This window comes from Agelaius phoeniceus, chromosome 1 (genome assembly GCF_051311805.1).
Source record: "Agelaius phoeniceus isolate bAgePho1 chromosome 1, bAgePho1.hap1, whole genome shotgun sequence".
Lineage (NCBI taxonomy): Eukaryota > Metazoa > Chordata > Aves > Passeriformes > Icteridae > Agelaius > Agelaius phoeniceus.
This window is the reverse complement of record NC_135265.1, coordinates 19,460,208-19,895,561: the sequence shown is the minus strand read 5'-3', so window position 1 is coordinate 19,895,561 and position 435,354 is coordinate 19,460,208. Positions and strand designations below refer to the sequence as shown.

Below are 435,354 nucleotides of genomic sequence, written 5' to 3'. Positions count from 1 at the left end.
GAGTGGTCATGAATCATAGATTTGAATATTGGCTCAGCATGTGATTCATCTATGTGACACACTAGTATATGCACTTATTTTTAAAAAATATTTTTAATATTAACCATGATCGTTATATCTGACCAAATTTCCCTCTGGTCAGCTCCACAGTTCTGTAGTTCTGACCACAGTGCTCCTGATAAATTTAGCTTAGTGGTTGACAGAGAGTGGAAACTGGCATGTTCAGGAAACCATATTTCTGCTGAATAGGTTGGCCTCCCACACAGCTAAAACTTATGTCAGCCCATGCCTCCATGAGAAAGATATTGGGGAAGAATTCTGGAGCGCCTTGTGATTTCGATTGTCATCCTCTGTGGTACCAGCCATAGCTCATAACAGTGTTTACACTTTAAATAACCTGACAAAATGTCATCTTCCATAATACCCACTTGCATTACATGATCATCATTTTTAGCTTGAAGGCTTAAGTGTTCCTGCTGTGCTTGTGTTTTCTCCCTTACTGTATTTCTACAGCCTGCTTAATTTTAAACCCATTGGCAAGTCTGAAAGTTACTAAACTCCTACAAATTGCATAAAAACAGACATCTGCACTGTAGATGGTATCTCTGCTAATACCTTTACTCAGGGAAAGCAGAATTGCTGGACATTTATTAGACTTTTGGGACTCCAGACAGAAAAGCATACTGATGCCTGCCTTCATTCCATTATACACAGGGCTTCTTGGTGTGGGTTTGGTGTTTTGTCTTTCTTTCACTTTTTCTTTGTAGAATAACCATAACCAATATCTTTCTATATATCTATATATCTTTCTATATTTCTCTGTATCTTCCTACCTATCTTTCTACCTGGCAACACAGAACTATTTTTTTTTTTCTGACTGGCATGTTGTTTCATGGTTAGTAGGAATAGCAAGCTGTGATGTTTGCCCCTCATTCTCCCCATACCTTTCCAGCAATATGCTCTTAAGTGCCTCTCTGCTGCATTCATACACACACTTGCCTTAATGCCATTTAGTTAAAAGTTACCAAATGTTATTCATTAAGGTTTGAAATAAGAAAAGGTGCGCACACATGCTGGTTTCTTTCTGAAACAAGTTTAGTGTGACTGAAACATATTTTTTATTAAACTTGTACCTGTTAGGTTGAGACACAGAGAACACATTTGATACTGGAAAGTGCCAAGCGTCTCCATCTCCTGAACTCTGATATTTTGATAAACCTGTGTGAGATGATTGATCTCCATGTTACAAAAAGACATTGAACATCCTTACATGGTCAAGCCCATGTACTCAAATTCTCTATTTATTCTGTAATAAACTAGCAGTACTTGCACAATTCCACTTAACAATAAAATTCTGGTTATGCTATAGTTCTTAAATCTCCATTCATTGTGTCATGCTATGTGTATCTGTAAAAAATTACAGTAATTAAAAGGATAACATTAACAATGGATGAATTTTATCACATTCTCCCTTATCAAAAGAAAACCATTTATTTTACTGTTTATGGTATTCATCTTTCAATGTCCCAAATATAAGTATATGATTATAAAGAACTGTTGTAAAATAACTCAGAGAACATCATATTACTCATCAGTACTGATAAGTTATCTTCTGAGAGAACTGTGACTCTTCTGGATAATCTCTGAAAGAAGGTAGCCCTTTTATCAAAATAATTTTCAATTTTTATTAATGACAGAATGCTTAGAAAGTGCTGAAATTCAAACTTTTAATCTTCCTTAACTTCAATAATTTTTTTCTCTTCTTATTTCATGAAAAATAAGAGATTTAATTATAGTCAATATATGGTTATTTTTTCAGCCTCAGACTGAAATGTTTAAGACAAAAAATTAATTAATTAAATTTTTATTCAATTTTCTGAAATGTTTCAATACTGTGAACCAAATTCATAGAATTCATATTCTCAGTCATCCTTTCCACAGTTCCAATTTCAAAATCTATAGAAAAAATCTAAAGGCAATATATAGGATATAAATATAAAGGATAACATATTGCTAAATGTTTTTACATAGATTTATTCTTCCTATTTATAATATCCCCTGACTAAATGCACTCTATAACCTTTCAGAGACAATATTATTAGACAATATGCTGATATTGTAATAAACTTTATGTAATAAAAATTGTTTCCAAGTGATCTGTTTTCTAGGAATAAATTAGAAGATGGATACTCTATACAGACAATGAATACTATGCTTAGTCTAATTTAAACATGTTTATACATGAATGATCCAAGGTAACAGCAGAAATAAATTACAAGACAAAGTTGTGTAACTAAAAAAACCCAATACCACTTTCAGCATGGTGTATTTGGTCTTCTCACAGCTGTTTTGCTTCTGAGGTCTCACAATCATAGAGAATACAAGCATCCATGTCTCTTAGATTTGGCTAATCTTTATTTCAAACCAAGATTTATTTATGGTACATATCAACAATCATGTTTCATACACAGATGGCCAGGTCTTGTCCCAGAAAGGATCGCTGTATTTGCAGCTTGTTCCAATACTTGCCTCGACATCTGCCATTGGCTGCTGCTTTGCAGCTTTGGAAGAGGTGTTGAAGGGGAGCAGGATCTTCTGTTTGCAAAACCTGAAGTACAACATGTGGCTGTGAATCTTTCTCCTTGCCAACACTGAGGGACTCAAGCCTTGTTCAGAGCTCCCCTTTGGGTTTGCTGGCTGCACTGGGGCAGCTGTACCTGTGTTTTGCACAGTTGCCCCATGCCTCCATGTTTTCCTACATCTGCTGGTCATTACAGTGCAGATGCCCATGGGTGTAGTCCAGGTGTTTGCTGATGGTGACTTTCTCTCATCCTTTCTCTGTTTCACCTACAGCAGCCTCATGATTGTGTGATGATAAAACTGATCAACCACACAATCTAATTTTGAAGGTACTATGGTTTTTAATCTAGAGGATAGGTTAGGTGGTGTCCAGAATTCCTTTCTGACCTAAATCTACTTGTAGTCCTACTTTTCCATGGTGTTGGTGGCACCTAGCTCCTCTTGACATCTTTACCCTCATTAAGCTGTCTCCAGCCTGTGCCATGCATAAGTCTGCCTGAGATCATTCTGAAACCAAAGGTGTCCTCAGCTCCCCCTTACGGTTCCTGCATTATTTGCTCAGCTGTCTCAGGGGCAGCCTTTGTCTTTCCATTACCTATTTCTGCATCTTACACAGCCAGAGATAGGCTCTTGGATTACTTAGAGCTTTGATCTGATCCACTGCATTTTGATCAGACATGCTGCTATATATAAACACTGAAGCTACAGAAACATCCACTTTTTGTGGCTGTCAAGTTGGCAGGGGTTAAATTAATCTTGTTCTCAGGTAGATTCTAGCAGCTCATAATTTAATTCTTCCTGTTGCCTGTAAAGACATCTAGACATTATGCCTGCAATGGAGATGTCCAGATTTAATAATATGAATCCCACTGTTTTAATTAACACCAAATTTCATTAATGTATGTATGTAATAGGAAGATTTTTCACTGGATAATTTTCTTTACAAGTGTGCCCAGAAATGCTATCTAATACGCAATCATTTTCCAGATCTCTCTGTTTGTATAAATTAGACAGAAAGAGCTTAATAAATACATATAACTTGCAGTAAAGCATCTGTCAAAACCCGACATCTTCTGTTTTTCATTTTCAGTTTGTGTGTGGGAAGTGAGGGAGAAGGGGTGGGAAGAATTCATATGAGAACAAAAATGGAAATTCCTAAGCATCTAAGCAGAAAAATCTACTGTGGGCTGTATTGCTTCACGTAGATTAGAGCATGTGAGAACTCTGGCACCTGACATGGAACAGTATTCCTCCTCTGCTGGGAACTTAAAGACAGAAATTTATTCTCCAAGGTACCAGTCAGTTACTAAGACTGGTGAACAGGAAATTGCTCTCCGCTTGTGTGAGGATGAAGTACAAAGTGCAGCAAAGGAAGGAAACACAATACTAAGAACATAGTAACATCATTCTAAACTGTTCCTAGAGTGTTACCACTTCATCAGCTGTAGCTCTCATACTGTAGCCCCTTTTTATTTGAAAGCAGGGATGCAGCTGACCAGAAGGGTGGTCATAATGTGCATGCTCCTGCAGCAGCCACCCATAGACCATCACAAATGTCAGGTTAAGTTAATATTCATATCTGGATTTTAATTTACCATCTGCAGCTATAATCATTCTTAGGGATATATTTCATGCTCAAAAAAAAGGCTTAAAAAGAAGAGGTGCACTTTTCTACAGGATAGTTGTAAGTGACTACTAAGATATGATAAACTGTAGAGCTTTGGTGGGCTTGGATTTTATTTTTATTACAATACACAGGGTGCATCTTAAAGGGGGAGAGGGGAATAGATCAGAACATAATCTTAAACACACCAGGAATTTACAATGTATTTACTGTTTTATTTAAAACCACATTTTTGCCCTCATCTTAATGCAGCCAAAAAGCAATATAGTGTTCAGCCTAGATACAGGAACATAAAACTTGACTTAGTGTTCAGGTGGTGAAAATTGGGGGTAGAAGGTAAACTAGAGTAACTTGTGATGTGACAATGAATTTCCTTCAGTCCTCTGGACCTCCAAGGACCACAAGCTAAAATACATCTCCCAGCATTGATTCCAACTACTAGAAGGTATTTTCCATCCTGATAACTCAATGAATTTTTAAAGATTTACCTCTTCTTTCACCATGTCATCATAAAAGGAGTTAATTTTTACTTTTGTAATTTATTTATGAACAATGCCAAATTGTTCATGGAAATGTTTAGGCAACAAGATAAGCCAGAAAAAGTTATCAGCTGCTGGGGAGGGTGAATATTCTACTTTTCTGATGAAAATGTGAGTCTCTGAAGCAAGTCAGCAAGGCACGCTCAACTGGGTTAAATGGGTTTAACAGGGAGAAATAAGCACAAATTATTCATGGGAATTCTTTAATCTTCTGTGTAATTATGTGATCATTCTCAGAACAAAGACTTTGGTTGCTCATAGCAGGAGGAAAAAGTCAGTTCACCCTCAGCCCAATGATTAGCATAGAGCTGTGGAGAACAAAAAACCCCTGATAATCTAGTGCTTTAATTTTTTCTGCATATTTTGAAAGTTTGGGATGTTAAGCCTAAATAATTTAGAGAAAATAATAAGTAACTTTTTTTCTTAAAATAAAGCTACTTTCATTTTGTTCTTTATCTTAGTCTTTAATTTTGAGTCCTACTTCTTCAAGTGACTAATTTTTCTTTTCTCAACCACTTTATTCCGATTATAAAACAGTATAACTCCGTGACAAGTATTTTACAATACATATGGTATATGAATTTGTAAAGTTTTAGTTGATATTATTATGGTTTTGATTTCCAAGGCTTAGAATACAATTGAGCACCAACATACAGCTACGTAGAAACGTGCTATGTCTAGAGCTTTAGCATTAGTAATCTATTTGATATTCACTTGGACATGTTGGAAAGAAGTGGACATTATATTACTATATTATACTTTACATTATATCACCATATTACAATTGGTCTCAAATGCAATTGTGTATTACAGCTACTTTATTAGTTAAAGTATTCAATGTGATTCATGTGAAGTGTTGTCATGGAATTAATAATGATTTACATCTTTTTGTAAAAAGGGTCTGCATTCATTGTAACAATGTGATTATTCAAGTAACAAATTGAAGAGGTAAGTAGGACTCTCTGGGTTATGTGCTGCCTTGAGCTTATATGCAAAATTCCTACTGACACAAAGCCAAACAAAAGGATAAATGAATATACTCCTAGATACATACTCCTATACCAATTTAGGATATCCAGAAGATAAGGATTAAATTACTTTGCAGTTCCTGTTTATCTGTCTTAGCCTGCAGGAGGTTTCTCTGGACACCCTTGAGAAAATGCAGGGGCCAAAGGATGGATGCTCAGGCTGAAATTTCCAGTAACACATGTAACTTCCTGTGCATATGTTAACCAATCAAGGCAATCCTTAGAAGTGTTGTTTCTGCAGTTTAGCAACCCATTAAATGCTACTTTAAATTACTCTCGAATCTGCCTAATTTACTAGCTGTGTGAACTTTCTCTTGAAGATCAGTTTCTCATAGTCAAAATATTTGAAAGGAACCATTGAAAAGAACATTTGGATTCAGTCTCAGTTTATTTTCCTGTTTGTACGACTATGTTTAACTTTTCTACTAAGTAGATACAAGAGAATCCTATCCAGTTCAATTCAACAAAACTGTTTTCAATTATGTATGGAGTAGAATGATGAGAATCAAGGGAGAGAATTAACATTAGTTAATATTCAACATATTAGGAATCTAGGAATAGAAATATTTCTATTCTATTAATGACCCATTTCCTACTTACAGATACAAATCAAAGAGTAAGCTAACATAGTCCTCTAAGTTCACTTCAAATAATCCTAAGAATATTCTTCAGGCATTTACCTGAAAAAAAATACTGACCAAAACTTTTGTTTTACAACACCAGCGGGAATTCTAGAAAAAAATCACCAAAAGGAAGTAATTTCACAAAATATTACCTATAAGTAGACACATGGGCTGACTCCTTATATTTAGCTTGTCATCCTCCTATAGACCGCAATTAAACTCACTATCTCATGCACTCCTGAAAAGCTCTCTGGAAATGAAAGTAAAATGTCAGTGCATACCCAGTGCATACCATACACAGATCTCACGTTGTTGTGAAGTTTTTTATCTCAAATGAAAAGAGATAAAAATCATAGAATCACAGAATGGTTTGGTTTGATGGGGACCTTTAAAGATCATCTATTCCAACCCCACTGCAAGGAGCAGGGACAATTAAATCACGTTGCTCAGAGCTCCATCCAACCTGGCCTTGAATGTTTTCAGGGTTGGGGTATTGCCCATCCCCCTGGACAACCAAAAAACTTTCTTCTTTTCTTCCTTTCCAACAAAAAAATTTCTTCCTTATGTCCAATCTAACTCTATCCTCTTTTCATTTTAAACCATTATCCCTTGTCCTATTGCTACAGAGGTCACTAAAAGGTTTGTCCCCATCTTTTTATAAGTCCCTTTACATACTAAACAGCTCAAAAGGTGTCCACAAGAGCCTGCTCTTCTCTAGGTTGAACAACCCCAACTCTTTCAGCTTTTCTCATAGGAGAGGCACAACATCACTCTGTTCATTTTTGTGGCACTCCTCTGGACTGTCTCCAGCAAGTCCACATCTTTCCTCTGCTGAGCACTCTACAATATGGTTATTTAGAGTCTTACAAGAGAAAATATAAAATCTCTCACTGAAAAGGTTGCATGGATAGCTTTGATTTCTTTTAGCATAGAACTGATTAGTCAAGTTGCATATATTTGTTATTTAAAACTAAATTAAGCTTGCATTATATAATTTAACCTGACACAAATTAATCATACATCCATATGCAAACACACACAGTATCTGCCAAAAGGAAAGGCGAGCAAAACATGTAACCCCTGCATCTTCAGACAATGGTCTTTGCTTTTGGCTGAACTTTTCTATTCTTGTGCCAATGGGTTCTTTATTTCAGCTTTCAATGTTGACATCTTTTTCAGTTTTTCAATCTTTATATATGCTTTTTTATCTTCTGTCTTATATTCTCTCACTTGTCATTCAACCCTTCACTTATTCACTTTTCTACAGGAAAGGGAAATTCAGTTTTGATCAAATAGGAAACTTGTTTCAATCATGCTGGTTAAGTTACACTTACCTTCTATACTGTCATTATCTTATATATTGCATTGCAAATTCCTCAAGGCTTTCTTGGTCCTCAGCTACTACTACATAGATTATCATGAATAATGTGACCAGATTTTCAAGAGTTTCAATTGCCTATAAATCTTTTGAGGTCAATGGGAATTGTAGTCCTGGGACCTCAAGAAATTCCAGGCACACTCAGGAACTTATTTAACAGCCAAAATATCAATTGAAACTCTTAACTTTGGGGATATTAATTTCAGCGTTTTAAGTAATTAGCTTTATCTTTGTTTCATTGTCATTTCTCATGGAACTTTCTTGCATCATTAGATCAAATAATTTTCAGATGGTTCCAAACTGTGGTGAAAGATCTACACCTAAATCAAACTTTCAGAGACATTTGAAGCTTTGCTGTTTTCCTCCATCATCCTATGCTATCTGCTGTGGTAAGTGCTGTGCCCTGCCTGTTGCTTGAGTAAATACTCCCCCAGGATGGAACACAAGGCACATGGTGGAGAGGGGCAGTTCATTGCAGGCAATTAATGCTCCTCCATTTGATACACAAAAAAGTAACCATATAACAATAAGATAGACAAGTTTGGTGTTGAATTTTTGCTGTTTCAGTATGAATTTGCAATAAGAGCTATATCCTTACTTTTCTAAGTGGCATGGTTCTGGAGCTCATCTATCACTTTGATTGTCAGCTGGTTACCCTAGAATTTTATAACAGCACAGAGACTGCCCCAGTTGCCAGTAAAACAGACATGCTTAGATAACAGGATTAGACATTACTTTTAATTCTTCTAGTCAGAAAATCTTAGGCTTCAAAGTCACTGTTGTGGTTTGACACTGGCCAAACACCAGGCACCCATGAAAGCGACTCGCTCACCCTCCCCTGCCACAGATGGGCAGAGGTGGGAGAAAAATTTAATGAAGATTTCATGAGCTAAGAACTGGGAGAAAACACTGCAAGGGCAAAACAGGCTCATCTTAAAGGTACAAAGTGAATTTATTACTCACAGAATCAGAGGAGGATAATGAGAAGTAAAATAAGCCCTTAAAACACCTTTTCTTCCCCCAACCCCTCCCTCCTTCCCACCAACAGTGTAGGGAGACTGGGCATGGGGGTTTTGGTCAGTTCATCACCCAGGGTTTTCCTCTGCTACTCAGGGAGAAGAATGCTTCCCCTGTGAGGCCATGGGCTCCCTCCCATGGGAGACAGTTCCCTGTGAACTTCTCCAGGGGTGGTTCCAATCTCACGAGCAGCAGTTCTCCCAAAACTGCTGCAGTGTGAGTACTTCCCATGGGCACACAGTCCTCCCAAAACTGCTGTGGCATGGGTCACTCTTTCCACAGGGTGCAGTGGACAAGACAGGGTTCTCCAGCCTGGAAGAAAGGGCCTCTCTCTCCACCAGGTCTCCCACTGGAACACATCCTCCTCCAGGCATCCATGTGCTCCAGCATGGGCACCTCCTCCCATGGGTGGATCTCTGCATCCCCCGTGGACCCCCATGGGCTGCAGGGGCACAGCTGCTTCACCATGGTCACACCAGGGCCTGCAGAGGAATCTTGGCTCCAGTACCTGAAGCACCTCCTCCCCCTCCTTCTCCACTGCTCTTGGTGTCTCCATGTTTCCCTCACATGTTCTCACCTCCTCCTCTTCTCTGGCTAGGAAAAAACTGTGCCTCCTTTGTTTTGATTTTCTTTTTAAATATTTTATCACAGAGGCATTATCAACATCTCTAAATGACCCAGCCTTGGCCAGCAGTCTTCAGAGCCATCAGGGATTGGCTCTGCTAGGCATGGTGGAAGCTTCCAGCAACTTCTCACAGAAGCCACCTCTGTGGCCCCCTGCTACCAAAAACCAGGCCATGCAAAACCAACACAGTCACCTCAATGAAGCTTAAAGACTTTGAGTTCCATTGAAAGACCCTTGGTAGCACCAGCAGTGTGGGCTGTTCACTTAGGAGTTGGACTCAATGAACCTTGTGGGTCCCTTTCAACTTCAAACATCCTCTGTGGTCTGTGAATCTGTGTGAGAATTTGGAGAATGGGGAAAAAAACAGGTTTGGAAGCTGGATGCATACTTGGTGTGCAGGTACCAGAATTATTGAGTATAGAACTTCTGTTTCACCAATGGCAAGAACCTAACAGAATTAAATATTTATAATTCTGAATAATTTTCACAGACATGTTAATAGTATATCAATATGGCTTATGAAAGTGGTATCTTCTTCAGAATGACAAAATATGTGGAATTTTGTTTGTCTGTTTGCTTGGGTTTTTTTAACTGGGTACACTCAAATTCCCTGTAAGTTTTAATTTAGAAAGAATAGTTGTACCCTGTCTGAAATGGAATTCTTGTTAGCAGATTCTTCTTTCCTGAATAAAAAGAGCATAGTTCACATGACGGAAAATTACTCTGTATTTTGTGGTTTACTCATCATAAATGCCCCAATTCACTCTTTTTTGGGTGTACACCTCAAATGGGGTTGCCATTAGAAAGGCCCAGGTGACTGGGTGGACAAATGCAGGCAGTAAAATAAAAGATTGATTGGTTGCTTCTTACTTTTGGGAGAAACATGGTTTGCAGACACAGGAATGGGGACAGATGGTTCTGGTTTTGGCTTCAATCTATTAAATGGCCTAATCTGTTTGAAACTATGCCCAAAGGACCAACAGTATTCCAGAGACTGACAATACCATGCAATGTAAAAATTTGCTTAATGAGTGCTTTAAGTAGTGAATTAAAATTCCTCAAGAAACATTTGAGGGAAGAAAAGGAATAGCCCACTAAGGAGAAATTCTTTTTCATTTAACCATTTTTCTTTACATAGCTTCAAGTTTCATGACACATCCTGTTCTTAATAATATGTGAATAGTGAGTACATATTGCTATGACTTCTTTATTTTAGGAAATTATTAACTACAGATTTAAAGTGCACTGCAAAAGTACTTCATGCCACATTTCCATTTATATTATGATAAAAAAAGTAAATATGTTAAGGAGGACCCAAGAACAGACTTACAGGAGGAGCCTGTTAAACAGAAGCTATTTTGTACTTCTCTGACACCCACATGACACATTTAATACACTGCCAGCAATATAAATCACACAGACAGTCTTTTCAAGATAACAGAGAAGTATTACTATTCTCTTAAAGCTGTACTTTTTTGAGGGGATAGCACTTGCTACTTTATGCAGCAGTCAACAGAACCCTGGATCAAAATAGATTATTGTGTAAGCAGAAAGCAAACATGCAAGTTTTCAATTGCAAAATTGCTTCAGCTGCAGTACAGATACAACAATACTTGCTTTCAATAGCTAAGGGGGAAAAAAAAAGATTAAAAGACATACCAGTCAAATTGCTGTAACTTCCAATCCAATAGAACAATGGCAAACTGCCGAAAGGAAATGCCCAAAATATTTGATCTGAGACATCTTGAAGGACAGTGTGTTGCACATTGGGAACTCTTGACCTTAACAATAATGAATAAGTTTAAAAAGAATTAGAAAGCCATCACTACTGCTAAAGATATCTTGTCTAGAAGAAAAATTTAGGCACTGGGGTTTTTTTAGGATATATTTAACAACTACCTGTGAAATTAATTGTTTTAACAATATCCTCACAATCTAAATTGTAAATAAATTTTAATTTTTATATGTGCATGATATATCACTATCTTCTATTCTTGTTTATATATTTTATGCATTATATATAAATGCTATGTAAAATATTATATTGTTATATAATATTTATATTGTATTTTGGGGTGTGTGTTAAATTGAATTCTAAGAGTAGCCTAATTTTAAAAAATCAGTTTCACTAGTAGTTCTTTAATGTAATCTTTAAATAAAATTAATCATTTTTAATGACATACATTTTTTACATTATTTTTCAATGGAAAGTAAAGTTGTGCATTGTTGCTGTTAAACATTAATAGCAATCCTTAAAAAGCAGTTTAAAAGGGCCTTGAAGTTATGTGAGACATATAATTACACATTCAGTAGCCCAGTTTCTAGTGTACTTCTGTACAACATGTTTGTGATTGATTAAAAAAAAGCAGGTATACTGGTTCTAAAGCTAACACAAGGATGCCAGTGAAATGCCTTAGCAGGCCTTCCTCTGATCACATTACAGCAAAATATATAAATTTTGCTTCATTTTAGTCATGTCTGTCATACCAGTGCAGTTTAACCAAAATCAAGATTATACAAACCATGTAACACAAGCCATAGCCACAGTTGCTTGGTTATTTTTTGTGTGATTAGTGACAACACAAATATCAGAAAATGCATCATGTACTAATTGGTGATTAAAGAATGTGAATGATCATAGATACTCTTAGGTGGGATTAATTTCGCATCAAAAGATGTTATAGAATAAGACTACTAAAATATTAATATGCTTTCTCAGAAACACAAAATTCTGTTCTTATATGAAACTAGTTTTTCCTAAGCAGTAATAGATATTAGCTGGTCTTACTAAATCCCCTAAAAGCTGGAAGGCCTACCAGGTTCTCTTTAATTGCCATGAAATAGTGAGAAGCACAAGTTAAGTTTTACATATGAAGCTAGAAATGGAACTACAGTAAATGACACTGTAGTGTCATTTGAGACTGGTTCTGTTCAAGGGGAAAATGCAGTGATGTTTATAAGCACACATATAACTTTTAAGCATCTGCTGAAGGTATTTGCTTGAGCTTTACTGGAATACATCTTTAAATTTCATTGCTGTGATTTACTTCCTAAGTGCCTTAAGCACTAAAGGGCTGAGCGGGTAAAGCAGCTGTTCTTAACTGTTTAGTGACTGAACAGTTTTTTTCCTTTGTCACAACAGTTACCCTCACCTTCATCCAGCTCACACCCCTAAACCTCTTCATTTGAACCAGCAGTCCCCATCACTTGGTGTGCACCTCATGTGCACCCTGCATGTGGGAGTCAGAATGGACTACCTTGGTTGTTGTGTCCTTGCATGCCTTGTGGAACCTAACAACACAAATGCTGCTTCCAGCTTCTCCAAAGGACTCCTCTTGCCCAGTCACTGGTCTCAAAAACCCCCTTCCTTTCCCTCTTTTCCGTCCCCATAACCACCTCTAGCCCCTGTGCACACAAATCTCTTGCCTTAACATAGCTCCAAAGCTGCACCTGCAAACCCCTGAGTCTCTGCTCCCACCGGAGGAAGGAGCAGGGCACTTACAAGGGGCTACTGCTCACAGCAAGACCAGCACAGAGAGGGAACAGAGCAAGGGAAATGCGAGCAGCTACAGCCCCAGCAGGATCCATTATTTCCTTCTTTTCCCCTCCCTAAAAGAAAATGTGATACTATTCAACTAGCAAGAAAGAGAAATGCCCAGCTACAAAAGAAGCTAAATCTTCTTCAGTTTTGAAAACAATACTACTTTTGTGCTATGCCTTTTTTTAGTTTTATAGGTGGAAATAATAATTCCTGGAACTGACAGATATCCATATAAATATTCTCCCTGGGTAACATACTGTGATCTCTGCACTCTGTCAGGGAGTTTGGTGAAAAAATTAGATATTCTATCTTAATTTTTAGGTTTTTCATAATGATTTAAAGAACGTAAAGGCTTCTAACATTAGGATATCCTTATTAGATGGTTGATCCATAATGAAACTATTGGGTGGGCAATCAGTAGTTGAGGTACAATTTAAATGTGAGCTGAGGCAGAGTAAAAGTCAGGATTTCCCTCCTTTCTCCAGCTGTAAGGATTTAGTTTCATGCGGTGCAACATAATTCAGACCACTTCATCCAAGTATGTAAAGCCAAATATCCTGCCTGAGACCTGTGAAAACTTCAGTCTCCCTGCACCCATCTGGTGACCAGCTCATGCTGAACTTCCCTTCATAGAAGGATGAAACGTTGCCAACATGTGTGTTCACAAATATGGGCAGGAAAATTACCTGCTGGTTCATGCATTTGTCTCAGAATGGTGAGATGTGGATTCCTAGACTACTTCCTATTCCTTCTGGTGGGAAGGAGTGAGAGGTAAAACAAAACAGCTGTTAACCCTGTATCTACACATTTTCCAGAAAAGTGTAGAGGCAAGGGCAAACTATATGCACTCTCCACAAATTCTCTTGAAAACACATATTTTTAGAGTAAATGTGAGGTACCCTGCCAGACAAGAGGCAAGAGATTGCTGCATAGGAATGTCAATTTCTGGGTCTTATCCATCATTTAAATTTCATTACTAACCCCTTGAAATAAAATGCCTTCTTCATCACCTGAAGAAATGTCTTTCAGGAGCAAGAATCAGACATCAAGACACAGTCCCCATCAGAGATTTGGAGGAAGTTATTTCATTATCCAAAATCAGCTCTAGGAAGGGACTTCTGTGCTATGAACTCAAAGTGAACAATTTGGCTAGGGCTAGAAGGCTCTGGGAAGGCAGATACTCCTTTCCCCTCAGTACTTCTCACCACAAGGCTTGCTTGCTTCTCCTGAGTGTGCTGCCTGGTTAAAAGCATCTTCCTGGACCTAGCTTACTTGATTTACTTTATAGGGAGACTTGGTTGGTGACTTCCCCCACACCTCCCCAGAGCAGTGCTTCACTCATTGCATGTCCTGCTCCACTGGGACACTGCCTGTGAGTCCACAGGGATTTGCTCCAGCCCACTGCTGCCAGGTTTGGGATTAATAAGCTTTGCCTCCCATTTTCAAGTGGTTGCAGGTCCTGATGGAGCTGACCATGTGCTGAGGACCAAACATGCCACAGGATGAGCCGTGAACACAGTGCTTTGCTTTGGCTCCTTTGAGTCCAGTGCCTGCTGAAGACCACAAACCAGTAAGAGACCATTTCCCCTAGGTTCTCATGGTTAATCAAACTGATGTCCTCAGTTAACGCCATCATCAGTAGGTGCAGCTGAATAAAGATCTAGCTTAGTAGCAATAAATGACAAAGAATTTACTTTTCCTCCCAAAGCTTTGAAACTTAGAGATGCAAGTGTTGCTTGAGTAAATAACAAGTAGCCTGTGAGAGCATGCTGCCATCTGGAAATAAGAACCCAGACAATGCAAGGTATACTTGTCTGTGCCTTTCCCATTATCAGAGACTGGATATGCAGAGTGCCCCACAATGCAGGATTAATTGAACCTATTGTAGAAAATCCACCATATTCTGGAGTGTTTATTTGTGTATGAAGAGATTCAAGATTTGTCTATCCTTACAGCAGACAAAACTGTATTTGGCATCTAGATATATATATTAAAAATTCAATTTAAGATACATTTTCAGCAGTATTTCTAATAAATTATTTTATTGAAGTATTTAAAAGTTGACTTTATTTACTTTCAGTCCTGAGTATTCAGACTTTTATTTTTATTATTATTGTGCTGCACATTATTTAATAAAGGGAAAGGAGAGAATTGGAATATAGTTACATGTTATTTTATGAGAAACAATGCTCAGCACAGGTTTTCTACTGCATAGGTCCCCTCAAATGTTATATTTTGGGTCCTGAATGTACCCAGAATAAAGATGGTTTGTTAATTGAAATGTATTTTCTTCTTGTTCTATTTCTAAACTTGGAATACAGACACATAAGAACTAATACAGATAATCACAAATTTGGACATGCTTTATACATCTTAAAATGCAATTACTTCCCTGACAGCTTTTTTAATACATGATCAATGCACAGCCAAGATCTGAGGAAATTGTTTGGTTTTTCATAACCACAGCAATCAATCAAAAAGTAGAATGAGATCTTTTAGCACTGATATTTCTGAGCAATACTAAAAAAAAGAAAATATACTTCAGGTTTTCATAACAGATATCTTTACCACACCATCCTCTCCAAACCTCAAACACACTTCTTTGTGAGCTGCAAATGTAGGAAGATTTGATTTCAAGAAATGACTGCTGAGATGAGTACCAATGCAGGTGAACCACATCATGCCATTTTAAACTCTCTGTTCCTGCTAACTTTACAATTTTGGGCACAGGCTGATCTTCATGCAGAATATAAAGGAGCTGATAAAACTTTTCAGACAGCTTCTATCTGACAATTAGCAATTTCTTTCCCCCAGCCACACCAGCTGGAACTACCAAAGACTGTGATGAAGCATTTACACTTCACAGTGCAGCAGTGAACACGTTAATAACACCTGTCCACTCCTCCTGCTTTTTCCTCTACCAAGCAGCTAATGAAGGGCAGATGCTATAAAAACCAAAAACCAACTTGTGCAAAGGTGATGGATGTTGATATCTCAGCTGCCTCTAGAGCTGCTGAAGCAGCTAGATGTGGAGACTGCCCAGGGCAAAAGGCATTGGCAGGCTAACACATCTTACAGCCTGCAAGAGAGGCTGAACTGGGGTCTGGATTTCCCTGCAAAAGGAGGAATATTGGCTCTGAGATGAAGGGATTGATAAAGCAGGACTAATCTATGCCTGGTTTTAAGTTATTTAGAGGTGGGTGATACATGCTGTGTGTAGGAGTTGCTGTGCAGATACTATAGGACATGTCTTAGGCATAGATGTTGGCTTTTGGTACTCTATCCTGAGATTTTAAGAACATGTGTGATTAGATTGAAATGGGGCTTTAAATGATATTAATTTAAGAATAAATTTTTCAATTAATTTCTTCTTCTATTTCATCTCAGAACTCTCTCCTCAACTCCTCCTTTTCCAAGAGAAAGCTTGTTCTGCAGTGTCACACTGCACTGGTCCCCAGAGCTAGGCCAAGTCCTGCCATCAGTGGTAGCAATAAAGCAATTAGGGAACCACAGCCCTAGGGAGGAATCATCTGAAATAAAAAGAAGAGAATCTTGCCTTCTGTGTCTGTGGTGATATTTAGCTTTACTTGACTAGCTTTTATGGCAGGGTTTACTTTTTTTTTTTTTGTTGTTGGCTGATGTATAATACACTTTTACTGTGGTGGGTTTAATTTTCAAAGCTTTAAAAAAATCAATTTGTTCCTTTGCACTCAGTATATTGGAGCTGATAACCATAATGTGCTGTTACTTTGGGGTCACTGCTTAACTTCTGTTGACCCTCTTGCCCATGAATATTTCCTGGAGTTTATTGCTACAATCTATTTCTTAGACTATTTATACATAAACTTACTTTTCTTGTTCTTTTCTTCCAAGTCTTTAAAAACAATGATTAATTTTAGGGAAAAAGCAATTTGCTAAATGCAGAAACACAAAATCCATGAAAAAAACTGTTATGAATTTCTGGGTTCTTCACTTTGTACTAAAGAGATATTGAGAGGGTTGTGACTGATGTGGATGTTTCAGACTCCACAATGTTCAACAGGGAAAGAAAGAAAATGCATAGAGCATAGAGTGCACAGAGCTATTAGGACGAATTGACTAATGTTATTCTGTCCTTTGGGCCAATTGAGTTAAACACTTTCTATTGTATTTCACAGTTTCTTTAACCAGGAGAAGGAAGACAAAGATGGTACCAAAATCCTTTTTAGGCTTTTGGCAAAGTCTTTGAAAAATTACTAGATTGATTTTTTTGTTTGATTGATTGTTTGTTTGTTTGTTTTAATGGGGATGTTTTTACGAGCTACTTAAAGTACTATGAGTCCATTTGTGTTGTAACTGTTCAGGAAATGGCTGACCAGTGGAATTACACCTTTACAGCCAGGAATCAGCAGAGCTGAGGTCAGCCCATTACCCTGAATATCTCTGTTGTTAAATGCTGGTATCTACATTCTTTGACAGAGGTACATATTATTATAGTGTCTGCAAGACAACCAAGTAATAAGGTTTCTGTTTGAGTATGTCTATATTAATCAAATTAATCTCTTATGCTAAAAACATGTAACTCCTCATGGACAAGAAGCTGTTTTGTATAAAGACTTCTAATACCCCACTCCAGCTAGAAAAATCAATTTTTTGTATCAATGCAATATATGTAATGGATTAGATGCCAGTGTTTCCTTCACTGTTGTTAACCACTTTGGACGCTCTGTAGCAGTATTTCTTATGATCCTGGTATCTCTGTGTTTTACAGGTTATAGCAATATAATGGTGCAACATTAGTCACACCAACAACTCTCACTCTACTTATCAAAGCAGCCTTTAGATAACTTCAGATGAGACACGACAGTGGGTAATCCATTATCCTCTTTGCTGGTTCTTTTGTCTTCTGAACAAAGGATTTGATACAAATAGTTAAGCTGATTCTGACACGTAGCATTTAGGACTAGCATTTTGAAAATGTATTTTCCATACTTGAATGGAATGAATGAGCTTCTACTTGCTTTAGGGAGAGGGGGGAAACAGATGAATAATGACCTGATTTAGTAGAGGAGAACTGCTGTAGGGAGAGATAATAGTAGGTAACAAATAAAAACCCCAAAGCAAGGAAGCTGAATACTACTAGAGGAAAGTGAGGGGAAATGTTTTAATAATCTTGTTTTTTTGGGAGAATATCATAGAAGAAAAAAAAAAAATAAAGTCAAGACTTTCTCAGCACATGATTTGTAGATGAAAGACCACAAACACCCTGATTCTGAAGTGTGGGAATAGCACCATCTATTGCAGGGCTGTCCTTGCCTTGTATCAGACCTCACAGCTACCACTGCCCGGCACTCACAGCAGCTTGGTAAGGCAAGGACAGGTATTTTCTTGAATTAGAAGGGAGCAATCTGCTTTCCTAGTGACTTGGGAAAAACCAATGATAAGGCAGGAACGGAGGCCAGTTCTTCTGAATGACAAGCTCATGCTATACCTGCTGGCTCTGTTTCCTCCCCTACTATGAAGTGTCAGCTGCTTGAGAACCTTGATAAATCAGGCTAATGAGACCACCTATAACTACATCTCTTTTTTTTTTAATCCTAGGCAATGTATTTACCCTTGCCTTCCCATTTTTTGAGCTCTGCTCTCTTTCAACTACAATTGCATCACATTTTGCAGGCATTAGAAAAACTGTGAATGTTTGTATTAGGAAAACATGTTTTCTAGAGATGCATGTAGAAAGCAAGACAAAGCAAATTTATATGGAGTAGTGGAAAGGAAGGGAAGGTATATAGACTAAAATTTAATGAAATTCAAATGTAAAGCTTGAAAAATAGCTGCCATTCTAGAAGGGAATATAAAATGTCAACATTTTTTTCCTATTTTCTCATAATATGATAAATTCAAGCACTTTTCATGTGTTGAAAATGCAGTTCAGCAGATGATAAAAGCAGGGAAAGGCAGCATGTTAGAACATCTTCCTCTTTGAAAACCAGTACCTGTCCACAAACCACAGCTGTCAAAAACTAGGAAAGGGACTTAGAAACATCACATCCATGCATTCGTGTGTCATTTATATGGACTGCTTTTCATTTTCTTGCCTTTTGTTATGTGACTGCCAAAATAAAAGTGGGATTTGAATGGGTGTGTCCAGATAGACAGTACACACAACCCAAGAGGGTGCTAATTAAAACTTGGACCAAGTTCAAATGAGAAAAACTTAGCTCACAACTCCCTTGCTACCAGAGAAGCCTGGTCTCACATTTTCCAGCAGGCAGAGGTGTGTGTACATGACACACACACACCTTGTAAGCCCCTACCCTCCCTTTCCCCTCACAAATCAGTTTTGTAAAACCCTCCAAGTAACGCCAGCTGATTTAATTATTTTTCATTTGATTGTTTTCAACAAAAGTAGTGTAACATGTTAGACTGTGCTCATTTTCATGAAAATAGGAATGACAGGTTTTTAAAGATTGGATATTATTAAGAAAACAGCTATTACTACTACTACTACTACTACTACTATTATTATTATTATTATTATTATTATTATTATTATTATTATTATTATTATTATTACAGCTATCATATTATTATTATTAACAGCTATTATTCCCTGCATAACCATTTCACCTGCTGAAAGACTCCAGGCAAGTCTGTAACTCTCAGAGGGGTGTTCTGGAGAAGGGCTTGAAATCCAGCCCTGTGCTGCCACTGTATTCCTGATCCTCAAATGTTTTGAACAAACATAACTCTCTTGGACAGCCCAGTATTTCAGTTCACAAAATCTAAAGACTGTGCTCAGATATCTTAACTAGATAAAACTGCTTTGTCTGGTATCAGGGTGTACTTCTAAAATTGATTTCCAGGAGGAATTTTTTCTTCAATCATACAAGCTAAAATATTCTACAATTGTTGTAGTGAACTAGTATAGGCAATTAAAAATCAGGAGGCCCAAGTCAGTTGCATATGTTTGGGGTTTTTTTTCTGCTTAGACTGCAACTTGCCCTTATTTTATACACCCTGGCTTAGTTTTCTAATTTTGTGGCAAAATTACTTAGCAGTGTTGAACCCAGAGTATAATGTGACTGACTAGCCAAGGTCCTCTCCTTGTAATCCTGCATATTTAACTCCCATTCAGACCAATTTAACTGAACTTACAAGGAATGCAGATAAAATGGGAAGGTAAGACTTTCTATTGGTGTTTCAATGACTGAAAGAAACAGTATTAAGCTACATACATTGGAATGAGTCACAGTTAGTGTTGGACAAAATTCTGAATTTAGAAAAATATGCTGTTCTGTTGTTATCTTTCCAAAGCAAAATAAACAAATTAAAAAAATGCAGATGTATCCAGAATCTCAAATTATAATTAAAAAGAAAAAAAAGAAAAAGAAAAAAGCAGATGGTCTTTTTATCCTGGTTTTGTCTGGGACAGAGTTAATTTTCTTTTTAGTATCTGGTACAAGGCAGTGCTTTTTTGAATTCTGTATGAGAACAATGTAGATAACAAACTAATGTTTTAGCTGTTTTTAAGTAGTGCTTACCCTAAATCAAGGACTTTTCAGTGTCTCATGTATGGTAGCTGGGAGGGGCACAAAAATCTGTGAGGGAGCACTGCCATGACAGCTGCCCTGGACTCACCAAAGGGATATTCCACACCACAAATATCATGCCAATTGTCTGGGAGGAGCTGGTCACTGTTCAGGGATGAGCTGGGTATAGGTGAGCAAGTGTATTGTGCTTCACTTGTTTCTCCTGGATTCTATTATTCTATTATTCTCTCTTCCTCTCCTTATCATTATTATTATTATTATTGTTGTTGTTGAGGTTATTATTATTGCCACTGTTGTTATTATTATTACTATGATCTTCATTATTATCATTACTGTTTCAATTATTAAAGTATATCAACCCACGAGGTTCACCTTTTCTTTCTGATTCTTCTCCCCTTCAGGAATGTGTTAGGGGCAGTCAATAAGTGGCTGTGTGGTACTTAATTGCCAGCTGGGATTAAAACACAACACCTTGAAAAATATTTGGACAAAACAATTACTATTACTGTCAAACCTCAAAAAACAATTCACTTGAATGATAAAGAAAGTGTAAGTCCCTGAAGTATATTTGACATAAACTTATTTACACAGCCTACAGTTTATAACTTTCTTGCTTCAAAGCACCATTCTTCATGAGCACAAAGAAAAAGAAACAAGGGAAATGAAAAAAAAAGCAAAAAGAAATGGATGATGGATTATAAAAAAAAATAAGTTTATTTTTCAACACATATTTTGACTTGTGACACTGATTGAACTGCATCTTTTAGATACATTCCACTACATGTGGAAATTTATAGCTGCAAAAATACCTAATAAGATTACCATAAAACCCTGAGACTGTGTGCAAAGGTATTAGCTTTATAGACTGATTATTTTAATATTGAAAGGAACATAAGGGAATTGTTTCTTTTGCATCACCTGCTTATTTGATATTGCTAAAGAGCTACTTGTTGCCAGCACAGCAGCATGGTTTGAGGAGAAACTGAGTTATGACTTCATGAGTTAAACAGATTTCAGTTAACTTTATCATGTGTCATCTGTCCTTAAAAGTTCACTGAGTTCTTCCAAATTTAAAATTTATCCTCTTTATTTCCTTTTGTTTCCTAGGATTCAAACATTGCCAGCTTTAGATGCTCTTTTAATTTTAAAAAAACTTTGGTCTACAATCTTCATATACACAATATATCTTCTTTATGTAGGATTCATTTTGCATATAATGCCTACACCAATAATATATATAAAATATATTATTGGTGTTAGCAGAGCAACTTTGACAGCTGCAGTTGGGAAACTCAGATCAGGCTTCATGGTGAAGCATAAAACTGAAATCTCAGAAAAATCTTTTATTTACTGAATAGATAGATAGATAGATCTAAGTTGTATGGTTTTACTACCTACTTATTTTTGAAATCCAGTCTGAACTGGTGACACAACCATACTGGAAATATCTTTGCAAACTTATTTCTTCATTATTATGTAAATGAAATAGACGCAACAAACTTAAATTGTAACCAAGCCTTAAAATACAGCCATAAAATTATCCTCAAAAGTAAGAACTCCTGTTGATTTGATGACATTTCACTTAGTAGCATCTTAGAAACACTACTGCAAAACTGATTTTTCAGATCACAGGAAATAAGACTGTTCAAAATCAATGTTAGAAGACAGGGAGTTTGACAAAGTCGTCCACAAAACTTTCCTGAATCAAGCTTAAAATCACAGTTTGACAATAATAACCTCAGCTTTCCACATGAGCAGGTATTCTGGCCTGGACAATTGACTACAAGAACAAAGAAGAATACCATGGTATGGGTTTTTCTGAAGATATCAACAGTGTGCCATTGACAAAGGTTTATTATATTTACAATTTATATTTACTTTAACCTTTGTTAAAATTTTTGTATTGAACTAGATAAATTTTCTGAGATTCATTAACTTTTCTGAGTTCTTTAGCATCCAAAGAGTTTGTTCTGGGATTCTGTGTTGGCAATAGCATCTTGTTAGGCTTCCTAGAGAGAAAAAGTACTTCTGATTTATCAGAAGCACCTGAGATAATTTTAAACTCCACAACAGATTAATAAGAAAATCAGAAGTTTTACTCAACCAAAAGGAAAAGTTTTAGGTTCCTAATTACAAAACTGGAAAGCACCTAATACACTTCTGAATCACATGACCAGAAATTTTTTCCATACCTGCTTCAGTGACATGGTTGATGAGAGGCAGCCTTGGCACATAAACATCTCCAGTTTCCATGGCTGGCTTTGAGGATGCTGACTAAGGTGAAATCTCCTTCCCTTCTCTTTTCAGATCTCTTCTCCTAAGTCTATTGTCTTGTAAGACTAAGATAGCTCTTCATTCATTATGATTATGATAACTCAGTTTTCTCATCCCCTGTTCAATACATGGTATGAAGTAAATCAGCGATGTTGGACATTTCTCAGCCTTGTTTCTGGGATTTAAAGTGTTCTTCAATGAGCATTAATTAAATAGGCTTTCTCTAAGTGTTAACATTTTCAAGACTCTTAAATTATAAGTATTAGCTGCAAATGCATGTTATCAAACTCCTTAATCTCTAGGTCAATGCTAAAGTCTATACAAGGACCATATGTGACCTAGTACATCTGTTAGATTTATTACTGTTAAGGAAAGCAGGTTTTTATCCTGACCACCTTATCATCCTGCATCTTTCAAAAGTATTAGATACTTGCAGTGCCATGAAACAAAGCAGTGTAAATAGGTTCGTCCTGAAGTAAACATGGTAAGCGTGCTGAATTGTTGCAGTTGAGTTTAAAAGAGGATGTAATCATCTCTTTCCACTGTCTAGACATTTGAAAGGGTTGTCAGGACTACAGCTACAGCTTACCAAGCATCTGCTTTTGCTCTGCAGGGAGAGCTAAATCTTTGAGATCAAAGTCTCACAATAAACACTTATCTGGGGTGGATTTCTGACATGAAAAATCATCAAATAAGTGCTACCCTTCACCGGACAGTTGCTTACCACTTCTCATTAGGCACACAGCCAAGCTCCACGGTGCATGTGGAACCCAGGAAAAATCATATCTTAATGTTTATATAGAGGTTAAGGTGTTCAAGGGTAGTTTGGAGCAACATACAGGGACAAATTACGGGGAAGTCTTACTGGAGAGAAGGGTGGCAGCTCTTAGAGAGCAAAACTTACTGAGTGGGGGAAGCCTGTTGGCTGGCAGATGGGTATGCCTGTCTTTGACTAAATAATTCTTGTGTTTCTTGCAGACAGGAATCACTACAGAAACCTTTTCAACCTATGATAACTAAGAAAGAACCACTTCAAAACAAGATAAAAGGAGACATTTATCTGCTTTAGCATCAACCTGCTCCTGGAGAGTTCTTCCCTTCTTAAAGAGTGCCCTGGCAAAGGAAGTATTGCCACAGTGGCTGAATTGAAGTAAACTTGCTAGGTTATACTTTTCTTTGAAGATATATCCATTCCTTAAGCCTGCAATCAGTACAAGTAACAGTGGCATTTTGCATATCAGTTGTGCATTCCTACACACTGAATGTTGACAGTGACTTTTAAGATCCATCACAACACACAGGAAATACGCTAAGGTGAACCTAAGACAGCACAGCTTCTAAGTAATTGTATTTCTTATTTCTTCATAGCCAGATCAGCTCTGTACTGAATGTGATTCAGCTCAGTTCAATGGAACCACTGTTAAAAGGAATGTTTCTGACACACTCCATTCCCTGCCTGCACAGGCTGTGGCCTCTGTGGTCAGTTTTATTGGCCAGTTCCCTGCTTGCCCCCCCTCAGGGTAGTGAATCTCTGGAATCTCTGTGCTGGGGATGCTGGCACTCCTCTGAAGCAGGTCTCAGGGTTTGATCATCAGATTCGACAGCTGTGCCTAGAGACATCAGCCCCTATAGCAGGGAGGAAGCCAAAGTTCTGTGCTCCTTAGTCCTCACATTTAAGGGAGACAGTATTTCTTTCAAGAGTTGAATTGAAGAAAAAGAATCATATCTGAGCTGCATTTTAGACATATTGCACAGTCTTGAGGCCCATAAAGGACCCAGCTGGAGCAATCCTAGCAACAGAGGTCTTCCTGAGCACAAACTGCTAGAGAAATCTGTGGTATGGCTTCATGTGCAAGCAAGTCTGGAAAGACAAACAGGCAGCAAGCTGCTGGATGTGCAGCAGATTGTTATGCTGCTGGGACCACTGCACAAAAATGTGGTAGATGTTTTCAATACTTAACTCCCAAACTTTGGCTACTTGTTGCAGCTGTCCCTTTCCCCCACCCCCACAACCATCATTAACATCAGGCATTGACCCTCTACAGGTCAGTGTCACAGCTACTCCTGGGTCAGCTGTCTCAGCTAAGCACTTGTTAAGATCATTCTAGCTTTAAAGTTTGCCTAGGCTTCCTGACCTAAAACCTAATCCCAAGCCAATTACTTTTTCTAACACCAGTCCTAAACCCAGTCTGCCTTCCCCTGCTGTGCTCAGCAGCAGATTTCTTTCTTTGGTCTCAAATGATTAAAAACGTTAACTCTACTCACAACTGCATGGGCCACAGTAATTGCTCAGGCCCTCCTACCAACTCCAGATCAGAAGTAAGAAAGGGCTTAGTGAAGAATAGCTTGGCATGCTTCTGCAGATTCTAATAAAGATTGCTTTCTTGGAAAATGTGGCCACTGAAAAAGTATGTTTGAGGTTGATTTGGTTTTAATTGCAGCTGAAAATTTTTGTTCTTAGTTTTATTGACTACTGCAGTGACTACTAGTACCAGCATGCCCACCAAGAAATATATCCATTCTGAATATAATCCTGTGCTGAGCCCCACTACCTTGGCTAAATGAGAACTAATTATTTGCTCTGCCACCATTCCCACTTTCCCTGTAGCAATCCATGAAAAAAGGCTTGGGTCCTGTGCATGTAAGGTTCATCACACAAAAGTCTGCATCCATATATAAATAAGGTTTTCATCACAGCAATAACATCACTGACAAAACTGTTTTTTTCTTCTCTCACTTTCATTTCCATGCTTGCTTTTCTCTTCTGTGTCACCCTTTAGCCTCTTTCAGTTCTCTTGGGGGTTTACTGTGGCTTGCTGACCAGTGCTATACTGAAATATTAACTTCTCTGTTAAACTTGGCCATGCCAGAAGTGTTCAGGAAACCTTCTGGTTCCTGTAGTCCTGGGTCCATAGTTTGGAACTGGAACTGTACCGGACATAAGTCGAGTAAGGGCCACGAGCACAGCCTTTTCCTGGGTTGCAGAGATGGGGTGTGTGACTGGGAACTCCTAGGCCCTGTTTTGGGGTTTGCTGCCTTGTGGCTTTCAAAGTTGAGTAACATCCTCATAGTTCCTGATCACAAGCAGGCGAAGGCATTGCTTGGTGCAGCATTTGCCTGTGTCAGTGTTGTTGCAAAGGCAGACTCATTGAAAGAATAACATTTAAGCATTTTGAGTTCAAGTAATTGATCTTTAGCTGGAAGTTTTTGGTTTCTCATTCTGGAAGTATGTTCCATTTCAAAACTGATTCCATTCTTTTAAAATTGTTTCAGAGTTCAAATAAATATCAAAACTGTTTTGAACTAAACTTTTTGTTTTACCTCAAACTCTATTATTTTTTCATGCTGCCTTGCTTGCTGAAATGTTCCTCTTTAATTTTTCCCCTCCTCAAATTTCCAGTGAACCACTTTATCAGAGTGTGAGATAATGAGACAGAGTTCTGCTTTCCACATCACAAAGTGTCTACCACTCCATGAATCTGAACTCTCTTTACCCCAAAAAGAAACTCTCCCTAACCATGCATCGTGGCACAGGCCAAAGGCAGTGCATGTGGGAGGTTTGCAGTCCTGCTGTCCTAGAGATAAGCAGAAAGCTCTGCTGAACAAAGCTGAACTGGCATCAACCACACAGCTCTTAGAGCCACACTATGGACAGATTCTAATTAGGCACAATTATGCAAACTCATGTATTTGCATACAGCACCTCGCAGAGAGTTACAGGGGATCTAGCAGAAGCCTACTGGATGTGACTTAACCAGAAAGGGAACCTCGGGGCTTTTCCCAGAAAATAAAGCTGAGTGATGAGACTTGAGGCTCTTCAAGCCAGAGGAAAAGGGAAAGAAGCAAAGGCTTGTTTAAAAGTGCAGTTTCTCTGAAAAGTTGCTGTATTTCCCTGTTTAACAAGGAAACTGCCTCTCTGCCTCATGCTTAACATCTGAGTTTTGCAGTGCCCTTTAGTGATTCAACTAAAATGCTGTGCTTCTCCTTTGAACTGGCAAAATCAAAGGCGGCTGCCAGCTGGGCAGCACTCGAAGTTCACAGCTCTAACACCTCCTTTTGACAATACTAAGCCTAATGCCTCAGCCAAATTCCCAATAGCTACACAAATCACCTTCTTGAGCCCTAACCAGCACAGAGCTCCAAAGGGAGGAGGTGAATCTCAGTGGCAAACTGCCCCCCGGGATTAAAGGCCATGTGCAGCTTCAATGTGTGATACTTATAACATCAACCTGTGGACTATCTGCTCCATAAGGGTCCCATAATCCATTTTGTCCCTGTGGGGACTTCTCCTGGCAGATCAGGAGTATTTATGGCTCCAAAATTAATTACCTAGATCTTTTTCTCTCTGCAGTTGGGAAAGTAGGTTATTTGATAGATATCACTCAGTTACAGCAGAAAATACCGGTGGTTGTAGTCTGTCTCTTAATATGCAGACACAATCCCCTGCAGAATAACAGCAAATGCAAGTTCACCAAACAGGAAAAATCTTTTTTTTCTTCTTGGAAGAGAATACAGATATATTCTCCTCTCTCTCAGGAATGCTGCAACTATTTCTACCAGTTTCTTTTTCCCGAATTAAGGAGAGATATCCTCCCCTGACTCCTCAAATGCAAAAGCAGTTATTGATCCAGGCTAGCACTGGAGTGCAGTTGAGAAGTGCCTCTCTTATATCTATCAAAGCAGAATAGCTGGGAACATGTTAAAATAGACAAAGAAATGTTAAAAACTCTGTTTTTTCAGAATCAGTAATGCAATAAGGATGTAAGTGAGAGCAGGCACTTGCAAGCAGTATGACAGTAGAACACAATGAACAGAGAGAATGTTCCCATCCTTTTTTCCTGAGTGATTGATCTTATAAATAGGGATGGGTTACACAGGAAGAAAAATTATAACACCATATTCTTGACTGGTGAAAGTGGAAATGTTCTCATTGATTTCTATGGAACCACTGCACAGTTCATGCCACTGTAAGATATATACCTCAGAGAGGTGAGATAATGTGCAACCAAGGTGATGGTAAAAGCACATAAGAGTAATGAATACTTATCACAGGCACTGTGTTCCAAGTAAAAACAGCTCATCACCTGAGATACCTTCAAGAAGTTGTTCTTTCAGTTTTACTTATGCTTTATAAGTAACAACAAATGCATAAACTTTTGTGTTATGAATGCCTTTCTAGCAATGACATGTTGTCATTAATCACTATAAGATTGATTATTAACTTTCATCTCAGGCTTTTTCTCAGTGCAATAAAAAGGCTTGCCTGTACTTTTACACAAAATTATACCAAGGTAAGCTATGTTCTTATTCTGTTTTGTAGCACAAGAAGCACAATGGATACAGCCTTCTTTGGAGGATGCAGTTTGTTTTTTTCTGTGGAGAAAAAGAGGTATTGAATACTGTGATTCTGTGCTAACCTTGCAGCAGGCACATTGCAAAACTGTCCCACAACTACACAGAACACAGAAAATTAGGACTGTGGGACCTAGTATGTTGCTGACACTTTTATCTGCAACTGCACACTTCAGCTGTCTCTTGCTAATCCTTCCCTTTCTTCAGCATGCAGTTTTTGTAGTGTATCTATGAAGAATTTAAATCTGAAACTATAGGAATAAGAAGGAAATAACAAAATAAAAAAAAATTTTGTCTTCATTTAGACTTTTCTATATTATACATAAGGGGCTTGACAAATTATTACTTATTTAGCAACATGTAAACTTTTTTCTCAAATCATTCAAATCTTTTGTATTTTAAGATTTACTATAACTTTACAATAATCTCATCTTTATTATTATTTTTAAAAAAGGATAAAAGAAGATGAGAACAGACTTTATTGTTCTTATTCTCAGCTAATAGTTTTGCTGAAAAACAGCAGAAAGAGTGGTCAGCCCTTCTTTAAGACTATCTCCCTACCCTTTCTAGTAAAGGCCAAAAGCTTAACAATCCGCTCAGCAACTTCAGCAATACTTTGGGTGATCTGAGCAACCTGATCAACTGTCAAGGAAAATGTATTCCAATAGCATGAAGAAACCTCTATCTTACATTTTAAGAAGCAGCAATAGCTTTAATACTAACTTGACCCAATCTGCACAAACAGTCTGTGGCATAATCCAGATCACCTGGTAAACAAGGTAGTATACACTACCTGAATCCCTACAGATTTCAGCAAGGCTAGGATTTAATTCCTGATGCATAAAATCTCCAGTATTTTCTCTTATACAGATAATATAGAATATATTTTCTGCAGTTATTATTAGCAATACTTGGATGGTTTTTGTTTTATTTAAGGGTATGTGCAAGAAGCTTGAAACTAGAAAGGCCCACTATAAACTCAAATATAAACCTTATTGATAATACCCTCCAGTATCATATTTTAATATACATTGAAAACATTGAGAAAATTTCTGCTTATACTTCAAATATACTTCTTAAACCCACGGATATTATGCTTTGATTTACACGTAAACATATCAATGATTAAAGAGCAAGACACTTACAATGGACCTGATGAATTCTTAATCTCAGGAGCAGCAGTAAATTAAAGAAAAACACGGTCTTGTTACTGGTTGTTCTTTTGTGATTAACTATTAGTTATCTGCTATGTTTGACATTCCATAGACCTATTTATTTGATTAATTTAATTGTCGCCCTAATTAATTTAATTATTTGGTAGCAAGTGCTGAGAGGCTGGTGCATTCACGGTTCTCTACATGTTGCTCAGCTGATTACCAGCTCCACAGTTTGCTGAACTGGTAAAAAGCCGCCGCCCGGTCCCGGGTGTCCCTTTCGCTTGTCTGGGTTTGATTGATGTGCCCTCTGCTCGCTTCTGTCTCCGAGCCGTCGTTCACAGATTAATGGAGGGGATGGGATTATTCACGGTGCGTTTAATCAAGCATGAAGATAAATTTTTTTGGAAGGGGAGAACCCTCCCAGTCATTGCACTTATGAAGTGATGAGTGTACTTAAACAACTCCTTGGTTTGCGAAAATAAATAGAAAATAAAAGGGAGGGGGTGGAGGGGTGTGGGTGTGTGTGAAGGGAGGCTGCTTTACCCGAAAACACAGGGAAATTCTGGGGGAGAGCGGGGAACGGGATTCAGGGGGGTTGGGCGTTATTGCAGTTGTCATCCGCGAAACTGACGCACGTTTACACGGCAACTTTCGAACAAGCGGGAGGCGTTGGGCCGGGCTCGCCCCGTCCCGCGGAGCGCGGGGCTCCGGCCGGGCCCGGGGGTCTCCGCGCCGCCCGCCGTCCTCCCCCGCCCTCGCCGAGCAGCGCAGGCTGCCTCAGTCCGGGCAGCCACCCGCTCCGCTCGGAGCCGTGCCGGGGCCAGGTGCCCGGCCCGGCAGCGCCTCCCGGGACCGCCGTGCGGAGCGCGGCCCCGCCGGCAGCGGCGGGAGAGCCGGGGAAGCCCCGGCGCCTGCGCCCCACCGCGCTCTGCGGAGGGGGCGGGGGGCAGAGCGAGGCGGCGGCCGGGACCGGCCTCAGGCGAGCCCCCTGCCCGCACTTGCGCGGCGGGGGCGGCGGCAGCGCTGCGGGCCGGGGGAGCGCCCGCCCCACGCCGCTGCCCTCGGCCCCGCACCAGCGCCGCCGGCCTCGGAAACCGCCCCGAAAAAGAGAGAGAGAGAGAGAACTTGTTCGTCCGTCCCCGCCTGCCTCCCCGCCGCCCGCGCATCCTCTCCCGCGGCGCATCCGCCCGCCCTCCGGGTCCTGCTCCCCCCGTACTCGGGGCCGGTCCGCTGGCTCCGGCTGGAACGTTTCCCCGCTGGTTCCCTCGGAGGGGTTTAGTCGGTAGCGGTACACCGAGGAGAGGCTCCCTCCCTCAGGCATCCTGTCTCACCCTGCGGGGGAAGGGAGCTGGGTGGGGGCAAGCCAGGAAGGGAGGATCTCAGTGGCTCTCCTAAAATCTATCTGCAGACTGCGAGGAGGGAAGAGTTTGGCACTTCGCAGCGAGGCTGGGCTTGTTTTCCCTAGCGGTGATGCCGCTGGACTGAGAGCGGCGCGGCCGCGCGAGTTCGGGGGACGGAGCCCCCCCCGCCTCCTTCCAGCGCCCCTCAGACCCGGTGCAGCGCCCTCAGCCCCGCGGCTCGTCCCTGCCGCCCCACTGTATGAGCGCTGCTCCGAGCACAGGGCGGCTCGGCGCCTGCTAGGGCTGCTCTCCGCCGCCCCCCGGACTTCCCCAGCACCGACGAGGAGCGGCGCGCACCCCGCACCCGGAGAGTTGTCTCGGCAGGCTCCGTGCTATGGCGAGGCTGCGGAGGAGCAAACTAGCCGCCGGATTTCTATTACTTTTCCAGTGCCTGAGCGAGCGCTGCCAGCTCGCCGGCGGAGAGACGCCGAGGCAGAGCCGCGGTAAGCGAGGCCGGTACCTGCCGGGCGGGGCCGGCCCGGGTTCTCCGCCGAGCCCGGGGCAGCGCGGCCGGGGCGGGGTCGGGCCGGGGTCGGGGGCCGGGCCGGCTCCGCAGCCCCCGCGGTGTGGGCTCTGCCGGCCGCTCCACGGGCCCGTACCCGGGGAGGGCGAACGCCGTTCGGGGCTGGCTCCCCCTCCTCCCGAGAGAGGCCCGGGGTCCCGGCGTCTCATCCTTCCCTACCCTGGTTTCTCCGGAAAGAGCTCTCTATGACTTCATTTCTTATTTTAACGAGAATTCGGGACTTTCCTCTTTCAATGAATCTGCCCCGCGATCACTGGGAGCCGGTGCTGTTCCCCTCCCCAGCCCCTCCGCGGGGTCCCCGGAGTCTCCTTCCCAGCCGCGTACGAGACGTGAGGGGCTCACCTCGAGAACCGGGAAGGGAGGGACGGAGCCCCCCGAGTCCCCGGGAGAGGCGCCCCGACAGCCTCCCCCGCCCGTCCTCCCTCCCTCCCTCCCGCGCCGGGGGCCCCCAGCTCTCCCGGCAGCGAGCCGTGGAGGGATAGCAAAGTTTCCCTGCAGATCCTGCCTGGGAGAGCTAGCGGGCACTCTCCTCCCCCGCGGAAGTCAGTAGCTTGCAGCCTTCCCTGGAAACTGGGCGTTGAGAGAAGGAGAAAGATAAAGGAAGAAGCCCCAGGCGCTGTGGGACCTGTTCCTTAGGAGCGAGAGGCTCTGTTGACTAACTTTGCTTGTCAAGTGTCAGGGTCCCCCTGTCAGTCCTTCTCGGAGACACCTGTTAATGCGTGACACACAGCACCTGTAGTGCTTGCTCTTGGGCCACTGTTTCCCACAGCATGGGGTTCCCTTTGGATCACTAAAGCCTTCTGTATCCTGCATTCCTGTGCTGTGGAGGGGAAAGCTGTTAAAGGAAATCTTGGCACATTTGCGGATAGTGAGAAAGGTCGTGGGGTTTGTGTGTCAGGGGACCTTTCTGCAGCAGATTCTGGCTTACAGGTATTTTCAAAAGCTGTGCCTGTGTAGTAGAAATACCATCTAGATTATTAATAGATGGAACACGCCTACCAGCTTCCCTGGTGCACCAGAACTGCCCCTTCCTCCTTTCCTTAAAGGTTTGATACAAGTGTGAAAAGTTTTGTGTAACTGACCCGAACAAGAGAGACTGGGTCGTTTTTTTGAATGTCCAGCGAGATTATGCGCTAGACAGAGCAGGAGTTTCCCGGGCAGGGGCCCACCACTGAGTTTTGGAATTGCTAAACGACGGGGTAGCTCAGCAGGTTGCTGGGGCTCACATGTCACTTGGGGCCAAAGGGAAAAGCCGGGAGGAGAGTTTTCGTGTACTGCTGCAAACCCCATGTTGCTACACTCAGGGCTGAAGGCAACAGATGTTGGTGTTTGTTAATGTTAGTTATAAGGGGGGAAAAAGTGTAGTGGTGATATCAGAAAAAGAGAATAGCAATCTTGTGTGGTAGTGGACTGAACTCACCAAGTTTATTATCTTCCAGCCAATGTATGCAGCCAATAAAATATTAGTGCTGACTAAATGAAGTATAATATATCAGTGGGCAAATAAACACCACACAACCCTGATTTAGGCTATTAAGTTGTAGTAGTCATCAGTTTCTGTACCAGGAGGTGCTAAATAGAAGGTTTACCAGTGGATTGCTTATTCATAAATCATTTGATAATGTCTTGTGTTTTCCTGAATGTGTTATGAAGTAGGAAGGAGTTTATGATCAGGCAAATATTTTGATATTTAATACATTCTGAAGAAAATATAGCAAGTAGTTGTTTTCTTCAAGTAGCAAGATGGGCAATCTGAAGTCAGTTTTGACATCTAGATATTTATAACTTTGGCATCTTTTCCATAGTTCTTGATTTAAGAAAAAACTATGTTATTACAATAATAATGAAAGGTTGTTTTCAAAATCTGAGTTTTATTTCAATAATAATGAAAGGTTGTTTTCAAAATCTGAGTTTTATTTCCTTGTTTGTTTGTTTGCTTGTAATGCTGTAGCTATTTGTGGAAAGGAAAAAACCGGCAATGATAGAGTGTGTCCAATCAGTGAGAAGAGAAAAAAACCATGTAAAGCCAGAAATTCAACTTCAGGTTTTGTGAGTCAAAATGAAACAAGTGAAGTTTCAATGTTTTACTTTATTTAGCACTTATTGTATCCCTTTGGATCAGCTCAGATAAAACCTTTAAAGAATTAAAGAATAAATATTTAAGGTAGCTGCAAATTCTTAAGGGGATGCTGCTTTTACCTTTTTGTCAAATACTCAGTAACAAACCCTCTTATTGAAATGAATGGAATAAGTGTCAAGAAATGGAAACATATAGTAAGCCCGGGCAGAGCTGGATTCAGGGAGGATTTCTGAGGATGCTACCAAAGGGATACACTCTGATTTCAGCAGACGTGGGAAAAAAAAATGCAAAGGCATTTTTTTGCCAGCTCATTAGAATTATCTTACCGCAGAAAATCAAGTCGGACCAATCCAAGTGAAATAATTTTCTAGGCATGCCGGAACTTACCTGGCTGCCCCTGGGGGTTTCCAAGCGCGGACTTTGTGCCCGGCTGAGGCTGCGCTGGCCGGAGCGGGGCTGTGCCCGCCAGAGGGCGCAGCGGCGGCCGCGCACGGCCCGGCTCCCTTCCAGCATCATCCATCCATCCATCCATCCATCCATCCATCCATCCATCCATCCATCCATCCATCCATCCATCCATCCATCCATCCATCCATCCATCCATCCGCTCCTGGGCCTGTGCAAAACTTCCCTTTTGATGAGAAAAATGCTAAAATCCAGGATGGATGTTCTTAAACGCGAGGTTTGTATCTATGTGTGTTTTACAGTACCCAAACTGAGTATGACATTAATTAAGTAAAGTGAAACAGACAGTCTCTTGAAAGCTCACAAAACAATTAAGGCGTCCAGTTGTGTAAGTGAGGGCTCACTGCTGAAGTGCTGCCACAAAGTCTTGAAAGTGTTACAGTCTTTTGCAAATGTCATCAGGGAGAATTGGGAGGCTGTTATTGTAATTTTTATTACAATATGTCAAAGTATGTTCCAGAATCCTGATATAATTTATAATCATTGGACTTCTGCTGTCTCCAGACATCAGCATTCAGAGGAGGGGTAAAATTATTTTTATAGGATAAATTGCTATTAAGGAGTGTTTATCTATCATTTATCTAGTGCTGAAATAGTAGCATTTTGATATTGCCTGAATTTTACTCTATTTAAAAAAAAATCTATAATTGAGACCAAACTTTCATCATTAAACTTTAGGACCTTTAGCTTTTATCTTAGAAGTAGCAAAATAAATACAAGAGTAAACAACATGTATATCAGGTATATTTTCTCTGCTTGCATTTAAGTTGTTGGGGTTTTTTTGTACTTGATATGTAAACAAGGACTATTGGGTTAGAGATTTCTAGTGACATTTGAGAGCAAATCCTATTTCCACATCATATATATTTCACTAAGATTTATCTCTAAAGCTGTAATCTCTTTTTTTCAATTTTCATACTGCTTCTTCCTCTTTTTTTTGTGGTTTTTGTCTTTGTCATTTCCTCTGAAAAAGTGGTTTGAAATACTGCTTGTAAAAAGTGGATAAATTAAGACTATAGTGAGGTTGACTTCGGTCTTAAATTCAGCTTTTCAGAAACTCATTTCCACAGTAAGATCAATACTCATAGTTCATTGAAAGTTTAAAAATCCCTTGGGAAAAAGTGTTTTTGTTTGGCTCTGAATATTCCTGTTCAGAGTTTATATCCTCATACAGGTACCTAAACTCCAGCAAATGCTTTACTCAGATGTTAGCTTTTGTCTGACATGTAACTTGGAGCTGATGATAAATAACAGGGGAACTATCTCTCTACACTGTAAACAAATGTAGTTGAATGAAGAGAAGGTCTTTATAATTTAGAATAGTTATTTGTCTGGTGAAAAAATTATTAGCAGCACATACGGGCCATTTAGAGCAAAATCTTTTGACATATATTGCCTTACTGAATACCAGGTTCCTCAAAAAATGAAGTTTAGGAGGGCTGTTTCCTTTCAAGGAAGAGACTCCTGAGACCATGAAGGAGGTAGATGAAGAAATGCCTAATGTCAGGTGATGAGAGACTTCCTGAGCAGAATAGTCACAGACCTCAGTATTTTTCATTAAGGACTTTTTGGCAAATTTTGGTGGAGCAGTGCTGCAGGTCTCCACACATGCACAGACCTCAGGAGATGGAGCTTTGGACCTGAAACTTGTGTTTCCTGCAGGACTGCTATGCAGTGGTGCCTGGAAAGTTGCTTTGCTTTGAAGTACACCAAATACAGCTATCACATGCTCTGTTGAATCCTACTGGTTTTTCTTCACAAAGGAGATAAAAAAATTTCATATTAAGATAAATAAAAATAAAAGCATCATTTGACCCTGCTTTTTATAAAAGTCACTGTGGTTTCATTGGACTGTGTGAATTACTGCACAGTTCTGCTGCTTGGAACTCCAAAAGCCCTGGAAAAAAGAAATCTCTGTAACATCTCCAGTTTCAAAACTTACCAAGGCTGCAGTCTGTTAGTCTGAGAACACAGCTGGAGTCACTGGTATTTTACATTCCCAGTGTGGTTCATGCTTCCTAAGAAAAACGGATACCAATGGAATTTAAGGCGGCCTTGGTTAAAGTGATCTCTCCTAAGGACTCTCTACAGAGGGAACAAAGGTAATTTGATGAAAGCATTTATGATCCAGTACAATGAAATGCTGCAAGCTTGCCAGCAGTGTGGAATTATATCCAACTTTTAGGTTTGATGAGGGCTGAGCTGGGAGTGTTAATGCGGTGCAATTGGCAAATGCTGTATTTACTAAACTGGAGCATTGCATAATCACAGCAGGAACAAGAAGAACCTATGAGTTTGCTCTCTATGGAGAAGTTTGCAGAGAGGCCATGCAAAGTACACATGAGGATTGTTTTTGGTTGTGGCTTCTCACAAATGAGCATAAAACATTGCCCTAAAGTAACATCTATGAGTGCTGGGTGCTGTGTCTCATCATGGAACACTTCCTCCACTTTGTCCTCTTCTCTTTCATCCAACCAATAAACTTAACTTCAGTTAGCACTCCTTGCTCTCAACATTGAGCAATCAGTTGTGCTAAGTGTTTGGGTTTGAAAGAGCTTGTGTAACCTGTTCATGTCCCTCAACCAAAGGGCAGTGTGTTAGAGTGTGTTTCTGGGCCGGATTTGACCCAACCTTCTGAAACAGGCAAATGGAGCAGGTTCTGAGGCCAGATCCAGGGTCAGGCGTGGTGCTTGAGTTGAACACAGTTTCAAAAGTAGCATCTAGATGGGATGATCCATCAAGAGAAATGTAAGGATTGATATGAAGGTAGGTACAAGACATCACAAGAATGACACCTGCGCTCTACTCAGCAATGATAAGATCCCAAGAGTTATATTTTCTTCAGTTTCAAGCACTGCACTTTCAGAAACATATGGACTAATTGAGGACTGTCATGTGAAGAAAAAAGGAAAGAACACTGCTCTAGAGAATAAAACTAAGAGATGACATGGTAACAATCTTAAGTTGTGTAAAAGGCTTCCACAGAGAAGGAACTTGTCTTCAGCAGCAACTAATGACTGAAATTGAAGTAAAGCAGATTCCCATATGATAAGGCTAGAGGAACAGATTATCTATGAGTATTCTTCATCACTGAAACAGGTTAGATAAACATATGTCCAAAATGTCATTCCATCAAAAAAGACAGCTGTTCCTGCCTTGGAGCAAATAGCTGGACAGTGTGACCTTTCTAGATGTCACCCAGCTATCTGGAATCATTCTGTGTGGATAGCTTTAAGTGCACAGGGGCTCGCCTTGAACTCTGCAGCTAGATAAAATACAAGCAGGAATTCTAGTGCTCCCTTAGCTCGAGGCCTGTCTCTCATTTCCTATGATATACGTGGGTTCAATGTGATTTTAACATACACTTTCTGTGGCTGTAGATGAGTTAAGGACATTTAAAATTCTGCTGTAGTTAGTGTTCTTATGTCATGAAATAAAGCTTGTAAAATCAGATTTTGTTCTTACTTTTTTAGAACTTTTACTTTTTAATATGAAACACTGTCTAGGTTCCATTATAAGCAGATAATTTTTTTTTAAGATATTCTCATGGTGACATTTTTGGTCTTTAGGCAGAATCACTTATCTCATGCCATTTTGTTCAGTGAACAATCCTTGACATGAATAGGAAGAGTTCCACAAAGGGAATATATAAACCTTTCCATTTAACCTTTCTCTGGCAGTGTTTCAAATATATGTTGTGTCAGAGTTGATGCTAGGATCTCCATTCCTTTGCTTTACAGATGTAATTGAACTGTGTCAAAGGGCTGCTTATGTTTCAGGGATGCAATGCCATTTATAGTATTTACTGCAGCTTTGCTTAACTGCTGTCATAGGGCACATTCTCTTGGAAGTTTCAGCTGCATTTAGTAGCAGAATAGGATGCAGTGGTTACCCAGTAATAAGCACTTGGAGTTGTATTTAATTTTTTCTTCTATTCATGCATTACCCTTTTTTTCCCCCTTTAGTCGTAATTTACGAACTGCATCTCTGCTGAATAATTACATCTTTTCTTCTTTTTCTTCTTTTCAGCAACAGGAGTTGCTGCTAGGCTAGACTAGGCTAGTTGTAAAAGGCAAGTATCATCCACTGTAAATTCAGTGTTTTCTGAAGGGTTAAGGTTTGTTCATCACTATGCAGATTATTCTTTTTTTATGAAGAATCATAAAAGCTGAACCAAAAATCCATTGGAAAACGTAGTCTTGGCCTCCATAGAGCCCTGGGAGCTGGCATGAGTCTTTCTTGTGGTAGTTCCTCCATGATATTCTCCAGCTGCATGTTTCTGCTTTCCTATGTGGGTTAAAAGGGCTCTCCATTCAAATTTGCAAGCAAAACAACGTGCATCTGCAATTCAACCTCAGCCCCCCGGGCTAGAAACCCAAGGCCCTCTGTAAGGAACTTCTTTGTGGCAAAACAGGTGTCAGAGTTCCTGGCTCCATCCTCTTTTGCCCCATCCTGCATCTCCTCCTTGCCCTTCCTGCTTGTTTCAGAGATTGCTTCCTTCTCACCTGCACTGTTTCAGCAGCTGATGCGGCCAGGCTCTAGGTCAGATGGATCAGACCTGCTCTTGTTAGTCAAGAGGGATTTAAAAAAGAGAGAGAGAAACAGAAAAGACTACATTTCAGAAGAGGTAGTGGAGGTGAAAATAAAATTATAAGGAGGATGAACGTAGTATTTTGAAACCTGTGAGCATTATAAATCCTCTTAGAACAATATAAAAACTCTGGAAAAGTAGAATAGCTGAATTCTGTTCAATAGTCCCAGGTGTTATGTAGGTTTAGTCAAAAAATGCTCAAAGAAAAAACTAGTTGAAATTGGAAAATTATGTTAAAGTTGACGTGCTCTTGTCAAGTATTTCACTAGTAAGTGACAAAACAAGTAGTTGTGAGATTGTTGTTTTGATGATGATAAAATATCTCATTTCACATTTTGCATTTGGACCTTTAACTTAGAATTTTTGTATTATATATAAACACAATTAAAAAGCACTTTGATTCAAAGTTTATGTGTGTGTATTTACATGTTTTAATTTAATTTCCTACAGCAAGCATTGACTATTCACTTTTAATCTGAATAAGATCTAAATTTGGATGAGGGTGGGAAATTAACTTTTTAGTCATCTCTAATTGAGACTTATTGCTGTTGAGAATTTGTCTATGTAAGCCCTGTAAGACCAGGCCATTTTATCTTGTAAAAAAACTTACTTTTATTTGATGACAGGAAAGGTGAGAGTGGCTGAAAAGGAGAGTTGTCTTGATCATCCAGCTGGGGTTTGGGGGTTTTGGTTTTTTTAACTTTATTGTATATTTCTCATTCAGGTTGCTTCTTGGTTAATAAGATATACATGAGGCAACAAAATTAAATGAGCATATTTTTCAGATTGCAGCTGCTGTAAAGATAATAGATTTATGTTTTACTTGCAGTGAAGGTATTTATGGACTACAAGTTTAGCATTTGGTGTATTGCAGAAACCTGACCTCAATATCAACACAATTTATTACTGAATCCTATTTAAAGTTATATATACACTGATCTAAACTATAGTCTCAAATAAAACGGTTAACATGAATCACCATTATAGATTGTCATCAATTCTGGTTTCCATTTACTTTTTATTACGTCTGTTATTCATGTTCTTTTTAAAAAAGTTTTTATGGATTAAGAATGTGTAATACAATGCTTTTTAGTTTATTATGCAAGTTCTACAAGACTTAATAACTGAAATGTACAGTTGTACACTGTAGAAGTACACAGCTTTTCATGTTTACATTCAGCCACAGAAACCCAAAGGTTCGTTCCCTATCATATATCACACTAAGTAATAACATAATTGCTTTCAGTTTTGCTAATGTTAATGAATTTATCCTTCCCAAACCTTTCCTGTAAGCTGTTTGAGACATTTCTATCTTTCCAGTGCACAAATGATACAATAACAGTAGTAAGTTGTCCTAAAAAATTCTCACCTAGGACAGCATAGCTAAGAAGGGATCACTTAGGTCAGCAAGTATTTCCTTGAGAGGAGAAGCAGTTGTGTTGTGAGAGTCTGTTCCACATGCCCCCATGCACCACAGGCCATCAGTAATGTGCTTCACTTTAACAACCTTTGGGCATGTGGTAAAATTGCAGCAGACCCAAGTATAATGTGCCACAGCATGTAATGAGGTCATTGAGTTTGAGTTACTACAGTAGCAAAAAAAACCCCAAAAAATCTAGCATGCTTTGTTTGAAGGCTTGTTGGTCTTTATCTGGTTTTGCTTAGCCTGTTTTTTTTTTCATTTATTTTTTGACTTAATATACTTGGCACTTTCAGCCCCTGGTTTTTTCATGCACAATTACATGGACAATGATTGCAGAGTTGGTAACACTGGTTTTGATTCAATTCAGAGCCATTTTCTAGAATAACATTAAAGACCTGCAAAATTACTCTTCTTAAAGAAAACTCATCAATTTGAATGGAGGAAAGAAACTCTTTTGTCAGCCTCTTGAGCTCACCCCATACACCCCAAAGCACCCTGAAAAAGTGTTCAAAAGGAGGAGAGATTATGCTGCACCTCAGCTGAGATGCCTGAGGATTGGAAGGTCTGCCTTTTCATATTGTGCTGTACTGCAAGCTTGGATCCAACTTGTGTTCTTGATTTTGTTTAGGTGCTCTGATATTGAACCCCTGACTTTTGATTCCCATCACTTGTCAGCAAGCAGTTTGTATGCTCTACTTCTCCACTGCTGTTTTCAGACCATACTTGTCTTACAGCTTGCTTGATTGTTCCCAGTATCATAGATTTGTGTTTTATATTCATAGTTTTCTTATTCTTGGAAGACCTTGTAAAAGTCAGGTAATATCCTAGTTTTGTGAGTAAGAAGGTGGCTTTAAAAAGTGACAGCTTTGCCAGAATTAAAGATTCCTTGTTTGTGTATCAAAGTATGAGCTGAATTTTTCTGCAACAGCAGATCTTTTGAGTTTCCCCTTGTTTCTTCAAATTCAGGGGTGTAGTTTCTCTCTGCATTCTTATCCTTCAGTTCCCTAATCTCAGGTTTTAAATCCCAGTCAGACCTCTGATCAAGTAACCTGTCTGTCTGGAAAAAATCCAGATTAGAGTTGACCGAAGGTTCTGATTAGTGCAAGCTTAGTCTTGGACTGCTGCTGATTTTGCCATTTCTGATACTCCTTCTTCACTCAGGTTTGCATCAGGAGAGGGGGTTTTCTCTCAGCTGTTTATATAACATATCCCAAACTGCAGCATTTTATAGTCTAGTGTGATAAGTTCTTTTCCCAAACACAAGCATGTCTGAAGGATAGACAAATAGAGAAATACTGGGTCAGATTTCTGCCTGTTGGCACTTTGACAGCTTGAAAAGACTGTGTCCAAATATTTTTGGTTTTGTCATTGAGTTCTTGGAGAGAAGAGAACGATGGTCTTCCACAAACTGTAAAATTATTTTTCCTGTAATTAAACTTTAAAAATAAGAATCCAGATTCAGAAATTGCTAGTCAGAAGAAAGAATTCCAAAGCATTTGGGTTAAAACCCTGCTGACCAGAATGCTTTGATTGCTCAAAAAGTTTATCATCTTAAAAAAGCAATCATTGCAAGATGTAAATTATTATTTTGCCTGATAAATATGATAGCAGCCTTTACTGGGACTGTAACTTCATGACCTTTTAAGGAAAAAGATTATTGGCAAATGATCTATAACACATGTATGTATACACCATCCGTGTATAATGCTGTGCCTCTGATGCTATAAATCATGCTGAAGTTTCCTGTAGAGTGAGTGTCTTGCTGAAAACAGAACTGATAGATCAGCAGACTGGTGCTTTTCAGCATGTGCTGTTTTATCACTGATGGTGGGTTTTGTTTGTTCTGCAGGAATAGCGATAAGTTAAAAAAGCTGTGCTTTAAAAAGCTGTTATTCTTATTTTGCAAAGTATTTGTGTTTCTCTCCTCCCACCTAAGTTTGGAAAGAAATTTACATCATTTAGGTAATAGATCTAATAGAGCCATCAATTGGGGGGAAAACCCCAACAAAACAAAAGAAAGCAACAAGAACAATAAAACCAAAAAGGGGGGGGAAGGGGTAGTGGGGGAGAGCAGGAATGAGGGGAGGAAGGGGGAGGAGGAGCAACCCACCAGAAAAATAACAAACCAAACCTCAAACAGATTGCACACTTTGGAGCATTTGGAGTTGCATACCTAGGCTTCAGTTATGGAAAACTTCCCTTATTTAGAGCTGTGCTTATATGCTTGCTCAACAGTATCATTCTATACAAATGGTGTCCTACAGATAAGTGGACTGAAAAAGATGTAGATGTTTAAGATTTTCATCTGGTCTCAGACTTTGGAATGTAGCTGACCCAGAAGTCCCAGTACATTTGCAACAGAGGCAATAATTTTTGCAGCCTTGTTGAAGATCCTGAAATGGTTTGAGGGGAAAAGGGTCTTTCAGCAGGCAGAAAAGACTGACCTCCCTGTATAGTTGTAGTGGATAACAGCACTGAGTAATCTCTTCTAATGCATGTTGCATTGTTCTTTAAGAGCTGGACAAAGGGATTTATTTTTTTTTTTTCCTCATGTGATGTGGAAGACACATTTAGGAGATGCACAAACTAAATATTCACTTAGATTTTATGATCTCTCTCCAAGGGACTGAAATGTGGCCTGAGCTTGAGAAGCAATAAGCACACATGGCTCACATCAAATTTAAGTGCAAACACTTATTCCATGCTGCTTCTTGAATGCAAATTTATGTTTTATTGTCCTGCTTTTTTACACAAAAACATTGCTGTTAGCTTCAAGTGATGACCCAGAGATGTTAGTGAATCACATTTTTATCCCTAAGCTTGTATAGATAATAAATTGAAGGTGAAGTCTTCAGGATAGGAAGTTATATCCAGCTTTGTCTTCAGAAGTTTGCTCTAGTTAGAGCACGTTGTAAAATAAAATTATTCCTTTCAGCTTTAGCTTTGACCCTCCCATGCCTGTATTTGAATTTTATTATTTTATCCTATTTTGCTGTTTTATGGCACAGCCTAGTGGGGGTGCATACCAAGCCAGGATTCCTAGTGAAACTTAAAAACTCTGTGGCCAGAGAGATTGTCCAGTGTTTGGTTATATTTTCTGCTGTCATAATTATTTTTATTGATCATCATAAATCCACTGTAGTTTTAACTTCATCTCTCTCCCTGAGAGTCTGAGACAGATGCTAGTACAGTTGTAGAGCCAGCCAGTTGTCCCTCTCTTTCCAATAATCTTTTGTTTGGAGATCTAAGGAAATTTTTAAGTAGAATTCAAATACGTTTTGAGGTTGGCCATAAAGCAGGAGAACACAAAGAGAAAAAAGATTTAAAAGATTTAAATTCAATATAAAAAGCAAAATAGTTGCTACCCTTGCAAGCCTCAATTTGGCACAGAACCTGAAAACGTGACTGAAGCGTGTGCTTGAAGAGAAGTGCATATGTAAAGCCTTCACCAAATGACTTGTGCTAGAACATGCTGGTAGGTGTTGCTAAAATGTCTATAGGGCCTTTTATATGTAGAATTTAATTTAGGGAAAAAGAAAGAGGTTATATTCTACCCTTACATGCTTCAACACAGCCACAGTTTACTCCTAAAAGAGCAGCTTGAGCCAATTGGAAATGAGTCTTCAGCCCACAAAGCCTTGCTTCTAATTCTGTAGTGTGCTCAGCAGTGCTCAGTGCATGGGAAGTGTTGCAATGTGGGATTTTGGTCACAGGACAGCTTGATGCCACTTTCCCACAGGCAGCAAGCATGGCTTGTGTGCTCCCAGGAAGAATGAATGAATGAATGGGGGGATTTTTTACCTCGTTACTGAAAAGCTACTCTATACCTCAAAGTTGTTCATTATACTCTTTGAAGGCATTTGGGATTTGGAGGCTGAAAGGTTCTGGATGCCTGTTTCTTTGTTGATGCTTTTATTTGTATTATTTATTTATAATACACGATCATTTAGTTTGCTTATATCTAGGGGTAAAGGAAGTGCATTTGGTTTTAGAGTGCTTTAGACTCTTGAAATGGGAAAAAGAGAAGCAAGAAGAGGAGTCCATGAGTTGACTGTGAGAGCTATAAGACTATTTGCTGGGCAGGAATGAAAGACCTGATTCAATTCTCTCTATACATTTTAGCAGCTGTATTAATTCTGTGGGGCTATTCAGCCTGGAAGTCTAGGGAGAGAGATCAAAACATCCATGTGAATTAAAAAAATAGGTTACTTTGAGGACAAATATTCTGCTTCTGTAATTTAAATCTGTAGGGAGCCAGAGAGGGAAGATAGGAAAAGATATATTCAGAAGCTCTGTAGAACTCTATAGAGAAGCTGTGTCCATTTAGAGGAAAACGCTGCATTTGCTATTCTAATTTGGTTTCTTTTTCAGTATCAAAAAGTAATTATTAAAAAAATAAAATTTTTTAAAAAAGTACCTTCTCTGATTCTGTTCTCCTGAAAATCACAGAAAGGAAGAAGGAAGTGTCTGTTGCACAGTTTTAGGAATGTTACTAACTTCTAAATTATATAGGACAGGTAAACTAGGAAGGAAAGCTTCCCAACTTTTATCTCCCTGCCAGGTGACTGCTATTATCAATGGCTGCCTTGTAAAAAAATATATATGAGGAATGAAAGGACTTTTTGTCTGGGTTTGCTGGGCTATGCTTCTAGGCATTCAGGAGCTTCCTTTTTCATCACAGAACACCTGTTTCAGCCAGGCATCACAGGATGGGGGGAGCAAAGGCCAGGAAGGCAAAGTGGGACCCTTCTGGTCTGTGGCATTTCTTCAAAGCTCCAGTTGTTTCCATGTTCTGTAAACATGTTTTCTGATGGGAAATGAGGGAAAAAATTGAATAATAGTGATAAAGAAAACTACAGGCTGTTTGCTTGGCCCTATGGTAATTTCCTGTATCCTTCCAGCTGTACTGTGGCGATAGTGGTTTAGCTTGTAACTTGACAGAGTAGCCTCTGACCATCCTTGAGGCAGTAAATCCCAGCAGAAAGCACTAAGTTATAACACAAAATAATGCTTCATTAAACATGGCATGCTGAATTTAAAACATGCTCTGCTCTCCTTGCACATCCCTCTGCAGTTGTGGGTTGTATTTCCTTAATTTGTTAACTGACATGGTAGATCACTTACCTTTGTTTGCTGAGGCAATTGCTCCAGTCTTCAACATTCCCAGGAATCCTAAAACATGCTTCTGATCAGAGATGCCCATCTCCCTCAAGTTGCTCTTTTTATCAGTAACGAGGCATCTCTGCTCTTACTCCCTTTGGGATTTTGATATCCACCTGCCAAGGTATTAGTGGGAAGTTCATTGACCTATACCTATTCCTTCTGTTTATATTCAGCCAGCCAGCTGGCATCTGATGGCCATCCATTCTACATGCTCAATGAAAACTTCTATGTACATTTCATGATTTAAAATCATGTCATGTGCTTTTTCTCCCTCCCATCTCTCTTGGTATTTATGCTGTAATATATTTTACTTATTATTTGTGGATTTAGAGCAGATGGATTTGAATTTTGATATAACTGTTTATAATGTTTTCCATAGGTTTCATCACCACCATTTTTTTAAAAGACTGATGAATTTAGCAATAAAACTGCCACATCTAATATCTGTTATTATTTCTTTTCATTTTACCAAAGGATCACCTGAGTATTGAATGAGTTGCCAAGATGACACACAACAAATTTTGTGTAGAAATAAGAAAAAAAATCCCACAGTTTTAATTTGTGTTATCATATTTAACCTTCAAAGCAGACACCATCACTTTGTAGTGATGGAACTATGAACTTAAAATGGAATATAGAAGAGCTACTCACTAAAACACAAGCCAATAGCATCTTTACAATTTCTGTCAGAACTCCACCATCCACCAAGAGCTTTTGAACTTCCATTTAAATATTTGGCACTCCAAGACTGGTTTTTTACTCTCCCTGTTTCTGCAAGATGGCATTCAAGCTTACTGCTGAGTTGAGCTGCAGTCTCTTAAATTAAGGAATCTGTTTTGCTTCCATGAGAATTCTAAGATATGCTTTAAAGGAAAAAAAACCCCAAACAAATCAACTAAAAAATCAAAAACAACACCAAAAAAATATCCACAAAAACAATTTCACCAAAACAAAAGCCTTCCACTCTGGCTGAAGCTATTAGTTTAGTTATGGATTGTATTTACTTGCCATTTTAGATTTTTAAACACTTTTCTGCAATTCTCTTCTCCTTTTTCTCCTCTTTTGACTTTTTAATTTTTCAATGCTGTGAGCAAGAAGTAGAAATGGAAGTTATATGAGGCCAAAGGAGCAGGCAGAGACCCCGACTGTCCTGGAGTAAAGGTTTGGCAGGGAAGTGGAGGCCTGGAAGGGTCTAGGTTTACATTCAGCATCATTTACATCGTTGTGAAGAATATAATGAGGGTCAAATCTTAGAAGAAAAGAAATCTGGAGAAATGCCATAGCCCAGGGACAGTTACATATACCAAGACCTTTTTTCAAATGCTGCCTTCAGATATTTCTGTTCAGTAAGAGCATGAGGTCCTTTGCCTCAGTGTGCAAAGGGAAAATAAAAATCATGTGACTCCCTAAAATTCCTTCTGGCCTACATATAAAACATACCTGGTCTTTCCCTAAATTACACTACATAGTCACAGGAAGCAAGAGTAACTTAATATTGTAACTGAGCTTGGTTTTGGGACCTACCAGAAGCAGAGGTACTCCAAAATTTAAGCTCTGGTGTTAGAAGAGTCACATATTCTTTAGGATGTGGAATCCAGCACAACGATTTTTGAGATTCTTTCCTTGATGGAAAGATTTTAGAGGGTGTAGTTTAGAAATAGAATCACAGAATCCTTCATCACCTCATTTTACCTTGAAAAAGATATGCCAAGTCACCAAAGAGCTGTTCCCAAATAAATAATGGCCAAGAAAAGGCAGCCAAATGTGACCTATTAATTTTCTTCTGCAATAAATGCATCTGAGCATTTAATCTAATATAAAGACCTCTTGTGATATAAAATTAATGACCTGCATGATTTATTTTTTAAGGTCTGCTGTAAATTAGATGCATCAGTTGGATGTTTTGGGTTTTTTTCTAAAGAACCATTATCTGGTTTGGGAGTTTAATAAAGTCATTGAGTTTAATTATTGTCTCATTTCTGAAAGAGATACAATTGCACTAATATTTAGAGCAGATTTCTAGGAAAAAAATATGTTAAAAGTTTTCTAATCCTTTACTTAATAACTTCCATGATACATGTGCTCCATTTAGCTTGGAATGTCTGGTTTTACAACAACCACAATACATTTGGAATGTTCTCCACAAAAATGAAAATATGAAACTTTAATGAATAAGATTAATATAGCTCACAGTTGTGCCATGCAATTCTGCAACTGTTACTGTACAGTTCCCTAAGTGCTTAATCTTGGGCATTTACCACTGACGTCAGTGGGAACTAAGTGCCCAAAATCTCCTTAAGCACTTCTAGATGTGTGGTATGCAAGGTTATATTTTACATTTAGTTTATTTTTGCATGCATTTATTTTCTATTCAATTTCAAAATAATGTCAGGTAAGGTGGGAGTTTTTGCAGCTTAGCAAGCAATTCACTTGAGAGCAAATTTAATTTCAGCCATTTAGTCTTTGAAATCAAAATAGTAAAGATAATAGTTAGTCTTGGGACCAATAGTTTCTGATCAGCAGTCTACTGTACTCAACAGGACTTTTGAATATGTGTTTCTTGAAGAACATTTCCCATTGGTTCCTGAAGAGCTCAGCTCTGCTGGTCTGGGAAGCACAGAGCTCTATGTACAAGAGGTTGCCAGGTCTTATGGTGCCCTTCAGCTGCTAAATAATGTTTAAAGAAATGTAAACTGTCCCAACTGTGTAGGAAGGATGTAAAATAAATTAGAAATATTTAGAAGGAGCTGTGGGACATTGTGAATTTACATATTGAAAATACTTGTGAACCCATTTTAACATTTAGTATGTAACTTCTTATAAAAATGGAAAATAGGAGGGTGTTGTAGGTACTTGTATCACAGAATCACAGAATATTCTGAGTTGCAAGGGGCCCACAAGGACCGCAAAGTCCAGCTCTTAAGTCAACAGTCCATACAGGGGTTGAATCCACAGCCTTGGCATTTTTAGCAGAAGGCTCTGACCAACTGAGCTGTATATGCATATGTGAAAATATTGTCATATTTAAAGATAAGGCTGCGCATCAGTTATACAATAAATTTTGTTTGTTTTCATTCCTTATTTGCGTATCCCTACACTGATTTTCACAGCCTTATAATAAGGATATTACTTTGAATATTTGGTGTGCTTACTTCCCAGAGGTACCATTCCTTTTACTCTTCTCAGAGCATATTCCATTCCTAGTTTTGCTTTCATTTATTGATGGAATGTCATGTATTAAGGAAATACAATCTTCTTTATCCTAGTTTAATTACCGTTTTCAGTATTTTGTCATCTTTTTAATACTCAGTACTAATCAAAATCATAATTCAATAAACTGCAAAGAGCATCTAGTAATTATCTTTTCTCAATATTTATTGTTACTTTTCCACTTTTGACTTCTATTAGTAACTCATACAGTTTCTAATAGTACCTCATAGTGCATTCAAATAAAGTGACTACCTAGAGACATCAGGGTTCTTCTGACTGTTTTTTGCTAGTCTTTATACAAGAAACTGTGCACAGCTATATCTATGGATGTTAGTCTAAATTTGCTTTCCTTACTCTGGCAAAAATCCTAGTGGCTTCAGTAGTAATTTGCCTGTTAAGGTTTCACCTGTCCCTGATGGAGAAGCCTGGAGTCCCAGGGGAAGAAGGCAGGTGAAGCTCACAGAACTCTCCAGAATGAGAGGACGATGAGTCTGCTCACCCAGTGTGTGACACAGCTCTTGGAGGATGGGTGACCTTCTCCCTGAGTCTGTGGCACAATGAAGTGGGGCCTTCCAAGGCTGTTAAACCTGGGGGCTAAAACTCATGTTGAAACAAAAGCCAAATCATGTGGTTTCAATACTGTAGTAGGTATTTACTGCTTCAAAACTCTCCACAGGCTGCAGGATCAAGTTTCAAGGGGGAAAATCCCCTACTTGCTTATACATCTAATTAGTTTCTCTGTAGCAGGTGGATACTTTTTTTTTGTTTAGCATGAGTTATATGCTTATCATATAAAAGAAAATAGAGGAATAAGCTTAAATTGAAACAAGATGATTGGGGTTTACTACTCTTAAAATACTGTTCTTTTATTTGGGGAAGCAGGAACTGAAGAGATTGGGAAAGCCTGATGACTTTTCATATATAGACCTCATTGGCAGATATGCCTATGTAATTTCCTGCTCTTGAGAGTTTTATGACCTCTTCAGCCCTGAGTTGCTGTCTTTTACTGCAGCCCTCCATCTGCTGAAGAGAATGAATCTTGCAAGAAGTAGTTATAAGAAGAGAAGGAGCTTTGTTCCTCTCCCTTAGCAAACTATTACCAGCTTCCTCAGGATTCTTCATTAGGACACCTGAAGTGATACATTTTTAAGAGGGTTTAATTATAGGTCTAGTGAAATGTGAATAAAGAATGAACTCAGCAGGCCAACAGATGTTGAAGCAAATTATACGAAGTGTTGTTGAAAGAGGAGCCTTTGGAAACATACATACTCAAAGATCTATTATAATTTATCCAACAGTTAGAGCAAAGAAATTCCCTATTGTTTTTACTTCATAATGATAATAGGAATCAAAAACATTCTCAACTGAATATCAGTCCAGGCTCAATCTGTATTTTAATAGGTGGGTTGCTTGTTTTGCAGATGGTTTTGTAAGAAACATGTTTTGTTGGTTTTTGTTTCATTTTTAAAGATGACTGAATCATGAAAATATATTCCTTCTGGGGAAGAAAAAGAAGCTTTTACCTTTTCATCCTTTGATTGTCAGTGTTTCTTCCTAGCAAAAAAAAAAAAAAATCTGTTTTCTTAATTTGATAGTATGTGACATTTTGCCATATATTTAATTTGTCAAAATGAGAAAAACAGTGATGCAGGCAATTATACCCACTCTTTAGACATTTTGAAACAATTATTTTAAAATTTCAGTTACATACTGACAGTGATTTTTCCTTTTTTTTAATATCTAGGTGACTTTAAAAAGGGAAGATTATTTCTTTACTGTTTAGTGAAAAGGGATGGTGGTAGATCTTCTTTTACTTTTCTTCCCAAAGGCATTTGTTATGTATCCCATAGAAATTGTTAGTTCAAATAGGGAAAATGGTTACTAACAGAAGAACTGTAGTGGGCATGGCAAGGCTCTGTGAAGAAGAAAGGAGAAGCAGCTTCTCTCCAAGCAAACAGAGATTCTCCTAAACTGGTTTTGGCAACTGGTCTTCTTTAGTATTTCCATAATAAAATTGTCATTAAAATGGGAGTATGCTAGTAAATTCTGCTCTTGTGCTGATGATTCTTTTTAATCTGTGTCAGAGGAGGACTAGTAATTCCTGTAAAAACATAATAAGGAGATGGCAAAGTATGAAAAAGGCATGAAATATAACACGGTCAAAATTCTCACATTTGTTGATCGAAACTGAAAAATAAAAACGCCTATCATCTGCCTCCTTAATGGGAAAAAGACTGGACCATAAAAATGCATGACAGATGTGGAAAAAGTGGTTGTCCTACTAAAAGACATGAGAACCTGAATCTTTTTCAGCAGTGGGAAAGTACACTGATATAACTGAGCATAAAATATTTCATATAGTTCTGATCATTCATTTGCTATAAAAACTCATTCAAATTGCAAAAGGTGCAGAGGAAGCCTATTTGGGACAAACAGGTCAAATAATTTTCTGTGAGGTAGGATAAATTTCTTTAGTCTCACAAAATAAAGTCTGGAAGAAGTTGTAGTACCTTTCTGTAAATATATTTCAGGAGAAAAAAACAGAGAAGAGAAGATATTTGAGGGAAAGATCAAATAGATATATATTGGCCATGAATAAATTTATGCAAATACAAAGATCAATAACCAGCAGAGAAGGGGTGTTATGAATGTGATTCCCTTTCAAAGTCAAAGAGATTTCTAATGAGTCCACACCTAAATTTTATGGAATATTATGTAGGGGATACACATCTGCAGGGTACTGCTGTCCTAAATCTGGTGTTACTGCTGCATAACTTCACCTGCTCCTTTTGAGTCCTGTAGTGCAGTGCTGCAGAGGAAAGTGTTTTGTCCATCTTGGGAGGCAATAAATTAGTCCTTCAACACTGCTCAGTCAATCTTCCACAGATAAACACCTTCAGAAGCAGTACAAGGGAAGGGTGTTGCCCAAAGTCTGTGATTGGAGATGTAAGAGAAGTAGACATGCTCACAGGCAATCCACTTTTTTTACATGTTCTGGCCTTGCCTTTCCTTTTTACTGTAACCTGAAAAAGCATTTAAATAGTGTGTGCTAGGCTCTAAAACAAGTGCCACAGTTCTGCTGCCTGGAGAGCATCCCAGTGGGCCTTTGTCCAGGAGACTTGGCTTGCAGTTTCACCGACAGTGCTGTCTGTGGTCATGGGTTATATCATAACTTTGCTGTTTCTGCTCCAGATCTCCCAGAGAGAGTGGTTTCTTAGCATCACAGTTGTGTGTCTAACCTGCTGGCTTCTGCTCAGCCTTTGTGGCACGATTGTTTATCTACAGATTTCACTCAAGGTTTTCCCATAATGTTATTATGATAGGTGCTTATATAACCCTCCTGTACTGTTTTGCAGTCCGTCCAAACCTTGCAGCATGAATATCAAGAGGATGACTGGTCATTGGGTTTTAAAACCACTGTGGCCCCTGTGTAGTGAAGGATTGAAAATGAAGCATTGTAGTGCTGTGTTTGAGTCCTTCAAGCATTCCCCTGAAGGGATATAGGTATGCCACACACATCAGAAAACCTATTCCCTAATCCTGTAATTAGTTTGTGCTCAAGTACCATGTTTAGATTGTGTTGGCTCTTCGAGATGATGTAATTTCAGTTATGAGACCAATGCAAAGTGTCATGGCAAAGTTGCTGTGCTAACAAATAGTAAAAATTTATCACTATTTATTAGTCTTTTAACTAGAAAAAGCAGCTTAAAGCTAATCTGGGGCGGACAGGACAGGGACATCACATCTGTGTGTCCCAGCACCCACTGACAGGAGAAGAAGAACCACCTTTGAAAGGACAAATGAGCAGTGCTCTGCCATCTGAACTTGGGAAACATAGTGAGAGGTTTCCAGCTCCTTACTCTGTGCCATTCCTCCCTTTTCTGAAATGTCATTTAAGCAAAAGAAAGCAGAAAGACTCCAAATGAGGTTCAGTAGCAAAAAGAATCTTGAAAAAGTGGTGGAATTGGTGGCCCAAGTTGCTGCTTCAGAGAGACCAGGAAAGTAAGCTGGTCAGTCTGACAAAGTAACTGTAACTGGAGATGCTGGGAGGCTGCTTTCTTGGAGCTTATTTCAGTTTTATGAAATCTTTTTACAGAGGACAAAGAGCACTAAACACCTCTTCCATAGTCCAGTGTCTTAATGTATTTATAGTATCCAAGGGATAACACAGCTGTACAGGCTAATTTAAAAACTGGAAGACAGATTTAGGAATATATGTATGGCATCATCAAACTAACTCAAGTGTCTGTGGAGGGCAGCTAAGTAAAAGAGTGTCCACTCCTAAGGTTCACTGGGAGTTTGCAACTTCAGTGTTCTATTGTTAAAACCCGAGTATATCTGTATCTTACAAAAAATCTGACTTAAAGACTTCAAGTAATGAAGACTACAGCATATAATTTCATCCTGCAGTTTTAAGATAGTGGCCAAACCAGTTTTCAGGACTTTCACTTTCAATCCTAGTTCTTTCTAGTATTGTCTTTGTAAAAGAACCTAACAAAAAAATAAATTTGTGTGCTTGGTCTCCAACAGATTTTAGAACAGTGTTTCTTTCTTTATGGCTCTTGTCTTCGAGGGTGGTAACAATTTTTAATACATTTGCATGAATTCTATAGCAAGGAAACCTCCAGCCTGCTTTGAATCACAGGGGGAGTGAAATCACAGTTGTGTAGTTTGAGCAACAGGATTCAGGGAAACTGTAATTTATGTTGCCTGTGTTTCTCCTCACACAAATAAAGACATATGTCCAAAGAGTTTAGCAAGAAAGAGAAGGATGGCTAAGGGAGCTTTTTACCCTGACTCATCAGTACCAATTGCACACATTTCTGCATCATGCAAAGAGAAACTGTAAGAGCTTCTCTGCCCTCAGCACTCCCAGAAAAGGCAAGGTTGCAGCAGTTGTTTTAAATGCAATTGTGGTTTAGGAATTGATTTTTGGTAGTGTCTCATTAGTATAAATAAAATTTCTTTACTATATCAAAAAATGTCAGGTAATGGGAACACCTGAGAGAGAACCAAAATTTCCATTCTGTGTAATTTGCTATGGAATTCTTTTTTTTGCTTCTGACTTTTTCATTGGTTCACTGAAGCACTGATTAGATGTACAGTATCATATCCCATGTAACTATTAGCATCCAAGCACTGATTATAGGGCAGCAGATGTCACAAAAAACCATTATGGTAATAAGGATATGGATTTAGCAGCCAAATTTTGCTATGGCTGGAAACTTCCTCTTTGTGAGGAGCAAGTGCTGCAGTGTTTTGCCTGGCATTATTTTAATGTACTCTTCAAAGTAATTTTTATCAGTAATTGTAGAAAATAGGAATGTAAACTTTTAGATTTTCTTTGGTGATGTTGGAATTTATATCTCTTACTCCAGTGTAAAGATTGAGTAAGCAATAAATTCAATCTGGTACAGTGTTCAGGCTTTTTCAGTATAGCTGACAACAGCCTTGTATCCCTGCCTTCGTGAACCAAGCTTTACCTTCATGAACCAAGCTTTACCATGCAACTGACTCCAAAGTTAAATGCCATGAGGCTCAAGAAATCATGGGATTTGTTAAGAAATAATAATACTGGCACTCTTTATTTGCTTATATAATTTCTAAGTTGTCCAGACTAATTTCTTTTCTCCCTGAGAAGCCACAGTAAAAGCCACAATCTTTATTCAGTGGCAGGAGTTCTGTAATTGGTCTTTTAAAAAATGAAGTATGTGGGAACTAATGGCACTTATCTGTGAGTGCCCAGTAGTATATTAAACCTATTTAATTTCTTGCCATTGTTTGGCCTCCTTTGCTCTCTGGGTCTTACGTACTTTGAATGGTTAGTATTGCTTCCCTGTTTTAAGGTCCCTCCACAGACTTGTTAGCTCATAAATTAGATTGTGCCAGTTTATGTGCTATACCCTAGGCTGATAATCCTTTCTCTAACCCTTCCTTGCTGGTGCTTCACCTTGCTGCAGAGGGAGCTGGTTTTGTATCCTGTATGATGTATGGTGTGCATTCTGTAGAGCTTGGAACTGAAAAAAGGCTGAAATTTCTTTCCCTTAGGAAAAAAAATTGCATCAGCCCTCTGGCTGCAGGACTTAGATGATGGAATTTTCACAGGGTTGTCATTCAGCTTTGGTAGGTACAGTGGTTATATGTAGCACTAACAAGTGCTGGAAACACAGCTCTGTCCCTGCTGTCCTCTGACCACAACTTCAGAGCAGTGGTGACTAAATTCTTTGGTGGTGGGGGAACTTCAAAGGCAAATAATAAGGTTAGCACTCATTATTTGGTGCCATCTGGGAGAGGAGCACAGAGTGGGATCTGGTCCTCATATAAGGAGTATGAGACTCTTCTAATAATTTGATTTATCGCTGGATGTCCTTGAGAAATGGCTGCATGGCTGAGAAGATTATAGATTTAATTTCAGTACTGGCCTAGGAAGAAAACAATTGTTCTGTTTTCTTCTCTCTCCAGTTCTGTGGTATTGCAGGATTTATGAAGTGAACTTTTAAATCAATTAGATCTGTTTTTTCCCCTCTATAATTTCCATAAAAATATTTCTTGCTTTTAGAGAGATCATTGCAATGTGTGAATTGTCAGACTGGGACCTGCTTTGTTAGAGTGGCTTCCATTTAAATCTCCATCATTTTACACCAGAGACCGGGGCTCTTCACACAGGATTGCTGTGACATGTATGGCCTTCCTACATGTCAAGTCCATCTTTTTCAGTGTTCCTTTTAGTAAATCTGCTTGAGTGTGATCTTGAAACCTGTGCTTGAGTTCTGAAAAATGTGGCTATTGAAAGGCTCTTAAAACACTGCTAAGGTATGTGAAATTTCTGGACAGTACTTTCAGAAGGGAACTAGGATATTGTAAAATGTTATTTTTTTCAGGTACATGGTTTATATAGCAAAGTTCAATTTACATGTGTACATATGCAAATACTCACCCATAATTTTCCCCAAAGATTTTTTTAGGCCTTTTATTTTCTTTGTCTTTATTTACATCTCACTGACTGTAACCTTTATGTTGCTGCATTGGATGTTCTTGTCTGATGATTTTTTTAAGGTAACCTGGGGATGAGTGTTCAAGAAAATCACTGCTATGATTCTAGGGCTTCAATTATCTCCTGGGGCTCTGCTTTGGGAAGCATACTTTCACAGTTTCTGCCTTCATGAGAATCTTCTGATTGAATAATAGCCTTGAATTCCATTAGGAACTGTGTGGTTTTTTCTGAGCAAAATCAGGAGAAGGTGGTTATTTTCCCATAAGCAACAGGTTTAATTTTCTTGTGGTCTATCTGCACGTTACACATGTGCTGTTCCTGTTGTCATTCATTAATTTTCCTTTTGAGATCCTTGTTCAGTCATTATTTTCTGCCAAGTCCTGAAGAATGTATTTATATGGGATCTTTTTCAACTCCTCCTTCTTTCTCTGAATTAATTATAAATTGAATCATTTACTATCTGCTTGTCTGTGTTCCAAGCAAATGATAGTTGTGTGTGCATTTGATTGCCTTGGTTATTATTTTATGTATTTCAATTTCTGAAGTAATCACAGTTTGACAAGTGCTGTCCATTCTTCTGCATGTCAAATACTCCATGCTGAAAGGGAAATTACAGAGAAAGCATGTTCCACAGATGGAAGTGCTACGTGATTATCCATTTAAGGAGCCAGTATGGCTTCTTTCCTTGGCATGCAGCTATAACTGAGTTTTAGTTAAACTAAAACAAGTCTCTAGAAATAAAGTAGATATTTCCCTGATACAGATTAGGCAAAGTGATAATTATGACTCAATGTAATGTATTGGTTGTTTTGCAACTGTGATTAGACTATAACTACTTTTGCAGGGCATTTGTAGTATAGGAAGCATTTTCTTTTATGTTACAGAGAGTCTTTAATACTTATGGTTGACAGCCATATCAGAGAAGCATAAATTCAGATGGTTACAAAAGAGTCTGAGCTATGGTACAGTATGCTATGGTGTTTCTCTCTAGTCTGCCAGGTTGCCATGTGGGATTTGCCTTCTGCACCTCTGTTCTGTCACTGGCCTCTTCGCTAAGGCTCACAGCAAACAGAGTAATAGGGAGCTAGAGGGTGGTTTTGCCTCATATCTTTGAAGATATTTAAGCATGTTACAGCATCCATGGGATTTTGGTATTTAATAACTTTGGTATCTAAACACCATTCAGGATCTAGGTCTTTCTCTTTTTTCTTTTTTTCCCTCAATACATGTTTATACAGAGAAGTTCATCAAGAGAGATTTAGTGCTGATCACTTTGGTCCCAGTCCAACATAACCTTCAAACTTGTAGTCAATTGTCAAGCTCCCGGGTAATCCCATTGAAATACCTGTGTGAGTCCTTGGCTGGAACAGAATAGACTTGGCATCCTCTGGCCTGCCCAGTAGAGAACCACTTGTCTAGCCAGAAATTGCTCATCACAAGCACAACAAAAAAGGGACTGTGATTGCCAACTCTTCTTGTGTCCTCTGAGTCACTGAATAGTTACTGAACAGTAATGATATTTTACATCTGATGACCCAGAATCCAGGGGTTATGTCACCATTACTAAACAATTTCTCTAGTGGGGGAGCATTGAGTGCTCACCACTGCGTGCTGATTCTCTTTTTGGGTCAATGGTTTTGGGTAAGTTCTGTCAGATTCATTGAAATGTTGGCAGTTTAGTCTCTTTTATATAAAACAGTTTTGTGCTGCTCCTCCAAATGAACAATTGGGAGGCCATTGATTTCACAGCCTGTTCATTTTAGTGAACCTGAGGTGGATGAACAGAAGGAATGCACTAGGTAAACTTTTTTATCCAAGGTCTCAGTAAGCATTTCACATAGCTTTGTGAACAGCAGACATTGTGCTCTGCCCAGTCTGGACATGTTGCCTGTTTGGGCATTATAGGTGTCAGAGCTTTGGCATCTTTTCACTCTTGAACAGATTACTTTAGTTGTAAAGCTGTGTTATATTTTATTGTGTTTCAATTATCTTGTGCCACACTGCTGGGATTTTTCTCTTCTCAATCTTGAGCTACAGAATAGAAGTGGAGACAGAACTCTGTTTTCTGGTATGCTTGGTGTTGCCTGGAAAAGGATGTTTATTGTTGCACATAAATAAATAACGGGGGGAATGTTTTAACTGCCTACATTGTCAAGAATATAAAATGAAGATGCTGTATTCTGTGGCAAGTATTTTTGGGTTGAGTGCACTCATAATCGCAGGAATGTGTTAATTATTTCCTGTTTTGAATTCCCCCATTTATGGAAAAAAAGCAGTATGTTTGCCTTCTGATGCTAATGGGCTTTTTGCATGGCACCCAGAGGAAGCACTGGTTCAGTTTTCATGTCTGGTTTTGTAGATGTCTTCCATGTTGTTGGGGAAAAGAAGGGACAGATAAGAGAAAATGCCAGTAGATGTCTGCAAATTGTGACCCAAATTCTGAGATTATAAAGGCCAAGCGAGGTGTGGCAGTGTGAGACAAGAGATACTTTGTGGCAAAAAGCTTAAGAAAGCAATGGACAATGTGTTTACCTGGGACCCAGTTAGAAAAATTATACGTAATTCCAAATAACCATAGTTGGGTTGTGTTTGCTTCTTGCTGTTTTTCCCTTTTAAATGGGTTCAATTAATGGTTTTATTATTCACTTTCAGATTGTGGCCATGCACCATGAAAGTAACTGGGCTTTTTTTCCAGTGACTTAAATGTGACCTGCTCTACAATTAGCTTTAAATTAGCAGCTCAAATAAGGCAATGAAACCAGCACTGGTGACTGAAGTTATGCTGCCTTCAAGAGAGATCTAAAGGTTTTTGTTAAGGGATGATTTGTACCCCACAAACCAGCCACCCAACTCTTTTATCTTTCAAGGTGCAGATGGATGCTGAAATGGATCCAGATAAACCAGATAACAATTTACAGATTCATCTCTATTCAGCCTCCTGTTCTTATCATCACATAAGCATTTGGTCCAATTTGTATGAGAGCATTTTTAAGGAAAGTAAACTCAGTAAACTCTTCAACAATCTCTCTTTATATCTATAGGTGATACTTCATACACAGTAATTGCTTTGAAACTACTAAATTAGTATTACCCAAGACTGGAAATGTTTATCAGGCCTCTTAGAGCCTTAGCTGCAGTAGTTATAAGGAAAAAAAAAAACCTACTTGGAGGTGAAGGCAAGTTGAATATTTGATTTCTTCCTGTGTTACTCCAAGTCATCCTGATTATTAGAAAAGGATAACGTGATTTGATTGTGTGCTATGTATTGAAGTGGTAGGGGACAGGATAATGACTTTTTTTGCAATAATGTTTAATTGGGCAATTATCAGGCTTATTCAGTCTCTGGGATGCTGGGATGATGTAGTGCCACATTCATGCTCTATTCTGGATCCTTTTTCCCCTCTAAATCTGTACAGAATTCCTGTATGCATTTCGTTTATAGAATTTAATTTGCCACTAAGATAGTCAATAAAGAGAGAAAAGAAATTCAAACTTTGCATTTGAGGGTTTGAGGGGCACAAAGCAATGAATAAGAAGTTGATTTTTTTGTAATTAGTGTGACTTGAAATTGGTCATAGATTTTAAAAGTTTGGCAAGAGAACATGTTAATGTAGAATATTCTGATAAGTTATAGAGATTTTTGTGTTTACCATGAGAATGGTCAAAGACTGGAATAGGATTTATAGAGAGGTTGTGGTACCTCTGTCCTTGGAGGGACTCAGGATTCACTTGGACATGGGCTTGAGCAGCCTGTTCTAAACAGACCTGTTTTGAGCCAGGGTTTGGACCAAATGTTCCTGAAAGTCCCAAATGATTTCAGTTGCTGCAGTTCTGTGATTCCATTCACCATTTTGAAGAAACTGACTGGTAACCATGCTTTCCATGAAAAGAAGATCTTTCCCTCTTCCCTTTCCCACAATGTGGTGAGATTACACAGGTTTCTAGTAGAAGCAGTGTTAGTGCACATTTATGAAGAGCTACTGTCTCTATAAAATCTGAGAAATTACATCCTTCTTACTGAATAATTAAAAAGGTTATTCAGAAATTTATCTAAAACAGTAAAAGAAGAAGAAAAATATTTTTTAAGGCTTTATGAAAAAAATATGAAGTGAGACCATCTTTTTGTAAATTCTGTGCAGTCAATCAAAAAGAGTTGTAAGTAACATTGCAACCCTAGTGATTGTCACTAAACAACTATTATATCGCGAGTCAAATTGATCGAATGCTTCAGAATTTTGTTTGCAAAATGTGTTTTCCTGGGCAGTCAGTTAACATGGAAAGATGGAATAAAAAAGACACTTTTTCTTTTTCTTCTTTTTTTTTTTGGTGGAAAAAAGGACAACAGAAATAACAGCTGCAGTTACAGCTGGTAAATGCTGTAGGTAGCCATAATATTTTCCAAAATGAATGCGCAATTCAGGACAGAATGGGGCAGGTGCAAATCAGGATAAAATGAAATCAAGTCAGAGGAGACCCTTCAGCCTCATAAATTTGGTGATTATTTCTGTGATGCATCCTGTTCAAGGATACTAATCCTCCAGATCTAGTCATATGTTCACAGATTAATGGCTGGGTCATGATAGTGCACTTAAACAGTATTTGGGAGCAAGACCAAGGATAAATGGAATCACCTTTGCAGTCACTCTTTGGTCTGCTGTTGGCCATATGCATGCCTAAATAATCTCTGTAACATTGGTGATCAAATACAATGAAGCAATTACAGGGTGCAGTCCCAGGTACAAATTACTTTCTATAGACCACTTGTGTTAAGTTCCTCTGAAAATGGCCTAATTGCTTGGTCCTGCTCCAGCTGGCCTGGCTCAGGACTATTCAGCATTCTGGTTTTCACTTGTATCTCACTTGCAGCATCCTTTGGAAATGAGTAGCAGATGCCCAGTTTGATGGTGCAGGTCCTCTGATCATTGAGCACATATGCTCCTTTGTCATTCTGTCTCAATAATTGAAAGTACTGTCAGATGAGGAAGCAAAACAAAACCCTGCTAAGATCCTAAGGAAAAATTGTTTCTGCCTAATCTGCTGGATGATTTTTCAGTTTACAAACAGTTCCTCTGCACATTTATCATCTTCTGTCTAGGGGAAGTCTGTCAGTACTGGTAGCTCTTAGAATTGCTCCCTGAGTGCCTCAGCCCACTCACCATTTTTTCCTTTGCTATTGTATTGTATTTCATGTAGAGAGTTTTTCAGTTAGTAATCTAACTTCTTGGTAATGAAGAATGTTTTCCTCACCTCCTTGATGTTATGGTGACATTCATGACATTCATATATATAGTTATTTTCTGGCCATTTAGTTCTGTACTATTGATTGAGGAAAATGGTGTTAGTGGAATAAGAAAGTTTTTTTGCAGCTCTCTTTACCAAAATTTATGGTTGGCATCTTTGTCAATTGCTGACCATGTATTTACACTTGGATGCAAAGAAATGGAAACTCAAGTTCTATAATTATGTATATTTATATAGAGATATTTTTTTACCTCAGTATAAAGATCTATTTAATTTAAGATTATTTCAGCTTTATCTTTCAAAAGCACCAGAATGAAGTCCTCAACCCATTCAGATGTGTGCAATCAAGAAAAAAAGCAAGTTATTAAAAGGTTGCTTATATCTGCTTTCATCATACAGCATGAAAAATTTCTTGCAGCATCTATCAAAAAAATATTTCACAGCTGGTTTTTCATGGCATGTCATACCATGTTGTTAGAGGAATATCTTGTGCATTGTGTCACTCTTAGGCAGCATAGGATGTAAAGGAATGGTTTTTACAGAGAAAACAGAAACTTTCTAAAGTCATTTAACATGTTAGGAACCGAGACAGCAGTTTCTGTTCCTGATTCAGCGGCAGATAATGCAGAGCACAGTGAAACATGGATTAATAAATGCTAATTTTCAAAGTTTTGACTTGGGGGATTTAACTCTTCTATCAAAGAGATTTGGAGAAGTTACTAGTTAATGAGAAACGATGGGACTTGAAGTGGTGTTTGAAAGAGCTGTGGGAACAAAGAGACACAAACTCCAGTTGCAGAGTTGATAGCAGTTTGGGGAGATGAGTTATGGGAATGCGAAAGGCTTGATGTTTGAGGATATGAGATGAATATTTTTCTGGTAAAATTAATTGGCTCTGAAATATTAGATAAATGAGACTATTAGAGCTTTCTTAAATCTGAAGAGAGCTGTTATCTACATGGAAAAATGTATGGTGATGATGGCTATTAGAAATGCTATTTTTACAGTTAATTTTTTAAAAAATAGTGTAACAAAAAGAAGAAAACTGTGTGCTCATAACTTTTTGTCCTGAATTATACATCCTTTTGTGATATTTAAATGTAATTGATAGGCTTGAAAGCATCCCTGTTCCTTTTTTTAAGCACATTCTGATCAATTCTGGGTTGGATGTAGGAAGACACTTATTTTCAACTTCAAAAATAGATGTAGAGAAAAGGCAAGGACCATATCAGCTGGGATCTCTTCTTATTTTACCTCTACTGATTCAACTCTCCTCAGGCTTTTAAGAGATTTATAACTAGACACTTGAGAAATGCTATCAAAATATGCAGTGAAACAAGAATAATAATTACCATGAGAGCAACAGTGAAAAGGCTTGTTGCCAGTTCCACAGACATCAACTAATCAGAGTAATTTAAGTCTTGGACACATTTCAGAAAGGTCATTTATATAATGACTCCAAGTGAACTGTCTAGCTTAGGAGCTCTTCCCTCTGTTGCTAATTTATCAGCTTTCATTCTGAGAAAAACAGAAGATGCTGCTAATAGTTTTGAAGAATTCTGTAGGAAAGGCCACAGATGAAATGTAGAGCTTTTATTAGCCAGAGCTGTGATTTTCTAACTAATGGAGGGATAGTTTTGGTGGTTTTTTTCTCACCTATGTGTCTTACTTGACAGTAATAATAGCTGTGTTCCACATTCCTCTGGCTCAGAAAGTCCTTTCTGCAAAGTTCAGTGAATGGGCTCAAACAGCAGAGATGGTGTTGATATGAAAAACACCCTTTCAATCATTCTGAGACATTCCCTAATTACATGCCTTATTTCACAGAACCTCCCATCTGAAATGTCTTTAGGCCCTCTCCAGACTTCAATTAAGAGTATTCACACCAGAGTAGGATATGTTAATGAAATTACTGACCCATCCCTCAGGCCTTTGCTACAAGAAAGATCATTTGAAGCAATCAGTTTTGTTTGCATGAAGGTTGGGTCCCACAAACATGGTGATACTAGGCAGTGCAGCTGAACAGACTAGGGACTTTGAGCAAGAAACATGCATAGCTTTGCCCTAAAAATATGTCATGACTAGTTTTGTGTTATGCCTGTGTTAACTTCATGAGCAAACAAATAATTTTTTTTTAAAATCTGTTGTGTAACTCCTAAAAACAGCTGCATTGATATCAAGTGGATTAACTGCAACAAGGAACAGCTACAATGCTGTGCTTATACAACATTAGAAACATTTTAGGCTTTTAGAGGCAAATATTACCTTCAGTTACACAATAACAAAGGTAGTAGAGGCAAACTGTCATAATATTCCTTCAGCAATGAGAGGTTTAGCACTCATTGTATCACACAATTATAAAAACCAGGAACATTACTCGGGTGACAGTATGTCTGGTGGGAGGGGGAGTGTTCAGGATAAAATGGAAGGGAAATAGGTATATTTTGTTCCAGAGCTATGGATTCTATAACACCGAAAAGAAACTAATAGAAAAGAGCAATTCCATGATATCAGCTGAGAAATACTGAATTTACAGATGAAGAAAAGGTGAGAGGCTTAAAAGTACAGTGGAGTGTTGTATTTGGTATGATCATGACAAATGAGAGCGGCATTCTGAAAGAAATAGAAGCCAATTCTATGTGAAACTTTGTGAGAGTGTCTTTCTCAGAATAGTGACTGAAGCATTACAGGAGTGAGAAAGATGGGTGAGGGAGAGGATTCATATTTGAAATTGTAAAGGCTAAAATGGATGTTAAGAAGAGGAAAAAAAAAAAGAAGATAAGGCTGTCTATTCTCTTCTGAGCTCACATATTCTCAACAGGAATCATGCATCCAGGCTTGCACACTGTATCCTTCAGGAAGGACATAAGCCATCTAAGCAGACCAAAGGAGAAAGCAAATATGTAGCAAATGGGATCTTACATGTCTGGAAAGTGGCGAGAAATGTGAAAGGGGCTTGGTTACTAAAATGGTATCAGGCTGAAGTGGACCACAAAATTATTTTTCAGGTGTTTAAAATACATTTGCAAAGGGAAAGGCAGTAGTTTTCTCTTCCTGCCCATTGTGGATTGGATAAGCATTGCAGGACTCAGATGGCAATAAGGTAAATCAGACTAGAGGGTTAGGGAAACCCTTGTGGCTGAGTGAGCAGTTTAAGCTCTACAGTAAATTACTTAATGACATGGAAAGTCTCCACTGGTAGAGATATTTGAGAATGTATTAAACAAATATCTGGCAAGAATATCTGAGGTTTAATTGAATCTTCTTTCATGCAGAAGGATGTCATATATCTCTGCTTCCTCAATTTTCTAAACATTCTGTGAAATATATGAAAAGATACTCACTTTTAGGTTTCTCGAATCATTTTAGTTTGATGCATTTTGGTTGACTTTAGTGCTGAATAAATACTGTTGGCCAAATCTTGACTGTTGTTGCTTAAATGGACCTTGTGACCAAGGCAGAGTAATCCATGACATCATCTCAATAGACCCAGAGCAAAGATTAGTTGGAACAGTTGCATTTGAGTTGATATCCCAACAGCTGGGCAACATTTTTTATGTGTTTGTCTTTCCACTTTAAAATGTCAGCTATGACAGTCTGAGTCCATATGGGGCCTTAGGGTGAAGTTAGGTTTCCCCCGAGACAAGAAACCTTGCTAATATCTCGCAGGAGGTCAAGGCTTTGTCTCCAGTCTTTATCTCCTTGTATAATAGTGAGACCTTTCTTCATTTGTATTCTTGCCTACAGTGCTGTAGATGGAAATCCAGGGACTTTATAAAATCTAAGACTCATGGGAATTTTTCTTAAAAATAAAAGCATATTAATCAGAACTGGAGCAGTGTTATATGAATGGGCTCCTGAGAGCTGGCTAGGCTAGTGGCAAATGCTTTGTGCTTATTTGTGATACAATCTGACTCTGGAACTCAGATGTTCAAAGGTGCCAGACATGTTCATGCCTTTTCCTCAGAATTGTAAATAATGGATATGTTTGTGAGTGTCCTTCAGATGGTCTGAATTCCAGGTTGTGTAACCACTCCGAGTTTCAAATTTGAGAATTAGAGCACATATTGCAATTACTCTTCTGGGATAACTGTTGTTTTGTTGAACCAGAATATTGTTGCTTTTGTTGCTCAGCCAATCCTGAAGTACTAATTCTTTAAATAACAAATAAAATAATTGAATTCATGTTTTATTTAGCAAATGTGGTACCTTGTATAACCCAAAAGAGTTTTGGTTGGACTTACACATTCTGTGCTGTATTATTCAGTACCACTCTGGCTCTGAATTCAGACAGCTGCCCTGGTTCCCAACTTTTATCTGGCAAACATCCTCCCCCAGAAAGCCAGTGGAGGCTGGAAAGAGTACCTGCAAGTTATTACATAATATATATTCTAGACCTGTTGTATTTGATTACACGAGAATTTAAGAAAAGCCTAATCTCCCATGAATTTGTAGAAAGTAAACAAATTTGTAAAATTTGTTTATTATTGAGGGTCTGACTGTTTCAGCATTTGATAGGTCTATCCCAAAGCTGAGAGAGAGATGGAGCAAACATCTTTCTTTACAGATGCATTTAACTTATTTTCTTAATTACTATTTTTTCTACAAATAGTTATAGTGCAGGGTTTATTTTTTTTGTTTGCACTTTGATGGTACTAAACAACCTTAAGTTAAATCTTTTCCAAGTCCTTTCTAAATGAATTATTTTATTTTTTTTCATCTTTAATCATCCCTTGAACTCTTTCTATTCTCTATGATTTATTGAGGCCTTCTCAAGACAAAGGAAATCAAATCAAACAAAAAACCAAAACAAGCTCATTTTTCCTCTCTCAGAGATTGGTGGTTAATTATGTAAGCATGCTCATCTTTCTAAAATGAATCTGAATTTGAAACCTCCTCAAGAAAAACGATAAGATTTTTTTTTCCTCTATACTGTTGAAGCCATCAGGAGTAATGCATAGAGTATGCACTACGGTTATATTTGGCAATGTAGTGTAAAGCATCCAGGGAGTGTCTTGTATAGTAGTTAGTGGGACAATAATGAAGATATTACTTGTCTTTGGGAGAGAACTTGGAATAAACTCTTTTTTGAAGGGGCTTGAATGGTACATGGCTTCTGAAAGCCTGATGTGGTAAACCTACCCCCACCATGCCTGGCTGTACTTCATCTTCACTCTTCAATGTCTTCTCCTTTCCATTATGCTATTCTTTAAAATAATTTCTTCAGACCAGACAGGGAGCATGTACTGAGGTGTATTGCATTAATAGAGGTGTTTGGTTTTTTTTTACTTACTGACCAGTATTAATGGTTTGATATATCAAAAATCTGCCTGTAGCTTCTTAGGCCTTTCCAACACATGGGTGATTTCAACCAAAAGCATATGATTATTTTACCCTTTTTGATTATTTTCTAATGGCGTTATGAATTTTTTCTAGATTTTTGGAAGGCATTTTGTGGTTTTGGGAGTAGTCTTGACGATAATGTCTATCTAAACCAAGCAGACCTAAAAAAAGCCTATTTGCATCCCCTATGGTATATGGTAGTTTAATGAAAAATCTATATAAAACTGTGCTGTAATTTGCCAGGCCAAATTGCTCCATTGTTTTCAGTCAGGAAAGGTGGCAATCTGGGAGCATCCTTTCAGATTTCAGTTTTGCCAAGTATATGATTATGAGGAGGTATGTTGCTTCTGGGTGGAGAAAAATCAGTTTTCCACCAGAACTGTATTTAAATATAGTATTTAGATATCAAATCATTCAGTCCTCTCAGAATCACCTTTGAAAGGAAGATGCCTCCTAGTAATAGAAACCAAGCTTTGCATGCATACACACTTTATCTACTTTGTGCATGGAAAGGGAAGTCTGTATGAAAGCTGAAGTCTAAAATTCCCCTCTGTTTGTATCTTGCTCTTCCTAGAATATTTAATATATACTCAGAAATTATATGGTATAAATTGGGAAAAAAACATAAATTTTTGCATATAGAAACGAACAAGTGTTTCACAAATTTTCATTTACTGAAAAATCTTCAAAAAAGGCCTTTTTGAGGTTTGGAGAGGAAGGAAGAGTTATTTTATTTTACTCTTTCATCACCATTTCTGTGCAATTGATAAATGATGGTCATTCTTTGCTACTTCCCATGAATTATTACTTCTGCCCACAAGAGTGGATATAACACAAAAAAAAGAAAAAATAATTTTCTTACCTGTAATTTTGCTTTTTCTCAGTATTGATTTAGTACTTAGCAAAGGCTTTTTTATAGTAAAATGGTAATCTGTCTTTCACTTCATTCAGCATAGAATTCCATGGAGTTTTTGTATTTGCCTGAGTGAAAACAAGAGTGAGGATCCCATAAGGTTAAACTTTCACATATTGGCAGCCTGTTGTGTTTCTTTTGTTTGGTTCAAAGCTGCTATTTGTGCCCAAGTTTTGTTGTGTCTTCTGCTGTGGAATTCTGCTTCTAGGCAAGATCCAATTGTCAATCAGAGTATTGAAACTCAAAAACCAGGTTTTGAAAAAGAGATAGGAGAATTGCACAGCCCACCCTCTCATCTAGGTCATTATTATAATGCTGGAATATTCAAGCAGCAAAACCATCACAAGAGAAAACAAAAGATCAAAAAAAGAGAGAACCAATTTAGATTTTTCCAATATGAATATGCTATGAAGAAAATTATGCATCTCAACATTAGACATCTGAAGGATTTAGCTAGTATTAATGCCAACTTCATTATAAGCCAAACTTGATACCATTTCAATTTCATTGTTTGAAAGCAATCTTCATAGGGAGAATAAAATTAAAGCTCATAGCAGTGAGATTGTAGACAGTAAAATAAAAGAATGCAGTCAAATAATCTTATATTTTCACTGAAAATCTTTCTGCCATTCTATTTGGATTTCATTTAATCAATGCTTTTTTTCACATGTGGGCTTTGGATACTAATGAAGTTTTGAACCATGTTGAATAGCTGATGCCTGTACCAGCTGCTAAGTCTTCCTGTTTAACCTGTATTGCTATTTGGTTTTGTTTATTTGAACCTATGAAAGCTTCTAATCTGCTACCTGTTTCAGGCATAGAGAACATTTTAGAGCGTGGAAGATTCTCCCTGGTTGCCCATAAAGTGGCAGGAAAAGCTCTAGCTAAAATTGTTTAAACTGATGAATAGCTCCATCCATATAAATGTTAAATTTTGATGTTGAATAGCTTCTGAGGGAAAAAATGGGAGGAAAAAAAGGAATTTTTGGGTTTTGGGCTTTTTTTCCTTGCCTTTCCATTCATTGTCTTAGGGGAAAACTTAAATTATTTATTTTGAAGGCTCTTGCTTCATCCCCCATTAGATGTTTGTTCTAAAGTTGTATTGACATAAACATTTGCATGAATCCCAGTTCAAAAGAATACTTAATTGGAGGAGTTAGAGAAACAGCTGCCAGGTGACATCCTGTCACTGCAAGGCTGGAGAGGCTGGCACACACCTAACATTTTTTCCTTTCTGCCTGTTTTGTACAGACAGAGATTTGGCCAGAAATTGCACTTCGTGTAGTAGAGAATGAAAGACTGGGCCAGATATTCTAGTCAGCATGTGTGTTACTGACTCCTCATTAATTTAGCATGATTTTGCTCACTCACTGTGATCATTCTTCATCCAAAAAAATCAGGAAGCTGTACAAATCTTGCTCATGCATAGAAGCACCATAACATCCCTTTGCATATAAGCAAAGAGAGGGGGAAAATAAAGTTAATACAGTAACTTTCCAATGTTAGTGCAGGTTCTGTGTTATCAAAGTCTATTACTAAGCATAGTCAGAAGTATACTGATCGCTGATATTTTGTTTCATCTTCAATTAAAAGAGTTAAATTAAATTTGCTTTTTATTTTTTAAGGAACAGCATTTAATTTCAATTGTTGCTTCATGTCTCCTTACTCTCAATTTCAAAAAGTTTGTGAGGGGATACCAGAGGAGCTATAGGTTTTTGGGGGGTAAAAAAATAGGGAATTTTCCCCCCTTCTCAATTGAAAAAGATTAAGAAGCAGTATGTTTGGATTTTGTGCATATATTCTAGGGCCAGGAGAACATTCTGTTTTCACTGATGTAATAGTGGGACCTGTCAGGGATAGACGTCAGGCATTTCTTCTCTATACACTGGTTCAATCCAGGAATATGATGGAACAAAAAACACCGCACTTCTTTCATTAGGTTTCACATTTTATAATATATTATTGCTGTGTTCTGCAGGCAATGCCATCTTTGCCTAATACATGGAGCAAAGAGAAAGAATTTAGTATAGACCCAGATGATAATTGCCCAATAAAAATTTCATTTGCAACTAAGGCAGTGATTAATGCTTGACAGATGAAACAGTAGAAACAAAAGAAAGAGTGTCCATCAATGCCTTTTAAAGGATAACAAGCCAATATGTTTGTTTTTTCAATTTTCAATGCTCAGGATGATGGGAGGAGATACACAGCTGCTAAGTAGTAATGTATTTGTGGGTTATGTATGTGTTTGTCATGAATTACATTGTAAAAACCATATATTAAATCTTTGGATGTACTTTTGATGAAAAAATGATAAAGCATGTATCATTCTGTCAAGATTATTTATACTTGTCCATTCATTCAAGGTAGGGTAAAAGATCTGGTTCTTAAATGCATAGTTAAGCATCTAAATTCATACCACACTTTTGGTTTGCTTTTTTAGCTTTACAAATCATGTTACATGTCTGAATTTGACAATGTAAGGACAATGTGAGAGATAGCTATAGGATATATATGTTTTACAGGCAATGTGCTTGAAAACTAGAAAATTATCTTTTAAAAATGTACACTAGCTAAAGTAGGGATTAGTCTGATAATGTTTGATAATGAAATGTTGTAATATCGCTACATCAAAGCCTTCACAGTGGTCTTAGCCCACTGAATTAGGTGATGACTTCTTAGTTGTTTTAAAGCAAAGTAATGACCAACAAAATGCTGAGCATTGCCATCTTTTGACACAGTAAGAACACTTGCTGACAAAATCATCCAGGTTCCATTTGGGATTACACTTTCATCACTCCAGACCTTTCTCAGAGCTGTCCCCTCTAGATATCACTTCTCTAACAGCTATACTTCCACAATGGTGGCATGATGCAGAGCTTGGAAGGAACCTTGTCAGTAAAATGACAGCAATGTTCCGAGGCAAGGGAAAGAGTCATTATCTAGGAAAAAACCACTGTGATGTCAATTACTCTCAATGAAGCAGGCTTTCTCCAAATGCAAGCTCAACAGAGTCTTGCTGTGCTTGATATCCCTTAGGCCAATAAGAGACTTGAGTCAAGGTTTTGGTTCCCACCTTCCATCTCTCACAATGAAAGAAACAGCCCTGATGTGCATTGCTGGGCACCATTCACTTCCCAGGGGTAGGCAGTTTAGGACTTTTTCAGTCTCCTATTTATTTATTCAATTATTTATTTATTTAATTATTTATTTATTTAGCATATTACTTAGACTAGAATGGTGCCAGGTAGAAGGGACTGTCAATGATTACCTAGTCCAACTGCCTGACCAGTTCAGGACTGGGCAAGTATATTATTAAGGGCAATATTCAAATGCCTCTTAAATGTTGACAGGCATGGGACATTGGCCACCTCTCTAATAATTCTGTTTCAGTGTTCAACCACCTTCTCACTAAAGAAATGTTTCTTAATATATAGTTTCACTCAAATCAAAAATAAAAGCTTTATGCCAGTCATCTAAACCAAGCAATATTCTAGTAGTAATTACTTGCCAGCAAGGACTCTCTTTGTCTCAGATACAAGAAGGTATTTAACAACTGAAGCAACATTAAGTTATGCTACCATTTTCCTTAGAAATTGTTCTAGATTTTGGCACTATATAAAAAAGATAAGAATATATAGAGAAAGATAAAAAATAAAATAGAATAACTTATACAAAAAAGTTTTAAATGGGTCAGAAAAATATTGTAAGGGTGGTAAAGACTTAATTTTTCAGAAATTTCATCTGGGAGCTCTGAGATATTTGTGCTGAGAGGATTGTTTGGAGCAGCAGGCATTAGCAAGAGCTAATGAAAGGGAAAGGCAAAAGGAGCTGACAAGGAAAAGAAATTATTCGTCTTGAAGTGTCCCTTGATTTTCATTAGAAGAAAATAATTAGAAATGAGGCTAGTAGAAATGATGGGAGTAAGCAGGCCAGATAATTACGTGTTCAGGTAAGGATTTTTGAGGCTCACTGACTAGAGTACCTTCTTTAGTGAATACTGCCTTGGTGAAATCTAGGGAATATAAATTCACCAACTCTTAGTGGTTATTCACAACTCCAAAAGAGAAGGTGTGGGTATTATTTTTGCTCTTAAAGACTTTGACACTTTGCCTTAATTTAGCAAATCCTAGTTAGAATCCTTTCTATTTTATGAACCATCTATCAGTTTTCCTTAGTTTGAGTACTCCACCACACAGAATTTTTTATTGTCTTATTTCTTAGTGGTAGGTGTTTGGTGCTGTCCTTACCTGACCTTTGATATGATGGGGACAAAAACAGGGGGTTCTGAGTTATTTGGAGTGTCCATAATAATCAGTTGCACATCTGTGCAAAACTCATAACCCTTTTATCTGGAATATGATACCTCTGTAGGTCCAGCTCATGGAGAGATTTGTCTGCCTAAAACTATAGTCATTCAAAATGCCAATCTGTTTGGCATTAACATCTTGAATTCTCTGAAGCTATGATGAGGTTTGTCCAGGAAAAAAGGCAGAATCAAACTGGAGAGTCACCTTCTGTCCTTGACTTTTGTTGTTGAGTACCTTTTCACATTAATGATGGTGTCAACTGGGGCCATCGCAGAGAATCCCAAGCTGTGAAAAAATAGCAAGTACTCTACTCAACTAAAATTTAATTATGTTTTCCTATTGAAGTAGGTAAGGAGATGATCAATATGCATTGGAGAGTATATAACAGTACAATATTACTTTCTGAAAGGTCAATGTTTTATATTTCTGCCATCTTTTCAAGTTCTTCACAAACCAACATAACTGTTGATAGTCAGACCTGATCATCAAAAAAATTCTAGTGCAGAGGAAAAAAAAATTAAGTGATCTCATTAGAGGCATGAGAATTTTTTTCTGAAAAAAAGGAAACTGATGAGAAAATATCTATTTTTTCCCCTTTTTTATGTATGCACTGGGTAATTGTTACTTTACTAAAAGCTTTTTTCTTTCAACTAGAAAGTTTTTAGAAATCACATTTCACATAAGACATGGCAGTTGCTCTGGCATAGCTTGGAATGCCCTTTGGGTATTTTCTAGTTCCGGCATTGTGCCTTAAGCTTACAGTCAACCTTGTTTTTCAAAAGGATTGATGGTTGGGAACTGATGGGAAATTGCTTCTTCTTTATCTGTATAAGGTACAGAATCATCTGTTGTTTAGAATAATTTCTCATAAAGTACCTTTGGAAATCTAGATGAATAATGGGGAGGGAAGAGAAGTGAGGATTTTACATTGTGCATATATCAATGTTTTTTCTGTCTTAATATAATCATAAATATATTGGGTCATTTCCATAGCACGTGAACTTGAGACCTGACTGCTAGGTCTCTTTGTACATCTCAGTCAAAGACTTTGTACTCTTCAGGATCTTAATTTTATCATGTGTCACTTACAGTAATAAATGCCATTAATAAGACCCATTCAGATTATAAAGAAAGGATTTTTTAAAACTTCAGAAGAAGGAGTAATTGTTCCTATTAGTGTATTCAGAGGAGCCAGCCACAGAGCAGCAGTAAAATGGCATTCTGTAGCTTTTCAGCCTAAGCTATAAAGCTCCTCTCTTGTACCTGGGGAGCCTGAACACTGTGCTACAAATCTAATTAGGTTTTTGGTTCTTTATATTTTTAAGTAACATAATGCCTTCTGGGAGGTCCAGGTATTATTTAAATCTTGGCCCAGTTTCCACAAAGTTCTATGCAGGGAACTTTCTCCCCCCTTTTGTGGGATTCTCTTCACACGGGTGCCAGCATCAGCAAATACCCCGAGGCTTCCCTCTCTGCCTGAGCTCTTGGAGCAGGGCAAGCCTGTCTGTAGTTCATGTCTGTGCTTTTTAGAAAATGGGATGTAAGCCATTTAGAAAATGGTGTTCTCTACTCTTCTGTTTTTAGATATTTTGGTAGAGAAAAAGCAAAACTGAATCTAGACTGCTGAGAAGCCTTTGCTATAGGGAGCATTGTTGGTTAGTGTAATGAAAGGGAGGTTTGGTTGGTACTATTAATTATTTAACTCAGATATGCCTTTAACTGAGAAAGTAAGCAGTTTATTATTATTTGGCTAATAAGGCAAATACATTCCTGTGCTAAACTGATGGGTAGGAGTATATTTAGACTGAATGGTAAGGCTATTTTGATAATGTGAGAAACTCATGAGGTTAGTCTGTTCTAACACCAATGATTTTGATTGATATTTCTGTAGCTACTCTGGTATGATTTATGTGGAAGTAATGTAAAGGACATTCTACTTCTCTTTGACAATAGAGTCGCAAGTACACTGTAGAGAAGGCAAAGACTTTTAAATTATATGAAAATAAGTGTAAAGAATTGTTTAGGAATGTCCTTCAACGTGCTATCTGTTAGCTCAATTTGCCAAGCCAAAGAATTTCTGGATATGAAGAGGATAAATAAGGACTTCTAGCAAATATTTTATTTTATAATAAAGTAAAAAGATGAGCTTTTTTTATATTTGCTGGGAAAGCAAAAACCACATTGTTTCATAAACATGTTAGTGACTGGTCAGAGACAGAATTGTCATCTGCACCTTGATTAAAGAAAAATTTGGCCATCAGTAGTAGATAAACAACTGAGTTGTAGAAGGTTGTGTTCATTCCAACTGGTAAATGACAAGCTTTGGTAGACCTGTGGTACAGCATTATAGAAAAAAGCATATACACTGAGAAAGGTATAAATGCATAGTTCATGTGTTTCCAAGGCAACAAATAATTCTTATTGCTGCATTTGGGCTTACAGCTAGTTAAAAAGGCAGGAATTGTAAACACAAGCTAAATAAGTCAGCATTTCTGCCAAGTTTAGTTATTCAGTGGGATGATAAATCTACCAAGGGGAAGATGAAACAAAAGATAATTTCTTTAGGGTTTTTATATATGCATTTTCCACTTCTATATGTGGTATGGAAAGTGTCACAAAAGGTAGAATTTGTTGCTGTCATTGATTTCTTGATCAACGGCTGCCAGCATGTGGCAGCTAAGAAAGAGTGAAATTTGAAGGACAGTCATATCTTGCCCACAGGTTTCTTCCCAGCAGTGAGGCAGAGTTCTCAAAACAAGATTAAAAGTACAAATATCTAGATGCTGTGGAAAATAATAGAAATGTCAACTGTTGCATCAGATAGATTCCCAATACCTTCATTTTTTAAAATTTCAATTTCACTGAACTCACCTCACCTATATTACAAAAAAAAACCCCTAAAAACCCAACCACTGAAAAAAATGAATTCTACCAATAAGACTTGAAAATATATATCCTGTCACATTTATGGGACTGTTGGGATGTTTAGAAGAAAAAATTCACAATCTTCTGTTGCAAAGGATTTGAGAAAGGAGAGGTGCTATATTGCACTTTTCTTTTGAAGAGTAATTTTGACTAGAATCTGATTCCTAGTTTATTTGGTTTAGGTGAAGTCCTGACAAGTTTGGAGAGAGATGGAGAAGAAGGATAAATACTTGTAAATTTTTTTTCTCAGACCAACAGGTTGAACAAGTTGTGAGTGTGGAAGAGTCCGGAAGGATGTGCTGTCTGAACAGACTGCCCCGTTTCATGGAAAGCCAAAATGGTTCCCTCAGGCATTCTTGGTTGCACAGTGCAGCAGTAAGCAAAAGTTCTTCTGAAATAATAACAGGGCACCATGAAAGCAGTTTATAAGTCTGGCTAACTTCTGCCTCCAGTGCTTTCCACTGAGAGCAGTGGTTGGAACCACCAGTTCAGAGGTTGCCCCTCTTAGGTGAGTTCTGACATCACCACGAGCAATAACACTGCTTGCAGTTGCACTTGTGCCCAGCCAGGGAGCTTCTAGGTCTCTCTGACCTCTGCTCTGCTGCACAGGGGTCACAGGCTCTCTGAGAGACTTATAGAAGTTTTAAGAGGAAGAACATGGAGTACAGTTAAAAACAAGAATAGGAAACTGCAGGGAGCAGGTGTGAACCTTCTAAATAACAAAATGGTTGCTAGCCTTTCTTTTTCTCTGAATAAACTTGCTCACAAACACATATATGCCTTGTGGGAATGCAGCTAACTCCATCACTTCAAAATTATTACCTGAAAAATTTTTACACAAAGATACTTGCTTTGTTTGTTCTATAATTTGTGAGGAAAAATCTGGTACTGTAGTACAAGACACCACAAAATTGGCCCTTGCTATAGGAAGTGGACTGGAAGAATCCAGGCTTTCTAAAGTTGATGACTAAATATTGAAGACAGAGCATATTTAGAGCCACAGAAGTCTATCTTGAAAAAATCTGTTGTCATCCTTGAGTATGTACTTCTTCTCTTCCAACCTCAGTAGATCTTGAAAGAAGATGAAAAAATGTAGCCACATTATTGTGTGGGGAATAGTAGAAGGCTTTAAGTTTGGAAAACCCTGAAATAATTGTAGATGAACTGTGCAAGCAATGCTGCAAATGGAATTAAGGTGGTGAGAGGTCTCAAGAAAGTGCATTTTTTGATGCTTTTGGAAGGAACGTGGAAAATGCACAAGAAACAGTGTTATGTTTGGGTTTTTGCAACTGTGATTTGCAATTTAAAGTGTTTGGCCACTTCTTGGCCAAACTAAATAGTGGAAAAGAAATTAAATGAGCACAGTGAAAACAATCAATAAATTCAGTAACTGCAGAGAGGGAGACACATAATTAGTGCATATCCACCATGTGAACTTGACTCTGCATGGACAGCTGAAGCTGACACAAGAGATTTTGGGGACTACTCTGGCGTCAGGCATCCTGTTAATACCCTTAGATTAATTTTTTCACCTTCTGTACCTTCATTGACCATATCATTTGCTCCATCTGGCAAAGTCTTCACTGCTGATTGTAGAGACTCTGAGCATGCTTTTGTTTTGCTTTTTCCTTTGTACTTCACAGTTTAATGGCTTACTGCCAAATGCTACACCTAGAGGCAGAAAAATATGGATATTAACATGGCATAGACTATGAAAATGAAAATCCATGACTGCTGTGTGGAATCTACATTAATATATTCAGAAGAATATGATAAATGTTCTATGATTTTGTGAAATTATTGGTTTTTTCCATTTACGTTTCTGTGTGTACTTTGTTCTCATTGACATGAATAGTAATTATTCCTGTGGATCTGGCAAAGACTATACCAGAACTTTACTGGCTAAATTATGCAACTGATCATCTTGTTGAAGACATCTTATTTCAAACTTAACACTCCTCATCCATCCTGAGTTGTAGACCAAGACATATGTGTCCATGAATGAAAGTTTAATGTTGAAAGAGCTTTACAGAAATGTCATTTCTCGATCCCAATGTTAGATTTATTTCAGATTGCTTCTGGCCCTAGATGCCCAAGGAAACCTTTATGTGGCCACAAGTTGCACAGCATTTGATTCAGAAAGGCAAGAGGAGGATAAAGCCGATGCCCAAAGGCATCAAGCAGTTTGGTGGCTGATGCTCCATCATGGTGTGCCGGGGCCTTGGCTGGTTTGGGGGAGCTGCTGTGCTTTGTGTAACCCTGCAAACCTGGTCTCAGCAGCACTCCCTTGATATTCTCAGTTGGTTTTGTGACTGATTGCTTATATTGCCAACCATACACCAGGAAGGTACCTGTTTTGTAATCAGCACCAGAGAGCTCTGGTTTGGAAGCCACAAGTCAACTGTCTTTGTTGAGTGCTCTGTTAAAGCACTTCTTGAAATAGCAGTGAGTAATAGGATTGAAGCATTGCAGTATTAATTCTTATTTCCAGTATTGCAAAATGCAAAAGGACATAGTTATTTTAATGCCATGGCATATCTTGGTTTTGTGACTCATTTCTTGTTATTGTGTAGAATAAAATGAAAAAAATGTTTATTTTTAAATATATTGTCACATTTTGCAATCAATGTGAAAAGGACATAAAATTTTGTTTTATTATTGTGTAATTTACCACAGTGTTTGGTAGAAATTGCTAAATTTTTCAGGGAGTGTTGTCCACCTACAGCTTAACCAAGTCATGGATATTTCTTGCACAACACAGCCCAAAATATCATCAAGGAAACACCTGACCTAAAACTAAGGCTTAACTTTCCTGCTTCAGGCCTATGTCACTATTTTTGAAAGCAGAGAATAGGCCAGACTTCTTTTGATTTTTTTTTAGGTACTCATTTGAAGCAGAATCTTTCTCTGTCATTAGTTGTTGTGAGCATCTTAGTAGACCCATTGTTCTCATTAGGCTTTCTTATCTGAATAGCAATTATTTCTGTGAATAAGCATTTGTGGTAGTGAGCTCTTAATCAGCTGGGCATTTGCAAAATGTTAATAATGCACAGAATGTTCTGCATGCAGGAGCACTGACATTTGCCCTCAGTGTCACTGTGAAACTCCTCCACTACAAGTGGGAGAGACAAAGCCCTGGCTGCTGTAATTTCATTTACCCATTTTATATTTCAGAGATTTCTAAAGTGATTTGCAATCAAAACAAACATTTGTAGAAGCCCTCCCTATACTGAAAGGATTGCTTTGAGATATTAATCAATGAAAAAAGCAAAACTGGCCTTTGGATTTCTCCAACATCATGTAGGAGTCATGTTACTGCATCCATTTTTTTCCTATCAATTCTCTGATTGCCTTGGCTGGATGGAAGCTTTGAATGAGTGTAATCCATGTAAAATAACAAGTCCAGATGCAAATTGAAAGTTTCTGGTTTGCACTCATGTCTGGCCTGCTGTCTGCTCAGCTTCTTCTTTCAATATTGCTCTCTGTGGAATTGTGTTGCTCACAGTTCATTGGTAAATATATGGGATGATCAATGGTCTTGTTGCTTTTATAATTACATGACAACTCATTTAGGAGTACAGATAGTTCAGATCTCTCAAACTGATGTATTTGAGCTATGAGAATACTACCAGTCAGTGATAAATTAAAGGCATTAGGAGAATATTTAATTAAAGAATCAAGTAACTCTGAACTTTCAGATTATAATTAAGAATATCCAATATGTGATTGTTCACAGTATGAAATTTTATTGCTCCAGTTGTGATAAGTACAGGGAAATCTGACCTATTAAAAAAAGAAGATTATGTTTCTGTCTGCTGTAGAAGACAGGAGTGCTTGTTTCCTTCATTCTAACTCCAGGACTCTCTATGTACTTACATTGTCAGCAGTCTGACATGGCTCTGATTTACCCCAAAAAGAAATTGCTACAATTTAATAATCTTGCTTTGATTTTACCCCCTCTGTATTTGTAACAGTGTTAATTTTTATGGTTTTTATTTGAAGAGGAGTCAAATTTTCAGAAGGTGGTGAGAGGAAAGGTGAGCAAAAATGCTGCTATGTGGATGTCCTCAAGTTCTTGCATGAGATTCTCCTGTGCATTGTAGCAAATACCAAAAGTTGGTCATATTGCAGTGAGGCAGTGAGGGGGATATCAGCATGTCTTCAAAAGCAATGCTGTAAAGGGGTGAATTGGATTTCTCTCCTTTGTTTTGTTTGTTTGGTTTGGGGTTTTTTTAAATAATTCTACTAATCTACCTGATGCACTAGACAATGAAGGCTCAGTAAAGTGGAGATTTTTAACACTGTAAATTTATGGGCTATGATGTTTTTTCTAATGGCTGCTGACTGATTGTGCAACTGATCTTATTTTACTAGTTTTCTTTTTTAATTACCTATTGAGAGCCACTTGGATGAAGTTCATAGAGCTTCAGACCCACAAACCACAAACTAAATTCCTTTAATTAGCTGAGCCAGAACTACCATAAAGTATCTACATGGAGCTGGATTCTCAATATTTTTTTATGAGAAATAGAAAAAAGCCTGGTGCCAAATTCATAACATAATAGTAAATTTTATATTTTCTCTGGAATATTTTAAAAACACCTAAGAATGTGTTTTTCTATCCAGTCTACCTCTATTTGTGTAGTTATCTTAGCAGACTAATCAGCATTCTCATATTCTTAGAGAGTCAGCCTTTATTACAAGGTGAAATGACACAAATCTCAAATATTTTATTGCAGTGGTTTGGGTCTAAAGACAAACATTTGATCTGTTGAGAAGTCAAAATCTAGCAAAATCTAGCATAAAGATGCCATATTCTCTTAACATACTGGTAATCTCTCAGGGTTTCAAAAATGCAAAGTTTATATTTTCAGTCTGAGCTGCCATTGTCTTACAGTGAGGAGAAAACTCCTTTTGCTGCTAATATTTAGTGTGGCAGGAGGCGTTCAGCTGTGCTTTTCATTTGGGATTGCTGAGTTAGCAGCATTATACATGACTTAAAGATTAAAATCTCACCCTAATGTCTGTCAAGTTCTGTCTTTTAAATAAAAAAGAGGCATCTAATAAGTACCATTAAAAAGAAATTGCTAAAAAATTGCTGAAGAAATTAATGTAGGTAAGGATGAGCACTTCTGCAATAGACTTGATGGCAGGATTCCTATCCTTTTTGTGTATGTGAGTGCAGCTTGGTTCATAGCAGGTATCACTAATTGTTTACTGAGGAGCACGTGCTTTTTTTTGTCTTCTGCCTAAGATGAACAATGAGTTTATGCCAAAGCATTTAAAGTTTGGAGCAGGACCCTTCTCTGTTTTATGCTGTTTATAGGCTCCTCATAGTGAGGGTACAGTTCAGGGACTGTCATAGAGCAGCACAAATGGATCTTATCACTTTAACCAAAATGTATAATCTGTGATAAAATGTATATGAAATACCAGTTAGTACTGAGAAAGAAGTGGTTAAGAGGGATAAAATGGTGAAGGTCATTGTATCTTTCATACTAAAGAAAGAAAACCTAAGCAGTTTGTTACACCAGGGCCTGCTTTGGTCACAGACTGCACCAGGGCAGCTAAATGGCAGCAGCATCCAAAAAAGCATGGCTGTGCTCTCTTCTTGGCCATCCCACAGGCAAGGAGGACCTGGAGACCTGCTGCACCACACAATAGGCAGTGGGGGGACAAAGCCCAGCTCCCTCTGGTTGTTGCCCTTTCTCCCAGTCATCCAAGCTGAGCACTTAGACTCCAGCAACAGGATTTTTATTGCTGATATGGCAAAACTGAGTTTTGGTTACTTGAACACCTCTTAAAATAATGTATGACTTTATGACATTTTACCTTTCCCTTGTTTCTATAAATTACATACTGAGCTTTAAGGTAGGGAAGAATGGGTGGCTTTGAATGTACCTGGGAGTCACAGCACCTCTGGAGATGTGCTTTGTCACGTGTGCAGGCAAACATGTGTCACCTGGGTGGAAGGGAGAGGTTTCTCCTTCTTTAGCCAGGGTTGTGGTTGTGGCAGTTCTGTGGCTCTCACACATTCTTGTCCTTCATTCTCTGCCTAAAGCATAGGCTGTACAGGATTCTGGCAAACAGAATGCACTTCTTGTGCACGCACCCTTTTACTAGAGATCCATAGTAGACAGGATTATATATGGTCTGCTAATTTTATATGCAAGACAATCTCGCCAGTCAAAACAGGAATTGGGGGTTTCTTCTTGGGTGGATTCTTTTTAATTTTTTGAGGTTTTTTGGTGTTTTGTTGGGATTTTTTTAATGTGCAGAGAGTAGTAATGACATTCTGTATGTCCAGTGTATCAGACTGTGCTTTTGAGAAATTCTGATGTCTAGATTTTTACCTGATTCTAAAATCTTGCAGTGATAGGTTCTGTATTACAGGCTGAAGCTAATCAACAAAAGGGATATGTGACCAGAAGAAAGAGAGAAGAGTGGCCCTGGTGACAGTGACCTGAAAATTCTGTTCAGTGGTATTGTCAGGTCAGGCTCTGGGCCATGGAAATACCTGTTTCCTGAGGCTCTGCCTGTCACCTAGCTCTGGAAACTGCATAGGAGAGGTCCTGTATTAAATAATGTATGAGCTCTGTGCACTCATTAAGATGAGTTGTCTCTCATAAGTAGTTTAACTATGTATTCAGAAATAAAGCATACTCAAGAATTAGGTAAGTTTGCTTTGGCTTTTTCTAGCTTTCAAGAGCCATTCTTTGTGAAGGTTTATTGATAAAGAGCTTATTTTGGAAGAAAAAGAAGGAAAAGGTGAAAGGAGGATGATGGGAGTGGGATTGTTGAATTCTAAGAAAAAAGGACAAGGGAGGACCTCACATCTGTCTGCAGCTAAAAATAAAAGGTGATAGGACAAGTAGAAATGGACACAAGTCGCAACCAAAGAAATCTAGTTAGACTTTAGGGAAAAGAGGAATCACAAGATCAGTCATGGTCTGACCTATGGATTAGACCACAAGACCCTCAGAGGTAACTAATATCTGAATAACAATTCTAGGGGGTTTTTGATATGTTATGTCTTGTACTGATGACATACTGATGATATCTCTGTGAAAAATCACACTGGCTCCTATTTTTTTTTGCTTGTAAGATATAATTCTTTTTAGTCTCTTACTCTTTCTGCTGCTTTTGCTGATTAATATTTGTCCTTTTAAAATAAAGGGAAAAAAATAAAGTTTGGTTTATCCTGCTGTACCAATCCCATAATTGTGTCTTCTCACACTATAAACAAATCATGATTAGGCACAGATAAATTCTTCAGTACAGCAAGTCCACCAACTTCAATGTTACGTAATATTCATCTGCCAGGATTATTAGATTGCACACATGTGGCTCACTGAGTTATGGTTGTTGATGGAGTTTGTCTGACAAATGTCCTGGCCACTATCCACATTCCTCCTGTTCTGAAAAACAGAGGACATGAGTCTGCAAGTCTGGTGAGCCAAGTGCTTTCATAACCTTTACATTTATTTTCATGTCTTTATTTTGGAAAGATATCTTCAAACTGAACTTTGTGGTTTTGCTGACAGACTTATTTATGCTAAAATCCAAATATAAAATATTTAATACTTCCTTCCTTCCCCCCCCCCATATTACTTGGAAAAAATATGACAAAAATTTTGGAGGAATTAAACAAAATTGAATTTGAGAGCTCAAATGGTTAAATTACTATTCTCAATACCAGCCTGAAAACTCAGCTGTGTTAAATCTTTGTCTCAAATGTGATTTTAATTTAAAAAGGAAGAACGGAAAACATGGAGAGAGGAAAACAAATTTTTGGCAGGAACATGACATGACTGGGGTAGAAAAAAATGGGAGTTCACTGTCTCTAAAGTATGTCATGATCTCACAAATGTCTAATACTAATACTAATTTCCTCACTGTGAAGTTTTCTCTGCACGGAGGTTAGAGCTGCTCTGGAAGACTCCCCATAATGAATAACCTGTTTGAAGAAGTGTGTGTGTGGGCTACAAAAATGGGTAAAAAGGTTCAGGTTCATGTGCTTTTCCTGACAGTTGCTTTGTTGGGAACTAAGTTCTGTCTTGGAGCCTGCACAGACATTCTTCCTGCTATTCAGAGACAAGAGATGGTTTTGATACCTCACAAACCCTGTTTGCTTTTGCTGTCACGAGCTCCCTGTGTTGTCTGAGTGTGGAGGAAGGTCTTACACTGCCTCTATCAGAAGTAAATGCTGAAAACCAGGAGATAGCCTCATACAGTAAAATCTGTGGCATTGAATCAGTCCAGTGTTCAGTTTTTCTAGTTTTTTACTCTTTTGGTGTTTTGTAGCAACTTCTTCAGATGTGCAGCCTGTTATGATGCACCTTACAGACCTGTTTTTTTCTTATTTTAAAATTTGTTGAGGTTGGTTGGTTTGGATTTTTTCCCCCTAGATCACATCTCCTTCATTACTTTTTAAGTCTTTAGTGCCTGTTTTAATAGGTGGTTTTAATGCCTGAAATACCCACTCTCTGCTTGAAAAAATGAAGAATGAAGAAATAAAACCTACAGATCTACGTTTGTTTTTTATATGTTATGTGTATGTTTTGTTCTGTCGGATAATAAAAGTGGAAGTGTACCTTGCTGATTAGTAGCTGTTCTGAAATAATAATTTTTACAATATGTACTTGCCTGTTTCTGCGAAAAGAAATATACTTTAGGATACAACATAGGATCCTAAAAATAAGTTAATACACAAATTAAAATGTGAAAGGTAGTGTTTCAAGATCCCACTGTGACAGGTTGTTCTAAACTCTGTAGGATTTTTTTTGGTGTTTGTTTTTAAACTCTCATCTGTGAAGTCCTTTGCTGTAAGATTCCTGTATTGATCTGTCCTTTCTTTTACTAAAATGTATTCCCCTGTTCACTTTGCTGCTACCTATAGGTTAGACTTCATCACTGAGTCTTTGTGAGACCTGGATTTTTTTATGGCAGGAAATTATTGGAAAAACTGTAAAAATGAGATATAATTATAACTGCCCCTTATAGTTTAGTTTACCTTATCATGTCTTTGTTTATGTCCTTCATCAAAGTTCCATATTTATCCATTTTGCATGCCTATCTGAGAGATGCAGAGAATCTGTCTCTTCCAATAGGGTTTTACAATTACCTGCAGTCCTAATTAAAATAATTTTTCATGTTGGCACCCTTTTTAGGCTATATAAACTATTCTGGAGGCTAAATTATTATTTATTTTCATGCTAAATAAAGCTTTCCTATCTTTGCCCTTTATTTCCTGCCTCTTAGCCATCATCACACTTTTTGGAAGGCAGCTTCCATGAGCAGCAAATGTGTTAACAGGAATTGAAAGGATTTATACGAGGGTGCAAGAACAAAATACTTTGAATTGCCTTTTGCTAGGAAAGAAAAAGAGGTAGCTTTTTATAACCACACTTAGACAGCTCTAACAGGGCATATGTCATTTTGAAATAGAGTTAAAGCTGAAACTGCTATAGGCATAAAACAAACAAGGCATTTGGGGGTCTAACATTATTTCAGCTGAGCCTATGCTCTTTCATGTCTAATTGCTTAATTACAGTTTACTGTACATTTTAATGACATAGACTCTGAATCACTCAAGCTAAAGCAATGTATGATGCTGTGGTGCTCTGCATTTTTCCAGTCTAAGTGGAATTCATTAATGTGCCTAGTCAAGCAAATGAAACGATCTTTTGTGCCATTTGCTCTTGTTCCTTCCTGGTTTTCTCAACTCACTAGCATCTTTGTGGGGGTTAACAGCTTTGCAAGGGAAGGGATAACAAGTGAATAATGAGTTACTTTTTTTCTGTGGTATTGAAAACAAGAATAATATTGATTCACAATTCAGATTATTTCAGCATTTAGCAGAAAACAGCAGATTTCCATTTTTCAAATACAGATCCCTGATTTGTTGATTTATCTTGGTCACTGGAGCGTGTTATAGTCTTAACTCACTATTGAACGTCCAGATAGTCCTTCAGGGCAGCGTTAAAACCTTGTTGATGTTCAACAAATTATTTCACCATTCATTAAACTGTAAATTGGTAAGTCAGTTCCTACCATATTTTACTTTATTTCATTTTCTTTTTTTTTTCTTTTTCCTTTTCATTTTTCCTCTTTACTTTTCCCCTCTTTCATAAAGAGAACACAAATGCTACACAGCTGCTTTGAAATTTGCATGCTTTTGTTTGTAGTGAACCCATGATTTCAATATAGATTATTTATTACTACAACTAAGTAGCTACATGAGTGGTAAGGAAGTATTTTTGTAGCCTGCCAATGAACTCACCAGTTTTTGGTATACTGTGATAAATTATGATGGCTCGTGGCATATTACAAATGAGAGTTACAAACAGGTTTCTCTTTTTCTGGGTTCTAGTGATTTTTAAGTGCTTTGTTTGAGGTCATGATAGACAGAGTTCAAATTAAAGCTTGGCTGTAGTCAGAATGATAAATATTTTGTTGACATTCATTAAAAGTATCAGCAGCTATTTTGGATGATACACTTCAAAGAGAAACAGTAGCAGATTCTTTCTTCCTCATTAGTCCATCAGGTGTACCCTAGCCAAGGGAGGAAGGGAGCATTAAAAAAAAAACAACCTCATTGAAATCAGGCATGGAAGTAAAATGTTTCAAACAATCAGTAATAAAACTATATTTGACATCTACAGGACCCATACCTATAAAAGCAAAATTCCCTTCCTGAGTTTTCTTGAGAGACAATGGATCGTTTGTTGCAGTGGAGCCAGTTCCAGAGATCATGTTCCTTGCTCTTCCCTGGGAATTGCCCAAGACTTGTATGCAACAGCTGTGTGCATTGGCTGCTTCCTCCTCCAAACCAGTAGCTGGAGGACTGGGACTCTGCTCCAGTCCCAGAGTAAAGTAGAAGGGTGGAGCCTGAAGAACAGAGCAGTAAGTGGGGCAAGGCTGGCACATGAACCTGGGCCTAGCCATGGGAGCAATGTGGCATCACAGTGCTTCTAGTAATGGAAATGGTTAGGTTAGGTTTTGTGCACATTGCTATTTGCACTTGCATGCAGCTTTTCTGTGCTCCACAGACTCTTATCCCATTGCTATCAGGCCATGGGAAACAGAATATGGGTTTGCACAGTGCAAAACTCATCTATCCTTATCCCCTCATCTTCTTCCAAGGGATGGTGAGGGAAAGTACCCACGTGACTGCAGTGCACTGCCTTGTTTTCACAGGGATGTTTGCCATGGAGATTTCATGGTGATAATGTCCTGCCTCACTACACAGATTATACAGCCCTGTGAGGAAAAGGGGAAAAGCAACAGAGAAATGGCCTGTGCATGGAGAGGTTAGGCAGGAGGTGGTGGTCATTGTCATGATCACTCATGCTGCTTGCAGAAGGTTTCTCACCTGGAGACCACATCTACTCTTACAGTAGAGATGCTTTATCTTTGCTGTGCCAGTGTGTGACGTGCAGTCTTGTGACACTGAGCCTGCTTCTTGCCTGTTTATTTTATTTCCTTAGGAGCAGGACATAGGTTATGAAAAGGAGATACAGAAAATGGAGGCTTAAGTTGGTGCCACAGGTGCAAATGAGAATCTTTGCCTGGTGCCAATCTTAAATTGTTGGGAGAAATCAGTTGCTGTTAGATCAATTTGTAAAAAGATATTTTCTGCCTTACCTAGACAAATCTTTATATTTGCAGCTTCATCACCACAAGACTCATTTTCTAATGCTGTCCCTATTTTTCTCCAGTCCAATTTTCAAGTGCCAAAATGAACAATTTTTCACTTTGAAAAGTATGCAAACTTTAGGAACTGGAGATGAAAATGAGTGCCTCTGATCCCTGGCATTTCCTTGCATCCCCCTGTCACTGGCTTTGCCAGAGGAACCCAGGTTTGTGCTTTCCTTTGCTTGTGATGTACTCCCAGGTGCAGCCTAGGGTGTGCCTATCCAGGCCTCTCCATTTCTTATAAACAGAAATAACTCTTATATAACATCATAAGTCAGGACTTTTCATTTCTATTTAAACTTTCAGACACTCAGACAAGCAAAAGTGAAACAGGATAATCATTCTCAATTTCCATTTTTAGGTATAATGGTCATGTACCTTGTAGATCAGTGAAAGAGAGTCGGATTTCCAGCATGCAGTACAAACAAAACTTAAAAGCCTAAGTCCCATTAGTGCAATTGGTGTGACTGGCTTTCTCCCCAATGAAAATAGATCTATTGCATGCATCTCAGATCCACTTAATTGCTGCTTACAATTGAATTTTTCTCATGGGTCAAACTCTAGTTCTGCCCACCACAGTGCAATGCTGGCTGTTACAAGACATCAGCAAGAGCAAGATTCCTTCAAAATGAAGGTTCACTTCCAGGAAATCCAAGCTTCTGCTTAGATATATTAAAGCAATTTTACTGGCAGCTGTAAGATACTCTGGTTTTAAATCCCAGTATAAAATTCTCTGCTGTTAAAATCATTCAATAAGTGAATGTGAAGTCTCTTTATATGTTCTTTGTGTAGTTTTGAATTTACACATGCTCTGTTTTTTTCAATCATGAAAGACACCTCTCAGCAGCTAAGAGGAAGTAATGATATTGCAAATTTCTATTTTTTAATGCCAGTGTGGCCAAAGGGCCCCTTGGCTTTGTCTGTGTCTCGTGTCAGAATTGTTCTGTGTAGTTGTTTTGAAGATGCTGCTCTGGTTTATCTTCTGCCCTAAGGAACTGGTCTTTAACTTCTTCTCTATGGAAAATCCTGTTTTTGGTGTGACTGACAAATGCAATCATATCTTGCTAGTCACACTGATACAGGCTTTCAAGGGGTTTGGCAGGGAGGATTGATTTAGCACAGTGTCTGTGGAAGTGTTTTTTGCAACAAGTATAGATTTTTGCTGGAGCCCAGGTGCTCCTGTAGCTTAAAATTAGGGATGAATTCCCGCTCGTCCTTATCCTTACACTGTTCTATCTACAGGAGGATTATGTGCTCCTTCAAGGGCAGGCACACATTAAAAGAAAGTGTTTGATCTTGAATAGACCTTCTGCAATGGAAACCAAAATAATCATCATGGCTCTGCTGCCAAAGCCCAGCTAAACTTTCCGAGGCCTTATGGTAGCAGTGTACTGGAACCACTTTCTTAGGGAAAGCTTGTTTTGGCCAAAGAGAGCATGCATGGCAGCAAGTAAAATAGCAGCCTGTGTCATTTAATTCTCCTGTATGACTTTGTTTTGGATTTCACTATGTCTTTATTGACTCATCTGGATAGCAATTATGTCATGTGCCAAATTGGTATTGTGTACATAAGAATCATTCTCAAATACAATTCCAAGCCCACAGACTTGTTCCAAAGATCTGAGCATGTTACTGAATACATTAATGCAATCAAATTGCAGAATGCATTAACAAATCTATAGTTTCTTTTAACTTTAAGCCCTCTAGGACTGTGAAAATCTGTAACAGTGAAATAGTTGTGACAGCATTCCCATCCACATGTTAGCAAAGTCTCAGTAACAGCTTAACCCGAAAGAAGCAGTGCTTACACTAATGTACCATAACTATTAAAAAGAGAAAGGGAAAAGTAACAATAATTGAGAGGCCAGAGAGAGAAAATTCATTAGTCAGAGCAGAATAAATGTTCAGTTAATATCAGTCTGCCAGGATAGGAAAAGCTCTAAACCTAAATCCACATAATTCTCTCGGATCTCATCTACAAATTCACATTAGTCATGAATACCTAATACACTGATTAAAAAAGTACATATCTAAGCTAAGTAGGCTAAAATATTTAAAAAACAGTAGAAAGACCATCTACATTACATGGTTTCTGTACCAAAAACTAAAACAAAACAGGTAAAAGAAGTGAAAACTGCAGAAATTGTGTCTTGTGTACAGCCTCCTAATTGCTAGCAGGCATTTTTTTTACATGGTTCTTTAGAGAACAGATGGCATCCCGATGGCATCCCTATTATTTGTAAATTGGTTGCAGTACTGCAGAAATTAATATAACTCTGCAAGTTATTACCTTTTAAGCTGTGCTCTTCCTTAGCGTCAGATTTGTGCATTGTAACATCCATAGCCAGACATTTTCTGATTTTATTTATTTTTAATGGATTATTTTGTTTTCTGGTTTTTTGGGGGGGTTTTAATGGTTTGGGGGTTTTTTTGGGTTTTTTTTTTTTTTTCCTAAGGTAGGGAAAGCTTGTTCAAAAAGATCAATGTCCTTCCAGAACTGGTGATATATAATGACAGTGAGATCCAGATTGATCTTTATTCTTCTGTATTTTTTTTCCAGCAATATTCAGAAATTCCACTTCATACTTATATTGAAAACAAAAAGGGAATATTTTTAGAAGCATTTAAAAAAAATTACATGGTCAGAGTTACAGACTATATTATATTATTTTAAAAGAGGGATAATGTTCTAATACATACCAGTACATAAAGGAAACTATAATGGCACTTCCTGGAAATTCAGAAATTATTTCTGCCTATAAGTCTTTCTTTTCTTTTTTTTATAAGGTTGAAAATATTGACAAGGTGATGCTTCTTGCAGTGAGAAACTTGATCCGCTTACCTTATTAATGAAAAAGCAAAAAGGTGACATTTTGTATTTCAGGGAAATCCAGGTGAAAGTATTTATTCTAGAAGAGAGCCACCTAATTTAGCAGTAAGACATAAAGGGTCCTAATGACTGAAGGCTTCAATCTTATATATTTAGACTTGAAATGAGACTTGATTTTAAAATCATTAGAACAGAAGAGAACAAGATAATATCTTGCACAGGTATTTGGCAGATTCTCCTTCATGCAGAATATCTAGAGTGGTTAGCCTGTCTTTCTGAATGCTATAGGCATTCAGCTGACTGGAGGTTGTAGGCTTGATCCAGAGATGGAGATGTGTGTCTGCACAGTGAGCTATCCCTGGTCCTCTGCCACTTCTCCCAGCATCCAGAACATCCATTCCTGGACCTGCACAACTTTTGTACTTTGAAATCTTATGGAGAATTTAGGGTCAGGTCAAGTCAAGGACTCAAAGTTCTCTGTTTTAAGGACAGCATGAAGGTAAACCATGCTGAAATTTGGTGACAGACACAAACTAGCTACTGAAAAACAGTCCAGAGCAGCTTTTTAACTTGTGTGGCCAGTTCTGGATCTATGTAAGTGTGAATCTGAGCAGGTTATATTTGGCCAAAAAAATTGGGAGAGTGCACCTGCATGGTGAGTGATCCCTGAGGGGTGATATATGGATCCTCACCTCTTGTTGCTGCCTTCCAGAACAAGTGCCCCCAGCACTGCCTTTGGGGAGCTCTGAGGGCTTTAGCTCCATGTGGAAACCACAGGTGCATGGTCCTGTCCCATGCACACACCTGCAGGGCTGTGCAGTGTCCTGTCCCAGGGCCAGGCGGGGAATGCCATTGCAGGTGACGGGTGGCTGAGGCTCTCCCAGACTGCTGAACAGGGCAGGAGGACCCGGCTCACACAGCACCTGAGCAGGTATTTGTTTGTGTAACCCCCTCCTTTGCTTTTTTGTTCTTTTGCCCATCCGCACCAAAGCTGCACTTTACCTGAGAAGGTGATTTGTGGCACTTTTTATTCTCTTTTGCATCATAAAATACTGTAAAGGAATACATATACTAATTGTTAGAGAATATCAGTGAATGAATGAATGAATGAATGAATGAATGAATGAATGAATGAATGAAAGACAGTGTTGTTATCATTTTAATTGCATTTTGTTCAAGGCATCAAATGATGTTTTGTTCCTCATTCACCCATAAGGGGTATTTTGGTGTTGTCTGTGTGCAGGGCACTCGATTGTAAGTGTTGCTGTAGAAACTTGCATGAAACATGGAGGGAAGGGAGGGCTGGCTGTGGAGAGAGAGAAGCTTGGAAATGCATGCATTTGTCTTGAAAGCACATTGTAAATGCAACTCTTAAGGTGAATTTCTGCCTTAATAAGGAGCTAGGTTGGGGTTTCTTTCTTCAGTAGAGGTTTTCCTTGTACCTTTCCAGCACTAATTGCAGGAAACATTCCCCCTCCTGGAATCATAAGTGATGTCAAAAATCACTCTGGTCTGTAACTCTTTGAAGTAATGGCAGGTAATTTTGAGCTATTTAGTTGTTTCCTTTGTTAATAAAAGGAGTGGTGGGATAACTGCACCTAGATATTACCAAGCACTTAAAATGCCAAGAAGTTCTTAGAATGAATGAAATGTGACAGTGACCCAAACCAGTTTGATCTTACATTTCACTCAAGTACATGGCAACTGCCAACTGCAATGGTCCTGGACAGTTGCCATTATAAACCAAGGTACAGTACCTGTTACTTGAATGTGTAAATCTGCATATTCACTGGCTGTCACAGCAACATGCAGCTAAATTGACCTTAAAATTATCATCTTCATACATGGCCTGGGAGGATCTCTGTAAACCATTTTATACTGTCCATTCTCTTCCTGTGCAGTGAGCTGGGAGGGAATGCCATTCTCTGAGGCTGCTAATTCTACACCAGACATGAATGCAGAGATGTTTTTGAGTTAAAAGTTAGTGTCAACATCAAAATTTTTATTCTGGAGTCACAGTGGAAGCAATAGGGAGGAGAGTCTCAAAGAAATCAGTAATTGAATTATTAAAACTATTATAAGAGGAAAGAATTATGTATCTTGGTTCTGATTGATTTTCACCACATCCCTTTCAGTCACAAAAAAATGTAATATTCCAGTTTGTTCTGCAAATATTGTCAAGATCACGAATTTCTCGCTTTTAACTTATTACAAGGCTATCATGCAGTGGATTTTTAATTAAAAAATAAAAGGCCAGACAGCTTTTTTTCAATTGGACCACTCAGTTTGCATTTCAATCTTTTTTATGGATTCCTTGTTGAGCCCTTGGTTGTACGTCTCTTACATCCTCTGCATCTACCCTTTGGCGTGGTTTGAAATGAGAGAGTAGAATTGTCTCATTCAAATTCAGCAGACTTTTCTATCTAAAAATTCCCACACACCTTTTTTTGCAATCCAGTTATACAGGAGCAGAGAAACAATGCTTGCAACAACAGAGGGAGCATTCATGAAAAAATGAAACTAGGCACCGATTGCCGGAGATAGAGCCCCCAACAAGCCACTTTAAGTTATATGGTTCTCACTGATTTAACTCCCAAAAGAAGAAAGAACTCACAATTAAACTGCATGAAAATTGGAGGTTCTGTGTCGTATGTGGTCTCAGAGTTATGTGGCAACATTTACCTCCCTGCTGAGTTTTCACTTTCAAGCAGTTTAGCTGTACGTGTGTGTCTAGTTTATTGCTTATTTTATTTTTTTCTTGCCTTGTTTTTCTTTCACCAACCCTATTCCCCAGGATGTTATTTCTGGTAGCGGGATGCAGGGTTTGTATGAATGACTCCACAGGGGTTCTCCTGCTCTGTATTCTGCAGGGGTTCTCCTTGAAACCCCTTAAAGCCTGCTGGCAGCAAGCAGACACAGCTGACATGTGACCTCACAACAGCTTTCCTCCGGCGCTGCACAACACCCTCTGGAATATTGTTACTAATTCTTGTGTGTTAAACCCTGACACTGTGCCAGACAGAAATACCAAGCCAGTTCTGGTTTCAGAGATCCGAAATCGGGAGAGATATAGAAGGGTAAATGCATGGGGAGGCTGAAGCAAAGAAATTCATATGTAGGTGGGATGTGTATGGTGACTGCATAAAACGCTGTCAGAGTCCCCTGACCACAAAATCAAACTTCCAAACAGATTTATAGCAGGTGACTTGCAGTAGGTTTAGCAGCAGTGCATTTGTACCTGAATAAGAATATTAATAATCCAGAGGAAGGTGCTGGATGAGAAGGAGCTTAACAGCAATAAGACCACACTTTGATGAGCTGGCAAGTGCTCTCCTAATAAGTTCAAATCAACTGACTACAACAGGACAGTTTTCATCTTGTTTAAATGGTGGTGAACTACCTGTGTCTGCTGGGGCTACTTTGATTTACATGACACCAAAAGCTGACGTCTTGGGATTTTTCAAATCTTTCATTTTGAATTTTAATAAGCCGGTATTCCCTTATTTCCTTTCAGAAATGACTGTGAACTCTATAAACCTGCAATATATATTTATTACTTTCCATGCAAACTATGTACAGGTACCTATGTAATGAGCACTATTAATCCTTTATAAAAATAGAAATGTTTGCCACATTTTCTTGTAAATAAGTTAACTTGTCCAGTTGTCTACTCACTTTATATCTGCTCTGTTTATATGCTTCCTACTCCCATTATCAGGGAGTTTCTCACTGCCTTACAGAAATGTGGTAAGTATCTTGACAAATGTTTGTCATATGCAGTTCATTCTTTTTCTCCCTTCTCTAGGTGGTTGATTGTTTATCCAACAGTGTTGTACTTTCAAGATGATTTTGTAAATCATGTGTGCACCACATATATGCTATAAAATACTGTGTTAACAAAATCAAGGAGTGTCTACAGCACTTAGAAAAAAAAAAGACAGGGAGGCTTTTTAGCTCCCACTGAAGATTGTTCTGGTCTGAAAATTTTCTTCTGCACCGCTGAGCATCATTCAGTTGTGATAAACTCTTCTTCTGTCTGTAGCTATAGTAGCCTTGTTATAGAAGGAGATCATTAGATTTCTTGGCTGAAAGAAATAGCACAGGGAAGCTGAGATGGCATTTTAAAGTTTGTCACTGTAGAAGCAAAGATCTCTATCACTCTTGGCTTAGAGCTCCTTGCCAGTTGATTGCTTCAATTGCTCCATCATAGGCCAGCTGGCAAGAAACAAAGTCGGTCATCATTTGGGAAGGAAAGAAGACATCAATTCATGTGGCTTTTTTATCTATCCCTAATCATGGCAAATACCTAAACATGATTCATTCATTGTTTATTACTTTGTAGTTCTATATGTCCTTAGGAGATTATTATTTGTGTATCACTTCTATTTTTTTAATACTGAGAATATTTGTTTGATGTATATAAGATTGTAGCTTTACGTCCCATTCTTTGTGGGACATAAAAAACATCTTTAGGAAAGCTGCAAAATTCCAATTCTATAGTATCAAAATTTCTGTCACTTTTCTCATGCTCTTGGTAAACTATATGTGATTTTTTTCCTGTGCTACAAGTGCTTATTTTAATCATTATACCATTTTTCCCCATGTTTGTTCATTATGAATGCATTCAAGACCCTCTGAAGTAAAAGAAAGAAGAAAAGTCAGTTTACATTAACAAGCAGAAGAGAATTTATGTTAACTCGCTTCTACATTAGAATTTTTTCAGTAATTTTTACATTTGTTTGAGATTACCTTTTAATCTGTAGGGCAGGAACCACAGTAAGTCTGTTACACTTGATGCCAGTAGTTCATGCAGAATGAATAGACTGTGATAGATTGCTTCCTTTAAACAATTGAAGTAAACAGATGGAAATTTTTACCTTGAGACCTAATAAGAAATGATGAATGAGAACTTCTGTGGAAATGGAAGTAAGGTGTACTTTCCTAGGGCATAGCAAAGTGCTGAGAGATCCCTGGGAATATGATGAAAAGCAGGCAAGCAGCACGATGGGAAATACACATTTTGCAAGTAGAGAAAGTGAGGCACTCAGTGAAGCATGACTTCACATAGAATCCTAAAATATCCTTAGTTGGAAGGAACCCACAAGGATCATCGAGTGCATTCATCTAAAAAGTGATGACAACTGGGCTAAAAGAAATTTCTCTTTAATCCCAGTTTTTTCTATTTTATTCTCTTTTTATAAGATTAAAAAGAAAGCAGCTCTTTCAAATCTCAAACTTAATTTAGATAGAAAGATGTGGTGGCATTCTTAGGCTTTAAGACACTTTCTCTTCTGTGAGGAAATTATTATCTAAAATGCAGTTTCAGTCATTGAATTTCTTCTAGTTCCAAGCTGGGACTCCATGACATTTTAATTTTAGGCTCTGATAACCCATATGTTCCAGTTCTCATATCCGTTGAATTATTTGTTAGATTTGGGGTATGGCCTAGGTTTGACAAATTGTTTCCAATTACAGTGTCACCACCACAAAACAAGATGACCAACATGGTCAGGCCTGCTCCTTGCTAAGGGCACCTGACCATCTTTTGCTGCTTATTAGAACTGAGTATTCTATCCCTGTGCTGGAAGCCTGTTAATGGAGGTTACAAGAATTTGCACACATTCAATACTCCCACTACAGATGCTGTTAAATTAACTTAAATAAACACTTGTTAATGACAGCTAAAGGTAAAACACAGAGAAATTCACCAAATTGCTTGGAGTGCTATAAAAGGCTTAGTGCATTCCTACGATGTCCCAGTATAGATGGAATTCACTCAGTTAAATCAATAGCCTGCAGTCTATGTTTACAAAAATGGCAATCTCCATTTAATGAATCAAATTGTCTTTGTTTTACTCAGCAATAGTCAGACACACTGTGCACAATTAAATTACTTCTTTAGAGTTGTCTCTGTCTTTTTTCCTTCCTTCTACTCCTGCCACTTTTTCTTATTTTCCTGTAAATTCAATGAAAGGAATTCTGACTCCTTGCAGCATATGCTCAGTATTAATGGTGATGCTCTCAGTCCCTCTTGGAATGCACTGCACAAACTGCAGAAGACAACTTTCACTTCTCCCCTTGGTTATGTTTGATTGCCTGTTCTTTACCCCAAAACACAGTAAAAAACACTGCTGATGGATAGACTGCAGTCATTTTACATATGACATTTGTAACAGCATTTTAAGCAGATGTATACAGCATGAAGCTCCTTCAATTAATGTATCTGAAATCACCAGTTTTACTGCAGCATTCAGAATATTTATTTATTTAAAAATGTAATAACTTGATGATATAGCTCTAACTGCATGAGTGGTTTAGGGATGTACACATGCCTGCCTCCAGAAGGTCAAACCTGGGACACTTTCAGCTGTTCATAGTGATCTGTCCTGCATTTTTTTCTCTATTGTTGAATCCAAGGGTGCTGGATTTTATTTAATAAGTGTTTTTACAACCAGTTTTAAGCCTGTAGAGTTAATGAAAATGGGATTTGTTTGAACTGTTTTGATGAATAAAAAGAGGTAGATGGGAGAGATGGGTAGGAAGAAGGCTTGCTATTTAAAATCATCTGTGCTTCATCTCAGGATGCACAGCTGACTGTCTTGCTGCTATGGTGGATCTCTAGCAAGGTAGTTTTTGTACAGGTTTAACCAAAGTCAAAAATCAAAAGAGACTGTTATGATGGATCAGGAGCACAGATGCGGATTTCCTCAATCCTTCCAGTAACAAGGAATAATATTGATAGGAACAGCCAGCCAGATCAATGCATGCTCTGAGGCAGGTGTAATCAGAGAAAATTTAGAGTTTTGACCATGGGATGATCTACTCAACACCTGATCTACTGACACCTGACAGGATGCACCAATATCAGAGGGGAAAAAGAGCTCTAGTACAGGAGCTGGCACTGACAGAGGTTTAAATCAGCCTGGAAGGGGGAAGGGGACAAAGCCAGGCTGGCCAGTGATGAGTGATGGGAGGGGGTGTCAGTACTTGAGGAAAGGAGCACCAACAGGATCCCTCAATCTGCCTCAGGAGGTGTTGGCTACAATGCACCACCCCTGAAATGTGTCCCCACTAAAGCACCCAGCAAGAGGGACAAACAAGGGAATCCAGGCTTTGGCCCAGTCCTGGAGATTCGACATCTCTGGCAGAAGTGAAACCTGGTGGGATGGATCCTGTGCCTGGAGTGCCCTGTTGGATGGTTCCAGGCTCTTCAGGAGGGACAGGCAGGGCAGGAGAGGTGCAGGGGTGGCACTCTATGGAATTGAAGGGGCAGAATGTATGGAGCTCACAGCTGCCAATGGCACAGCTGAGAGCCTCTGGGTAAGAATCCAGGGACAAACAAATAATGCAGATGCCATCGTGGGAGTCCACTACAGACCTTCTGGAGAGGACAAGGATGAATTATTCTTTGAGGAACTGAGGGACTCTCCCAAGTCAACTGCTCTTGTCTCTATGGGAGACTTCAAGTTGCCAGAAATTAACTGGGAACATCACACAGCTGGTACAACCCAGGCCAGAAGATTCCTAAAAACCTGAATGAAAACTTTATGGAACAAGTCCTAAGGGAGCCATCTTGGAAAGATGTTCTCCTTGATCTGCTTGTCAACAGAGTGGATCTTGTGAACAAGTGGAGATTGGAAGCCATTTTGGCCACAGTGACCACAAAGAGATCTAGTTTAAAATCTCTGTTAACAGAAGGAAAAATACAAAAACCTTGACTCTGGACCTGAGGACAGCAGACCTCAGACTGCTCAGGGAATTAGTGAGTAAGATCCCCTGGGAAAATGTTTTGTGCAGTTGCTGGGGTCTGTCAGTGCTGGTCTCTTTTTAATCACCTCCTGAGGGCACAAGAACAGGCAATTCCCAAATGTTAGAAGTCAAGCAGGTGATAAGGCATCTTGGCAGAACAGGAATATTATCTTAAAGATAAGGAGGAAAAGGAAGATGTATGCCCAGTGGACAGGTGACATGGGAAAAACACAGAGCCACTGCTGGCCACTGTAGGGAGAAAATTCATGTGGCCAAAACTCAGCAGAACAGAGCTGTGGAGGACAATAAAAAGAGTTTTTTCAAATATATTAATATTAGGCAGTGTAAAAACAACATGGTCCCATTATAGGATGAAGATGGTCTCCTCACAAATAGGGACAGAGACAAGGAAGAGGTGTTTAACACATTCTTTGCCTCTGTCTTCAGCATGGATGATGGACCAAGGGTGCCCTGAGCTGGAGAACCATGACTGGGAGAATAATTAATTCCCACCTGATCCTGAAATTATTTGGGATCTGCTGCTCCTTCTGGATCCCAATGGGACCTAATGAGATTCATACAGGAATTGTCAAAGAGTTGGACAATGTTATTGCAAAACTTCTCTCAATGATTTTTGAGCAGTCTTGGGAATCCAGAGAGGTCCCAACTGACTGTAAGCTGACAAATATTATTGAAATTTTCCAAAAAGGCAAGAAGGAGGACCTCATAAACTACAGGCTTGTCAGTCTCACTTCTGTGCCTGGTAAAGTTATGGAGAAGTTTATTCTGGCAGGTATTGAAAAACACCTTAAAGACAGCACAGTCACTGGTCACAGCCAGCACAACTTCATGAGAGGAAAGTCCTGCTTATCCAACCTGATTTCCTTTTGTGACAAGGTAACCCATGGGGTTGATCAGGGGGAACCAGTTGATGTAATTAGATTTTTGGATTTCAGTAAAGCTTTCAATGCTGTCTCTCACAGAGCCCTTCTGCACAAGGTGTCCAGATAAACACATCCTGTGATGGGTGAGTAACTGGCTCACCCAGAGCATGGAGTGACATCAGACTGGTGACCTGTCACTAGGGGGGTGCCACAGGGCTCCATCCTCGGCCCTGTGCTCTTCAAAAGCTTCATCAGTGACTTGGACCAGGACTGGAAGGGACACTAAGCAAGTTCACAGACAATACAAAACGGGCAGGAGCTGTTCACTCCTTCAAAGGCAGAAAGGCCCTGCAGAGACCTCAACAAATCAGAGGGCTGGGCAATCACCAACCATTGAAGCTCAACAAGGGAAAGTGCTGGATTCTGCACCTGGGATGGGGTAACGCTGGATGTACAGACAGACTGGGGAATGAGAGGCTGGAGAGCAGAGCCATGGAAAGGGACCTGGGCGTCCTGGTCCATGGCAAGTTGAGCCTGAGCCAGCAGTGCCCTGGCAGCCAGGAGGGCCAACCTTGTCCTGGGGGGCATCAGGGACAGCATGGCCAGCAGGGCAAGGGAGGGATTGTCCTGCTCTGCTCTGAGCTGGGGCGGCCTCACCCCAATGGCTGGGGACTTTTTTGGGTGCCACAATGTAAGAAAAATATTAAACTCTTAGAAAGTGTCCAAAGGAGGGTCACAAGGATGGTGAAGAGCCTCTAGGGGAAGCCAAGTGAGAAGTGGCTGAGGTCACTTGGTCTGTTCAGCCTGGAGGAGACTGAGGGGAGACCTCATGGCAATCTACAACAAGAAGAGGAGGGTCAGGCGCTGATCACTTCTCTGTGGTGACCAGTGACAGGACCTGAGGGAATGGCCTGAGGTTGTGTCAGGGGAGGTTTAGGTTGGGTATTAGGAAAAGGTTCTTCCCCCAGAGGGTGGTTGAGCACTGGAACAGCTCCCCAGGGAAGTGGTCACAGCACCAAGCATAACGGAATTCCAGAAGCATTTGGACAATGCTGTCAGATACACGATGTGATTGATTGTTGAGGCTGTCACCTGTGCAGGAGTAAGAGCTGGACTCTTTGAGGTTTGTGGTTCACTTCCAACTCAGCATATTCTGTGAAAGTAATACTGGATCTTGTGCTAAGTGAGATTACAGAACCTTGATTTATGTGACATGTAGGTGAAGATGGTTGATAGTAATAACATAATCTTATTTTCTGAACATCTCTGCATATCTTCAAAGGATGTTTTTATCCTGTTTTTACTTTTATTCTGGCTATAGACATATGTCACATTTTTACTACATAAACAAAGGAGAACCTGATTTCAGGTGTCAAAAGTGCTTTCATTAATAATAAAGAAAAAAGAAAGGAGAAAAAGGTGGAGTTAACCTTCCTGAGTGGTGCCAATTTGTTATTTCACTACTTTCCACTTTGATAGTCAGGTAAGCAGCTGTTCTTCTACTGAATAAACGCCTTGTAGTCGTGTGAAAATAAGGAGGCAGCTCCATATACCTGATTTAAAAATGTGTGCAACTCCAAGGGGAAGGATGATCCATTGAGTGAAATAGTAGATGAGGGCTTGGCTTAACTGTGTCATTTGCTCTTTTCCTTTTTCACTGTCAGATGTTTTCCAGACTATTATAGTCAAAATAAGAAAATCTATATAACTTAAGTGCATACATTTTTTGCGAGGTATGAGTCTGACTTACTTTTGGGGAATCATGAACTGTAGCTGCCTATGGAGCTGAGTTAGCCTGAGTCTAATTGGTTAATTACCTAGGATGTCCTTGTAACTAGTGGAGAGATTTGAGTCAGTCCAGTCTAAAGAAGGTGTGTGAAATTCTGGAACAAATGAACTTCTGGATCTGCTGGGGTGTTGTCTTTCAATGTTGTAGGAACTGAAGCGTCTAATTTGGACTATGAATAACTACTAACTTTGAGTTACAGAAGTTAAGTGAGGTAAATCCATCTGATTTCATTCTTCTCTGTGGTCAGGACAGTAGATGGATACTGTGAAAATAAAAGCACTAGGAACTGTTCAGTGCTTATATCAATGACCGAGACTTACTACTGGTTTTGTCATTCACACTGCTGTGAAGTCTGAACTGCTGTATGTCTTTTTAACCAAATGTGATTCATACAATTCAGTAAGCCTGATTTTCAAGAACATATTTTAAAACCATTTTTATTTTGGTGTGGTTTTGTTTTGTTTTGTTTTGTCATCTTGTTTTTGTGGTTTTAGGGGGGTTTTGTGTGTCTGTGTTTGGGTTTGGTCTGGGGTTTTTTTGTATTAGGTAATTCTAAGATATCCTATAGGGAAATGCTTGATAAGTCCCTCAGGCTGTATGTCATTCTCTGAAACCAGGGAATGTTTTGGGAGGCTAAATCAAAGAAAATCCAGTAATTATATTTCTCTTCAAATTTTACTCTTTTTTTTTTATTCATACCCTCTAATTAATTTAATTTGCTTTGAGAGGAGTATTACAGCATAAAGAATTTTCCTTCATGGTTGTCTGTCACTGTTATGACATCTTAAGTTTTGGGTGCTTTCTTGTCTTTAGACTTTTGTTTGGTGCAGGAGGCTGGCAGAGTAGATCAACTGTACAAGAGTGAGGTCTTCTAGTATGTACACTATTTATTATTAGATGCTTCATTTAAAATTACAATGGTAATTCTGGCTTTAGGATAAAATATTCCCATAGTATAATTCTGGCTTTAGTATAAAATATTCCCATCACAGTTACGTTATGTTACTTAGATCTAAATTGCAATATGTTCCATTGCTCTTAGAATCCTAGAATGTCTTGGTTGGAAGACACCTTAAATGCAATTCTACCCTCCTGTCATGGGCAGGGATGCCTTCCACTAGACCCAGTTGCTCAGAGCCCCATCCAATCTGGCCTTGAACACTTCCAGGGATATCCACAATTTGCTTGGACAATCTGTTCCAGAGCCTCACCATCCTCACAGTAAAGAATTTCTTCCTAGTATCCAATCTAAACCTACCCTCTTTCAGTTCAAAGCCATTACCCTCGTCCTGTCACTACATGCCCTTGTAAACTCATATTTAAGCCATGGCTTGATTTTTCTTTTTGCTTTTATTTCTATCTTCTTTGAAAGGGTTGGATCCAGTGAAACACTGCCACTTTTAAGCCCAGTGTTGCTGGCTGTGATTGTTGATGCTCAGAGCATGACTGATGATGCTTCGCACCACGCAGAATCAGCTCCCCTGCAGGTGCTAAATCTCCTCATGGACTATTTAATCTGCAAACAGAGCTGTTATCTTTCAGCAGGAGTTTTTTCTAGGTTCCATTTCTAAAAGCAACTGCAAGAACAGATAAGAAATGATATCAGAGTGGAATAAGAAATGGAAAAAGAAAAAAATGAGAATAGAAAATGGGATATGTTAAAGAACAGATAAATATTTGAAAGAGAACAGTCATAAAATATTTTAAATTACATTCTTATTCTTCTAAGTCTTACAATCACAAGAAATCTTTTACATTTCTGTTATTTTAATACATCAGTTAATACATGCAGGGGCTTCAAATGAGCGGACAATCTTGCTTCTGCAGTAAGTGTGCAAGCATGTGAGATGTGGTATTTTTGTTGAAGAGCATAAAAGCTAGACAATTAACCCATCAGAGAAAGTAGTATTTCAAAAATACTACCAGTTTGTTCTGGTGAATTTTATTTTTTTTTACTTTAAATGGAATGACAATTACTATTTCCATGTGTGGGTTTCCTTTTTTTTTAATTGTCAGTATCCCTGATGTTATACCTTTGTGGTTTTTTGAGTTGGAAAGATCAGAAACAAGAGGTTTAATACTAAATAATGTCTCATGGAAGATCAGCATAGGTCTTTCACATCCTTGGTTGGTGCTTTCATTCTCATCTTCGTATCAGTCTTGACTAAGAGCCAAGAATCTGTAACCTTGAATCTAAATGCAGATTGCCTGCAGCTCCATTTCACTGGCCTGTGTTACTAAGGTGTGAATTAACATGCCACTCATCAAACCAGTTTCTATTTTGTTTTGTTTTGTTTATATTTTAAACTGTTTTACACTGAAAAAATTCTTTTTCTGCACAAGGAAAAGTTACCCATGTGAGGCTCTTAGGAATGATGAGATGGCTCATCTTTTTCACAGAATATTCTGAGTACAAGGATTATCAAGTCCAACTCTTAAGTGTCCATGCTTTCCTGATTTCCCACCTGATGTTGTGATTCCTCCCTTTAGGATGCAAGGACAGGGTGAATTGGTACACTAACTTGATGTCATAAAATTTGGTCATGATCATTCCTAAGGAGCTTTTACTAAAGTCAATGTGGAAGAAAACCTCACACTGATTTTGCCTTTTAATTTTAGAGAAAAATATTACTCCTAGGAGTATAAACAATATTTTCGGAATCAGGGAATTAAAATGCTTCCATATTTGCACATCTTATGGAGTAGGTCAGTTTGGCACTACAGAATTACTGAAGAGTTGTATTAATTTCAGTGGAACAAGACTGAAGTGCTAAAGAGCAGATATTCCAATTGGCAAATTGCTACCAAGAGAAGCATTTTTGAACACTGAAATGACACTGAACAGATTTACTGATTTATTGATTTACATTTCTTTAGTTCTGGACTCTCCTTACTTCCAAGACAAGATACATGATTTAGAAAGTACTCTACTATACTTAATCTTCTCTTGATCCTGGCTTTGAAGGAATCATGCAAGCCACTAAAAATAAATTTGGTAAGGTATAGCCCTACTTCAGCATCAGATCTGCTCCATGTCGTAATGGGTGAATAATGGGAAAGATCAAGGCAGCATTTAAAATATTTATGCAGACAGCAAAGACACTTGGCAAAATTAATCTGCAGGGGAAAAAATGGAAAGTACATGAGAAGACTTTGGAAGAGGAAATTAGTATAAGTACAAAAATGTACAATATTTCTGCCCTTTAAAGAACTACTTAAATGTTTATATGGTTCTTGTATGTGAATGTCAATTTTATAGAGATGTGTCTCTGTGTTTCCTTCATAACACAGAATAAAATTCAAAATATCCAAAATTTTACCTGATTTAAAGCATTTTTACTTAGGTAAAATGCTCTTATGAGAGCCAAGGTCTTATGCTTTAGCTTTTTTAGAATGGTTGATTGTGAACACAAATCTGTTGCCTTCTCTTTTGCGAAGTTCAATGCTGGAGGCAGAGGGATATCTAGCGGGAGATGCTGCTGTTCTTATGTCAGTCCTGTCTGTTGCATAAATTAAACCAATACTTCATTGTGAGCAGATGCTTGTTGGAGGGAATGAGAACTCCTGAATCAAGCTGCCATTGCTCAGCCTGATGAGGAGCCTATTGCAAAAGGGACAATGCCCAAATTAAGGAATTGAACAATCTGCTCAGAACAAGTTTCCTGACACTTCCCAATCTTGGGGAAAAAGATGATGTCTTATTTTATTGCCAGCCTTGTATATCTGCAGTGCCATCCTGAGGTGGAGACATAATAGGAGAATTGTTTACTTTCTTGATGAAAGCTTAATGCTTCAGATCATGAAGTAAAGATGCAAGCTTTGTATTGTTTTATTAGAAAAAATAGTTTTTGATTGTTTCTATTCCTTTTTATTTCTTTATTTTTATATATAATCTGTGGCTTTATGTAAAGTGTTGGAGAACACAAAGTAGCTGTGTTTTTAAGTCTTTATGTAGTGTTTGTTGTTTGCAATATTCCATAGTTTTTGCTACCACTTACTTTGCATTGTAAGCAAAAATCTATTCTTCATAAAACTGCATCCTATTTAGATATTTTGATAGATGATGCTTTGCATCATGGCAGAAGACGCAAAGCGGCTGACCCGCTGGGCATTGTTCTCAGCACTTTGTCAACACAGTCCCTCATAATGTGCATGTTCTGCTCAGGATCTGTCTTCTGATTTAATAATAGAAGAATTTTGTTAATATGTACTCTATTCCCTGAGGAAGTGAACTATACAATGATTAATAGCCTCAAACATCTATAAATGTTTCTTCTGAGTATTTTGCATTGCTTTGCAAATAGTAAGTTACACAATATTCTTCTAGCATACTTTAAGTATTTTCTACTTATCTTTTGTATTTGAATACTTCCTGCTATGTTTACATGTGGCTAAAATGAATCACCTAACATTATGTGCCACTGAAACCCCCAGAACTAGGCTTTGAATATGTCCACAGAAAAGAAGATGGTGACAGCCTTTGCATGGGCGTGCACAATTTCAATTTAATCTCATTAGCTCCCATGCCAGCAGAAGTGCAAGTGCAGCAAATGCTCTGTGATCCAAGAATGCATTGATCCCAAGCACACCTCTGGAGCTTGTCTTTGGCAACCTGTCTGGCTTAGATTAAATCTATCACATTCCACAACTGTGGACAAAATCTTTCATGCTCAGAATTTATTTTTTGGGTAGACATTTTGCCTACCGTGTCAGTCCACATGAACCATGAACCCATACAAAGGAAAAGTCCTTCAGACATTAATATTTTCCTAACTTTACTATTACTGTTACTAGTTTTTTTACAAAAAAACTCCAACCAACTTTGTGGTGGTTTTAATACACCTATCTCAGAAGCCTTTTTGAGCATCAAGTAGGTTTTCATCCTTAATGCCATTTATATAACAGTGTAAAATATTCGAATCAGTGCCAGAAACACAGATTTTAGTCTTTTTGAGGATAGACCTAAAAATGAAGGCTGTTGCCCAGAATCTTGAACAAAATACTTTTGAACAGATGTGGAAGTGAAACCAGAGGTTATCCACCAGCAACAAAATGGTGATTCTACATTTTAAATTCAAGTTTAGTGAAATTTGGACCTTAAAAATAAAAAAAACCCCTTGGCTGGGTTTTTTTTTAAACACCTTGGACCATGCTATTACGTGGCATATCTCAAAGTAATATTCCTGAAAATAGATTTTTTGTAGTACACAATCTGAAAAACATTAGCTTGCGAGAAAAAGGAGCACGGGTGGCACATCTATATAAACATTACCTTTGTATCATAAAATTCTATGCTGAGATGTGTGTGGCAGATAATTTATTTGTATGTTAACTTTGGTAGTGCCCAGGAATGCTTAATGAGTATATTAACAGTTCAGAAACTTTCTCTTACCTTACACTATGATTTTTTTTGTTTGTTTGTCGATTTGTTAGTGTCAAACACAGAAGTTTTATTTTTGTGTTTGTGTTTCAAACTGGGAAGAAGTGTGGCTCCAAGACAGGGAAATAGATACTCTAGATGTTTAATGCTTGTGTCCTGTATATGCCATGAAGATCAGACCTTTAGGTGTTCATAATGCTGGATCAGAGCAACTGTAAATCTTAAAAAAAAAGGAAAAGGCCTGGCAATGTTCATTATCTTAGCTAATCTTAGGTACTTAGAAATTCAATACAGTTAATTGTAAAGTAGTGCTTATGGGGAAAAACAAAAAACTAACTACATAAATGGCCCTTGACATGCTGAAAGTTTACAGTGGATAGTCCTGTGAAAGATTCAGTTAAATCTAAGAAGTAGTCCTGTAGAATTAGAAATTTAGGGCTTCTTAGGAAAGTAATAGAAAACTAAACACAACACATGACTCTGTGATTGCAACGTTCCAAAAGGCTCTTGTACACTGAGTACTGTGTGCTCTCCTGGTCTCCTTCTCAAAGAAACACTAGTAGAACTACAGAGAAAGGCACCAAGGACAATCCAAGGATGTTAAGGTTGTTAATTTATTTTAATTATCTAATGTTACCATGGTGTCTACAATAGGATAATAGATCAAAAATGGACTACCTCAGAGCTAGGAAGAAGGTTATTTTCTAACTGGCATTGTGACACATAAATTTTATTATAGGAATCCCTTTTCATGTGTTGCCTAGATGGGGCCAATAAACGTCTTCTGCAGTAGTTCCTCAACTGAAATATTTGCAATTTCAAGTACTGTGCATCAACTTCTTTATCCTAAACATGTTACCACAGCCCCATCCTGATCACACAAGATGCTTCTTTTCATCTTTTTCAGAAAGAAAGATACACTCCTCTTTTTAAGATGTTTGTTTATGAGTAGAAGACCTCTAAGAATACTGCATATTTCACCAATAAAGCTTCATTTTATTAACTGGGCTTACAAAAAGGGTTTCCTATGAGACTCTGAGTTTCTAAATGTTTTGCACAATTTAAGAGGCAGAGTGGTCTCAGCTGAGTAGTGGTGGTAGTGGTGGTGTGTGCTTTTAATAAGTCTGGTTTTACTTTTAGCTGTAAATTGCTGTGAAAAGAAAAAGCATCCAAAGAGCACATTGTTAGCAGAATGCCTCAGGGGCAGGGAAGATGTAATTTTCTACTTAATAGGAGAACCAGCAGGCCAAATTCTCCATCTCTTTTTATTTTGGGGTTTTTTTTCTGTTGTTTGTTTATTCGTTTTTTCTATTCCTATATTTTCATCAGACATAAGAAATTTAATAAGCAATAACTAAAAAACACTACTAAAATTGTCTACGATAATGTTTTGAAATAAAGTGAAAGATATGCTTTATATATTTTCTTTCTTTCTTTGAGGAGACTTCAAGAAATCTACGTAATTTTTGTTATTTTTATTTATCTTTCCTACTTTTGTCCACAAGAAATGTACAAATTTAAATAAATATGTGTTATAGTGAAAGTTGCAAAATGTTTATTTTAACTCTGACTTATATTCTCATAATGACAAACCATAAAATTATAATGATCTGATATGGTCCTGTGCACAAGCACTTTCTGAATATTCATTTTGCTGAGAGCCAAGTCCCAGCAGAAAAGGAAAAAAAAAACCAAAACCAACACTAAAGCCATATTTAGACATACTGTGTTTGAAGTTGATGTTTTTTAGAAAGATGTCTGGGTGAACCACTGGAAATTTTTGGCCAGTTGAAACCTGACCACCTGAAACATAGGTTTGCTGAAGTGTAGAATCAGCTTCTGACAGAAATATCCTAGTCATCACAGGATGCATTTTTTTCAGTTTATTCATTAAGTTCTATTCTGTGATTTGTTCCCTAAAAGTTAAGAAATGGTCTGAAATTATAAAAGCCTGAAAGTTGGCCATATTTTTCATTTTCAGTCTTTGGCTAAAATGCAAGAGAAGTACTGTTTATTAGTTTAAAATTTTAAAGACTGGGCTGACCAAAATCAATGTATTTAAATTACAAAATCGACCCAATTGCATTTGCAATAATTTTCTTTATTTAATACTGTAAATTTAGATAGATTTTTTTAAATATCTCTAATGCACTCAGGTGTTTAGATTAAATAATATGAGTAAGAATCTACATAACATTAGTTGTTGAATTGTAAGCAAAAAGTTGTTCTTCCCTTTTCAGTCAGAGGGAGAAGATAGCCATTACAGATGGCAAATCATTTCATCATTAGAATAAGGAATCACATGCTGAAGTTGCCTCTTACCCCTGCTGACTGCAAACCAAGCCTAGGTTACCTGCTGGGATGAGGTGCTTAACTTTTAGATGGGTGAAGTCAAGCGAGATTGCTCCCTGACTAAATTGGTTTAATACTTCCTTTTTCTGTTTAGCTTTAACTGAGATAAAATTTTCCATCTTTATGTATAGACACAAATCATGAATAACCATTATGTAATTAGTAAGAAATACTCCATTTACTATTTTCACACTTAATCCAAGGTAAAAATTAGGAATTTGAATAACTTTTATAAAGTAACAAGGCTTTGTTAGTCACTATTTGTGGGTATCTTTGGCATAATGTTTCCTAGTAATTGCAGGAAGAGAGAAAATATTATACTACCTATGAAGACTCAACTTTTCATTAAAGAAAAATACCCCTAAAAATTGAAAACAAGATTAAACTTGAAGATCTAAGTAATGCTCTTCTGCTGACTCATTTAACTCCTGATTAAATTTGGTAATTCCGATCATTTTGATTTAAGTCTGTGCACTCTTACATACAATGAATTGTGCCATTAATTTTAATGAGTCTGTTTTATGTGCTAAACAAAGCACCTGCTTATGTCTTTACAGAAGGTAAACCTTGGAGCATAAGGTTTCCATTTTAATTGTTAGCTAGTCTTGATTTTGCTATTAATTTATAGTTTTGTATTTTCTTTAAAAAAGATAGCATATATATTAACCACTTAATCTACAAGTTTTATGTCAGTAGTGGGTTTGTTGAAGACTTCATTCTCTAAGTGACTGAAGTGAGTCACAGGAATATTTTGCCATGTTCCTTCAACAGATGGTCTGTGAAACAGGCAGAACTTAAGGAAAGATAAGAGGAAAGTAGAGTATCTGTGGTTTTATAAAACCACTTTTTTGACTTCAAAGCCTGTTAAGAGAGAGAGATTTTTTTTAACTTTTGTTCAGTACAGAAAGTGCCAGTAAAAATTGGCTGTGGAAATTTAAGTTTATGCTAGGACTGGAAGCCAGATTAATTGACAGGTTATTTGTATTGTATTTCTGAATCAAATACAGTAATATAGTGCATTTTGCAAGATTTTCCAGCAGAAAAGGTCAAAGGACTAAATGGATGACAGCTGACAGAATTACTCATATTGTCATATTGTCAATGTGCTTGCTAGTACTCCTAGCAAACCTGCTAAACTTGGCAGTTAAAATTAATCTGCTGATAATGTCAACTTTTTAAGGATGCCTTCAACAAATGCATTCACTTGTGGCATTGTCCTGAAATATTTAAAGTTAGCCTTTTCATGCTGGCAGTGAATAGTCTAACACACTAATTTAATGTTCCTCTGAAAATAGCAGCTATGCAGGAGTAGCAGAGAGAAGAGATGGCTTTAGCAGAGGTCCAGACATCCGGTAGGCAAATGTGTAATAGTATTCCCAAAACCTCATGTTCAAAAAGTAGGTCAGGAAAGGAGAAATAAGAATTCAGAAGAAAAGCCATCGGTGGTTTACTGCACATGAAAAAAGTAAATGAAAAGCATCAGCTAAGGCTCGATAGGCTTCCATGATTAGGCTCAGAAAAACTGCAGGATGTGTGCATTCAGTACATCAGCATGACTTTATCTTGAAAAAGCAAAAGCACCTTTATCTCTTAAACTGACACAAAAGGAATGTTTTATACTAAAGACAAACAGGACTTTGCAAACTTGCTGATATCTTGGTGTGGCACCTGGCATTCTAAAACTTAGAAAAAGTAGCTTGACCTGTCAGGACTTTGAAGAGAATTCTTTTTTTAATGTAGTGGAGATTTGATCTGATTTATGAAACTGCCATTTTTTTCTGATGCATGATGAGCAGCCATTCTGAAAACAGCTTTAAGAGAAGTACATAATGTTTCATTTTCAGCCCACGCATGTGAATGAATAGGTCTTACTCAGCTCTTGGTTCCAAAGGCAGCAGCAGCAGCTGAGGCAAGGAGCTATATTTTTGACATCGAGCTCTGGTTTGTGTTTGCTGCAGGAAGCAGTTATTCCCCTGCCTTGCCATGCCTTGTGGAGTTCCGGTCATGCAGCAGTGTTCTGCCCTTCTTATCTTTTCTTAGTGACAGCACTTCAAATGATTGAAAGAAAGAGGGGAGGAAAATGGTCCTCTTATTTATTTTCATATAAATACCTGTCAGTAAAAACAGTGTGATGTTTAGATGACATGTGCTGTTGAAGTGTGGGAGTAACTTTAATTACTAATGCTGTGGAGTAAAACACAAAGCATCCTGCTAAAGCACTTCTGCACAGGAGGAGCAACATCCCTGCTCCTGTGTGTTAGTAATGGTTGTGATTTCATGAGACAGTTCTGTTCATCTTTATGCCTATTTTGCAACCTTCTAAGCCTTGTTAAAGAACATAAGAATTTCCTGCTAGTTAATCTCCAGCAGTTACAATCTGAGTGTGTGTTATGTATTTGTGTACGTGCCTTTGAATTGCAAATCTATTCTGTGGTTTTTAGAGTCATGGGGTTACTTTATGTGACCAGCATTTAATCACTGTCATGCTGGAGCCTCACTGAAGTTGGCAGCATTACAGATGTTATTTTATGTGACCTGCATTTAATCACAGATGATCTGTGACTCTTGTTAAACCTGGTAGGATCACAGAGATCCTATTTTAACATTCTCTAATGTAGTTACAAGAAAGCTTTTTGCCAGTGGGATGTGCACTTATGTTTCCTCATTTCCTTCATCTAACTAATTAGTTTATCCTGGAAATTTTGAGGAAATTTCAAGGATTCCCTGTCAAACTCCTCCTATTTCAAAAATAATATGAAAAAATTTTTCATACTTATTTTTGAAGTGAACTTTCAGAACTGATCTAGATGAAAACATTCTCTCCCTGCCTTTCTATGTCTCCCTTTCCCTTTCCCCTTCTCCCTATATCTTCTTCTCCACTCATATATGGCTGATACCTAAAAATATTCTGTCACAGAAAATGTTTCTTACATCTGACATTTCTAAAAAAACCCCATTTTTGAGCCCTTCAGAAAATGCATAAGTATTTTATTTTAGCTAATGATAGCAGAAAAAACAGCATTTCCTCTTAAAACAAGCCTTGTTACCACCCTGTTCTTAAGTGATCTGAGGGTGCCAATTGAATTTCATTATATTTATGTATTACGCTGTACTGCTGAAGCTGTCTGTGGTTGACACATCACTATTTTTTTTTATGATTCTCTGTCACAAGTTGAGTTCAGTATTATCTCCTTAATTATCATTCTCCAAAGGTTTACACCAAGGCTATACTCCATGGACAAAGTCATTAAATCATTTACTAAGTTCAGCAGATCCTGGGGCCATGCTTACACTTGAGGAGAAGCCTGAACTCTTGGTGGTAGTCACAATTAGGTGTGTGGAGCAGGACCTTTGACACGGTGGGCTCCTAAGTACCTAATTTAGCAGTGGTGAGCATGTGTCAGCAACAAGTTTCAATGAAGTTAACCCATCTTTCTCAGCTCAATAATCAGTTGCCTTGTTGCTTGCTCCTCAAGCCAGATGTTTTTAGAGTTATTACATGATGTGGATCAACAACACCATTCTGCAAAATCAGAAAGTGTTGCTTATCTGTACTTGCTATCTGCATAGTACTTAATCGGGTCTGTGTCATGGTTTATACTTCTTGTGAAACAAGATTGGGACACTTAATATTTCTGTTCCAAGTATGCACTGTATAAATATTTTATTGACCATATACTGCAAAGGTTTAAACATCACTGCTCTGCATTTTTAGCACAAAGAAAGCACACTAGAATTTCTGAATATATTTCACATTCCTTCACTTTACACATTTTTAAGTCTGATAAGAAAAAAAAAAAGATTGTTTTTTAAGGGCATAATTATGACCACAGCTTTAATCTCTGGCCATGGAGTGGTCTCTGCTGACAGTATATGTCTTCTTTTTCCCCACAGACATTTTTTTCGCTCTTGGGGGACACCAGGGGAGGGAATGAGATCAAGGTTTTCTGTTTCCAGAACCTGTTGTAATAATTAATTGCATTTATTCTTTTCAATATTTTTCTCCATGTTCATTATTTGACTTTACACACTTTACAGGCAATAAAATCTTGTTTAGAAAAGCTTCACCTAAGGTGTGTGCAGGGTACATTCTCACGTGGTGTTGTTGAGAGTGGGAGTGTTCATCACCTCTCCACAGCCTGAGGTTCTCTGCAGTGTCTGTGCAGGGGAGCGTGTCTGCTGCATACCCAATATCTGACAATCATATGGACCCCTCCTAAAATGAGAACAAGTGTTGAAATTAGGAGAGGTCTTTTCTTTTAAGAAATCTCTTGTCTCTATTAAGATATAAACTCCTTCAGAGTGGATAAGAGCCTGGAGATAAAGTTGCTTAGTTCCTATGTAGTCCTGTTTCACATTGCTCCATTGCCTCGTTTTGTCTTAGTTGCATTATAATTGTCAGAACTTACACCTGTGCTCTCCTTTTGTAGTGACTTTTTATTCCAGCTGGACACAAAAAGCATTCTTGGTTTTGTGGAAAATTTAGAGAAGAAACAAGGCCAGTACTTCTTTGAGCTTCTTGGCTACTTTTCCATGAGGAACACTCAGGTTTAAGTTCCAAAAAAGTTTTCAAGGGTCCAGGAAGCATTTTTGCTACTTAATGGGTAGTATGAAGGAGAGGAATACAAACACTAAAAAAAATAATTGTGAGAAGGAGTGACAAGGTTAGGCAAGGAGTAAAGGAGAAGAAACAGAAAATAAAGATTAGGCTGCAAAAGAGGGAGAAAGGTGATGAAAGGAAAACATGGCAGGAGTTGTAAGTAAATGGTGAGGATTGGCATCTGTCTATCCATCTGCCTCAGAGGCTTCACTGGAGCATGAGACTAGCTGAGATGTTAACATTTGAGGATGAATGAATTCAAATCATACTGAAACCAACTTTCTCATAGAGAGGAAAGGCTGACTACCTTTGTCCTTTGTGCACATCTGTGTTTCCATGATTCAATCAGATGGATGTACGTATGTCCTGGATCTACAGTTTGATGTAATAACACAGAATGGTTATTTTTAATGATGATTATTATTAAACTAAATTTATCCAAAAGAAATATTCAAAAATTGGTTATACTTCTGTGTAGCAATTCAGCAATGGAATAATTAGTATAGACATGTAGACTCTAAGTAAATGAAGTGGCAGAAGACAGTGACATCAATCCTGCCAAAAATACAAAGTAATTGTTCTTATCTTAATTTTATATCAAAATGGGGACTCTACTTTTAATGCATTCTTCTGGTTTTTATATTTGGTACACTGCCATCTTTCTCATCTGTACTCTCACAGAAGACAGTGTTCACCTTTTCTTTAAGCTTTACTTTAACGTGAATTAAATAAAATGTATACTTTCTTTTCTGTTGTAGTATCAGTGCTAGTTAGTGTTACTTTATCAGCTCAATATTATTCAGTGGGAAAAGTTGGAGCTGCAGAAAAAGCTGTTAGGAAGAAAACAGGAAAGACATAGAACAGTTTCAAAGATGAAATGTCTCCAATAGAAATGTGAGGCCCTGTGAGAGTAGAGGGAATGCTAATAATGGGGAAATGTCAACCTCAGTCCAGGTGGGCTAACAAGATCATAAGGTTTAGGACCAAAAGACAGAGAAGCTTAAAAGTGTTTTAAAAATAGCCCAGGAGAAAAGAGCATCAGCCAAAACTTCTGGAAATGTTTTTCTGATTAATTGCTAAGAGCTGTTGCAGCAGGGTTATAATTCTTTGACTCTGACTTTACATCAGCTTCAATTGCAATGAAAGGACAATATTTAAATATGAGTTTACAGTCTGAATTATTAAATGCATTCTTTGTTTCAGTGGGAGTTATTGATGCTAAGTACTGATACTGAATATTCTAAATATTTCTGAAGTTCTGGATCAAGCGGTATAGGCCAATTACTATTTTAATCCTCATTAACTAATACGTTATTTTGTTGAAACACTTTCAGTATCATTAAAAATATTTGTGTTCTGGAGAGAAGAGGATTTTTTTCCAAATAGAGTAGCTGAGGGATTTTCTTTTCAGGAGTACTGTACAGGAATTTTTCCCAACCCAAGCCAAGAAGGACTAGATCATAATGGATCTTGCCTCAGGTTGAGGTGGAAGAGTCCAAGCCTGTCAGGTCATAGAAAGAGAGTGAAGGGACCTAAATGAAAATAGTCACATATTGAACAAGGGGTATTTTAATTTACAGTGAGTAAACTGTGGAAGGACCCTACTGATCATCTCTTGAGAGACATGGACAGCATTTATAGAGAGGGGTCATGTCTTGAGACAGAGGTGACAAAAATGGCAACATTTACTAGAACTCATCACCGGAGTACTCTTGACTTCAGTTGTTCAACATGTAGCCAGTCTGTTCATGAATATTGAAAATCTTCTGTGTCCCAAATGGTTTTTAGTTTAAAAGCTTAAGCATGGTGTTCAGCAGCCATCACAGAATCAGAGCCCTGCACTTTGTTCAGGAAATATTAGGTAAGACAAACCTGTTAGCTTGGTTAGTCCTGCTTGTCTAATTGTGCTTTTGAACACTGGAAGCACAATTTGTGTTTGCTTTGCTTTGGCTTAGTTCCAGTCATCTGAGAAATGTAGTACTGTGCTCTTTTAAGTGTATTAAACTATCCTTGTAGAGTGAATTATGCTGATAGCTTGTTTCATTGGAGGAGAAGACAGCAATAAAAATGATTTGTGACATTTTTTTAAAAAGATGGACTTCAGACATCCAAGAAATCACGATTTGTCCAACATGAGGCCCTTTCACTTGCTCAAGTAAACTATTAGCTCTTACCACTGGGTTTTTTTTGTTTGTTTTGACATACATTGTCCCCCTTTTACAGCCATTCTGAACGTGGTGGTTTAAAAAAAAAAAGTCTTAAAAATATCATAGAGACTGAATCTCTTCATATTCTTATAAACTGATCTTTGGGACTGGTGAGAAGGAGAGAAAAGCTGATATGTAGAATTAATTCTGATGAATTATTTAACATGCAGGAATTTAGTGTACAATCCCTTTGAATAATCCTCCCATCTTAAAGTCTTCAGTTCTTTTGGGATTTAACAATGCTGGCTGATATTACTAAGGGTTGTAATACATTCTGATATGTCCTGTCTCATTTCAGTGCAGGTAAATTAAAAGCAAATTTAATTCTAATTAGTCAGATGGATTGCTCAAAGGACTAGGTCTGTGAGGTAATGTTCAAGCTTTTAATTTCTTGTGATCTGAAATTGAGGTTATATGTGATTGATTATTTGAATATCTGAGAAATGGGGAAAGTTTTAAGCAAATGAAAAGGACAGTCTGAGAAGTAGTGGTTGCTTCCATCCAGAGCCTTTTTAAGACAGTTCTTCACTGTCTTACAGGATATTATGGCATTTAAACAAAGATGTGGTGTTTCTTATCCCTTCTGAGCAAAAAGTCAGTAAGTAGCAGAGCTTTTCAAGCCTGATATATGGGTTCCTTGGAAAAATCTATGATGTATTTTACCTCATTTGTTTGACTTTTTTTTTTAATTTCACTTGACTTGAAAACCTGGCAAATGCCATCTCAGTAGGATGCAAAGTCCAGTTTGTTTCTGAATAATCCAGAAAGCTCAGAACAGAAACACAGTAGGATATATTAGGTTTTGGCTTCACTTAATCTGTCACCATTCTTGAAGAAAATTTCAGCAGTGTCACAGCAATAAATATGCTCCAATGGTGCTGTGACCATAAAGTGCATTAATTGATACACTTCTGGTGAATGAAAACTCATTATGTTGTGCAGAGAATAGGTAAGGCTTTATTTTTTTCCTACAGGCTGCATTTGGTCTTCTATCTTCTGGAGGGAACTGGAATAGGCACTGAAGGAGGAGAAAAATAAAATTAAGAGATGTCGTAAAAATGCTAAGAGGCCTTGGCTTGTTTAGCCTTTTAAAATGGAGGCTGAGTTGTTTGATTTTCATGCATGATTAGGTGGGTAAATAACAGAAGAGAAGATCTATTTAAGGTATAGAGTTATACTGGCTCAAGAGCAAATACATGTATTTAACTTATGAATGCATCTAAGTCAGAGTTTAGAAGAAATATATAAAACATTCTTGGATAGCTTTCTGCTAGGTTAGTAAGACCGAACTACTGTTTGACTACCAATATTATCAATTTATGAAGGAGCCTGTGATTTATGGAGATATTAAGTTTTCTACATGAGTGAACAAGATAAAGAGACAGAATTAAACCTCTGGATGATCTATATTTTTATTATGCATTCAACTGGATATATGAGGCTTGAGGTGTTTTCCATAGGAGTTTCCTAATCTATCAAAATTACCATAGGTTAACTTTACTTGAGTTCTAAATCCTTACATTTATGCTGTGAGTGTGTGGTACACTTTGAAGCCACCATTCTGTTCCTATTCCATGCCTCTTTTTATGGTATCCAAGAGCCTTTCAGAAACCTGTTGATTAGTATAACTAAAATGCATCATAAAAATTTTTCATTCACTCTTTCTCATCATCTCTAGGAGAAAGTGTGTCACATATACACATACAGAGAGACACATGAAAATATTTGGGAAGGCATGCTGAAAAAAATAGACTATCATAGCCTGTGTGGGTGAGGTTCTGGGATTAAACAGATTTTCATCCGGTATTCTTTTACAGAGATCCGTATTCTGTCAAGTTAAAGAAAAAGAAATGTAGAATGTCCTGACTGCATTCCTTAAACCAGTGTCTGAACGTTTCAGAAACTACAGAAATCATTAAGGATCATGTTTTCAAAGGAGGTGTTAGAGGATGTGAGCAGGCATACTGGGACTTTCAGAAGCATTTTTGTAAGCCTGTCATTTTGATCAGTTGGAATTGAGCACTGAAAATTGAGTCAGTGATATGCCTCATTCAGCCTAACTAGGCAATTTTTTTACTGAGATAAAGACAAAGAATAAAATCAGTTGGACATGATATTTTAAAAAGAATCAACATCATGAAAAGATTGATGTTTACAAACTTCTGAATGGTTGGGTGTTTTTAAATTATATGTTTACATATAGTTTGTCTTGATAGTGCCTGCTGATCTAACTGTGGTCTAAAGGAAGCTGTTTGCAGCAACCATAGAGTGGAGAAAATGCAATGTTTACATTGACAATGACTGTAATCTCTCATGAGTGCATAGTTCCATATTTCTGCAGGTTTCTGTTCTATAAAGCTGGAATAATAAATGCATGTGTTGCTAAGTCCAAAGGATTGTTTATCAAGATGGAGAACAGTGTCCTAGACAGTATTAGTGCTAGGACATGGAGCTTCTAGAAGGTAAAGAAAAACCTGGTACATTAAGAGTCAAGTGTTTGTTTAAATTCTACTCCAATTTGACCGTTTGGATAAGTATGGATGATACTAATGGATATGAACAGCATAGTAATGGATAGTAACAGCACTTAAAAACAAATATCAGAAGAGAAAACTGATTGTGAGTCCCCTGTTTCAGATTATCACAACTGGAACTGTCAATCCTGCTTTCTATAAATTCTGGGCGTGTATTCCACAGTCATGTGTAGTTACGAGAACATCCTTGGAATTTATTTTCTAAAAGGCAGGTTGAAAAAAACTGATGTAGTCATAGGAAAAATCAAGGTACTAGTCCACTACAATAAAGCCATTGTGACAAAGATTTAATAATCTACAGGGCTTCATGGAGGATGCTAACTCTTCTGTAATGTTCCAAGTAACTACTACAGCTGGCAGCAACTTCACCATGAGCTCAAAAACATCTGCTCGCCTAACTGCAGTGGCGTCTGCATATCTTCTGGGAGCCTGCAAGGTTAGGCTTAGAGAGAGAGAGAGGAAGTGCTGGTACTTAAAGCAGAAATTTGGATAGCACAAGGGAGATATAATACTCATTGAATGAAAGCAGCTGAGGGGCACTGTGTCAAAAAATGCAAACTGTCTTTCTAAAATATGGATATTTCTGTCTAAATCTGGCCAGTGACAGCATAAATTGTCAATATGGTGTTTCATTAATTGTATATTAATTGGTTTCATATCTGATGTATGATCTTTATAAATGCAATTGTTTTGACTGGGCTTGGCAAAACTCAGAGGGCTACCAATACTAGTTCTCACCCCTCTTTAGGTCACTCTGTTAAGCTGCCAAAAATCAAATGGATGTAACTTGAATTACATTCCACTTCTAAATCTATTGTACAACAAATAGTGTTTAAATATCATTACAAGCCTGAATCAAGACATGAAATAAGTGAATTATTTTTTTATTAAAAAATAAAGGAAAAAAATGTAACAAAGCCAACCAATCAAAACAAAAAACCCCAAAACTTATGCTATTCAACTCAGCTTAACATCTTTGAAACAAGAGCAATTACATGATTTTCCCAAAGTGATACAAAGTATTCACAAATTAGTTCCAAAAATGTCTGTCCATCCTCATCTTCCAAAGATGTTTAATAGGTAATACCTTGGGACTGTCAGGTAGTTAATGTATTTTCTTCATTAGGTTAGAACAACACATGGAAGACAAAATCAGCTTTCATTAAATTAATTGAAAATTCTCATTAACAAAATCAGTGTATGGTACTTCAGAGTAAATTATCAATGGAGCACCAGCTGTAGATTCAAATTTGTCCCTGTAGATTGCACACAGATTTGAATCTATTTCTAAATTTAAAGAATCCCTGTAAAATCCAAGGGGATAGATATATTCACTATAGCAGCCTCTATTCTGGTTAATCTGAAGATGCAGCACAGCCTCCTACACTCTGATCTTAAAAAGCAGCATCATGTAGCTAAAATACTTCACACTAAATTAAATAATCTGTGTATATAATAGTTTGGTAATGCTGTTATCTTATTCTCTTTATGCCTGTTATACACTAACTAGCAAATCATCCCAAGAAAATGCCCCACCATTACAATAAATACTTCTTCAAATAATTTATCTTCCACTTTGGTCAGCAGCTATTTTGAGGCTTAAAATAAGCTTTTGTCCTCAGCTGTGTGTCTACTAACATCAATAACAAAATTATTGCTGACCTCATAAAAAGTAAAAGAAAGTCCTTAATACTTCCTAAAAGCTAGATTTTTTTGTTCCAGCAGATGTTATTTTATCTCTATTTTATTATGTTATATAATTGACAACAGATAAGTGTTAAGACAGATGTCACTGCATGGTGCAGTTACACATGTGCTTCCAAATTCTTTCCAGTATGTGCTGGGAAGTACATGCTGCAGCATTTGCCATCTGTTTCATTAAACTTGGCAGAAATAATGGTATTTGGAGAGAAATTTGTATGACCAGTGCTAGAGCCAGCTTTTGGCATTGGTCTTTCATCAGAGCGTGATTTAGAAGGAGAATTTCTCCTGAAGATTGATCTACTTCTCTTGAGATGAAAGACAAAATCATACTGTGTCCCTTTTTTTCAGTCAGATGCACTTAGAATATTTTTAAGGAGTAGCAGCTGTTTACAGCAGAGTTAATCTGGCAAATTAGTGCCTGGGTTAGACCAGTCTAGGTATGAAATTCCTGTATAAAAAGCTGCTTAAGAGGTGTTTTGTTCAAGTGGGCATTGTATTCTCTCCTGTGAACCAGTGAGGTGTCTAAGGGAATACATCACATGATTCTCAGAGCTGCATTTGACTGCACCCCTTTGATTTAATTACTTCCTAATATAAAATTAGAGAAATACTCCATTCTTTCTATATCCTAGCAGATGTGAGTTTAACACATCAGCACAGGCAAGCCATTTCCTTCACTGTGCAATGCTCTGATTTCTGTCTTGCAGCCTGTCTTCCCACCATTAAAGTGAATATCTATATTGACTGCTATTTTGGGTAACACTGCCTATTATTTTCTGCTTCCTACAAATACTGTGACTTGCTCTCTGAAAAGTTGTCATCATATGTGTACAACTTATAGTTTGATGGCAGAATCATAAGCTAGGTGTATGGAAGCCAAAAAGCCTGTATGACACCACCAGTTACTGTCATTTCTGGGATCACAGCCTGCTGAGATGATAAAAGAAAATAAAACACGAAAATAACCAGAAAGTGCAACTTTGTTTACTCGGGCATGGTCCAGAAGATTTGAAAATGAGCTCTGCACCCATATCTTTAGTGTGAAAAAACCTGGACTGAGAATGTGGTTGTGACCATGGATATGAAGCACAGCCCTGGCGTGCTGGATGAGTTTTCATTTCAGAAAAGCAGTTTTATATGTTCTTTTTTTGAGACTTTACTAAACCCTTCACAGTGAAATTTTTTATTCTCTCTCAAACAGAGACACTGAATAGAAAAATTCTATATTAGCAGCCAAAGTAATAGACAGCTCAGGGAATACACAGCCTGTAGTGTGACACCCCTGTAAGTGACCTGGTGCTGGCTTTGCATTTACACAGACCACATCAGAACAGGGCTGGGGGGATTGTCCCAGCTGTCTGTCCCTGAACCACAATGATTCTGCAAGGATGGTTAGTAGCAAAGGCAGCCATCCTGGGTCTTGACCAGGAGAAGTATCAGGAGTGCTGTGTTCCACTCCTGGCTGGCAAATGCCAATATTTCCCTACAGACTTTACAGTGGCAGTGAGACTCCTCTCACCCACTCCAGCTCAGAGAGTCTGTTAATGCCTTTCCTTTCTGTTCTAATTATGATTTGTGTTGCAGCCTCTGGTGGTTTTCATTTGCAAAGTCCTTCAACTCCTTTAACCACCTTTATTTCTATGTAAAGAGAAGAAATATTTGCCTTGTGCTTACATGTTATTTTTCTGTATGATAAGAGAGGAGAGGGAGCAAGAGAGAAATGCCTCCTCTCTGACTTGCTCAAAAGGAAACTTTTTACCCATCACTTATCAATTCCATCACTTTCTCCAGCTCTGCTCCTCTTTCTGCTCAGATTTTTAGTCAGTAAAAATGTACTATATGATTTATACTAAAGAAAAAAATACACCTTGAAGATGCGATATTAGGTGCTTTGATATATAGCCTGAAGAAGTCAAGGTCCTCTAAAATTTGTGGTTGTGTTGGCAAGAGAAAATAGGAACTTGTTGGAAGATCCTGGAGTAAAGACTGCAGTAGTAAGTCATCTGTCAATGCCATGTTCTTCATCTGGTGTACACAATTACCAGGATTGAGCAGAAGGGGCTCTTGAGCTGAAAGGAGAAAATGGAAAACCTGATTTGCCTGGAAATTTGGTTTCATGTTCCAAGTTCCTGCTTCATCAGATAATCTCTTGCATCATTACCCAGCAATGAGCTAAAATTAAGGCCAGGATAAACAGGATGTTAAAATAAAATGCTGCAGCATACCAGCATTACAGATGTCTGCACAGCCCACACCCCTCATCTCTTCCAGCAGCTGGACACAGGATCTTTAGGGCCAAGAGTATTCTGAACATCCAACTGCCTCAGTGGCCTTAGTGCCCGGTGTCTGTAATGCTTCTGGTGATAACCAACAGCTGATAGCAGAGGGAAGGGAAAGCTGCTGCCCCTTGTGTGTGTCCCAGCAGTCCTGCACAGCACCAGCCCCTCCTCAGCCTGCATGCAGGAGTGAGTGCTGAAAGGAAGCTCTGCTTGCACTTGTACATCTGTACCTCTGGATCAGAGCCAAGTGCAGGACTGGGAGCAGGAGAAATGCAGGGAAAAAGGCAGAAAAAGGTCTTCTAATCTCCAGTGAAGTGGAACTTTACAAATTTGATGTCACAGCTTGCAGAATTTCTGGATTACACGGTTGAAATAATTCTTAGAGATGGTTTTAGTGAATGTGCAAAATTTCTGTGTCCACAGATTATTATTTAGATTAATATTTCTGCCTGATCCAGAAATTGCTCTAAGACAAGTTTCTATTTAATGAGCCAATATTAGTGGTTCATGCAGTTGGTATTAGACTATATTTTTTCCAAAGGGCGCCATTACTTCTGAATTAGTATAATTATTTTCTTTTAATTTCTTGAATGACTTGCTATACTTCATGCGTTTCCTTTTAAAGTAAAAAGCTAAAATAGATTGCCTCAAAGTTTATTTGTTAGAAGATGCCCTCAGGTTGAGCAATAATACAATCTTCTCTCAAGAAGAAAAAATTGTTATGGTCAAGTTAGACTCTTTTGTGAGTAGACTATAGGAAAAATTGCTTTCTAAGGTACAGAAATGCAAGCAAGACAATCATGTGAAAAATAATATATTAACAATAGGGCTTTAAGATTGTGTTATTTTGATAATATTTTCTAGGTGAATCTAGAAAAACACTGCTTCTCTTTAAAAATGTATTAAAATTAATCATTCAGCAAGCAGGATAACAGGATACTTTCCTGATCTTATAAATACCATGAGACATTTGTATCATTTCCATTTCAAATTTTAGAATTATTTTCATCCCGATAAAACTTCTTACAGGGCATTAATAATGTGAAGATCTCCAGATATTTGCAACTAGAAGTGTTTTATATCACTGGTCAGTGTCCACAGGGAATGCGATGCATTGATCGAGGTGATGTATAAGGCAGTGTGAAAGTTCCCCCTTCTATTCCAGCTGGTATAACACCACTGACATTTTTTGAGAACTTTTCCTAACAAGAAATTTTCTGTGAATCACTCACTCCATTGGTCCCTAGTTTCTTCTTTGATATTTCTTCATGAAAAGGCAATTTATGCTGCCAGTGCAGCTGAGCTGAGGCCTTCCCATGTTCTTAACATATCCTTTGGGCTTGAATGAAAGAGCCAGAAATCTATTTGCAAGGCTGGATTCTTGTTTTGAGAACATAACACAGTTTCTTTCAGAGTGAAAAATTTACCTAATTTGTCCTTCTAGAGATATTTTGAAGATATAGGGAAATGTCTGTAATATGTTGCCACACATCCGAATCACACCAGGGATTTACTTGATTCAGAATCTAGGGCATAAAGACACCATTATTTCAGTAATCTGAGGAACTAAGAGGCATTAGAATATACTAGTGCTATTAAACCATCAGTGGTAAGTAGTTTATTAACACCAACTCACTGTGTTGGATGTCACAGTGTATATTCAGCCTTTGGTGGGTTGCATTTCGAAATTAAGTTTGCAGTGCTTTGCAGAGCTCTGTGAATAACCCTTGACAGCACTGCCAGCTTACCTGTAGAACTGAATTTCACAGAGGGACTTGGTTTGGTAACACTCCACAAAATGCTGTGTGGAGGTAAAATTGGGAAGAAAAATTCAACACTTACATTTTGGAAAAACCACCAAAATCCAGGTTATAAATCCTGGAAAATATATTATGTGACCACTGAAGTGCTAAGGAAGCTGTGATGTATTTGGGAGAACTTTGTACTCAGGTTGTATTTACTTTTGCAGAAGTGCTGCTTGTTTTGGAGGGGATTTATCCAATCAGTTGATTGCTACTTGCTATCCTTGGGCACGTTTGGCCCAGTTTTTTGACACCTTTTGTGTTCTTGTTGTAGCTGTGTGAAATGCAGCACATGTGAGCACGTGTAGAGCTGATGAATTTTCAGAGATTTGCTATGTGTTTTTATTATTCAGACTTGTGGATGTGTCATGGGAAGGTAAAAGTCATGCCCTTGATGCTTTGCCTATCTGCATTTTCTAATGCTGAACAAGCTTATTATGAAAGCTAGAAAATGACAGGGTGTAGTTAAAACACTTCCCTTATATTACCTAAAATAATTTTGCTTTTTTTTTTCCCAACTAATGTGAGAATTAATTAATGTTCATTGTTGATGCCATTAGTCTTAGTGCATGTCTAAGAATCCTCATCTTCATTACAGTGCACTCACACTTAGGCTGCTGCTGGCTCAAATTCATGTTTTGTGAAACCAGGTGGAAATGTCTTAAATGGAGATACTTTTAGTATCCTTCATTCTTCATATTCACACCCTTATTCTTCAGGTCCATAAATGCCTTCTAAAACGTACACCAGGCCAAGAAGCAATCACCCACACCAGGAGATTTTTTTCCACACAAATACTAGACAAGGGAAATAGATAGTAACTTGTCTGTCTCTGCAGAGTAAATGACTAAGAACAGACAGAAAATGGGTTGAGAGTAATTGTAGGATTATATACAACTGTCTGTTAGAACAATTTCTTTGAGAATGGGTAATGGCAGCAAAGTGCTTGCTGGATTTCATGGAGTTTTGCTGACTCTGCTTTTAAAATAAAAAAAATCTCCATATTAATTTGTCCATTTTTTTGGTCTGTTACTCCTAATGAACTGGCTGAATGTTGAATACAATTGAGCTTCAATACTGTGATAGCACTTGTTAAATCCTCTCTTCTACCTCTGAAAATCCAGAGAGTAAATAATATGTTGAAATCCTTCATGGACTGAGTTTCCCTTCTGCTGAACAAGATCTGTGTTTCTACATCAGCATTTCATAACATTAAAGAGACTAATATGTAATGTATAATTATACTTTTTGACACTTGTAGAAATCACAAAATCACTGAAATCACACTGAAGATTAATAACATAATTACTGGTGAAACTTGCTTAGCTTGCTGAAGAGGTTTTGCACCCTAAAAAATATTGTTTGCAACATTTTCCAGAACACAGATGAGCAACTAGATATTAATCTGAAGGATTTTCCCATGCATTCTGAGTTAATTTAACAGGCAGTCAATTTACACTAATCTAGATTAATTGCTTTACCAAAATAGGGAGAAAATATTTTAAAATAGGTAAAATGTTACTTGATAAAATTTCCACTAACAGACATGAATCATGATGAGAGTCCTTATTCTCAATATATGTTTAAAAGGCATACAAACTCCTGCCTTTAAAAAGAAAGAAAATATACATGGAAAACAGTTAAATATAATTTAGAGATTTACAAAAATCTGAGTTTATGTTGCCCTAATATATAACTCCAACATATTTGTAGCTTCCTTATATTGAATAAAACCTTACACTTTAGTTCTTCATTTGTTTTTCTTTCCAGTCACAGCCTTTGCATTTAGAACTTATTTGTACACCACTCCATCATTATATCCAGGTCTCCTGAAGAAGCTGGAGTTGGATACTTGTTATTTTTTTCAAGTGATTTATTTGTTGAAATCTATGTTTAAAGGAATATTATGAGGTTACTACAGTATATAAATCTTGTATGAAAGGTTGGTATATGAAAGGAATTAGCCTTCCAGCTGTTTGTACCTTTCCTTTGTTTTGAAGGAGAGCATGAACACAGCTGTGTTGTGAAAGCCTCTGTCAGAGCCATTGGCCTTGTCCTGCAGGCCTCTGCAGAGCACATAAATAAATAAATCACACTCTGAATTAGGGAAGGCCAACTGAAGTTAGTGACTGTATTCATTAATTCAATCTTTCATGGTAGACTGAACTACACTCTTTTCTGTGTGGTCACCTTTTCACATTCTGAGAGCAAGCATTAGAACTCACGCATAATTCATGCTTTTAAACGATGGCTATAACTGTCCAGCTGTGTTTTAAATCTTAATTGTTTTTTAAAACCCTTTTTATTTTTTTCATGTGATACTACTCAGCCAATGAAAATAAGCAAGTCATCCATGTATCTGTTTCATCCCTTTTCACTTACCTGTGTTTTTCTAACCCAGAGCTGCAAGGTGGAAGTGCATAACTGTGTAAATCCTAAAAAAAAATCCCCAACATTTCTGACATCTGATTAAAAGTAGGGCTTTCTGAACTCTATTTGACAAAACTTATCCAAGCATTAGAAAACAGGGAGAACTATAGATAAAACCACATTAAAGACCTAGACAGGAGTAAACCTTTGGAGAAGTCAGTAATGCAGAACTCTGCAAGCAGTTTTATAACTTAGAACAGATTTAAAATTCAGATATAGAGCTGGTGATGAGACATTTACTTGAGCTCTTTCTCCCCTGCATGCCATTTACCAGAGGGTGCTAGCTGATGCTCTGACAAAAATTTAATCTTTCATCCTGCTGTCTGACATTGTCCAAATCACTTTTTAAATTTGGTTGTTCAGTCCAGCTCCTGAGTTTTCTAATCTTGACTCTGTTTAACTGTTATCAACATTTGTATTCACCTTTTTTACTTCAGGGACAGAGGAAGATCCCCCAGTTTATCAGAAACACATGTGCACCTTTATAGACTAGAGAAGCAAAAGAATGAACCTATTTTCATCCAAACAGAAGAGTATGTTCTTGCTTTAAAATAAATAAATAAATAAATAAACAGAATCTATGTTCAAAGAAGAAAACAAACCACTACAATTCTAGATGATGCATTAACATGCAGGTTCTTCCTGAGCTGGTCCAAATTTTTGCCTTTTAATAGAGTCAGCAAACTAGTTTTGTTCACCCCAGGTGAACTCAGGCTGGTACATGCAAAACTGCAGGTCAAAAGAGGGATTTGGGCACATTGGAATGGATTAGGAGTTCTTTGCTGGCTTTGAGTGGGATGCTTAGCTTGCTTGCTTCTGTAGTAGCTTCACTACTTAGCATGGAAGTCCTAACTTGGGAAAGGGAGTTCTGAGGAAGATCAGACATAGCTTTGGTTTTAAAATTTTGAACTATAATGTACCTGTCTTTTTTTTTTTTTTTTTTTTTAAGCCAAGGAAAAGGAAGCGGGAGAGAGACATGTGCAAAACTTCAGTTATGATAGCAAAAAAATGTGCATGTATGTCTGCACTTCCACTGCAATTTTTAGCCTTTTTCTCTCCTGGAGAAAAAAGGAAAAGAGAGAGTGGATGATGCTTTTGTTTTTACGTGTTGAATAAAATGAAAAATCAAACTAAAATAACTGGCATGTAGGATAATACAAGAGGGAATAGTTAGACTGGTCTGATGAGAATGTTGCTCCCACATTTAAGCATGTTTGTGTATTTTTGTAGTTTAGAACATGTGTGAGAAGATAATGCAGTGAATACATGTCTCTCTTCTTGAGTATTATGCTGGGCTCTGTATCCATTTCTAACCCTCCAGCATCCCCAGCATCCCAGATGAAGAGTCCTAAAATGGATGGGTGGGGGAGCTGTAGCCAGGCACCCCTGGGCCATGGGCAGAGGTGGGTACAGGCAGCCCCTGTGACCTGCAGCCTCTCCTCAGCCCAGTTTGGTGCTCCAGAGTCACTGCTCAGGCTCCTGCTGACGGTGCAGGAGAGGCTCTGTGGCTTCCCTCTAAAGGGTCAGAGCTTACAGAGAACTTGCAGGGGATGCAGATAAGCAGGAGCCCTGGTGAAAGTGATACTTTATTTGCTTTATTGAGCACTGGCCCAGAGCCTACCAAAGTCAGCAGAAGTGCAAATATTGGATCTGTTCTTGCATCTTTGCATCTGTGTGGGTGTCTCCTTAGCTGAAAGCTTGGCTATCATATCAATGTACTTTATTTAGCCAAATTCCAGAAACAAAAGTAAATGCAAAGATTTCTTTTGTTCTGGCAGGGATTTTCTTTTTTCCTTTTTCTTTTTTTTTTTTTCTTTTTTTTTCTTTTTTTTTTTTTTGGTGTATGTGGGGGAGGTTTTTTTTGTTTCTAATTAACATGTTTAGTCTTCAGAAACTCCCTTATTTGCATTCTACAATTATACAGCTGAGAAGGAAGCAGGGGGTCTTTGCAAAGAACGAAGTGAATTAGTTTTAGCTAACTGCATCTAAAAAGGAGAGCACGTGGTTCTTTGGCCTTGCTCTGAGAGCAACTCAGCTAGTGTTTTGGACAGCAAACTCTCTGAATATTAGACCCAGGAAAAAATGTCACAGATTATTAGAAATTGGATGGATGGGAGCAGGCTTTATTGGAAACATTGGCTAAGCTTACGTCGTAATTGCTGTGCTGAAGCAGTAAACAGCTGCTGATCCTGTGATCTTTCTAGTGAAAAACAAGCATTTGTTGTAGTTATTTTTTAGATGTATGTTGTTGTTTGCACAGTATTTCAAGTATCCTACTTGGTATTTATATTATTAGCTCAGTGTTCTACATTACAATAAATGTGTTTACTTATTACAGAAGTACTGACCCTTAAAACATCTGCTTCTCAGCTGAACATCCACAGCTCAGTGGGTGTGGGTAGCTTCTGTTAGCCATTCTTTCATAATATTTTGCAGTCTTTGGCAAGCAGATTGAGTCGGATTCTGACCTCAGATGCACTCCTGTACAATGGCAATAGCTGTGCTCCAGTCAACAGCATTCTTCTAGTTTTATGTCAGTGTTAACTGAGGTCAGAGGACATTGCAGCAAGTGGGCCACAATCCTGCCTAATTTTTGCCTGACAGAGTTCTTTAAGCAAAATACATAAAAACTCTAGTGGCTCCAAAGTGATGCCAAAGTCTCCTTCACTCTTCTAGAGACTGAACAATAGCAAACAGTATGGCAGAAGGTGAATCAAATAGTTATGAGGAGTAAAGGGTTCTGTGTCTATCACCATCAGCACAAGAGCTGTAACTGCAGTCTGACAGGCTTGGAAGAGCTGTGGCTGTCTGGAAAGTGCTTTTGGATCTTGTGCTGTCTCTTGTCTCACCAATACTCGACCCCAGGGGAATGCTCAGAAACTTCTTTTGGAGACAATGGCTTCAATTGCCTCACGAACAAGGGAAAGGACTGGGGAACCTGTCATTTCCTGCAGTGGGGAGAAGACTGAGAGAACCTCTGTGGTTGGTGTTAAAGTAGGGAAATAATTGTTTTCATTTTGGTGTCTTGGCAAAAAGTCATCCTTCTCTCCCACCCTAGCATGTCCACAGTCTGTGGCCCATGCCCACTCTGCTGTTCATGTCATATCAGAGGTTCTGCCTTTCCACCTCTGATAGCCCACTGCAGTGCTATGGAGACAATACCCATCCCAGACCCTCTCCTCCTCCTCCTCTCCCAAAGCCCTGCAGCTTCCTCTGGTCCTGGGCTACGTGAGGAGAGGGAAGGAGCTCACACCTCAGAGCACAGCCTAATTTAGCACACGCTTAACTCTTTATGCAGCAGTGGAAAGGATTTTATCCTGCAGTTTTAATCCTGCATTTGCAGTGCATCTTCCACCCTGGACCTTGTCAGCAGCAAAGGAACTTACCTACTGTGGTCATACAAGCAAAAAATAATATCGCCAACCACAAGCCATGCAGTGTAAATTTAATATACACAGCATCCCCTAGAGGTTCATGCTACAAGTTACATGTAGGATAACTGCTCCTTTTCCATAACTGGTTTCTCTTAAAAGTACCATCTAGTAATTATTATAATGAGAATACATTTTGGAATTAGCTTATAGATGACTCATGGCTAAAACAATGTTGGTAATACATCTTGTAGAACAAATCTCATCTAAAATAGGAAAAACGTTTTGCAAAACTACTTAGCAATGTAACCTTTGCAGACTAGTGAAAAAAAAAAGGCAATTTTGTATTTGTGATCATTGCTTATCACTAAAAATCCCAGTTTATTTCCCAAATGTTTATTATTGCCCCTTTTAATTAAATAAAGTATTGTATTTTCTAGTACATAAATTTAATGTTGACAGCAATGTTTCCATAAATAAAATGGGCTCTCTTAAAGAACTTCAGGCTATGCAAAATGCTTATGCTTGATAATTGATATCCAAATTGTATAAAAAATAAATTATATATAAAAATACAGTGAAGCTTGGCCTGAACAATTCATGGAAACATCTTGCTATAGTTAATTTGACATGCAAATAAACCATATTCACACCTTGAATTAAACCACTTATTAATAAAAAGTTGTCATTGTTTCATTCATCTACAGCTTCTTTTTAATGTGGAAGACAATTTTGATTCTTCCACATTACAATATTTTGGATGCCTCCTTGCATAAAGGAGAAAACTTCCTGATAAAACTATTTTGATGTTGTTGATGTCTTGTGGAAACTGAGCATAGAGAATACAACAGCAGATGGTATAGACCCACACCAGGTCAGTAAGCTGTGGAAATGCAAAACTGCCAATCCTGAAATTGAAAACAGGTGGCAAAAATTTCACTTGGAGATTTGACATCTGTAAGTAATCAGTTAGTGCAAGAGCTTTGGTCTGACACAAATTAACTTCATTGCTGATTGCATTTTCAAGAAGTAAAGGAGAGAAAGCAGCTGCAGTTGGTTAGAATCACAATAAATGAAATACATAGAAAGTGTTTAGAAGAACTTCATATTTGTTTGTTTGGTTTGGGTTTTTTTGTTAGCTTGGGTAGTTAGTTATGCACTTCACAGCATTTAGGTTGAGAAAACAAAATGTTTTACAACAGTTCTAACAGTGCTTCTGGGATCAAAGCTTCTTAGAGCTTCAAACTGTTTCTCACCATTCCTACACCACTTTCTCCTTCTAAAAAAATGTAAATAAAAAATAAATAAACACAAAACATCTGGATTTGATTGGGGGGAGGGATTAATTTCAAATAAAGACATTAAAAAGTTATTTTGACTAGAACTGAACTATGCTAATGGGGGATGTTTTGTTCTTGAACTTTGTCCTTTCTGGCAAGCCTTGCTTCTCCCCACAAATAATAGTTACTCATCTGAAAATGCAGATGTCTAACACTGACCCAGTGCTGACTTTCCTAGCAATGACAGGGAATTTCAGAGCAGGCAATGTGTTAGTGGGTGCTAGTTTGAGGAAAAAATGAGGTTATTTATATGCCAAATTGAAGTTTAGAATATTTTCAAAACATCTAAACAGAAGTTATTATTGTAAGGCAGCCAGACTGCTTGAATAGCTTCAATAGATAATGGTATTGATCACTCAGAATATTTCAGGTTTAAAAGATTTCAAGTTAGTCAGGGCAGAAAAGGTTTTTCCTGTGGAATAAAACTAACCCTGTGACACCAGAGCCAGAACAACCCTCACAGTTGCAGTAAATAGCTGGGGAGATGACCTTGTCCACCTGATGTTGTATGAGGCACAAAGGTTTATGAGAATGCAGCACTACCAGTTTCCAGAAACTCATGATCTGTTGCAGTTTATTTCAATTCAGTTTTCCACAGTTGGATGTTTCAGAAGGGTCACCACCTCCAGTCAGACACCACCCTGTAGCAGAGCAGCTTGACATCAAAGGTGCTCTAAGCATCCACAGCTGCACTGAGTCATAAGATCTTCAGGAGGTTGCACACTTGCATTTACACTTCCCAAAGTGATTAGAATTCTAAATCTTGAACTATGTGAGGACAGTGTAATGTGAGGGAGTAACTGAGCTTACTAATGAGAAGAACCAGAAGGTCAAGAGTTGGAGAATGTATGTGGGGATATGTTCTAGATAGAATGATGTTCAGAAAGGGTCAAAAGATCACCCTGCAAAAATTATGCCTCTTTAAGATGCTGCAGTCAGGCATCTGCAAAATGTGAAATTCTCAGTCATGTTGAGCAATCCTGGCCAAAGGGTTCACAAATTCATATTTCAACTCAGATGTTGCCTCATGGGCTTACTTCCCAATCTATTTGCCATTGCATCCTCTTTCTGGCAGCAGCACAGTATTCCTGTGGCATTTGCAGCAATTACTTACGCGGAACAAGAAATATCAGATAAATATTTAATATGAGTTTAACTTGCTAAGTGTTGTTTAATAGCTAAAAAACTAGAGGAAACTCTGTGCTGTGACTAATCAGCTCTCTGCAGAGCACCAGCAAGTGCTCCTATTAAGTATAATGTCAAATGGATGGCTTCTAGATCACTTAGTGAGATTTAAAGATGCCAATTTATTGGCTATGTGACATATCTTGCAGTAGAATAATATTAGAATTCTTTTTCTGAATTTTCTAATGTCTGAATTTTCTAATGTCTGAATTTTCTAAGAGAAGCAAGACTATGACTAGCAGTTTTATGGTGCTGCTGTATATTAAATATCATCAGTAAATTACCTTTTCCTTTTTTCTAGGGATCTAGACATCCTACTGGACTCAATATGCACAGTCATTTCATTCCTTCCCTATATGTATGTAAACCACTTTGCTATTTTGTCACTGCCTTGACCAAGTGATTTTCTTAATGATTTATGTCCCATATATTCATGGAACAGTAAGTAACAGATCATAGGATGTTTATAGACTGTTCTGTAAATAAAAACATACAAGTTCTTTGTCCACAGCCTTGAACAGTGTGAAGTAAGCCCAGTGTTGTTTCTCTGCACTTATAATGTAACAAATTTCTGATATTAATTTCAGATAAGAAAGGTCTTAATTTAAAAACATTTAAACAAGAAAAACATTCCTTCTTGTGACACTGAGAAAATATATGATAGCAAAATAGAGTTCAGGCTTGTCACATCGCTTTTCAGAGAAGTGATTTTCTGACTGCAGAACTCCATGCAATTTACTCTCCCCTCTGCTGTTTTATCTTCCTCTGACAGGTCACTGGAGAGGATAACATCTGATTTCAGACAATAAGGTTGGGAAGAGGTAGCAGGCAAGTGAGGCCAAATTCTATGGCCGAGGCTATGAGACAGTCTCTGCATGCAACATCACCTTTTCCTCCCTGCTCTGCTCCTCCTTCCTGAAAGAGGGCTAAACAAAAGTGATGCAACATGAGGTCTGTGCTCTTCCTGGGAGAGCACAGGCTGATCTGGAGAGACCAGGCAGCTGTAGAAAAGGAGAGGATCAGAATAAGGCTGGAAGGTGCTGAATAACTGGACTGGTAGCAGAATAAAACCTGAGTAAAGCTGAGTAAAGCTATATAAAAGCAGGAATTCCCAGTCTAGACTGATTCCTGGTGGGATTGACCTGTCAGGGCACTGGATGGTAAACACTCTATTAAAGCCTGTCATTCAAGCTATGGGAACCACAACTTTGGTTGTATGGGGAGAGACTTGATTTGGAGTCAGAGGACATCAGAAGGAATGTCAGTATGGGGTTTGTACCCTGCAGGGAGGAGGGAGAAAGGCACACAGTGAGGAGTGGGGTCACATGCGCATGTAGGAGGAAACAAACAAACAAACAAACCATAAATTATTTTTTTTAAAGCAGGATTCAGTTTGCCCCTGGTTGAGTGCATTACAGATCTAAAAGAAATTATACGACCTGGTATATGTGAAATCACTCATATTTAAAGCTGAAGGCAAAAAACAATGTATTGATGAGCCTGTGCTTCCTGTGGAGAGTCTGTATAATGACACAGAAAGTTTTCTCCCACAGCTTTCAGTCTCCTTACTTCAGCAAAACTGATGGGAGTAATAAAGTAAGTTGCTGCTTTTCCCTTCTTACTGCATTTATATGAGAGGAGGAGGCTGAATGTGCTCTTTTATTACTTTTCTCCTCCAGGAGCAGGTAAAAAGTGATATATGCTTCATACTTTTTTACAAACAGATTATACTGGACAGATGCTTAGAAACAGCTTAACTAAATCATGTGAAGGGATGCCTACATTATGCAATGTGGAAAATCTGCTGCTTTTGGTATAACCAGGCAGAAATGGAGATTCATTCGGGGCACAAGAAGTTGTGAGATAGATTATGGTTTACCATTAACAGAAAAAAGAAAAATGACCACTGTGAGTTATGCAATAAAGTTCAGTTAAATAACAAATCTTTGGAAGGCCCTGGCTCATGGAAGTGTCAGTGGGTTTGTGGGCTCATTTAGAGCCAAACAATATGCCCAAATGCACCAAAGTATGAGAAATTTCCACATGATTGGCAAGCATGTGATTCAGGGGCTGAAAAACTGGTTTTAGTCTTTGAAGCAAGTGGGCATTTGCTGTCAACACTGGTTAGTGTTTAACAAGCACTTCCTCCCAAATTTGTTTAAGGTTGTGAATGTGATGAAGGACTTCAGCACTTACAAACTGTGTGTTCATGGCAAATCTGTAGTTTTGTAATTCTAAAGTTAAATTAAAGCCTTGTGTGAGCTGCTTGCTGTTATCACTTAGTTCGCAATCCCAAGCACTCAGCTGTGGATCTGGGAGTGGCCTGAAAATTAAAACCAAAAATCAGCAATGCCCATTGTGTGTCTGAAATCTTGCTTCTAGGGATTCACTTAACTGCTCTTAAGGTTTGCAAAAAGAGACCTGCCTGCCTTGGGCTCCAGCATGTGCAATGCACTTCTGAGAGTGCCGCTGGTCTTTGTTAATGAGAGAAGCTGTCAGCTTTTCTTCTGAGCCCAAGTGCTGGTGTCTTGTGCTTTCATGATATCCTGGTGGTTGTGCACTCTCCAGGGAAGTGAGGCAGAGAGCTCAAGATTACCTTTACCCTCAGGGAGGTCTTCCATCTCCTGGCAAGGTGTCCTGCTTTTGGAGTTTTTCTGGACTATAATGAAGACTCATTCAAACAAAGGAGAGAGAGCAGGACAGACAGTTTATAAAATCTATGAGGACTGTAACTAGGCCTGATTTAAGAAAAGTTTACTGTGAATTTCAAGAAACAATTCTGTCACAGTGGGCATATGCTTTCCAAAACTGGAAAGTGGGATCAAGTGAGCAGGTCAGGCAGGTAAGAAAGGTGGCCCAGCCAGCTTTTTGGTAGGTGGGGATGCCAGTCCTTACTGGCTGAGCTTGACTGCATCCTTTAGCACTAGATAGCCTCATCCTTACAGTTATCTGAAGAGAAAATACTGTAAACCAGGCCTGTAAATGGTAGTGAGTTTGGAAATGATGGGTCTGTAGGACATACTACAAAAGGACAGCCAGCCTGTGCAAGCTCAGCAATTTGTTGGCCAAGACACCTAGATATCCAGGGACTGGTAATTTATCCCTCTATAATTCAGAATGGAATGATACATCTTTAGTGACTGAGCTGTTTCTCTGTTTGAATAAATGAGATGTATGTGTTGAGGAAGGCAGTCAGCACTCAGCAAGAAGACAGATTAATTTAAAATTAACTCCTCATTGGAGTGGAGCTGAGAGGCCTATGGGCAGTTTTAGGGGCTGTTAATGTCCCATTAAAGTTCACCAGCCTGGGACTTGCATGAGTTGCAAGGGCTTTGACAGTGTAAATACATGTGCTACAGAGTGAGAGTTTGTGACCTAAATTAGCATTGAGCTAACTGGAAACAAAACCAAAATTTTCTTGAGAAACTTCAATTCTTCTAGGGTTATATTAATTACTTTAGAATTATTTCTAGGGTTATATTAATTTCCAGGAACCAGGCAAATAATTTACTCTTACAACACTGAATGTAGCTGAGCTGGTTTTGAATCTGTTCCCTGCTGCAAGATGTGAAGAGCTGGTTTGCAAACCTTACTGTGGCTGCTCTGGCTCTGGATGGGCTGTCAGCCAGGATGTGGGTTAAAACCTTGGCAGCAAGATGATGTGACAAAGAAATATAAGACTGCTCTAAAAGATGCCTTTTTGTACATCTGGCTAGTGCTTTTCTGTCATTGAATTTCAAGGGCAGGGCATGGGGAATCATAGCTGACTGTTGGCATTATTCTTCCTTTGGAAAGAGAAAAGAAATAGCACATTGAAACAGCATTATTATGTGCTTCTTAGGAATAAAATCTGTGGTGAATAGAATGAGAAGAAATACAGGTGATTTTTCAAGTCCATTTTACAGATATATCAATCTCTGCCGAACAAAATAGGCCAAATTTTGACTTTTTTACCAACTCATTCTGTACATGGATATTGTTGTCTTTGTTTAGTAATTAAACACTGAAATGCTTTTTTATCTAAATAACTTCTAAAACACTCTATTTTCACTCTTAGTTAAAGATATTTTTCTCTTTTCTCCTTCGAATTTGCCTTCTAGCCAGTGGAAATAAAGAACCTGAACAACAGTTTGAGTGAGTGGCTGCATAAAGTATAAATGCTTGGGTGATTACCTGAGCAGAAAACCAACCATTTTGTGAAGAAGCTCTTTTCCTCATAAAGTCATTCCTTCAACTCTCTGTGGGCACTAGGCAGTGTTTGCATGCATCCAATTACTGAGTCTATCAGGTCTGAGTTCCTATAAACTCAGCTTCATTTTGAAAATAAGCTCTTCCTAAACATTTAAGGATTTAAATGTTTGTATTTTTAAGGAATATACTGAACTCTCTTGTTCCATGTGTCATGTCTATTTTCTTACCCTCTGAAAAGTAAAATAAGATATTCCTCATATGATGATTAATGTGTAATGATCTTCACATATTACATAATGTCCCATCTTCCACTGGCACAGCAGAGTTGCAAATCTATCCCTTCATAAAGTGTAGACTGATGTCATTTAAGCTGGCTCATCCCTGCACAGCTTCCAAAACACCATGTGCTTTGCAACAGTAATGGCAGTATCCATTTCTGCCTCCTTTTAAAAAAAATACGCAGATGAAATGTATGTCCACAGCATGCTAACAAACCCAACCCAGCAGGAGTGCTCCAAAACTGATAATATTTTTTTTTCCTGAAAATGTTGTGATTTAATTGGAAGGTGTTTAATACAGAAGGAAAAAAACACATTTATTCAATCTTTTCCCAGAATATGTCTTTCCAAATGCCTAAGTTCTTCGTAACTTGTGTATATTAAAAGTGGATGCCAGCAATGCAGTTCCCTAATTTTACTTTGGTACGGTGGGAGTGCATGTAAACAGTGTCAAATGTAACATACATTTAAAAAACCAGGTTTTATCTGTAAATTCTAAAATGCCTTTATAGCAGTTGAGTTGTTCCAGTCCTGTTCATCAGTTAAAAACTGTGAAAACTTGCCCTTCCTGCTCTTCACTCCCCAGAGCTGCACAATCCACAGCACCAGCTCGCCTGCCTTTTGGGAGAAGACAAAGGCCACATTCAATACTCCGTGTATTGGGCAGTCCAAGTCAACATTTTCTGGATAATTTCATTGCTTTGACAAGTTTCAAGATCGATGCAGTATTTTATCTTCTGTTTCTCCAGTATCTCTGCCAGTTTTCAAAGGGTTTATTTCTTTTCTCCCAAACAAAGAGTGTCTTTCTATCATTCATATCTCAAACAGCTTAATTTGTATTTTTGTGCCTCTGATTTCTGATGGGTTTAATACAGCTGTTCCTTGACTCTAAATGCATTTCTATAACAATTCCTCCTTAATCTATGTTGTTTTTTTCTTTGGTCTCACATCAAGTCTAGCAAGTCAAGATTTTTTGCCAGAATTTAAAAACAATCTCTGCTCTAATTTCTTCCCATTAGTGTGCTAGAAACATGATGTTTTTCTTCAGCAGATATCTTAATCTAGGATTTTAGCTGATTTTAGCTGAAGCTAAAATGACAATTTCTCCAGAAAATAAAAAAATAAAAAAGCTGAAGGCATTTAGACCCATTGTGATTTCAGTGACAAATTTAATCTTCATTAGACAAGACAGAAAAATACTTTGCCAAGAGAGAGACTGGAAGAAATAAGCAATGGCCTTTTTGTAATAAAATAGTACATAGCTATAATCTAGTGCTTGTCATTGGTAACACAGACCATGTTTAAGAGAGAAAGTTAGTTTCATTATCTGCATCTTACAGATTGCAAAAGAGAGGCATTCATTGAGCTATTATGAAAAAATACTAAAAAATATAAGTAAACTGCTCTTTTACAGCATATATTTATTTTCTTTTAGAGCATCTGTCTCTACACTATATATATTACTATAATTACTTAGGTTTCTCTTATGCTTCTTCAAAAATTGAAAAGTTCTGACTTCTCTAGTGACTGCTCTTACAGAGGACCATATCTATGGTACTGCATTGGGCCAGATTGGATCCCTTATTATTTAGAATCCCTACTATGTTGTCAGAAGTCCTTAGAACGCTTACTTCATGCATGTGAGTGAAAATAAAAGGAATAGGTCTTCTTTTTTAGAGGTTTTTTTCAATTATTTTGGAACAAAATAGGCAGAAATGAGGCAACTGGGTAAATATAGAGGAAAATGTAAGTTGAACAGCAATTTCAAGTTGAGGGTGAAGAGACCTTGAAATAAGATTTGATGTCTTTTTTATTAAATAAAATGCCCTTTTTATTTATTGACCATCCCATCTCCACAAAAAAAAAAGGCATCGCAGATAGAACATTGTAAGCAAAATTCAGTGTATCTATAAATGCATGCAAATCAGGTAAAGATATCTTAAGAACTCTAAAGTATTAGCATTTAATGTATTTTTCAATCATTGCTAACCTAAACATGTAACCATACCATATAAACCCAGTGAGACCACCTTTACTCCTCCTGACCCTTGAAGCAACTCTGTGTTTGAATATGACAATTTACTTCTTTTACTTTTTGCAGGAAATTTCATGAAAACATCTTGACACCACAGTGTAGTGAGTTCTGGCACTAAGCCTTTACTGTTTATTAAATGAATTCATTAATTCTACAAATGATCAATCTGTTTACTTGTAGCTGGATTAATCTTTCTTAATCCTGAATCATTGTTTGTCTAGGAAGACTTTGTGTGCAGAAAATGAAAGATATTTAGTTTCCTTGTTTGATCCATAATGAAAGTGAAGGGCCATAAATTTATGGCTCTGATGGAAATCAATTTGTGATCTTGAGCTGAAAAGAAGTCCAAGATATGTCTCCATAAACTGCTGTAAATTTTAATTTTCCCATCCTCAAAAAATTCTCTTTTGTCACTCCACGGGAAGAAAAATAGTGGAGTTTTTTTCTTCAGCTTTAATAATATCAGATTATTATTACATTCTCTGCTACACATTTCTGGCTTGTTCATTTTCCAGTTTTCCAAATCCTGAGCTCTGTGAAACATCTACTACTGCAAATCACTTCCTTTCCCCTCCTGTGATGGGGGCAGAGGAGATTGAGGATGCAGAGAGAGAAATGTGCCATATTTAAGTCATGCTGGGGTTACATTGCATGATCTGCCTTTCTTTGAAGTGTCCAGGACGTGTTGAGTTCTCAGAAGTGTCACTCTGTATGTAGGCTGTATTTTGGCACACTGCCACAAACTCATTAATAAGTCTCTTTGGTGATAATATGAGGCTTAGGAGTTTGCCCTTGTTTGAGACAAACTTACCAAGGGTGGTTTCAGTCTTTTGGGCACCACTGACTAGGGAGGAGAGGAAATCCTTCATCTGTACGCCATCAGTGTTTGTTGTACCTGATTGAGGCATTATGCCATTGTGTCAACTTTCTTCTTTTATTTCCCCTGTGCCAGGTTGCTCAGACTGTAACCTGTGCCCCTGAGGTGACACTGCCTGTACCTGTATGTATGGGCAGCTCCATGTGTTGGTGTGTGAGACCTGTTGTCCATCTGTATCTCTGCTTGAGCACCCCAATCCTGCGTGGCTGCCTTTGGGGTGAATGACTGATCCTTGTGCCTGGTTCAAAGTCAGCCTGACAGGGCTGCCCAGGGAGCCAATTACCCTCTGGTGCTGCTCCAGCACCAGGGACTGACAGGCCTGTGGTGTCTTGGCCAGAGCAGTGTCCCTGCAATCGCTGCTCTTGTCCTCTGCAGGCTGCTGCAGCACGCCGTGTGTGCTGCCTGTGCTAATCCATTTTTGGAGACATGGGCTTCCTTCTGCCTTAGCCTTTGGCTTTTCCTCAGGCTAAAACTGAAGATAACCTTTCTACCAAAGTTGCATTTGGCACTATCTGCTCAGAAGGGCATAATTAGCCAAGCTAGCACAGTTTCTTACATCCCAGTTATTTACTGTCTTCTTTCTCAACAAGTCATGCAAAGTGAGTTCCAGACATATGCTGTAGCTCAACCTATGAATACCTAGTTCACTTTTTGTGTGCTTTTCTCTCATATCCTCAGGTTGTTCTAGTGCCTGGGTTTGCTAGAGCCTTCAGGAAAAAGAAAGATGCCTTCAAGTTGGATCAGTGAAGTGAATGCATAGGAGACAGCTCTAATGCTACTGTCCAATACCAGCAATCATACTGTAACCCAGTTACTGACCAGAAAAAAAAGCAAAAAAACTTCTTTACGATGTGTTTAAATAAGCTACAGTTGGTATTAGTATTCTCTGGGAAACCTTTGAATTGAGTTTGGAAAAGCAAGAATTTGCATATAAATAGAATATTATAGAGAGATCTCCATTTCTCTTGGCAGGGCATTTTTTTGTTGAATTCTTTACTTTTTATTGCTTTTTAAATAAATAATTCTGTAGTTTATTAAGGGTTTGTGTTATAGGGAGGTTTGGACAGAAAATACATAAACTACACATGAATTAACATTTTGACATTATTGCTACAAATTAATCAGAAAGCATCAAATTATTTAAAATTTTTTAACTACTTCCTTTTCTATGCTGTAGATGATAATGCACAAGAACATAAAATTATTAAAAGTGTGAGTTCTGCTCCAGGTACAGGAGAACATTATAGATATACTTTGTTTTGGAAACTCAGTATGTGCTAAATATTCATCTATATACAGCTGGGGGTCTGCATTACTGATAATTATTGCAAGTGCTACTGGAGAGGTGGATATAGAACATATTAGTATAGGGTGCAAAGATTAAGTGAATAGTGCTCAAATTGAATTTGCCGTGGCTGGGCATCTAAGTATATTAGAGCTTCTTTTCTTTTTTTTTCTTTTATTTTGTAAGGAAAGACTAAACCAGAATCAATTCCAACTTCATTATCTTTCTTTTCAAGGTGATTTAGTCTTCCTGTCTCCAAAAGGGGAGAGCTGAAATAAAGGATTGCACTCCACATTGTTAGCTTAAGCATAATTGTGTTTTTATCATTCCAAAAATAATACAAAAAAGGTCTGCAAGGGTGGGGTGCAGATGTGCATAAGATTTGTAAGCATCTAGTAAGTGTGAAATGTTTTATGCCTTTCACTTGTTACAATCAGCCTTCTCTAGACTTGTTCTAAGCTCAGATGTGAAAGTAACTTAAATCCTTCTAGAATATGTGTGCAAAAAAAAATTAACCACTTTTTTTTTCCTTTTTAAATCTTCTTTTTACTAAAATAGCTTCAAAATCTTGATACTGGCTAGGTTTTTGGTGATGACTGGTATCACTGTGTACCAACCAAAATTCTCTCCCTCCTCTAACAATCCAGAATCTTTGAGACTGCAAGCCTTCTTTGAGACATAAGTTGTATTTTTTTGGTTCTGTATGTATCCAGTTAGCAATAAATTTAAATCTTGGTCCCCAGGTGGAACTGACAAAAAGGATAAAAAAATAAATCTATAAGAAATTATAAAGCCATAATCAGATTGCTTGTAAATTCAACGTGCAAATTATTGTGTTTATGTGGCTGGGGAATATGAGTGAAGCTGGAATTTAACAATATATCCTCAGTGTTGATTTAGGCTAATCAAAGTAACAGTATTGTTACCAGTGGACTCAGATCTTGACTTTACTTTTACCATTTTAATTTATCTGTATGATTACATAAATATTTACAAAGTGAAAGTAAATCAGGCAATTAAAACAAACAAACAAAAATTTTTAAAACAAAACAAAACACACCAGTACACTACAAAAACTCTGCCTGCAGCAGTTCCAGTTGTGACAAAGATAAAGTTCTAGAAGTGTGGTAATATGCTCTTTGGGACCACTTGTAGTGGTGAAAAATAATTATTGAATAGAAAGCAGTTGCAAAGGGGAAGGTCTGAGTTCATATTGTTGACAAAATGGATGTGGAGGGAAATTGCCAGTTATGTTATTTCCCTACCATAATACCTATTATTATTGATACTGATTCTGTATTGGACATGAGTCTTAGTTGCTAGTTATTTATGCAATTGCAAGGAAAACGTACCTCGAGCTAGTGTTATTATTTTGGACATCATTTTTTGTTCTGAGCAAACAATTCAACAGCAGTACAGTGATCATCATCTTCCATCATTCAGAGTTTTATTATCATTGACCTCTGATTCCTTTTGCAGGCCTCATAAATTCTCATCCCTAGTTGGGAAAAATAGGATCATGCTATGCATTATTTCCCCACATATTATTACAATTCTGTTAGCAGTTTCAGACAACCTTTAAAAAGAAACTATGAGGATCTGGTGATTTGTTGGTTTACCCAAATCATGACCCAAACTGACACAGCTATTTGTGTGCTAATTATCAGTGTGGGATAGATTTTACAAATCATGTTATTTTTTAATTTATTAAGAAATGTATCATTATCAAAGACATATTGTAAGTCAAGCTTATCTTTCTTTCCTAAATTATGGTCAGAAAGGTGGAATTGGTCCTAGGCCCATGAATCAGGTAAAGATGAAGAAAAAAGTCTCTATTTTGTTGAGGTGTTCATAGGAAGAGTTCATTTAAAGCAGAAGTTTTCCTTTCTTTGAGACATATGACTGATATCTGCTGTGATAATTGTCATTTAATGTATAAGCCCTGTACTGGAGAATCCTTTAAAGGCATGTTTATGTTTGGAAAGAGCCTACAACTTCATGGGACTAGTATTCATATCTTTCATCAACATTTTTTGGTCTCTCACCCTTACTGAAAGTGTCATAATAGAAATAAAGACTCATAAGACAGGCTATAGAAAGTTACTTAAGCTAAAGGGGTATCATGACATTTTCTGTCCCTTGATGAAAAAATTTGTGTATTTGATACTTGATTTTGCTGGCATTTGGGCTGTGGCATATTTAGAAAGTTGATCATGTATCTCACAAGTAATATTCTGAATACAGGTTTCAATGTGTGAGTATTTCTAGTCTTTCAAAAAAAAATCTTGCTGATTATGATGCATTTATGAAATTAGTCAAATTGCAGAGTTGGCTTAAATGTGTGCAATCATGAAATAACACACACATTTCAGAAATGCAAATCCGAAATTCTGATGTGCTGAAACACTCCACAAAATTTTGTTAGAACTTTTAGAAAAGGAGGGGGGAAAACTCAAAACTAGTTGAATGAATGGAAGAAGATTTATGTATTTGGCCTTTTTTTCCCAAAGAAGGTTTCTTTCTCCTTTGATTACATTGCCACCCATTAAAAAGAAAAAGTTTCTTCTTTGTTGTTTCTTCCTTATAAATAAAGCTTTATGTAGCCCTGACTTCCTTGCAAAATCAGAGCTCTCTTACTTGTCAGGTTTAGCTGTTGCATTTTGGGCCTACCTGGTTAGAATTTCTCTCTTTTTCTTTGAGGGCAGGCTTAGCAAAACAGAGAACCCATGTCCCCACCACATTTAGGTGTCTTCTTCCCTAACAGCAAATCTTTCTTGTATAGCCCAGCATTTCTGATCTTTTAGAGCCCAGTTTTGCATCTCTGTTCATACAATTCAAACAAGTTGCTACCCATCTGTGCTTGCCAATATTGTGATTTTATTATGGATCAGACATTGCAGCATTTGGCTTCTTTTCAATTGATTTGAATGACATGTTCTCCTTCAGTGTTAATTAAAGAAAGAGCTCCAAGATCTAGAAGATAAGACTATAATACTATAATACATTTCCTCTAAAATGCCTTTTATGTGATTTTTTTTATCTACACAGAGATTTCAACCAGAAACATCAAACAGTTCTAACTTGCAAAGTGTTGGAATTTTAGGTCTCTGAATGTTCTTTCTTATGGGATGCCCCCTTTTAGAACTTAAAGATAATCTATCTATCAATTACCTGAAAATTTATGTAAGTTTTATTTACATAAAAGTAAAACATCCTGTTCAGGTTATTTCAAAATTGTTTGTCATTTTCTCAGCATTAGAGATCTGCTGGGATAAACAAAGAGAACATTCTGGAGCAGAGCTGGTCCAGCCAAGCTCATCACCCTTCTCTATCCCCTGTAATTTAAGGAAAAGGTTTAATGAAGGAGGAATCTCCCAGTATGTTTCTTTATTTATTCCTTGAAATCACATCCAGATTTTATCTCACATTGTAGCTCAGTATCCTCACATTGCCAGCCCAGGACAGTTAACTAGTCTATCGATAGCAGTGTTTTATAGATTTTACAGTGAAAAAACCTCCAAAGTTTGAATAGCAGCAAGAATTAAATTCAGGAAGTGATAACTATTCAGTTTATCACTTCCTGAATTTAATTCTTGCTGCTATTCAATTTAGAAGGATATCATGCAGCCTGAATACACTTAGATGATTCTAAACCTTCCTTATGTCAGTATAGCTTGTACCTGTAAAAAAATGTTTATCAGTGTAATGGCAGAAACAGCCCTTTTTAGAACATTTTCTATGTTTCAAAGAGAAAAAAATCATGTAATTAAAAATTTAAAAGGGGGTAAAAATTGTGCACTAATGACATCCAAAATCTCTGTAATGGGGAATGGGCAAGCCAAATTTTGCAGATTCTATGATGCAATTATACCATAAAATATGGAGAAAATTGTGTAGAATTTCCAAGCCAGTGGAAATACCCCAACACATTTCTTTCCTTCTCATCATCATTATATTATTATAATTTTAAAAACCAGTTTATGTTGTGAACACCTTAAAGGTTAGAAACTTCATTCATTTCTATTCAGGATGTGGGAGAACAAGGTGTAATTGATTTTCTTTAGAAATGGGTCTCAACTTGAGGTGAATGGGATTTCAAACCCTCCCCTAACTTTCACTTGTTTTATTCACTAATTTAGGTGATTGCTTCAACAGGTCAAGCATGTATGATAGCCATGAAAAGAGTAGGCTGAAGTGGGGCTGCAAAATGGTGGTGAAACGCTTTTTTTGGGTCTCTGAGTGTGGGTTTTGAGCCACCAAGGCCAGGCAGGAAAGGTGTTTCAGGGGAAGGGGAAGGGTTGGTGCAGAGGTAGCTGAGTGCTGTGCCCTGTGTGCCCTGTCTGTAGGTGTGTGGTGCTCCCCAGGGCTTGCAGAAGGTGCCGTGGTGTCCCTGTGCCCCAGTCTTGGTGGCAGCAGGGGACAAACTCTGCCTCCCTGGAGCCAGCCCCAGGCTGGGAGCCCTGCCTGCTCATGGCTCTGAGCAGTTTGCCACAGCTTCCTGATCCCCATAACAGCACAGTGAAGGCTGCAAGCTGAAGCAGGGAGGGCGGCTTTGAATAAATTCTGATAAGGAATGTGGAGGAATAAGTTAGTTCACCCACTGAGCTGTCCCTCTGCATTGGGCTGCTGACTGTCTGATAAAATAGGGAGCACAGTAGCAATTTGTTGAAGTCAATGTTCTAAGGCTTTTAAGAAATGCAAGGAAACAGGCTTCAAAAAGCCATCTATTAAAAGAAAAGAAGTCTGATTCCTTGGGGTCTGAGGAAAGATATGGCCTGAGATTTCTTGTTTTGCATGTCAATTAAATTCTCATTTATCTAGCTGACCAAACACCTTCATCAGACATAATTTCAGCTTGGCTGAAACTGATCAAATAACTTGGGAAATTAGTTTAGTAGATTTGGGAGAGTTTGATAGAAAAATGGAACCACATAGAGCCTAAAGTGTATTAGATATTGTTTCTGTATTGTAAGACTTTCTGGTCTGCCAAGAACAATGTCAGACAGATTTTTCTATACCCATAGCTTCTACACCTGTACCTGCTGTGATGCAGGAAAACCTTACATTTTTAAACCTTTGATAGCTAAATTTTACTTGTCCATCTCTTCTGTACTTTGACAACGTGTGTTGCTTATTAAGGACCTCAGAAGTTGTACCATCTTTTGTTCAGAAGATTCTGTTTAAAAAAGCAATGGAAGTATTTCTGCACATAATTGTTTACTGGTCTATCCTTTCAGCATTTTCCTTTACCATTCCTTTTGAGTGGTCTGTTTTTTTCTGATTTTTGGACCAAATCACCTTCTTCCTGGCCCATCAAAAGCACAGAGCACCCTTCTACTTGTCCTTTTAGACACAAAGAAAATATGAAAAGCATATCTGATTTTTAGTGCAAAATATGCAAACTTACTTCACTCTCTCTTGATGGTGGTAGCAAAAACAAATTAACAGAAAAATACTTTGATAGGGTTTTGGATTGGACAAAAGAAAACTTCTGAAGAATTAATGGTTTTGTCTGCTGATGGTTTTATAGGTTTGTTTTGCTGATAGTTTACTAGTATGAAAAAGTTGCAAATGAGCATGAAAATGTCCAAAAGTAATGTTAAACACACCACCCAACTGCTCATCCCTTGCAGAAGATATAGTGGGTGTCTGCAGACTTCACACATCATTCATGTTTATCACGTATACAGCAGGACAGATTTATTTATGAACTGGAACAGCTGTTTATGAGAATTTCACATCTTTCATAATGTTTATTTGCCTTTCACCATGGCTTCCAAGCTCTCTCAACATAAAATCAGTAAAAAAACCTAAGTCTGTACAAGAGTTTCTCTGTCTCTTCTACATTTGTTTTCTTAGGTGATGAAAATTTTTTTTAGACTTATTCCATGTTGAAAAGTGTCAGCTATGGGTAAACATGTATTAAAGTTAAAAATGTTACAGGAAAAGCTTTTCCCAGACAGAAAACACACAGAAAAATAAAACAGTTATGATGTTTAGATGAGTCTACAAAACTTAGTCCAAAATTCCTGAATTTTGTATAATAGTTCTTTTATACACTTTCATTGCCATAAAATCTTTATAAGGGATACAAATGGCTATTTTATGGAGTGCTCAAAAGCTTTATAAAAATTATTTTCAATTTTAATTATAATTTATTTTCATTTACAATTTACTTTCACTTATGATTAGTAAACCAGTGTTCTGTTCACTTACTACATTGCTTTGTTTTGCCTTTCTTTTCTTGTCAAACAGGTGTGTTTTATGAAGTTGTTCAGAGCTTCCCTCGAGTGGAGGAAAATGTGGAGGTGGATTCATTTGTAAGCAGCCACAGGTGGAGAAGGCACTCAGAGTCCCTCAAATCCGTGGACACCAACAGAGCCAGCATGGGGCAGGACTCCTTGGAGCCAGGGGGTTTCACAGACCTGCTGCTTGAAGAGGGCCATGACAACACTACACAGATTGAGGTAGATACTCATTTCATCTAATTCATTTTGTTGTCTTTGACTGGGGGTAAGTGAAAAATTTGGACATTTCCTTCAGGGTATTGAAACACTTATGGGGAGGAGAACCTCTGGTCTTTGTCTCTGTGAACCTATCAGCACATGGAAGCTTGAGTTTTGTCCTGAGGCTGGAGCCTGTCCTTTATGACTTTTGAAGGCAGTCTCTTGAGGATGTTTGCTATTTTGATGGAAAACAGTTAGTGGAACTGTTTTAGCAGCTATTGCTGCAAAACTGGAAAAGGAAGTATTATTAAAACAGAATAAAATTGAATTATTTTTTGTAATTGATGTAAACGCCTCAATTTGCAAGACTTTGGATATCTTTGGATATCTTTGGATACCTGGATATCTTTCTGGAGAGTAATATCCAGGCACAAAGGGGAAAAGACCCTAGAGAAATGAAAAATTGGAAGAGAATTCAGGTTGGTGATTGAAAAAAAATGGCATACTTTTGATTTTTGGTCTTCCAAAGAATAAGATGGATTGAGTCCATCTTTGTGAAGCCTTGGGACATTCTCCCTCTGCTTTATAGTGTCATGCAACCTCTAATTTCTTATTTAGCTGCCAGATTGCTCTCTGTCTTGTTTTCTTTGGTTCTTTTGTTGTTGTTGTGGTGGTGTTTTTAAAGTATTTATCTTGGGGGTTTCCTGTTAATAAAATCTGCATCCTGTTTTTCAATAAAATACAATTTGGAATAAACTACACTTAATATCTTCAGTCATTATAATATGTTTCCAAAACAACAGTGTTGGGGTTTTTTTCAGTTCCAAGAAGCTCACTCTCAAAGAAAAAAATGCAGATTTCAGATTTTGGGTTGTTACTCACAAAATAAAAAAACACAATGCAATATAAAACCCATCTGTAGAGACAATGGAATCTCTACTGCATGAGCAAAAAACCAGTGCTTTCAGAGAGGTGTGTTTCGTGCTTGTTGTTTTAAGGTTTCCAGTTTGCACAGCACTAATTACACTTCCTCTTGTTCCAACATGAAAGTCACTGGTTGGTAAATTGTAGTTTTTAATTTCATGTTGATTTTTTAACTTCCTTTTTGCCTCGCGTAATCCCCATCTGCCCATACTTGTAGCAATTATTTTGGGCTACAACACAGATCAGTCTTGCTTCTAGTTATTTTAGCAGGAAAAGAGCAAGCTGTCTCAGGTTCATGGAAGTTTTAGTAACTGATCTTTCCATGGCTCACCCCATAGATCCCTATGCAATATTTCCATTCAGTTGGGTTCCAAGCTCTTATGAAGCAAAATGATCAGATGCCCCCCTCTAACACTTATGTATAGCAAGACTTGGGGAACAAAAATGAATGCTTGCAAATCGATATACATAGATTGGTATTTTTCCAGGAACATCTTTTCTGACAGGTTAATGTCTTTTGAGTGTCTTAACCTGAAAAGTTTATTGAATTCAGGTTTTGTGTTCTGTTGCAAACCTCTTTTTTCTAAGGTCTTTTCAGCACAATAAGATAACGGAGTTGTGGTTTTACACATTATTGGATTCCATTGAATATCCCCACTACAACACAGAGGCATCTCACAAAAAGCCCCTTGATGCCTGGCCTTATGGAGGAGGTAGAGTATACAACAGAAATCCATGGAGGAAGAATCCATATGTTGCAGTCTTCTGCAGCTTGGCAGCTTATCAGCAGGACTGGAGAGCTTATTGATTATTTTAAATCCTTGTTCTGTGCACATCACAGTGCTTGCTAAAGAAAATCCAGAGAATAAGCATTAGCTGCCACTTACATTTAGTGATGCTACAGGATGATGACATCCCTCCTTTACAGATACTGGTTTTTTACAGATACTGTTTTCTCTAAGTGTTTTGTAGGCTTACCATGCAAATGCAAACTTCTTTAAAATGAAGACTGACAGTGATGAGCATGTTTTCAATTGATAGTATTTGCTGTCCTTCTTTATAATATGAGTTTATTTTCTCTCCAGCTTTATAAACCCAAATCCTTTCTCTCTCACCTCTATCCATATTTTTTTGTCAAAAAACCAAACCAAAACCCCAAAATCAACAACAAAACCAAAATGAAAATAAATAAAATAAACAAACAAAACCCACAAAAAAACCCCCAAAAACTAAAACAGCCAAGGAAAAAAGGGAAGACAGTAGGAAGAAATTTCTGGACACAGTTTAAAATTAAATGTTACTTGAGTTATCAATCCATACAGTCATAAGGTAAAAAGTGATAAAATCAAGCCTGTGTGGGGCAGAGCTTAGTTCCACTGGATTGCTGTTTATTTTAAGATAATGACACTTTTGATTAATTTTTTCCCATTGGAGTTACTGGAATTGTTCTGTAACTTCACTGGATCAGCCATCAGCCCTGATCTGGTGGATATTTTAACATCAGCTTGAGTGGGAGCATGAAGTGCAAATCTTCTAAAGCTCTTCATGCAAGTGCATTGTAGATTGGTTCATCACACCTTTCCAGTAGTCAGGGTGGGCCTCCTCCTGTGCATGGGAAAGATGATAATGGTGAGATTCTCTTTAGGGTGCAGCCTCTCTGGTCCAAAAAATGGAGCAGTAGAGGCACCAGGGAGCCCTGGTGTCTCTCTTCACATCTCTGTTTTGTCTCCTGCATTTGCTTGGCACTGTGATTCAGGAAAGAACTCATACAAAATTATATACACATTCATGTACCTTTTTAAAGATAAGCTGTTCTCTTGAACTGGTCTTTAACTAAACTACAGAGTCTAGAAGAAGCAGTGGTTATAATAATTTGATGTGCTGGGCCTTCAGAAAAGAGCAGGGTCTGGGGAAGAAGAAGATAAGACCTCCAAGTCCTGTTGTTTTGCTGGAGAATAGGAATGTTGTGGTGCCACAAACCCACAAAGATGGATGTTGCCAAAAGAAAAGCAAAGGACATAAACAAGTTTTTCCTGCATGCCAGATAGGAACTCTGATGGCTAACTATAAATTATAGGGTAAAATTAACATATAACACTCTTAAAGCAGTACTACTATCTTGAAAGTACTCCTCCTACTTTAGAAGGATTATTATGTGTGCCAATTAGAGATTATAATGTTGCAAGTCCAAAAAGCCTCCCAAGGATGGAGGTTAGTCCCATTTGCTCTATTTGCAATTGGTACTCTAGAGCTCAAAGGCAGAGTAGGGTCATATTCTATAAGAGACTTATTATGTTTTCATTCCCATTATATCAAATAGCTAAAGAGAGAGAGAGAGAAAGCTCTTAGGAGGCCTAAAATAGTGACATAAAAAGAGTGAAATCTATACAGATGGGTGCAAGTGTTACAGTCTGAGAGAAATTCCCAAAGCAGATAGCCTTGGACAGGTAAAGCAATATGCTGTCAGACATCTAACCCAACTGTAAGGGACAGCCCCAAAATACAGTGTTCTGGTGATGCACTGCACCAATTTGTCTTCTTGGCTTCATGGCAAATGAGAGTTTCATGTCTCCATTGAAGATAGGAGCATCTATGGCTAAGCCATATTTCTTCCCAAGGGTCACAAAGCCAAACATTAAAGCCCTCTGCCTGGAATAACTTTGGGACTGTCAGAATTCTTCTTTCTAGAAATTTTGCTTTTCAAATTTCTGAGATTTCACAATATCATGATTTCAAGACTAGCTTTCCTTTTTTTTTCTCCCATCTATCTTAAGATTCTTCTCTCCTGTTTTAAGCGTCAGGGTTGTTTTGAGTTTTTGCTTGTTGTGTAATCTACTGCTTTTGTTTATTGGGCTCAGGACATTTAGAAGTGCCTTTTACTTATGATAAATAGAGCTTAGGAAATGCAACGTGTCAGGTGGAATTTGTTGCTGGAAACACTGTAAACCACTGTAAACCTTGTAAAAGCAGTGAGTGAAAATACATCTTCCTGAATATGCATAGTTTGGCATGTTTTGTTTCAAGCAAGGGCAAAAATAAGATAAATATACTATGTTTCTGCATATATCCTTGTAAAATAAAAGTATGCTCCATAATCACTCACTTTTATTAAGTAGATTAGTATCAATATTGTTAAAATAAACTCAACTTCGTGGTGATGATGTGACCAGTTGTTCTGTTAATCCCCAAAGGCCTGTGGCCATACAGATAATGAAGGTGGATATCAGAGGTTCTTTCTGCCTGTTTGCTTTTTGCATTACTGAGAAAGAAGTTGATCCCTGAAATGAATCTCCTATGGATACTGCTTGCCCAGTATTCACCACTAAAGGATCCACAAATGCTTTCCTGTTTTGTCATAGTACTTGCTAATGCAGGTCTGGCTACTGAGAACTGGAAAAGGCTTAATAATTCAATAATATACAACTAATGCATTAATATACAGTTGTATATTGCACAAATGTTGCATGATAATTTTTCCATAGATTAAAATGTGCATCATTTTTCAAGTGATTTCCTATAGTTTTTGGCTATGTGTGGCTCCATTCAGAACAGAATCTCTCTCTCTGTATGTATAGCTTTGGTCTCTTTATCACAGATCTTCCTTGTGACTGCAGTCACACCAGTGCAGGGTAAAACACTGGCAAGAAATATACAGAGAAATTGAATGGAGAAGTGTCTGATATATAGCTTGCATTCTCATGAGCAGAAGGTGAAAAACTTTGCAGAATAACTTTAGATCATGTGAATTACTTTCGAATTTGTTGCCTCTGTATAGAGACACTACATCAAAACAATAGTCTTTCACAAACTTCAAATACCAAAAATAAATCCAGCAATAAAATAATAGATTAAATCATAGTCAAGCTTGAGCTGAGTGCAGTAAAGTTTTATTGCTTTGCACCAGCAAAAATGTGAGGAAAAACATAATTTTTCATATAAAGTCTTAGAACAGAAAGAATGATTGCTGCTGTATGACAGAAGATTCAGTTCTGAGCAAGGACTAGCATGCTAAATCAAACCAAACTCAACTGTATCTTATTTTCTCCACCCCACCTAACATACTACTTGCAAGCATAGAAAATTGAGGCTGTTTCAGTGCAATTTTTTTTTCTCTATTGAAGTAATTAATTTATTCCTGTGGATGTCACTGATATTTCCTGCTGTGTATTGCTTTTAACTAAAATAGAGTTGTTGCCAACTGAAGTCATCCTTTGTGTTTTTGTCCTTTCTTTACCTTCTCTAGATGTTGTTTGAAATGTAGATTTTAGCAGCACCGGTAGTTTATACCTAAAAAGTATCTTGCCCCTATTGAAACAATGCTTGTGGGTTTCCTACTGATAAAAAACCAGTCTTTTGCTGGATTTTGCATTCTGATCCAGAGTTTCTGCCCAAAAGAGCACTTCTCCCTTATCAGTCCCAGTCACTCATGGAAGTGAAGATGTCTGATTCTGACTGGCAAAAACAACAGAAGGGATTGAGTTTTAGAACCCTTGGGATTTGAGAGCAATTACTCTCAGCTACTGACAGCAGTGTCAGCATGCCCATTGCTGTGTCCCCACTGCAAGTCTGAGCAAGGAAGAAAATAAATGGTTGAGATTAAATTTCCCTCAGCTGGACAAATGATAAGGCAATTCTGCGATTACTTTGCTAATGCACTGTATTAAAAGTAGAAAAACTTGTCCATATGAGAGAACCTTAAAACTAAAGAGTATTATAGTCTCATAGTGAGCTGTCAGTTTGGCCAAGCCTATCTCTGTTTAGTTCCTGCTTTTAGTTTTTTTTTCCTTTTCTTCCATTCCCAATGCTTTAATGCCAGTCGCCTTTGAAGCACTTGGAAAGAGCAGTGTTAGTAACACTGTATTCTGAAACCAGGATCCTTCCAAGTTAATGGAAACCATATTCTGTATTTAAAAAAAAAATCCTTATTATCACAACTTAATGAGTAGTTCTGTTCTTTTTCCTCATCCCAAGCTAAGAGTGTCCCCCTTTACTTCAAAAACCTGTTTTCTGACTTGCAATTTTTAGAGCCTTTAATTGCCTGTGTAAAGTTGCCTCCTTACTTACCTTTTAAACTTATAGTTCAAATATTTATATTAGATAGTATTTGTATCTTCCTTCCCCTGTCAGGGATCCTCAACAGTGCAAGTTAATATTCCATGGGCAACATTTCTTGTACAGCCATTTAGTTTAATAATATCAGGGATGCTGTTGATCCCTCCACCACTAGGACAGAATTCTTTTCTCAGTGCATAGTCACATGTTAATACAGATTATGAAATATCAAAGTAATGCATGTTCAGTACAAAGGCTTAAATAGATTTTAGGTTTCAGTTGAAGCATTTAACTTATATGTGAGGAGGAATGAAGCTTTGCACAACAGGAATTGGCTGTTTCTTTAGACAGCAAAAGAACAATACTTTGTTATGAAATTTGTATTTAAAAAGTCGTGGGGGAAAAAACTAGCTAAAAACCTAAAGCAACAATCAGTTTTATTTTTCATACCTACTTTCTGATGTGACTTCATTTTAGGAACAGATTTTAGACTATATTATCAAGCTCAAATAATATTTAGCTCTTGACTGAAATAAGAGAAACATTCAATTTTTGTTAAGGTTAATTTAAAGTTCTAAGTCAAGAAATACACTTTAATTGATTTAATTACGTGGCTGAAGCTTTTCAGGTCTACTTGCAAAATCATTATCATCACAAAAGTTATATTCACTCTTATTTTCACTTCTAGGCATGTATAATTATTTCTTGTTCACAGTTAATAATTACTACATCACGTGATTTTTGGTGTATGTGTGATTTCTGGTGTATGACTCATTCAAGAGAAGGAGGAAAAATTTGGGCTCTTCCAGTAGGCCTGCAAATATTTTTCACAATTTTTGTTCTAACTTCAGTTACCTAGTGTATAGACCTGGAACTTCCAGGGCTAAAACAACTGTGACTAAAATACATGGTTTTACAGTTGAAGGTGGCCGTGGATCAGATTTTCAGCCATTCCAGGCCCTATCTTGTGTTGCCTTGGGCCATGTCAGTTGTACCTCTAACAGAGATGTCTTGCAGCCTGTAAGCCAGTGTAACTTAAGTCCAGAGGTCTCTGTTGGAACATGTGCTGTTCACATCTTTGGTGTTTCAATAATGTTCTAGAGGGCTAGACAAATGTCCCATATGATTCCTTTCTACTGCACATCATGAAACTGCAAAAGCTCTGAAGCTCCTTGGCACTGAATATTGTGGATGTCAAAATTTACAGAACAAAGCAAATTCTTGAAATACAAATTTGTCGCGGGTTATTAAACACAAAAGGAGCTTCTGAAAAGCAGATTACTGGACCCTAGGGAAAATGGGGAATTGCCATTGTTTGCTCTGGGTCCCCTGTGCTTACTGGGCATCACACAGAATCGTAGAATATCCTGAGTTGGAGGGGACCCACAAGTATCATTGAGTCCAATTCTCTTTCCCAGTCAGTTCTGAGGACCATATGAAGATGTTTAACTTAAGAGACTCCAGCTGTTCTTGTACTTTTTATGGTATCCATTTACTAGATTAAGTTAAATATCATGTTATTATTTTCATATTTGGGAGCTTGAAAGTTACAGTGGAGATTAAGGATGTATTGGAGGAAGGATCTTGGGATATGCTGAAACAGTGCTGCTGCACTGAAATAATTGTGGATATATCTTTTGTTTTCCATTTAGGAGAATGCTTAGTTGTCTTTTTGTTGTTGTTGTTGCAGGAGAGATAAAATTTTGTTTTAAATTATGTAGCTGATATCTATTCCTAAGTTGTATAGAATTTTCTTGCTGTATTTTATTTTATTTTTTTTGCAAAGGTTGCTCCTGTTATTTTGAAATGGTTTCATTCACAATTATCAAGAATTTAACAATTTCTTTTAGAAAGTTAGCTTGTTACTTTGGAGATGGAGAATGTAATTTATTTTCACAAAAATGCAATATACATTTTTCAATGTCAAGGGAAAATTATGTTTCCTTTTCATGTGATCTTAGGGAAATTTTTTGAACTTTCTCTTCATGTGACATGATAAGACAAACTAAAATGTTTGGAAATTACTGCTAAAATTTGTATTTAACTGATAATTTTTATTCATTATAAAGAAGAGCCAGAAAGTGAATTAGTCCAGAAAGCAGCACAGATCATACATGAAATGTCCTAATTCCATGCTATTGCTAAATTACACCAAAAAGTATGCCACCTGCAATTAGAAACAGAATCTGGAATAATCATTAATTTACTCACTGTTTTCTGCTGAGTTTTTTACCAGTGATGTCACACTTTCTAGCCAGCCAGCAGACTGAAATATCACTGTCTTGGTTTTTTTCCAGCCTTTCTGTTTCAAAATGGTAAAGTAGGCAAACGCCTCATACATCTTTTTCTTTTGAATATACTGATTGCTTATTTATATCAGGGTCATCTTAACACTTTTACTGGGTCTTGCTGAATGTTCAGCTGCACTGAATGCATTGCCAACTCTGTAAGAAGTGTTGTAGCAATAAGCCTGTCAACGTTTCCAATATTCTCAATCTAAACTGAAGTGATTTTGCAAATAACTCTGGTATAGCTGGAAAAGGAAAAGGCTGGAGGAAAGATTCATTCTCCATTTCCTTTAAGCTTGGGAGGAGAGGACAGGGCAGGAAAGAAATTAAAAACTAGCTTCCCCATTCCTAAATAAGATAACTCCATTGTAATCCCAAGTTCATTTCCCCATGCTTAGCTACATTGGCACAAAAGGCATTTAATATAATACATTGAGGAGAATGAATCTTTATAGTAAGGAAGGAGACAGGAAATTCAGAATTTAATGGTATCTTCCTTTGAATTTTCTTAATGATAATAAGATAATGATAGTAAGAAAATGTGAATGCCACATCAATATTTTACTTTTCCATATCCTTCATCTCCAGCTTCCATATTCCAGAATGGTAGAACTCATGACTAAAAAGAGCTATGAGCAGAATCAACAGACCTTGTACTTTCTGAATTAATTATTTCAGTCATGCATGCCTCAGCACTTGCTTGCAGGGCTATGCTGAAAATAAATTCAACTTGTGAAGCTGAATATTGGTTTGGCTGTGAAGATTGGGAAGGTCTTTCCTTTCCCAGACACTTCTTTCTGACCCTTTTCACCATGTTCATCTGGAATGTTCTCAAGAGAGGAGACTTGCATCCATTTGGTCATGCAAAAAGCAGAAGATTCTGTTCATTTCTACCCATGCAAAGCAGACACCCTTAGCTAATTTAACAGCACTCAGCAAATTGTGCATAGTTGGTTGGAGCAGGGAGTGAGGGTGAATACATTACCAAGTTGTTTGTGCAGAGGAATTTAAGTAAAAAGTTGTCACACTGAGCCACACAATTCTAGTTTGGATAGTACCAGTCCTTAGGGATAGATTTTCAAAGCTGTAGGAATTCTGCTGACATTGATGGATTACTCAGTGTCTCTCCAAATCTTTCACATTTCTTTAATATGGGAAAGTCAATTATCTGTTATCCCAAAACAGTAACAACAGGAGATGTAAACAGATGGGTCCATTGTTTCAGATTTGGTCAGACACTTCCTATGACTCTCTGTAAATATAGTATTTATGCCAAAGTCAATCATCTATCCTCATTGTGATTGTATGAGTTTTACAGATTTTGCAAAGAGAATAATAAATAGGGCCAATGCTCAAAATTCATATCAAGACGGGGATCAGAGTCAAGAAAGTTCCATTTGTAAAATGTACATTTGCTCTTCCAAAAATGCCAGTTAAATGTTTTCAACTGCTGAAGAAAATGCTGATGAAACACTTCTAGGAGCTGTAATATTTCATACACAGAACAGAAATAACTAATGGAAATACCAGGGATTTATTTGGCTTTTTTCTTTCTTCTATAACACTGGCATGCATTCATGTGCAGCATTTCTAAGTGTTCACAGACCATCAGTAAAGAAACAGTATACTTATTTCTGGAAAAATTGGCAATAGGAGATCTTAGAGTGTGAAGCAAATTGCAGTGTGAGTAATGAGGGGGAAAAAACAAAAAAAGAATAGCAAACATGGCACGAGAGTTAACAAAAGTTAGAGAGATGTGACATGGCTACTGGAGGTTTGCTTCATGCATTTGTAGTAAGCTGCATAATTCTTCACAATTTTCTACTACAATTTTTAAATAAAGCATCATTTTCTGAGCATTCTTTCCATAACCTTAGCAACACAAGTAGGAAGAGGGAGAAATTGCAAATGGAAATCCTGTCTGTCTGATCTCATCTAGGTGGAGCAGTAAATGTCTTGAGGGATAAAGTGCCAAGATCTCTGAGGTTTTCTGCTCCAGTACAGATAACAAAGCAAGCTGTTTCTCAGGTTCTTCCTGTGTGGATGCTTCTCTTCTGGTGTATGAAAAGTGTCTTGCAGCGCTAGAACAGATATAATCTGGCTCCAAAGTGCTATTGCTTAGATGTGGTTTACATAGGTCAAAAACTTGGTGGGTGCTCATTTTGAGGGTATAACTTTGGGGGTATTATATTGGCTGGCACAGTGGATTATAGCAAGTTTGGTGAGGATGTTTGGAACATCTTCATTCCATAGCCATAAGCTAGTGCCCCCAATGCCCCTATTTGTCTAGAAAACAAACCCCTCAACTCTTTGTTGAGTCAAAATTATGGCTATGAAGTTGAAAGAAACAGCAATTCATTCCTGAGAATTTTTTTTTTTTCAATAAACCTGGAAATAGAATTTTTATTCAATCATTTGGTCTCTAGCAGTGTATACAATGTTTATTTTTCTTGTATTATATCAGGCATATTATTCCACCACCTTGGAAATCAAGGTAATTTCTTAAATACACTGCAGAGGTTTTGTTTCTAATATAAACATTCAGTGAAGTGTAGTACATATCTGTATACTGCTCCAATAATGAACATGAATGTATACTAAATATTAGGTGACTGTGATTGCTAAAAGACACTGGAGTCTGTATGGGTAGTGATTTTCTTGTTTAGTTGCAGCTAATACTGAAATTGGAAGTGAAATTCAGCTCTTCAGTTTGGTGACCTAAGTATAGATGCATGTGACATAGACAAGGAATGTGCAAGTTTTTTTATGTAGTGGCAGGAGAAGGGGAAATGGCTTCAAGAAGATAGGTTTAGATGAGATATTAGCAAAAAAGTCTTTGCCATGAGGATGGTAGGGCACTTGAACAGGTTGTCCAGAGCAATTTGGACTCATCCCAGGAAGATTTCAAGGCCAGGTTGGATGGGCTCTGAGCAACCCGGTCTAGCGGAAAGTGTTCCTGCCCATGGCTGGGGAATTGGAACAAGATGATCTGTAAGGTCTCTTCCAATACAAACTATTCTGTGGTCAAAGTTGGTGGAAATTTAAGGTGAAATGTGCCTAGCTATAGATGTCTGATATAATTTTAGGATGTGGTTATACTGAATGGTCCACTTCTGCTTCTGTAGGATAAAGGTCAGCCGTGGGTCCTGAATCATATCTGCAATTTTCAGATGGCCCTGGGTTCCTCCATTGCTTAGTGATTAGATCTCATCCATGGTCAGTACAGGCAGTGCAGTTAAAGTGTGTATTTGGATTGTTCTAAAGTGAAGTTGAAGGAGCTGGCAAATCTTCACTGACAGCATTAATAGATCTGTGGTTCTGATAATGAGTGCTTACAAACTCTATTCCTAGGTAGACAGCTGCATTGAAGTATCCAACCTGCACACCCAATTACATACTGCTTATCTACCAATTTTTTTATCTGGTCTGAAGAGAAAAATATTGGGTCTTTTGGTGGGTTTTTTGGGGGTTTTTTGGGTTTTTCTGTCTTTTTTTTTTTTTTTTTACAGATATACCAATAAATTGTATCAAGGTCAAAATGTTGAGATTCCTCCTTTTTTTTCCCCTCTCCCTATCTTACTTGTCACGCCATCAACCCCACACCAGTAAAAAAATATTGATTTGAAACACAAGTAAAATCTCATGTCTTCATCTTTCACTGGTTTTCAGTGCTTAGATGTTTTGCATCCCTGCCATTGCTTGAAATTGCCAAAAGACACCTTTCAAGTCAAAAGTAATTCTGTAGTGCCTTGTGATTTATCTTCTTAGTGTCCTGTATTTAGATGAAAAACAAAAAAGGAAATACAAGTTTATGCAACATTCCACTTTGGATCAATCTACTCTGGAAGAGCAATGTAGATTTAGACACAAAAAAAAAAACCCCACAAAAACCAAAACAATGTGTTAGTGTAATTTTGAAATATTTGAGTATATTGGTTCAGCAGCACTCTCAGTTAACTTGAAGGGAGTACTTTTCAGAGACAACAGAGGGAAGATATTATTTAGCATCCTGCTCTTGTCTGGGTAATTGTGAAGTGCACAGAGTATTCCTCTTAAAAAAACCCAGTGCATATTCTGCAGAAATCTTGTTTGGAGCCTGATGTCAGGCAAAGGCAGCAACTTGGACACGCCTGTCTAGACAACATGTAACTCATCAAGCATCTCAATTAAATATGATGTCTTAGAGTTGTGGCACAAGAGTTCTCAAGGGATTTATTTATTTTATTGAGCGTGACTGCAAGATCTGATAAATAAGCATTTCTGTGACAAGTTCTTGAGAAATGTGGCTGGCGATAACAGTTTGGTAAAACTGTACACAGCATTTTTTTCAATATTCCTGTGTACCCAATCCAGACTGAAATGCTCTTACAGATGTATGCAGAAAAAGACATGTGAATAAAGCAAAATGCATACTTTTTCCAAACAAAAGAGCAATAGAAATTTCTAACCACTTTCATAATCACTGTCTTTGTAAGCCATGAATGGTGATTTTGAAATTTTGCATATTGATTGCTGATTTCAGCCAGTCCCATGTATTAGTAACTAAAGATTCATGTGTGTTGTGCATGAGAGCTGAACTAGAAAGTTCTGTGGCTAAATAAATTACCAGTTTGTTTGCAATCTGTTTAAAACCAGTGTTCCCCAGGGAAGCCATGCTGATGCAGTTTGTCCTGTGTTGCTCAGGTTCTCTGATGATCTGGGTATATGCTCACCAGCACACAGCTGGACTGAACAGCAGGACTTTGGCAAAGACTGGTGCTGAGTGAGGTCTATGTGGGACACCTTTAAAAGCTTCAGAATAAGCTTTATCCCTACAGGTAAAATGCTACTGCGTTAATTAACCCATGCTCCTGCCTGTATCAACTTTGTATTGATCATACATGTTCCTACAACTGATTGCTCTGCAATTTTGGCTCCAAACCCTGATGGATCCCTGAAACACAATATCTACAGCTCAGGAACTGCAACTCATACCAGTGAGCATAGAGGCAGCTTCCTGCACTGTCCTATGGAAAGCCCTGATAAACTACAAACCTACAAACTATACCTGCTAATATCAACTTAATGCTTCAGATCTGTAACACTTTCCATACCAATTTATATTTGCCATTTTCCCTCCTCACGGGGCCTCAGGGCTCTTGGTTGGGTCTTGGTTGCTGTTTTCCTTGCATGTCTTCCAATAGAGAATTGCCAAAGAACAGGAAATAAGGATGACATGCATCTCCTGGCATTTCAATATACAGTGGAGGAATACAAAGGCTACAGAGAGTTTAAAGTTACTCTAATACTTGGATGAAAAAAAAAAAAAAGCGGGTGTGTAATACTAAATTGAGCTTACACATTTAGGGGATGGAAAAAATTGCCCAAGTGTGGCTGTAAGTAGGTCAAAGTACATATGCTCAGAAACACAGTTTGTCATACTCCACACAGGAAGTGGATCTTTAAAAGACTAAAATACTAAATCTTTAAAAGCTAACTTGACAAAAATGTAGTTATTTATGGTATTATCTGGAGCCATAAGCCCCCAAGAATGGAGCTGGTAACAGATGTGGTGTCATAACCACTAAGGCTCTGTAGTCTAGTCCTGGCAGATAGGTTTTCATGTTTTCATGTTTACAAAGTCATTTTTACAGTTTCAGTTTCACAAACCCTTCAGTCATTTATACATATCTAAAAATGAGAAAATAAACTCTAAAACCTCTGTCATAATTACATCAAAATAAAAGTTCTGCTAGACATTTTTCGGGCATTGTATTGAAATCGTTCTTTTTATTTTCTTTTAGTGGAGAGGGTGCTACACAGAGCAGTTAATAAAGATGCATTTTCAGAATGTCGTTTCTCAGACTTCTGCTCCAGCAAATCAGGAACAAAACTGCATAATAAATATTTCCCTACTGTAATTGGGTTTTGAGTGACTGGTGATTTGGCTTTTTTCCTTTCTTAAGTAAGGCATTGCAGAGATTTTTGCTCTTTTGAAGCTTGTCTCATATGACAAGACAGTCCAAAGGGTTTTATAAGCCTGCTGTAATGACCCCTAAATAGGCTGACAGTTTTATAGCAGTCCCCAAGAGGGAAGCTTCCTTTCAAAAGCAGCTGAATATCATGGAAAAGGCAGTGACTCCACATTGACTTTCCACTAAGCTGCAAAGACTAAATGGCTTTTTGGATTAACAGTTTTATGGCGTCCTTCTCTTACAGAATGTCTGTCAGCATGTGTGACTCTCCCTTATAGGTGCTGTAAGGGGCTCAGAAAAGTGCAGTTTAAAACCTGTGAACTTAAATTGTTACAGAGCTGCATAAAGCCTTGTGTCTGCATGGCGGGGGAGAGATGTGAGATAAATCTTTTATTTCCTCCCAGCTGATGACTGCATTTAATGTTTACTATAACGGCCTCTGGATGTAAATCTGTGAGATTCTGGGGAAAGTGACTTCCATAATTGTCCTGTTGAAAACCTGTGTGTGAGGACTACTGCACACACAGACAATAGGCTTTCAGCACTCTGCAGAGTACTCATGTAGCCTGTTCTTGGAGAATATAGTGTGAGAGGACATTTTTAATACCAGAGCACTCAGATACAGAATCTCCTCTTCCATTAGTTTGGCTTCCTCTCATTCATTAGTAATTATATTAGCTGTTCAAAATGGATTTTGCTGGGGTTTTTGTCATCAACAGGGATATTCACAAGTCGGTGGCTGATGTCAGCTATGCCCATATTGCTATATATATATGTATATTTCCTTAGTTTGTCCCATATCAGACATTTAAAAAAAAAAGAAAAAGAAAACCCAGCAGATTGCAGCTCTGTCACTATGAAAGCAGCAAGTCACTGAAAAAGCACTTCTCTAAATTGCATGTTTCCTCAGTAGATTAGTACAGAACAAAGACTTTTGTTAAGAAATTGAACAGCAGAGAGTTTATCCTTGATGCAAAGTGCTTATGAAATTGGTTATTCTGAGTACCTCAGAGCAATCAAGCTTCCTAAGAGGCAGCCCCTATATATATCCTCTGTAAGACTATGTTGTAATCCACATGTACCTTACCACTGAAATTAGAGCTCTCATGTTTTGAGAGACCAGTTCAAGTTAAGTATTCCTCAGGGTTCTTTGATTATCAGATCCTATAAACCTGTAAATCATAGCATTGCTATGTTATGATTGTATTTACAGTATTCTATTAGAATGAGCTATGTGGCAGCAGCATGCATAGTGTCTCTATCCCCATTTCCCCTGGCCTTAATCTTCCCACTAGGACCCCATCTCAGGATAGGTGATCCTCTCTTGTACTGTCGCATCTCATGTGCTAATGGCTATTATAATAGGAATATTCTCCGTGTGTCCTTGCCACCTGCCCATGTCTCAGTCAGTGTCTGCCTAAAGAAAATGTGAATAAATGAGGAAAATCAGTTGCAGCACCATACACACATGCTTCTCCTGCTCAGGTAATGCAGAGTGTGATCATGCATCTCTCTTGCCCCTTCTCAGGGCCCAAAAGCGTGCTGTTAAGAAGAGGCTTTCCATCACTCTGCAATGCAGAGCTAGCTCAAGTCCTATCCAAGCTGTCACCTCTGTTCTCCCTCTTGGGTTGCTTTTAGCTGGTGGGGATTAATAGTGCTCAGAAATCTAAAAGCAATTTTCTAACAAAAGTCTGAAACAATTCAGAAGTCACTTTTGGCTGTATTTTACTGATGTGATAGGCAGAGATACCATAAGAGAGTAGCCAGCATTACATGTGATTGGGTAAAAGTACAAATAGTTTTGAGGAAGCTGTTTTGGCTGTATGTGTGCAGGGGCCCATGGTTGTTGTTTCATTTAAATAAAAAGGGTGTTTTGGTTCTGCAAAATGGATTGCCAGAACTGCTTTATTCCTTAGGAACTAATTGTAATTGCTGGCTTATTTCCTTTATTTAAATATCCAAAGAAGTATTGATATCTTTGCCTTTTTTGTTGAAAAGAAGTCTGTTTTAAAATATAGAACTGCATATTTTCTTCTTTCAGTGTTTTCATTTTAGTCTACAAATGCATCTTATCGAAAACTCAATTCTCTGATTAATTTCATAGGCGATTAATGTAGAAATGTTTGTATTCAGAAGACTCTGAAATTAGTAATTGATGATAAATCTCCTTGGAACTAATTTTTTGGGGGCAAATATTAGCAGAAATTTCATTTAATTTAAAAATAAACCTAGTCTGTGAGTTTGGCAATATTTGAGCAATTTGTTAATGTATTTTGTTAAAAATCAGATACCAGACCTTCAATTCACAGGGATAAAATTAAATATCTATAAAGTCTACCACCATATCTTTGAGGGCTTCAGAGTTTTACATTATGTTGTCTTCTCAGATGAAGCTGTAAATTCAATTTGAATAAAGTAGCATATTTAAAGGGACAACAGTTATCAAATTAAATGCAGTCTTCCTGTCTTCTATTGTATCTGGCAATAACTCATGACACTTGATAAGGAAGATCTGATGATGAGGATCATTGGATGGGACGATTGATTGATTGATTGATTGATCAATCAGTTGATTTTTCATTGATAATGTCACAAAGAATGTTCCAGTATTGGGGGAAGGCAGCTAGAACAATCTGCTGAAATGTAATGACCATCTGGTTAGCTCATCCATGACAATTTGCCTTGTGGATGTCTTTCTTTCCTTTCTCTGGAAAGCAAGACTTTTTCTACAACATACTATTGTGCAACAGCAGAGCTCTTTTCTGGTTGCTTTTCCTCTGGTTGAAGTTATTAGTTTTCTTTAATTACAGCCTTACACAGAGAGAGCTTGAGAGATGGCAGAACTTCTTGTTCAGTAATGTCTGGGTCAAATTGAATCCACTATTTAAAAACAAAATATTCATGCAGTTGGATTCAACAGCAATTCTTACTCCTAAATCTTGTTTGATAATATCCTCTGTCCCCTAGAGATTTATATTACTTTTCAATATCTGTTAAAGAAAAATGTGTCAGGAAAGAATTAAATCTAAAAAGTCACATGTTTACTTGTGTGATTCTATCATCATGGAATCATGGTGTCCTCATTGTGTCTTGGTCTGAAAAGACAGGTGTCTGCTAAGGAAGACAGGAGCCTCCCTTGAAATGGAAAATGTAAACCCTCTCACTGCAAATGATTATAATTTTGAAATTAAGCAGCTCTCAGGCAAAGATATGGGAGTAGGAACAACAGTTCTTTATTAGGGAAGAAAATAGAAATAAAATAAACAATGCAATAATACAAAACAACACTGACAGTGTCAAAATACGACCTGACACCCTGTGGGTCAGGGTGTTGGTAGCAGTCCAATTGAAATGGTGGCTGCCGTCCTCCTGGAGTGACAGATGTGGTTCTGTTGGAGCAGGGATCCTGTAGAAAGGTGTAGCTTTCCTTGGAAGGTTCAATGGTGGTACAAATGGGCCTGGTCTTCCTTTGAGAATCCAGTGGGAAAAGGCTACTGGGGTGTTCCAAATCTCAGATTATATCCAGGTAGGAATGCTTGGCTCCTCCCACTGGGTGCAGCATTTCACAATGGATGATGTAATTTTTATCAGTCATGCACTGAGACTCGGTGGCCCATTAACAGAAGATATTTCCTGGAGGGATGTGTCATGAAATAGATAAAGAAAGCTGCCCAATTAACACAACCTCTAACAGATGGGAATAGAATACATGCCCTCACCCACATCTTGCAACTCAGGAACATTGAGAGGAAGCTTTATTGTTTCATGACAGTTTTGGTACTATTTTCATGCCTATTTTTGGCCAGAATCCCAGCTAATAATTTGAAGAAATGTCAGAGGCATAATGTAGTTGTTACTTTTAAATATCACATATAGTTACTTTATGTTATCTTGACTGTGAAAGATCACATCACACATTGGAAGCCTTAATCTGTTAAGCAACAGCAGTTACTGATGAAATGAGTACGTGACATTTAGACTGTATTTGGGATTATCTGAATATCTAATGTATGGAATGGATGTTAAGTCTTTGAATTTGACAAATTGACAAACTGAACACCAAGTATTTAAAGAAGGCTTAATCTTCTGTGCTGAGCTTTTATGAGTAGTGCATGTATTCAGCTTTCCTGAAAAATTCAGTTGTATTTGGAGAAGTATGGGAATATATTCAAAGTGTCATCACTTGTGAAAGTGTCATCACTTAGCTTGTGAAAGCTAAGAAATTAATTTCTACAATCAACAATAAGATGGCAACTCAGCATCAAGTATTGCCTGAGGTTAAAAATAACTCATTTCCCCAAAAGAAAAGTGTTATGAGAAATGTTCTAATAAATATTCCCTTTATAGTCACAAAGGTTGCCAATACTAATCCTCATAGCTGGTGCGAAGAATATCTGGGAAAATCCATTGCTTTAATGCTGTACTGTTCCGTAGAAGAGAGCTGCTATGTACTTCATATATAAACAGAATTTCGACAGAATTGGACATTTAGAGATCCAGTGGGAGATAATGCTCATATCCCCCAAATACCTGAAAAAGAAAAAATAAAGCTTTCTGAAGTAGTAAAGGGTATGTTCTCTGCTTTTTTTGCTTTCCTTTCAGTAACATGCTTCTATGTCACTAATAGCTGCTGAGAAGTTTGTTCCTCATCATAATTGTATCTTTATAGAATTCTAATTATCAGTAAAACTCTAAATCTGTTTCATATAACTATTAAAATTATTTTCTTCATTGAGTATGCAAATTCAGTAAAATTTTTTACACATTTTTCCATCTTCTTATATAGTACCTACCGGTAGGGAATGGAATGTACTATGAAGCAGGTACAATCAGCCAAAGAATATAAACAGGTCTGACAGACTGAAAAGTTGTAGGTATCTAATGATACCAATAAAATCATATTTATTAAAGATTCCAAGAATTTCATTTCCATGGTAATGCAAATTAGGAACTATGAAAGCAGTGACTTGCAACAGAAGCTTGGATCCTAACCTTATTTGGAGCTCCCAAGCTGCTCACATCAACTTTAGTAGTTAGTTGTCTGTGCCTTTTTGTTTCAGATTGTAAAGTTACAGATGGGATTAAGAAAAACTCAGATGTGAGAAAGAAATAATTAATAATATATTCATAAAATACATCTGCATGAAGGCTATGAAGAGGAATTCTGCCTTCCTTCTATCATTCAAGTAGAAGCGAATTTGTTTCCTTCCAGAATAGATAAACAATCTAAGATTATTTAACTTGGATTAAAATACTAAACGAGACTTTTTGTACACAAAATTCGTTAGACATAAGCAATTCCTCACACAGTGCCAAAATCTTGAGCTGAAGGCTATAATTTAAGTGTTTGATTTACAATCTGTATGGTGAATATGCTTTAGGCAAGGGTCAAGATACCATTTAAAACATTCTTATAGAGCTACCAACTAGGCTCAGTGCTAGAACCTTCTAATTGTGGAGTTGGGGGCTTAGATACTAGAAATTAACTGGGGTAGCTTTATTAGCTATAAAAAGTTTTGAAATGCAAAAAAACTGCACAGTTTTGACTATAGCTTAAATATTGCATTTTTATCGGAAACAAACTGTAATTATTTGTAATTTGTCTCTGGATCTCTTTCTTTGAGATTTTGTATGCCTTAAGTGTGACCAATATTTACTAAGGAAATTTTTTCAGAGGGATAAATTGGACTGGGAATATATCTATATTTGTTTTCAAAACCTTTTAATTTACAGTACCTCAATTGTATACATGACAGCAATAACTGTTTCTGTCAACCATTAAAGGAGGAAAGAATTTGGTAAGGTGGCTGGCTTTTGTCATCTTCCTGACAGTATAGTTTTAATTATGTTTACTTGTGTGACTAACCTAGAGCTGGTGAATCTGTTGGAAGTTGCTTCAGAAGTGTTACTGAGATTTACTGGACATATAAAGTACATCCTGGTATGCAAAGTACGGCAGAAGACAAAGAAATTGTCAAGGAGAAAATAACCTGATTATATCTGCAACAGCTAAAGTAAGATGCATCAGTAATGATGTTAATGTAGGGTCAAACCCAGCTGAAACGGGATTTATGGTCAATATATTTACTCTGGACATGAATGATAAATCATTAGAATATAAGTCCTTGCCACGTGTGTCTCCAGCTCAGGATCATGTCAGTAGGAATGGGTTGTGTATGACCTGGGGTTGTGGGGAGGGGATGTCAGGTCTGCATGGCAGCACAGCCTGATTTGAGGGTACTCCCATGTGGCTGACTGGATACAGGAGGTACAGCAGGAGGGGAAAGTCTTCATCACCAGGGTAATTCCAAATTCTAAATCCTCCTCTTCAATTTTCTATTGTACTTTTTATTTTCTGAGTTTATTTTCAAACTCTATCATCAAGGCTTTGGGGGCTTTTTACTTTGTCTTAGCAGGGGAGGAAGTGAGGAAGGAACTAAGAAATACAAGCATGTACTAGTTTTATAGAATTACTTGTAGCTATTCAGCAGAAAGCTGGCAATGCTGTTGATTTAAATATTTTTGTGGTTGCAAAAGTTTGTTTTGAGTAAAGGAAGACTGGGAACTGAGATGAGTTTCATTTCTTGCCTCACACCTTTTTTCCTTTTTTCCTTCTTTTCTTTTTTCTTTTTTTTTTTTTTTTTTTTGTCTTAGATAGGAAGGTAGAAACCTTCACAATAATTAACCTTAACAAAATTTTGCTATGATGGGAGCATGACAGCAACTATTCTATTTTTAAAAACCACAATTATTAGGAAATTTTTTTCCACAAATATGTATATATTTGTCTGTCTTGGAGGGGCAAATCTACAGTAAACCAGACTTTTGGAGATTTCAAATAACATAGTATTGTTAGCCTACAGCTATTAGGAATGTTTTGGATGTTCTTAAATAGAATAGTCCAGTGACTTATGTTCAGAAATGTTAAAAACTACAATTTTTTTAAGGTGTTATCCATGAATAGTTCTCACGGCTTCATTAGAGTGTGGCCATTGTTACAGGAATTGTCCATTTTGCCTCAAAAGACATCAAACATTTTGCCATAGATTTCAGTGATGTGGTTATTACACAACATGTATGATTGGTACTTGGGATAGTGAACATTATAATCATAATATAAGATGATTGCATGAGGTATCTGCCTTGTCAACTGCTAGTGGTTAGGAGCAGAGCTATCTCTGCGACATATTTACAATTCTTACTCTTTTCCTTCATTGCTGGGGTTCTTCAAGGAGCAACAGTATTTCAAGGATGGGTTTTATATAAAACGAAGGTGCATCTTCCATTATAATCTTGGGGTTTTTCTGTGTTTTTTCCCTATTTCAGGAGGATACAGACCATAATTATTATACATCAAGGACGTATGGCCCCTATGATTCTACCAGCCGGGATTTGTGGGTCAATATAGACCAAATGGAGAAGGACAAAGTAAAGATTCATGGGATCCTTTCCAATACCCATCGTCAAGCAGCAGTAAGTTATTTTATAATTTTCTTTTCAACTAACATGGATATTTTTCCCCAGAGATCCACACAGCAGTATTACTAGGTACCATGAGTACTGTTCATAGAGCTGTGTCTTTGAACTCTAGTTAAGCTGTGGAAGTCTTTACACTATTGTTATCAAAGGATTCCTTGAACTTTTGAACCTTCTGTAACAGTCCTTCAGAGATGCCTTTAAACATACGTTTAAAATCTTCCTCTGTCCCTAAGAATCACAAACTATCAAAAGGTAAACCACTTGTGTTGCTGAAATTAGAGGGAATTTTACTGTTGAGTTGAATAGTAAAAGAGCTGTGTTGAGGATGAAGCTGATGAAGTTTTAAGTCTCTCATGGAATGTATGTGGTATGTTTGCAATTCTGTTTTATATGAGGGTTCATTCTTATATTTCCATTTGGCACAACTGATAAAGCTCATGAGAATGTCATATAGTAACAGAAATTATGTTTTTAGGTTATCAGCAAATAAATTTTAGGTTATCAGCAAATATATAAATTGGAGTGTAAATAACAATCATATTTAACTTATTGTAGTCATGCTGCTGGTAAGGTGGGTATGAAAATAATGGGCTTACATGCCTAGAAATGGAGTTAAATACTGTATGATTCAGAGATTGTATTCTTGGTTCTCACCTGTGGCTAGAAGCTGCATACATAGAAGAGCCAATATTAGCAAAAATTGAATACAGAAAATTTTAGCTCAGAACTATGTTTGAAGACACTCTTGTTTCATCCATTCAGCAACTTAGCTCCAAAAAAAAAGTCCTTGGGTTTTGCCAGTTTAAAACAAAATCTAGTGAATGCCTTACTTAAAAGTTGTACAGTTTTTAAAGATGCAGATATCTTTAACAGTTTTAAAGCTGAAAGCACAAGTTTAATTCATCTTTTCCTTACTTAATCTGTTTTTTCCCTGGCACAAGTCAGGTGACTGCTCAGAGGAATGCAAGAGGCAGCAGAAAGAAATACTGTGGTATTTAAATCAGAATATAGAAAGCACAGTGAGGTGATAAATCCAGCACATGTAACTGACATAGAGTCCAATTCAAAAAATATATCCTTCATAGTTAAAAGAGTGTAGGCAGTCAGGGATAATGCAAATGCAGAGGGTTCAGACAGTTATAGATCCTTGGGGTAGACTTAATAAAACAGTGTATCAGCTATTTTCTTAAGACAATTTGATTCTAATGAGGAAAAAAAGACCCTCAAGGGTACCTTGAGGTAGTGAGAACCTCTGTTGTCTGTCTTGTCTACTTTATGTGGGATCCTGGTGCCCTACATTGAGGGAAAGAATGGAAATATGCTGAAAGAAAAGCTAATAAATAAATTTAACATTTTAACCCATGTTTAATGATTAGTAAAGATGACACCCTTCCATGTCTCTGTTGCACTGTTGTTTCCAATTGGATCCTGAGATTATGCAGCAAAAATGTCCATCTCAAGGGGAACATTTTGTTGAAGTTATTAAACTAGAGGCTAGAACAAGGCTATATTTTTGGTCTCTGTGGGGGTCCTTGTAGAGGACCATTCAGCATGGCAAATGGAAACTTGAGGGCTTCAACTGTTTCTCCCCAAAACAAGTGGTTTAAGACCTTTCTTCTGAATCTCAGGTGCCCTCTCTGCCTTTCTTCCAGCTCCAGCAGACAAAGCTCTGGTCCATGTTTAGCACACTAATATCCATCTCTTTTCATGCTTACCCAAATGTCTTGGACTATGAACTTGAGTGGCTGCAGCCATTTCTACATAGAGTTTTAAAGACCCCTTTTTCAGGTCTGTTTTATGTCCCCCCAAAGGATTAAAAACTATCAGAGAGTCATCCTGTAAGGTTTTATTCCTTATTTATGCATCTATAATTGATTTTTTGTATGTGTGTGTCCAAGTAAACAACATCCACATGTACTACACAACAAAGGTGTTTAACAGAGAGATGTGATTTTTATAACTGTACAGCTGCAGAGTCATATATTTTGAGATCATACATACCTCAGCAGCAATCTCTTACCTTCTCTCCCATAAACTTTGCCATTACTCTTTTTAAAAGACCATTTTGCACATCTTGCACTCAATGATTTACATGATATTTTCTAAACATTATTCTCCAATTTGACAATAGAACCAGGAGTTAAATTATCACATGCTAAATATTAAGGAATTAATTTACAATGCCAGGGATTCTTTGAATGCTGACAATTTTACACTCAATTTGTGTGTTTTCCTTCATTTGGAAGTAAATAATCCTGAGAGTTCCCAGAAGCTGCCAGTTTGTTTTGCTTCTACAAGAAAAGTCATAAGGACTGGAGAGAATCCTGGAGGGAATCCATTTGATGGTTTGATTTTATAAACAGCATAGTAATTTTTTGTGGAAAGTAGCAAACATATACTAATGGAACAATTAAAATGTCTAACACTACAGGATTTATAACACTAGTAGTAAAGGTGTTTTTTCAATATATTGCCACCATCTTCTTAACCATATAATAAAATTTTAGAGGTGTCTTTGATATTCAGTGGGTTTAAATTAGATATCTAAGAGTTGATTAGTCAAACACTGAAATAGCATACAGAATATGTCATACTTGGGAACTCAACTCCCTTTGCTCCCAGTCCATTCTATCATTTATGCATGGAGAGAACATTTTTATTTCAGTGAATTGAAAATTCTGATATTCTTTCTTAAAAATGAGGTATGCTTTCTAGCATTGAAATAAAAGCAAAATTTTAGTGACTGTTAGAATATTGTGTTTCAAAATAATACTTAAATCATGTTGGTTATTACAGTATTATGCTAAAAAATTGGCTATGTTAAGCATTTTTACATTGTCAGAATTTAAGGTATCACATTTTGACTTATTTCAGTGAGAGATCTTTATCGGGCTTGAGAGTGGAAATGGGATCAAGTTTTTGTTGCAAACACATTTATACTAATGTTTATATTATAGCCATTTAGAAGACAGATTAGGGGGCACAGTTTTCATTTGAAGTAGTTCAATGGTTACTGTGATTCAAAGTGAATAGGTAAAATGGAGGGTGGCATATAAAGGAAAGAGAGAATCTTTGGTCAGACTATTGGTAGTTTCAACAGAGTTCTTCAAATTATGTTTGGTAGAGCAAGGACATAATTTAAATGGAGTGCATTCATAGATGTAGCATACACTTCAGCAGTGAAAGCTGTAGAGCATGGTAAAAGAATATTTGTGTGAGTTAATTCATGTGCTGTCTTTTGCATATGCCGTTTTTGATTAGAAATGTTCAGTTGTACATCCATATTTATGTATATACAGAAAAGGTCATTAGAACCTACTCAGTCCAATTAACACATTGCAAATGGATTTTGCATTCTAATTAAAAACAAACAAAAAATGTGCTAATAAATCCTGTCATAATTCTGTCTTCCATTTAAATGGAAAGCAAATCTTTCCATTCCTTTCCAAACACTTGGAGTTACTGTAAGTCTTCAACTGCTAATTTCATGCTAAATAATTCTTTAAACATTTCAGGTTGATGTAAATATAATTCTTCCTGAGAGAAGAAGTACTCAGATACAATCTGAAAACAACAAATACAGGACAGAAATAATGGGAGGGAAAACAAAGACATGAGTACTTTTCTTCTTCCTTCCCCCTCCACTTTTTTAAAATGTGTGGGCTGCTGCCCTTTCTTAAGTGGAGTCATCAAAAATTACGGTTGAGGGACAGTCACCAACAACTCATCTTCACACCAGATTTTACTGTAGTAAATCCTCCAAAAGAAAGAGTAATGGACTGCATGCTCACTTCATATTTACTATTTGGACCACTGTGGAAGAGATGTGTTTTTCACAGGGTATTATATTTAAACAGTGAAAAGACCATGCTGAGATTTCAGCACTCCTTTCTGCCAGGACCACTAATTTATTCAGAGTTTAACCAGGTAGCACACAAGGTGATAATTATGAGTGGCCACCATAATCACTGAGCTTTGAGAATGGAATGGAATAGATGGGAAAAGATAAAGCCATAGGCAGAGAGGTAAAGTGAGTGTGAATTTGAATGTTGCTTTATGATGAGCTTAATTGAGGAGAAGAGTTGATTCCCCAAATTACAATTCTGTGCTATGAATTCAGCTGATAGAGGATAGTCACCTGTAGGTAGATGAAGGGAAAAAAAAGGTTATTTTCAAAATTTTATTTACTTTATTTTCAAAGAGTAGCTTAAGTAGCGTTTGTTATTGCTTCTGTTGATTATTTCTTTATGCATTATTCCATCTACTAGCTGACAGTGTAGAGAACTTTAGGGAATGGTGTCATATGGGTTTGATGGAGGAATTGCCTTCCAGTGACCAGCCTTTATCAGACAAGCTCCCAGGCAGCAGCAGGATGTCAGCACCTGAATCTGAAGGCTCATGCGGCAGAGCAGCAGAAAGCCAGCAGCCAAAGTAGCAGATGTCCTGTAAAACATAGGTATTGCTAAGGCTTTTGATATTGATGGGTCCTTTTATAAAAGCAGTTAAAGCAACAGTTTTTTAAGGAGAAACTCTACAAATCTTTCTTTAATTTTATTCTTGTGATTGAGTTACAGTGTCTGTTCAAGTATTTTCTTTTATGAAGTTTTCTGTCATAATGATTCACTGCTTTAAGTGTTTAAGTGCTCCTCAGAATTCTTTCCTGTTAGCTACTGGCAATTCCAAATTAAGAATAACAAGGCTCCAGTGAGAAAAAAAAGGCAATGAAAGAGATATTTGAAGTGGATGACTGTTCGTCTTTTTTTCTCTTAATGTTCTGCTCAATATTGATTTTATTTTCTACTGTTATTCTTTTCAGAGAGTGAATCTGTCCTTTGATTTTCCATTTTACGGACATTTTCTACGTGAAATTACTGTGGCAACTGGAGGTAAGTGGCTTTCTAACCATTTACTTTGAGTAAGATGAGAAGAGTTTCTTGCAGCTATTTAAAATATTTTTTCCCCTGCTTGTACATGTCAAGAGATAAACTGCAGCTTTTATTTAGGAAATATTCCTGCCCACAAAAAGAAAATCACAAAATATAATATGATGAAAAACCTCCAGCATTTAAGTTGAACTGTTATAAACCCATCTCATTATAAGACTATACAGCATTAATCCTTTTCTGTTTAGGTATTTCCCCCAGAACTCAGGTGTATGTGTGTTTAGCAATTGCCCTGGAGGTGAGAGTGCTGGAGCCAGAGCCAGGAGGGAGACAGGGTTTGCCTGCACAAGGGGAGAGGATTTCCTGCCCAAAGATGAGCAGTGCTGCTAGAAGTAGGGCATGTGTCACCTGCAAGGCAAACCCATCACAGTGCATTGTCATGGTGTGGTACAACCTCAGAAAATGTACCATGGCCTTCCTCTCCTCCTTCCATGAGAGGAGTGGGGTGAGAAGGAAGGTAGGGCCAGCTCAAGCTCCCAGTCTGGCAGCCCTGGGCAGCACTGATGGCTCGTGGCTGGGGTTCTCCCTCTCACTGCTGCTGGCTGCTGCTTGCAATTCCTGTTCTGGGAATCTCCAATTTCCTGTGCTGGGAACAGCCATCAGCTCCTTCTGTTCCCTTCCCAACTCCAACTCCTTGAAAGACAATTTGATTTTAATGAGACGAGGAAAAGGAGATGACGTGGAAGACAATAATGAGAAAAAGAAGGAGGAGTAATAATAAAAAAATGAAAACAGGGAGGCAAAAGGCAGCATCATGGAGAGCACAGCCAGATGACCCTCTGGTCCTTGAACATATCCAGCAAGTTCATGGACCCTGGCTGGTGGTGCTCAGCCTAGAGATGTGGCAGGACAAGCAGGCAGAAATAGGAGCCATCATCATTAGGATCAATTCTATCCTGTCCCTGATTAAAGTTTCTCCTTCTCTTGCTATGGGGTCCAGATGGACATGATCGGGGATACCCATGTCCCACTGGAGTCCTAGATGGGGAGGTTATGACTAACAGATTGGGGTAGAATTGCAGGCAGTGTCTCAAAAAGAGTGTGAACTGTAACAGATATTTCTGTCATGCTCCCCATCAGGATCTCCATTTTGCTACCAAAGCAGAATACAAGTGTTGGACAAAGGTGAATAAAGGCTGATATTAAAGTGATTTGCAGTAGAATGATAAAAAAAAGGATACAGAATTATGAAGTGACTTCAGTATCAGTTTTCTCTTCTTGATCAGCAATAACATTTTGATGCTGATTTGGATATGATGAGCCAAGAACCACTGATTTTGGTATTTCCGTTCTGCTATGCTGTTTGTTTCATTTTGGTGCTTGATCATCAATGCCTAGTTTTGTATTCTTTATTAGAGAAGTTGCTTTTGATGGGTTGCCAAAATCAGCATGTGATTTGTGTAGCATGAAAATATGGGATAGATCCTGCAAAACTAAAACAGCAGTGGTAGGGACAGGGTTCATCCTCTAAATGTCCCCTTATTCTTACTGCTGCCCTTGGTTCCTTAAAATTTCACAAAGTTCACTCTCTTCAAGTAATTTTTTGGTGTGGTCATTCTGCTGAGCCTTCTCATTTAATGGAATTTAAAATATCTGGATTTTTACTACTTTTACCACTTTCACTATTATACTGCTCTGACCAGTTTCTCCATCAGACCCAAAAGTCTTGGAAGGAAAGTTAATCTCATGTGGTGAACTGTGTAGGAGCAATTTGTGAGGTACATATTTTTTTCTTTTTGATACTGAGTAAATGAGGAATTTAAGTGCTTTTGTCATTTGTTTTCTTTTTTTAAAAAAAGTCAGAATACAGAAATTACTGTGGCTCTGCAGGATTCTTTTCTCTTGCTATTATTGGAACACTGGCTGATAATTATGCTTTTCTTTTTGCTCCATTTGGACTAAATAAAATATTATTGCTGTAAATAGATTTATGGATTGTTGTCAAGCTAAATATGACTTTAAAATCAGTCCTTTTAATGTAAACCATTAACATTAACACAGAGATATTTCTGTCTTTCATTGACATTTCCATGATTTTTCCACCTCAAAATTAAGCATGAAAAAAATCTAGTTAATAATAGATTTTAAAATGTTATCTTGATAAAGTTCAGTAGCTGTAAGTGATTCTGTCAGTCCAGGATGGAACCTTTACTACAACTATAAGGCTCCTAAACTCATCTAGCAGGAAAAAAAAAGGCTTATTTCTGTACTAACTCTCTAAAAGTGTTTTAATTCAGATATATTTGCAAATTTTGTTGCTAGGCCAAGCATCACACTTCACCACCACTGATTTATGATAACAGAAGATGAATATGTGTTCCACGTGCTTCATATACTCTGTGGTCTGCTATTTCTTGGTAACCAAGATTTTACAATGGCATTACTATTGTTAGAGACCTGGAATACCTCCAGAGGTTATTCTCACATCAAAAGAATGACAAAGTTTGTGTGTACAGAACTCCCACATGACAGATGTCCACTTCCTGGAGAGCAGGATATTATTAATTATGCTAAGGACAACACTAAAAACTGTTTTTTACATACAAATCATAAATTGAATAGCCTTCTTAAAAGGGAAGTCGAGGACAATGGCACAATAAATCCCTGTCACAATAAAAACATCAATGCCAATGGTTTCTGCCATTCTTCATGGAGTGTGCACTGTGGCATAGTAGGGCTCCCAAATTGCTTAGGATGATTTTGGAATCACTATGGTTTAAGACTCAACTTTTTTTTCTCTTTGGCCAGTATTTATTTCCTCTTCTGAATAGTTTTGATGACCTGATTTTGTTCAACTAAGAAAAGGAAGAATGGGTAGTGAAAAAAAATTGAGGGTTTTATCCACTGTTTTCTTAGTTTGTATTTGAAAAGGCTATATATGATTATATAAATTATATATTAGAATTGAAATAATTATTGAAAAGATTAGTAATTGGTTCTTTACTATACAGACATGTCTCTGCCCACATTCCTATAGATAGTCCTCAAACAAGGTGAATTTTGCTTTTTGTGAAGCTTTCTAAAGTTTGTAGCCTACAGGCCAAAACTGGGGTAATTTTGTAAAAAGAAAAAACTTGTGAGATAGTGAGTCAGGTTATGTATGCCAGGAGCTGAGTATATGAAGTCTGCTTGTTGCCAGTCACTGACATCCCTCACAGAGCTCAGTGGAGCTGGGAAAAGCCCCTCTTGTGATGCATCTCTCCATGTAGTACCATAACCCTTCTCAAGGGCATCCTTGAAGCTCTGTGCCCCCCATCCTACTCAACATGCTGCAAACTTCATTACTGGCTGTATTCATTTTCCATGTTCATTGTAGTAAGCCCCTCTTGTTTATTCTCTGTGGGGATTTTTTTGTTTGTTTTGTTTATCAGTCTCTATTTTTTAGTGCAATTTTATATCAGATACTGTAAGTTATTTAGGTGGGGTTTTATTATGGTATTTTTTGTTGACATTAAATTTCTCTGAGGTATTGCACGGAGAAGGAAAGGCCTTGCACTGCCCAGAATTAAGAAAGCATAACAATAACAGTAGAAATTGAAGTGACTAGGTGGTTACATTTTTAGATTTACAATGCTGAATATTGAGACATTTTGCCAGCTAGCATGAAGAAGGCTCCAGAAATGTCCATTTATCCTGTGTAATAGCAAATTGCTGAAGTTGAAGCAAGCAGCTGAATTTTTAAACATTGTATTAAATTTTTGTGAGGTATCTTTCACTAGAGGAATATTCCATATGGAGGAATTGTCTGAAATAATTCTGAGGATGCTGCCTGAGCATTTCTACCACTGTCTATTGAAGGAGTACCAAGCAAAGAAATAAAAAGCCATCCTAGCAGTGAATTCCAGTGTAATCAAATCAGAGTTGATAATTTTCTAAAACAGAAATCAAAAACTCTCTGTATGATTATTTCTTCCTAAGGTCAGATCTCATGCTTAAAAATACTTGTATTTATGGAAGAAAGAGATTTTTGTACATCCAAGATTCACGCAGATTTTCATCAGAATTACAGCAGTACTGTGTTCTATTGACACAAAATAAGAACACAAGCATTGAAAATACTGAACGAATTTTTCTGCTGAAACCTGATGTTATTGGATCTTGCACTGAGGAGCAGCTGTGAGGTACCTGAGCATGGCTCCTAAACCCTGACTAGTTGGGACAACTGATTCAAAGTAATCTTTCATTCTCATGCAGAATCACATTTATTTCAGTATCAAATTCTTTTTGAGTGTACATATGGCTTGTGGGAAAGTACCAAAGGCAAAATATCTCTGGTTAGCAAGCTAGTTGGTTAGCTACTTAAAAGCTGAAGTTCTATACAGAGATAACAATTTGAGTTTTCTTCTGGACATTGAATGTGTATATATCGTTATGGAATTCTGTTCAATTTTACTATTTTTAATGTAGCAAGGAGGGATATGAAAAATAAGTAGTTAAGTGTGGAGAATTCTAATACAATTTCCATCACATTTTGCAGTGCTTTCAAGGAAAAGGGATCAATGATAGAGAGAGAGTATGCTGTGGGGAAGGAATGAAGCCTGTGTTGCACTGTCTCAGCCCTATCGTTCTGTGTTGGCAATACCTCTGGGCAATACCTCTGAGCAGGAGGGAAATTTGTCCACCTAGGTGGTGGTGCTACAGAAAGAGAAGGGACCATGGGGTCAGGACCTGAGCTTGTTAAGGGTGAGGATGGTTGTTCATTTGCAGCCTGCAGAAATTCTATGCTAATTAATTTTTTTCTCTGCATCTCATGCATTTTTTTTCTTAAATTTCCAAACCAGTGGGTAGGTAGAGTGAAATTTACCTGTATCTTTGAATTATCAGTGTCCTGAGTGGAATGTTTTATTGGAGTCTGTCAGAAATTTCAGCAAGGTTTTTCTGGCTGTTCCTGCTTCTCTGAACCTTTCAGCACAGGAGCCAGCGGGAGATGTGCTCATCACTTAATGAAGAGCTCTTTGACAATGCGAATTGCCCAATGGGCAACATCTGTTGAATGGCAAAGGTGATACAAAACAGAGTGAAACACAGTGTGACTAGCCAAAATCAGTGCCTCAGATTAGTTTGTGTCTGTTACAGGGGATTACACTTGTCATCACCAGTGGGCAGGTCACTCTGAAGGGACTGTGGAGGTCTGGTTGTTGACTAGCTCACATAATTGCCTTATTTACCTCGTCTTTTTCTGATGTCTTCTATTGCCATCCAGTTGTACCAAAATTTTTTCTCCCTGTAAGGCTTTCTTTGTCTGTCATTCCTGTGTCAAGTGTCCTGGGAATACCCGTCCTATCTTTGTAAGGGACTAACCCCTCCCTGGAAACTCTGCTTTGCCGACCTTTTCTTGGTGAACACTTACAACCCTTTCCATTCCCACCCTTATGCTTTATCTTTACAAATTGGATCAGAAGCACTTAGGGCAAAGAGAATTATAAGCTTTAGGGGAAAAAAAGCATTCCATAGGCCTTGACATTTCCCTGATCATCATACATTAAGGCATTTGCTGACTTTGTGATGATTATGGACAGTATTGGTAGTGAAGTAGTAAAGGCTTAAAATTACCATATTTATGGTTTTTTAAGACTCTGTTTCATAGAATAACAGATAACTAGGCAAAGCATTTGTCCACATGTAATACCAAATAAGCATTAAATAAAACTGAATAATTTTGCAGAAAATAATAATAAACTAAATGACTTAATGTTATGGCAAAGAGCCTTCGGGGTAGCTGAAAACCATTCCACTGAACACTGGGAATTTGTTAGGTATAGGCTATGTCTAAAATGGATCCATAACTTTTTATAGTACAATTTTTTATTAAGCTTTTACAGTAGCATTCAATGTCTCAATAAATTATGCTATTGCATCATAGTGAAGATTTCTAATGCTTGACAAATCTTTATTTTCTCCAGGTACTACAAAATATAATGTTTCTTTGGTTTGGTACATGCTTATAAGTTAAAAAAAAAAGCTTCAATACATTTCTGCCTATAGCTTCTAATTAAAAGAAATTCCTGATTAAAAGTGGGAAACACACCTTTTGATGCTGTAAGGCAGCAGTGCATAAAAATTATGCATAAGTGTGGAATTCCTACATCAAATGAAATGTGGTCAGTTCATAAATCTTCTAAGATTTGTAAAATAGTACTTGGATATATCTGTTTCCTAAAGCCAAAATTAAGATCATGATAATATTTGATTACAAAATTTTTCAAAATTTAAATATTTCCAAGCATAGAGTATTTACAGACTATTTAGGCTTGGAATTGCATTAAAAATCCAGCTCAGAGTTAATATTAATTATTAAACATAAGGACTGCTATAGGTTAAAATATTTCTAATAAGAGGTGTGTCTTAGTTTGAATACTGTCCAAATATTATGAAAAGTTTTCCTTTCTGAAAAAAATTATTTCTGACTTTGGCAAAAGTTCTTTTTCCTGGTTTTCTTAGTGTTTGGGTTTAGGTTCCTTTTAATGTGTTGAATTCCTACTAATAACAATATTATTGCCAAGGGGTAGTAAAATCTTTTCAGTCACTTGGTCCCATATGCATCTTAATGAAGTCTCTTTTCCTTGAACTTTTAAGGGAAACCTATTTTACATCTCAAATCAGGCAGCTGTAAATGCAGTTTTATAACTTTGAATTATAAAAATCTAAATCCTTTGTATTGTGTGGTGCTATTGCTACCTAGTACCCCATAGCACCAAGAAAAATTTATTTACTTGTAATAGCCAGGGAAACTGAGGGCTTCGTTCTCCTTAGCGTGTTATCCTCCATGTCTGTAAATGCCATACATTTGTGTTCTTGTTCCTAGAATACTTACAAAATTCATATTGTTCCTCATATTTCTGCTGAAATCTAGGCACCCGCACTGACTGATCATTTGGCTTCATTAAGAAATGACTGTAAAGACAAGTGTTCCCAGAAATTTTATTGCTATCAAAGTGAGCTGTAAATCTCCTTAGATTGCCACAGGATGCTTCCCTGATTGGCTCTACCTCATATCAGGGCAGCTCTCCATTTCTGTGAGTGGCAGGTGATTAAAAGAGCATTGAGCAGGTTGGTTCCTCATTCTCATTAGCTGCGCAGGGAGGGGCTTTCCTGCGGCCGGCAGTGGGTGATTAAAAGAGGGCTCTGGGGAGCAGGGCAAACAGGAGTGGGCAAACAGGGGTGTGGCGCATCTCTGAGGGTGTGGCACATCTCTGAGGGCGTGGCACGTCTCTGAGGGCGTGGCACGTGTCTGCAGGCATGGCAGGGCAGTTTGCGTGGCAGTTCGCGCGGGCAGGGTTGCAGGTCTCCTCCTGCTAGAGGGGTTTTTAGTTTGTTGTGTTTCTGTTGGTTGGTTTTGGGGATTTTTGTTAGTAATGGTTTCTACATGATCAAAACCTGCAGTTGGTAAAGGTGTATGTAGCCAAATAGAACCCTCCAAAAAAGGATCCAGGATCTGTCCAGACCCCTTTCTGTGCAGAGTGTTTGAGCTTATGAGTTGTTCTTGGGGGCACTGGAGAAGAAGCCTGCCTGCAGTGTGAGCAGGTGAATGATCTCCTTTCGCTGGTGGCCGAGCCTAGGGAGGAAGCTGAAAGACTAAGGTATATTAGGGAAAGTGAAAGGGAAATAGATTGGTGGAGTTTTGCCCTTCCATCCTCGAAGTGGGGCCCACCAGGATTCAGAGGACTCCCACACTTCCCACTGTCAGGCAATAGGAGAACACCTGGTGGATGAAGGGGAATGGAAATGGGTCCCTACTCAGGGAGGTAATAAAAACTCCTCCCAACCCCCTTCACCTACCCAGTGCCACTTCAGAATAGGTATGAGCCTCTGAATCCAGAGGGTCAGCCAGAAGACATAGAAGAAAATTATCTGCCCAGTGAGCCTCCCAATTACACTTCATCTGTCAGAGGGATCAACCACCTCTGACATTAAAAAGAAAAGAAGGGCATAGTGGGTGACTCCCTTCTGAGGGAACAGAGGGCCCCATATGTCAACCAGACCCACCCCACAGAGAGGTCTGCTGCCTCCCTGGGGCCCAGGATATCACTGAGAGACTCCCTGGGCTGATTCAGCCCTCTGATTATTGCCCACTGCTGATACTCCAGGCTGGCAGCAATGAGATTGAAAAGAGAAGCATCAGGGCAAGTAAAAGGGACTTGAGGGCACTGGATCAAGTGGTTGATAGGGCAGGAGCTCAGGTTGTGTTCTGCTTAGTGTCTTTGATGGCAGAGAAAAATAATGAAAGGAGTAGGAGAGCTCACATCATCAAGTGGCTCAAGGGTTGGTATCATCAGCAGAATTTTGGGTTCTTTGATCATGGGGCAACTTTTACAGCATCTAGAACTGGATGGGCCCCATCTCTCTGCTAAGGGCAGAAAGGGTGGGCGTGCTTCAAAACAGAGATCTTGAGGGCAACTTTTGTGAAGGATAATAAAAAATGTTTTTGCAATTATATTAATGGCAAAAGGAAGGGTAAGACCAACCTTCACTCTCTGCTCGATGCAGAAGGGAACTGCAGGTGAGGAGAAGGTGAAAGTGCTTAACACCTTTTTTGCCTCACTCTCTAGTGGGAAGACAGCTTGTCCTCAGGACAACTGTCCTCCTGGGTTGGCAGATGGTGCCAGGGAGCAGAATGGTCCCCCTGTTATCCAGGAGGAGGCAGTCAGAGAACTGCTGTGCCACTTGGATATTTATAAATCTATGGGCCCAGATGGGATCTATCCTGTAAAGCTGTTCTCCATCATTTACCAACAGCCCTGGCTCTCTGGTGAGGTTCCAGATGACTGAAAGCTGGCCAGTGTGACACCCATTCACAAAATGGGTGGGAAGGAGGATCCTGGTAACTATAGGCAGTTAGCCTGACCTCAGTACTCCATAAGGTTATGGAGCAGTTTATCTTAAGTGTCATCAAGCAGCACTTACAGGATGGCCAGGGTATCAGACCCAGTCAGCAGGGGTTTAGGAGGGGTAGGTCGTGTTTTACCAACCTGATCTCCTTTATGACCAGGTGACCCTCCTGGTGGATGTAGGAAAGGCTGTAGATGTTGTGTACCTGGACTTCAGCAAGGCCTTTGGCACTGTCTCCCACAGCACACTCCTGGGAAAGCTGCAGCCCACGGCTTGGGCAGGAGCACTCTGTGCTGGGTTAGGAACTGGCTGGATGGCCAGCCCAGAGAGTGGTGGTAAATAGTGCTGTATCCAGCTGGGGCCTGTCACCAGTGGAGTCCCTCAGGGGTCTGTGCTGGGGCCAGCTCTGTTTGATATTTTTATTGATGACATGGATGAGGGGATTGAGTCTTTCATCAGTAAATTTGCAGATGACACTAACCTGGGAGCGTGTGTTGATCTGTTGAAAGGTGGGAGGACTCTGCAGAGAGACCTGGAATGGTCCAGGCAGCAACTGACAGAACAAGGGGACACAGTCTTAAGCTGTGCCAAGGGAAATATAGGTTGGACATTAGGAAAAAGTTTTTTACAGGAAGGGTGATAAAGTTCTGGAATGGTCTGCCTGGGGAGGGGTGGAGTCATCATCCCTGGATGCGTTTAAAAAAAGACTGGATGTGGCACTCGGTGCCATGGTTTAGTTGAGGTGTTAGGGCATGGTTGGACTCAATGATTTTAAAGGTCTCTTCCAACCTAGTGATTCTGTGCTCTGTTAAAACATGCTCTGCAATGGAAGGAATCAGCAACTCACCCCTGCTCCTCTCTGAAGTAGTGGAGAATGTTTATGAATTGTAGCAGAGCAGCACTCAAAGGGAAAGGTGTCGAAATATGTTTAGTTGGGTTTTTCCCCTCTGCATAGGTAGCATTAGGTGCAAGAAGAGAGTGATACAGGCAAGGGTTTTGCCTGTGTAGATAACGTACTTTTAATTCTGTCAGGAAAAGATATTAGAAATATTATATTTGGAAGTACTCATCAGCTAAAATATCAGTTCACCTAAGTGATGTTTTTAAAGCTATAGGTAAGAGTCCCATCCAGTCAATAATTTTTTGTTCTATCAGTGAAGAGATCTGACTCCATTTTTATGCTGTGCATTTTATTACCTTAAACATTATTCCAGCAGTTCACAGGATGATGTATATCAAGGTGTTTAGTGCAATGTTAGTACAACAGTTAGGCATTTATTCTATATTACCTTTGTTATTTAATCTGTGTTGCATCTAGTAGCTCTAGTATCTTTAATGTAATGTATCAATATGTGGTATAGTTCCATCATCCAAAAAATTAATTGATAACAAAAACAAGTTGCAAGAAAAATAGAAATCTAAAGTCTCAAAACAATGTTCTAATTTGCAACTTGTCATATTTTGGAAAACAAGATTTCTTGCCCCTCTATTTTGCTTCAGACTTACCCATTTTTTGGGCCACTTGCAGTATATCCAGAGCAATTATAGCAAGTGACAGTACATTTGATTTCCAGCTGCATTAGTAAGTGTGGAATTTCTGGTTGTTGTGCTATAAGCAGCTTGTTGTTATCTAAAAGAAAAGTTTGGAAGCTTACACAGGATTAATTAAAATCAATGAAGGATTTAAAAGTGAACACTGAAATTATTGCTGGAGAAATATAATTAACAAAGTAAATTGGATCCTAAAATGGCCCCAGATCATGCCACAGAGACCCAGTGCAAGCCCTCACCGATGAGGAAGCCAGAAATGTTTTGTGTGAGCTAAAAGAAGGCAGCAACAGAGAACCATCGTACTGTAACCATCCTACTGATGACACAGGCTCACATTAAGAGGCTATTTAGTTACTTAGTTTTACATGTCACTAGCAGCATTGTTTAAAAAGTAAATATTTAAAAGTAAATATATTCTGGCTATTGAGTTTCTGCATTGTTGTATCCAAAGCCACAAACCACCCATAATTGCCATTTCCTGTCTGTATCTCTAACTGTTGAAGAATGAAAAGCACATGAATAAATCTATGTAAGGTTTTTTGTATTCATTATTTCAGATAAAGTATTCTAATTTCACTACTTGGGATCTGTCATGTAAAATCTGCACATGGAATTTCTTTTGCATCTCTGACAGTACAGGGAGTACAGATTTTCTTATCTCTTTACTGTACTGCAATTTCATATGATGACTGTCCATGTCTTTCCATCCCTGACTCCTGGAGAGTCTTTAGAAAAGCAAATGCTGCTACGTGTTTTGCATGGTCAACAGTTGGAAAATAAAATGCATGCAAGTGTTGTCTGAGCCACATTATGAAAAATCAGTTGCCCGTTGCCAGCCTCTTCATTATGTCATCATTCCTTCCTTGGCAACCTCCCTGTCTCAAGCCAGTCCTTGCTAAATTCATTACCCTTGCAAATTGCTCAGATTCATATCTGTTTTCTGCAACCAAAGCCATTGAAATAAATAGATTCACATGGATCTTTGTCAGTTTTCAATTGAGACTTTAATTTTTTCACTTGCTTCTTTCTCCTCCTTACCATCTTGGCCTTGGCTGCATTCACACCCTATTCCCTTCCTTCTGTCAATGTTGTCACTGGGCTGTGACATCCCCAGTCTTCAAGCTTTTTCATGCATATGCCTGTTGCTGAGGAGATGGTTCCAGGTGTGAGCAGCAGAAAGAAGCATTTATGCCTAAATTTCTTCTAAAATCATGGGAAAGAGTTTGCCAGAGGTTTATGGAGGTTTTCTTTGCCATGGCTTAAAGTGATAATTTTGTTCACAAAAAAGTGATAATTTTTGTTCTCATAAACTTAATGACAAATCATGTCAGGAAAAACTATAAAAATAAAAAAGAGATTTTTGTTGTTTTCATAGAAAGCTTACCTCAAAACTACATTTGTTTTCATGTGTTTTAGTTCCATTTACTTTTAGGAGCTTCTTCATGCTCCAATCCCTTGCAGTAACTATTCTAGACAGGATTTTTATTTTAGAACTACTACTACCACTAGGCTACAATATTGTAACAATTTCACATGTTTTTTGTGTCATTTTGTCTGTGATGCTACATCCACCTGAAAAAGCAGCTTGTTGATGTGTCTCTCTAGGGTCTTTCCAGGAAATGATAAGGTAGCCAGAATCACTAGCATGGGATTCTTACCCTGCCTCACTCACCAGTGCAGGCCTCAAGTCTTAAGAAGGGGACAAATAGGGCATAGACCTCTCCATAAAGGGCCATCAGTGCAAATCCTGTCTCTCCTTCAAGTGTTTGTGGGTTCAACATTGCCTTGTCTTGCCAGAGACATCATTGATAAACTCTCAGTCAAGGACTGCCCTGAAAGTCTTGTTAGAAGTGTTTTATCTTCACCCATTACTGTTCTGCAAAACTTGTGCATGAAGAAGTGTAGCCTGTACCTCTGCTTTTAACCAGCCTGAAAAAAGGAAAGCCAGACTCTACAACCTGCATCATGACCCATGATGCCTGGGGCTGCTTACCTAGAAAAACTTTTTGTAGCTATTTGCTCAAGTAGAAATGGTGACTTTTTGACTTCAAGCTGCCACACGTGGCAGTCTGGTACGTGCCTGCACATCTGAGAGCAGAGAGAGTCTAAAGGCTGTTGAAGAGAGCATGACTGGTGACTGTTTTAAGATTCCAAGGGCTTAACAGGCTTGCTAAAACTTACCATTTGTCAAAGAAATAAATGTTTATTAATTTAATAACTTGTTAATTGAAGGATGCTAGCTACAATATTGTTAAACCCTGAGCTGAATGACAGTAAATGTGTGATTTCATATATCTCACTTGTTAGATGCAAGTGACGCCAAATAAAATAAGGGGTTATTTGGCAATGACTTAATAGGGCAATAAAAGTCTTTTTTACTGCAGTTTATGTTCTGCTTTGATTTTCTGCCTAATGTGTAGGAGACATGAAATATAATGGAATAAAAAGATCTATGGAGCATTGAGTAAGAGTTTTAAGCTCCATCTCTTTCGATCCTATACACTAAAATAAATGTTTTCTTTCTTTCAAGTAGATTTCTATGTAGTGTTATTGGATGGTCATACAGATATGAGTGAATTTTACTTTAGGATCCCTACCCCCTGATTTCTACCTCTCTTGCAATTGCATCAGAACCAATATTTTAAGGGAAAAATTCTCTTAGTTGACAACCTGAATTTATCCCCTAAGAAGGACACTGTAAGCCATTAGACCCAGAGCCTTTTGAGCCTCCTTCATGATCAACTCAGAGCAATTGCTGTGTGAATTTTATACCATTTCCTATCTGAATAATGCTCACCTACCTGTGCCTACTGCTGCCTTTTGTCCACTTTAACAGCTATGAGCTGTATCTATTTCCAAGTGTCAGAGCAAGGTATCACAGCAATGGTGTTGCTTACCTCAATGATAAAAATTATGTCCACATTTTCAGCAAAGAAAAAAAATCTTCAGGCCTGTTTTGAAGCAAGTCAAAACAAAAAGCTTAGTCATCATGCTAATTTATTGGTTTCTTTTAAAAAGTGATGTGAAAGATTAATTATTTTTTACTTTGGAGGACATATGCCTGCACTGCCCATAAGCATCCAGCCAGCAGATTGATTCACTACATGAACATTTCTCTTTAAGAAGAGTTTTCTGAATTTTTACAAATACTTCCTCTTTTTTTTGTGCTTTTTCAGCTGTGGCATTTATAACAATTTTATTTGTTAATTCCAACTCCTAGTATGAACATGGACTTCTGATAACACAGAGACGAGAAAGTTGTGCATTCAGCTGTGAAAATGTCCAAGGAATAATATTTGACATTACTTCTTATGTTTTCACTCAAAAAATAGTGAAAAAATTTGGTGGAGCCGCTTGCATTCTCTGGTACTTCTCAGAATTCATGGCACTTTAAAATCTAGCTCTAGATTGCCAATTGCAAAATACATTTGTTCCATTTTTTATAAATTCAATTTTTCATCTATTTCTTTGTGGGGGGAGGGAACAGAACAGGTTTTTATGAGGCATTCAGCTGGTTTTACTCTACATGAAGAGGAACTCAACCAATTCTAAGCAAATATGCTCTGGGCATTTGGGCATTTGGAAGGTATAGTTGAGGTCATTTAAATGCTGTTTTCACTGCTAGCTGTGTTTGGTTTATTTTATTATCACTGGAATTTATTGAGAAAACACAATTTTGCTTAAAACACAAATGGGGCACAAATAATATTGATCCATAATACACATCTTAAAAGAGTGAGACTGACAGTGCAATTTTCAATTATTCCACTAGATTTAATCACGTTTTATGCAGACCAGAAAAGAATGGTAAAATGTACATTTTCACTGGTAAATTGTATGTATTTGGTTTACTGTGAAATAATAATATTTTTTAAAAGTAGACAAATATTAGTTTAGTGTCCTTTATCCACAAAAGAAAATATATATTTTAAAATCCATGCAAGGGGAGGTCTCTGGTTTGGAGACTTTCCTGTATATGTTCGGAAACTTAACCTATTTCTATTGCATATGCTTGTTAAGACTAGGGAGAGAGGAAGAATATGAACTATCAAGAATCTCATGTGATCTTTTCACAGGTGTTGAAAATATTTATCATCCAAGAAAAAATTAAGTACTGGCTAGGCAGTCAAGAATATTCTTAAAAATTTCTGAGGTTGAAATATAATTGTTTTGAAGTATAACACTGTTGACATTTTGTTTTCTTTTAAATGTAGTCATTTTGGCAGTCACTATTATATATATTAAAGGTCAGTTCCACTCACAAAAGCACTTTAAACTTATCAAATATTTGAAAACTAATCAGGCATGTTTTTTATTCAGTGGTTCCTATTTATATGTCTGTTTTTTTCTGGTATATTTACAGTTTTGTATTTTTACCTTGTAGTCAAATTATCAGGATGCCACAGTCATGTAGGTTTTTCCTAGTTCTGCTTCTGGATGTTTCCATGTGAAATGAAATCTAAGCAGCATTATGAACTTGCAGTTCCTCTTGGGTCACTCAGATTCTGCTGTTTGCCTCTTCTAGAAAACTGTTCCATGAGAAAGGCTGTTTCAGCCTTTCTCCTTTAGATGAGGATCTCTGAAATTGGGGATGAGTTGTAGCTTCTGTCCCTTTCATGGTGGCTTGGGAAGTGTGGTCTTGTTAACATGGGCACATGAATTCGTCTTCTAATAGAGACACTTCTTGGTCTTGCAAAGCCAATAACCATAGATGACTGTCAGCTGTATTAAAAACATTCTTCATCTTTTTCACAGTCCAAAAATAGGTTTGGTTTTTTTTTTTTTCGGAAAAACTAGTACAGTGGTTTAGATACAGGAAGAAGGACTGAGGACTCCAGCTTTAAAATGCAGAGCTACTGTCTTTTGCTACCAAAGGCCTAGAATTATCAAGGCATTGTCCAACTTTGAGAAATTTCTAAAATGACTTCTCCCCTATTGATGGTGCCATCCATGTGACAGATAGTTGGATGGATCCGTAGGCTCCATAGGTGTATTTTTGCTGGTGCATACTGGCTTCTCTGGGCTCTCCAGCACTGCTGGATCTTTACCCTCAGTAGGAGTTGACTCCCCTGGACAAATCAGCTGCTTTGCCCACTGTAGAGCAAGCACAGCACAGTGTTGGTGGACAGCTCATTGGAGCACTTTAATGCGTTACTGTCTGATTAATGAGCCCATTAATTGCACCGCACCAGAGCGGCCGCTGTGAAGGAGAGCAGTGGTTGTGTCACAGCAATTAACCTGTCCATTCTGGTATTCTGGCAAAAAACTTTGTCATCTCAATGCATTAATGTAAAACTGGGACAGCGTGGAAAGACGCTGTTTAGCAGGCAGTCAGCTTGTTCTGTAAGCCAGCAGGCACTGAAAATGTATTTATTGGACAGCAATGTGGAGCAGGTGGGCTCGCAAGATAACAAGGTACTAGAAGAAGCTGCTATGTAAGGAGCAGCAGAAAGAGAGTGCATTTTGAACAGATATACAGAGATCTCGTCATCTCATCACAATTTTCTGTGGCAAACTAGCACTGCTATTAACATTTTGACTTTAAATAATCTAATGTCATTCCTTCAGTACGCTTCGGAATTTTTCTTTCTTTTCTTTTCTTTTCTTTTCTTTTCTTTTCTTTTCTTTTCTTTTCTTTTCTTTTCTTTTCTTTTCTTTTCTTTTCTTTTCTTTTCTTTTCCTTTCTTTTCTTTTCTTCTCTTTTCTTTTCCTTTCCTTTTTTTTTTTTGGGTTTTTTTGGTTTTGGATTTGTTTTGGGGTTTTTTTTTGAGGCAGGAAGACTATCTTTAAACTAATTTCCCTAGCTTCCAACCAACTGGACCTGTGCACTTAAAAATATGACTTATAATTATGACTCAAGAGGTCAACCAAAAGACAAATATTTTGGCCTCACATCTTTCTATGCATATAAGTATTACCATGCCTTCTTTGGTCTCATATTTTGGAGTAGTGAGATAAATCCTGGCATGACAGAAATTTGCCTAACTTTTTAACTTGGTGAAACCTCATTCTCATGGGCAAGCCAGTATGAAACCCTCAGTCAGTTCAGCTAGGATCTCTTGTGGGTTGGTACCAAAAAAAAAAAAAAAAGAAGTTTCATTTTCTTCCTAAAGATGATGATCTGTGTGGGTTCAGTGTGTCCTGAGAAGTCTGCCTGGCCTTAATACTGAATGACCATCCTGTGTGGAAAGAGGCAATAAGCTGATTCCAACAGATAGCCTGTGTCCAGACATAGCTTACAGGAATTCCTGTGTTCAGCACAGTATTGAAGTGTGACCTGTGGCCATGATAAAATTCAAAAATAATTTTATTGATCTGGTTAATTTTTGCCAGAGGGAAAGAAAAAGGAAAAAAAAAAATCATAAAATACAACAATTTCTCAGAATATGGGGAAATGTGTCTAATCATGCATATCTTTGTATGTATCTGTTTATGTGACATCAGGATAATGAAAAATGTAAATTACTTGTTTAAACTGCTCCAAAGTCATGGTAATCAGACGTATAAATCCATTTTTAAGAGATTTATAATGATTATTGTATGACTAGACAGAAAATCATGTTACCAGATTTCCACAAGTCATAAAACCATTATGGAAATTTTCTGAGTTTTCTATTGAAATATTATTTTGTCTTCTATGCCTTTTCCAATAATAATTCTGACTTTTAGTTGCATCTTTTAGTCTCTTTGTGTTCTTTGAGGAAATTTCTTGTAGATTTTCTTTTGCATGATCATGAACGTCTAGTTGGTTTTGCTGTCTGGAAGTAGGAGCAAAGGCAGTGATCAATTCAAGAGCTTTTCAAAAATGTTGTTTTCTCTTTTGAATTTAAACATGGGTATCTCTGGCTTCTACTTGCTTTTTATACTTTATTTTTTCACATTAAATTTTAATTTTATAAAAATGAATCAATGAATACATTCTTGATCTTATTCCATTAATCTCTAACATCTTGTCCCATTGATAGCCTCAGAGCTTCAACCTGGTTTGTCTCTTCCTGTCTCTATTCACTTTGTTGTCTTCTTGCTGTTACTTTGGCTTCTTCTCTATATGGCTTCTATGAAGAATGCTCCCACTCAGGAGCCACTTTCTGCCTATATTTCAGCATATTCTCAAACTTTAAGACAGAGGTTGAAACAACCTTTTAGCTGAAACGCAACATCATGTCCTCAAAATCTTTAGGAGAGTCACTATTGACTTTGGCAAGAGGGGGAATCAATGTGTGGTGCAGTTTATTCCTCTTATGTGTGTCATCATTAACTGACACTGAAAGCTGCTGGATGGTGCAGTAATTCTGTTTATGGTATGCTTCAGGAAAAAAAAAAAAGAGCTGGACTGCTGATTGTGAACTCTGCACAGGACAACCATATAAATAAGCACGGAGATTTTGAGCATATCAGATAGAGAAGGACCTTCAGAGATCACTGCATCCAACCATATGCTCCAAGCAGGGAACATAAATTAGTCTTGCCTAAAATAATTATTCCTTTGGTGTATTTGAAGTATATAATCTAGGTGGACAGCTATTGAGAACAATATGAGTTGCAAAAAAATTTGCAATTAGGTACTTAAGCTTTCAGTAATTCCAGTAATATTAGGGAGGTAGTACACAGAATTTACTTAAAATAGGGACCAAGGAAAACTCACTAATATGTTTCAATTATATGTGATAAAGAATTTTGCAATGTGAATTCAGCAAACCGTGGGCTGCCTGTAGGCACCCCTGCTTCATAAATATTCATCTGACCTTCCAGTTCAGCTGTAGTCAGAGGGTAGAAGCCCTTGTAGATTCAGTAAAGCAGGTCAGATCGTGGTCATGGGAGACAAGGACCTATTACATTCCTGTTTCCCTTTGTGCCACCTAATTTCTATAGGCAGGAACTTCTTTAACCACTAAAGAAACTGTTCATGTTATCAGCCTAATCCATTATTTTAATCTTAATCATATATTATGTCATGCTTGGAAAAAATATCAGCTGAGGACAGCTGAATGAAACTGTTTTCATAAACACAGGAGTTTTCAGGTGATTTGTTTTGACTTATCTAAAATAAACCAAACTTCTCTCATTCATTACAGTTATTCTAAGCATATGTTGACTGGTCCTTCCCATAAAGATCTAAAGCCTGACTGCTTCCCTGACTGACTTCATGAAAGCCAACATGCATGAAGCGTTCTTCCTTTCACCTCATCAAGAAAATGAATAATTTAAAAGCACCAGCCTATAAAACCATTTTGTATCACAACCCTTAAGCAGGTTATAGCCCAGTGGTTTTGCAGCAATAAATCTGAAGAAGAAACAAATAAAAGGCTGCCTCTGTAATGAGTGAGTGCAAGAAACTTTAGGAGACATTGAGTAGAAGAATCTCATTTATAGGAGTTGATTGATATCCATGGAAAACTTCTCAACCTTGCAAGAAGGTTGAGAAAATAAAATAGCCATAAGAAAAATTACTGACTAGGACTCAGTGCACTGATATCAGTTAACTAAATGATTAAAATGAAGGAGAATTTAGATTTGGCTCCTCCTTTAACCCATCACCAAATTGAACACTGTAGAAATTTGTAAGGCAATGTGCATTTTTTGTGGGAAAAGTTTCCATGGTAACACAGCAGAAAATCAATAAAAGCATTGTGGTGTGATCTAAACACTGCCTCACCTCCAGGTAAAGTTTGAAGCAGTACAAAAACAGTATAGTTATCAGCAAACTGCAGATATTTTGTCTAATTCAGCCAGTTGCTTAATGTTTTTCAAGGATGACTCTAATTTCATCCTGTAAGGCTGCCCTATTTTATAACTATAGTTTCTCCAACAGTTCAATTTAAGAATTAAATTGTTTTGCCCCATGGGGCAGGTGATAACAACTTAAGTAGCCAGGCAATAAACACAAAGGACCATGACTGGACCAGTTTAGCAGGTCTGCTAGTGTTTTAATGACTTTGATCCTCATTAAATATTCTGTTTCCTAGTATATAAATTTGGTCTCATTACACTGCTGAGGTTGGAAAGGGAATTTATAAAATGCTCATTTATGCTTTTTGAGGCAGAAAAAGCTTTTTTCTTATTAGTCTGGAAATTAATGGGTATGTCACAAAATATACATGTAATAGTCTTGCAAGCATTTGCCTTCAGTCAGTCATAGAAAAGGTTATTTTTACACCTGAAAGTATCACAAGGTACAGAGACATTGAGGTTGGAAGGGACCTCTAGGGGTTATTGAGTCAAACCCCTTTCCCAGGCAGGGCTACATGCAGCCAATTGCCTACAGCAGTGGCCACAGAGCTTTTGAATATCTCCACAGATGATTAATCCAAAGTCTCTGGAAAACCTCAAGCCTTGTTTTCTCTAGGCTAAACAGCCCCCTAATCATCTTTGGAATGTCCTCACTGGAGCACCTTTCACCGAACTCTCACCAGTAATTCCATATCTCTGTGGTGCTGAGGAATACTTTTTGTCAGTTTTTTATTATACTGCCAAAAATTCTGTGAAGTATGCCGGCTGAATAACACAGATTATTGTTAAAATTAAGAGTTATTCTGTTAGGTACAGAATCCCTTGCCCTAATATTTTCACAAAAAATCCCTCAGTTAGAAATAAATACTTAAAACTAAGCAATGAAATTCAGAAAAACTATTAAAATTCCTGCAGAGAGTCAGTTGCAGAAGGGTATTCCAACCTGGCCAACAGAAAGCCTGTTTAGTGGGGAAAGACACAAAATATTGGAAACATGAAGCCTTGAGAAAGAAGGGAGGACTTGATTGCAAAGACCAGTGCAAGTGCCTTAGGAAAGAACTGCTCAGATTAAGGATGGGAAAAAAGGCTTTGAATTGTAATGTGCCGAGAACTGATGGTAAAGGGAAAATTTATCTCTGAGCAGAAGCAGATCAGTAGCAGTAAAAAGTCAAGATGAAATATTCAATATATGCTACTGAGTAGTGAGCAGTACCAAAGGACATCATCTGCAACATTGGTATCTTAAACTCCTTGCTTCATCAGCAGTAAGAGGAAGAGAAAGCAGGAAGAACTTTGGTAAATCCTGCCAACTTTTATTAAGGTATCAAAAATCAGCTGAATGCTTTTCCTCTGGCATCTCATTCAGAAAACGTTTGACTGACTATGCATAAGATTAAAGGGCGCAGATCCAGTAGAGAGTTGTGCCCAAGAATTAGATAAGCCAAATATTTTGTGCTGTGATCTTTCTGTGTAGTCAATTTTGCTTAATTTTACTAACTGTCTACAACGGATGTGGAGATTTTGCCAAGGACTCCCTATGAACACAATATGAGCAATTCAGCTTTCCATATAAAATTTAGACATAATCGTGTCTTATGAAAATAAATCACTAGTTTAGACCAAAATATTTACCGGTGGTAACAGCTAGCAAAATTTGAGCTGCTTTTTTTTTTCTTGGGGGTGGGGGTATGGTTAGGGGTTTTGTTTGTTTGTTTGTCTGTTTTTGTTGCTTTGTTTTTGTTTTGTTTTGGTTGGTTGATATTTTTTGAAAGAAGAGTTGGGTTTGTTGGAGTTTTTTGGGGTTTATTTGGGGGGAGGGGTGAGGGGAGGTGGGTTTTCCTGTTTCATGTTTAATTACTGTTAGGAGAACTGGAAAAATTGTGCTCAAGTTATAACCAAATTTTTTACCAATTAAAAAAGATTTCATTAGAACTTTCTCCCTAACATGTGCAAGGACAAATTGTGAATTATGTTTCACACTACTAACTCAATGGAAGCTCAGGAATATCAGAGTAGGATTTGTGTGTACTCTGTGAAGACAGATGCTGTTCTAAAGATCACATCCATCATGTCTAAAGCTATTCCTGAGTTTGGATGATTCACGTTATGTGGTAGTTACATTTTGTCCTCTGCACTTATAAAAAATAAAATTGACACACAGCAGTTCAATTTGGATTTCACCCAAGAGCTCCTACTACCTGATGCTGGTACTTATTCTACAGTCTATGAGTTTTCCCAGTTTACTAATTTGCAGGTTAAGTGAAAGGGTACAACGTGTATATCTTATAAGAAAATTAAATGTGCAAAACCATGCCAATGACACATTCCCAAATAAAGGCTTAAGTGTAGCTGAAACTACATTGTCACTACAGAAATGTGTTTGCACATCTCTACTTTGGAAGTGAGAAGTATCGTACTGCAGAGAGTATGTGTCAATAAGTAATGTTTTAGTAGAAATGGTATGCCACTGTTTACTCTCTGTGTGGGGTTCCAGCATCCCAATCTACCCAAAAATCACCCATGTTTTAAAAAAATTAACAAAGGGAACCAGAATCAGAAAATAAAGCAATGGTAGTAGAAGTAAATGTACAAACCTGTAAAATCTACATATGGAGTGATTAATGCCATCTGTACAAAAAAAAAATAAAAATAGACAACTTGAGAAAGTGAGGTGAAGTAAGGAAAAAAAATTGTCAACTTTGTTCTAGAAAGAGAGGTAGCACCATCCCACTGCCCAAAATAGCCTGCCACCTTTTACCAGATTTTCTGTACTGATTCTTTTAAATATATTCTCTGCTTGCTCATTTCAATAAATACTAAGAAATAAGAAACATATCAGTGGCATTATAGTGTTGTTTTCTAGCTAACAATAATATATACATGACAGAAAAAAGGTTTTTAAAATATATATTTTTCTACCTAAAAAGTAGTTATATGATCTGAGCATTATAAATACTTAGTTAAATGTATTGGACAAAAGATTATTATTGTTATTGTGATTTTTAAAGAAGCAATAGCCTTTGTGCAATGAAATCTTTCCTCTTTCTAAATGTAGAAGGGAAGATTAAACGGGAAACAGGGCAAGAGAGATGGAACTCACTTTCAATTAAGGCATATATTTACTTATGTAGTCAATGAAATGAAAAAGGTAATTCAGAGTGCCTAATTTAGCCTTCTTGGATGAAAGCCTCTTAGCCTCTGCAATAGGATTCCCTCCTCAGAGCTGGCCCCTTCCTCCTCTGCAATCTGGAAACATGCTGAGAGCAGCCAGTGCCAAGCATGCAAAGATTTCCTCTCTTGTGCCTAAGTGAATGCATGATCTCCATTTGCCAGAGGTGTAAATACAATTTTCTCTTGAAGTTGGATGGAAGGTCTGAAAGCAGCCTGAGGCAGAAAGGTCCCTAGGCCTGGATGGATTCTGTTTTTCTAAGAGTCTGTTCAGCAAAATGGGAAACACTGTCCATGGCATTCAGCCACTTGTGCTGCAAGATATACTTGACTGCCAAGAGGACTGTGTGTGGATGTCTCATTAGGGCTGAAGATCCTGACTTGGTGTTCCCAGATATCTACACCATCTTTTAAGGTAATAAGTGTGTAGAAGTTTGAACTTGGACTTCATGTATGGCTAAGTGGTAGCTGAGATTCTACTTCAGTGCTATGATAATATTGGTAGGAGATAGAGATAGGCATTCCCTTTGTTAGAAAAAATTCATAAGTGGAAAGCAGGACTTCATGTCAAAACCACTAGCCTTTTTGTCCACTGTAAGCACCCTAAATATTGACTGAACTCAACAGGTACTGAGGGACCTTCGAGCCTTTGCAGACACAGGCCCTTAGATACTTTTATAATTTGCTAAATGAGAAAACCCATCTCTGGAATGGGTAGAGTATTCAGCCCTTTAGGGCTTTTCATTTGTTTTTGTTTCCAGCTTTTGCAGAATAACTGAGGCATTACATACTGTCATAAAAGGACTGGATTTTGTATAGCTTTGACTGTAAATAACTTGCATGTATTTTATGAAAAATGATTTTCCTGAGTGTTTTAAAATCTACAATATAATTTAGGTTTTATATTTAACATAAATTGAATAGTTGAGTTCTCTCTTTGTGATTCCATCTTGTGAATTCATCACTCTTATTTCAATAATATTTTTAATGGCACTTGGTCCTTCTACTCTTTCTATAGTTTATGTTAAGTGATAAGAATTAGAGACATGTCTGCTTTTTTTTCTATTGAGAAATGGCTTGGCATTCATTTAAATCAAATTTATAAGCTATTGTGTTCAACCTAGTAAGGCTTAAGGAGTTTTCAAAAGCTGAAAGAAAGTGTCAGGTTATGGTTTCTTAAGAACCAATGTTTTCTGCAATAGAGAAGCTTTTCTGGTTGAGTGGTTTTAAGTATCTTGTTATAATAATATTTTAATTTCTTTTTACTGGCTTATTTTGAAGCTGTAAATGAATGTTGAACATGTTGATCTTGAATGACCTTGAATGTTAGACATTCAAGCTCAGAATTTTCATGACATGTGATTTCCTTCTCATGCCTCATCACTGAATCTGTGTCTTTGCAAACAAGAAAGCCTGTGTCTCTCCTGTTTTCAGAAGCATCTTTCAGTCATTGTTGAAAAGGTTTTTCATCTGTCTTAGACATGTAGGCATGTGATTTCACTTCAGGAAGAGGAGATTAGGTCATCTTCCTAGAACTGACTAAAAGGAAGTGAAATCTCTCAGATTTGCTCTTTCCACTTTCAGCAATTAAATAGTTTGTTAGATGTAGCTTAGGCCAAACATTTTAGAAGGTTGAGAGGGATTAGGCTGGCCCAATGAGAGTCTTAAGTGGAAATTGAAAGCTCAAGAGATTTTCAAAGTGACATGGATCATAACAAGTTGTGGGAATTCATGAAGACTTTGAATTCATAACAAGGCTGGGAATTCATGAAGACTTTGAATTGACATAAGCCTTCACAGTCAAGAAAAGAAACAGTTTCCCTCACTGCTGACCTTGCCTGCTAGCTATCCTGGGATAGCAGAAGTGCTTACACTGCAGTTCAGTGAAGTGGGGTGATGAAGCATTTTTTTGGTATTATTGCTGGCTTAATCTTCTGTTCCTTGGTAGAAGGTATGTGAAAACAGGTAAAGTGGTTGGGGACCACTTTGGCTGGATGTGACATTGTATGAGGATGTGAGTTTATGTCGCCTTGATGGGTTTATTAAACAAGATAAAGAACTGGAAGTTGAATTTCCGTTGGAAAGTGTGAGTCTAGCTTGGAGGCAAGAAGACTGGCATGAAGATCATTAGTGACAGATTGGTGACAACCAATTTTAAGGTTATAAACTCATGCTGGACTTTTATTTTGGTGCCAGCCCTCTCTACTGTACACAAAGGGCAGGCAGTCCTGTTCTGTGATGGAGATTTCAAGGTAGTTTCCCCAAAAAGGTAGGAAAGGTTTCACTTCTGATACCAACCATCATTTTAACAGCTTCAGAGAAAGCAACTAGACATGGTTCTCTGGTGACTACTGCTTGAGTTTGGGCAGTACCAGAGCAGTCCTCTTTCCACTTTTACCTGCTGCAGAAGGAAAAGCAACAGTGCCTACATGGATCTGTACGTTATTACATTCATCCTGTGGTAGGTACACCTGTACCAAGTTTCCTCGTGCTAAGAGCTTTGCTGGGCTTAGTTGACATAATACATTATTTATTTGAGCACACACAGATAAAATCAATGTTAGTTACATCAGTAACATTGGCAGAAATCCTCAGCAGCGATACTTTTGAGATGTTGTCTATTCTGCATGACTGAGTTTGTGCAGGGAGTAAGAAGTTGTAGTTAAGGTTTATCTCCAAATAAAAGAGGATGGGTAGTGAATAGAGAAATTAGGGATAGAAAAGTGTTCTTTAAATTCCATGTTGAACTTGCATCTTATGAAGTGCTTTGGAAAAGAGCTGACAGTAGAAAAGAGCTAACAGAAGAAAGAGCTGACATGACCAGTTGGAAGCTGACCTACTCTGCTCTAGACAGCTTACTGCAAAAGAGGCAACAAGCACCAGTGCAGTTCAGGAGAGGATAGCCCTCAGCTTTCTAGTCCAGTATTGTCAGTGAGTAATAGATGTAGGGGTGATCACAGTGGCTTTGATTTGATGGCTTTCTCAATGTATCAGTCCTGTTGATCAGATATGTCCCAACATTATTTCCTCTGTCAATAAAACATATTATTCTATCACATTGTATGCCAGTGGATCTCACACTCGGAGTCCTCCTTCTGTCATTTTGCTTGATGTAGGAAGTTGTAAGATACTCTATTTTTCAAAACGTCTCTCTGTCAGATACCGTACAAAGAAATCAGGATACACATGGTAGTAGGTCTGTTAATGCAACTAAGTCACTCTGCTGCTCTTGGTCATTTGTGGTCTTGCCTTCCTCACCAGCAGTCACTGAGCTCAGGAAGCTGTGCTCTAGCTGTGTCAGGAATCATTACAACTTCTTTACTCACTGCTGTAGTGATTGACCCCTTACCAAGTTCCTGATTTTCTGAAATGTCTCATAAAATGCTTGTGTGACTAAAAGGTTTGCGCTACCCTTTGTACTAGCTATCCCTTCTTTACATTTCCAGATGAATCAAACTTTCAGGAGGCCTTTAGTTGGACTCAGTAACAAAATCTTGGTTACTGCTAGCCATGACTTGCTGTCCATATACTCAGCACGATTAGTAACAGAGGGTAAAAAGCTGGTTCTTCCTTGCTTACAAAACACATTTCTGTGTTTTGTAACAAATGATGATTATTTTTATGTGTTTTCCTGTCTATAGTGAATTTTAAAATATTGTAGTCATCACTGAGTACTGGCCATTGCAACTGAGTCCCCAAATCAGAGAGGACAGATCTGCAGTTTTGTGAGAAGATTGTCAAAGTATAAATAATACCGATGTTAACCTTTGAAAATTTTCTTTGTTGTCTTAGTGCCTCAAAGCGTATACTCAGGGTGGACATTTGAAATCTTTTCTTCCTGCCTTTTCTTAGTTTCTTGACAAAGGTCATCAGGGTGGACTCTCAGGGTGGACATTTGAAATCTTTTCTTCCTGCCTTTTTCTTAGTTTCTTGACAAAGGTCATCAAATCCTGTAGCAAAAAAATATTTTTTCCCTCTATTAAGATGTATGTGCACCTTACCTAATGAGATCATGTACTCTGAACAAGTAATTATGTTCCTCAAAAATGGGATGTGAGTTGCCATACTGATGGCAACTTGTGAAAGTAGCAGCTTCTGGAGAATAAAGTTTGTGCAAGAGTAAAAGTAATAATTATTTCCCTAATGGAGTCATGACAGCAGAGAGAAGGATGACAAGCCATATGTCTACACTCTCTCAGGGGAAATAAGTAGAACCTGCATTATTTTGTTCAAACTGAATGAAGTAAAAAATTCATAGGTTCTCCATTTTCCCTCTGCTGCCATTCATGACCTGCAACAATGAAAACAACTCTGGGTGCAGGTGGTAGCTGAAAGCAGTTTTGTTTCTGCATCTGCCTGAATTTAATCTTTCAGGAACTTTATTTCTTAAAAAAAACAGAATGTGAATATCACTATATTTTTTTTCCTGGGATTTCATGGGAGGCAAGATTTTCTTCTTGCATCTTGGTGGTTTAATCCATACTCTCCATTTTGTTATTCATTCAAAAGGAAGTGGTTAAAATGCTCATGGAAAGAACTGTCACCACTCTTCTGTAGCTGTCATCTGCTGTGAAGAGCAGCCTATTGGGTCTTATGCTGCAGACAGATGTTCCCCACCAAAGCATGATGAAACAGCCTTATCCTCATTACAGCTAATGTCTGTCTAAGGCTTTCTGCCTTAGATTAAGACTAGACTTCTAGCTTTCCTGATATAACTTTTATCTTTTGGATGGGTGATGAGACATGGGGCTACAGTTATGCTTTACCAGCTTGTAATGTTGAAAGGAATGAACATGTTTTCTTTGGGCAGACCCTAAATGGCTGTTCCTTGGCAAATACAATCCAGCCACATCTGATGATTACTTTTACTAAGTCTAAACATAATTATGTTGTAAGCTGCACTTTGGCTTGGGAGGCAGGGATCACTGTTTATGTACCCTGCGATTATATGGCATTTACCACAGATATCCTATTGCTGCTTGTAACTTACCATGTGATTAAATGCCCAACATTTATCATCAGAGTGAAGTGTGCCTTGTATCATACATCTTCCATAACTTAGAACAATATTGTAACTTAAGTCCTCTACTTTTTAGAAATTAATTTTTGGTCCAGTTTAGTCTAAAGACCTTTTTTATTTAGTTCTTATGCCTCTTCTTACCATAGTCATATTTTAGCTCATCATGTGATGGTCAAAATACTTACACAAAACATTTTCAATCTCAGTAATATAGAATTTCTTTCAGATCAGGTACCAATGTATACTGAATTTATGAAAGATGACCCTTCCTGCATTTTGCAAATGTCTAAAAGACATGAACCATGTGTTTTCATATGTATTTTTACTGAGGCACAGAAACATAGACTCAGTTTGATGTTTCTGTTAGTACATGCTGCCCAGTGCTATAAGGCACCCCCCTGGCAGGGCTGATGTCGTTGTACAATAAAGTGCCCAGACAATCCATCACAGCATGTGCAGTATTCTGCTGATAAATACCTGTTAGAACCAGCTATGAGACTAGGCAGAACTATATTTACTAGAGGGCTTTGCAGACATTTCACACAAGTCAGCTTCCTCCTGATGGCTTTTTAGGCCTATGAGAAGCTGAACTATGAGTAGCAAAGCTACATGCCCCCCACAGCCTAGCCATGGCCTATTTCTCACTCTGACTGCATGGAAAAGATGGATTATCACAGGTCTGAGATCTTCAGATGGAAGGATCAATTCCCTTGTGCTCCTAAACCTCTGCATGCACAACTTCAAAACAGGCTCACCATTGCTTTTTCTTAAAGGAGCAACCCCACATTTTGAGAATTTCTGGAAATGGTACCAAAGACTTTTCTTTAATTTTTTTATGTCCATAAGTGAAATCATTTCACTCATCCCCTTAAAGTGCTTATTCATTCAAAAAACCACTGTTTTAAAATAAAAACCATAAAGATGTTACTTTTATTTCAGTCTTTTTGTTCAAAGTTGAAGCTAGTATACTTCCCATGACAGACTTGTAATGGTTTAGTTCAAACCAGTATTGAAATTTTTTTTTGTCTTTTATTCTTTTTGGTCAGATAATTAAAACCTTGGACTTGGAACTGTGATACAGCACAGGTCCTGTTCTAATAAGAAGATAAAGGAAAGCTTTTTCTTTAATTAAAAGAATTAATTTGAAATGAGAGTGTAATTACCCAGTTTGACAGTGCAGATTTTCCTGACATCATTATGGGACTTTTGTTAAGTTAGTTGCTTAGAAAGAAAGCTTCATCTTTTTGGAGTTAGGTGAATATCTTCCTGTATTAACTGCACTGAGGAAGACATTTAGTCTTCCCATTTCCATCATGTATTACAAAGTTGTGTATGACCATGAAGGTAGAAACCATGAAGGTCTTTAGTGCTGGAATTTTATAAAACTGAAATATCATACACAACCATTTTATACAGGCAATATTTCTCTTTATGTAAGGGAAATTTGTCCCTTTCCCTACCTGTTTGCAGAAGTTTTTGTGTGTGCTTTAAATTACAGATCAATACAGTGCTTCCATGTAAGGTCATTTGCTTTAATGCAAACTGATGTAGCAAAAGAGAGGAAACACAAGCTGTTTGATGATGCCAAAGATAATGTGATTTAATTCTCAAATTCTAGACACTGAGGCTAAGATATTCTAGTTTTCCCTCACTTAGATTTTTTGCCTTTTCTTTGTTTAGTTCTGCTCATGTTGCTCTAGGCCAGAAGTTTTCATAGATTAGCTCCACAACTGAAGAGCGTAGCCCAAAATGACCATAAAGTAACAAGTGGACAAAGGAGGCAAAGAATGCACAAAACCAAAATTGGCTCAGCTTCAGGATACAGTGTGTCTGCTCCAAATCTGGTTGAATATTGTTGTTATTTCTTGCTGTCTGCTCCTCACCACACCAGCCTGCCACCTCACTGCCTACACAACATTTGTCCACTGCACAGAGTTAGACCAGCAAACTGATAATCCCATCAAAAAGGTTTGGTTTGGGGTCTGTTTAATTTTGACCTGGGGTAGGGGTTCCTCATTCAAAATTTTGTTTGCCATTAATTCCACTAAGATGAGAAATAAATTGGTGGTGAAATTTGACGAGTGGTGTATCCAGTCCTGTGCATCAGGCTGAAGTGACAGAAAGGGGCAGAGCTAGCTGCTTTTCCCTTACAATAGCTGCATTGAATCCTCTTGGGAGGGATGCAGAGTTCAACAAGAGAAAATGGTAATATGCTTATATTGACATAACCTTTAATTGAGCAACACATATGAGCAAGAACCTCTTTCAGAACACCAAACCACAGCTTGCCTCCACTGAAGCCCAGGTTGTACATGGACATTTACCAGCTTCTATCTCACTGTTCTGAGCTGTACATTCACTGCTGAACAGTTCTGCTTGAGGCAAACCCACACTGCCTCACCTCTCTGAGCTCTGTGTGCAACACCAAAAAATGTGGTGGGAGAGCAAGGCATCGGACAGCACATACTTGTGGCAGGATGTTGACAGTAGAGGAACACAGAGCTAAATTCCCCTCTGAAAAATTCCCAATAGAATAAAAACCATGTTCATTATATGCTATTTCAGTATTATTTTTTACGTATACATGTGAAATGTAATTTAGTGGTGCCTGAAACTTCTCTAATGTTGCATGTTAGCCCCTGCAGTCTTCCCTGACATGCTGTGTGCTGTTGTTTTACATGAATGAGAATAGTATATACATGGGATTTGTTTAAGTAGTTTATGAAGGATTAACAGAGGCAATGAAATACTATTATACAATGGGTGTGGAATTGATGTCTATATAAAACCCCCAAAGTTATGTTTCAAATCACATTGATTTCTTGCAGTAAAACCCCAGACATACACCAAACTGTCTTTCTGTTATGCATAAATTTAAAGCAGGTTTTTTAAAATTTTAAAAATTTTATTTTTGTCTTCTGCAACCTTGTTGCTTCAAACTTCTACAGAATTAATGACTACCCAGTTTGATGGCATTCAGCATTTTTCTAAACTCTATTATTCTTTTCCTTACTGAATTTTTTGAAACATTGGAGAATAATGATTTCATCATAACCTGAAAGCCTTTTTTATTTTAATTCCTGTGTATTATGTGATTCAAGTTGCCTGTGATTTATCAGGTAAGAAATAACTTTGAAAGTTAGCTGGATAAAAGAGGAGAATAAACAGAGCAATAAACATAAGCAAAAACTTGTGACAGTTCTTTTTATTAGACTCTGTGACAGTATAAGAGACAGACAGCAGCAAAAGTAAAAAAATTCTGTATTGATATCACAACAGTTTGATTCACATATGAACCCCCCCCCCCCCCAATTATATTAAATGTCTCCAAACATTAAAATACCATCCAAAAATCATCCAGTACCATCCAAATTTTTTTATTGGTGACAAGATCTGTTCAGACATGAAGATGCTTTACCCAACCAGTAAACAGCAGAAATAGACTGCAAAGTACCAGAAAGATACTGCAAAATTAGATTTTCCTTTAACAGCTCTATTCAAGCCTCTTCCAAGGATTCAGCAGCGCCAAAGTTACTACAATGACACAGCTGCTAAGATATTCATCCTAAGTGAGATAATCCTCCTGTCAACCTCTTTTCTCTGGTTCCAGTCTGTCTAGGAGCTGTGATGGCCTTTGTTTGGCTGCAGCTGAGAGGCTCTTGGGAGCTATCACATGGTGGTGTCTCACCAAGTAGATAAAGTGTTTCATGCCTCATTCCAAGAATTTTCTCTAAGGAAGTATGATCAGAGAGGATACTGATACAAGCCATTAGACTGTAAATAACATTGTGGTTTCTTTACCCTGAAGTTGAGAGCATTGAAATTTAGAGTTATTAAAAGTATATGAAGAGATACTTCAGTTACAATTATATTTGCAAGTTGCTTGCTTTCCATCATTGTCCTTTCTTGAAAGTCCTATTGTTCCTATGTTCTACCTAATGGTATCTAACTGTCTCCTGACAAGTTTTGTCTTGTGGCATTGTTTTTCAGAAGAAAAACATCTACTGGAAGAATTTCATGATACATTATCCCCTAAATTCCTTCATTGATCTGAATAGGATATTAATCAGAGTGGATTATATTCCACTGGATCACATACTTTTCAAAAAGAGAGTGAATAGCAGGGAAACTACAGCAAGCTGGAAAACTTACAGACATTTACACAATGTCATACATTGCACGTTCCCAAATATTCCAGATAATGCTTGCTTTAAGTATTAACAAAGCAGCAGGAAAAATAATGGTGAAAAACTAATTTTCTGGCCTTTAAATATCTACATAAGATAACACAGAAGTACAGAGAAGAGTACAAGAATTGTGGGTAGCTTTTCTTTTTACCTTCATGCATGGACTCACAAGAAAGCCTTGCAAAGTTATGCAATTAAGAAAAACAGTTATGCTCATGCCTTCTGGGGTTTAGCTTTCAGATAGCCCACTTTTTCAGGCCAGAAGAAATGGGTTAGACATTCAATCTAGTCAAGCAAGAGCAAAGCAAAAAAATATGTATAATCTCTCTCTAATTCATTTTTCCCAGAAGGCTAGAAAAAAAAAAAATCATAAAATAGCATGAGAGATTGGTTCATTTTACACTGATCTTGAAAGCTCATTAAGGTATTTAACTTTCATGGACTGTCTGAGGGATCTGGAGTTGCTGTTATCCTTTTGTTTAATTATACTGTAATCTTCATGCAATTACAGTGATGATAAAATTTTTCTACAGACATAACAATAAATTAGCCATCTGGGGATAAATGACATTACTTAAAGCTTACTTCACTGAAATATCAAAGAGAAATTAATATGGTTATATAGGACAAGGCGTGAAAGTAAATTGCATTATCTGTTTCTAGAATTCAGCATTCCAATGTATTTTAGGGGCTCAATAGCATAACATATCCTTGAATTTGCTTCATAAAGAAATAACTGGTAGAGAAATATAGGAAAAGCACAGGCAAAGCACAGGCAAAGCATAGTTGAAAAAGATATGGTGCAAAATTCTGTGAGCTGTGCTTTATACACCTATGCAATGCTTTTCAGTTTCACCAAATAAATACACGAGCAACACTACTTCTGATGTTTTATTTCCCCATATCTTGCCATCTTTCCATGTAAATGTCTCTTGTGTAGTTTATTTCCAGAAACAAGAATAGGTTCATCAGGTTTTTACTATTACTGCTGAAGAGAAGAAAGAATCTAAGATAAAAATGTGGTATGACAGAAATAGTAATATGAAAAATAAGAAACATCCTGAAAATTAAATGCAAGTCAAAATTCTCAGCAGCATTAATCCAAACAATTGCAAAAAAATCCTACATCCCTGGACTTACAACAAAAGAGAAAACTTGCAACTCTGGATCAATCAATCATAAATTTTTGTGCTCTTTATGATAGCAATGACATGGCTATTTGAAGTTATAATTTCACATCAACTTATTTCACTGCTGTTATTTAGCACCAGCAGACACAATGGTTCTTTTTCTCTCTCATTTTCTTTTTACCAGAACATTTTTCCTTTTTAGAAGACAAAAGATTTTATATAGTGTGAGTAACCTGACCTGGGCGAGAGCTAACAATTACTGAGAGTAAGACTGGTACATTAAGTGCTGTTTCAGCTGCAACTTTCCACCTATCTTCTACTAGAAAATAACTAAACTAAAAATAAATAAATTTTAAAAACTCTTAACAACAAACAAGAAATTCCAGTAATTCAGGTAAATAATGTTGGTTTTGCATATTAGGTAAAATAGTTGATATATAAAATAAGATATGATGTATATAAAAAAAATCAAAATACTAAGTTAAATTGTATTAAGGATTGTGGTAATGTTTAGGTAGCAGAGTGACTGTCTCTATGGAAGGAGATGGGGACTGACCATCACCAGAGACAGATCCATTGCAGGGGACAGCTGAGCCCTGGTGGAGCCTCTAGGGGAGCTCATTTTAAAAAGGGTAAAATATGTTGCACTTCAGTGTCAGGAGTGAAGCAAAAAGCATGAGAAAAAACACTGTGAACACCAAGGAGAGAAAAGGAGAGGGAGGAGGTTGCTGAGGCACCAAAGCATCTGTAAAGGAGGCCAGGCTGGAGCAGGTATTTCCTCACAGACCACGGGAGAGCCACACTGAAGCAGATATCCACTGCAGCCTGTGGAGGGGCCCACACTGGAGAGCACCTGCAGGAACCATGGAGTTCTCACAATGGAGCAGGTTTATCCTAAAGGACTGCAGACCATGGGAACAGGGAAAAAAATGAGAGGAACAAGGACTGACACAGATGAAGTGTTATGAACTGACCACAAGTCACATTCCCCATCCCCCTGCACTGCTCAGTGGGGAGGAGGAGGTAGAGGAGTTGGGAATAAAAGAGTGACACAAACTAAGCCTGGGAAAAAGGGAGGGGTGGAGGGAAGGTGGTTTAATCTGTCTTTCTCACTATGCAAACCTGTTTTATCTGGCAGCAAATTAAATTAACTTTCCCCAAGTCAGTTCTCTCTTGCCCATGACAGAAATTGGCAAGTGTTCTCCCTGTTTGTGTCTGGACACACACATTTTTTTCTTTCTATTTAGTCCCCTTATCCTGTTGAGGAAGGGCTGTGAGAGCGCAGCTGGGTGGACAGGGGGCAGATGGAAAAAGTCAACCCACCACAGAGAGAGACAAGGGTTTATCTTACAAGTTAGTTGTCAGGCAGCTTAGAATATGGTTATCAACCTAGATAATTCTTTTTTTGTTGTTTTTGTCTGCATATCCTACCATCTCTTTAGACACACTTCAAAGTACTCATTGCCTGTACTACCTTAAAACTATATTTTGTCATTCTGTTGGCAAACATTGGCAAAAAACATTCTGAGTGATACTGAGTTTGTGCACAGCTAAGAATATAAAAAAGGAAATCACAGAAATCTGATGTGCAGTGTCTTTTAACCTTGTACATTAAATTTTCTTGGTAAACTTGATATGTTAGCATGCAACAGATAAGCATATTTTGGAATGGGTAAATTCAGGCATAAAATGCATTTTTAAATCAAGTCCTACGTCAAGTGAGACTGTGCTTTCATGCTTAAGTGGTAATATTTTTTTCCCTATTTGTGTGAGTGTAAATTTGTACCCTGTGAGAACTAGAAGTATACTCTTCTTGATTTACAATTGGTTTTAATATTAGTTCAGCCTTAGTTTTAGCTAAATTTATATGTACATATTAAACTTACAAAATGCTGAGCACTTTTCCCTATTTGTCTTCATTTCAATATTTAGGAGCATATTATGCTTCTAGGTAGAGTGCTTGTGGAGAGTCTTGGAAAAGAGCTCTACCAGTGCCTCCCACAAAGGAGAGATTAAGTGGTTCAGGAAATTGCAGGTCTGAAAAATTCTTCCTTGACTAAATGAATCAACCACAAGCATTAAGAATTGTCAGAAAATTAGGTCACAGATAACATAAGCCAATTTTCTGTGGAATTCCATTCCAGAATAAGGTAATTTTACTTTTGCTGCTCTTTTTAAGTCATAGTTGCAATGATAAATGTCCATGGTCAATGGTGGCTTCATCTTGTGAATCTCTGGGATGATTTGAAATGACTTTGTGTTCCTTTTCAAGTTGTTCTGATGCATGACTGGAGTTCTCATTAGAATGATCTTCATGCAAGGCCTGCCTGCTTCCCAGCTATCATCCACCTCCTGCTTTCCATTTTTGTCTATAGTAGAGCTGCATCCGGCAAATACTTCGAAATACGTTTTGTGGTTACTAATTACTTGGGCTGATTTACTTAGTTAAGTGTTCCAGCACAACTGAGTCCTTTCTTTTCCTATTGTATCTGCCTCATTATTAGCTATAAGGGTGACCTTTATACTGTAAATTGGATGAAAGCATGAAAGGGAAAATGTGTAAGTGTAGGATGAGTGTGCAAGGGATGAATAAGTACTGAACTGTTCAGGCTAATTCTAATGTATAAATATGGATTCAAAGGTTTTGTTTGTATTGTCTTCAAAATATTTTTGAGGAATGGTTTCAAGGTTATGGACCTACCCACAACTGTGTTAAAATATGTGTGCAGATGTCCACAGGGATAATAAGCAGCACATAGTATGAAATAGAATTCTGTGTAATAATACTTTCTGAAAATATCTAAATAAGCATAAGGGATTCTTAATCAAGGGTATGACATTTTAGAAGCAAATACTAATAAGCAGGAAATAGTGAAAATGCCTTTCAGGGACTATAGTTTGGCAAGGTAGTTGGCTATCCTAAAATACGTAATAGCATAAAATCAGCCATGCTTGTATATTCTGAAAGCTCACATTTATAAATGACTTGTAACTATGTGTGGGCAGATTCTTTTTCTAAACTGATGTTTCTCTCTCCCTATTACCAAAAGAGAGAAGTAGTATTTAGATATTCCGTTGGAAGAATCTGCCCCCCAGTCTTCCCCTCTCCCTGCTACAAAAAAAAAGTTTTCGTTTAATCCTAAGAATAAATTTAGTAGTTAGGGAGTGCCCAGATATTAAAATACTGTATCTTTTGAATACACAGATATGTTTTAAATGAAAAAAAATCTCAGTTCCTAGGTCAGCCCTTTGTCAGATACCAAATCTTTGCAAATGAATCTTTTCTTTTCCCCACACTTGACTTTTTCTTAGGCCCCCTATCACCACCACCAGAGCTGACTTCACAGAACAAGATATTATCTATAAGTAGCCGTGCAGGAGAATTACTCCAGAGAACCACCTTGTTTGTTTATAGCATCTTATGACTTCTAGAATTAGTTCCATGAACCGTTGGCAAGCATTTATCTTGTGTATTTCAGAAGAGTACAGGAGTAGAAGGATGCCTAAAGCACTCCAGAAACTTATTTTTTCATGCACTCAGAGATTTCCTATATCATATTGAACAACTCTGTTAATGAACCCTCTCATCTCACACTGGTTAGGATGGAGATATTGTTAAGAAAGTGAGGTTGCACACTAGGAGTTTTTAGTAGTATACATTAATAGCAGTTTTGATGGGGTTCATATTTGGTTTTGGAATTTCACAATCATGTTTTAGAGTTAGATTTATAGGTCACTTCATCACATGTTGTATTGTCATGATACTAAAAGTAAGAAGAAAGGAACTCTTGGTCTTGGCAGCGAAGGCTTTTGTAGAGGAAGAGAGACTCTCAATATGATTGAAAATGGGAAAGGAAACATAAACCAGCTTAATTAGTGTTGAAAGTAATGCTATAATTTTCCAGTAAAGAATTATATTTCTTCTATATGTCTTTCTAATAACATTTTTAATATTAGAAAATTTACAGCTCTAATATTATCTTCTTGTTGAGATGTTTGCTGTTGTAATATACTTCATTGAATCAATAGAAGTAGAAAAAGCAAAAACATCATAAGACACCCTATGCTAAACACTAGGAGGAGAGGTAATATGCAAACATCACTTTTGAAGATCTGTCTACAGCTCAAATCAACTTAAAGGCAAGGGGTAGCAAAAAGACTCATTCTAGGGCAATGGGAGTTTTTAAATCAAGCTTTCATCTGGGCACTTAAAATAATTAGTTCCATTAGCCAGTTGAAGTGGAGTTGGCAAACCTAAACAACACAGGTTTATTTGTAGACCATTTATTGTTTAAAATAGAAGGAGGTTTTTGCCATTAAAATACATTGATGTTTGCTTAGAAGAAAACTGCAGAATTACTGTATTCACCATAGATGACTGGTCTTCTTTCAAAGGAAGGACTCCAATTCCAAACCAGTGAGAGGTTTTGGATGAGCACTTCAGGTGAAAGAAGCCCACTATTGATCTGAGGAGTACTGTCAATTCAGGGATGAATAGGACAGACTAGTGAGACCTGACACAGCAGAGAATGTTGTAGAAATGTTGCTTGCCTTATAAACCTGAAAAAGTCCTATCTGTTCCACTTTTCATCTGACTCTTTTTTTTAAAAGTTGTCACTTCTAGTCTGAAATAGTCCCTTACTCTGTGTCTCTAGAAAAATGAAAAAGGGTTAGACTTACTTTAAAAGAGGTCACAAATTGCATGAGCAAAACAAACTGCAGATTTTTGGAAAGTATGGAAGAAAGCACTATGGAATATGCCTGGTGGTAAATGGCTTATTTTCATAGTGCCATATCCTTGCATTTGGCTCTTAACTGGAGTTATTCTTCCTTGAGTTTTCACTGTTTTTATGTCTGTAAAAAACCTTCTTAAACTATTTGTTCCACTGTTCATTTTGGATCTTTTTTTCTGACAGCCATCACAGATGTTTTTCTGAAATTTTAGCTCTTATTTAATTCACTATAAAATTTGTGGTGGGATTAATTTCTCTCAGATGACCCTTTAATGCTCTGGCGATGCCTAATTCAACCTGCCATTCTATTAAAATCTTTTCAGAATTTACTGAAATGGTCTCTTTTTTTTTTTTTTTATTGTAGGTTTCATATATACTGGAGAAGTTGTGCATCGAATGTTAACAGCTACTCAATATATTGCACCCTTAATGGCAAATTTTGACCCCAGTGTGTCAAGAAATTCAACAGTCAGATACTTTGATAATGGTATGTAGCAGTCCTTGTCTGTATCCCTTGGCTCTTCTTATTTTCCTAAATAACTATTTCAGGAGGAAGCATTGAGGATTTTTTTTTTCTTTTTGTTTTTAATTTAGAGGCTGTATAGAGCATGTGACTTGACATCTATAAGCAATTATTAATTTAGAACACAATAAAGAATCATGAATGCCTTTTCTTAATTGAGCAGATATCATCTGGGTGTTGAAGTACATAAACTCAAACTAGCAATGCATTTTATCAGTTTTAGAAGGGAAAATCTGTCTTATATAACAGTGTAAATTCAAAGTGTTATTTCAAAGTATTTATAGTGGATACCATCTGTCCACTACCTAAAATGAAAATAACGTTTGTGGAGTGCAGTAGCAAGAATACACAGAAGCAGGGCAGGGATAAGGTTAATAAACCTGTCAATGACTAAGTGTTCATGGAGTCCCAGAATTGGAATCCAATACACTCATCTACACCACGAGTTCTCAACAGTTCCTTGTAAAAAAGATTGAAAGAGGAAAAGGCAAGCTGCAGTGTTGTACTTGAAACTCTGTGAGAAGTTTCAAAGCCCTTGAATGTGTGGCTATTTTTCTCTTGAAGTCAGTTGTAATCAATATTTTAGAAACATACCCTACGTGGTTAAAAGGCACCTGGTGCTTTACCTCAGGCCTTTAGTGATCAGCTACAGTAACAGTTAAAACTTGGAGAATTTAGTATTGTGAATTATTATCATGACATCCATGACTTCTACATTATCCTGGATACATCCCTGCTATTTTATATATGCTTATTTGTAGTGAATTTAAACAAAAATTGCCAGCAGGTTCAAAAATGTTTCATATTTCCAATAATTTTTTATTAATTAAATCAGTTACCAAAATGTATTCTGTATCTTTTACAGAATTCTGTATCTATAACCTTTCCTTATAATCTAGTCATAGCAATATTTGTATGTTAAAAGTCCAATAAAATGCTTACATGAGAAAATCCTACTCCTTCCATTTTGACATTTTGAATTTTGAAACAGAAAAAGATATAATTTTCATGTTTAAAATTATTTACCATTTTGGCCAGAGATTTGTCATCTTTACTTAAATAACCTGAGGATTCTGGAGAAGAATGTGGCTAATTCTCATTATAGTCCTGACTTCCAGTCTTCACACCAGGTGTGCAAAGGCTGTATCACATGGCTTTGAGATTTTGGATTTTTCTTCATGTGTAATGCATCATCTTTTGAACTCCATGGGCTTTAGGAAAAAGAATTTTTTATCTTAGCACAAGTAAAAAGGAACTGAGCAGATTGTATCTTCAGCATCTTATTTCTTACTCATCTGTGCTTTGTCCCCATGAGTAAGTGCTCTGCCATAAAGAAGCATCTGTAGTGGGAAAGCACAGAGTGTGGGGATCCATCAAAGTCTCACTGGTGGAGCTAACTCTGAGGAACTTAGGTACACACAAATCTACATAAAAGCCTCTGGAAGGAAAGGACAGTTTGGGTGGCAGCTGATTTCCATTTTAGCTTGGGGTTCTGAGGTGCACATAGATCTGAAGTGCTCAGTGACTGACTAGAAGAAATTCTGGCTAATTGTGCTCTAATAACTTTACAAGTTATAACTTTGTATTTAAAATAAATGTAATAACTTTACATTTAAAATAAGATTTAAGGCAATAAAATAAATATTCCAAAAGTAGATAATGAATGTGATCACAAAGAAAAAAATGCCCTCTGTGCACAATTAATGCCTATCTACTATGCAGAAAAACACAAGGGACAATAATATGTTGGACTTGATGCAGTGTGGACCCACTATTAGCGTGCTCATAGTTTCATGATGTGTTCATGACAGTTGCAGTACAGAGCTGTAGCAAAAGATTTTTCAAGGACATATCAAAAATATATTGAGCTGAATATGTACTGACCCATCATGAACATTCTAGGATGAAAGGAAATTAAAGTCTGAATCAAAGCACATAACTCCCATTACTGCCAAAAAGAGAAGTTTTTGAGGAAGGCATGTAAAGATGAAAATGTTGTTTTCAGTCAACACAGTTTTGGTGGTAAGTGTCTCAACATCTGTAAAATATGCAGGTTGCTTGAGAAATATTTTTAGCGTGGTAAGTGCATCTTCAGCCAGTGAACTCCTGTGAATATTAACAAGGTTCTTGCAACTGAATCTCTGCATACCAGACTCAATATTTACCCTGTCTATGACTTGTCAGTGAGTTTGATTTAAACTAGATTTATTTATTGCCAACACCTAACATTTCTCAATTTGCACAACCTCAGCAAGGGCCTGCACCATGCAAAAAAAAAAAATTATTTAATGCATAGTTAATGCAAGAATCTGAATTCTTGAAATAATAACTTTTACTAAACAGGGAATACTGTTAGCAGTTCACATTTCAAAGCCATCAGGATTTATGTATAGAGTGTAAAGAATGCCACTGCAGAGAAGTGGTAATGGCAGCACCCCTGAACCACTGGATCCTACCTTTAGCTGATTTCTTGTGCAATTTCAAACAAGTTTTTTGACCAGTCTTGCTTTAGCAGTAGTTGTGCTGCTTGCATAGCACTGTGGTGTCTACATTTCAGAGAATTTCAGTTTCAACTTGTGTTTGTAATATCTTTGGCATTTCAAGGTGTGGAGCTGAAAGCTGCTAGAAAGAGACAAATCACTGTTCTTGTTTCAAGTAACTGCAGTGAAGTACTTTTCCTACAATCAGTTAATATATTTCTCACATTTTTTTCTTCCTTTTGCCTCTCTACCCCCACTCTGGGGTTCACAGGCACAGCACTAGTTGTCCAGTGGGACCATGTACATCTGCAGGATAATTACAACCTGGGGAGTTTCACTTTTCAGGCCACCCTTCTCAATGATGGGCGTATCATTTTCGGCTACAAAGAAGTAAGTTGGGTCTGAGAATTGTCATTTAAGTGGACAAATTACTTTATAAATGTCAGGAATTTCCCTACATTTTTGTGGGGGAGGGAAAATTTTTGAAAGATCAGTTATATAAGATCATTTCATTACACTACTTATAAGATCACTATGTTGATGAAAATGATATAATATTATTAAAGTGATGTTCATATAATTGACTTTAAAAGCATCAACATGACACAAATGTACTAATCCTGGATTTCAACTGGGGTTTTTTGGATGTTTGTGCTAAATGTTCAGTAAATTCCTGGGGTTTTAATAAATTCTGCATGGGTTTTGAAAGGTAGGATCTTATTTTTTAATTAGTCTACCCAATCTTGCCCATTTCAAAATACTTTAGAATCAATAGTTACTGTTGAAAGATCACCTATTTCCTGCAGCTGTAGTTTTCTGGCAACTCACATATTTCAAAGTTCATATATTTGAAACAAGAAATAACTGGTTTGTATTGCTAGCCCTGAGGTTTTCCATCTGTTTGATGATAAAATTGCTTAGATTGAGGCCATTTGGTTCCCCTTCATAGCACCAATATGTTGTCTTAAATGGGCTCTTGTGCATTCTCCAAGTGTTTCAGAATTCCAGTTGTTACTTTGATTTTTTTTTTCTAGAGTTGCTAGAGCTCTGGAAACTATAGCTTGTTTCAATTTCAGTGCTTTTGCCAAGAAGGGTTGGAGCAGGTCATCCTTGAGGTCCCCTTTCAGCCTGGTATTCTATGATTCTCTGATTCATGCAAATAAGAATCAGAAAGCAGACAAGTTTAAATCTCTAGTGACAACATGATGTCTTCCTTTGTGTTTGTTTTTTGGTTTTGCTTGGTTTGGGTTTTTTGTTCTGCTTTGTTTTGTTATTTTAATCTGTTTGGCATGTACCCTATGACTTTCTCTTCAAAATGCAATTTTCAGTTATTCTCCTTATAGTAAGAAACTCTAATCAGTGATTAGAGTTGTCCAGATTTGGAGAAATTGTCCAGACTTGGAGAAATCTCTTTTCTCTTCTGTTCTCTCTCTGCTATAAAACACTTGTGAGCCTTCCGGCTCATTTTTCGTGCCTGTGTTCTAGATATGCACCTTTAATGAAGCAGAAGTAATAACATTCCTCTGCCATTCACTAGCAAACTAGACAGGATCTGGGTTTTTCTGCTAGCAGCAGTCATACCTTCACCTAAGACATCTTGGAAAAGGATTGCTGCAAGTTCTTACTGGATCAGTATTGTAGAAACAAGAAACTTCTGGTATGCCCATGTACATGGCTTTCCTTTTCTTATAAAAGACATGCTGATTCAAGGTCTGCTTGGGGTTTCTTCTGAATGTTAGGCGCAGGTTGCAGTCTTCATCTATGAAAATGCAGTTTATTTGCATTTTGGATCCAAGTTCATGTAAGCTTTACTCCGCTTAGAACAATGGAGCTCAATTGTACTTGATCAAAAGAGTGCACAATAAAAGCTTTGGTTTGTTGAAAACTTTTTAAAGAAAAGGAAAAACTTTTAAAGACTGCACAAAATTTCCTGCCTTCAAGGCCTAGAGAGGTGGAGTTGGATACTAGTTATATATGCATTGTGACATTAAAATGGTGACCTTTTCAGAAGACTTCTATTCCTGCCTGTGAGATGCACTACACTCCCTGTTATTATCTAGCCCTGTGCAAATTTGATCTAATGTGGGTGATAGAAGTTACTGCTCTAATTTGAAAGTATCTGGCATAGATTCTGCACAAAAGAAAATGATGATGCAGTGTAGTGTTGGGTAGTTGAAAACATTATTCATTTAGGAAAAGAAGAGTAAATGAGCCACTCCTTTACAAGTGGTTCCTAGAATTGCAGGGAAGTATGACATCTAATTCATGGATAAACAATTTCTGAGCTAGAATGCACAGGCTGCTTGCTCTCATTACATTACTGGAAGCTTCCCCCAAAACCACATTGCTTTTGTGGATAGGAGTTATTAATGTTCTGTTCATTTATCTTGAGACAGAAAACTAGAATTTGCAAATGGAATAAAGTGCTTTTAGAAACTGGTGAATCTTTGAACTCATTCCCTCTCATGAGTTATTCCTGTCCTGAATGGAATTTCCAAACATTACTTTAAAGCTATTGCACATAACTAAGGAAAGAGATTTTTTTAAAGTGGTAATAGTAATGTATTAATGATCTGTAAATCTTTTGACAAAAGAATTTTCTAAATATTTTAGCAAGTTACAACTAATATATTCCATCAGAATTACTTGGGGAATGGGTTTTGAGACTGAGATTTCTAGACAACTACACTCTATATTTGCAGCCTTTACTCCATTACCATTATCTCAGCTTTTCATCTAAATGAGCAAAATTAAATAAAATTGCTAATCACTAATCAGACACAAGTTGTCTGAAAAGAACAAACAAGTCATTTATCATTTTAGACTTGGTCCTAGTGCTTATATGCCTTGCTAGGAATTGATTTACTTTGCAGTGCTGAATCCATTGCTATCTGAGGAAGTCCTTCCCTCTGGAGCCGTTTCTCTTGCTGCTGAGTCACATTGTCAGGTGCCCCATTAACTCCAGTAAAATTTCTTGTGGAAGTGCTCACTAGCATGACTAAAAGTTTCACAAGATTTCTACTGTCTTTTTGATGCCATTTTATTTTAGCATCACAGTTCATCAAAAATGACAGTGATGTATGGCAAATGTGAGAGGTCTTCATGGCATTGTCAGTGAAAGTCCCCAAGCTGGAGCACCATGTAAGAAATACAGCAAAAAGGTTGCCAGTAGCTTCATCAAGCATCCCACAGGGGCTTTGTCTTGCCTCTTGTCTTTATCTAGAAAGTCAACATTTAAAATAACTGTGATTATACATTTAAGGCAGATACAACTAGGGACTTTTATGTCTAATGCACTTTAGGTAAATTTTACCTTTTATTTCTAATTTATTCAAACAGTTTGAGAGTCCCTTTTTTTCACTTTCTTCCTGCTCCCAAATTATGTTTGCTACCTCATAAACCTGGTGTTGACCACCAAGACAGGATCCTAGCAGAGGTTTGCTGAATGCCAAAGGAGTTGCTCTGCCCAATCTTCTGCATTCTGTTGTTTTCCTCAATAGAAAGCAATCTGAAATTTAAAATTTTTATCCAAAATTTAAAAAAAATATAGAAAAGGAGCAGAACCATCAGAAAAGACAAATATAGAGATGTCTGAATATCTTTCAGAAGAGTTAATTGTTAGAAGGAGCCGTATGCTCAAGTTTTCAAAATGTGAAAACAATTTGAAATATAACAAGGTCCTATAGCAAGTAAATTATTTACTTATTTAGCAATTTACTTCTTTTAAAGTGCATGCATCTTCCATTTTAAATGTCACTGCTTTCACCAACACTATTCTAGCAAATGGTCAATATGTCAGGAAACATCAGCTGGCATGAAAATTTTACTGGTGTACCTCTCCTACATATGAAATACATTACAGTGCAAACAAGCCAGCAGAACACAGGAAAAAAAGAAGAATTTGGGGAAAGGCATACTTTTTATGTATTAGTAGTGAATTTCTTATGTTCTAGATTTCACCGAAGTTCAATTCTCATGAGTTTCACTTCTTATGAAACAAAATAACTATTCTATATAGTCTTTTCCCATTAATGCTTAGAGCTAATGTTCCTTAGTGTAATATTTGGTTTCTTTTTTTATCCATGATTAATACAGAACAAATTAGGCAATTGTTCCATAGGTCTTGTTAATTGTTTAGGATATTTTTCTTAATATCTTTAGAGAAGGCTCACTTTGTAAATTTAAATAGTAATGACTCTCTATTTATGTAGTCATCCAGAAACCATTATTAAAATTATAATATTTGCTCAAAATTGCCCAATATATGAGTTTGGAAAATAATTCTAAAAGACGCTTGTAGTAGAATGAATTTCTATTCTAAGAAGGAGAAAGAATTAAGTTAAAATTATTAAGTGCTAGCACTTAAATAAAACTGGTGCCCCTGCTAGGCATGAAAGAAAATACTCTGTTTTCAGTAACAAGAATGCAAACCTTGCTATTGTTTCCTGAAAACTAAAAAAAATTTAAAAATAAATAAAAGCCAAAAAATAACCCAAAGAAACAATTACAAAAAAAACCCACAAAAATGCAAAACCACACAAAAACTAAATTTAAAAAAAAAATTCCATAATGCTATTTTTGCCTTTTTATTGTTATCAAAAATATGGACATGGAAATTATTTTTGATTTTTGAGGTGTTCAATTTACACAAATTAAAACTCCTGATTTTCATGCAGTTTAGCCCGTAGGCTAATTAATTACTACTTAGGAAACTGGAAATGAAAACCCTATATAAACACTATTATTGTGTTCCTAATTATTATTTTGCAACATACTTTGGCTCTTATCTTTGACTCAGTTTTGAAGTGGGGCAGTAATTGCAACCTACTTACCACCTCCTTCAAAATAAATTTAGAGAGTGTGATTTTATCATTTTTTGAAGAAAAGGATTCTGATATGACCTTACAGTTGAAAAGAATAAAATTTGAGAAGTCCCATGAGAAATGCTGTCTAGATTACAGATCCCAATGATGCATAGAACTCAGCATAAATTCTAAATTCCCTTCTCCTTACTGTTGAAGTATATAATCCAAAATATAGACATTAATGGCCTTAGTGCTAGTGTGGGAAGTTTATTCATAAACTGGTGATTTGTACAATACAAAAGATCACATTTTCTGTGGTAGAGCTAACAGATGGGTTAGAATTATTCCAGCTAAAAGCCATTCTAAGAAGGTAATGCTGTAAAATTCTTGCCAACCATTAGCAATCACTTGCAGATTCCTAGCTGTCTGCTCAGCCATTTAACATATCAGCCTGTTATGACTTATCTTGCCATTCAGGAGAGAAATCCAGAACAGCAGCTCTCTGCTTGCTATCTAGGTTTTGCTGTAATATTCCATAAGTTATTTTAATATTTACTACAAGCTTTCTGTCAAAAGGGAATGTTTCCTAATCAAATAGCATATGGTAAAAGCTCATTTTATCTTGACATCTCATGCAAAAGATTTCACCTGTAATATGCCATTCAGTACACACATTACCAATTTCTTTTTTCACTCCTTAAAAATTAATATATGTTTTTTTAAATACAGGTATAATGGCACTGTAGTTTTTCAGGAGAATAAGAGTGTTCCTGGGTTGTGGATTGCCTTCTACGTTGGCTGCATTTCTGACTGCATGATTGTTTCACACAGGCTGGCCTTCAGTTTGAAGAACTGACTATACTAATTTAATTTTTCTTTTTTGATTTTACAGAAGCTCTTGCTTCTAAGCCTCATTTCTAAAACATGTATCCAAACTGTTGGCTGCTGTTTCTGATAGACTGGACCCTACTACTTTCTTATTTGTTTTAGAAATGATTTTGAGTGTTCCTTTCTCTCAGTAAAATGCCCAGCAATAGCGTATTGACACCTGCAGGGATTTTGGCAAAATCCATTGTTACTTCTGCTTCAAGTTTTTCTAATTTCTCTTGAAGTTTTTCTATATATTTTCTGTTCAACTTGGCTACTGCAATCTGTTTTAATATCACATATCACTGAGTTATTCATAATTTTATTAACTTTCAAGATCTGAACCAGGTTGTAATGAAAATAAATTTATTTTTTAAAAATAAAATAAAATAAAATAAAATAAAATAAAATAAAATAGTACCCAAACCCCTGACTTGTGGCATTAGTACTGCAAGTCATCACTCCTTCCCAGAAGCAAAACAAAACCAAACAAAACAAAAAATGAAATAGCTTGCTTTTTTCATAATTTTTGAAGGAAAGATGCAAATTATACAGTAATTCAAAAATTCACAATAAACATGTGAAAAGGCGCTAGACTAAAAAGAAAGACAAGAGTCTCATTCAAGAAGGCCAGAGTGCAACTTCTGATTTACATTCACATGTTACAAATGAGTATAATCCTTTTCATGCATCAGACACAATTTATGCATTAAGATGACAATTTCACCAGCATCTTTTGTCACAAACCTACTAATTCCAACTCCAAATACACTCTGTGTCCTTTCTTCAACTGCTGTGTTTCCTCTCTACCTTTGAAGAGGAAGTCATTGCATCCTCCTCATCAGTGCTTTTCCTAACTTACCTTTCAATAGGTTGTCTTCAGTATCCTCGTCAAAATCCTTTAAGACAGTTTCTTTGATAGTTAATGTAAGCTTTTCTTTCCAGTGTTCTGAGACTATGAATAAATCCCTTATTTTTTTAAGCTTTCTTGCTGCAGAAAATTTATAGACTTAGTTCTGAACTTAGTGAGTCTTTTATTTTGAAGAATTTGAAAATATGGCTTTTGGCCTTCTTCTGTCATATTATCCAATAACTGCATCTGAACTCAGCTGATATAAGCCAAATTTAAGCTGATGTATTTCTAGCAGTATTTCCAAGCCAGTTTTCTTTTCCCTGTCATTTTGACAACATGCCACAAGCCTTTTTTATACCACACCAGATCATGTGTGCAAGAACCCCAAAAAAAACAGTCACTAAATTAGGTAAAAGGAATGGAAATTTATGACAATGTTTAACTCACCAGAATTTACTTACCAGTGTAATTGGGAAAAAGCAAAACTAAAGGTATTTTGGGAACAAGGAGAACTGCTGATCTTAACTCAAATGCCAGAAATCATGCTATTAATTATCATGTAGACAGAACTGAATCCTCAGTCACTGGATGAATACCCAGCTTTTTACTTCAGCATTTTTCTGCTGTGTGAAAAATACTGACCAACTGTATAATTTTGTAGCTTCACACAAGTAAAGAGCAAGCTATTGGGTTAGCTACACTAATATCTTGTGTCTCAGCATCTTACACTTGATCCAGTTCCACCAGTCTTCAGCCTAGAAATTTCTGGTTAACTGAAGGGCAGCTTTGAAAAGTAAGATATCCAAATATAAGATATCTGAAAACAGCAACTGGCAGAAAGTCATAGTTGCTCATAGAAAGCTGTGGCTTATTCTACTCCTAAGGTACCTGCCTGAAGTTTCCAACTGCTGGTTATATCTTTCTGTGCTAGAATAAAAGAGTCTTTAGTCCCTTAGTAATTTCTGCCTTTTGTGGTACTTGTTTGTGGTAATCTAACCAGCTTTTCAGTATTTCACCCAGAAATCAAATGAATAAAACATCTATAACACTTCTATTTATGACATTTGAGAACTGGAGAAGTTTACAAAATATTTTATGACACTTTTAAGCTTCCTTCTCTTAATTTTTGGCATCTTTTTAAGAAATATATTCTTTCAAAGTCTGTATGATATATCAGCAATGATCTAATTTTCAGGTGCAAGTAAAATGGTCACCCCACATCTAGGCTATATTTCACTGTTTGTGTAACCAAATATCATATCAATTAAGTTTTCTTGCTGAGATGTCCCCTCAGACAGCTGGAGTTGTTCATCCACTACAATACTGAGATTCCTTCTAGAACTGCTGCTTCCTACACCATGGTCCCCAAACTTTACCTTGCACTCTTTTTTTTCTGTATTATATCTTTTCATTTTTTGCAATGTCTAACCTTGCTAATTGATCCAGGCATTTCATTATTTTTACTCTGCTAGTGCCATCTGGAGAACTGCTAGGCAGTAAATTTATGTTTCCTACTCAGTCTTGGGTAGAACTTTGTAATGCTGTAAAGGCACAATGTCAGTCTGAGCTGCTCCTTTAGTGATGGCTGCTTTTTTGTGACCAGTCAATCTATTTAACTATATTTAAATATATTCAGTATTAATTTAACTATATTAATACTGAAGAACTTCTACACATCACTAAATCAAACATCTCAAAAAATTTCAGTCCTATTATATCTATATAGAAGTATCAGCCAAAGCTGCAATCTTGTCCCAAGAATGGAATCAAACCTGACATTTGTTTTCATGCAACCTTGCTACCCAGTGTCTGTAACATAAAGCTGGAATGGTATTTGACTATCTACATATTTTTATTCCTTCCTCTAGATACTGGCAATTGAGCATCTGGAATTTTCCATGTTTACCACAACACTGTTTTCCTGATATGCGAGAACAAAATAAATATTATTATCATTCTGTCAGAACTCTTTACAGATAAAAATTCACAGTGTTTTCAGTGCAAGTTAACTGAACCATAAGTTTTTAAATGTTCATCCCAAGCTGAACTTTAACAGTTTTTGTGTTCAACAGTAGACAGGAGGCATTGCCTCCTCATCCTTGAGTGTACTGGCACATCATCCCACTTTTTCTTCAGTTGAGGGAAATAAATTACTGGAAATTACTATGCTTTTCTGCTTTGTCACTGACAATTTTTCTATCTCTAAGGGTTCATGTGAAAACAATGCAAAGAAAATTGAGATAAAATACAAAGGAAAACCAGTAATTTCTATCTTCAAATAATTCTTAGTTCTATTGTGCTATGTAGTATAAAATACTTATTTAGGATTTTTAAGTTACACTGGTTAAATGATCATTTTGGCAGGGCTTTTTATTTTTAATCTTTTTTTTCTAGTTCAATATTTCAATAATATCTTCCTGTTTTGTCTTTTAGATTCCTGTCGCTGTGACACAGATAAGTTCAACCAACCACCCAGTGAAAGTGGGACTTTCAGATGCATTTGTGGTTGTTCACAGGATCCAGCAAATTCCCAGTATGTAGAATTGTAGTGGTGCTAATGGTTTGGAGGTGGAGAAATTAGTATAAGCTGATTCCATCAAGCTTGTGATTAGCTGCACAACAAATCACTTAGCTAATTTCAGCTTGTTAATTCAAGTGTAATTTTATTTGCTTGATAATTCCCAATATGGCTTTTCCTGTCATTGTTTCTTTTGAGCTGATAAATTAAGTAAATAAAATTAAATGGCCAGTCAAATAATGTCAAATTAAACTCTCAACTGGCTCAATTTGGTTTTCCATAAGATTCTTTATCTGGAACATGCTTTCATATCCATAGTAAAGAAGAAGCAATCTGTTCAGAAAAAAAGTCTGTATCCAAAAATATCCAAGCTGGAAGCTCCTGACACCTTATTCTGTATTTCAAATTCATGTACACATTTTAGTGACAGGAAAAAAGAGGAGATGTAGTTATTAAATAACATCTTGAGCTCACATATTCATGGCAACAGTATTGCAGGTGGAATTTAGTTTTGTCTGAAATCAAGTGTGACTTTCTTGATGCTCTAATGTATTATGTACAGAACCCTTTGAGGTTTTTTAGCCATTAGAGAATATGCTCACTTTTCAAGTCTACTGGATTTACTTCTATATTTAGAGAAAATTTACTAAGATCAGTTTTTGATGAAGCCCTAATAGCAGGGTGCAGATGGAGGGAGCTGTGCTTGAACCAGGCTCCTAGGGCTGACTCCAGGCATATTCTCCTAAAGTGAGCTCTGGCAGACCTGTGGTGCTCACAAGGACTGATCTGATCCAGCCCAGCTTTCAGACAGACAGCAGATGGGGCTGACACTGAAAAATCCAGTGCTATTGACCTCTCAGCTCATCCTATCTTCTCGTCACATATAAAACAGTCTTTAGAACCAGGGAGCATCAATCCTATGTCTTACATGTCCTGTCTTGGGGAATATGGAAAATTTCAGTACTATTTGTTACTTGTGAGCTCAGAGTAGTGTGAGGCACGTAGCATGCCAAGATTTCACTTAAGAGACATGAAATTTCTTTCTGAAGTATGATAAGTAGCTGTGCCTATGTTTGCATGGATTGGTTTTGAGTGTTTAAGAGCAAATGAAACCAGGCAACAAATTTCAGTAATGTGAGTGATATTTGCAAATAAATCATCTGAATATTTCTGAATCTTCAGTTTCTAAGAGCTCTAAATATGGATTCAGGGGGAAATTAGGTTAATTGACTATGCAAACAGTTTATGAGACTAGTCAAAAAGAAATTCTATCCAAGAGATGCAACAGGATGATATCTTTTGACATCAGGCCTCCATAATAAAATAACACTAAAGCACTTGTATTAGATTTATGTATTTTTTATGGAAAACATATGGTAGATGTGAGTCTTTATTCAAGTCTGAATGTTTCTTTTTGCAGAAATATTTCAGACAAGCACTTGTTTTACTACCAGTAAATACTGTTGGTTTTGCTGAATGCAGAGTGACTTACTAGGCTTCTGGTTTTAGCATTTCTATATTTTTTTTCCACATGACACTTTCTGCTAACAAAAGTGAGACTATAATGTTGGTAAGGAGTATAAAATGTGCCACTGCTACAGTAGTTTTGAGACCATTATTAATGTATTGCTGTTTACAATGCATTGCTCTTGCCCCTAACTACCAGTTCTGTGGATGGTGGTAATTCATGATTATTTTTGCTAGATTGCAGCTTACACTAGAGCTAATATTAATCAAGGGAACCATCATTTCACTGTAGATTTTCCTGAAGCTGAATTGTGTGCTCAATGAAATAGGTTTATATTGATGTGTACAGGCAATATAATAGCACCTTGACAGAGCTGGTAAATAATGTTGGCCCATAGAAAGCCAGTATCAGATGCTCTTAAAATATGCATGTTCCTGAATTCTTGTTTTTCAGAGGTATTAAATCAACTATGGCTCTAGTCAACTACTGAAAAAAATGATACGGTAGAATTGTTATTTTACTGTATTTGTTGGCTTCTTAAGACAATGGAAGAATATAAATTGTTGCTTGTCCCAAGAGAAGGTAAAGTATAACTACTAGCTCTAGCTTGCCACTTTATCAAAGATTTTTCCACCAAAAGAACCCAGTCTCCGTTCATGGCTAGTTATTAAAAAAGAAAAAAAGCCAAAATCTTCCCCCTCAAATAATGCAAATAAACCACCCCAAACTCTACTGCTTCTTCCTTGAGCTCTGTCAATTGTTTTTGTATATATTGTGCATTTGAAAAGGAACGAGACACCAAGAGCAACACAAGCCTGTTTGAGCAAATATATCCCCTCAATTTTTAAAAATGCTGAAAATCTCTGGTGCCTTCTGTTTGCTCAGTATTCTAAAATTTCAATATAATGGACCTAGTTTATTAAAGTAATTTCAGAAGATTTAAAGCTAACTATTTCTCAGATTTTTTTCAGATATACTGTCCAAAAGATTGGTAATAACTTTTTTAATACTTCTGAAAGATGAGTTCAAAAGCCAGGCAAACCTATTTCATTCTGGGAAGAGAAAACATGCTTTTTGATCAGCCATTTAATTTCAAAAGTGCATTTTAATGAGTGCTGAAAAGTCTTGAAGAGCCAAGGGCTAAAAGGAAAGATTTTCTGAACTTTTTTAGAAGGATGAACTTGAGAATATCATACCTATTTTTATTAATATACTTCTTCATATAAAGACTTTGCAGAATACCCCTTTTATCTGCCCCTAAAAGCACACAGGCACATACACTTTTTCACCTTATCTTTTAAGAGTTAGAGCATGGAGATGGGAGATTTTTGGCAGGTGGCTTTATACTTGTTTGGGGGGTTTTTTGTTGCTTTTTTTTTAATGAATATTTCCTTGATCTGCTACTACTTCTTGCTTATAGACCATGTCTTTATTTTCCACTTAAAATTATGCTATTGCAAATTAGCCACTATTTTATATCTAGATAGAGATATGCCTTTATATACTCTAGAGGTGTTTTGGAATGATTGGTAATATGTTAAGGGAAGTAAATTCCTGATTGACACCAAGGTTAACATGATAATTCTGAGATTTTTATGACAAAATGGCAAACTAGGTCCTTTGATTAATTTCAGAGGAAAAGTTTCAGCTCTTTCCAGGTAATTCAAATGAAGTTCCAGGCTCTGGAACTCTGGTTCTTATGTGTAAGAGTGACCATCCTGATTTCTTCTTCTTCAGACATGTTGAACACTACACTTGCACACCAACTATTTTTCCTTTTGTAACAAACACAGTAAGAGTTTCATGGATGTCTTCCAACTTGAAACATGATTGGTTATGACAAAGCTGGGAGCTTTACATATTCCTCCAGCAAGACTTTTTTAAACATCTTCACTACTTCAGGACCTTTGTTCCTTGCCCACCTTCTCCAAACAGCTCCCCTTCGTTTCTTGTTTATTTCTCTGCCATCCTTGTTATTCTGTTCTTGCTCCTTCTCTCACTTGCCTGTGGTGTCCTTTGCTCTCCCTTCTGCAGACACCCAAGATCTCTCTTTAACTTCATGACCATCTTTCTTTCCCTCTGTTTTTGCTCTCATTCAGCGTTATTGTGTTTCTCTCCCTTGTTTCAGTGCTCTTCCCTATTATCTTGCAATTATCTTTTTGTTGTGCAAGAAGAAGAAATGAAAAAGCATTTCCTGCAACCCACTTTTGTACTTTAGCAATGAAAACCCCACCAGAGATCCTTCCCATATTGTGTTTGTTTTCCACAAAACCATGAAATACTCTGGGAAATGAGAAAGTGCCAGATTCAGGGGATCTACATAAGTGAATTACAGTCTTGCACTAAGAGAAAATGGGTAGTAGGTCTGTCTCCACAATGAGACTTACTTCCCTGTGATTTTGGCATCTACTGTATTAGATGCAGCTCTTTTAGGAAATCCATGCCTTGACAACTTAACATTTAATCACACTGAAATTATTCAACAACACTGTGTACAGAAATGAAATTGTAGCTGAGCTATGTGTTAGTAATATTCCAGTTTCAGTGCAATTAGTGTCACTCAATATGTAGTGTAACTCAAGCATATAATTGAGTGACAACTCTGCATGTTGTAAATGTTTGCTCAGGATGTCTCACCACTTTGTTTACAGCAGTGAAGCCCTAAAAGAACCTTAGGATTACCTTCCTGAAGGGTAAAAGACCACTGGCCATTTATGCTCTGTTATCTATCATATAAAGGTGCAGCACCACTGGGGAAATCAAGTCTGATTTCCTCCTGCCTTACTGGCAGTGTTATCATTTACCTCTGTGCAAAATGGGCCCCAAGTTATGACTCTAAAATTATAGTATTTATTCTCCTTTTCACTAGTGTAACTAATCCCACAGAGCCAGCTGCTCCAGCCATGAATGTTTGTCTGCTGGTCCAGAAAGGTTTATCCAGGCAGCTGGGTTCCTTGCACTAGATATCTGATTCAGGAGCATGCTGTTGATCTTCTGTAGCATGACAATACTGCCAGGACTGGTACAAGTTGGTCAAAATTTAAAATATTCTCATAACTGACCACAGACAGATCTCAGAGTGAGGCAGTTTGATGAGTGGTGGGATTAGGAAATAAAGCAAGTTTTTCACACCTAGATCCTGTACTGGGAGCTCTTTAGCTGGCAACAGGTATTGGGGCAAATCTGGAAGGACATGGAGAGTTTCAAAGGAAATCATGTGTGGTAGGCGCAGAGCATTGCGGCAGAACAGCTCCTAGTGCATTGTTCATAAAGATGTTTCAGAGCCTACTTCACTGTTTTGCTTGTTCACAGATTTGAGGTGCAGCTCCCACTTTTAAAAGGATATTTTTAGTAATTTTTGTGAGAATGATAAAATTAATACATTTAGGGAATCTGAATTTTTATCTAGATCTAGATGTGTGTTATATTCAGAGGAGAAATTGTGGAGGTGTTTGGATTACAAGCATTGGTTTTTAGTCCGAGTGTCAGTGCCTCAAGAATTAATTAGTAAATATTGATAAGTTTAGCAATATAAAGCTGTTAAAGAACAGATGCTTTGACCTTCTGATTCCTTTACCTTTTGTGGTGACAGCAATCAGATATACCAGGCTGACAGGTTTTATTCAGCCAGTGATGTTAAACAACGTTTCTGTCAAGCAAAGTCAGTGGCTGTATAACACAGCAGCTGTGCCCCTCCCTTCTCTATGCCTTATATTTTCCACAAATTGCCTGCAGCTTGTTGGATATGTTTCATAAATTGTTTACTTCAAATTGACTTCTGCATAATCAAGTGAACCCTCTTACCATTTGTGTTTTGTCTATCAGCAAGACTTAAAACTGAAAGTACAGCTGTATGAACACATATGGCCTTGTTTAGCAGTTATTTCTGGGTATATGGCCAATCCAAATTCCCTTGAAATCTTTCACTGGAAAAGGTCTTTATTTGTGTGAACATATAATTTCAAAACTCAGAATGACTTCTCCAGTATTTTCACATTTCACTGTATTGCAGGTTTTAGCTGAGGAATGGTGTATGAGGAAAAGCAGTGATTATGTAATGGAAAAGATACAGCGAGATTATGCATCTGTCAGCCACATATTTAGAATAGTTTATAATAGTTTAGAATAGTCATGAACTACTGACCCTTCACATATGTTAAGAAATCATTGGTGCTCTCCTGGCACTGCTCCCTCCCAAGAGTACCCTCCCTATTGAGTACCTTTAGTCAACTCTTGCAGTTCTGTTTCAAAGAATACTTATATATAGAATTATTAAGTTTAATACTACTGTGATAAAACTACATAGAATTATTTTGTCACAGCAGAGTCTTGCACATCTATAATTTACCAATTTGTTGCTTTATCCCTTGAAAGAATTCTTTCAAACGGCCTTCTGACCCCCATGTTATCTCTCTCAGTCAATGAGGAATGTGTTCTTACCTCAGGTAGCTGGTGTTTTCTTCAAGTTTTTCTGCTGGGACTGTACCTTTGGCCTGTGTTCAAAGATAGCACAAGTACATGCCATGGAAACAAACCAAAAAACAATCTGAACCATGCTTAAGTGTATAAATTAAACAAAATGTAAAAAAATATAGCCAGTTATTAAAGAATATGTTAAACCTAATAGCATTTAGTTAAAAATGTGTGCTTGAGAAACCCAGACTTGTAGAAATGTAAAATGTTTTCATGACTAGGAAAAGAATATACACATATTTTATGAAATTCAGAACTGGGAATGGTACTTCAAAAGCATAGAAAAGTCCTTTTCCTTTCTTCTTTTCCTTGCTAGACCTGATGTAGCATTTCTTTATAGCGAAATACCTGCACATGATGCTTGATTATTGATCTGTTACTGCATCAAATTATTGCACTAGTTCTTGTCATGTTAAGGTCTGTACTGAGGCATACGTGAGCTCATAAGCTCTTTGTGATTCTGCACTAGTACTTTTTTGTTAAAGAGCTAAATAGACAGCATAAGACAAAGAGCAAATTCCACCAGAGGGAAATGCAATGTCTGTTCTGGGTTGAAGCAGGAGCGTGTGAAGAGGTCAGGGGGAAAGCATAAGGGAAGAGTATTCATTTTCCTGTTTATCCTGTTGAGTTTAAGGTTTTTTTAACCGATTTTGTTAAGGGAAACCAGCTCACAATTCAAAATAGGGAGAGAAAAGTGCATTTCAAAGATCTAAGCATGGCATGTTTAAGTCATACTTTCAAAAGAATCTAGGCCTGCATGTTTTTCTAGCCTGGTCAGGCAGATAAATTTGAATGCTCACAATTCCAACCACCTCTCTGCAAGAATATACAAAGATGTTAGAGGGTGACTATGCAAATACCTCTCTGTGCTTAGGTTTCTTACATTAGATAGATGCCTCATAATCAAACTTACCACCTGTGGTTGAAACAGTCATCTTTCTGAAGAAAAAGATCAAATTTGAGTCTGTCAGGCAGTGGGATTTAATGGAATAAACAGTCATGCTGAAATATTCACGATTAGAAAATTTTTTTTATACAGTACACTTAATTCTCTTAAAAGTAGTGTTTTTCAGAAATTTCATGCACTGGGTGAGGTAAAAGTGTCTATGCCTTGAATCTCTGATTCTTACTGAGTCTTTGGAAAGCCAGAAGCTCCTTATTTCTTGTAAGCCCTGTGAGGAACCTGTAAGGAGAGGTTCAGCATTAACAGGATTATAGTATACTGGTCTGTACCAGTGCTGATGTGATGCAGTTCAAATAAAGTGTTGACAGCCAGCATTTTAATTTTTCACATTCACTTGCTTTTTTTTTTTTGCTTTTTTTTTTTCGACTGAATGTTAAAGATTTCTGTGGAAACAAATTAAATTACAGCCTTCAGCATTGGCAGGAGCTCATTTCAAAGACATTTTACAATCACTCTGATTGGGCTTTTAGGAGACTGACCATCCTATGAGCATAAACCCCTTGCAGCTGTCAAGAGATTGTCCCTATCCCAACACATAATTAGCTTGGTCTTGAAAACTCTTTCTCTCCAGTGGGTCTGAAGGACATGGCTAAGGCATTTACTGAGGTAAACTTTGGCACCTGCCCATATCTGTCTTTTAACTAGTCAGAATGACTTTGTAGGTAGCACATAGAACTAGCTCAATATAGGCTCATTTCATACTGAAAGAGAATTCTGCTATCAGGAGGGGTGAACTCATAGCAAAGCTTCAAATAAATTGCAAGAAGTGGTTGGCAATGGTGCTGATTTGGAGCTAAATAGAAACATTAATGTCTGAAAGTGAGATACTGCCTACTTGTCCCTACTTGAGCTAATGAGGTAAGAGAGGGCAGAGAAGCTGCTTCCTCAAGCAACAAGGTGTGCCCTAATCTATACAGGACTGGCAGTACAGAAGCCATCCAAAGACTGAGTTTGTGACTGTCTACAAGTCCCTTTTCTTCTGTTACATGTGGACTAAGAGTGGTCATTGGCATGGGTAATCTTAGTCCTTTGTATGTAACACTTAATTCCTCTCTGGAATGACTGCTGAGGGTCAGTGATTGTGTTTAGCTCTGATTTCAGACCTTCAGAAAGAACATAAATATGAAACCAGCACCTCAGAAAGCTGTCATTTTTTGTGTCAGATTGGTGTTGTAGGTTGAACTTTTGATCTTCAAATATACAAGCTCGCCAGTCTATATTTCAATTGTGTGTATAAAATCTGGAATTTTCAGAACACATTATAGGATGTTGTTGTGTGGAGTAGTGTGGGAGATTTTTTCACGTTTATCTTGTGCTTGGGTCTTACAGTTGCTTGTGAGTTCAAAGCCCTTCAGAACAGTACATTGACTATATTGAATTTCTGCTTTGAGAAACAGGTGCAGTCAGCCTGTGTAAAGATTATGCACAATGGCTGTTTAGGAAGATTGTCTTCTCTAATATGTTATAAATATACCCTAGTACACTTAGATATGAGCCATCTTGTAGGTACCAAATTTGATTGAGCAATTAAATAAGTTTTCTTTGCACATTTTGGCAAGAACTGTCAAAGGGAGCATATAAAGCATTCCTCTCAAATCTGTAAGCTGAGAAAAATGTCTTAGGAAAGCAAGCATTTGAAATACATCCTAAAATGTCTGACAGTATACCCTCTAGAATTTCTCTCCAGATCAATGACTAAGATGCTTGAAAGCACACTCTGCATTTTCATAATTCTTTTCCAGGAGAAGTACCTTTTCTGTCAGCTCTGAGAGTTTTTCCACTGAAAAATTCTCTATCTTTACATGTTATTTTGTGATATTCAAAGTTTAAAATATATTCTTGAGAAAAATAGCTGCCATATGTGCACCTAAGAAACAGTGTGCATTCATTACATCCACTATTTTTCACAATCTAAAGACTGCAAAATAAGAAAACATGATTTATTTTTTTCTTTCCTATTAGATGTCCGCAGAAGAACAATTTATGAATACCACAGGGTGGAGCTACAGATGTCAAAGATTACCAATCTCTCAGCTGTTGAAATGATACCACTTCCAAGTAAGTAAAACATTACATAAGCAGGAGGCAGATCTAGAAAGCATCTATCTCCCTCTCCCTCCCAGCAACACATATACAATTTCAAACATTTTGTTTTATCTGTGGACTTGGAATCACAAAGAGATTCGTTTATCCTCTCCTAGATTCCCGAATGGATGATGCATTATCCAGTTCATCCTCATGTATCTCAAGTTAGTTTATAGGTACATAGCTCCCAGTAGGTTTTGAATGAAATTTGTGCCAAATGATTTTTTCAGAAGAATGATTATATTGCCTTTAAATACATTTCCTCAGGAAAAAAAGAAAGAACAGTTTTCATGCTTGCAATGCAAACATGAATTCTTCTGTGTACTGTGCATCACATTACAAAGGCATATCCCCAAACAAATAACTCCAAACATTTTGCAGTTCATCAGGCTCTTTTTTCAAAGGTAAAACTACATTGCTTAGAAATCTTGGGGTTTAAAATGCCAGCTGTACTATTGTAAAAATAGTAGAAACATCTATTTTTCCTTTTCTTAAATTCAGGTTTAGTTCTTGCACATTTGACTGTCAGTCTCATTATCTGCTTATGTCTGAATGTTAGCAACACCAAAGAACAGCCAGAGAAGAAAGAGATTTAAGGAAATACTTAATATTGAGCAAAAAGATAAAAATTTAGGAACAAAGCTGAATGAACAGATGTGGAAGTAGGAATACATTTAAAAATGGAATACGAATGAAATACTACAGATGAAATGTACTTTTGTGTACACAATTGTGCAAAGCATTGTAACAGGCTGGGTTCAGGGTCTTATTTTAGACATGGTTGAACCTGTTGACTTCCTAAATATATATTATCAGAAGATATATTCTTCTTTTGTGCTCTTCTGTGAAACATATATGAGACTAATGTAATAATTCATGTTTATCTACATCCCAGCTTGTCTCCAGTTTACTAGCTGTGGTCCCTGTGTCACCGCCCAGATTGGTTTCAACTGCAGCTGGTGCAGTAAACTCCAAAGGTAGAGAAAATAATTTCTTTCCTTTTTTTGTGTGTGGATATGGAGCTGTGCTCAAAGGCTATCCAAAACCATTGCCTGCAGGTTATTCAGCATTAAAATTTGTTACATCTGTGTTTATATATATGCATTCACATGAACATAAATCTCAAGTGTGATCACTAGCAGCTCATCATTGTCTCATTTCACTTCAACAATTAGGCAAGAATAGTCAAAATAGTTGACTCAGGAGTTAAGCCCTTGTTCTTATTTCTTCAGTCATACTTTAAAATCCCTTTGAAGTAGAAGAAGAAGGAGATGTCATAATAAAAATCATATTTTCTCCCTACATCATTGACTTCATCAAAAATAATTTAATCCCTATGTTATGGAGATGCAAGGTGTTAATATAGCTGTAAAAAATTCCTTGTTAGCAGCAGGGAGACCAACACATCCAAAGAGAGTCCTTTCCTTTTTTTAACTGTCTTTAACACTTGGTGGGTGTGTTGGGTCTCCTCAGGCTCTCAGTGACACATGGACCAGGACAGCCGAGTCCATGGCAGGAGTGGAGCAGCTGAAGCACAGCCAGCAAAATGGAAACTCTGCAACTGCAGCTTCTCAAAAAGTTTTTCACTCACTGACCTTCACTGACCATAATGATGAATTTCATGCCAGCTCTCTGAACAAAATGCAGTATCATAAAGGACATTCATTGTTGCTGTGCTCTTCAGCTCTAGTGATTGGGTTTAGAAACACTTTGTATGAAACTGATGTATACTGAAACAAGAGAAGGTAATTAACATTCTAAAATAGTGCAATATTTTGACACCATGTTGAAGAACTGGTAAATACCTGAAGAACATGGCACAGAATAGAAAATTTGGGTCATCTTTATAATGTCTTCTTAAGCTGCAGCTACTCTAGTAAGACACTTAAAAAGTAACTCTGTTCCCCATTTGCCTTGCAAAAGCCTTTTTAGTGGAATAAGAGCTAAGAAAAATCAAGTAATATAAAACATAGAAAATATATTGAAGAGTAGTACTACTTCCAGAAAACTGTTCCAAGCAAGCATGAACAGTTCTTGGTTGCTTTAGCCAAATCCTTTCAGAATTGCTTCATTCTCCTTCATCAATAGATGCTGTAGCACCAAGTTTCTGTTGGCTTTGGTTTGAGCAGGGCCTGTTGCTTTGTGGCCAGTGTTCTTCTTTTTGTTTGGATAAACTTACTTATATTGTAAAATCCAGACCTCTTGTAAAGAACAGGTGCAGAAACCTTCAGATCCTTTTTGTTTCCCTCTAGTTTCTAAACACCTGAGTTTCCTGAGTTCTGACATTGCTGAGAAATATGTTTTGCTCACTGAGGCACAAATTCACTGTGGAGAACTAAGTTTTATCCTTCTGCAGGAGCAGAACCAGTCATGTAGCCACACTGTGTTTCCTTCTGCTCATTTAGGAGCATTTGTGGCTGTCCCCTCACAACTGGCAAGGTGTAATTTACTGCTGAAAAATGCACAGTCTGAACGCATCTATTTCTATTCAATTAAAGATTGAATGAAGAAAAACTTGCTTTTTTTTGCATGTGGAGATCAAAGATGAGCCTGCTGTGAGGTAGTCCTGCACTGTTTCCCAAAAACAGCTGTCTCCACTCTGTATTATGGCTGTGCTTTTGAGAAGATGCAGCAAATAGACTGAGTTCTATTGTTATTAATTAGGCCATTACTGACAGTAGTGAGACTGTCACTTCATGCAGGTCTTCTTTGGGCATTGTTTGACCACCAGCAAAAGCAGGAACTTTTTTGACCACCAGCAAAAGCAGGAGAGGAATCCTTAGAAAAAGGATGGATCATAAAAAGGAAACATTTAAGAATACGCTTCTACATAGGAATTTCAGTAGTATTAAAAAAGTCATACCATACAATTTTTATATGTCAGAATGAGCAGTATTCATTCAGGTTTTAGAAAATGGAGAACTGTGCATAGAGTCATAAAATAGCTCAGAATGGAAATTCCAGACTAACCTCCCACTCAAAGCAGGGCCAGCTGTTAGATCAGACTGGTTTCTTCAGGACTCTCTTCATCTAGGACTTGACCACAAAGGCTGTGGTCCAATCCCCAGAATACCTTATACAGGATTTTACATCTAATCTGCTAGCTTGCTGTTTCCTCTGGAAACATGGCTTTGGTGGATGTCTGGTCCAGGCCTCTTTGTCTTTCTTGGCCACTCATCTCCAGTTTCTGAAATGAGCAATTTCAACTATTTAATCTCTGTGGAGAAAGAGATCTGAAATAATAAATGATTAAATATTTTGTGAAAAGAGGCTACTTGCTTTCCAAAATGTGAAAACTGAATATTTATTTGGTTACACTGCAGGTTTATTGGGACAAGGAATCATTCTGTCTCAGCTTTGAAAATTTTCTACCAGTTCTGCATACTCTCTCTGGACTTGTAGTGTAGTACCTCTCTTCCTTTACCTTGCACTTTCTCAGCATGACTAATCATTTTCAAGAGATAAAAATTAAAAAATCTTATTCCATTCTCAGTGGCAATGTCTGGTTCAAAGAAGAGTGCTCAGAATCATTTGCTTCAGTACCACATTGTGGGTTCTTTCCCCTAAAAAATAAATTTGCTCTGTTAAAACATTCTTTTTGCATGTGATAAAGAAGCATTACCTCAACAGGAAAATCTAATAGCCTGGTTAAAAATCATAAAGGATGGAAAGTTGTTAATTCCTACCTCACAGTCCTTCAGCTTTTTCTGTATGTCACTGCTCTTCACTCATGAGTCTTGTGAATCAATGGAGACTTTTATCTCCTGTTATGATATACATTGCTCTGCTGCAGTAGGATAAAATCAGACTGAAAAACCAAGGGCAAAGAATTCCATGAAGTATTAACTTAGACATTTCAGAAGTGTCTAAAGGACAAAGAAATTAATATTTACAGTCCACTTTCAAATGTGTGCTCATAGGGTTTTTTGAAGTAGGAGGAATGCTTAGGAGCGATGCCTGAGTAATGCTTCTCAGTTGCAAATCTGACTGGACACACTGGTCTGTAGGCAAATCCCAGAGTGGGGAAGCCAATTAGCCTTTGTTGCAAAAGCCTGAAGGAGGCTTTGAACTGGCAGTGGTGGGTTTTCAGTGTATCAATAATCTCCTGACAGACCTAGCACTCAGATTTGTACAGGAGGAGGATGCCTGTTGCCTTCTGAGAGCAAGGTAGTGAGGCTCAGATATGCCTGGAACACACAGAGGTGTTCTTTCCATGGTGCCACAGTAGCACTTTGGTGCTCTAAAATGAGATATTCTCGAGCAGACAGATTTCCACGTGGGTAACAAGCCTACACATATCCATTGGGAAACACAACCTTTTTTCTGAGGTCCTTATTACCCCATTTAGCCAGAGAAATGCTACTACCAGGATCACCATCTTGCATCTAGTTTCTTTCCTTGCATTAGATTTAATCCATATATTGAATCATTCACACAGTAAAGTACAGTTTTGGGGGGGAAACCCAAACTGTAAAACCTTTAACTGCACGAGTAAAACTGACCAGTGTGACCATTGCAGAAAAACTTTACTCCCCCATGTGGGCAATCTCTGTTGGAATGAAAATACCCTACAACAGTGGGTTGTTTCCTACCTGTAACTTCAACCCAGCTGCTGTGCAAGCTCTGCAATGCTTGGAGAGGAAAGTTTATTTTAGATGTGACTGAGGGCCAAATCCTCTATTCCTGCACTCTCTACAAGCTTAAATCACCATTAGCTCCTTCATAGGGGGTCATCAAACCATCCTGCCTCAAATCCAATATGATGTGTGTCACACAACTTTACCATGACTGAAGCAAAGGCACATCATTTTCCTCTGACTTCAGCAGATGGAGGATCCCCCTAGGAGCTAATTTCTGTTGCAACTATGTATATTTCATAACTGTTTCACAAGTAAAACTCTTCAAAGGAGATTAACTATAAATATGTAAGCTAAGATGGTATTCTAACTTTCTCCAACACAAGTATCCATGTCTATAAAATGCCTGAAACACTTTAGCAGCTGTCCCATGGAGGTCTCCAGTGGCTGAAACGTGGATCGTTTGCCCTTCATTATCTCTAACTTCCTGACATGTAAAAATTGGGAGAACTCATTAATGTTAGATTTGTTTATATCATCCTCTTATGCATCTGAAAATGTTTATATACTCTAGGCACTTGGTATAGCCTGCACATTAGAGATGTCATTTTCTAGAAAAGTTTTTGAAAGTTTTAAGACCGCCTTGCTGTTATTTTATAGCTTCAGTTTGTAAAACTTGCTTGCATATACTGAAATAGTGAGTTCCCTTGAAAATATTTGAAGTTGATTGTCCAATAAATAAAGATTCCCTAGATATTGATGTTTTTATTTTTATTAACTTCAGGAAAGTCTCAAATTTGGGCAGTGAAATGTAACTGATATTTCAGAGCACAGTCTTGCAATCTGTGCATCCTGAGACTCAGGCTATGAATGTCTCATGCTTCACTTCATCAATGCAGGACAAAAGCACCTCCCAGTACCTGCAACATCAGTCAGATTTGGTATGGTACCATCACCCCTACACTGAAGATAAGGGAACTGGAGGGCTGTAGTACTAAGGGCAGGAGCTGTAAACAGTTTAGATAATAGCTTTACTCATCTGTCACTGTTGGAACATAGATTCAAATTTTTGATCCTCAAAACTGTCTGCCTTATCCAAAAGGATAACAGCTGGATCCTCAAGGATGCTTTGCTGGCAGACTCATTGGGTTTTCAAGGGAAGGTACACAGAATATGAAAGCAGTACTAAAAGCAACTTTTTACCAAATTCTGGACTTAAGTATCTAGGACCAAAAAATTTCTAAAGCTCCAACACTTTGTATGAGAAAAAAATCTTCAGATGAATCTAAGCAGGGCTGAGCAGTGAAATGCCCCATGGGAGCCCCTCGAAGTTCTCTACTCAGTAAGGGTGACACTGCCTCGACAGGACAGTCTGTCAGTGATCAGAGGACCCCCAGAGACACAGGAGATTAGTGAACATTGGTCTAGGAAACAAGTCACCCCTGAAGAATGGCCCATTAGTTGTGGAGGTGTGCAAGCCTGAGCACTTCCTTGCATGTCTCCAGCTCAGACCAGCTCCACTCCCCTCAGTCACTGGCTGCCTGGAGATTCAGGATTAGCTCCTGGCACTGCTCTCCAGGCAGCCCTGCTGGGGACTTCCCTTGATCTGAAAAGTGACATTTTGCACTCTTATCCTTCAGAGTCTCTGTTTTCCAGAGTATGCTTTGAATAATGTGGTTTGAAATCATACCAGTTTATGGTATTGACCCACTAAGTGCAAATCTCCTGTTTGAAAAGTGCCCTGAGACTGTAAAGATTCCAGGACTGAGTGCAGTGATGAGGCAGGGCACTCCATGGACTTTAGGGAGTCATACTGCCCTTGTGTGTATGCACAGCTCCCAAAGCTTCTTACACTCCTAAAGCAATTCTGAGGTTAAAAAAATTGAAATAATCCCATTTGTGGTGTATTTCACTTCAATGCATAGTCCTGTGTGCCAACAACAGCTCTAGTTGTGTAAATGAACAGGTTATAGCTGGGATTTATGGAATATGCTCTGAGCAAAGTGAAAAATCAGAAATGTGTCTGGGAATAGTAGCAATAATGTGATTTAAACCTTGATACTTTTAATCTTTTATTATGATAATCACTATTCCCATCTAAGCAGGTAATAAACAAACAAGTTGTTTTGCATTCCATGCTGATTAGCTGGAAAGCAGGGAAGGAAGACTCTTTAGGCACCTGCATTTTTTAAGAAAATATGTTATAGTTGAAATACAAAGTGACGGTTTTCCATGGTGCCCTTCTAGTAACTGAGAAAAAAGAATTCCTATTACTTGTGTTCTGAACTTCTGGATAAGTTTGAAATGTCTTGTTTGTTCTTCTTCCTTTAGAAGGAAATTGGAAATATGTTTATTTAATTTTCAAATGTGAGTTCATGTCTGGAAATTTTTAGTATCAGGTAGAAGAAAAGGATAATGTTTTTTGTTTGTTGATGTGTATATCCTAATTGGCAAGACCTGATCTCATGTTAAAAAGTGTTGACTCAAACATTGTAGTATTAATAAGTAACAGTTTTACGTAACCTAAAATATTTATCAGCTGAGCAAAGCACCTTCCCTACAGAATTTATAAAACTATAAACATAATTACTATGCTATCTGACTAGAGAAGCCCCTGGATTTATGAAAGCAAATAATTAAATCCAAATAAGAAACACATAGCTTATTGTTTGATATCTACATTTTCCTCAGCTTTTACACCACAACAAGGGTTGTAGATTCCACCGAAGATCAGGGAAAGGCAAACCTCATCACTCAGCTTGGTGTCATCTGCAAACCTGCTGAGGGTGCCCTCGATCCCATTGTCTGTGCCATTGATGATGACATTAAGCAGTGCTGGTCCCAGTACAGACCCCTGAGGAATCTCTTGTCACCACTCCCTGCTGGGATATTGATCCTTTGGCCACTACTTTATAGATGCAAACATCTCACCATTTCCTCATCCACTACACCTTCCAACCACCAAACCTGAATCTCTCCAGTTTAGACAGGGGTGTTGTGAGGAACTGTGCCAGACACCTTACAGAATTCCACATAGGAGACATCCACTGAGCTTCCCTTCTCCACTGATGTTAGCACTCCATCAAAAGGTTGGTTCAAAATGCTCACTTTTAAATACTTCCTCATTTTAACTACTTGAAGTTTTAAGAGTTGTGGGTTTGTTTTTTGGTTGAGGTTTTTTTTTTCCTTTGGTTGGGGTTTTTTTTTTGTTTTTTTGATTGCTTTAGGAATATTTCATAGTTCAGTTGCAAATTAAAAGAGGGAGGAAGACTGGTTGTTTTATACTGAGGCTTTTTTTAATCCAAACACTATTTAACTGACAGTAGTGTGCTGTTATTATTAAATTGGTCACAGTACCTTAGCCATTGAAATACAAACACAAGAAAAAAAAAAGTCATTTCTATGGATTAAGTAAACCACCAGAGGGAGCATATATAATCCAATCAATGTAATAGTTTCATATACAAATTACAAGGAAAATCTCATTTTAGGTGCTTTTGAAGGGCTAGAGGTTTAATACATAGTGTGTTTTCTTAAATATATTTCATTCTACCAATGTGTCTGACTTCATGAAATTGCTGATCATACCCCTGCTTCAGACAACGCAAAAGAAATGTGCCCAGATTCTGGATGTTTGTATGATGCCACTACAGCTGGAGGATTTTTCTGTGAAAATACAGCTGAGTCCTAACACACAGGTGTTAACAATCAGATTGTTGAATTAAGTCACATTTATCCTAAGATAAAAGAAAAGTAATGGAAATAATGTTTTTCTGACTTGCATACAGTTTCTTCTCCAATTATGAAGAAACATATAGCAGACATGAGAATCAGAATCTATGGCACTTTGTCAGAGTTTGCTCTAAAATGCAACATATTTTTCTTTTATTTCAAAAGCTGTATTGAGACAGCAATTGATCTTTCTAATCAAGTGCAACAAATGTATCAGGAATGAATGTGTAAATTTGTCAGCCCTGATGCATTACTGATACGAGCAATACAATAAGCAGATCTGTACTTTATTGAGCAGAAAATTGCTCCACACCCAACTTCTTCAAATATTTTCCAAGGTCCTTGCTCTTAATTTGACAAGCTAATTTTCCCTCATGCACTGCAAGAAACTGTTAGGAAATTAGCATTCAATAATTAAGAATTTAGTATGCATGGTAAGACTGATGGGACTAAAGCAAGAAAAGACAGTGGCACAAAAGTGTTTAATGAACAAAGCATTTTCTCAAACCAGAATGAGCTCAGTGATGTATTGTTTGATGAAAAAAGCCTCACAAGATTATAGCAATAGATATTCTCAAGTGGGATGGCAGTTCTGTTAGAAGAGAGCGTTGACCTCAGTGACCCTGTAGGTACACTTAAAAATAATGGTAAATAGTAATGGTACACTTAAAAATGGTAACAATGGCACATATTAGTAAAATGTACATAACAGTACATTGGAAAATACTGTTAAGGAACATAGATGATCCTGAGCTCACAAAATGTTTTTGTTGAAAGTTAGCCTGCAGCCAGAGGAATTTGCAATTCACTGAGAATCTCACATGGATAAATAGCAGATTACTAGCCTTTCTTCTTTTTTTGTAAATTGTTGGAATTTGATAGTAGCTGGAGTCAGTCGAATTATTGTGGAATTTCTGTAATTCCCTCCAGCACAAATTGTCTGGAATAATTTCTATGATTTATACTAATAAACCTCAAAAGCTCAGTGTCTGAGCAGAAACCCAGTGAACATGTACCACCTTTCAGGGGCTTCATACAAGTCAGTGCAAGACCAGATCATTCATTCCCCAAGCTTCTTGTCTCCCCACGTTCTTCTGCAGTTACTCACTGATGTTCTCAGCAGCTCCATAAAATTATCCTGATCCTAACATTAATAGATTTGATATCTAACCAAGTGAATTTGAATCCTCTTTCACATAGGAAATAGCCAGTCTTCTTGCAGCTGCAGCATTAGTCACACATATGCATACCTTGCTTTGTTTTCCTGAATAATTCAGAACAGCATGAGGACAACAGTTATGCTCATAACTGATGCAAATTTTTAAGTTCAAGGCTGGGTCATAGAACTCTATTTCTAGAAAAGGAGAAGAAGATTGCTACAATTCTCATTAGTATGAAATCCTAGTATTTCTGTTAAAATATTTTCTATTAAATCCTGTACCTGAAGATGGGGAAGCATTTTAAAGATTTTTAATCTAGATGTAAACACAGTGATCAATTTAAGACACCTTACTCACACTATTAATATTCTATATATGTGTTTCTTACAATATCATTTGTTCTCCAAACTTTGAGATTGTTTTCACTAACTGGGTGTTCACAATAACATCCTTTTCCAGAGTTGTTACCATGTCTTCTGGAGCTTAGAGACTCTGTTCATTATCCACTGTGCAGGTTTCTGTGATACCAGATTTTGCAACAGAGCTTGGAGAAGACATCACAGTTAATATGGAAAGGACCACTGCCCTGGACTGTTCTAAGATCTTCCTCTAAAGCCTTGCTCATGTACTGTTTATTACCAAATATATGACATTCCTAAGGTCTTATTTATAAATGCAGGAAGTAGTTATCAAAGATACAGAGGACAGTTAAGCACTTAAATCTCATTGAGGGGAGGGATAGAAGACATACATCTGTTATATATACCTTAGGTAATACTTAATTTTGCTGATTAATTTGGAAAGAAGATGACAACATCTATATTTCATTTCCATGTTTAAATTCACAGAGGCACCTAAGACACCAAAATGATAAAGAGGTGTAATATAATAACTAGAAAAATAGGTTGCACTACAATTCTTTTCTTTAGAAACTTCTGTTGCAATTCTTTTAAATACTACTAATATTTTATTCTTCATTTATTGCATTAGAACAATAAGACAAAGCCCACCTCAGTATTTAATGAACCATTTCTATCCAGAACTGCAATTTCTCTGCCAGTCATAAGTCTTTCAAATCACAAGAGAGCTTAGTACAGACTTAATTCCTCATTGTTTTTTTATCCTGAGGGTGATAGCTATTCCTGTGGGGATTGCCACACTGTATTAGAGAGGTATTTACTCTGAGATTAAACTTCAGTTTTTTTCTGACAGAACTATGCCACATTTAGTCCCATTGCAGCCCAAAACTCTTTTGGTTTCCTTTTCATCTGTTCATAGCTACGTTTGAATTCAGAAAAATTCCTATTTCATTGCAGAATGGTGACACTCACCCTTGAAAGGGTTCCACAGATGCTTTATGATGTTATTTATACATATACTAGACATTTTAAGAAAATAGACTCAGGCTTGTAGTCATTATTCTGTGTGTGATAGGCTGTCTCTCTCTCATGGGTTCCTACACAGGAATAGTATTTATAGTATTTATAGTATTTCTGATTCCCAAATAAATGACTCAAATTGTCATCTACCATAATTATTGGACTTTAATTGTATAATACAAAGAATGCAAGGGACATTCAAATTCAAATTTCAAATAAAACAGACTCTTCTGATAACAAATAAAAATACATAGGACACTGCATTAGATAAATTGTAATACAAAGTGGTTAGTAAGATAATTTTCATAGTACATGACATGTGAAATGTGAAATACAGGTAGATGATGAATAGATGAATACAGAACACAAATGAGAAAAATTAGAAAAACTAGGTTTGTTACGTAGACACAAGACTACTTAAAAATGCTGAGAGGGAGGTTACCACATAAGGCAAAAACTGTACCTGCTTTACCTGCATTCAGAGAAAGTGCTTCAAGAAGGTTTTGAGATCTTCAGATAGGAACCACTGCTGTATGAACCGTGTTCAAAGACAGAGGAATGCAGTCAGGGTCACAAACTTCTCATTGGTTTCTCACTAGAATGTATTTTACCAAAAGACAATGAGATAATTTAACATCATGTCTACAGCATCATTTCTACTCTACTTGGGTTATCTTCTTGACACGCAGGCTGTTTCTTCCATTTCTTGTTGTGGGTGAAGTCCCAAATTATATCTTTTTCACACCTCTGAAATTTGTTACATTTTCCTTACCCTTAATTTGCAAGCGTTATCCTTATTTGCTAAAGGACTGATATTTTTATCCAGTTCTCTCTCTGTTGACTATTATGTATAGTTCTTTATATTATTTTCTGCTAACTGCTATTCCTGTGCTACTGAAAGAGTCCTAAGTGAGCTGACCATCTTCCACTAATGGAAACAGTGGATTCTAAAATAGTTCATGATCACTTCTCTAACCATGTATGGTAGGATATATGCTTTGCCTTTGAACACATTAGAACTTCAAAGTTCTAATCTGAAAGTTAAAGGGAATAAAAACCAAACATAATTTGGTTCTTAGTCTCTCAAGAGCTCTTAGGCCCCACAACAGCAGTTTCTGAGCCAAATATATAAGTAAGCTTCCCCTGATGAAACGAACTAGTTTTTCTAGTTAGATTTCTAAATGAATTTGTAATCAAAAAAGGATAGGATAGTACTATAACAGATAGTTCCATTATTCAGCATTGCTCATTTTGCAATGCTTTTATGCATTTCTATACATGGAGCAGTGCTACTGCCATTCTGCTCTATATCTTATCTTCTCTTCCAATGGCCTGAAATAAATCAACTGTACTGCTTACAACAGATGAACAAATTGGACATTTTTTTCTCTCCCAAAAATGATGTATTAGAAAATGCACAAATTTGGCCAACCCCAGTTTTATGAGTTTAGGATATTTTTTTTTTTTATAGAAAAGATCTATGAATGAATTAGTAAAAATAATGATTGTGTAGTAGGCTCATTCTGTCTCATAGACCCTCTAAGTAAAATAATTTAGTGAGGAACAAGGTACTAGATTTCTTTCCTTTCATGTCTGAGATGAACTTAATTTGTAGTTCCAAATTCCTTCCTTGATTGCCAGAGAATGGTGTGTTCCAAGAAATTACTTGCTGGATAACTTTTATCAAATATATGAATGTTCATGAATCTATATTTCAGAAGCCATATACCACCTACTCATTGTAGCCTAAATTGTTGGCCTAGACAAAATTTTCTCAACTGGTCCCCTTCTATCCTTATTTCAAGTATTTAAAAAAAAAATAAGTGAAAAAACAGAAACTGAGACCAAAGCATTTCAGAAATGTCAAAACTCAGGACACATCTGTGGAAACAGGTATCCTGTTATCACACCTGACTCTAAGATAATTTTTAGGATGAATGTTAATCTCCTTTTTTGGAAGCATTAGATTTTTTTCCTTTCATATAAGCAACCAACCCACTGCATTTCCATGGAGAAATCTATCTTCCGCCATTTTTTTTATGATCACTCTTCATTTCCTGTGTTCTCATTACAAGGGAAATAAATAAAACAAGGAAAAATAAATAAATAAAATAAGTAAAGTGGTTTTTAATGGAATCAGCCAAGATTTTTAATGGAGAGTTTTTTGCACTTTATCAAATTTTCTTTTTCTCATGTTTCTTTGAATGTAATGCAGAATGGTAGCCCCAGTCACTCTTACAAGCATAGTTCATCTTGTCATACAAAGTATCTTTTTGCATAGTATTGCAAATTAAACACAGCCTGGGAAGCGTCCTGGGCATTATAAAACAATTGTATGTGTCCCTAAAACAGTTGTGATGTTTCCTGGTGTGATTTCAGCCCATGCCCAGGAGCACTGTCCAGAACAGTTCCCAGGCATGGTGCAGGAATTGGACTGTTCCAAAGGTTATTCCCAGCTGGCCATTTATGTGCAGCCTCCTCCTTTTCAAGGCTGAGAGAGTTTGCTCCTTCAGGCATAGGCCATTGTGTGCCAGCAGACTTCAGTGCCAAAGAACATTTCTGGGCATGTTTATTGTACTAGTGTGGACAGAATGATCACAATTGCTTTAATTGCGTTCCAGAAGTGCTAACCTCTTATGGTTGTACTCAGTATAAACAGAGCATCACTGAGATCATATTTTCCTCACAGCCTCCTAGATATCATTCTTAATGAAGTGCCATGAACGAAAAGTCTCTTTTTTTAGCATATTTTAAATTTTACATATTTTAAACACGAAACATTTGCCAAAAATTTTTATTTAAAGAAATCTGAAATTCATATGTCTCTTCATAAATTTTGGATTATGTGAGATTAGGATGACCTCAAGGAAACTGCTTCATTTTCCAACATAGTCTTCAGATTTTTTTATAGCATATATATTTCTCAATCTTTCCAGTCATGTAAACTCAGGAATTCTCTAACATGTTCTTGTAGAAGATATTCTCAGCTTAGGGAAATAAATGAAATTTTATGAATACACTTCCTTAAATGTCATTTTTAGTTTCCCCTCTATTCAGATCTATTAACTCTTCCAATATCTGCATTATCATAATACATTAATGAAATCACTGAATATCACAACAAATATCAATCTGTACCATTAATTAAGAAACTGAGGAGCTTCTGCTGTTCTGTAATTCTTTTGTGATCTCTTTTGGTGACTGGTCCTGCTCAATGTTGACTTCAGAACTGGACTCACTTTTAGAATAAAAAATGAGACAAAATTAAGATACTATTTTGGGAAACAAATAGCTTTCTAAACTTTAAGTTGGTTTAAACATAATCAGTTACAGGATGATTCATGTCCTTCCTTGTTTTGCCCTCTATCTGAAGAGTTCACTGAGTGTTAACAGAGGGTGTTTTTCATAGCCCTAATTCACACACTTCTCTAAGCATATAAGCATTAGATTATGTAGAGTGAGTTTAGCACTCCGAGCCTCCTTTGCCTGTCATAGCTCCTGCTTCCTTTCAGTTCTTACTCTTTTTAGAGCTGTGAATGAGACACAGCAGGGGCAGTAACCCAGTGCTAACCAAGCCATTGCTGCAATTCTCCTTCTTGCAGCTCAGATGCTGCTGCCCACTAGTACTGAACCAGCCATGGTGCACACTGTATGATTACTGGGGTTCATGTGTGATAACAGACATGTCAACAGCCTTTTTTCATACAGTCTCCAGGCACCAGGTCATTTTTGTCCTGCCACAAGGACTCGACTAGTTGTTGATGTTATCAGTGTGAGTTTTTAAAAGGAGTAAAATCCCAGTAAAGTACCTGAATAAAAAAGAGCATGGGCAATGTGTGAATGAAATTTATGCTTTGATACACATCACCTGAGACTTGCTTTTTTTCAATTTAATTCCCAATTCTACTATTCATATGTCTGTGAGCACTATGGGAAACACAGAAGCTGTGAAATAGTCCATGCTCATCTGGTTTTCAGAAAATCTTGGCTTAATTCTAGGTTCTGTTACAAATTATGTGTTATCTCAGCTGATCATTCCGTGTCTCCTATGTTCTATTCCCCTATCTCTAAAGTGGAAAAAGAAAAATTTTCTCCAAAAACAACTTTCATATTTTTTTTAAATGAGACTAAATCAATGGATATGGAACAATAACTGTAATTCTGAGATAGTGTCAGCTGCATATGCAAAGATAGAAAATAGTTCAGACAATCATGTTGGAAAGAAGAGCTAAATTGTGGTTTTTAAGATCACTAAGCAGAATGTAAAGTACATCCAGTAGTACTTCAGAGCTGTTTGCATCAAACCCTGAGAAATTACTTGTGTGCCAAACATGCAGCAATGCCAATGGATCAGAATTCTCTGCTAACTTCTGTTGCTATTAGCTCTTTATACCCACTTTGTGCAGGTACAAATGAACAGAGTGAAAGCAGTGGCAACTGTAATCTAGTATGAGGGACTAATCTCAGTGTGGTTCCTTCCCAGAGAACACATTTGATGTAAATTTCTGCTGATTCTGTTGGAAATGCCAGTACCATAATCTCATAAATTTGACTCTAGGGTACTCCTCTTACACTATCTTTTTCCTTCTAACTGTTCAAAACAGAGCCTTTAGCAAAAGCATACTTTTTATTCTTTATCTGCTTTTCAGCATGTTTCCTTTATTGCTGTAACTGACATTAAGTTTATAGAAAATATCCTCCTATTCTTCTTTAATCAGAATTCTGTCAAGTCTCACTTTAACCACAATTTGATCTTTTTCTTTCTAGTGGTATTGAAAATAAAACTTACTTCTTTTATCCCACTTTTATTCTTAACCTCTTTCAACAGAAAGAATTCCCTGTGGGAGTCTTTATTTTCTACTGCCTATTCAAATGTTGTGTCAGAGTTACAAAAATTTAGGCTTACACATGTTCAGTTGTTTTCTGTAAAATAACAGCTTGGATTTTTACATCTTTTCCTTCTCTTTTTATTTGATATTTCAGGAGTATTTTACACAACAGGTAGCTAAATTTTTCCAAGCTTTCCATCCCATAAAGTTGTGGAACCATTTTCAGGCTGAAGATTGACTGCTGAACTTTGTTCCACTCTGATCATCCTTATCATTACCTGAATGTTTTAAATTTTGAGCAGAGAATAATATTTAAACAGTGGTGGAATTCAGTCTTGCATCAACTATTAATTATGCCTTTGTAACATTCAAATTTTTCATAAACATTAGAATGGTATAGGCTGATTTTAGTTTCAAATCTTTGTATTCAGCTAGTCAGATATTTTTATTTTACAAGAGCAAGATGGGAGCAAATCCTCTTCCAACTAATCAAATTGTCCCCCTTTTCTGAATTACAGTTTAATTAAGCAATATTTAAGTAAAAGATAAATACAGAGAACATATTTATGCTAGAATTCAGATGTATGATTAGGAGTACTGAGCTAAGTAGTAAGCACCAATGTTATTCAAATACCTTAAAAAAGCATACCATGGTCAGTCACAGGGACACTTCACATGAACTTCATAAGCATTTTGAGCTGTGATTAAGTTCTGCATTTGGAAGTGGAAAATAACAAAGGAAGGAAAATTCAGTCTTTCCCCAGACAGCACAGTGTGGCAAGAAAGTGGTATTTGAAGGGTGAAGGAACAAAATTGGAGCCTGCTCTGTGGTAAAGGGAGGCAAAACCAGACCAAGCACAAAAATAAACATTTTTTCCTCCAAAAATCACTCTATGATTAGAGTTATTTTTCAGTTGGACAGACACAAAGTTCCAGTATTTTTTTTAATATTTTATTTATATTTATTTTTTACTTTCTATCTCACCTTGGAAAGAAATTCCACCTTAAAATGTTCTAATTCTTCTTTTAGTAATTCAAACATTCTAGCAACTGTCTTAATCCTTTCATAATGTGATGGTCCTTCTTTAATGGTTGAATTCAGAAAAAAGTTCTGCCTCTTCAATTTTTTATTTAATTTTACAGATTTTAAATGAGCTAAATCATTACATGGTATTTACAAAATCATTTCAGATTTCTGGAATGCCTTTCATTTCCAAAAATCTGCTCTTTACATGCTCTTACAGAGCCAGAAATACTAGGGAATTATTGGTTTAAATTATATGAGCTGTGCATTTCAATGCTTTTGATTGTCATACTCCAGCTCAACTTAATGAAAAGGTTTTTCCATCCAGACTTTGTCCTTTTTCTTCCTAATAATTTTCCATTACGTTTCTAGATTTCACACATTAAACCTTGATGAATTTTCTGTATTCAGGTTATCTCATTTATTATTATTGTTATTATTAACATCACCATCATCATCATCATCATTAATCCTCATTGAACTCTTTTTAAGAAAAGGAGCAAAGCATTTCATGTCCTGCACTGAGTGGACGCTGTATTCAAGTATTCTCTGCCAAATAAAGGCAAAGGGATTTTGGTAAATAGGATGGCATCTTCAGCTCCTTTCTGGCTACATACAGAATGGATTCTGACAGCTTTCTTCTTACTCAGACTGAGCTGCATTAGTTGTGCCATTGGTTGAGTTGCATTAGTAGCTATATGTGTAGAGACATTCATTTTCCATTTCCTCCATGAACCAGTACTCCAGAGTTCCACACAAATCCTGAAATTCCTTGCATTTCATAAATGTCCCTATTTTAATTTCCTAGAACATCTTTATTATTGCTTTCCTAGGAGCTGAATTTGGGCATCACTTGAAAATGAAGTTGTTATGAAATAGCCGTGTTGACAGATGGCATAAACAGCGCAGCAAATCAAGTCTGCTCCAGTGTTTTAATGGCAACAGGGAATTATCACCATGCCACTAAATTAAGGTCTTAAAAATGCAGTCAGTAAAGCGGGTGCTGCACTGAAATGACAGTTTCCAGAACTCTAACTCAACCAGGCAGCAACAACAGTAGCTTCTATTGCTGACATGCAGTGATTTATGCCTCAAAGGAAGTTCACAAACAGGTTTGCCAGGAGACTATCTCATTCCTGATAAAGCTGCTTTCTGATAATATTGTTTGGACTCACCATGCATCAGTGGAAAATGTTAAATAAGCAGTGCCCAGGGTTTAATGTATTTTTTTCAAGGCAGAGTCTTCTCAAAACTGCCTCACATGTTTGAAAGAGGCATTCCAAATCCTTGAGGATTACATGCAATTTTTGGCGGTTGGTTAATTCCTGGTGAAAAAAAATTAACCCCAAAAATGTTACTCACTCCTGTAATTCATTAGTTTGTAAGAAAAGACTTAAAAACTGTGAGTGCACCTTTACATACATTTTTATTCATTTAATCTTTAAATTTGACACAACTTAGATATAAGATAAAATCTAGGTTTGTTTAATCCCTACTAGCTCCAAGTACACTGGGTTGAATTAGCATATATATGCAACAGCAGTAACTGCCTCAAGTGGAGGAATTTATGGAGTGGCTTGATTTCATGTCTAAATATTTGGTTTGGTTTTCTCATGTACTGAATATCCTCAAAACCATTTGAGCCAAAGCTGTATGAATAAAATGTGACGGATTTATGAGTTTTCAGTATGTCTGAAAAATCAGTCTAGTCCTGCTTAGAGATGGGCACAGAAGTTGCTAATGAAGATCTTCAAATTTTAAAGAAATGTAGGGGAGACTGGAAAAAAAAGTTCTATTCATACCTGGCATACGATGTTATCATTTCTTTCTACTTAGTAAAGTTCCTCTGGTTCTTTCAAACATTCACAGAGACAGAACACCACAGAGATGGAGAACCAGCACTGAGCTCCCAACATAGCACTGATTCACTCACAGTTCGGCAAGAAAACACTTTTCAAGTAGTCTTTATTCATAGAATGATTTGGGTTGGAAGGGACCTTTAAAGATTACTCTGAGCAGCCCCACTGGCATGGGCAGGAACATCTTGCAGTAGATGCAAGGATGCAAAAAGCCCCATCCAACCAGACCTTGAACACTTCCAACAATGGGACATTCACAATTTCTCTTGACAGTCTATTCTAGTGACTCACCAGCATCACTGTGAAAATCTTCTCCCTCATATCCAGTATTAGTCTATTCTCTTTCATTTAAAACCATTACTCATGTTCTGTCACTACTTTGATAAAAGGTCTCTCTCCATCTTTCTTATAAAATCCCTTTAAGTGTGGACAACCTGTATAGGGTTTTCCTGGAGCCTTCTCCAGGCTGAACAGCTCCGATTCCCTCAGCCTGCCTACATAAGAGAGGTGGTCCAGCCCTGTAATCAACTTTGTGGCTCTCTGGACTGCTCCAGCACATCAATGTCCTTCCTATGTTAGGGGCCTCATGCATTGGGAAGGAGATGTCTGTATTTCTCTGCAATACATTTTTGGTTTGAAAACTTCTCTCTTAAATGGCAATGGGTGTTTGGAGAAGCCAGTTGCTATAGAATGTGTGAAAATTGGCACCAGTTAGTGTTGGGGTATTTCTTTTCGTAATATTGCAAATGATGGAATGTGGTATGCAATGCAGGTATAACAACAGAATGAATATTTTTCTCAAAATCTTTTCTCAAAGACATTGTAGATTCTGCTCAGAATAATTATATGGAGATTTTTCTTACCCCAAGTGTGTTGTTAACATTTTTTACATCTTCTTGTAACATCCTCTCCTTCTGTAAAAATAATTATGGAGTTCCATTTTTCCAAATGAACTGCTCCCTTGCTTGAAGTAGGTAGTACTTGACACATCTTGTTATCTTTCAATTCTTTGTAAACAAAAAAAAAGGACCCTGAAATACAGCTAACCATAACCATGGTCTTATTTGTTTGCCTAGTCTTATTAAAAGACAGCAAAAAGCTGGTTTTTATACATTCAGGTAAGTTATGACCATGGGTGCCAAATGACATCACCCTGTCTCATAACAAAATACTGCAGGAAATGAATACAGAAACCAAAAACAAACTCTCCAAAATAAAAAACATCCTAGCTGGCAAGAATCTCCTTCAAAGCTGAACACGGTGTTTTAGTTATTTGCCTGCCATTTTAATAATGCTTTCTGTTTGTGATGCTACCTGTTGTCTAGGAAACACACACTTACTCTACAGTCACTGATAATACTCTTGAGAAATGGGCATTTCCAGGGGAATCGTTACATTAAAGTGTTACAAGTTTCTTAAAAATTTATTTGTTGCATACAGCAAAGGACAAGGGATATTGCAAACAGGTTATTAAACTCACCTAATTTGATAAGAAATATGCATGCAATTTAAGTTTTGCATCTAGAGAGGAGGAGAAGCAGCTGTACAATGTTCTCTATTTGTCACAGAGAGTGTTCAGAGAAGCTGTGAACATTGATCTAATGGCTCTATGTGCATCTTGATGTCTGTGAGCACTTTGCCTGATAAACCCAGTGACTGGTTCACTGCATCCTTTGTGGGATTAAATTTTCCTGGATACGTCTGGACAATAATAATTAAACTAAGTTACATTGATATAGCTGACATCAAACTTAAAAATGCTATGGGTCAATGACATCTTAAGAATAATTATGCAGTGGAAGGTAGACATTCCTATCTAAAAATGATAAATAAATTTTAAAAACAAAAATAAAATCTCATTCATTGAAAAACCTTTCACTAAAGTGGATTAAAGAAGTTTCTCATATTGTAAGCAAAAGCATCTTGAATAAAAATGGTACCATATAAAGCATATGGATTTTAAATCATATAATTTACTTATTCTTTCTGTCACTCTCTTCTGTTCCTCTCCCTTGCTTTATTCTTTTTTCCCTCCTATTTCCATGTGGACAACTTCTATCTATTTCATCATTTAAAGATGCTCCAGTGGATTTGATCGTCACCGGCAAGATTGGGTAGACAGTGGCTGCCCTGAAGAGGTATGTGAGTAGTTTACATCCTCAGCCCATCAGAGACAATATATGTAGTTGTGATGTTTTTGTTTAAATTATTCAGATCATAAAGCGTGGTTTCAAGGCCAAAGAAATTCTGTATTTCTCTTTCAGGGGAAATCCCATAAGGCATAACAAAGAAGAACAATCTGAGCAGTTTCACTCCCCATTTGAGGCAATAAAATGGACAAAAATTAAAATTTTATCTTTGGGAAAATACTTTAATTAAACAAAACCTGTAAAAAAACAGAAAGCCTCCTCCAAAACAATGTCCCTGTGCCAATTTTCTTTTAGATCTCTGACTTTTGCCAGAAAAGGGGAAGAAACAATGATTTTCCTTATTTCAGAAAACCCTTTGCAAGAGTAGCCTCAAGGGAAAAATAGACATTTCATTTTGGTTTTGAAATCTGGCCAAATCATTTAGTAAAGGACCAATTAAACAGATGAATTCAAAGAGATAAAATAAAAATAGTAATTGAAATAAAAATTTAAAAGTCCTCAGACAACCAGCCTACATGGCATTTTGATTTCTTCTCATGGAGATGCAGTGAGAGGATGAAGAAGATATCTGACAGTGGTGGGCTGAAAAACAGGGACAATAACCCTCCTCTGAAAGATATCTGGGGTACTCCTAGACCAAAGAAGTTCATTTCAAATAAACATTTATACATATGATGATGATGATGATGATGATGATTATTGATTATGATAATGATGACTTTCCAGTTTGAAAGCCCCTTTACAAATGTTTCTGGTTTGAGGTTTGGGGTGTATTTTCATTTTCCTTTTTTATTTTTTCATATGTTGGGACTGTGGTAATAGGAACAAATTAATTTATGGCACTTTTAATCTTCATTAAAAAAGAAGGTTGCCATTAAAAAAGAAGTTATTTTTTCCATTTTTGCTGAACAGGCTAAATATCCTGATGATGAATGAGTTTCAACAACATAGGCCTTCTGAAATGTCAGGTGAAGCCCAGGGCAAAACATAGCCCCGGGTGTCTAGTAAGAAAAGTACATTGTGTTTTACTTTCAGTAGAAGAAAAGAGAAGTAATGCTATAAATCCATATTAGTGGAAGAAATTCTTTTTTTTTTTAGAACTTTAATTGCAAAATAACTGCAACCTACAAACCACCTTATTACATGGCCTTGAAGCTTCAGCTTTGCAGCTTGTCACCAGCTGATTTGAAAGCAGCATTTTTGAGATGTTTATTATCTGTGGAGGGCAACATTTTCAAGAACACAGGATAAAAGTTACTGGGAGCATGTGTTACTATAGGGCACAACCCTTGTATTGCTTTAATCCTGATTATAATTAGCCAGGATTCAATTGTGCTTGCAAATTAAGATATCAAAAAACTTCTCTCTGCAGGACATTAACATTCCCTTCTGCTTCTCCTTTATTGCTCCAGTCCAGCATGTGCTCCAAGGTTTAGTACATGATCTGAGAGGAAATTATCAATATACTAAGTGTATCTGAGAAATTAATAGTTTAATTTGCACAGTTTTGAGCTCCTTGGTTGCAGTTGACTGTCCAGCTTTTAGGCTCTGTGGAGTAGAAGCAACAGCTTGCTTGGCATCCTCCAGAACTATGCCTGAGCCTGACTGCTAAAGTTCCAGGAAGGATCAAAATTTAGCACACAATGGTTAATTTTAGATGCTTCACTCAAAAGAATAAATAATGAGGATTCTCATAGTAATGTTTCTTTATTTTTAATATAAATTTTGAGCTAAATTTTGACTAATTTACATCAGTGAAATTAACAGTATTTTTTAAGAAAAATACAAAAAAAATATAAAGAATAACTATCCTGCAGGTACTGATACAATTCTGTAATGTAATATATAGTTTAAAGTAAAAAAAAGAATTATAAAATATCTGTGAATATTAAAAGAAAGACAATGTCCACTGGGTTTTGACAGCCAGATCTCAATAAAATGAAATAAAGGTTCGCATGACTCCACTTCTCATTAAAATGAATGGGGACAGCAGGAGTAAAATGCTGAAAGATAATTGGATGTATTTTCCTGTAAAACTGTGTGAACCATAAAAGAAATTATTCATTGCATCTTCAGACTTTTAAAAATGTCCAGAACTTGGGAGAAGAAAAAAGAGCAAGCAGACTCTGTATCAAAATATTTGCCCATGCAAATAAATATTAATATTTGATAGTGAATTTTATTTATAGTTTGCAAATCTATTATAAAAAATTTATTATTTTTGATGTTTATCCTTTATAATAATTGGTTTCTATATTTATATATAGATATATTATATTTTTATTTATACAAAAAATACATTACACTTTAATATTATTTGAATTAATAGGCATATAGGGAATGGATTGATTTATTGTAGTGAATAAATATTCTATAGGCTGAATACACGTACACATTTTATGCATCTATGTGTGTTCTCTTGTGATAATTCCATGTAAAGCCTAATTAATTGCTCCAGTTAGCTACACATTGTGCACTACGAAGAGCTACTATTTAATTCCCACATATCTTTTTTAACATGTTTTATGTCATCTGGATTGATGGCAGTGAGCTTTCATAACAGAAAAGTCTGAATTATAAACTTAGATGTTAAACCTTGATTGAGGGAAATAAGTTTGACAATCTGGGCTGACTTTGTAATTAACAATTAAGAGCTGTAAATTTTGCAGATAAATGAAAAAATATATGCTGCTGAATGCTGCATAGATACTTGAAAGTGGAAAAGGGAAAAAAAATTAAAAGAGAAAGCTCTTGAAATTTCTTTATCTAATGTCTATTTTCACTCTTTTTATCACAGCAACCTGTCCATTATTAAATTCTTCATTCTTGATGGTTTCCACTGAGAATTAATTTGCTCTTCCTTGTTTCTGTTGTTTCCCAACAGTCAAAGGATAAGATTTGTGAGAGGAATATAGACACAACTGAAACACCTCTGTACTCCACCACCACCCTTCTGCCAACCACCACAAGGTTCAGAGTTTTAACAACCACCAGAGGATCCACCACTTCCCACCTTCCAACCAGCCTGCCCACAGAAGGTGACATGTATACACTGCATTTTTACACTTTGAAAAAAGCAATTTAGAACTCAGAAAGAAATTTATTTCCTTTAAATATGTGTTGACGACAGCCTTTTCCCTCTGGGGCAGCAGAAGGAGTTGGGAATTGCCTTCAAGGCTCTTGCTTTTAAATTGCTCACTCTTGCACCAGTAAGGTGAAAAGGGGATGAAGGCTCAAGGAGAGAATGCTGATGGAGAAGTAAGGACAAGTTAGGAAGACTTCAGGTTACAATGAAAACTTGAGGTTACAATGACTTTTTCCTGTTTCTTTACATTCAGGGAGTAGTCCAAAACCTGCTGAATAGTAGTAGTAAAGGTCCCTGCTAAATCTAGAAGAAATTCCCATCACAGACTTAATGAATTTGTAATTCTTTTATGGATCCTATTTAGCCAGGTGAAAATTATAGATAATCCAAAATAAAAACCTCTTTGAAATACGCCTGTTTACCTTTTTACAGTCAATTGACATTGTTCTTTTCATGTAGTGCTCACTGTTGTGAAGTAATTTCTCTAGGCCTCTGAATTGAATTAACTGGGTAAGCAATGGTGGGTCAGTTCTCATCCTCGTCCCAATGGCTGCTTAAATCTTGCCTTTTTGAACTTGGGATATCCTGCTCTCCTGCCTTTGGAGGAAATTTATCTGGGAAAGAAAGCTAATACAGATTAATCAAAGATCGTCTATAAAATGTGTGTGTGTGTGTGTGGGCATGTGTGTTTGTTGTAATTGTATGTTAACATAAGAAAAGAACTAGGTAGAGATTTCCAAGTAGCCTGTGAGAGGAAAATCTGAGCTGAAGGCTCAGATTCATTCAACGTGGGAATGATAAGAAAGACCAGTTAGTTTAACACAATAATAGTTTAGAAACTGTCAGTGCAGAATTTGGACTGCATTAAAAGGAATATTTTCTGGAATTCTGTTCATTAAAATTCACAAGAAAAAGAGGAATAAGTAAATAGGGTTTAGTAAAAGGAAGTGAATAGGGTTTGGTATTAGTAGACTTTTCCAAGATTCTTCAAAAAGAAACTAAGTCATTGTCTTACTTTGTTGACAAATGCTGGTTCATATAGTCCTTAATATGATAGAATGCTCCAGCTATGTGTGAATATGTAATATATATGAATTATTTATAAACATTATGAGACAGACTCTCATACCCTTATTTGCTAGTGTTTTGAATCCTCCTGAATACTTTAACACTCTTGTAAGTAGGAGGTTTTTTTAGTGGTAAGAAAGTGTAGTGTTCAGTGTATGAAAAACCACAATCTAGCTCTCATTGAGTTGAGTACCAGATAATTTTCTTGCTTTGGAATGTATTTATCATTAGGAATTTATTGCTAAAGTGAATCATGATCTAGAAAAATGCTTTTTCCTTCAACTAACTTTGAATTTCCTTTATAGATGACACCAAGATAGCACTGCACCTAAAAGATAATGGAGGTAAGAGAGGTTTTTTTTGTCTGTAAATAGTGTCAGTATTTTGCCAAATTACACTCCACTGAACTTTATTAATCGATATCTGATTGTAGAAATAGTTTTTACCAGACTCTCAAGGGACTCCAGCGTCCCACATCTGTGTGGAAGATAAGTAGGGCAAATAAGCTTAGGAACTGCTTAGGAAACTAAATATTTGCAATTCTCTTTAGCATTCTGTAATTAAAGAGCTTGTTCAATTATGGACATATTAAGCAAACTTTAATTGTATTGATACAATTATTGACTAGTAATGCAGTGTTAATACAGTTATTGACTGTAATAATGCAGTTTTATTTAACTGTTTTAAGAGAGTATATGGTGCTAGTTCTAAATAATAATATTGTGCTACAAAGTCATTCATAGCAGTGAATCATTACAAGACATTTTTTTAATAACCATACCCATTTTATATCTACATCTGTACTAGCAGAGATCCTGCACATTCTCCATGCACATTCCCTGTGCAAGTTAATAAGATCACCTTTTCCATAAAGGCCCCTGTTAAATGAGGCTCTGCACTCTGCAGGGGACTACTTTTGTAATCTTCTTTGTGAGTTCAAGGACTGAGACCTGAGATTTTTCCTTCTGCCTTTGAAGTGGATGAGAATTCCCCTACTAGAATAGGACTGAGTTGTCAGACGTTGCCTGCACCTATGTTCATTGCCAAAGGAGGGCTAGCTGAGGTGAAAAGGAAGATTTGGGTTAATTTCTGAAGGTTTCAGAATGGTCTATCAAAGCAGAGGAAGATTTGCTGAGCAAATTTAAATAAATCCCATTTCCACTGATATTAAGGGGAATATTATTGGCTCTGATTGCCTTTCCAAGCAGGGAGCATGAAGTTTCCCTCATGGGTCAAGGGAACAGGTAGCCAAGTGTGACAGCAGGCACAGGCAGGGCACAGGGCAATCCCAGCAGCTCAGGGAAGCAACAGGGGTCAACCCTGGTCTAGTGACCATCAGCTGAGTCTGCAGCAATGAGGCAGACCCAGGGACAAGTCAGGAAGCCAGGCTAGCAAAGAAGGGAGCAAAGGGGCACAGCTGCCAACAGACAGCTCAGGAAAGGACCAGAGAGAGCATCTCCCATCAGTGGTCCTAGAGAAGGGGACCTAGAGATGGTGAACCACATCTACACAGGAATTCTGCACGAGCAAAGGATAAACAGCTCCAAGGCCCAGCCAAGGAGACACAGTCCATGGACAGGACTGGAGACAAGCTATCTTTAGTGCTGGTCCAGGACACAAGATCAGAGATGGGATTGAATATAGGTTCATCTGCAGCATAGCTTGGTTTTGGACCTGAGCTTACATGGGAACCCCAACATCATGGGCAGAAGGACCACATACAGCTCTCCAGAACAGCTGAGATATAGCAGTTTCTCAGGACTCTCACAGAGAATTAGTCAAATTTTGAAAAAACACAGAGTGCAGATGCCACTTAGCTTGTTGGTCTCTTTCCCTGCCATTTGTTTTTCACTCATATTTAGCCATTATTTTCTCCTTCACTCAAACTAGAGATCTGTTCACTCCATGGGGGCAGTTCTCATCTTCCTTGCCAGTCTCCCCTCTGTTATTTTGCTGTCACCAACCACAGCAGGGTTGGTCACATGCTGTATTGGGCATTGAATTGTCCATTTGTTGGCAGTGGTGTTTTTTGACATTGCTTTGAGGCATAAGTGATCCCTTGGAATAAAGTGATCTGTAAACTCAATGTGGTACTTTTAAGCATTTTGTCTATGGAAATGTCCCTGAAACTTTCTCTGTCTCTCTTGAAATCAAATTGCTTCTTATTTTATTGTGAAAAGTGCTTCAGTACTCTTAGAAGTCAATAGTCAGCATTTCATTCTCCTGTTCCATGTCGGCTCTGAACTGGAGGAGTGCTCCTGGCTGAAAAGGGCCCACTCTGCCCTGTGAGCCAATGCTCTGTGGCAGGTGGCTGACCCAGGAACAGGCAGCTCTCTGCCATGAGCATCTCATACACAGCTAAAAACTATGCTGTTATATAAAAAATTATTCCAAAAGTGGGGTATAGAAAACTCATCCATATTTCTTTCCGTTTGGGAATTGCAGCGGGATTGTTTTCTTACTTGTTTGTTTTGTCCCCAGACCTGAAAAAAAAAAAAAAAAACAAAAAACAAACTATGTAAAAGTGTTGAATCCTAGAGCAAATTATAGATGGCTGTGGCCTACTTGATAGGTGAGATGTAGGGTTTGAGGCATTGGCTATATATAGAAAGTTCATTTCCACAGAGAAAGCTGCTGCATTTTAGGAGGACAAACCAACACCTGATGCAATAATTCATTTTCCTTGAGCTTTCCTTTTATTCTTGAAATTGAAAAAAAAAAAAATACTTCAAACAACACAAAAGCAAACCGATACTCCAGGATTTCTCATTCACACAATAAATGTAACTTTAAATCTGAGTTCTTTTTGATGAATCTTCAATTATACATTGAATTTTCTAGTGTCCCCTAGATTAGACTCAGATAAAACCTCTGTAGCCGCAGGCACGTTCTTTGATTCTCTGTGGTTTGTCAGCCTTTCATAAAGAGTAGATTATTCCAGGTCATGAATACAGGGTCTTTACTTTCTCACACTAAATCTTTTAAAACTCTAATGAAAGGGAACCCTTTATAATGGAAAACCAAAGCCATATTGGATCAATGATTGCCTATAGTTTGATGTGTCCTTGGGTGATAGCAGTCAATATCTGCTTAGGTAGAACAAAAGGATTCCATAGAAATTCTACATCTCACCTCTGTCTAGAACTCTTGAAACCAAATATTATAAATTTATAAATTGTTATAAATTTAATTTTTTGTTCTGTTCATACTGCTTTGACCTTTTAATTGTATGAGAAAGTCTTTTGCAACTGTACAGTAATACAGCCACAGTTTTGTGGCATATCTTAATGTACATTTCAAATTTGCTTGGCTTTGTTTCTTCTGCCTGCCCTCTTTCTTTATGGACATGACAAATGCTTGTTACATGCATGCCTAGACTGCTTTAAAATACAGACGGCATGCCATTACAATTTTTGTTATATTTTGGTTGTCCTTAAGATGACAAGTGTTTTATAAGTTCTAAGAGATTTCCAGCACTACAAATGTACCATTTTTTGTTATTAATTTCAGATTCAGTTGTTTTTTCATTTTCTTAAAATTTAACACAACTGACTAAACAGCTTAAAAGCCTAATTTTTCATAAAAACTGTGAACAATTGGCCATGGCTATCCTCTAATGCAATATTTTCTTGTTGAGAACTCTCTGGTGGATGATTTAGATGATTGGCCAGCATATCTAGAGATTTTATTTGACATTTTTAGACACTTTGTTTTGATGATTAGATTGCCATGAGTCCCTCACAGTCCTTCAGCTTTAAAACCCGAAAGAAAAGTCTATGTCTTTTGGACAGCAGGTATCAGGGAAATGCCACACTTTTCATTCCTCAAGGTGAATCAATTTCATACAGAAATTTATTTCATCCATTTCGTACAGAAATTTCTGTTTCAAAAAAAGGAAAGCTGTAAAAAAAAAACCAGAAAACCAAAATGTTGAAGGAAAAAAAAAGCTGTTTAATTTATTTGTTAACAAGTTCATCCCACCATATGTAGTTCTAGGAAATGTCAGTATCATGTTTTTTTCACCTTCATCTGGATATCTTCAAAGATGATCTAGATACAACTAACAGGAATGTACTAACAGGATTAACATTTGTGCTACAGAGAGCTTAATTTGATTTTGAGAGATTAGGAAACTCAGAAATGACCAAAATGTAGACAAAGTTTTGGAAAAAGAGTACTTTTATATATTTTCTATACAGTGATAAACTTACTCAAGACTATTTTTTCCAATAGTGTCCTATGTCTGGAAACTAGCTTCCATAAGTCATCTGTCCTCCTAATTTCAATTATAGAGAAAATGTGTACCCTGAACTCCAGCTGCAAGACATAAAATACCATCTAATACCTGATATGAGTCATATAACTTTTTTCTTTCTAATATGTTAAGTTGCTAAACGATTCAGAAATTTAAATATATTTCACCAAAGAAATAAGCCAGCTTTTCAGGCAAAACAAATATTTTTTTTCATAGAGGAAGGTATTGTGAACACACAGTCCAAAACCAAGTGACTCAGCTTAATAAGTCACTATGAATTAGCTGAGTCTTCCCCAATTTTAAAGTAAAACGCAATAAATTAAAAAATTATAAACATAACCTTTTGTGGAAGCTTAAAACTGTTTTAAAGTGGACTTTGTATAAGATATGATTGACAAGATATGGTTTGTGTTTTACTGCAAGAACTTAGCCTAGCCACAGGAAATGACCTTTCAGTGGCTTCATGTCATCTGGTGTTAGCCAGGAATCCACAAGCTGTTCTTTTAGGCCTTTCTCCTAGCCAATGGCAAGAGAAAGCAATTAAATGTCATGCTAAAAGAAGTGCCTAGGCTGGAATATGTTACTATATGGGGTGCTTAACTCTACCAGATACAGAGTGAAATCTAAATTACACACTAAGAGCGGGCATCTTGTAGATACCCATGGTTTCCTTAAATTAATTATCTTCAGGTTGTCCTAGCTCAGGTGTTTTGTTTCCATTCCTGTTCAGAAACCTGCAGGTCAAGAGTCAGACCTTTTTCCCCAGTCTTTTGTCAAGAAAAAAAGAGGATTTAAGGTTTATATCATTATTGCAAAAATTCTGTTGAGATTAGTTAATGGATTATCTAATTATGTGTTTACTTCTGTGTGTTCCACTTACCAACAAAAATGTTGGTGTTCCCCTAAAACTGCAGGGTCCACACAATTACTGAAGCAAGGATTTCCTTGAAAAAAGCTGGTTATAAAGGTTACTTTATCTGTGCTGTGCCATGTGCTGTATTTGTATAAATAGAATCTTACTAAAGAGCAGTTTTGAAATGGTTTCTATCAATAGTCCTGCAAAGAGAAGAAAATAAAAGTGTCAGACCAGAGTGAAGTGGAATAGGTGGTGATGGATAGAAGTGTATTCATAGGATAAAAATATGAAGATAGATTCAAGAAAAATTAATCACCTTCATTATCAGATGAACCAGAAAGAGCCCTGTAAACAGAGGTTATCTGGTTTTTTTACTATTTTTTCTTTTATTTAGGTAGAAAAGAAATTCCAACAGAAACAAAATATAACTCAAATAAGTCAGGGATTGTTCCTGTATTTGATTTCACACTACAGATTATAGGTTAAGAAATACTAATACATCTCATATTTCTCTCTGAACTTTTTCAAGCTGTTTCTCCTCTCTCATTTCTCAGCAGCCTCTTCTCAGCTCAAGTTGGAGACAGGTTTTGATAAAAATTAGAACTCTGTCTTGTCTTTGGTATGATCAAAGTTGAACTTTAGACCCAACTAATTTCCCTAAATGCTAGTCTGTTTCCTGCAAATTCAGCTGTAACACTCAGAATAGGAAAGCAGTGCTTTTAGTAAAAAGTGTGGGATCTACCATAGTATGTTACTGTATGAAACATGAAATGATGGCCAAGTGTAATTCAAGTTCTTTCTTCCCAGTAAGACTTGGGATTTAAGGAAAGCCTATACAGCCTTGCTGGGGTTCAGTATGGTATAATTGAGCCAAAGCCAAGAACACAAGCTTGGAAAAGCAACAGCCTCTTATATAAATATTCCCAACTTCCTCATGCATCAGACACAGGAAGAAATATATCTTACATATTATATGCAGTGGCCAGTAGGCTACAAGCATGTTTTTTAAAGCAAGTACAAATGAAAAGGGCTGAACTCATCCATTCTGGTTGAAAGAATAGAATATTACATCAATAATATTTATTCTTACTGGTTGCATAAATAAACTATTGTTTTCCACTTGCTTCATGGTACTTTGAATTGTCCTTAAAGGTTTCTTATAAAAAGAGAGTTGTGCCTTTTCCAGAATTTTTGCATCTCCACTACATCCCAGTTTTGTTGCCAAATAACCCCTAGAAAGAAACTGTCACTTTCTCCTTGAGCAAAAAAGGGCATTTTTTATCATATTAAGTGTTATATATCACATTGAAGAAGCATGATGTTAAAAAAACAGAGGAGCTGTATGTAGACTCTTCAACATATATTGAAATCTAGCACACTAATTTTGTTTCTGTTTGGTTTTCTAAGACAGATGTGAAATGATGTTTGGTATTCTACTCTTGTAGTTGTCACGACTTTGTTGTAAAGGCACACAGCTGACTTTGTTAGTCACACATTTACATTTTGCTGACTTTGTACCAGATCAAAGGGTTAATGGGAAAACCCCATATAGCTCTAAGTGCAGATCTTAAGGAGGACAACATGGAAAAAACTGGATATACTTTTAAGAAAAGGCAGCTTTCTTTAGTTTTATCATTTGCTCCTGTTGCTGTCACAGTGCTATGGCAATGTGACAGCTAGGGCACACAAAGGTCCTGTGATCTTCTGTCTAACTCCCTATTCTACATGGAGCTAAGCCAGTTCTGCAGTTAGTAGCCTTCTCCAATCTTCTCTGCTCATCACTCATCTTTGACATCAGTGTGCATGGGTCACTGTAAAGAATGGCAAAAATGGAGGTCAGGTGAAGGAGAGCTCATATAGTTGTGCATTTTTCATTGAAGTTGAAATATCTGAAGTTGTTCTGTGTCCCAAAGGTGTGGTGGGCACTGGGGTGAGTAACTCTACAAGCATTAGACACAGCATTAGGGAGAAACAGCCTGCTTTACCTCAGTAGGGTTAAGAGGAGTCAGTGGGGGGACAGAATTGGAATTCTTATAAATAGCTAACTTTTTTTTCATCTGATTTTAAATCAGCTGTTTTTACAGGCAAATGATGTGGTCCTTCATGGTGCTTATTGAGCTTCATAATGACAACTGTTTGATGCTACTAAGTATTGTAATGGCTTACATGGTCTCAACCAGCTCAAACTAAAATTGATACTAAAATTAATACAGATGACAACTGTTGTAGCATTAGGTGATATTTTAGAGCAGAAGAATGAGAGTCCTTACCTAACATATTTAGAGTACTGCCATCCTATAAACAGAGGGATTTGATTGTAATGGACTCTGATCAATTTACTACACTAAGCATTGATCAGTCCTGGAGAGACTTACAGAATTGCCTTGGGTCCTACAGAAAATTGATAGCAAAGCCAGATACTGAATTCTGATTTTGTGTGTTATAGTTCATAATATTCTCACTCAGAGACCACCTTTCATTTCTTACATGCAACTGAAAATCAATTTTTAAAGCATTAGCTGAGCCATAACTTAATAAATCATCATGAAACCAAGTAAAGCAATGTCTTAACCTCAAAATGTTAACTAATGCTAAGGGATTGAACCCACAAATCAAGAAAATCACACTCCATTACTGTGAATAAGTTGAGAACTCCAGAGCATGCTGTTCCTAAAAGAGGTAGTGAGAAAATTTTTATGGGGATTCCCTTGAGTCTCTGGAGAATCCTTCCAACTGCACATTCCCTTATTCCCTCCCACAAGCCATTAATCATCTTTTCAGGAATCTGTGTTATGTACAGGGAAAAAACTTGTATGTGAAGAACCATATACCTGCCCCATAAAGCAAGGAGTCTCCTGGTAGATTCACATTCCAGATGTAAATGGAGGCACAGAAGAGGGGGATATTCTGGTGGCTCTATTCAGCTCACTGTACCTCTAAGATTGTGTGCTCAGCTGTCCTAAACATTCTGCCCTCCCTCTTGGCAGGAGCCTGTTCAAACCCAAAGTCATGCAAACAGGAGTGGTACAGTTTCCAGGCTAGATATTATATATGTAATAGGGTGGAGGGCTGGTGAGTGAACCTGATGTAGCTGCCCCAGAACATGCAGCAAGAGAAGGTTTCTGCTCTTTTGCTGACCAAAAAGGAGAAAATGCATTCTTCTGGTAAAAAGAGGGGAGAAAAGAATCAAGTTTGGGACTGAGTTATGATCTTCAGGCTGATATCTGCTGTTTAAATCATCTATATCCCTGGTTTTGTGTGTAAGTCAGGAGGGTCAAATAAGGTATTGTGTTTTTTCCCTTAATGATTCACGTGCATAAAGGTGAGTTTGAATTGGAGGTTCAAATCCAGAGGTTTTTTCCCAGATGGTCTTTTACCATCTGACCAAAATGCAAAAGCAAAAGGGAATGCCTGTTTTAGAGGGAAAAGCAAAATTTTATTTTCCAAGTCTGCAATGATATTCTATATTTCTGTCTGTCATTCACCTTTTGTTCCACATCACTTTATATAAAGGAAATTTTCTAGCCAGGAAGTACCAGAAGTTCATCTATTTTTCCTCTGTTTTCCTGTAATATATTTTGTATCTCTGTTCTCACAGACAGGGATAGTAATCTCTGGAAGTTAAACTCTTTTGTATCTCATATCATAAGAGGTGTAAATGTATGTATCACAATTTTATTTTCTCATCTATAAAACTATCACAGTAGAAAATTTTTGTAAACTTTAAAATTATATAATGAAAGACAATGCATTTCATTATTTTACAGACGTCAAGGGTTAATATGCAGTTATGAGAAAATAATGTTCCCAATGTACCCCCAATGTGTTTATAAAGAGCAAGTAGCAATTTGTAAACACAAAAGCAGTTTCAGTTTGTGTCTTTGTTCTGTTAAAGTCAGCATTGCAGTCCTGTGTGCCATGGAAAAACAGTATTTTCAATTTTCATTCCTTGAGGTTTTTTTGTTTTCCTACTCCAAAAGAAGCTAGCCCAAGTGTAACTGGAGACATAATAGTTATTTTAAATCAAAGATTTTAAAGTGTGTTCTAATGGAAACAATAGGAATATTTTTATTGTGTTTTCACTTTTATTTTTTTTAAACATTACAGTATCAGAACAGCTATTTCTTGTTTGGATTCTCTGCCTTTATATTAGGGAAAAAAGGCTACTTGCTCTTTCTATCCAGTCATTCAGCACCTAATGAGAAGCAGACTGACCTTGGAGATATTAACAGGCTCCTTCAGCTTAAAAGTCTAATGCATTTAAGATTTTGAGAAGACATTAAAAATATAGAGAATATTATATGTAACAATTTCTTCTTGAGCATAAGAAAAGGAAAGTCTGGGGTAAGTTCCATAGAGAAAACTCCTTTTGGGAAAAGATTGGTCATAAAACAAGCAGCCTTCCATGGGTATAGCCTTGCCTGGAACAATAGACATGCTGTGATAATCTTAGTAAGATTTCTACACCTGAAAAAGTTTCCAAGTCCTTGCTTTTTATCTATTTCCCTTGGTGGCTTTTTAAAAGAACTGACAGTTGATTTTTCAGCAGAGTATTTTCAGTGTTGACAACACTGTTTATTGTCTCTGTGCAAAGAGAGTGAAATCAATTTCTCATGAGTATTTGAGCCCTGGGGTCAATGGACTGAATTTCCATTATGGAAATTACAAGTTACTTAAACTTGATGTAATTTAAGGAAAACATTTCTTTTGTTTCTTTTTTTTTTCTTTTTTGCATTTGACATTCTGCACTGATGTCCACACAGTGCTCCACCCTTGACTAGCAGAAATCTGGGCAGGCAGTTGACACCTGTGCTGTTTCAAAGAGACTGTGCTCTAGTTTGCAAAGCTGGATGCTGAAAGCTGAGAAAATATCAGATCAAAAGGGATTAAACTGATGACCTTTATAGAGTGATTAGGACCTTTGCTAAAGTCCAGAACTTTTTAAAATGCAGAATATGATGTTATGCCTTCAACCATAACATAGTAACAATATAAATTGCTCATTTAGTGCAAATCAGCCTGAAAATGGGTACATGACAAAGTAGTTTTTGATGCACAAATGTGACATTAAAGTAAAGAGTATGAAACTGTCAAAAAGATAATTATGAAACAAACAAGCTATGAATCCTCTGCTCCTTTGCCCAAGCAGTCCCTTTCCGTAGGGTGACTCAGAACAAACTGTTCATCAGTGGGAATTAACAGTCCAGCCAAGAGGATGTACAATCAAGCAGGCCTTTTCTGATGGCCTTTCAGTTACTTAATTTCCATTTGTATGTAAATTTGAAAAATATGTACAAGTACTAAATATTGTTACAGTGCATGAACAGAAGCTAAGACTGGTGTTTCTATACATTTGTCCATTTTCAAATGAAGTGAATATTGATGGCTATGTCAAGCAAAAGATTCTGCTGTCTGAAAAGAAGAGGAATCTTTTTTTGGATCACCTTCATTTCCTGTCTTCTCTATGAATCTTGCATCCTTTTTTATATAGTTCTCTAACTAGTAGGAAGTATTTTAATGACCCTTTAGCAGACAATTTTGGAATTTTGAAAAATAGGATTTCCAGGTAATATCTCCTTTCCTCCACTTCAGTATAAAGAATTGCCTGGAAGTGTTCACACTATGTATTGTGAAATAAAATAAAATAAAATAAAATAAAATAAAATAAAATAAAATAAAATAAAATAATAAAATAAAAGGCCAACACCTACTTTTCCATTTCAAAACTCCTATACATTTGTATGAACTAAGCTCTAAGAAAGAAAAGTAAATCCCTTTGTAGGATTTAAGCAGGGAGAGACCTGATTTTTGGATCCTGTTCAAACATAAAATTCATGTCCAAAATCAGTACAATTAAAACTGAAGTTCCTTTGTGAACAGATCCTCATGAACTTTTAAAAAGAATGATACCTGCAGGATTCAGCTGTACCAGAGTGGGTATCATGCTTTCAAATTTTTATTAAAATCATTAATGTTTCCTACATGCTAGTTTGTCTTCCCAATCTATTGGGATCTTTTGCTTTATCTTCCGTTTCTGTTACTCAGTTCCTTACTCCAAAAAGTGTTGCTGACTTTAGAGGACAGAACAGAGCAACACTGTGGGGTTTTGACTGTCCTGAATCAAGATTGAGGAAATATGGACAAAAGGGATATGTACATGAATCCCTTCTCTATCCCCAGAGATGCATAACTATTACATGGAGTAATAGTCAGATATATGTCTTGGCTAAGATAATGCATCTTCATTTTCCTTTTCTCCCTTTTGTTCCAATGGTGCTGTGCAATCTGCTGGGTGACCAACCATGCAGCCTTCCTTAGTCTGGAGAGAAACATGCTGCCATACATGGGTGTATGGGCTGTAACACTCAGATTAACTGTTCCTCTTTTCTTTTATTGCCCCTCATGCAAGACATTTACCACTACCTGCATCAATATGCCTTTCTTCTGTATTTTTCCAATTCTCAATTTTAACTTTAGCATGGAGTGTTCAACTCGAATCAGATGAATGGTAAAAGACCATGTACATTTATTGCTATTGTTGTTGTTGTTCCTCTTAATAACAATAACAGTGATTTGTTTGAAGTGATACTCATAATGCATATCTGTCTTCAAAGAACAAATAAAAGGGAGCCCCTGACCTCAGAGAACATAGCACACTAAGACAACCAAACAAATATTTCAAGGGGATGGCACAGCAAAATGGGTGGTTGCAGATATCAATGATTTTCATTACAGTCCGCTTGCCAAACAAGCATGGTGAGAGGAAATTTAAAGGTGGGCCTGAAAGAAAATTTCTCATAAGCAAGACCAGACAGGTGTTGTATGGAGTAACCCATGAAAGTGATTAAAGGAATTTCCAGAAGAGCAGAAAGCAGTGGGAATATCACACAGACACACAGAATATGCGGAGCTGGAAGGGACCCACAAAGACTGAAGAGTCCAACTCCTGGCCCTGCACTGAACCACTCCCAGGTGTCACACCATGTGCCTGAGAGTATTGTCCAAATGCTTCTTGTACTCTGTCAAGCTTGGTGCTGTAACCACCTCCCTGAGGAGCACAGGAATCCTCTGGGTGTAGCAGAATGTACATGTAGCAGAACGATGGAAGTTTGTGAAGTCAAATTACCAATGCTCTACTGGTGTTTCCTAAGCCTAGGACTTCTGAATGGCTCTTTTGCCTGCAGAAGTGGGCAGAACAGCAATTCTTGTATGCAAGAGTATAATGAAGAACAACCAGTTCTACAGGTGTTGGTTGATACATTGAGAAACTTTACCCCAGAGGTTACACTGTTGACTGTTGACTTGTGACACAGTCAACCCTCTTTTATCCTGACAGGAGCATTGCATGAGTGGCTTCTTGGTATCAAGTTTATTAAATGAATGGTCTTCTGTAATACTTTGGTATGACAAGCATTCTATTGAGACCAAGATCAAAATATTGCAGGATATTTGCATCCATCTGTAGCACTTTTGGCTGTCTGATTCAGTTGCAAAGACCAGTTCCAAACTCTTCTACAAGCTAATGAATAAGGCTTTCAGAATGTGTTTACCTAGACCTCACAAGGGTTTGTGGCATGTCTCAATTGGAATATTTAAAGAAAAATAAATGTTCGAAATGTATTCAATTAGTACTTTTTTCTCTGTGGGACAATTGAAAATAATTTTATAAGAAAATCAAAGCAAACTGTATTATAAAGGCAATTAGGAACTTCAGACTGTCCATTTTAATTCAAAAGAAAATATATTCATATCATTTATTGTATTAGAATCAGTAAAACTTTTGAAAGTCTCTTCATTAAGATTATAAGAGTACCCGATGGTAGAAAAGAGACATCTAATATCTTTTTCCAACTTGGGCTGTAGAAAATGAGGTACATGTAACACAGAAAAAGCAAATGCTCAGTTGCCCTCTGTGCCATAATGGAATGGGTAAGGCATTAGTTACAGTGCTAAGAGGTGTGCTCTTTGTGCAGCTTCAACAGACGACAGCGCGGCGGAGAAGAAAGGTGGAACGCTTCACGCCGGGTTAATTGTGGGCATCCTGGTCCTGGTCCTCGTTGTGGCTGCAGCCATCCTCGTGACTGTCTACATGTATCATCATCCAACATCAGCAGCTAGTCTCTTCTTTATAGAGGTAAGACAAGAGCAGCACTCTGTGTCACTAGTCCTGTCTCTTGGCTGGGGTATTTGGAGACTCCAAAATAGATCTTTCTTAACTGAATCAAAAAGTGTCTTCATGTTCAGAGTGTAATCCTTGAAGAAAAGCAGCTCTCCTAGCAGAGGATATTGTTTTGTTCTTAGCATGTTTGTCACTCTGCTCCTTTAGCTACCATTGCTATTACTTCTTTTGCTTGTAGACAGGACATATATCTAAGAGATATATGCCAGATATCACACTACTTCTCTTTCCTGTCCTTCATTTTCCTCACAACATTTTCCTCACAACATTTTCCTCCTTTTTCCATTAACTTTCCTGTGCACTGTCACTTTGTTTCAGGACATATAATTTTTCTATAATTTTCCTGTGGGAGGAGGAAAAAAGTATTCATTCTTAATTCTACAGAAGAGCTGACTTCTAGTATGTTTTTTAGCTGGAAATTTGTATTAGCTGTTCCTTACACCATTTAAAGGAATATGTTTACACTTTGTCTAGAGTGTGGAAAATATTTTCACCTAATTTTTAATATCTATCATTTCCTCTGCTCTTTGTATTAGTGTAGAGAGAAACAGACTCTTTTCGACCATGATTCATCTTACCTGTTTGAGACATCCCCTTTAGGATTAGATAAATTGACATTTTTCTCCCTCAAATACAGATAGCTACCTTAGGTGCAGATACCTACATTGCAGATGCTGACATTTAGTCAGTTCAGTTCTGCTGTAGACAAAAATATGAGAAAGGAGAATTCTCCATAGGCTTTTGTGTCCACAAAAACCCATAAATACCTACACCTCCTTGTGGTTTCTTTTTTTTAACTCCTCAACATCCCTCTGCCTTGTGATAAGTACAGATTTACTGAACATGAAAGAAAGGGATGACTGGTCAGAGCCCCCCATTTGTGGTATTCCCTTCATATGAAGAGCCCAGACACTTACTATTGAAAAACAGTGAAGATCCAAAACCACTGGAAGTGTCACTAGGGACATACCTTAGGGATTGCTTAGGTCAGAGCCTGGACCAGGAAGATGTAGACATTTATTCTTAGTGACAGCAATGAGAATTGAAGTGAGACATGAACAGAATGATTCATCTTTAACATCGCATTATAATAAATATTCTTCTTAGATGGAATTGTAGTGACAGAAATCAGAGTGAATTGTTTATCAGTATTCCTGTTCTAGTAATGTAACTGTGCTAGCCATCAGGGAACAGAATCCATATAATAACACATAGTTTTCTTTCATGTTTATACAGCATTTCAAGACAGTTCACTGTTGATATAGACAAACAAAATTCTACTGAAGTCCTTGTATGAAAGAGAAGGGTTTGTCCCTTTCTTTTTTTCACACACAGATTAAATTTATATGCATTGAATTTCTATTCTTCCACTCTAATAAAAGCAAGTTTCTTATCTATCATGGTGTGATAGAAAATGCTAAGTAAATGGCAACACTACTTTTCAACAAGAGAAGAATTCCAAATTACAATACACATTTTAGTTTGTTTGTCTGTTTTAAATGTAGTAAGGGCATGTTAATTTACTTCTTTCATTTATATCATACTCATCATGCAAACAGAGATGCCTTAATCAGTGTTGTTAAACTCATTCCACTAAATCTAATCCTTAGGTGCCATTAATCAATCTATTAATCTATTATAAGTCACAGCTAACATGTCTTTCAGCAAGCAATGTAGTCATTTAGAACAAATAGAAAAACATAAACTTTCTGTATAAAAGAAAGGAGAAATCAGTCAAAATAAAATTTAAGCAAAACAAGGTATAACCTACATTCTCTATTGGTTACTAGGATAATTGTGGTACTTGTGAAGGATCAGCATTAGCAAGAATTGTAAAAAGTACTAGTCATGAAGGGGTGGCCTTCCCCTGTGAGTTGTGCAAACACTGATGTAGTGGGGAAAATCACAAGGGATGAAATAGGGGATGACTGTACCTCAGAATGCTTACACAAATTTCAAAACTTTAAAACTATTTTTGGTATCATAAGTCTAGAACAGAGCAATGTAATCCATTCCAGAAATCAATTTGCTTTTAATAAGTTTAATAATTTAATTTTCAAAGAAAAAAGTCATTCGATCAATTAAAAGAATAATAAGTAGACTGTATTATTCTTATATTCATCTGATCTATAGGATTTACATGTTAGCAATGCAAAGAAGAAAATACATTCTCATACCTGCCTTTTGAAAATGAAGTTCAAAAAATAATCAGGCAAAACTGGTATAAATAGGCCAGTGTTACAAGAAATCATTCTTTATTGCATTTGTGCATTTGAAAAATATTTGAGTAAACTGTTACAGATAACATGATACCCCACACAGCACAGAAGACAAGCTGCATTATTTATGGGAAATGAATGAAATATGGATCTGATGTTACCATTCTAGGAAAAGAGCTCAAGAGCATTGCCATGGGCTTGGTCATGAAATAAGAACAAGCACATAAATATTTCAGAAAATAATACTGTTTCCTATGAGTCTCTTGATTAATAAGCACGTTGCACAGTTAAAACAAGATGTGACAGATGGACAAGCATCACCCTCCTGCAGATGTCTAAAAAATTACAAATACACTTTAGTCTGCCATCAAGTCTTCAAGTCAAATCAAGATCTACATCAGTTTATCTATCATTAGTAATTAATATAACTCTAAGGCTGGCCAAAAGAAGGAACAGGAACCTGGCACATTTGTATTTACTTTTAAAGAAGTTATGTTATGGAGGCATCATATAGACATTAAACATAGCATTCATTCAAAACTCTAATATAATTAATAGAGAAACTTCTTTTTACATCTAAGATACTGTCACTTGGTAGGTAAAATATCACTTTCAATCAGATTTTATTGAGCTTTTTAGGTTAAGGGCTATGTAAGGAATTTTTAGTAGATTTGTTTTATAGTCATGAGTGGTTACTGAATAAAGAATAGTGTAATAAACTGATCCTGTATCTGAGGATTTAAGTCTCTTTCTTCCTTGTGTTCTCTGCAGATATCACGCAATATTCACTTACTTCCTCACTCAGGATCTCACAAAGCTCATCTCAAATCCAACTCATGTTTGTCATGGAGTGAGCTCTCCAGATAAGAATAAATACATCCAGACTTTGACTGTGCTGCTAACCCTTGCACTGATAAAGGCAATCTCTTGTGGCACCTCTGAACACCATTAAATGATATCCTGAGTCAGGATAGTTGGTTTAAATAAACAATACAGAAAAGGCAAGAAAAATACCATTTATTACAAAAGCTATTGTCTTAGAACATAGTGACATTATTCTATTACTTCTTTTACCTTTTAAAAGGTAAAAGTCTGAAAAAAATGCTGCTCTAGGGGTTTTTTCTCATGCCTGTTGAGCAGAACACACATGTGCAGTCCCACCAGGAATGAAGATAGCTATTTTGAACAAAGAGTGTGAGAAGTCTTAAATGCCAGTGCTATTTCATTTGCTTATGGTAGTGTGCAATTTTAAAATACCATCCAAACAGTTCAATGCATTTTCAAAAATGTTCCACTTTTTGTTAAGTGTGTAGAAGATTCAAATCAAAATGCACTGTTTTCCTGTTTCTTCCAGCCTCTACACTGTTCAACATGTGTTTACTTGTTTATGTTGGACACTTCTCTGGTGGCCCAAAGACAGAACAAATTATCAGCTTTTAAAGTCAAGGGAGCTTCAGTCAAAGTTCCAATGAATGCAGGCTCTTGCTAAGAGCTAAGAGTAAATATTGACAAAAGATTAGCTTGCAGAGTGACAGAAGAGATGTTGCAGCCTTGATTTTTTATTTACTTATCATTAACCTTGCAGTATTTCCTCTCCATTGAATTTTACTTAGTTGCCAATGGTTTCCTCTCTTTAATCCCATTATGTACTCTTAACTTGAGGAATCCTGTGCCTCTTGAGTATACTCTGAGCTGATTTGGACTGATTTTTGTAAAGTAGTATACATGTCAAATAATGCTTTTCATGACTTTGTCAACAAAGTTTATGTCAGAAATCTAGCTATAACATATATCACTACACACTAGCTATAGCACAATTAAAAAGTGATTGATTGATTGATTTACTAATTTATGTAGTATACTTGTATTCAGGATGTGAGGTTTGATGGCCAAGAAGCCAATCATGATGTCCTGAATGTCATGGATTGCATACCTGTGATACAATCACAGTGTAGGTGATCTAGAGGCCCAGTGCTTAACGTAAAGGGGAGTAAAGAAATTCCCAGCTCAGTCAGATGGATTTACTCAGGTTTCAATGAGCTGTGTGCTAAATTGAAGCTTTAGTTTGATATGTTAATTCTTCCCTTTTTTTTCCCCTCATGTTCTTTCTTTTTCCTGTATTTTTAATCTCTAATTATTTACATGTGTGCTTGAACTTGGGTGTTGAGAGCAATTAATGTCAAGGGAACACTTAGCAAATTGAAAAATTAGGTATAAGTCTGATTCCTTTTTATTCAGTTGTCTTTTGCATGTTTGTACCCAGTTATCAGTGGACAGAAGGGTTGCATGACACAAGAAGTTTACACTTCCTTACTTTGTGATTTTCTTCCATTCCTTCCTTATGTTGTGATACAAAGTCCTTTTGAGGCTTGAAATTTACCTCAGCTGTCATCACAGTGCTCTGCCATTGGGAATCAAAGGCAATAGGATCTGGCCACAGCTGACAAGTGAAACCTGGTGGGATGGATCCTGTGCCTGGAGTGCCCTCTTGGATGGTTCCAGGCTCTTCAGGAGGGACAGGCAGGGCAGGAGAGGTGCAGGGATGGCACTCTATGGAATTGAAGGGGCAGAATGTATGGAGCTCACAGCTGCCAATGGCACAGCTGAGAGCCTCTGGGTAAGAATCCAGGGACAAACAAATAATGCAGATGCCATCATGGGAGTCCACTACAGACCTCTTGGACAGGACCATGATGAATTATTCTTTGAGGAACTGAGGGACTTTCCCAAGTCCACTGCCCTTGTCCTTATGGGAGACTTCAAGTTGCCAGAAATTAACTGGGAACATCACACAGCTGGTACAACCCAGGCCAGAAGATTCCTAAAAACCTGAATGAAAACTTTATGGAACAGGCTTGGAAAGATGCCCTCCTTGATCTACTCCTTGTCAACAGGGTGGGTCTTGTGAACAAGTGGAGATTGGAAGCCATTTTTGCCACAATGACCATGAAGAGATCAAGTATAAAATCTCTGTTAACAGAAGGAAAAGTGCAAAAACCTCGACTCTGGACCTGAGGACAGCAGACCTCAGGGAATTAGTGAGTAAGATCCCTTGGAAAAAAGCTTTTGCAGGTGCTGCAGTCCATCAGTGCTGGTCACTTTTTAAACATCACCTGCTAAGGGCACAGGAGCAGGCAATTCCCAAACGTCAGAAGTCAAGAATACAAGGCAGATGGCCATCTTGGTTGAGCAGGAATCTTCTCTTGAAAATAAGGAGGAAAAGGAAGATGTATGCCCAGTGGAAGCAAAGTCAGGTGACATGGAAAAAACACAGAGCCACTGCTGGCCACTGTAGGGAGAAAATTCATGTGGCCAAAGCTCAGCAGAGAAGAGCTGTGGGGGACCATAAAAAGAGGTTTTTTTCAAATATATTAATATTAAGCAATGTAAAAACAACATTGTCCCATTATAGATGGGACAGGATGGATGGTGGTCTCCTCACAAATAGGGATAGAGACAAGGCAGAGGTGTTTAACACATTCTTTACCTCTGTCTTCAACAAGGATGATGGACCATGGGTGCCCTGAGCTCTTGGACCATGACTGCAAGAATGATTAACTCCCAGTCAACCCTGAAATTGTGCGGGATCTGCTGCTCTGGCTGGATCCCTACAAATCTACGGGGCCTGGTGGGATTCATTCAGGAATCCTCAAAGAGCTGGATGATGTCATCAAAGAAACTCTCTCAATGATTTTTGAGCCGTCTTGGGAATATGGAGAAGTCCCAGCTCACTGGAAGCTGGTGTAAGCTATCTGAACTTTCAAGAAAGGCAAGAAGGAGGACCCCATGAACTACAGGCCTGTCAGTCTCATTTCCATGCCTGGTAAAGTTATGGAGAAGTTTATTTTGTCAGGTATTGAAAAACTTGAATAATAAAGACAGCACAGTCACTGGTCACAGCCAGCACAAATTCATGAGAGGAAAGTCCTGCTTATCCAACCTGATTCCTTTTGTGACAAGGTAACCCATGGGGCTGATCAAGGGAAGCCAGTTGGTGTAATGAGATTTTTGGATTTCAGTAAAGGTTTCAATGCTGTCTCTCACAGAGCCCTTCTGCATGAGATGTCCAGCTCAGAGCTGGATAAACACATCATGTGATGGGTGAGCAGCTGGCTCATGGGTCAGGCACAAAGGGTTACAGAGAATGGAGTGACATCAGAGTGGTGACCTTCTGCACCTGGGATGGGGCAACCCTGGATGTACAGACAGACTGGGGAATGCTGGAGAGCAGAGCCATGGAAAGGGACCTGGGGGTCCTGGTCCATGGCAAGCTGAACCAGAGCCAGCAGTGCCCTGGCAGCCAGGAGGGCCAACCCTGTCCTGGGGGGCATCAGGCACAGCATGGCCAGCAGGGCAAGGGAGGGATTGTCCTGCTCTGCTCTGAGCTGGGGCAGCCTCACCTCGAGTGCTGGGGGCAGTTTTGGGTGCCTCAATGAAAGAAAAATGTTTATTAGAGAGAGTCCAAAGGAGGGCAACAAAGGTGGTGGCTGAGGTCACTTGATCTGTTCAGCCTGGAGGAGACTGAGAGGAGACCTCATTGGAGTCCACGACTTCCTCATGAGGGGAAGAGGAGGGTCAGGCACTGACCTCTTCTCTGTCACAACCAGTGACAGGACCTGATGGAATGGCCTGAGGTAGTGCCAGGTGAGATTTAGGTTGGAAAAGGTTTTTCTCCCAGAGGGTGGTTGAGCACTGGAACAGCTCTCCAAGGCAGTGGTCACAGCATCAGCCTGACAGCCCAAGGAGCATTTGGCAATACTCACAGGAACAGGGCAGGACTCTTGGGGATGGTGCTGTGCAGCTCTGGGAGTTGGACTCAAGGGTCCTTGTGGGGCCCTTCCGACTCAGCAGATTCTGTGATTCTGTGATATGAAGATAAGGAATGAAACACTGGGATGTCTCTTGCCAGGTGAACACAATGATACATTGCCAAGCATGACTACAGGGGGCTTGACAAGAAATGAATAAAATTTTACTTTGGTGATTCTCTGGGGGCAAAGGATTTTAAGAAGTCTAAAATGACATTTCAAATTAGGCCTTCTTAACCTCAGGCAAAAGAGCCTTTCTCTTGTATTCACCTTATAGTTACAAAACTTACTAACATATGTGGACTCCGAAGCTCTAAGAATATGAATGAATTCAGAGCTTATCCATTAGTGACTGTGTATGTATTAATAGTACTTAATATGTCACACACTGAAGAGCAGTGTGGGTGTTTGTGGTTAAAAATTAACATTCTTATGAGTTAAGATCCTATTTTGAAGGTCATATCTTTTGCCTTCATGTTCCCAGCCTCCTTGGAGGTATGTCAGAGCTTTATTTTGCTGGTTCAGCTGATTAGAAACATACATGTACACTTACATCGCACACATGCACATACCTATGTCTTTTTTTGTTGTTTGTTTTACTTCATCTTGGACGTTTAAGATGGACAATTTCAGGAATCTGTTTAAATGGCCACACAGAGAGTTGAGCTGGTGCTATCAAGCTAAGGAGTGACCTTCAGGAAAAACACAAGGAGGGAGGAAGAAACAGCTGCAGATCTTCAGCAAACACATAATAGTATGTGAGCAGAGCATGGAAAATGCACCTTGACTCCTCTTGATTCAACTTAAATTATGTCCTTGATTTAAGTTAAATTATGTATTTGCTAGTAAATTAAATAAGGTTGTGGCTGCTTTTTAACATAAAGACCTACCAGCATGAAAAGATCTGCATTCCTGTCATTTAACTCTGCCTCACTTCAAGCTGACAGTATGTAGACTCTTAGAATAAACTGAGGATGATTTCTAAATACTGAGCCCCAGCTGGGGTGGTCTGAGAAAACACTAATTATTGGTGAGGTTTTTTAATGATGGGTTGTATAAGGGATTTTATCTGAAAGCATTCACTGGCACACACATCTAGCAGTAGATTTTCTTCAGATTTTGATCTTCTGCTCATCCCCCTATCTGCTTAGCAGAAGGGAATAATATGTGAAAATAGTTAAAATGCTGGACTTTTTGGTATTTCAGAGCTCAGGAAATAAATGGACATTTCTGGGTCACCATTTTACTTCTCTGCTTGTAACAGCACACCACAAATAAGAGCTAGATTTAACATCCAGCCATGTTTTCCATGTAGCATTTCTAGGTTTCTGTATTCATGTCACAAATGCAGTGTATGTCTTAGAACAAACAAGAAGTAAATAGGAGACAGATTAGAAAAAAAAAGGGTTTTTGTAAAAAGAATGAGATCATCAGCTGTCTAAGTCAGCTGATGGAGCTCACACAGATTTGCTGTTTTCTTCTGGGATATGGCCCATTGTTTTTTACAGGGGATTATGCTTTTAGTTTGAAATAGGCTTAACATGGTCATCAAGTAGTTTTTGTCCAGATGTTTAGGCTGAATTGTGTTTCATGAAGATTATGATTTAAAGAAGAGAACAGGTATCATTTTTCTTCTCTTCTTTTGAAGTCCTGGCATTTGGAGTATTGTCATTGATCTCACTGTCATTGCCTAGTACTGATAGTAAAGTTATTTTTCCAAAGCTTATCCAGCTCAGCAGGAACCATCAGTTCAGCAAGGGAAACCTAAATCAACCACAAGGGAGAAGCACTTAAATAAATAATCAACACTGACAATAAAAGTCAAAGGTGTAGAGGAAGGAGGCATTCTGGTTTTTGTCCTTCAGCAGCCAGCTCCTCAGATGAACATAAGACTGCAAAAAACATTATAGAAAGATGGTTTAAATCACAAAAAGATACATTAAACAAGTACTTCTATCAAAAGGAAAAATAAATGAAGCCTGTAAATGGCTCTACTAAATCTTAAGTCTGAAGCAATCCTTATTTGAGAACAGTTTCTTCAAAATATGAATTTAACATGGTGTCAGGCAATTGCTCTTTTCTTATTCCTGGGAATATATATCAGAAGTATAGTTTCAGATATTCGTAGCTTCATCCACTTCTGACTGTGATTTGTCAAATAAATTGGGTGTTTCTAGAAGACATTAAAGACTCATGCACAAATTTCAGATAACTTTGAGCACAAAAGTACATGTTATGGTCAAGGTACTTGGTAACAGAAAGATCCTTACTTCTCACAAGAAACCAAAGCCCTGAATACTGAGGCAGATTAACACTGGACAGGTACTTGGACTAATGAGCCTTGAATAATATCAGATTAACATTTAATTATTTAGTCATTTAGTAAGACCTTATTATAGTTTTGTTCCCTTTTTCTTAATCTATTTTTGTAAGTCATAACAGTTTTTCTGAAGTTTTCATCATAAATCCAGAATTTTGATTAGTCCATATTTGCATATTTCCATATTGTCAGAATTAAATTGGCCTTCTTGACAAAGTGTGATTAAAGAGTACAGCTTTTAAATAGATTTAAATGTGCCTATACTCCTGAATTAGACAAGGAATTTGACATTAGTGGAAATGTAAGATGCAGCCCTTCAGTAGACACAATGAACCAGCCCTCTGGAAGTTTGAAAGATTGAAATATAGAAAAAATCAATACATAGAGGAGACAAAGTTGTGCCAGAGCATTCAGTCTAAAAGGTACTCAATAACTTCAGCTTTTGTGTAGTTTAGTGGTAAATCAAGTTTACTAGGGAGCTCTGGAGAGTCAAGACTTTGAAAGATTGACCTTCTCATGTTATGTCAAGTATTTGTACTCAGTATACTCAGTATTTATACTCAGTAAATTCAGTTTTAGAAAGAGTGTGCACGTCTTGATGAAATCCACAGTTCAAGTTTACTGCTGAATAGGAATGAAGAGCTGATGCATGCAGAAGCACTCTGGGATTTTATGCTGGTTGAAAGATACAAAGAAACTTTTGATCGTGTTTTAGAAATCTTTTGGAACAAAACGTGTATGGCAGGGTTGAGGAGATGACAGAGGGGCTAATATTTCATTACTGTTTTCCTTCACTGCTCTTCTGTACAGAATTGTTCTCATTCCATTTTTGTGTACTCAGGGAAATATAGACTAAGGATAATAATAGAGGCTAGGATGTAAAAATATCAAATATGTAATACCTGTTGCCAAGTTCCTTTGGTCCATTACTGGTAGAAACTTGTCTTTACACAGATGTATGAAAGGAAATGTAAAAGTATAAAATTGCTGCAGCTAACAAAATATACATTATTACAATTGCTTTTGATAAATTAACATCTCAGAAGAAAAGTGTTAAATTACATACATTTTAGAGACAATGTTAGCACCAAAAACTCCCAGAAGCAGGGAATCAGTCTTCAGATACCAGTATTTCAACGCAACTTTTCACAACTGTCCATCCTCCTGTAACTGATCTTGTAGTATTGGTTACTGTTCAGCAGGAAATAAGATCGTCTACAGCTAGCAACCTGTAAAAAATCACCAACTGTAACACTAGAAACCATGTTCAGATCAAAACAACTGAGTTTTATTTAGATTGTATCCAATTAACTGCACTCAGATATGTCTCAAACCCTTTTTTGAAACATCTAAATGAGATAATATGATTTTCATGGATAAGCAAGGACCTATAAGGCTCAAAAATCCCTGATATTGAAAGATGTCAAAAGGAAAGTGATCAAAAAGAAGAATACACTTGGAGATCTTTCCTTGCAATCAGAGGGAGAAGTCACTTCAGTTTCTACCCTATAGTTTTAATAGGCAGAATCCCCTCTGGTTTTCCCTAAGAAGTAAGTAAAATGGTATAAATTCTGTCTCTTCTGCAAGATAGATATAAATATACTTATTTTAGTCTTTGTATTGCTGCAGGAAGTCGAACATCCTGCACAGCCACCAGCAATGGTGTAGACAGACATAATGTAGGAAAATGAAAGGTAGACCTCACTTTCCATAGATTATCCAACTGCTGGATTTTTTTCCCTTTATCTTACTGATCTTTAATAGGAACTAACTTTTTTAATGTATCTCATAAATTATTTCCCTGCATCTCAACATATTTCTTCTGCATCCTGGTCATGTAGGGTCACAAGTGCTTTTCTCTCAACTTTGTTGCTTAAAATAGTGAACTCAAGGAAGCTTCAAAACATTTTAAAAAAATACTAGTCCCATTTTCCTGCTTTGTAATGCCCTGAAAGGAAGAAGGAGTTACAACTCTCCAGCCACAGCTCAGAGGATTTCCTTTAACTGTTCTGATTCCAGATGAAGAAACATATTTTTTCCTACTAATATTGGGAATTAGTTAATTAAGTACCCAGCTTGCTTTCTCCCTGTTTGGTTTGGGTTTGGTGGGGTTTTTTGGTCGTTTTGTTTGGTTGGTTTGTTTGGGGGTAGGGGTTTTTTCTGTTTTTTTAATAGTCTTCACAGAGAAAAAAGAATGCATTAAGTATTTCCTGAGCTGCTTCAGTAAATGAAGGAACTTTGTATCTCCCAACATCTATCAAGTTACTTTTGTTTTTTTCAGTTAAAGCTGAAATATTTTTACAGCTTTTAAGGGGTTACATAAGGCAATGAGTTGATAGTTTGTCAGTGCTCTCTTTTAAAACTGTTACCCTGCACATAATGAAGCTGAAATTAAACAATCACTTTAAAGGGAAAATCTCACCTCAGACATGGCAAGAAACCGCAGAAAACTGTAACTGCAATATTAGAAGATGACCTTCAAGTCTTTTGCTTTATTTCTGGAAAAACCACTCATATTTATGTCTTATGGCTTGTATCATTAAAACTGATACACATCTGTTCCATAACTAATCATCTGAAAAGGCCAATTAAAAAGAGTAGTACAAAATGGTAAATTTAGTATCTATCATCAATGTAGCAACGAAGTACTAAATAATAATAGATAAACCTTAAAATTAAATCAGGAAGCAACTTAGTATATTAAAACCCAGCTCGTCCTTACGTGTTGCCATTTGATACCATTTCTAGTTATTCTTTCCTGCTAGCTTTCCATTGTTTTTTCCTTTTCCCTTTTCATTAGAGACCTCTCCATCTAATTCCTTTCTCATTTGTACCAGTGGAAATCTGAAATAAACCCTTTATATTTAATAGCATTTTTCCTGATTTACTTTAGTGAGCCTGAGAACAGAATATGACGCTTTTTCTTTAGCAGTAACCAAACAGTCTTCTTAATTTTGAAAACACACAGAATTAAGCTTTGGTAGAAAAAACTCTCCAAAGTTTGAATAGACTAAGTTTTCTTGTTAGGAAGAGACATCCATTAAAGAAGACAGTGTTCTGCCTTCCTATTTTGTAGGAAGGTGCTGCACTGAAAAGTCTGGCATTTTAAATCACCTGCCAAACAGAATTAAGCTCTGAATGCCTCAAAAGTAACCTGATCCTGCAATGGGAGGAAAAGGAAGCAGTTGCTTTTAGGAGGTATCTCCCTGAAAATGAGGAAGACTTTGTGCTGAACCTGCAGTCAGCTGTGTGGCTTGTTGGAAACAAGATCCAGTGACACCTCAAGATGTCTTTAGTGAGTCCTACCCAGCAGCACCATGAGTCCCAGCAAAACATGGCTGTGGCTGTATTGTGGCCACCAAAACACCCCTCAGCAGCATCAAGTCTCCTTTGTGATTGAAAGGAAATAAAAATGGGGTATTATAGGGACAGAAAATCAAATGCAGTGTTTATATTCAGAATAAAGATCATAAAGTAAAATTATTTTGCTTTTGAGCTGTCAATGAAAATATAGGCTGTAACTTGTTTTCATTGATTCTCCTCTCATTTTCCTGCAATGTTTCTATATAAGTTTCTGTCTTACTAGCCCTCTTTCCAAGCAGATTGTAACTCTTGTCAGTAAAGAGAAATAAATCAGTATATTTGGCAGATACAATTTTCAATAGGGAAAAATCTTTTTAGGAAAGATTTTTCTTCTCACTGACTCTATGAAGGAGTTTCCCTATTTTCCTGAAAGCTATTCCCTTTGACATAATCTCAGAGTGGTCACCCAAATACTGAGCCTTACCTGGCATTAATTCATTTGAAAATACAGATTGTTTAAAGCACTTTTCCTTCCTAGAGATATCATAATAATACAGGAATTTTTTTATCTACCCTAGAAAATAACTGTTTCTTTTCTCTGCTTATTAGCTTTTTTTAAAGCAGACACCCAATTTCCTAGTGGAAACTGGTTAGGACTTCTTAAGGCTCTCGTACTCAAAGTTCTTAAGAGTTTAAATAAAAATGTTGCTTCTATTTGAACCATCAAAGTAAACTACTCAAGTAGAAATTATGGCACTTGAAATAGGAAGTCATTATTTTGAGAGTCCTGCATAAGCGTGCCAGAATTTTATCCTAAATAATTTTTTAATTAAAGTTCCTGTCAACTCTGCCACATATTTTCCCATGGCATAGAGTATATTGGAAAATTCCTCTGCAGAACTAGGAAGGAAGGGCATTGAACAGATCCTCTTGAGGTTAGTGGAGCATCAGTTCTTTATGTGACAAATCCAATAATCAGCCATTTTAGACAGGAGCTATTTCATCCTCTTCATTGCTAAGAGTAGTGGTAATTGTTATGTGTTTGAGAACAGTCATCCCCCATAAATTTAAAAAGAGGTATTTATTCCTCTGACTTTTGCTGCTGCTGAACTGTGCCTTTCTATTCCTGTAACAACTACAGGGAGTGTGGTTGACCTCTCATACTACCCAGGTAACAATATCTCATACCCAGGTAGTATGAGAGGTCAAAATTGCAAGATATTATTAGGTCTTTTTATTAACAATTTATTGTAGTACCCCTCTTAAAAGTTTCTTTTTTTATTGCCGTTGTAGCGACGTCCAAGCAGATGGCCAGCAATGAAATTCAGAAGAGGATCTGGACATCCTGCCTATGCTGAGGTGGAACCAGTGGGAGAAAAAGAAGGGTTCATCGTATCAGAGCAGTGCTAAAATTTCTGGGACAGAGCACCAGTACTGGCCTACAGGTGTAAGACATTTATTTTGCCTCTCTTTAAAGAAAAGGAGCCCTAAGCTGCTGTAGCCTGATAGAAAGAAGATTCTGGATAAACTTTGTCCAAGAAGAAAAACTATCTAAGATACCAGATTACTACTGCACAGTAGTTTTTGTTAGTGGACTGAGACACAATGGTTCATGCAGAACACTTGTCAGTGGACACCTACAGTATCAGAACCATGGCACAAGAGCCATGTTATTTGCTTTAGGTGTGGGGATGCACAGTAATCAGAAATATAATAAAGCTTTGGTGTGCAAGGGTGTTGCCCTTTGGTTCAAGTCTTCTTCTCTGTTATCTCAGACTGAGGAAAAAATCTGTACCATTCCAGTGCAAAGGGCATTGATCACAGTGTGATTGAGAAAAGTATCTTAAGACAGGTAAAGAAGAAGCAAAGGAATTTTCCAACATTTATATAAGCAGATGTGAAATACACTTTTCAATTCTTAATCGACCTGCCAACCTGAGTGAGTCAAAATGTAAATGCTTTCCAGGAATAATACAATGTTTCTTGTACATTGCTGATTACTAGGCTGCTAAACAACTCATGATACACAGATTGGTAAGAACTGAAGACAGCAGAGAATTTTCATGATGGTGGAATTATTTCATGGGAGTTCACAATGATGTTTGGCTGATTTTCGATTTCAGTGTTCCCTAAAAAGTGAATTATCAGGTTTGTATTAAGGTGTATTTTTCATTTCTCAGCAGTATGTTGAAGTAAAGGCAACAGATCCTTTTAGCTGCCAGAGAGCTTATGGACCATTTCTTAGGCAATGGGGTAAGAAAAATAAGATTTAAAATAAATGGGTTTCTATTCTTTACCATTTCATTGTGAGTCCTTACTGAGAAGCACCATAGACTTCAATGCACCCCTTTCAGAGATTCAGATACAAGTGTTATTGAACCCTGCTGATTCATACAGTGGTTTTGTTTAATGCACATAGTAGTTGCATAAATATATATATAAATATATTTTTTTTTATAGCTAACACAAGGCGGGTTCTTGTGACTGTTAAGACTGCATTTTTGTCATCCAGACAAAGGAAATGAATTGCATTACTGCATATTTCCACTGAGTTGTAAAATAATCCTTAATATTAGAATATTTTTATGTTGTGTAGGGAAGGTGGTTCATATAGTTGCAGTCCATAAACTTTCTGCCTATTGGAACCATTCTTTCTGTAAAATTGACCCTTTCCCTCCCTGCACAGGGAAAGACAACACTATAAATTCACACCATCAAAACCAGTTACTCCTTTCAGGGGAGGGGTTAATATACATGGAGACCCAGAGCTTCCTTGAGGAGTGGAAACCTAAATGCTTTGATGATCTGGGCCTGAGGTATTGAAATATAAAATTCAGGTACTGCATGTATGTTTCATAGCAGTCATTTACTATCAATTTATTTACATACTGTGCAAGGCACTTGAATGATTTTTAAGTGAGGCAGACAACATTTGTGGTTTTGGATTTTGACCCGTTTAAAAAAGTTGTAGATACCACCTTAATAGTACAGTTACTTACATTTCTTGATGCTTGTATGGCCTAAGTTTGATTACTTAATGCTGTTAAAAAAAAAAGGAAACATGATTTTTGTTATTTTGTTCAGTAAATACTACAATACTGTATTTTCTGTATTCTTTTGTTTTGGGTAGCACATTTTTATTTTCATCTGGTTTGAATCATCTAGCATGAGATTGAAACTGTTCAAAAACTAACTGATATTAATCTGAAGGTACTAACAAACACATTGTTTCAAAGCCTGGTTAAAAACCTGTGGCAAGTAGTCATTTCCATTTGTGTGGGTCTGCTGAGCCCTTTTTCTAATAGGCTGGGTTTAAATTGCAGGCTTTTAATTCTGATAGCAATAACCAAATGTATGCACATATATATGGTGACACTCATTTTTATTAAATAAAAAGGTATCAGTGCACATCATGTAGGAACGTATTTGGTGTGCAATAATTATCATCAGTTTTACTGGGAATCTTGGAAGTCATCAGCTGGGGTTCTTTCCTAAAGAAGCAATTGTAGAGCTTCTGGAATCCTGTTTGAAATAATTTTTATTTCAGAGAACATCTTTGCAAATTATACTAAGAATTTGCAAAAATCTACATAGTACTGCAATAAGTTCAAAGGATGTTTCATATAAGTAAAGAAGATTTATATTATTATGGGTTTACAGATCTGCTCTTCATCTGATTCACTCCTATTTTTACCCAGGTATGTAATACATATCAGGCAATGGAGCTGACAGAGTATTTGTGATATGCTTAGACAAATATATCAACAATTTTAAAATCTGATGTTTTGATTACTTTTTGTTTAAGGCCCTTTCACAGCTGAAGGATGTTTGTTAGTATTTGCAGACTAACTTACATGTTATACTACTTCATAAAATGATAGCAATCATTTTTTTTCATTTTTTTCCCCCTCACGTACTTAGTGGGATATTTCAATGGTCTGCAGGGAGCATCATAGAGTACTTCTTCAGGTTTTTGCCATGATGTTATATGCTGTGGATTATAACATGAGGAGTTGCTGGGTTTATTCAATAAGATGGATAGGCATATGCTTATGTCTGATAAGAACTGCTGTCTGAAGAGAAAACCTCCTGCATACTAATGGATGTATAGTGTCTCATTGGTGTCTGCTTTGATATATTCTGTGGTATGTTCTATTTATCCCAATAGCAAAAGTTAATTAAGTAATCTGTTGCTGTTTTGTAATTCCATCTGGTTTTCTAATTTTTTAATAATTAAAATTGCCACATTAAAAATTATACAAACATTAATCTAGAGGTCTGATAAAATATTGAGATTAACTGATAATCCTATTCTTATATTTTTATAAAGCAACAGGTTTAATTGCCCCAGACCAAAAAAATGTCATATAGCCCTCTCAGAAATCCAGATGAAATGTTTTTCAACAATTCATAAATTTTCATTCAAGTGTCTGAAACAGTGTTTCACTAGCATTCCCAGTGGTCCTTCATTTGAATCTTACTCAGAAAAATGTTTGTTTACAGAGTCATTTATCCCAACAGTTATTTTAACTCTTAAACTTCCCTATAAATTTATTTATCTAATACTGTTTAATTATTGCCAGATGTGTCACATTTTTTTTCTTATTATTTTCCATTTTAGTGTCAACTGTTCCATAATGCCTAACACTCTCAGTACTCTGCTTCACCTCATCCTCCTCCACAAAGATAAAGGAAAATTTTAATTCTAAGGACTCAAGGCACATTACTAAGTAGCTTTCAAATCTCATTAAGAAGAAACATTAAATCAGATATACATATATATTTGTATGTGTGTGTGATATAGATATATAGATATATATATATACATATCACCACACACAGAAATTATTGAAAAAAAAGAGACCCTAGAATTTCTAAAGCTGTATTCATATATTAAGAAATTGTGGAACTTCTGATGAAATGGAATTGTAACTTCATTCACATGTGCATACTTATAAAGATGGGATTATTTAATTGCTTTCTATGTTCCTCAGTGCACCATCCTACGATTTATTGGAATAAGAGAACACAGATTTTCATCAGAAACAGCTATTCCATATTTTTCTCCTCTTTGCTCAAATTTTGTTGCACATTGTTGCATACCATCCAAAGCCTTTTCAGAAGACCTTTTTTCATGGACTTTTCTTCCATACCCATCAGCACTGGACCTGAGGGATGTATACACCCTGATTTATTTCTGCTCTGAGCATTCCCGTGAAAGGGAGTCAATTTTCCAGAGAACACTATATTGAAGGGTTGGGTTTTTTTCTTATAATTGCCCTTCTCAATCTCTACAGCTCCTGCTGCAAATGATATAGATGTCTTGTAAGTAAAAACTTACTTCAATGCAACATTATAATTTAGCTTCAGATCAAGCTCATTTTACAACTAATGTGTGTGCTGGAATTCTGGGAGAAAAGATAATACATCACTGTATTTTGAGAAACTGTGGAAACCAAATTAAATTTGCACTAGCTGAGCAGAATATTTAGCTTTGCAAAATTCATCGTATTTCTTGTTCAACAGTGCTCAAACCATAAAAAAACTCACTACAAGAGTACCTGAGACAGCTGAGTAGTCACACCATTAGTTTGCCATTCAAATGTGGAAGCAATGAAAAAGGAAGCTGGTTTGCCAGTGAGCATGGAAGAGATATTCTTTTCTGTACAGTGAAAAGTGTCCCAATGAAAACAAGAGAATATTTCTATATTCTATTAGAGAACCTCTTGGATAAGCAAAAGAAACTGTAAATTGTAACACACATCATTTCATTTGTATAGGATCTCTAAACAAGGTTTTGCAAGCAGTTATCAAGAGCTGGCAGATTTTCACAAAGTAGATGGATGACTAGAGCATTCACAGTAGCCCATGTTGGATCATGGTCCAGTTCACAGATCATCAAAGGGAATTTTTGCCTTGAGTGCATACAGTGGAGAAAGCAATGGCTGTGTTATCAGTTTCTGATGCTAAGCAAGGAAGCTTTGTATGAAGACAACATTTGACATTCACATAGAAGATATCTCAGCTGAACAAAGTCCACAGTGTTAGCCATGAGGAACAGAACTGGAATAGATCACAAATTTGGCTCAGATCAACAGTTTTGATCTCGGGGAATTTATTACCTCCAGTGAAGAGAAAAACCAGCAGCATGCACTGTGGTTCAGAGTAAGACCAATGGAATTCTTACACATGTGCCTCTGCCTTCTTGCAGAGAACTGCTTGAAGCCTAAAAAGCTCCAGAAATAAATGCTACTGACCAACAGGGTAGCCTAAATCCCAATTCTCATGTTTTAGACAGAGATTTTAAGAACTGATACCCACTACTCATTTCTTTATGGATGTAATGGTACATTGGGTTTGGGTCTTGGTTTTTTTGGAGTAGGAGAAGGAGAAGGGAAAAATGCAGAAGAGAAGGAATTTCAGTATTCCCAGATGCTCTAAAGACACAGCAAGAAACCTTATTTACAGTCTTGAGAGCATTGATACTGTGTGCCAGTTGCACTGAGTTGAAACACATGAGGTCTTCCTTCATGCCAGCTCTGTAATTTTAAACTAAAAAAAAGTAATCAGAACAACTGGCTTCTGTCTAAATCTACATGAGTCTATATCTCATCTCATGGATGGTTTATGTCATTCCTTAGGGAAAATAGGCCTGAGCCACAGGCAGCATTTTGAGGTGGAACAGTGTGCCAGTGGTGTTTTATCAGAAGCCAAATGTGACAAAGCAGGATGTAGCTTGTGTGGAACTGAGAGAAACAAATCAATTTAATTTTATCAGAGCAGCCAGCATCCCTACGGCTGGAGCACGGATAAAATATACAAGTCTGAGCTGATTGGACTTGATTGAAACAATATCATAAATCTAAAGCTGTCCTTTAACTATCAGTGTATTGTCAAATCTTAAGTGATTTTCTTGACTTTTTAATTTTTTATGGGGAAGAAAACACTTGAGCATGCCAAGTAGAATAAAGTATCTTTCTGACAGGAACAGAGTCTCATCTCTTGATGCAGTTCTTTCCCAACCAGAATAGTTGCTCTCCTATTAACAACTCATTTTAGTGGATCTCATGATGACTCCAGAGGACATTCCACAATTTTGACACAATTCTCTTTCTCTTGCAAGATTTTTCAATACCTATATCCTGCCTTACATTTTATCCTTTGGTTCTTCACCTCTGACTTAACTCTGCATTCTCACTACTTCACTTTCTTTAACTCCTTTAAGCTCTGATTTATGTGTCATCATGACCACTTTTAGTGTCACTCAAAATAAGCCTCTATCTGGAAAAAAAACCACCACTTGATTTCTCCTCTGTATGTGGGTTCTGGGTAAATAGAACTATTTCAAAGTAGATTTTCCTGTTATTGACTAGATTCTGTCCACATGAATTAGCAAACTAAATACTGAATCTCTCAGAAAGGTTTTGCTTAGACATTTTGGTCAAGCAAAATTCTAGTCTCTTCAATGAAAAACTTGTCCCAGATATTTTTTAAAGCAGTGAAAGGACTTTAAAAGATAGACCTCAAGACATTACATCCATTTAACTAATAACAATAATTTAACTAATTTAACAATAATTACATCCATTTAACTAAGCAGATAATTTTACCCAATTAATTAATATATATGCCTGTTGTTTCTATCATCTCCAAGAATATGGTGTTTAGGGATATTAATTAAACTCTTCCCATGCATTTTGCATTATTTCCTTTGGTGTAGCTCTTACTCAAAAAACAAAAATACTATTTTGTTAATTGCTAATGTTAGCTCGAAAGAAATTTGGTTTATTGTCTGCTTGGGTGGCACAGTATTTCCTCAGACATCTAGAAGCTGTTAGTAAGAAATATTACTTGTTCCTGTCTAGCTTTTTTTGGACTGCTGGTTTTATTACTAGACTTTTTTTTTTTTCAGTTTCAATAAAAGTTGTTAAATTTTTTTTGAGAAGTAGCAAAAGATACTGTAATCTGAGGGTCAGATTTGACTAAATATCATCAATGTGGTCTTTTATTAAAGTTTTTCACCTTAAAAATTTCCAGTTCTTACGTGATTATGAGTACATCAGGATTTCACCACTGTTTTCGTGGCAAGCTGAAGCTTTCCAAAAGAAAATTGGAATGCCTTTCCTGGATATGTGGGCATTTTCATAATGACCTGCTCCCTGAAGGAATCCTCTTCCTGGAGAGATGAGTGGCAGTCTAGGCTTACAAAGATTGTGATCAAAAAAAAATAATTCTGCAAAGCACAAACTCTGCGTAGCTGTGCTATCAATGGATGGAATTACTTCCCCCTGGGACCTGACCCCTCCACAGCCCCTCTCCAACATGGGCTGTGGGCAGGGTGAGGGCAGGGCAGGAGATGCTTGAAGGTCTGCAAGTGCCATTCATCCTTGGAAATCCAAGAGGCAGTGGCACCTTGCTAAGGCTTGCACTCTCCATTAAACAGTGTGACCTTGTGCCAGCCTCTGCCTTGTCAGTGCTGAGCACGAGCCAAGGGTCTCCTCAGCAGTCTCCAAGGTCATCCCTGTGTGGGGAGCACAGCCTTTGTCTCCTGCAGCCATGCACACACCCAGCTTGCATGCCCTCACCCTCCTTCCAGTTGCTGTCAACCATGTATTTTGAGTTTTGAGTGCTTTCTCAGAGCAAGAGCATTCTGTTGCCATAAAAGATGACACAAGTGGTCTCACTCTGTATCTCTGCAGCACACTTTGCATCCTGAGGTGAGGACCTGACAGATCCCCTCCCAGAATGCTCTCCTCCTCACCTGCAGTCCAGGTGAGCATGTCAGTGAAAGGTGACAAGTGCTCAGAGGTTATCTTGGCCTGCAGATTTCTGCCTAGAGGGAACCAGACCTGACAAGAAACCTGGGGAGTTTGCAACTGATTGATTGCAATTTTTTATATAAGATCAGATACCTAAAAATTTTCCTAAGGATGTAAATTTTCCGGTCTAGAGGTGTCATTGGAAGTTGTAGAAGTAGCAAGCAGTTTCAGGTCATGTCTGTGTCTCAAATATACAGTTAAATCAGGGATGCTAGATTCCCGCAGTCAGCAAGATGTGGATTTTTAGACATATGCTGTTACTTTACGAGCAGCAGACAGGGCATAAGACACCCTTGCCCATTTATGTTATGTCATTTTTCATCAGCATCATCCTCAGGAATCCAGTTCACCAATATATAGATTCAGGTATACATTTCCCTGGAAACACTCTTGCCTGGAGCTGATGTGAAAAAGCTCTGGATCACAGTAAGCTGTTCCCTGACTTGCTAGGTGCCTTAGGAGTGAGGAGAGGTGAAGCATTCCCGCAGGATGCTGGGGTATCTGTGATGAGCATCATGAGCAATAAAGGATGTGCAAACACATATGCACAAAGCAAAGCCAAACTTTTCTCCCTTTCCTGCAGAACAGGAAATCGTGAGCAAGAAAGTAATGAAATCAGATGAACCCTTCACTGCAGAAGCAATGAAGTGCTCTGTGGAGGGTAGTCTTGCTGTCATCTATTCTAATGGTTTAGAACAGTCACCTTGTACTTTGGGAACTAAATGATGTATGGAGCTTTTATTTGCCTAGTCCCTGTCTTCTGTCCAACCACTGCCTGTTGCAGACTGGAAATCTGTCAGCTTTCCACTTCTAAGATAATGTATAAACAACCCAAGGTTTATAGACACAGTTGTTTTAGTAAAAGTTCTGTCACCTCTCTCTACATTGAATAATGATGCATTGGCTTAGAGAAACTCTGAGCTCTGTGGTTTTGTTCCTTCTTTCTCCCTGCAGTGGATATTAATAGTTGAACAGCATGCACAGAGCTCAGCTGAAGTACTGCAAATGAATGTCAATCATTACATGTGATAATGGGAAAAGAATGAGTAAAACCATGCTTGGAAAATAAATACTCCTCATCTTCTCTACTAACACTCAAATATTTTTACAAAAATTGTTATGGAATGACCCTGAGTATTAATTAGAGGGCAGTACATTTCATCTGAATAAAGGAGAAGTTGCCTTTCATTTTCCATGAAGCTATAATCATAGTCAGCAGCCCAAAATATGAACAAAAGGCAAAACTTTTTCATTAGATTTCAACATATGAATGCCTACCTGGATTGATAGTATTAGTGTTCCCCTTGTTGACTGTATTTAGCATGCCACTCTGTTTTGCAGTATATTTTTAGTAAAATAATTTAAAATATTTTGAAATTAATTTCCATATTTAATTAATTTAATCTTTGATATTAGCACAAAATCCACTGCTAAAGTTTCAAATATTTCAAGCAAACATTTAGTAATGGCATGTAAATACTAAAAAACCTATAGGTAAAAATCCCATATACAAGCATCTTTTTGCAGTTATTACTAAGAAAATGTTCAAAGGGAGGAGGGGAAAAAACTTGAGTGATATTTAAATATACTACCAAGCATCTTCCTTCATTAATCATCCCACTGACTGCAATGGCTGAATGAAGGCAAAGGTTTAGCTCTCTTCTACTGGTATTAAATTGGGATATGCAAGCCATAAATAGTCATCACTTACTGAAGTGCCCAAAACCAGAGTGCTTCAGCTGAACAGCACCTCCTAGGGAGGCAAAGGGGTGCACACCTGGAGAGAAAGAGGAGAGATTAATATGCAGTCACCTTATTGAAACTTGTGCATACCCAGATCATCTCAGACACTGTGCTGTTTGCTGCTTTCTTCCTTTAGAACAGATACATCAGCTATGGTAACCTGCAAGATGCCTTCCCCTCTGCCTCTGCACAGCAGCCAGTCTTGTTGAAGTCCACTGCTGCCAACAAAAACTCCAATCTAACAGAAAAAAAATAAAAAAGAAAGGAAAAAAAACAACCCCAAGGCTCAGCTAATTCTGTGCAGCATCTGAAAGATTTCTGAAAAAATATTAAAAATATTTACCACAGTGATTAGCCAAAGGGCTGGGTAGGTTTGAAATGAGAATTATTGGATGACATTTGCATGGCTTTCTGGAAAATAAAGAACAGATTAAGCATCTGTATCAGAGAAGCATTACAGCCTAAGTGGAGCAAATACCATGAAAAACTGCTCATAAATATAAGTGCTGCTATAACAGTTGCTCTTTTCTTTTTCTTTTAAGAGGTTATGTAATGCAATACACAACTTTATTCAGGATGAAAGTTTCTGTCATGCTCATATATGACTTAAACAGAGACACAATTCCTTTCAGGAAAAGCTTGCCAGCAACCAGTGAAGTTCCCTGCATTGAAGCACATGCTATTGCTTTAAAAGGGAAAGCAGAGATCCCCCTTACAAAGAGCATTTCTGATCTGATGACTGTGGTCATCAGACGGTGATGAGGGAGCATGTTGCTCTGGAAATGAGCATGTCCTCACATTGACTGCCAGTTGGTGAATTGTTCACAGGAATCTTTAACATGGGAGCAGCTGACTGCTGATCATCAGAGTGGGCAAAGGCAAGGGGCTGGGCTTCAGGAGGAGGGGCACATGCCACCAGGTCACCTCAAGGGTACAGCACAGCAGAGGCCATTAGCCATCTCTGCTCTTGCACAACAGAGACAGAGACCCAGCAGGAATATGTTGTATTTGCAGGGTGCCCCATGGCAGGAAGGAATGATGCATCTGACTCCATGTTCTTAGAAGGCTAATTTATTATAATCTATATTATATTAAAGAATACTATACTAAACTATACTAAAGAATAGAGAAAGGATACAGACAGAAGGCTAAAAGATAATAATGAAAACTCATGACTCTTTCCAGAGCCTCGACACAGCTTGGTCGTGATTGGCCATTAAGTTAAAGCAATTCACATGAAACCAGTGAAAAAATCACCCACTGGTAAACAATGTCCAAGCACATTCCAAAGCAGCAAAACACAGGAGAAGCAAATCAGATAATTATTGTTTTCATTTTTCTTTGCCGCTTCTCAGGTTCCCAGGAGAAGAATCCTTGGCAAAGAGATTTTTCAGAAAATATGACGGTGATAGGTATAAAATGTGATCTTCTCATGCTCCACCATTTCTAGTGATGGTGATGGTGGTAGTGGTGGTGGTGGTTTGACTGCTGGTAATGCAACACTCCTCACTTTGTTACTGGCCTCAGAAACCCATGATAAATGGCTCTGCAAAATCCAGCTCTGATTTATATCAGTCAGGATTTACCTTGGTAAGATTTGGATCCCTGCTGCATTTTCAGTATCAACCTTATTTGGCATAGCAGTGGAAAAATAGCACAGGAACCAGAGCAACCATACACAAAGCAAACACCAAAAAATGCGCTTGAAAGAGACTGAGGTGAATTTCCCACCTATTTGAAGTTTCTGTTCTCTTTTTTTTCAGTGGTAACTGAAATGTTCAGTTTGATAAAATCTCCAACATGAAAGTTCCCACACCCTTAGGACTCTTAATAGAGCTGAATAACAAAAGTAAAGAAAAAACTGTAAGCTGTTCTTGTACCTGAAGTGCTTTAAAACCTCAGGAAAATAATTAAAAATGCACACATACAAGAAACCACAGTAAGTAATTTTAAAATCCATATTCTTAAGTGAGCTCCTAGAATCAAGTCATCACAACCTCACCCTGGTAAAGTCACAGATACCCTGCATCATGTACCCAGCTAAAGCATGTCCATCTGACTTGAAGCATGGGCAAAGGAAGCTTCTATCTCCTCACCTGTTACCATGGAGCTTCTGTAACCACGTCCTTTATAGCTCTAAGTTTTCTACTGCAAAGCCAGAGATTTCCAGTATTCAAATTTTTCTTCTGCGCTTTTATGAGGAAAATACTACAAACTGCAAAACACAGCCTTATATCTGGAGTGCTAGAAAAAGCTCCCAGGATTTAGGAGAGTGAGCAAGCTTAGCTAGGTGAGCAAGTCTAAGACAGGCAGATAAATGAACACAAGAGAAATATGGGTAGAAACACCAGGAAAAAGCAGTGTCTGATTCCCTAAGAGGCTCAAAATCCAAGTGCGATTTGAACAGCAAAACCAGGCATTCTACATATTCATACTTGCAGCATTCTTCATATTCATACTTGCAGATGTGCCAGAAAGTAATGAGGTGTCTGTACAGGACAGCCCTGGAAGGAATCCTGAAGTACTGGCTACAGACACAGCCAGACTTTCAAGACCCATTGGCAATGGATTCAGTTGTTAGTAACCCAAGCAATGCTGTTTCCCAGCATTGTAATCAACGGGCTAGTCTTTTATCTCAACATTAAAAATTTCAAAGAAGAAAGAGCTAATCTTTCATTATAAGATTTCCCTAGTTTTGAGCAGCAAAAAGTCACTTTATTTCTACTGTTCTTAAATAAAACTCAAACTCAACATTGCCAATTTAATTTTGTTAAAATGGTAAATGAGCCCAAGATAGGCTAGTTAATACTTGAATGAAGATCCATATTGCAGCACTGGGTATTGCAGAAGTTGTTTCCAAACTGTAGGCAGGAATCAGAGTACTAAAAATAAATGGAGAGATGGACTTCTAATTCTCTGGGACTGCTGCAGTGATGGCAAATGGGAATTAAAAAAAGTAATCCTCTTTCTCATTTCAATAGAACTGGAAGTGAGATAATGCATCTGGCCTGTAGATTAATAAGAAATGGGAAAAAAAAAAAAAGGCTGGTTTCATTTTGGGACTTACAGACAGCTAAATAAATTTCTAAATTAGTTAGTTTACCATAAAATGGATTCTCTCACTTTAGTGAAATGGAACACAGGGGAAGAAATTTATCTGGGAGGAATTCAGTGTAAGCTCTTGAACTCAGTAAAAGCTTCTGAAAAAAAAAAAACCCTGCTGAAACTAACTTCTAAATCTACTAATTTAAAAAAAAAAAAAAAAATATATATATATATACATATATATATATATATATATATATATACACTTTGTTTCCCAAAAAGTGGAGAGCATACCAGGCCAAACTCATATTGGTAACTGGCCCACATCATGGATTAATATGGTTATGTTAAATTGATTATATTGCCAACTTAAATGAGATGATCCACACAGCCAAGGCCCTGAACCAGTAGCTCAATGAAAAAAAGAGAAAAAATTCTCTTAAAAATTATTTACCCTGAACTAACATAAAGTCATAATACAGATTTTTCTGGTAAGAGTGCTACCCATATACTTTGTATGGTAATTTAAAAAAAAATGGTTTATGATACATCAACCAAATTGTATTTTTGATGAAGTATTAGCCCAGAAAAATCACTGCTGGACCTTGAAGGTCTGTGTGGTGGTTTTGCTCCCAATACATCAGCTCCAGTAATGCAGGTCACATAAGGCTGAATGCTGATGTCAGAGGTCTGGGCAGGAGTGTTGTTTTCCTTTTCAGCCTTGAGTAATACCTGTGCATTTTGATTGCCCTCGATGGATTTGCTCACATCTAGCACTCCTCCAGGAGCTGGGCTGCAGGAAACAATCTGCTGATGAGGTGTGAGCAGGGCTACATTCCAGCTTGCTCACTTTTATTGCCTTGACAAATTGTGCTGCCTGGAGCAAAGCGATAATTACAAACCCATCCGACTTAACCATATTTATTATTATATAGATGAGCTAAAATATGGAACCAAAGCCACTGAATAAGAAGGGGTCATTTTTATACAAGACCTTATTATGACCTAGCCCTACTTAAAACAATAAAAGAGACAGGAAAAGCATCATGCACTATTAATAAGATTTTCAGACAAGCAGAAGTAACTGGTATATCCCGATGATCTGATTCATGAGATGGACCACTAGGATCTATAAAGTCTAATAAATGTGTGGAACTATAACTTCTCCTCTTTTATCTGTTCACTTTTATTATAAGTGAACATTTCAGGCTGAGCATTTCAGGGTGATTCTGTATTGCAATTCTCAGGTGCTAAAGTCTAAAAATCTTTGGACATATTGTTTATGTACATTATATATAAAGCTACAGCACCCAAAAAAGGCAGTCTTAATTGTTACAGTAATGGAATGCAGGAAAGCACTAATTTAAGTTGGGGCTTTTTTCCAGTTCACTAAATCTCAATAACAAAACAATATTCTGTATAACAGAACAGTGGTTTCCCTGTTATCTTACAAGGTTTTTAATATGTCTGCTTTATTTTTCTGCTTTCCTTCGTGCTGTTTTCAGAGTTCTATATAAACATCAGGGAAATGTAAAATACTGTATCATTCTTAACCTTCAATTTCAGAGGAAGATGGAGATTTCATGTCATGGCCACTATAAAATGATGATTCATTGAAATTCAATCATATGTATGTTGTAATACTGATTTCTTTTATAGCTTTCTTCAGGCATCTGCTAGAAGATTTATAGCGTGTGCTATACTATTTTCCAGTCCTTCAATGTTCTAATGCTAAAAACTTTCTGACCTTTAAAAAGCCAAATTTGAGGGGCTTATCGACACTTTGTCATTTCAGCTCATCATGTTCCCATACTCATCACTATTCTTCTTCTGGAAATACCTACATGAGTGTGAAAATCATAGTCAAGGTTACTTTACTTCTGAATGTCCTTCACACACACATTTATAACTCTTCCAGAATGTCAGGGAATTTTCTTCTCACTATGGTATTGTTCCTTTCTTCTCCCTCAGGTGTTTCACACATTCATATATCTTGATGTAGGCTGAGAAGTCTGGAGGTGCAGCCTGCCCCTTATTGTGGAGAAAGCAAAACCACAAAGTGCAGATAATGATCTGAAATGTGCACACACCTCTCTCATGGAGCCTTGCTTATAGCCTGCCCTGATTAAACACTGCTACTGCACTCCAATTAATGTGATTGCTGATAGCACAGGTACAGCTTGGAAAAAATATCTCTTGCAGCCAAATGCTTGGTGATTTAACATGAAGTTAAGAAGTGAGCACATCTCAGAAGAAGAAAACAGCACAAATCATGTCAGTGTGATGTTCAGGCTAGCCATTCCTCATCTTTAGTATTCCCTGAGCAGCAATCTACAGTAGACAGACAGATGTAGGCAACATCATATCATATTCTCCCTAACAAAATGTTCCATAACAAGGGAAGCTTCCTACAGCTGAATCACAGGGACAGATCTCATTGAGCTATAGATTATATATTAACTGAAATGTCTGATTAGGGCCAGTCATTTAAACATAAATAAACAACATCTTTTCAGTTTTAGTTACACTTAAGGGCCGCTGCTTTCCTCAGGCTATTTCACTTGATAAGCAGACCCATTAAAATCAAACATACATATGCACACACACAAGAACTCCTTTCTAGTTATTCTCTCATCTGCCTGATGATATTTGTTTAGTCAATTGATTTCTTTAAAACTGCTATGCTGTAAGTATCACTCATGTTAACTTACATGACTGCTTTAATGTCCATTTATAGTTTATTATTTACAAACTAAGATATAACAAAGCTGGCATCTTTAGTGAGGCTGCATGGTATTTAAGCAGCTGTCCTGCAGTCACTTGAAACTTGATAAACATAAGAAAATTTTGGCTTTTGTAGCTTTGAAGATGTGTTTTGGGGGCAACAGGGAAGCTGCCATACCTCCTGACAGGATGGAGCTCCCTAGCTCCATAAGCTGCTGTGTGAGTGATTCTGCAGCAGCCTTATGGGCATTTTATTACCACAGCAATTTTTTCACTTCACTCAACCTGCTGACTGCAGCATCCTGGCAGAAACAGTCCCAGGTAGCTTAAGGCATCTAAGTCATTCAAGAGCAGTAGCACTTCTGTGTGCTATGGAGCAGAGCAGCTCTTGTCCTCATCCTCTGACACAGAACAAAGCTACAGCCAATTACAAAGGCCCCTCTACTCTTGTGCACTTATCTATGGCATCTCCAATGGCCAGGGAGGGGAAGAGAAGGACTGCAGGTCACACATGGTGGGGAAAGCCCAGCACTGAACTGCAGCTAAAACCCTCTATCACCCAGGAATCCTTGGACCACAGAATCACACAGGATATATCACACAGAGTATAGTGCAGCCCCAGAGGCCCAGAGTTTGGGACTCATCAGTGCCTTCTGCTTAAAACGTTGTGGCAAAAGTGGCAACTTGCTAGAAGCATAGAGTTCACTCCAGTGCACAGAGTTGTTCTTTTCCTTCTAATTCAGTATTTCACATCACCTCACTGCATTAGTACCCAGCTACTTCTCTTAATGTTATATAAGTTTGTAAGGCAAATTCTCAGATCATAAGTCATCTGCAACTGTGTTGAATTGTTTCTGTCATCCATTAGCTTTTAAATAATTCATGTCTTTCTCCATTTAGCTACATCCTTTCTCCACCTCATACAGCATCGTTTTCACCTTTTTTGTCTGACTTAGAATAATATAATGCAGGACATTTAAAATAATTTACATTGATTTATTTTCTTCAGCAATATATTCTTTCTGCTTCAACAGGCAGCAGAAGTGCTCCTTTTGTTATTAAAGCAGAACTTGCCATTGGCATTGTTAGGAGCCACTGAAGAAAAAGCTTTTTTTGTCCTTGTTCTTTTTTACTCCTTGCCCTCAACAGTTATATTAAACACTGCAGATAAATATCAGTTCAGTGCCTACATGTTTCTGAATAAGCAGAGTGAAAGAGGACAAAAAGACATATTTATCAGCTTCTTTTTGCAGAAGGCAAAAAGGGAATTGTCTTTGTTTCAGGAAGAATAAGGATTGTCTCAAAGGTTATCTTTTCCTTTTGTCACAGCTGATACCATGATGAACATGGTGGTTTCTACCCTGGAGAGTCACATATAGCTGATAAACACAGTCAGATGACAAGAAAAAGTACATTTAGTGGCCATTACAGATCTGGGAGATTTCCATGCAATTCCCTGATTACCCACCTGTTTCCTCATCTGTGATCCTGGGAAAATCATCATGCCCTGACCCCCAGGGGGGTTCTAGGACAAAGAAACGCTGTCCTTGCCATGCTGTGGATGTGGCAGCAACTTAACTCTAGGGGCTTGCTTTAGGAATGGGGGGTAAACAGCCCCTGTTAAACATCCCAGCTTGTCCACAGTGCCTCTCTGCATCGATGGGGGCTCAGCACCTTGATCCATAAGAGCAGTGAAAGCAAGGCTTAAACCTCCCACTCAGGTCGCTGAGAAGAGAAGCCTGTCTGAAAGACTCCATTTTGGCAGCACTCCTAATACACTTCTGGGCAGTCATCACAGAGCAAAAACAAACTTAGAGAGTTAAAGCCTCTCATCTTCCTGATGTACACAAAAACCTTTAACCTTTATATTCTTACCCCAGCACATAACTTTGCTAAATACTGTTTCTTCTTGCCAGCTCTGTCCAGTAATGATTTTGCCAATGCATTCCAACTGATATCAAAGTGAAAAATTCTTTTGTCTGAAAACAAGCCATTAAAATGCAGTAGATCTGTAATTTCTTAAGGCAAAATTCTCTTTAACGGCTAGAAGTCTTAAAGGTGACCTACAAAGCAAAAGATTCATTTTCCATTCTTTAATGCTTGTGTATAAAGACCATTCAAGATTTTATTTTCCAAAGTAACAGGACTATTTTTTAATGGATTGTCTCCCTTTTGGATCAGAAATGCTAGACAGTCACTTTGTTCTCCAGGCTGCAGTAAACCTTGGCATCTTTGAAGTCTGAATAAAGCCTTCCCAGCTCCACTGTTTGCTGGCTGGCTGGCTCATCTAGGGACATGCCTGTATATCAAGGTATCAGTTCTTTAGTTAGTAATATCAATTACGATTCCTTTCAGGCAGAATTTGGATAAGAACCCAGAGCCACCACATGGGTAAAAGAGATTCAATTCATTAAAGTTGTAGAGAAGGTGTTGGACCCCTATTAAAGTCAAGCTCATTAAAGTCATGTGACTGAATGAAAATTCACTGAAATGAGCCCAGGAGCTGCTTTTAAGAGTCACTGTTGTCAACTCTGCCCAAATTCTTCAATTTTCAAAAAGGTGTTATTTTTGGTTGTGCCTTGGGTACAGTAATCAAACCTAAATAATGATTAGCTATTATTTTCTTGTGTTAGTGGGATTCACTCTATCTTATGCTGATTTCAAAACATGTACCCCTGTTAAATATATTAAATAATATATTAAAATAAGTATTCATAAACAGATTGAAAATCATGAACATGTTTATGATCTCAGTATGTTCTTAGTAAATAAGAATATTCAAATATGAGGCTTACCATCAAATAAATCCAGTCATCCTAACCAGCAAGGGGTGTTTTTATCTTAGTGATTTGTCTTCTATTGGAAATATAGAAATCACAAACATATAGATAAAGAGGGATCAGTTTATGAAGATAAATTCTCCCTAAACTGGGTGCTTCATAATAGCACTAAATACAACTAAAATTGTGAGCTGCACGTTTTTTTCCAACACATTTGAATTCTCTGTGTACATGACAAATTTGAAGTGGACATTTAGATAACTTAAAGTGTTGGCAGCACGGAAAATGAAATGTTCCTCCCAGGATTTTTACAGACAGTATAACACACAGGCCCCAGCAGGAAGCTCAGAGGTGAAAGAGGTCCTCAAGGTCGTATGCTTCAGTGAGATAAAGCACTGATCCTTCTGGTGCTGCAAATGTAATCACATAAAAAAGGTCAAACTAAATGTTTCATCCTTCTCATGATTTTTCAAATGACTAAAGACTGAACCTTAGTATTTTAGAATATTGCAAAAACATGAAAGTGCTTTAAATAAATTCTTTTCCCTGATGATGAAGAAAGGCTGGGACCTGTACACCCCAAAGTACTACATCAGATTATTTTAAAACAGAAGAAAAAGTTCATTTGTGAGTGAAGACCCAGCTGCTTGCCCAGGAATTAAAAGATTCCACTATCTTCAGCTGATATTTAATGCTGGAGCTGTCAAAAGTTCATCATGTGCTTTGAAGCCAGTTTCAGCATCCAAGTCAATCTCACCACTCAAACTACAAATTCCTGTGTCCTCTTGAGATAAAGCAATCAGAGAAGTGCCTATGCTACTTTAGAGACAGAAGATACCCTTTGGAGAGGTGTTAACACTAATCCAACTCCCTCCTAGTAGGACAGTGCTTTTATATTCTTGATCTCAACCTGTAAATTTCCCAAGCCTAGTAACAAGTTGCAATTCAAAGGCTGAGCTGCAAAAATTATATGATTTTCACCATAACATTTATGGAGCATGGAGTTTTATTGTTCTTGGGAGAGCTACTTTTCTTAACAAAAACTGATATATTTCATGAAGTGAGAAAATTGACAAACACTGCCAGCAATATATAGATATGTTATATCCTTTGGTGGATTTCCTTCAAAAGCACATATGCCCAAATTATTGAAGTATTGAGAAGCAATTCACCAAGGAAATGGAAACACATCTGTTCCTTTGCATGGAATAACAGTGAGCTTCCTGTGTTGACTGTGTAGCATTAGAATTATGTTAATTGCAAAAACTGCCTAATTTCATATGTATTCCTAATAATTTAAGAATTTATTCCTGTGGATTTTCAAAACCTTTCACATAAAATAAATCCTTAAGTTTATCATTCCCAATGTATGTATTTTCCTTTCCTTCACTGTACTTATACAACTAGTATTTTATTAACCTAAATGTACTTTCTCGTTTTATTCTAAGAAGAAAAACATCAGGTTTAAACACTTTTCTCTAAATTAAATTCTTCAGGATTTTAGCTCTGTTATGGTCATTTCTTATCAGGATGTTTACACATCTGATAATTTTTATACTCTCAAGTAAAACCAGTGATATCTGGAAGGTCAACACTAGCAGTTTGCTGGAAGTTCACTTTTTGTTTTTGTTATTTAGCAATACATTAAAGCAACGGATCTGAAAATTTACTAACACTACATTGATCAAATAATGTAATTCCAAACGTTTTTTAATGCTTTCAGTTTTTACAAAAACAAACTCAAAGAGAGAACAAACTACATGTCCTGTATCAGTATCTCTCCATATCATCTAAAGAATATTGGTAAATGGTGCAAAATTTAAAAAAATATTTGTAATAATTTAGCAAACAGATTTAACACATTGATATCCTACTCGACAATGTCCATCATTCCAAATATAGAAAATGCTAAATAAAATCTTTGGAAAAAAAGAAAAGAAAAAGAAAAAAAAATGAGAGAAGTAGTTATCAAACCCAAGCTACTATGAAACCATGAGACTGGGTGTGTGTTTTTAGGTTTTAGACAATTACAGCTCCCTGGACTGTACAAGGCATAAGGGGTGCAAGCCAAGGAGCTTCAACCACCTATGAAAAGCAGTAATCTCTCTGGAAACTCAGTCTTGAATTTCTTGCCATTACAATAGAAATTTATATCCCCTGTTTTCTGCTTCTCTCACCTCAGGTATTGTCTATTGGTTGTAGAACAGAATCAGCTAAGAATCCAAGGCAAGGGTGGAGGAATGGAATTCTCCCCCTCTCAGTACATTTACCCACTTTGTAAAGCAGGGAAAAAACTATTCCTTCCTCAGCATTTATCAACACCAAGGTTTGTTTATTTGGCTGTCATTTGAATTAGTTCAAATTATTCAGAAAGCGGTTGTTGTCAGTAAGTATATTTATTTTGCTTTTAAGCTGGTGAATTGATTTTTCTCTGTTTCATCAGCTCCACATTTGCTTCCTGTCCTTCTCCTGTCCCTGAGCATTTCACACAGCTATGGTGTGCCAAATTTCTGCATTCTGATCGGGCTCATAGGCTGCCCAAGAAAGTCAGTGGGATCCAAGAAAGCATCAACACAGCAATTAAGTTGTTGTTTTATGGTCTTCAGCACAGGCTGTGTTTCAGTAACAAGCAAAGAAAAAAGTGCCGCACAGAAGGGGACATATAAAGAAAAAGAACAGTAGCAGCAGATGTTTTTGTTTTAGATCACCATCAATAAAAGGAATCTTTTACTAATGTGTGAGATTACTTTTGTAATTTCAGTATTTACCAAACTTAATGCTATAAAAACAATTTTAAAATAACCTAAAATAATGAAAAATAACTTAAACCATTAAATCAATTGAACAATTTGTTTACAGACAACTACATTTATCATTGCTACACTGTATTTCTCAAATTAAATTATTAATACCTCCTGCAAAATCCTTTAGTCCCATAACTGCTTCTCCAGAAGATGAGGTTGTTCCCAGTTGATAGGGTCTGCTTTAGAAGTATAGATGGCTGGGGTGTTGTAACTGAGGATGAGGCAATTGAGTGGTGCTTGCTGGCTCCTTTCTATGTACAGGTGGCACAAGGCAAAGACATCACAACAGGCAGTAGCCATCCACTGGCTGTCAGCCTTGGCAGAGGCTGTGCACTGGCAGCTTGCTTTGCAGCCTCTCCCTGATGGAGCAGGACAGAATTGCTCAGGACAAAGTCAGTGGCAGCTGATGCATTATGAAGGTACACAAAAAGCAGATCTGTTCCTTTTTTGGGCAAATAAACTACACAACATTCCTGGAGAGAAGCAGTGATTTTCCAGTCCTAGCCAAGCACTGGAGAGACCAGATTTACAGGAACATGGGGGTGCACAAGACAGCAACCCCATGTCAGCAGAGGATACACCCCGCCAAGGTAAGCTATAAACTGTTGCTTTCCATGAGCAAAGCAGTGTTTTCTTCAAGAGTGGGAATACAGAAAGATGCCAGTCAAGGCTGCATAACCAAAGTTCTTAGGAACTTTGAGATCCACAATCCATGAGGCACTTTTGACTCTAATCATTCATTTGATCACATTGCTGGAAAGACGCACAAGAACATTTTGCATCTTTTGTCCCTTGCATTGTTGCTATTTCCTGATCCAGTGTTAGGGTCCATTACACTTAAGGATGACCTCAACTTTATGGATGATAATCCTGCATGAACACAACAATCATTTAAAATTATAGATTTAATATAAACCAGTGTCACAAACCAAAATGTTTTTCAATAAAATCTGTTATAAATAAGATGCAATCAAACTCATATGTCTGTAAAAGATCCTATAGGAGAAAAAAAGTCAGTTAATTTGCAAGAATAACAATATGGAATATGATAGCAATGAGCTGAAAGACAGACATTAGCTTTCAGAAAAAGGTAGCCTTCTCATCAGTATGCTGTCCTGTGTCAGTAAAACAGCATGAGCTTTCTCTCTGAGCTGTGTTAATTCGCTGCGAACAAAAGTTTAGCCTCAACTAATATGCACAGACTTCAAACAGCTAGGTCAGTAGCAAGGCCAGACTTTCCAGCAGGTTTTAAAAATCCAAAGTTTGTGCTATCAAGCTGCAGGGCAGATTCCCAGCAGGACACTTCTCAGACCATAACACCATGAAAAAGAAAACTTCTAGCTTTTTCTGTTAAATTAAAGGTGAAGGCAGAAAAGGTTTCTAGTCATTTTTCTCTAGTTTTCTGAGTGTCGATGAGTTCAATAAACTTTGAAAAAGACAAGACAGGAAATACATTACAGATCAGATTTTCAGTTGGAGAAGGCAGTATTATCCATTTCAACTAAGTGATTTTTGCTGGTTTACACCAGGATCACATCTGAGTTTGAGCAAAGGTAAAATCCCTTGAGATTCTCTATTAGAATAACCCATGACGCTCTTTCTTCACCACCTAGTCCCATCTGGTTTTCTTCATTTCACTGCAAAGCTAAATTTTAGATTTTAGGTCAACCATGACTTGAAATAGTCACTAAGGCAATGCTCTACCCTAAAGCATTACTCTGCTCTCTCTTTGCAGGTAGAGCTCTCTGCACTGAGGAAGAGGAAGGGTTATTCAAAGTTTTTCACTTCTGTTTGCTGAGGAGAGATGTGACATGTTCTTCAATCCAGGCAATAGAGAATATGAGGAGGAACATGGTTGTTTGTTTGAAATAAATGGGTTTAAGTCAACCTTGAGGCCTGGGGACAGTTCCATGTCCTGAGTCAACTGAGCACATAGTTACATGTCCAAATTGAAGATTATTTCTCTCATCAAGGACAAATATATAATTCCATTATATAGCTTATCATTTGAGAAGATGACTCAAACATACTGGAGCTTTCATTTAGACAGAGAGGTTTATGTGCAAATAACTTGAAATTATGAATTGAAAAGAAAATTTACATCATTTTAAATTCTAAAAAGTTGTGTTCTTTCTGCTACATGGTTCTATGCTCTGAAAAAAAACATAAAAGCTGCTACATAAATTTCTAAGTTTGAGAACATGTTTAAGATTTTCAATTTCTTTTATTCATGATCAAGTAGGCTTTGATGTATAAAGTTTCACTTTCAGAGAAAGAAAATTTGATTCATTAAACAGCAGGCAAAGCTTTTCAATTACCCTCTTGAGATTCGTGATAATCACAGGTAAAATATCAAAGTAACTTCTGATAACCATATTTTTTTCTTATAATGGATGAACTAGATTTTTGAAATTTCTATATGTTTCAGTTCAGATATCATCTTTATCAGAATGTGAGATATATATATATATTTGTGAATATATATATATATGTGAATATATACTTTAATAAGGAAAAGGATTGAGTAAATACACTCTCTCCAGTAGTCCAGATGCTTGTAGTAAAAATCTTCTCCAGTCTGTTTAAAGGAGTTGCGGTTTTACATGGAAAATAAGCATAAATGACAATTTCCTCAAGAAAAGAACCATATTTTCAAGAGGTTTGTACAGTTATAAATAAATTATTAACTTTGGCATGGCACATATTTAGATGGCTATGACATACCCATGGATTCCTACAGCCTGCTTATCGTTTATCAGGGATATACTGCTGAGCTTGGACCTGAGATCCTAGCACTTACTAAACAACAGAGAGGAGCTAAAATTCATTTTCACATGTGCAGCTCTCTAGGAAATGCAATCAGGCATTGTGTAGTCGACATGTGACTTTTAAATAATTTAGTTAATTTTATCTGCATTGCATTGTATTTATTATTGCTGTCATGTTTCTGTTAACACAAAAGACACAACCAGCTATTTTGCAGAAAAGTTACACATAATTCTGTCTCTTAGACTGAGTTGTGGTGTTATGAATGAGGATTCAGAAACTGAATCCAATTCATTTAACCCAATCAACTGCTTTCAAAGTTTGCTAAGGATGTGCTTCTGAGGCAGTATGGGATGTGGCAAAGAAGAAAATAATGTTAAAGTGAAGGAATGCTTCATCACTAAAGTTTTTCAAAACATTTCTTACTTTTTTGGTGAAAACCAAATGTCAACATAAAATAACATGTATCTTCTTCTGAAGTCATTAAGTACTGAGGGTTTCTTGCAAATATTGACAGAAGCTATATTTTTTCATCTGTTCTGTGGGATTAAAAATAGCATTACTTGGAAGACATAAAACACTCTCTAAACCCATGATGAAAGTCAATGATGATAAACTCATTGCTGCAATATTGACCCTTACTCCATAAACAGCCTCACTCTTTCAAATGTTTGTTTTCAAAGTGAGGTACAACTGAGCAAGAGTGATGATTTCAGAACCTCTGCTGGTCAGATTGCTCATCAGTACCAATTTGGAGAGTCACTCTCAATTTGAAAATTTAAGTGATTCATTGTCTACCTATGAAGTGTTTGTTTTCATAGCAGTCAACAGCTGAAACTTCTGAACCAAAAGAATTTAAATGAGTAGATTTATGGTATGATTAACAAAAATAAATAAAAAAAACACAGAGAGGGAAAGGTCAGTGTCACTCACATTTCTTTCATTCATTTTTTTCTCAATTATCTTGAAAGTAATATCAGATGTTTAGAATTTCTCTCCAACCTACTGAATACTAGAAAGATAAGCAAAAAAAATGCACAAACACACATGCACTGTAAATCTTTAATTTTGATCTCTATCAGATCTCTGCCTATATAATGATTAGATAATTAGATGATGCTGATAAAATTTAATGTATCTTGTGTGCTTTAAAACACTGGAGAAAAAAGATTCACTTTATTACCAGAGGCATGCTCTGACTTGGGCGAAGGAGAGATAATGTGACTGTGAATACCATGAAGATATTGCCCAAGAAAAAATGACAAGTGTAAATTACATCTATATGAAATGAACAAAATACATTCCAATCTACAATCTAGACCATCATGCCTTGTGTGAGCAGCAATATGGAAGTCTTCTGCTTTGGGAAGCAGGCAAGTGGATAGTTAGAACAAAACACAGCCTCTAACCAATAAACTAGTCTTAACAGAGTTATATTTGAAAATTTTTGGTTCATTTTGCAGGTTCAATTTGCCTGATAACTACATAGATTTTAGTCACATTATTGGCCTTTCAACCACTAGTTAACACACGGCAACATAACAGAAGAAACTACTGAGATGAGAGATTGGATGCCCATAAAAAGAAATGGCAGGACAGATGTCTGGTTTGTTTTTTTTTTTAATTATCATAAGATTTTACTTCATTTTGATAAACAATAATGTCTAAAATCAGCACAGCAGGTCTTCCTGGATCAAACTATACTACAAAAACCAAAAGAAATTCCTAAATAGATCTCTAAGTAATATTATTAATCGTAAATGTTGTCAGAGAGCCTAAGTACAATGATCTGTTCCTGGATCTGAGATCTGACAGCCAGCACTGAATTCGCATCATTTTTAGAGTAGGCACAATCATGGACCTGTGATAAGCTCAAAGAGCAAATCCTGGGGGAAAAGACAAGATACAGACAAAATACCAGAGAAGCAGCCACAGAGTTTATTTCCTGGTTTGTGTGTTCCTGGAGTGTGTTTTTGTGGTTCCTGGAAGCACTGTTGTGAGGAATATTATTCCAGTAGCATAGTCAGAAAGTCTGTGTGGAAAAAGTGTTGAAGGGGAGAATGACAAAGGAGGAGGTTGACCTTGAATGTTATAGCTGGAAGGGAATCTGAGGGAAAGTTATAGCTGCAAGGGAATCCATCTGAGGCCACAGATGGAATGGTTGTACTGAAAAGAGACAAGAGATTAAGAGACATTTTAAAGCAACTGATTAGCTAAAATTCTGATATGTTCAACTTTCTTCAAACTTACCTTACTGAAGTTAACTGTGTCAAGATAAATTACTTAGATTTAATTTATTGTCTTCCTCAACATCATCATCCTATGGTCTGGACTTGCTTCTCCCTTCATCCTACCATCAGAGATGGAAACTTATCCCAGCGTTGGTTCTTGTCTGTGTCCATTGTTATTCAAAGAGAGCAACTGGCTGTTTCAGTGATTCTTAAAAATGCCTGTTGCAAAACCACATTATTCCTTCCAGATTATATTTTACTTTATGTGCCAGAAATTGAATGGGAGAGGGCACGCAGAGATCAGGGAAAAGTGTTTAGCTCACTATTGATATTTTTAGGGCATTTTTCCCTTCTGTCTCAGAGTATGTGTACCTCTTAACCTCCCTAAGGTTACATAAGATGCTGTCAATGAAAATCCAAGCTTTGAAATGAGAATATTAATAAAAATGCAGCAGACTTCTAAGACCCCAGATATATTGTCTGAATATTTGCACGGGGAAATTATCTTGCTCTTTGAACTCTACTGTACAAACTTAAGTATAGCTGTTTGATCTTTCCTCCTTTTCTCTTCACAGCCTTTCCAACGCAGACTAGAATTCACATATTACAGAAATATATTGATTATTAATTTAAACATAGCTTATTTAACAAACAAATGCAGATTACATTTTCCAACTCAAATAGGCAAGAAAATTTCAGTCAAATGTTGTAAATACTTAGTTTAATTCCAACCTTCTTCCCAGTACAATGACAATTTAAAATACATATGGTGTTAAAATAGCGACCCATCTTAAGGATAAATCCAGACAAAGGATTAAGAAAACGATTTAAAATGCAACACAAAGAATTTGCAGCAGCTGACAACATTGAATTTTGTTCTGTTTTTCACAAGGTCCATAGTAACTATACTTTATTACAGAAAATAGGTGATGCATCATCCTTTTTCTGTAAAAAAAATTAGGCACATTGCTGAGTTAATGGGAAGAACCACTATTTGGGTCTGTTACCACAAGGCATTACAAGATTATGGTGCTAAATTCGTATCTGAAGTCACAGACCTGAAAATAATTAGGAAGAAATCAGAAAACTCACCATTCTCAGTATTTCCTATTGACTTGCACTGGATGCATCACTCAGTTGGTCATTTTCAGTCCCATTCCGGTGTCTTTATCTTTTCTCCTAAACTGTAGGAGATGTCTTCCCACCTAACTCACATTTCTGGATTCTTCCCCAGGAACTGAATTGAAGCAATGCTCTCTGATGTAGACAGGTAAAAGATTTAAGAGAAGAGATAGGAGTGAGGTGTGGAGAGGAGCAGAACTATTTGGCTGCTGCTGACATTTGCTATTTGTTTTAGTACAAAAGTGAAGCCCGAGGAGACAAATATTAATGTTCATATTTTAGCAAATAGTACAGTGAAACATGTTTAAATGGTAGGTAACTAAACCAAAGAGAGGAATTATGAGAAAGGCATAACACTAAGTATAAAATAGAGGAAAATAGGTTTTTTCCACCTATTCCAATTTCCCACTTGAAATGGCCAAGATTTTAACTTGAGATCTAGAGAGAGAAAGGATACATAGTGGCATAAAAGTGCTTGTTGAAAGTCAAAGTTATTTAGAGGTCAAATTCCCAAGCAAAGAGTAAATCAACAGAGTTAAAGAAGAAATGACAACATTTCCATAGAGAGAGAGAGGAAAAGCAAATGAAATGGCTTTACCAGCTTGATAGACACACTAAGTGTGTAGGAAATAGCAAGAAATTCTATTGCAGGGCTTTTTAGTGACTTCAATGGATACCTTCCTGGGGCTTCAGGGACAGAAAAGGGTCAAGATATATTGATTTCTGTTATGCTGAAGGAGCAACTTTAAGTATTTCTTTTTCCTTTAGTTTAAGTAGTAGATGTGACCATATCCCAGAAGGGAGAAAGGAAACTTTTTCTTAAAGTGAAGTCTGAATTGTGCTACAATGATTATCATTAAAACTCAGAATATGAATAAAGCCTGTGCTCAAACAGTATTTCACAACTAAAATTCTGATTGAATTAGTCAAGGATCTTATTTGAAATGTTCTTCAGACAGTAGTGGTTCAGGGCATTGCTGACCAAAGAATAATATTGCTCACCTCTTATAAGCCTCCCAATATTAACATTCACAATGAATGACAACAATAAGATACATATCTGATCAGGTGAACCTTTGTTGTGGCTTCCCTTTCACTAGTAGCTCATTTTGTAAAATTACTGATCTTTTTCTTGTTTGTCGAGATTAAGTAAAAGTTTCCAAAGAAAAACATTTGAAAAATAAATTTTTAGAGGTGCCACTTATAAAAATTCTTGTCACGATATAATGCCTAGTGTCTGCTCCTCAGATTCTTCTAGAAACTTAGGGAAACACAGGAACAGACACCAGGAATGCTGCTTGGTTTTTTTTTCTTTTTTTTTTTTTAATTCATAGCTGACTTAGAGACTATTACCTCGTCTTTGTGTAAGGAGTTCACATTTTTCCCTTCCTCCCTATGTTACTTGAACTAGTGGCAACAATGCAGAAACTTTATTTTTTCAAGTTGTTAAGAGGATTTCTAATCAATGAATCCTTCTGTTCAAGCTTCTTTTCCTGGCATATTTCAGTTTCAGCCATATTTGAAATCCACCAGAGGACATGTTTATGGAAGATGTACCAGGAGGGAGAGGTTTTGGCTGGGAGTTTCAGGGTTCTTGGTATATTGTCACTTGGCCAGAGCTGTGGAAAAGTAAAGGCACTACAAAGACATTCCTGGACCCCTTTCAAGAAGAGTTGCCATTAGTCATGTGGGACAAGCCGCCGAGGACGCATAGGGTAGGGTTTTGGTCAGACAGTTTGGGATTGTTAATAACTAACAAGCAGTCAGCAAATTCTGGGCCAGCTGCTACATTACTGAGAGGTTTTATGTTGTATTATGTGACCTTCACCACATGCTTTGGTCCCAAGTGCCATGAACTCTCACTCAGTTGCCAAAATCCCAATTCCTCTCTGTGTCACCAGCGGTCTCGTTTTGCACACTGACACAGAAAGCCGAAGCGTGGTGCTGTCCAAGGCTGATTTCTCTATTGAGATGTGGCTGGGGGGGCAGGAGCCTCATGGAGAAAATGGAAAGGCCCAGCAGATGGTGAATTATCCAGGGCTCCTTGCCAGACTTCCTGCAGCAAGCAAAGGCAGTCAGGCATGTGAGCAGGTCATGTAGGCTTTTTGTGTACCAACACAGTAGGATGCCAACACATCCTTTTCTTTGGCCGTTGTGAGATCAGCAGAAAGCAAATTTTTCTAACACTCAGAGCCTGAAAGATTCTCAATACCTTTACTTAGAGAAAGAAATCCTTGAATTTTAAGCAGCACTAGTAGAAAAGATCACCTTTGACGTGGATTTGCTATATTCACAAACAACATGGCAGAAGACATGTTCCATATAAACCTGAACATTTTAACCAATCTGAGGAGTCACTATCATCCCCAATTAAAAATCAATATATGGTTTTCTTCGCACAGAATTCCCATGTCAAAATTAAATTTAAAGCATGGAATTTATTTTGGAGAAGGACACATAAAGTCAATAATATTATTTTTATTGCTGCTAAATGTGGGACAACTTTCTGGATCGCTATTATCGTTGTCTATACTCATAAGGCTTCTACTAAAATAAAAATGTTTTCAAATGAAAAGAGGAAATCGGACAGGTTACTGAAACAAAGGTAAGAAGAATACAATTACTGAAGAAAAACAGTGCTTGGTTTCTTGACTGAAAGAAAACAAAGACTTCTTTGAGAAGTGGATATGAAACACAAAGGATGAATAACATGGTGTGGCTAATCAAAATAAAGTGCAAACCACAGATGAGGATGAAGAGAAAATTGTCTAACTGGAAAGCAAATGGGAATGAAGAGAATCTGGAATCGTCAGTTAAGAGTTTTGGAAACATAAATGTGCTTAGAAAATGTATGCAAAAATCAGCAAAAATATTCACTCACCTGAATGGTATCAAGAAAGGTTTGTTTAATGAAAAATACTGCTACATAGTAAAATGCTCTAGCTAAAATTGCAAGTGTATATTCTCTTTTCCCATGATTTGGGTAAAACTGAACTTCATTAATCGGAAAAAAAATTCAAACATGATTAAAGTATTGGTAGGATTCTTCAAGAACAAAAAGGATGGCAAAGTTTCAGGTTGTAAAGAGCCCTCAGATAGCAGACAATCACAACATGGAAAGGAAAACTTTGCCAAGCAGCCTGCAGTTTAGTCAGGTAAGTCACAATGCAGAACACAACAGTATCCCCCTGACAGAAACCTGCAATATGTTTGAATCTTTTAAGGGCATCTGTTATTAGAAATTGAAATAGGCTGCATGGAGAGAAGAATGGATTGATACAATAGAAAGGCAAGAGTTTAAGAAAGGCTTATTTTGCTCTTACTTTTCTCAATTGCTTTTTCTTTTTTTCAGTTGTAAATACTGAAATATTTTGGAAAAGTTAAAAGAAACAATTAAAAGAAAAAATTCCACATTTTATAGAGATTGAAAATATGCAGTTTTTCCTTGATATTAATTCCTCGCTGAAATTTTTCTGAGTTTGAGTTAGTATTTAGATTTAACAGTGCCTTGTGATACCAAAAGGAATTGCACAAATGCCACAGGAAATGGCGTGGGCTGTGCAAGAGTGAAGATGTTGGCAGCTTTACATAGAAGCTTAAGAGAGGGGAATTATGACAGGCAAACAAAGAAAACAAGGAATATTTTCAAGCAAATTTCAGTAATACTTAGGGATATTTAAGGCTCTGTAACATACCACCCAATTAGATCATATGCCTGGGATTAGTGTCTTGATGAAACGTAGATTTAAAGGAATCTGACAGGAGCAGCAGGAGGAAGTTAGCACTGTATGAACTCTGACCTGAAGTGACTTTATGTTAGCATGAAATGTACAGAAGAAAAGATGAGATCAGTGAAGGATGTCGGTGAGTACAATGAGTAATGGCAGGAAACTATGAGAGAAGGACTTACTGGACCAAATCCAAAACTATCTGAAGAATATACTACTTCTGTCAATAGGCCATTTGAAAACAGGAAGAGACACCCAAGCAGAAAGAGATGGAAAAATCCCACATGGAGTACCTTTTATGAAATGTCATTGAATACATTGGAAAATTACAAGTGACCTGACAAAGGAGGAAGGACAGAACAGCCTGGAGTTTTACTATGACTGCTCTAAGTAGGTGATTTGCATAAAATATGACAGTGCTAAGACAGAAGACAGATTACAGGGAAAATGTGAATTTAGACAATAAAATGTGTGGCCTGGCCTCATTAACTGTAAATCATATTTCAGTTGATGCATCTAACTGTCTGGAGAGAACTATAAATTACTACATTAGAAAGTTGGCAGTAATGTGCAGCAAGAGAGGAGCGTTATCTTCACAAGACACAAAGATAGAGAAAATAAAAAATTAAAAAGCATTACCAAATTTTTCAAATACTACTGCTAATGGAATGGGAATATATGTGAGAAGACCAGATGTGGTAATAGGAAAGAAAGGCAGAGATCTTTATCACACTGAAAGTATGAAAAATATTGAATAGTGTCAATCAGCACTGATAAGAATTGCAGAAAACTGGATTGCAGGGGAATGGAAAGCAGAAATGAAACACCAGTCATTTCTGGTGCACTGGGATTTTATCATAAGGAAAACACATTAGTACTATGTAAATTGGAAGTCAGCTATACTGTAGAAACACTTTTTGCAGTTGAGGCCAAAAAAAGTGCCAAATTTATCCTCAAGTCACAGTGTGTGTTAAAGCTTACCCAACTGGCAAATGATATCTAGTATTAAGGGTACAGTCCATGTCTTGCCTGCTTCATAAATGCCTATGCTGCTCTGCAGGCAAGTTTTTGTTGTTGATTAAAAGAGAGCACGTACATATAAACACACACACATACACACATCTATTAGGTTCTGGGTTTTAATAGAAGAAAGCAAAAGGTCTGTATTATTTTACAAAAGAAACCTTTAAAAATACATTTGAAAAAGCTAATAGAAATTACATAAAATAGTGTAGTTTTGCAAGCATTAACTCTCACTAACTGTGACATTCCTTCTCTCTAGGGGAGGGAAAAGGAATGCTTTGTGTAAGCACTTAAATCTCTGTCTATTATTCTCTTATGAACATAAAAAGTGTTGGAGATTCTTTTGGCAAAAGCTGAGCTACTTTTAATGTATGTGATGCTCTGTGAAACAGCAAGTTATGACTGAGAGCAGACCCAGTTTTTCAGAGGCACTGAGCTCAGGTTTAAGAGTACTAGAAATTTTGATTTAGAGAGACCTAAGGAGCTACAGGCTTGTGAAGGAATCTGGGACTAGACTCTCTGGGACTGATCCTATAATGAGACCTACAGAAGTCAGCTCTGGTAAGGACACTAGCAACATATTGAACATGTTGATCTAAGGTATATTCACACTAGCAATTTTATTCATTCAAATATATCAAACCCTTAATCTTTCTATCCTTGCATACATCACGGATCTGGTTCTGTGTTTTGTCTTTTAGAGCTGGGACTGTTCTACTGGATGAGTCAGAATAACAGGGAATTAGTGCAGGAGGTCATAGATTTCTTCACTAAGCCAAGGAAATTTAGCCTGTTACACATTTTCCTCTATAATACTGTTAAATGAAATCACACATGACATCAGAGCTCATGCAGGGCACTCCAGACTCTGACTCATTATTTCTTTCAGCAATTACAGCCAGATGTAAATTAACACCACCAGCTCTTTTAAAGTTTTGGTTATGGTTATTTATAGACTTTTTTTTTAAGTGGAAGAAAGCTGAAAAGTGGGAAAAGAAACAAAACTTAGAAAGAGTAAAATATGCCAAGTGAAGTAAAATAAGAGAAAGGCAGAGAAAGCAGAGATTAACTGGGCTGCAGGCAAGTGCCAGGGCTACTGGACTGAATTCCAGTGAGGCTAAGTTGAACAGGGCATGAAAACCCACTGGATGAAACCCAACCTGAGAAGTCCTTGGATGTGATAGACAACAGTGTGAGATGCTATCAAAAGCTACAGAGAGCACTGTAGAACAGGTCTGAATTTCACAGGCGGTTAAGGAGCAGGCATGTGCCAAACTTCACAGATAACTAGAGAGGAGCACTGGGGACCTCTGTGGGCAGTCAAGTCTTGCAAGGTCAACAGTGTCTGCATGACCAGAGCAGAAAGAACACATAAGATTAAGATTACTTAAGGAATGCCAACAGAAATACAATTGTGGGTATCAATATCCCAAAACTGGCGCAAATTGGGAGAAAGTAGTTAAAGATGGATTGTTTATCAATGAAAAGATTGGGGCAGAGAATGTAGGTGCTGGAGTGGAAAAAGGAAGGAAGAAACAAAAAATGTGGCAATAATGTGTACAAATTACACAGACAGCGCTGTCCAAGACTATCTGTCAAGCAGCCCTTTACTTCATCACTACAGACACAGCAGAAAAATAATTCAAACCCACTATTCTGAACAACTGGCAGGATGCAAACATGTCTCTGCAGTCAGGAGGACAGGCTGGGAAGGAAAATGTGTTCCCTGGGCAAAAAGGAGAGTACCAGTATGCATGGAGCAAGCACCTGGCATCACCCTGTGGGTGCCCATCACAAGCCTGGTAGCATCAGCCTCTGCCCCACACTTTCTAGGAATGAGCTTCTGAGAGGCTGCATCTTACACCTGGCTGTTTGCAGTCATGCTGCACATGTTTAATTGTGTGGTAAAAGTTTGTAATCCTGAGCTGGTAGGTAAAGCAAGGCAAGTGCACACCAGTCCTGGTGAACATGTGTATCTTCCAGAATGATCTTGAATTATATTCACTCCATTGGCTCCTCTGGGGCACAGCTCTCAGAAGAACAAAGAGAAGAAGGGGTGCCTCAACACAGTAGAACTTTTTGCCTATTTCTTTTGCTTAGCTTTTCTAGTGTCTTTTGCATTATACATGCATCAAGAGGTAATGTGTTTTTTAAAAGTTAAAGATTTTGATTATTGTTGCAATTTAAAGTAAATAAACCTGATCAAATTTAGGTCTGTTTTTTCTCAGTCTAAAACTGCTATTGTGCATTTGCTTACATCTTTCCATTTCCCTACTATAGTCCCAAGAGAAAGGGATTTACTTCTTTTCAGAGAGTTCATCAAAATTGCCAGTCAGGTTTTTCTCTCAAAATTGAGAAATTTTTTTCTTGTTATTTTGATTGCATTTCTTCTTATTTTACTAAAGCAAATTTCTAGCAGCCAGGAAAAAAACTACAAATTAAACCTGGGAAAACAATACACTGGCAGTGATTACTCCAATAGACCTAATATACCATCTCTTACATTTTCCCATTCCATAAGATTTACACTTTACTTTCATTATCCTGAAATGTTCTGTCACTTCTGTGTTAGTACCCATTAAATATCCTAAGACCTCTGTCAGTCCCAGTAGCCATTAATCACTTGTCCAAGCTACTCTATGCCCATGTGGCTCTTAGGCTTCTCTAGGAAGCCAGTCTCTTTGGCTCTCTGGCTCTCATCATGGTAATGGCTTTTCTCAGATCTCCCACCCAATAACATGTACAGAATCACGGCGATCAGGAATGTATGTACTGTTGCAGAACACAGAATGTTACCATCCTCTTCTCTCATACAATGCCTTTTCTTATGATAAATAGATCCTCAAATCCTACTATTTATCCAGTGCAGGCCGCAGTGAATGACCTTTAAGTGAGCAAACATCCAAAGAGAATACGTTTCATCACAAGTGGACAGAATATTTTTCAACTCTTTGATTGCAAAGATTTTACAAAACACAGGACAGAATCAACTGGTTATAAATCCATTTTTAAGTGAAGTGACAAAACCATCATTATTTAAACTGGCAAATAGTGCCAGAATTGCAGACATAGCTTGGAATCACTTCAGTTAGTCACAGTCTTTTTCTTTCTTATTATGTATTGTTTATGCATTTTATTCAAATGTCCAAGTATGTTCAGAGTCTGTGCTGAACACCAACGCAAGATTTTGGAAACAAAAGGAAGTTTTTTCTTGCACAGCTTGGTCAAAATATTCTGATCATTATTCTAATAGCTCCTCATTCTCCAGAGTGACATGAAATCTGGCACTTGCTTAGTAATGCTTGGATCTGTTCTAATCTCTGTGGAAGGTGAGCGCCTACATGCCACACTTGGCTTGCAAAATTTTAACCACACTTTTGTCGAATAAAAGAATACTTGAAGATTCAAGTGGTAATCCAATGGGGAGCGTGCCACAGCCCCTCCACATTCTCTGTGGCAGAGGGGTGATATAATGTGACAGACTCATTTTACACCCACAGCTGATCACTAAGGGCTTCTTCAGTCTCAGAGTGCCCCAGCCAGGATTTCCTACTGATTCTGTGCAAAGATGGAAATTAAACACAATGCAGAGCAAAGCTAAGAGTCTCAGGTAGTAAAGAGAAGGCAACACCCAATCAGGACAGGAGTTTCTTTTAGGCTTAAAGCTCCTCTATGTGAGCATTTTCCACCACCCAGATATCACCAGCAGCTGTTGAACACAGCTGCTCCAGACCTCTTGGGAATTTTAGAGACTGGAAACCCTGTAAGAGACACAGATTTTATTGAGGAGAGATGGTAAAATCGTGTGGTGAACAGACTTGCTGCCTCTTCTAGATTTGGCAGGATATTTAGGGATTTCATCACAATGAATTTAAATGTTATTAAAAATAAAATACTTGGCAAGATTTTTCTGGCATGTTATCACACCTTTGAAAGCATCAAAACAGAAAGACCAAGAACAGAAGAAAAAATGAACGTCACTGGGTGCATTTCTTTCCTTTAAATTCAGTTTGTAAAGGTATTTTTTTTCTTTCCACATTTATAAAATCTATGCATTTAGAAATTACTTATAGTGCTGTATCCTGCTATAGCATCACCTCTGATGATGCCAGGTTCATGCAAAAGTAAAAATAAGCACTTTCTGCTTACAGCCATGCTAGAGATTTTCATTTAAAATGTGAACATGAATCAAGTATAGCCTCTAAAAGTAGGAATTATAGTTTAATCTGGTAACCTCTGTCATCCCTGGGGAGACATGTGCACCTTAGAGAAGTTCATTTCATTTGCTGACAGGAGTCCAGGGCAGGCAAGACTTAGGCTTCCACTCCCTCTTAATTCTTGGGAGATCCTAGATTTCTGATGTTTTGGAAGACAATCACTGAGTGAGATGAATTTCACGTTTATTCATGAGTGTTAAACACTTAAAAGTTTTATTATCCTCCTTACAACATTAGGGACTGTGATTGACCTTGTGTATGTGTGTGTGCTTGCAGATAGATAGATATGTAAACACACGATCAGAAAGCACTAGACATTTCATTTTACACTGGAACAACTGAGACAGGAAGAGTTTATGGCATTTCATGGAAGATTTAACAACTGAATTCATAGCCAAGACTAGTTCTAATAATTCAGCTTGATATTTTGGGTCTATTACTTTATCTACACAGAAATCAGCAGGATGGGGATTAAAAATCCTAAGAACTTATTAAAGGGAATAACAAGGGGACTGCCAAAGTTTTCTTCATTGCTAGCAGCTGTGTAGTATTAAATCTAGCCTAGACATCACTAACGAAACTGCATTTATGCAGCAAAGATCCCTAGCAAGGGTTTTTAGAAAGCATACAAGAAAAAAATGTTTAGGCATTCCATAGCTGTAATGGACAAGAATTCACAGGAGAAGCTTGTGCTGACCCTTCAAGATAAAAAATTACTGTGATGGGGATGTGCTTCTTTCCTGTGCTGCACTTTTTGGGTTGCATAAAGCAGAAGCCTTTAAACACACTGCTTGCTATGACTTTTGTATACTTCCATTTACAGAGCTAATGCAGAGAGCAAGGAAGCAGTGCAGAAGAATGGAAAATAAGTACATTAACAGGGTTTTCTCCCAAAGTATCAGCACTTTGTAGAAGTACTACTTTGTGGTATGACTTCTAACTAATTATGTGTTTCATAATACACACTTTCAAAAGAGCTGGCTAAGGTCTGCAGAAAGAAGAAGGAAAGCAAAACAAATGGCAAGGAACGAATCAAATCGTAAAGCAAGAATAAAATATTTCCCACCAAGTCAGTTTCAACATTCCAAAGTTTAAACAGAAGTGATGAGGATACGTGCAAGGATACCAACAACACAGAGATAAAATAATGGTTGATGTAGTTTTGATTCAGACTTCACTTGCCCTTTATCTGCAAAAGAACAGATGCTCTAGCTAGTTCCAAATTATGAAACTGTAGCTTCAAAACACATTCTTCTCTCCACTAAGCAGATTTAAAATTTAAATTAGTATCCCTACGTTGTATGCAAGTCAGCTACTTTAGTTTCAGAGAAATAACAGGTTTTTTATCAAGGCACAGGTCTCAGAAAATATATTTTACTTCAAATTAGTTTTTAGTGACCACTTAAAAGTAAAATAGGTCCTTTACTATCATACTAATGGGGTAATACTTATAAAAAAGCATAGAAACTCACAGTTTTAAAAGAATACACACAGATCACTCTCTAGCTAACTTACCAGAACTTAATACATTTAGTAACTGGTTCCCTGACATGTGTTGACAATCCTGACCTAAATCACATAGTCAGTCACTTGCTCTAACAGGTTCTAAATAATATTACCTAATTCAGAAACAAATCACAATGAAAATACTGATTTTTTTCAAATTAAAAAAAAATATCTGATATCCAGAAGAGAGGAAACCCAAGAACTACATCATTTATACTTCAAATTTGAAAGCTTTCTTCTGACAGGATTACAATATTCACTCTGCAAAACCTCATCTTTCAGGCGACACCAAAGTTTTGAACAGAAAGCCATAGGAATTTTGCTGTCTTTCTTTCCTGTGTCATCCATTTGAACAGCAGGAGAGAGAAAAACAGAACCTACTGTAAAATTTTGTCTCTTAATTGCTCACTTAAGTATGAAACATATCATTCTATATGCATTTATGCAATAAGCATTTCACCTGGTTAGGGGATGACAATTCCTGAGGGAAGTGCTAAAGAATAATGAAAAATACCAGTATTTTTCATAAATATAGTACAGGGTTACTTTAAAATATGTAACTATAAGAAGCAGATCTAAAAAGGCATGATACTGCCCAGGTTACATTTGCATAACTTTTCAGTGTATTACACTGAAATTACACATCTTAGGTCTGGCTCCATTTCACATCCACCATGCACTTGTCCCACTATGTCTGCAGGAACATTGTAGTGACTGCAGCTTTACTTGGGGTGACATGAATAAGGGAAAATTGAAAAGTAGATCAATACTAATTCAATCACAGAAAAAAAGAGAAAACCTTAATCTCATATCAAAACGTTGCAGCAGTTGAAGGAGAATTTACTGATACAGACAAGAGAACTAAAGGAATACACTTACTAATTACACCATTACCTGTGAAGTGGAGAGGACCAGAAGAAATCTTTCAAGCTGTCAGGCAGAAAGATGAGAAGAGTAGGAGACAAATGGACTAAGCATGATGACTTCTGGAAAGAAAAATAGGAATGGAGGGTATGATGTAACCCTCTGCCAAAGGAGGTTAAAAAACTGATATGAATGGAATGATGTCCTTAATCAAAGTGAAGTGTAGATCATGGAAGAGGAAATTCAAAGACTGAGAAAATTACTTGATTGAAAGCACCAGGAAAAGAACAGAATCACCAAACATCAGCTTAACCAAATAGTACTCTCAATTCAAAATACATATATGAGAAGCTAAGATAATTATTATACAATGGCAGAAGGTTCAATTAATTAGAAAAATTAAAAATTTGTTACACTAGAACAGTCTACCATGAGGTTTTGATGTTCTTAGAGAGCACACAAAATACAGGGATGTCATAGCATGTTGCCTTTCTCATTGGAATGGACTTGCATCAGCTCATGGAGAAAAAGGCTTTCTTGGCAGTTAAAAGGAGGGCAGACTATCCTAGTAATTACAGAAACTAGATAATTTCTAACAAAAAGTTCTTGTATCAGAGAAATAAAGTCCAAGAAAATAAGGCAGGCCTGCCAGCAGGGTAGAATAGCATTTTCCAGACAAAAAAAAAAAGACACACATGATTCAATACCTCACCAGAGGGGATTTCTTCACGTGTTTTGAAGGAGTCTTTAGATTAAATTTATCTGAGGCCAGAAAAATAGAAATAGCAGGATGAATCAGTTTGAACAGGAGAAAGCTGGGGGAAAGGACAATTTTTTTTAAACTTTTAAGATCAGTCAAAGCTGAGCTCATAACCGATCTATGTCACAGTCAACTGTTACTCTATTATTTCATTCCTCCATTCCCCTTTTTGGCTCAGCCTTCCCTTTTTCTGTGTATTTCAGTTCATTTTCCTTTTCTGCTAAAAATGACTTGTCACCATGTGATTCAGAAAGAATGTTTTACTGGTACTGATTCAATAAACATCTATAAATTTGGATATTTGTGTCAGATATTTTATTGATATGACAATATGGATTTTTTATGAAGCTCTGAAAGTACTGCCAGCAGAATAAAAATTCTGTGGGATCAAAACATTTTGATGAAATGTAGAGATACAAGTTTTCTAAACCTCATGTACTTTCTTAGCCTTTTTAAGTCTTTCAGTTTATCTTTTGGATGTGCCTGCTCAGTTTGTTCCTCAACATTATCAAAAACATCTGGGATGTTCTAGTTATTTACAGCCAGGATACACAGTGTAGGTATGTCTGAAATGCAGCTATGTCTGAAAGTTGTGGATTTTGTTTTGAATTTGAAAATTTTGACCCAGCATTACTTTGTATCATTACAGTAGAATCAAGTTGAATAGACTTCTGAAGCCATCTACAAAAGGAAATACATCAGATGATTAATGGTAGTGCTGAAAGTACAGGGGGAAAATGATATGATTATTCGTGTTGTTTTAAACAGATCATTTATCTTGTATTTTCAGCTGAACAAACTGGAGCTGCTTGGTGATTAGGGCTCTGTAGAAGACCCCAGGAGGGTCTGAAGTGCCAGGAGGATGTCAGTATTAAGCATGTTTTTATATTATTGCTACCAGTTTACATAAGGAATTTGGCAACAAGTGAGAATGTGCATTGTTGTTCAATACCAACATAAAAATCTGACTGATTGGTCAACTGTCTGAGAAATTGTTCTGTTTGCATATAATCTAGTGGCAGAAGAGGAAAAAGAGGTAACAGTTCAGTCAACCTAGTAAATATGAATTCATTCAGTCAATAAGGTGTTCTGTAGATGAATGTATGCAAGGCCTGGACAGAAAATATTCTAAGCACATGCTCCTCACCACTTGCAAATCTGCAGAGCAGATTTGAATAAATTTAAGCCTTCAAAACAGTTCTGCTTTTTTTCTGACTAGTGAAGGATTAGCAAAAACAAAGCAAAGGATAATGAAAATAGCTTCCAGTACTTTTTTGTTAATACAGATTAGCAGTAGGCATAACTCTAATGCCTCTCCACTTCTCCTCTGCTCTGGAGCCAAGTACCACTGAAGTGGAGCAGCTTTGCTCTACACACGGATTTTGACAGCTTCATCCCTCTCTGTGCACACAGCAATGTGGAGGCACTGCCTCTCATGTTCACACACCAAAGGAGGGATGTGCATTAGCTTAGAAGATGTGTTGAATCAGAATAGCCCAATGCCCCCTCTTAACTCAGAACTGCTCAGTACTAGAGCAGACCTTGCAGATCTCTTAGTAATGAGCTAGTTCTAGGCACCTGCAGCTTTACACTGCCAGTCCTTATGAATTAGGCAACAGGAACACTAATCCACATTTGAAGGGTGTTTGAGCACTCACATTCCACTTTCATCCCCAAAGCTCTACAAATCCTTGATACCTGTCTCTGCACAGACTTATTTTACATCAAGGTAACATCTGACACATTTGGCACTCAACTACTGCTCCTCTTCTGTGCCACTGGTGTTTTACCAGCTGTGTGTTTGGTGCATTCAAATGAGGAGACACTCCAGAGTGCTCCTCTGAACCAGTATGTTCAAATCCTTCAAGACTCACATGTACAGATGCTCATGAGGAAACTTCTATCAGACCTAAAAAATAGTTCTTAGAATGACAGATTCTGTCAGCCCTACACCTGTGCCCAGAGAAAGACCAGATACAGTTCAGTACTCCTGCCCTGCTCACAGGGAAAAAACCTGCCATAATTCTGGCACCTTGGGAGCAAAGGTTGAGGGAGGTATTGTCTTTCTTTTCTTTCCTGTTTACATGGAACAATACCACCTTCTTGTCTGTCTCATTTTCGTTACCCTTAGTCTCCCCTTCTCCAGCTGCCAACTATCAATATTATAATCAGGCCCCCATTAAAAAGAAGCAATAAGATTTATTGCTATAGGAAATCAAGAAAAAAGGCTCACTTAGGATTGGATCTTCAGATAGAGTCTGGAGCATCAACTACAGCATCCTCTCAGATGAGGCCAGGATATTTTTCTTCTAATAGGATGCAGCACAGCTAAAATTTGACCAAAGCCTTCCAGCCAGACCTGAGCAGAGACCTAGGAGATATTGGCACAAACCGATTTCAGAACATGTCCAAAAGAATGGTTATTCCCTTTTCTGGCCTCTTCAGGCTTGAGATTTTCTAATCAAAACATTTGCCACCATTTAACTATGACAATATTTATTGCAACTCACAAATTTAGAAAACATGTTTCTTTTCCACAAAATCTCTAGACTTCTTAAACTTCTATCTGAAATTATATGCTGTTTTTAGTGATCTGAAAGCAGTCCTTTGATTTTCCTGTCTTCTGGGACTATTGAAAATAAAGTTTCTTTTCATAATGAATGTTCTGTAGATTTCAAAGCTACAATAGATTTACATCTGTGCACCTGAAAGCCAAATTTAGCTTTACATTTGTCATTACTTACTGAGTTCATGAGTGGCCCAGCTAATGTGATCCATGATTTATGACACAAAATACTGTTGTACCTAGCCAAATATTCAGAATGCTTTGAAGTTATTGCTGGGCTGAACAAAGGGCAGGAACATTTCATCCAAACCCAGATACGAAAATCAATCTCATTCTCTGCCAAAGGGAAGAAAATAAATGCTTTTTTTTTTTTTTCTCTTTCCTAATAATGGGTGCTTTTCCATCACCTTCAAGCCTGCAAGTTAGCTGTGGCTATGTGAATGAGTTCCTCTATGAAATACATTTTTGCATTATTTACCACCCTCCACAATTACCCTTCTGAAAGAGCAGTGCTTGTGGATCAAATCAAAGATTGTTCTCACAATCTGCTCTGTTCAGCTACATTCCTCCATGGCCAGGGTAACTCCTCAGCATGCTTCTCCTTGCCCTGGATGCCCGGGCAGTTTGTAGCAGTGGGAAGTTGTGGAACAAGACATAAATGATCCCAGCAATTTTCGGTGCAGCATTGTCATCCCCCTAGGTACAGCACCCTGGAACAGACTCCATCATCTGAAGGAGTGGAAATGGTCCTCTGGGAAACGCTTTAAAAGAAATCTGTGAGGTCTCTCAATCTGCATTTTTGATTCTCTGGAGGGGCAAATATATTATTAGTTATTAATAATGAGGAAGATACACTATTACTGAGGCTCTCTGCCTTAATTTGATGTCTTCTTTCTGGTGTGAGTTCATCCCTATTTGTCTCACTCCAGTACCAAAATTTAAGGAGAATAAATACAAAAGAGGTCAATAATTCTTTGTTCTCTGTTCAGTTCTGTGCTGCACTTCCCTCTTGAAAAACAAGGAGGTCTTTACAAACCTGATTTTATTCCCTGTTGCCACTTTGTGCTTTTAGGTGTCAATGATATGACTGGTACAAACTGATACAGATGTTTCAGCAGAAATGTATGAAAATCCCTTCATTCCCATTCTGCTGGATCCTTTTCTGTGCTCTTTTGCATTAGGTGGTGTTTTTTCCTGCCAGTCTGACTGTTTGCTATGCAGAGCAGGGCTACATCTGCAGATTTAGCTTTGAAGTTGTTGTTCTGGGCAGCTAGAAACAACCAGGTTCTCTTGAGGTCCTGATGGCTTATATGCTATTTCAAGAAGTTTTGTGTCATCTTTGCTCCTAAAACGGATTAGGTTTAAAAAAATGTGTTTGTAGGATGAAGTCACTATTCTTTTTTTTTTTTTTTTATTACAAAGTAGAAAACAAGCCAAGCAACATTTTAAATTAAAAAAAAATCATTCTTATAAGTTTTTAATTTTTTTTCAATTTATGACATAAATTCTGTCAGTTTTCAAAGCTCAAAAAATATTCTTTCATATAAATATTATAAAGGAGCATAAATTACATTTTGTTTTGGCTGAGTACTTAGCATAAAGTACAGCTGTTGTAAATCTATTTATTAGGGTGAACTAAACATGACATAAACTGAAAGACTGGATTCATATTATTAAATCCAACAAACGAGAATTCTTTCCTACCTCCATTTATGCTGTTTTCTAGGAAGCAGAAAGAAAATCCCTTTTCATACAGTTCTCATTCTTCACTCTCCCAATCTCTTCTTAAAAAGCTTATCAGTGTTTCAGAGAAACCATTGAAAAAAGGAGTCCTTGGAAATCTATGAGAAGATTTATTCCAGGAAAAGATAAGGTTCCCCTGGGTCTAGGCACCGCATTTCCACAGGTTTTAAGAAAACACACAGGTAGTCTGACCATATCAGTAAACTTCCCCATCCCTTAGACAGAACCATCCTTTTAAAGTTTACACTGTTGTTAACTTCTCAAAAGTGGGGAGGTTTGTACTTTTTGATTTAGTGTGGTCCTTTTTAAATCCCCCTCTATTTCCCTGCCTTATGAACAATCTCAGGAGGGATGTCTGGTGTGAAGCTGAGGATCTGCATACAGAGGACTTGCATAGTTTTTACAGATGACCCTTCATGTGCTCCTCAGTCTGTAGGATTTTACAGGGTTCATTGTTCTGTGCACCTGTAGCTGTCACCACCTCCCCACGTAGTATTCAAGTGAATAATCAAAAACTAGACCCATTATTTTCAGAGGCACTATGGTCTCAAACTCTCAGGAGTCTCAGACCTCCATTGTAGTGGAGAAGCAGAACCCTGCAGGGTAATCAGTCAAACAACTGCGAGCCAAGGGTGTTTTAAAGATGAAGGCTGGAAGCAGGACCAAAAGGTTCCTCCTCCTTCTCAGAATTTGACAAGTAGGACTGGAACCTTCTAGAAGAGGTGTGGGGTGCTGGAACAGCACAATGATGTGAGGTGTGAGGTGCTGGCACTAGAAGGTCAGACAACAGTTGAGGTGGGCAAAGATCCTTCTGGGATAGTGGGGCCTCCTAAAACAGTACCACCTGTTCCATGCTCTACAACCTCCCCTGTTAAGAGGAACAGAAGGGTAGCTGTGATAGCAGACTCCCTTCTAAGGGGAATGTAGGGCCTGATATGCAGACAAGACCCTACTCACAAGAAAGTCTGCTGTCTCTAGGGGCTCAGATAAGGGACAATTACTGAAAAACTCTCAGTTTAGTAAGGTCCTCTGATAACTGATCCACTATTGGTTGTTTAAACTGTTTAAACTGAGGCAGTGATTAAATAAAAAAGTCAGAGGGCTATCAAAAGAGAATTCAGGGCTCTGGGACAACTGGAAGAGGGGTCTGGAGCAAAGGTAGTGATTTCCTCAATTCTGGTAAGAAGGAAAAATATTGACAGAAATAGGCAGATCCATCAGGTCAGTACATGGCTCCAAGGCTGGTGTTGGCAGAAAAATTTTGCATTTGTTGATCATAGGATGATCTACTCAACACCTGGTCTACTGACACCTGGCAGGATGCACCAATATCAGAGAGGAAAATGATCTCTAGCACAGGAACTGGCAGTGCTCATTGGCAGAGCTTTAAACCAGCCTGGAAGGGGGAAAGAGACAAAGCCAGGCTGGCCAGTGATGAGTGATGGGAGGGGGTGTCAGTACTTGGGGAAAGGAGCACCAACAGGATCCCTCAATCTGCCTCAGGAGGTGTTGGCTACAATGCACCACACCTGAAATGTGTCCCCACTAAAGCACCCAGCAAGGGGGACAAACAAGGGAATCCAGGCTTTGGCCCAGTCCTGGAGATTCGACATCTCTGGCAGAAGTGAAACCTGGTGGGATGGATCCTGTGCCTGGAGTGCCCTGTTGGATGGTTCCAGGCTCTTCAGGAGGGACAGGCAGGGCAGGAGAGGAGCAGGGATGGCTCTCTATGGAATTGAAGGGGCAGAATGTATGGAGCTCACAGCTGCCAATGGCCAGCTGAGAGCCTCTGTGTAAGAATCCAGGGACAAACAAATAATGCAGATGCCATCGTGGGAGTCCACTACAGACCTCCTGGACAGGACAAGGATGAATTATTCTTTGAGGAACTAAGGGACTCTCCCAAGTCAACTGCCCTTGTCCTTATGGGAGATTTCAAGTTGCCAGAAATTAACTGGGAACATCACACAGCTGGTACAACCCAGGCTAGAAGATTCTTAAAATCCTGGATGACAACTTTATGGACCAGGTCCTAAGGGAGCCAGCTCAGACAGATGCCCTCCTTGATCTCCTGCTTGTCAAAAGTTTGGATCTCATCCGTGGAGATTGGCAGCTGTCTTGGCCACAGTGACCACAAAGAAATTGAGTTTAAATTGAGTTTAAAATCTTGTTAAGAGGAGGAGAAGTGCCAAAAACTGAACTTGGCATATGACAGCAGACTTCAGGCTGCTCAGGGAACCAGTAAGCAAGGCCTCCTGGAAAAAAGTTCTTGCAGATGCTGGGGTCCATCAGTGCTGGTCACTTTTTAAACATCGCCTGCTCAGGGCACAGGGGCAGGCAATTCCCAATTGTTAGAAGTCATGCAGAGAAGAGGAGGGGAGACACTTATCTCTTCTCTATGGTGACAAGTGACAGAATCCAAGGGAATGGTCTCAAGTTGAGTCTGGGGAGGTTTAGGGTGGCTATAAGGAAAAGGTTTTTCACCCACTGGTGGTTTGGGCACTGAACAGCTTCCCTGGGAAGGGGTCACAGCACCAAGCCAGACAGGATTCAAAAAGTTTTTGGACAATTCTCTCAGTCACATGATGTGACTCCCAGGCATGGCCCTGTGCAGGGCCAGGAGTTAGGCTCAATCAGGTCCCTTCCAACTCAGCATATTCTGCGTGATTCCGAGAAGGTTTCTGAAGGATTCACTGTAGCTTCACCATGGAAATAAGCACAGATTAGCTATTGGAGCCATTCACCTTAACAAACTATTTACTGCCTGAGAAAATTCTCTTGCCTCCCACCAAAGTGGTTCAGAAGTGTACATTTCACATGTTTGCAATCTGTCAAAGACACTTTTCGGAGCTTTAAGATGTGAAACACCCACTCCTATCCTACCCCACATTCCTTGTTCTCTAACAGGTCCTTGAAAACAATTGCAAGGATCTAGCAGGTCAACTTCCTTCTCATCCTGAGCTGAAATAACCTCTCCTTGTCCTCTGGAGAAATAGGAAATGCACACCTCTTCAGAAGACTTCATTTAGTATTTTCACTTGTTACAACTTTTAGAATAACTTTCTGTGTGGACCTGCAACAGCCATCTGGTCTTCTAGAGAGAGAAGTTTTAGACACTTTAATTGTATTCATGTACCTTGGTACTTTTTCCCCTTCCCTGGTCAAAAAGAAGTAATTTTTCAGAGACCTCCCCATTTCAGCTCTACTTATAGCCAAGCCAGAATTCAGACAAATCAACACTTGCCTTTAGATGCAGTCCAATCTGGTAATAAAAAAAAATTTTTTACTGTGATGCAGAAGCAATGAAGAACTCTGACATTCCAACCTAAGTATATATACTGCTTTCTTTTTCAAGGAATAAAGACTTTGGTACAAAAGTCCATGAGGCCAAAAGATTTCAGAGGGAGGAGAAGGTTATAGCTTATTATATATGCTACATTATATCTACTAGGTGTTCCTGCTTGGCATAGCCTTGACAAAATAAATTCCACTGAAAGATTACTGCACCTAGGAGAATTCACCTAGGCTTGGAACCACAGCAAACTGCTCCAGGGATGCACTTTAAATGTATTAGATTTCTCTTTGCAAAAAGATTATTTTCTTCTTTTATTATTAATTGCAGCATTATGTCCTTTCCCAAAGTGATATTTTTGCCATATGCTGTCCCTCTTTTATATCAATTTTGCTACCTCCTGTGACAGCAGTCAATGTGTCTTGCAGCAAATGTTAAATTTGTTATGCCAGAAGGCATGACAAATATGACACAATGAGTACTTACATGCTACCGGATAACAAAATTATTTTATTTAAAACATTATTTTACACTGTAACTCTTCTTTGCAAAATGATTTTTTCACAAAATTTGCCAATGTTTTCTCCCACAAGGAACTTTCCTAAATTTTAACCACTCTGTCTTCAAAAGAAGCAGGACTAATTGGAGCAGATCATGAGCTAAACTTTCCTTTTCCTGCACACCACTAGAGCAGCACAAGCTCACTTCTTGTCCTGGCCATCCCCTCTGCCTCCTTCTGTTCACTCCCAGAGTGTCCCTGGCATGGCATGGCCCTCACATAGGAATGGCAGGGGCTGCAGAACTGTGGAGAGCATGGGCACTGGGGCTTCTCCTCTGGGTCCCAGCTCAGCTATTGCATTATTTAGCTTTAAAGGAAAACTAAAGCCTCCCTCACCCTTCTGAGAAATAAGACATATTTGATTTGAAGGAGGTATTGTGTTGAGAGCAGTGCTCCTGAAGCCTCAGACACCTGTGGATGTCAGGGAGGAGCTTGGCACTTCCCAGGACAGCAAAGGAGAGTAGGATCCAACCTAGAGCTTCCAGTCACTGACACAGATGTGGAGCTCTGGTGGACACTTGGGCATTGGGGGCACTCACTCAGAGAACCGCAGCTGTTTCCAACCAAAGAACCTTCTGGCGCAAGCACGCGGTAAATCATACCAAGATTATTGTGGAATCAGTAACAAGGAGAAAGGAGATAAATTAGAAGCATGGAAGATTATTTAAGTGTTAGAGATAATGAACTCAGCAGGGCCTGACAAAATGTCCCCCTGTGAGTACTCACAGCAGTAGCCAGAGCAGTCTCAGAAATTTTAGCACTGATTTCTTAATGTGTTTAGAAGACAATGAGATCACAAAGGATGGTGAGAGGACAAAGAGAAAATCCTTTTTGAAGAGGAAAAAGGTCTATCTAAGAATTTAAATATTATTCAACCTAACTTCTGTACCTCAAAGAATACTGGAATAAATTATAAAGTAATCTATCTGTTTGTTAACACAAGAGGGTAATAAGAATAATTTATTTTCAAAAAAAATGAGCTCAACACAATTTCTTTCTTTGATAAAATTATTGGCTAAGTGGATGAGTAGGAAGCATGAAAATATCTTGTCTTTATTATGGCTTTTGACAGTGACCAACAAGACACCCTCATAATCAAACAAGAGAAATATGTTCTAGATAAAATTGCTGTACAGAAGGTTGAATAAAAAATAGTTCAAAGTCTGTTTTCAACCAAAAGGAGATTAACAGATTCTTAGAGAGATATGTCCTATATCTTAAAGTCTTCAATATTTCCATTAAAGTGAAATATTATACAGAGAATATATGAGGGAAAAAAAAAAAGATAACACCAAATAGAAAGCTCTCTGGATAAGAGACATAAAATAAAAAATTATCTTAACAGCTTCAATAAATCATCTGAGAGAAAGAAGCTGATATCTGCTGTGTTACTTATGATGTAAATCACATGAGAAGGAAAAACACTGAATTCGTAAACACAAAATATGGAGTAAAATTTAAAAGATACATCAGGAAAGGAATATAAATATACTGCAAATCACACTGACACTTCAAAAGAACATATCTTTCTAGCCTATACAAAAGGTGTTTATAGCTTAATCATTTTAGTATGTCTGGGACTATATGTCTATTACATATATTGAGCAATGCCTCTCTTGTTAAACATTGCCCATGAACACAGAAAATTCATAGGCAACTTAAAAACATAAAATATTTCAGGCATTCTAGAAAAACTGAAGTAGAGGAGGTGGTTCATCAACAAGCAAAGAAATTCACTGTGGATTCCATCTTCACATCACAAAAATGTTGATTTGAAACCCACTGGGATACATTATTTGCTATGGGACTGGAAAGAAAAAATTACTACAGATTGAGAAACATCAGTGTTTGGGTATATTTGGAGAAGTTTATAGAATCCTTGAAATTATTTTAATCAGAGATTTTGGATCAAGGAGCATGGCTACCCTCATGTTGGAGATTACTTTGTAACCAAACCTCACTAAAAATTCATGTATGGTGAATTGAAAAGGTGACATTGGCCACCACTGAGTTGTGTGGAGATCACATCACCACTGAAACTGCTCCACAAACTGATCTTCTCTAGCTCTGTGGTTCTCCACCCTTCTATTCCTCACACTGAGACCTTTCTAGTAAAATTCAAAATAATCCAAGAGAAAAGTACTTCTTTACCTTCCTTCTAGAGATGAAGTGTCATGGAAGTTAACACTATTATTCCCAACAGTTCTTCTAGTGGAAAACTCAAATGATTGTTCTGAAAAAAAAGAGAGAATTCAAAAAGAGTGAATTTCAATTTTCTTACTTGATTTTAAAGTAATAAGTATATTTAAAAAAAAAAAAATTGGAAGACGCTAAAAATGTCTTTTTTTATATTTGGAAAATCAGGGACAGTAGTTAAAAGGCAGCAAAGTTAAAGATATCACTTCATAGGCACCTTGCTGCAGTTTAATAGTTTAAATAATTCTTTGGGATAATCTCCTGAGAGGGAAGATATGTCAAGACAATTTAACAGCACTCTGTTGTAATTTGACATATTCCTTATTTTAAAAGCTAGTGTAGATTTAAGGATATATTTCAGGTTCCCTAGCTCCAGTGTAAGCAGAAGTCTTCCTCTGCTGACTTCTTAAATGCATTAAATTCTCTTCTAAACTGAAGGCTCTGCACATCTCTGCAGCCCTCTATAACCCAAAGGCTTTCATCAAGTACACATACCAAAACACTGAAACAGCTGCAACATTTCGATATGTTATAAGAAACTTAATTTTAAAAAGAGATTCAGGTACAGTTAAATTTGTAGTCCTTTAGGACTAGCACCACCAACACAGAAGTCCAAGAAGACCATTTGGCTTTACACCCCTTCTTGTCATAAAGAATGCTGCAAAACAAGGTAGGAGGGGAGGTAGAGGAGGGGAGAGGAAGAAAAAATAATAACTTTCATTTTCATTTATCAGTCCCATAGAGAGAGACCTAGCCTCTATAAAGACTATGAGACAGATGTGTGCCATTCACAGTCAGCTCTCCTATCAGCTCAGAAGATCTGGATGGAATCTGGTCCAGACAGAGGCAAAACATTCCTATCTTTGGGACATTTTTGTGTATATGGTGACCAATGTTCTGGTTTCCTCAAACCAGCAGGAAGATCTTCTGATGAGAGGGACTCTAATGAGATGTAGCCAGTGGCATTTACAGGCTGATGTTGCAAGGGAGAAATTATGGTTCTATAGTAAAATATCAAAGACCTTTTTGGGTCCTGACACATGAAGACACATAGGCAAAGGTGGGAAGGTACCTGTTGTAGCACTGGGCAGCTGCACAGGGAGCCTCTGAGCCCAGCTTTGTGCTGGGTCACTCATCTTGCACAGAGAAAAGGTCCATGCAGCCATCCTGGGCTTCACTCTGGAAGAAGCTGGCTGGCTGACTCCAGAATAGGCTCCAGGAGGGACATCATGTTTACACAGATGATCAAGAAATTGGCTTTTAGGTCCACTATCCTATCTGGCAATGCTTAATGTCACACCCAGGATATCAATTAGTGATTTCTGAACAGCCCTAAGTAGAAGAAAATTGGGTTATATACAGAGCAAATAGGAGCAAAACTCAAGACTCAAGACTTACCTGCAACTTTTAATATGTTGCTTCAATACTCATTTAAACAATTAAATGTCACTACCAAAGGCCTTCTTCACAAAAAGGTTCAATGAAAATAGTATTTGAAGGAAGCACTGATGCAGTGTTTTGTTTTTCAAGTGGAATCTAGATGTGCCCAATATGTGGAATTCCGGGATATCTTAGATTTTACAGTATTTCTTAAGGTCTGAATGATTCTGCTCCTATTAATCAAGACTATTTGAAAGTATTTAAATTAAATCCATCTGCAAATATTTTCTGACAACAAATAGTTTAATATATGTTTCTATACTCTTCAAAGTGCAAGGAAATAAAGCAGGAATAGTAATTATCAAGGAGAAACTTTGACTGTATTATTAAGGGAAAGATGCTAAAGTACCAAGGTGTGTTGGACACCAAGGTGTGTGTTCTCATTAACACACAGGCCACATTCAGCCAAGTGGCAGTGCATTGGCTTCTCATGAAGGAAAGGGAATAATACTGACACTGAATTTCAAAATAATTCTATTACATCAGCATTAAATACATATGCAAATTATGAAATCGGACAACCATTCAGCATATGGGTGAATTCATGGTTCCAGGAAGCTTAGATCAGGAGGGGCTTCCAGATCCCAGACACTGATGTTCCCTTAAAAAACAACACAGTGGATATTGGAAACTTTGCAAATACCACTGTGCTAAAAAACAGAAAAAACTTCAGCTATAACCATGTTAGTTGGGCATGTTGGTCACAGCAATATCTATAAATGGAGACATTTCCCAAAGCTTTATTAAATTTTGTATTGGATTGTTCAAACAAAACCCCTTTCCATTTAGGAAACAGGTTACTTTGAATTTACTTTTTTTTCAGAGCACCTCTACCAATAATACTGTCTAGCTCCCTCTTATAGACTTACTCCTGCTCCTTGCCAGCCCTGGGGAAGAAAGTTTGCATTTATTTAAAGGATCTTCACCAGCTTTCTTTTTAAAAGGCATCTTTGATCAGAAGTCACCCTCGGGTATATATAGAAATTAAGTCCCGGGAGAGCTACAAACCTTTCCGGTATCCTTTCTTGCAGGAAATTGAAAGAAAGAATTCAAAGATCTCTTTGTAGACATTCATCTTTATGCTGTGCAGTAAAGATATGAGTGAGCAGTGAAATAAATCTCTCATAGATTTCCTGTGCTTAAGCTTGTAGAACAAGTATGAAATCAAATGATGAACACTATCTATTTGATTAGTTCCTTTCCTGGCATAACAATTACAGGTGACAGCTTTGAAACTATGTCCTTGGGAAAGGACACAACTTTGACTTTCAGATGGTTGTTATGTAAGGCTGAAAGAGTTATTCAGTAGAAAGTGTCATTCCCTTAGAACTTTGCAGCAATTTAAATCCATTTTAGTTCCAGTAAGCTTACATTTACCAAGTGAAATATCTTACACAGAAAAGGGAGAGATTCAAAGAAAGAATAATGTACAACACAAACCTTATGGTGCGAGAAAATGTACAGAGACATGATTTGAAGGACAGATAAAAATGACACCTGCTTCACTTTTTCCATGTCCTGATGTCTTCTGCTTTGAATTTGGAACCCAGAGGCATTGAAAGAAAGAGTGCTTTTACAGAGCCAAGGTCTGTGATGCAGCCCAACTCCATACATTTTGCTGACATCCTGCAATTTCACTAATACTTACAGAAGTTTGTTCCCTCATAAGGCAAAAAGTGCTTGCTCTCTCTGGTATTCAAGTTTTGAAGACATTCAAGCTACATCTTGTCAAATCAGACTTCCCAGAATGAAACATTAAAGGTAATTTCAAACTTTTTTTTGAAAATAGAAAGGTCCATTTTAACTCTCATTTCTCTCTGTGAAGAAGACAAAAATTGTGTCTCCTATTGCAATTATTAACAAAAACTTTGCAGAATCAGTTAACAGACTTGTAAGGTAAGTCTTATTTGGTGTCTGTAGAAATGGAAATCCCCTTCTAGCACACCATAATCCCTAGTCAACCCACATTAGTGTTTAGAGCAATGCAGCGTACGAAGTGATAACACACACTTAAGAAATAGCTCTTTAAGGATGGCCAGCTCCAGCCAAATCAAATGTAGCACATGACATGTATTATATCATCAGAAGGCCTGCATAGAACACTTCTGATCTTTAAATTTCAGATGATCTGAGAAAAAATGCGAGTTACTTGCTCAAGCTGCTTTTTCTTTCCCAAATAGATTTATCAGATATAATAATTACCTGGTTTTAGACAAAATCCATTACATAACTGATTCCCAGTGCTAGATAAATTTTAGGTCCTTTTAAAGCTCTGTCCTATTACTTTTTGTATTTTTTGTCAATCACACATTTTCCTGTATTACTTAAATGCTAAGCCCATTGCTGCAATATTCAAGAGATGCCTCCTTTCCAGCAACTTGCTAGGTAAATTTTGCATATATAATTTTATCTGTGGCTTTTACACAGCAATACTTCCCTGCTTCATTTGAGCATGTTTTTATGCTCAGTTCAGCTTGCAGACTTAATGCATCATCATCTGGCATCCATATGCAAATGCAGATCAGAAACACTTTCAAAACCATTAATATGAAAAAGTAAAAGCTTATGCAGATGTATTAAGAGGCCTACACAGAGTCACTGACCCTGTAAGCCTCAGGACACAACAGTGTGATTTCTTCCCATCTGTGGAGCATTCCCCTGCTACCAGCAAGTTTCCAGGCAGCCTGAAAACCCACAGGCCTACCTACTTCCACCCTTCCCTTTCTTCAAGTGTCAAACTCCCTGACAAGATGTTCCCACAAGATGTTATTGACTGCAAAGTGTCTTCTGAGTAGAAATAAGTGATTTGTAACACTTGGCTGAGAAAGGAAAAAAATAATTTGAAAATTTTAGTGAAATAGGTGTGCCTGATCAAACAAACTTGCATTAGTCATATTCTTTCAAGTTTAACCCTACCTCATACAGATTGTTGTCACCATTATCTCTTCTTGCACTGAATATAAATCAGGCAAAGGCATTGCTTTCTTTTTAGTATGGCTATATTTTATTATAATGCCACTTCAACAATGTACAGTAGTACATGCAACTGCATGTTCTTTTTATGGAAATCAGAGGATTTTTGACCAACTGTAAGGAATTACTCTAATAAAAATGGGCATACAGGTATGCATGTACCAACTTGTGACTTATCCCACTTTAAGTGCAACAAATAAGGAACAGAAAAACATAAAACAGACAACAAAATTTAGATATACAGAAATGCTCCCTTTTGGCATCACTGTGACTTTCTTGTTTGTAATTTATCCAAAATCTGAGAACAGTAACAAGAGTTTATAACTGTGGCGACTATAGGGGCACAATGTAAGTGTTTATTAGCCCTGTGTTCAGTCACTCACATCTCACCTGCCATGGGAGCTAGAAGATTGTTCTTCAAGGGTTCAGGCCTTCAAGCACAGTCAAGGCTCCTTGGGCAGTCCACAGACAATGTCTGAAATCAACAGTGTGCCTGGAACACCAACACTGGATATTCTCTGTCCAGTACTATCATGACAAAAAGTGTTTGCAGTATTTCAGAGTTCTCTGTGCCTCTCTGATGTTCATTGTCAGCACTCTCCTTCCAGTGTCTTTCAACGAGACCATGCCCCAGTCTTCATTTTATATGATCCTCTGAACAATAAAATGAGGATTTTTTTTCCTTTGGATTTACAGTCCTTAAGAAGTAATATAAAAATTTAATTGTAATTTTGAACATAGCATGCTCACTTTCAGCCCATCTGTTCTTTCCCCTCCCAGACACAACTGTGGCTCTAGAGCCACACGCTGCCTGAGAACAGAAAAACCCCAATGAGCTTCACTGCTTGCACATGAAGGGCAAGTCTAAGCAGCATAAAACTGTGTCAGGGAGAGATACCAAAGCAAACTTGTAATGGATTAACATGAGTATTGAAAACAGCATTGCCTGCATATCCCCTGTTGTATTATTTATAGCCAACACTGTTGTACTGCTTTCAAGACTCAAGCCAGCATCCGAGAGCTACTATCTGCACATGCAACTGTGCTGAATTACCATGCCCAGCTCAGCTGCCTCGGTGGAGTCTAAAACTAATCCCACAGAGACAGCAACCTAATGCCAGCTAATTATATGCAAAGATGGAGTTTCTCTGCATCATCCATTTTCACTGATTAATAGTCTGGTCATGAAGCCCTGAGCACTTTCAACTCTCTCTACTTCCACAGTAGCTGCGGAGCAGGCAGGCTGCCCAGCATCCTGGTGAGTAGCTCAGCACATCCCCAGTTCTCTGCAGAGACAGTTTGTATCAACTGTGGTTTTCCAGATTTCATCAGCACAACCACAATTTTCTCCATTTTATCCCAATATCAGCATTATCTCATCCTTCAAGAAATTACTGTCCACCCTGTGTGCAGTGGCTTTCAGGCTGTAGAATTAAATAGCAGGGGTTTTGAGATCAGCCATAAGAACTCCAAAGACTTTCTACATCAAGGCAATCTGAATTTTTTTCCAAAACAGAGACAGTCATCTCTTGTAATATTTTTCCTATAATTGTGTTTGCAACAGGAAAAGGCACTGTGCATAATGGTAGTAAGCTCCTTTATTGTCAAAAAGATCCTACAGAATTAATTCTTCATAAATTTGCTGTCAAGGCAGTGCCAGAAACCTCAAAACCAGATCACCAGTAACCAAATGAGATTTTCCCCTGAAGCACAGAAAATCTGCTCAGTTCCTTGGTAGATCTGGACACATGTAAAAAGCAACCCAGGATGTGGAATCACTCCAATAATATACTATGTAGATATAATATCTGTAGAGTATATTGCTCTGTGTTCACCCAGAAAACACTCTGGCATTCTGCTTCGTGGTATATTATAAACACAAATTTATTTATCATCCTCTTTTCTCTGGTATCTTTTGGGGCATTTTTTTACTAAGTAGTACCTTCATTAGTGCAGTACATTCTGGGAAAAGCCAGTAAATTAGATGCAAACTTACCAGAACTGAGTTAGGCAATGCTCGTGACAATCTTATTTTCTCAGTTCACTATCTTGTTTTGATTAGCAAGTTTTCAGTGTTCCTGTGGAATACTCTTTCTGGAAGAGCAAGAACAAAAGGTGACTGTGGCTTATTTCAAATGCATTATTTAAAGCTTATAACAATCTGTTAAGGAGAAAAAGCAAAATTAAAAGGGAAAATAGAATCTTTATATTGCAACAAAATTGGTCACAGCATTACATTTCCTGCTGTATCAACATCTTTACTGTAAATGACTAAGGGTTTATAATTCAGTTGCCACATTTCTTTCTGCCCTGAGACAGCATCCAAGGAAAATGGCTTTTTGATTTATCTGAACATTTAAACAAAAAAACATATTTCATATATGTTTTTCACTCAGCTCACTGTGAAAGACATTGTAAAATAAAAACAATATTAAAAATGGATATACTTAAAGTCTACTCAACAGTTTAATCACACATGCTTTAGTCATTTGTACAAAAATAGAGGAAGTCCATTTTTTTATGTCACTTTGAAATGTAAGGTTTGCAGAAAAATAGAATTGGTCAGAGATTTTGGTCTGGCTTTGTCACTGCAATATAAGAAAATATTAAGCTATTAGAGAGCATCCAAGGAGGGCCATGGGGATGGTGAAGGGCCAAGAGGGGAAGCTGTGTGAGGAGTGGCTGAGGTCACTTGGTCTGCTCAGCCTGGAGGAGACTGAGGGGAGACCTCATGGCAATCTACAACTTCCTCACGAGGGGAAGAGGAGGGGCAGGCACTGATCTCTTCTCTGTGGTGACCAGTGACAGAACCCAGGGGAATGGCCTGAGTTTGTGTCAGGGGAGGTTTAGGTTGGATATTAGGAAAAGGTTCTTCCCCCAGAGGGTGGCTGAGCACTGGAACAGCTCCCCAGGGAAGTGGTCACAGCACCAAGCCTGATGAAGCCCCCAGAGTTCAGGCACATGATGTGATTCTTGGGGTGTCCTGTGCAGGGCCAGGTTACATTCAGTGATCTTTGTGGGTCCCTTCTAACTCAGCATATTCTGTGATTCTCTGATTTGTCAGAACCATTTCACCATAGCTGGGAAAATTATCATTAATTCTGAAAGTTAACAGCCAGGTTAGCTATGGGTTAGCAACAGCACATGGCAACTGTGCCAGCAGGTGCTTCACCTGAGCCAGGAGTGGTGCCTCTTGCAGCAGAGCCCATCACTGCCAGGCTGTGTTAAACCCACTTGTCATGTGGCTAGAGACAATCTGGGTTGTGGTGTTCTGAAATTAATTTTTTCATAGTTGCACTGGTTTCCAAAAACAAGGAAAATTCCAACTGTGGAATTCAAAAACTACATTTACACTCATTACCCCTTGCTATTTGAGTTAGGGAATAAAATAGAAATTGAGATTTGCACTTTGATTCAGAGAACAGCTGATTTTTTTCACTTTTAGAAGCCAATCACTTTCAGACTGGTTGTTTCAAGATGCATATCCACCCTATGCTGGACAGCATTAAGCAATCCTCCTAAGGTTATTTTCAACCTTTTCATCTTGTCATAATGTACCAAATAAATATGAAAAATACATAATTTTAAAGTATTACACTTCATAGAGAGAATAAATTTAGAAGGACCTAATTGAGTTGCATATTTAAATCTTTCTTCCACTGTCACTAAGACCTTCCTTATTCAGAGTCACTAAGACCTTCCTTATTCAGAGTCTTCATTTGGATACTAAGACGCAAGGCTAGAGTCAAAACTTTTTATAAAAGCTTAATGTAGCTTTTACACACACTGATATGCACTCCAGGCAAATATCTCTGTGGTCATAGCCAGGGCCAGCCAAACACAAGGCCAACACTCTCAGCAGTGCTCCTCAGCTGAGTGCCAAAGCTCCACCCCAGCAGGACCCCTCTCACTGGCCTTTCCCCTGGCCCAGGTCCCACAGACACCCTGCACATGGAGCCCATGGAGCTGGGCCTCTGGAATGGCAGCTGGTTTCCCACCCCTGCCTGTGTTTGGGTGAATATTCCATCTGCTGTGGAATGGTAAATTCAGGGTGGCACGGAAATGCATGCATGTGTTGAAGGTATTTTTGCTCTGCTTTTAAGTTATTGTGCTTTGGCTCTGATTGAATCTGGCTGACTTCTCAGAGAAGCTCACCAGAAGAATTTGCTCAGCTCCCCCTGCCTGCCCTGCTGCAGGGACAATAGCTTCCAGGCAGCCACACAAAGCTTTCAAAATAACACAACAATTTTTGCTTTGGCCATCTGTCCATGGATTCAGATTAAAGTGCTTTTAGAGAAAATAATTCTTTGCCTTTTTTTTTTATTATTATTCATTCCACATTGCCTCTCCTGAGCCAGAGACAACATGATAGGTCAGATTTCTCGTACATCTCCTACAGTTTCAAAACCAAAAATACACTCTCTGTAAGCCATCAAAAAAAAAGCTTTAATCCTTAAACTAACAGTGTAATTATAAATCCATATCCTACAAAAAATGTTCCCTACTAGCTATCAGTGTCAAAAGTAAATAATTTTCATGGAGAAGCTCTAATGGTAAGCACTTCACTTAAAAACCCTTCACAGCAGACAGCAGGATAACAGTGTTATTCAAACCAAGAAGTGAGAAATGTTTGACTCTCGTGCAATTTCCCCACTAACAAACTGCAAACAAAATTCCACAGGTCTTCCTGCAGGCGGAAATGTGCTCTGTGGAGTAGAGGTGTAAGGTTTCAGGCAAGATGTTGGAGTGCAAATATATTACAGGCTGCTGAAATGAGCTCTGTCTAGTGCTGTACTATAATAATGCTTCCTGGAACAAAGCTGGGAAAAGTTTCATCAACAAGACCCTTTCTCTTACGTTAGGGATTCCACATAAGTTACTGGCATGGTTTTTCTGGGGAGAAGTGCTGCAAGGAATTCATCCCCATTTCACCACCCTCCAACCCCCACAGAGCAAAGGGGGAGCCCTGTGTTGTGCCTGATGAAGACCTGGCAGGCACCAGCCCTGCATGTCTGACTGAACTTTGCCTCATTCTGCAGGGTACACCATTACAAGGAACGGGAGAAGGACTGAAAAAACAATGGAAATTGGCTGGAAAGGCTTGGGTTTAAGGGGTAATAGAAAAAATAAATAAATTCAAAAGTAAAGTTGTTTGCAAATGTCTTAAATTTAGTGATGGTCAGTTGTCCAGTCTTGTCACAATGATGCCACCCTCCAGTTATGTCATTTCCAATGCTTATAGTCAAACTGTCCTTCCAGTCCACCAGGTTAGGAAGATAAATTGTAATTTCAAAATATTCAAAATTTCAAAATTGTAATTCACAAAATTGTAATTTTCCTGTGGCAGATGAAAAATTACCTGTGATTCCTATACCCTGAAATAAGCAGGAACCATTTGGTATTCAGTGCTGGAAAAAGTGAGGACCTGTCTGCCTTGGATTAAAACTTTGTTCCTAAACCCTCTTTTATTGTAAGCTTTGGCATCTTTACTACATTCTATTTGAAAGAACTCCTATTATAGGAGACACATGAGAAAAGTAAGTCAAATGTAAATAGAGCACATTGAACAAGCTTAAGGCAATAACAAACAAAAAATATTCTTTAAAAGGCACAAAATGTCACCTATAAAGTAATTTGTTACATTGCCTGAGTCTCACCAGACATATGTATCACATTGTTCCTTCATTAATGTTCTTCAGATGAAGTTGTACAATCAGCAGAAATCCATTAAGGAGACAAAGTACTCCTATGCTGAATAGCTTGCTTGCTTTTCTGTAAACTATAGCTTTTTATCTTTATTTTCTCTCTTCCTAAACAACAATCCAACATGATCAAATTTCGTATCAGTAAAACATATTAAAATCAGAGGACATTTTTAATTTTCTAATTTCTTATTTCTACAAAAAATGTCATCTCTGCACTAGGGAAGTTGAGCTGTATATATTATTTGCTTGATACCTGGAGTCATGAAATACAGATTATTTCCTTTTATTTAGTCCTTCCTGCCCAAACCTAATGTTATTAAATTCACTGTTATGCTGAGATATGTGTAAAGAACATTTAAAAAAATGCTTAACTGCTTTAATGTGTCTTATGAGTACATAATAAACCTACTCTGACAGGAAGAATATTTTAAAATTTACGAATTTCAAGCTGAGAAAAAAAATTAAAGAGGAGAATGAGTGGAGCAGAGTCATCTGTGCATGCACTATTAATGCACTAATGGAAAATTATATATGTAAAATGAGGTGGGAAATTGTCACTGTGCCTTATGCTGTATTTTCCAGAGGAATTCAACATACACCCCAAAAATGGATACTGAGTAGGGTGACAGACAATATGTAAGAACATCCTTGGTTTTTACTAACTCTTCAAGTTGCATATAATGAAGAAATCAAGAATTGAAATGCATGGCTTGTCACAGCACATTTGTGTTTGCATGCTATAATTCAGTCCTCAGATGCAATTCTTTATTTAAATACAAGCTTCCACCCTCTTCTTCTGAGGGATGCCTTGTTGTGTTCACAGGATTGGAAGCACCCTAAGAATAAATGCTGTGAATATTACTATTATCCAAAGGTTTTCAAGCCTATGATTGCTTGCTTTTTTTTTTTTTTCCTAATAACCAGAACCACACAACCATTCTGAAACAAAATCAAATCTGACCCACTGGTTTTTTTGGGGGGGAGAAAAAAAACGAAACAACAAGAAGGCACCTTACTAACACCGGACATCATTTCATTTTTTTAATTTATTTTCTGGCTTTTGTGGCTGGATGAATTCATGTTGTAAAAGAAGACTTGCAGTAAATTAATAACTAGCTTCCTGGTTGAGAGACCTCGATCTTCTTTTCTCACATGTGGCAAATGCTTCTACTGAAGCTTTTAAATTTAAATACACAGATTTTGCCCATTTAAGCAGTTTCATCTGGCAACAAAAGAAAATCGTGAACCAGTCCTCCAGTTTCTACCTTGAAGGACACAAGTAAATGCCTCTCACTTAAATACCTTCACTATAAACAAACAGTATTTTCTGCCCATCTTTGTTTGTTTGTTTTCTAAAATGATTAGTTTGGTTTTGATTAATTTTTCAACCTATAATGTAAACCTGACTCTACAATATATGTAGACTTACAGAAGCATAACTGAAACTGAAAATAAAATCTTGCAATGGGAAGTGACACTGTGAATCTTAACTAAGGGCAGAACATGTATTATAAAATTACAGAATGATATGGGTTGGAAGGGGACCTTGAAGATCAACTAGTTCCAACCTACTCTCTCCAGGAACTCTGGAGTGTCACACAACCTGTAGAAGGCACAAAAACTAGAGCTGAGCACCAGGAATAAGAAAAAAAAATCCTTTTAAAGCTATGGATGGCTGTGACACCTTATAAACAGCACAGAGGCCAACTCTTTTTCCCCATAGCTTTAAGCCTTAGTTACCTCTGCTTTAAATTACTAAGCAAATTGCTCTGCCAGCCCATTATATGTAGAAAAACCAACGTCTCAGAACTTGATTAAGGCCAGTGGCTGGAAGGCACCGCCAGCTGATTTTATGAGCATGGGGCAGCACAGCCTGTCCACTGGCTTGGGCTCTTCCCTTTCTACATGATCCTTCTTGCTGGTCTCTGTTCTGTGGGCAGGCATTCAAGTCCTGAACACGAGCAGTTGAGCATGTAGCTGATCTGCACCAACCTGAGTACCTGTTTTCCCAGTTCCAGGAAAAATCACCTCTTTAGGAGGAGATGACAACTTTCATGAGAAAAAATAAGTGTTGCAAGAAAAACTAATCTTTGATTTGCATCTGTTAAGATGTTCAAAGTATGTTTCTAAGGCTGGTATTAAAGAAGGAAAAGAGGCATAGTAGCTGAATACAATCATCACGAGCAACATATTCAAATGAGTTGAGATTAAAAACTTCACTTCTTACTTTTTCCTAATGACAATTTTCTGGTGGAGAGAACTCCCATGCAGGTTTCCTCAGCTGCAGAGCAGCAGTGCCTGTTTGGGTAAAGCAGAAGATGGCTCTGAACCACAGTTTTCTGATCCATAACTTTGAAGCCTGTTAATACTTTTCCCGCTATCATTCACTTCCATGCTACCACTCAGCTCTAGCTCATGCAGAGCAGTTTTGAAGCAGAACTCATATGATCCTAATAATCATGAGGCAAATATCACCCACAGGCAGAGGTGGTGAGTGATGCTCTGATGGAAGGGAGAGTATCCTGAGTATTGATCTTCATTTGTTTTTTTCCCCACATTGCTTCTATGTGGAATAAAACTTCTCGTGAAATTCCACTAATGGTTCTTTCCTTTGGTCTCGATTAAATGGTGTGAGCTATTTCTTTGAGAAGCATGAAAGATAAAATTTATTACAGCATATATTTTGCTGACATTGTTGGAAGTAAACCTATAGTTTTATATTCAGTTCTGAGGCTTCTGAATAATAAACAAAAAATATTTCCTTAAAATGAAAAATACACAGTCGCAAGGGAAAAAAAGAAAGATGATGTTTAGGAAAACAAGTTGTTGGCAGTACAGCTGTTTCACAGCAAACAAAACAGACCAACATGAGCCCCTTTCATCCATCTTTAGTCAATATAAGATTGCACTGAGCATGTTGAGTAAAGGTAAAATGCTCTGAGATGGAAAGGAGTTGTTGGTTTCTTCTTTTCTGCAGGCTGAAAGGCGCTGCATTTGGAATCATGCCAGTGTGGAGATGGATATTTTTCTGCCTGAGAAAACTTAATCAAGAAGATTTGTGATTTGGAGATGAAATAAAAAGATGTATCCTGATTTACCAAACTAAAATGAGATAGGAAAAGGATTGCCTACCTTGAAATACTAGTAGTTCAACATTTAAGATGAACTCCATGCTAAGATATGGTAAATGTTTTCAAGAAATAAGAACACAAAAATATTTACAAATATAAAAATCCATTATCTGTTCAGCTGTTTTTCTCATGCCTTTTCCACACCTGAAATCTCCACAATCTGAAGATATTACAGATTTGTTTAAAATCATACCTCAAATATCTCCATTGTTCTTGTACAGGCTTGAAGCCAACCTGAGCTTCATCAGCCCTATGATTCAATGAGAAAATGGTGATTTACATCCCTGGGGGCTCATATTTCTGTCTGGGATTTCTGAGACTGAAATATATGCATGAGAGCTGTACAGTGGCTAGACAGTGAGTTCATCATTGTGCAATGTCTCAGACTTACCATGCACATGCTGAAGCAAAGGTCATCATCACCCTCTGCAGAGCATATGAAATCAGACTGGTGGGAGCCAGGCACCTAAACCCATTGTTCATGCATGAAAAGGTGGGTGTGGGGATGGCTATGGGTTTGTTTCACTCCTTCCCACCTTAATCCTCAAGGCAGGTGGGGTTGAGTTCAGCATCACAAATTACCTGGCCTATTCTGACAGATGGGTTTTGAAAAGAGGAGTCGTCAGCATATGTAGCGTCAGTTCATTTTCTTGATCTGCCACAATTGTTGACCTTTCAAAATTAAATCTGGATATTTTTTCCCTTGTGAAAATGTCTTTGTTACCATTTGAACTTCAGACAGACAGAACATCAGCCTTAGGTATTCCCTAAACCAGGTGAAAAGCATGTTAACCGAGTAGAGACACTCCAACCCTGCACCCTCCATCACCTGCTTGAAACTGGAACAGGTCCCTTTTGCTGGATGAAAGACAATGGGGGAATACAAATGAGAAAATTCATTAAACAGCTTCCGATAGAAGTCTCTCAGCACCTTGCACACTAGGATGACGTTATGCATTTCTGTGTAAAATAATCTTTCATGCCCATATTCGACTTATTTCAGTGAGGAACACTTCATTCTGGACTCATCAACAATAGAAGAAAATATTGATTAATTCCAGTTTACAAAGAGAACTTATATGTCATCAGAACTCTTTTAGTTTTTAACTTACAGAAATTTACCCAAATATAAGATTATTTTCATAATGTATTGCCTTGGTTAGGAAACCTGGCTTAAGGAACCTCTAAGGGATTTTTGCTTTCCCACTTTTCTTCATTTACTTTGCTTCTCTGTTGACATTTATCACACCCCCACAGATGGACAAACAGAACAGTTTGCAGAGGGCCCATAGTAAAGAGGCTCTTTAAATGATCTTGCTTAAAAATAATCCACAGGAAAAAAAAAGGCATCACTTACAAGTTCTCATTTCCAGCTTTCCAGACTTGAAAAGGCACATAAAACACAATCCTTGGCAAAAGAACAATTTTCTCATCAGACATATTTTTGCTGTATACAATGAGATTTCTCCCATCTCCAGGCTGTGTCCAGATCCTTTTATTTTCATCTAGGGCATTTTTTTAAAAGGTTGCACACATGTGCATTGCTTTCTTAGGTGCCAGTGAGGACATCCCAGTCTGGAGCACCATCTCTGTCCATACTTCACATACTTAGGATCCTGCACAGCCAACCATGGACATCTATTTGTCACATGAACAGGACACCCACAGGCATGACAGGCTCTTACCTTCTCATAATTGGGCATTCCTGTAATTTGCACCACTCCTTATCTGCAGCAGACTCAACCCATAATATCACAGAATTGGCAAGGACAGTATTCCTATGGCCTCATGGTAAATGCAGACCTATACTAACAAAGATTGCACCAGCTGGAATGACCAGCACAATTCCTGATCTGTGAGAAAATAAAACATGTGGGGAAAAAAGTAAGGGAAAAATACATATGTATGTATTTACATAAAAGCTTTTCTCAATGGGTCTAGCAGGATTGTTATAACACATAAAGGGCAGTCATTCTTATAGCATTACAGAAATGACAATGATCTTCTATATCACAGATTTTTAAATCATCCACAAAATCAACACACCCTCTGTAACATATTTGACAGGCTGCTCTGCTATAAGCAGGCTCAGTGAAGATATCCCTTTCCCCCACTGCAAACTCATAACAAGCCATGATATGAAATATTTGATCATTATAGCCATCATTCTTACCCTTCCACTTCTAAAACTAACATTGCCAAATGCAGCAGACTTTTATGTATAGCAGAGAGGACTATGACAGGGAAGGTTAAAGAATTAAATTTCAACCACAAAGTGTTCTTGTTAACCTTTTTCTACAGATGAAGTGGAATTTTTTTGTGAACAAGTAGATTCAGCAGTGTCGTAACTCATACAAGCCATTGGGGACAATTAGCATTATTGAAGCTTCATCAGACTCTGATAGACTTAATTATGGACTACAGACAGTTTGGACTTGATATGGATCTCAAGATAGACATTCACAAATCAACATAAGCCGTCAAGAAATTTCTTTTCTCAGAGGAATTTTTAGTTGAGACACATTGTGAATTAACATAAAAGTATTTTTAATTCTAGCGAAAAAAAGCTGCATGAAATTCTCAGGCATATTTATTTTAGTGAAACAACTGTTTAATACAGAAAGCAAACACTTATTATTAGAGGGGCACCAAGATTAAATATACCTGATTAGATCTCAAATCATCAAAAATATGAATTTCTAAAATATTTGATTTTGAATTGTCCCTTCTCAAGCTGATTATATGGTGTTTCTGTGGGTTTCCATATCAATGCAGAATAAAACCACAGCAATCTTCTTTTTGGGGCAAGTATGTAGACATTTTTGTTACACTGAGTCGAAATTTCTCATACTTACTATATATAAAAAAGAAAAAAAAATTAAGAAAAAAAAATAGAATTAATTTCCTCTTCTTTCATATCAGATTTGCGTACTTTCCTTACCTATAAATGTAGTAAATAAACACATCAGACAATGTAAACTGTGAGCTGCAACAGCATAGCTCTTCCCAGGTCTGAGAAGAGATAGCCACTTTTCCAAGTAGATCAGTTGGAATCAATTTACCCATTAATTGCTTCATTTTCTCTTCCCAATCCTCAGATTGATTTTCTATTCCAGACACTAGAAGTTGGCAAAGTCTGCTGGTAGCAAATGCTGTCAATCTCAATTTCCTTATTTATGAGTCTTGGTAAAAGATAGCATGGTACATAATGAAGGGCTTTTTCTGCAAGAGTTTTCTCCAAATGGATCTCAAGACACGGAAATACTCAGTACCTCAAACTCCCATTTTTGCCAGCATATTGGCAGTAGCCATCTCTGAACTACATTTCCAAAATGAAAAAATTCCTGCATGAGGAGAACTGCAACTTACTGGACAGAAACCCAACAGTTCAGGGAACGAGGTGCCACTGTCACATTGTTGTTTCTCAATTCCTTTGTGCTTCAAGGCTTTTTTCTGCCTACTTTTTACACACTAAAGACCTTCTTTTTCAATAAGTTAACAAATGAGAAGTTTGTTTTTCTACTGTACATAGCTCAGCAGGAGTCTGGCAGCCTTCTAATTGGTTCTGTAGCAAAGAACAGAATATGCACAAATGTGCAGAAGATCTTAATTCCATTAAAGAAGAAATAAAAAATACTTCTGTCCCTCCACCACCCATTCCACCCTATTCCCCAAGAAGATACACAGAAAATTGCAGTTTTACCATGGCTTGAAGTATATTGTGGTTTTCTGCCTATACATACTGAAATTTTGAGGGACTTTGCCTTTCATTCTCCTGGAGACACAACAACTTCACATTCTTTATTTCCTACTAAAATTCCCACTCCTCATACATATTTGGTGGTGATGGTTTATGAAGAAAATGGGAATTACTAAAGAAACTTTGCTAAAATCCAGGCCCTTTAACAGCCAGTAAAAGCTTTGCCATTGACTTTCAGAAAACCAGCACTTTATCCTAAAGTATTTCTAGACTGAGGTACAGCTTTTACCATATGAGACTTCAGGAAAATTTCCTACAATACAAACCTGTTTAAAGAACTGGGATCCAGGGAACATCAGGCAAGCTTGTGGGTTTACAGTTGCATGTCTCAATCTACCCAACAAATGCAAAGTTTTCCCAGAAAATGTCTTTTTCTTTGGATGATTGTAGGCCTGCTATTTACCAAGTGTACAGTTCATCATTAGTTTGCAAAGGAACTTTTATATCTAGTTGCTTTGACACTCATCATTAACAACAATCCACAGAGGAAACTTATTTTGTACAAATGTATGTTCAATTTCTTTTAAAAATTCATTTCCATAAAACTATATTCCTTCATTTTAATGATGAAAAAAATACATCTAGATCTGGCTAAGAATTAGTTTGAAAATAATCTGGGCAACTTATTTTTTAAATTATTTTTTTAAATGTATAAAACATTATCTTTTCCACTGTGACTAATGCTTTGCAAGTCTTTCTTCTAACAGATTCCATGCTTTCATTTGAACATTAACATACAGCATTTTATTTCATCTTCCAAACTGCATTTAACAGGCTTGATAACTAATAAAACTAATTAAAAGTTTTTCTTAATTTCTCCTCAGTTAAAGCATTTTTCCCTCCAGTACTATTCTTTAGCTAAGTTTCTCATTCAACCATAAGTGGAGGTTTGAAACCCACCTATTCTATCTCCAGGTATATCTCTTAAGAGAGATGGAAAGTCAGAACAAAACCCAATTCAACATATCTCAGTCTTTCTAAAGTCAAGATCTTCAATTCATTGGAGAAGACAATTCAGCACTCATTTGAAAATTGTCATCAAAGACATAACCATTTCTTGTCATTATCTATAGCAAGATTTTAAAATGGCTGCTCCCTATGTCAAAAATATGCTAAACTTAACCAAGATGCAGTTCACCGAATCCCGTAAGAAATCCTGCCATGTTAGAAAAGGTTTCTCTTTCTCCAGTGCTAGGAGAATGGAAGCAGAGGAGCAGGGAGGAAAACACACCCTGACCCAAGCAACACCAGGCAAGGTCCAGCCCCCCCAGTTCCGTGTGTTGGGTAGCACAGCTCACACCTGTCCCCTCACCTGGGGCTGCACCAGTCCTGGCACAGCGTGGGGATCTGGGCTGCACAGCAAGAACTGTCCTGCCAAGGGCTGTGCATGAGATACTACAGCTGGCTAAAAGAGAGTGTGCTGGCACTGGGCTGGCTAAACTGCAAGGCACTTATGAAGCATTTAACTGCTGATTTATCATAATCTGTATCAATTTATCTTCTGCTATTGATTGGAAGTTCTGTGGTGAATGAGTGATTCAATAATTTTATTTTTTTTTTCAATTTGGATGGCACTTATCAAAATTGATACAACTTAATAACACCTTGTCCTGTCATTTTTAAAATTGAGATCTGAAAAATAATAATTTCTTGTATTTAATAATAGCTAATTTCCATATAGCAAGGAAATAATCATCATTCTACTTATTTTAAAAGGCCACAGAAGTTCACAACTAATAATTACATCTATTTCAAGAAAATGTTATGATTTGATGACTAGAAAATATCTGTAAATGACATTATGTTTTCTATTTAGTATTAATTCTGGCTAATTGTAAGGCTCCGGGTTTTTTTCAGACTTGGGCTAAAACTGTTATCAACTTAAGAAGTATTCCTAGGCTGAGCAGCTGCAGAAAAAGGCTGTTTATGAAAAAGCTAAGAAAATTACTTTCCCTGTCTCCAGCTCCTGAAGAAGTCAAATTCTAAAATGTCCTTCTGATATAATATGCGCATAAATGCCAGAAAAGAGATTATTGCAGTCACTCACAGGGAGAATAGGCTAGTAGTAAATGCATGAATGTTGATATTAATGATTCAATTCCTACTACATTATTATGTCCAGAAACAAAAAGTTCTTTCCTTCCACTAAATTGGGTTATCTGCCTTTGCCTTTTAAAATTATTAACAAAGATCTCCAAGAAGGAGGTTTTTTGTTTGCCACAACAAAAAGAAACCCCAAGCATCTGTTGAAGTGTTCACTAAACACATTACAATGGTCTTTGACAAGTCTACTTTTTAGCTGTTAATGAAAATATTTGTCCATATGAACATTCTTTCCCCACTATGAATAAATGTTACATTAACTATGGAAGAAAAATCAAATCATTTTCTTGAGAACTACCCCAGAAAAACTGTCTATGCACTAAGAAAACTTTCTTAGAATAAAGTAAGCACCCGATTATTCATTGCTTATAACAACTCTCATTGCTTATAACAACTTAAAAATATGCCACAAAATTCCTTAAGAATATTATTATTAACAGAACAAAAGTAGGGACTCTAGTTTATTACCACTTGTCTAGTTTGTGTGTATACCTTGAACTCTGAGCTGTTCAAAAGAGAAATTTCCACAAATAGTGCATCTTTAATGCTGCCAAGGGGAAGTATTAGCAGTAGTAAAATGATATAATTTGTTGTTGAAGTTTTATTTCTTACATCATTTGGTCATTTTGGAGGGGTAAAGCTGATCTCCATGGCCTCCAATGTTGCTGTTAGGTGTTTAATGTGGTTTTCTCCATTTATTTCTTCATCTGCCAGGTAGTGATATAGGATGAGCTAGGGGCAGTTTAAAAATCATCTCTTCTCTTTGTAGGTTTGTCTGGCAGAGCAAACAATACCTAGATTCAGTAAGGTCATATTCAGGATTGAAAAAATCTTGCCTAAGAGGGTTGCAGATCCATTAGAAAAGGGTCAAGTGTTGCAGTCCTGCTCCTGGTACACTGTAATGCCACAGAGCAGCATTCCAGGGCCTGGGAGCACCATGTGTGCAGCAGGACACAGGCAGATTGGCTGAATCACATCACCAGAAGGGCTTCTAGTTTCACATAAGAGAATTAGGTATTCTCTTTGACTGCCTCGCCATGTGCAAATCCAGACAGTTCTGACATCTTAATTCCGATCTTGTTTTAATGGCCTTGGCTGTTTAAGTATCTCTAAAAATGCTGGTCTGGAATTATCATATTACATAGTCTATATGTCACATTAAAGTCATACCCTTGTTGTTTTTCTGTACTAATTCCATTGTAATCAGGAAGAATTTACTCCTTGAGAAGCACTTGCAGGTAATCATCTGTACTCCTTTATATTTGTTTCCCTTACATTCTTTAATTATAGGACATTGTGACTTGAATAATTATCATTGTAGCTTAATGCATCCAACAAAGAGAATAAGAAAAAGAACAATTTATAAATAAAGTGAACGCAACACTTTTAAGAAATATTAAACCATTTGTATTAGACCACCAATAAATATGCCAAGCACAAATATTATTTTTTTGAATAAGTCTAAAATTTCAGTGAAGTAGAATTTTTCTCACTTTCTACCTTCCTTTGTCAGCATACAACCTGCATTTCTGCTTTGAAAAGCAGCCACCTTCAATCAAATAAAAGTCTCATTAAATTTTTCACATTCTCCTTCAGGAAAATGCAGCTATATGGTTTTTCCCATTGTCTGTCTTTAGTGTTGTTTAGCAGAGCCATTGAAGTGATGCTAAAGCAGCAGCACAGGGTGGATGCAGAATGTATTAATAACAAAATAATTGGAATGTCAAAGCTCATGAATTAGCCCTTCTCAAATCCAACTGCAATCAGCAGATTATGGGGTTTGTGCCTTGTACAAACTATAAACACTGTAATTCATTATATGCATATCCAATTTTTTTTTTCTCTAGACTTCTTTGCCTCTGAGTGCTAAATTAAGAAATTAATCCTTCAGAGGTCGATGAAAAAGGCCTTATTGCAATTCACAAAATCAAATACTTGGAACAACAAACAGTCTGGGCAGCTCCCCCAGCCCAGTGTACCACCACTCCATCTGTGCTTAGCATGCCATTGCTAGAGAGTTATTCACCAGAGCTTAAAATTCAGACAGTTCTCAGCTATTGCTTCTTTCTCCTGAAAACTCTAGCTTCAATACATCAGACAAAAGTATTAGCTCTGTAGGAGGAGAATGTGGACATGATTTAAGCTGAAATCCTTTCTTCCTGAGCCAGTCCCTCAGGACTGATCCTTTCTTCCTTTAAACACACAGATTTCTGCTGAACTCTCTTCCATGCCCACATGAAATAACACCTCCACCCTTTTCTTGCGCACACGTAAAAATACCAAACAGTGTTGTGGTAGTACAATAGACAATGACAGACACAAGCCAACATTTCTTTAATTTGTAAATGGGGAAAATAAACTGGGGAGGAGATGGGCAACAAAATTCTCTTTTACTGTCCACACAATTGCCAATACACAAAATAAAAATTAACCCCCATCTAGTCATTGTACATTTTTGACCTAGCATTCTGAGCTAGGTTTCTTTACCTCCTGACACAAAGAATAGTTCAAGAGTTCAGTTCAGGTGAAAATTCTTCTGGGTGGAAACAGAGACCACTTTTAAATTTAAAATTTATCACATAGAAAATTTGATGGTCATTGATGAGCTACCCAGGGGGAAAAAAAAAACTTTTCAATAGTCCCTAACTCCTTTAGACATTATCCACACTTTGCAAGACTTCAGTGACTCTAGGGAAAGCTGAATTCTATCTGGCATGCATCCCATGCACAGCTTTTTAATAAAATTGATGGACAAATATTTTTTTAACTTGGTGATCCTCTGTGTCATTGATTCCCCTAGGCTGTAGAAATGCCTAAGCCAAAAGGCCATAGCCTCTGGGAGTACATAACATGACATGTGCTTAGTTTGTTTCCTTGACTATATCAAAGATGACAGCTTTTTCTGATTTTTAAAAATGCCAGTTTGCTATATACACATTGCATATATTGTTGCAGAGGAAAAGGGCAGCTGTATTGTACAGTACAATTGTACCCTATGGAAGCTCAAATTTGTAGCTGCCATGAACATTAAAAATCAAAAAACACAAAAAAATTCTGCTTTTTTTCAATCTGTGGTTTACCTTCCCCCCTCCACCTTTAAACTTCTAACTAATCAAACTTATAATAAAAAAAAATTTTCTTCTTCTTCCCCTCTCAGCTCCACCTGGGCTCTTCCTTTGTTGTGATATTCCCTTGGAGCATCTTACTCTATTGATACTAATCAGCTTTTGTCTCAGTCTCTAGCTGAGTTCTGAGCAATTATTCTTCACTAGTGCAGATTTTTGAAGGCTGATGCCTCATATTTCAAAGGCTGAAAGGTTTTTATGTATTAAAATTGTCTATTTTTTTCTAATTATATCAGTAAAAGGTTTTACATCTCCCCCATGAACCTTCTTTAACCCAGATTGCAAAGAACCACATTCATTTTTTCAGATTTTTAATGGATATTTTACTAAGACCTTTATGTTTTCAAATATCAAATACCTTGCTGAATGTTACAAAACTGATCTCCTACAGCTGTCAGTTAATTTATTTAAATACCAGAGGTAATGCATTTTATATTAAACAATTACTGAGGGAACAAAAGAGAAAGCACTTTTTTTGCTTTATTTCCCTAGCAGCATCCAAGCCTTGCCTGTGGTCCACTCAATTTAGGGACTCCATAATCTCTCTGTAAATTCCACAAGTGAGGGCTGCCTGGTTATTGTCACCACACAATGTCCCTAAGAGGAAGCAAAGCTTGCAGGGGGATAACAGAGTATTCACATAGCTTTGCATAAATATTGTATAATGGCTTCCCTCTAAAAGATTTGTAATGCTCACATTAAAAATAACTGGAGTGCCTATCAGATTAGCCTCTCCACACTTCAGAATTATGTGGCTTGGAAGAGTGACAGTGTAACTCCCATTTCATACATTCAGTACCTCACATGGAACTGATTCTTTCAAAAAATAAAACATACCAAACCATGTATTAACCATTAAATTGTTCATCTCTTTATGAATGTAATATCAACTATTTGCTTATAAATAAAACCATATAAATAAGCAGTTTAATACTAAATCTGTATGAGCAATTTGCAGATCTTTGGATTTCTCAGTCAAAAGACACAAGTTCATACTAATCTGGGAATCTTTCTTTTATGCAAACAGCTGGATCAGGCCAAAGAACTCTGCCAAGTTTCATTTCTGTACTTTCCTTTTTATACAGTTTTCATACACTAATGTCTCTGACATGTCATTTTCCCAGCAAATAATATTTCATTCCTAGGAGAAATGGAAAAAGGTAAGAAACATTTGCTTTGTTGCAGGATTCTTGCTCTCAGGAAGGTCTTGCCCAGCCTTGTGCAAAATGGTTTAGCAATGGGACTGACTTTCTTCTGTAAAAACACAGTTCTCATCCTAGGAGTGCTCAGCATTGCTGAAATTTCCCTGACAAACAGGATACACTTTACCTGGTTCACTTCTAACCCGTTTACAGATATTAAACTACTGATCCTGCAAGACATTCAGTGCCTCCAGTTCCAAATAAAATGGAATTCAGTCTTACCACAGAGCAACTTACACTGCCATTATTTCCTTCTTTCTACCTTAGAAGTAAATTTTGTGATAAATTAATGCCCCTTAAGGTACAGCTGACTTTGAAAGAGAAAATCATTGTGTAGAAGTTCTCTCTCTGGGAGTGACAGAACTCCTCTGCTAAAATGCAATCAGGACAAAGCCAGACAACTTCAGAAAAAGGGTAGTTCTTGAACTGGAAAGAAAAGATTCTCCATTCTCATATTTTCATGATCAACCTGCAGTTTTCTGGACAGCACTGGCCTCTGTCTCTACCACACTTGCCTCAGTTTGGTGACCTCTGCAGAAAAAAGTTCTTTAGATACTGTTTCTCTGAATTTTGACTCTCTAGCCAATGCTAAAGCTGGACTTAATCATAACAAAAATATCATTACCTGAAGTTAAACAGAATATTTCTGCTCACATATTTCTGTAAGCATTGCATTTTAGTTATGTGGAATTTTCCAATCTCATCAGTACAGTGAGATCTTAACTTTCTGGCAGCAACAGCCCTTTTCCTGATGTCATCAGAGTCAAAGAATTTAGGAATTAATAAAGTTCTACAGTCCTTCTCATCAAACCCTTCCTCTACCTCTCATCTTTTACACAGCTATCCTGACTGATCATCAGTCTACCTAGATTAAACAAACATTAAAGAGACACAGGCAAGACTCTGATATTTTCTTATCACCACATTTCAAGATCAAGGTAACCCTAAATTTAAGCATTATACCATCACTGTGACTTCAGCCTAACTTAATATATGACTTTCACCTGTGGCATAACATGCTCCTTGAATCTGGACAGAAATCTCTTTATACTTCTTCAGACAGCAAGGTCTACAGGGCTTCATAACAAGCTCTCAAAGAGGTTGATTAACTAAATTGGACTGGGAAATTTACACAACACTAAGAATACTAATCAGAGTAAAGATATGGCCAGGATTAGGGTAATGCTATGGACAGAATTAGCTGTGGATTTCAGTATATTGCTAAATTCTGCAAGACACAGTTCATAGGACTGTGTTTGCAGCTGTAAATGCTGGAGGGTAAGACTGGAAATGGTCAAGGGTAGATAGAGCATTTGAGTGAGGGTGAAAATGTAGAGCTCCAGGCATTAAAGAACAGTTATTTTAGGAATTCAGCATTTAGGGCATATGCCTCCAAACCATTAAATGCTAAACAAGTACACTGACACAGGATTTGCTGAACTACAAGAGAGCTCACTGCATAAACTGTTTAGAAATTTTCTTGCTGAGCAGAAAAGGAGGAGTTAAAAATTATACTAATCAGCCTGACCCACAAATTCTGTCTGCCTACTATTCTGTTGCAGGAATATGTCATGGATCAGATTAGAATTTAGAGAAGAACAAAGAAACTTGCCCATGAGGTAGTGTTCAACTGAAGCTTTGGGTTTCTCTTCAATACCTTTAGGTCCTAAAGTAAAAAAACAACTGTGTCAAAGGAATCTTATAGCCACTATCTTATCATCCTCACCACAATCCCTCTGTACTTTCAACTCCTGCCAATTAGCACTGTCTCAAAAAAGCTCCTAGACTGTCGCAGACATCTTTTTGTGAAAATCTTTTCTTAGGATTTTCTCTCTTCTGAGAAGCTGAGGCCTCAGAAACAAAATGTAAACAATGGTTATCTGCTGCTGTGGAATGCATCAGGTGTGTCTGAGATTGGGCCATTTTGAATGTTCACAATTAATGGTCAACCACAGACCAGATAGCTTGGACTCTCTGTCTGAACCAGCTGCCTTTGTTATCATTCTTTTCTATTCTATTCTTAGCTAGCCTTCTGAGAGACGAAATCTTTCCTTCTATTTCTTTTTAGTATAGTTATAATGTAATATATATATATATATATATATATATCATAAAATAATAAATCAAGCCTTCTGAACATGGAGTCAACATTCTTGTCTCTTGCCTCATCCAAGAACCCCTGTGAACACTGTCACACTAGACATAAACTTATAATACCAAAATTAGGGGCTAAAATAATTTAGTTCTATAGATTTGGGCTTCACCAATCAGTTAGCCTTTGGGATCAAAGGGTCTCCGTTGTGTGGATGACTGCCCAAATGTCATTTGATTCACACAAAATCACTGATGAAATTTCCCTGATTCATAGACAAGTTACTGCTCAACTCAAAAAATAGAATGCATACAAGTCTTGAAAATCATCTCTCACCTCTCTGTTGGATGCCTCAAGTTGAAGACACACTTGAAATGCTTCTGACACATGCTGTCTTTGAGAAAGTCTTCCGTGTCCCCTGCAAAAGGCAGGACTGTTTCTTTTCTGCCTAATTACAAATTGGTTCAGCTGAGGTCTTTGTCAATTGGCCCTACGCATCTAGATCAGCAACTTCAAAAACTGAGCAGTCAATTCACATAGGAAAATGGAAAAAAGGCTCTCTCGTAGAATCACAAATATCTTGAGCTGGAAGAGATCTACAAGGATCATCAAAGTCCAACTCCTGGCCCAGCATAGGACAGCCAAAAGCATCACACCATGTACCTGCAAGTATTTTACAAACTTCTTGCACTCTGGAAGGCTTGGGGTGTGACCACCTCATGGGGAGCCAATTCCCCTGCCTAACCACCCTCTGGTGACGAATATTTTCCTAATATCCTGTGATACCTCCTGGCACAGCTTCATACTGTCCTCTCGAGTCCAGGGAAGTTTTGCCATAAAGTCTGATCTGTTTTATGCAGACACTTTAATATGATTTGCAGAGGACAAGAATTTATATTATTTGGTTACCAAGAATTCTACTATTTAATTTTTTTCTAGGAGCTCTTCCTGATTTTTTTTTCCCAAAGTTTCTGCTGTACCACTTGAGGAACTTGAAGCGCAAGATTTTCAGTTCATATGCAGGAAAACAAAAGCAGAATAAAGGAAATCCTTCACTATAATTTACAATACTATAAGGCTAGAAAACCAGAGAATATGAAATAGTAGAACATTCCAGACCACATAAAAATATTCAGTTAAAAATGACAGTTAGATAAATGCCACAATGCCCATGAGAGAGAGACTTCTTTTGCAGCTTCACTGTTGTGTTGTACCAGGTCTCTTGTGTGTGAATTAATAATCATCAATATTATAAAGTGACCAAATGCAATTATATAGAGCACTGATTTTGCACTTATTCCTATCTGTGCTTCATTTTCTGTGCATAAGCTGTTTTATTCATGGCAATGGGACAACACATTCATGTGAAGATAATTCTGAGGAAAATTATTTGGAGCATTAGGAACATTGTAATACAAAGAAGCAGAGATCAAAACTGCAGTGTTGTTTGTAGCAGATTTGAAAGACGCTTTCATACAGTTTCTTCTTATTTTTCCTTACATTTCATATTGTCAGTGCAGAAACTTGAAGAATGCTATATATAGAAGACAGCAAATTAAGTGGACTGGCTTGTGTGTTCATACAGATTTGTGTACGAATAAATTGATAATTTGTGAAGACATAACATAAATTCTATACATGTCCACTTTACAGCCTAATCTAGTCCTTTTTTATAATCACATTTTGTATAATAACATTTTATTAATAAAATTGCTATAGTGTTATCTAGTATTTGTATCAGAATCACCATGATCCAATCCCAAAGCTTACCAGTCTCTCTGTAATGAAAAAAAAGCATGAAAAATAGGAACTTTTAGGCTCAAAATGTTATTTTCTGAACTTAAACTAGCCATATCTTCTATTCCATTGGAGGTGGTTCCCTACAGCTTGTAATTTGTTACTCTGTGCAGCTAATTAGTCATTATGGCACTCAGAGGAACTGGATGGTTCCTCGGTTTGCCTATGAAGATTCTGTCCTGCAAATATCCTCCCACCTGACAACACTCACACCCAGATGTTTACAATGAGGGATTCATGCCAGAAAACAGCCTAAAAACCTCTACAGTATTGTCTGAGATGAGAGTGCTACAACATTAGTCAACAGGTCTGAAGCTATTTTCTCCTTCTTTCTGTCTCCTAAAGTTACTAGCCTTATAGTATTGTAAATTATACAATACTAGACTTATAGTTTTGTAAATTATAGTGATGGATTTCCTTTATTCTGCTTTTGTTTTCCTGCATAATGTTGAAGTGCCCTCACCTGCCAAAGGAGCCTGGGAGAGGACATCTGAGTTTGAATCTCCATAGCCTGAAGCATCAATGGATCAGCTGCTCTAAGATGCATAGCTAGAAGAAATACGCAGCTGTAGAAATAACTAATCCTCCCTCTTGTAAGGAAAACTTACTCTTTTGGAAGAAAGATTATAGATACCTGTCTTCAAGTGGACATCGGGCTTTTCGATTCAAAGGGGCCAGAGGCATCCATACAGCGGAAGAAGAAGGCATTGCGGAAACATACCTGAAAGCAGTGTTGCCATTTCCTATGGAATGAAGCATAGGAATTCTTCTGCACAGATTTCAGCAGCTTCCCATCCAAACAGGATGATGGATTTGCATCTTCTGAGGTACCTGTGTTCTCCTAAGTGTTGTAACAGAGAGCCTTGGAACAGCATGCAGTTTTTATTCACAGAGCTCTTTCCTAAAGAGTGGATTAAGAGGCTTCAGTCCTCTCACACCCCAGTCTCTGCAGATCCAGTTCATCAGATTTACTGGATCTGGTTCCTATTTCTTTCAGAAACTAAGCACTGTACTCTCATATTTAAATATCTATTTTCTTTAGCATGGAAACAGGCAGACTGCCATGTGCTTGATGAAGCCTGTTAATTTATATAATTTTAAATAAAAATAATTAAACTTACAGAACAATTCATTGCTATTCATTTTCATACTGAAAACAGCCATCAATGCCTTTCCATGAGAAATAAAAGCATCTAATGTTTTTATTATTAGTCTCCAAATACTTAAAAAATCATTTTCATACTTAGTTTTCATCTTTGCTTCATGGAAAATTAGAAATGTAATCCGTTTAGATCTTCCATGGTAGCAGATTTATGCAGTAGAATTACTGAGAGAGCATACTCAGATTTCTCCTCTTCTTGTATGCAGAATATTCTGTATGAAAGTAATTAAGACCTGAATGTAAAACCTATGAAATTAATTAAAATATACATGAAACAGGATATGGATCAGTGTTTGCATCTCAGTAAGGATGGTTACCAAGGTGTAACAAAACAGAACTCTTCTGTAAAGTGAAAGAAAGAAATCTTGTGATACAAATAGAAAGAAAAATTTTGTCACATGGTCTATTCTACTAAGATAGAGCATCATTTTGTATACAGTATCAAAATTAAATTAAAGTGCCTATTCTTTTCTATTGCTCATTAGCATTTCAAATTTTCAAAGCCTTCACTTTTTGGGTTTCAGCATTGCTACTGAAGAATAACGTGGCTGCTTATTTCAGCCTTACTCTAATTTTCTTCTGATAGATTTTCAATGCAGCTGTGTTTTCCGCAAGTGAAAGCAAATTACTCCATACATTTCTCATCCTTTCTTCGTGCCACAACATCTATCATACTGAAGGCAATACATTTTCTTAATATTAATTTTGAGAAACCCATTCAGCAAAAATGGCACCAATTCATTCATTTTTGTGGATCTAAAGAGTCTAAACCAGTAGATAACTTTCTGGTTAGTGCTAAGTAGGTTCTGCATACCAGAAGAGCATCCGAAGCATCCTAAATAATTTTCAATATTTAAAGTTAATTCTATCCCCTTAAAAATAAATCGGTACTCCTCATGACTGCATCATATCAAATCCAACCTTCATACTGTAATTTCATATTCTAGAGCTAGTTCAATGAAAAAAATCCAAAAAATATTTTCCTTTAGAATTTGCTTTTTTGCTGTAAACAGAGTACTTTTTGGAGAAAAAAATTACTTAGGCCAGGATTTTTTTTATAGCAATGCCTTAGGTTTTAGCTTTTATATTTTTCAGATTCTGTACTGCTTTAGTGTAGTTTATATGTAGTTCTGAGCTTCATATTAAGGGATGGTAAGCTCTCTTCATAGAGTAGCTAGACAAAAATTTCCTTTTCAGGCCCAAGACATGGACTGAAGAGAGAAAAACAAGAATTATGGGACTTCATAAACAAAAGCTATAACTGGACAATTCACTTCAATAAGCAAATGAACCAGAACTTATAAAAGTGAGAGACCCCATGACTGGTTGTCCATTTTGTGACCATTTTGGGTCCATCTTGGGTGTAGCCCTGGCCGGGCTCTTGTACTGCCCAAGCTGTATCCATTGAGGCCTTCTAATAAATACCTACTTTATTCTTTACCTCTGTCTAGCCTCTGTTCTAGGTCAGCCTTCACAAGGCATCAGTAGGGTTGCTGCAAATATGTTTAACTTCCTACAAGCTCACAATCTTAGCTCACTGCAAACCTACTGAGCCAAAGTCCCTGAGCTATGGAAATGGTGCTACTGACATCCTGTCCCTTCTTTCCATTGTCACCCCCAGAGATGAAACCGCATTGCACAGCCAGCCTCACCAAGATAACTTGGTGACAAGATCAGTTACAATCATTGGACAAAAAAGTATCCACCTCTCAAATGCAGGATCTCTTCAATAAGTGGTCCATTTAGTAATTTTTATAGGCCCAAAATGGTTTTTCATTATTGTCATTTATTTTAGTTTCTTTACATTTAAGAAATTATAGATTATTGATGAGAAAAAAAAGTTAGGCAAGAAAAATCTTTTTCCTGTTCTAAAGGAATTCATGTATCTGTGAAGTGCAGGACCATATTATCAGGACCATTATTACCACTAAATCTAGTGTTTATAAACTAAATCAAAATCAACATACTCTGCATTAGATTGGGGCTGTGGAGGAAAAGTGGACAACAGTAGCAGAAATTTAGTTCTCTTCTTACATTCCTTATGACGATATGGAAGTAATAACAAAGAATATATTTAAATTCCTGTTCATTTTTGACTATCCAGCTAGAGCCCTTCACAGGCAATGTGGAAAACAGTGTACTTTCTCAGCCCTGCTGCTTGACACAGAGTTGTTTTGGCTCACACAGATATCTGACATGAATATATCAACCTAATTGCATAATGTTTTGGCAAAATTTCTAACCACTTGTTAACTGCCTCATGAAAGGGAATTGGAAAATGTCAGTTAAAGCAGAACTCCCATCCCTGCCATAAACACAGCAGAGTGCAAGGAAAGCTTCATCCCCATGGCCAAATCCAAGGAAGGAACTTGGAAAGAATTTCTATTAATAGTAAAATTTTTGTTCCTTACTACCACTTTTGATTATAAAAATTTCCTGTCCCGAACTTTTTTCAAAAAATGTAGGCAATTTTTATGCAGGGAGTGTTGTACAGCCTTGCTGCTTCTCCCATTTCTGTTCATGAAAGAGTTCCCATTAAATGTTCTGGGATCAAACTCTTGTAAAAGACAGCATCCTTTCTGATTCAAATCCACAAATACATGCTAAGACTGTGATCAGAATAGTGATCAGAAAGATCAGGTGTTTTATTTTCTGAATTTCTTTATGGAATAATTCCCCTTTCTAACTGCAATTTCAATTGCACATTCTAATTGCAATTTCTAACAGTAGAATCATGGTGGGGAAGTGTGAAAAAAAACCCCACTGACTGTGTCAAGAATCCAAGTTGACTGCATTGCACTGTCATCTAAAAATAATGTTATTTGCATTTTTTAATTGTACAAGTTTGCTATAGACATCACAATACTGCCAGAGTCTTGTGAATGGTCAGACTGGGAAGTTTCCTTAACATATGCCTTTCAAATAAAAGCTTTCAAGTTGTATCATTCAAAATACATAGTGAAGATGAATCAATGGGGGGAAAAATCATAGAAAGATGTCAAAGTAGATATTTTAACAATAAGTGTCTTCTTTTAATTCAAATAAATTTAAAAGGTAGAAAGATATATACCACTTGTTTGAACGATATATTAATTAGGGGTAGAGAATTCCATTAATCTATGCAGAGATACCTATTATCAGTGCTAATTGAAGAAGAAAAATTGCAAGCATGAAAAGGAAATTATATTTCCATGCTGTCAGATGAAGTGACGAATGGAGAAGTATTTACAGCACTAAAATATACACTTGTTCTTGTGGCAATGATGGAAATTGGTTTACAGAAAAAAAGGTTATTAGGATGTTGTTTTGTTGGGGTTTTATTCAGGTAATCTGGGCAAGGGAACCAGATACAGACATTCAAAAATTACCAGGTGAAAGCATGTAACAGATCATCCATGCTCATCAGTCACCCAGAAGACCTCAGACATAAAGGAAGAAAAAATGACCAACCACCACATTTGAACCTGCTGAATCCAAGGAAGCTTCTGCAGTATGAACCTCAAATGCATTTCTCCCTACCAGGGAGACATGCTATATTTTTCCACTCTCTCCTAGAAGCCCTGAAGGCCTCTGAACTGAAAGCTCATCACAATCACTGATCAAGAATTACAACTATGCAGAGAAAAGCAGATGGAGGGGTTTTACTAGACTAGAGATCCACTAGACCATATACTCAGCTTAATAAAAATTCACCAAACGTACATTTTCTCTCTTGTTCCGTTATTTAATCATTTTTTTGTCAAAACAGATTAAACAGTTAACATAACCTTCAGACACTGCAATCTCCAAAGAAAAGAAGTCTCTCTTTCTCCAAGCAATGATTAACTAAGCAAAGGCTGTCTCTTTCTCCTGTACCTAATCCTCCATGCAATGCCCCCAAGAGCTGCTGGGATATGACCCATTTTGGCTGACATCTGTTTGTCAGAATAGAGCATTTGATGGTTCCCTCGTGCCTTTGCCTGAAGAGATAGCTTTTACTGATAACATTATGTTATACACACCCTTAACACTGCAGTGAGACGTAATTGAGCCCATCACAAAACCACTAAGCATCGATAAGTTTTTCAAAGGTGACTTGCAAGGAAAACACATTGTGCATGGCCAGTTTCATAGAAAATGCACAGTCCTGCATAAACATTCAGGAAAGTGATTACAGAAACATACCAGAAATGTGAACCCAAAAAGACAAAGGTCAGGTACTCTCAGATGACATAACACTGTGAATGTTACTGAAAATGAAGCTTTTTTTCAGCCAACACTTTTCATATTCCTGTAGGATAATTCATATCTTTGTGATATGTTTCTCTAAACAAAAGGTCGGAAACAACAGACCAATTTTTTTAGTGTGCAACAGAAAACCAGGGAAATCAGTTCAAATGTATAGAACCAAACACAAAAAAAAAACCAAAAAACCACAGCACCTTATAAAGAGAACTTAATAACAAATGCATATTACATCCCCTATGAGACAATAAATTGCTAGTATGTGTCAAGAACTGCTTTTTACCTATCTCATGAGCAATTTTTTCATTGAAAAATGTATGCTGAGAAAATAAAGTTGAACATTAAAAGGTGAGGTGATACTTCTTTAAGTTCTTTATAGTTTTATGGTTTAGATCTCATGTTTTGGAAACTGGGAGTAAATCACTTTGTTGTTCTCTCTCTCTTACTAATACATGGAAGGCAGATTTATCCTCTGCACCTATTTTGAACTCTCCTAATTCCTTCAACAGTATTTTTTCATATCTTCTTTTTCTTCCATGAAGTCATTAGTCTTATAGTAAGATATATATGGACATTTTTTTAAAGTTCCAGAAGAATCTTCAGTAAAAATTCCTAGGACACTAAAATATTTTATTTGAATTATTACTCAATTCAGGGATGTCTCTGCATAAACAAACACTGCAACTAAAATATTTGCATTTTTCCCAAAGAAAAATAAGTCCTCATAAGTCTTCTGCTATATTCATCAAGGCTCTAGAAACTGTTTTAAATAAGTGTTCCTACAGCTGAAAAGTAATAAAAACAAAAAGGTCAAAAACTCCAATTTACAGAATGGACTCTATAGGAAAAATCTGTATTTACATTTATTTAGTATTTTATTTCTTATCCTTAGACAAGGATCCAAGTTGTTTTGAGTTGAAATTTTCACTTAAAATCAATGTTACATTGAAGTCATCAGCTCCTGGGGAATTCCAGTCAAAGAAAAAACTCACAAGGATCATGTAATTTTTTTGAACCAAAGTCTGCTTCATGTTGCATGTACATTTGGGACCCAACAAATAGAAAGTGCCACCAGTGTCATCTAGAATCTGAGCGTTATATCCTGAGAGGCAAGTTTCCTTTAAAATATTACTAGGGAAGTTTTCTACTGGGACAATTTCTTTCTTTCATTTGTACGGGAAAAAAAAATACCAAAGCCAACATAAAGTGGCAGCAGATAATTAGAAAACTCCTAGATTCCTTTCATGTTCTTGATAGAACTTTTATCTGTCACACATGAACATTTTCAAGGAGACAGAGGAAATAGGACACAATTCTGTTCAGTAGTGGGATATAGACAATAGTAAAATATAATAATATAAAAGCTCACTGTAAAGATGGCATCTTTTTCCTATTTATTAAAGTTTGAACAAAAAAAAAAATCAATTATATGATAATTTCAACTCTCTCTAGAAAAAAAATTAGTGTCCTAACAGTCACATGATGACTTTTCCTGAATCTGCCTGAAAGATTATTCACATGAAAATGTACTTGAAATCCTATTCTCATAAGATCATCAGACAGTTCAAGCTGGAAGGGACCTCTGAAGGTCTCCAGTCTAACCTCCTCCTCAAAACAGGATGAGCTACAAGGTCAGACCAGGTTGCTCAGCAATTCCCTCCACAAACTGTGACTTCCTCCCACGTCTCTCTCCCCAGCAGATCATTGAAGTCTTAAGGTAACTTTATTTTGAGCATTTTCCATTTGGGAAAAAGGACAAGAAACTCCTGTGGCAATCCAGCTATGGGGAAATCATAGGATTTTGGAACACAACAAGGGGTTCTGAGTCCCTGGAATTCAGGAATCCACTCCACTGTATATGGGAACATGCAAAACAAGATTAAGGAAGAGTACACAGCTCACCAAGGTCAGCCTCATTTGTCCACAAGGCAGCAGAGAATCTTGAATAGAGAAAGCTTTTCTCCATTCAAGGGTCCTCATTCTTTCTCTCTTATATGGAAGCTCCTTCCTGACTCCTTAATGTTTCATGCATGTTCTAATGACAGGGGTGGACAGATTCCTTTTGTTTATCATTCCCTGTAGGGTACCTGCAGGCAAAAGTGTTCTTCCCATAGATAACTTTTCCAGATGTCTAATTCTTCCTCTATTGTGCAACAAATGCTGATGTCCCACTTCAGTTTCTGTCACAGGAATCAAAACAGTACCATCAGTCTCAAGACTTCTGGAGCATTGCAGTCAAAATATCAGGTTAGGACACCATTCCTGATGAAAAAAATTCTGCCTCTGGTATATCCATGAAAAGTACCTTATCATCATTTGGCCCATTAAATCAGTTTATTATTTTACAGGAGCCATTTACTCCTAATAGTAATACCTCATCACTGATACTATTATCTGCTTCAGGAACACAGTAGGGCTTCGTTTTTAGACTTGATTGCTCAATGTGGCTTGAAGGAAAATCTCTCCACATTTTTAATTTGATTGAACTACTCTTTATCTTTCAGAAGATGTCTGAAAATGAAATACACTATGTCTGCTCACAGCTGCTTGTGCTATTATCTTGTACTTACATTATCTACTTGGTTATTTTTTCTTCTTTCAGATTGAAGTTTTAATTTTTATAGACTGGGATCCTGAACTTTAGTAGCTTAATAAATCAATAAGAAAGGAAGTCATGAAAGGAAGCTAAAGACTGCTCAGAGAATGAAAGGAAACACAAGAATAACTTTCCTTACAGATGGCCTTTGAAGTGAATGAGCAGTTGAGATTGTCCCTGCTCAGAGGTGCCATAACACAAAAATATAGTGAGTGAAAACAAGCAGGAAGGGTCATACTGTGCCCTCAGATGCGTACAGAGGACCCCCATTGACTCCAATCATAGCCAGATGCCAAAATCATATGGCAGAACTTAACCCCAAGCAACCTTTTCAAGCAGCAGACCAAGCTGTGGTTTCACATACACACACACCATTTCCAAGAGTGAGAGGTTGCAAATGCTTTGTGTTTTTCACTTGCTTTCCAGCCGTGCTTTTCTTCATCAGGGAGCTCTTCCTGGCTCCCTTACAGGCTGCATTAACAGGCTGTTTATCACTGCTCAGCCCTCTATCATACACACCACCCGCCCACAGAAATTGCATAAAAATATTTTTTATAATTTAAAAAAAACCTCCCATACTTCTGAAATACCTGTCATGCCTTTCATAGATGTGTCAAAAGTAAGCAGGGTCAACATTAAAAAAAAACCAAAAAAACTATGCAGGTGTCACATAGCACATGAAAGTGATTTAAGGTGGTGAAATTCTTCTCACGACTAATTGTGACTGGTTTGGATTGTGTGATTTGGACATGAACAGAAATTCCTACAAATACAGAGAGTCCATTTTTCTAAAGAGAGCTCAGATTCTTTTTTTTAAATGAAATTATTTTCTGGTAAAATGTTTCTCATTTTTAGCCATACTACACATGCCTGAAAAACAAAAATCTTTCCACTCAAGACACTTCTTTTGCAAACATATTACCCTAAAATTCTTGAACATCCTCCCTGAAACTTTAAGGTGATTAAACCTGACAGTCTGTCCTGTGCCAAAACAACACAGAAAAAGGGTACAGACTGCTAAGTGAATAAAATGGTGTGCTATGCAGGGTGCATGTTAAAGTATCCAGCCAGTTCATCTTGGTGCATAGAACTTACATTTATAAAACCAAATTTATGTAGTTACTGACACTCCTTAAGAATACTGTGTACCATCATAGCAGTATGGCTGCAACATGGGTGAAATATTTAAGCTCAGCCCATGTGTGTTTGGCAGGGGGTTGTGGATGGGCTCTTGCTGTGCATGCCAAGCCTCAGCAGGATTACAGGTGTCCCATGAAAGCAGGGAAAGGCAACCTCTGGTCACACCAGGCATATGCCTGGGACAGTCTCAGTGGCTGTGGGACAGTTAAGCAAGATCTGCAGTGACAGCTGTAAGAGTCAAGCCAGACCCATGACAGGTAAAGTTTTAATAGGTTTTGGATTCCTATAAACAGAATAATTTCAAGATAACCAGCAGCAGGAGCAGGTGTGAGCCAATTAGTATTCTCCAGGTGCATCGATCACCTTACTGATGAGTTTCTCAAAAAAGTTAATAAATGTATTCATTTTCCCCCAAATTGTTACACTCGCAACAAATTATGCATGTTTTTTACAGCACTTTATGTGCAGCTTTCCCATCTGTCTCAGTTGCAGTGTTTCTCTTTGTGCCTCATCTCACACTGAAACTAAGTTTAGGAGCTGGAAATCACTGAGTATGCAGATGGTGTGCAGTCCATGGCACCAGCAAACAGATGTGCGAGCTAAGAACTCAGGATTTTGTCATAATTCATTATCTGAAGATAGACTGATATTGCACAGCTTTATTGCTTTTATTGCAATATTTAAAGTAGTTAGCACCTCCCCATATTTTCTTTATTTAATAGCAAGCAAAAATAATTGTTCTATCGTAAAACTTTTTGTGCCCATAACAGAAATTATCCACTTCAAAATATCATTAAATATTTCACATCTAAATTCACCATTTGTTCATAGGAATAAATTCAGATGAGCCCCATAATCTTGTACATTTAGCTAATGAATTTTTATTTAATATTTTTTAACACAAAACCAAACCCAGATAAACCAAGAAATCCAGTAGAAAAGTTTTGTCCTGTAAAGGTATAAAAAAGGCTCCTGTTGTCATGCTTTCTATATTTTTCGCTGTTTAATAAGGTCTCTTTAAGCAGGGAGTAACAAGTAAAAAATGAGAATTTACCTTAATCACAGAAGACAAATTTGATCAAACAAGGTAATTTGTCAATAATTCCTATTGAATTGTGTACAGACTTACACACTGTTTAAGATGTTGTATGTATGGCAAAAAAAAATATTATCTTTCTCAAATCTCAGATTACATGACTGTATCTTAATTTTACTCTTATCTTGCTCAGAACTGAAGTGACTTACTGTGAATCTTCCTTCTATAGAGTTTTTTGAAAGAAACTAATACCATGTATTTTCAATCTTCAAGCTGGCATTTCATAAAACTCTGGAATTATAAAAATTCATCTTGTTTCTGCAATTGTACATTCAAGTAATATTTATTTCTATTAATCAGGCTGTCTTGATAGACTTCTATAGTGCTGATATAGCAGGGATTCTCCTCCCTCCACACAAAAATATAATTAAATCAGCAGCTCTTTGCAAAGTTTTGTTTTATCCCTTTCATCAATTCTTTTTAAACAAATGGATGCTGTCATTGTGATTTACACCCATTGCAGCTCACAGTAATACTATGTTCACTGTGTAACCACCTAAGAGTTTCATTATGCCATGCTAACAGTATGGGCAGTTTGAGTCAAGACATTCTGGACATTTCCAGGAGTTTGTAGAGCCCACAGTCTGTTCTCTTGACAGTGGGTTCGTTTTCTTTTTTGTTGGGATGGGTTTGTTGGTTTTTTTGGAGTTTTTTGGGGTTTTTTTTGGTTTGGTTTGGGGTGTGGTTGTTTGGGTTTTTTTGGGCGGGGTGTTGGTTTTTTAATATACTTGTGTTTTGAGGTGAGAAGCCAAAACCAAAAGCCAGGAACTGATGTTTCTATAGATTCCCAGAAAAAATCTGGTACTAGACAAGGGATGCTCCAAACCCTGTCCTATCCAGCAGGACGTGGCTGAGCTCTGACTCCTCTTGGGAGCTCAGAAGCCCAACCCAGGGCTGGCTCAGGAAGTCACCATTACTTCTACTAGAATACCACTTACACTTTTCTCCTCACCAAAGCACTGATGTGACACAGTTGTGGGACAAGCAAATTGTAAGAGGGACAAAAACTATGATACGAGGGCCATGGCTCAGGCTGCAGACCAGACCTCCTGCCCTTGCCTCCTGGCACCATGCCTGCAGGATGCCTGGCTTGCCATGGTCCTCTCCTCCACCCCAGCTCACACCTCATTACCTAGGCTGCTCCCAAAGAAGCCCAGTTGCAGTTACTGCAAAAAAGATTAAGGAGCTAATGTTGCCAGGTGCAACATGATCAGAGCTATTTTTTGCAGAGTTTGGTAGACAGAGGATTACCTAAACAACGGAGACAACTTTTTGGTCATTCCACCTTGATCCAAGTACTGATCTTGGCCTGTGCTTTTCCTAACAGGACAGGAGGCAAACAGAAGGAAAGTCCAAAAGGGACATCAAAGATTCCCAGCTGTAGCCCTTACATAAACACCCATGAGACCCCTGCACCCTGCAGACTGCACTCCAGCACCTGAGGTGCATGGGGCACATGAAATTCAAAACCAACTGATAACTGTGAGGGTCAAAAGTTATTTTCTCTGACCGTAAGAGCCTTTGAAACAGAGACTTATTTTCAGGTAAAAAGAAACAAAACATGCAAAGAAAAATCTTTTTTAATTTATTCCTGCTCCTATCTCTTCTCTCCTGATCTGCCTTTTGCTTCCTTGCTGAACAACTGAGGTTTACTTATCTTGAGCACTTCTGCAATTGTGGTGCCTTGAACTCACCTCAATTCCTTCAGTTTAAATTGCAGACTTAAAATTGCACTACAAAGGGCATGGGAAGGTTTTTAACTCCTACAGTTTTTAAACACATATAATTCAAAGGAGCATTGAATGCTCTTTCAACTCTAGTTCTAAAAATAATCACAAAATTAAGTGCTTTATCTTTTTGGAGGCTTCCAAATATTTTGAAAATTTTCTGGAAAACTATAGTCCCAGCAAACAAAAGTTTTTCAAGTTATAAAAATAATTTCTAAATATTCAAATGTAATTTTCATGTAAATATTTTTCTTATTTTTAGAACAATAGATAACTTCGGTTTACCTGATGACATAGAATTTTCATGTCCTGTCTTCCTTGATTTTAGGCTCCCACTCAGATCCAGGAGTGACTTTTCCAGACCATTTGCAGCTTCTGCCTTCTCCTAAGACTTTTCAATCCACATCACCTAATTGATATGAATACAGGTGTTTTATTCCTGGTGATTGCTGCTGGCTGACACTAAACTTTAGATGTTTTTCAAAAGAGGAGAGATACTTGGAGCAGGAACTACAGCTGAATTTAGCCATTTAAATGTGGTCATTTTGAAAGAATTTATTTTTTCAGTGTTCGGTGACTACTAAAATAGGTCTAAAGCCATAATGTAAACTTATGCATTTAGAATCTGAATGGAAAATGGCAATTTTCCCCACAGAAATATGCACCAAACATTTTAGTCCATTATACTATAATTGAAAAAAAAATCAAGCATTTTAACTTTTTTAGAGTGTGTTCTCACCTAATTATCTTTAAAAATCTGGCTGCTAGTAGTAAGTAAGGAGAAAGAATCCAGATTAAATTCCATATATTTATTTTTCAATGTTCAGATAGGAAAAATATCTGCAGCTTGCTCCAATTTAGGAGAAAGTTATTTAGTGAAATGTATCATTTTAGCAAATGGAAGTCACTTTCTCACTTCCATATTTTCTCAGCATATGAAAAGCTGAAATCAAGAAGTGTTCTCACACTCTTGTATTTATTTGCATAAATACAAGAATGTATCCAGATTTTTCTGATTTCACTAACTTTTAAAATATTTAGAAGAGGTGAGTTTTTAAAGAACACAGGATCATACTCCCTTTCTTCCACTGAGAGAAGTTTATTCATAGGAGGAAAAAAACTCTGATCAGAACAGAGATTTCTAACAGTGTTCAAAAGCTCCTAACCAGTTTTTATTCACAGAATGGAGTCTGAAGAAGACAATATTTTTCTGTTTGACACTATATATTCTGCAATTCAGATCTACATTACAGCAGTATTTTTAGACTCCGGAGTCATATAGGCATTATGAGTAAATCATTCCTGTTGAAAGGTCAGGGAGAACAGACTTTAAATTAAAGAAAACAGTAATCTCTAGTCACACCTTACACATGCCCAGAACCTCCTTCATTTTACATATTATCAGGGATAGATTCAATACCTTCATAAAGAGGCTGTACACACAAAAGAAAAAAACCCAAACCCATAAAGTGCCTAGAAAATATTTTTGTTGTCACTGAACATTAAATTTCTTACAAATACATTTGTAGAAAACTTTTTTAGTAACTATCAAGTAGAAGTCATCTCAATCCTTAACTCTTTTGGATACAACACACAAATCTGGGCAGTCTGAGCAATTTGTCACACTGTACTGCTAACAACATCCCCAGCTGAGCAATTGTTTGGAAATGGGGCCTCATTCAACCATTTCTCAGTCCCCATGGTTTAGTAAGGGTGAAGGTATAATGAGTTTAATAAGAGACTGTGCATTAGAAAATCAATAATTCCATGGCAATCTAAAATAAAAGGCATTGATTCGTTTGGAGATGCAAAAGAAAGGGCCAGTTTTCTATGAAAGATAGAAAAAATTGTCTCAAAAGCCCATCGACCTATGAGACAAAATATTCATGTACTTGACTGAGAAACTCTATTGGAGGGCTAGAAAAAGTACAGTTAAATTCACATTTACAGACTGTGCAATTGTATTTTCTGGCATTAACTGGAATAAGAAGCAAAATTACTGGAATACAGGAAATTAGTTGAAGCGAAAAAAAGCACTGCTGACCTCAGGGTCTGTTTAGAATCAGATGTTATGATCTTAGAAATGTCTGGAAAGAAATCAACATTGGTTTTAAAATTCTTGAGGGTTGCATTGTTTTTTGTCTCCTGTAAAGTTAAGCAAGGCAACATTTCAGCCTCATTTCTTTTCTGTTCTGTCACTTTTTGCTGTCTTGGTAAAAATCAGAAACATTGGTGCACAGAGAAGGAAAAGGAAAGAGGAGTTTTTTCAGATATGGTCCCAGGAGAAATCACAATACCAGACTCACTTGGTGGGGATTTTCAGGGGGATTTGCTATGCTCTTCTAATCTGTATTTATTTAATTATGACAAAGAATAAGCCACATTTATACCCTGTGTCTTGAGAGATTGGAATTGTCCAAGCCTGAAAAGGCAAGATTCAATTTCCTGTGTCTGTGTTTCTCCACCTGGTAAATTGGCTGGTTTGCTCCAGATATTAGTTGGACTATAAATCAATAAGCAAGCAGTGTGGACCATCAGACACGTGGATGAAAGTGCAAACTGGAACCCTAATTTAACATGACAGTACAGACTGAAATATAATCTGTTCTGGAGTGGAGTTTCTTTACAACAAGCTTAGTCCCATGACTAACCCAACGGATTCCTACAATGAGTCTATCCATAAAGTGAAACTATGAATTGTTTTTACCAGTGAAGCTTTAAGCCTGCTGATACAATTTGTTAATCTATAATTTCTCTACTATCCCATTAAATTTTCTGGTTTTGTTGCAAATAAAGGCCTGTCACCCTTTGCTCATATTACCTACGGAAACAGCCAGATGAAACAATGTCCAACTTCAGTTTTTTACTTTATGGCATTGACTTGAACTCCCAGCTATAAAAATGGAACATAAAAGAGTGTGATAAGCAAAAAAATGTAGTTGAAGAAATTTTCTTTTCCTTAGAACAAGGATCAGATTAATCTTTATAAAGCCATGAAATCTAGAAATACACAGAAATATTTGAGTTATTCAAGTTTCTTAGGTGAGACAATACCTGGTGTTGACAGTAAATTATCACCTCCAGGGGAAGCATGGATCATTACTGTGGGGCGTGGCTGATGAGGAATGCCTGAGATGAGGCTGTGAGAAGATCATAAGCACAGTTAGGACTGTGGAGTTCTCCACTTGCCCACTATAAATTACCAGCCTCAGGCTGCTGTCAGCATCCATTATCCCACAGCAGATTTCCAGAACACCTTGCATACAACTCTAACAAGAACTTCCAAACTTTGAGGGAAATCTCAGATCCAGGACTTCAGCTTATTTCCCTAATTCAAGGTAATTCTACAATATTTCTTTTTCAGTACTAGCAATCAGCAATTTTGATAACTCAGACCCTGATTTAATACATTGATAGACCCAAATGAAAACATTTATAATGTGTGTTAATACCACAATAATACATTGTGGAAAAAAAGGAAAAAAAGCTGCCTGTTTGCTTACTGTCAATCTTATCACCACCACACAAGACCTCTCTTGTTCCAGGTTGTGCTTCTTGTGTGAAAGGCCAAACAAGAGATTGGACACATGAAAATTTTGTTAAAGCACACTCCTCCAAGAGCCTTTGAAGACACAGTGCTCTCCATAGTGGTGGTTAGGGAAATGCTGTCTTGAAAATACCAAATCTGGGATCTGTCACGGAAAGGAAAGTTGCAGGCAGGAATCCAGTTCCACACCACTGATTTTTATGATACTACAAAAGCAAAAATCCTCTCAGGCTATACTTACCTTTGTTAAGGATGAAGTACTCATAGAAATAATTCTTTATCTATTTTTTTTTTTTACTTACTCTCTGATCCAATTTTGATGTTGTCATACAAGAGAAAAAAGCATTTCTTTCTACTTCCAAGTTCCAGTTGTTGGTCTGAAAATTTTCTCTGCTTCTGAGAGTTGTGGCAATTAAAGCCTGCCAGTGTAGGTATCACAGAGCTCATCTGTAAGAGAAGTCCCTGCAAAGGCATCAGATGCTCCTGTTCTTGTGCTAGGGAGGATCTGTCCTGTGCACTCAGCAGGCAAGTAGATACCCAGAAAAGTGACAACCACCTACAAAACCTACTCCACTGAAGTAGCAAGTAAAACCATTCTCATTACAAGGCTATTTCTTCTTTCCTGATATCTCATAAATATTCATATTTACTTATTCAAATTTTAATTTGATCATACTGCTCATTTCCTTCACCTGGGTGCATCAAATGATTACAAAATCATATCTCTGTTACAAAGGGTCTCATACCCAGCAATCTGGAGTACAAAGCTGTAGTTTTCTTTATTCCTAACTCTCATCATTTTAAAACCCTTTTCCCTTGGTTTAGCAAATCTTACAAGTCACTCAATACAATACATTTTACCTAATTTTACCCAAAACATTACCATGTTTTAGAATAAATTAATATAGAGCTTTAAAATGCTTCTTAGATTCTTGTGTTTGCTGTATAACAGATTTCAATGTTTGTTTACCAAAATTATTACATGTAATTTATGTTTGCCATAGCTTAATACTCAAGCAAGCTTCAAAAAAGCAGAATTTAAAAAACCAAACCATGTTCAGTAGTACACAGATCAGTCTTGGGGATGGATAAAAGATGTTATAGAAAATGAAAGGTGCCCCTAACACCAACAACATGCTACCTCTAGCATTCTACCTCACTCTTTTGCCTGCTGCAAGCTTGGGTTAGTCTTTGGAAGATATGATTCCTACCACTTTAAGCAAAAAACAAAATAATTACTTTTAACTATTCCAGTTTAAGATATGCCTTTCTTTTCTTTTTAAATATCAAATATTGTCTGCTTGGCACTTTTTAAAATTGGATATGGCATACTGATGCATCTGGTTTCCTTTGTCACTGGTCCTGAACAAAAAATGAAAACTTAGCTATTTCCACAGCAAAGTCATTTTATAGGTTCTGGAAGTTCCCAAAAGTAAAGTGATGACTGGTTCACTTGTAAGATTGCCAATGGGATGGGCTACAGTTCATCTACAGAGGAAATGTCATATGCCATAATTCATGATAATACTCATTCTAGATGAGGTGGAGCAGCCAGGTAGGGAAGAACAAATGTCAGGTCCTTGGAGGCAGCAGGCAGCTTCTCCTCTGGTGTTCATTGTAACAGAGTGTCCTCACAGCAGAGTGGCTCCTTCTGCAACAGTGACAACATGCATGAAAATTAAAACCACTGAGGTTGTATGTTTCATGTCTACTGTATTTACCCTCCATGAAGCTATGAGCTGCACATACTTTGTATAATTACATTAGAAAGCACTGAAGTAGCTATGTACAGCTAAGTTTTCCAAGTATTTGTATAACTGGACTTGTAAAACACTATATGGCATAATGACCATCAGTCCAGAAGTATCTTTACTCTGTTCCTGGTCAAAATGTGAATATTTGCCCCATGTTTCTACAGCAATATATGTACACGTTTTTCCCTTTCTAAAAGTTTCCTCAGTACTGGCAAATCTGTTCCCTTTCTGCAAGTTTCTGTGTTGAAGTACAGAGTCTTCCCAGTTTTTCAATACCTGTTGTTGTAATCCTGCAACAGAAAATACAGACTGCAACATTCTCCTAGAAAATATCCTTCCCTGAACTGACTCTTGGTCAAGGCATGTCTACTCAGGCCTTGAAAATACATCTACTCTACTGTTTTCTTAGATGTTTTGCTAAAACACAATCCAATAAATCAAACCTAATTAATCTCTGACATTTGAGAAATTACTTTGATGAAATTTTCTGTATGGCAGACTTTTGACTTACTTTTTTTTTCTCTAGAGCACTTTGAAAGTGTCTGCAAAACATTCTGATAACCTGTCTGATACTGTTAGCTCATAAGCAATAGCTGGGGTGTGCTTTGCTTAATTTCTCCTTAGGAGTATTTGAAACTCTTCAGGAACAGAATGAAAATCTTTATCTGAAATAATCTGTTCAGGTAACTCATAAACAGCAAAAGGCTATGTCTCAGCTCACCTCTGCAGCTGAAGTACTTAAGTGTATTGTGCTTGGCCACCCCAAACTCAATTAGGCAATCTCAGGTGAGGAGAAACAGGTTCTAATCTATTTGGTGTCTCCTAAATAATTCATTTGGGTATGGTGTTCAAGTATGGTCAAGATATCTCTGTAAATACACGCAATTCACTGTGCTCAATATACTGGGGAAAAAAATTAAATGGATATTATTGTTTGTTTGCAAAGTAAAAAGTACTCTAACTCAACCAGCATCCCAATGTATTAAAATTCATATAACTACAGTGAAGAATCTCTTTTGCCACTTAATATGATAATGAGAACAAAGTATAATGGGCTGTTTTAAGACACTATTTAAATCTAAGGTACAATCTGTACAACTGTCATATCTGCCTCAGATGGAGAAAGGCTCTCTTAAAGTGCAATAAATAGTCCAATCTCCATTTGAAGTAGTGTTTTTTTCCTCAGCCTTACTGCATTGAACAGACCACTTTGTTATCACATTCCAACTGACACTCATTAAGGAGCATAAAAACCTAAAGTTCTTAAATAAACATTTAACTTTCACAATTTGTAAATTATTATCTCTTCTATACTGACAGATAGTCTTTCTTCCTGTATAATGAAAGGTAAATAAAACTTTTTCAAAATGTGAGAAGTGGGCTTTTATTTCAAATCAAATAGCGCGGCTTGTTCCTTAGTTGACCAGCTGTCTGCTCTCAGGCACTCATGATGATTAAGCACAACATTTTCTCACTTTTTCCACAGAAACCAACTCAACAGGGAAAGGAGCTCTTGGGATTTATTAAAGATGGCTAGTGTGTCTCACTTTTCTGTCAGTACTGTTATTAAATAAAATCAAACTTTTACCTATAAAGTTTTTGCTAAATCTGCATAGTGAAATTCACTGAAGAAAATTTCAATCTCTTCATGGCATAAATGTCACTTTTTCAACTAGAATTCCAGGAAGGATTTTCACTTGCTACTGTCTTTTAAAACATATGTATAAAATACTACTGCACATCCTGAACTTGTGCTTCATATTCTTACCATTCTCATTAAATTGAAAATCTTCCAGGCTTTTATATGTCCTTTCCACTGTTGCTATTTTTGTTCTTTTTTAATAAGAAGAAACCTTTCACTACTTCTTCATTTTCCCAGGCCATTTGTTTTTGCATGTCCTTGTCACCAAGTGTCTGAACATTTTCTAACTTACAAAAAATAGGCTCACACTTTTTCAAAAGTTACTTGTACTTTAGCTGCTACAAAACCCCCACAACATTCTAGGCTAACTTTTACTCACTGATTTTGTTGTCATGGAAGGGGTAAGGACAGCACATGAGAACAGTAAGCTTCAGAGTTACCCTTTCACTCCTCTGGTTGCCCTCTGGTTCCTGGTTTGTCTGGGAAGCAAACTGCCCACCTCTCCTCTGCCAGGGTAGCACAGGCTTGGGAGCTCTACACCTTCATCCAGGAATCAGCATTCCCAAGGAGTTTGGAAAACTGCACTCCTACATGTTCCAGGAGATTGGTGGAGGTAGAATGTTTACTCCTTTGGTGTTTGGTTGATAAGAAAGAGATGGAATTTATTTCTAGAGCCATGTTTAGGGTTTTAGACACACCGGACATAGTTTTTGCCTAAGTCAACACATCAGTCCAATATGTCAGACTTGCTCATCAAAACAAAATTATTTTACACTGTAAAATCAAGAAAACAGGATTCACTATGTTAGATGTACCCCTTTAAGCAGCATAAAGTGGATAGATGGGGAAATCCAGGCCAACTGGCAGGGCATCCTTGTGCAGACACAGCCTAATGCACTTCAGAAGGCCTGCTCTAGCTGGAACACCAAGATCTGAGCTCTGTGGCACCAAGCCTTACAGCTGAACTGGTGCTCCCCAGTGTCAATAATCCCATTTCTCTGGGTTATTTTTTCATTCCCTCATGGGAAACTATTTCCACCCACGTCACAGAGTCTTCTTCAGCTGTGAACATAGGCAACTTGACACTCTTGGATAACAAAAAAAAAAAGTCTACAGCAGAAGAATCAGAAACCTGTACAGTAATTGCTCTTTAGCAGTGGGAATACCACAGGAGTTTGTAAAACATATGGGTTGTGGCTGAACTGTGACATATTGGCATTCTTGTCCTCAGCCACAAGTCCTGCCTTATCAAAGATTTTTGTTGCTTGTCCATTTACATTTAGGCAGGCAGGCCAATACCTTCCCTAGTTAAAGTTTTAATAAAGTCCCTCCCTGATTGTTTGAGGGTTTTTTTAAAAGAGAAATGGTGTTCCACAGAAGGCTGAGCCTTTAAAGAAATCAGGTCTCCACACCCATGATTTAATCAGAGGGAACAAAGCTGAGAGGAATACTGGCAGTAACAGGCAGGCATGCTCAGCTGAGGGGAAATGCACCAAGAAAGTTCTTATCACCGGGTAGGTCACTCCAAAGTGATAATGAAACAAGATATGAATCATTCTATATTTTGTAATGCAGGTGATGCTAAAGACAATCTTGTTACCTGGATTTGGTGACTGAAAAGGGCAACTATGCCCATTATATACATCTCAATACTTGTTGCTAGTTACTGCCAACCAAATTTTCCTTCACTCATCCTTAGAGCCAGAGAGTGAAGCTACTTGTAGCATGACTGCAAACTTGGTACTGCCACAGGTTAGTAATAAATTTGGTTTATAATGTGCCTTGTGCTTGTAACTTTCCTACTATTTGAATTCACAAGAATGATCTCTACTTGATGATAGTACAACCTTTGGCATTCTGAGGCCTAATACATAAAAGTGCTCTATTTCTGTGTATGTCATGGACATTAGACCACAACACTCTCTTTGGTAACAGAAACACAATTTTTTGATGCCACAAAGCACTCTTTTTGAGTAGTCACTCTTCTCCTACCATCGTAAAGACCTGTATTTGAGGTAGCATGCAGGAAGAAATTATTCAAGAAGAGGTGGCAGGATTCTGGCTGAGGGCGTGTACACTGCCTGGGGCTCACTAACTGTGCATCACACACCCACAACTCCCACAGCTGCTGGAAGCTATGATATAACAAGGGCTGCCAAGACATGGCATTATTGTAAACAAACACAACTTTCAAATATGCTCCTAAAGGCTGGACTTTATGCTTACACCTTTCCTGTTCTTCACAATAATGTTCCAGGGGTTTGTATAAATGACAGTTAATCATTGGTTTTGCCACTTCTCCAAGTCAAAATTGAGCACATGCCAAAATTTTCCCTGAAGTTGTCTCCCTAATTTGAGCACACTTTCAGGAAATCCCTCATGTCTGTCACGTTCTGAGATGCTTGTGTGAGGTGATTACCACTTTCATTTCTGCTCCTTTATAAAATCTCAAGCAGAAATTCATCAGCCTGGGACACAGTTTACATATCAAGACCCCAGTAAATCATTCCGTACTCTGCCACAACAAGAAAACAGCACCAGAGGAATCTAGGAAATTCTGCTGGAATAAAACCAGAGAGCTTTAATAACAACATGTATGCCTAAGCTTGATACTAATATGTTAAGCTTTTTTCAGCATACCCATTACAAAGTGTATATATAAATTCTTGTAGACACAAACAACAATCTTGCTCAGGTTCCTTTGTCACACATGCAGTGAAGGTCACCACACAGCTCAATAGACTCTGATAGCAGGGCTAAATTTTCAGTAGCGTGTGGGTTCTAGTATTGTAACATTTTACCATGGCTGCAGTTTAAGTCACTTTATTTTTTTTTCCCCTCTAAACCTAATATAACTACTTAAACAAATATTTCCCTGGTTCTGATTTAAAAAAATTAAATGTGACTACTTAGTTTTGCTGGAAGCAATTATCCTTGAATTTTAAAAGCAGACATTTTTATATTTTCATCTTAGACCACTAGTGAGATGCAAAGATTTTTTGTACTAGAAATTAACCAGGTAACGACTATTCATAATTATACTGCTGATTTCAAGGGGGAGAGTTGTCATATAAAGAGAGTTGTCAAGGGGGAGGCAGTCATATAAAGATTAATTTTAATGGTTTTGTTGAAACTGATAAAGAAGGACTGGAGTTCAAAAATTTAATGGCCTAATGAACCATAAGCTGTTAATGAATAGAGGGAAACATAATTTAGCATTCATATGAAGTGTTTCTCTTTATTAATTAATTTGGTTTCCCATTTATATGAGACATAATTTGATAAAATCAGAGTATCTTTTTATTAACTGGAAAGAAAAATTATTTTGTTAATTATAAATCATGTTTCATGACACAAACTATTTTAACTAAGCAAAATGTGCATATGTGTGCACATGTGTACACAAGGTTAAGTATAGATGATGCTGTAATTTAATGTAATGTGATATTTTGCAAACGGAGGCAAGCCAATGAAATATTACATCCCAAATTTATTGTTGGGTCAGCAATATTACAGGTATTTGGTGAACCATATTGATTACTCTATAATTAAGCTGATTTGAAATGAAAATTATATTAAAAACAACATTTAGAGCTTTTCTATGGGATGATACCACAGAACCTGACATTCATTTCATTTTCACTCATGTACAAGACTGCTGAAAAATATTGAATTTTTTTTTGAAACTGAGGTTTATATTAAAAATAAACATGATCTCTGTTCTTGTTTTTCTCCATGTTGAAAATGTAACTACAAAACCAGCCATTGTTAAAAAATTGGGGATTTAACAAAGCTTCAGAGTTAAACCTACTAGATTATCTTTCTGAAGGGAAGGGAAGTAGTTGTTGGTGTTTCTAAGGTTGCAGGCTTTATTAAATTCTGTAAAGAATTTTACCACTTAACATGGGATTATCTTTTTTGTCAAATAGATAATATCAAGAAAATGCTCTGGAAATTGGTAGTTATGACATCTCTTAGGCTATGCCTGTGTTCACAAATTATACACAGCCAGAATTTTATCTCTGGCACCAAGACCAGCCAAAGCAGAATAGCTTTGGAGATCTGTGTTTCCAAGTTTCCATCCTACAGATGACTGTCCTTTTCCAAACCATCTTTCAGGACCACAACAACCAAACATGAGACCACACTGACAGCTCATTAGTACAGACAACAGAATCCAGAGTCTTGCCTGCTGCTGTTTAATTTATCAATATATAACATTACATCCTGGAATCAGAACTGTAAAGTTTCTTATTATATGTAATTTTCTGTTATTTAAACTCTCTTCCTTTTGATAATAATAGAGCCAAGCTATTCTAGACAAGCTGCTGAGATATACCTCCTCAGATAAAGTCAGAAAGAATGCTATATGCTACAGAGACTATGTACAACCAGCTCAGGAAATACTGTTGGAAATAATGAACAACAGATCCTAATAACAGAATACTACACATCCTGTTTTCTATAAAGTGCCCAGCTGTCATTGCTTTATGCTGTACCATATTCAATAAAAAAATTTCTATTACTACCAGGCTACAATTACTATAAACTAATTAAATTCCCATTTCAAATTGTCTGTGGAATGATAATCCAACATCTTAAATAAAGATGCTGAAATGGAATAGCATAGATAAACATTATACATCTGTCTTTTTCCTTTTTCAAGTCTTTTATTCATATTTCATAGGATAATGCTGTAACAGATAGGATTACTTCCTATTCAATACATTAAGAAATCAGCTTAGCTATTATTTACACTGCAATATTTTCTATATGCCTTAACATTGTTTATTTGTGACAGCTTTAGGAAGTGCAAAAAAGAAAAAAATGCAACATTTTCTCACATATAAATAATCAGCATACAACCTGAATTATGATAGCTAAAACTCTTCTCTATAAGCATCCTATCCCATTCCAGATTTTTAGACACCATCTTACAAAGTGAGAGACACTAAAAACACTCAAAATATTGTTCAAAAGAGATGGATGGTTAAAAAATCAAACAGACCAAGAGCTGCCAAGAGTGAATAATGGGGAGAAACAGAGGCTTTCTCTGACCTAAAAGAAAGTGAGACTTAGAAGGACACAGAAATCATATAGATAGATTAGTAGCTTATCATATGATTTCTCAGTCAGTCTTTGGTTCCAATCAAGCAATATTTTGCTTTTAAGAGGCTATGTGTCACTGGCAGCATTTGAAGAGCAAAAGCATCAAGAAGGATATTTACCTTTTCATTTTGTTGGTCTGTTTGCTCACTTGTTTGTCTTAAGACAGACATATACCAGCTTTTGAGGGATAAGTGCCCCCTTGTCTTCTGGAGCCCAGAGTGAATCCTTATCTGACAATTCAGAGTTTACAGACGTCATGATGTCCAGAAGAGGACAAAATCTCATCTTCATTCAGCAAATCATCATCCAGCCTTCATCCATCTCAGAACAAACTGGGCCAACGTGCTCCAAGCTGCACCATCTCATAGACTCAGGAAGGTAAGTTTCAGAGGGACCCTTAGAGGGCTCAGTGGGAGGCAAATTACAGAAGTTCATTCTTTATGAAAACTGAAACACTGACACAGACTCACTTCCTGATTCTGGGCATTGACATTAAGCTGGAGTAACTTCCAAAGACCAATGAGTTCAGGTATAGGACAGCTTCAGAGTCCAGATCTGTTGTGGTTCGTTTTGCATTTGTTCTGTTCACCCCCATCATTCATGTTAAAAGGTCCTGCCCCAATCCCAGTTAACTGTCAATCCCCAAACCCCTCCCCAGTTTCTATGGTTATCACATGTATCATTTTTGTTCTCCACCCCCGGTTGCCTGCCTGTCACTCGGCACCCCTGTCTCTTTTTCCAGAAGCTTCTGGCCAGGGTGTCGGGTGATTGGCTCAGGGGCCGGGGCCCCTCCCTTAGTTGTACATGATTCATTTTACTGTTATGTCAATCCCCAATGTATCCTTCCCTTCCCTCTCCTGATTTGTTACCCCTCACCCCTCCCATCTCCCTTAAAACCCGAGGTTTTCCTCACCTCGGGGCTCTCAGCTCTTTGCTCTGAGCCGTCGTTTCCTGGTTCCATTGGGAGTGTTTGGTCCCTCGGGACCTAATAAACCCGATTAAACTAAAGAGACTGAGAGACGCCTCTTCTTCCTGCGGCTCGGAGTTTCACAGCGGCCAATGTCCTGAAGGCAGTTTAGTGCCTTAGGCGCAATACCCGGCTTCGTGGTGGGGAAGCGCCCCTTCGGCTGGAGACGGCCTGGCCATTCTAGCCTGGGCGTGTTTTCCACTGGTCACACCACTCCACAGATCTTGCTGGGCTGGAATATTTACTTTTGTTTCCCCTCACACTGACTTGTAGGTTTTTGGTTTGCCTGCTGAAAGGGTCAAAAGCACACAAGGACCTAAGGCTTGCTGAGGCAACCGCGGGGGAGGAACTGCATCTTGGACAGATCTGTGAGAGGGAGAAATCTACAAAAAAAAAAAAAAGGGTAATGGATTTTTTTTTCCAACTAAAATCTCATAATATATGGACTGTGATACATTGGAAATATTACTAGAAAATGAGTACTAATGTAGCAGTAGCTCATAATATTCACAGAATCACAAAATAAACTGAGTTGGAAGGGACCCCACAATCACCATCAAGTCCAACTCCCAGCCCTGCACAGAACCATCCCCAACAGTCACACCATGTGCCTGACAGCATTGTCCAAACGCTTCTTGAACAGTCTCAGGCTTGGTGCTGTGACTCCTTCCCTGGAAAGCTGTTCCAGTGCTCAGCCACCCTCTGGGGGAAGAACTTTTTCCAGATATCCAACCTAAACCTCCCCTGACACAACTTCCTGCTCTCTGAAAGTTCCCTCCAGCAGAGGAACTGGAGTACGCTTGTATTTAGTACACAGAAACATCTGCCTCTAGACTACCAACCTTGAAAATGAAATTATAATGTAAATGTTAATAAGTTACCTGTAGCTCATGAAGAGCCATTAGAGGCTGCATTCTGAGTTATATCATGCCGCCTTTCTTTTAACAGGTTTTTTTTTGTTTGTTTGTTTTTTTTGGGTTTTTTTGCCAGCTCATCTAGAGTCATTTTAAAGGTATGGAACTTTATGTGCCAGTAGATCAATTTTTCCAGAAAAAAATAGAGCTGGAAACTATTTGCAGTCATGCAGTAATTGTACTGCACACTATGTCTTCTAGTATTTTATGGTTGTGCACAGTATTTTGTAGAATATTATAATACATCCTCTGATGAAAATTAATCAGTTTATTCTGCATGTCCCTAAACACAGATACAATGTTCATCACTTGTTCTCTTGACACACAATAAAATTAACAGAGCACCTACACTGAAGCAAATAGTGTACACACATTTCTCAAAATCTGCAAGAAAGTAATAAATAAAAGTTATGCACCATTTATGGGGAACAGTTTTAATGAGGAAAGCATTTCATTTTGGTAAAATACATTTTATAATTTATATTATTTATATTTATATTTATTTATATTACATTTTGGTAAATTGTGTAGTACTGGACATTGGTAATTTCAGTACATTATCTGTCTCCATCAGTATTATTTTGTGGGGTTTTTGTAAGCCAGAACCCCAAGATTGAGGTTTGGAGTCTGCAATACTGGTGGAAGAGGGATGCAAAATCATTCTAATGTTGAAGGTTATTTTCTAAGTGAAGATAAATATAAGGATTCAATCATCCTTACACTATTTTGAAATATCATGGGGGACCCTAATCCAAAATAAAGTCTTCCTTGCTGAGGAGTAAAATGGGGATGTGAGTGTGCAAGAAGAAAGGTAAAATAAAGCCTCTGTGGTGATCTGAACCCCACCTCTGGGCCTTGTGAAAACAACTACTGGCAGAAAGTACATATCTGGGTCCAGCTGTTAAATGAAACATAAATTGCAGTAAGCCAGTAACCATACATTCGGCACATATCTCAAAAAGCAAAAAAGATCCTTCCCTTCTTTGGCCAAAACAATTTCAATAATTTATTCTAACTGCAGCTAAGCAGTACTGTAGCAAGCACTTTGAGAAGCCATTAACACTTCCTAGTAACATTTAAAACCAAAATAAACATCAGTAACACCTTTTTTGAAGAGCAAAAATTAACTAGCACAGGAAAGAATAATTAGTTGAAAGATGTTCCACTGACTTATGTTGTTGTTTTCTATCCCCCTGCAGTAAAGTATTCTCCACTCTCCTCTATTTATACACTCTAGCAAAGTTTGCCACAACTTTACAGGTAGTCAGATGTATTCAGTGCTAGAGATTACATTACATTAACCACGCAGTAGAGCAGCTATTACAGTCACTATTGCTGCAGCCCACAGAGTCAGGCACTCTGGTTGTCTTGCTCTGGCAGAGTTGCCAATAGATGATGACTTTTTTGATGGCAACCACTGCAGGAAGGACCCATTACCCCTGTATATATTCCAGATCTCATGCAGACCAATTGTTGCTTCTGCAGTGGAAACCAGCTGCCATTGAGAATACCACGTCTGTCTCAAAAATGTTGCCATAGCAGTGCTCTCCCATAAGGATGAGTAAACTCCCCTCACCAACTTGAGCCGTGCAGGAATAGAGGGACACTTATCCACCCAGGACACACAGAGTTACTGTGCTGGGAGAAATAGCATCGTGTGAGCACACCTTGCAGGGTGCTGGGTTTGCTGAGGAACCTACATACAGCCAAGTTCTGAAGTACCACACAGCTTTTAGTGCCCCAAATAGCAAGCTCAGAGCTAACTCGAGTATCTCAGCACTGTTCACTGCTACATTTTTTAATCAGGTTTCACAAAACATCCGTCAGTGTATGAGTGGTGACACAGGAATAATTTCACTAGTAATGAAAAGGCTTGCAAATCTTGTGGTTGTGCTAAATATAGATAAATATGCTCAGTGTCTTCTTTTTCTGAAAACAATTGTGTTTGTTGTTAGGCTGGCAGACACACAAGCCAGAAACCATCACCCCAGGGACTGAGATTGAAAACAAAACAGCACAGATTGCTCAGACAGACTCATAACTTCAGAAGTATGCAAAGAAGGCCTCGCCTTCATTCTAGACTCACTAATCAGAAATAGAAATAATGATATAAATTGCTCAATGTTTGTGAAGTTGTTTCTTTTTGTATGACATCTAGAAGAATAAAGTTAAGGAATCTTCCTAAATCTTTATGCAAATTTGTGCAAAATCAGTTTAGTTTAGATTTGCATGGAAATTCAAGCAAGTGACAAATGTAAATTTGGCTTCCACTGAATCACGCACTTCTCAGGTGTCAATTTCAGGCTATGAGAGGATGACAATTCTGGTCTACCAGCAAGAGGACTCTCTCTCAAATTACCTTCTCTCAGAAAGTCTACTGAAAAAAAAAAAGAAACCTAAGTGTTTGATTTTATATAAAATATGAGGATTTGAATTCATTTTTTGCTGAGAATCTCAGTAAGTGTCTTCTGTCTTTAGGAAAAGGCATTGCTCTTTTCCTCCAAGGTACTCTTTTCCTCCTGCTCTTTCTGTTTAGTTATCAGTTTCATTATGACTTATAAAAAAGCATCCTTAATCTTGTCTCAGGGTTGGTCTCTCTGTGTTAAAGTTTGCCAGACCTGAGGACAATCACAGTGAATTTCTTTGACTGAATCTGAAATATTTGTGGCTTCGCTGCTTTATGTTATCATTCACCCTTTGTAGGGATTATCTGTTTAAGCTTGCTTCACTGCTTCAGAGATCATTAAATTTAGAAGCTCAGATTACCTTTGATTCAGCTGGTATTTGATTGACACAGGGAATACACATTTACTTTTCCAGGTCTTTTCCTGATTGGTGCTTCCATGTTCTTTGTTCTGCCTCCATAGACTGTCTCTATCTTCCACTTGCTCTTTTTAAGAATGTCAATAGAGTGACAAGATGAATGTCAATTATCTAGCAGGTGTGAAGCACACACATCTGTTTATGGTTTAGTGAAGGATGATGTTAGTTCAGGATGTGATATGGCCACTAATCAAGTCATGAGTAATAAATTTTGGAGAACATAAAGCCACATAAATTATTAAAGCAGCAAAGATGTCTGCAGATGACACTTTCAGAGCATCAGCTCAAGTAGTGCAGCTTATTTCAAAACTATAGAAGATTTGTGACTTTGTAAGTCTAGAAAGAGGCAATGGGAGTGTTTCTTTATAATATGTGATGTTTGGGCAAGGACATTTCTCTGCTTACTTTCTCCTTAAACAGAATTCAAACAGGTGTACAGGCTGTGGAATGTGGTGCAGATTTCCTGCCTGGGTAGTACCATTAAATAAGATCAAACTTTAGCAATCATGCATCATATACTGCCACAGTGATTTAGCTTTGCTCTTACAGCACTCCACCACACGACTGTGATACTTTGCTGTGCACCTTTACTTTCATTTATTAGTTGAAGTGGTGAATGTTTAGGCTCTTATTTATGCACAAAACTGCATAAGTGATCCTGGGCAAAATAATGAATGAGACTTCTCCCTCACCACATATACTGCATTCCTGGGAGAATTCTTCAATATGTAGAGCCCTTCAAACTCTCAGGAGGATCAGAGTCTATTTATTTTAAGAGAGAGCAGTCTCAGAGGGCAAATTGTAAACTGTGAAGATTAACAAGGAGTTTTTCAAAGGCATAAAGGGAAGTCAGATGCCTAACTTACATTAAGAGTCAACAGGAGTTGAGCATTTAATCCCATTAGTGTGTTGGAAAAGCTGCTTCTGAAAAGAAACTTTTATGGTCTCATTGAATTTCCAAGGAGTAGACTGAAAATTCCTGAGTAGACTTGAGTTTCAAGTTCCCTGCATAACTGAACCACAGTCAAAGGGAGGGGGACATTCAAGCTTTACAGCAGCTGCGATAAAATATTGGATATCTTAAAGTATTTTCACTTGCCAGCTATCCTCCCCTAATATACTAAACACCCCAGTATGTGATGGTTAACCTCTCTTTTGTACAGCAATTGATCCTAGTGATATTGCCCTCTGACTTACCAGCTGTTTTCCTTCTTTGATCATTGCCTTTTAATGAGAAAAATATTTTTCTTTCAGCTCTCTGGTCTTCTTTCACTAGTTTACCTTCAGGAGAATGCCTGAAAATTATCTTTCCCTATCACTTAGGTGCACTCCTTATTTTTTGAATCTGTATTGCCCCACAGCCCTCCATAAGAAGGCTATCATGCACACCACAAAGGGCTGCCATTCATTTTGTACTTACACCCAGACAAGCTCTTCCCATTATTCACAAAGCTTTCACAGTATTTGCTGTGATATTTACTGGTTTAATCCAGTTTTATTATGGTTTAATCCACATGAGCTCATAGACTTCTTATTTTTTATATAGTTATTGTTACTTAGAGTTCTAAACATAGAGGATACCATTTTTCTGTCTTCTGCCTCGTGTCCCTCAGGGTAAAGAATAAAAGTACGACTTTCTCTGACAGCATCTGCTTGGAAGCCAAAGCTGGAAATAGATTGCATAGAGATTAATCATCTACATTTTTCATTTCAAGGAGAGGGAAAGAGTACATACCTTCATGACCTACTTTTTTGTGTGACTACAATTGATTTTCTCTAGTGTAATAAAGAAAAAGGCTTCGGGATTCTGAGACATGAGCTTTGGTTGAATCCTGCCCTTTGGTGGAGTGAGGCACACAGAGCCAAGGGTAGTGCTCAGCTGAAGCATGCTGCTGCAGTTGCTGGAAGGTCCAGGAGCAGTCTCTGGGCAGCAGAGCATTCCCTTTAAGGCCAATCAGTCTATCAAGTTTCATACACTCACCACCAGAGACATTTGTCAACGAAAAGCAGCAGGGAGAAAATTATAGATCCTGGAGCTGGAAACCTCCCCATAGACTCAGCAAATGGAACAATTCAAGACTAAGGTGTGTGGCTGCAAAAGCAATGTCCCAGAACTTATCACCATATTTTCCACTCCACTGCCTCTCTGCTGTGTGTTTCATTGATGGAACACCCATGGCTGCTGCACGGCTTGCAGGCTGACACACGGTGCTTGACCTCCCTGTGCAAGCTGGTACAGAACCTCTCTTTTGTTGGTAACTATGTCAATGAAGGATTACAGGCATCAACAGTCACAGGAAAAGAGGGTGGGGAGTAGAAAGGAGCCTGAGAAAGGGCCAACCCAGACACACAGATACACTTTACACAGACCTTACACAGACCTTAAGCACTGTTTGACCCCTGGGAGCTACTGAAAATTCATCAGTGTTTTCCATACTGTCCTCAAAATACCATCAGTAAGAACAAACATTTAAAGTCCTCATATTTTAATATGAAAAATCAGAAGCACATTTTTTAAAAAGTAGAAAATTTACTGTTCTTATTTTCTCCTCCTTATTTTCCTCACTTCTTTATGATGAAAAGAATAAAACGGGTATGTTTTCCAAATACTCTGCCTTTTTCCTGTTTTTCTATCTCTCCTGAATAAGAAAACATAGACTGACGAGACTGTTTCCTCCACCACTCACCATTTAATGGTTTTCCCCTCTCTTCCTTCTTCTTCTGTGAAAAAAAAAAACCCCACACCTAGAACATAAGAGTTTTTGTATCATTTTAGAAAAGTTCTTGATTACATTTTAAAGTTTGCATTCTATATTTTCCTACAGTAAATACTGTGTCTAAGGCTTATCTAGATGAAAATCAGCCACTTGAATACAAAAACCTAGTGTAATCTAAAATTTCTGCAACAAAAAATGCAAACCAATGATAAAAACAGCAGTTCACAACCAGGTGAAGTTTTTTTAATCGATCGTGTCGAATAGGAAAGAATCTTAAGGAAATTTAAAGGTTAAAACATAGTAGTATATAGAAATTTAAAGTATAAATATGATATAGATTTCAAATACATAGAAAAACATAACATTGCATAATATAAAATTTGCATTTAGTAACTAGGAAAGTGCATCAGAAACTGGTTGTGGTGAGGAAATAGAACAGATCTGGAAATCATAGAAATACACTTAAAAATTCCCATGAGTAGATACGTTAAAATAAATACATGCTCTGGTATGGCTGTTGAGAGGACCTTAATCTAATACATGAAATAACGTCAGTGAGAAATGTGGGAAAGGTCAATGCTAGATCAGAAATGTGAGTGACAGTGTTGTTTGTAAGACCTATTTGCAAGGAAGATGTAACTACAGAAAATACTCAAGCAGTTTGAGAGTGCCTAAGTGAAGGCATCACATTGCAATACAACAGCAGGCATGCACGAGATGGGAGCAAATCTGTAGTTAATGTAAATTGTGATGGCTCCATTGCCTTTTTCTCTGGCAGCTGGCACAACTGCAGGACAAGTGCTCAATCCCCCAGGGGCACTTGGGGGGAGCTCAGAAAGCAGGAACAGGAATGAATGCTCAGGGCACAGTGGGGCTGAATTAAACGGAAATTAAAAGAACTGAGTGTGTGTAGCTTGGCTAAGCACAGGATTAAAGGACAAGGGAAGGGGCTCTTGCTATGGGTTGTGAGTCATCCTTTAGTACAATACATGAAAATACACATATCATTCATTACATGAATGCAAAAACGGGAAATTCAGACTGAATGTCAGACAAATATCCTTCCTGAAATTATGTTCTATAAGACTAAAATAGTTTCCAAGCAAATTTGGAAGACTCTTCAAATTAGGCTGGAAAAATCACTTAGAAAATACAGAGAAATAAGCTGTTTTACCAGGAACATAGACTGGACTTTTTTAAAAGATCTTTTGTCACTTTTCAGTAAGACTTCTACAGAAATAAAATTATAATGTGAATAATAGATATTGGTCTAAAAATACTGACGTTAAAAATAAATATTTCCTTTTGAAAGAGATTAATCCAAATAATGCAAAAGAATTTTAAAATAGAAATTTTTAAAAATATATAATGTGAAAATATACATGGAATTTAAGTCTCAAGTCAAAACCAGTGACTCCCTTCAATGCCATCAATCCTTCTGGCCCACACAGCTCCATGGGCCTGACTAATGTTTGTAATGTTTGTAAAGTTCAGAAGAAGAGCAGCCCTATTGATATGAGGACAAAGAGGCATGAGAAGAGACCATAAAATTTGAATTTATAGGCTATAAAAAAGCAGTCTGAGTAGATTTAATTTTGGTATATAAAATCTTAAACAGTATTGGTAATGTCAAACACACTTACTCTTTTTTTTCTGGGAGACAGATAAGAGGACAAGGGGCATAATTGCAAAGTAAAGAAAAACAAATTTGAAACAGATGTCGTATGTCCCATTTTTCTTTACACAGGGCCACAAGTGTATGCAGAATAGCTTATGAGTCAGAGGCTGAAGCTTAAACACTGGAGGATCATTCAAGAAACAATTAGGGCAAAGAGTATCCTGAGGGGATTAGAGTATTAAAAAAAAATGAGCCTTAATAGACTGAATAGACTCCACTTAGTCCCTGAAATTTATGATGTTCATAAACCCCAAAACAAATATAGTAACAGAAAGATAAAAGCTAAAAGTAGCCTACTCACTTAATAATATATTCTTCTTTCTCTGTGTTAGGCTATGTTTCTGGTCTTCCCATTTGCTGTTGAATATTAAACACAGAATTGGATTAGGGATATTTCAAGACATTCAGAATCCGCTTCAGGCAAAATTAACAAGAGCATTGCCTCTGAAATTTGGTACAGCTGTTACTAATAAAAGAACTAGTACCAGCTGAAACAGCTGGAGATGATAAGTGAAAATAGAATTAAGGCTCAGTAATGCAGTTTTGTACTCTGGAGGGAATTCTGGACAAAATCTGCGTGTGGCCTCAGAGCTGATGGCCTTGTTCTGTACAGGACCCCAGTGACATAGCACCAGCACCCCAGCACTCTGCAGATGGCCACACAAGTTCTGGCAGCTGGGAGGTTCATGTGTTTGGCTGAGAGACCATACACATGTTCAGCGAGAGGCAAAGATGAAAGCCTGAATATTAAACTTGTTGCAGAAGCACAGTCTGCTCTTGCTGCCCACCCTTTTCCTTTCCACCTGGGACACCATGATATCTGTCCTCTTCCTATTAAAACAGAATGCCCCCTTCCTCACATGTTCTGTCTCGACTGGTTTTGTGTGTGGTCACTCCTCCCTGCACTTTGCAATGCACAAGCATTGAGAAGCATAATGTCACACAGCTTTAAAGTCTCTGTGCAGGTGGCCACTTTGCACTACAAACTCCTACAGCACTTTTCACTAAAGAATTCAGGACTAGTCTGCAACAGAAATAAGGAATCTGCAGTGAAAAGCAATATTCTATGTGCTACAGACATTTCCTGGGCTCTCAGAGAGATTGGAAAACAGGTACACCACCTCCAGCTGCCTCAGAGGCAGAAAGGAGGAGAACAAAGGAGCACACATTGCCCTGGGCTGTCTAATCTGATATCCTGCTCTAACAATGCTTCACCACCTGCTTTGGAGGAAAATACAAGACAAACATAGAATGACATAGCCTTGACAGGAAATTTCTCTCTGACCCCAGGCTAGTAATGGTTGCCTGTTCCTTGCTATTCCGAGAGAATTTTAGAATACTCTGCTATGCAAATGTAGCTCATGACTAATGAAGGGAGTATGCCTTGCTCCAGAGCTCAGATTAGAGCTTTGCTCAGGAGCAAGGTACCAGGTAGCTTCCCTAGAGAAGGAAAATCTGCATGAGAAACAAAAAGGAGTTGAGAGGTGTGTGTAACAGAGTACCAGGCTGCTCTTGGATTTGAAAAAAACACAGTCTCTGGGCCCTTCTAGTGCTCAGAAATTAGGCTGAGGTGACTGAGAAAATACTAAGGACCAAAGACCTAATCCACTAGAAATAAAACTAAATACTGATTTTTTACATTTTTTTTTTAATCTACAAGATCTAGCCTTCTATCTGCTTTGGGCAGCTGAGGTAAATTTGGTCATTTAATAGGTAGACTGCGTTATATATGCTCCCAGGCCTGGCCCTGTCACAGAGAAGACAAGAAAAAATTTTAGAAAAAGGGTTCTTTTGAAATTTGAATAAATATTGTAATTCTGCAACAGCAAACCAACTGAAGTCTTATGAGCAGTTTATGAATGGGTGCTGGACCAATCTTTGATATTTTTCTTTTCCTGACAAATTAAATAAGCAAGCCTAAGATCCTAACATTTTTAACAGGATTATGATTCCATCTAGCAAGCCTACCTGTTAACAGTGAGAGAAGTAGGTAAGAAGGTGGTCCCCACATCAGTTACCTTCCTGTTATCATCCTCCTCTCTCCAAGAACTGTTCTGCATTAAGGCTTCAGACTTGGGCAAGATCAGGGCACTTCACAGCTGCATCTGAGATGACTATGTCTGCTCCTCCCTAGATATATCCCTGAGGTCTCCACTATTGGATTTTTTTGTTTTCATAATTGCTGTCTGCCTCTGGGTTGGAAGAAGAGGGGGAGTTTAAGTCCTTTCCTCCAAAAAATCCACAATACCAGGTACAGGTATTGTGGCAGCAGGAGATGCCAGCCACCACAGAGATAAAAAAAAAAGGAAAAAAGGCTTCATTGGGAGGATGTTCAGGGGCAATAGGAGCACCATGAAGGATAAGGAAGGATGAGGAGGAGATAAGGTTCTCTGAAATATATTAATGAGGAAAAGTCCATAGTTCTGGAGAGAAAAGAGTAGCAAAAGTTTGAAAGCAACTTATAGAAGAATTGTGGTGGTGAAACTGCAGTGGAAATTAGACTTAAATTTTGAGAGAGAAATGATGATATCTTGGGGCTCTGTCTGCATTAGGAGGTGCTTTAAATTTTATAATTTAAAGAGTGGGACATAACATAGATCATCTTCATCATTAAGCACTTTTTCCCAGAAACCTATTCAATAGTAGGGCAATAGCTCCTCTAGGAACCTTCAGCAGCCTGTCTGGTGTTATACAGGGCTTCTCCTCCTTAGGACCCCTGCCCAGTACTCCCATCTCAGCCTCTTCCTGCTTTGCTATTTAATATATATATTTTATTCTCGCAGCAAATGCAGGTGTTGATAATGCAGTGAAATGTGCTATTGTCTTCATTCCATGACTATGTGTCATGTTTTTACACAGAGTATGGCAGTTGTTGAGCAAGGATTGCATATCTATCATGATTGGGAGATTTATTGCAAGTACATTCAAATCATAAAGAAGTCAATTGACAAGAGGTACTTGAGCTAGGAAAACCAAAGCTTCCTTCTATAGCAACCATGGAGGGAGACAAGAATGATGCATCTAAAAATTACCTATTCAATAGCAGATTTCCACTGAGCCGTACCTGGCTCTGTGCAGTCAAAAGTCTTCACTCCAACCCACAGCTCTACACCCAGATCTGCTCTAAATATCCAGCAGCAAGTGTCTTATACACACAGGGCAGGGGAAAGAGATTTCATCATCTTTGCTTTTCTTTGGTTCTGTCCCTTCTTTCCACATCCACACCCTCAGTGAATGCAGCATCCTCCCTGCCCCACAATTCTGAGTGTATGCTGCCCAACCAGGCACCTTCCTCCCTCAATTTGTTCCTTCAGTATTGACTCATTGATTCACACAGGGCTGTGTAGACTTACACCATTATGGATCTGGTTTCTCTTCCTTTTACACACAGCAATTAATTTGCAGTATTTCTCCTTATGTTCATGTATAATAGAGTTCTGATATTTTTAGTTTTTCTATTTAACTGGTTTCTTTCTTGGGACACTACTCTTTTTCCATAGCACAACAAAGGTTCTGAAGGAAAAAGAGTGTCATAAGCACTCCCTCTCTGCCTTTCTTACCCCTTTTCTTTGTCCTCAGCCATGCACACTATTTCCGGTGCCCTACTCCTAGGTTTGATAAAAAGCATCTTTCTTCAAACTTACACATTACAGTAAACACCTCAAAATGACAGAACAGAGCCCAAGAGTTAGTGCTAGCTAAAGCACAGCAATTCCACATTTCCAGACTGACAGCACTGTTTCTGCTTAGAGGAAAGCATTTGTCAACACTTCATTTCATAACCCCACACACAGGTCACATAGCTTATAATAAACTAAAGAACTGCATAGCTTTTCTACATGCAACAGAATCAAGATGTCAGGAATAATTTATACTCTTTTCTTTTTGTACCCCTGACCAGACATAAATAAATATCAGACATCCTGTACAGCCTTCTTCCTATTAAATACTGTTTATTAACATCTGTTAAAATTAATAGGTTTTTTATCCTCTCACCATTAATCATTTTTAAATGTGCTGTGTTTGTTGTTAGTGCAGTATGGCAGGCAGTACAGACCCTTCCCCTCTTGCTTTAATCTTTAGCAAATTACATTACAGTGGCATCCTTTGGGACTGCAGAGTTTTCAATACATTAGCATTTCCTTTTACCAATATCTATTTTCATCCTTAAAATTACACTCTGCAATGTCTTGACACTGCATGAAATGTTAGGTCATGCATTTGATTCTGAAAAATTTAAATGTGTCCATTCTTGACTTACAGAGCAGGCATTAAAAAAGAAAAAAAAATAAAAAAGAAGAAAAAAAAAAGAAAAAAAAAAGAAAAAAACCACAGCCTATTGCAGTGTAAGATTTAAGCCCTGCAGAATTCTATGTAACTACATCTGTGCAAGCATGTCTGGTGGAAGAATTAAGGCCTGCATTTCAAACAATATCACTGAAATCAACAGACACTTCATAATAGAGACTTCAATCATTAGGAATTCCAAAAGAAGTCAGGTGAACGTTTGCAGTTTTTCAGCATAAACCCACAAGGATGTGTACATTCGTCACAATTGCAAATCATCTTCCCATGCATGACTGCTCCCCAGAATCTTTCTCAGGTCATAGCTCCAGCTGTAGCTTGAGAGGTCAGTGAGGATCTGTCCTCCAAGGTCAACACTGACCAAAGCTGTGCTGAGTGTGTGGGTGCACTGCAAAGAGCAGCCTCGCAAGACTTCCAAAGCTAAAAATTAACACTGTCTACAGGCAGCATTAAAACATGTAAATATTTTATAACATGTTACTGTGCAATTCCACGTACCTCTCACACAAGGGGCCCATGCCGAGCAGCAGTGATCTGAGGTTACAGAGCAATATGGATACAATTCCATATTACTTGAGGAACAGTTTACAACTGAGTAATTAAAGGCCATATTGCGATGCATATGCTCCCCCGAGTGAAGCAAATGCTGTTGACAGTGTTCATGTCTACAAACAGAAGGAGATTGAGGAGAGGCAGAAGGGGGTTTTTTTCAGTCTTGGAACATGCCCAGAAGCTATCATGTTTACTCTTGTGCTTGCAGAAACTTTTAGGGACATGTTATTGCCTGAGCTCCCAACATGCAGCCACATTGGATGATTTCTTCACAGCTCTTGGGTGAGGGAAAAAGGAAATAAAGGATATAAACACATGGTATAGTTGCTGGCCTGGAGAGCCCTTCAGTTCCCTTCAGATTCTACAGAAACTGAGGATACTCTATACATCACAGTCACAGAGTTCAGGGAAAAAACCCTCAGATTCTTGGGCATAAGAATAAGGACCAATAAAGTTGGCTAATACAAAAGGAGTAAAAACACCAGAAAACCCTGAACAAACATATTCTCATTACAATCCCAAATGACTTCTTTCTACTTCTTTCTACAAGCTGTCCAACTACCAGGAGCTAGGGGATCACAGCCACTTACAGAGGTGCCTTGGCCAGCACAGTGACAAACAAAGCTTTTACTAGTGACTTCAGTGCCACCTAAAGTTTTTTCTTTTACTGATTCTGACTTTTTTCACATCTCATTCCCACTTTTCACTGACTTGACTCTGTTTTGACAGCAAACAAATATTTGTTTTAAGACAAACTATGTAACACAAGCAAGGCCAGAGACAGAAGGAATGTGCTTTGGATCAGCAACTTAGGTTCATCATTCCCCACTAGATTATAAGAGAGTGAAACATGACAAATAAAAGGTGACTATATTTTTTATACCATATAAATCTATAGTAACCCAATTAACTTTACTGCAATTATTTTTTCATTGATGTTGAGCAGATGCTCCAGAGATGAGAAACAGTGTGAAAATCCATCTCGGAGGGGTTTGAGAAGACTTTTGCTGAGAAGCCAAGGGTTTGTCAGCCAAGGTTCAGAGACAAGCAGAAGAAATACATAATAAAAGGGGCATTTACAGCACCAGTAATTAATTTTAAGGAAAACCACAAGGAGGGGGAAAAATTGTGTCAGAACTTGTTATGTCCTTGTAAAGTTTAACATTTAGTACCCAGCTTCCCTCAGGGCTAAAAGCACTTTTATGTCAACTGCTGGAGAGGCAGGAGCTGCCATAGGATCACTCTAACCCTGCCAAGTACCTCTTCCTTCATCTTCAGCTGGTGAGGGAAGACACTCATGCTGCTTTCAGGTGAAAAGGGACCACAGGGTCTGTGTGTGGTCACTGGTCAGTCACTCTGCCCATCTGTCAGACACCACCTGTTTCATCTCCCACCCACAGCTTTTGAAATGTTGGGCAATTCCAGCTGCTTTTGACAGAAGGTTTGAAGTCCTAGCCATTTGGGAAAAGGGAATTACATCTCCCAAGTAGTGTGACATCAGCTTTCCAAGGCAGAGAAAGGGTGGCTTCAAACACCAACATCTCAGTGCCTCTGGTCTCCTCCATCTGATACAAGAGCCACCAAGCAGGAACTGGTGGCTCTTTTTCACTGCCTTCCCACCAACATTTCATCTGCGATTGTGATTCATACAGCCCTACAAGGCAGATGCTTGTTTTCATTCTTAATGGAAAAATCCCAGCAGCAATCAGAAAAAATGGGACACACACTCATCTAATTATAACAGGAAAATAAAGACTTTTTATGCCATTCTAAAGGAATCTGTAAATCACTGCCAACACACCTGTCACAAAAATTCATTCTATATGGAATATTAATCCCAATATTATTGGGTGGGAGGTGCCTGGCCTTGTCTGACCCTCGCTGCTGGGCCAAAGGCGGCAGCTGTGGTGTTTCACCTCAGAGATACCTTTGGCCAGCTGGATGCTGCAGCTGGGCACTCAGAACAAATCCAGGCATAGTAGAAACTCAGCTTACCTCTGGTGGAAAAGTTTCACTCGACGATGGAGAGAAAAAGGAGAGGATTCTGCCGCAGAGTTTTATTCCAGGATGACAGACCTCTGAATCTTGTAACAGCTCCCAACAGAATGCAGACCACATGGTCCCGTCTCCTTTTAAGCCCGGGGACAGGGGGAGGGGAAAGGAGAGGTTGGCACACCTGGGGTGTTGGGATAAGTGAAACAGGAAATGGCATCACACTGCAACAATTCTACTTTAAGAGTATGCTTTCTATTCCATTATCATGGCACATCTAGAAAGATTTATACTAAGTTGAATTCAGCTTAAAAAATTTAGGTCTGGATGGAGTAACTTTGCTGCAGATTTTATTATCTCACAAATTTACCTTCTTTGAGAGCAGAATACATAAATTAGAGGTGCGAGTGTAGAATATCTGCCCATGTCCAGAAATCTCTATCATCTGGCAAGCAATTAAGTAAATAAATATAAAAGCAATTTTAAAAAACAAATTCATATGAACTCCTGCAAATAAGATTTGAAGGATACACTTCCTTCATACACATAGAATCAGCCATTGGAACACATCTACTTAGGGAAATTGATTGACATAATGACAGCATAGTTTAACAGAATAATGTATTCTTCTTTGCCTTAACTATTTTAGTTTACCAACTTCAAGTGGATATGGTTCCAGATTAAACTGACTTTATTAAACAATAACTTTATTAAAAATAAAATACTATTGATCTATCAGTCATTTCATCAAATGGAAAGGCTTTGTGAGATCACTCGCTTAAATAAAATGAAACAAACTGCTTCTTCAGCTCAAAGCAAAGAGGATTTGTCCCACATAATGCCATACCTACCACTGCTGCATGTGCAAGCCACTGAGACAGGCAGAGATGGGCTCTGAGTTACACAGTGCATAACCACTGATGACACAGCAAATGTCTAAAGTCTAGATTTCCTTTTAATACAAATCAGTTTCTGGAAATTTGCCTTTTGTAGCAATCCTTGAAAGTCTAACATGAAAGAAAATAATCACTGGGGATTCAAAGAACAGATAGCTGGCATCAGTTGTAGCAAGATGAGTGTAATAGAAGTCAAATTTTTACATACTCCAAGGGGACTCTGTGCCATTTACCTTCTGTGTCAAATATTTATCCAATATCTGTGTCTTTCGGTATTCTGGGAAGGTGGCCCATAATAAGCAGGAACTAGTTACAGAGGAATGTTAGCAAAACTTAGCAAACCTACACAGAAATGCTAGGGCTGGACCTTACTGTGAAGAGGGCCTGGACATAATCCATGCTGGTTTAGGCATTTACCTGCAGGGGGTCTGTTAGAGATCTAGCACATCTGGACACCACAGGAACATGGAGATGATTCAGCTCATATAAAAGTTAAATTACTTTTCTAATTAAGGTGTCACAGTTCGACTTTTTGACTGTGTTTCAATTCATCCATTGAAAGTAGGGTGAAAGTAGCCTGCACTAAAACTTTGTTTTCCTTTACATCACCAAATTACATGAGCAATCCCTACACCTCTCACCCAGAAATGCAACTATGCTCACATGACAGTGGCTACACTCCCACCTCCCTAAGGATGAAAGTGTCTCCCTAATAAATTTTACACACTTAATGATGCAAATCAAAAAATCCTACAAATCTGCATGCAATTTGCATTTCCTAAGTGTAAATTACATCTAAGCTACTTCAGGGCGTAGGTCACAGACTTCCATCTTGTTTCATGCATTAAAAATGTTTGTGACATAACTTTAAAAGCAATTTTTCAAAAGTCACTTATTCTGAACATTAACACTGCTCTCTAAAGCATTCTGAAAAATGAAGGCTGTCTGCTGCTGTATTGCAGTTTTCCCCTCCCAAGAGCAGTAGTTTCCTGCCATGTATTTTTCTGTTCCAAACCTGTCTATTAGACTGGACAGGAGTTTAATAATAACTAATTACTCATGTTATGCTTAGTATTTCCATGCAGCAAAGCCCAAATACTTTATGCAGGACAACCTCCATCTGTTTTGCAGCCTTCTGAATCCCACCGTGAGCACAAATTTGAAATAGCTATCCTTTTACAGAGACATTCTCTAGAATATTGGGGGGAAAGAAATCAGTTCTTTGTATACTGCATGTTATGATTACACATGCATACATAGATTTATCTTTGTAGTCCACATATTTCTATATAATTTTACTATAATTTATGTGTTCAAAAAGCAGATAACTGGTAGAGTACAATGGTCAAAAGGTCTCACTTAGAAACTGCAGCACAGGTCTAAGACCTGGTCTGAATTCCTGCTAAGAACTGTCTTCAAGGAAGCAAGTGTGTGCTGGCTTGCTGAGCTAAGGAATCAAAGTGGCCAGACACCATGCCAACTATTTCTTTACAAATTATGAGAAATAAGCACACCTTAAGCCCATTAACTTGATAGTCTTGATCTGATGTTGTCAGTAAGGAATTTTATGAAAGGCTTGAAAGGTGGTACAAGACAGAAACATTCAGTGAGTACTTTGGTAATTCCTGAAGGTCTCTATTATGTTTCTGGAAAGTACTGTTGGCACATTAATATTCAGTGCCATACAAATTTGCCAAAGGATATCTCTCCACAGAATTATTTTCTTCACTTTTAGTACACACGCTTGCCCAGCTTTTCTGGGTTTTCACTTCCCTTTCCCCAGTATCGTTTCCCATGCTCTTAGAAACCTGTGATGCTCCAATTCCTTCCTTGGAGCAAGGCATGTCTGATTCAAAGCCAGGATGAGGAATTTGGCATTTGATGTCAGGCATCTTCCTTCTGCATTCAGCTGGAATTCTTTGTTTCTTTCTCTAGTCACAGGATCTAAAATCAACTCCACTGGGGAAATCAACAGACAAGCATGATAGCCTAAAAGTAATTTTATTTGCTTATGAGTATTTTATAGAAGGCAACCTCAAATTTTATAGAGCCATTCAATTTTCATGTCTCTCTCATGGCAGAAATATGGAATACAGCAATATTATTCTTCACTCCAGTGTGTTTCCTATTTAAGTCTCTACTCATTTCCCAATACTTTTTCAGACATCAGAAGGTCTGAAGTAGCTAGTGAGGTAGAAAACATAATGGCTTTCTGCATGGAGAATATCCTGCCTGCTCATTAACTCTACAGAAAAGTGACTCAAAAAATTGCTCCACCACAGCTGCACTACAGCTTCAATTAGATTGGACATCAGGAAAAATTTCTTCATGGAAAGGGCTGTCAATCATTGAAACAGGCTGCCAGGGAAGTGGTTGAGTCACCACCCCTGCATTTAGGAACATGGCTTAGTGATGGACTTGGCAGTCCTGGTTTATCAGTTGGACTCTATAATCTAAGAGGCCTCTTCCAACTTAAACTCTGTGATTCTAAGTGTACCTTATTATGCAGTCTTGAGATTTGTATTAAAAGCAAAGGATTTAATCCGAGTCATTACACAATTGCTTCCCTGCCCAAGAGACAAATCGGTATTGGTTTCTGTTTGTTTGTAAAGCGTTACAGTGATAGCTGCCAAGTCATTAAAACGCTACAGGCTTCAATCATAATTTTTAAGATAATTTCTTTGTTTACATTTTGTTGTCCCACAGGTGATTAGCAATTTTACTAGAAGGTTACTTAGTTATTCTACTGCAAGGTTCTGGATGAACTTCAGGTGTGATTAGAAATTCCTTTGTACCAAACAGCAGCACTTGGAAGCGTTGCTTTCATGCAAGGTTATGGCAACATCCAAGCTTTGGCACTAATCCTGACTGTGCCTCTGCACCCTCTTGCCATGTGCTCCTATTTGCAAAGTTTCATCAGGCTTCATTCACTGACCATAAAACAAAATGCTGAGCCACTGACTGCCATCTCAGCTCAATAACTGATTTCTGGGGAGTAAATTCAAAAGATCTGCAGCTTCACATAGTGCTTTGAAGCCACCATTAACATGTAAAATGTAACTAAACAGCATACAGAAAATTAAAAATTAATATAGAATTGTTTCTTTGTGCTTTATTGTTAAATCAGAGCTGAGAGATTAAAAACCTAGTCTAAATCCACTGGTGTGCCTAGAATCACTGATTCCTGAAGCTTTTGTACAATCACCACTTTATATTCTGTCCATACTCCAGATGAATAAATGTGTTTAGTGTCCTAAACTAAGCTAAAATTTGGTTTGTATAGGCACACAAGAACATTTTTTCTCATCTAAACTATTATTCATCTTAAAAATCAAGTCAGAGCCCTGTTACACTCCGAAGTGAGAAAACTTGGACTGAAAATCTCAGGGGAGAAGGAATTGCATTTTATACTTCTAGCTAGTTGGAAATAGTCCAAAAGCAGATATATAGAAAGGCCAATGTAATGATGAGAAGTCAGCCAAGTTCTTGCATAAGTTAAAAAAGAAGAGAACTTACTTTTGAGATGAAAGCCTTTTTTTCATGTTCAGTATAGGTATGTTTGAGATATTTTAACCTGAAATTCAGTATGCAAAGGGGCTTCATCAACATACACTTAAAGCACTATCACATGGACATATTTGTGATCCTTTGAACTAATACTTATGGGTTTTTCTTCTCATATCTGTACAAAGAAGATGAAAGAATCACAATGTATCTCAGATGCAATGTTAGGCATAAAAGTGTGTACGACTCTTGTACTGAAAGTTACCTCTTTAATAATCCTAAAATGTTAATTAGAAATTGAGCAAGCAAGAATAAAAATAATTCATGGGTTATAAGGTTCTAAATAACTTTAGAATGCTTTCATGTCACCATGGATACATAAAATCTTAATACATACACACCCCTAATATCTCCTACAAACAGGAGATACCTAGCCTGACCCACATTTTCACAGACAAATTCATGAAAAACTGTCAATTCAACTTAAAAAAGTAATTTTAAAAAGTGGTTTGAATAGAAGTAAACTAATTAGGACAATATTTACTTGAGATAAAATTTTGTGACAAATATTCCACCAAGGCACATTACAAAATTATTTTAAAAATAAACAATAAATCTTCTATTTTTTAATTTAACAAGACCACTTATGATCTCCAGTCTTACATGCTCAATAGAATCTAGATTTTATTATTCTGCAGCAAAACATTTTGCCTAAAGTGCCCCCCTATACCTTTTACTTCTTTCATAACCAACAAATCCAGGTTTAGATTTCCTATGATGTGCATACCCCTGGTTCCTGATGAACTAGGTTAGACTGGGGAGGGTTTCTGTCACAGCAATGACAACGTATTTACGTGAAACCTTCCAGGCAGAAAAATGCCATTCCTGACAAAGAATCTAGGAGTCACCTCAATTATTATTGCACTGTAGTCATATCAGCAGAAAACAATCTTTCCATCTTTTTCTGAGAGAAGTGTTTTATTTTGAAGGGGATAATAAAAACATTTACTCTGAGATAAATCCATCCAATATTTTAGATTGAACCACTTAATGAAATTTTACTGAAGAGCAGAAAGGAACCATATCTTGAAGCAATTTCATTTAAAAGGACTTATATTAAATTTTAAAAAGCCCAGATCTAGAGGTCCCTCTGTAGTTCTCAATACAAAATGTTTAAAATTGCAGTGGAGATAAGCCTGTTTAAACACAGGTAAACAAAAATCCCAGTCAGAATGGTTTGAGCCAAAAATGAAATAAAACAGACAAGATCATCATCCGGTGGAAAACTTCATTGCTTTTAGCTAATTTTTTTATTTAATTATACAAGCAATCTCCTCTCTGTTTTGTCTGTCCTTTTTCTACAGGAAAAGCATGAATTGAATTTTAATCTACCTGAATTTTGCTTCAGAAAAGACCAAAGATCATTTCAATGTCAACCCTCACAGAAAAGGTAGGCATAGGTCTGGCATGGAGCTGAGAACTGCAAAGTTTAGCAGCACATTGCCTAGCAGTAACTTAATGCTAAAATTCACAGTCCTATGTACAATCAATGAGTAGAGAAGAAAAGCACCTCAATTGAATATTTTAAAAAGTGTGAAATAGTCCAAGTTATCTAACAGAGAAACACTTTACTAAGGCACAGGTCCTCATGCCATCCATCTATGGGCATCATCTCTGTAAAATGAGCTTTAGTGAGGCACCTGAACCTGCTTCAGATTTACACGGAAACTGCTCCTGTGAATGGTGGTCCTATAACCCTCCTTCTGTTCCTCCTCTCCTCTCCCTTCTTCCAATTCTGACAATTTTACTGTTCCCCAGTGATCAGCTGAAATCAGGAAAATACTCATTTTATTAGTATAGGTTAGTTATCTGCCAAATTCTGATAAATGAATCAACAATTTGACAAACTCCAGAAGCAATGCAAGGTACAGTTTGGAGGGTGGGCAGCAGAGAGGGCAGGTGAAGGAAGGAGAAGCAGAATGATCCCTTTTATTTCACCAGATTATTAGATCAGTTCTGCCTGGCTCCCCATTTTTTAAACTTCTGGAAGAAACCTTCATTTGATCAAGATTCTCAAGTCCAGAGGGCAGGTGAAAATGGTTGTTTAACTAGTTGTATTAGATGTTTTTACTAGTGATTTTGTGTTATTCAGTCAGCTCTAGAATTAGGCAGCTGATTGGTGAGATCCAGAGGACTGCAATTTTTGGACTTCAATTCTTTAATCTTAAGAACAAAACTTGATCTCATAGTCTGTAGAGCCTTCATTTCAATAATGAAAATATCAGAATTTTTATTTAATCTAATTGTGTTTCTGAAGCCTTTAGCCAGCCACCTCTCTAAAACCACAGTGTCTCAGTGATCTGGGACGCTGGATCCCTCCAGACAGTCTGCTGCAACCAATCCCCTGTAAGCAGAGCACCTTGGCTCCAGCTCTGTGAGACTGATCCTTCAAACAGCACAGCACTCGTCACTCTTCCACATAATCCAAGAAAGGGTAATAAAACAGACAATACCAGTGTAATGAGTAAGAGATGGGGATCTAGAGAGAGAACAATTGCAGATCTCCTTCTGATAGATTTCTAAATGTGAAAGAGAGCCCTGCAGAGAAGGCAAGAAACAAGTTAGGATGTTGATGCAAGAAGTATCAGGACCAAATTCTCCTAATATCCACCATTTATATTGAGTAATTTACTGGCTGAGAATGGAACAGAATTGACAACAAGTCAAGTGTGATCCTGTGTTTCTTAGGATATGTTTGATTTAGTCTGTTGCTTTACAAAGGGAAAAAACACTACCCCGAAGTATCACATAGCCTTGGTATGAACACTTAGCACATATAAACTCTCTAAATAACATTTATCTGATTCCAATGACTCCCACTGCCCACCTGCTCTATTGGGAGTCCTTCCTCACCATTGTCTTCTCTGAGGAGATTAATCTAGTGCTGTTTCCTGCGTGGTGGTGAGCTGGTACAAGAATCTCAGCACCCATGTACAGGATATATATTAAGCAAATGCTGAAATAACCATTGGGAAAATGCCCTGAGGGTCCCCATTTCAGCTCCAGAGCCTGACAGCAGGACATAATGCAAGTTAGCACCAATGAGGATACTGCCTATCCCCAACATTCTTAACCTGAGACATTTTTTATTGCTGCATTCTCATAAACGTCCTCATTAAAAACTGGAACACAATTTTGAAAGAAAATCTGATAAAACTGTAGAGAAAAACCCACCTGGATTGTAGGCCTGAGCAGCTGCATGAACCATCTGTGCATACCATATGTTTAGTGTTTGATTTCGGGTGAATTAACAGGGCTTGGAGGTAGACTGAATAGCTGCAGTACAGTTAAGAAACTGCTTTCCTTCACACTTTCTTTAAATCTCCTTTTTATTTTCCTGCGATGTAATTTTTGTGTTGTCTACTGGTAGCAATCAGTGCAGATGAACAAAAGATTTATCCAGTCCCAAAGCTGAGTAGATCAAACACTGACTCTTCAACTCCTGTTTCAGACAATTGATGAGTTAGTTTATTTTTGAGACAACCCATTTAGTCCAATGTTTTAGTGCTCTCCCTTACACATTAAAATTAAAAAAAAAATTAAGCTCAGAAGAATTTGTTGATAAAATCAACTGCAGTCCATCTTGGCCTCAAACCATGCTTAACTTTACCTGTTGTGAAAGAGTCTCAAGCAAGTTTTCATGGTGCTGCAGCTCTGCTTTCAGGTTCCAGAATGTAAGCTCATGTTCACCCAAGGGTTTGGAAGCCACATGTCAAAGTTGGCTCAAATTTCATATGAATGCAGATCAAAAGCTTCAAGGACTCGAAAACACATTTCAAAAACAACTTTATGGATCCAATGGAATTTTAGTTTGCATGTGGAGATTTGTGTAAATCCCAAGTGATTCAGAAATGCCAGAGTATGAACTTATGTGAACAGAAGCCAATAAATTAGCTGTTAGCTTTGGATTCTCTCTCACACCAAATATCAAACATGTTTTTTTATTTCCACCAGACAGAACTGCAGCTTGTTAGCAACATCCTGAGACCAAGAGATTTTAAAGGGCCATAGCAGAAACTGCTGCATTTCTTATTCTGCCTGCAAACTAAGAGCATATTATGAGCATCTCCAGAAAATATATAATAAAAATTATATTAATTAGTAATTATAGTAATTAATTATAGTAATTAGTACTAATAATCCAGCTAAACAGAAGCTAAAATCTAGTATCTACAGTAAATGCAGAATCAACAATAGTTTTTTGAGTTCATGGAACATCCATAAAATGCACAAAAATTTAAATAATTTGAATTCTTGCTTAATTACTTAATATAAACCCAAATCAATTAAATTCAATATTATGAGGACAGACTAGAGAGACTAGTGTTTAGCAATTGTCTTTCTAAGATGTTGTTAACAAGCTACAGCTGTGGCTTTTGGACACAAAAGAAGAGAAGATCAGAAAAGAACAGAAAAGAAATAGAAGATCTGAAAAATAAAGCTATTAGGTGCACAATAAAGAGACTAAAAGGTGGTGTATACTTACTAGGCATCTAGTGAGAAAGTATTATGAAAAGTTTTAGAGTGTCAATGCCAAAAGTCTTCCTATTAGAAATTTTATTAGAAGTAGGTTTCAGCCACATAGGAGTGTGTTCAGGGATAAGTATGTGTTAATTCTACTCATGTATGCAATTTTCTGTGGATGAGAGTGAATCCAGTCTATAATATCTATGTTCAAAACCTCTTTACTAAATCTTAAGATTTCTTGCTCTTTGTGGCATGATCTTTGGAAATCTCACAACAAAGAGTTTCAAAGATTTTCACCATCCTGAAAAGCAGAAATAGTAAAGTACCAGCTGGTTATACTTGACCTCAATATCATAAAAAAATGAAACTTGGAAAATTACTATAGTTTCTAGTTCCTTTTAAAGTAGACAAACAGAGTTAATACACACATTTGTATATGAAGATTTGATGTTACACTTTAGTTATTCTATAACAAATGAGAGATTTCTGCTCAGAAGTATTGTTTTTGTTGTTATCATCCCTCACTGACAGAATTTACTTAAATTATTTTATTAATTCAAAAAGAAAATTTAACTTCACAGCAGTGTGACTTCAAGATATACAAAATTTTTTTTAAATGTTCTGCTGGTGAAAAAAACTCTAAATTTGCATCAATATTATTCTATCATTCCATCCTAGTTGATTGGATGTTTGTTTAAATCCAAAGTTCTCAAACAGATGCCATCACACTTCACATAGTCCTAAGGGGAGAGCGCTAGATCTGGATTACAAAAACATCTATTTCAACAGCACAACTTGGCCTGCATGTCAAAGAGTGATACTTTTCAACACCCTTTTGAAGCCACATCTCTCTTTCAAATAAAAATATTAATTTTCTTAGCCAGTTCAGCTCAGTAATACCAAACAGACTCATTATCATCTGTTACCCAACCGTTACCTTGTCCTCTCCTTCTATTTCACTGAAGTTTGCCATGAGGACAAAGAACACAGTCTTCCATCCCTCATCTCTGTTTTTTGATCCTAAAACTCCTTAAACATCCTCTCTCTGGATGTCTGCACAGGTATTTAATGTCAAGACCAATGCATTTCTCATTATCACATTAGATTCAACAAGTCAACAAGCAGCTGCAGTTGATGGCTGCTACTGAGCTGACCTGTTTCACAGCTCAGGACTTGGCACTGCTTTTGTCACGTGGGCTCTCAGCAACTGGTAATGGCTGATTGCCATGTTTAGAAGGCTCAGTTTGTTCTTTCACATGTATTTGGGACTCCAGCCAAGACCTTGAAAGATAAAATCCTAAAAAGAGTTAGGCAACCATTTCCATTTGCAAGGGCCTAAACAAATCCTTTAAAATCAAATATATTTTGTTGGTTATTAGATACAGATGTGGCTATAGCCACCTTACCTTTTAAGAACCTTAAGTTCAAAGTCCTGGCTAGCTTCATGGTTTACAGAACTGCCATACAGTCTTCCAGTCACACAATTAGACACTGTAGCTGTGTCCTGCACAAGCCAGACACCATGCCAGACACATCTACCATCCTGAACACAGCAGGTACACGTGTCCTTTTTCTGGCAGGAGTGGGTTGGGGAAATACTTAAGAACAGAGAACCAGAGAAATGCCTGCCTAAGTGTCTGTGCCCAAACATACAAAAACTTCACACTCAACAGACACCTCCCCATCTGCTGAACCTGCAACTTTGTGCAGACCAGCAAGCCTGTAGGGCTGAGCAGCAGGTAACTTCATTATCTAACCTGGTTTGATTCAGATGACATCTCCCTATTTAAGTCCCTTTGAGAAGTGATCTAGCTGGTATTTCCAGCACACCTCCTCCATCAAGTGGAGTGTCCTCTGCTTTCCTTTAAAATACCACAGAGAAGGACACTCCATTTGTTCCTTTCATAAAAACTCCCATTTGCTCCTGTGCTCATCTTTGACAATGGGGAAGCAAGTTTTCAATAAGCTTCTCTGCCTGAAGAGATAAGGCAGAGGGTTTTCCTTACCAGGAAAACACTCAAACTGTCAATTCTAAGCATTTATGAATGGGAACATAGATCCTATTGTGGATTAACTAAAATTTTACAGAATTGGAGACAAAAGAAGCAATGGCAAATGTTTGACTTTGTAACTGAGTTTATCACATTTAACCCAGACTAGCACACCTGTGTGAGTGGTCATAGCTTCTACTGCTACAGTTTAACAGGCAACCATTTCATGTAGGAATCACTCAGGAGAGAGAGTGACAAGAGTCCAGGGCAATCCTAACAGCGAGGCCCAGGAGTAAATCATGCTTCTCCTGCACTCCTTTCTCTAAGACAGCATGTCAGCAAACTAGATGTGTTCATGGCTATTGCCCACCCTGAGGTCTTGTGGCACAGAACAACACATCTACATCTCTAAACATTCCTAACTTCCAAAATGAGATGGCCACATGCAAACTGACAGCTGGAAAAGGTTTCTGGTCTGCACTTGCTCCCAAATTAAGTAGGAGAACTGTTTGGGAAAACAGGAGGTCAAAGCCACACAATTACCCATTTAGGGCATTTAAGAGTAAATACTGACTTTCCAACACCTGGCAGCATTTCCTGGAACTGTTTAATCCACTTGTGCAAAAACTAGCTTGATTCCTTTTTGCCAGCAGCATAGTTTCCACACAAGAGGGAGACACTATGCCTCTGTCCCCCATAGCCTGGCCAGTGTAGACCTGTCTGCAGGGAGATTTGTGGGTCAAAGCCACCCTGGATGCAAGAGGGGACAGAACTGGACTCTCCTGAGTGCTCTAGACCCAAAGCTCTTGGGCAAAGCCAATTTGCCTTCATCAAGCCTGGTTTTAACAGGATGGTGTGGCCTGTGTTATGCCAGGAACTGAACTGGATGGCTCCAGAGGTCCTTTCCAGCCTAGATTACTACTCCATGATGCAATGATACAGCTGCATTTTCACAGAGTTAATAACCTATAAGTGAATGTTACGTGTGCTTAAACAGGAGTCCTATAGCAGCCTCTCCAATTAAAGACACTGCATCTCTCTCACACACACGTCAGAAATCCTCCTTCACAAGAGCATTTGGTGAATGACCTAGAATGAATTCCAGGAATTAAGAAACCTGGCACAACCTGTGTCATGGGGCAAATGCAGATGCACAGGGGTGGGGTCAAAAGAAGATGTCCACTGCATGTCCATTCCCATGAACTCAGATGATCACTGCAGAGATTTTTCTGAGACTATTCCATATTAAACTGAACTCCACATAATTTCCTGCGGATCAAAATTTCTGAAACACTTCATAAAATCAGGTTTTCTTAAGCCTGGAGAAGAGAAGGATGAAATAGAAATCTACTTGCAGTCATTTACAACATGAAAGAGTGTTACAGAGAAGACACATAGAATTCCACTGTGGTGCACAGCCAAAGGACAAGAGGCAATGCTCAGAAGATGCAACAAGGGAAATGCTGATTACACATTGGAAAATATTCATTTACGTGGGAATGGCTAAGCCTCTGGAATAGGATGATCAGACAGGCCAAGGAACTACCATCACTGGAGATTTTCAAACCACCACTGGATTGGCCCTGAGCATCCTGATCTGGATTTAAAATTAGTCATGCCACTTTGAGGCATGACTGAACTTCAAGTCCATGAGGAGATTCTTACAAAAATCATACTGTTATTCTATGGCATTTCTTAAACAGGCACTGAAAAAAGGTCAGTAAGACTTGGCTACATTTGGACAACAAACTGTGTTGCAATAAGTTCACTTCTTGATCATCCATATGTTGCATTTTCTGAACTTTTTTACATTAATCCAAACCCTTCTATCAATTAAATCTTACTGCTGAATTAAAATCAAGAAGGTAACTTGGCTTCTCCTTACAAGAACATTCATTATTTATTGACCAATAAAAAAGCAGTACTTCTGTTTCAAAACCAGAATTCATTAGTGACAGAAAATACAGACACTCAGGTTTAAGAAAAACATACACAATCAGATTTATTCTTGTCAGCTCAAGCTACCATTTAATAAATTGTTACTTAATAGCCTTTTTTCTGTTATTATCTGCAATTTAATCAAGTAAATTACTATTCTGGGGAAATCTGTATATTCAAGTCCAATGATGGAAGCATTATCAGAGCAACATCTCAGTTAATGAAACAACTTAGAATAATTTAACATGAAATTGGACATTAGTTTCACATTCAAGAATATGAACAAGAAATCTGTTGATTGGTTAGTGTTGTAAACCTGTGCCTCAGCCACTTATGAACTTGTTTCTCGTGCCATCTCAGACTTTTTTAGCTTGGTCAAAAATTTTTTATGCCATGTCATTTTTCACTTAATTTTTTTCCAGCTTGCTCACATTTGTTACTTGTTTTCTCATATTTGACTACATATTTTTTGTCTCTTCATTTTCTAGATTGATTGTTTCATATTTTGATTTTTGCCTTTCTGCTTTTTATTCCAGATGTTCTTCATTTCTCACACTTACCTAGCACATCCCTCTTTTTTTCTGCTGAGGAAACTATCTACTACAATAGGAAAGTATAAAAAATGAAGCTGCTCTTCTAATTAGTTGGACAAAAATTTTCTCATTTTCCTGAGAAAGCAAAACTTTGAGGATTACTTCTCCAAGAATAATATATTTCTTCTTGACAAGAGACAGCTCAATGCTTTTACATACCAGACACGTTACAACAATGTGAGAATAGTTTCCATAGGATTCAGTGTTATCAAAATCTGATAACATTCAGTGAGACACCTACATAACTTTTTTCCTGAACATTTCATTTTGAAACGTGGCAGAGAGATTAAAAGAATGTGCTGTTTATGAGAGATGGAATGCATAAAAAAATTTACTATCAGACCCATCTAAAATGTAGTCAGTTTTCACTATATTTTCCTTTACCAAAGTTTTGGCATTAGTCTTTAATATTCTGCTTATCACAGATATTCTCTATTGCACTGATTCAGATATTGTATATGGCCATTAATTTTTGTGGACTTCATCACATATGCTTTGACAGTAGACCACAATTAAATTCTCGTTGGTTCATTAAATTGTTGCAGTCAGCAGTGTCTGCCAAGCTTAATGAAGCTAATATGAATATCTCAAGTGATGCCACAGCTAAGGGAACATTCTAAATAAAAATGCTCACATCTACCACTCTTCAGAAGTCAGTTATTATATTGCAGTCTACAGGCTCAGTTTGTTTTGCAGACCCTGTAAGAAATCAGTGTTATTGATTCTAAGGTTAATGGCCCATGGGTATAAACAACCAAAGCCTTACTTTTTGCTTCCCAGATGTTTAAATGCCAATTTTACAAACATAGCTATATTTCTGGAAAAATCTCTTCGAGAAAATATCCTTTCAGCGGCAGTATTTTTTAAAAGACTGTACACCACTCTGGACAACCAGCCCTGGCATTTTAGCTGCCTGTTCAGCCTCACCTAAAACATGAGAAGTGTTCCCACTACTTGGATTGATTAAAGTCATAGTTTGTGCAACGTAACACAAAGGTACGTAACAGGATGGGAATTCAACATGGAAGTAAAATGTGTGAGGTAGAACGAGACTTCTGCCCCCAAATGTAAACGTATTCAACGCAACTGTCTGGCATTCGTTCACTTCCAAACCTGTAGGTCAGACTCCATTTCAACATGAAACAACATTTGGATTGAAATTCATTGCAAGGGAAGACCCTAAGAAATCTAAACCAAATCAGCTAAAACATACCCCAGAAATATTCATTACTCTCCACTGACCACTTAGAAGAAACATTTCTATCTAGACATCAATACTTAGGCAAGACTGATTCCACTTGGAACATTCAAACACTTACTATAATTCAAGTTTTACACTTTTTCCCTCAATGCTGCTTTAAACACTCCTCATTTTATTGGCAGAATTTTGGCTGAAAGTGACTAAATTAGTCAGTGAGAGGAATATTTCTGATACTTCTTATCCATAGATGAATTTACAGTTTTAGAAGCAGAGAAAAAAAGTAAGAGAAAGGCTTCTGTCTTCAGTAAGGAAAGATGAACTATAAATTAAAACCTGCAAATTCCTTTAAAGTTCTACAGCACAAAATGAAGATATTGGAATACAAATGTATTCCAAGAAGCAGGGAAAAAAAACTTGCTGTGATTTTGATAATACACAGCCACATCTTCTCAATCTGCAGTCTGACAGATGATTTTCTTTTTGGTTAAATTTTTTACAAGGTAAGAACAGTTGCTCCATTTTCACTTATGCATGTTTCCATCACCATACCTACTCTAATCAGCTAAGATATTCCAGTTGTAATATAAACTGTAAAAATTATACATGTGCTAGAGATACATTATTCAAAATAATATTCCACAACTGCATTACTTCAGGTATGACTAGGGCTTTGTTTGTATGAAATATTACTTCTGCCTACACTGGAAAATATATTTACCATAACTTCAGACAGAATTTTCATAAAAATTCATACAAATATATCCTTAGCTGTTTAAATATCAAGTGGTTTATGTCCTTAGAGGTACCTTACAGAGAAATGAACCAAAAAGACTGATTAAAGCACAAAACACTTGATATGAATCACTTCAAACACTGCTCCAGTTCACTCATTTAATGACACTTGTAAAACAAATTGTGACTCCAGCATGATTTGGCTGCTAGGAATAATAGGAAAAAGAATTCTTGAATGCTTTAAAAAGAAAGACAGGAACAAAATTACAAGACTAATAATATTTTCATTAATTGGGAGAGATGCACTGAACTAATTATACAAATTATGTGCAAATTATGTGCATTTTACACAAATTTTTTATCTAAACAATTGTTACTCTCCAGGGTTGTGCCAGACTCACTATAAGCAAAGAATTAAGATCACAGAGACTCTTTTCCACTCTTTTGATTGCACAAATCACATATATTTGGAAAAAAATAAACAAAAAAACAAAATGTGAAAAAAATTCTTTTACTTTGTGGTTTGGATAATAAATCTGTGAAATATATCCCAGACAATCTCTTTTCCACAGCAGCATTTTGGAAAAAAAGATGAACTTCAGATGAAGGTTGCAATTTTTTTAGGATTCCCTGTATATGTCAGCAACACACTGTTCAATAATATAGGGTTATTTGATAAAAATTTTCTGTTACCCATAGCAAGTGCCAATGTATTAATTTGGTTTTTTGACTACATGGAAAATGACACTTCAGCTATTTTGTACTTAGAGTCAGGATTGTCCATACATATTTCTTGGAATACAGAGTCCAGTAGAAAGCAACACAAGAAACAAAACTAGAAATACAGAGCATGGCATTTTATGATGGGAATCTGGATTGCATCATTGGCCATCACTACCCCCTGTAAAACTCATAAGCCTTTCAAGCCATGGATGTGAAATATTACCACACTGAGTCAATGATCCCCGCTCAGAGGCTCCCTTCTGACTACATACCATCCATCCTTCTGTTGTTGTTCTATTTCTAGAGTTCCATATTGTTGTTATCAGATCTCTAAAGTCCCATACCGCCTTGGTGTATTCTCATGGCTGCAGATCTTCACAGCACAAACACCTTCTTCTGCATGCTGTTCTCTCTCAGTTCAGGGCTCCTCCAAGGCTCTCCCTGACTGGCTAACCTGCCCCCTTTTATCCCAGAGATCTTCATTGGTCACAGCTGCAGCCCATCAAGGACAACTGGGACCTCCCGGGGCAAAGCCTCTATACAGATATTCAAGTACAGATTTCAAGTACAGTACATTTCCTCTACTATATACTTCCACTCTCCATTGCATCTAATCACTAAAAAAAGATAAATTCCCCAAATATGCAAGGACAATAACAAGAAAGCAGAAAGAACCAGGCAGGCCATTCATTTTCAGGTAAAGTTAGAACTGAACACTTTTGTGTTCTACAAACTGAACTGTTTGTAGGACACTCTGCCCTACAAACCTTACTATATGTCAGGTGATTGAGTCCCTACAAGAAAACCTGAAAAAGAGAAGAAAACTCTTTTGCCTTATCCATCTTTTGCATGTAAATAGGATGTGGAGATCTGCTTGCTCTCATTACAGTCTCTCAGGATTAGTGGTCTCTACAGAGAATCTCAATACTCAAAGACTGCAACATTTATGAACAAGGAAAATAAAGAGAATCCTTTTGTTTTGGAAGAATCTTTGAAGAATCAGACTGGTGCCAGCTTTATTCAGGTAGGATCCTTCATCTGAAATATTCATTTTGAATTTGGGATTTTTAGAAAAAATATATAGTAACCAAAATCATTTGCATTGCAACCTGTTTCAGAAAGCACTTCACTGCAGAAGACAAAACTCTTCTGAAATGTTGATTGCCCAGACCAATTTTTCAAGATTAAACTGTATTCCAAAACCTGATATAGTTAACCAAGAAGGTCAAAAAGCCTGTTAGGTAGCAATCCAACCCTTTCCTCATAATCTGACTTGTCCCACCCATTTGGGCTGGGATGGCAGGAGAAAACTTTGCTTACAGCTACGATGTGTACATGCCAACTCAGGGGGGAAACGCACATGGCTTAAATCAGCTTTGTTCTCCTCTGATACCTCTGATACCAGGCCATCTGGCTACCAGCTGTCCTCTGGTGAAAAACGGAGTGCACTGAATTTTTGCTGCAGGGTTTTTCACACATTTCTCTGCCTTGTCAGCAAACTTGTTCTAATGTGAGAGATTTGGCCACTCACTTTACTCTGTTCACTTTCTTTCTTACCCATGTATAGACACACACAAAGATGCTAACATTCAGGAGAGACCATTGCAGGAAAGTTACAAAAGAGGTACCAGCATTTTTCACCTATTGCACTGTGTGCTACCCATCATCACTGTGTCTAATTATCTTGCACTCTGTATCTAAGGTATCCAGGTGATTTTGTGCGCTATTCAACATTTTTGCTGTTTCCATTGTCAAAATGCCGTTAAGGGTATCCTTGTATGTGTTTCTTTGTGTTGTTGTTTATTTTTGTTTTTTTTACTTGCCATATTTTCTTTTCTTTTGTTTGAGTGGATTTCTGATAAAAAGAAATGCCAGTGCTTAATAGATTGAGAGCATTAATCTCATCATGTTAGAGAGAAGACCATTATGTGGCCACATAATGGGAAAAGTAGGATGCTTAATTCACCTATTCTGTTCTAAAATTTGTTTTAATAGCTTTCTTTTTTTTTTTTTCCAGCAGAGAAGAATTTGATTCAGGTACTTGTAGACCTTGTCCTTATTTCTTGGTCATGACAGTTAGGACAGTTAAAAAATCATACTGGTAAAGACCCTTTAAAATAACCAAGGTTTGTTGCAGTGATAGCTCTGAGGAGTGAACCAGGACACTAAAGAGCCACCAGGAGTCCAGCAATCACTATGGGAACTGGAGTATGGGGTAGCCTAAGCCATATTGTGTACCAGCAGGAAGAGCATTATGCAGTAATCCCAACTGGAGCTGACAAATGGCTCCCCGTGACGAATGTGCTCATTCAGTACTTGCTGTGGACAGCTCTTTGCTTGAAAAGAAGGGTTGTTTCTTGAGAAGCTGGAGGTGAGAAAAGGCAATTTTAAACACTGTCATTTCCTGGTAGTCCCAGCTTAGCAAGGAGGCCGGCAAGATGCTATGCACTTTGATAAATGGGAGCTTCAGAGGACAGGAAACAAGGTCACAGGTAGATTTCCAGCGCCTTCTCTTTCCATTTTAGTTCAGTTGAGTTGAAGCAGTCACTGTTCAGCCAAAAGATGATTTCTTAGAGCTTAGACACTTCCTTTTCAAAGTAACTTTTTAGCTGCCTCACTACTGAGCATGCAAATAGCCAAAAGTTGACAGCATTTGTGGATGTTAAATTCATTGTAATTCATCCATTTGTAAACAAACCAATGCACTTTCTGTGATAGGATATCCCTGCAAAATATTTTCAATGGTATTACCAGCCTCCAGCCTGGGGCACAGCCTCCAACTGCCATCACCCTCCACCCAGGGGAAGCCCATTGAAACATTTAACACTGTGAAATTTAACAAAGCAGTTTTAAAAACACATAAGAGAGGTTCAGCATCACAAACTCAAAGGTTTTGTCTCCAACCCTGCCTGTAAGGAGGACACATGCACACCAGAAAAATTCAAAAACACAGACCCAATAGGTTTATATTAGGAAGCAAATATTTTCAGTAAAAAAATCTCCAGGGAAGGCATACAAGGTGACCCATCCTTGTCACAAGTCAAGTCCACAGGTTTGCCCACAAATCATACACAGCTGAGGCACATCTGTGATTTCAGGTCAGGAAAATGCCACAGACGAAAAAAGCAGCCCTTTAATATGATGCTCACAGTGGTGCTGTGTCAGCCACTTCAAACCAGTGAAGCCATGAAAAGGCAGAGGCACTAGAGATGGAGACTTTCTCCTTTTATTGAAAAACTCTCCATCTCAAAAGAATGCTGTTCCAAAGGGATTCCTAGAAAAGGGCTCTGTGAAGCAGAGAAACACTGGACATAAGACACGTTAGGAGAAAAAAATTACTTGAAGTTTCAGTGTAAGTCAGTTTACCTCCAGCACCAGAAAAGGTTTTCTCTGCCTTTTGATACCTTTCTGGCTTTCAGATCAGCAATCCAACCCTACCACTACCAAACATCACTCATGCAGTTCATGCTGGGGTCATTCACAGCCCTCTTGCTGCTACCAGCACTAGCAGCAGACTGCTACTAAGCATGTAGAGCCAGATCCACCGGTGGATGCTGGCTGCTTTGTACCACTCCAGTGATGCAAAGCAGCTGTAAAGCAGGTTTAACAGGCCTGTTAAAAAAGCTTTGTTATTGCTTTGTGTTGCTGATACAGTGCAAAGCTGCCAGAGCAGCCCAAGGAATCTTATTCTCTGCTTTCTTTTTGCAAAAAAGTGGAAGTATTAATCCTGACTTTGAATCCTGTGGAAATATTTAATAAAGTCCACTGGGAGGATCTTATACATTGACAGCTTTAAGCTTGAGTCCACTAACTCTCCTCTAGATAAACCATTCCTGCCAGTCTTCCTCAAAAGACTGGATTGTTCCTTTTTAGTGGCCATTGAACGTTTTGCCATAATATACATTCATATAAATCAACAACATAAAATCTGTCCTCATTGATCACAATAATTTTTAATTTTATGATGACATAGAAAACACAAAACCTTCCAGGCTTCCTACATCATGACACATGGTCTTTTCAAGCAAGACCATGGTACATAAAACTACTAATGTGTACATCAATAATATTGCATACCCAGAATACACATTTAGTTACACACTAACTCCAAAGCAAGAATATATTGTGACAATGAAATTTAACTGTTTTTGTTACAGACCAAGGAGCAAGACTTCAGACCTCTTATTAGACTCATAGTGAAGTAAACTCCTGCTCTATGAATGTATAACTAGTACAAAGATAATAGACCTGAGGCATCACAGGCAGCTGGATGTGGCAACAGCCGTACTGGTTTTGGTTTGCTGTCAGCCACAGAAAGCTGTAGCTCAGTGGGACACCTTGGCTCAATCAGATGTTCTGGACTCTAAACCAAGGTCTGAAAAGAGTCCTTTATCCAGAGCCCTGTTAGGATGGATGAGGTGCAGATTTAAATACTGAAGGCTGTGTATCATCATCATTTATCTATACAGTCTTACACGCCTCTGTTACATAAACCCTTGTCAGATCCCACTAGAGAGCAAAATCTCCTTTCATTGCAAAGTTGTATTTGCATAATTATTAACATTCTCCTTCACCCCTTTCAAGTTTTAGCTATTCATTTTCAGCTTGACAGAAAAACTACTAGATAAAGCTATAAGGCATATTTTGTGGAAGAATGAATAGTCTACAATACACCTGTTAAATGTGCTGTTATCAAAAGAAAAAGAAGATTTTGTCCTTCTGAAATTAAAATTCCATCATTATTCAATGTCACTCAGAACAATAATGGCAAAACTGTCCTAGAAAGCCCCAATCTGGCCATCAATTAAAAATATATATCTTTATTAATTACCTATAACATCTGCATATAGAACATTAGATCCTCCCATTTCAAGATTAAAACCCAGACACTCCTGAACCCCTAGGAAACTGATATTAAGAATTAAATTATGAGAGGCACAGCTTTTCCTGTACTGCTTCTCCCATCTATGACTGGAATAACAGAATTTGCACTAGCCTCTTAAAATTAGATTTTCTTATGGAGAGACTGAAACGCCTCAAAATACATTTCAAAATAACCTGGAAAACATCTAAGAAAATAAGTTCATGTTGCAAAAAAACCTCCCTTATTATTCCTTTCCATTTTCTGTTCTCCTCAACTTGGTCTTTTCAGAATAAGAAGATCCACATTCATAAAATGTACTTGAGAATCTAATTTCTGTGTGTCCAACTTGCCCTGAAATCAATTGGAAATCAATGGGAATTAGGTATCTTGTCTCATTTCTGACTGTGGACTCGTGTTTGAGAAATAATAGAACATTTGGCCACAGAACTTTGAGAAAGAACAGAACAGTGAACAAGGATGGAAAAGCTGGTGAGGAACAACATTAGGTGGCCCAACTAAGGGTGAATGCAGCTGGTGGTAAGCACACCAAACAGCACAGCTCTCCAGCACAGTGAGGTAAAAGAGCGAAGATTCTGGTCATCTTTCTTACCTGTCATCAGCCATTCAGATTCCCATAATTATAGTTGATTTTTTTCTTCTTCTTCTTCCTTCTCCAGTAAAGTTCTGTCATTTAGAGACAGTTATTCAGTACCTCACCCATTGTACTTCAACAGGATTCTGAATAGAACTTGAGTCAGTATGTTTAAAAGTTTTCTATAACTGAGTTTGGCCTTTGCTGCTGCCAAAAGAAGGGTTGCACTGGGCATAAGAGTTATGGGAAACACTGAAAGGGGCTATACAAATAATTTTGTCGTTTTGCTTAATTTTGTAGTTCTGTTTAAACCCTGTAACTTCTTAAGTATAAGTTTAATATTTTTGCTTAGCTGTTTAAGTACTACTCTGCCACAGGAAACTGCTTGAGGACATAGACAACAAGGGGCTGTGAAGTTGAGGGAACACTACATAACCAGGATCCACTTATAAAACCCCATAGCCCTCCAGCACACTAAATCAAGGAAGACCTGGAGGAACTGCTTAGATAAGAGGGAGATGGGACAGTGCCTACCTGAAGAGGAATGCCAGGGCCCCATAACAATAAAGACCCCTTAAATCAGCAGATGGGAGCTGTGCACACGTTAAGAGCCACAACACAGAAACAGCCCTCTAAAGGAGCTGTGGTTGCAGACAATGGACAGTCCTGAGTGGACAGGACTTAGAGGGGGAATTCACAGAGTCTCATAATGTAAAGGATATATAAACTAATGAGAAAACTGTTGAGATGGACACACCATGGAGGTACACTCCTCCATAGCCCGAGCATCGTAATAAAGGAATACTTTCTTAACAGAAATGTTGAATGCTGTTAAATTGATTTCTTTGACTCAACACTCAGGCAAGATACTTTGGGTAACCCCTAGAAGCACATGAAGTAAAGCAATTTAGGGGAAGCATCTTGGACTCAATCATGGCTTTGGGAAAATGGCATAAAAGGATGCATATAGTCCCAGGAGGCACTGACCAAGTTTAGGACTAATAGGGTTCAACTCAGACACTCAGGCATAGGCATTTAGAGCTATGAGATATACTCTGGAGTACCCCTGGCAGATATGACAATGCCTGTGCCATACCTGTGTCCTTGCAATTTGACTGTTGGGGGCATCAGTTTTCTAGAAGCTCTCAATGAGACCCTTATTAAAAATCCTTCTTCTTATCCCAAAGAAAAAGCTAGTCATTATTTGTATATTTGCTGATTGTAAAGGAACTCCAGTGGGAATATTTCAGGTGTAGCTGTCCATGTTGTAGATATTTAGCATTATCATATATGAAGTCCATCTCTGATATCTAACAAAGAGCGAGCAACAAATGATGTGTTTTCCAAAAACAGGATAGCCACTACTTATTCTGTTTCATATGGATTACCTGGTGTCTGAATTGTCTCTGCAGTTTTCTTTCATTTAGGATATTGCAAGGCCTTTGTTTTCAGCATGGCTTTATTAAAAATGATGTTTCTTTGGAGCACTTTCCCTTTTGTTTCATTGGATGGGTATTTGTCAACAAACTTATCCAGAAGATTTGGAAAGCTATGCACACACATGCAGTGTGTTATTACAACTTCCCCTTCCTCCCCTAGAAGATCACACTAAAGGTCTTTTAAATTAAAAGTCTGAAAAAATAACAAATATTAGAAAACCAGTAAAATAGAAGTCACCCTTTTATGGCAGCCTCTAAACATACAAACAATGCCTCCTCTTTAATAAGTTGTCTTTTATTTCATTTATTTTAAAGGAAATGAAGAATTAAGCAGCGAACTGAAGCAGACCCCATTCTTCTCCACACTCCAGAAGAATTGACAATACCAATAATTCATGTAAAGTGTGCTGTAATACACTGACATCTGCAAGGAGTTCATAATTCTCTCATGTTGTTTCCTTTCATGAAGCATCTTTCTTTTCCTTGGACTAACTACCCCCCTGCCATTGTTAAATGAAAATCAGGCAGCACAGAGTACCCTGAAGCATTCTACCCTGAAACTGAAGACAAGCTGGAAGATGCAAAGAGTAGAGAACCTGAATTTTTCTCCTCAGTTGGCAGCTGCTTTTTGCTCCTTTAGGCTCATCTTTGTGAAACATTACCAAGACATATCACTAATGTCAATCTTTCACTGACCAGTACATGAATTTAATTCTCTTCAGTAACTCAGGAGTAATATCTGGATCCCATAGAGCAGACACAGAGGAAATCTGTGCCGGGCAGATGTTTAATTATCAAGCAGGATATTAAAATCCTGATATCAATGTTGTCAACATTTCAATAACAAGTATGGTTCCAAGAATCATTGCTACTTGGAATGCATTTTTAATCGCTTCTAATGTAATAATATCTCTTCAGCAAGGCCTGTTAATATTGGTTAAGTCAGCAGCCATATTAATCAGCCGTACAGATGGAAAATTTCTGCCTGAAAACAGCAGCTGAACTGATTATAAGTTCTTGCCAAGTTTACGCAGGAGAACTACCTGAATTCTGAATTCTATGCTTAAATTGCTTCTGATTCTAAAACCAAAAAAGGAAATAAAATTTCTTGCAAAACTGCTGAATATGCTGCACCTGGGGAATCTTGTGACAAGCCTCCACTTTGCAGCCTGGTTTGCACACAGAAGGGCTTCTGCAGTTTAATTCAACTTAAGGCAAAGTAGCATCCCAAGAAACCAAAATCAAAGTCATGGATCAGCTTCCCCAAACTGCTCTGGGTTCAGTTACACTCAATGAGATTAAGATCACACATCTCTGGTGCAAACACACCAAAGCCCACCCTCCTGGCCCACTTGAGCTGATGGAGAACAAGTTAATGCTCATTAGACTCCAGGCTGACATTCTTCTCATCCTAAGGAAGACTTTCAAAATAGGTCAGAAAAACCTCATCCCACAACTCTGCTCTATGCATTGACTATAAATAGACCCTTCCAGTGATCACCTCAGCTGATGACACTTGCATGGCCAATTCTTAGGACAGAGCTTCTCTATTTGCAGTTATAGATAAGACAGAGGATTTAAGAGAGACTTGTGCCCCACTGCACTGGCAGCTGGAGGTCAGGTGGGAAACCCCAGTGTATGTGAGCTGTATATAAGCACCTGAATCAAGTACTAAAATGAAGTAGAATGAATCTTATTTCTTCTTTCTTTCTGGGAAAGGGCAGAGACCAAAGTCTCAATGTCTACTAACCACTCTGTTTTGTAGCAATTCATGGAATGGAATCATAGAATCATAAAATCACTTAGGTTGGAAAGGACCTTTAAGATCTTCAAGTCCAAACACTAAATCAGTGCTGCCAAGCTCACTGCTAAACCATGTCCCTGTCACATCTACATGTCTTCTAAATAGCCCTAGGGATGGCGATTCAACCATTTCCCTGGGCAGATTGTTCCAATGCTGAATAACCCTTCTGGTGAAGAAATTTTTACTAATATCCAATCTGCCATGAGCAGACAGTTTTTCCAGGAGACGCTGCAGGAAACAGTATCAAAGGCTTTACTAAAGTCCAGTTAGACACATCCACAGCATTTCCTTCATCCACCAACCAGAGTCACCTTGTCATAGGAGACCTTGTCAGGTCAGTCAAGCAGGACCTGCTTTTCACAGACCCATGCTGTCTGGGCCTGATCCCCTCCTTGTCCTGCCAAGTGCTGGCACTTAAGATGATTTGCTCCAGGAGCCTCCCTAGCACCAAGACCAGACTGACAAGCCTGTAGTTCCCTAAAACATCCTTCCAGCCCTTGTAGCTGGGCATCACATTTTTTTGCCTCCTGTCAACTGGAACCTTCTTGCTTAGCCAGAGCGGCTGGTAGATGATAGAAAGGGCTTAGTGAGCATTTCCACCAGCTCCCTTAGAACCCTTGGGTGGATCCCATCCAGCTCCATGGAGTTACATTTGTAACAGTAACAACAAAGTAGTGGCAACACTCCTCCCCTAAATCTCAGGGAATGCCCTTCCCTAAATCTCAGGGAATGCCCCACACAAATTTTGCATGCAGGACCTAGATGTTTACCTCCCCTGTCCCTGCCCTCACAAAGACTGATGGGATGATGGTGTAAGACATCCCAATGGCTGTGCCCAACAGTTTTATAACTGCTGCTGTTTGTGGTTTTTGTAAAGTACAGGTGCCATGCCATGTGCAGTAAAGCAGTTTAAGTGACATCTTCAAAGTTATCTAACTGAAATATTTTCAGTGAGGGAAGAAAATAAAGTCTATTTTCTCTATGTTTTCACTACAGATCATAACAGTGTACAGCAGGATTGGGCGAGACAAAGCAGGAAAACCAGCACTGTTAGGAGAGACATCTATACCTAGTAGGCTTGTAAAGTGCTTTGAATTCAACAGAGGCTTGAAGCTATTGCCTGGGATACAGACAAGCTGCTTTTCTACCAGGAGCCCCTTAGAAAAATACTACCTTCACTTTCCAGCTGGCATATTTAATTTCCCATGTAAGAATCTGACCCAAGAGGTCAAGGTGTCTCATGTCCAAGGGAGATTCATGAAACAGCTGGTAAAGAGTTAACTCAGATCCTAGAAACATTTTAGACACAATACATTATGTGGGGGTAATCTGAAAAAAACTATTCATTGAATAAAATTATTATATTAAGACACCAAATGGATGCTTTTACTCACATGACTTTTGTCTTTCCATTAATTTATAGAATTCTCTATTAGTCAGATAGCCTTATTCCAACAAGATAAGAATGTAGAGATAAATAGCAATTTACAAGTGAAGATTAGCTGGTTAATCAAGAAGTTACTACCTGTGTCACTGATTGTCCATCAAGTACTCTGCTTTGTTATCAGCTCCATCTCCTTTTTACCAAAAGGCAGAGGATGAAGAAGTCACTATGCCTATCAATCATTTCACAAGTACGTTCAGTAAGCTTCAGCTTTGATCTTGTCAATTAAAATACATATTAAATATCATCTCAATGACACATCATATAAGGTAGCAAACAAAAATTCATTCAAGTGCTTAAAGGTCCTGGGTGAATTTTTACTAACATGTTTGCTTTGGATCATGATCTAGATAAAATTCATTATACATCTGTTTTATTTTACATTGAGCTGGCAAAATTAACCGTTCAGAGAGCAGCTTTTAAAAAACATTTTTAAAAAACACTTACAGTTCCACTGAAGATAGTCTGTTATTAAAAAAAAATCCACATCTCTTCATCTTTCTATTAACAGGGAACTTTGCATCCCTCCTAGTTTATTGGCCATATATGCAGAAAAAATATCATCAGTGAAGAAAATGTTCTATTTCTCCTAGCTTTAATCCCAATTCTGCAACAGCCTTGGGCAATCATTTTCCTTTAGTCTTATTTTGTCCACTGTAAAAGAAGACCATTGCCATCTACCTCAGAAGAGCATACCCATGTACCTCATAAAGATGTTGTATTGACTGACTGATAGCTACAAAGCACAAAGAACATATTAAAATGCTAAGCATTATTATTATACCTGACCATCACACAGTACTCCATAAATTATCCAATTGCCTGAAAATAAATTCATTATTACTATTTTATCATGTTAAGCTAGTGTGGCAGCTATGACACTTTCAAAAGCCATCTTCATTTACTATCAAACAAAGACAGAATGAGGCAGGAGCTATGGAAACAGCTGACAAGAAAAGGTCTCTTCTGTTCTCAGAATATTAATAGTTTAGCCATAAGCTGAAAATGCTAGCTAGCAGAATAAATAAATTAGCACAGAATTTGGAGTTTATTCTTTCTTAATGCTCTCTACATTAGATTATGCCTATTTCTGAAGTTCTTGGAACTTAGGTAAATTCTGTCTCCCTAGAGTGAGTGGCAGCATGAAATCTCAAACGTTGTGCTATCGCCTATCCTTGTTTACCCTACAGACTCTATTACCTACTGCTGTCTCGAAAAATGCATTTCTATTATAATAGTTCCAAGATCTTACTAAAGCATGCTGCCCTTCCAGAGCTACTGAAAATTACTTTGACATCACACAATTTATATTCAGGACAGTATTCCCCCCCTGCTTCCCACAACACCTCCCAAAAGCCACATTCTGCTGCAGAAGGGTACAGAGGTTTTTGTGATTCATATACTCTGCCTCATGTCAGCCTTCCACACTGCACAGGGTTCAAGGCTGTACTTTTAGAGCAGTCTGTAAATTTTTCACTGCCCCTTATAATTGTTCAAATATCCAGCTGCTGCCTGAGCTCCAAAGCCAGCAAAACGTTATGTTGTACAAACTTCATCTGATACGACTAAAACTGCTTCTACTGATAGTGGGACAAGGCCAGATTCCCCTCCTTTACATAAAGTGAATATCAAAGTGATGAATTGAAAAAAAATGACATGTTTTGAGTTTGCAAAAACTGCTCATTCTTTTTTTCTCCATTTGAAAAATCCTGTCTGACAGAATTAAGTCTTCAAAGCTCCTTCAGTTTCTTTTTTTTTTTTTTTACTGCCTGCTTCTCATCAAAGCTGTAAAATAAGAGAATGAATCAGCAGTGTGTGTCCAATTAAGTCATGTTTACAAATAATTTCTCATTATCTGCTTAGAAATAATGATGATTTATGGTCATTCTGAGATGTACTTTAGGTTTGGAATTTCATATTTCAGACATAAAATCTACTACGGAGTCCTGGTGCTTTTATTAAATTGTAGTCTCTCTCAGAGAGAGAACCTCACTCAGACCTCTCAAGGGACTTTGTAGATGTCAATTTAATTTTAAAATCCTTTAAAAATATTTAAATGTATGCATTTCCAAGCTTTTGTGGCCATAGTATATCTTAACCAGGAAAAAAAAAAAGCATACATTAATGATTCATGAGACACTTACTTGCTGGGATGACAGAGAGGAGACAGAGAACCACCCAAAGCTTTAAAAAATCTTACCCTTCTGCATCTCAGGACAGCACATAGACAAAACCTGAATTACACCATACGCTGGGTATGTCAGGTTTAAAATTAAGACAGCGAGCCTTCATCATCACCAAAGACATTTTAGGTATGTGCCCATTTGCTGAGCAGAAGGGGGAGGGAAACACCTCCCAGCACTGCTGTGATGGGAAAGTTGGGACTTCTCCCACAGAGTGCCCAAGCATGTACAATGGGCCAAGGACCCAGGAATTCATACAGCTAATTCACAGCTGAACAACTGCTCAGTGGGTTGCTCTGATATACCAGGACTGTATGAAATTAGGAAATGTTGTTACTTCATGCAGTCTTGAATAGAAAGAAGCTTCCTGACACAGAAAAGACATAAGCAAACGTTGTAATAGGACTAATAGTGGATTTACAGGAGTGAAAAGACCTATTGAATATACACACACAAAAGCATAATTTAATGTGTAAAGTGTCTGTCTCTTGATGAATAGGTTGGAAATTCAATTGTAAAAAACATGCAAATGGCCATAAGATTTTTAAAGGGATAAAGTCTGAAAATAGTCTGGTTTTCATTCTAATAGAGTTACCATGATAGTTTTCCCATAAAGTCAAAGCTCCTTTATTACGAATTGGGTTTGCCTGCAGAAAGCTTAGGCATTCAAACACTGCTTCCTTTCCTTTTATAATGTCTTGTTTCATAAAGTAGTCATTCTCATTCATGATCTCTTCTTTGATGAAGAAAATATATTTAGATTCCCGTGGGGGAAAAATAAAATACTGAAGGTAACGACTCTATTATTGTAATCAGTTTATGCCCATAGGTTAGGAACAAGGAAGGGAGAGAATTGTCATCAGAGAGAGAGGAAATTCCCTACATGTTTTTCAGTGCCTATAGCCAGAGCTGGCTCTATAATTTGCATTTTCATATCTGCATGGGAAATCACAACACATGCAACCCAACATTATAATTTTCTTGTGTTCTCATGAGTGCTGGCCCAAGCAGAAGAGGTGTAAAGGCTTGTTTCTAAATATAGATGTTGAAAGCAACAAGCACTAACATGAAATGATACATTAATTATTTTTAAATATGTGTATCTAATGTTATCCCATTAATATTGTAGGGTTATGTAAAATAAGATACAAATATTTACTGATGGTACAGAATGTTTTTCTGCTGCATGGCTAGTTAGCTTAAAATACCTTATGTACATTCACCCAGCAAAACATCCCTTTTTTATCTTAAGAATCTTAGGAAAGTTTCTTCAAACAGCAGGCTGCTTGGCTTATAAAGTAGGAACAAGTTCAAAACATTGCCAGAAGAATTTAAATTCTAATGGTTATGTTTCTACTTTCACACAAAAATTTGACTTCAAAAAAAATTTGACTTCAAAATTTCTAGTGATATCATAGCATGTGAATCAGCACCTATGCTTTGTTTCAAACCTTATCTACATTGGACAAATGTACCTTGACAGCAACATGACATCTGCAGTGAAACACCACAGCAGAGTTTCTTGTATGCCTATATGTGATGGAATTAAACTGGTGTTAGTAAGGTAGGACATTTAGCTTTTACTACTGTTTCTGTCACAGTTCTTTACCAAGACTGCAACTTCATTGCTCTTAATTGTAAATACTCTTAGAGATAGGGAAAATCCTTTTACAAAAAAAAACCAAACCAAAACAAAACAAAAAAACAAAAAAAAAAACAAACAAACAAAAAAAAAACACAACAACAAAAAAAAAAAAAAAACAGAACCAACTCACACCAATATTTTTCAATTTTTTTAAAAAACTGTGCTACATTCTGAGAAACAGCAGTGAAAATAATAACAATGCTACAGTTTCATTGAAGAAAGATTCCCTAGTCTGAAATTTATCTTCTACTAGTAAGTTCTGACAGGGCTTTTTCTCTTTCCTGGCTAACCTCTGCTACTGAGTATCAGCTTGCATTCATCAGCTGTGCAAAGACCTCGGACAGAGAATTGATGAAGGTTAAAATTAACCCATTTTGTTTGGGGGTTTCCTGTGGTCATGCTGTGGATTTGCTGGATTTGGTTCACTGTATGGCTGTTTTGAGCTGTATGGCTGTACAGACACTTCTGCCAGGACAAGGAGGGTATGGGGCTGAACAAATGAGCTGATTTCAGGTAAAACAGTGGTTCCATTTCAGGTAAACAACCCACAAAACTGCAGTTATCTTTGCTTTCCACTTTGTCCTACAAATCCAAAATTAAATTCCTAACAGCAAAGTGCCACTTAGCTTTTAATTTATCTGTTATAATGGTGAGTGTTAGATGTACACATACACACACACGTATAAAGCTGAGAGCTTCTAACTAGCAACTAAAGCAGCATCTTTACCTTAAGACTTATTTACAAGTGAAAATGTCAAGTCCCAACTTCTACTAGTTGATACAAAAGGAAGAAGCTTCTCTGACTTGTATACCAACTCTCAGTAGGAACAAGAACCTAAGGGAAGTAAAAGGGTAAAAATTTCATCCCATAATGTTCCTCCAGGAGACAATCATGTAATAACCGCTTGATAATTTTAAAAATGAGCTAGAAGATATTGGTCATTGAGGAATTTGTTTTGCATCCATGACATGTACTGCCAAGAGAAGCCACTCAGTCAACAGTAAACTATTAATAAATTATAAACTTTCTTCCCATTGTCAGTATTTCTTCAAGGAGGAACTTGACATAAATCACTAAGATATATTAAGACACTCCTGATTTAAGGTACCCAAGCATATTCTGGCATTGCCTTTTACTTCTTGGCATTACCTTAGGTTTCATTTTGGACAGCTTCTTTATTATATGTAGGACAGAAATTATGGATTCATGAACCTCAATATATAAAACAGGGGTTTTTTTAATGCCAGTTGTAGACACTGTATTTGACATCTGATACATAGTGCTACTGGTAAGGTCTTGGTCAGAATGGAGAGATGTAAATGTATCATTCATTTCAGCAAAATGAAGCACTGAGTATTTGGAATCAATAACTGGAAGAAATATCTACAGGCCATAATATGCTTTTTAGTTCTGGGCCTGAAAATCAGTCACCACCTCTGACACTTGTTTGGCAGTGTTCTGGTTTGCAGCCAGGACAGAATTAATGTTTTGGTAGCACTGTGGGGGTGAGCCTGGAGCCCCTGAGGCGTGTCTGGGCTGTTTGTCCATACCACCAGGGGCAGCAGAAAAGCACTCTCACTTCACAGAAGATGGGAGTGGTTTGCGGTCAGGAAAAAGCAATTGGCGTGGGGGGTCCATTCACCATTGCTGGATGTCTCAGCATGCACCAGGTCAGGTCAGCCAGTGAGCATTTTTTGCATGTAAATCACCCTCTTTTAGTACACTTCTGTTATTGCTGCTGTTACTGTCTGGGTTTGTGTCTCATTGCTGTTTCTATAAATAGTTTTTATCTCAATCCATCTTTTTAAACCTTTTTTTTGCCTCCAATTCTCAGTCCCATCCCGAGGCAAGAGAAGGGAGAGAGCAAGGAATATCTGGTTTGGGAGAGTCTTAGGAAAAAGGGGTAGGGATGGGGGAACTAAATTGCAGATTGCTGTTCCTAAACCACAACAGGCAGCAGTGATATTTTCAGTCAGGAAAGCAAGAGGTGAACTACAAGCTTTGTGGTGAAACCTCAAAACACCTGTCACATCCTCACTGAATTCTCCCTCACAGAGTTACAGAATGAATTCCCTTAAATTATTTGACAGGCCGTGTTTGAAGATCTGGCAAAAGAAGGAAAAAACATCACTAGCATTTCTCATCTGTACAAGACAGATACATGTTCTGTTGTCCTGTTTTTCTCCTTCTGCCTGTCACTTCTCTCACAGCTTTAAGCTGGGGCTGACTGAGCAGATCACTTGTCTGCTCAGGAAGAGCTTTTCAAAGCACAGATGTACAGATGTAAAAAAAAAAAAACCCAAACAGGAGAAATAATCACTAAAATCTTCGGGAAATAAATGTGCAAGTTTTTGTGTATACAAACTTCTCATAGCATAACTTGTAACACCATCAGAGATAACTATTTAAGCAAAACTCAGAAAAATCTCTAAGAATTATTTGTAGCTTAAGAAAATATGCCAACAAGCTCCCTTGAGAAGCAGCAGCAATTCCAGGGTAATAAGGACCTCAACAGCCCAACTCTCTACAAGAAAAAGGTGGTCTGTGCCACAACCTGGACCCTACCTAGCATTTCATAATTGTATACCAACAAAATTGGTGTCCTCTCCACTGAAAGTAATAAATTATTATGGAAATAAAAAATAATTTGAATTCTTAAAAAGAAAATAATGACACCAACACAAACTCATTCAGGACACAAGGAACAATACTCCTCCTGTTCTAAAATGTATTTTAAGAGCATGTGCAAAATTTCAATGACCTGGTTTTTTGCATGGCAGAGTATTGCTCTGTGCAGGGGCCTTTGAACAAACCAGCCACAGAAGGTGGCTCTTTACTGAGTCACCATTCATAGTTCCTAGAGCATGGACAGGCAGTGGAGAAATACTCTTAATTTGAGGAATGACAACATGTCTGTAAAACTGTCTGGCTTAAAAGCTTCACCGAGGCTTTCTGGGATAAAACTTGGGATTTTTTTCTTGAGAGGATAAACAGCTATTATATATAGACCATCTTGTGTTCATTAGCTAATGCCCAGCTGTGAGATGTGCTGAACTTCAGCATTAAACAGTCATTAGTGGAACATAATTTGATGCTTTACAAACATTCAGTAAATACAGTAATGTTTATCAGAAATCTGTCACTAAAATTTAGGAAATAGCATTTTTCCATGTTTTCTGAGGTCAGAAATAACTTGTACAATATGCCAAGACAGAGATGATCAATCTGGCTGAAACTAGCTGTCTTGTCAAATGTAGGTTAACAAACAGCAACAACAAAAATCAGAAATAAAACCAACTAGAGGTAAAAGATGAAGCAGGGAAATTGGTTCAATGATAGACACTTCCTCTTCACAGACAATAAATCAAGTCTTCATCGAAGTACTTGGCTGTGGTCTCGATCATAATGTGTAAATACTGTACAACATTTAAGATTATTTTTCTAATGTTAACACATTTCCTGTGGGATTGGACCCTGCAGCAAAACACTTTTATTCCAGGCTTACACAGGAGGTAACTGGCATTTAAAAGATTATGACATGCTAAATAGCTTTATTTAGGTGCCCAGTCTTCTTGCTTTCAGTAATACATTTTTGCATTTTAATCATAGTGTCTCCATAACATCTTGTCAATGACCTAGCTATAAACAAAATTAAAAATATGGAATTAAACTTAAGCTCTCATACCTTCTGCTCTCTTCTTTATTATATTCACAAAACACAGTAGAAGAATCCAGCAGTTCTATAGTCAGAACTCATTAGATAAACTGTTGTCTGTGGAGGGAGACGAGTATAGAAGCAGTTTTGGAACACTTACTAGTAAAATTATATAGGAATAAATAGTTATTATGGCTGTAAAAAAGAATGCAGAGAAAAAAATGTTTAAAATTGGATTCCAGCAATATTCAGGTTAAGGAGCTAGGGACATAACTAAGGAATTTAACGAACCACAAGCAACTACTTTTGAAAATTTAAGGCTGTGGCAATTCCTTGTAAGTAATTGTAGTACCTACATTCAAAGCTTGGAAAAGGGCATTCATGGCCACCAATCACCTAGTGACCACTCTAAAATAAAGGAGAAGAGCCTGCATGGTGCTACACAGAAAGTGGGGAGGAAGAGGCCTATTCCCAAGGTCTGGAGCCAGTCTTTGGTTCTACTGAGAAAGGTGACACCACACAGCCACATCCAGACTTCCACACTGGCCTGGGTTTGAGCCATCCCACATGCTTCAATCATCATCAGGGAGATATGAGTAGCAGGTTTCCTACAGAGGCCCAAGAGGAGCAAAAGTCAAGTCTTGGTAGTGCCTGATGGAGGAGATGTTGCCCAGACTCTTATTTCCATGGCAGTCATGGACCCCAGCTAGCCCTGCAGAAGTGGACTGTCCCCCTTTCACTGCCTCTGCTGAAGCTTTCTTAATCCTTGCACACAATTTAGACAATGAGAGAAACAAAGAGGAAATGGATTAAATTCAAAGAACTAAAATAATTTGCAGCTGGTATATGAATGAATAAATTTTTAAGAAAATAATGAATTTGGCAACTGTGGAAGAGATTCAAGCTATGCTCATGCAGAAAGTGTCTATATACAGGCAAAGGAACTGCTTTACCACGTCCATAATACAGGTAGGTAAAATGAAGAAATCAAATATTTAGGGAACATCAGTCAGGGATGCCTCTGACAGTCAGATGTCAACAGTTTGGAAAGAAACATCCTCATTTTTGACCTGGAGCAATCCAACTGAGGTGAGAAATGTGCCTGGATATATGAAAGGCAGCAGGGAAGCATCAGTTACTCAACCTTGCATCGTCTGCAGCTGAACTGAGCCCCCACTGCTTTGAGGCAAGTATTAATCATCTACTGACACAATGGTATTACAACAATAAAACAGTCAGATTTTTAACAGTATTGAGTGTCTTTTTCTTCCACAGAAAAATAAAGTCCCACAGATAACACAAAATTGCAAATTCCTACTCTATACATGTAAATGTGTTAATAGCTTATTTTCTTATATTAATTCCATTCATTTCAGCTCAGACACAGTGAAGGTCTCCTTAAACACCTATTCTTGCAAAGCTTCATCCCCATGTCTTGTGTATTGAAAAATTTCAGATGTCTCTAAATAGAAGACAGTTATGAAGTTGGCACTGCTGGAGTAACAAAGCCTATGTTAGTCCAAGTTCAGACAGCAATAGAAAGTAATTTTAATGGAATCACATTAAATAAATTTACTGCCTTTATCTCTACACTTGAGTTTTGTTTTTTAATATTAAAAAAGTATAAAAAATATTACTTCATTGTGGATGAAATGTGGAACAGACCAAGTAATAAAGATGCAGAATATGCCACTGCAAGGAGAGGCTTGGGGAGGAAAATGCTGCCACTGCATGAGTAGTTGTCTCTACAGCAAATTAATTTGTCTTAAGAGCACAATGAAACTTCTGCTGCTATAGCATCTCTTACTGCAGCTCTTCTTTGACTGTGCCTCCTGCACAGGCTTTTTTTGTGCAGTCATATCTAGCATTTTGTACACACTTTTAACTCTATGAACTCCTAAGACTCTACCATATGCACCGCCACTGTAATTATCACTATTCACGGAGCACATCCGAAATTTTGAGTACTAGGACACCTTTAAGCATGACAACAATATGGTCCCAATATGTGTAAATTTCATGTCTTGAATTATGATAATTGAATGGCTCATCTCATCTGATCCAGTAAAAAGAATTAGCGAAACACATCTTTATTCCCTAGTGGTCTCTGCTATTGATCCATACTGGAAATCAAATTTTGTAAGCCATTTATTTTGTTAAGCCCTTTTGATTTTATGTAGAAATGTGAGGTTTCATTCTAATTAAATATAGAGCACAATTTTTCTGACAACACAATTAAAATAGCCCTTTATGCCCATAACAAGAGAGTTACCATTCAGTGTCCTGCAGCTAATTGCGATCATTCAGAAACACAAACTACGAAGAATCTTGAGTGGTGCACACCTGCCCCCTTGTGCCAGTTTTACATGAGTGCCTTTTCTCTTGCTAATCAACTACAGTTCACCCAGCCCTGAAGGGCTGTATTAAAACCCCACATGCAGTTATTTTGCTCCTCATCTTCTTTTTCAGTGTATGACAAAAAAAAAAAAAGATATATTGCTTTATATCTCCATCTCAGCTATTGGACGTTTTTCTTCTAAAAATGTAGAGAGATTTAGAAAAATGGGAATAGGTTCATAGCTATCAATCATATGTATCTCAGTAGGATTGCAGCAAATTACTGTGGCCAGTGGTAGTTCCTGAATGTCTTCACTGCACCACGCAAAGAGACCTTTGCTCTCATCACAGCAGAAAATTGCTCAGATAAAAAAAGAAACATGAGAAGCTTGTTCTGCCCTGCAACAAGAAAGTAAGTAAACTATGAAGGCTGGTTTTCATGACAAAAACCTGGAAAATGGTTGGTCAAGGTTGGTTAAATGCTTTTGAGCATAATTTGATTTGAAGAAAATCCCAAATTCAGGAATGTTTCTTCTGTTCCTCCAGGCTTTGTAGGTGGACTGTAGAATGTGAAAAATAGTCATCACAAGCACTCATATAT

At 37.5% G+C, this 435,354-nt stretch overlaps 1 protein-coding gene and 1 long non-coding RNA gene across 2 annotated transcripts; one reads left to right on the top strand and one right to left on the bottom strand.

Annotated features, from left to right (window-relative positions):
- Nucleotides 1–30,507: 30,507 nt before the first annotated feature.
- On the top strand, nucleotides 30,508–287,911 carry PLXDC2 (plexin domain containing 2). The gene is made up of 14 exons (XM_054632727.2): nucleotides 30,508–31,113; nucleotides 144,906–145,117; nucleotides 166,641–166,787; nucleotides 171,610–171,679; nucleotides 209,449–209,571; nucleotides 212,359–212,477; nucleotides 221,046–221,145; nucleotides 229,998–230,093; nucleotides 231,016–231,097; nucleotides 250,758–250,818; nucleotides 253,715–253,868; nucleotides 255,289–255,327; nucleotides 268,068–268,228; nucleotides 282,217–287,911. Exons 1-14 carry the CDS (start codon nucleotides 31,005–31,007, stop codon nucleotides 282,331–282,333), a joined length of 1,590 nt encoding a protein of 529 aa, XP_054488702.1. The 5' UTR covers nucleotides 30,508–31,004; the 3' UTR covers nucleotides 282,334–287,911.
- LOC143693382 (uncharacterized) lies at nucleotides 215,409–241,601 on the bottom strand. Its single transcript, XR_013181009.1, has 3 exons — nucleotides 241,441–241,601; nucleotides 227,039–227,091; nucleotides 215,409–215,595 (listed from the first exon to the last, which is right to left on the bottom strand). It is a non-coding gene; the product is annotated as an uncharacterized LOC143693382 (long non-coding RNA).
- Nucleotides 287,912–435,354: the final 147,443 nt, after the last annotated feature.

Bases quoted from the DNA above. Each gene is read 5' to 3' on its own strand.
- PLXDC2 (XM_054632727.2), top strand. From the start codon at position 31,005: ATGGCGAGGCTGCGGAGGAGCAAACTAGCCGCCGGATTTCTATTACTT. The intron at 212,478-221,045 runs GTAAGTTGGGTC...TTTGTCTTTTAG, and splicing joins TCATTTTCGGCTACAAAGAA to ATTCCTGTCGCTGTGACACA. The intron at 253,869-255,288 runs GTGACATGTATA...TTTCCTTTATAG, and splicing joins AACCAGCCTGCCCACAGAAG to ATGACACCAAGATAGCACTG.